The following is a 576716-nucleotide window of genomic DNA, read 5'->3' on the forward strand; positions in this document are numbered from 1 at the left end:
CCATCGCTATCCCAAAGCTGCACAAACACCCCCATAGCTGCCAGTAAAAGAACAAACATATACAGATCAGTTGTATTCACACAGTTCACATTTAGTTTGTCCTCTAGTTTCACAGTCCTTTGGATCCTGGCTATGGTTTCTAAATCTACTTGTTAGTATTATTTTTCAATGGTTTTCCATATATGACTTCGGTAATTGCAGAATATGAAAATCACATAATATTTGTACCATAATGCACTAATTTATGGCTTTTCATTGTCCATGTTCATGCAAACTTTATTCAAATTGATAATTCAACAAGCAAATCAAACTTAGTCCTCCAGCATAAGTTTCCAGGGTTGCCCTCAAAGCTGGACAATTTGCACATATTTGGTACTCGTGCATCAGCGTAATCAGATGCCTTCATTTGCCCCAGCTGCACCAAAACATGTCTCTCCTGTATCTGTCTCTACAGCCACAGCAGGGGCTGCAACACCCCGGCACGTTTGACTTCACTCCTGAAGACACACTCTTCCATTGTCTCCCGAGACAGATAGATGCCACCTGTTACTTTGACAAATTTAACTGTTGTGATGTCAGATTGTCTCCTAATGTCTGCCATAAAAATGATCCTGTATTTTTCTGTTGTGAATGCTTTTGATTTTTGGAATTTGTTTTGATAGAAAGCCCCACATCTTAAATACTCCTTTAAAATAATGTTTAGCGTTATATCTGACAAAGTAGGTAACAAATTCTATACATTTTAGCCTTGCCTCTAACAGATTTTTGTATCTTGAACAGATCTATAATTTAATTTTCATTTATACAGGAAGGCTTTCCTGCTGGTAAATTATGTTTGGAATAGAAGTGGGAGTCAGACATTACATTCTGAATTGATATAGAAAGTGCTATGAGAACTCACTTTAAGTTGACTTGAACATTATTCGAGGATGCGTTGCCAAGGAACATCCCTACAATGCAAATGTTCCCTTAAGGAAACGGATTAGCACCCCTTTAAGGTTACCATTGGCAATTAGAAGAGGAGAACACAAAAACTATGAAAATTTTAATTCAGTCTTGTCTTCCTTGGTTTCAGAAATGATACTGAAACATACACAAATCTCTTTTCATAAGAAAGGAGAGGTCTGTGGAAATTAAAATTAGAATATTGTTGTTCTGTTTTTATGTACACATTCAAACAGAGCATGCAAAAATACAAGAAGTACAATTTATTGGATAATTATGTTCCTTTGCTGTGCAACATGCTGTCTTCAGTCATGCTCTTTTATGGCTGTTCCCATTATCTGGACTAGTAAGTTATATATACTATAAATTATTAAAATGTGAATGTTGTTCTGCTGGAACATATTATATATGCTTCGGTACTCAATCAATTCTTGCAATAAGTCTTTCTTTTATTGCTATCTCTGTTATAAGTCTATTAGATTCTGCCCTTAGGCTTAAATCCTGCTTACTTTCCTTTCACAAATATTCCACTGAAATATTACATCATTAGTTAAGTAATTAACAAGATACCATCAGATTTTTTTTATGATCGAAAGACCTATACTTGAGCTGTGATAGTTCATCTTTTTAAAACACTTCCTTCCTTTTTCAGTAGGCGATAAATTATTCTGTTAGGTTAAAAAAAAAAAGTTCTCTGCATGGTAATTCATCTTTTAAAATCCCCTAGGAATTAAAGACTCTGGTCCTGTGCACTCGTACAGTGCAACTGTTTCCTGGACCTACTTCTGAGTAGACATGTGCAGGATTCTGCTGTAATTCCTTTTTAGTTCAGTTGGAGATGCTTCTAATTAGACATGCATGAAAGTGAGATGGAAGTGGTAGAACTGTCTTTGCATTTAAATGCCAGTTTGTAAAATTTGTTGCATAAACAAATAAGTGGTTATGGTGCTGTATAAGAAAATGTGCCGAGACAGCAGCATCACAGCTGTGCATGCTGCTGCTGATAGGCAAAGCATGAATATCCATTGCAGAAATAATGCACATTCTTGTCATATTTAAAATGGTAAGAAAGACTGGTTCTCCCGTTCTTTTATTTAGAAACCAGATATAGATACATTTAACACCCAACTCCGACTTGATCGTGTTCTCATGATAGCCAGTCCCACTGACTTGTTAAAGAAAAGAAAAAGAAAAAGGCTCTTCAGAATGGAGTTGCTTAGGTTGGCAGATCAATCCTGTGCATGTTTATTTCGAAGTAAAGCCCAGTGCGTTCAGTGAGGCTTACTTGCTAGAAAGTGTGATGGGGATTACAGTCTAAAACAGTTACTCTTAAAGTAGAAGTTTCATTCTGAGATCTTGGTTCTAAATATACAATAACGTTAAGTGTGAAAAGGGTATTTTGTGCATGCCCATATTTGACCTTTGAACAGTGTTTGACTTGTTTCTTGTTTTCAACAGTGGTTTGCTGTGCAGGTTGGTTGACCTGTTCCATGTGAGACATGCTGAGTTAGTTGTGTGAATTCAACACATTAAAGCCAGTGGCCTGGTTCACACATAACTCAAAGCCAAACCATGGCTTAGTGTGAGTAAGCAAAGATGCCTCTGGAGAAGAAACTGTGGCTGCTTTGTTTCCCCCTCTTATTCTGCAGCGGTGTTAAACTAAGCCATGGTTTGGTTTCTTGCATAATCTGAACATAGGGTTGTAGTTTACCTCGCTCCAGACAAATTGTGAGCTGTAATCAAAAGTTTGTTACAGCTCCTTCACTTTCTGAATTGGAGTCCAAATTGCAGAAGTCTTCTGTTGCCCAAGGAGTGGCAAAGCCAGGATTCCTGTGGAACAAATAACTGAGCAAAAATCTGCATGCAGAAAGGAACTCAAAAAAATGTCAATAGTCCTTAAAGTGCTGCAGAATTGAGGCTTGCCAAAGAGTGTTTCTGTTGACGTTCACTTAATTAAAGGCCAGTTTATGGCACCAACCATTCTAGAATGATTCTATATACAGTAGCTTTTAAGAAGAAAGTGTTTAGTCAGCATTGTAAGTGGAGGGGTGTGTGGCAGACAAGGCGGAATGGATGGTCCTGAAATGTTTTGGCATAAAAGTGTTTCCAACATGGCATCGCCAGCATGGAGATTTATCAAATCTTTGCATTCCCCTCTCCAAGGAGAAATTAAACATGCTGACTTTACTTTTTTCCCATTAAGAAAACAGACCAACATAATTTATTATCATTATAGTACAGAGTAAGTATAGCTTAGAAAAGGAAGATAATGCAAATGTATGATTCTATTTTTTTCTTGATTAGAAAGCTTTTAAAATATAACTAGGTCTAAAATTTACACTTGTGCTCGGTTCGCTTCATTCTTGGATAAGGAAGGGTTTTTGATTGGGAAGACACATAATGCACTTAAAGTATGGCTGGGCACCAATAGGAAAGTATTGTTTACTAGGGGCTGCCGTAGCCAGGATTTATGTTGGTGTGTGTGTCAGGAGTCAGCTTCACCTGCTGAACAGCAGACTGAAGGGGGGGGAAGGGGAAGTGACTCCACCTGCAGCTGATTATATGCTCATTAATCTTTGAACACATCGGTGGTTAGCACAAAATTTTTATTTTCTGTATTTCATTTCCCCAGTGTATTGCAATATATAGCGAGAGGAATAAACAATATGAAAATGTTGTGATCTTTGAGCTTTATTAGCAACCCAAAATAACTTGGTACACCTGAATAGGGAGGTATGTTTTGATAGTTAGGAAATGATTCATAGGAGTGGGCTGTGGATCTGTGCATGAACATACCATATCTCGCAAGCTTCCTGTTCTAAGCGAGACATCCTTGATCACAGAAGTCAATCCCAGCTTCCTTTTGGATCCCAGAATGTCCTTTTTTTTGGTCCAGAGCTTAGGCACGAGCAGCAGACCAAAAGAGTCTCAGTCTGGCATGAGTCAACAGGGTCGCACCAGCTCTGGCATAGGGATGTTTGGTAATAGCTTAATCGGAAGGTACCACAGTTCAGTGGTAAAGCACATGCTCAGCATTCAAAAGGTCCCAGGTTCAATCCCTGGTGTTTCTTTATTATTTATGTATTTCATAAGATTTATACACTGCTTGATTGTCAAAAAACACACAAACCCTCAAAGTGGTTTACAAAAAGATAAAACAAGAAAATCAAGGGGGGTGGAATCAAAACCATAGTTTAAAACATACAAAAGTTAAAATACTGAAACAGGTTAACATTACTTGAACTTGCTGAGCATCTGGGTTGGCTTGTCTAAACGCAAATGTTTTCAGCAGGCGCCGAAAAGAGTACAGTGTACAGAGTACAGTGAAGGCACCTTTCCTGGATAACAGGTCCTGAGATCCCAAAGAGCAGCTGCTGGTCAAAATGCACAATACAAGACTAGATGGGCTAGGTGGAACAATAGTCTGACCTTATCAAAGCCAGCTTGTGGTCCATCTTCTCTTTCTGGGAACTGAATTGCATGAGTATATATGGCCCTGAACCATCATATAAACACAACCTTGCCTATACAGCGTGAATAATGCACTGTGTGTAGCCTCACCCAGTTTTCAGCAAAATGTCCACCCTACAAATAGGACAGGAGAATGTCATAGCAGACTGCATTGTGTGTAGGGCTACACAAGCCTCAGCTGTGTCTTTTGCTAGGACCTTCCCCCAACTTACGAGGCTCCTTCATCTCCAGATGCCCATCAATAAATAGCTGGTGCCATCTGCTGCCCTTGCAGTTGTGTAGGCAGTGACCAATCTGGATAGGGGTTACATTCCAGACCCCAGCGTGTGTCGGCGGGGCCCACGTAATGCCGCCCCACCGTGTTCTGCCCCCTTTTGCAACATTTTTGGGTCACTTCCAGGTTTGGTGTGATGCACGTGTATGCAGTTGTGCACATATCGGATGTGCCTAAAATGGTCACTGCCTGTATTTCAGAATTTTATGAAGAAAAACAATGTTTCTTCCTTCCTTTGGATTGAAAGCTGCATAGGCTGTCTGTCTATGAATACATTGATGCTAAAAGTTGCTAACATAGAATGATATAAAAATACAGTACAGAAACGAAGCAATTAGGGAAGCGAGTCATGGCAAAGAGCTTGTATTAGAATATGGATTTTTGGTTCTAAAACCATTCAGGTTCAGAAAGGTAGCCTTGCTAGTGTATTGCAGCAAAATCTACACTCTTGTGGCATCAACTTAATTCATTATGCTTTTGTGAACCACTGTGGTCCATGAAAACTTTTGGCACAATAAACTGCTTAGCCTTTAAGGTGCTACCAGTGTCCTTTTGGGGTTTTGAAATGACTCAGAAGGTCTTACTAAGCCTTTTCACTGTGACTGTGCCATATTTTGCTGAATAATGTGGGATTTAATCACATGGAAATTTTCGACAACAATGGTCACCTTTTTTTGCTGTTGCGCTGTGAATGCATTGTTAATCATGGCATCGTACAGTGATCTTTGAAATAAATCCTGTATTTAACGGCAGTGAAGAGTAAGAACAGCAAAGAGATTGAAAGGTATATAGAAACAGGAAATAGGAATTCCAGGGGGCCATGTAATGTAGAGTCACATAAAAGTACTTCATAGCAAAAATCACGTAAAAGTTCCTTGTGGAATAATAGTGTGATAATCTGGTAGGATTCTGATAAACCTGTAAAAAGAAAAAGGATAAGATTAAAGTGCTTGTCGATGGTAGGATGTGTTCACCCCCACCCCCAAACTCCCAATAAAGACATGATTGATGTCATGTTTGTTTTCCCCCTTATGGATCTTAACTCAGCAGGGGGCGGGATTGGTGGGGGGGGGGTAACAACAATGTAAAATGTTTTAATCATAATGACCTTCACTACTGACTTTTTTCAGTTTGCTCTGCACACGATTAAGCTTTAAAGAAAATAGGCTAACAAATGCTCAGTACAGTGGCACATGAAAATAGTTAGGTATGTATTAAGTTGCTTCAGCTGCTCTTGAAAGCTAGCGGTGGTGGAAACAGTCAGTTTTCCACACACACACCTATTTATTTATTTTTAGCTGAGATTTAAAACAACAGATCTCCCCCCCCCAAAAAAAACCCCTGTTAGAATAATGCAAGATAAGTCTGCCTGCCCCAGAGTTCTTTTCCTCTTGATTGCTGACGATTTATGGCTAGAATGGGGGACCTGGTTCCTTCCAAGTATTGCTAGATTACAGCTCCCATCATGGCTGACTACTGGCCATGCTGGTTGGGCTGATGGGAGTTGATGTCCAACAACATCTGGAAGGTAGTAGGTTCCTGAACCCTGCATTGTGGGAAGGAAGAGGTCTAATGGTATGAAAACATTGCGTTATAATGTTTGGTGAATGAAAGAGGTGATAATGAGGTTTCTAGGTTGTACTTGTTTATGCTCTGATGAGCTAAAATTCAAAGGTGTGGAGGTAGAAGAAGTTGAGCAAGGCTTTCCGTAGAATGGGTGGGGTGTTATAGAAGCCTGTTGGCCCATAATCTGTTAGACTTGGGCCCATCATCTGTTGTTTATACGCACTACACTACGCTTTGACCAGTGTGATCAGCAGAGTATGCACAGCTCCAGCAGAACACCAGAGTTTTCCTGCTTTCCAGTACTCAGTCTTTTCCAGAGTTCCTGGTTAAGAAAACTCCTTTCCCACTCAGTTCAGCTCAAAGTATATAGGGTTAGTGAAGCATAAGCACACTATCTGCATTAACTTTAAGAGATGCTGGTACACCACAAACTGTTCTACTGTGATATGGTCCTCTAGCCTTTGAGATAAACCTTGTAAAGATACAAACATACAGAGACATCCACTAACAGCATACCATGCTAGCTCATGCTGGCGAAGGATTTGAAGGAGGCAATGTGACACTCAGGTATAACTGGGCGACCACCCTTCCTTCCTGTGGCGCAGATGTTCCATGGCCGGAGTTCTCCACTGTCTTCCAGCCAGCGCCTGGCAATGAAACCAAAAAGCAAACGTGATAGCAGTAGTGAGCTGAGGGGGAAGCTTTGGGAAGGAGGCATGAGGATCTGGTGGGGTCCTAGAGTCCACACACTTTCTTCCCAAAGCTTAGGAAGCACTAACTAGGCTTTAGGAATAAAAAAATTCCTTCCAGTAGCACCTTGTGTGCATGCACACTTCCCACGAAAGCTCATACCAAGAACAAACTTAGTTGGTCTTTTAGGTGCTACTGGAAGGAATTTTTTTATTTTTTATTTTGTTTTGACTATGGTAGACCAACACAGCAACCTGCCTGTAACTAGGCTTTAGAAAGGTGGACTCTAGGACCCCACCAGATCCCTCAAGCCTCCTTCTCAATGCCATTGCCACTGCCCCAGGAACTGCTTTGTGCCCTGCCTGGGGCCACCCAAAAGGGCCTTGAGGCACATGTTAGACCACCCTGTACTAGATGGTTTAGGACATTTGTTTAGCATCCATCTCATTTATTCCCCACTGTACATATACGAATAAATAAAGCTTAAGGGGAAGAAAAATCTGTTCTGTTTTCAGGGTGACTCTGACCACATTTCAGTTTTTTACCTAACCACCCTATTGGGAAAATGTGTGAAAAGATTGGAGTTCCACAGTGTTCGTCTTTGCACTGCCGATACGGTTGCTTAATAATATTGTAGGCAGCAAGTAACAGTATTCTATGACAAATGTGTTTTTAGATTAACTTGGTTGTGAAGTATGTCACCACTGTTGTCTTTAGTGCTATTGAAAGCGCTAATCTTGACCTTTTGCTTTAGAACCTTAATAAAGAGTTATAAATCCCTCATTTTCTTTTGAAAATGTTATGAAATGAGTCATGACATTCCTAGTGAGCTTTATTAGCTTATTTGCGTTGAATTGTGGTTCTAAAAAGCAGAGGGGGGAAGGGTTTTTAAATGTCATTAGAATTAATTATCATATATTTGGTTAAAAAAAATACACAGTAGTCAGGGTCCTTGGTGAATTTAAAATAGCAGTGTAATGACTGGCATTTTGTCAAAGACAAATCCAGGGGTATCTATCCCCCTGATTTGTTCAGATTCCCCCCAGGACATGGTGGAATAGAGCTAGTAGATGAATTCCCTCCGGAGTTTTTATTGCTCTTTCCTGGAGCTATTCATTAAATGGCATCAAAATGAGACACAAAACAGTCTGGATGACAATCTGTGAGCTGCACTGGTGTGAGGAAATGAAAAGGTGTCAGAATTAAATATTTGACTTTTTGATGATCATCAAATATACCCAGAGCTAAGGAGAATAAAATATATGGTTCCATGGAGAGGTCGAGCCAATAATTGGACTGTCTTCACCGCCTCTGATTGTAAATGTTAACACTTAACGTAACTCGTGGCACTATTGTTTCCCTGCTGTAAACAGATCAAGCTTCAATCGAATTTATTTTGTTTTTCAAAGGAGCAGTAATTTGATTCAACAACCCAAAATATATTGTCACCCTGGGAAAGAGCAAGTGAGAGTACCCTCAGCAAAATTTTCTGCTGATTTGCACTTCCTGCTGTGTTAAGCCATGGTTTGGCTTTCTGCTAAGTGTGAGCCCAGGTTCATGATTTGTCTTCCCTGAAACAAACTACAAACAGTAAGCCAAGAACAAACCTTGGCTATAGTTCTTGGTTTGTTTGGAGCGATACACACCCACAAGCCCAGGTTCAGATCTAATATTAAGGCCAACCTTGGGTAAACCGCAAGACTGGGGGAGAAGCAAAGTGTCCACATTTTGTGCTTGAGTACCTACATGCCTGATCATACTAAGCAATAATTTGGATTAGTTTCATGCAAACCAGGCTGTTGTGTGTTTACTTGTCCCTTCCTCCCATCTTCACTGGTTGATGATCATGTGGGTGGAAAAACTCACAATCCAGGGTTGTTGTTTTTTTATAGCATGGGGTAAATGCTCTTACACATTTGTGGAGCAAGGCAGAGAACCCAACAAAGGGAACACAGGATGTTTCAGAAACATCCCAGAGTCTACCAAAATATGTAGTTTTACCTCTGCTGTATAATAAATATGTTATAAATGAGAAAGCCACTATACAAATGCTGTCTAGTTGTAATCCTTACAATAGTCCTGTAGGTAAGTTAGCATTCGTATCTCCCAAATTGCAGATGGAGGGGATTGAAGTGGCCTTGGTTGCCTAGGCTTTGTTCACACATAACACTAAGCTGTGATTTGTTTAACCCATGGTTTGTTTAACACAGGCTTCCTCAACCTCGGCCCTCCAGATGTTTTTGGCCTACAACTCCCATGATCCCTAGCTAGCAGGACCAGTGGTCAGGAATGATGGGAACTGTAGTCTCAAAACATCTGGAGAGCTGAGGTTGAGGAAGCCTGGTTTAACAAACCATGAGTTGTCACACAGACTGTCAAACACACCGTGAGTCATTTCTTCAAAGTTTGTTTCGTTTTCCAGCTGCTCTTACATTTGTAGTTTGACGAATGCCTGAATGGGGTGCCCAAACAATCTATGATTAAGGTAGGCCAGTGGCGTTGCACGTAACAACACTAATTTAAACAAATCCAATAAAATTTCCTGGCTTCAGATTGTAGTTCATTGGCAAGAAACAATCCACGGTTTGTCAATGGACAGTGTATGTATATTGCACCAAGCCGTGGCTTAATAAACCATAGCTTAATTAACTATGCGGTCGAATAAATTGTTATTGATTGATTGATAATTAACTATGGCTTAACAGTATGTGTGAACCAGGTCATTGTTAATTCATGGCAGAGGCAAGTTCTAAACCACTGACTTCCTGATTTTTAGCTCAGTCCTTCAGCTATTCTGCTATGTGATACAACATGTAGCATAATTGGTAGTTTTTAACTGACGGTTGAAGCCATTCCATAGCTTTTATAATGTAACAGTTGTGACCTAGATGCTATTAGGCTGTAATATGACATAATCAGTTTGCTACATTACTATATCAACTGGGTAGGTTGCCCTTCTCATTCTAAATATAACATTGGGATTAGACTGAATTCTTAAACCAGTTGTATTTTAATTAATCTGAGCATTTGGGGCTTTTCAGTTCTATGGTTTTTCACATCTGAATCTTAGTAAGGTGGTGCCTTGATTAAAATGAAGACATACCATCTGGGATCATTCAAAGTGCAAAGCTACAGATACGAAGAGAGTATAAAACCAATCCATGCATATCACCAAGCAATATATTCAAGTACGTCCAGTACAAAATAGGATTAAGTGCCAGGAATTAAGGGATGACTCCATGATTTGACTTTCTGCTCGGAATTCAGTTTAATCCCATTAAGAATTACATTTTTGAAGCTCATTAGAAATATCTTCACATATTAAATTGTTCTTTTGTATTAGTTCAGATGGATTAAGATTGCTTTCTTCATTATCCAACACATTCTACAGATAAATTGTCCAAATTGCTGCATACTGGCCATAAAGCAGTGCCATTGACTTCAATGGACTTTCCTTTCAGTGTAAATTTCAGTAAATTACACAAATGCTAAGGAAGTTCTAGTCTAGACCTTTAATGGTGTTCAAGGAATCCTGGGAATGTATACAAAGGAGTAAGTTTCATTGGAGCCCATGGCAATTCTAATAAAACATGTTTGGAATCATGATTCACTAGTCTAATAGCAAAAACAAAAAAAATTTCCTTCCAGTAGCACCTTAAAGACCAACTAAATTTGTTATTGGTATGAGCTTTCGTGTGCATGCACAAAGAAGTGTGCATGCTACTGGAAGGATTTTTTTTATTTTGTTTCGACTACGACAGACCAACATGGCTACCTACCTGTAACTAGTCTAATAGCAGATTATGTATAATGACAGTAGAATCTGTTTATCATTCTACAGTGGTAGAAGTTACAGTGATAAGAATTCATATAATGGAAAATTCAATAGCAAGGGAAGACTATACAGTGGTACCTCCGGTTAAGAACTTAATTCGTTCCGGAGGTCCGTTCTTAACCTGAAACTGTTCTTAACCTGAGGTACCACTTTAGCTAATGGGGCCTCCCGCTGCTGCCATGCCACCGCCGCCGCACGATTTCTGTTCTCATCCTGAAGCTACGTTCTTAACCTGAGGTACTATTTCTGGGTTAGTGGAGTCTTTAACCTAAAGCGTCTGTAACCTGAAGCGTCTGTAACCCGAGGTACCACTGTATAAGGTGCCTTCTTCATTTACTACAAAACATTAAATCTTATACCTTGAGGACCTTGTTCTACAAGATTGGTATGAACATGCAAAGTTTCACTTACACTGTTTGTTACAAATCAATTACATTAAACAATATGAGCAGAGGTGGTAAAAGCTTATTCAAGACAATGCTGTTCGTAGGAGGTTTGGAACTCTGCCTTAATTGTAGAATGCCCTGTACTAGTGTACTGGAATATTTTATTTATTATTATTTTCTTTAAGGCTGTGTCTGTTGTTTAGAATCAGCTGATCATCGGTGTTCTCCGAGAACCCTTGTGATGCTTTTAATCCCCAACGATTAGCTGGTTTTCAGGGCTTCAGAGCACTGCATGCCATATTCTACAGCCATGGTTCCCCATGTGGGCACACGCCCCACAAGGGGGCAATTTGATTTTTAAGAGGGGCAATTCGAAAAAGAGTTATTAACAGTGAATGGCCTTTTAGGCTTCCTCCACTTGAATAGGAGTCCACTTTTGAATAATAAGAATTAGATGTCACGGGGTGGGGGTGGGAGATCAGGATTTTAGAGATGGTTAGCTGGGGCATGGCCAAAAAAAGGTTGGTAACCACTGCTCTACAGCCACCACCACCAATCAGCTAATCACCAGTGCTTGAAAAGAGTGCTGTGCACTTTACGCAGGTAAACACAACTTATCACTGGTGCCTCCAACCCCCTATTTGGCTCAGCTGTGACTTTAACTGCCCAACACCTGATGCAGCATGACATCAATTTAAGGCAGGTGGGTATGCCTCAGCCATATAGGGAGGCTTGTGCACCTAATAAGGCGGGCTTGGAAGTTCTTCACTCTGTATTCATATGTTTGTGAATCTGCATTGTCCATACAATGACAGACTGACTCTATGAGGAGTCTTGTTCCTAATGTTCTGAAATGACGAATTTTGCAACAGACAAACTCTTCATGGTATACATGCCCTGTGGATCAGGTTGCAGTTTTACATGCAAGGTATCTGACATGAACTATACATTTTAGGGCCTGTCTCTCTATGCTAATAAAAATAGTATTTTTTTTTAAAAAAACAGCTTTTTAATACCAATTTTCACATAGTAAATGGAGCAATGAGAAGTGTCTCTGATATTTATTGTTGATGTTCATTATAGTAATATTTCTAAGCCATTTTCCCACCCAATGACCTTCAACGTGACTTATGTAAAGATGCAATATAATACAGTATTGCAATAATAGAACAATTAAATAAAAGTAGGGAATGCTGGACAAAAATAGGAGACCCAAGGAAAAAGAAAACAACCTGCAATTGTAAAAAAAGAAAATATCAACCAAGACCTAAGATAATGTAGGATTTATGGCTTATTTAAAAACCTGTGGTGTGGGAGCTGTGAGAGTCTTCTGGGAGAAGAAAAATAAGTGTTTTAACTCATTATATATCATATATTTTCTTTTGAAGGTTTTTATTTTGTTTTTATTCAACACACTAAAAAAAAGTTATCTGGCATAATTTCAGGATAGCTATTTCATGCCTTCACTAAGCTCAATAATATTTAGGGATTGTTTTGACATTGTAATGTTCTGTCAAGCTAGCACTGTCAGCTGTCGCGAGAAAAGGAAAAGACGCTTAAAGGAGCAGGGCCATAATCAAGAAAACTGCACTCAGAAGTGCCTTGGAGAAACAGGGAAGGAGTAGTGAAAGGAGAGCATGGCACTTAACACTTCTGTTCTGAGGTGGCATCATCGCTCTCCCCTCTCTGTTTGACTGGAAAACCTGGGCCACATTCACACATTCATACATTTAAGCTCTATACCACTTTAAAGAGCCATGGCTTTCCCCAAAGAATTGTGGGAGCTGTAGTTTTTTAAGGGTGATGAGAATTGTTAGGAGATCCCTATTACTGTCAAAGATCTCCAATTCCTAGGATTGATTGTTGAACCACTTAGGAGTTGGGTTGTGGGCTGGGCTACCCCTGGATTTCTCCTGCAGATAGGACTCATTCCTCACTTTGTATATTGAAGGAGATGTGACTTCTTTTCTAAGATGGCATGGGGCAAAATACTCAGCAGTCTTAAAGTGACAGGTGGACATGAGGCAGGACTGCATTATATCAGTAGAGGACGTACAATGTAGTGTCAGATTACTATTCTGGAACATGTTAATAGTGTGTTATGGTAAGCCCTTTTGCACAGTCCTCTTGCATTAGATTCATATCAGCTTATGTGACTTCTGATTTACTATTGCTAATTTAAATTTACACTAAAGTAGAAATATGCAAAGGACTCTCTTAAAACATTCATCAAAAGGCAAGCATTATCTAAAGTAAATATTCCTAATGAGCTGGTTTAAATTACAGAAAGACAAAAGGTTTTAGGACTGGGCATAATTTAACATGAATCTTGAGCAGCTGATACAACCTAGAAAAAAAAGAAAAGCATTTATCTGAAGAAAACATGAGGGCAAGCAGGTTGGCAGACAATACACAAACACTTCATGGGAGGTCTGGTCAGAGAATAAGGTGTGACAAGCCCCTGGCTATATGTGACAGACACAGTACACAAAGGAAATTAAATCTTTGCACATTTGCAAACATTGCCGAGTCTCCCAGAAATGATTTTGTCCTTTTTAAAATGGCAACTTGTCATGTCATGCTTATCAATATTAGCCCACAACATGACAATAAATTCTAGTAGTTGTGAATTAGGTAGCAGCTGCGTGTATTTGCAGAAAATACTTCTTCCACCAGTGAAGTATTATTAATTGAGGAGTTATGGTGCATGCTAATTTATGGGTATCTCCATTCAAGAAGCGAGAAGAATGTTAATTTCAGATGTCAGATTGCTTCAGAAAAGTAGCAAGTGAGCTTGTCCATTTTCCCGTAGTCCATGAGTCCTTGTCACTTTTCTATAAACTGTCTATTAAAAATGTTTGAGAGTGTTTTACAAACCAGAGTAAAACAAAACATGCTCCTCTTGCACTGTGGTAGTCTTACTTTTTGAAAAGTTAATGTTTGGGAAAAATGATAAGTTCTCTGCTATCCTCCAGCACTAAGTAATACTACAGTTTAACTATTTAACATTCCAATACAGTGTTACATTGGTTATCAAGCTTAATCCGTTATGGGAGTCCATTCGACTCCTGGAGCAGTTCAAAAACCAAGGCATGGCTTCCAATTGGCTGCAGGAGCTTCCTGCACTCATTTGGAAGATGCGTCGGACATTCGGCTTCTGAAAAATGTCCGCAAACCGGAACACTTACTTCTGGGTTTGCAGTGTTCAGGAGCTGATTTGTTCGGGAGCCAAGCCGTTCAAGAACCAAAGTACCACTGTACTGCAATGTACTGTACTGAAGCAATTACCATAAAGGTAAGGATATTTCTTTTATATGCCTGTTGTCTTTGTCCTTGGAGTTTTCTTGGCAGGGATACTGGAATGGCTTGCCAGTTCCTTCTCCAGGTGGATCACGTTTAGTCTTAAACTCTCCGCTAGTACCTGTCCATCTTGGGTGGCCCTGCATGTCATAGCTCCTAGCTTCCCTGAGTTATTGAAGCCCCTTTGCCATGACAAGGCAGTGATCCATGAAGTGAGGAGGAATTAAAGAACCTTTTAATGAGGGTGAAAGAGGAGAGCGCAAAATATGGTCTGAAGCTCAACGTCAAAAAAAACTAAGATCATGGCCACTGGTCCCATCACCTCCTGTCAAATAGAAAGGGAAGAAATGGAGGCAGTGAGCGATTTTACTTTCTTGGGCTCCATGATAACTGCAGATGGTGACAGCAGTCACGAAATTAAAAGACGCCTGCTTCTTGGGAGGAAGGCAATGACAAACCTAGACAGCATCTTAAAAAGCAGAGACACCACCTTGCCGACAAAGGTCCGTATAGTTAAAGCTATGGTTTTCTCAGTAGTAATGTATGGAAGTGAGAGCTGGACCATAAAGAAGACTGATGCTTTTGAATTATGGTGCTGGAGGAGACTTTTGAGAGTCCCATGGACTGCAGAAAGATCAAACTTATCCATCCTTAAAGAAATCAGCCCTGAGTGCTCACTGGAAGGACAGATCCTGAAGTTGAGGCTCCAGTATTTTGGCCACCTCATCAGACAAGAAGACTCCCTAGAAAAAGACCCTGATGTTGGGAAAGATGGAGGGCACAAGGAGAAGGGGACGACAGAGGATGAGATGGTTGGACAGTGTTCTCGAAGCGACTAGCATGAGTTTGGCCAAACTGGGGGAGGCAGTGAAAGATAGGCGTGCCTGGCGTGCTCTGGTCCATGGGGTCACGAAGAGTCGAACACGACTGAACAACAACAAGGATATTTCCTTGTTTTCATTCACAGAACCTGTGATTGTATCCTGCCAAGTCACTTGTAATAATGTATGCCATTTCCCTCTACATTTCAACAAGGAATGGTGTATATGACATACATTTACTGTCGGATATTTTATGTCGTTGGAGGAAATTTTGCCAGCTGCACAGTGAACCCACTACACAAGGGAACACTTTTCACTGATTTTGGCTTGGATGTGGCAGCTGCAGTGCGTAGTCTGGAATTAATACAAGATGTTATGCCTTTTATTATCATTGGATGTCAAAATAATATATCTGGGTAGCATTTCATTTCAAAAGGAAAAGAAGCAGGTTAAATGGACATTTTGCATTATTACTATTTTGCTCTCCCATCAACTTTCCTAAGCAGTTTTGGAGCAGCTGCTTTAAGCATAAATGTAAAATCCCAACCCATTTAATAATCTCAACTCACTTAATAGGCCAATTCAAGAAAGTGGGGAACAAACTGAGAAATGTGTACTTTCTGTTTATTACCAACTGTAGTATAACTTGAGGATCTGCAAGAAAGCTTCCTTAAGCTGTGGAATTATCGCCTAGAAATGGGTATTAATTCTGCAGATAATCTTCCTTATTTGTGCATGTGTTTAAGGCAGTGGCTCGAAAATGGCTACAGTTGTTCATCTTCGTAATGTGAGTCAAGAGGAACCTGAGATCTTGAACTGTCAGTACATTTGCCAAGTTTTGGACTCACAGGCCCCCTCCCTGCTAGTGTACACAATTGTTTTCCTCCATTTGCCATTTCTTTCACCCTGGTCAGAGTCTGGTTTCCAATTCCCATTTGCAATACAAGTGCAAGCGGTCTGCCAGTTCAGATGAAATGGTAAACTATGGTTTGTCTCACACCAGGGAAGGAAGAAGAGACTTGCTGTGCATGAAAATGAAGCAGAGAAGGAAGTGCATGAGCCAGGCATGTTCACAAATTGTCAAACTATAACTTACCATTACATGTGGCGACCATTTCACACATGAGTTCCGTTCCTGGCCCCCATGCATAAGCCCACTCCACCCAGTTCCACCCTGCCTTGTTCTGGCCTCTTCCAGGTCCAAAAGGCCCTGCACATCAGCAGTTGTGGGTCATTTGGACACAACACACACAAAATGGTCACTTCATTAAAAATGGTGAACTTGGGGATCTTTTCAAGGGACATATCTTATATTTTTGTAGGATTGCACATATACTATAAGGACATGTGCCTTTCAAATTTTTAACATACTGTATATTCTGGCGTATAAGACTGCTTTTTAATCCAGGAAAATCTTCCCAAAAGTCAGTGGTCGTCTTATACGCCGGGTGGAGAATCTGCAGTCGAGTATATCTCAAACTCTGTATTTTAACTGGAAAAGTTGGGGTTCGTCTTATATGCCCAGTCGTCTTATACTCTGGAAAATATGGTACACTTTTGGAATAAAGGGAAGTAATTTAAGAAACAATTGCCTATTGAACTAACTTTTAGCATTTACTTTGACCCTACCAGATACACATTTGCTTCAATAATGGCTTTAAGAGAATTGTTGTGTCAACATTTCTCAATCCTTCCATTTGCTACATGGGGGTTAATAATACTGACTATCTTTACAGAGTTGTTGTAAGGATTACATATCAATAATGCATTGTGAAGCACTTTGAACATTTGAAAGCACAGATGTTAAATATTATGGTCATTATACTGGCTTTCTGTGACTCCAGAGTATTGCATTACAAATAGCAACCTGAAAAGCCAAAATATTTAATGTTGATGGAAAAATGTAACACAGTGTGCGTTTTATAAAAGCACAAGCACAGCTCTCAGAAAAAGGTTTCAGCATGTAAGTTTCAGGAGGCAAAATTATAGTGCTATCTCGTACAGCTGTACATTAACGTCCAAAGAATCTACGCTGTTGAACGCATGTGAGGAGTTTATGTCAGATGGCCTGCTGTGTGTTTTTGTTTTAACTGTCAGTGGTATTTAAGCATTGAGGGCTGCCTAAGGACACAGGAAAATGTGAGCTATAGATAATGCTTGAATGAGACCTGACATTGCATTTGCAGAGGAGTGCTGCCAATGGGTAACTGAGGTGTAGATGGTAACTTGGAACAAGACTTCAGATATTTCAGTGGGACATGTTTTCAAGCAAGTATGTGTTAGATCACAGCCCCAAGAGAAGTATTATTTTTAACACCAAGATTTATTATGGAACGAAGAAATAAAAATGATTTCATAGTATCAATATTCTAAATGATTCTCTTTATATGTGTAACATTATGTGTTCTGATTTAAAGGCTGTAGAAGGATGCTGTATAGCAAACTTGGCACTGGCTTGAATTGGAACAATGGGTTCTTTATTTCGTTCCTCTCTGGTTCTTTCTTCTTGATAACATTTTTTGATCGGTATTATGAATCATCATTGCTTTATGAACTGTCAGTCTCAAATTTCCAGCAACTTGTTTCCAACCTTAGGGAATCAGTATTGATTGATGGGGTTAGGACAGGCTGAGATGAATCTGCGAGAGAGGTAGATCTTAAAATTATTTTCAAAAAAACCCGAGCCAAAGTAAAGCACCACATTGGGTTGTATGTGACACTGAACGAGACATGGACACATATTCCTTCCAATTCAATAAACTGACCAGTGGCTGTTGTAAAACCACTCTCTATTTTATGCAGCTCCACAGATCCTGTATTGTTTGTTTTAATAGTTAAGAACAGTACAAAGGGGAGAGGCGCATTACTCTTACATACACACATTTCTTCAGGCCATGCCTAGAGAAGTGAGAGGCCCTGGGCAACTCATAGCATGTGCCCTCATGCCCCCCTAAGAGCCCTCCTGTTGTATATCATGATGGAGGATCAATTCTCATCACTGCAGCTTATGTTTTGCTGCTTTGACTCCCCTTGCCTCCAGCTTAAGTTTTTATTTTGCTGCCACTTCAAGCAGTGGCAATGGCAGCCAGGCTCTCTGCCATCTTCCCCCCCCCCCTGTCTTGCTCTAGGAAGGGAGGAGTTGCGGCTCCCTTGGCCAGTAAAGCGAGATGAGCACCGCAACCCCAGAGTCGTCCACGACTGGGCACAATGGTCAGGGGTCCCTTTACCTTTATGCTCCCTGCCCTGCATAAATCTTGCTTACATTATCCTTAGCTGGACAAAGTAGGGAGAGGAAAACATTGTTGTCGTTCACTCGTTCAGTCGTGTCCGACTCTTCGTGACCCCATGGACCAGAGCACGCCAGAGAAAAAACATACCTCTGCCAAAACACCTTCCAGAGGTGTTTCCAGCTATTTCCTAGCCTTCGGGTGGGTGGCCATTTACTGGTAATTTTCTTAACCAATGATGTGCCTGGCAACTTGCATGGCTGATCATTAAAGAACCTTAAGGAAACCTCCTTGCTTCTTTAACCCCCGCCCTGCCCATTTCTCCTAGCTTGCAACAGTGGTATGGTTCACACTTCAGAGGCCTATTTCCTCCTCTTCTTTCTAAGGTACCACTAATGTCTCAACAAATGAAACTGATCTGTAGAAAATGTAACTTGAAAAAAGAGACATTGCACATACTTTTGTAAACCAAGAAATCTTTAATAATAATATATTTTTTAAAAGAGAGAGCGAGAGAGCGATAGCAAGCTGCTCAAGCCCGCTCTGTAAGCTTCATGTCTAAGCAGGGTTGTATGTTTTATTTTATTTTATTACTGGTACAACTTACCCCTCGAATAAATTTAACCTACAGCAACTGTTCAGGCATAATCCTGGGCACAATGATGAGACAAACCTTTACTATTCACTGAGGGAGTTAGAGGGAGAAGTTTATAGGATGTTGCCAACCCACATGAGATAGTGAGTGCAGGCATTGTACTTAAGGAAACACACATTTGCTTTTTGATAACAGGTTGTCCTTGTATCTAGTCAATTAGGCTCAACAAATAATGGCCAGGAAATATATGTCTTGTACCTTATTGTTTTCTTTTTCTTTCTTTTTTGTTCACTGTCAGCACTGATGTGATTTGCTCTGAGAGTTTCAAGAAACTGTCAGAGATAATCGGTTTGGCAATTAAAATTCTTAATCTTCTGAATTCTGATGATGTAAATGGCAGATCAAAGAGACAACTGACATTTATGAGCGGTGAGATTTGTAATAATTAAAGTCTCCAGGAATATTTAGGCCAGCCTGCATAATCGCCAAGAGCAATTTGTGCAATTCTTTGTACTGAGACCCACATGGGTCTCTCTCTGTGTGTGTGTTTGTCCTGCCACACTGATGTCATGAAGCATAGAATCTGGGAGAGAGTGTAGCAACCATTGTAGCCTGATGATACAATTTGATTGTGGCTGCATGGGCTGTTGTGGGCTAGTTTCTTCTCCCAAGCATCACCCTACATTAGTGGTTCTCAAACTTCTTTCTCCTGGCTACACTTTAGGAATAAAAAATTTGCTTGTGCCACACTGAACTTTTTACTGATAAGAATAAGAAACTACACCTAGCCATGCTTGCTTTATAACAAAGAACACAACTACTTTATAATATGATCACGGGACATCCACAATGAAGCTATATAAGAACATGAACCATTCCCAGAATATAACATTGATTGTCCTTGAATTTCCCCGCCACACTTGCCATCCTCCCCTGCCACGCCAATGTGGTGCGCCACAACCTTTGAGAACCACTGTCCTACATTCTCAGAAAAGTAACCGTATCCTCCCTGGCCCTCCTAGGCCACAACTGAATGATGGGAGACTGTGTGCATCTATATACACTCTAACCTTGATTAACAGCAGGATTGTGTCCTTAGTTTATTTCTTGTAATGTGGAATAACCCGGGAAGTCTTCTTCTTTGTCTTCTCTTATCAGTTAGAATTCTCTAGTTATTGTAAAGGGTAGCAGTTAATTTTTGCACAACTTCACAGTCACAATGAACTCTATCCGAAAAAGTGTGTTTGCCAGTACCTGGAGAAATCCCAATTATCTGAATTGTCCTCTCTCTGTGCCTCCAGATTTTCTACCAAGGGCATGTACTTTGGCACTAAATTAAGAGAGGGAAATTCCTTTTCTTGCAGAGTCCTGAATTCCTTCTTTCCCCATGCTGTTGGGACTTTTCTGCTAATTCCAGGTTTCCTGCCACAAGACATATCTCCCAGGTGACATAATGATGCTGCAGCTCTCACTGTGGGTAGCAAAAAAGCTAATTAGCCAGCAGCCTGCTTGGGGTCCACACAATGTATTTCCCAACCCTGCTCCAGCCTAGTGAATGATTCTTTTGTTTGGAAGGGTATTTTTTTGACATGCTATGCACTGCTGAGCAATTATGAGGAGGAAGGTTATGAATCTGCCTTCCAACATTCAAGGTTTCTCTGAAACCTGCAGAGATTTCTCTCATCCAGAGTGACAGTTTTTATCGTATCCTGTGGTCAAAAGAACTGCATTATGCATTCCTCTGTAGGCATGCCTTCTGCAACCTAGATATCTGTAGTTTCTCCAAAGTCCAGTAATTGTTGAGTCCATTGGACTTTGTGCTTTTCAGTTCGTTGTGTTACGCCTGTATGCCTTGACCCAATAAGACCAGAAGAAAGATTCAGGCAGCAAAGTTTCCAAAAGCAAAGTTTCTTTATTGCAATAAGGTGCATTCAGTAAGCAAAAGGCAAATGCACACCCCACCTCCTGTGGGGCAAGCTTAAGTACTCTCTATGACATAGTAAAGCTCCTCCTAAATCCCTCCTCCTGGCCTATCAGAACTAATATTATAATACTGCGTTAGCAAATCAGAACATTTCCTTTGTCCGGCTGCCTTTGTCTGTTTCAAGCTGCTTTAGCCGCCAGGAGGTGCTATATGCTATTATTTCAGTGCCTAAATGCCTAGCCGTTGACCCCCAACTGCACCTGGGACCTTATTTTGGCTTCTGCTGATGTTCACAGGAAATGGCTCGGTCATGGGGTTGAGTTGTGGTTAGCTCTTTCCCTGAAACCAGACTTCCTCTTGAAAAGAGGAAGTCTGTGGTCGGCCGTTTACTGTCATTCTGCTGATTTGCTAAGTTTATCTAAGAAGCTGCAATGTAAGGATTTTAGCTGGCAAAGTTGAAGCAAAGTTCAAGCAAAGTTGAATCTCTAAAATGGAGTGGGGGCATCTCCGAAATGGGGTTCAGGGGCTCGTATCTTGGTGCCTCATTTCCCCCCTTTCAATCGAGAGGAGCAGCTTGTTCTGCTTCCTCTTCAGATTGACCTACTGAGATTTCCTCTATAACTTGATCCATCCAGTGTTCAAACACCCCTATAGGGTCTTCAAAATGTTCATCAGGTTCCCATGTATCATCATCTGGTGAATAACCTTTCCATCGTACTTTGTATAGTATTTTACTATCTGTGGTTTTCATGTCCAGGATCTTCTCCACTTCAAAGACATCCGTATCATATTCGTTGATACCTCTGCCGCTTTCCACCATCCCTTCTCCTCCTGCAGCCACCTTCTCCTCAGCCCCACTCACAACAGCTGCCATGTATGAGGCGAACGTTGTAATGGTGTCCTTCTCCAGTCAGTCCCTTGGACTGTAAGCAGTTGCGTGGCAACCACAGGTATATTTGGTAAGCCTGCGGTTCCTGTACATAAAAGGACTTCCCACCCCCCTTTGGTGACTCTGGGTGGCGTGTCCCCTGGTGTGAAAGCTTCAAATCTCCTTGTGACTACACTGGAGAAAGTCGAATAAGAGCCAGTGCCTCACCCCAAGTTCATTCCTCGAGGACTAAATTCTGGTTTACTGTTACAGCTGAATATGGCCCATATTTCTTATGGAGGGTGATGACATTTACTGGAGGACTGGAAGGGACTAATGAAATTAGTGTGAGAAGAATAGGATCAGTGAATATTTTACCTATTCTGACTTCTTGAGAGCAGTTGCAATGTAGCAAATAGTCAGGAATAACTTTCTAACAGTAAGAACTGTTTGGCTGTAGAATGGACTCCCTATTCTCTTTTCCAGTGAAAATACACCCATAGGTATAAAAGACTAGGCCCTCCCCCTCTGGTTCCCAACTATATACACGCAAGGGAATAGAAAGGGATATTGTTACTTTGACAAAGTCAATTTCAAGGGGTCAACAGGATTTTCCCTTCCAATTTCCCGTCCAATCCCAACAGCCTAGACCAACATTGTTCACACCTCTAACACTCCCAATCTATAGAGTTATGCCCTGTCTAACAACTGGTCGACAAACCACTAATAACAATGTCCTTCTGACCAATTTTTCTGATGTGGTTCTGCTGGAGATGGTCTCCGTTGCATAAACTGGAGGTTTCCGGTGGCCCGTGCGTCGAGTGACAGCGTCCAGTGTGCCACAGCAGGGGCTACTTCAATTCGGTCTCCCGTGCGCTGGGTGTCCTTGCCGGTCAGACGCAGCAGGGGAGACTGGTGCACCGTGCGTTGAGTACCTACTCCTGGCTAGGCACAGCAGGGTGTCGACTCCAGGGGGTCACCTCGGCCTTTCACCGCCGTTGGGGTGGATAGGAGAACCGTGTATGGACCGTGTAAGAAGGTTGCGCTTCCACTCCTTTACCCACAAGCTATAGCCAGGCTGGAACTGATGGACTGGCTCAGCAAAGCTGCACGGTGTTTGCTCGAGGGCCCACCTGCTGAGGGAACAACAACTCACAGACACAGAGAGACAGACAGACAGATAGAGAGATTATTTGTTTGTGGAAGGTGATATGCTCTTCCACCTGTCCAGTCCAGCTGGTTTTTCACGAACAAATGGAGGTGGCCTCCCATACAGGAGCTCAAATGGTGACAGTTCAAGTCTCTTGGTGGGGGCGCTTCGAATTCGGAACAGAGCTATAGGGAGGACATCTGTCCACTTCAGTCCGGTCTCTTGGGTTAATTTGGCCAATTGGATTTTCAAAGTCCGGTTCATCCTTTCAGTTTTTCCCGAACCCTGTGGCCTATAGGCAGAGTGCAGTCTCCACTTTATCTGAAGTTTCTTGCACACTTCCTGCACTACCTGATCGATAAAGGCTGGTCCATTATCACTCCCTATACTCCTGGGCAGTCCGAACCTGGGTATTAGTTCGGTTAGAAGTTCCTTAGTTACTTCCCTGGCTTTTTCAGTCCGTGGTGGGAACGCCTCTACCCATCCGGTCAGCGTACAAACAAACACTAGCAGATATTTGCAAGTCCTTGCAGGTGGCAACTCAGTAAAATCCACAATCAGATTCTCCATAGGGCTGTATCCCACATGTTGTACACCCGGTGGGGGTTGCATTCCTTGCTTGGGGTTGTTTTTGGCACAAAGGATACACCTCTGGGAGATAGCAGCAGTTAATTGTGAGAGGTTAGGCACATACAATTTTCTCCCGAGATGTTCCCTAGCAGCGGTGCCACCCAAGTGTGTGGACTCATGGTAGTTTCTCACAATTTTGCTGGCCAAGTGTTGGGGCACGAACACTCGGTTGTCTGGGAGGAGTAGCCATCCATCTTGCAGTCGGGCTCCCTCCTGTTGTGCCCATTCTTGCTCTTCAGGAGAATAGTGAGGTTCCAAGTCTTCAGTGGATATTTCTGGGATGAGTGCAGCCACGGTTGAAGGTGGTGATTGCATAGCTGCTTCTCGGGCAGCCTTGTCTGCCTTATGGTTGCCTTTGGTGACCAAATCCTTGCCTCGCCCATGTCCTTTGCAGTGCATTACAGCAATCCTCTCAGGGGCCCACACCGCCTCTAATAGACTTTCCACTTCTTGTCCATACTTCAAGGCTTTTCCATGGGCTCCCATCAAACCTCTTTCCTTCCATAGAGTTCCATGCGCATGCAGGGTTAAGAAGGCATACTTTGAATCTGTATATATACATTCGCCTTACATCCAGCTGCCAATTGCAGGGCTCTAGTGAGTGCAATTATTTCGGCCTTCTGGGCAGAGGTTCCCGGTTGCAGAGCTTCTGCCTCTACAATCTCATCGTTGGTCACCACAGCATACCCAGCCCTCCTAACGCCATTGGATACAAAGCTGCTCCCATCTGTGTAATATACAACATCAGGCTCTTTCAGGGGTTCATCTTTCAAGTCTGGTCTGCTAGAATAGACTTCGTCCATCACCTGGAGACAATCATGGTGTTCTATTTCCTCGTCGTCTGGTAGGGGCATCAGGGTGGCGGGGTTAAGGGTATTCACCACTCTTAGGTGCACTCTTGGGTTTTCACACAGCAGGCCCTGGTATTGGGCCATTCGGGGGTTTGTCAGCCAGTAGCTCCCTTTGTACTCCATGAGGGTGAGAACAGCATGGGGTACATTTACATACATTTCTTGGCCAAAGGTGAATTTATCTGCTTCTGTCACCAAGGCTGCAGTGGCTGCCACGCCATTCAGCTCATGCACATACAGTTGGAAGGGTTTCTCTGGATTTGGCAATCCTGGGGCTGGGGTCTCCATTAGGCATCTTTTAATAGTCTCAGAGGCCTTTTGTTGTTCTGGTCCCCACACAAGGGGTCTTCCTTCACTCCTCCTGTACTATCATTCAGGGATTCTGGTAAAACACTGAAGCCAGGTATTTAGCACCACCCTGCATTTCCCTAGGAAGTCCCACAACTGCTTCCTAGTGGTGGGCTCTCTTATGAGACATATGGCTTCTTTCCTCTGTGATGTGATATATTGAAGCCTAAATACTTGATTTCCTTCAGATACAATTTATGCCTTTCTCTGAGAGGCTTTGTATCCTGTCTCCCATAACAAGTATAACAGTTCTTCTGTAACTTCTTTTCCTTTTCTTCCAAGTTTTGGCCATCTTTACCAATTTTTTTATTTATTTATTTTTTTAATCCTTGTGGCCAGAATCAAAGGGGTTTGAGTAAGCCAAGATTCAATAATCAGTTCAAGTGTTTCTGGGCTCCTTCTGCCGCCCATCGTGGCAGGAAAGTGAGAGTAGTGTTTTACTGAGACTGGCATAGCCTAGGACCTTACATTAAGAATTATATGCAGGATATTTTTGGCCAACTCTGGGGATTATCTTCAGCCCACACCCCTGGTGGAGCTTGGAGAGTTTCAGGTATTTATTCTGTCACTTTTCCCAAGAGTAAATGGATGGGATTTTGTGATCAAGGCTGCCAAAAGTTCCTAAGAGTATTCTCTAGGCGCCATTAGTGACAATATGCTGGTCACTCGTGGAAATAGCTGCATTTCTGGTCCTTTGGGGACAAAATAATTTGTGTCTGTACCTTGAGGGGACGTCTCTTTCCAGTGAGGGCACTGGGTATTTGGGCATATACAGGAACTGATGGGTGAGGTGGCATCCTTCAATTTGACATTCCAAATGCCTCCCTGAACAAATCACTTGTGGCTTCCACAATGTTCACTGATTCTAGGCTTTTGGATTGTACAGGCGTGGTTATAACAGAATACTGGGCTCCCAGCGAAATATCTCTGGTTGGTCCCTCTGGGGTATCTTCCTCCAAGCCCTCTTCTTCTTTGTCCTCTTCCTCTTCCTTCTCCTCTATTCTGGGGCCATTCTCACTTCCAGTGTGTCTCCCTTTTCTACATATGACACACTGCTTCCTTCCTAGCAACTGACCTTTTCACCGGCCTCTTCCTCGGGTCAGACCCCTCTGGCCTCACCCGGGTCACCAGTCCTAGGACGCTTGTTGCTTGGCCTTTCATCCTTACATACTCCTTCAATGCCTCTTCTACTGCTTTCTTCCAAGCGGCTGACCTCTTCACCGGCCTCTATCTCGGGCCTCTGGGCCCCTCTGGCCCTCCCGAGTCGCCGGTCCTCCTTGGGCCAAAGCTGCCGCCATAACTGCCGCCTTCTCCTTCATCCACTTCCTCTTTTCCTTCTTCTCCTCCTCCCCTCTATAGTCATACACTCGCTGGGCAATTGCCATCAATTCACTCCGGGACTTTCCTTGAAACCCATCCTGCTTTTGTATCTTTGTCCTTATATCTTTAGTGGATTGTGCGATAAATGAGCTATTGACCATCGCCGCATACTCGGGGAGGTCGGGGTCAAATGGAGTCCAGATTCTATAGGCTTCCATTAACCGTTCCAGAAAATCTCCAGGGCTCTCATCTGCCTTCTGGGTCACAGCCGAGACCTTGGACAGGTCTGTTGGCTTCCTAGCTGCCCTTCGAATACCTTGTAGGAGAGTTTCCCTATATGCTTTCAGGGCGTTTCGGTCTCCATCATTGTTTGCGTTCCATTTGGGATCAGACGATGGATATCGAGTGGGCCAATCTGTTTCTAACACTCTCTGTTCCTTCAAGTGTTCTAATGCTTGTTGATCTATCCTCCTTCTTTCCTCTGTGGTAAAAAGGGTATTCAGCAACTGCTGGCAATCTGGCCAGGTTGGTTCGTGGGCAGCGAAGATAGATGCCATTAAATCCACCATAGCTTTAGGTTTTTCACTAAAGGGTGGTGTGTGTACCTTCCAATTCATCAAATCTGTGGTGGTAAAGGGAACATACTGCATGGTGTACGTCCGAGGTGGGGGTCCACCATCGACTAAAGGTGCATCAGGTGGGGGTGGATTGTCCCATACCACCCGAAGGGGGGCAATTAGGTCTTCTGGTGGTGCTTCCTTGCACCTTTTTGCATAGTCTTTCAGTGCCTGATTACGGGCCCTGCTGTAGGCTGCCGCTGCACTTCTATGCTTAGGATTGGAGGACCTGTACCGGCTTATCCTTTCCCTTAATTCTCTGAGGTCTGGGTATATTTCTTCCAGGGTTTGGGTGTTAGGGACCTTCACCCTATTCCCCTGTCCCCCTTCTGCCCCAGCCGGTGGGTCTGCGTTCTGAGGCTGTTGTACTAGGGGCGCATAAGGGGGTGGCCGCGGAACCATAAGCTCCTCTTCTTGACTGTCCAGTACTGGCGGGTGTTTTGCTAACTTCTGTACACTGCAGATCTTAGCCCTTGGTGGCAATTTTCTGCACCCTCGCAGCCAAGGGGGATTATGGTCTGCAGCATCCTTCCACGTTGAGATATATGGGATCTGGTCTGGATGATTGTCAATTATAGTCCGCCATAAGGGATTAATGAGATTCTCATCAAAGCTTCCCTCGGAGGGCCAGCCTGTACCCTGTGTTGGCCAGTCTACTTCACACAGGGATCGTAGGCGTTCTTTCCTCAACGGGAATCCCCAATCGTCGCCCTCTGTGGCTTCCTTCCAATGGTCCAGAAAACACTGGAGGGGAGTCCCTTTGCTGGACCCTCCTCCCATCCTGGGCTGCTGAGGTACTCCGCTCCTACCAGGGTACAATCACACACCTTTCTCCACGTCCTGTCAGTGGCCAGGTGAGCTCTCGCTACCTGAAACCGCACCTCGGGACCACACGTCGCTTGGCTAGTGGCACTAACGCCCCGGCCTCTCATGCATACACACAATCACTGGAGTACCTTATTCACACACCACACACATATACCTCCCAAAGTTTTCCCCCTTTTGTCCTTTCTTGCCTACCTACACATATCTATGTATCTACCTGCCCTACCTGTCCTACCTGCCCTACCTGCCCTACCTCTGCGTATATGGGTTCGCCAGAGGACCCCTTACCTGCTGGCTAATACCATACGCTGGGGAGAGATCAAGTCCCCCTTCCTCTAATTAATATAGAGGGTCAGTACTCACCAAAAGCCGGCTGTCTTCCCTGTCTCCCCGGTTCTTTGTCCGTTGCCACTCCTTGCAGGGCGGAGGGGGGTCAAGATGCCTTCTGATCCCTTCCAACTCTTAAGACTGAGGTGGTGCGCGCAAGGTCACAGGGCTGTTAACCTCCCACGCCCTGCATAGTAGGCAAGGGGCTGCCTCTGGTCGAGGGCTTAAGGCCCGATCCGAGTCACGGCACCAGAAATGTTACGCCTGTATGCCTTGACCCAATAAGACCAGAAGAAAGATTCAGGCAGCAAAGTTTCCAAAAGCAAAGTTTCTTTATTGCAATAAGGTGCATTCAGTAAGCAAAAGGCAAATGCACACCCCACCTCCTGTGGGGCAAGCTTAAGTACTCTCTATGACATAGTAAAGCTCCTCCTAAATCCCTCCTCCTGGCCTATCAGAACTAATATTATAATACTGCGTTAGCAAATCAGAACATTTCCTTTGTCCGGCTGCCTTTGTCTGTTTCAAGCTGCTTTAGCCGCCAGGAGGTGCTATATGCTATTATTTCAGTGCCTAAATGCCTAGCCGTTGACCCCCAACTGCACCTGGGACCTTATTTTGGCTTCTGCTGATGTTCACAGGAAATGGCTCGGTCATGGGGTTGAGTTGTGGTTAGCTCTTTCCCTGAAACCAGACTTCCTCTTGAAAAGAGGAAGTCTGTGGTCGGCCGTTTACTGTCATTCTGCTGATTTGCTAAGTTTATCTAAGAAGCTGCAATGTAAGGATTTTAGCTGGCAAAGTTGAAGCAAAGTTCAAGCAAAGTTGAATCTCTAAAATGGAGTGGGGGCATCTCCGAAATGGGGTTCAGGGGCTCGTATCTTGGTGCCTCATTTGTGCTTTGGATCCATTGTGCTTTGGATCCCTTTTACAACATAATTTCACTGGATTCCCACCATGCAGAGACTCAAAAATCTTACAGCGCAATGGAGCGGGGGGGGGGGACACAGAGACAAATTGGGAGAAGGAAGTTTTTAACTAGGCTCTCTTTGTGGGTTTGTTTTGTAGGGGGTGCATAATGGTTATGATCATGTGATTGAAAGTACCTTAAGTTTTACAGGATATCACTGCCTAGAATTCCAAGTGTAAATACTTCTGGCTTCTTTGCAAATGTTAATTTAAAGATCTTTTTCATCACCCGAAAAATATAAGAGAAATCTTTTTTATATGCAACAGCTGCTGCCCGGTTATTAATTAAATCAAACTGGAAAGGGGGGGAAAGTACCAACACTAAGGGAATGGCAGAATAAGTTATTAGACTATGCAGAATTGGCTCAATTGACAGATAGATTAAAGGGAAATACAAAACAATCATTCACGCAAAAATGGGATATGTTTAAGAAATACCTACAAAAATATAACAAAGACATAACATCTATGGCAGCGTTTGAATGACCCTTGAGTAAATTAAATACTACTAAGCAAGGAAAAACAGTACAATATGTTAGAAGTAAGTGCTAGAAACTATAGTAAGAGTAAGGTAAGAAGTATAAGTACATTCAATGTTGTAAATGTAACTTACACCGGGAAATGACGGGAAGTCTGTTTTCATTTAATTTAGTTTATTGGACTTGTATTTTGGTTTATTTTTTATTTAGGAAGAAATTATAAAAAAGAGCATGTACAAATACAAGTTTAAATCAATATTTAATGCTGTAATTATTTAAGGCTGTATATGTACCTAAGATTGTGTATGGATGTCAATTAATAATAATAAAATTAAAAAGAAATAAATGAAAGGAAGTACCTTAAGTTTTAAATAAAGTAAGAGACATTTGTGGTATTTAGGGAATGAGCAGATTGACGCAATGGTTTAGGGAGAACATGGAGCTGCCTGATTTCAGGTTGTATGGCAAGGCAATAGTGAAATGTAAAACTGCATATTAGAAAAATGTATATTAAATCCAATATACTTTCATGGTGTCCTTTGTACTATCTTAGAAAATGACCCCCTAAATGGCATTACTTATGGGGGTGGGGGACATACACCTCAGGTCGACTTTTATAAAATCTGTTCTGTATCCCAAACTTGTCATGAGTTCCTAGCACTTGTACGCAGAGTAATTTGCACAGGATTTTCACACGTTCTCTACATATTTGTAGTGCAGTGTATTTAATCCTGTTCTATGAAGCAACCCTGACTGCTAGATCCTTTGGGGGGAGTATAAATGCTTTTCAGCCTGTCCAATTTATGCTCACTAAAACAGGCAGTTTTTCCATCGCCATTACTTTTATCAGTAATTTGAGGAACGGGTAGCAAAGGTTGATGCTCAAGGCTTTTTCCATGATCAGGAATACCTCAGAATTGGTTTAGAAGTGTACTTTAAGTCATTACTTAAAGTCGTTATTGTAAATCACGGGGTGGGGAAGCTCCTCCTCCCATATCTCAGTGGGGGTGGGGAAATGGGCGGAGCAACATATGTAAATTTTATCGGTCTACAGAAGGTTAGTTTCTACGCATTCTCATGCCCCTCTCTGCTGACCATTCAGCCAAGCAGAAGGCATGAGTAAGAGTTCAGGGAAACATTTCAACCAGGAAAAAACCACTTGGAGGGCTACTGAGAGGTGTAGCTTGTGGGGAGAGTACCAAGGCTAGAAAGAGAGGTTTATAGGGCCTGATGCCAGCCCCCCTGTTCACAAGCTGAATTCCATAGTGCTAATGCTGCTAACACTTCAATGTGCTGTGTTAAACCACCCCACAAAAGTTGAAAATAATAACACGGAGGTTCTTATGAAGACATTTGCCTTACAAGGAAATAAATGTCAATACACATACGGTATACAGTAGCCTGTTTTTTGGCCTTTAATAATGCAACTAAGCAAAAATGTAATTAGAAATAGAATTAGAGACGTATTGAATTGGAAGGCACTTAATGGGTCATCAAGTCTAACTCTCCCTGCCAGAAGGAGGAGACCTTGGCTGGGTGGTGTGGGGTGCGGGGAACTGACTTGAAAGAACGTGATGGTTTATTCATTACATAAAAAGATACAGCACCGGTGCAAGATGCTCTGGAATTCTGCGTTTTCTTACGCAAACTGGGGTTCCACCTACGGGAACTTTTCTGAACTTATCCCAGGCAGACAATGATGCTGGTGAATTTTCTTTTCATTTGTTTTCTGAAGATTCCCCCCCCCCCTTTCATTCATTTATTGATGCTACTTTCTGCCGTGATATTTTCTCTTCATCCTCATCCTGGCCCACATCCTTTCTTTTTCACCCGTGTCCCATTTCTATTTCATGCTCTGCTTCCTTTATTTGGCTGCTGCTGCTTCTTTTTTTCCAGTCATGCACTTTGGTTGCAAAAAAATGTGGTTCTTCACAACCTCACTGGTTTTCATTCTCTCTGTGTCTAGTTCTTACCGAAATATGGATGAATCCTCTTGGTGCTGTTCCTGCTGCATCTCTCTCTCTCTCTCTTTCTCTCTCTCTATCTCTCTGCATCTTTTATAAGAAGTGTTATTGATTTTCAGTGTATAAACACAATTACATCCCAACTTGCACATGGGTAGAAATTCAATGAATGGTTTTTCTTTTTAAAAAAATATTAATAATAACAACCAGACTTTTGTTTCTATCACCTTTTGTAATGTGCGTTCCTTGGATTATATCTGTCCCCATGACAATTAATATATACTGTACCTATCTCTTTCTTCCTCATATTTCCCTATTCATTCGCTTACCGTAGTGAGTCATTCTCTTTCCCCCTGACGTCCGTTTGAAAAACAAATGAACATATATACAAAGACACTGGCAACCTGTAGATATAAAACTATTTTTTATTAATGCTGCATAAAAATAAATGAATAAATAATAAGATACTAGTCATGATGTTCTTCTCTCATTTTCAGACCACAGTAAAATAATTTTAATCCCAAGTGATTTGGTACTAATTTAATTAGTTTACTTTTGAAGTACTCTTTGAGTATAAAACAGTTTTGTTGTGTGCAAGTAATTGTAATAATTGGCTTGAGGTTGGAAATGCAGTGTTATATTGGTTGGAAGTAAGTATTTTTTGTAGCGCCCCGTTGTGCTATGAATTTTGCACAAGCAGTCCCTGTGGAGTTCAGTGGGGAGCTTTGCTTTAAAACTCAGGGCAATCTCTCTCTGATGCTCATTAGTTTAATTTATGCTTGATACAAATTGGATTCATACTATATTTGAATACAAGAATGGTTTCCGCTTATCTCAAGGCTGTGTTTTGTTAACAAATGTAACCCATTTATTACAACAACTGATTTAAGTGCATAGGTATAAAAAGTGTTCCTAATTTTGAAATGCCTTATAAGGACGTTTCTTCATTGACACACATGCATGCCCCCAAGAGAAATTAAATATTTGCTTGTTTTGGACTCCTGGGCATAGCACTCTACCAAATAGGTATTCAGTTCAGTTAGTTGTACTCATGGTGGAGGGCAAATGCAGAGTCTTCTGACCCTCACCCAGCCAAACCAGTGATATCTGGATTATATTGCCTTGGATCTGTCAGGAAACCCCCCTCACCGCAGTGGGAAGACAGCCCGCTTTTGCAGTACCGGGAACCCCCTCCTGCCTTGAGCAGCTCACCGTCTTCCTAGAGTGAGGGAAGCGACAGCCAATCCAGTTGGGAGGGGGAACTGGTAGCAGGAAGTCGGCACAGGGGCTGTGACAGAGATGGAGAGCCTTAGCACCAGGCAGGAAGTGGGGAACAGGGAGCTTTTCCTGCGCCCCGTTTTCGCAGGGAGGAAGGACGTGGAAGGGGGAGGCGGGGGTTCAGAATCCCGCGCCTCTTATGTTGGACTAAAAACCGGAAGCAGACATTCCCGGACTCTGCAGAGGGATGAGCTGGACGTCTTTACTGTAACTCCACTGTAAATATCGGCACAATAAAGAACTTAGTTTAGAAGAAGTTCTGCGTCTGCCTGATTCCTCATGAGCAACCACTGAGAGTCCTTACAGGATCCAAAGGGCTTTTTACATTCCCCCGAAGGGACTTGCAATAGAGCAGTGAAATGTTTTGACTCTGCACTGCCACCGTTGAACACCTAACCTCCATGTCATATTTGCAACCTGCTTTTGGAACACCTCTAAAAATGCAGCATGGTAGATTTATCTTTTTTGACAAAAAAACAAAACCCAAACAAACTTTAAACCACAGAAGAAAGAGTTTCATAGTCCTTTGGATCTAGGCCACAAGCTATGCAAAATACAGAATACTACAGTGCAGATATTTTACATGCTAAAATCCGTATGAGGGTCCACAAACACCACTCTTCATATGCTGTAGCCATAGGCCATAACAAAAGGCTCAGACAAATACAAAACACCACAGGTAAAATCAAATATCATTGATCCGGTTTGTCAGTGGAGCAATCAATCACATTAGTTTTTACAAACTCTGCTTTTATTTTGGCAGCTAGAGAGGCAAAATGAGCTACTTTATATGTATCATGCGCTGCTTGCTTTCCACTAAGGGTACGTGACCGATTTTTGGCCGACCAGACATTAAGGAGCCTTAAATTGCAGAACCAGAGCATCAGGGACACAGGAGATTGTGTTAAATTATGACAATTAAACTACAGTGTTATAAAGCCATTCTGAACGATTTGCTCTTTTCTAAGCTTCCAAAGGACCTTTTGTCACACTGGTATGGTGAAGAGTAAATATAAATATACCAGAACTTTGACTTGAAGGTGTATTACAAGGTTTACTATTGATTTTTTGAGTTCAGCTGACAGTTACTAACCATGACAGAATACTACAAATTAATTAAGAGGTCTTTTGACAGATGGATTTCAGATAGGCCCCTGCATACAAAACACAATTTTTCATGAAAGGCTATTCTTTAATAAATGAAAAGCAAATAAATGGCTTCAGTGGTTCTTCAGAAGAGCTTAGTATCATATCTCTTTGCTTTTCCTTCTCTGTACTGTTCCAGTTTTAGTTATATGTGCTGCTGAAGTGAACACCTATCTCTTTGCATTTCCACACCTTATGCAGTAAAGTAATACAACTGGGACTGGCAACAAAAGGTTGCAGTTTTATCTGTTGTCCAAGATTCCAGTCAAGCATTATTTCCAATCAGGGCATTCAACTCTACCTGTCAGGTGTTCCAATTTTCTTTTCTGCCACTACATTCCATGGCTACTGAATACACTCAGTTCTCATTGAACTCATGTTTGGGTAGAGATGCGTTCTGTTCCCTGAATCTTTTGCTGAAAATCTACAAACCCTGCTGCCCCTTGAGCATACCAATACCTCTCTGCTTTCTCAGTGGCCCTGTGGTGGCTGTAATCCTGTTGGCACTCAGCCGTCTACATTTTCTCTGTCTTGTGAAGCCATGTGGTGTTCTGTCCCAAAACTCTCCTTAGCGGTGTTCCCCTTTCATTGTAAGCTGGTCCGAATGCTCCACATGTAATCCAGCCTCTGTCTACCATAGAGAATAACATTTCTCTATGGCTGTGGCTTCTTGTAAAGAAAGTATTAGGATTTAGGCAGATGTTGGGCTCTTTACTCACAGTATGAGCCCGGCTTCCTCCCAGTTTCAAAATTTGCATGAGAGACACACCAGTGAATTGAATGATGGTCTTGCTCTTCCTCCCATAAAACAGGCAATCTTCCAATCTTTTCTCTCCTTTTTTTGGAAGTGATATATGTTTTCCATTTATCTATTCATCTTTCACTTTATTTAAAACAAACCTTAAAAATGCTGAAAAATTGCTCTGGAGATTGGAGGGGGAATTGGGTTTGTAAAATCATAACCACAAGCCAGGAAATGCTATCTATTGGCGCATCTTCCCCATTCAGGCTCTCCCAGCAAACACCTGTCTTATTATCCTATATAATATGTGCCTGTAACAATCATGTGGAAAGGGATCTCTATTTAATAGCTTTTCTCTCAGCATCTCCCAATATGTCCCATGTCTCTTTTTTCCACGTCCCCATTAACTAATGCTTGCAATATATGTCTTGACTCTCATAAGTGAACTGGCATCAAAATATTGATGGAGCTTTTTGCATGTAGACCCTGCGGGGTCTTCAGATTCAGTACATACACACAAGAAAATGTATTGAAATGGGTCTGACTCCACAAAATGTGGTAACTAGTATGATCTGAGTGCTTAACACAGCTGAGTACAGCAGTAAGAGGGGTGTCATATAACACGAGTGCATTAGTGATATCTGACTTCCTTTCATCCTCCATGTGAACCATGGTTGTTGGATCTCCCTGAGTACTGAAAGATGTTTTGGAGATATTTGCTTCCATAACTATCAGGGGGACAGCATCATGTGTGCATGCGCTCCAGTCATGCTTGTACAATCTGATGGACATTGTCATGCTTTATATAATCATCAGTTGGAAACACTTTGCTTGTTAGTGTTTTATGTTACTGTTGTGGTTTTTTTGTGGGGTGGGGTGGGGTGGGGAGAAGCAGTAAACATTTTTTTTTTCTTCTAAAGAAGACATCTTTGTGAATTTGCCTTGGTGCACCTTGAATCACCCTAGTTGATTACCGTATTGGCCTGAATATAAGCCTCACTCCCCCCCCCCAAATTCCGACCGTGAAAAGTTAAAGTGCAGCTTATATTCGTGAGCTTACAAAAATGGGCTTTTACAATATCGCTGCTGAAACAGACATATGGTAAAACAGAATGGGTGTTAGTGCCTGCGGAATTTTAAGGGAGTGGCTTATATTCGGGTGTTGTCTTTTTTTAACACCCCCCCCCCTTGAATTTTAAAGGTGAGGTTTATATATGGGCCAATACAGCACATTTTAAAAGTATACTGAGGCTTTAGACAGGAATAAAGAAAAATAAAGAGTTTGTGAAAACAAACACACTTCACCCTAAAAACATGTATTTTCAAAAAAGCAGTGGCAAATGTTGACGGCATTTGGAAACAACACACAGACATCGTTTAAATTAACATAGTTATTTTCTCTGTAGCTATTGAGAAACAGGTTTTCATGATGATTTATTCTGAAAGCAATGTAGATCCCCAAAATGTGTACTTGCCATTGTGCTCTGCGGGTAAATTATTGGAGCTTGCAGGCAACATGCTATTCCATAGATGATTCCACACAAAACCCCAGCTTCTCTTTTCCCCCCATGATGCATCACAGATGGAGCAAATGGGGCCTTAACTCTCAGGGGTTTTAAAAATTCAATGTCTTGGTTCAGAAAATGTGGCCGCATCATTGCCTCACTACTAGAACCATCTGATTCTGTCTGGCATTCTGGATGTAAAGCTTTGCTAGATTAAACTGATAGCTTTGCTTAAAATCTCTTTATGGATTGTTAATCACCAAAGCCAGAGATTATAATGTATTGCAAATATTTACTGGAGAAGAGTTTCCTTTTGTGCAGCTGTGACTGGATAATCTGATCAAGATTTGAAAGGCAATTTCTTGAGCAGAGCTTTGCTACATCAAAATAAGATTTTTTTTAAAAAAATAACAGCAAGAATTTGAATAATATTTTCTTAAGCATTTATTTAATATATCCCCTTATCTTGAATCTTACCAGAATATGGATCTCATGTTTTTGGCAGCTTCTTCTGCATTTCAGAAACCTAAAAGCATTTATTTTGAAGGGATGAGGTACAATATTATGTCTCTGTATGAATGTTCATTGAGGGATTCCCATGGGGCAACATTAGTGTGACAATTTTTAAATGAAGTGAATGAAACCCTCGCCTTGAGGTTTCATATTGTAGTTGACAATATTGTCTTTTATTAATGTACAGAACATGCTTTTAAAATACACATACAATTTGATTTGGGATGCATTAGCATAAATACAGCTATTTACATATGCAGCTATCTCCACAACCTTTCTTGTTCTGCTTGTAGTCTTCAGAAAGAAAATAGATTTTATTAGTCTTTTTAAAAATTGTAATAAAAAAAACTTGGCAAGTCAATAAAATTCAAGGAATTTATAATCTGTTTTTAAATTACAGAGGGAATTCTTTTTTTGCGGGGGAGGGAATTGTTATGCTTGGCAACTTGGAAATATAAGCATCTGTTCTCAAGGGAAGGCTCATAAAAAATGAGATGAAAGCTAGAGACCCAGCAGAAGTATTTACTGTGGCAAGGTGATAATTAAAGTCTGTCTATGTAGAAAAGGAATCTTCACATAATCTCATGAGATCAATGCATTACATGTAAAGGAGCAGATCCAGTTGTTATAAGATGTGTACACTATGTTAGGTCTTAAATTTGAAGACATGCAGATATTTAGAATGGATCACTATGGTCCATCAACTTCTTTTGTCATGTTAATAATTCTGTCCCAGGTGAGGCACTGGCTTGAAAAGAAAGCTTAGCCTCCATTTTTCCACTGGCCTGCAATCTTCCCTTCAATACTCCATAGAATCAAAATCCTACCATTTACTAATTTTAAGGGTTTCTTTTTTTGGTGTGTGTGTGTGTGTGTGTGTGTGTGTGTGTGTCCCTCCCACCCCCCTGCTGCTCCAGTCTGTCACACCATGTGTATATGAAAGGGTTGTACAAGGGAGTGTAGGGAGTGTGGCTTCACACACTTCTTGGTGCACCCACCAGTAGCATGTAGCTGCTAGAGGGTTGGTGAAGGGTTAATGTGGCCCCTGGTCCAAAAAAGATTAGACTTCTTTGGTACTGTCTAAAGTGGCTGGTAGTAGCCCTCTCAAGGATTTCAAGCAGAAAGTCTTTCCCATGCGTACCTGGAACTGCTGGCAGTTGAACCCAGAGCCTTCTGTGTGCAACGTACGAGCTCGGCCACTAAGCTGTGGCCTTCACCTCTCTGGATGAAGGACATGCTAAATATGCAGTGAATAAAAACAAAAACACAAATAAAAGCATGATCAGGAATGATTTACAAGTCTCATGCCCTTGGCTCCGAGCCTGCAACTATGCAAAAGGGAACTAGGCAGAGTTGGCTTCCTGAACCGATTTAGTTATTGTTGCTCAGGTGCAGTTTGCTCATTTATGGGCACTTTTGGAAAATCATAGTTAGCCATCTCCTAAGTGACAGGCGATAGAGTTGTCACTGAATTTTTCCTTTCACTGTTGTTATTTGCAACCACAGACAAGAATCATACAGGAGTTATATAACACAAAGTTCTTTATTAAACGTGTCTATTCGAACTCCTGTTGTCTTTCTCCATGGAGTTTTCACTAGAAAAAACCCTGATGTTGGGAAAGATGGAGGGCACAAGGAGAAGGGGACGACAGAGGATGAGATGGTTGGAGACAGTGTTCTCGAAACGACTGGCATGAGTTTGGCCAAACTGCGGGAGACAGTGAAAGATAGGCGTGCCTGGCATGCTCTGGTCCATGGGATCACGAAGAGTCGGACACGACTGAACGACTGAACAACAACAAATTTGAACTCCACACTGTGTCCTTCCTGTTCTGTTTGCTGAGTCACTTCCTGGTACCTGATCCCTCAGCCTGTGCTTTCCTTTGTGTCACTCTGGGGTTCTTCTGACTCTGGGGTCTGCTGCCCTAATTCTGTTGCTTAGTTTAATATACATAGATGCACTTATGACATTTCACAGGCAGTTTCTTTCAAAGAAAGCAGGGATGTTTCCAATCTACTGATCCTCTGAAGATGGTCGTGTATTAGTTTACCAGTTACAAGTGCCATAAAGTTACAGTTTGCCTTTTTAGTAGTCAGCCACAGTTCTTTTAAAAGTTTCTTTATAATTTTTTTTAAATATTCAATTAATGGTTTTACATGAAACAGCAAGAGAGAGGTATGAAGTTTGCAAGTGAACAATAGTTTTGGATCAAACCTGGTGAGTGTGAAAACGAACAATGGAGGCATGTTTTCATTAGATTAGAAATATTATTCCTTAGAACTCAAGGTGCAAATTATGCTGCACCGTAATGTTTCTTTCAAGCACACAAGATAAAATTTGCATATCTAAATTGGATCAGCCTGAATGGGTTTCCCTGCTGTCTCATCCTCTCAGCTGCAGTCAGGCTGAAAAGGCCTGCAGGTGGATCCAAATAGTGATTTCAAGTCCATTTTCAAGAGTCTTACTCCAATAAATAATTATACTAGCTTTATATTGATTTCTTGGTGTGAACGTCAGCAAAATAAAAAATAAAAAAAATCCCCATATGTCACATCCAAAACTAATTTGAATGATAATTGGAAATTTAAATAGTTTTCACTGATTTTGTTCTTGGGGAAACTATTTCAACTAATACATGCTTTGTTTTTAATATATTTAAAAGTGTTTTGCGGTGCTTAACATGGTTACAAAGTATTTGATCCCAAGTAAAAATGTATTTATGCATTCTCAGGACATTCCCCTCCAGCAGTAAAATAGAAGTATGTCAAATGTGGTTTAGTGCTTAGACTAGGGTAACAGAGATCTCGGTTTAAGAGTAGACCACAGGATTTTCGATGTGAACTTATCTGAAGCGTTTGGAGGTTTAAATGGCCCCCACTTAGCAAAGTGTTCTAGGCATTATTCTGAAACATATAAGGCTTTAAATAGTGATGGGATATCAGAACCATATTATCTTGGTTTAGCCACTTTCATTGGTGCACACTAGTGTAGCTTAACCACCTGTACTACTTAAATATTCCAAATGCACCTGGAAGTATGTTACAAAACCCACATGGGAGGAAGACAGAAAATATAACTGTCCATGGTGCTGATACTGGAATGCTCACAAATACCGGTACTAGACCTTTCTATTTCCCCAGGGCAGTAATTTTCAAATATCGTAACCTAGTCCGTATAAAAAAGTTTGTGTTATCATGGTTCAAACAAACCAAAGACACACAGGGCAAGGCACCAAGAGTTGAAGGGTTCTGTGAAGTATGTGTATGTGTGTGATTAAAAAGCACGAGATTTTGCAGAACCATATTGTACAGAAGATACTCAGTGATAAGAGTGAGACTTCCTGAATGCTTGCATTTCAGCCTGAGAAGCTGTTGTCTGGGAGTAGGACCAAATCATCACAGTGATATTTTGGGAGATTATAATGTTTAGGCCTACCTTGAAAATCAGCTTGAGTGTACGTACTTGTACTAACAGACAATTGTTTCAAAGTCTGGTTCAAAAGCTCCAAGGCATGCAGAGGACTCCAGCATTCACAAAAAGCTTCAAATAGTAGGAATCGACTGGGTGGGTCCAGGGAGTAGCTAATGCCTTCCTACAAAAGGCGATGCCCACCAACACTTAAAGAAGTGCCAGTGCTCCCCATCCTAAAAAAGGCCTTGCTGGACTGTGAGGTATTAGGGATCCAATTTAGCCCACAAATAATCCCCCCCCCAAAAAACCTGCACATGCCTGCCAGTCAGATGACATTATTCCGATGAGTGGGTGACATCAGCTGATGAGCAAGGGGTGGGGTTCACTTGTGTGTTGACTGCACCCACCAGTTGCCAAAATGGAACTTGGCACATGGAGAAAAAGGAGCAGGATTTAACCCTTTCTGATGAGTAGAGTTTAACCCTGCTCAGTGCTGCTTCGCTGATTGTTATCGCACCACCAGCACCACGCGTCAACTTTCATAAGTAAACAGGATCTCTTACCTCTGTCGTCTGGTTGTGATGTCAGATGATTGACAGGTAGGTGGTCCTTCCAACCTGTAGAAATTGGGTGGGAGGCTGTGGGGGGAGATAAACATCTGACCTGCTTGGCCAAAAAGGTTCTCCACCCTTGTTATATTGTGATATAAGAGTGGAAAGATGGCTAGGGATGAAGGAAGAATCCATTTTAAATGGATTTATATGCAGGATTTGGCAGTTTTGAACTGACTGAGCCTTGCTCACACCAGACCATCTAGTGCATCGAACACCTGCTTCTGTCTAAGCTGCTCATGCATTGTTTGCTTGTTTTTAATAAGGCTGACTTAATTATATGCAAAGTTACATGCAAAGATGCATGTAATATACGTATAATACATATAAAAGAATCAAGCCCCATGTGGTACTATATTTCTGGAGCATAATTTTGTATGCATTTAAATGCATTGGTGTATGTATCTGTTCATGTGCTGCCTGGTTTAGGAAACCTGGAATGTGCATGGATATAATGTGCACATGATATTATATGTACAATAAGGCATATAATATGTGAGAATTGCTCATTTTTTTACCAGAGCCATTAAAAAAACACTTCTCATTGAGATCAAAGTGTAGAACAGGAATTGGGGGGGGCACATATGCAGAAGCTTGACATAGAGATTTTTAGAAGTTCCCATATCTAAAAAAGGTAAAGGTAAAGGACCCCCTGACAGTTAAGTCCAGTCGCGAATGACTCTGGGGTTGCGGCACTCATCTTGCTTTATTGGCCGAGGGAGCCAGCGTACAGCTTCCGGGTCATGTGGCCAGTATGATTAAGCCGCTTCTGGCGAACCAGAGCAGCACACGGAAACACTGTTTATCTTCCCGCTAGAGCGGTACCTATTTATCTACTTGCACTTGACGTGCTTTTGAACTGCTAGGTTGGCAGGAGCAGGGACCGAACAACGGGAGCTCACCCTGTCGCGGGGATTCAAACCGCCGACCTTCCGATCGGCAAGCCCTAGGCTCAGTGGTTTAGACCACAGTGCCACCCGCGTCCCCATATCTAGGCATGTCCATAGAAAGCCTTGTTTCTTAGATGGTTTACTGCTAATATTTATTCAGTCAACTGTCTGGTGTCCTATTCCTAGCAACGGCCAAGTAAATATCTTGGGGTGGGGTGGGGAATCTATTTATAAAAAAGCCTATCTGAATTTCCTTAATATTATAACAGGTAAGATATGCCTTTCCTGACACAAAATGTTTTCTTCTTTATCTGCCTGAGAGCATTTCACACTCAGATAGAACACGGGTCATCAGGGAAATCAGAACATAAAAACTTAATTGAAGTGAAAATGGCTGTTTTCCTGGAAATCATTGCTTATTTTTGAAAGTTGTGTAGTTTTATTTGTGGGAAAGCAATGTGCATATGTTTGAATAGAGAAATCATTTGTTGCACTGTTGCAGTGCCAGTTATTCTTAGCATGCACTGGCTCTGTAAAATTGGAAAAAGCACAACATGAATAGCTGCATGTTTCAAGAATTAAAATTAAATCAACTGGGTGTGTGTGTGTGAACTATGTTCAATGAACACAGCCCTATATTTGACCATTGTAAGGCAAAAAACACCTAAAAGGAGTGTTACAAATATACCGGTTTGTGAGGCGGAAACCACTTAACCCTTCGTATTCATGTTAATTCATGAATTATACATTTAAGATGATTAAGCATTGCCTTCCAGCTTCTCTTCAAAAAAGACCCCATGGACCAGAGCACGCCAGGCACTCCTGTCTTCCGCTGCCTCCCGCAGTTTGGGCAGACTTCAAGAACACTGTCCAACCATCTCGTCCTCTGTCGTCCCCTTCTCCATGTGCCCTCAATCTTTCCAAACATCAGGGTCTTTTCCAGGGAGTCTTCTCATCTCATGAGGTGGCCAAAGTATTGGAGCCTCAGCTTCAGGATATGTACTTCCAGTGAGCACTGAGGCCTTATTTCCTTAAGAATGGATAGGTTTGATCTTCTTGCAGTCCAGCACCATAATTCAAAAGCATCAATTCTCCGGCGATCAGCCTTCTTTATGGTCCAGCTCTTACTTCCATACATTACTACTGGAAAAGCCATAGCTTTAACTATATGGACCTTTGTCGGCAAGGTGATGTCTCTGCTTTCTAAGATGCTGTCTAGGTTTGTCATTGCTTTTCTTCCAAGAAGCAGGCGTCTTCTAATTTCGTGACTGCTGTCACCATCTGCAGTGATCATGGAACCCAAGAAAGCAAAATCTCTCACTGCCTCCATTTCTTCCCCTTCTATTTGCCAGGAGGTGATGGGACCAGTGGCCATGACCTTAGTTTTTTTGATGTTGAGCTTCAGACCACATTTTTCGCTCTCCTCTTTCACCCTCATTAAAAGGTTCTTTAATTTTTCCTCACTTTCTGCCATCAAGGTTGTGTCATCAGCATATCTGAGGTTGTTGATATTTCTTCCGGCAATCTTAATTCCGGTTTGGGATTCATCCAGTCCAGCCTTTTGCATGATGAATTCTGCATATAAGTTAAATAAGCAGGGATACAATATACAGCCTTGTCATACTCCTTTCCCAATTTTGAACCAATCAGTTGTTCCATATCTTTAGGTCACTCTTTAGGTGACTAACCCATTATAGGAAACTTTGAGCTTTCTAAGAAGGAATCATCCCTAGTATTCAAAAAATAATGGAAGTGCTTGTGTCTGAAGTAGAATCTGTGGAAAGGCTGAAGAGGTGAATGTTGGGTGTAGTATAGGAAACCTGTATGTTTGGATTTCCACATTATCCTTTTGCATAAACAAAGTGCAGCAGAAATACGCACATCTTATTTCTCACCCCCCACCCCAATATTTATCAGGAAGAGTTGGAGAGAGGGCAGGGGTGGTCCTTCCTATCTGAGTTCCAGAATGAAGTTAGCATTTACCTTGATGGATATGTATCCTTTTATATAAATATGAAGTTTTCTCTAGTATTTTATGCTTTACATTCATACATCAGTGCTCATGACAAATTGTCAACTTGCCCTTTCATATTTATGTCGCTTTCCTTTGCCATTCATTTTCGCAGCTAGATAGTGATGATAGGTTTGTGACCGGCGAATTCTGTGGCTGGTGCTACTCAGCAAATTCAAGCATTACTTGAGCAGTGCAGCGATCATAATGAACATTCATCACCCTTTTACTCGTATCATCTCTGTGTAATGGAGAAAGCTACCTTGCTTCACTGAGTGGCACCACAAAGAATAAATTTACGCTCTCCAGAAAATGTTCAGAAGCAACGGTGACATGTTATGACCAAGGTTATCTTCTGTATCTCAAGGGATGAACTCCCCAAATTGCCAGGGCTCCCGCTACCAATTCATTAGAAAGCTTCTCTGACTATGTGCCAGCAAGAGAAGCATAATAGTGCTATATTTAAACCAGTAATGATGTCTGCTGTCATTACAGGGATCTGCAGTAGTACTAATTTGCATCCCTTTTGCCTTCTTAAGGTTCATTTGATCTATCATGAGACAGTAGAATGTCCCTGTGCTCTGCTAAGGATGCAAACAGGTTACAAACGAGCATTGTTTGGTGGAAAGGCAGGATGCAAACTCAACAAACAATTGATCAGTATATAATAGCAGTGGTGGGTTGGATCCAAATCCAGTTGGTTCCACTTTGTTCCCATTGATTTGTTTGTCCCATTGCGTTCAATGGCGCATAGGTTTGGGAAACATAGGCTGCAATTTTGCATTCACTTATCTGGGAGTAAGCCATATTGAAATCTGAGTAGACATGCATAAGATTGCACTGTTAGTCTGGATGCAACCCAATACAGTATAAAATAAAATCCTATAATTCGACCATGGATTCCTATCTTCTTTTTAGCCCGAGGACTGCATCCCCTTGTGCAGTGTTTTTCAACCTTTTTTGGGCAAAGGCGCACTTGTTTCATGAAAAAAATCATGAGGCACACCACCATTAGAAAATGTTAAAAAATTTAACTCTGTGCCTATATTGACTATATATAAAGTAATTCTCTTGAATTTTTCAATTTTTCCCACGGCGCACTATTGTGCCACGGAACAGTGGTTGAAAAACACTGCCCTTGTGGGTAATCTTCTGCAGGGCACAAGCATGCCACTGGTGGGTGTGGCCAGAGGCAAAAGTGGGTGCAGCAACGAATGTAAATTTTACCTTTGTACAATAGCCTATTTTCTATATATACTGTCACATCTCTTCCTGGAGTCAATGACATTCAGTCAAGCTAAAGTTGTGATCTCTCAAAGACTGAGGGACATTGCTAGACAAGAGGATATTGCCCTTGTGAAACCTGGGATGTTTTTTTTGGGATCAGATATTCCAGATTTCACCAGCCCCTTATCTGGCAGAAATCCACTATGTGGAATACCGCAGACTCCTCACAGCCGCTAGGTTAAATGTTCTGGAATCGGCGGTTTTGTGGGGAAGATACAGGGGAGTTCCATATGCCCAGAGATCCTGTCCCTGTGCCCAGGGAGCGGTTGAATCAACTGAACATATCCTTTTGACCTGCCCATTTTATGCAGATCTTAGACAAAAACTTATAGCTCCCATCCTAGGCCAATTTAGCCTAGTAGACAGAGAAAGACAAGTTTTGTTTTTGTTGAACAATTTCACTGGTACCACAACTTTCTTGGTGGCCAAATTTCTTTTTTTTGGCCCTTAAACGCCGTAAGGTTAAAATCGACAGTATTGACATGGGTCTAAATGTACCATCTACTTCTCATTGTATGTTTTAGTGTTAAGCTCCTTGAGATAATTAGACGTTTTAATTTTTGTATGGATAATGATTGTGTACTGACTGACGGTCAAATAAATTTTATTGATTGATATTTTCTATATACACACACCCCTCTGTACCCTTCATCCAGGCAAGCAAGAGCATCAGAGTTCAGGGACGCAGGGGCTGATTCCAAATTTCTCAGTAATTAACCAGATACTGCCTGCTAGCAAGCATCATGGAGTCCAGAACCACCTTTGAACCAAAGCAAAGAGGACAACATGACCTCCTCTACAGTGGTACCTTGGAAGTCGAACGGAATCCGTTCCAGAAGTCCATTCGACTTCCAAGATGTTCAGAAACCAAGGCGCGGCTTCCGATTGGCTGAAGGAACCTCCTGCAGCCAATTGGAAGCCGTGGCGGACATTCGGGTTCCAAAGAACGTTTGCAAACCGGAACACTCACTTCTTGGTTTGTGGCGTTCGGGAGCCAAAACATTCGACTCGCAAGGCGTTCAGGATGTAAGGTATGACTGTATAATGTATCTGTTAGAATTTGCAGTTTTCCAGAACTGCCACCTTATGGGAGAACCAAGGTGTCCAGTTTGTGCGGACCACACATAAATAGTTAATTTTTCGTATGAATACTTTATTAACTTTGGCTTGGGCTGATTTCTGCTCAAGGGAACCCGAAGACTGGAAGAGGAAGAAAAATCTACCATCTACTTTTAATTTATTAATGTTGCCAGAGCTCTTGTTATGAATATTCTAACGATGCAGGGCAAATTTATCTTCTTTAGTAAACAATGGGTGGGAAATTAGAACAAAATGCTTCACCCCCTCAAACAATAATCTTCACTTGATATGTAAAGTAATGAGGAGCCCATTGAAGGATACGGACTAAACATGGTGAAGAATGACACCTAGAGGCCACACGCACTGCACCTCTTGGAAGATTGCCTTTTGTTACTTTCAGTTTACATCTCTTAGTTTGGGAATATACTGGAGAATTTACTATGTTTTGAAAACTCACAATAATAATAAAGTGTTTTCAGGTTTAAAATACATTAGCAAAGTAGTAGTGTTATTAAAAATTCACCATCACTTTTTACTTTTCTGCATAATTTGATAACATCTATACAAACTATGTGGCATTAATAGACTGGAATTACTTGGAAATACATAATGCCTGAAATACGAAGGGAGCCATGCTCAGTATTTTCACTGGGTGTTCAAGTAAGGCTGCCATCCTGGATATACTTGGAAGCAATGGACTCAATGGGACCAACAGGATTTATTCCAAATAAACACATAGGGTGGTCACCTGAACCATTCAGTGAGAGGGAAATTCCTAGAATACCTCTGGGCACATAGGAGGAAGGCCGGTGGAGGTGAGGCGGTGGTGGAGCTCTGTTCCACTCTCTCTTAAGAAGTGCACCCCCTGTATTTACGCCTTCAGCAACTTGCAGTGAGAGCTCTTGCTTGCTTCATTTTGAGCTTGCCTTTTAAAATTCTGCCTGGAAAGGACCACCTTGTAGAGTGTGTAGGTGCAAGCAGTCAAATTCTTTGCAACATGCTTGCAGTGGTGGTGGTGGTGGTGTGGAGGAGAACGTGGAGAGGCCAGGGTCATATTGGGTGGGTTGAGATGGGGGAGCAGAGTGCCTAGAGCAGCATGAAAAGGAAGAGGTGGAGGCAGCTGGGGGGGGGAGAGAGAAAGTAGAGCAACCAAGGTGGGGGGCAGTGGTCACAGTGGTGTCTGCCTTCTCCCACCCCACCCCAAGGGCACATTGCCAACTGCCTCCTTATTGGTGGCAGCAGTACTGAGTTGGGGTGACATATCAGCATTTGGCTACAGCCGCATGGTGACATTCGTAAGGGTAAATTAGATCAGTTAAGAGCAGGGTCCATGAATGACCACATAGTAGATGTGAGGACATCAGAACACGATGTAGCCAATCAGATAGGGCTATGTCATGATGTCACTGGAGCCATATGAAATAAGTTGAGTGTGTAAGAGAGGGATGGGTGGGGACAATGTAAAGGAAGAGGTGAATTTTTTTGCTGAAAAATGGTTGAAATGGTTGTATTTGTTTAGAACAGCAAAAAAATGTTACTGAAGTACATGAACCATTTAAGCTAGGTCTTAGTAGCAACCGTATTTTATTTATATATTTATTATTACGTTTCTGCCCTGCCTTTCCTCCAAGGAGCTCAGTGTGGTATATGTGGTTCTCCTTCATCCCATTTTATCTTTACAGTTACGCTGCGAGGTAGGGTAAGAAAATGGTGACTGGCCCAAGGGTCACCCAGTAACCTTCATGACTGAGTCAGGGCTTGAACCCTGGTAGTGGTCTGATACTCTAGCCACTACACCACACTGTCTGCTTGTTTGTAACCAGCACTGTTGCTTTAGAGCTTTAAGTTGTGTGTTCCCTGGATACTTCAATCTTGGCTGTTTTAAGCCTAGGACATATGATACCTAGGCATGCAGTGCATCTCAAAACACCTGGAATGAGGATTTACAAATCGCCAGTGTACTGTAGGAGCATCCAAAATGGTGGCAGCAATCGTGGTTTCTGGCAACATGTAGAATGTGTCTAAAATATACCTTACTTCAAAGGCAGTTGGCTGTTCAACCACAAGGAGTTGTTATGAAACTATCCTCACAAAGCAAATTATGGAGATAAGCTGCTGCTCATTGGACGGTCAGGTTAAAAACACAGTATGATGTCACAATGGGATTCTGGGGCAGCCCAGCACAAGGTTGCATTCGTAGTTACTCCTAGTATAAAAGAGGTCATGATTTACCTTCAAAAATAGGAGTTGTTCGAGCTTGTAATCTTTTCATTTTGTGGACGGTTTCTAAAGAAAGAATTTGGCTCATGAGTCAAACTGGAAGCAACAATGAGACATGGATTTGTACCTATATGACTGAAGAATGAATGTAAGCATTTCATTTTTAATGATGTAAAAACTGGACATTCATTTTTGCAGTCCTGCATTCTGATCTTGAGCAGTGGGTTTGTGTGGCTACCAGTTTGAATGCTGCCATGTTCAGATTTCATGGCAATTCATTCAACAACATGATCAATTCCTTAGGTGAAGGCAGCTAATATATATGAAAATGTCAGCTTATGCTGCACTATAGGTTTATAGGTTTGGACTAGCTTCAGCTAATGTAAACTTCCATAAGGTATGGTTGTCGAAGCATGACTTGTGTGCAACTTTGTTTTATTTGGGGTTTTTAAAATGTAAATTTGTTGAAAACACATTAGATTCAGGAATGGTTACAATAATTTTTGTGGTTGGATTAGTCTCAGAAGACAGGTCCCCAATAGCACTGCAGTCTCCCTGAACTTGCAAAAACCAGTGGATATATGGATCCTTTAAAAAAACACAGCCAGTTCCTTTAGGGAGGCAGGGCCATCTATATTAAGGTCTTATCAGCCTACATTAAGACTTGTGCTGTCTGCTGAGACAACATCCCTCTATACTGTAGTTGCAACAGGAAGGAGAACTCCAGCTACTGAGAGTGGGTCATCCTTTGGGGAAGGGCCATATCTCCGTACCATAACACTGCCTTTGCATGCATGAAGTCCAAGATTCAGTCCCTGGTATCTCTAGGTAGGAATGTGCCCAGCAATAAGATGCATTCCCTGCTTGTCTAGCATCTGCTTCATTGGAAGTGGTATTCTTCCCTTTTGCAAAGCTGTATGAAAAATGGCTGAGAGGGGGAGGTATATTTCACAAAAAACAAAATGTTCATGCAATGTGCATCTCCCATTTCAGCTCAGAACTAACGTAGACAGGTCCTGTTGTGCTATGGGCTATTATGTTGTCCCTATGGGCTACATTTCTTTATTAGGAAGGATCTTTGGGGATGCATCTTCTGTTCTAGATATGCATTTTGACCAATAGCACCTCTGTTATGAAAACTGACTTGGTGAGAAGAATGGTTTGTGACATTAGCAGCTACATAACCAGCGGCTGTGTTTAAGTGTTGGGTGTCTAATTACTTCTGTTGTTTCATTGAATGTCATGGGCATTGTGTGGCCTTTGTAAAGGGATTTTTTTTTTTTCCAGCCTCATCCCCTGTATCAGATCTGCCTGGCTAGCCAAGCAGCTGTGTTGGTGTCATGTATCAAGTTTGGGAAGTATGCCATGTGTTCCATGTGCAAATCCAAATATATATTAAAAGATTAATCAAAGATGAGGATGGGTAAATAAGGTGCTCTGGAAAGAACTCTTAGCTATTTTTGTTGTTCATAATCCTTGTCATGTTTTCTCCTTTTCCTTTTTTGAAAAATACAGAATAGCTTTCTCCAACCTGGTGCCCTCCAGATGTTTTTGGATGATAGCTCCTACCACCCCCTGATCATTGACCATATTTACTGAATTTCATGAGAGTTGTAGTCCAAAATATCTGGAAGGCACCAGGTTGGGGGAAGTCTGAATTATAGAGCCGTGCATATGAATTCAATTTTTATAATACAGACAGATTTCCGCCCTCTGAAATGACTAAATAGGCTGTGATCTAAACAGCCAATTAGACACATTCAGGAACTTGTGGCCCTACCCAGATGTTGCTAGACTACAACTCCCACCATCTTTGACCATTGAGCTTCCTGTCTGGGGCTGATGGGAGTTGGAGTCCAGTAATATTTCAAAGGCCATAGATTCTCCAGCCCAATATGGAAGTTTTTCTGAAGGTGACTCAGCTTTTGCGATTGGCTTTTTGTATGAAGGGCTACTTTTTGAAGTAAGAGATGCAGAACCCACTAGGAGATGCAGAGCCCATAGACTGAAAATGCTTTGGATCATTGCCATAAAAAGTATGTTACTAACAGAGGTTACTCACGGAGGTGTCAATCTGTGCGTTGCTTCAAATAAACAAATTATGTTTTAATTCTGCCTTTTCAGTCACCCCTTGTCTCATGCAACCTTGTGAACCCTAACAACTTGTTCCTAGTTCAGCGTTCCCTGCTGAGATACTTTCCCCCTCTTACATTCAAAAGCTCTGATTCAAAGTAGTGAAAGGCACAAGTCAAAGTTGCACAAGCCTTAGCTTCATGTATTCGTGAGTTCAGGTATTCACGTATTTATCAAAGAAACTGGGCTGCAGCCAAATTTGATTTGTGAAGTCAAATGGCAGTTTTTACTTAAGATAAAATGCTTTCAAAGGAAAAGACACCCCTTTTAAAATTTTGCAGGTTTTATTAATTCATGTACAAATGTTTATATGCAGGCACACATAATGCACCCACACATGTTTTGCAACCAGTTACTAGATTATAAATGCTTTGTTGAGGATGGTGGGTGCTTAGCTTCTTGGCTGTGAAATGAACAAGAGACACATAAGTGAGACTACCAAGTGCATCCCATTTTTTACTATATACCTTACCTGGTGCTGTGAGCCCTAGCCCTCCGTCAGAAATGGATGCTATAAATTTGTTAGGCTCACAGCTTTCTATGTATCCCTTATCAACCCATAATCTCCTGATTGTTGCCGCTTTTTCAACAGCTGAGGAACGGTAATCCACACTTGCTTATCTCTCTTAATCACAGCCTCACACAGCGCCAGGGCTTCCTGAGCCTTTAATTCCCTCTTAGAGTCGAAACAGAGTGGAAAGTAAACAAAGACAAATTTGCAACCTTCAACATTGCTAATTTGCTCTGATGTCAGAATATTTAAATGGATGAGGACCAGGGAATTATTTGATCAAGGCTGCTTTTCAAGGCTGTGGAAGAGTCTCTGAGCATGGGAAGGATTCTGGCAAATGACAGAGTTCCCCCAGAGAGGTTTGGTTAAGGTTTTCTCTTTCAGTTGCAGTAGCGTCATCATTTAAAGCTCCCTGGTTGCTCTGCTGCTAGAATGCTTTTTCTTTTTTCTTTTTAGTCTTTACAATAGCTCTTCTCAGAACACTACTTTTAGGCCTTTGCATTTCTGGATGTATGCAGGAACATAAGCCAGCATTGTCTTTTGTTCTAGCCCATTGGGGTGAATTTAAAACAATGCTCTCTTGGTACCCAATCAAGTCAAACGCAGGAGTAGACCTACTGAAATGAATGCATTTATGTTAGTCATCATGATTCACTTAAGTGCATAGATTTCAGTAGGCCTACTCTGAGTATGACTTTACAGCAAGTAGAGTGTTAAGACACTTTTTGTCCTATCCCCCCCCTCCTGTAGTACAGCCCACTAACACATTCATGCTTACAAACACACTTTGAGGTAATCGCAACTCAAAATTACTTTTCATAAAAAGAAATTGCTGTCATAAAAACATTTTGATAAATGAAAATTTTAGAATGGCTGCTTTTCTTAGATGCACAGTTAAAAGATTAATGAAATTCATTCTGATTTTTAATGAGATGCTTTATTACTTTAATTCCTTCCTTGCACCCATATATAAGTGGAATGGGTATGTAACTAGAGAGAGAAAAACACCACCGGACAGTATAATATTGCAGCTGTATGACCCTTCTTACATGAATATTAAGGGACAATTTAATCAGTTGCATGTCTAAGTATCCCCACCAGTCTTTACCGTGCATTCAGTTTGTGCATCAGCATCCTGACTGTCGATAAGTAAGCTTAATTCGCCACATTTGCTGTTCTCAAAGTCATGATTCTCTTCCAACAACATTTTGCATCATCCATCCTGTCAGCTCTTCTACTAAGTGGGAATTACATGCTGGCAACTTGCTTTAAAGAAGCAGGAAAATAATTGGTGCTGAACAGTTGCTACCTGCTTGTCTCAAACATGCTCCGGAATGGTTGTTTTTTTAAAATGATAATATTTTTATTGGATAGTCTTGAATATAGACATTCTTCTGATAGATGTGCAAAAAGCAGCAACAGCATCTTGCAGTTGGTTGCATGCATGTGATTACAGCATTCAGGTTATTTGCTATTTGTGTTCCTTCCCCCTCTTGCCTCCTCCCTCCCTCCCTCCCTCCCTTGATCTTCTCTTCCCTCCCCTCCACTGTTTCACTCTCTTTCTCTCTTCCCTCTCCCTCCAGCTGGTGTAAATGACTGCTGCTGCCTCCCAGACCAAGATAACCTGCTCAGTCAGCTGGAGCCCCCTGTGGACAGCTGTCTCTCTCTCAGCTGATGGAAACTGCTACTACCCACTGAATGGGGAAGAGTGAAGTAGCATCCACAGTACCAGCAGCAGCGCCTCCACCGTAGCAGCAGCAGCAGCAGCAGCAGCAGCAGCAGCAAGCAAGCAAGCAAGCAAGAGCTCTATTGTTCCTTGGTGTTAAACAGTCCCCCCCCCTTCTTTTCATCTGGCATGCAGAATAGCTGGAAAGCCATTTCCCTTCTGCCCTCCCTGTGAAGACATTCTGAAAGGGGGGGGGGGAGAAATTACTCACGAAAGGGTTACCCATTGTGCGGCAGATTTTGACACTGAAGCAGTCTTCTGGAAGGCATGGGGCTGAGAGAGAAGAGCGCAGCTTTAATCTGTGGTCCAAGGGCTTCATCTCTTTCAAGCAAGTGCGTTGGAGTTCTCGTTCTCCTCCTGTTTGGAATCCGGGGAGCTAAGGCGCAAAGTGAATTCGAAACTTCATCCGTGTATTTGTGGAAGACTGGTAAGTGGAGGAGAGGGGCATATTGCTGCATTGCCTTTGGGTGAATGTTGCACTGGTGGTTATCGATGCTCTTGTCGAATGCGTGGCCCCCCCCCCCCATTGTTTTATTTGGAGAGTATCAGTTTGCACACATTTAATGACAGATGGCTGTCCAGGCTGTACCATGGTGATTTAACCTCACTGTTGTTTTCTAATCGCTCTGTGCCCTGTGCTAACAGAGTGTATGTTAAGTGATTAGGAAGGGAGAGCAAAAAAATGAAAATAATAATAGTAACAGTGGTTCCAGATAGTGCCCCAAGAATGTTTTTTTAAAAAAATATGCACAAAGAAAAGGTGAGAGAACCTGCATGCCTTTCTGTCTACCCTATTGTGAAATGCGGTTAGATTCATCACACGGGAGGAGCAGGATTGTTATATCCAGGTTTGTTGTATGTCATAAAGGGCACGTGAACGCTAATGATGGATTAGGTGAAATAACCCATGGCTTGCCAGATCTCATAACCAAAGAGCCCGTGGCAAATAGGCTATATAGATTCAGCATCACCGTAGACAGATGAATTTCCTTGAGTGTGGAACTAAGGAGTAATGTGTCTGATTTCAAAGACTCTGCAGTCACGACTGTGTCTCTTTATCAACTTTTCAACGAAAATAAATGATTTTATAGGTGAATTTGCTGCATTGATCCCTAGCCCTTTAGTGGTAGGTTACTGGCATTGCTGTGTTTCTTAAAACAGTCTTATAACCTACTTCTTGCTTCAAAGACACTCCCAAGCTTTCTGAGAGCAGATCTTAAAATTTAAAACACCTTCTGACTTGCAGTCAGCTCTCTAGTAGTGTGAGGAATACATCAATCATGTATTGTTATTTCGGAAGATTTAGCAACCCAAAAGTCTTATTGTGGTTGGAATCCTATTCCTCCTTACCTGGGAGTAAGCTTCATTGAACTCAATGGGACTTACTTCTGAGTAGACCATGTATATAGGCTTATGCAGTTAGGGAGAGGGTGAGGGACAGTTTCAGGGACTGGGTCTTTTTGCTGGTTTAACACTCTTGGCTGCTTTCCAAAGAGACAGATCAATTTACAATCACACCAATATCCTGCATTTTTAAAGACTGCATCTATCCACCAGCTCAAGGAGGAGATTAAAGGGGAATTCAATTCAACTGGAAGGCAGGCTTTTTCCATAATACTAGAAGGAGAGGTTTGAAAGGGGAGAAAAGCCCTCCACTTCTTTGCCCTGATTCTGAAAGATCAATGACAATGACAACAGTACAAACCTAATGGTAACCCTGTGCTATTTCCTTTAATTGAACTGTTGGGAAATTTAGGAGACTGTGTGTCACCCAATTAAAGCTATGGGTCAATGTAATATTTTTTAAGCCATAACCCTAGGCATGCTGCTCTAGGGTTACTTGCTTAATAAACTTGTGTGTTTTAACAGAGTAGTGATTCTTTGCCAAAACTAATTCAGAAGCATTCTATAGAAAATGAAGCCGATAAAATACAGCAGTCTATAGAAAATAACTGATCCACCCTACAATTTACCGAATAGCTCCTTTAATTTAATGGCTGGTAGTTAATGCTAAAGATCTATGCCTATATATAGACTGAAGGCAATAATTATATTTAACATCTCAGTGCTGAGACTTTGTAGGTGCAGAGGGCAGCCGAATGCAATTTGTATTCTGTATATGTATCAATAGTACAATGCTGCCTCATTTACACAGCAGGGAATAATTTTGGGCTAGAAAAGGATTAGCATTCAGAACATGGCTATAAATTACATTTGTTCTGTGCCACTTTTTGATTTACATGTTATATACTCTTTGTCTCCCCACCCCCACCCCTACCCCGAATAGTGGTCCTCCATATACCTTCTCTTTTATACTTTTTCTGGTTTCTAAATAACTCAGTCTGTATTGTCTTCCGCATTGAACTGTTGGGGCAGGTGGAAAGGAAACTCCAAAGTTGACACCCAGAGTTTGCTTTCTAGAGGAAAATAAATTCTGCCCCGGCTGATAGCTATCCATACCCCGTGCTGAACTGTATGCTCACACTTTACTCATTTGCCGCTTTCAGCTAATTTTGTAACAAGGACATATAATGCTTCTATGCGATTTCCAAAGGCCTTCCGTGGCTCCTCTAGTTGCATGGCCTCCAGGCAATAGTCCTTGCTGAGAAACTATCCTTCCTGGTGCAGATGCTTTTCATCATTTGAGAGACATGTGTGCTTCAGAACTCGGCAACACTTCAATAAAAGAATATCAGTGCGACCAGGCAGGGATGGCCATACTTGGTTGTGGGCCCTTGTGCGAAATATGTTCTGGACCCCTCTTCTCTCGATTTACTTTGATCACAGATCAGCATCCAATGGCATGCCATCTGATCAGAGGTAAAGCATAATTATACAGAGAAGAAGTGTAGGGCAGCTCCTGTGGTGAAATGGCTCAGTGCACCTGGCTGCTAACCAGAAGCTTGGTGGTTTGAGCCCATCCAGTGATGGGTGTGGGCAGGATTCCTGCATTGCAGGAAGTTGGACTAGAAGACCCTTAGGGTGCCTTCCAACTCTGGCTCTATGAATTACACCAATATCCTGCATTTTTAAAGACTGCATCTATCCACCAGCTCAAAAATCACAATGCATTTATAGATGATAGATGCATCTTTATATGCAATATTAATGGACAGTTGGCACAGAGTGTTCCTGCCAGAAGCAAAAAAACAAAAACAAAAGGGAGTTATTGTAGAACTGCTGCACATGACAAAATTATCATGGAGATTTCTGAGGTTGGTCGGTCCTTGTGCACCACACACCCTCCACAGCCTATATGGCTGACATTGCTAGCAGACTTCCAAAAAATTGTACAAATTTTGCCCAAAATACAATCCTCTGCAAAAAGTATCAGCGAGGGACATAGGAAATGAGTTAAAATACTCTGTATTCTTACTAAAAGATGTCAACTTGAGGTGGAGGGAAGTCACAATGGTGAATTTTTTATTTTATTTTTATTTTATAGAATGATTGTATGTACACTTTCATTTTTGAATAAATGTAATAAAAAATTAAAAAACCCTCTGTATTCTTGATAATGTTGTATATGCTGGAAGATGTAAGTTGCAGCCTAATCATGTTTCTCATTGGATGAAGGTCATCTTCTGGTGTGGGGCAAAGGTCAGATGCCTTAGTTGACTCCCCCCTCCCACTCATATATTGGTCTTCTGTATTAATACCCCCATGGGATATATTGTTTCCTTCTATCCCTAAAAGTTGCTAGAGCAATAATTCATCTGCCACGAATGTCTACATTAATATTTGGGTGTTTTGAAAAAGTCATTGCTCCTGCCAACCTAGCAGTTCAAAAGCACGTCAAAGTGCAAGTAGATAAATAGGTACCGCTCCGGTGGGAAGGTAAACAGCATTTCCGTGCGCTGCTCTGGTTCGCCAGAAGCGGCTTAGTCATGCTGGCCACATGACCCGGAAGCTGTCTGTGGACAAACGCCAGCTCCCTCGGCCTATAGAGTGAGATGAGCGTGCAACCCCAGAGTCATCTGTGACTGGACCTAACGGTCAGGGGTACCTTTACCTTTACCTTTAAAAAGTCATTATACCAACGTGGAAAATATATAAAATTACAGTTATGCAAGCTCGTATATAATATAGAATGCTTTGTTATAAAGACCAGGAAAGCAACGTTAAATACATGTGGTGTTTGTTATGCAGCCATAGCAAATTTACCCATACTTTTACATGTCAAGAGTCAAGCTGCTCTATGTGTGTGGGCCACTTTTACTTTCTAATAAAAATGTTAATCTTTGTAGCATTGAGAAGGGGTGCACTGGAGGAGGGGAAAAAAACCATTTTGATTGCCCTAAACAAAGGCCATGACTCAGCAACTCAAAAGAATGTAGAAGAAACCTTCCACACACTGGGGGTTTCACTACCAGCAAGGGAATGGTTTGTGCGGCCAAGAAGAAACGCTGAAATAGGCATGGAAGTTTTTGCTTTGATTTGCATCCAAATCCAAATGTGCATTTCATGAATTAATAGCCAGTGAAAGCTGGTGAAGTTGCTGAGGAACTGATAGCTCACATTGTGGGATAAGAGACTTTCAAACTGTTACTTTTTGGAGTCAGTGGTGGAGAAAGGGCCTGGTTCAGTGCTGTAAAAACATGAAGTTGATGGCTCACTAGGATCCTTTGGGGCAGACTGCTGATCTAATATACAGTGGCTAGCCAGGTGGAATTAAGCTTCCTTAGTTCAGACATCCAAAGCCTGCTTTTGAGTAAACCACCCACCCACCAGAAGCTCAGGTTGCTCGCAGTTGGTCCAGTGCCAGCTTTCAAGATGGTTGTCACTGCCTTTACTTTCCTCTCCAATTCTGAAGTGGGGGGCTCTGAGAGATGAAACTGGGACTCCACTAGACCTTCAGTGCTGCTATACGCGGCATCCTGGGAGAAGTGAATAGTGGGGAGGCTCGAGGTGGGGAGGTCTCTGTTCAGGTGGCTTTAACTCACAATGCAGCCAAACATAAAGAAGTTTAATTTGGGCTTAAACCACACTGAGACCAAATTAAGTTATTGAGGTTGAGCCCATTGAGCTTTGGGGAGTGAGGAAAGCTTGCAGTGCATACAGTTTTATAGTTTAAAGTGTATAAACTATGGCACTCGCTCTCGTGGGAGGCAGTGATGGTCACCTGCTTAAATGGCTTTTTTAAAAGAGGACTAGACAAATTCATGGAGGATAATGCAACCATTGGCTATTAGCCACGATGGTTGGAGGCAGTGATGCTTCTGAAGATCACTTGCTGGAAATGGCAGGAGGCTGAGAGTGCTCTTGTGTTTGGGCCCTGCTTGCAGGTTTCCCACAGGCATCTGGTTGAGCAGGGTGCTGGATTAGATGGGTCATTGGCCAGATCCAGCAGGCTCTTCTTATGTTTTCGTAATTTCAGAGCCTTTTATATTTTGCCCCTTCTACATGGGAGGTTGGCAGGATATGGATGTTTAGATCAGGGGTCAGCAAACTTACCATGCCTCGGACCGGTGTCTCCAGCACCAATCGCGCGGCAGGCTGGAGGGCGGGGGAGCGTGTGCCCACGCTATTTCTGGCGCACTTCCGGGTCGGAGGAGCACCGGAAATAGCTTGTGTGCATGTGCACGGGCCTTCTCCAACCCGGATGTGCACCAGAAATAACGCTTGCACATACGCACAAGCTATTTCCGGTGCTCCTCCGACCTGGAAGTGGGCAGCCGCGCAGCGCAGTGCCTCTAAAAGCGGGCGGCGGCAGCGGGTGGCGGAGGTCGCCACGGGCCGGATAAACAAGTCCCTCGGGCCTTAGTTTGGGGACCCCTGGTTTAGACCCTTCAGATAATGCAAAGATAGAGCAAAGTTGGGTATTTCCTTCTCCACTTGCAAATGGAATCTTCAGGCCGGGTTAAATGATGTTCTGAGGTCATCCGTAATCCTAGAAGTAGGCTATCGGCATTGATTCACCCAGTATTGGATTTACCCGAAAAATCTGTTTGGAGCCAGTGACCGAATACAATTAGGGAGACCTTGAGAACAAACGTTAAAAGATTGTAGACATAAACTCTCATAATGTCTTCAAGCTCTAAGGGGTGTTCTGGACTATATGTATAATTCTGGGTGCAATAGGCAAGGAACCAGATGCCAGGAGTCTGAATTCCAAAATTGAATTGCAATAAAATTTGTAGAAACAAGTCTCTTGGGATTGTTGGCAATTACAGAACTAGCATTTGTATCAGCTGTTCCCTAAGCAACAAAGAGAGGAAGCTAGGGAGGATGTCAGGCAAGCTGGGGGCTTTGGGTGTAAATAAGTGAAGGAGAGGGTTTGGCTGCAGGAACAGAGGGCAGCCAGAACAAAGAACAACTGAATCTTGTGTGCGGCACTGGGAACATTTTTTTTTTTTTTTAGTGGGGGACGTACAGGGTCCGGTTGTGAGTTTCCTGAAAGCAGATGCCGTGGCTGCCACTTGCAGATTTGGTACGTGGACTCTCAGCTAGATATTTATTAAAGGCTTTATTCCAGAATTCAGTACAGTGCCCAAGCACAAATCAGGTTACACAGTTCAGAAGTCAAAGCAGAGCCCTAGGATGCATGGTTAGGCATAAGCTGTGGGTTAAACCACAGAGTCTAGGGCTTGCTGATCAGAAGGTCGGCGGTTTGAATCCCTGCCACGGGGTGAGCTCCCGTAGCTTGGTCTCAGCTCCTGCCCACCTAGCAGTTCGAATGCACATCAAAGTGTAAGTAGATAAATAGGGACCGCTGCAGTGGGAAGGTAAACAGCGTTTCCGTGCGCTGCTCTGGTTCGCCAGAAGTGGCTTTGTCATGATGGCCACATGACCTGGAAGCTGTCTGCGGACAAACGCCGGCTCCCTTGGCCTATAGAGCAAGATGAGCGCCACAACCCCAGAGTCGGACACGACTGGACCTGATGGTCAGGGGTCCCTTTACCTTTACCTAAGGTGTTGTCCCAGCACTTGACATGCCCTCTGAACTCTCCTTTTGAAGAGTGGGGTTGGCACAGTCATTTGCAGTTTTCTTCCTGAGCCATGGGAGCGAGGAAGCAAATGTGCATTCCTATGTGTAGGCTGTGTCTGTTTGTGCTGTCACTGCAGTGTCCTTGATGATGGAGCTGGAGTCAATGTGGCTGGCTCACTGTCCAGTCTAGCCTTAGGCACCTCCCTTGGGAATGTGGGACTCTTCGCTGATGGGGTGCCACTGGAGTCAAGTCAGGCGGCTCTGCTTTGGCAGTTGGGCCATTTGCTGTCTCTCCTGACAACCCACTTGTCTTCTCCCCAGTGCCTAGGTTAGCACCTCCCAGACTGCAGAACCCCTGCCCAGGATCCAATTTTGCACCTTTGTCCCATTCCACCTCCACTTCTGACCAACCTTGCCAAGACCTATCCACATGACGGCAGAAGCTGTTGTGGTGATGGGCCATATTATGTTGCCCTCTGTGTTACATCTTTAGACAAATACCTGACATTGCAGCTTGCTAAGGTCCTCTGCATGCACGCAGTGGTGTAGGAACAACTCCGCCATGCTGTGTCACGGTGGAGTGTGCGATAGTAACAAAACCACGTGGGTCATTCTCAGCTGCTTAGGATGCTGGCAGAAAGGAAGTTGCTGATGGGTTGGGATGGCAGTTGCAGTGTTCACATACAAAGGTTTGTAGGATTGTATCCTAGGGAAACAATAAACAAACAGCTGTATGTGCATGGACATGGGGAGAGGATGTCTGGATGCAAACTCTATAGGAAAAGCAGAGAAGGTCATGTCACTCAGGGGTCTAGAACATGTTGGACTATTTACTATCTCTATTTGTCTACCTCGTTTCTTTTTGTTTCTTCTTCCAGTTCCTTTTTGAAGTTCCCAGTTTGGTTGCTGTTGGTCATTTGCACTCTTATTAGAAATGAACATCATTGGTGGTGTGTCTGGAGAGATAGATAGCCTTGGTGAACATGTGGTGATTCCCCCATCCCTTTTCACCAAGTATTAAATTGGACTAAATGGCAGCTTTATTGACTATGCTGCTTGCCTTTTCTTGCACCGGGGTTATGTATTATCCTTTCATGGTGCTCAAGAAATGTTTTTAATGGATGTAATTTCGTTCTTCCTCTAGGCATGTCCCTGGATGTCATTGTTACAGTGAAATGACATATCAAAATAGTTGCCCCTTCATTATCCCTCATAAATGGTATTATCACAGTGATATTTCCATAGCACAGCAGCTAAATGGTGTTGGGCCTTAGCAGCCAAATAGCAGAATTAGGTGTTAGCCATATGGGGAAATCAAGGGTGTCTGAAGAACTGGATGCATTCATGTAAAAATAAAATAACATTGAAAACTAATGTTTCAAAATGGCTTAGCATTTTTGGAATGGAAGTTATTGTTGACACTGGGAAACTGGCCAGTATCTATGTGATTAGTTTACAAAATCTAAAGCTGCCATTTATAAACAGAACAAGATGCTGTATTGCAGAATAGTCCCTATTGCCAAATAGCTACTGCCTTTTACTGCAGGGGTGGCTGTAGCATTTTATGCAGAAAACATTGTTTTTCTGTACATGGCAAACCTAACATTTAAAAAACCCAAACATCATCTTACTGGCCACTTACTGTTGACAGCTAGTATTAGAACAATTGCATCAAGTAGTACAGTACCAATTACCTCTTACGTACATTTTACTTGTGTAATTTCAACCTTGCATGGTTGAAGGATGGCCAATTGAAATGGTGCAAATTAAATGCACGCAAGGTTTCCCCAACACAATAAGAGCTTTAAAGCTCTCTACCTCAGTGTTTTTCAACCTTTTTTGGGCAAAGGCACACTTGTTTCATGAAAAAAATCACGAGGCACACCACCATTAGAAAATGTTAAAAAAATTAACTTTGTGCCTATATTGACTATATATAAAGTAATTCTCTTGAATAGGAATCAAATAAACACAAAGAAAGTATTTTATAATCTTGGACTTAAGAGCAGGGGTCCCCAAACTAAGACCCGGGGGCCGGATGTGGCCCAATCACCTTCTAAATGCTGCCCGCGGATGGTCCAGGAATCAGCGTGTTTTTACAGAATTGGAACCTGTCCTTTTATTTAAAATGCATCTCTGGGTTATTTGTGGGGCATAGGAATTTGTTCATATTTTTTTCAAAATATAGTCCAGCCCCAAGTAAGGTCTAAGGCAGTGTTTTTCAACCTTTTTTGGGCAAAGGCACACTTGTTTCATGAAAAAAATCACGAGGCACACCACCATTAGAAAATGTTAAAAAAAATTAACTTTGTGCCTATATTGACTATATATAAAGTAATTCTCTTGAATAGGAATCAAATAAACACAAAGAAAGTATTTTATAATCTTGGACTTAAGAGCAGGGGTCCCCAAACTAAGACCCGGGGGCCGGATGTGGCCCAATCACCTTCTAAATGCTGCCCGCGGATGGTCCAGGAATCAGCGTGTTTTTACAGAATTGGAACCTGTCCTTTTATTTAAAATGCATCTCTGGGTTATTTGTGGGGCATAGGAATTTGTTCATATTTTTTTCAAAATATAGTCCAGCCCCAAGTAAGGTCTAAGGGACTCTAGTCTTGTACCTGAGTGACTTTTTGTGACAAAGACATGAGTGGAGAAGCTCCTGAGACATCCTAACATGATATAGGCAGAGGGCCTTCTCGGCAGTGGCTTCCACCCTGTGGAACGCTCTCCCATCAGATGTCAAGGAAATAAACAACTACCGGTATCTGACTTTTAGAAGACATCTGAAGGCAGCCCTGTTTAGGGAAGTTTTTAATGTTTGACATTTTAGCATGTTTTTAATATTTTGTTGGGAACCGCCCAGAGTGGCTGGGAAAACCCAGGCAGATGGGCGGCGTATACATAATAATAATAATAATATAGAATTTATTATTATTATTATTATTATTATTATTATTATTATTATTAGGCTCCAATACAGAAAATACTACAAAAGCACCAGACATCTTCAGTACAGTACTCTGCTCTCTCATCCAAATGAAACTCAGGCTGCAAAGGGACTTTTCAGTTTTCGTGAAACCGATGAGCGAGCACCACTATTAAACAAATCCATTTGTTTTCTAGCTTCTTGGTTTATTTATTTTTTAAAGGGGTGGGCTTAAAACGAACCTAGGTAGTTTAAAACAAAAACAAAAAACCAAGCATCACAGTGCCATCCTGTACTTGCCTACAATGGAACTCGCGCCCAGGTAAGTGCATTTAGAATTGCAGTCGGGAAACTTTTAAGTAAACTTTTAAGTAAATATCACGAGGATTGGCTTGTTTGGTTGGTTTTTTTTTGCGGGGGCGGCAGTTGATTGGTAGGCAGGAAAACATAGAGACGCGACACTTTTCCTGGCATTCCCCAGCGGACAAGGGAACTTAAGGCACAGCCGCCAGCCGCGCGAACTTTAAAGCCGGATCTGCTTCCCTTGATTAAACACCACCGCATTAAGCAAGCCTTGGAAACGCAGCAAGTCTTTTCTCGCACCTGTTCCTGAAGCAGCACAATATCTCTTTCTCCCCCCCAAACTACAAATCCCAGCAGGCTATGCGGGAACAGGTGGCGGAAGGAAGGTGGAATGTTTTCAGCCCGCTTTTCCAGAATACGCCGATTCACGGGTCGCGCGCTTGGCCGCGCTGCTTGTCGGGACTTGAAGTCCCCCCCCCGCTCTTCCAAGCGACGGTGTTTTGTCCGCGGAGGGGGCAGAGCAGGTCTGGCCACGGTGCACCCCGGGAGCTGTAGTCGGAGGCGGGCTGACGAACCGTGGCGGCGGCTTGCGGCCCGCTCTTTCCACCCCCCCTCCCGCTTCTAAGATGCGCGCGCCTACATTGGCCTCGGAACCCCACTTGCGACAAGACGCGCGCGGCGCGCAGGACCCCTTCAGGGCCACGCCGACGGCTGAGGAGGCGGGGAACTCCGGCAGGCCGGAGGGCGCTGACGATTGGCCGGCGGGAGGGCGAAGGAAGGAGGGAGGTGCTTTTGAGGCGGCCGGCGCGGCTGCTGCGTCCAGGGCCGTGCAGTGCAGTGTAGCCTCGGCGCTGCTGGGGCAAGGCGGGTGTCTGTTTTCGGCTCTGTGTACAAACGCGGGCTGACCCTGATTGGCTGAAGGAAGGCAACAACAACGGCCGGGACGTTTTTCCCACGGCACACCAGGCAACATCTCGCGGCACACTAGTGTGCCGCGGAACAGTGGTTGAAAAACACTGCTCTACCTTGCTTATTGGGACCCAGATGGCACTGTGGGTTAAACCACAGAGTCTAGGGCTTGCTGATCAGAAGGTCGGCAGTTCGAATCCCTGCCACGGGGTGAGCTCCTGTTGCTTGGTCCCAGCTACTGCCCACCTAGCAGTTCGAAAGCATGTCAAAGTGCAAGTAGATAAATTGGGACCTCTCCGGCAGGAAGGTAAACGGCGTTTCCGTGCACTGCTCTGGTTCGCCAGAAGCGGCTTAGTCATGCTGGCCACATGACCCGGAAGCTGTCTGCGGACAAACGCCAGCTCCTTCGGCCTATAGAGCAAGATGAGCACCACAACCCTAGAGTCGGACATGATTGGACCTAACGGTCAGGGGTCCCTTTACCTTTACCTTTACCTTGCTTATTGGGCAAGGCACTCTTGGCACACCGTCTCTGGAAGCCTGGGGGTGGCCCTGCGAGATTTTGCAGGAGATCTTGTGAGAACATCCCCTCTGTCAAGAAAGAGACAAGGAAAACATGTCTCTGTTAACTCTCCTTGACCTCTCAGCAGCTTTCGATGCCATCAACTGTGGTATCCTTCTGAAGTTGGGGGTGTCTGAGTTGGGGGTGGATGGCACTACTTTGAGGTGGTTCCAGTCCTACCTGGATGATCATTTCCAGAGGGTGATGCTTGGGGAGTGCTACTCAGCCTTGTGAAGCCTTCAAATGTGGGATTTCTCAGGGTTCTTTTAATCCCCCATGCTATTTAGCATCTGCAGGAAACCACTGACTGTGGTCATCCAGAGTCTTGGTGTACATTGTCAGCAATTTGCTGATGACACACAGCTCTACTTCTTTGTCTGCAGGAGTGGCAGTGGATATGCTGGTCTTTGAGGATTTGTAACATGAGTTGATGATGATGTTGTAGGAAAGCCAAACCCAAGTCAGACTACAGTATGTTTTTGGACTACAACTCCCTCCAGCTGTTTTTGGACTACAACTCCCATCATCCCTAGCTAACAGGACCAGGGGTCAGGGATTATGGGAATTGTAGCCTCAAAACAGCTGGAGGGCCATGTTTGGCCACCACTGGTTTAGTTAGTCTGATAATCTGGAGGTGATTGTAAAGTATCCCCTCCTTGTTGCTCCTTGTAGCTTTTGTTACATTTGTCCCCTGCGTGTGTAGGTTGAGTTGAACTTCCATGCAGATGACCTTTCGTAAAGCTTTTGCTATTTGGTGTGGTTATGTTGCAGATGAACTCTGGCTAAACACACAGTTTATTCTTAGGGAAAGTGGCAACATCTCTGTTGCCAGGTTACCACAGGCAATCAAAGAATGTTTGGTGAGAAGGGTGTGCATGTTACTTCTGAAGCTGCAGCATCAGACTTCAGAGGTAATCAGTTGCTGAAATGGCAGCTTCTGAGGGAGTATCTTTCTCCATCACCCGTGTAATCCCTTACTAGTGGACCTAGTAAGATGTAGGGACTGATGCTTGAGGAATGTGTACATTGTAAGTTGTGATACGTGCTAGCCTGATTCAGCTCTCCAGGATGCAGAGAACTCCCAACAAAATGCTTTTGAAAAGCATGTTTCCGTATAAAATACATTTAGAAATGTGCACTTGGAGAGAAATTACATTAAAAACACATATTCTAAGAAGTCACAGATTAATGTCAGAATTAAGAGATGCAAAAGAGATACAAACCAGAAATGATACAAATCCATTACCTAGCTGCAACCCACAATAAGTGGATGAAATGCCTTTCCCTGCTACAGGGAGAGCCCCATGAGGGAACATCATCATTTAAAATATTGCTTTATGAAACCTAAACCTGCCCTTTTAATCAACTGGCATTGAATGTAATTTATTACTTGGGAGCTTTTTTTTTTTTAAAATGATCATTACCAGTAAAGTGTTTAAGAAATAGACTAGATGGAAATGGATTTTCTGAACAACTTCAACCAATGTAGTGTAGATCAGATCCTTGTATCAGTGGCTTGCAGAATATGCTCCAAACCATGTTTTGGAGAACTGGAAATGTGCTGTGCTCTCTTGAGGGACTTGATCTTTGGAAATTCCTCAGTCAAATCACTGATTTGAACTTTTCACAGTAATGCACAGATGGGAAGCAATGTGCCACCCACCAGATTTCTGACTGGTCCAAATGTTGAGATGCCTCTCCTGACAGCTGAAATGTATTAAAAAGGTGTTTAAATATGTATTTTGAGAGGATTTTGTGTTGTTGTTTTTTTAAAAAAAAGTGCAGCTGAATGTGGACATGGGACAGGATTACAGGAGAAGCATGTAAATGACACAGACTAAAATTGCATAATAGTGTCAGCCACCCCAAACACTCACTCTTGGCTACTAGTCCTCTTGTAGCTTTATTGTCAGTTTCCTGTTTATCACAGTCTTATCACAAACCAGAACTGGAAGTTAAAGTTTTGAAATGGGTTTCCAGTGCTGGTTTGGAGGGCAAAGGCAAAACATAATTTGCCATTTTGGATAAACAGTAGTTAGCACAAAACTGAAAGTGAAGCCAGGGGAAGGAAGGGAGGAGGGAATGTGTAAACCCAGAGCTTGTTTCTGATCATCCAGTGGTCTGTTGTGTTCATTGGCACCAGTGGTAGACATGAGCCCATTATTTTTCTTCTATTAAAGTCAGTTATGGATTGCTCACCTGTAACTAAAGACAGATGTTGAGTCAAATGCTTGCCTTAATTATTGCCTTAAATTCCTTAACTGTTTGTTGTGTCACTCTGGTCTGGCGGGAAGAGAACTTGCTAGTGTTTGGAGTACAGAGATAATAACCTCCTCTTTTGGTTAGGCACTACAAGCTCATGGAAGACTTGCATTTTGTAGTTAATCAGTTCCTTATACTCTCAGTACCTTTGTGATATGCAGCCTAGCACCCTATTTAAGATTAAGTGGGATAGACAAAAACATGCACTGTCTAAGTGTGAAGCATGTAAAGATAAAACGATTCTGTAGAGCATAAAGTCGTCCATCGTAAAAACACCACCATCTGTTTGTTTTTCTTGTACGCTGTTGAGTGCTCTAAATGTGAAAATCGTTGGCTTCCAAGGAAGGAAGAAGCCACTACATAGTTATCACCAATTTCAGTGCAGAATAGAAAATTGTCTGGATGTGTCGATGTTTTCTCTTGCTCGCAGCTGTCATTTCATAACAATGCACTCCTGCATTCATGCGCAGCTGATTAAGCCAGAGGCGCTCCCTGCCAGGAGCAGAATCCTGCCTCCTCCTTCCCCTTCCCCTTTCTCCTCCTCACCTTTTGCTTCATTACTTTTTGTTAGTCAGCTGACACTGTAAACTGGGATGAGCTGTCAGTAATGGGTCTGACGGTTGCTTGTGAGCTGCTGGTATAATTATGGATGGAAAGCTCCAAGAGCAATGACATCCAGGAATACTTTGAGAGGGCATTTGGGTACTTGGGAATGGGGGAGACAGAGAACTGGTCTTGGATGCTGGATGAAACGACCAGAAATGAATATAAATAGCTCCTTCCGATTAATTCTGTTGTGTTCACAGGTTATAAATACAGCCAATAGCACAGTGTGTGAAGTCTCCTTGTCTGCTCATAGCCCCAGATACATATATGCTAACATTCTACAGATATATCATAGTGGAGTAATTTAGGCTGTGGGTTTAAGAACTGATGGTTACAAATTGGACACTTATAAGCTTAGCTGTGGCAACCTTTGTCAGCTTGGTGTAGTTTTGGACTACAGCTCTCATCAGTTCTAACCAGCATATGCTGGCTGGGGCTGATGGGAGTTGCAGTTTGAGAAACCTGGAAGGCACCAGGCTGGTGAAGGCTGAACTGTAGAGATGGAAGAATTCGCCTTGAACAGTTATGAGATCATGGGTTCTCAAGGGCTCATTGACTAACCTAAATACCTTTAAAGAGATGCTGAGTAAAAATTCAGATGTTATTTCCTCCCACACTTCCTCCCTTTCTTTTGTTGCCTCCCTAGTATTTAGTTTAAAATTCCTAGGACAGGGACGTGTCTACTTGTTGGTGTAATGATGCTGGTAATAATAATAATAATACTAGAATGGTTAAGTCTTCATTCACACTCATCTGCTCTGTAAGAAAAGGAGCCAGAACAGCTATTTCTGGAAGTGATGTTTCTCTCTGCTTCTTGCTTCATTGATTGAATCAATAATGAATTGGATTTTATCCTTTTAATTTGCTAATTCATTCCTGAAATATTATCAAGATAATGTACCTTACAAATGGAATGCACATGTAAAATACAAATGCTGTATTTTAACTGTGACAAATATGTGTTTCTGTATAACAAAGATGGTATTATTATTATTATTATTATTATTATTATTGAACAAATGAGAAGGAAGGCAGCCTCACTACCAATCTTTCCCCCCTCCTTTTAAATTTGTGGAGATAGCCATAGCTAAATTATGCACCACATACCCCATTAAGCTTGGATAGGTTTAACAGTGATGGTTCACTTGAACAGCTGAAGGAGTGCAACCCAGCAAACGATTTTTGAAAATTATGCATGGGGCTTTGCCTTCCATAGCTAAGAATCCATTTGCACATGGATTCTACCTTAGCACAACCTCAGCTGAAATGTTCAGTTTATAGCTGGGATAGCTTATGTGGACATTGGCTAACAAAACTCTTGGAGTTCTTTGAGTTTGCATGTGGATCAGGATGATGCAGTAGTCATTGTGTACTTGGCTTAGCAGTCCTGGGAAAAGTGGACAGGTTCTCTTATGGATCAATAACTGGTTAGAGAAGCAGCTGGCAGAGAGTAGGAATAAATGGACAGTCCTCACAACGGCAGGTTTTAAGAAGTGGCGTCATACAAATATCTGTATTGGAACCAGTGCTTTTTAACTTGCTCATTAACTACCTGGAAGTAGGAATGAGCAGTGAGGTGACCATGTTTGCTTATTACATCAAATTTTTCAAGGTGCATAAGACCAAAACATGATTTCAGGGAGTTCCGAAGGATTTCTTCAAACTGGGTGAATGGACAATGAAAAAGGCTAAGGCAGTTCAATGTAAGTAAATACAAAGAGATGCACTGTGGGACAAAAATGCTAAGTTCACATATGCACTAACGGGGGCTGAACTGGTGGTCAGCCTGGAAAGAGACATTTGGGTCATGATAGATAGCTCAGTGAAAACATTGCCCCTGTGTGTGGCAGCTGTGAAAAGGCAAATTCTGTGTTGGTTATCATTAGGGAAGGTATTGAAAATAAAATGCTAATATCATAATGTTGTTACACATTATTTATGGTGCACTTGGAATACTGTGCACAGTTCTGGTATCTGCACCTAAAAAATCGATGCTTTAGGGTTGGAGAAGATTCAAGAAAGGACAGCCATAAGCAACTCCCCTATGTGTAAAGGTTACAACATTTGGGACTTTTTAGTGAGTAAGGCGAGTAAGGGCAGGCATGATGGAGATGTGTATAAAACTATACATGTTGTGGAGAAATAGGGAGAAGTTCCTCTCCCTTTGTGATATTACTAGAGCTTGGGGTCACTTAATGAAGCTGAATATTGGACAAATATGGACAGATAAAATGAACAATTCTTTAGTGTGTAGTTAAACTTGGGAATTTACTATCACAATATGAAGTGATGATCACTAACTTGGACAGCTTTAAAAGGCGTGTGGAGAGATTCATGGAGCTTATGGCTGTGTTTAAAATGTGTTTACTGAGACAGTACTTGTTTTATGTATAATGTATAAGAGTTTCTGGTATATGCAAGGTTATTTGAAGGGTTTAGTTTGACATACTGATTAGTATTTTTTGGTGCCTGGCAGGTGCGCAGTTGCTTAGTTGCAAGAAAACACTTAACCTGGAAGTTGGGTTCTTTTTATACTGTACTGTATTAGAGGATTGAAAATGTTCACTTCTGATTGGCTGGCTGGGTAGAAATTCTTGGGCACTCAATGGATGGGGAAAGTGGTCTGGTGAGGGACGAGAATTCTGTGCCACTCAAATTTGTTTGATTGAAGGGTAGGCTGGCTGGAACATAAGCCGGCTGGCTTGAACATAAGCAGGTCAATTCTACCACTGTTCATTGAGAGTGACAATAGACCTATTCAATTCAATGGACTTTGTAATGAGTAACTTAGATATATTTATTTCAATAGGTCTACTTTTAATAGAGCTTAGTCCGATTAGCACCTAGTGCTCTTGGCAGAAGTGCCTATGTGACAGTTCTCTTTATTCCATCACTTTTGGGCATGGTGGAAGTTAAATTCTCCTCTCTTAAAGCTGCTTTTGCTTTACATTTTTCACAGAGATTGACATCCCTGTGTCTGAATTCCCCATTCATATGCAGGTATATTGTCTACTGTTTGAGATGGGGCTGTCTTGTAGTGCACTGCAATTATGCATATGAAGGACCTGGTACATGCATAAAGTTCTCTTAGATGCTGCAGCTGAGGGGGTTGACAGGTGGCAAATTTATTGCGCAGAATTTATTCCCAGTAGTGAATGTAATGTCTATACCAAGAATGGGGAAGCTATGGCCCTCTAGCTGTTGCTTGACTCCCAACTTCCATCAGCCATCATGAACAATGGTTAGGGGATGATGGGAATTGCAGCCAGACACCGTCTGGAAGGACCACAGGCTTCCTCGTATCTGGTCTACAGCGTCTCTCAGTCACAGTTTTGAAGTCTTAGTTTCAAGAATTAAAAAGTAAAAAAAAGTGACAAAAGCTGTTCCATAACTCAACAGATTTGGAATGTGGGTTAAGTTCATTATCTGAATAAAAGCAACACTGGCAGGAGATGAATAAGGTCAGACACGACCATATATAGGCTATGAAGATATTCAGATCTGTGCATTTCTGAACCATGCAAGAATAGTGTATGCCAGTTCTTGAGAGTCCTTCAGATCATGATGAAATACAGTAGGATGTAAAGTCCCTCAGGGTGCATTTTCCATATTAAAGCTTTAAATTGTAAGGTCACAAGCTTTTTTGGGAGTTTATTTGATGGTGATGAGCATGGCATGTGTAATGATAATCAGCACGTGCCTTTTCTACGGATGTGCTATTGTATCCGTAGCATTGTGGCTTGTAGGTCATTGTTAGAGCATAAGTGGAGGAATTATTCCTGGTTCCTTCTATAGGGCTACATCTGACCTGTTCTTTGAAGGAAGAGGTTATATATATATATATGTTATAAATAAAAAATAAACACAGAGATGTGCAGGCTAGTTTGCATTCCTAGTCCCATTGTTACTCTTCAACAGTTGCCTTTCCATGTTAACAATGCTGGGAGGTTTCAGAGGTTTTTTTTAGAGTAAGTCTGAACATTATCCCGGTTGTGTAACAAAATACTGAATTGTATTTCTGTAACATGTTAATGTGAATAAGTTTAATTTGAAATTTGTGCCTGTCAATGTTGGATGGACCTTGATTTGGTGATTTTTAGATCCTGGAAGTAAATCCTCAATCCCATATTTGGTTGCGTATACAGTGGTGCCCCGCTAGACGAATGCCTCGCTAGAAGAAAAACTCGCTAGACGAACGGCATTTGCTAGCGGAAGGCTGCCCCGCAAGACGAAAAAGTCAATGGGGCTGCCTCGCAAAGCCTAGCGGTTTGCATTGGTGCTTCGCAAGACGAAAAAATCACTCTATGAAGACACTCGCAGAACGAATTATTTTCGTCTAGCGAGGCACCACTGCACCCCCTTTTTGAAGATGCATTCATTGTGTCATGTTAGTAGCAGGAGACTGTCTGTCTCTCTCACTTTAAGGTCATTTCTGCTGAAAATCCTAGAGTTTTCTCTGTGGCTCTATACATAGTGACTTGTGTGGTGGTGTGAACCCATGGAGCTGTACTCTGAACACTGCTGCACCAGTAAGACTGCAATTTATACAGGGGTTACATTCTGAGGATCACACTTAAAGCCAAAATCACATACAGTATAGTCAAAACACATTTGGTAGGCCCACAATGATGGGTTGGAATTGCCATAGTCGTCTTGTTCTTTGTGTTTCTGAGTTTTATTCTGTTTTTATCCTATAACAGCACTTCAATGACTTTATACTCCGAAGCGGTCTATAAATTTGTTTATTTATATTTATTATTACATTTATTCTACACTTGTTTTTCCCCAAGGAGCTCAACTTGGCATACACAGTTCTCCCCCCTTCCCCAATTTATCCATACAACAATCCCGAGAGTATGTGACTGGCCCAAAGTCCACCTAGTGAGCTTGTTAGCGGAGTAGGGATTTGAACCTGTATCCTAGAGTCCAACACTCTAACCACTGGGTGATACTGACTCTAATTTGTTATTGTTAAATAGTAGTAGTAGTAGTAGTATTAAGTGGCTGGTTGGACTTTACCACATTATGCTGTAAACACAGAGCCAATGAGAAGCTACAAGAAGCCACTTTACTTGGCTCCCTCTCTCACCAAGCCAGCTTTTCCTCTTCTGGCATACATTGCCACATCATAAATAAAGGAGATTTGCTTACGCACTTAGGCTATTTGGTCCAGGAACAAAGAATGCATCATTTGGTGTTCCCTGAGCCTACTGTAAGAGGCGAGCCAGGGTGTGCAGCCTCGCCAGCTACAATGCCAAATTGATACAGCAGTTAGCGGCTGCTGACACCATCCACTGGCCAAAATAATAATATAAAAAATTCAGCAAATGTATATAGCCTGACACCCATCAGTGCAGTGACACCACAACCCAGGCTTCAAGCTAGGAAGTGCAAAGGAACAACTGAGCTGACTTTGCTGAACTGATTAAAGCAGCTGAACCGTAACCGAAATGAATGAACTTCCAACATTATGCACTTGACAAATCAACATTTGATCTTCCTCTGTACCACAGGCAATTTCTATGCTTCCCTCCCCAATGCTTGTAACAGAAATGTCAGACTTACCTGAGATCCTTTTTGCGGTACCTTTGTACTAGGATGAATGAGCGCCTCTAAACTTCAATCATGAATGCGAAGCAAGAAACAGGTGTGACGTAATCCCATACACTGTAGGATGGGACCCGTATACATAATGGAAGAGAAAATTTACAGTATGAGTAATTAAACATGCATTAACTGATTCACTGTGTCCCAGCAGGCCTGTTTTTTTCAGTTACTGCATATGAAACCCATTAAAGTATTATCTTTATTTATTACATATATACCTGTTCGCTTCAGCACTTCTGCTTGAGGACATGCGTTTTGAAAACAGTGCTGTGATAATTAAATGCAAAGCTTAGAAGAAATATGATGACTGGAATTTGCATATGGTAGATAATTGGAGCAGGTAAATAATTATTGGGAGCATATGTTTGTGCCCTACATTTGCGGCAATTTATTGTGAAGCTCTTGGAAGCTTTTTTCATTTTGCAGCTCCCAAGGCTGTTAATGAAGTTCAAAAATAGCAGAGCCACAAGAGCAGACCTGGAACTACGCTGCCAATCATGATAGAGCAGTTAGCTGGAAACCCAAAGAGCTTCTTAGGCACCTAAGTTGTTGTTGTTGTTGTTGTTGTTGTTGTTGTTGTTGTTGTTGTTGTTTTGCTCTACAACATTCATTGCTCAGGAGAATCTGTTTCCTCCCAGAGAACAGGCCATATCTCTTATTCCACAATGCATTTCTGGACTATACCTAATTAACTGGCAATCAAAGGATGCAACAATGCCCTTCTCCATGGCTGCTCCCAGGTTTCAGAACTCCCTCCCTAGAGAAGCTAGACTGGCTTCCTCCTTATTGTCCTTCCACCAGCTGGTGAAGACTTTCTTATTCCAACAGGCCTTTGGGAACTGGCTGCTTTTGAATGAAAGGGCTGGTGCCGTGCTTTTTTTATTGTAATCATCTGTATGTTTTTAATAGATATTTCATGCATCTATATAGTTTAAAGCCTATTAGTGATTAAATGTTTTTAAATTATTGCCCCCTCCATGTTTTTAGCTGTTCTTATTTTATCTGTAAGCTGCCTTGAGTTCTTGTTAGGGGGAAAAGGCAGGGTAATATTAATATTAATATTAATAATACCTGGAGTCTGCACCTGACTGCTGGTATACCAGCCAAAGATTGTAACCAGTAATATAACTCCCCTCTCCATGTGACTGGTAAGGGTTATCTAATCTCCTCTGATGTCCAGGTACCAATCTGATCAATTTAACATTGCCCCCCAACCCGGATTAAGGAATTAAAAAAGCAAGACACACTATTCTCAATAGTTAAAAAAAACCCTTCCTCCTCCTCCTCCTCCTCCTCCACCACCACCACCACCACCACCACCACCACCAACACACAGTAACCGTTTACACCAAGGCTGGGGAATAAGTGGCCCTACAAATGTCAGATTACAGTCCCTCATCATTGGCCATGCTGGGCTAGGGTTGATGGAAGTTGGAGTCTAAAAACATTTGGAAGACACCATATACCTATACCCAAGGTAAAGAAGGAGGCTTAGCTCTCAGGGAAAGTTTATTCAGTGTTACGGGTACAGGTCTGGATCAGGATCAGGGGGAGTTTCTACTCCACTGAAAACAACAACAACAGGGCTGTTCACAATGAGTTTAATTACATTAGCTTAATTTGAATTAATTATCCATATGCATTGCATGAATGAATTCTCTTGTTTGTTTCAGTTTGAACAGCAGGAAAGAAACTTTTGAATAAGACAAGGACAGCTCCAGGCTTAGAGGGGTTTCTCTGCATAGTTTCCACTGGTGCCCCATAAACAATGCCACTTCGGCAGTCTTACCCTGTAGCAGTGCAAATCCAATGAACAGTAGCACTCTTTTGATTGGTGCTGGATGGACATGCCTCTGACCAGCATGAGATGTTTGAAATGTTCTGGAGCATCCAACTTAGGTTGAACTACACACATACAAACAAACAGCTGTGAAAATGTTTTCTTTAAAAAAAAAAAGTTTTGAAAAATACATTGAATTTTGCATAGCTCACTTTTGCTATCTAGCGTCACGTTTGTATATTGCACTTTGCAACAAATTTAAGACGTTTTATTTGCAGCTGTGTAGCTGAGTCCTCGGTGTTGTTTCAGGGAATTGTAGACAATTCATAGCCACCTGTTGCAGGAAACCTAGTACTGGTATCAGGTTGCTGAACCATGCTGTGGCACATGGGCCATGGCACTTAACCCAGCCCTCCTCAGAAAGTCCCCACATGAAAGTCGCTTGGCGTTTTGATGATTCATCATGGAGAATCAAGGGAGACGTCTGCCGGCTTCAGCTGCCCTCCCTACAACTGAAATCAGGGCCAAAACACTTGTGCTTGGTATAGTCATATATATAGGAAACAGGTTCTGAGCGAGTCAAGTTTATTATCCTGCCTCAGCTGAGTGTCTATATTCAACAAAGCTGGATATAGTCAGGGGGACTACAGGGCTATTTCCAAATTCTTTTGCAGTTGTTTCAATTTTTAGCCTTTTGTAATGTGCAAACATAGGCTCCAAACAAAACCATGAATGGCAAGCCAGTAACAAAATGTAGTTCTTGATCTTGGCTTCGTTTTGAGAGAAATAAACTATGAGCCTGAGTTTGCACTCTGTCTTGCTTCCTCCAATGTGTGGCACAATGTGTAGAGGAAGAGCAAAGCACTAGTGTGTGTTAAATCATAGTTTATTCTAAAGTGTGGCTTAACATTGCCTGTGAACCGGGCCTAAGAATTGCATACTCAATGTAATTCTTTGCTAGATGGTGTCAGGGGGAATGTACCGGTCAGTGCATGAGATGTCATCATTAAGCTCCTGAATTACATCTTTTTCTCACCTTGCTTACTGTAATCAACCCATGTTTTAAACATTTTAAGAACGTTCATATGAGTCTGCGATATGGTAAATATACCGGTAATTGTGTTTTGGAAAGCAATGGCAGTTTTCAACATGCCACATTTGCTACTTTGCAAAATAATCTTGTAGACAGACTGCCACTTATTTTCTTCCTGTAGCCTTTGATAATATCCCAAAGGTTGAAGAGAGGAAATTATGGTCAGCTGGATCCTGCGTATGGTTATTCATGGAGATTCATTAGCAACCACTCCAGACAGAATAATTGATTACTAAGTTGTTTTGAGCCAGGAGGAAAGCATATGAACTTCACATTTTGATCTGCTGCTCTATCCTTTTATAAATACATTTGTGTGTTTGTATTAGAAGCTTTCAAAGTATGAAGTTGAAAAGGGGGAGTTAAGCCACCTTAAGGCCAAAATATTTAAAACGAAATTCTGCACAATTAGTAAATCCTTCCTTCTCCTTGCCTCTATTGTAGTATCCATATTCATTGCTGTGAGTGACAGTCTTCCCACTTATTATTCCATGGAAGAGCTGTTGACATTGTTGGTAACTAGTTGTTACAGTGCTCATTTAATAAGCTAATCAGCTGTATTAAACATATTTATTCAGGTTGATAGCCTGCCCTTGCCCTCAATGGTAGTGCACAATTTCTCCATCCTCAAATGCTTCAGCATATTTTCATATTTATTAGCATCTTATACCAAGATAAAATTATTCTGTAGAAACCTCTTGTTGAAAGTAACATTCACAATTTACACATACACAATGGAGAGAGAGAGCGCAATAATGAGCATCACTGTGAATTGTGGTGGTGGTGAAATCTTTTGATTGGGATATGAACATTTAAAAAAGGAATAAGTTACCAGCTAAGATTTTTCAAATCTCAGTAGACCTTCTGAAGTAGTTTGACCTACATAGATAAGTTTATTTATTCAAAGTACTTTGCCCAAAAAGAGTACGGCACACCATTTTACACAAGTGTGTGGAACTCAGGAAGACTCCCAGAAATTAATGAGAATTTCTCTGTTAAATGGGTCACCTTGTGTATCCGACACTACTTTAAATTATGATTCATTTTATTACACTTGCTGGTGTGCTTTGAATATAGCGATTGGACAGGCCTTGTACTATGAATTTTTAAGGACAAGATAGACAAGGCTGTCTGAAGATAAGAAAATGAGTTCATTAAGGAGGCTTTTTTGGAGGGTGCACTCTGTTAAGACCTCTTTTTTTCTTTCATTTTGTATGCCATGAAAAGCAACTGCTGCTTTTAATGAAATAATAATGCAGTTCGTTAATCTGAAAGAACTTCTGGAAGTAGCAATGTCTCCCACAGTATTCTGGGAATTAGTTTGAACATAATTGGTTGGATGTCAGTAATAAAATGCACACTAATGAAAAAAGAAATATTCAAACCATGATACTTCCATTTTCATGATATACAGTTTAATAAAGCTGCATAATTTACTTTCTGTCTTACCTCCTGTTCTGCATACAAGCTCTGCGTATAGTCTTTAGATCCAGTATTCCAGTATTTCCATAAAGTGGATAGCCTGCCATTTTTCTGATAAAGATTTTAGTACCATTCACATTGCTAAGGTAAGGTTTGTGTTCATTTGCATCCCTTAATTTCTCTCACATACATGCACACGCTTATTTTCTCCCATGATGGTCTAACACTTATTCACAACTTTCAGCTATATTTTCCATTTGCAGATCTAACTAATTCTCCACTGGCTTTGTTGGAGTCCATTAAGCACAGTGTCCAGAGTCGCAGTGCCAAACATCAGAAAATACAAACAAAGCAAAATAATTCAAACAATGCAGAATATCTGTACAGTGGTACCTCTACTTACAAACGCGATCCGTTTCGGGGTGCCGTTCGTGCCCCCAAAAGTCCGTAAGTAGAGTGCCGCTACTGCGCGTGCGAGAAGCGTGATAGAGCGCTTCTGTGCATGCGCGAAACGTGCAGATTGCTTCTGCGCATGTGCGCACAGTGAACCCGGAAGTAAACACTTCCGGGTTTGCTGTGTTCATAACCTGAAAAGCTGCAACATGAAGCAAACATGACACGAGGTACATGATTTTAACAGTGAGGCAGCATAAAGGAACTTGGACATCACCTTTCTGTTCTGAAGCCTGTGTGATCATTCTTGACTCACTTTTCTTTATTTTGTTTAAATTAAGCAAATTTCAGTTTGCAGTTATGAAAATTTGCAGGCGAAAAAATGTGAGGAGAATTTTCCCAATTAGGATTCTTGGGTCCACATTTAAATATCCGCTTTTATGCCCCTGCCTCCCAAACAGTCGCTGATTCAATAGAACCTGTTGTCGGTATTTCTGGTTTACTTTCCAGACTAAGCATGCTGCAGCCAGTGGGGTTTTCTGGCCCATTGCATTGGTCTCCCCCTCCTTATATGACAGCTTGCTCTTATTCCTTGGTTCATTTGAAAACACTGCCAACACAACCCTTTCTTTCCTCTCCAGGGAGATTCTTTCTATCCATGCCTTTTTCTTCTGTTCTCTCCTGGGGCAGAAGAGATTTGACAGTACAAAGAGCCCACCAAATTAGAATAGTTTGGTGGACTAGACCCTTCTGCAGTTAGGAAATTGGCTCTTTACAGTTCTCCCCTTCCATTCTTTTTGATTACACTGACTTGTTTCTTGTGGCACTTCTTCTTCTGATGGTGTCACGGTGAAATTGTTGCCTTTAGCAGCAAAAATTGGTTTGGAACACATGACTCTTAAGGGAAGTGACTTGGTGTGCAGCTCATTAACAAAAAGACTTCATTATAAAGAAATCCAGCCTCCTTATCATTTTAAAGTATAATTTGAATGTTGATAGGGTGGCCACTCACTTGCAACTCATGAGATAACAATGTATGTAATTAAATTCTGGCCTGCGTTGTATCACTCCAATTTCATGGGTATTACTGGTCCAAATGGTTAAAAAAAAAAAAAGAACTGAATTTGAGTTCATGTCTAATTTTGTAGGCTTTCCTTTTTGATGGATCCATGGAAATGGCTACTGAGAGTTCTTTGTGGAGTTCACCCAGATTTTCTGCTTATTAACTGCATTGTGATCCAACTTCTGGCACACATGGATTTGCACTTGCAGCAACGTGTTGAGGAACAGAGCTATAAATAACTCCTATTTTTAAAAAAGTGGTTGGCGATTACTTTTTTTTTTAACTCGCACATCGTTAGGGCTAAGATGAAGGAGAGTGTTTTGTTTGTTGAACGGCTATGCAAGTGGCACGGAAACTTGTAAGTGTTTCTCAGCTTTTTGTCACAAGTTCTAGACACTACATGTAGCCCAGAGAAGTTCCTGAGCCTTGGACACTGTGCAATCCCCTCAAGCTTGTCCCATCAAGTTCAAGGAATCTCTGCAGCTTGAACATGCGAAAGCTTATACAGTCTTTCTATATTCCTTTTTCTCTAGCTGATAAGATAGTCCTGCCTATACTCATGTGGGCTGGGGAAGGGCTTATAGAGTAAGGTTACCAGATTCTTTTGCAATGAATCCAGGGACACTTTAAATAAATAAATAAATAAATAAATAAATACTACACGTTCAGGACTTTGATGCTGCAGTGGCAGCAGTGGCAGAGGGGCAGCCACCGCCTTGACCTCAACCACCACATTTCCCCTTCCTCCGAGGCTTCTATCTCCTTTCTCCATGAGCCTGGGCAGCCCCTGAGTTGGTTCTTCAGTGGTGGTGGTGGTGGGGAAGCAGTGCGCAGTGGGTCAGGCATGGAAGGCAGAGAAGGAGGGCCATGAGCGGCGGCCGCGGCAAGACTCAGGCTGTGTGATATAGAGTCCATACACAAACCATCCAAACCTGCTTACCTATTGGGGTCACCTTCAGAGGCTGTCTGTCATGTGTCTCCCCACATCCTTTAAAACATGCTCGTTTAGGAGTAGGGAGAGGGCCTTTTCCAAGGCAGTGCATAGAGAACAGTTTGACAGACAAACACATTTCCAAAACACAGATGAAGTTTAAGGATTTTTAAAAATATAAATTGCATATTATGTTATGGAAACAAAGTCTGTAATGCTCATGCTGGATTTCTGTGTTGGAAACTTAAAGACAACTTTTTAATAACTTGCTACCGGTAGGTACCAAGTAGGAATGCAGAGAACTGGGAAATGCAAAAGTCTTTTGACGTAACAATGAGTTTCAGCTTAACTTTGCTTTTTCTTAGGTTCTCTAATAAGGATTACTTTGGTACCTATTGTCTTAAAAAATGCAACCCTTAATCTTGGCTTGAGCTTCTTCCGTATAATGTCATTTCATAGCTAATAGATCAGCTAAGTTGAAGAATTACTTCTAATCTCTTTAACCCACAGACGCTGAGGGGAATATGATGAGGTTAATGAAATGAGGTCGTGCTGTTCTCTGTTGTTGGCCATTGATGGACACTTTAAGAGGCCTACTTGGTATCATTCTCTGGCTCTAGGGTTCAAATGAGTGCAGATACATTCTTTATCCTAATCACATCTGGGTTTCTGTAAGTGAACTGCTTGGTTATCCATCGCATCACCTGCAAAATATGCAGACATCTTTACGGCCGCAAGTTAACTTTGAATAGATATGATTTTCTACATTGCTTCTAGATATGTCGTAATTCTCTCTCAGTTGAATATGGGACACATTTTACAGAAGTTTGATCTATTACTTATTCAGAACAGTATATACTACTAAAGTTAATATGACCCAAAGGAGTAAGAATGAAAGGATATAGAAGCATACAGCATATGCTGAGTTAGAACATCTGAAACTTTGTCCAATATTTCTGTTAATAGTGTATCGAATTAGAGAGGACTAATTTCATTCAACTCAAGAAATTAATCCTTATTTGCCTCCGGATTTTAAGAAGTAGGTTTTCTTTATGAGATTCAAATAAGTATTTCTTCTTCTTATGGCAATAAATACCTTTTTATTATTCTATCGAAGACAGAAAACTTGGCAGAATGGCTGTGAAATGGGTTGGATTGCGCTATACCTTTCCCTAAAACATATTGAAATGAAGATGACATTAAGGACTGGATTCAGCTAGTGGAAGTTAGTGCAATGAGTCCAACCAATTCAACAGGGCTTTCTCTCCTTTCCTCCCCCTGCATGCCCCCCAAATCAGCTCGGGGTGTGTGTGTGTCAGGAGAACAGAGCATGGGGGGCAGGAAGAGGGGAGATTGTTCTGCCTTGCAAGAATAAATATTTGCCATGACAAAACAATTGTATTAGCATGACATTGAATTCCACCTTAAATACCTATTTCTGAAGATCAAATATTCCATGCTTGGTGACCTGTTTTAGTGGTAGTTATTTATTTATTTATATAAATAAAGGACCATAAAGGACCATTAAGAAGGCTAATCGCCGCCTTTATGAATCTTTATATGGTCTTTATAAATAAAGGACCATAAAGAAGGCTGATCGCCGAAGAATTGATGCTTTTGAATTATGGTGCTGGAGGAGACTCTTGAGAGTCCCATGGACTGCAAGAAGATCAAACCTATCCATTCTTAAAGAAATCAGCCCTGAGTATCACTAGAAGGACAGATCCTGAAGTTGAGGCTCCAGTACTTTGGCCACCTCATGAGAAGAGAAGACTCCCTGGAAAAGACCCTGATGTTGGGAAAGATGGGGGGGGCACAAGGAGAAGGGAACGACAGAGGATGAGATGGTTGGACAGTGTTCTCGAAGCTACTAACATGAGTTTGGCCAAACTGCGAGAGGCAGTGAAGGATAGGCGTGCTTGGCGTGCTCTGGTCCATGGGGTCACGAAGAGTCGGACACGACTGAACAACAACAAATTTATTTATTATTACATTTGTACTCCACTTTTCTTCCAAGGAGCTCAAGGTGTCATACATGGCTGTCTCTTCTCTCTGCTAACTTTGTAACAACCTTGCATGATAGTTTAAGTTGAGAGTTGGTGACTGGCTCAAGCTTCATGGCAGAGTAGGGATTTGTAACCTGGTCTCCCAGGTCCTAGTTCCACACTCTAACCACTAAACCACACTGGATCTTAGACATTAAAATGTCAAATATGGCTGTCAGTAAGTCCTGCTGAATTCAGTGGATTCAATGCACGACTACCCAAAAGTAAGTCCTGTTGAATCCTAGGCATAGGATTCTGCTGTGTGTTGAGTGCTGATATGCTATTGCTTTCAGCAGCAAAAGCACTACTCACTTTAATTTAAAAGACTAAGGAAATGATTCATTTCTACCCGTTTTGCTTATGCTTCTTTCTTGCCAATTGTCGGCTTTTAGCTGATAATATTGCAGTATCAATTTTGTGCTCTTGATTGGCATTTTGTGCATGAAAGGAACTTCACAGCTATTTTCACTGACTATGGAGATGGAAGGCCATATCAATTTATAGACAAATGCTTGACCTTTCAATATTATATATACTGCTTGCATTTTGAAACCTGGAAAGCTACACAGATAGCTAATACAACACCACTTAGCTAATTGCTTAGAAATTTCCTTCCAGACAAATGAGTCAAAGCAGAGCCAATGCATGTATAAGTCATTTATGATATAAGGGCCAGTGGTTAGTTTAATGAGAACATTTTGGTTTTAAAACCTTGCAGCTGTTTCTTCATTTTCTTCCACAGTCTAAATGAAATTATACATTTTTCAGGCTGGAGTAGTGATGATATGTCCCATTGTATGACAGTGACGTGATAAAGTGTGTTTTGGAACTGGTCGATTCAAGCTATAATGTCGGTAAATAATTTGTTTTGTAGAGTTTTAATAACAGAAAGATCTCTGCTGTCCATTTCTCTCGTGGGCACACTCATTATATGTAGCAACATGGCAGATTATCAGTTACTTAGCAGATGGACAGACTGTCAGAAAAGGAAAAAGAAATGCTTCAGGTTTTTGTTTGGTTTTGTTTCTGGTCTCTTTTCATCTTTAGGTACCAAACTGCAGCAGAACAGATGGATCCACTCCTACTGACAAAATGGTGTTTATTGTTCCATCCTCATCCTTTGCTGCCCATCAAAGCTGCTATGCATATGGATGCTTAGCGATATAGTGCAGAAGAACAGTCAGGGAATAAACACTAGCAGAAGGCGGAGGCATCTTATATAACTTACTGAACCTACTAGATCTCAGTCTATAGTCAGGCTCACTTATCTGGAAACTGAGACAATGAAACTGGAATAGCAACCACCCGCAATAGTTCCACAGGGCATGGCTAAAATAATGTAGAGTTAGGTTTATTTGAATTGGCATAGCGGAGTCAATTTAGTTTGATATATAATCCATTGTGCCATCCAAGTAACTATCTGTCTGTTGTAATGCTACAGACCTGAGAAGATCTCCGTCTTTCCCATCCATTTGTTTCACTTTATTGGATTGGTTTTTTAATTAATTTATTTAAAAGCATTCATGAACTGCTTAATGTTTCAAAATGTCTAAGTAGTCTAAAATTTGTGTGGCGTGGGGAAGAACATTCCACATAACTGGGGCAATGGCAGAAAAGGCCCGTTTTCACGTTGTCAGCCTATGGTAATTCTGTAGGATGTTGTCCCAGATGATCCAAGTGATTTGATAGGTCTGTATAGGGGCAGGCGGTATTTTAGTTATTTATTTGAAATATTTATATCCTGTCTTCCTGCTTAACAACAAACATCCAGGGCAGCAGGCAATAAATGAAAATTAATGGTCAGATTATTTTTAAGGGCAGTGGTGATTTATGAAATCTTGGGAATATGTCTACTTCTCAGGTCTTGGAGGTTGCTGCTGTGGCTGTTCCAACAGCTGCTCTTTGAAAGTTCCTTGGTGAGTATAGAGGAAAACTAGAACCATGCGTTCCTTTAAGAAATTTACATACTGTCCTTCACCAAAAGTCCACAGGACAGTTTACAGCCTAACGTAACAAACAACATAGCATACATACATAAATCAATATCCATAAAATACAACAGTTTTCCAAATACAATGAAACATACTAAATAATTCACAATAAGCAGGAATGCCAACTTATTCATACATTGTTTCAGTCACTGAAACCTTCAACAAAAAGCCTGGTAGAAGAGGTGTGTTTTCACAGTCAGTAGAGCACGAGTCACTTTATCTTAGGTTCGTGGGTTTGAGCCCCACGTTGAGCAAAAGATTTCTGCGTTGCAGGAGGGTGGACTTAAAAGACCCTCAATGTCCCTTCCAACTCTACAATTCTATGTGGAAAACAGTGGCACACCTCAGTAAGGAGACCAGGTGTGGAGCTGTGATGCTCCAGTGTTTATATATAATATTGCATGAACATGTATTTAGGTAATATGGCGTAAAATGAGTAGTGTAATAGAAGATTTAAGGCAATGTGGCAAAGGGAGGGTGAGAGGGTGAGTTTGGGATACTGGTGCTGGGTGATTATTGGATGAGAATTTGAGAGGCTGTTTGAATGTGCGTGAGGAGACTGTTGAGAGCCAGTTAAGTGTTGGGAAATCAGAATGGATAGTTGTGGTTGGTTGGTTTGTCTAGTGAGAGGGTGGATGTGAAACAGGGTTGTTTGGATTACTATAGGAACAACAGTATTATGGCCATTGTTATTGTTGAAACGAAGTAACAAATTTCACACAGGAACATTAGAAACCATGATGCTTTGTTGTTGTTCAGTCGTTCAGTCGTGTCCGACTCTTCATGACCCCATGGACCAGAGCACGCCAGGCACCCCTATCCTCCACTGCCTCCCGCAGTTTGGCCTAACTCATGCCAGTCGCTTCGAGAACACTGTCCAACCATCTCATCCTCTGTCGTCCCCTTCTCCTTGTGCCCTCCATCTTTCCCAACATCAGGGTCTTTTCTAGGGAGTCTTCTCTTCTCATGAGGTGGCCAAAGTACTGGAGCCTCAACTTCAGGATCTGTCCTTCCAGTGAGCACTCAGGGCTGATTTCTTTAAGGATGGATAAGTTTGATCTTTTTGCAGTCCATGGGACTCTCAAGAGTCTCCTCCAGCACCATAATTCAAAAGCATCAATTATTCGGCGATCAGCTTATGTACACAAATAAATCTTGAAACCCTTTATTTGTAATACACAAATTGTATTACAATGTGTGTTGGCTACATGAGGAGAGAAGTGTTCAGGTCAAAGTGATCTGTGGTGGCAGCAGGAACAAAGGGGGTGTTGCATAGACGTCCCAGCTCATAGCTGCTCATCTTTAGTAAAGTGGAAAGGGGGTACAGGGAAGTTTGAGGAGCATCTCAGAGTAAAGCGGGGTGCGGGGAGCAGCAGCCCAAGAAGTGGTGAGCAGTAACGGGGTACAAACAGCAGTGTGTAATACAAGACTATGTAGCATAAACAAAAGTGTTTAGAATGAAAAGGGTGTGACAGTGTGTACTAAAAATAAGTGTGCAAAGTGAAACCAATGGCTGAAACTTTGGCTTTGAAAAAGGAGGCACTAATTGAGAGGTGCAAAATGTTAAATTTAAAATATGAAAGAAAAAGTGTAGAAGAGTGTTTGGTTTTTTTTAAAGAACCAAATTAAAATGGTTGCAAGTCAGTGGTTAAGGAGAAAGAAGGTGATAGCTTTCACAACACTGTCAAACCTAAAATAATCTGGTCTAACTGGAAAATCAAGCTTAAAATTCTTGTCTTCATCTTATGGCTCATCTTTAAGAAAGGCAGTAAAATTTATAACATTTATTTTCTATTAAAATGGACTGCTCTTAACACACACACACACACACACACACACACACACCAACACCAACTCTTAGATATCGGTTCTGCCCACGTTCAAATGTGAAATAAAATGTTCTACTAGTAAACTGTGGGCAACATTCCAGCTCTGATATATTAAGAAGTGACAGATGTGTTTAGTTGCCAAAGTAAGAATAGTTTCCCTCCCACCCGTTCCAGGGCACTAAAAGAACAACCAACTTTTTTTCTTTCTTTTGGGCATTTCAATCACAGAAACACAATATGTGCAATTATTGAGCGTGATTGCTCCTGCGCAGGTTCATTCCCATGGGTCACATTTCATTTGGGAGGTCTGTTTCAGTTTCTCTTAACAATATGTCAGACGGCCTGGAGGAAGAAACTGAAACTTACCCCTTGGGCTTCATCCTTCTGTTCCTTTAAAACAGCCTTTTGGAAAAGAAAGCTCCACGGAGAACCAATTTGCTCCCCCACCACACACCCCACCCCACCCTGTGTGCATTCAGTCTCCTAGTTTTATGTAAAACCAGTCTACATTCACTGATAAATGAGAGGGCAAATGTATTTTCTGGTACTAAGTACACCAAGCACAAAGGTGAAATTAAAACACCACATGCATATTCTCATTTCAGAATGGAGGATCATGCACATTTACATTTGCATATGGATCTCTTCAGCATGATTCTTTAATAAGAAAAAAGGATGCATATATGAATTGTGTCCTTCCTCTGAAATGAAGAGAGAGGCTTTTGTGAATTGTGCTTGTAAATCATTCATAACTGATTCTCGCACCCCCACCATCGTTTTACATCTTTCCTTCTCTAACATACTCAGCTTAATAGAACATTTCTTGGTTTGATCAAGTGTACCATGATGTTTGTACCTACCAAACTCTTGCAGTGATGCCTCCAAATCATAGTTTCTTCTTGGTTTGCAGTACTAGTCTGGATTGCTTAAATCACAATTTCCTGGTTAGGTTATCAGGAAGGGTAAATGGGGGGGGGGGAATGAAGTGCATGTGAATATGGTTTATCCCTAATCCTCTAAACTTTAGATAGTAAGCTATGCTTTCGAAGACTGGAGCACATGATGTTTGGATGCATCCTACATCTAAATGTCCATACCAACAAAGTAATCAGCTCATGGAAAACTTCATCTGAAGTGTTTCTCCCTCTCTCAAGAGAATGGAATGCAGAGAGCAACTGTGGGTTGTTGTTGTTGTTGTTGTTGTTGTTGTTGTTGTTGTTGTTGTTTTTAGCCAGTTCTGTAACAGAAAGATGCTGTGATCCAAGGTTTGGTTTCGTTCTAAAATGCATATGGAACTCCTCCTTAAAAGCAGGTTTCCCCAGGGTCAGAGTTTCGTGCTAGGACTCATGAGTGCAAGTGTACCTTTGACCTTGCATGAGTGCAAGTGTACGTTTGACCTTTGACAAGTAGACAGACACATCTTTGCTTGAGCAGGAATATTCTGTGAATGAAGAGCAGCACCTGGATTGGGCTAATGATATTTAAACATAAGCACTAACAAGCAAAAAATGGGTATATCTAAAAGTAGCTGGGTCAGTGCTGATGTGATAAGATTCCACAAATGCAGATGAAAAAACAGCAGCTGACATCTGGCTACAAAGATTAACATCTGTGGTTGTTTCAGGCTTGTGGTTTGACAAAACAGTCAATTTTTATGGTTGAAAACCAAGCCACTATGTTAAAGGAAACAAAAAAATGGTTTCATGACAGGGTAGCTATATTTCCACCCAAGGTTGTGCTAACTATTCCCCTACTAAGGTTTAAATTCATTGTTTGACAGCCTCCTGCTATTTCAGATTGGCAACACTTTTCAACCTGAAATCTGTGATGTTGTTGTGAAAAAAGGCCTTTGCATTCTCACTGATGTATTTGCACGTTAGTTTGTCAGTTTCCAAGCAGAGGTGCAATGCCGAAATGTAAAAAAAAAAAATAAGTTACTTGCCAAGGCAAATAGATTGTGATGCTATTGCAGCAGAATATCAGTCTTGAGGAAAAATCACGCCCTCCTGCCCTTTCCATGTGCAGCCAACGGGGACTTGTCTGGCTTTGTAAAGTTTTGCATATGTTTCATTTAAAGCAGAATGCTTCAGACACAAACATAGCTCATGGTTGACATTTATGTACATAAGACTATAAAACACTCTGGGCCATAAACCAACGAATGGACTACATAATCTCTGAATATGTTTGTTCCATCTGTAACAGGAATAATATTGACAATACTCATTTTATTTTATTGGTCGAAGGCTGCTCCAGATAGTCTTAACACAGATGGAACTGAAAGGAAGGGGCTTAGGGGTTAGTATCATCTGATGCATGTGCACAGGAAGCCAAAAGCATGTCACCTGATAGTTGTTAAACCATCAAAGGACTGCCAGTGGTTCTGAAACGTATGTACAAATAAATCTAACGTGGCTAATGTGAAAATGCGGACTGAAAGGCTTTGACTTTCTGACCGTATACATATTGCAGCAAGTGTTCTCAATCAATAAACCATGCATAAACAAGAACATTTGCAGGTACTCTCAGTCATGAAACCAGAATCCATGTCCTTTGTGTTCAGGACAGGAAGAGAGCCGTCTCCAGCTCAGCCATCCTAGTAAACCTAAGAAACAATAGAGCCCCATTCTTCAGAGTTCTATTTCTCACTGAGGTTGGCTCCCGATGAGAGGTGTAATTTACCTATTCATTTATTTTCTAGATCAGTGGTTCCCAATTATCTAATACTGTGAACTCCCTGTTTTTCAGAAGCCAAATCATGGACCCCTTACTTTTGAAAATGTTCATCTCTCTGCAGTAGTTTTTGTTATGTGAATGGTGCTGTGGACCCCCTGAATGGGTTATGCAGTCCCTCCCGAGGTCCACAGACTACCAATTGGAAACCACTGTTCTAGATTTATTGCCCACTTTATTACCAGAGATTCACACACATCACTAAAATCAACCAGAAACAGCATTGTTATTAAACAGCTTAAATCTAAAGATGCTGTTCCACTAATGAAAATACTACTTCTGCTGACAGAAGGTCTGTTTCCAACAGTGGAAGAGCATGGTGTGGGAAAAGTACTGTAATCCTAAATCTTGGAGTTTTTCTTTTCGTGCAAGCACTTGTACAAGTTACTTTCACAACCTTTTCCTGGCCCGCTGCAACTTCCTCTGCTGTTAAGCCAACCCCCAGGGTATTGTAATGCTGCACCATAAGAAGTCTTAGGCTAGTGATTGCTGTTCATAGATCAGCACTAATACACTTTCTCCTTCTGTTCACAGTTGTTTGGATCCAAGCCCATACAGCTGTCAGTTTGGGAGACATTTTCTACTGAACATAAGGGTTGGGACTTGCAACCTTCTAGCCAAATAGCAGAAGGATAGTGGTACTAAATCTAAAGAAGAGGTCTTAACAACTAAAAATAAATAAATGATTAAAGGCAAAACATCTAGCTCGAACACTAATGTTGTTGGAGTACAACTCCCAGTGTACCTGACCATAAGCCATGCTGGCTGGGGCTGATGGTAGCTAGGAGTCCAGTAGCACCTGGAGAGCACTGTGTTGGCTGCCCATGCCTTTGACCTTGCATAATATGGTGGTGCATATTGTATGATCATCTAAGCCACAGACAGATAGATAGATAGATGGATAATGTATTTTATGAGGTGCTTCATAAATATATCTATCTAGGCATTGTAGGGAGGAGAAATAAGAATAAAAAAACCCAAAACTGTATTGCAATAAAAGCCACCATAAGTGCAAGAGATAACCAGCATAAAAAAACAGCACAATGAAATGTGCCTGAACAGATCTAAAACACTAATCAAATAAGCCACCAACTGGCTAATGGAGACTTAAAACCAGATCTTAAAAGGCCTGTGAGAACAAAAAACAAATTCTTAACCTGGTGCCAAAAGACAAATATATGGATGCCAGGTGAACTTTCCTAGGGGAAGCATTCCATAGCTTGTGGGGAGCAGTGCAAAAAAGGCCAACCTTCTGAGAAAGGTCTCCACAGATTATCTTAAGGGTACAGGTGGCTGATCTAGGAACAGAGTAGCCAATGTGCTGCCCTCCAGTTGTTGTTGGACTCTAGCTACCATTAGCTTCAGCCAGTACGTCCAGTGGTCAGGTATGATGGGAGTTGTAGTCCAACATCTGGAGGGCACCACGTTGTCTATCTATGATCTAGGCACTGCCTTATTCTGAGACATAAGATTGGAAAATGCCAAGAACACCAGTAGTTCGTCCCCCCTATCCCAGAAAGAATTACAGTATCCTATGACATGCCTCAGAGTTGCATGAATCCCATTAATGCTTCTGTGCATCTGTAGTTTAGTTAGTTTTTGAAATTTGCAGTCATTCTAGTTGTATGGATTATTGATGAAAATGCTGTTCAGATTTGATGACAATTTAATACAGTACATGGTAACTGGACTGGATGACCTTTGCGACAATTGATGTTGGCCTCTCTCAGTGTTAAGTGACCACTCAATTTATCTAACTTATAGGAAATATTGTGATTGCTAAATGAACTGTCCAAGGTAAAGATATCTACCATTCATCTTGAAAAGGTTCAGTGGACACCAGTAATAAAGAAAGGTCGAAGAGCATGACTTTGTGGATTTTTTTAAAAAAACAAACCTAGTGCATTTTCAAAAATAAAAGTGGGAAAATGAAGCTGCAATCGAAATGGTGTTTTATTGGAAGTTTGGTATATAAGAATGGAGAAAATGCCCATAAAGCACTAAGAACTCCTAATAGAAGTTTTATTTTTCTCTTAAATTAATTTTCTCTGCTCATTTCTTTTTCCAGCTTTCAGAAGAAATAAATATAAACATGTTGGGTTCTATGTTAAACATGGACCACAAATAAACTTAACCCCACAAAATCCTACACAGACACAGGATTATGTGCTTTATAGAATATTTTTCCCATTCCTATGCAAAATTAAATATAGCTTGCTCTAGGAAAAACTGTATACATTAGCTACATAAGCATAGCTGTCAACTTTTCCAATTCCCATCAGCCCTAGCAAGCACGGCCAGTTACAAAGAATGATGGGAGTTGCAGTTCAGCAACATCTGGAGGCACAATGGTTTTCTACACCTGCTTTAAATCAGTGATGGCCAAACTTGGCCCTCCAGCTGTTTTGGGACTACAACTCCCATCATCCCTTGTCGGGGTTTGGGTGCTGGAGCTCCTCGTGCACGGCCTTGGACTGGTTATGCACGAGGTACCAGTTGCGGGGAAAGCGGCCAGCGTTCCGCGTGCTTTTGAGCACGGTCGCCGGCCAAGTCTCACAGTCTGAAGGATGTTGAGTAAGCCAATTGACGACTCCGATGAAGTGTGAGTTCCTAATTGCCTTCTTTAATGAACAGTTGCCTCGTGAAATAAAATATATACCCTGACTCTGAATAGACGGACCAGTTTAAAGAAATTAAAATTTTTACTTTACTCCCCCCTTTAACCCCAAAGGAAGACAGACACCGGTTGTATCTTTAGTGGCTTCGGCAGAACCCGCATAGGCTCGTCCCCTAAGCTAAGTTCTCCTAAGCTTAAAGTCCCTGCGCGCCCAATCTTCCGCGAGGCTAACTAAATAAACTAAAACCGAAATATCTTCCGCGGGCCTAACCCTAGGCTAACCTAAAAGAACCTATCTAAAACTAAAACCGAATGATCTTCCGCGATCTAACTCTAACTAAAGAAAAACCCATCCAACCCATCCAGCCCGCTCCTAATCCCTTAAACTAAACTTGACTTCAACTAAAACCCAACTAAAAGAACATAAGAAGAACGTGCCTAACCCAAACTGAACGAACGCGAACCTGCCTAAGCGGGGTGCCTCTGCCTTTTATTAGGGAACAAACGTGACATCATCAATAATGCCTTAACCAATAAAATCACTGTTGCTGCCCTCCAAAAGGGCGGGAAGCAAGTTTAACGCTCATTAACAACTTTGAACATGACCGGAACTATAAAATAAAGGCGGATTAATCTCGTAAGTGAACCACACTATTCATTCATGCTTTCACTTTCGCTTTTACGCGCAGTTATACCAAAAATAGACCTCGAAAAACTCATAAAATAATCAAATAAATATGAATCCATGGCGGATCCGTGAAACGTATTCCGACATATCATCTTTCTTTTTTTGTTTTAAATTAAATTAATTTTGATTTAGTTATATAAAAAAAAGAAGGTTAGAGATATCATAAGCATTTATCTGACACAAATATTACCATTTGCTTCGATATAGACCTTGACATGAAAAGGCAAACGTCGACAATGCTGACAGTGTCCACATCAAAGTCTACATCAAAACTGTGATATAAACATCAGCAAAACCATCAACATCCACCCCCCTCATAAGAGGAAATACTTGTACAATAATGTAGCAATAAAGTCATGAAAATAACAAACCACTAGTCGAACATAAAAAGTGATCGATCCGATACACTGTAAACCTTTTAGGCATATATATATACTTCAATATGTAGTGTAACACAACAAATCACCTCATAAGCATGTATACTTTCGCGTGCAGCGTAAAACAACAAATTACTCCCCAAACGCAAGAGAGGACCTGATACAGGTCCAAAATTAAAAATAATGGATAACGACTGCCCAAACATAAGAGAGGTCCCGATCCGGGACCCAAAATTAAAGTATAACTAGAGCTGGGGCTACATAGCCTACCCAGACCCCTCCCCCATTTTTTTTATTTTTTTATTTGGAAAACTGAAGAAAAATGGATAAGGTAACAAAAAAGGGTTGTGGCTCTGAGGCTACAGAATCGAGGGAACTTTAGATTCTGGACTTACCACAGCGACCACAGGTAACGGGGAACTAGGGTCCGATTCCAGAAAGGGGATTTAAGCCACCTAAGTACAAGTGTTTTTCGCCACAAGAGGGGATTTAAGTTACCTACATAAAGGTGTCCCAGCCAGGATGAGGATTTAAACCATCTACGCAAGGGTTTCCAGCGAAACAAGATGGGATTTAAACCAGCTACATAAAGGTCTCCCATCAACAGCAGGAAACAGAGTGAAGGGAAAAGCTGGGAACCTGGTTTACTGCCAAAGGTAGCATATAGAGGGGGATTTTTCAAAAGAAAAAGGGGTACAAAGAGGGTAGGATGTCACCAGACTTAACATATATACTTTGAACAAATCCGAGAATGACCAATTCTTTGACCAAAGGAAATATTTCAAATAAGGTATATAAGTGTTACCACATTTTGAACTACAACTTATGCAAGCACAACGTGGAGATTTAGGATTATTGAAATAAAACATATATGCATGAATATGTCTATGACTAGAACTGCACAAAGACGATGCTTTGACCTTACATAAACATTTCCATATCATCAAAATTGTGACGCTCTAAATGGAAACCATTTCAGAAAAGTTTCATATATATAAACACCCATATCATTAATTACCAAGCTATATTGAAAACACATGTAACATGCGAGGCGGATATTTCAAGAAGCATACAAAGGTAAATATGCAATTTTTACAAGTACAATATAAAGTACAAGACAGGTTTAGAACTGCAAAATGGTGTTGGAGAGGAGGATGAAGACGATGAATGAGTTGCCGGCCGTCTTCTTCTCCGACTACACACGACCATGTAGAAGAAATAGTCCTGGAACTCAGGAAAAGTTCATGGAGCTCAGGAAAGTACTGAAACATCGAGTTCTGAAGAAACAACGATACCTGTAGAAGAAAGGAGGTTAAGCAAGCAAATCAAGGTGATCTGCCAGTGAATGCAGGTAAGAGAGTAACTGGAACAAATCCAGGCAGCCAGGAATCAGAGGGCTGCCCAGGGGCGAACAAAAGGCCTAGGCAGTAGGAGGGTAAGGCAAACTGCCCAGAACTCAACTGGTGCTATTTGTTGAGCACTTTTGTGGAGTTGCTGCATTTGACAGGAAGTTGAGAAGTTAGCGAATAGCTAACAACCAGAGTTAGACATCACGGCCTGCGATGAAAAGGGAGTATCGAATTTCACGCAAAGTTTGACCAGCGTGTTTCTTGAGTGAAGAATGGAGTTGAACACACAGACAGGTGTGGGAAATAGGGGTTCTTTCCGCAGAAGTAGGGACAGTCCTCCGCTGAGAAGGATTAAGCAACAAGGGCTGTCGTTGAAGATGCAGGCTGGCAAGTACCACGCAGGGTTACATGACTTGATCTTCAGGTGAAGAGTTCCTTGCGGAAGACAGTACTTCTGAGCACAAGGAGGAACCGCCTGAGGAGCCTGTAGTAGAGTTCTTGGTCGATGCAGGAAAAGATGCTCCAAAAGAATACCTGGGGAGATGCGGAGCATATTTGCAATCAGGTAGAGAGCAACAGAAAGCAGGTGAAAAGGGTTTGCGGTTTTGGTTGGAAACAGGTATGCTGCAAGAAGTGATGGCAGCAATCTGTAGGCACGGTGAGTACCATTCAAAACCAGCCAACAGAATGCCCACGCAAAAGACAGCACGGAACATAGCAAGGAGCGTCCCATGGTTGACGATTGGATCACTGAGACAAAGGAAAGTTTCAACGGCGTGAGAGCGCTTGAAGATGCTGCTGAACAGAACTTGTAGACAGGAGAATTCACCTTACCAAGCAGTGAAACTTTCCAGGGGAACTTTGCAATAGGCTTATTGCAAAGGACAGTTTTAAGACTATCAAGGGAACGCTCTAAAGTCAACGACTGTGGAGCTTTATCCATGAGGTATTGACGGAGAGTAGAGGGTTGCACACGATCCTGGTGTAGCAGCTCTTTGATTAGGGCCTCTGCTGCAGCGAGCTTTTCTGACGTCGGCGCCCATTGGTCGACCCATACAGGGGGTCCTTCCTTCCATGTGAGTGGAAGAGCATGTACTGGCGCTGATGCAAAGGCCCACATCAAAAATGCATATGGACAACAGTTCTTGCTTTAGACAATAAGTCTCTACCCCAAAGGGTGATAGGCACATCCATAACAAGTGGACGGAGCTGCACCATGGAGCCTGAGTCTGACTGGAAGGTAATCGGATGCACGCTCTGGTGGGCGGGTTCGAAACCTCCGACTCCGAAGACTTCCTGGGTGACAGTCGTTGCCCACTGGTCAGGCCAATCCTTTCTGGCGATCACTGTGACATCTGCGCCTGTATCAAGAAGACCCTTGATCTTTCGTCCACCCATTTCTAAGACGAGATGAGGGCGTTCTTCTGTAATCTTGATTAGCGCCATTGCTGCCTGAGGAGGCAAAGAGTCTACAGGAGCTGTAGGTGTGGAAGTAAGCAAATAGAGTCTGGCAATTTCCAAACCTTTTGTTAGGACACAAGGAACAGTTGAAAATCCTGGAATCAGCAACTGCGATGAATCTGTGATTCGAACTAGGCCTGCAGTCAGTGTGACTGTGGCAGGGAGGCGATCCATCCTAGGCAGAATAAGGCAAATCGAAGTGTCTGGGAATGGACCACGAATGGATGTTGGCAATTGCTGAGCAAACCATGGATTTGAAAAGTAACAGTCCTCTGTTAAGAAGAGTGGTATACCTGGGACAGAAGAAGCTTCTTGTTCTTCGTTGGCAGTGTCTGAAGACATCTTTTTAGCTTCGGGTTTTTTGCATTGCTGAAGTTGGCAACTCTGAAGCTGCTTGGCGTTGAGTTGGCAAACTTGGGGTTCTTCTGTTAGTAAAAGTTGCTGATGCTGTTGAACCTGCTGGCACTCAGTCAGTTGTGCATCAAACTGGCAGGATGGAACTTCTTCTTTGACACAAGGCAGTTGAAGTTGTTGTTCCTGATAATTGCTTGATTGTGGCGGGCTGAGCTTAAAAGCTGGAGGTGACACAAAGGTGTGGACATTGTTAACTGGAGTGATGTTGAAGCTTCCACAAGAGGGAGCTGGCTCACTCACTTGTATTCTTTGGCCACATGGAAAGTGATCATCAGCTGGGTTGCAACTTGAACACTGCTGTTTCACCAAGGGCAAATGTTCTTCAACGATAGGTTGGCCTTGATTTGAAGGTGAATAAAGCTCAGGTGTTGCAAGGTTGACTTCAGTAGGATGTCTTCTCAACGTTGAAGGCAATTCTGCGATCAGAGACTTGACTGTGATTGCTTGCTGTGAAGCGGGGGTGACATTAGCAGGAATTGAAGGGCGGTTAGCAGAAGGTGAACTGAATGCTGTGTTCTCTACTGGAACCCTTTGAATAGGTAAGGCAGATGATGAAACCTCTGGAACCTGAATGTCTGATGAGGTCACATCTTTTCTCCGGACATCTGAAGAGTAGATATCTCTCTGGATCACTCTTTTTTCCTGATGACCTGGATAAGGAGTAGCGTTGTTCACCTTTCTGGGATGGTTGACCTTCATGATGTTCTTGAACTTGCACCCTATTGTTTTACCGGGGCCGGGGCGCGGCCCGCAGAACCGTTTCCCTGAACTGGAGATGAGGTAGGTGATGTATTTTGTGGATTCAAACGACAATCATTCGCCCAATGAAATCCTTTTTGACAGATGGGACATCTCTCTGGTGGCTTGGCAGAAGGCCTTGGTGTTGCCGTGCACTGCGACCTGAAATGCTCATCGCCTCCACACCCATAGCACTTCTTGACTGGCGTAGAGCTGTCTTGACGTGGCATCTGTACCGCAGCTGCCAAGAGTTGTGCTTTGTAGGAGTGGGTACCAACATTCTGGCAGACGCGTAGCATCTCAGTCAATGTGGCATCTGGACGAGCTGCAACTGCTGTTAGGGCATTCTTGCAATCATCATTGGCATTTTCAAAGGCGAGTTGTTTTGTCAGCATGTTTCTGGCATGGCGATCTTCTATTTGGCGTTCCACTGCAACAATCAGGCGATCCACGAAGTCCCCATAAGGCTCTTTTGGACCTTGCCTAACTGCAGCGAATCCTGATACTGAGCTGGCATCTGTGCGATTGGGTAATCTGCGCCAAGCTTTGACTACGATGTCTGCTATGGTGACGAGTGCAGCATCGGGTATGGCTAGCTGTTGATTGAGATTGGAGTAATGTCCTGATCCTGTGAGCATATCTTCTGTGGCGAGTGGCGTTGCACGTCTGGCTGCTACTTCTTTCCACTCCTGCAGGCACAGAAGAGCATCTGTAGGCGACAGGAAGGTGCGAAGAATCAACTTCCAATCAGATGGCAGAAGTCTACTAGTGGACAGTCCTTCAAGTAAACTTCTAGTGTAAGGAGCTTGAAGTCCATTTTCGCGTATGGCTTTTCGCAGTTCACGTAGTGTTTCAAAAGGGATGGCTTGATATCTTGCAGGTTGTCCTCCATTGGCACGAATCACTGGAAAGATGTGCATTGGATCAGCACTAAAGTCTATTTGTCCCAAAGCTGCTTCTAAAGCTTGGGTTCTGCAGATGGGTTGCATTGCTGTTGGATCTGTAGGTGGCATCAGTGAGTTTAAATCTTCTTGATGCTTTCCAAATGGTGAGCCACTAGATGGTGCCAAAGAGTCTTTGACATCTGGGTGCCTTGAAGATGGCTGACTATGAAGACAAGATGGCTGACTTGAAGTTGGATGAAGACAAGATGGCTGACTTGAAGTTGGATGAAGACAAGATGGCTGACTTGAAGTTGGAGCATAAGGTTGTTGGCTCTGTACTGCAAGTCCTGGCATCTGGATCATCATTGTTTGGCTTTGTTCTTGCCTTGGAATCTGCATTGGCATTGGAGGTGCTGAAGGGTTGGTAAATTGCTGTTGTGCTGTTTGCATTGAAGCTTGGATTGCTGTAGATTGGAAATCAGCTTGCTGCAAAACTGGAGCTGCTGGCTTGAGCGCGGCCTGCAGGGCAGCAGGGTTTGCTGGCAAAAAGGCTGCTTGCTGCTGCTGCTGCTGGATCGCTGGCAAAAGCGCGGCTTGCGATGGAGGAAGCGGGACCGTTGCTTGGAGCGAGGTCCGCGGCTGCTGCTGACTTGAGATCGCTGGCTGGTAAAAGGCCTGCGATGACTGCTGAGCGACTGGCGGTGGGGCAGTCCGCGGCGGGGCTTGAAAGGCCGACGGCGTCTGCTGCACCGGCACAGGCGGCAATGAATCTGGCAATGACAAATTGGACAAGGGCGAGTGCGTGTACGACAACGGGGCCTGAACTGGCTGCTGCGAGGGGGCCGAAAATGGCACAACCGCAAGCGGCAGCACAGGGGCACTATTAAAAGCAGTATTTCCTAAATTCACTGTTCCATTAAGCAACACATTTCTTGGAGCGATTTGTTGAAAGCAGTTTCTTACTTTGCTCCATACTAATTGTACAGGAATTCCGATTTTCGGGTTGGCCATAAATTCTAACCCGATCCTTTCCCATGAAGCTAGATCTTTTGTTCCCTCCCTAGGGACCCAAGGGCAAACTTCCCCAATAGTTTTAACTAAAAGCTCTACTTCTGATTCAGAGACAGGGTGACCATTTCTTTTCAAAAGGTACAATAAATCTTCACAAAATTTAACTTGAGCAGTTGAGAGTGAGGAGCCCATTTTTTAGCACTTTTCCAAAACTTTTCCTCCCCCACCCGTAGGCTTCTACTAGGGGACACCGGTCCTACCCGTAGGCTTTAACCGAAAAACCTGGCACCCGTAGGCTTTAGCCAGAAAACCTCCACCCCCACCCGTGGGCTTCTACTAGGGGCTACCGGCCCTACCCGTAGGCTTTGACCGAAAAACCTGGCACCCGTAGGCTTTAGCCAGAAAACCTTTCCCTCCCACCCGTAGGCTTTTTCGGGAGACACTGGCCCTACCCATAGGCTTTGACCGAAAACCCTGGCACCCGTAGGCTTTTGCCAGAACCCTTCCCACCCGTAGGCTTTAGGGAAGACCTTACCCTGCCCGTAGGCTTACACTAAACTCCTTGCCGCTCTACCCGGGGACCCCTTGGGGCAAAATACACGCGCACAATTTCTATTTACACTACTTTGGGCAAGCGGTGGATTCGCGCTACTGCAGCGAGATCCTGGATAAACCGGGCCGTTATACCTCACCTCTCAATGTCTGTTTCCGAGCCACTTCCGATATGTTGCCTTTAACCGGAGTCTTCGTGGAAGCGATTTTCGACTGCGCTTTGCCTCACACGGGGCACCACTTGTCGGGGTTTGGGTGCTGGAGCTCCTCGTGCACGGCCTTGGACTGGTTATGCACGAGGTACCAGTTGCGGGGAAAGCGGCCAGCGTTCCGCGTGCTTTTGAGCACGGTCGCCGGCCAAGTCTCACAGTCTGAAGGATGTTGAGTAAGCCAATTGACGACTCCGATGAAGTGTGAGTTCCTAATTGCCTTCTTTAATGAATGGTTGCCTCGTGAAATAAAATATATACCCTGACTCTGAATAGATGGACCAATTTAAAGAAATTAAAAATTTTACTTTACTCCCCCCTTTAACCCCAAAGGAAGACAGACACCGGTTGTATCTTTAGTGGCTTCGGCAGAACCCGCATAGGCTCGTCCCCTAAGCCAAGTTCTCCTAAGCTTAAAGTCCCTGCGCGCCCAATCTTCCGCGAGGCTAACTAAATAAACTAAAACCGAAATATCTTCCGCGGGCCTAACCCTAGGCTAACCTAAAAGAACCTATCTAAAACTAAAACCGAATGATCTTCCGCGATCTAACTCTAACTAAAGAAAAACCCATCCAACCCATCCAGCCCGCTCCTAATCCCTTAAACTAAACTTGACTTCAACTAAAACCCAACTAAAAGAACATAAGAAGAACGTGCCTAACCCAAACTGAACGAACGCGAACCTGCCTAAGCGGGGTGCCTCTGCCTTTTATTAGGGAACAAACGTGACATCATCAATAATGCCTTAACCAATAAAATCACTGTTGCTGCCCTCCAAAAGGGCGGGAAGCAAGTTTAATGCTCATTAACAACTTTGAACATGACCGGAACTATAAAATAAAGGCGGATTAATCTCGTAAGTGAACCACACTATTCATTCATGCTTTCACTTTCGCTTTTACGCGCAGTTATACCAAAAATAGACCTCGAAAAACTCATAAAATAATCAAATAAATATGAATCCATGGCGGATCCGTGAAACGTATTCCGACAATCCCTAGCTAACAGGACCTGTGGTCAGGGATGAGGGGAATTGTAGTCCCAAAACAGCTGGAGGGCTAAGTTTGGCCATCACTGATTTAAATGGTTATATGCAGGAAGAATAGTCATAAACAGATTTTTGAGGGAGGTACTTAATTCATCTAAGTGGTTAGTGATTTATGAAGTTGGTTTTTATGTGTTTTTTATCATGCATGGCTAGATAAGTGCTAGATAATAAAGTAAGTTTTAAAAAACTTTCATTGTGTTTTCAGTTTCATTGCAGACAAATGGGACTTTTTGGCATTCAATATGCATTAGTGATCTATAAATAATGTGCTAGGATGCTTAAAGTACAGTAGAATGATTTTCTGATTAAATGTTCTCTGGTATTGTGGTTTTGGTAGAGAATGCACTCAGGTGATCATACAAAAAAACCATTTTTCATCATGTATGTTTGAAAGAGAATCTTCTGTCACTTCTTACTGGGCCTCAGAGATAACTTGAGCTCTCAGTGACACCTTACTGACCATCCTACATTGAAATCAATGATTTACCATCTCTGTTTTGTTGACTCTTGTCAAAATAAGCAAAAAAATACTCAAAACCTTACTTTAGGGATCCTAAGCATCTACATTGGCCACTGCTGTACTTGCACACTCACTGAGAGAAGTTTTTTGCACTTCTCATTCAGAATGGAAGGGGAGATGGTCATCTAGTCTTGGAATGCAATGCAATGAAATGTGGGCATGTTAAAGAGGGCATGTTCATTGTAGGAGAGGCCAACCCGGTGCAAACAGGAACTGAATAGGATGAGCAAACAGTCTCTCCTTTGTTGTGTATTTTTGAGGGGATATTGGTGGGCTCTGCAGTAGGCACTGGTGGGCACAAGGATGCTTTAACTTGGGGGCTGGCACAATTGGGAGAGGGCTGGTGGTGGGAGGCAGGGTTGGAAGCAAGGGACTTCCACTTGCAAACTAGTGTAGATGGAAGTGGAAAGGAAGCATATAGCTGGTGACTGGATTGTAATGAAGCTCTATGTATCTGTAGTAGGCTAGACTGATAATGAACTCTAGCTGTCTTCAGGTGATGAATGCATGGGAAGTCAACATGCCAATGGTGGAAGCAGGTCCACCCCTCCCATTGTCTGCATGTTTAAAAGTGCATCTGCATCATGTGTGTCCATACATCTAACTTTACGTGCATAAAGAGAAGGCTTCAACCTTAAACACTTTGACCTGGAAATAAGTCTCAGTTAACTGGCCGGGCTGATGGGAGTTGCAGTCCAACCTCTGGAGTTCCACAGGTTCTTCATCTCTGCTCTGTGCTACCATTAACTTCAAAACAACACTGAAACAATGTATACATGAATATATGACTATTTACTGGTACGCAGAAACATGTTTTTTTTTCCAGAAATCGGAGAGGTGCCCTGCCTCTCCGATTTGAACTTGATTTAATTAGCCCCATGAAAATCAGGTTAAGGCTACAATGCTATACCCTCTAACCTAACTCTTAGGTAACTTACCCTGTGCTCTGTGGGACTTATTTCTGAGTTGAAATCATGGGATTAGACTAGAAGCATCAAGGTCACTTTTATTTTGTGCAGATTTTAATAGGCATCTCTGTAACGCAAATTAAGTTGCATCTCATTCCAAACACACAAAAACTTTGCTGTGTTTCAGCGTCAGGTTACAATTCTACATTGTGAAAGCTAAAGCAAAAAACCTGAATGATTATGTTCTGTTGCACACATTGTAGTTTGATTGAAATTTCATTATGGGTTTGTTAACACTGTCAAGTGGAAGGGGTAGGGTAGATTGTCTGGCTGTTAATTAGGTCCCATCAGCAAAATTATTAGCGCAGTAGGCCAGAATTACTCCTGCAAAATGAAAGCTGTAATAATCAGTACTGTATGTAGGTCAAATAGAAGAGCAGGCAGATTATGGGAGCCTGGAGGGTGCAGGGCTCACCATGTAGCTGGGGATTTCTAAGAGTTCCCGAATACTTGCTAAAACATTGAAACTGGAATTCTGATTTATTTATTTTTTCCGCACTTCAACCTATACCCCAATGTGACCCAGGACAATTCAACATCTGCAGAATTCTCTTTGAATTGTAAAAGAGAGAGAGAGAGAGGTTTTCTGTTCAGAAGGTATGTCCTGTGAATCATATATATGTATATGCTTCAACCACTGGCACCTCCCTCTTCATTCCTTCTTCACAGGGAACTCTTGTCAATTTTTGCCACCTCCCACCTGCTCCCAAGCATGCCTGAAAATCTGTTCCAAAGAGTTGGGGGACCCTCCAGAACAGGATGGAAGGTGACATTGAGGACTGCAGAAGGCAGGGCAAATTGCCACAATCCCTTCTCCTCCTCTTCCATTTATGGAGGCATCTACTTTTATCAAAGGTCTCTCTATTGAGTGCATCAGTTGGGTCCTACCTCTTGTCTGACCCACAAAACAGCTGTTTTAGCAATATGATTGAGCCTGAAACTAGTTATCATCCTGGGCTTACAGGCCTTCTGCTGTTCTCCTCAATGATCCTAGCCATTTCCACGCTACCAGGCTCAGGAATCAGAGGAGGAGGATCACAGCAGCAGAGCCTTTATGCACCTCCATGCATTCTTTGGCTCTTCTGCACAGAGTCTATATACACTCTGGGCAAATCACCTTGCATGTATCCCATTTCTACACACCCTAGAATTCTTGTCTCTTCTGATCCTTGAAATGCTTGCCTTGCAGACTGAAATGAACGTATGCTGAAAATGCATATTGGAGAAACCTAATCACCCTACTCTTTTCATCATTACCACTCTCTGAGAAAACTGAATTTTCATTGAGAAAACTGGCTCTTGTGGCTTACAAAGTCATAGTCCCAGCAATGTGTAGTTTGCAAAGTTGGCCTCTTGCCCATCGGATCCACCTTTGGGCTTTGAAACCCTTATCTTTGCCTCTCTCCCATGTGCACCCACATCTTCCTCCTAAGTCCATGAATGAGACGATGAGCGATGTTCAGTAGTGTTTGAGTTGCACAAGCTTCGATAGCTTAGGTGTTTTATATATCCTTTGCATAAGAAATGGAAACATTAAGCCTGTTTTTGCTGCTCTGTTCTCTGAGAAAGCTTCTCTTGCTGCTACCACTTTATTAGGGCCTGCATAATATTTCTGTTTGTGGGCTACAATTATAAATGCGTATTTGTAGCAATAGAACTGTGCATGGTGTAGGATCATTGTTATGTATTCTAAAACTCTGTTCCTCTGGCAAGTCTTTCCAATTAATGCGGTGTCCTGACTTTTCTCTCTCTTGCTTTCCGCGACTTTCTTATGATATTTGCAACCTAAACATTTCATTAGAGCAGATTTTGAATTTAATTGCTTATTTGTGGCACTGGGTGTGTGGGTAAAGAAGGGAGCTCCTGAATTATTCATAGTCCCTCTTCACGCTGTAATGATAATGCGGAACCAGAGTTAGAGGCCTGAGTGCCAAAGAGTAAAATAACATTATTTTCTTTCAATTTAGTGGCTGTATGCAAATCTAGCTTTTTTTAAAAAAAAGTTTCAAGCATATTGTTGTTTTGCATAATCATGCATTATTCCAGTACATCAAAACAAAAAGTGCATGAATCCAACAAATACATAGAGAGGAGGAAATAATTGAGGGGTGAGGGCCATGATCCATGCACCCGGCTACGTCTGTTTCTGTGGTAGGTAATTGGCATAGGGTTAATGAGGAAAACTGCTTTGGATCAGTAGCTCCATTAGATGAATTATATCCATTGGGTCTAATGACTTTGAACTAATTGTTATTGCTCCATCTTTCAAAATACTCTTCCTCCCACACATATTTGAGGATGAAATGTCAACAATTAACTCAGTGGCATGGACAGTGAGTGGTCCAAGCTAACAGACAACAGGCTATCATCGTTTTAAAAACAAACAAACATATGTTTGAAATATCAAAAACTGTCAGCAATTGTTATCTTACAGAAACTGATGGATAGAGACTTAATGAGGCTGATTTGTGAAATAAGGCATTGTTTCCACCATAAGCAGCAACAGAGGAAGTTTTTCCCCCTCCTGATGCTTGATAGGAAACACTGACGTGCCCATGTTCTTTCTTATAATGGGGATAATTAGCTTTATTTTCAGTGACAGTTTTGACAGCATGATGTTTGCCTTCCGTGGTCTATGGACTATTTGATTAGTAACTCCCCAGTGCGTGCTATTTCATTCTTTATGGAAATGTTGTCAGTATAAAAAGGGAAATTCAAAAAGGGGAATAGAACAGAAAATGGGTCACATGTAAGCAATTTAGTCCCATAATGACTTTCCAGTCTAGCTTAATAAAAAAACTTATTTTTAAAAGTTTGCAAAAGTAGGCCCCGAATCTCTTAACTCTTATCCCTGCGCCAATATTTCAGTACAGTAAAGTGGAATATTAAGCAGTGCAAATACAGTGAAGCCTATTTGTCAAAAGCCTCTGCAATTTCTCCACATTGCAGTGTTAATAACCCTGCAATCTTCCTTACTATGAAACTTTATTTTGAAATATTCAATCAACATTTAAATACCGGTATGCCATCAGCATTTAAACATACAACTTATCAATATATGAAACACACAGTGCATATAATTCATAACTTTGAATAACTACTTTTAAATCATACCAGACGTATTTTCATGCCCTCCATCATTTCACAAACAGGTAAGCTTGTTTTCATACAAAGGACTCCCGCCTAACCCTCCCCTCCCCTTTATGCATTGCTGAAAACTCTGCTCTTTCAGCTGTACACAGAGTTCATTTAATTGGCAATAGACCAGCAGTTCCCTAACTTTACCCCCATGGACAGTATACAAAATTGTGAGGGTCTTGGCAGACTGCTTAATGATTTTTCTGCCTATTTTGGTCTGGATTGTGGAGAGAGCAGGAGAGAGGCTTTTTAGAGGGTGTTCCCCACTTGTGTGATTTTTGCTTATGTGCACAGGATACCGGAACATAATTCCCATGCAAGGGGCGGGGCGCCTATACTTAAAGTTCTGCTAAGAGTGTGCACTACCTAATGGTGATTGGGCAAAAGGAGCATTTGATCTCTCAGCTCATTTCATCACTTTTGTCTTCTGTGCACGGGGAAGGCTAAAAAGCATTAAATTGTAGAGTTCCCAGCTGAAATCCCTGCTTAAGCCTTGGGCCATTCACTTTGTCCCATTCTCACCTACCTCACAGGGTTGTTGTTGGGAACCACGTACAGTACATTGTCCTGAGCTCATTGGAAGAAAGATGAGGGGGGGAAAATGTAATACACAAATTGAGTACAGGAATTCCATTTTATAAAATAGTCTGGCAGCCTGAGCTTTCCAGCTTATCTCATTGCCTATACAGTAGAGCTAAATAATTTCCTGATAAATACAAGCTCCTATGGTTTATGCAAATGTGTGGACTAGATAAAGATTTCATTACAGATTCAAATTTGTAAAAAGTTGCTGAATTAACCAAAACATTGTGCGTAGGCCTACCCATTTCCCCACCGTATAATAGTTCTTTCCTTAGCAAAGAGAAAACCTTGCTCTCTTCATCTCTGAGCTGCAGCCCAGAGGGCTTGCATTGTCTTGCATTGTCACATTGTCTGTACCATCTCTTTAACCTCAGTCTGATTCAATCTTCCATTTCACCTTATTCTAAAATTTAATATTTGATCCTCTGTCACTTCTTCTATGCTGTTCAGGTTGAGTTATCAATACAATACATCTGAAGACTGGTTTACAATAAAGCCTGGGTTGGATGTGAATTTTGCAGAGCAGACAGCTAATACAAGCTTAAATATGCAAGCCTACGTGTTGTGTTTGTGTGTATGGAGGCAAGAACAATGGAATTTCTTTCTTTTATTCCCTCAGTGTGCCTTCCTAATCTCCCTTCCAATCCTCTTCATAGCTAAAACCTGGAGGTACTTTCCTAAGCAGTATTATTTGAGCTCAAATACACATCACACCTCAAATTAAACTATGGACATTGGCCTCTCAGATCCCTAAGCAGTTAGTCGATTTCTTTCCTCCCTCTATCTTTTAAAGTATCGCATGCTTTTGTATCAGCTAAGGCTGAAACTTTGTACATACCCAATGGCCTGGTTTACACACCATGCTGAGCCAAGCCATGGCTTAGAGAAAACATGCATGAATACTGGGCTCTGGGAGGTGAGATCGTATGTGCCTCGCTCCTCCCTGGTCATTTTGCTGCTGAACTGAGCTAAACTATGGTTTGACTTAGTGTGTAATTGAAACCTGGCTATGTGATTTAGCTCTCTTAGACAAACAACAAACAATAAACCACACCTTGACTGCAGCTTGTGGTTAGCCTGGGGAGAGCAAAACAATGAGCTCGGGTTCAGACGACACACAAAGTCAAACCATGGTGTATGATGCAGCAGCAAAACAACTGGTGAGTATCAAAACAGATGCACTCTGATCTCTAGGAACCCGCAATGAGCACCCTGGAGCTCTTCCTATACATGCAAGTGTGGTGGTGGGTGGGAATTCACAAGAATTCAGCATGCATTCACTTTTGCATTTGACAATCTGCCACTTCTAAAAATGACCTCTGGGAATTGCTTTTTGGATTCCTCAGTTATACATGTTGTTGCAGCCACTTCATTCAGAATCTGGATAGCGCCACATAATAATAGGCGGAATTTGTAAAATTTTAGGAAGGCTTCAGACTCATTAGCGGAGCAGAAAGGGGAAAGATATGCTGCCATAGCTCTAAATCAAGACTAAAAATATGCTTGTATTTTAAAAAGCGAAACCTCACAATCCTTTACAATGGTGTAAGGCTAGGTATGAGTACTGAATGCTGCCCCAGTGGGGTCAGCAGTGTGAAGCAAGGAGGATTATGATTGCTAATTACACAGATACGTTTTGTGCCTAATAGTCACAGCACTGTAGGAACTGTGTTTGAAAGCAGTTTTATTGTGCACCTGAATGAACAGTATCATAAACACAACTATGGTCGATCACTAATTAGGTATGAATTACAATTTTTTCCCCAAGGTGTCGGCTGTGGAAGGAGAGAAATGCCATCTTGAATGAATAATTTCTCCCCTCCAATCTGACCTCCTCCCATTTAGATGGGGAAGTGATAAATCATCGGCTGAAGCAGCAGCAGGGATCCTTATTAATAACAACCTTCAATTCTCCCGGCAGTCACTCCAAGTGCAAATGACAATACAGACATATTTTATATCCCTCCTTCCCTCCTTGGAAATGATGAGGATTTTCTGCTGGTAGTTCTTGACAATTTCAGATGTGGAATTTTATAAACCTGTGTTTGAAACCTCATTTATCTCCCACCTCAGAGATTTCCCCCCTGTTGTTTTGTACTAAGATGGCTAGGCTAATGTAGCTAAATTGTGGTATTGGAAGCAGGATCCACTTGACAGCTTTGGGCTGCAATCCTGTACTCAGCTTGGTGGCTGAAATCCCACTATTTCAATGTGCAGGATTGTAGCCTATATGACTATTCATGAATGCTTAGTAAACATTAGTAAGGGAAAGCTGTTCAGGTGAAAGCAGTAAGTATTTGTACGAGCTATCCTGACGTTTTGCCCATAGATATATACCAAACAGGAATGGCTGATTAATAATAATAATAATAATAATAATAATAATAATAATAATAATAAATTTATTAGTTGCTTTTTGCCATGGCAACATAAAGTGACTTACAATATTTTAAACACGCACACGCACACACACACACACACACACACACACACACTAAAACCAGCATTAAAAAAATCCCAGAAATATTATAGTGGGACTGTGCTACAGAGCTGTCCTCTTGACCTGCCACTTGCCAAGGGGGTGGGGTGGGGGGTGGGACAGGGTGTCAGCAAGGTCGCTTGCTGTATGAGGTCACTGGCAGGACCAGTAGATTGGCTCCGCTGGTGTATGTACTTCCTGTAATGTACACTGTACAACAGTGTTCCATGGAACACTTTTGTTTGGCTGAAGTTTATTGACTAGGGACCCAGGCTACTGCAATCGCAACAAATCACCACAAACGTAACCCACAATCAGATGTGCTCATCTGACATTTCACATAAAACAAAGCCAAGAATAATATTTCAGAGAAACATTTCATGTGCGCACGATCAATAAAATACTTATCTTGCATAATGTTTCTTTAGCCTTCCCGCCCATTTATGTAGGTGTGTGTGTGATTAATATATTGCAGAGATGCACCTCCGAGTCACCCTATAAAGAGATAACATAGGAAGAGCTTGTGAAAAGGTTTATTCTGAGAAAGACCTTAGAAGTCAGTCTCAGAAGGCATTTTTGTGGCTCTCACATATTGCTTTTGTGTCTGCAGCTCTAGCAATTTTCTACATAACTTGCATACAATGGATAACCCTTTTATATTCATGGATAAAAGTACAGTCATACCTTGGGTTACGGCTGCTTCAGGTTGTGCGATTTCGGGTTGCACACCGTGCCGAACCCGGAAGTAATGGAATGGGTTACTTCTGGGTTTCGGCACTTGCGCATGCGCAGAAGTACCAAGTTGTGTCACGCGCATGCGCATATGCAGCGGCGCAGGTTGCAAACGCTGTGGGTTGTGAATGTGCCTCCCACATGGATCGTGTTCACAACCCGAGTGTCCACTGTAAAGGTACCCCTGACTGTTAGGTCCAGTCATGGACGACTCTGGGGTTGCGCGCTCATCTCACTCTATAGGCCAAGGGAGCTGGCGTTTGTCCGCAGATAGCTTCTGGGTCATGTGGCCAGCATGACTAAGCCACTTCTGGTGAAACCAGAGCAGTGCACGGAATAAGACGAAGAAGAGTTTGGATTTGATATCCTGCTTCATCACTACCCTAAGGAGTCTCAAAGCGGCTAACATTCTCCTTTCCCTTCCTCCCCCACAACAAACACTCTGTGAGGTGAATGGGGCTGAGAGACTTCAAAGAAGTGTGACTAGCCCAGCAGCTGCATGTGGAGGAGCGGGGAAGCAAACCCGGTTCACCAGATTACGAGTCTACCACTCTTAACCACTACACCACACTGGCTCTCCGGAGCGCTACCTATTTATCTACTTGCACTTGATGTGCTTTCGAACTGCTAGGTTGGCAGGAGCTGGGACCAAACAACGGGAGCTCACCCCATCGTGGGGATTTGAACCACTGACCTTCTGATTGACAAGCCCTAGGCTCTGTGGTTTACACCACAGCACCACTCACGTCCCTCATATTCATGGAAAGTGATACGGATTTCCTTCTTTTCAGATTTAGAAATTTAAGTCTTGGGTCCCCTCCAGTGTTCTTCTTGATAGTGTTGTCAGCTCCGGAAGCAGTGCTTGCCGGATAACTGGATGCACAGTGAGCCTGAGGTGTTGGAAGCAGTGAAACATGCATCATCACATCTTGGGATCAATTTGGCCACAACTTTATTGATTACAGAAGTCAGTAGGCTTTGGCATAGGCATTGGCTATGTATCCCGAATCAACCAGGATTCATTACTGCTGCTTGTTTACTTCATCAGGGTTGGTCCTCGGTTAAGGATTCCCCCCATGAGGCATATCATATAGGGCAATCCCTCCTAGATGCCATTTGGGGAGTTCTATGGCCCATTAGCCCCTGTCTGGGCGTTTGGACAGAAACCTTCTCCCTGGACCCCTTTATTGGGTTACCCTGATAATTTAATCATGAAGAGGGTTCCTTTCCATCCCCCTTGCTTAGAGTAAGGATCCAACCCAATGCCTTCACAAGAGAAAATTAGTAATACGCTGGTCTTGAACGTCTACTGCAAGGACATTCTTATCCTGTAAGAACTTCTTTTCGTGTTTTACTATTTCTGTATTAATTGGGCAGATGTTTCCATTTCTGGTGTGGCCACTGAAACCTGATTCATTGTGCAGTGCTAGTTTGGTTCATCCTCCTAACCCGCCTCATCATTTTGAGCCATCCGCACTCCTAGCAACCAGGGCTGGTAACAGCACCCAGCATCCTTGGGCACCTCCCAGGGACCAATTGGGGCCCACCACCAATGCCTGCTTTGGGATCCCCCATTTTTAACAAACAAACAAACAAAACGTGTGCCTGGGACTCCAGGCTGTGCCTAGTAACTGGGTCTTGCCACCATTTATATTTCTCATAATATCCAGAGTGATGCTATGTCAGGAAAATTAGGGGAAATTTAGAGGATTGCTAGCACCAGCCAATGAACACTGCATGGAGTGCTGCTGCTGCATGCTTCTAGGTAAGCCTATCGGAGTCCAAGAACAGAAGATGAGGCACTTTTCTCTTGGTCCTCTCAAAACTTGAGCTAACCCCCGCTTGCTATTATTGCACTAGTTGCAATAATAGCAAGTGGGGGTTTCAGGGCCCTGGATGGCATTAAAGATTTGGAGCATAAGGGCAAGGTGTTATATATCTTTCAAGACCTGAGCCAAGAGACTTTGCAGAGGAAAAATATTTTTTTATCTGTGTATTGGCATGCTCTGTATGCAAAAGTTGCATATTGTTTGGACTGTCTCTTGTGCTCTGACACAGAGGGCAGGTCCTGTCAGCTGCAATGAAGTGTTTAATTGATGTGCTGTTGACTGAACTTAATCTGGAGAAACTGTGGGAGGGGACCTGAGGAAGGAGAAGAGGAGAATCAGCTACCCAAAGGAGTGCGCAGCATAGGAAAGAAAGAATAACAATGTTGAAGTAGACTTAAACAGTGCTTGCTGGAAATTAGGTTTCTCAACAGTCAGGAGATCCAGAGATTGTAATGGATTAGAGCTGTGCAGCTGACTAGTAAGACTGCTGGTTTTATCCAACTCTGTGTTAGTAAGGCAGCATCTATGAGCTGAATTTAGTACAGTACAAAGAACTTTTTTCTTAGGTTTTTCTTAGGTTAACTTTGCAGTTTTGTCTATAAGGTAGGGATTTGGAGATGGTCCCCTCTAGATCTGGACTCATCAATGGTTTTGCGCAATCACTATTTTTTCAGGGTGGGAGATGTTAATGCCTATTGTGGAGGGATCCAAATCTGGGGTTCCTCTCCTGAAAGACAAAGTTTTGGTTAATCTTCAAAGTTTTATTCTTAGATTTTAAATTTTACAATGCTTTTAGGGAGTACAGAGTTAGAGGAAGTTGCATGGGGAGTTGGCAACATATTGGCAATTTGTGGAAAGTATTTTGATGACTTATTGCAGGGGTCAGCAAACTTTTTCAGCAGGGGGCCGGTCCACTGTCCCTCAGACCTTGTGGGGGGCCGGACTATATTTTGAAAAAAAAAATGAACGAATTCCTATGCCCCACAAATAACCCAGAGATACATTTTAAATAAAAGGACACATTCTACTCATGTAAAAACATGCTGATTCCCGGACTGTCCGCAGGCCGGATTTAGAAGGTGATTGGGCCGCATCTGGCCCCCGGGCCTTATTTTGGGGACCCCTGACTTATTGGAACCATAGGAGAGAATTTCTGAGCTTCAAAGGTGCTATTGAAATTCAAGCAGGTTTCAGCTTTGGAAATAAATTATTCCAATTCCAGCTAGTATGCTTAAACATGTCTTGGGAGTCTCAAAAGCAGTTGCAGCACATATTTAATTTATCCCTCCAAGTGGCTTATTTTAAATAGCTAGGTGTCTTGATTTCAAAGGTGCTGAGGTGCTACCTTTATTTGCAAAAAAATATATATTAAAATGTTCTGTGCCCTATAGTATGTGTTGAGGTGTGAGATCTATATGTATTACCACCTACAGAATGCAAGCTATGTGTCTTTTGTTGTTGACACCTGTTAGTATTAAATATATAAATACATGCAATTATACAAAACAGTCTGGCTTTAGGTTCATTGGAATGCCGCTTCTAAGTATTGAATCCATAAATCAAACCTCCTTAATTTAAACAGGACTGCCCCTCCCCAATAAATAATTCAGAATGAAATGACTAATGCTGTCCATGTTTTGTAAATGTGAAGGTCTCTCAAGTCCTCTTCAATGTTCCACTGTCCAGTCCCAGACCACCCAGCAGCCTTGTGATGTCAGAGCAACTAGCCAATGACAGCCGGGGAGGACGTGGCATCTCTGCCCTCCCCAGCCACTTGTGATGTTAGAGCAGGTCCAGCACCTGGACAAGGATGGCCAAGGCAGGCAGAGAGGTCACTTGATTGCCGAGTGTCCAAGGATGTCTCAGTAGCCTACAAGCTGTGAAAATGCTAGTTCTTTTAAGGTTCATCATTAATGGCATGCCTCAGGCATATAGAGATATTTTATATTCCACACCTGGTTTAATTCCATGCATATCTTCATTCTCAGTAAAAGTAGTAGTGACTTGATAGGTATAGCAGATAGTAAGGGATTACAGCTTTTAAAATGAATGGAGAATAGGGAGGTCCTTAGTTTTTTGTGCAAGTGCTTAACTGAGGTTATGCCTTATGTATGATGACTTCAGGCACTTCTTTCTACACTGTTTAACTTGTCTCCTTCCTCTCTGTGCCTCACATTTCAGGCCTATTAAAGGCTAACTGAACCCCAGAGGCGTGGGGAACTTTATACCCTCCAACATTTCTCTGATGAAAATAGGGTCATCCTATTCCATAATGATAATTTTACTACTGTACTGTATTTTCCGGCGTATAAGACGACTGGGCATATAAGACGACCCCCAACTTTTCCAGTTAAAATATAGCGTTTGAGATATACCCAACCACAGATTCTCCACCCGGCATATAAGACGACCCCCAACTTTTGATAATATTTTCCTGGATTAAAAAGTAGTCTTATCCGCCAGAATATACAGTATTTATACCCCGTGCATCAGACTGGGTTGTCCCAGCCACTCTGGACAGCTTCCAACATATATAAAAACATATTAAAACATTAAACTTTTTTTTAAATCCCTATCCAGGGCTACTTTCAGTTGGCTCGGGGATCAGATAAATCCATGCCCTCCAACATTTATCCAATAAAAATAGGGACGTCCTAAGGAAAAGTGGGACATTCCAGGATCAGATCAGAAACTGAGATGACTTCTGTAAATCTGGGACTGTCCCTGGAAAATAGAGACACTTGGAGGGTCTGGAACTTTGGATTGTACGTAACATGTTTGTAAGCTGCCTAGAGAGGACATTGTTCTGTAAAGTGCATTATATATGACATCATCTCTGTTCAACTGCACCTCCCCCACCCCTCCAATACACATTATTCTGGATCACCCCTGTGGAGATGGTACAATAGAAGCAACCCTTATTCTTCTTTATGTCTGATCTAAAAATATACAAGTAGCTTTAAACATTTCCCTGTGTCCGCCTTTTACTGCTCCTTTTTGAAAGGGTAACGGTTCTAGGGCTTCTCTGCACAGAGCAGAGCAGGATGAAAGCCTCTTGGCAAGCACTGTGCTGAATTCAATTTGGCATTTTGCTCTATATGTGGCGTTAACACTTCTGACTGGTTTAACCATTCTTCCTTAGAATAAAACCTTTAAATCGGAGAGGCCAAGTCATTTCAGAAGCGTTCGTTTTTCTTGTTAATGTTTTTTCTTTTTCTTTTTGCCGTCACACAACTTTCCCCCCCCCCTTCCCCACTTGTGCTGAATAATAGCTTTTGGCATCTCTGTTGTGTTCATTAGTCTGTAATACTGAACTGACAACAGTTGTCCTTGGAGAACCGTGGAGATTTTCTCTTGCTTGTTGATGTGGTACAATTCCCACACTCAGTATAGTAAGACAGGGTTATTTGTCCACTGGCCACAGACATTGGGCGCGTTACATTTCCATACATTTACAGGGCAATCCACACATGTCACGATTCTGTAACTGGATGGCAGTAGTTTTATGCCCTTAAAGGCGATAGGGTGCTCTGGTATAGAACTGGTGTGAGATGGGTGTATGGGATGGTCCAGTGGCTGGGGGGCATGAACCCATTAATACTTCAGAAATGGGGAGAGTATCTTACATGTGTGTGCCTGGCAGCAATTCTTTGTATGAGGCTTGTTTGTGTACGAGTGGTTCATTGGCAGAAATAATGGCTGCAAAGTAGTGGAATGGTTGTAGTGGTTGGCTGGAATGGATGGCAAGAGTGAGACTGGGGGAGCCGTTGGTTGAACAATGTGTTTTATGTTGGTTGGGATTTTAAATTATGCTGTCTTGTAATGGCCTCTAACTTTATATTGATATTGAGTTTATGAATATGGATTGTTGTTGTTGTTGTTCAGTCGTTCAGTCGTGTTCAACTCTTCGTGACCCCATGGACCACAGCATGCCAGGCACCCCTATCCCGCAGTTTGGCCAAATGAATATGGATACTGTTTGCTTATTTGCTTTTCTGTTTTTCGGTGCAAATCACTTGTCATCACTTTTACTGTATCTATTGTGCTTATATATATTTATTATTGTGCTTATATATCTTTATCTACCGTAAACTGCTTTGAGATTTCCAGAGAGTAAAGACTCTATAAATGTTAATTAATAATGATAATAATAATAATAATCTATATACATCCACTCAGAAGTCGGCCTCAAATTCAAAAGAGCATCCTCTAAAAGGAGTATAGGATTTTTGCCTGAATAATAAACATTTATTGATGACTAACATATTTGGCTTAGTACAAATGAGATGTGGTCCCGCATTTGCCCTATCATTTCTTTCTTTACAGTTAACCGGTAAGGGACAAGTTGAATATACCTTTTTTTTTGTTAAACTCATATGTCAGTCCAAGGAAACTTGTTAAATCATTCTTGATTTAATTGTAAAACTGCAATGGGAACGGTTTTCCTTACTGCTGGAGGTATAAAACCATAAACGCTCTTGTTCTGTTCCAAAACTTATATAGAAGGAAGCAGAACTGGTTCAGTGACTGCATGCTGAATAAATAAAAATGTCAAAAATCCAATATGCATAGTTTGACATCCACGGCTGCTCACAGCCTTTGATGAAGGCTGTTTTGAGGAATAGGCCCCCTTTCTCAAGTGACCTCCCAGCAAGCCCTATAGCCTTGTATTTGTTTGTCATTGGCACAGAAGTGTATTTAGAAAACGCACCTGGTTGCCATAGGGGACAATGCCATGCAGTTGAGTGAGCAGGCTGGAAGAGATGGGTGGATTGCTCTACTCCTCTTTGGCCAGTCCACCTGGACCTGCAGGAGTTTGGGGGTGCTCTAACAGCACTTAGGATGGAGGACAAGCTGCTGGTGTTTGGAGGCAATGCCTTCTTAGAGCCCAGTTTTGCCACAGGAGCTTCTCCCAGGTATGGGCACAGGATATTGATGGTTAGACCTTGATTGGTAACATTGTATGTCCTGTAGTAAGGACCTTGAGGCTTTTTGCTCAGTGACATGATATTAACTACCAACCCATTTTTTTAAAAAGAGAATTTGGTTTCTTTCTTTAGTTTCCCATGCTTTTTAAAAAAAACACTGCATGGGTTTCGATTGAGTGATATCACTGATATGCTGTTCTGCCATAACTCTTCCCCACCCGTACCCTTTTGTCTGCCTCTCTCTATTGGTTGTGAATTCGCTTTAGAGCTCAAGCCGGGTATTCACTCCTTCCAATTGTTAGGGAATAATTTAACACTGAACTTCCCTGGAGCTGAGTGTATACATGTGCAAAGTTCTTTCAAGCAGATTCCTTGATGCAAAATGAATTATTGAATATTATATAATATATTCGAGACCTGCTGCTGCTCAAGGCCTGAATAACTAGAATTTTGGGGTTTTCTGTTTGAGACTTTTGGCCTGTTGAATTAATCCCACTGGCTAGAAAGGTTGACTTTGATGACACTGCTTATAATGGATCAGCTGCAAGTACTTTTTTTGTCTTTGGTAGGAGTTGTTTTTCCTACAGTAACAAAAGGGAGCACCTCCTCTCATATCAATATTACTTCATTGGGTGATGCATTTCTCTGTCCATCATTCAAAACTTTTCTGATTTCTAATGTTCTTTAAAGCAAGATCTGAAGCCTTCAAACGGCTGGTATGACAGGAATGTTTTAAAATCTCGTTTCTATGAAGCTGGCGTGTGCAAGCTCTGCTGAAACAGACTTCATGATGTGCTATAAATGATACATTTCCTGCCACATTTATTCCAGATAATCTCCTGCAAGAATGAGCAAACAGCTTGGTATATGGGGGAAAGATTGGGATGATGGAAGAACAGCAGCTTCAGAAAGCCCTGAGGAGCAATATGAATAGAGTAGTCATCCAGCACTGGTTAAAGAAGAAAGGGCTTCCCCTCCTGAAATTACCTAGAATCCAGGAGTGCTCAAGCACATTCACCGGGCAATATGAACCATCCCAGCCAGCGGGTTCCATTCTGATGGATGTTAGGGACTAGCTCACGGCAAAGACTGGCTTTCACCTGAACCTAGACCAGGAATAAGGAACCAGTGGCTCTCTAGAAGTTGTTGGACTCCGAGAACCACCATCTCTGCCCATTGGCCATGCTGCCTGGGTTTGGCAGGAGTTGGGTCCTATAGCACCTTGGAAGGCCACAGGTTCTGCACCCCTCTCCCATACCTTCTAACTCAGGGTCGTTAGGATTAATGCCTTGAGCTAGATACTTTGGAGAAGCTGTAGTCTGATGTGCGGCAAACAGAAAGTATTGACCAGGTAAAAGTAGTAAGCCAAACTCCTAATGTCTGTACTAGGCTGGGCCATAGCAAAGGCTTCATGCTACTTGTCTAGTGCAAAGGGCGATGTTATAAAATGTTATTCTCTCCTGTACCTGAAGAAGGCCCTGAGGCTTTAGCACCCATCATCCCAGGTATATGCTCAACAGGATACGCTACAGCCTCAGAGCCTAAATATCCTATTTCAGGCTGTTGAGTCTGGTGCTGAAGGTCTGCAACCTTCTATTACAGTTATAAAGATGCTGCCTCCCCATGTTAACAGAGTAGAATTTAGCTCAGTATTTCCCAAACTTGGATCTCCAGTTGTTTTTGGACTAAAATTCCCATCATCTCTAGCTCACTGGTCCTGCCAGCTAAGGGATGATGGGAATTGTAGTCCAAAAACAGCTGGAGACCCCAATTTGGGAAACACTGGTTTAGGCAAATGTATGACTGTACCATGCAATCCTTTGTAATCTAAGGGTGTTTCCTTTCGGGGGGCTTTGAGGAAGACAGGCCCATTGCAAGATTCAAGGGAGCTAGCCCTCAGTACTTTGGCCACCTCATGAGAAGAAAAGACTCCCTAGAAAAGACCCTGATGTTGGGAAAGATGGAGGGCACAAGGAGAAGGGGACGACAGAGGATGAGATGGTTGGACAGTGTTCTCGAAACGACTGGCATGAGTTTGGCCAAACTGCGAGAGGCAGTGAAGGATAGGCGTGCCTGGCGTGCTCTGGTCCATGGGGTCACGAAGAGTCGGACACGACTGAACGACTGAACAACAACAACAAGCCCTCAGTACATTCAGGCAGAGGGAGAGAGAACAATATAGAAAGTTTCCTTATACATTGGTCCATCTAGCTCAACATTATTCACACTGATGGGTAGCAGGTCTCCAGGACTTCAGTCAGGGGCTTGCCCAGCCCTCCCTGAAGATGCTAGGGATTGAACCATGGATTGAGCCCTTCTGAATGCAAAGCATGTGCTCTAACACTGATCTTACAGCCCTTTACTTTCACATACCATTAAAGCTGCTCCCAGATCTTCTGCTGATAGGTCATATTCCATTGTTTTGCATGACAATAAAAAAAAATCAGTCACACTATTTCATATCTTTCTGTGGAAGATTTATTTCCCCCATAGCCTCTGAAGTTCAGGGAATCTGCTCTTCAGTGAAGTTTGGGTGGTACTACAAATTCCCACCCCCCAAGTAAAAAGTGGTAGCTAGTGAACAGCATATTCCAACACTGATCACACTTGGGGGAGGAAATAAATTTCCAAGACATACTAAATGGTACCCTGAACTGCACTTTAAATGAAAGAGCTGCTGTTCTGCAAGCTGCCGAATACTAGACAGCTAGAACCATAAGGCTGCAATAGCCTTCAGTATACTTAGGTTTAAATTAGTTTTTAAAATCTCATGGCTGAGGAGATCATTTAATTCTGCATATGGTTCAGGCACTGTTAGATATGCAGTTAAAAGGAGAGAAATATTGGAGCCTGGAGTATAATACTCTCCAGAGAGTGAAGAGAAAACTAATGCAAAACTCTGGAGTGGGGGAAATCACTACAACAGAGGCTGGATTTGCTTGGATAGAAGCATTTTCTGAAAGCTGGTGTCTTCTTGAGAGCAAATAGGCCGATAGCCCACAGTTTCAAAGTATGTACACAAGACTAAGAATTATCTCCAGTAGAATCTGGTGGAGATGCAACACTGGAATGGTTCAAGCATAACATTTTTGATCCTTGAAATCATGTGTTGACGGATCAGGAGCACTAGCCCTGTGCTTGCATGCTTCCGCTTCCCCCATGTGCAGCTCGCTTAACTAATAACTTCCTGCCTGATTTAATCAAGCCATAGTTTGATTTATCAAGCCATCTCAGACTGTAGATTGTGCAAACCTTCCAAACCGGGAGTGTAGACCAGGATCAAACTGTAGAACTGCAGCTTTTAGGGTGCAGGCAGCTGTAGGGCTTCAGAGAACAACAGAGCAACCACCATATCTGGAGCCCTGCCATCCATTCTCGGTTTGCTCTTGGCTTACCACTTGTGGTCTGTCTGATGGAGACAAATCCTGAGCCTTGGTTTGGAATGTAGCACTAAGCCAAACCATGACTTAGCTCCAGGTAGCATGGGAGGACCACAGCCAGAGGCGATGTGAAGCAGCCACAATCTTTGCTGCGAGTACTCACACACTCAAGCGATATGCTTAGCCATGGTTTGGCTTGGCATTGTGTGCAAACCGGGTCAAAGTGTTGTTCCGAACCCAGTCAGAACATCAAAAGAGCCTTGTTGGATCAGGCCAAGGGACCCACCAAGTTATCCTGTTATCGCAGTGGCCAACCAGATGCCCATGAAAAGGCTGCAAGCAGAACCTGAGCATAACAGCACTCTACCCACCTGCAATTGCCAGCAACTGGTATTCAGCTGCTGGTGGGAATCACTGCCCACAGGAGCTGGGACAGAGCAACGGGAGCTCACTCCGTCTCAGGGATTTGAACCGCCGACTTTCTGATCGGCAAGCCCAAGAGGCTCAGTGGTTTAGACCACAGAGGTCAATATTTCAGCCTCTCAAGATGAAATAATGGGAGAAAACACTGGTAGCCACCAGAAGACATGGGAGTGTCACTGCAGAAACAGTGTATCTTCAGGTATCTGAAGAAGTGTGCATGCACACGAAAGCTCATACCAAGAACAAACTTACTTGGTCTCTAAGGTGCTACTGGAAGGATTTTTTTATTTTTTTATTTTGTTTTGACTATGGCAGACCAACACGGCTACCTACCTGTAACTGCAGAAACAGTGTGTTTATTGCCTGTTTCAACCCCTTTTGCATCCACCAAATCTCCTAAATAGCCACTTGATATTGCAAGCTGTGTGTGACTGGGGCACATTTACTATCTGCCGTGGGCTGAATAAATAAGCCTATAATATCACAGCAGTCCACTGTAATGCCTGTCACCACACTCATTTTTCCGAAGCCACAACATGCACATGCACACACACACATACATATGCACATGCGCACGCACACACGTCTAAAGAACAACTTGATATGTGAAAAGACTGTTGACACTTAATTAAGGAATGAATGCTCAATAAGTTTAATAGGCATGGTCAGGCAAATGTACTGAAGACAACTAGGGAACCATTACTCTTTGAAGAAATTTGGTTCATGGTCTGAACCAGGTAGATGGTTAAAGAATGACAAGCCGTTTATTACCAATCCATTACCCTTTAACAGGAGTGTTATCAAAGGCTACTTTTTTATGACATTTACTTTAATGAAATTTTGCCATGCAGCCGTCCTTCCAGATCAGTAGCATTTCATTTCAATTATTGCAGTAACCAGTTCGGTGCTTTTTAAATCAAGTTGCATAACTGTGTTGCAAACAAAACCCACGTGACAATAATATTACATTTTCTGTGTACAAATTGCATTGCTGTTTTGTTTTTTTTAATCGCCACCAATCTATTGAAAGGTTTTGTGGACCAAAGGTCTGGGTTGCTGTTGTTGTTTTGCATAAGCGGACTTAAGGAGTTTATAGGGAAGAGGGAAGCCTTCACGTTACACAATTTCTACCCTCAGATAACATTTAAAAGAGCATTTCACAGTTCAGAGCTATCTCTAATTATATGATAAATAACATGCTTTGTTTCTTCTCCCCCTCCCCCTCCCTGTGACTGTTGCCAATTAGCTCTTGTTTTTTGGTCAAAAGCCATTGTAGGTTCCTTCACAGTGTTTCCCCACCCCCACCCCCCTTTGGAAAGACCAGAAATGACATATTCGAGGGAATTGTTTCTAACATTCCACCGACAAAAGCAATGTGTGCTTATCTCTTGCACTTCACTGAACCATTGTTGCTTGCCTTTATCTACACGGTCCCTGCAAGGCTGTTGGAACAGGCCTTAGACCTGCAAATCCAAAAGGCAAAAGCAAAGGAATGCTTATATTCAGGGCCGTCTCGTGATAGGGGATGGGTGGTGCGGCGCGGCAGGGCGCCGGGCCCCCAAGGGGCACCCCCGCAAGGCCGCCGGCATACCGGGCGCCCCCCCAACCCGCCCCCGCCCCCACGCCACGCCCCTCATCCCCCGCTCGCCCACCCCCCCTCCCGAGGGGCGGCCAGCGCGGGAGGGAGGTGGGCCGAGAGGAGGCCCACCGGGGGCGCCGAGGGATCGTCGCACCACGGCGGCCGATCCCTTTAGGACAGCCCTGCTTATATTCCTTAATAGTGTGATGTGCACAATTAATAGACAGTTTAACAGGCAAACTGTGGTTATGGCCTGTGGCTTAGATTACTTTAAGAAGTGGATGAGATATAAGAGGCCCATCTATTCCAGCATCCTGTACTCCCAGTGGCATGAATGAGAGTCCTGCTATTGTGAGCTAAGCCATGGTTTGGTTAGCGTTGACGGAATATAGGCTTGTGGTTTATTTTGTTCCTCACAGAGCACAAGCTGTAGCCAAGGTTTGTTCTATGGCTTGCTGCTCGTTGTTTGTCTGGGGGAGATAGACGGGAAGCAAGTTTGAGATGCAACACTAAGCCAAACTATAGCTTAGTTTAGAGCAAAGTAGTCATGATCTCTTCCCCCACCCCCCACCCCTCACCCCGGAACTCATATATTTGCTTGTTCACTCTAAGTCATAACTTGGCTTAGCATTACTGTACATGCGAATGGGGCTATTGTTATAAAGAAGGCAGTATAGGTCAAAAAATTCTTCTACAGACATTAGGTAAGTTATTATAAGGACTGCTTTGCCAACATTACCAGATGCATCAGACACCCAGTTTTTAAAATAGCATACCTTTCTTGTTTTTTCCTAATGAAGAACTAGTAAAAGATGTTTGTAAACTTTGAAATATTTCATGAATTTTAGAACTTGCTTCTAAATTGATCACAGGGTACTTCTAGATACAGTAGTTTTGTGTCACCAGTTATGCACTTAATGTTCAGGAAACTTCTTGAAAAATATCAAAGCAATAATGCTTGATATTTCTCTCTCTCTCTCTCTATTTGATTCAGTGTTTAACAACTGAGTGCCCCTGCAGCAGTATAGGATCAGGTAAAATCTGTTTCATCATGCAGGTGGGAGATTAAATTTTGTACATAATCTTGTTGATTAAAAACCCCGCATGTTCTATTCTCTTTATAATCAGCAGCAGTGTGTACATGAAACCTAAGAAATAATTTTGAGTGGGCGTCCACATTGTTCTATTCTAGGGCAGAGCTTTCCAAACTTTTCATGCTAGTGATACATTTTTAAGACGTGCATCATTTCATGATGCAGTAATTCAGTTTTACTAGCAAACTGGAGGTTAAACTAACTCCTTTCCAGCTCTGGGAGGAGCATTTGCACAACACACCTACACACTGCAGCTGACACAATAACATGTTCATGACACACAGTTTGGAAAGCTCTGTTCTGGTTGGTTGTTCAGTCGTTCAGTCGTGTCCGACTCTTCGTGACCCCATGGACCAGAGTACGCCAGGCACGCCTATCCTTCACTGCCTCTCGCAGTTTGGCCAAACTCATGTTAGTAGCTTCAAGAACACTGTCCAACCATCTCATCCTCTGTCGTCCCCTTCTCCTTGTGCCCTCCATCTTTCCCAACATCAGGGTCTTTTCTAGGGATTCTTCTCTTCTCATGAGGTGGCCAAAGTACTGGAGCCTCAACTTCAGGATCTGTCCTTCTAGTGAGTACTCAGGGCTGATTTCTTTGAGAATTGATAGGTTTGATCTTCTTGCAGTCCACGGGACTCTCAAGAGTCTCCTCCAGCACCATAATTCAAAAGCATCAATTCTACGGCGATCAGCCTTCTTTATGGTCCAGCTCTCACTTCCGTACATTACTACTGGGAAAACCATAGCTTTAACTATACGGACTTTTGTCGGCAAGGTGATGTCTTTGCTTTTTAAGATGCTGTCTAGGTTTGTCATTGCTTTTCTCCCAAGAAGCAGGCGTCTTCTGATTTCGTGACTGCTGTCACCATCTGCAGTGATCATGGAACCCAAGAAAGTGAAATCTCTCACTGCCTCCATTTCTTCCCCTTCTATTTGCCAGGAGGTGATGGGACCAGTGGCCATGATCTTAGTTTTTTTGATGTTGAGCTTCAGACCATATTTTGCGCTCTCTTCTTTCACCCTCATTAAAAGGTTCTTCAATTCTTCCTCACTTTCTGCCATCAAGGTAGTATCATCAGCATATCTGAGGTTGTTGATATTTTTTCCGGCAATCTTAATTCCGGTTGGGGATTCATCCAGTCCAGCCTTTCGCATGATGTATTCTGCATATAAGTTAAATAAGCAGGGAGACAGTATACAGCCTTGTCGTACTCCTTTCCCAATTTTGAACCAATCAGTTGTTCCATATCCAGTTCTAACTGTAGCTTCTTGTCCCACATAGAGATTTCTCAGGAGGCAAATGAGGTGATCCGGCACTCCCATTTCTTTAAGAACTTGCCATAGTTTGCTGTGGTCGACACAGTCAAATGCTTTTGCATAATCAATGAAGCAGAAGTAGATGTTTTTCTGGAACTCTCTGGCTTTCTCCATAATCCAGCGCATGTTTGCAATTTGGTCTCTGGTTCCTCTGCCCCTTCGAAATCCAGCTTGCACTTCTGGGAGTTCTCGGTCCACATACTGCTTAAGCCTGCCTTGTAGAATTTTAAGCATAACCTTGCTAGCGTGTGAAATGAGTGCAATTGTGCGGTAGTTGGAGCATTCTTTGGCACTGCCCTTCTTTGGGATTGGGATGTAGACTGATCTTCTCCAATCCTCTGGCCACTGCTGAGTTTTCCAAACTTGCTGGCATATTGAGTGCAGCAACTTAACAGCATCCTCTTTTAAAATTTTAAATAGTTCAGCTGGAATATCATCACTTCCACTGGCCTTGTTGTTGGCAAGGCTTTCTAAGGCCCATTTGACTTCACTCTCCAGGATGTCTGGCTCAAGGTCAGCAACCACATTTCCTGGGGTGTATGAGACCTCCATATCTTTCTGGTATAATTCCTCTGTGTATTCTTGCCACCTCTTCTTGATGTCTTCTGCTTCTGTTAGGTCCTTTCCACTTTTGTCCTTAATTGTGGTAATCTTTGTACGAAATGTTCCTTTCATATCTCCAATTTTCTTGAATAAATCTCTGGTTTTTCCCATTCTGTTATTTTCCTCTATTTCTTTGCATTGCTCGTTTAGAAAGGCCCTCTTGTCTCTCCTTGCTATTCTTTGGAAATCTGCATTCAATTTCCTGTATCTTTCACGATCTCCTTCGCATTTTGCTTGTCTTCTCTCCCCCGCTATTTGTAAGGCCTCATTGGTCAGCCACTTTGCTTTCTTGCATTTCTTTTTCATTGGGATGGTTTTCGTTGCTGTCTCCTGTATAATGTTACGAGCCTCCATCCACAGTTCTTCAGGTACTCTATCCACCAAATCTAAATCCTTGAACCTGTTCTTCACTTCAACTGTGTATTCATAAGGAATTTGATTTAGATTGAATCTTACTGGCCCAGTGGTTTTTCCTACTTTCTTCAGTTTAAGCTGGAATTTTGCTATAAGAAGCTGATGATCTGAGCCACAGTCAGCTCCAGGTCTTGTTTTTGCTGAGTGTATAGAGCTTCTCCATCTTTGGCTGCAGAGAATATAATCAATCTGATTTCGATGTTGCCCATCTGGTGATGTCCATGTGTAGAGTCGTCTCTTGTGTTGTTGGAAAAGAGTGTTTGTGATGACCAGCTTGTTCTCTTGACAGAACTCTATTAGCCTTTGCCCTGCTTCATTTTGATCTCCAAGGCCAAACTTGCCAGTTGTTCCTTTTATCTCTTGACTTCCTACTTTAGCATTCCAATCCCCTATAATGAGAAGAACATCCTTCTTTGGTGTCATTTCTATAAGGTGTTGTAAGTCTTCATAGAATTGATCAATTTCGGTTTCTTCAGCACTGGTAGTTGGTGCATAAACTTGGATTACTGTGATGTTAAAAGGACTGCCTTGGATTCGTATCGAGATCATTCTATCATTTTTGAAGTTGCATCCCAGTACAGCTTTCGCCACTCTTTTGTTGACTATGAGGGCCACTCCATTTCTTTTACGGGATTCCTGCCCACAGTAGTAGATATGATAGTCATCCGAACTGAATTCGCCCATTCCTGTCCATTTTAGTTCACTGATGCCTAGGATGTCAATGTTTATTCTTGCCATCTCATTTTTTACCACATCCAGCTTACCAAGGTTCATGGTTCTTACATTCCAGGTTCCTATGCAATACTTTTCTTTACAGCATTGGACTTTCCTTTCGCTTCCAGGCATATCCGCAACTGTGCGTCCTTTCGGCTTTGGCCCAGCCGCTTCATCAGCTCTGGATCTACTTGTACTTGTCCTCCGCTCTTCCCCAGTAGCAAGTTGGACGCCTTCCGACCTGAGGGGCTCATCTTCCAGCGTCATATCTTTTATATGCCTGTTGTCTTTGTCCATGGAGTTTTCTTGGCAGGGATACTGGAGCGGCTTGCCAGTTCCTTCTCCAGGTGGATCACGTTTGGTCCAAACTCTCCGCTATGACCTGTCCATCTTGACCTGTCCATAGCTTGCCTGAGTAATTCAAGCCCCTTCGCCACGACAAGGCAGTGATCCATGAAGGGGAACAGTGATCCATGAAGGGGACAGTGATCCATGAAGGATCTGTTCTAGGGAATACCAGAGAACAACAGAAGTTCTATGCAGCTAGCCAACACAGATATCGAAATGATCATTGCATATGCCTTCATAGGAAGTGCTGAGCCGAATTCCAGAGGGCTCAATAAAATAAAGCCATTTTGACAGTTGCATCTAGCATGACATTATAATCTAAGCACAGAAGCTATGCTCTGAGAGATTTCTAAAGACAGTGCTTGGCACTCTCTGACCTGAGGACACAAATATCACTTCAGCATTAAATCTGTCACTACTCTTATTCCTGACATCACTGCATATAAATTGCGGTGGTCTGGAACCGAACCCGCAATATCTCCAAGGTATGCCTGTACTTGCTTTGCCACAATCCAAAGATACAGTTATTTTAAAAAAGAAAAAGAAAGAAAACATTTAAAGGATTTCCGGTGGTTTTATCATGCTTGTAAGCATAAACTAGAATCAAAGTAAACATTGGGCCAGATAGCCACCTTTCTGTATGCACAACAAGCAATATGTCAATGTGACATGGCGCAGCCCATATTTTGTCTCGTTTAATATCTGGCTTCACCATTCTAAGTGATTATTGGAGCCTGGAGGACTGATGCTCCTGTTGACAATGCTATATTGAAGCTAGCCATTGTGGTGCTCTTCAGAGGTTTTGGACTACAACTCCCATCTGAAGTTTGGAAACCAGGTCTTATGAAGAACAGCTGAAATAGCTGTGAGTATGTTTAGCCTAGAGAAGAGATAATTAAAAGTAGATATGAGCACTACTTGGTTATTCCCCCGTTGCTTGTTTCCAGCTGTGCAGGGGGGGGAAGCAAGGGTGTGTGTTGGTGGCCTTGCTCCCCTCTGTCCTGTTCCCAGTGACTCACCCAGTCAATTCTCTTTGTGTTTGGTATGAACTCACCCAATGGGGAATTTATTCTTCTCGTGTTGGCTTCCTGCACAATTTAGAACCCTCATCATGCTGGATTCTAAATCCCATAGGAGCCAGTAGAGAAGACTTCTCCATTGCAGAAGTCCAACTCACATGCATGGGCAGAGCTCAGAAGATTTAGGGGTGATTCTGACTTTAGGGCTTCAGGCTTCCTGCCTTCTCTGTCTGGCCAGTCAACCATTTGCCAATATTTGGTCTCCTGTTCTCTCTTCTTAGCCTTGTTTTATTTATTTGCAAAATAAAAAAATGATACTGCTATTTCCTAAAAAAATAACAATAACAAAGAATATTGCAACAGTATCTGTATATATCATAAAATAGACAAACAATTAAAGTAACTCTTACTTCCTATCCATATGCTGACTGTACTTAATGATACTCTGTGTTCATCACTGCTTCCTGGAAGCACATGCTGAAGGCTCTTCTAGACAGATGTTCTGGGTAATCCATCTTGAAAGCAATAGTCGTCTCCTATTTTTATTCCCCAGAAACTGGTGTTTTGTGACCCACTGCCTCCTGAACATGGGGGTTCTATCAGCCCTTCTGTTTACAAATACCTGTTCCAAGTGCCTTTGAAAATGTAGCCAAAATCACACCAACAAGAGAGAGATACTAGCAGACTCAGTGTAACTCTTTCAATGTAACACTCTTGGATTGTCACAGATCAGGGATGCTGATTTTCTATATTGACAGGGGTTGGACTAGAGAACTTTATATGTTTCCCAGGATGTCCATGAATTATTTGAAATCACGCCAAACCTTGACCCAATCTTTACTACAAATGAGATGGGGGGAAAGTTTGGTTAGCTTTTGTTGTAGTTAGGTGGTCGTGTAGTGGTTAAGAGTGGTAGACTCGTAATCTAGTGAACCAGGTTCGTGTCTCCGCTCCTCCACATGCAGCTGCTGGGTGACCTTGGGCTAGTCACACTTCTTTGAAGTCTCTCAGCCCCACTCACCTCACAGAGTGTTTGTTGTGGGGGAGGAAGGGAAAGGAGAATGTTAGCTGCTTTGAGACTCCTTTGGGTAGTGATAAAGTGGGATATCAAATCCAAACTCCTCCTCCTCCTCCTCCTCCTCTTCACCTATTTTTTCTTTCTTTATTGTATGGGGAACCTGTGGCCCTCCAGATCTTATTGGACTACACTCCCATCACCCCTGACTGTTGACTATGCTGGGTCGGATGGGAATTGGGAGTCCGAAAACATATGGCTGTGGGATCCCCAGGCCTGCTGTACACCATAGGCAAATAGACATATTTTACACTGGGCTCTTCTGCTGGTTCCACCAAACAACATTTGGACTGACACACCTGGCCAAAACTGCTGAGTGCTGCTTTATCCCTGTTGGGAAGAATGCCACTAGGAAGGATTTGCAATGGAATGGAATGATGGATGGGAAAGGATTAAGCATCCACTCTGCCCAGTTGCTTCTCCATTCTAAATTTCCCTCTCCTGTACATGCTTTAATTCTTAAATAAGTGGGGTTAGGGTTCTCGTTACACCCATTTGTAAGTAACATGTAATTAGTCCTTACTGTGTGCTGTTTGGGTATGTGTCAACTGAATGATATAATTATTTTCACATGTTACATCTTTTATTTCTCTTTGTGCTTGGAGTGATAAAGATATGTTTATTAGCCATGGCACAACGTGAGGTGCCAAAGCCTTGTTGGTTCCAGTGGGACCTACTTAAATGCATGCTGTTGGTGCAGTCAAGCTCTTCTTTTTGTGGAGAGAGCAGGACTCCAGCTTTAGATATTGCACTGGCTTTTTTTTTTTTTTTTTGCTTAGATCTAAATTCCATCCATTCCACAAATCACACCAATCTCTGCCCATACCCTGTCTGGAGGAGCATGTCTGAGGAATATGAGTCATTCAAGCTGCTTACTTGGGTCAATATCCTTCAAAAGTGCTTCACTGGAAGCATTCCTTTATTTATAAGCCATAAATAGAACTACAGTAATAAGAGGTTGCAATCAGGAAACATAATGAGAAGAGACACTTCAAAAGGAAAATGGGATAGGAAGAAAAGCAATAAAGAGGAAAAGAATGTTCATTTCCTGGCAGACATAATATATGTAAAGGCTCTTCTTTGCATTATTTAATTCATTCCTTAATGGAGCTGCCAGTTTTCTATTCAGATCCATTTGTATTTGTATTTGTATTTTATTTTTTGCATAAGCCTGAACTTTGCACGAGTTTCTATATTTGGAAGTGGCATCTAATAGTAGAGGTGTAGCTGGTCTTGGAGGTAGCCTGTCGCAAACCAGTCAAATAATATCAAATGCCTGGTGTTTCGCTTTGTGTTTTTTTCCCCCCCACCAGAGAAATTATGTACATTTCCTGACATCCTTCCCAATAAAAGAGTCTATTGGTGCAGCTGGGTTGGCAACTGAAACCAAGGTCTTTAAAGGCCATCAGGGGAATAACGGAATCATTGCCCGGGCTGTCCTCCCATAAGGTCTAGTTATATTGCCCCTTTCATTACGGTGAAAATGAAAGGCAAGTAACACTCTCATCTGTTTCGAAATCGAACACTAATTTGCGTAAATGATTCTGCTTTCACTAAGGCAATCTCTTTGGTTGATGTTTTATGCTAGGAAAAATAGATGCATCCAGTGCTATCTATCATATCCAGAGACCATGTTTTTGGTTTAGTTAAAACACTCTTTATCATTGATAATTATTTATTGTGAGAGAACTTTGCTTATGAACCTAATACAGGAGAGAGAAAGCTACTGTATTTTTCTGTGTATAAGACTAGGTTCCCCCCCCCCAAAAAAAAGAATGTCAAAAAATTTGGGGGCATCTTATACACGGATGGTAAAACACACGATTTTTCCTTAAATTGGAGCCCCCCAAAATAGGGGGCGTCTTATACATGGAGGCATCTTATAGATGGAAAAATACGGGATTTTGAACTGTTTCTATCGCTCTCTTTTGGAGGAAGATCAATCTGCACTACCATTCTACTTCTTGGAATCTAGGCTAAAAATACTTAATCTTGATAGCAACATAAAGCTGCCATATCCCACGAATAAGCATGGTACATTGAAAGACAAAGAAGAAAAACTTGCAGCCCGGTGCTTGATTAGACACAGATTCAGAACGATCTACTGCTCAGAAGTCTTGCTAACATGCCGAAAACAGCTGAGCATATGCAGGTACATAACACTTGCTTATAAGAACGTGAGCATAATGCCATGACTCAGACGCCAGTCTGTTTATCCATTGATTTGACTGTTTTTGAATCTTGAGATCCAAATGCAGCTTTGTTACATCTAGCACTTTTCGCAGCTCATTTTGTGACGTGACACGTAATTGTTTTCTTAACAGATACTGATATGGAGAATTTGCTAATATTTTGAAACATCCCCCCCCCCCCCCCCCGTTGCTGAGAGCAGCAGCATCTCCTCGCAAAGCATTTGAAAAATCTGGCAGCTGGCATTAAGTCAGTTTTATTTCTGTGTTGGCACATGCTTTTAAAAGTAGACTTGAAAGGGTGAATTCTGAGATTTATTATTTAGTCCCCGCCCTCCGAAACAACAACATCAACAACAAAAACAGCGGGGGGGGGGATAAAATGAACTTGTGGAGTATACGTTATTGATTTATTTCCTTAAATCCTCTTCTCCATTTTAAAAAAACACACGCTGCCACCACCTAGGCAGTTCACATTGAAATGCTAATTACAATTAAATGCAATAAAATACAACATATGCTAAACTGCAAGGCCCGTAAATCTGCGAAGCAGTACATTGTCAGAGCTCAGTTCTTATATATCAGCTGAAAGGGGCAAAAACAAAACAAAACAAAAACCTACCAGCATTTATGAGATACTTTCAGAAATGGGCTGTGGTGGGTCTCATACGGAAGTAGACTCCATAATGGAGAAGCTATTGTTTCTCTCTGTCCCTGTCATCTCAAAAATCCTAAGGCTCTACAGAATGGGTGGCCTTGGATGGGAAGAGGAATTCCTTAAGTATGCCGGAGTCAGGCTGCTGTACTTTAATTTAGTGCAAGCTGTGTCTGTGAAATTTCACAAGTAGTGGGGTGGCTCAAGAACAGGGAAAGCAGAGCCTCTTCTCTCACACACACACCCTACTTTTTTCCTCCTCCTCCCTCCTCTCATCCCTCCCTCCTCAGCAGCTTTCTCCTGCTCCTACACCTCCCACCCATTTACCTTAGCCAGTCTCTTCCTGCTCTGGTTTCTCTGTCGTTCACTTCCTCTTTGCTCCACCATCTGGAAAGAAGATTCTGTAAGATTCTTAGGAGAGTTCTGGTCATTTTCTGGTCATTTTCACCAGGGCAGTTCCTTGCTGCCAGACATTGGATAGTGGCTAGATTTTCTAAAGAGCCACGTTGAGAATTGAGCAAGGAGTTCTGGGGCAGCAGCACCTCCCCTACCCCAAATGATCTGCCAACAAGCTTCTTTTTGCTGTCAGGAGCTCCTGAGGTGAAAACTCTGGAACCACAGCAATGTGTTGCCTTTTGTGTCGAGCCCCAGGGCACTCAACTAAAGGGTGCAATAGGTTTTGGGGTTACACTGCTCGTTGGCTTCCTGCTGATTCAGAAGGACTCTGAAGGCTTCAGAATCAGGTTGGACTTTTCCTGGTCATCAGTAGTAATCACTGTGCCCAGCTCCTTAGCTCCTGACTCCTAGTTGCTGACTCTCACATTGTCTGAGCACTAACTGGTGCAAATACCTTACTTCTTCAACGCCCCTTCTGCACCTGTATTGGCAGTGGAGGGGGTCTATCTGCATCCCTCAGGTGCAGATTCAGCCTAGGGGCTTCTTGTTGCTGACCCGGAATTGACCCTGTCTCTCAGTCAAAAACTGAACAACTCTAATAGACTAGCTTCTGAGCAATATCCCTGCTGCTATGTCCCTTTTCTAAATATAAATGTCATTGCACCTATTGAAGAACAAGTGTAACATTATTATTACACGTTTCCTCCTTGCTGATATCAGGCTGTCCCCAGGTTTATTTTTAAATGTCTGGGAATATATTCATGGCTTTTGCTCCTTCCTACCAAGGAACACTTCTGCAGCAAGGTGACCTTTCTTTTTCTTTCTTTTTTTGTAGGTGCATTTTGTTTAGATGAAGGTTTTTCACTGCAATTCAAGCTGATAGGGATCTTCAGTCCATCTCTTTGGCAAGAGGTCCTGTGTTTCTTTGTCCTAGGCTATCCTTACCCCTGTACTCATTATCCATGTTGAAGAGTGTTTTAATTGAACTTGTTTCTCCTGAAACTTATCTTTAACCCGATTCATTATTGATTTTGGAGGACTTGACCTCTTATGGTTTTTCCTGGTAATGAGTTAACCTTCTTGCCTGAAGGAGAACTGAAACGCAGAGTGACATTTCTAATAGTAGCCAAAGAAACGTCCTCTAAATGACCACCACACTAGCTTTTGCCTTCTTTTCTTAAAGGAACAGCCTTCTTGTTTTGTCTTTGGTTAGCAAAATGCTACCTTTTGCCTTGCGGTAGAGACTGGCAAGCAAAGGGGTCTTCTCTCATTCTTGAGTTCTTGAGTTTTTCCCTCAGATGAAAGGGTACAACTGTCAAAACGACACTGTTGGATTTGTTTTCCCTTGATTCAGTTTTTCTGTGGAGTTAAAAAAAAACACACCCAACCATCTGTATCCAATCAAAATTGATAAATTAGTGCCCATAAAGTATCCATTGTGTTGCACTGTATGGGAAGCTGCTTTAGCCAATAAGAGCAGTTCGACTTGGCTTCACATTTGTCACATTCACCTCTTGATCCTAATTGAGTGTGGACAGGGCTTATTAATCACAGCACCATGCCGTATGCATTTTCCTGCTGTGTCAATGGCAATCAATGATTACGTTGCCTATTGAATGGCTATATATCTTCTCTAGCAGATATTTCTCACTTCGGAATTAAGAATGAATTAAGACTGTGCTGAATGGATTTAGCAACCTCATCTATGATGCACTGTACATTCAGAGCAGTATTACACCACTTTAAACAGTCCTGGGGTACATTCAGATATGGGGGATATTATGTTAGCTTTTTCCAGATTATAATGCTAGTGCTTCTGTCCTGTTTTCTAATGTTCCTTTCACACTGCAGTACCTGTTGTGATACGGAACGGTGACTCTCTGATCAATATACCGATATGTTGCACTAAATTTCATTCACACTAGTAGGCATGTTGTGATGCAACAATGAACCTCAATGGACAACATTGCTTTCTGCAAATGCACGCTTCTGTTCCTCCACAATTTGCCCATTTAAAGGAGCAGGAAAGAACTGTATGCTGGCATACAACCCCAAACTTCACACCCATGATTTTCCAGGTTTAGATGACAAGCAGTCTTCCTTGGCCACTCCTGGGTGTGATAGAATGCTGGGACAACATTTGGCAACTGGCTTTTACATTTCTTTAGAAAGATACATAGTGGATGAGAGACAGATAACTGCATTTCTGTTTTGAAGGTAGTTTGATTATGTCGTTACTAGATTAGGAGATGGCCGTTGCAATTAGAGTCCACATAAGGAAACTGAAATTAAGAAAAGAATGCCTAAGATATCAAAAAATGGAACATTGCTGAAGAATCTCCTCTGCAGAACCAAAAATAAAAGACCTGGTCCAGCTTATCAAGTGGAGCATGTCATTGGTTGTATCCAATCCTGCTCAGAGTAGATCCATTTAAAATAATGAATGTGACTAACTTAGGTGCATTAATTTCAGTGAATCTACTCTGAGTATAACATAGTTGTTTACCCACCCCCATGTTTCTTTGAACAGTTTCTTACACAGAGGTGGAATCTAGATGCATATAAAAACCGCTTTTTTATATGCATCTGTATCTTTTAAGAAATACACTGAATTTTCCATAACGCTCACCATCGCCATCTAGTGTCACATTGTATATTGCACTTAAAACACACAAAACGTTTATGTGCAGCTGTATAGCTGAATCCAGAGTCACTGAACATATTTAGCATTTTGTTAGGGAGACGCCTATGCTCCATTCTTTCTCATTGATACCTGATACTCTCTGTGTAGAAGTTCAGTATGGGGAGCATTCAGTCATGAGAAATTCCATCCCCATAAATTGCAGGCCCCATTTTTATGGTGTATTTTTTTCCAGATTGTTTACACCAGGCTTAAGGCTCCATGCATTGCATAGGTTGCTGGTCTGTAACATTTCAAACTGCAAGCAGGGGATCAATTGTTGGAATGCTCCAGTGCATAAAATAGTGCCAGCACATACAAAACTTGTATGTCAGGGCAGAGTGCTCCTGACTGTGTTAATATTCCTTATAGATTGTGAAGTGAACAAATAATCTCCTATGTAATATTCTTACAATGGATTGAAAAGAATTTTCACGCTTGCTTTCAAAGGTTAGTCAAAGCGACCCTTATTCTTGCTGAGTCTGATTATGAATATTACTGTCATCTCGGCTCATCAGAAGAGAAAAGCAATGTGCTCTCAAATGCTATCGAACTAATTCCTTATCTAGTTATTTGTGGATTAGAATAAAGCCAAATTTGCACAAGGCTCTTAGAATCGCTGCATTATTTTCCCCCCAATGCATACAAAGTGAAATATGGTATTGCCCTCATTTTACGAGCATTTAACTTGCACAATTTGTATTACACATGGGAAGGTGGGGAGGTGCTCTTGTGAGATCTCTCAGGAAGTTGGCTTATCCTGTAAAATCTTCTGAGAGCATCCTTAACACTCCCAGAGCCAGAGGACTGGGGAGGCCTTGCCCGTGAAACAAGACCAAGAGCTGAAAAGCCCTTGTCACAGCAGTTAATCCCAATTAGACCCCTTGCAAAAAGAGCTGTTTTTGCTTCTGGTGTGTGTATTCATAGTCCCTGCCTGTGGACCCACAGAAGAAGGAAAAACCTGGATTTCTAAGCTGAAAATTTATTGGCTTAAATTTAGTGTAAGGTTCTCAGTAGTTGCCCATGAGTAACCAGTCGGATTCCGCTGTTTCTTTTAGTTTCTTTATTGTGCAAGTATATACAGTGCAGAGCATAAAAGTTCACGCCTGTCTCATCCTTCCGCAGAATCTGGGAATGACTCCTTCCGGTTCTTTGCCCAACATAAAAGCTGCGGGATGCGGAACCCCCCCTACCATCACTGCGCCTGGCCCCTCTGCGCAAGTGGGGAGACGGAAGCGGTGCGTTCCCCCCTGTGCCTGGGCGGTGTGAGTGCTCTCTTACCTTCCCAGAGCCCTGGTCCGCACCTCCCTGGGCAGTCTCCCCTTCCCCACTAGAGGGACTGCTGCTTTCCCCGCTGGACGAAGAGGAATTGCTGAGAAGGTGTTGCAGGGGCTCTCTATACCCTGAAAGCCCTTGCACCACTCTACGCTGAGGCGAGGACAGTTCCCTGACATTTGGTATTTGGGATGTAGTTGGCATGTGCCATAAGAGTATATTGTGAGGTGAGATATATTTTTCTGCTCTATTTATGTGCTTGGCATATTGCCCCCTGCTCTACTGATGAAGTGGTTCATGGATATTTTCAGTGCCAATGCCAGCGCTTTGTTCTGTCACATGACTTGTTCAGGGAGCAGAAACTGCAGTGTATTCTTTGAGCTGGCTTTTTCCACACTTCAAAAAAGGGAAGAAAAAAACACGCAGATCCTGCAGCCCTTATGACTTTTTCTTGTATCTCCAGAAGACATTTTTTTTCTGTGCACGAAAAAGCAGCATATCTTCCAGCATATTTTTAATCCTACATGCTTTGACCTCTACAACAACCTCTGCCCCTATTCTTTTTCAGTCTTAGGACACTACAGTTTCACAATCCATCTCCCAGTGAGGATACAAAATACAATTCTCTCTGAATGTTAAGATTAATGAATATCTAAACTTCTGCTGGTGTTGCTCGGTCTAACTGTGCTTCTCTCCCAATCTCTGAAATCACCATCCTTTGACAACTCAATCTAGGCAAAGTTGTCAGATTTGTGGTGGTCTAGTGTTTTCTGTGGTGCCCTGCTGTGGTTGGGCCCCCCCACCTGATTTGTAGTGATTTTATTGCAGTAAGCCACAACTGCAGCACCAGGCTTGTTAAGCATGAACAGGCAAAGTGCTATTGAGGCTTTTCAGGGTTCCTGTGTCTTGATTAAAAGGTTCCTGTTTTCATGTCTTCCATTCTGTTGCTTCCTTTTGTTTGTGGCTGGGGGATTAGTGCTGAATAGGCTGTTAATTGCACCCTAATTGCCCCAATATCCCTTTCTGTTTCTGCAGTGGAAGGGAAAGCCTGTATTACTGATTTCATTTCATTTCCTTTATTTTTTATTTTTTATTTTCTTATAGTGAAATAGCGCTGTTAATTTCTATAATTGGTGTAATCTCTATAGCAACCTCAACTCTCAAGAAAACACATTTCTATCACCTCTCCTGACTCACTTGGCTAGTTTTTACAGTCTAGGATTATTTGCTGAATAAATTAGGAGGGCTCTTTACTGCTAAAAGTTGTTTGGGTTTGGTTTTTTTTACACCCTAGACAATATATGATTTTCTCAACAAGTGCAACTGTGTTCTGCTTACAATGAATTGTTTTTCCACAATACAAGATCTGCATTCTTCAATGTATTGTGCATGTCACATTGATCACCTCTGTTAAATCAGTGCCTTCACCGGCTCTGTGTAATTTTAGTGTATGACAGAAGCAGCCAAAATAAAAATAATAATAAAAAAATCCTTCCAGTAGCACCTTAGAGACCAACTAAGTTTGTTCTTGGTATGAGATTTCGTGTGCATGCACACTTCTTCAGATACTGTACACTGAAATAGAAGTCACCAGACACTTATATATAGTGAGAGGGTGAGGAGGGGTATTACTCAGAAGGGTGGTGGGAATGGGTGATTGGCTGATGGGTGTGGAAAACCTTTTGATGACTGTTAATGACTGCAATTAGTCCAGGATATATTATATCTTGCAGGAAACAACTGATGTGACTGGGTTGGTGGTTGTCCAGAGCAGGTGTGCCGAAAGAATTTTCTTGGCCCAGTACACTATATGTGGATTGGACCTTCTGACTCACTTGCAAAAGAGGGCACAGATTTGCAACAAGTTTGCGCAAATTTGTGTCCTCTTTTGCAGGTGGAGTAGAGGGCCTGCAAATAAATCAGTGGCTACACATGTAAATAAATGGTCTAATAGACAATGTGCATTTCTGTACTAGAGCAGCCTAAACCTGTTGAATTTCTGCTTGTCAAACAGCTGTTAAAGGTATAAGAATCCTGCTTTCCTCCAATTCCAATCCTAAACCAAAGCCTAGGCTGCAATTCTATACCCACTTAACCTGGGAGTGAGCCCCATTAAATTCAAAGACTTACTTTTGAGTAGACATGTAAACCATTGTATTTTAAGTTAAATAAGCCATTTGAGTCCCTGGGCTTCAGCTCCAGCACTTTAGAACATAAGCCTTAAACCCCTTCACAGTTTCCACATTTTGCATTTGCTATGTGACAGGGTATGTACGCTACTCTTTAATGTCTACCCACACTTACTTTGCAGTAGTATTTGCAGAAGAGAACTTCTAGGAAGTACCAGATCTCAGCCAAGCCCACCACAGGAATGATGCAACCTGATTGCTAGGGGGGGGGGGGAAACAGGAAGGACAGTGTTTGAATATTCCAAGAGAACTAGAAAATGAGATGGAAGCAGGAAAGGTGTACTAAAAAGGAGGGGCAAACTTGAGCTCTTTAGGACCCCAGGGATTCATTTCCTCTGGTATCCAAACAACTCATTCATCACAACTCTTGACTTCACTCATTGACAAAAAACAAAAAAAACAAAAAACCAAACCAAACCACAGACTGGAGCAGTCAGACCAGCTCATCTCACAGAAATTGCAAGGGTACCTGACCTGAAGGCTTCTATATATGTCAGTGTGAGAGTTATCACCTGATATTCTCTGGTCTATTATGAGTAGGAGCAGCCTGCCACAAAAGCTGTTGCCAACATGCCAGGGGTTAAGACAGTCTTGGCAAGTAGGAATGGTCCCTTGTAGTCTGAAGGGAGCTTGAATTACAGGAACCAAAATAGACTTGTGGGGAAAAACTGGAGTGGATTTTTGAGACAGGGGTTCCCCCTTATCAAACCAGGCTCCCTGACATGCTTCTATAGCTGGGTCATTAATCCTACCACATATCCCATCCCTCTGATTGCCTGGGCAGGAGTCAACTGTGCCTGTTAAAGAATCCTGATACAGTATTGTGCCCTTTTGTGTTTTTCTGCCCTTTCCCTGGAGAGAAGGGGTGGGTCAAACATTTACTTGTTGATTAAATCCCTAGGTAACACCAGAGTAATGAATGATATCCAAAACCCATGTGTCCAGAGTAATGGTTTAGTGACAAATTAATTGGTAAAAACAGCAGGTAGGAAATTGCTCGGCAACACACCACACTTTGTTGGTCAAATGTTAAATTGCAAGGGAATGCCATTTTTATCAAGCTAACTGTACGACGGTGCCTATATGCTGCTCTCTCTACATCAGAACATCATTACTATCATGATGTTGAGACTGCTGTAGCTCAGCTGCTTCTCATGGCACAGAGATAACTGTGAGTGTGTGAGAACTCAAGATTGGTGTGAGAAGCAGTTCCCTCACTGCAAGACAGGAGGTCACAGGGAAGGAACCAGGCAGAGGGCCTTCTCAGCAGTGGGGCCCTCCTCGTGGAATACCCTCCCATCAGATGGCAAGGAGATGAAGAACTGCACAACTTTTAGAAGACATCTGAAGGCAGCCCTGTATTGTGAAGTTTTTAATGTCTGATGTTTTGTTATGTTTTTATATATGTTGGAGCCGCCCAGAGTGGCTGGAGAAACCCAGCCAGTTGGGCAGGGTATAAATAATAAAATTCTTCTTCTTCTTCTTCTTCTTCTTCTTCTTCTTCTTCTTCTTCTTCTTCTTCTTCTTCTTTAAATGTCAGTTATATCTACATAGGACTTGTGTCAATGTTAGTTTCCTATTTCTGACTGTGAATTGCATGCAGCCCAGTTCTATATATGTCTGTTCAGAAGCACGGAATTCAATGGGATCCCAATTACTTACTAGGTAAGGTAGGTAGCCGTGTTGGTCTCCCATAGTCAAAACAAAATAAAAATAAAAAATAAAAAAATTCCTTCCAGTAGCACCTTAGAGACCAACTAAGTTTGTTATTGGTATGAGCTTTCGTGTGCATGCACACTTCTTCTGATTTTTTTATTTTGTTTTGACTCACTAGGTAAGTAAGCAGTACAAGGCAGTTTGCGTTACTTCCTTTTCTCCAGGGGTGGCTAATGTGTGGCCACCTCCGGACATTGCTGGACTACAATTCCCATCATTCCTGATTACTGGCCATGCTTGGTGGGGCCAATGGGAATTGTAGCCCATCTGGTATAGGCACATCTGGAAGGACCACCCCTGCTTTACCCCACATTAATACTTCAGGGCTTTAAGCTTTAAATCAGTTGCATACAGTATGCATCAGCATTGTCTTTGCTTGTGATTAAAATAAAAAGCTTTTCATAAGTAATATTTTTGAGTTATTCTACATCTGAGGTTAATTCATAATCTGCCAAATCCTTTTTATCTCCTCCTCGCATGTAAAGAGCTTTATACATCTACCAAGCTTGCAGACCCATCGTGCAGCAAAATACTATCACTTCCACATTAGTTTGCTTATCCTCAGAATCAGACAGGATAGTAAAATATAAAGCACAAAGATCTTTCGAAACTAACACATTTCCCTGTTACTGTTCTTTTGGAACGAATAGATCAGACTTAATTATATTTATTCTGTTATGTTCTCCACACACCTCAGTGTGTACTCATTTGGTTGTCCATGCCTATAGAAATGATATATTATCCAGTTTTAAGAGGCTCCTTTTAAAAATAAAGACAGCAACAACGACCCACCATCAACACATCATATAGAAAATCTTGCATGGAATGGACCACTCAAGTAGATGGAAGTTTTCATTTTTGAATGCTTTTCTGTATTATAAGTTCCCTAGATGTATGACACTGGGTGACAGGGAGAAAGGTTTTAGCCTCACTTTGTTCCTGACCTGCTAGTTTTCTATGTGTAGAGGAATTATTTAATAGTAGCAGGAAAGCATTCTGTTATGCAGCCTTCAGCCTGCAGTCTGAAGCAGTACTCCCTGAGGAACCGTTTATTGTGCAATAAGCTAGAGAAGGTTAGATCTCTATGTTATTCCCATAAGCAGCTACAGCAGCTTCGCTTCAGAAGATGATTTGCACACACATTCAAGGCAGCAGGTTCATAAAGAGTGAGTTATTACAGCTCCCAACTATATACACCCCTACTCTTTCCCCCTCTAGATCTCTGCAAGATCAGGCCAAAGCTTTATCTCTGTTTTCTAGCAGTGGCCAACCAGATGCCCAAGGGAAGCTCACAAGTGGGACGTGAGGGTAACAGGACTCTCTTGTTCCTCCAGAGGCAGGTGCCTCTCTTACGTTGCCTTCTCTTTTACTGTGGAGGTAATACACAGCTGAGGGACACGGGTGGTACTGTGGGTTAAACCACAAAGCCTAGGGCTTGCCGACCAGAAGGTCAGCGGTTCGAATCCCCGCGACGGGGGTGAGCTCCCGTTGCTCGGTCCCTGCTCCTGCCAACATAGCAGTTCAAAAGCATGCCAATGCTAGTAGATAAATAGGTACCGCTCTGGCGGGAAGGTAAACGGCATTTCCGTTTGCTGCTCTGGTTCGCCAGAAGCGGCTTAGTCATGCTGGCCACATGACCTGGAAGCTGTACTCCGGCTCCCTCGGCCAGTAAAGCGAGATGAGCACCGCAACCCCAGAGTTGTCCGCGACTGGACCTAATGGTCAGGGGTCCCTTTACCTTTAATACACAGCCATTGTGACTGGTAGCCATTGATTGCCTTATATCCCACAAATCCATCTAATCTGCTTTTAAAGCCATCGAAGCTGATGGCCCTCACCGCATCCTCAGTGCCTGTATACTTTGCCTTTCTGATGGAACTCAGGAGGGCATGCTTGCAGGCTCATACTGGCATTGACCAGACTCAGATCTGCTTGCCTTCAGCAAAGTTGTTGTACCAATGTCCCATTGCCACCATAGGGCCCCATGTTGTTGTTGGTTCTTTTCTCCCTTGCCTGCTTTTCTTATCCAAAGTGGCAGATTGCTAATTTTCCCAGGAGGAGAAAAAAGAAAAAAGTTTGAAGTTAGCTGTGGCTGCCTCTGCAGTGTCACTCACCATAGGGAAATAAATGTGTGTGGAAATGCAATGCTTCATTTTCAAAGCTGCAGAATTCCATTCTTATACTTCTGCAACTTTCCACCGCTCTGGCCCTTCTTCCCTTGAAGTTTCCTTCTCTCCCCCTGCTGTGTTAAAGAGTTTCCTCTCTCCAGCACTTAATAAGCTCCTGCCTCAGCTCAGCAACTCATCAGATTGGACAGTAAAATACTTTATAAAAACCTTCCAGGTTCTTAACGTGCTCTGTTTGTAGCATGTTTTATGGACATGTTTAAACCCCTTGCTTAAGCGTAAAGTGCCATCAGAGCTATAAGATACGGCTAAATTTATGCTGTCATTTATCACCTTTTCCAGTTCTACACTTGAAAGCACTTTTTCTCATTTACATTGCTTCGGGTCCTGTGTCATGCCGCAATAATGTAATTCTATTTGCTTACCGTTTGCAGTTGCAGGAATAGATTGGTTTGTGGGGAGGTGGGGGTGGAGGGGGGAGGCAGGGGCTGACATGTTTTAGGCTATCAAGAACCGTTCGATATGCTGCAGTCTCTTTTGAATGTGGGATTGCTTCAAGACTCTTGTCACACAAAAGCAAGTAATGCTTCATCTAGAGTAGGCCAGCAGCGGCCTGGTCTGTAAAAAAGGAGGTCTGCTTAATTGGACACACACAGTATATGCAAGGTGTGGTAATGTGATAAGACAGAGACTTGCAGGTAGAAGAGCTTGCTTTGCGTTTGGCTGCGATAACGTTGCATTGCATGGTGATTTTATGCATTTCTGTCTCCTCCTCTCCAAATGCGGGCGGTGTTCCTCGGTAAAACTCCACACGTTGCCACCCTACGCTCGCCTGCGATGTAAATACCGTTGGAACAAAACGCATACAGGCAACAGTCATGTCATTTGTGGGAGGTTGTTCAGAGATAAACTAGGGTAATCTTGCTGAAATGTATTTGCGCTTAAAACATACATTTATTTTGCTGGCTATCTAGCTAAACCTTGGAAACCCTAATTCAAACTTTAATCTGCCAAAAACACACAGGGGTTTTTCATGTGCTGAATCTGTCTCTGCCAGCTGGCATTGCTATCAAGGATGTAATGCTCAAGGTTTTAAAGTCTGCGAGCAAAATGTTTGACTACCCAGTGTCTTTTTCTTCTGTAGTGCATTCTGTGGGGTTGAAGTGTTGTTGTTTTTTTAGCTTCAAATCCTCTGCAACACAGAGCGCAGAGTCTAAAAGTGCCATATTCTATTAATAATCTGCACTCGGAGATTGTGTTATAAAATCTGTGTCAGTCCTCTTCCCACACAGCTATTGAAGACCAGTGAATGCTTTTTTATATATAATGCAAGAGCTGGTGGCGGAATAAAGGCTGCTGCCTGTATCACAACGTGCGGTGCATGTGCTGTGTAGGCTTGGCTGGGAAAATGGCACATCTGTTCTCCGGCAATATGAAAGTAGTGCTGCGGTTGTTGTTTTTAAATCAGTTTGGGGACATGTCCTTCAGTGCACATCTCACTAAAGAAGCTCGTGATTGTAATTTGTGTCCTTCTATAGCCCCAACTGAGTGACAATAATGGGTAGAATGAATGGAAGGAGTGGGCAGCAAGATTGCAGTCTCTATTCTCTTTCCCCTATCCCTTCCTCCATGTGTTTAGCCTAAGTTCTGAAAAGAGCCTTTGCCTGAGGAGGAACTTGGCCAGGATATTCAGCTGTACATCAATAATCTGTACGCATGCAATTCATCTGAACTCAAAACTATCAAATTTGCACTCCCCAAACCAATATACAAGCTGGAACACAGCTTTCCTTTGAAATCCGTACTTTTCCACATTTTGTGATGCAGTTCTCCCCCCAAATAAAGTGTGCAAAACGCTTTTGTTAGTGAAAAGTGCACACACAGATACACACACTAAAATAATGTGCAAGAATGCATCATAGTAAGTGAATGCAGAAATGCATATATGCTAGGCAAGATTACATGCAAATGTGTATATTAGGAAAAATATTAAATGAAAGTGCATGTACATTTCCATGTAAACTTTGTTTCTCAGAAACGGAAATGTATATGGTGATTGGGCAAATTGAATCTAAGATCGGAAAAATGAGAAGCTAAGAGACAGTGAAATTGACATATTTGTCCATCTCTGCAACTGTGTGCATATTTTGTTGACAGTTTCAGGAACAGTCGCCATGATGCACATCCCTACCTCCAGCCCACACATTCTGTGAATGAGTTAAAAGTCCTTGCAATTATTGTTCAAGCTTTGAAAGATAGTTGCAGTAGTATTTCAGATACGCTGGCTTGAGAACAGATGGTTAAACTAGAGTTTTTCAAGGTAGGCTGGCACCCTAGAGGCGGCAGAACATTTGTGTGTATCTTGGGGGAAAATGGGTCCATTCACAGCTGCTATATAGCTTTGGAACCTTCTCATAAACTGCAGACCTATCTGAAGCACAGTGAAGTATGGCAAGGGCCAAAGAGAAGGAGGGGACAAGAATATAGTCTGACTGGGTAAGTGGAGTTCATTGTAGGCTATCATGGATTTCCTTCTAGTCCAAAATACCAAATCTAGCCTTGAACAAAGAGGTGGGGAAAGGAGCTGTAACTTTATGGATGGTAGAACATCTGCGTTACATGCAGAAGATCCTAGGTTTAATCCCTGACAAATCCAGGTAGGCTTGAGAAAGACTGCTATCTGAAATATTGGAAAGCTCTTATCTAGTAGTTTTAGGAGCGTGTTGATGGTGTAGAAGATAGAAATCCATGCAAACCTGAGAACATACTTCAAGCACAAGCAATGAAGTCTTTGGGTGGTGAAAATTGTTTCTGCCAACGAATCCTGCCATTTTCATCTAAAATAATTCTACTAGAAACTTCCTAACTAGGCTTAATGTTATGAATATGTAACAGTAATACTGTCTCCTTTACATGTAGCCAGAAGCAGGATCTGAGATGGCATTGCTTCAATGACTAACAGTCAGTCGAAATGTTATTTGGAAACACTTCAAGGCCTTTGCAAATCCTGCTTCGTTATTCATCCAAGTAGTCCCATTTAAAATCTGTGTGATGATTGTTTTTTACGAATTCAGGATGCACAGCAAATTCTAGTGTTTTGACAACGGGAACATGTGCCTGGCACATTCTGCAGGTAATTTCCTTCCCCTCACTGCCTAGTTTTGTTGTTGTTGCAAACTTAATTGTTGCCTGAATGCTTCGTTGAACTGATAGCAGTAAACTCAAAGTCATGCCCTTACCCTTGAGTGCCAGAGCAAAAACAAAACAAAACTTCCTACCATTCCCTTTGATTTAATTAATTAGAGATCCATGGATTAATTTGGTCTAATTAATCATTGCCCCAAGTTGCACTAGGCCACCAGACTGCAGAGTCTGAGAATTGTTGCTGGTACCTACAAAAACACAAACTTGGGGGTAATCCCTTTTACATGTAAAGAGGGACGCATCTATGCTTCTGTAAGCTCCCCTGAAGTGATGGACAGCCAATCTAAGGCATGGCCATAGAGTAGCTTACATTGCAAATATAAATTCTTCAGGACAATGGACCACTTGTAACGCAGGACAGTGGGTTGCATGTGCTTTTCACTCCCCTCCTGCTGCCCCACATCCTCTGCCCCACTACCTCTTTCTTTATATTGCCCTTTGCCTCTTGTTGTCCAGCTCCCATTTTCCCCCTGTGACCATGCATTCATGTCCAGTCATTCATTCCCCTCCAGCCCATTCCACTACAGCATGGTTGGGGAACCTCAGTGCCAGTAGCCAAATGTGCCCTTCCAGGGCTTATTTTCCAGGAGCCATGCTGTCTCCCAGTCCTTCTTTGCACACTCATTGAGTGCTTTTTCCTGCTGGAATGTGTGATTGGTAATGCCTCTTGCTCATATGTGTAGAAAGTAGGATACAACCTACTGTGGAAGTGTAAGAGTGACACCCATTGTTCTGACCATTTTTGTCTTTGACCCCACTTACTACCACTGACAAGTAGCTGCTGGAAGGTAACCCACAATGGGGCTCACAGACTGAAAAAGCTTCCATACCTCTGCACTACATGCTAACAGTCCCTTGCCCACCTTGAGACCTTCTCCTTTCCCTTCTCTCCCCCTTCAGTGTATCCCCTTCTCCATTCTCAGCCAAATTCTCAACCACAAATTCTCCTTTTCTTTCATGAGTTTTAGTGATGCACAGCTTGGTCCTTTTACACTTAAGCATGTGCAATCACACCTCTTCCATATCTACAGTACACCTCCTTAAAAGCTAGGCAAATTCAGCAAGATCATCTTGTAGAAGTGTCCAGAGCCAGCCGCTTTAAGTCACTTGCAGCAAAACCAATGGAAACGTCTTGTGTCGCCTTAAAGACTTAACACATTCTCTATGGCATAAGCTTTTTGGACTGAAGTTAACTTCATCTGATGTGCGAAGAGAAATCTTTCGACTGGCAGGTATATAAGAATGAAATTGTAGTAATAACAACATTTTCGACTCTGCTGAATACCGATTAGAGCAGTCAACCTTAGCCATGGGTTTACATCTCTTTCCCCCTCCTGCCCCGTAGCATCTAATTAAGGCAGGATATGCAATATTTTAGACTCCATATTGCTGACTCTTCCCATTTTAAGGCTTTGGGGGACCAATGGGCTGAAATCTTGCTTGAGATTCACCTTCCTTTTCACTTTACCATGTGTCAATATCACACCTCCCCGGGTGTTAAAAACAAAAGTTACCCCCAAACCATACGTACATAATCCTGTAAAGGCCTATCTATATTTGGCATCAGGAGCAGTATGTGAAGAATTTACATTTGTAAAATTGAAAGGAGAAAAAAAATTATATAGCCTTCACTTGTGTTGTATAGCTTTCCTTCAGTCCTTCTGGCTTCTGCATATGGGAATCTTTTTTTAATGTCAATTAATGTAAACACCAAATAACAAGTTTAAAGAAAACATTTACATGCAGTTGAAAAACTGTATCAGGATTGTTGTAAATGCTATCTCGTCTTATGCTCCCCAACTTTTACTGGCAGCTAATTCAGATGTGAGATTACGAATAGGAATTTCTCACGTGCTATCTCTCTGTAGAGAGAACAGATGACAGTCTTGACTGCAGGATTGTTGATGGTAATTTATTTCTTAAAATAAATAATTTGGAGGTTGCTCTTTTGCCTTCACAAGTTGAAAAGGCCAGATTGAGATAAAAAGAATGCTATGACAACATTTGGAAAAGCTTCAACCATCTATCTCCCTGCTGCAAACTGTCTCTAAAGCTTCAGAAGTTAATGAAATGCTTAAGTTCACAGGGGAAAGAGAAACTGGAAGAAACATTTGGGTAAGCCCCTCACTAAAGCTTCTGCATCCTTTCTGGATGCTATGAAACTAAATTTCTTTTCTTTTGACAGTATCTTAAAGACTCCATGGAGATGTAATGTAGTATCTACAAAATGGGACAGGACTAAGACAAAAAGAGCAACTCCAGCTTGGACTTCTGCTGTGCCCAAGTCCGAAGTGGTTGCAGACTGATAAGCAGGCCTACTCAGTTACTTGTCTTCAGCCACTCTGAAACTAAACACATAGGCAGGGGCAGCAGCCGCTTGCTGCTGGCTAAGAGTAACCTAGGGAGGATCTGAATCATGTCAGAAGCAACTGATGCTAGAGTTGATTTGGAATTAACTTCTCTCACGCAAGCTTACTGGCCCCACCATTTGATTCTTACCCAGCAAAGGCAGAAAGGAGGAAGAAAGCGGCCAGTGACTGTTTTTGTTCAGTTGCAAAAGTATCCTACTTAAAGACCATAAGTCTAATTGTTGATGCATCATCCAACAATGACATTTTGCATTTCTGCTGTGTGTTTAATTTAGGCAATTTGCGGCAAAGTTACATTGCCCCCCACCCCTGCATAATGTTAGTTTTGTGATTTTCCACATTAGGTTTGTTTATGCAACTCCTGTTAGTGGGGTTCTGGGTTGCGGAGTTATCAGCAATGTGGCAATGCTTTATGGTCATTGATGGTCATTGTTGATGTGTTCTTCTCCGTGTTTAAGACATGGGCAGTTGCCTCCCATCACACCCAAAATATGCGTATCACATGGTTCACTTCTCAGATCAGAATAGTGCTTTATACCATTTTCTAACACTGGGTAGATCTCTAAAGGAGGGAGAACTTAATAGGAAACGTATGCAAAATTCCACATGTAACATGAGAGAAGAAATCACTAAGGCCATGTTAATTCTTTAAATTTTGATAACATGACCTCTCTCAGAGGAATGCCAGGAGTTCAGATATTTGTACTCCATGAAACAAAATCCAAATGCATTCCCAATCTGTGGAAAGATGAGAAAAAAGTGGCACAAGAACTATTGTTGTGTGCTTTTCCATAGTCTGCATGGTGTGTAAAGTGATGCAAACAGCTATCCCTCATTAATTTTAACGATTTAGAGAGTCTGGCATATATTGAACCTTAACTTGGCCGTCTTCCTACTTGCGTCTTAATGAGGAAACAGCAGTTGGAATGCCAAATATTTCAATCTCCACTCCTCTCTTTGTTTTCCCAGGTCCATGGGGCAGGTGCATGGGAGATGAATGTGGCCCAGGAGGCATCCAAACTCGAGCGGTCTGGTGCGCCCACGTGGAAGGATGGACCACGCTGGTCACAAACTGCAGGCAGGCAGAGAGGCCGGACAACCAGCAGAACTGCTTCCGGGTTTGTGACCGGCACAAGGAGCTATACGACTGGCAGCTGGGCGACTGGAATCCGTGCCAGCCAGTTCTTTCAAGGAGTGTCGAAAAACCCGCGGAGTGCGTCCGAGGGGAAGAAGGGATTCAGAGGAGACACATCACCTGTGTCCAGAAATCAAATGGCGTTGTTGCCGAGGACACTATATGTGAGTACTTTGAGCCAAAGCCTCAGCTAGAACAGGGATGCCTCATCCCTTGCCGGCAGGACTGCATCGTGTCCGAATTCTCGGCTTGGTCAGAGTGCTCCAAGACCTGTGGCAAAGGGCTGATGCATCGCGTCCGCCACATTGTTGCCCCGCCCCAATACGGAGGCTCTGCCTGTGCTAACCTGACTGAGTTCCAGGTTTGCAACTCGTCTCCATGCAGCGCTGAGGAAAGCATGTACAGCCTGAATGTGGGGCCCTGGAGTTCCTGCTCGGTGCCCCACACACGCCACATAAGGCAAGCGAGGAAACGAGGGAAGAACAAAGAAAAGGAAAAGGACAAGGAGAAAGCTATAAGGGACCCGGAAGCCCGTGAGCTTCTGAAGAAGAAAAGGAACCGTAACAGACAAAACAGACAAGAGAACAAATATTGGGACATACAGATTGGATACCAGACAAGGCTGGTGATGTGCACTCACAGGAACGGGAAGACTGTTGCCTTGAGGTAACCCTGTTTTTCCTTAACTTAATCCTCTACAGGCAGCGAGCATTTTGAGTGTGTTCCATCGACACATGGGTCATTTTGGACCTGGGATAGGGCAGGATGGGGGGTGGGGTGGGGCGTAACAGGGTGAGTGCAGGCTTATGTGGGCTCCGCTGATGCGCACAGGGGCCATGGATGCAACTGTTGCGCAAATCGGGGGGGGGGGGTTGTGTGTATCTCTTTTTAAAGTTCTCCCCTTTTAAAGCTTGTTGGCAACCTCCCATGCATGAATCAAGGCCAATGGGAGTGGATAGAGGGGAAATTGGGGGGTGAGTACCTGTGGGAGAACGCTAGTGGGTAAACCAGTGTTGCTGTCCCTTCAACCTTTACTCGATTTAAAGTATGGCTCTTGTTGCACATTTTATTTGGTGTCCAGGGTTTAGATTAGAAAGATAGTGACCAGGATTCACAATGCCAGTGGAATGCTGTGCAAACGAAACCCGTAAATCATTGTAGCCTATAGGACAACGGACTAATCACTTCAGTAGAAGTAGCAGTGTTTTGAAATGCCATTTAAGAGCGGATATACAAATTACAGATCTTAAAGAGGAAATAGTTTTGGAAGGCCATCATCCAAACTCAACATGACCAAATTCCCTAGACAGATCTGCACAGCAAGGTAGAGAGATGGTGAACTACGTAAATAAAAGTGTCCTTCATGCCTTTTATTGCAGAATGAATAGAGGCCTGTGAGAGTTGAAATGTTGGACCCAGCAGCCATGTTCACTATGCAATAAAGCATACAAGTTGCACTTTGATATATACATATCACCCCCCCCTCCCCTGCTGCCTTTGTTTTGCTCCTATGATTGGGAGTGAAAAAATAAGTTGCACTTAGAATTCTTGAAAGTACAGGTGCAAAACCTGGGCAGAAAATTCTCAGTATCGTCTCTTCCAATTTTGCACTCCCTTTTCTTTATAGTGTGTTTGGGTATACATTCAGTTAACTTTTGTGAATAAGGTAGAGTTTTGTTTTCCATTACTAATTTGAGCAAGGAAATTGTTGTTGGTTGTTGTTGTTGTTGTTGGCAGCATTCATCTGTCTCGAGAAATAATGGAGTTTGCCTCTGGTGGTGAAGTCAAACCGCTGGGGAATCGCAGCACCTGCTGTGGCTGCAGAGACCGATAACTCATAACTGCTGTTGCCTGTGTTGCTTTTGGTGTGTTAGCAGCACCGAAATGACCTCTCCAGGGTGCAAACCTGGGCAGTCAGTATGGAGGTCCTGGGCTGCCCAGATGTCAAGACCCTCCTCTCGGCCTCACTGATGTGGTCCATAGGAAAGCATAGCAATATATTTGGAATCGGCTTGGCTGCAGGAGTTGCCAAAAGGAGGCATACAATGCACCATCCAACTGTCTTAGTGACTCCCCTCTGGATTTGTGTAGGGTTTACTCCTTAGCCATTTCTTCTCCCGAAGATATATTTTCAAATGGGGATATGCGAAACCTTCAATTATAAATGGAAAAAAACCCCAGGGTTCCTGTGAGATCAGAATTTCAGTTATCTGGATAAGATTTTACATGCTAAGTTTGAATAGGCGTTCATGTTCAAATGAATGCCCCATGAACTTGATGTGGAGATCTATATACTTACATGCCCCATTTTCCTTTTTACTGTAATGCTTACCCATCAATCTTACCCACAGTTGATTGGAGATAACACAGTGTTCAATTGAACATCTGATTAGTAGGGTTTAAAACCGCAGCCTTAAATTTTAGTCTGCACTCTTGTGCTCAGCATGTTGAAAGATTGCATCCTTGCCCCCCTTTTTTATTTTGCTCTACTTGGTATTCTTTTGTACTGATTTAACTTGCATCGAGCGCCACTGGAAAACATTTTTAAAGTGGCCATTCAGTCAGTTCTCGAACTGGAAATGCGTAACAGAGGTTTTGCTGTTCTCTTACAACAATCCACTATGCTCTATTGTTCCAAGAGAGGCTTGGAAACAATATACATTATGAAACGGTCAAAATAAATTACTCATGCTCATCTCCTTGCCATTGTTGTGACACTTGTCACGGAGGAAGTACAAATGGGCTTTCTTTCACAAGCCTCCCTTGATAAAAGGTTCGCAGGGCTCAAGGAACATCCATGTCTTTATGCTGTCACTGCTCTGAACCAGAACCACCCAGCCACAGAGGACTCAACCAGATGTTCTGAGAGACATGGGGTTGCTGTTGCTCTTGGTTTCTCTCTTTCTTCTTTAGATAAACACTATGTGTGACGTGGCACAATTGTTCTGTGCAGTGCCTCCCCTCGCCTCATATCACTGGCTGTCTGCAGTGGAAATAGGGCATGGCACAGCAGGAATGAAGTTGCATCGTGAGTTATGTTTACCTAGATTATGTGTAAGAGTGCGACCAGAGACACAGAACAGTAGTGTAGGAACATAGGAAGCTGCCTTATACTTCCAAGTCCCACCATTGGTCCATCTAGCTCCGTACTGTTGACGTTGAGTGGCAACAGCTCTCTCAAACGGGGCATTCCTAATCCTACCTGGAGATGGTAGCAATTGAACCAGGGACCTTCTGCATGCAAAGCAGATGTTCTACCACTGAGACGGTTTCTTAAAATCTAGTGAAGCTGTAGCTTTCAGGGCATACCAACCCACATTACCTGAAAGATAACAGGTCACAAGAAGACTCTGCAAACTAATGCATAGGAACGAAGCAGTAGTTCATTCATAGAAGCACCTGGCAAAGTTTTGTTTTGAAGCAGCATTCATATGGTTCTATGAATGCCAATGCAAATCCAGCAGATTTAAAAGGGCCAGCATTTTCCCGGAATTGTTCTTGTTTCGGCCTTATATGTCAGATACTGAGATTCCTGCATTTCACAGGGTTGGGCTAGATTGCCCTTGGGGTCCCACCCAACTCTACAATTCTATGATTCTACTCCCACTGAATGACTGATGGCAGTAATGTGCTTGTGTCTCAAACATAGTTCTCTTAAGGGTATTTTTAAATAGTACATAAGTAGATGTGCCAGTTTTCTCATTGGTTACGGGACAGTTTATAGTTCATTGGTAAATCACATACTTTGCATCAGTGGTTGTTCCCTGCCTCCCTTTGCACTGCTGAAGAATGTGACTTAGGCCACATTCACAGCATACATTTAAAGCACTACGAAACCACTTTAAACACTCATGGCTTCCCCCAGAGAGTTCTGGGAGCTGTAATTTCTTAAGGGTGCTGAGTGTTTTTAGGAGACTCCTATTCCCCTTCCAGAGCTACAGTTTTCAGAGTAGTTTAACAACCAATCCCTTGTTTCAGAGAAATCTGGGTATTATAGCTCTGGCATGGGAATATTTTATTTATTATTTCGTAAAATTTATATATTGCTTGATTGCAAAACAAACACGCAGACAAGCCTCAAAATGGTCTCCTCTAACAGCTCTCAGCTCCCGGAGAATAGGAGTCTCTTAACGACTTACAGCACCCTTGACAAACTGCAGCTCCCAGGAGTTCTTTGGTGGAAGCCATGGCTGTTTAAAATGGCATCATAGTGTTTTAAATATATGGTGTGGATGTTGCACCCTGTCACACTCTGGAGCAGTGCAGAGAGAGGCAGGGCTAGTCCCAGGTAGCATAGACAGTTAGCTGCAGGTAACAAAGCCCTCTCTCTCCAGGGATGGTGGTGAACTGGAGAACTGGAGAAGCTGGAGAGTTGTTGCCAATATTGAGCTTGGTGGACCAGAGATAGGGGCTAAGTGTAAAGCAGCTTCCATATACAAATGTCGAAATGCAAAACAAAGAATGGCAATGCCCAGTCTCGGAAGCAGTTCTGCCGTATTTGTAAAACCATTCCCTTTGACCTGCTGCGATATATCCATTTGCTGATACCGCGGAAAGTGGCACTAGAATGTATTTCATCCCTTGCCTGTGGTAATTAAGGTGCTCAGTCTTTTTTTCCAGATTGGTTTGAGGGATATTTCAGCCTGATCAATAGCTGTGACAAGGCGAGTATCTGAAGGCACGGTCTGTTTTCATTACAGACCTCACAGCGATCCATTTAAACAGAGAGTGAAGGCAAAAATTGGCCACCTGTGTGGATTTTCTTATTCCGGTTTTGAGAAACAGATTGAGAGAGAATGAAGACTCCTGAATCTGGCAGTTGTAACAAATAATAATAATAATAATAATAATAATAATAATAATAATAATTATTTTATTATTATTTATACCCCGCCCATCTGGCTCGGCTTCCCCAGCCACTCTGGGTGGCTCCCAACACTAAAATCAGAATAAAACTTCAAACATTAAAAACTTCCCTAAACAAGGCTGCCTTCAGCTGCCTTCTAAAAGTCAGATAGTTGTTTATTTCCTTGACATATGATGGGAGAGTGTTCCACAGAGAAGGCCCTCTACCTGGTTCCCTGTAACCTCACTTCTCACAGGGAGGGAACTGCCAGAAGGCCCTTGGCGTTGCACCTCAGTGTCCGGGCTGAACGATGGGGGTGGAGATGCTCCTTCAGGTATACTGGGCCGAGGCCATTTAGGGCTTTAAAGGTCAGCACCAACACTTTGAATTGTGCTCAGAAACATACTGGGAGCCAATGTAGGTCTTTCAGGACCAGTGTAATATGGTCTCGGTAGCCACTCCCAGTCACCAATCTGGCTGCCACTTTCTGGATTAGTTGTAGTTTCCAGGTCACCTTCAAAGGTAGCCCCACATAGAGCGCATTGCAGTAATCCAAATTTTTGTGAGCCTCCCTTGTATTTCTTAATACGTAGCATTTATATAATGCCTTAGAAGGTTCATAGCATTTTATGGACTTTTTATCTGTGTAAACAACCCCATAAGGTGGCCAATATTATCTCCATATTTCATATTTGCATCAAGAGTCTGAGCCACTTGCCTAATAGGTTTATGGCAGAGAAAAGAGCTGAAATTTAGAATTTGTGGGCTTCCACTCATGGTTTTCGGGACAATGCCACAACTAGCCATGTTGTCCAGCCCCATTTTGCTTCTTCTAAGATGGGACACCTTTCAGTATAGGATTCCAGTTATGAGTTGTGAAAGGAGCACAGGCTGGGGAATACTGCTGTGCTTCATGACCCCTGCTTGGTAGCGCTGGACCCTGTACTAAAATTACCAGGTTACTGCCAAAAGAGATGGAACTTTGTGTTATTTTTTTTTCCTTTTTCTTTTTCTTCAGAGCATACAGATACTCTTGAATGACCAAACGTATGCAGTGTCGACTGCACTCAGTGGAAAAAAAAGTAATTTGTTTTGTTTCCTTTTTCTTTTGAAACAAAATAATTTCCGATGGAAAATGAAAATCGTGTTTATGAATGCTCAGGTTATATAGGACACTATAAGGAGGAGAATTAAAGCAGAGAAATGCTGCCCACAATAAAGGAATAAACAGCGTAGAGTACTTCTCTGGACAGCTGCAGAATATGACACCCCCAAGCCCTCAGGAATGTGGAACCCCCTCACCATGTAGAGTTAATGGTCTACAGTCTTGCACTACTAGTGTGTAAGCTGCTGTTACTTATTTCAGTGTTTTTCAACCTTTTTTGGGCAAAGGCACACTTGTTTCATGAAAAAAATCACGAGGCACACCACCATTAGAAAATGTTAAAAAAATTAACTCTGTGCCTATATTGACTATATATAAAGTAATTTTCCCACGGCACACCAGGCAACATCTCGCGGCACACTAGTGTGCCGCGGAACAGTGGTTGAAAAACACTGACTTATTTAACCTGGAATTATTGTGCTCTTTGTATGTAGGAGGTGGATTCCCCCCCCCCATTTCATATTAAAGCTGGAAATAACAACTCAGCGTTCAATTGTTTCATTTCTGACATGTACCCAGAGATTATGTTGGCAGCGTTCTCCCTGCTGAATTTAGTTACGTTATTCATTCCAGAACAATGGAGGAGTCAGTATGTAATCAAAAGGGAAATCAAGTAGGGGAAAATAAATGTTAACAGTTCTAGTGTGCTGGGAATAAAAAGTAATGGGGGGAAATGCAAAAAACGAAAAAAGAAAAAGGGTAAAATGACAAGAAGCTCCAGCATAAAAAGGCAATACAGTTGAGAATGAGGGGCAGTTAAGTCAGGGGGGTACTCTACAGAGTGAAGGTTTTTTTTGTTTTTGTTTTTTAAAAATTCCTGGGTCTTTCGTTGCCATTTTTGTGGGAGCAGCTTCGAGCACCATTCCACCCAGAAAGAGCTCCATACAGCCAGGGGCGTAGCAAGGTGAATTGGTACCCGGGGGCAAAAATTTTTTTGTCACTCCCCACCCAAGGCATGGGAAGGTCAGGTGGTACCCGGTGCGGAAAATTTCTTGTCAACCCCCCCATTGATTCCCCCCCCCCGCAAAAATGGTTTTACGTTATTTCATATTTTCTTACAAAGGAATAATAACAAGTAATAATAATAATAATAATAATAATAATAATAATAATAATAATAATAATAACAACCTTTTATTTATATCCCACCCTCCCCGGCCAAAGTCGGGCTCAGGGTGGCTAACATCAGATACATAACATTGGTATAAAATCAAACAATAATTAAAGTACCTCCTAAAAACATCTCAAAATCAAATTAAAGTCTAATTAGATGGCTTTCCACAGGGTTAGGGTTGGGAACAGTAAGTGTTCTCTGAACTGAAATTCCAGCCTTCATGACATAGGAAAACGGCCAAGTGAACAGCTATTTTGGTGGAGGAGGGTCAAGATATTAACCGATATGCATGAAATTTCAAATATAGCGATATAATTACTAGTATAGTAAGATAAGACCTTCGGAGCAGGCATTTTCAAAAAACAAAAAAAAATCAAAAAAAATCCCCCCCCCAAAAAATTGTTCCATGATAATTTGTCACCCCCTCCATTATGGAACCCGGGGCAGCCCGCCCCCCTTGCTACGCCCCTGCATACAGCTGTAACAGCCCCTAGGAAACTGGATAAACACTGGCATAGAGAAAGTCCATAGTATGGTCTCCTTCCACATATTCCCTGGCTTCTCTTGGTGCTCAGCAGAAGAGCGAAGGAGAGGCATTGCATGTGGATGTGGCAAATGGTATTTCCCTACTAAATATCAGCCCTGACCCATGAGTATTTGCTGTCGAGAGCAGTCTGACCGTGGCTAAAAACCAGTATTTTGAAACAAGCAGCTGAAGCCTAATAGGTTTCAGGAGAGCACAAAACAGAAGAGACCACGATTCAATGACAGTTGCCCTGAAGACATATTTTGATAAACCTTTTCTTAGTACAGTATGTTTTTTTAGGCCATCCTCTATCCAGTTTCTAGTACTTGTTGATGCAAACCCCTTACCCTTGCTTTGACCTTACGTTGGATTTCCAGAACAACACTCAGTATAGTTTCTAATACTATTTAGCCATCTGAAAGCAGACCAAGTAATGGAAAATTCTATTAGGACAGACTTTTCTTTTCTTTTCAAATTAGCATTTTAACCCTTTTGCATATGTATCTGTGTTCACCACCATGCAGACACCTTTGCATATGGTAATCCATCATAACTCAGGATGAAATTGTTTGGACTTGCCATACAGGTTTTCCCATTATATATGTTAGTATCTTTATTGGTTTGAAGCACATAGTTTGGTTAATGGGAATAATGTATTATTCATACATTATTTCCATTAATATATTATTGAAGCACATGGTTTGGTTAATGGGAACCTTTTGAGCTAACTCAGCACTGTAAGTTTCACTTTGGTTTTTGAGAGTCAGACTTGGGTTATCTGTCTACAACATGCTATAATTTTTGCAGCCTTTTACCTGATGGTGATCTTCAACACTTGCCATCAGCTCCAATTTCTCCCTAGGCAATTATGGTGGTCTCAATTCACCCCATGGTATTCACGTTAAGTGAAAAGCTGCATCCACCACTAAAAGCAGGCTGGAAGTTAATGTTTGCATTTTACTTCTTGGTAGGGAATCTAGAGCCAATTTAGGAAGCTTACACTTTCCAAACTGAGCGCCACATGAAGTACAGCTATGCCCTGTGCATAATGTCTCCCTTCCCCCAGCAAGCGCTGATCTATAGGTAATTCTGGTTCTTCAGTTCATTGCTAGAATAGAGCAGAATCTGGATTTTCAAAAAGGTGAAATGATATTTACCGTACCCAAACTTTGAGAATAGCATGGCAAAAGTTTCCATGAAACTACACCCTCTGCCTTTTTCACAGTGGGCGCCCTCATTCTGGAATTTTTCAGACAGGAAATACTGAGGAAATGGTGCTGGGCAGCAGTGCAGATTGTAAAAATTGACGGTGATATGTGGGGCAAACAGTTTGCCCCTGTTCATTCTCCCACCTTACCACCGAGATGCTCCCCAGTTTTGCAGCCAGTCAACATGACAATACATTTAATGCATTTTTTTCACCTCCTTACTCTAACTGCTACATGTCTGAGTACTTTCAAAAGCAAGAGAGGGTAGAAAGTACCCGGTAGTCCTGTGAATGTTTACGCAGGAAAAGTCCCATTCTGTTCCATTGGGCTTACTCCCTAGTCAAGCACTGCAGCTCTGATAAAAGTTTTTGAGTGTCAATTTGTGATTCTTACACATATTTATCAATATATAAGCAGTGTGAAATGCTGTTATGTAAATAAATAGTAAATAAATTGGGTTCCCCCTCCTCCTTTATTAAATAACAGCAGTTTTGACAAATGTGACAATATGTGTTCTTCACCAGTGCATACTATTGCTTGTAATCAGTGCTCCCCCCCCTAAAACAATGTTTAGTGGTACTCTCATTTTCCTATTCATATTGAAATACTGCCTGTCAATGAGACCAAACTTAGATTCACAAAATGTTTAGGGGTATGCGTCCCCCCAGAAAAGGCACCGCTTGTAATAAAATAGGAATGGGTTCCTTAGTAATTGTAATGCATTCTTCCTGGTTTCTCCTTAACTGTTCTCTAGGAAATTAATCCCAGGAACACTGCAATTTCTTTTATCTCTTTCTTCCTTCAAAATCAACAGCATGTCAGCTTCATCTGTGCTTGGATTCAGATGTCATGTCATGTTATTTTCCATTTTTACTTTGTTAACCCATTGTTCATCAGTTCATCTCTCTATATGTATATATATATGTATATGTACGGTATACACACTCACTCACATTTGTCCCAGGCTGGCTGATGCATCTGCTGGCAATGAAAGCTGACGAGTGACCCATAATCCAGATCAGTGTTCCTCAGCTTAGTGCCCTCCAGATGTTATTGGACTACATTTCCCATCAGCTCCCATCAAGCATGGCCAGTGGTCAGCAGTGATGAAAATTGTACCCTAAAAAATCTGGAGGCCACCAGGTTGTGGAAGGCTGAACCTCAAAGGCCACATTTAAAACATACATTTAAAGTACAGTGGTACCTTGGTTTATGAACTTAATCCGCTCCAAAAGTCTGTTCTTAAACCGAGGTGCGCTTTCTCTAATGAGGCCTCCCGCCGCTGGTGCCCTTCCACTGTTCAGCCTCCATTCTTAGACCGAGGTAAAGTTTGCAAACTGGGACACTATTTCTGGTTTTGTGGAGTTCGTAAACAAAAGTTTGTAAACATGGCTGTTCTTAAACCCAAGGGAATTCTGGGTATGATAGTTTGTTAATCGTGCTGAGAGTTGTTGGGAGACCCCTATTCCCTTCCCAGAGCTACAGTTTCCAGAGTGGTTCAGTCAATCCTCCTTCCCAGGGAGCTCTGGGAATTGTAATTCTGGGAGGTGAATAGGGGTCTCCTAACAACTCTCAGTACCCTTAACAAAAACTACTGCTCACAGAATTCTTTTGAGGGAAGCCATGAGCATTTAAAGTGGTATTGTAGTGCTTTAAATGTATGGGGTGAATGTGGTCTAAGACGCCACATTAATTTTTCGTTTGCCTCTGACTTATCGATTGACTTCACGTACAGCTATAAGGGTATGAGTCTGTTGGTGTATTCACAGTGATTTCTGCAGTCCTCGCTGCATGAGGAAGCTGTCATTGCAGCTGTTGGTTATCTGAACTGTGGAATATATTTGTGCGATGAAGGCAGGCTCATTTGGCACTATGCGTATGTCAGAAATCGTTGCCTCTATTTGTGGGTATCTATTACCACCACTTTTTTCTGCAGGGAAAATTAATCTCATTTGACTAGTGATTGACAGTTAACATTTTGTGCAGTTCTAGTGATAGGCCTTAATGTCATTTAAGCATATCACACTGAAGTGTAATACCATCCACAATGGAGAGCCAATAAGAGAGAGAGAGAGAAAGGATGACACAGGAGACCCAGCCTGTATGTTGCGCAATGGTGAGAGGAAAAGCAGTTTAAAGGCAAAGGACAGCATGAACTGCTTGCACTACCTACCGTGTTTCTCCTAAAATAAGACATAGCAGGATTTCTATGCATTTGCGAAATATAAGCCGTTCCCCGAAAATAAGCCATACCCCGAAAATAAGCCATAGTGACGCGGCACCTCCCATTAAAACAGCCTGGAGAGGCATGGCTATGCAGTGTACCAATGTGACACGGTTAAAATAAGACATCCCCTGAAAATAAGCCATACTGTGTTTTGTTGAGGGGAAAAAATATATAAGACGGTGTCTTATTTTAGGAGAAACACGTAATAACTAACAACCCAGGGTAGGGCTAGAAGCAATCTCCATTGGATATTGGCCTCTGTGCCCTATCACAATACCCTTTCTCTGTGTTGTCAAGGGGCGGCTTTTCCAGGTCTTGCATTTGGTGGCACTTCCTCCCCGACCCACAAGCCCATTAAGCATCCTCTAGTTTGGGAAGCGGTATTGGAGGCCTGTTCCCCTCTGCACTGTCATTTTTGCCAAGTGCCCAGGAGTCAATAATTGGGTTAAGAAAAGGACAACAGCCTTCGTCTAATCAGCTGGTCCACGTGCAGATAAAGAAAGAACACTTTGGTTAAGAGGAAAGCAAAAAAAGGACTTAGGCTGCTGCATTTGGCAGCCAAGAGATTTAGTACAATTCCTTTCCATCATCTGGCAGCTACCCAGTTTCCTGAGGAAAGGAAAGTAGAAATGTCCTCCATAGTGGCTGGTGGATAAGCAAAAACTAATGAATTAATTAATTAATTAAATGTTGGCTCTTTCCCGAATTCGGCTTCCTTTCAGACTGCATTCAGGAAGTGACATGGCCTCCGATCTCATCTGCCCTTGTGATTCCACCCAGCTGCAGACAGTTGTTGACCAGGGACCTTTTTCCTCCCATGCTGAAGATGAAATGTGCCTCTTCTAGAAAGTGGAGAAGTTTTGCCTACCCATCCGCTTCTAGAAGGGATGGGACCTAATGTCTCTGAAAATTGGCAGTAGGTCAACTATGAGGGATGAAACTGCTTATAAGTATTTTATGCCATGGATGTAAAAATTAACTGGATTTCAAATGAGAATATTAATCAGCTCTGGCCCATATAAAAGGCTAATAGAATTGTAAACCATTTGTTGACATCAATTAGGCGGTGTACTAAGATGACTTTTCTTAATTGGAAATGAATTGCCGCAGATATATAGTTAAAGGCACGTTACTACACATACACACACTTTTAATTATCAGCTTGTCAATTATAATTTTAGAAATAACTACATTCTGAGTTGCTCACTACTGTCATTTAATATGGCTCTTAATACAATCTTTCCTATTGGATCCAGCATAAATAATCTAAAGTATTAACAAGTTAGTTATCTTCTTATGACAAACAGATTAAAGAACCCTCTCCTCTAATTCTTGGCCAGCTAAATTTCTAGAACAAGGTGCAGAAATGTCTGTTTCATGAAGTAGAAATCGCTTCCCAGAAGATATGAGTATAAGAAGGCACATTTTATTGTGCAGCGCATATAATGCAGTCATAAAAATTAATAAATGCATACATTTTCTGAGTACCTTAATGCTCTTTTACAGCTTTTGCCAGCAAGAGACACTACCAATTACCTTCCAGTCCTGTGTGATCACTAAGGAATGCCAGGTGTCAGAGTGGTCTGAATGGAGTCCATGTTCCAAAACATGCTTTGATTTGACATCTCCTAAAGGTAATCGTACAAGAACACGGACCATTAAGCAGTTTCCTATTGGCAGTGAAAACGAGTGTCCAGAGCTAGAAGAAACGGAACAGTGCACGTCTCAAGGAGATGGGGTGGCTCCATGTATCACGTAAGTATTGACATGTCCCTAGACCTTCAGCAATGGGTATGCCTGGGACTCATGTTATTCTTGCAGCCTGGGAGCTGCAGTACTGCAGGGGCCCCTCTATTTTGCGTTAGTGGGGTGATGTGTGAAGCCCAGGGTTACATTTCAGATAAATAAATAGTAATGGAAGGAGCCCGTTCTTTCTGTAGGGTTACCATTGGCATGGGTCAGAGCTCCAGCGTGAGCTCCAGTCACATAGCCCTTGCCTTTTCCCATTACCCATTGGTGCAGGAAGGAACAATACTACTGAAGCTTATATGCCACCAGACTAACATTTATCAGGTTTGCTTCAACTAATATGGAAATAGTTTCTGGTTTTCTACTGGGGTGTGCCTAAGTGTCCAGTACAGATTAGAAGGCCCCATACCTTAGTTAGTCAGGCAAGCCCATTCTTTTAGGGTGAAAGGAAGCAAATATTCAGAGTTATCCAAAATAGAGCTACCACATTCACATGTGCGGTATTTATAAGAATTTACAAGGATCCCAACATTTTATAAGGAATGGGTAAAATGACTTCAGCTATTTATTTATTTTTAACCCTGGGAAGGAGATTCTGGTTTTTCAAGGAATTGCTTTTGCCAGCAGTTGTGGTGATAGCAGCACTTGGAGAAGTGCTTTTTTTTTTTTTGGCCACCTCCAAATGCATCTTGAATTATGTACAATAAAACTATTTTGGGTCCTGGTAAAAAGGCAAAAAAGAGGTTCCTTTGGGCCTGCCACCTTAAAAGCATTCTTTGTCATTCTTGGAAATGAATAGTTTTGCAATATTGTGATCAGGCTTCTTGTGGGCTCTAGTTCTTTCTTTCAATATTTTTGAATAGTCCTTGCAAGAGTTCGCTTTCGAATGTAATTCTGGTTCATAATGTGTTTACTGTAGTGAGGCAGGAAGAGTTTTGAAAGCTGCAGTTAAATTAAAACTTAAGCGCAAACACCATGAGGTTATTGTTATGGAGGTACCGCATTTTCCAGCGTTTTGAGAAGATTTTCCTGGATTAAAAAGTAGTCTTATACGCCAGAATATACAGTATCTTAAAAGTATACTACCCTGTGTAATGGATGAAGCCCGTGAACCAAAAGTACTCAACATCATGTTTCCAATGGTGTGTAACACAGAAGTTCACAAGTGGAACATCACTGCAGTTCAGCCAATGGCAAGAGAGGGCTTACAACAGCCATGTTTTTATACGCGCGCGCACACACACACACACGCCCATAATTTAGAAAGAAATTCCAGTTTATATATGGGAGAGGGGTATTAGTTGCCTTACCTTCAATGTATTGCCAACTGGTTTCCACCTTAGCAAGCTGGCACCAAGTTTCATTTTGGGAGTAAATCAATGTAATTGCTGGACAAGAGCAGTATTTTCCACAGAATATTTTTTTGCAACAAATTCTCAGTCTCTGAAGTATTCTACACACAGAGGGATAAAAGACCCGTTCTGTGTGCAAGGCTCATAAATATTCCTTGAGCATCCTGATGTCTTCAGCAACTGGTCAGTAGGGGAAAGATCTGAAAGTAGCAGTAAATAAATTAGTCCTGCTTAGAGCCCAGAAGACGTGGCAGTAAGCAGTTTAGATTCAAACGATTTCTTTAATGTGCAGCTTCTAATTGAGATTAATATTAGCACATGAACATAGGGAACTGTCTGGGTTCCCTCCCCTCCTCCCATGTTTAATCTTCTCTTTCATTTTCCGGGAAGGAGTCGTGGAATGTATGCCTACTCAGAAGTAAGCCCCTTCAAACTCCCTGGTTAGTGTGTATAGTACAGGATTGGCACCTTAGCAAAGCTATTTTTGATGTTGTGTTATTTTGCTTTCCTGCCTTTGATTGTGGGGCATTGTCATTCTTCTCGGAAGAAAAGAAATATCATTCTCCATCTCCTGTGGCCTGTAGAAATGGTTCCCTTGATATCTGCTTAAAGCGCTCGTTGAGTGGAGCGTCTTGTGACATTTCTTTCGCTTCATAAGGCTGATTGAGATTTTTAACTCTGTATCAGATCTTTTTTTCTCTGTGCACTGGGCTGATTGGAAAGCTCACAGCTTCTGATCATTCATCATTGCTCAGCAGGGAGGCCTGAGCATTCCAGAGAAACCGCCATCATCTTGACAATGAAGGAATGAATATATATATGAAGCAGAAGAGCATAGGGAGCAAAAGCTATAGTTGTGCACAATAAACTTTTCTGTTTCTTATCAAAGGGAAACTGAAAGTTTCTAATTCCCTTCCCTGCATGCAACATTTTCAATGTATACGTGTTTATCTTGGATTTCTCTGTGTTTTCATTGCATTGTTTTAGCTTCAGATTGTTGCGGCAGCTTACCCAGCCACTCCGTTCTGCCTCCATTCAGGCATCAATCTGCCTGTTGGTTGTAATACACAAATAAATCTATGTATTATTTCAATAATTATCTGTCATTTAGTGTAAATAAAGCTTCTCTCTAACCTGGAAGAAACTGCTGGGTTGCATCCAGACTAATAGTGCTGTAGCCTTAATGCCCCTTGACCTCTAGGTAAGCGGTATAGGATTGTAGCCTTACTTAGTTGCACATCATTCCCATTGGAACCAGTGGGACCTAAGCCATGGCTAGCTTGTATTGCTGATTTTAAAGGGACCTAAATTCAACTAATGTAGTCTGTATCCGAACCATTTTAGCTAATTAAAAAAAATAAACCTTTGGATTACTTCCCTGCTGATAACGAAAGCCAAAATGTTAAGACACTTTGCTTCTGACGTTAACTCTGATTGCTTTATCGTGTGTTTCACTTGCTAGTTTTATCAATTGGCAATTTATTTGATTCAGGTATGGATGGAGAACCACAGAATGGACAGAATGTCGCATTGACCCTTTACTAAGCCAACAGGATAAACGCCGAGGAAATCAAACAGCCCTGTGTGGAGGTGGGATTCAGGTTCGGGAAGTATATTGTGTGCAAGCTAATGAAAATCTCCTCTCCTATTTAAATACCCTTAAGGAAAAAGAAGGTATGTTTGAAACAGTAACAAATGAATTAGCATAAATGTTAAGCCTTCCAACGTTACCGTTTTCAGTTCTCTTAAAATCATGTTTCAATTATAAGGTATAAATGTTTTCTGAGTTATGGCATTCGTGGAAACGTAGAGCATAATGACTATAAGACTGGGCCACAAATCAGGGAGTCTTTCATGCACTAGGTGGCCTTAGGCAACCCATTCCCAGCCTTATGTCCCCTCACCTGCAAATACCCACCTGCTTCAGGTATCCAGTGAGCAAAGATGCATATCTTGTAACTCAGTGCTTCATGCACATGTTACCCGAGACCCTTGAACCAGAGAACTGGGGCTGGCATAGGACACATACAACGTATGTGCTCTATCACTGAATTCTACCCACTCTACTTATTTGATTGCCTTCAAGTTCCTTCACCGTGCATAAAGGATCTTGCCAGCAAAAACAGTTGATTCTGTCATGCAATGCAGCTCCAGGTTGGTGACCCAGACACAGTTTGGGGTCAGTGGTATCTGATGTTTACCGCAGCCATATGCATTGGGGGACCAGGACAATGCTAGCTTTGTGAGAGCAGCCAAGTGATAATTGTCATCAGGAAGAAAACTATTTCTATTTCAAAATCTATGTGTAGTTCTTCAGTAGCTCATTTCTCATTTAAATGAAAAGTTTATCTTTACATTCCCTTCTTATATTACCTGAAAAATCTCTCGAGTCTCACTACCCCTGTTCTCATTTATAGTGGGCAGTGTTCCATTTAACAGTGTGTTGCTATGATCTCCCACTTTTTTGCATTCCTCCCATAACTTAAGGCTGCCCGTGCCAATCTTGTCCTCTCCAGATGTTTTATTTATCAAACGAATGAATTTATATGCTGCCCCTTCATCAGAAACAAAGCAAAAGCTTTCTAAAACAGCGAAAACATTCTAAAAGCAATTACAATTAAAATTATCCAAAAGCAGTTACGGGTCAGGACTTTCTAAAAGCAGTTAAAAACATTCTCCCCTCCAGTGATCTTAAGGTTGCCAGGAACAGTGTTCTTCAGCCAAATGCTTGGTAAATAGGAATGTTTTCATATTCCTCCTGAAAATGAATCATGTTAGAGACAGGCACACCACACTAGGGGAGGGCATTCTACAACTGGAGTACCACCACTGAAAAGGCCCTGCCACAGGTGAGCACTAACTGGGTGGCCCCCTGTGGCAGCACCACCACAGCCTCACCTCCAAGATTTCATGTGCTAGTACTAACACCTTGAATTGGGCTTAGTAGCTCACTGGCAGCCACTACAGAGCTTTCAGGACTGGTGTCACATGGTCCCATCGGGGCTGCCCACTTACCAACCTAACAGCTGCATTCTGGACTATCTTCAAGGTAGCTCCACATACCCTCTGGACTATCTTCAAGGTAGCTCCACATAGAGTTTTGGATCAGAGCCCTAGCCCACATTGATGTGCTGGTTGGGAGTGATGAGAGTCCTTGTCCAAAACATCTGGAGTACATCAGGTTGATGAAGGCAGCCTTAAGGTTACAGTATATTTATGAAATCTAAGAAATGTTCCATGGGCATGGAGATTGCAAAAGAAAAAGGCTCCGTGGACCACCCTGTCATGGAATCAGCATTCTATAGGTTAATCTCTCTCTAACAACTTGTAAAAACAAAGAGACTTTCCCTTCTACCGGCATTGAAATGGGAATATTACAAAGTTCACAAAACTCTTGATAACTTGCACTTGCGGAATTGCACAGGATAACTTAACCAGTGGATTGCATCTTTTAAGTAAGTGACATGGTCTAAATAAGTGAAGCAATTGTATGGTAGAATATAACAATATAGTTCCCACCCCTTCTTTAATGGTATAAAACAATTCATAAAACCCAAATAAACTTGAATAAAATGCATCCTAGCCCACAGTTTCGAACGACCTGAAACACCGACAATATATTCTTGCATTAGGATGTACACATTGACTTTTAAAGAAATACAGCCACAGAGGTGTCCTTAGCTTGTTTCAAATAAGAACGATGTTTTAGAGACCCAGAGCATGGTCTGTGCACACGGAGGTGTTACTTGAGAAGGCTAGGTAGCCAAGTGCCGATTTTGATCCAGATACTTGGATCAAACCATTCTTGCTCTGCATGTGGCACATATTTCGACCCAATAATAATGATGGAAGTGCATAATTTTTATAATGCAGACCACCTGAGAGGACAGGTCAATCGACCAGTCAATGAGGAAGAATCAAAATGTTTGTACCAATTAGATGGTGACAGTAAGTCTTGCATAAAGAAAGACATTAATAAGGCCAGCAACAAATTTCCAAAGGGGATCAGGATTTCAGTAGTCCATAACATCTTTTCTTAGTATAGGCTGACATCAAAGCTATTCTTGTTAGAATATGTTAGGAGAACTGGAGACCATTGAACTGCTCTGTCTCAGTAACCTTCCCTAGAGGTTCAGCTAGTAAAGAGAGAAAGTTGAACTTACGTTTATAAAGCTGTAGGAGGCAGGAGGGGTAAACTGTATTGAGATTCCTATGTATTATTCAAAGGTGATGTGACCGTCCCACACCTGCTCTCTGTCTCTCTCTCTCTCACACACACACACACAGGCAGGCAGGCCTGCATATACACGTAGGAACACACACACACACACACACACACACACACACACACACACCACCTACCTCCCACTTCTCTGCCAGTCTGTGCCGATCAGCACGGGTTGAACTAGGGAATGGCAAACAAACAAAGGAAACTCAACCACTATAGCTGCTAGATGCTCCATACTTGTAGTGTAAGCTGTGTAATTCTAAGCAGCTCGTTCTGGTCTTAGGCTGTATTAAAAAAACCCTGTTCTCTTGTATTCATGGCGGTCTTTGTCCCTGCTATTTCAGAAAGTCAGTCACAGAGCACATCGAGGGCTAGTGCTGCACCACTTCTATCAATCACTTTTGAAATAACAGGTAGGTAATTGAGGCCTTCAGTCTGGCGTTTCAGTGAAACACGTCTAAGGACTCGCTCTCCAGTTTGAGAAAAGTATGTTGGCTGTATAGAGGACACACCGCTCTATTAAAAACAAACAAACCAGTTTCTCTGTTTCTGAAGCTGTGGGCTTTCACATTAAAACGTTGAATATATTAAAAAGAATGATAAAAGAGCATAACTGATTACACTTCGGCATGCATGGAACAATACGGATAAACTAGAAATTTATTTCTCATATTCCTTTTAATACGTTTAGCGACTCCTGGTGAACTTTACTTCCTGTGCCATACAAAACATTGTGACTTACACTTTCTATTGCTTATAAACCTTAATCCAGAAAGTAAGGGGTTGCTTGACCTGCATGTGCAAAGCTGGGGTGCCTTCCAGACGTTGTTGGACTTTTAGTTCCCATCAACCCCAGCCAGATTGGCCAATATAGTCAGTAATAGTGGGATTTGTAACCCAACCACCTCTGTAGGGCACTACACTGACTACTCCTGGTTTGGAGAGCCTTTGGTTGTTATCACAAGGACCTTCTTGGCAGTGGCCACACAGTGAAATTTGATCCCTTTGGATGCTAGGCAGGCCTCTTCTCGGTTGGCCACAAAGACCATCTTTTTCCCCTAAAGGCCATTGATGTTTTATATGCCAGGAGTATAGAATGGAGGTGATGTTGAAGTCTACTGCAGTTCCTTTTTCATGGCTGTGTTGTTAATTTCTGTGCTGGGACTAGGTTTTAGTGTCCTAAATGAATATTTTAAATGGTTTTATTTGGCTGTGTATTTATGTTGTGAGCCACTTCGTGGAGCAATAAATTATGCAATTTCATTGCAGCCTCGGTTACTAGAGTAAAGGATTTCCTAGAGTGAAGTAGCTTTGTTGGTAGATTTAAAAAAAAACCTTCCTCCATATATGCGATCCTCTTCTGTAAATCTGATACAGTGGTACCTCGACTTACGAATTACTTGACATACGAATTTTTCGACTTCCGAATGAAAAAAGTGCCCGCACGCCTACGAATTTTTTGACATTCGAAGGACATCCGTTGGCGGTTTTAGATGGGGTTTACTCAACTTACGAATTTTAGATGCGGTTTACTCGACTTACAATTTTTTTGAATTTTTCGTTTCCAATGCATTCCTATGGGAAAATTGCTTTTTTCGACTTATGAATTTTTCGACTTACGAATGTGTATTCGGAACGGATTAAATTCGTAAGTCGAGGTACCACTGTACAGTGAAATTGTGTAAGATGTTCCTCAATGGTTTGGGTTGGAGATATCGCTATAGCACTATTCACAAGACTGGGCTAGAAACAGCATGGACCAGCTTGCTTTCTTCTCTTTTTTTAAAGCTAAAAATGGAGCCTTGGTGTTCAGAGGCAGTATACTTGTGATTGAGTTATCTCACAGCTTATGTGCTGTTTATGATCCCCCAGAGGTTATGGCTGGCTATTATTGGAGAATCCAGCTAGTGAATTCTTATTTCTTAAGTGTCTTTAACTAGTTTGTGTGATGTGCTCCCTGCTATCTCAAGAGTCATAGAAAGTTTCCTAAGGAGATACACTTTGCTTCTATTTCCTGTGCCATTGCATGCATGTACCCGGGGAAGGGATCCTCACAGGCCACTGGTTTAATAATTCTGTCCGGCTGTAGCATACAGAAAGCACACTGCTGTCATTTCCCCCTCTTGCAGGAAAGAGGAGTTAGAGAAACTACACAGCATATATATATATACCTGTTCAAACTTCCTTTTCTTTAACAGTGTGGACTTCACACATGCATCGCTTAGGTGGTCTGAAATAGCCTTTTGAAAGTGGTGTCATTGCTTATGGGGTGCAGCTGTGTTTTCATTGCATGGAATGGAAGAACAGAATGCTTGGAAATTATGCATTATTTTCAGAGATTTCCAAACGTCATGTCTTGGATATGATATGAACTAGCTCTAGTATAGCTTCTAGTACAGCTTCCTGGGCTCTAACCCCCCCCCTCCAATTTCAAAAACTAGAAGGCACCAGCTTGAGGAAGACCGAATTAAAGAGATGAGAAAGCACTCTCTGATGGGTGGCAGTGTTGACTTGTAGCAAAGCTTCATTCATGTGTGAAATAAAAACAAAGAACCCCATTGTGTTGTATTTTTCTTCCCTATAGCATCTAAGCCAGTGGACTACAAACTGTGCACAGGGCCGACACCTAGCACAACGCAATTGTGCCATATTCCGTGCCCCATAGAGTGTGAGGTATCAGCCTGGTCAGCTTGGGGGCCATGTACCTTTGAAAGCTGCGATGACCAACAAGCCAAAAAGGGTATGTGCATTTTTAAAATAAATGGATATTAGTTGCTTTTATTGCATCCTGAGCTAAGTTAGAATAACATTTGAGCTCTAGATTGATTTTGACATAAGCCTTGTATACAGATGGAATTAAGGCCAGTGCCACCAAAATTTGATCAGAAAGAGACTGCCATGTTTGCTGCCAATATTAAATAGGAATTCAAACAGGCATTACAGCCTTAGTTTCAGGACCTTAAGGCAGTACTGTCTATCTGAATTCTTCTTTTATTGTAGCCATTGTTGATAATAAGGACTTCACTGAAGGGGTATGTGTTGAAGGTCTCCCAACAAAAGGAATGTATTTGTCAGAGATTTAACTCTTTATTGTCAAAGGTAACACAGTTGCTTCTACAGCTCTGGACACTGACGCACACCAATCTAGCCATCTAGGCAGCAGTTCCCAGGTCCGCGCTATAAGGAGAAATTGCAGCAACTGGGGACTACTCTCCCTCTAGCAATTTATGTACATTCCCCTGCTGGGCTGCACACACATAGCTAGAGACTATGCCTGCATGGAAGCTGCTTCTGCTCTTCCCACTTCAGTCCTCTCCTGGTTCTGGGAGACAGTGGTGCAGGGGAGAGTGGGGAAGCACCCAGCCCTTAACTGCACTGGCCTGCCTCTTCCTCCAGCTCTGAAGCTTCCCGTGCCTCTGAAGCTCCTCCTTCCTCCTGGCTGGTACAGGTCCCCACAGACCACTGCCCCAATGCACCCCCATAAATGGCTCAGGACTGCAATACCTCAAGAACCGCCTCTCCTCATATGAATGGCCCTAGACCCTGTGATCATCATCCGAGGCCCATCTTCATGTACCTCCTCCACGAGAGGTCCAGAGGATGACAACATGAGAACAGGCCTTTTTCTGGTGGCTCCCTGTTTGTGGAATGCTCTCCCCAGGGAGTCTCGCCTGCTGCCTTCATTATATACACAAAAACATTTCTCTGTATCCAGGCCTTTGGCTGATTAAACAATTTATGGCTTTTAAAATGTGTTTGTGGGAGCAGGGCGGGGGGGGGGGGTTATTGGTTTGGTTTTTTTATGTACTTTGTGTTTTCATTTTGTATTTTTATGTGGTAAACTGCCCCGTGATCTTTGGTGAGAAGGTTGTATACAAATAATGTTAAGAAGCAGCTGCAGTGATTTGGAGCTCAGTAGAGGCAAGTCAGAAAACAGGGTGGACTCGCCAATATTTCAGAGAAGGAAATATTTCTGCAGAGAAAGTCACCTTCACTCACAAACAGAAATCCCCATGGACTTAGTTATAGCATTCTTGACACCATCCATCTGGAATGATTTGTGCTCACGAAATAGCCAAACGTTCAGCTTCCAAAGAAATATTTTGCTCTTCAAAACATTTATGTGTACATAATAAAACCATTCCTCTCAGCGAATTGCAAGCACATTGCAGTGGTTTGCTCCAGGAATTTACAGTAGCATTTTAACTGCAGCTGCACCTGAGACATGTCAAAGAGCCAAACTAGTCTTGCAGAACAGTCACATGCATCTTAAACACCTTAGTCAAGTTCACCTACAAAGCACTGGTGGGAAACTCTACTCATCACACCAGAGGCAAGTAATCTGCCACCCTCAAGATGTTGCCAGACCACAACTCCCATCATCCCTGACCACTGGGCCATTCTGCCTGGGGCTGATGGGAGTTGGAGCCCAACAACATCCAAAGGGCTACAGGTTCCGCACTCCTCCTTTCTACCAAAAGAGTTCATGGAGAGTGGAACAAAATCAGCCTCTTTCCTGTCTTACCTCCCCATCCCATCTAGCTTTTAAGTGTTCCGCAGCCCCAAGGCTGAGATACTGGAAGCAAACTGTGATGGAGATTGCTGGAAACCATAGAGTGGAGAGAGGGAAGCAGTCTTCCTTCTTCCCTGTGCTCTCCCTTTTCTTTAAAGAGTAGACCCTACCTATTTTATATGTGAATGGGGCAAGCATCTGTTTAACGTGCTGGCCTCAATTGTACCACCTTCATACTGTTGTTCCTTCCTCTGACCTACCGGTTTTGCAATTTCTGCTTCTTAGTCTGTACCTGCACCCCACATTATTGTTGCATCCTTTCCTTTCCTTTCCTTTCCTTTCCTTTCCTTTCCTTTCCTTTCCTTTCCTTTCCTTTCCTTTCCTTTCCTTTCCTTTCCTTTCCTTTCCTGCTGTTGTTTACAGGGAGATCTACCCTCACCAACCTATCTGCTGAAATCAGGTTTGCACAGGTTGCAGGGGCTGGAGTATGCAAGAAAGAAGCTCTAGGCTGGTCACCTCTGTTAGGGATGGGGAAGATGCAGGGGCCACACTGAGGACCTCTGAAAACCTGACATAGATCTTATTAGCATGGCCCAATGCATAGTAGACCCATTCCAAGATTTATCACAGTAATGGAGGCCAGATCCAGAAATATTTTAATCTCCTGACTAGTCAACAGTGAAAAGTCCCTTTCCAGGCATAACCCACATACAATCTTACCCTTCTTCGCCTTCACATTTCAGCTTCATTTTGAACACAGCCATTGTACTGTAACTTTAAAATCTATTTTTTTCTGCCACCTTGAGGCAAATTGTTGAAGAGAGAATTAATTCATTTTACTTTTAGTTATTCTCTTTCTGTCTTTGCCTTCCTCTGTTTTGGTGGGCTCTTCTTGCCTTTGGATTTGGAAGCAAACTGACCTCTGCAGTTTACTTAAACCTTTTCAGAAACGTTCTGCAGGAATTACAAACTTCCCCCCTTTTTATTTGCTTGTTCCCATTTGCTACTTAATCAGTACAAACTCTCCCCTTCCCTCTTTCTCATCTTATATTTTTTAGGTTGCAGCCCTTTATCACCTACCCGGGAGTAAGCTCTATTGGACTCAGTAGGGCTTACTTTTGAGTTTACATATATGGGCTTGTAATGTACGCCAATTTCTTTCCATTCTCTTTTATTGATAAATACGTGTATTTGTCAGCTTTTTAAAAAACCCTCATACGCTTATAATTGTGATCCTTCTCTTTCGTTTACCTATATTTTCTGTTTCTGTTTCTCCTGCACTTTTGTTCCATTCTGTTTCTTTTCCTTCAGGTTCAGTTATTTATTTATTTTAATGGCCCACTTTTGCCTCAGAGCTGCCTCACAAAAAGCTAAATATATTCCAAGAACTAAGAGCTGAAGCCTGGCTACACCTTGAACTGAGCGCTGAAGATCAAGGTTTTATGCCATGCCTGCTCTTCAGTCAGAATTGCACTTTTCTGGATTTTTGGGTCACCAGAGACTTACTTGAGCAGCCTTTCTCCTCAGAGGTGGAAGATTAAAGTTTAGAAAACAAAGGTGACCTGAATATATTTGTTTTATGGTTGATGCTGTCAAATACTAGATCACATTTCCGATGCCAGTATGTAAAAAGATGGCAAAAAAAGCATGAGGTGGGAAGAGCCTTTTCCCCACCCATACATTTAAAAAAATCAAATCTCCTATGACTGCTTTCATGAGACCGGGAGGGCAAAGGTCAAGCACACAGGTGACCAGCCTCACACATGGATTCTGTTCACATCCTCAAGTATATGAAAAGTATCTATATAAACAGAACAGGCAAGTGTCAAGGGGCATCTCCAACATTATGCAACTTACATAGCGGCTGCACTTGAAATGTGTTTTTCAGATTTATCTAACACACACACACACACACACACACACACGAACACACAATGCAAAAGTCAGCAGTTCATTGGCAAGAGTTCCAAGACTTTCAAGGTTTGGATATTTTGTTATTTCAGAGATGTTAATTACATAAAGTCTTGTATTGAACAAACATGTCACAGCTGTCTTCAGGAAGCACTTGGCAAAAAAGCCACACAGTTTAAAATGTGAATGGGAAACGATGATTATACCTTGTGCATTGAAATCACTGTGATAATTGCTCCTTATTTCTCATACTTAAGGTTTTAAACTAAGGAAACGTCGCATTACAAATGAACCTACGGGAGGCACTGGCAACTGTCCTCATCTGCTTGAAGCCATCCCATGTGAAGAACCTTCTTGCTTTGATTGGAGGATAGTACGACTGGAAGACTGCATTCCAGACAATGAGAAGGAGTGTGGGCCTGGTACTCAGGTGCCACAGGTAGTCTGCATCAACAGTGATGGTAGGCTGATCTGCCCACTTTCTGGGGTTTCTCATTCATTTATTCTGGGGAGTTGGTGATTCACGGGGGGGGGGGGGGTGTGAGGAGGGGGGGAGAAAAAACCCCAGTCCTCTTGAGTTCCTATGATGTGCACTAGGGTCCTGCATGTACAGCAATGGAAATTTTATTTTTATTTTGGCTCTAGCAGCCAACTGTTCTCCCTCCAAATTGCAAGCGCCGGCCCATCATTGTGGCATCCTCCAGAAGTTGTTCTACAACAAAATCTAGAGGTCACCATGTTAGCTATCCCTAGAATAGACATGCTGTCTGCTGTTTTTGTCTGTCTGTTTGTTTGTTTGTTTTTAAACGCAGATAGTGTTGAATGGAAGAAGAGAGAATTGTTTGAAGAAAATGGGAGATAAAAACAACCTGCTGCACACATGGAATTCTGCATTGTGGTTGTAGTGTTCTGATTAAACAGTGGCTATAGATTCGAAGCAAAATTTACTATACATATTCCAGTAATGGATATAGATCTTGTGCTATCAGAAAGTAAAGACTGGGCTCAGATAAGTCCAAATCACAATCAGTTTGTGCGTTGCCAACATTCCTTTACATGTGCCAAATTTATGCTGATGGAACGGCAGTGTGAATGAGGGGTGGATGTGTGTAATTGTTGACAGGATGGTAGGGAGTTATCAGAAATGTGATGTGAACTCCCATGCTCATTCGCTATCTGAGTTGCCATTTTTTATCATGCATTTTGACAGGCTAATTTTCACCAGTGTGAAGTGTCAAATGTTTTCAGTATTTCTTTAGAAGATGGAGGTGGAAATAGAATTGGTAAAAAAGGAAAGGATAAGAATTTGCTTGGTAGATTGACTCAAATTTTCATTTCATTTTTTTTTAGTTGAATAGAATTCAACTGGAAATTAATGTTTCCCTCTTTATCCAAATGCAGATGATTAATACTAATTTCTGAGCTATTGTTCCTTTGGCAGGTTAATAATATCTTAAGAAACAAAGTGTGAGGGCATGAGTACATTTTTATTTTTAAACTACTACATGGGGCTGCCATTGAAATTGATGGTGCTGGGTTGCACTACTCTCCTTCCTTTCATCATAGGAGTAGGTTTGGTTTGGCAGTAACATGTGGTTCAGCCCTTTGAAGTCGGTTTCACGGGTCCTGTTGCGGAACAATTCCATGGGCAAAGGAAATGCTATTGTATCATGGTTTGAAAGGGAAATAATTACATCATAATTGATTTTTCACAATAATTGCTGTATATGGCAACATGCATGTATAACATAATCATTGCTATATGGCAGGGGTGGCCAACTCCCAAGAGCCTGCGATCTACTCACAGAGTTTAAAACTGGCAGTGATCTTTGGGGGGTTCAAGTCAAAGTTGCTGAGCTTTTTTTTTAGGAAGGAGGAAGACCCATTTTGGGGGGAGGTTCAGGTCAAAGTTGTTGAATTTTTTCAGGGAGGAGGTAAAATGTTGAGCTTTTTTAGGGGAGCTTCTTTGGGGGGAGCCAATGATCTACCAGTGATCTACTGCAGACGTCCAGTGATCTACCGGTAGATCACGATCTACCTGTTGGACATACCTGCTATATGGCAATATGCATGAATGTCTTCTATTAAAAAGTTAATTTGAAGGAATAGAAAAAGTGGATGGGTGGAGAGATGCATATATGCTTAAGGCCTTTTTGCAGCCAGAAAACAACTCAAAAAAGGTGGGAGTTCCTGCACCTCTTTTTCTAGAAAAAAAGCACTGTATATACTTAGATTTGCACAGCTATTTTTGCATTTGCATCGACCAGGTGTAAAGGTAAGGAGTAGTTTTGTTAGGAATGCTATAGTGTGCTCCAAACTGTCAATAAAATGTTACAAAAAAAAAGACAGTGCAAGTTGTACGGCAGAGCCAGAGTCTTGTAAATGCTTCAGACAGATTGAAGCGAGAGGTCACCTGGTATGCGTTTAGCCGTTACACCAAATGTTATTTTGTAATTAAATTGGGCAAGGGGAATTGGAGTTGATTACTTGTGCACACAGAGCTGTATCTAGTCTTGCACAGTGACTCCAGATTTTGCTTTATAATTGAGTTGGGGCTCAACTGGGAAAACTAAGAATTAGAGAGTAAGCTTTATTTTCATGTAGCTAGCTAAGCGCATCATATGTCCTTTGCCTAACAACCCTTATTCTCCAAGGTGAGTTTTATTTGTATGCTGCGTTTCCACAGTTCAAACCATGCTCACAGCAGCTTGCAAAATGAAAGAAAATACGTAACTACAACATAGTGAAAGTAGCCATAAACAATAAATAGCATATTTAAAAATACAAAAACAAACCGAACAATTTTCACACAAACCACGAGATCAAAAATAAAGATACAGACCCCCCACTCCCACCAACAGTAACTGCCTACTCCAACAACAGCCCCCGAACATCCCAGCCCAAGAGTCTGTTCAGCAGCCTCAGCTATTGTAGCTGGAGTGGGGCTCTCCAGGGTCTCTGGCAGAGGCAAGGCTTTCCCATACCTTTCTACCTAATCCTTTTAACTTTTGGATCTTTAACTTTTGCCCCTTCCCCATATGGCCATGCACATCAGAGTGTGGCATACCTTTGCACATGCAATAACATCAAATACGGCGAGAAAACACTTCCACAGTGTGGGACCTACACATAATAAACATGCAGTTTGCTATACAGCATATACTCTTTGGGCAGTGTTCAAAAATGTTGAAGCGCAAGGACTAGCACTGTGCAACGGAAGTCACCATCTTCTCTCCCCTACACGCCCCCTAGATCTTTTCTGGGGTCTCCCTCAACTCTCTGGAGCAGATAGGGCAGGGGAATCAGAGAGGCAAGCAGGGAGAGGAGAAGGAGGGGAAGTTTTGTTGCGCAAAGTGAAAGCCTTGCACTAGTCACGCAGTGGTGTCCAAACTATTTTCAAAGAGGGCCAGATTTGATGAAAAGAAGGGCTGTGGGAGCCGACCAAAGGACCAACCAAAGTTGTTGACCTTTTTTAGGATTGCTGTTGTTAAGCTTTTTTTGTTGAGCTTTTTAAAGGATTGAACTACTACATGGGCCGGATTAAATCAATTAGGCCCCTGAAACGGACTTTGGACATGCCTGGGGGAGTACTTTTGTTAGATACCATTTGGTTTTCTGGCAGCGCCAGGCTTGTTGTAGTACATCATTTGTAGGGAAATGTCCACACAAATACTAGTGAAGAGTTGGCGAGAAGTCTGCACTCTGATGAACATCCACATTGGGCAGGAATGGAGATATCTTCCTAATTGTACAGCCACATTACTGCTCGACGAGGTGATGGCTATAGCTGTCAAATGCTGTGTGTCTCAAACAACACTCACAGGCATGCCAACCCTTTAAGTCATAGCTTGTCTTGAGATTTCTCGGGGTTGCTTAATGGCAAAGCTCAAATCAAATTACACAGTCCCGAGCTTTCATTATAAATGAGGCCATTGTTAGCCGTTGAGATTTCCAAGGGAAGGATGATGCAGCTGATGAGGAGGCTATTAGGGCATTGCCTTTCTGCATGAAAGTGAGCTAACTGCCTTTCTTTTTCTCAACCTGCTGCATAGACTGTCTTCTGTATCATCTAAAACCTTTAGGGAACCCTGCATTTCTGTGCATGGTTCAATGTAAAAAACAACAACCGGGCATTTGAGAAGTTTGGTGGAGCTGGAGCTGCGAGAAAGGAAAAGACATTGCAGAACCGTCTGCCATGATTGTGTTGGTGTGTCATGGTTGACACCTCCATCCTGCTTCTCTGACAAACTGTAGGATGACCAAAAGAAGGAGTTCAGTAGATAGGGCAACAGCACTCAGGACTGTAGGCTCCTAGTTCTCTCCCAGCCACCTTCTGACATGAGTCATTTTTAGGAAAAGTTTGAGGCAGGGCAGTAGCCGAATGTTATAGCACATGCTCCGTATGCAGAAGGTCCCAGGTTCAATCTCTGGTGCCTCCAGGTAGGATGGGAAGTGTTTCCCCTCTGAAATGCTAGAGCAGGGGTCAGCAAACTTTTTCAGCAGGGGGCCGGTCCACTGTCCCTCAGACCTTGTGCGGGGCCGGACTATATTTTGAAAAAAAAATATGAACAGATTCCTATGCCCCACAAATAACCCAGAGATGCATTTTAAATAAAAGCGCACATTCTACTCATGTAAAAACACCAAGCAGGCCCCACAAATAACCCAGAGATGCATTTTAAATAAAAGGACACATCTACTCATGTAAAAACATGCTGATTCCCGGACCTTCCACGGGCCGGATTGAGAAGGTGATTGGGCCGCATCTGGCCCCCGGGCCTTAGTTTGGGGACCCCTTCACTAGAGAGTGATTGCTAGTCTGTGTGCACAGGACTGAGCTAGAAGGACCAAGGGTCTGACACGGTATGAGAGGCAGCTTCCTGCATTCCTAAGTTTTGCTTGCTTTATCTGGTAATTTTAGGAGTGCTTTGATGGAAATCTTTGCATACCTGAGAACGTGCTTGCTGCAGGGTGCAGTGCCTCACAAGTGAAGCAGTCTTTAAGTTAAAGAAGGGAATGTTCTTAGTGAAAATGGCACTATTCATTGACAAAGTACAGCTAGGAAGTCTCCTCTTTGAAACCCTGGAGAGCCACTGCCTGCGCTGTTTTGAGCAATGGCCTCTGTATAGGTCATGCTCCTGTATAGAAGTGGCAGAGGTTGGGGAGTTGCGCCTCCAAGCCCTTGCACAGTTTATAACTTCCCTTCTCTAACAACCATCTCTAGTGGTTTCAGATGACAGCCAGTGCGAAGGCTGGGGCTATGTGCAAACCGTCTGCTTGGACGTTCATTAAATACTTCGCATAATTGTCCCTTGCGGCACTGCACAGCACCTAGCAGCTGTGAAAGAGCAAAGGGAGACAGGTACAACAAGATGCACGTTTTAAGTTCTCAGTTTGTGTGAAGGTAAGGGATCTTGGCTTAAGACTCCTTCATCTCAGGTGGTTCCTCTTCAGCTCTAACTTCCCACGGCTAGTTACACATAACAACTGAACTCCAATTTAAACAGCCAGAGTTTAAAACCTAAACCTGAAATAACACATGATCAAAGACGCATAAGTACTTGAAGTGTCCGTGCATTTCTTAGCCTCCTTTCCCGCCCCAGGGTGCTTTGCTACACACTGTAAGAAGCCAGTGTGTTTTACATCTCGGGGGGGAATGGGGTGCTGCTGTACGGTAAACTTCATTGCTTTATTATCAACTAAGCCCATAAAGCAGATCAGTATCTCCTTTTTCCTGCTCTCTGCATCATTTAATGTGTTTGAAATATAATTAGCTGGGATATTATGTTTAAACCTGAGGTCTCTTATTTTACAATTAGGCTCAAATAGCAGTGTCTGTGGGGGTGTTGTGTATAATTAGGGATGAGCATGTCTATTCAATTTGTTGTAAAGAGAGGAGCCATTACAGCCATTCAGACAATACCGGGATAATAGATTTATCCTCCAGCGTTTCTGCCGGAGGCTTGTGATTGTCATTGCCTTTCCACAGTGCATGGCAGTAATCAGAATTTTAATTCAAGCTGGAGGGGGGAGACCTGACAGTTAGTACCCTAAGTTGTCATTGTCTAGAATATAATATACTCCTGTGCATTTTATTATTGTTGCTATTATAAAAGAAAAAGCAGAACTTCTCTCCTCTTTGCTGACAAGGAAGTGCTGGGGATTTCTTTTTTTAACTTGACTTCTCAGCCTTTAAATTTAGAGCAGCTGCAGCAGTTAAAAAGAAGAACAAAAAGCAATCCTCCCCCTGCAAAATTAGATCAACGCCGATCATAATTCCTATCGCATGGATTAGTTGGCTGAAGGTCTCAGGTGATGGGTAAAGACTTTTCCATGCTGCAGATTAACCTTTTGTGAACGGCAAAGGTACAACAAATGTAAAACGTGCATACAGAGATTAAGCAGCATTATTGTAGGGGTTCCTTTTTTTGCCCTGAAATGTTTTAGGTATTTCATTTTGAAATGGCTTAATGGCAGTGAAAAGGGGCCATCTTGACTGCTGTGATAAGTGTAGTGCCTCTGTATCTGCTCTGCTCAGAAACAGTATAGAAACTGCAACCTTTCCTCACCTGCCATACACATTTCTCTGACTGGAATAATGCAGTGAAAGATTCTGTACTAACATTGCTGAGGAAGACATAAATGTAGTAATCTAGGAAAAGAATAGTTGCTTATCCTCATTCCCTACCTCACAAGATGGGGATACCAGGACCATCATATAGTATAGTACAGGGGTCAGCAACATTTTCAGCCCACTGGTCCACCGTCCCTCAGAGCATGTGGTGGGCTGGGGTATATATATTTTTTTTTGGGGGGGGGAAATGAATGAATTCCTATGCCCCACAAATAACCCACAGATGCATTTTAAATAAGAGAATAAGAGGACACATTCTACTCATGTAAAAACACACTGATTCTCAGACCATCCATGGGCCGGATTGAGAAGGCGATTGGGCCGCATCTGGCCCACGGGCCTTAGGTTACCTACCCCTGGTATAGTACAACAGCGGCCATTTATATTGCTGCAGGGTTCATAGCGCAACTTCTCCCACCACATTATTATTATTATTATTATTATTATTATTATTATTATTATTATTGAGATGGCACCAAAATCCATAATGACCTGGTTCAGTACGCAAATTTTTCCAGCTGACAATGTTTGGCTGTATCATAAGTCAAGCTCCATTCTCCCTAGAAGTTGTTCTCTGGGTCAGACTAGCTTTATGCAGATGTTGAACTATGTGAAATCAGTGTATATAGGTGAGAGACAGAAATTCCCTCCCTCAGCCTTTGCACATTCCATGAACATCCTTCACAGATCCCCTAAACACACAAACTGTAGGCACATATGCTGAGCTGCCTGGTCAAGAAGACTTGCTTTTATCAAGTCATGTGTACTGGTTGTATCATTCGCAGCAGGGACGGGCAACTTGTAGCCCTCCAGATGTTGTTGGATTCCAACTCATATCAGCCCCAGCCATCATGGCCAAGGATGACTGGGACTCCAATATCTGGAGGGCCACAGGTTCCCCACCCTTTATGTGGCACTTTTGCAGACGTTACAGTGAATGAGGACCTTCTTATCCATCTCCTGTCCCTTCAACCTCCACTTCATGCAGCCAGATAGGGGGAATAGGGGAAGGAAAGTAGCTCAGTGGTAGGAACACATGGCTTTGTATGTAGGAGTCCACAGGTTCAATCCCTGCAATCGCTAAGTAGGATGGGAAAGTTTCATGGAAAGCTACTGTGAAATGAGTAGACAATATTGCTCTAGATGGACTTCATGTTCCTTGCTGCTGAGATCCTGCTCCCCTTCCCCTATTTGTGTTGTCTATATGGCTTCTAAACCTCTATCTAGGGTTTCAAGTTAAATGAGATTTTGCACATGCTTAGTCAGTGTTCAGCAGTCCAGGCGTCCAAAGCTAATTGCTTTAGAGGCAAGTACACAGAAAGTTTTGATCCAGTTCTCTGTGGAACTCTCACTGGTTGCTCTGCATTGAATGATGAAGCAGCCATCCATTTGGCTATTATCACTTCTACTGGCATCAATTATCTCACTTAAAATATTTTTATAAGCATAGAAAATAATACAAAATGCTTAAATTATATATCTGTTTAAGTATGTGGAGAGGTATGCATACATTTCCCTAACTGTGATTGTTGTCCCCTCTCCAGATCCAAATCCCATTCCCTTGTTCCTCTGTATGGTTTGCTTGTTTCTCCATGGGGCAGTTAGTTTTCCAAGTGACGCTCTGCTATAGCTGCAGATGCAATGGATTCTGTGGACTATATGATAAGGTGCACATGCATCAAGTGCACATCGTTACAACATTACAAGCGACAGAACTACTGTACAAAAGATTACCTGTTTCTGAATGTTTACTGAGAAAGCTTGTGAATATCAAACTGGTTGCTAATCAACCCTGTGGGAGTTTGCCCACTGCTATTTTAAACAGGACAGACAGAAACCAAGAATGGGAAAGCAGCGATGTGGGAGGAAGGCAGTGCAAGACTGTCAAAAGCAATTTGACTATACCCATGACCTGTCTTCTTTGATGGCCCTTTTGCCTAACGTAGATGATTTTCTTAAATGGTATTAAGCCTTGGAATAACTCTGCTGATGGATGAATGATATTTTAAAAATCCATCTTATTAGCCTATTATTTTCTTTGTAGCCTGTCATGTTCATTTCCTTCACTCAGCTCTTACTCGCTTATTGACCTTTCTTTAATCTAGACCACAATTTTTGTTAAGTTCTTATTAGTGTGAAATCATTCTTTACCTGCTATGAAATATCTAAATCCTCAAGAGAACATCAGCTTCCTCAGCAGCTAGTTTAAAGACCTGATGTATGTGATTTCAGTAGAATGAACTTCCAACTGTTGGGCAGCTCAAGATCCAAGGACTTCAGAATCTAAGACATAGTTCAACATCTTAACTGTAAGGGTAAAGGTAAAGGGACCCCTGACCATTAGGTCCGGTCGCAGACAACTCTGGGGTTGCGGCGCTCATCTCTCTTTACTGGCCGAGGGGGCCGGTGTACAGCTTCTGGGTCATGCTGGCAACATGACTAAGCCACTTCTGGTGAACCAGAGCAGCGCACGGAAACGCCGTTATCTTAACTGTAGAAACAGTCAAAGCACCAGGAAGAGATTATCTGTTTTATAAATTAATGCAAACAAGACAGGAGTTATAGGAAAGCTGTTCAATAATGCGTACAAACTGTTTTCAGCTGAGCTGTTCATGAAACATAGCCCCCCCCTAACCATTTTGTTTCATTACAATGGCTAACTTTGTTGAAACTGCTAGAATTTTTTTTTAAATTTAACTTTAATAAGTAGGTTGTTTCATGGTGAAACAGAGTTTAGGTCCGCAAAACCTAAAAGTTGATGCAATTAAAGAAGGCAGCATACAGACAGGACATGATGGAATTATTTTGATCTATTATTCATGCTCATGGCTTGCTGGTTAGTTTTCGTGCCTGAGCTGGATTGCATCCACATCGTATTTGTTGGTAGAAATGAGCCAATGTAGCAGAGATAGGGAACCAGCTGTTGTTGGACCCCAACTCCCATCAGCCGCAGCCAGCATGGTCAGTGGGCAGAGATGGTGGCAGTTGTAGCCCAACAACATCTGGATGGCCCTGGGTTCTTTATCCCTGCAATATAGTATCACAAACAGTAGTTAGAAACACACTAGAAATCTACAGTTAATAAAATATTCTAGATTTGCACCTTCAGCATTTTATATTCCCCTTGCTCTGCTTTATTTAAATTTGGCCTATCGGTCGGATAGATTGATCTGTTTTGGTCCCATGACTCAGATTGATTTTACTCCCCTGCCTGTCTTCAAACTTAGTTCCCCCCCCTCCCACTTCTCATTTTTACCAAAACGACACTTGATTGACTCAAGCAATGGGAGCAGCTTGCTATGCTTGACTATGATCGATACGCTGGTGTTCACTGGTCCTTATCATTCCCAGTATGACTGAATTAACAAATGAACCCTGAAAATGTTTCAAGTAGCTGTCAAATTGCACAGGAGAAGCCCACTGATATTGAACGCAAAGTGCTGTGCTGTTTCAGTGCACACCACCTGTGTCAGAAAACAGTGACCATGGCACCATGCTATTTGTGTGAATTAAGAACTTAAACAATGCCGATAACAGCCAAATCAGCAGTTTCTTTCTCTCCAACAGTTTCTGCTTCTTTCAGTGCTAGATTTTGGCTGCTGAAAATATGTTACTAAATAACATATGGTGATTTTAGGATGCTAATTTTTTTAAAAAAATTGAATAAAATAAATCTAATAACCATGTTAATGGCATTGGGCTTAATGGACAATTGGTTTGCCATGGTATTAAGCACTGTTTAGTCCTAATTTTTATTTTTTATTTTAAATCTATCTTTGATCAGGCAGGGAAATTAACTCTTCTCGCTGTGTTCCAAAGACCAGTTGCACAAGCTTGCCTTCCTCTTGCGCAAGGCTGGTTTCAACCCTTCCTGTTAACTGATGTTGCTCTCTAATCATGGAAGCGCAGGCCTGCATCATCCTCTTCCAGAGGCTTTGAGGGCCTAATGGAGGGGAGGCTGAGCTACTTACAAAGAAAATGTCCTGGCCATGTTACATAGTGCTCTAGGCAATTTAGATTCCGATTGCAGCATTTCACAAAGAAGAAGTTAGTAGTTCTACTCCATTGTTCCCTTTCCTCGAACTTCTCCAGCAGAAAATTCAAAGTTGAAAGAGATCATATTATCAGGGGAGGGGGAAAAAAACAAGTTATCACAGCTTGAATGCCTGAGGATATTAGATTTTAAAATATATTTTCTGAGGTAACACGGTTATGGAAAGTGTTTGTTTCACACACTTGCTTAATATATCTTCTGTATATAGCTGGCAGATGGTGCAGTATTTTACAACTAAAAATACTTATTTTTTAGATTGGGAAATGCTATTTCATTGCCTCTTTATTTTTTTTATCCCTGTTTGTTAAATTTAGACAGTGTCTACATGAGCATAAGCCTGATTGATGGTTGTAATATAAATGGAGATACATATGATTTCCCATTAAGATACCTGAGAGTGGATTTGAGAATATATTAATATTGCATCCCAAATGCATACCCATTATCTTAGAATGATACTGTGTGTCACAGCATAACCACATGGATCTGTTTGCGTGTGTGTGTGATTTTGCTCATTTTAAAAAAGTAAATGAAAACCAAAGCTTTTTCAAATTCACAAAACAATGCATAATGCATACAGTATTCTTAATATTTCTGGAATCAGTACACCATATAGAATGAAAAATGTATTTAACAACACCGAAATCTGTTTAACAAAGCAACAAACAAGACCTGCTGGACAGTGAATGAGCAGGTTTATTTAGCTCTCCTGGATACTGCCATGTACCCAAGTAGGAAACAGAACTCAAACCCTTATAACTATATGAATTGAATTGAAAATGAATGGGGAGGGGGAATGGCTTTTGTTGCAGCCTAGGTAAAGGAAGCAAGCCCTGGCATTGCTGAAGGGAATCATTGGCAACAAAGGTACTGAGGCCAGTTAAGAATGGACCAGTCTGCATAGTGGAGGCACCAGTTGTCGGGATAACCAGTCGCTGGAGAAGCCTGCTCCCACTGGTTATGAGGGTTCTTGAAGGTCGTGAGGAGTTTTAGGAATAGTTGAAGGGCTGAAGAAGATAGCGATAGGCAGCAAGGAAAGCAAAAGGAGTGGCCGAAGAAGCAGAAGGAGGCCAAAATAAATCAGACTGCAGTCTCAACGTGAAGTGCACTCACTGAATGTGAGCGAGCTCTCCGTCGCCTCAAACTGAGGCAGGGGCTATTTATTGAGAAATTATACAGCGTCACCAACTCAGCACCAACCAATTACAACTTAGCAATAACGAGCCCTTCCGGGTGGGAAAACAGCCTTGCAGCTGTTAGCAAGAGGCTTCATGGTGCGCTTTTGGGAGCGCGGAGGGATCCCGGCTCTAACTCCGGCCGGATCTTCTTCTCGGATCAGTGCAGCGGCTATCGCGCGCGGGAGAAACTAAAACGTATTCCCACAACCAGTGAATAATAATAGCTGATAATGCCATTGGCCCACCTTGGACATTGTTCAACACCATTCAAGTGCAGTCGCCCTTCAGTAAGAACAGAGCTTCCTCCCTACCACTCAGTGGCACTCTTTGGACAGACTTGTAATGTACATGGATTTCCCACATTTCCTTTCGTTCACTGGGCAAGAAGCAGTACACAAAATAATCACTTACAGTAAAGGGAATATGCCACTCCTGAACAGCCTTTAAATCCCCATCTCTGTCGGTGGAAGGAACTGTGGAATTTCAACAAGCCCTTATTAAGCACTTGTTGTTCCTGGCCATGATTCATGTGTATGGCAGTGAGACATAGGAAAGCAATTATCCCGCTTGCTTGTGAACACTGCTTCTTCAAGCTTATAGATCTCTTAGGGATGGAATATATTACGGCTTATAATTATCTTTTTCCTCCTTATAGGCTATTATCCTGGGCACAGTATTTCAAGCAGTAGGGGATATTTCCTCATATCATCACTGTTGTGCTTGATTCTGTATACAGAATTATCCCGATTCTGCAAATATATTTTGAGCCTATAATTGCCTGATTGGGGGCATTTGCTATGTTGGTTAAGTCTGTCAACACGTGGCAGACATGGGTCAGAAATCCTTATCTAATTTTAGCTTTCTGGCCTTTAGGGGACACTCACAGCCCCTTCATACTTCATGGTGTGCATTGCGAGGTACCATTATACATGTAGCAAACATATAATGTTTGCTCTCTTCCTCAGGTAGGATGTCCTGAAGTCTGCAATTCTGTAATTGTGACAAGAAGTGAACTTTAAACAAAACCTAGTTACACGGTTTTATTTTTTCCTTGCGGCATGCAAACAATTTGTCATTCAAAGCCAAGCACAATCCCTGTTAAATATTCAAAATTAATGCTTCACAGTGAACATAAATACAATCATTGTTTTTAATTAATGTTATTGAAAACAGCAGTGTTTGTGGAAAATTAATGCATCAGTGTGCTGAAAATGTTTTCTTTTCTGAAATCAGTCAGTGTAAGGAGGTCCAAACAAAATGTCACATGTGACTGATTTTAGCATAGAGACATTTATTATATTTAAACAACTAGGGGGGAGATATCCCAACCCCACCAGCAGATGTAAGAAGAAACCCATGAATATTTGCCTTAATTGAAATCAGAGCTATTTTTACTTAGGCTTCTTAAAAGGAAATGACTTAAGAATATTAAGTATCAACTAATTAAGACTCTTAATTAAATGCAGATGCTGCTTAACAAGTAATTGACTTAGAGAATATGAATAGGAAATCAGTAACTCATTAAGTGCACACAAGTACAACTAACAGAGCCATGTAATCTTGTCATGGCTTGATTGCAAAAAGTACCACAATTAAGTTATGATTCCATATATCTGTTAAAAACAAAGAATGGTTGCTTCGTGTATTACATTTTTAGGTAACTATTTCAAGTATTGTACATGCAAACATGTTCAAATGTGACAACTCAACTTATAGTCAAGGAAACATGTGATAGTTTGAACAGGTTTTGTAAAGCATACTGTCCAGAACTTTGAATTTTTTTGGCTTGTTTTAGTTCATCCATTCTGAAATGCCTAAACTCTGCTATCTTTCCACTTTTAGAATAACCTTATAAAATATTCAACGACAGAATGGTTATGCTATTATAACTCAATTTCCAAAATGCTTCTGTAGTTGAGATACTCATCACCCCGATGAAAAAGTATCATTTCTGCCTATAGTTGCAACAAAACATTTCCAAGTTTTTTTTTACAAAATTTATAAAGTTCTTGGTATTCCCAGCAAAAGCCAGCCTTTCTAGAAATCATTCATTGGCCTTGATGGTACAGTTAAGCACTTTGCTATTGTCCTATGAGAAGAGTTACCTAGATCATTGGCTATCAGCTTTCAACAGCAGTAAATTGGTCTGCTTTGTATTAAAAAGATGGTCATTACTGCTTCACACAAATGAGATGTAAATATTTCAGTAATTTCATAGAAATTGACATCATGTTTTACATGAAGCTGTGTAAACCTTGGCAGCTACAACCCTCAACTCAAGGGGCCTTCTGGGAGTCAGTGTACTCAGAGTTTGCTACACTCCATCAATCACTTATGGGCCCTAGAGCATGGCTTGAAGGCATCTGTAAACAGAAGTAGCATTGCGGTTTTCTTGGAAAGCAAAGGACAGTGATAAACTAGTTTAGTTTTCCCACCTGTGCTTTTTTTACCCTGCAAAATGCACATGTCAGCCATACCCACAGTTCGGAGATTTTATGTTGTAGCTCAACTCCTTTACATTAACATAAGTAGAAAACATAATGGGTTTTTAAAGATAGTGGGCTGTGGGCTGGTTCCAGACTATGTTAGTCATTCGGTAGTCCCACTGAAATCTATGAGACAAGCTAGTCATGGCTATCTCAAGTCCCATTGTTTCTATGAGACTACAGTGTGTCTAACTGAGGCTGCAGTCCTCACCCTATTTATCTGTGAATAAGCCCCACTGAATAGCATTATAACATTTTCTTTCTTTCTTTCTTTCTTTCTTTCTTTCTTTCTCCCTCGCTCCCTCCCTTCCTTCCCATTGAATATTAATGTAGAATGGTATTATTCTACAAAAACCAATTCTAAGCTATGTCAGAATGTTGATAAAACAGCAGGGCTTTGGTATACAGGTACTGTAGCTGCTAACCTACCACCAAATGTTGAGCTCAAGACTTAATAGCTTCTGCCCCTTAACCCATTTCTACCTTTGCCATTTCAAAGGACAGTTGTATTAAATGCAGCTGTACTGATGTGTGTGTGTGTGTGTGTGAGATTGATTTTCCACTCTTCACTATTGCCTCGATTAAATGGATTTCTATTTATTTTCTGTTACATAAAAATGATATATTGATGTTTTAGGCTCTATAGTGATTTGATTCTGTATGTTACAGTGAAGTCGGTTGTTTATTTTCTTCTGCAAACCAAATATTATTGTCAGTTCTTTGACCAGCAACCCAAACTTTGTCAGGGGTTGGGCTGTTGTCCTTAATATATTTTTAAGGAGAATGTTTTCTTGAGAGAGCCAGTGTGGTGTAGTGGTTAAGAGCGGTAGACTCGTAATCTGGTGAACCGGGTTCGCGTCTCTGCTCCTCCACATGCAACTGCTGGGTGACCTTGGGCTAGTCACACTTCTCTGAAGTCTCTCAGCCCCACTCACCTCAAAGAGTGTTTGTTGTGGGGGAGGAAGGGAAAGGAGAATGTGAGCCGCTTTGAGACTCCTTCGGGTAGTGAAAAGCGGGATATCAAATCCAAACTCTTCTTCTCGATTGGCTTTTATGCAGTGGATCTGATGATCTTCAAATGCGTAGTGCATTTGCCTCTTTTAGAAGGACAGAGGTATTTCTTAGTGAGTTGCTTTTTCTTTTCTTTTGCCTTGTCATGATTATCTGGTTCTGTGATTATTTCAGCTGCAACACTAAACACGCTTATTAGGGAGTAAGCCCTTTTGAACACAGTGAAACTTACTGCGCAACCCTAATCAATTCTGCTCAGAAGTAAATTCGGTTGAATGCAGTGGGGCTTACTCCCAGAAAAGTGGGGTAAGGATTACATTGACCTGGAAATGCCTCGCTCCAGTCAGGTCTGCTGCCAATCCATTTAAGCCAGTTGTGCTCGGAGGTAGCAACGCAGTCAACACAATATACCATTAGCAGCTATTCTTTTATAATTTTTGAAGCTTCCTTCCACTGGTCTGATCCCTGGGCAGTAGTGAATTTCTTCTCATCACTTTCATGGTTATCCTGTGCTACCTGATGCCCAAGTTAAGGATAAATGGCAAATCCCTTGCTTGGGGAGCACATAGCAGGGCTTGTTAGAGACAAAAGAAGGAAGAAGATAAGGTTTCAGTTCAGTGTTATGGCTGAAAAACATGGATCCAAACAAAACACGGAAACATAAACTCTCTCTCTCTCTCTCACACACACACACACACACACAGAGAGAGAGAGAGAGACAGAGAGAGAGAGAGAGAGACAGAGAGAGTCATTGCATCCCATTATGTGTTACCATATTATGATGAAAATAAAATATGATTCTATTGATAGTAGCTAGTTTCTGTTGGGATTTCTGCCAATTGATGTGATTGGAATTACTTTCCCAGCAAAAGGCTGATTGGTTCCTGGTAGCATGCTACGCTGTGAGATAAATTGTGGGGCCCACAAAGGTTAAGCTGTTCATAAAATCATTAGTGAAATCTTAGAAACAATTTGATCTAAACAGCATAAACCCCCAAAGAGATGAAGTAACTGTTATAAAGCATTGCCTCATTCCATATCGTTGCCTCCAGTCAAATAAGACGTGCATATGAGTAGTCTGGGTTTTAATACATCACTCCAATATGCATTTAGTGACTATATTTTTTTGCCTTTAGGCAATTTTGATTTATTTTTTAAAAAAGAGACTTCGATTATGTGCCATCATATTTTTAGTACACCAATCAAACTCTTGCCCTTTGAGGAAAGATATGGGGGAATTTGCAAGCATAGGCATGAATTCCCTGTGCCTAAAACATCTCTCACTTTTTATTTATATCTATGCCAGCTACTAATATTTCTCACAGTCAAAGCAAAATACCTGCCCTCTTCCAACTTGTGTTCCAGAAGTGGGTTTTTCTTTTCTTTTCTTTTCTTTTGTTTTCATTTTTTGATGTAATAAAATTAAGGCCCGAGGTTTGGAAGAAAGTAAATATGACAGTTAACATGATTTGTTCATCAGCTTCCATGGGCCCCAGAACATTCCTCTGACAAATAAATAAGCAATTATTTATCAATATTGACAGCTGTCTTGAATGTGATAGCTGAATATTGTATTTTTTTTAAAAAAAATCAAATGTTTTGTTGTACCGTGGCCTTATATTTTATTGAACATCATTGAATATCGCTGAGACTAGCTGTTATGGTGGAATGATTGACCTGATGAACTGATTGCAACATAATGAACTCTCTCTTTCAGTTTTTGTTGACACTACACGTACTCCAGAGAAGTCTCAAAGGATGAACCATACATAATGCCATTGAATTTTTTCACCTATATAACCTGATATTCTGCTGCTCACAAAATAAGGACAGTTTGCACAGAGATTCTAGGTCTTCATGATAAAGTGGGACCAAATATTTTATCTTTTTTTGATGTTAGAGTTTTAAAATGTTCTCCCCAAAAGCCTTTTGCTGTCCTAGCCAGAGGTCGACTCTTAAAAGACTTGTGGGAATAGCACTTTGCCAGTGATTCCCCTGGGATCCCATCTTAAGAGGTTTTTGCCAGTACAGTGGTACCTCAGGTTAAGAACTTAATTCGTTCTGGAGGTCTGTTCTTAACCCGAAACTGTTCTTAACCTCAAGTACCACTTTAGCTAATGGGGCCTTCCGCTGCTGCTGCACCACTGCCGCACAATTTCTGTTCTCATCCTGAAGCAAAGTTCTTAACCCGAGGTACTATTTCTGGGTTAGCGGAGTCTGTAACCTGAAGTGTCTTGTCCTCAAATATTTGTCCTCAAATATTCTTGTCCTCAAATATTTCCAGTGCTCTTTGACCGGCTTTTCAGAGAAGAATGGAAAGAACGCTGTGCCTAATCCCCACCTTGCAAGATGTGCTTATCTTGGGCATTGTACACAGAAAACTGTCCTGCTAATCCCTGAATATTTATATCCCACACCTAGACAAATTGCCTGAAAGCATGGTTGATTTATTTCAGCAGAATTTTGGCTAAACCTACAGTTTATAAAAGCCACGGGGTCACAGCCAAAGTGTTAAGAGCTTCCCCATACCTGCTTTGTAGGACTAGGGAAATTTATAACCAGATTTGCCAGATTAGCTAATTGGTCCATAGTTTGCTTAATTTGTAGTTTCAGCCTTCTGCACACTCTAAAGTAAGGCTGCCAGTAGAACAAAAGAAAGTCTAAATTACTTAAAGCATAGGAAAAGGATGCTTTATGTTGCCAACTGTAATGTTTGTGATGCTAGGGGAGTTGTCAAATTAAGTACCTTGTGAGTCGCCTCAGTGACTTTCACGTAATTTATCATAATTTATATTGCAATCCTATGCATACACACTCACAAATAAGCACCGGGCATAGGATTGCCCTATAAGGAGCTGCTGTTGCTGCTGTCTCAATTGTATAGATACTAAGAATGAGGGAGAATTGGATTCATTTCCAGTGGCGGCTGGTACTTATTGGGACTGGTGGGGCAGAAGGCAGGAAGACAAACAGTAGGTGGAGCCTGAGTCAATGAGAGGCAAAGCGAACTAATTTTAGTTTCCCCCCTCTCCTCATGAACTTACCCATTTCTTACTTTCTGAAACAAGACGTGAAACAAATGCATCCTTTGAAATTCACAATTTTTTTAATTTTGCATTGCAGTTCTGCAGCCAAGTAAGGTGTACAACAGTGCATATACTAGGGCACAATGTGCCTAAAATGCATATCTTATTTTAAAAAGCATACAAAAATGTATTATATTAAGGAATATTGCTTTGCAAACATGTCCATGTTGGGCAAAATCGAATATAATATGTGTGTTAGGAGAAATCTGCAACAAAATGCTGGTGAATTTTCATGAGGACTATAGGAAAAATCACAAACTTGACCTAGAAATGTGGAGAACTGTATTTAAGTTTGGAAAAATGATAAATTGAGAGAAACTGAAATCGACAGAGTTATCCACTTCTAATAGTTACTATTCACAGTAAAATAATTCCTGTCCTGAAATGTGGTACTCTGTTTTAAAGAAGAGTGTATTTTTTCTGCAGTTGTTTTTTATTTCAGTTTCTTTGCTAACACTGAGTCTCATCCTTTCACAGTGCAAATGTGGACCTTTCTCTCATCACCACTTCAGCTCGGTCTTAAATTAATGAGGGCATTTTAAGATTTTAGCATATTCTTAATAGCATCAAGCCACGGAGACACAATCACTTTGTTAACTAATCAGATTACTTTATTTTTTTTACAAAACAACGAAATCTAATTTATTTGTAGGCCCATCTGGACTAAGACTGCTCAATTTAAGTTAAATTAGCAATGATAGACTGCTACTGGCCTTTTCTTTCCCAGGAGAAGAGGTTGATAGACAGCTGTGCAGAGATGCTATCTATCCAGTCCCCATCGTCTGCGAAGTTCCATGCCCAAAGGATTGTGTACTCAGCACGTGGTCTGGTTGGTCCTCCTGCTCACACACCTGCTCTGGCAAAACCACAGAAGGAAAACAGATGCGTGCCCGCTCCATTTTGGCATATGCAGGTGAAGGTAAGGTCACTCCTTTCAGCAGCCTTGGCATATTATTATGAATTCTTAGTTACCTTTTAATCATTTGCAGAAATAATGGGGCGATTAGAAGGAAAGTGCAGCTTTAACACATGGTCTTTAATATGATTCTGCACTACTGTTGGTATTTTAAAAATATTGCTCTGCATTTTCTAACTGTGTTTTACATTGTTAGTGTTTGTTTTACTGCATTTTGAGATAAGGTGGGTTTTTGTTTTGTTTTAGATAAGTTTCCTTTAAAATATCCTTTAAGCTCCCATTTTCAAATTAAATCGGACTATGGACTCTGATGCTTCATATGCACATGTGCAAGGTCTCAGAGTACTGTAAACAAATAAGATTGGAGTCTTTTATGTTGTTTGGGTGGTTGGCATGCAAATGACATCCCTGAATTAAGGTGTTCTGCACAGAGCTAAACGACATGCACAAGCAGTTTGTGGGTTCTGTTTCTAATTGATATAACAGATACACAAGTAGCTACTCTATTGCTGAGTTAATTGTAAGAAAGCAAATTCTAAAATATAAATCAGAACAATATCTCCAAGCCATTCAACATCAATCCCTGGCCATGAAAGGCCTCCTTCTAAATGGACTTTGCAGACACCACAACCTTGAAAATGGCTTCTAGATATTGCCAAGACATAGCCATGTGAAGGTTTGTGCAGTTCCCTTTCTTTTTTGATGGAGTCTTTGTGGAAGGCTTCCCTAGTTAATTGCATCCTGATTTTGTGGAGTGCCCCTTGCTGGTGCCACTTGTAAAACAGAAGTTCCATTGTATATACTTAACTTTTCATGGGCCACATACACAAACAAGAGTTTCATCATAGTCATCCAGGTCCAAAGGGAGTGATAAAGCTGGAATGAACGACAGGATAGGTTCATAATACTAGTATAGCTATACTATATTAATATTGCCGAAATAACACCCCTGTCAAGGGCATGGTGATTAACAGCTATAATTTCTCAGCATTTGGGAGCACGGGAGCATAGAATGTCCTTAATACGATATGTTAAAACTGAACGTTTCTTTGTTAGAGTGTAGTCTCAGCGTCTGGAAGTGAACACAAAGCCTGGTTCCAAGTAGGGAGAAGTTAAGCAAAAAGAAAACAAAGCAAAAAAAAAATAAACTTTGACGGAGAAAGGTAGAAAGCATGCTAAAAGTTAGGCTTCTGAGTTTGCTTATTTCTTACATCCTTCATGGTGGCTGCATTTATACTATTGTGCTTTATATTTTGATGATCATCGAAAGGTGTGCTACTTCTGGCATACAGAGCCAGTGTGGTGTAGTGGTTAAGAGCGGTAGACTCGTAATCTGGCGAACCGGGTTCATGTCTCCACTCCTCCACATGCAGCTGCTGGGTGACCTTGGGGTAGTCACACTTCTCTGAAGTCTCTCAGCCCCACTCACGTCACAGAGTGTTTGTTGTGGGAGAGGAAGGGAAAGGAGAATGTTAGCTGCTTTGAGACTCCTTGGGGTATTGAAAAGCGGGATATCAAATCCAAACTCTTCTTCTTTTAGAGGAGTAAGAGCGGAAAAGGCTTCAAAAGACTTTTTTAGTACATATGAAAGATGCTTGCGTTCTTGGCTGTGAAAGGTGCATGCGTGATTTGTCCCAATGAATGATCTGAGGGTGCTTGAAGCTAAGCAGTCTTTTATATGATTTGTGTCTTTATGCAAACTATCCAGAGAACTTTGCTGGATGGACAGGTTACAAATGCAATGCATAAATAATGAACAAATATTCTGCATGGGAACCTGCTGGGAGCAACATGTAGAAAGCATGACACATGTACAATAAGTAAGTTTTATCCAAAAAAAATAAATAGTTGCATGTATGATTAAACCGATTTACTTGGACCGTAGGGACCGCATAACATTTATGAATAAAAGATCCTCCGGAACTGTAATATCATTTCCAAAGTAGCTGACATGTCACTTTCACTTCTCAGATTAAATTCCGAACAGAAACTGTATCAGTTTAGATTATAATATTTAGGCTTCACTTCAATCGAATCTCTTGTCACCACCATGCCAGTAAATCCATTATGCAGAAAATGGCTGTCTCCTCACCTTCAGCAACGCACAGCATTGTTTAAGCAATTCCAGCAGGACATGCAATGTTTCAGTGGGAAGCAACCTCCTGGAGAGCATTGCCAGATTTGGATTCCCATAACAGGTTTTTTCTCTCTATGTCCACAACTCAGTTAGCAAAGAAGAAGAAGAAGATGAGAGGTCAACATGAACCCTTTGGTGGAGAGCAACTTTGAAAGACGCTTAAAAGTTGTAAACGTTAGGGGTGGCAGAGAATTTCTATTCAGGCTAGGATTTTCTGTGAGCCCCACCTCATTGATCCAGTCAAACCAGTCCTCAAAACAAAACATAGATCTGTGGTTTAGTTCACAGCTCTACAAACCTTTCTGAGGGCTAGTTTGACCATCCAGGGCTTGCCCCCCCACCACTTTTTGGAGGCTTTAAACACTTATGCTGCTTGGAGAAGCTTCAAAGTGCAGCAGAAAGCCTGGGTCCAGACATTATGGAAAGGCGGACCATGGCTTAGCTCCTGGCAGTATGGCAGGAGCAGGAGCACAGGAGGAACAAAGTACCTACAGTTCTAGCAACGTGTAGCAGGATACTACTGCATGTTCACATTTAAACCATAGTTTAGTTTAACTATGGATTGCCGTAACATGCATACTAGTCCTATATATGTACTTTAAAGTATATCTCACTATATTAAATTCCACTTTTCCCTCTTCTGCTGTGCTTGGGCCACTTATCTGACCTGTTCTGCTAGGGGACCATTGAGGGGCACGAATCCACCTCTATAATTCAACACTTCAGTTACCTTCTCCACCTACCAAGTCCTTGGCATATGGCAAGCTATAAATCAATTTTTCAAAAGCTTGTTGAGCAGACTTTGACTTTTCCAGGCATGGGTTCTTTGGCTCCATGATTTATGAGACACAAATCAGTTCCTGAAATGTTCCATGCTTGGTGCTTAAATTTTCATGAAGTTAAGGGCTTGAGGGACATGCAGAGGCTATTTAAAAATGGAAACTTAGGCCTTAAAATGCCTTTATGTTAAAGCAGTGGGCATGAAATACATCCTTTTGGTATCCCAGTTTGGAACCCTTCATGTATCCAAATATACTGCTGGATTTCAGCAGTGATTCTCTGGAAGATGGTGGAAGCCAAATTTAAATTAGTGCAGCTCTTGGAAGGTAGAATGGGGAATAGATTTTTGGATTTGGGAGAACTATGCCAGGATGCAGAGGCCGCTTTGGGCACTGCCAACACATGCCTAATCTCGATTGTCAGCAGAAAAGCCCTTTGGGCTGGAAGCATTTCAGTTGTAGATGCTTAAGTAGCTTGGCTATGTAAAATAGTAGTGGGGATATGTTTATGTAAATCCAATAACTGAGGAGGGAAATTGTCATCATTCCCAAAGCAAAGGCTTATCTGTATCTTGGAAGGAATTCTCAGTATGGAAACTTTTCCTGATACAGTCAAGTACTTGCATCTCATTCTCTGATTGTTTGCAAAAACAACAACTCAATAATTGATTAAAAAGAAGAAGAAGATGCTGATCTGCTCTCAGACGTCAAGCTAATTTCTTCCAGAGATCATGAAAAACATTGCCTGAAAATCTAGAAAGACAATGAGAAGCATAATGCTACAAATGCTGAACTGAACAAATTTCAAATTTATACATGGCCATATCTACTTGCAGATATCCTGGCATGTGGTCATCCGTTACAAATGCTCAGCCTGGGCTTGATGAGGCAGGTGACCCTCACCTGTTCCAAGCCTCCTCCAGCTGAGGAATCACACACCTCCTCCCAGAGCTAGTTAGCCCCACCTGGCCATCTAGGGAGCTGAGCTGTGGGCCCTTGCCTGACTCAGCCTCCTAGAGTGCTCTTCCTGCTGCTTCCTACACCTCGGAGCCTGTCTTGTTCATGAATACAGGGGGCCCTTTGGTGATGGGTCCTGCTGCTCTGGTTCTTGTGCACTGACCCCCATCCTCTCGCCATCCTCTGTTGCCCCGTGAGTACTTCCTTCCCCATCGCCTGCTTGCCCTAATGTGTCCCAGACCCAGCTGTACCCCTCGCCGGGACCCTCTTCTTCCTTGCCCGTTGTCCTGCCAGTTCATGACAATTTAACCCTCCCCTCCACCTTTCCACATTCTGCTTTTCCAGTCTAAACAAGTTCCTATATCTCCCACTGTATGTTTTGTTATTAGTTCCTGACATTGCTTAGGTTTACTATTGGGAATGAGCTGTATTTCAGACCAGAAATCAAAGAGGTATTGAGTTCTTCATCACTCTCTATAGTGTGTATGCATTTGATTCAAAGCTCCCATTTTAGACTTGTTAGCCTGGAATCTAAATGGCTGGTTCATGAAACTTCTTAAAGTCTTGTCTATGCCTGCCTGGATTATATATATTTTTGAAGGAGGCTTTTTCTGAAGTCTTATCACCAAAGTAATTTTAGGCCTGAAAGCATTTTGCCGATTAACTACTCTAATGAATCAATTAATGCTTTGATAGCAGATTAGCAACATAGTTCCAATTAACATTCGGTGTGGTTGTATGGGTGTGCTCCTTCAGCTGCTAATGGGTGTTAAGACCGATTAATTTTAATTAACTGAATACAAAAGTCACTGGTTAGTATCCCATATATGTAAGAGAAAGATTGTGCTATCCTCTAAGACTGTTGAATGTAAGTTCTCCTACTTACAACTCTAGTCCTTTTTATTTGCTTGTTACAGTCACTTTGTGACATAGAACGCAGTTCTAAACACATTTACTTGTAACCATGTCCTGTTGAGATCAATGACATGCTGTGTCTTTACAACTTCATTGCTGTATAAAGTAGCAACAGTTCTGAGATTTATAAGTGCTCCTGGGTAAGGGACTACATTGATGACTTCCACATCCATTAGGGTTGCCATATTTCAAAAAGTGAAAATCCAGAGCTTTTTGGTTTTGCCCAAAGTTGTTGAGGTATTTGTTTTTTTGCAAAATCTCAACAAGAAAATTGAGTTTTTGGGATATTTTTTAAATGAAAATTGCCAAAATCTACACTACCGACATGGGCTGTCATATGTCTGGATTTTCCCAGACATTTCAGCGATTTCAGCCCGGAAGCTATATCCGGAAAATTCTGAATGTATGACAACTCTAACACCCATGGACTCAGAAAATTTAAGCAGACCTCAGAACAAAGCAAAAATATCTATTGCCTTGAAGAATCGCATCCTAAAGCCTTCTGACATATACCTGTTCTCATGTGTGGCTGAACCATGACTGTTCGCCAATAAACATTGAGCTGAATGTAGCACTTGGAAAGGGGAGCAGTAATGGACATAGACACAGAGATCCACATCTGGGGAGAAAAGCAATTATTCAGTTAATAACAACACCCAGTGAGTTTTATGGCACCTTAGAAACAAACAGATTTTTATTTTATTCTTTGACATAGGTTTTTGTGGCCCAGCAACTTCTTTGCCAGATGCATGGAATGTATCAGTGTTCAGATATATCTGTATTTATACACACAGAGAGAAAGATACATACAGAGGGGGGAAAGTAAAGAAATGGGGCCAAAAAGGCTATAAACTGCAAGATGCCTGTGATGTTTCTGTATCAAATGTATACGACACAAGCCCAGTGACCACTCATGGCAGTAGATATTGGAGATAACACAGCCTTCTAACTTTGTTGTGCTAACTGAAGGCAAAGCCTCCTTCTTTGTTTCTATTTGTTTGGTACTAAACTAACTTACTGATCAATTCTAGTTTGGCAATGGCGTGGTAGGGCCTCCTTTGAAGTAGTCGGTTGAATAATGTTGGCCTTCTCACTGGTTCCTGAATGTTGTCATTCTTGGCCTTTTCTCTTTTTTAGAAGGCTGACGCTATAATACATACACACAAAGTGTAATTTTTAATACCAATTGCCTCTAAAGCTACTATGCCTAGCCCAAGTAGACAATCGTATGTGCAATGTGAACCCATGGTTTGTTGTACTCTTGCCTAATAAGTCCCCACAGTTCTACTCATTTGCCTCCAGGGCTATTAGGGCTAGATTCGGGGGCAGACATGCAGAACCCCCAGTGGTGATAAGCCTCCCCCACCCCTTCTCAAAGACTCTGCCAACTAGTTTCTCTCTGGGTTCTTAATTTTTAAAAAGTTGCATGTGCACAGTGTGTGTGTGTGTGTGTGTGTGTGTGTTGGAACCGCTGGTCTCAACCACTAATGTGCATTGGATTTTTGTTTTATTTCTTTTGACATTGCACACTAGATATAATAACAGTTAGTATTAAGCAGCTTTTGGATAAGAACCCAGCATGCCCTCTGGCCAGTTGGCAAAAAATTCTTTAAAGGGAGGGGGGATTCAGTGCTGAATAGTAAATATATTCTCATCTTCGCAACTTGCTGAGTTGCAGCATATACTTACTGTTTGTAAATAGCCAAAGTTCATCCCAATAGATCCCCAATAGATGGCCACCCAGTCTATGCAAAGAGTGGCCAACCACCTGCTGAGGTAGTCCGTTCCACTGTTGAACAGCTCTTGCCATTAGAAAGCTGCTCCTAAGGTCAACCTAAAATCTCCTTCCCTGTAATTTCAATCTACTAGTTTTGGTCCTGCCATCTTCTCAGTCTTCTTTATGACAGCCCTTCAGATGTCTGAAGACCATCCTGCCCATGCCTCACCCTAACCTTCTGTTTTCCAGGCTAAACATTTCCAGCTCTTTTAATCATTCCTTGTTGCTCTTGGCATTTTCAATTGTGCGCTGAGTGAGAAGGGCAGTAGAGAACCAGTGGAATATGAAATCACAATGATGCATATTTCCTATTAATAAACCAAGATACGTTACATCCAAACCTGTGTCTTAGGCCTAGACTAGTTTTGAAGGGGTAAAGCTTTATTTGGGCTGTGTCATTCAGACTGTGAGGGTCCACGTGATTGAATGTTCTCTATTAAAAACAAACTCCTGCTCACAGAAAACGAGATTTCAAGGAGAAGGCAAGGCTGGAACGTTTCTTCCTTAGTTTTCTGCATGTGCAAGGGTTAATTTTCTATATTGAGGAGCATTTAGACATGTGAGAGCCCCTAACCTGCAGTCTGGAGTATCATAGTCCAAACAAATTGTAGGCTTAATACAGTGAGAACTATGACATAGTATAGGGAAAGGAACCTGTTGCCCTCCAGATACTTCCATCAGCCTCAGCCAGCCTAGACAGTGCCCTGAGATGATGGGAGTTTGTGATCCTCATCCCTGTATATCAACATACTGCCTTCATTAAAATCTCATACCCTGAGAACAAAGAAGTGAAATCCAAGTTTGTTTATTGAGCTTGTTTTTCCTAACTTAATGTTGCAATGATTTTCCTCTCCCGCCACTGTGTGCTTGTTTTTTCCAGGAGGACTTCAGTGCCCAAACAGCAGTTTGCTGCAGGAAACACGCAGCTGCAATGAACACCCATGCACAGTGTATCACTGGCAAACAGGACCTTGGGGCCAGTGTGTAGAGGATGTCTCTGTGTCGGCATTCAATTCTTCTGCAGGCTGGAATGGAGAGGCCACCTGTGCTGTTGGGATGCAAACAAGGAAAGTCATCTGTTTGAGGGTCAACGTGGGACAAGTTGGACCCAAAAAGTAAATATAATAGAAATTCTGGTACTCAAAACCTTGATTGGCCAAACCTCCTAATTATTTGCCCTTTTCACTTTTTTCTCTGTGTAGCTCTATTATAACATAGCCTACTGAAATGTGTTTTGTCTGAATTTATAATAAAAATGAATGGAGTTCCAGCTCATGCAATCGCAGCGTCTCTCAGAATTGTGCTTTGTTTCCAAATTTGCATAACAGATCATAATGTTTACATTTTGCTATTTGAATAATGCAAATAATAAGTTAATGACGGTATATAAGGCATACAATCTTGTGAAGCAAAAAGAAATATGTTGCTTCAACTCTTGAACCACCATGTTAATCTTACTTAATAAGTTTTTTAATAGGAGGAGATGTACGTGAAAGTGTAAATGAGAACCATGTTTTAAACTCTCCTTAATAGAAAGGATTATTGTGATATGACAAGATCAATATTATTGGCGTAACTTTCAAAGTAACAGACTTCAGCTTACATTACTTCAGTTCAATTTGACCTTGAATAAGGTGGAAAGCCATAAATAGAGGAGAGAATGGACAGATATAGTTATAGAGCTATAATCTCAGTAGTAGCTTGCTTTAAAGGCAAGATAGCAACTAAATGCAAATGTATAAACTAGGTGAAATCAGGCATGGACATTGAATGACCAAGCCTTTTTATTTATACGTTTAAGGGTGTTTTTACACTTGCTTTTAATGTTTTTGTTTTTGCTTTGATTTCACCTTTCTGGGGGGGGGAGTGGCTAATAAGTATATTAAATAAATAATATGGATCATTAAAGCATGGTCAGATGACCAGCTGTGGTAGGGATAAGATGATAGACCCACCATATGATGTCAATTGTGTTCAAAACTTTTGGTAATCAGTGACACATGGTGAAACTGCAGCTCACTTCCTGGATCGGCAGGGTGTCATGTATTTCCCAGGAGCTGATTAGATGTGGATTCCTCTTCCTATTCATGCACAAAAAAGAAGAGTTATGAGTTCAGATAAAAAAATTCTACCGTGGCACTGCTAGTCTCTCTCTCTCTCTCTCTCTCTCTCTCTCTCTCTCTCTCTCTCTGTGTGTGTGTGTGTTGTGTGTGTGTATACACATGCACATATATAATTTCATCCAAGCTCCTGGTCATCACAGAACAAGGAATCATCCACACTCAGTTATGTGATAGGTTTAGTGAAATGACAAATTATACAACTTTCGTATTGCTAAAAAAATACATAGGGAGCAGAATTCCTATGGTACCTCCCTGTGATAACTGAAAATCAGGTAGAATAGCTCTCTTGTCATCATTCAGCCCTTCTTGTGGTTTTCAATGGAGAGACTTCCTGTACTGTTGGGATGCAAAGAAAGTCATCTGTAAGGGAAGGTCAAAGTGGGGGAAATGAACAGTGTATATGGGCCATTCCCCCAATGCTGGTTCTCCTGAACTCCTTCTTGATTGGGTCCCCCCCCCCAGTTCACATATACCTCCTTGACAACATGTTCATGCCAGTGTAATAGTTTTTTAGTGCCTGCATTTAATGTGGCCTGCCACTTACTTTTCATTCTATCCTTTGTCATTGCCCATTTTAGGTGTCCTGAAAGCCTTCGCCCTGAGACCGTTAGACCTTGCTTGCTACCCTGTAGGAAAGACTGCATTGTGACACCATACAGTGATTGGACACCGTGCCCTTCATCATGTCAAGAAGGTAATTGTAAAAACCAAAAAGAGGGTGGGAAGCGGGCGGGCGTCCGGGGAAGAAGGGCTTTGGCAAACCCAATGGCCCTTGAATCCAGTGTGTTTTGACTATACACAATTTTGGCTTTAGGCACAATCCGCAGAAAGTAACCCTTGTTTAAAAACTTGGACGAATATTCAAGTGTTTACTGGTGAATGGCTTTTGTCTCTGCACTATACTGTAACTAAGTTTCTACCTTGGAAGATTTCAGTGAGGCACAAAACAATTTCAATCCCCTCTGGATTGTGTCCACTCAGTCATCAATGTTTATTTAAAAGAAGCTCGATTCACCATGGTTACTGTGTGGTGCTCATCAAATTTGGATTTAAAATATTTAAATACAGATTTGGGCCCAAGGCAAATTGAGACCTGCACCTTGTGGTGGGGCCTCTACCAAGACTACCTTTCTCCTATTTGCTGTATTGGACTCTTTACAGTTGTTCCTTTATCACATGATACGGGAGGAATAGCCCTCTTGCCCAGTGCTGTTTTTCTAGAAAAAGAAAAATCACCATGAACCCTTGTTCTCTCATAATGGCAATGGCGCCCACCTAATAGATGCTAGAACTGAGTTCCAGCAAGTTCCAGCTGGAAAAACCCCCTACTCTTGCCAACTGTGAGGAAAGAAGTAGTGTTGATAGCACACATAGCAGGAGAACCGTAATAACTGTGGGCAGAAGGAGAGAGAGCAGCTTGTAGAGCAATACTGTGCCCCAAAATATCATTGGCGGGTGTGGGACACCCCTGTCCCTTAATTCGACATTCATGCCTTCAAAACTTCCCAGACAATGAAATCTTCAGAGAACTCTCTGCACAGATAGAGTCCATAAATGAGCAGGAGATCACACGTATTTAAGGATCGCCTGGCCCAAGCTGTTGTATGTTACTCTGTGCAATGGTTGCTATGCTTACTTAGGTTTCCTTTTTTATTCAATAATATCTTATTCATTCAATTGCTCTCTTGTCCTTTACCTTATATGCTCTCAGAGTGGGTTACTTTGTACAATCACATCTGAGCAATACAGCAAGTGCACGCTTCTAGTTTTAGAGCTAGCTACCTAATCTCAGAACCCCACAAAATCCTGGGAAAGGAGGTGCATCCTCAAACCATACTACAAGATGTACAGGGTTGAAGCAAGGTGCAAGTGAGGTGCCACTACAGGAAAGGCCCTGTCTCATGTCAACTTCACTTTATGCAGGCACCAAAAGAAGGGGCTCCCCTGTAGATCTCAGTACATGAGCAGACTGGTACAGAGAGGAATGCTGCTTCATATATTTGGGTGTTTAGAGCTTTATAACTTAGCATTAATGCTTTGAATTGGATTTAGTAGAATATAAGCAACCTGTTCAGGTCCTAAAGAGCCAGTGCAACAGTGTAAAAAAGCTAAGCTAGTCAATATACTTGCTGCTATATTCTGCAATAGCCAGTGCTAACTTATAAAGCTTCTGAACTACCTTCATAGGTAGTCCCATGTACAGCACATTACAGCAATTTAGCCAGAAGGTACCAGAACATGGATTAGTGAGCAAGGTTATCATAGTCTATGAATGGCTGTAGTTGGCAAAGCAGTCTAGCTAGTCATAGGTGCTTCACATCACTAATGACACTTGGAGCTCCAGTAAAAAAAAGGTGGATTACCCTCCAGACGATGTACCTCCTCCTTCCGCCAAATGCAGCCCCATATAAAGCACACAATTTGCCCAATTCCTGGATCCACAGCCAATTCCTAGATTCCTGGATTTTGCTGGGATTCGGCCTGAGTTTATTGGTCCACATCACAGCAGTCCAGCACTTGCACAGCCTGTTTTGATGACACAGAAATAGAATTGAGTGCCACCTGCATATTGATAATATTGTACCCCAAATCCCCCAATGACCTCTCCCAGAAGCTCAATATAAACGTTGAAGAGCATCTTCGTTTGTAGCCCGCCCAGCCTGAGGGCTTGAAGTACAAAACAGCACTTAGTAACAACATGGAAAAATTAATGTAAAACATACGTATCGCTCACCTTCTGGCATAAGCCTGGCCATCAAAACCATCCTGTTTTTTGATGTGCACAGGTGTGGTGCAAAGCCATCATTGCAACAAATGTTTTCACAATTTGTTTTCTTACTGCCCTTCTCTGCCTTTCTTTAATTCTCTGTGTTCTGGGCAATATCTTTGTTGGTCCCTTTTGACTTTTTTTATCTTTTGATTAGAAATCCAACAGACAGGGGCCTCTTACATTAGTAGATACAAATAGTTTAAAACGATGGGTCTGTATATTTTTCCTATGAGCTCATCATGCATTTGTGACTTGTCTTCGTATTAGTTGAGCTACCAGGAGGGCCAACTTTAAATGAATGCAGAATTTGTGATATAGCAGTATTTGACAGATTGCACTTTAGGGACGTGGTCCAGAGGTGCAGGTGGCTTCTGCCCTTCTTATAAGTAAAATAAATAAATAAATAAAATAAAAAACTGCTTGAGCAAAGCTTTCCTTACTTTTATGCTTTCCTTTTTCTTATTTCCTTGGAAGATGGGAATAAGAAAAGAGATTGGTGCTGGTGGTTTTTTTTTTTTTTAAGGTTTTGGTTTGAACCAAACAACTACACGCAAATTATAAGTATCTTATTTTAGCACATGCTGCCAGATGTTTAATGCTTACTGCATTCTGTAGCAATTCCACATCCTGCATTGTAATTATAGTTACAGAACATCCCCCCCCCCTCCACTGATTTAGCGTTGCCCAGATATTTCTGCCTTATCCCTTTTTCTCTTTTTGAGCTTAGCGGGGAAGCATTCATCTTAATATGCACGATCATAGCTGCAAGTCAATAATTTAATACCTCGTTCATGTGTGTTAATCCTCCTGTGGCGTAGGGTGCGCTCACTCATTGCCACCTCCTTTCAAAAGGCATGGGATTGTTGCCCTGAAAAGATACTCTTTATAGTTCACAGTTAATGCTCTGTGTTGGAGTTGGGGGGGGGGCGGAGACAAATACAAAGTCACTTTTACTGTTGTTCTAGTTGCTGATTAGAGTATTCCCCAACTAATAAAGGATTAGACAGATTAAACTTGTAACCTTTTGAGGGAATAAAGAGCATGTGGAGCCTGGGAGGTTTAATATGATGGGAGGGAGAGAAACTGAGCACACCCCTTTAAACAGGACAAATACAGTATAATATACAGTGTGGCACATCTGTTGTTCTTCTCTAGTAGCAGTGTGGCTCTTTCTTTCTTTCTTTCTTTCTTTCTTTCTTTCTTTCTTTCTTTCTTTCTTTCAAAAAACCCTACAAACTAAAATGTGCAAACTGCAGGGGGAAATAGCATGCCAGTAAACGTAATGAATCAGTCCAATTTGTTCAAGATTTCAATTGCATAGCAGCGGAGAGGAAAAATAAATCCACCTAACATGCGACAATTGCAGCCTTAATTTGAATCAGTAAGTTTTCAGTGCTTTTCTAACACTGCTGTAATGAATTTTGCTGTTCTAAATGTAACGTATTTATTTATTTTAAGAGTTTTCTTACCTGCCCTTCATTGCAAGGTCCCAGGGTCGTTTACAACCATATAATCATACAATATTAAAATCCAATAAACCAATTCCTACTCTGCTCTTAGCAGATAATAGATACAGTAATTGTACCTAATTCATATGCCAGTTCCGAATTTGGGTTTTTCGATTCCTTACTTATATGGTTTGTCAAGGCCAGAATTGTATTGATTCAGTAATTAGTTTTTTTAAATTAGGTTTTCAATTATGTAATAAAAAAGAATATTATATACACAACAGACAAATGAAATAATACAACTATAACACACACACACACACACACACACACACACACAAACACACACCAAAACCAAATGAACTGGGTGTGAGATCAAGAGCTTAATGAGATACAATCAAGTAGAAGAAAAGGGGAAATCCATCTACATTGAGATGATGAAGAAAAGTCTTACGGCATCCATATATTTTTGGCTCTTATATAGGACTGTACTATTGATTCAGTAGTTGGCTGATACTTCAGTTTGTGTTGCTTTTATATTACAAACCCTTAGAAAAAGCTTGCATGTCTGAATTTTTTGAAAGATGCATATAAAATTTTGGAGCTCTGAGGAAAATACATTGATGCCACCACTATATTGGGATTGCCAGAATTGGCCAAAACTTTCATGCACCGGTATGTACAAATACGTTTCAAGATGCTATATTCCTCTTCATGTACACGGCAGAAAGTTTGAAGGTTTTAACTTCCTAGGTGCTAATCTATTCTATACAGTGTATTTATGATGCTATTTACTGTGATGTCAACATGCTTGTTCAACTTGTGTGTGCGGTGTGAGGAGAGTAAGGTGCACTGTATGTTCATTTGCAGGGGATATGAAAGTGACAAAGCAATCTCGGCATCGAGTGATCTTGCAACTCCCTGCGAATGGTGGCCGAGACTGCCCAGATACTTTGTATGAAGAAAAAGATTGTGAAGCTCCTCCTGTCTGCTTGTTTTTCAGGTGATGCTCTTAACGGACGAGTCCCTTAACTTTTATCAGCGTAGAGTTTCTGTCAAAAAATAACTTGTTTTTGTGAAATTTGTATGTATTAGGGAATTAGTCTTCTTCTATGAGGAATCTACCTCAGATGTTTTGTACTCCAGATCTTCCTACTTCTAGTTTTTGTATATTACGTTACAACAAGTGGTATTTGCAACAACAACAAAAGCAGTATAGAGCGTTATATATATTCCATTCTGTTTCATCTCCCACCATGTTTTCTATTTCCCCCAAATTGTCAGTCAGCATTCCATGGTCACTGAGCAATCTCGATCTTTCTTAAGCTGCTTTTGGAGTTTCCCACTTTCACAATGCATTTTCTAAAGGTATTTTTGTATTTCTGCAAACCTGTTGATAGCTCCCTCAGGTGTGCAGATCATGTTGCTAATGGCTGCATAAATCCTGGCACTTGGAGAATAGAAATGGTTATTGGCATATTTGGTGATGACTGTTCACGTTATTACAGCCTCATAATTCTGGGGGCTGTGAGGGAAGATGAAAAATTGCGTTAACTTTGGAAAACAAAGCAACTGGCTTGGTAAAACACCTTTGGTTAGTCATTGTGGAGAATATGCATCAAGATTCTGTCTGTGTGTCAGGCCTGTTCATATATGATTGAAAATCATGTAGCTGGCACTAAATATTTCACAGTTTAATGTAATTGCACAACTGTCCATCTTTACATATGAATTTCAATTCCAGAAACTGTCAGATAATGGGGTTGATCTTCAGTAGGTGACTTTGTGGTTGATCATTTTTTTTACCAGTCATTTCTTCTGCCTTTAATAGCAGTATGATTGCAGAGATCAGGAGATGACGTTTTCTGCTTGAGGATTTCATTCAGTCTGCATTTTTAAGCTAACCATTCTGATTTGCTTGCCAGACTAATATGCAGATCAAAATGCGCAAAAAGCAAAGGTAGTCATGTCACCTCATAAGAAAAACAACAACACCACCAAAAGCCATATTAGGGCAATACTTCTAGTAGGCCCACCAGAATTAAGCTGATCTGTCCATCCCTAAAAACAGTGCTTTTTTCTGGGGGGGTACGCCTAAAAATTTAGGGGGTACCCCTAAACATTTTGTGAATCTTTGTACTTTTGTCCATTTACTTTATTTTTCCCAATTTGGACTATTAAATGGTGATTTTCTTGAGTCAAAATGAGAGTACCCCTAAACATTTTTAAGAAAAAAAGCACTGCCTAAAGATACCAAATATACTGAAAGGGAAATTGTTATCTAACTGTGGATCAAAACACCCATACAGAAGGTATCAGGAGGAAATCCTAAGTTTGCAAAAGTACAAATAAACTTCTTTTGGGGGGGGACCCTAAGGCAGGTGCCCGTTCACCTAGTCTAAGGTTACTCCAAATGCCCAGTGGGCATGGAATACTGACTGAGTGCTGGGTCGATAGAATGGAGTACTGGAAGAGGGCGTGACTGGCTGACTGGAACCCTTGTTAAGAACACACAACACTGCAATGTTTTGTTACACATCCCTGTTTGTCACTTGTTAATGTCTTCCTATCACGATGTTACTAAAAGCTCTTGGTTGGCAATATTAGGTGGGGTAACCACAGTTCGCCATTCTCAGCCTCTCCTCCCCATTTATAATACAGTGGTACCTCGGGTTACAGATGCTTCAGGTTACAGACTTCGCTTACCAAGAAATAGTAGCTCGGGTTAAGAACTTTGCTTCAGGATGAGAACAGAAATTGCGTGGCAGTGGTGCAGCGGCAGAAGGAGGCCCCATTAGCTAAAGTGGTACCTTAGGTTAAGAACAGTTTCAGATTAAGAATGGACCTCCAGAACAAATTAAGTTCTTAACCCGAGGTACCACTGTACAGGTGGAACAAAATTGGCCTATTTTTACAGAGGCATTGTAAAGATTTACCATGTGTGTTGCGTAAGTAATATTTAGCAAGCATAATTAGCATTATCAGTGCTATTTGGGTTCTTTGGGAGAACGTGTGGAACCATAACAACCCTACGCCATCTAGGTCTCTTGTGGGCAGAGTCTCTGACAGGTGGAGGTGGCTGTTGCTATTTTGGTAGCAAAACATTAGCAGAAAGCAGCCAAGCCACAAAGGAGCTTTCTGAGCTCTGGCATTAATTCCTTCTCCCCATAATGGGATATTGCCTAAGTTTCAAAGGCAATTTGTTATCTTAATTTAGCAATACAAAAATGGCTTGTTCAGACAGTAATATGCTCCGACTGCTTTCAAAGGCCACGATTACCTCATTTGCAAAGCGTTGGAGAATTCATCCCATTGTGTCTGATAATATCACTCATAGAATAAGGATGATAGGTCAGACATCTCTTTAATGTGGTGTAAATATTGTGATGGCCAATCTTGGAGCCAGAGGAACGTTTTCACTTGGGGGGCTGGAAATAAAATCCATGGCCAAATCAGGTGATGGTGTTATTAGTGATTTCCACTGTAATTGAAATAGTAGTGGCTATTTTCTGTGGCTTTCCCACAGAGAGAAGGTTAAGAGAATAGCCGTAGTGATTGCTGTTGTTGTTGTTCAGTCGTTCAGTCGTGTCCGACTCTTTGTGACCCCATGGACCAGAGCACGCCAGGCACGCCTATCTTTCACTGCCCCCCGCAGTTTGGCCAAACTCATGCTAGTTGCTTCATCCTCTGTCGTCCCCTTCTCCTTGTGCCCTCCATCTTTCCCAGCATCAGGGTAAGCTACTTCTAGCTTGGCCATCAGTGCTTGTTACTGAAGCAACCAAATTGTATCAGCCATGGCCATAATTATTTCACTCCAAACAACTCAAGTCTATTAGAATGAAAGATGGAACAAGATGGCGAGTATCCAGTATGGAAAATAATACAAAGGGCTTTTCACGGTGCAACGTCTATATACAGAGATCTTCTCTGTATAGATACTGCACTGTGAAAAGCCCTATGTATTATCTCCTAAATTTGATGTGCTAATATGTTTGAAATGGTGGGCACTCTGGATAAATTCGTACATGTTTTAAATATGGGGACTTAGAATAATGACCTGTCTTTTTTGTTGTTGTTAAAGCTGTTGAGCAGCACCAAGCATATAGTTATGAGTAGCCCTTTCATGTGAAATGTATATTTATGAGTCAGGTACCCATAGGTATTTGAATAAATATACAGAAGGCAATAAATTATTGAATAGAACAGGTGCCTACATAATTCTGTAAGCCTTCATTTTTGGTTATTTAACTGTGGCTTTCCTTCCATTTTGTTACTCAGATTGACATTGAATTCATATTGTACTGGACCTGCATTTTCCAAGTCAATATGTGGAAGATCTTTTAGAAAAGCAATACCCTATAATTAAAACGACCTCCATAGAGAAGCACAGTAGAAAGGCTTTTTCACTAAAGCAAATTTTGTTGTTGTTCAGTCGTTCAGTCGTGTCCGACTCTTTGTGGCCCCATGGACCAGAGCACGCCAGGCACGTCTATCCTTCACTGCCTCCCGCAGTTTGGCCAAACTCATGTTAGTAGCTTCGAGAACACTGTCCAACCATCTCATCCTCTGTCGTCCCCTTCTCCTTGTGCCCTCCATCTTTCCCAACATCAGGGTCTTTTCTAGGGAGTCTTCTCTTCTCATGAGGTGGCCAAAGTACTGGAGCCTCAACTTCAGGATCTGTCCTTCTAGTGAGCACTCAGGGCTGATTTCTTTGAGAATGGATAGGTTTGATCTTCTTGCAGTCCATGGGACTCTCAAGAGTCTCCTCCAGCACCATAATTCAAAAGCATCAATTCTTCAGCGATCAGCCTTCTTTATGGTCCAGCTCTCACTTCCGTACATTACTACTGGGAAAACCATAGCTTTAACTATACGGACCTTTGTCGGCAAGGTGATGTCTTTGCTTTTTAAGATGCTGTCTAGGTTTGTCATTGCTTTTCTCCCAAGCAGCAGGCGTCTTCTAATTTCGTGACTGCTGTCACCATCTGCAGTGATCATGGAACCCAAGAAAGTGAAATCTCTCACTGCAAATTTAGAGCATCAAAAATAGCCTAGATGCACATTTTTATCTGATGCAGTTCTGCATAACTCAATTGCAAGAGAAATTCCAAAGTGGGTTACACGGCACTCGTCCTGCCGACAGAATTACTAAAGGTTTCCGTGAATTTGTGGCTTAAATGGTACTGATAATGCATGATCAGTGATGAAAATGTTGCTCGTTTCTTCCAAAATCTAAGGGAAGTGACAAACCCCGGCTTAACGTTTCAGACTGCAAGTGGGAAGTCATATTCCTACTTCCTTATAAAAATTAATCTTTCGGATTAAAAATAAGGCCCCTGAACAAAATGGTATGTCACATAGAAGGCTGCGATTGTCTCCAACCACAGTCTGAAGAGGTACAACCCAGATGTAAGTTTGATTCGTAAACTTTAGTACCTCACTGAGAACTAGGGTCCCAGGTTTGATTTTCTTGTTGTATTTCTACGTGCATCCATGATATGGGAACGTAGGAAGTTGGTCTTATACTGATTCAGTTAGGACTGGCTCTCAGCTTTAACTGGAGATGCCAGGGATTGAACCAAGCACCTTATGTATGAAAGACAAATGCTCTACTACTGAGCTGTGCCCATTTCCTAAACATAACATATGCCCACAGGTAGATGCAGCAGGGAGCCAAAATTGATCAGTACAGGTGAAACTCGAAAAATTAGAATATCGTGGAAAAGCCCATTTATGTAAGTAATTGTTTTCATTAGCTACAGGAGTTTAATATATGAGATAGACTCATGACATGCAAAGTGAGATACGTCAAGCCTTTATTTGTTATAATTGTGATGATTATGGCGTACAACTGATGAAAACCCCAAAGTTGAAATTGTTAATTTGGGGGTTCTCATCAGCTGTACGCCATAATCATCACAATTATAACAAATAAAGGCTTGACATATCTCGCTTTGCATGTCATGAGTCTATCTCATATATTAGTTTCACCTTTTAAGTTGAATTACTGAAAGAAATTAACCTTTCCACGATATTCTAATTTTTCGAGTTTCATCTGTATATGCTTTGCTAAGCATATACAAGAGAGTAGAAAATTTGGTCTACAACCAAGCAGTTTATATGGTAGGCTGAACTACAAATCCCATAATCCCTAGCCATTGGCCATGCTTGATGGGTGTTGTGATTCAGTGACATCTGGGGGAGGGTATGGAAGGTTGCTCACACCATTTTTTTCAGGGATTATTATTTTTTAAAATATATGGAAGATTATTTAGCCACATGTGAGGCTAGGAATGCTTTTTAACCTTGTTTGCATCACTTTAATACTTGTCTAGTCTAGGACATAAAGCAGAATTATAAACATTGGCAATGCAAATATTGTTGTAGGTGTCACCTGCAAGAAAATTGTCTTTGAAGTATATTTCTTCAGATATGAGGACAAGCGGCAGCTAAAATAAGTAGATTACCCTCAACTTTTAGTTAAGGGAACAGCAATTTTTGAATGAAGAAAATTGATGGGACAGAAGGTGGCAAGGAGGAGAACAGATTGGTCTTAATATTGTGCTATTTGCACATTTGCTCATCTAAAGCTCTGACAAATGGCTTGGATTCACACGGTATTTTTCTGCTATAGATGGAAGACACATAAATGGCGCAGGTGTCAACTCGCACCATGGAATGTTCGTCAAGCCAGCCCCGGTGCCCAGGAGACATGTGGGCCTGGTCTACAAGCAAGAGGTTAGAAAATTGTCCCTGTAATTTATGCTATCAATCATTAACACAGTTATTATCACAATAGATTATCATTGTGCTCTGTCACAACCTCATGTAGATTCCTGAAACCCCTGTGCACTGTAAAATCAACAGCAGTAACAAATCAGGCATTGTTATTATTATTATTATTATTATAGGCATTAGCATGAAGTTGTTGAAAACCAGGGAGGTACCCCAGGGTGTCTTGTCTTCACAGAACTGTTAACCTGGAGTTATTAACACGATATTGTGTGAAAATTATTGGAGTTACTCAAATAATTAACACCTGAAATCACTGACCTGAGATAAAGTTTTTAGAACATTTGATACTGTTGTGTCCTCTGCCTGGGCTCCTTTAGGAGGAAAAGCAGTATGCAAATTCAAATAAAATTCATCATCCTCATACCGGTAATTTCATTGCAAGTTAAGTATTGTCTATTGTGTAAATGTGACATGCACAGAGTCTTATCCTGCAGTTCTTTTCATCCTTGCTCGGTTTTTACAAATGTGTATATATATTTGACCAATTTGCTCTGGGTTTTGCAAAGAAAGAAAAGTAAACAATGCAATGTTGTAAATTGTATGAATGCAGACCTGTGCTGCTGCCAATGGCAAGCGGTCAACCTTGGCATTGGCCCCACTTTGCTGGGTTAGCACCATAGCTGCAATAGTGCTGATGGTGACATAGGAAGAGCATACCTCAGCCGTGCATATTTGGCTATGGCGCTATTTATCATGGACAAACTGGAAATGAAATAAAGTTGCACAAGAGCAGAAATGGGTAAAGTACATATGAAAGAGGCTGCACTTGTCAGCTCACAGACATTATTAGAACAAACCCATGCCTTGCTTTTATAATTAAAGCCTAATATATTACCGTTTTTCAGCTTTTTAAACACACTGAGCTTGTGTGGCTGCAAAAGTGCCAACATGAATCAGAAATTTAGCAGAAGGAGTCCTCCTCCAAGACAGCTTTGATTCTAGCTGTCCTGTGTAATTGAGCTTTTATTGCAAATCATGTCTGTGTAAAAAGAACATGTCACAACTTTAGTCTAGGGCCAATTTTCTTTGGGTCTTTGTCAGCAAGAGCATGTCTTTATTTTATTTTTTTAATCAACTGTTTCCTTCCCCCTTCTCCTATTTATATAGCTGAACATAAGAACAGCAAAACAAAACAAATTTTACCCCATGCCAAAGATTGTTATTTAAAGACAATCACCATATTGTGGGAAAGCACTGTGCATCTGCAACCAGGCGAGGGAAATAGCTAAAAAGAAAGAAGAAAAAAGCCTCGATAATGGAGGCCAAGAGCACTGTTAAGAAACGCAGCATGAAAATTTGGACTAAAAATGAAATTGCGTGAGCGAGAGCTCTTACCCAGATTCTGACCTTTTTCAAAAGGCTTAGCTAACTTTTAAATCTTATGTCTCTAAAGCCACACATGTTCTCAAGAAGAAGAAATAAATAGACTGATGTTTGGTTTTCTTGTAAGAGACAGTCGGAAAAATCACAGTGGAAACAAAGTACAATGCTGTGTAGAGCATGCTTAGTTCTCCCTTGACACAGCGACTCTACAACATTTCATGCCTGACCTACAAAAGCCTTGCTATTTTGGTCAAGAACCTCTCTAGGGTGGAGGAATGACAATTGTGCCAGAGCCTCTCTTCTGTTTCATTTCTTACGTAATGACCCAACACAGAGGCTGGAGCACAAAAGGTCATTTCACTTGAATTAAAATATTTTTTACTCTCTTGGAGCAGTGAGAAGCTAGTGCATATCTGCGTCACTCTCATCCTGAACATTTAGAATTTCAACATATATTTCTGAAAACCTATGCAGATGTCTCTGCGCCGTATTTCCTGTTTGCTCTTGGGAGAGTATTACATACGGAAACGAGAAGCTATTATTTGGTTGGGGAAACTGTCAGTTCGAAGGAAGTGTGAAACCTGAGGGGCAAAGCTACATGTTCTGTCTCAGCCCTGTTTTTTTAAAGCCAGGCCCCTGCTTTTGCAATGAAAATTGAGCAGCCCAGGGGACCATGATTTGCAATGTCAACTTTTGTGGAGGAATATAGTTTGTGTGATGGCTTTCCTTCACAACTCCACCATACCAGCTCCCTTTCCTTGCCGCCAAATCCAGGCTAGATCTGTGTTTACAACAGAAACATGGGTCCAGAATAAAGCTTGGAGCAGGCATAGGCAAACTTGGCCCTCCAGATGTTTTGGGACTACAAATCCCATCATCCCTAGCTAACAGGACCAGTGGTCAGGGATAATGGAAGTTGTAGTCTCAAAACATCTGGAGGACTGAGTTTGCCTATGCCTGGCTTGGAGACAATGCAGTTGGTGGAGTAGTGTTGGGGAATGGTTGGTGAGGAAAGGGTGAAGTCCCCATCTCTCTCTTGTACCCAGAGTTGAAAGTTTGGGAGTGCATGAGTTGTGAAGGCCCATTCTTGGTCTCTCCCCTGTGGCATTTCTAGTTTGCTGGTGATAAAGATGAATAAATTGTGTTTGTACCATTCTGATAATGTCTCTTGGCTGCTTGGAAGGAGGACAGAGAAGGATGTGTCAGCGTGTGTAGAACCTACTTATTGTACAAAGGTAAACTTTGCATAGAACTTGGTCCACTTTTCTCTCTGACTCCTCCCATCATTGGCATGTTTTTGCAAGAGCAGATGTGTGCAGCGAAAGGAACAATGGACTCATAAAGTATTGCCTTTGAACATAAGAGAGATTGATAGAGGTGATGAATGAAATTATTTATATATGGCTAAAATCAGACACAAAGAGTTGAAGCCATAGAATACAGTGGTGCCTCGCAAGACGAAATTAATTCGTTCCGCAAGACTTTTCGTCTTGCAGAAATTTCGTCTTGCGAGGCACCGTTTCCCATAGCAACACATTAAAATTTAATTAATGCGTTCCTATGGGGAAAAAAGTCTGGGGGCGCCGGTCGGAAGGGGCGCTGGCTGATCGTGCCCTCCATCTTGAGTGGAGTGCGCATGTATGGACATGCGCAGTCCACCCAAGATGGCGGGCGTGATCGGCCGGCGCCCCTTCCGACCGGCACCGGAGCCGCTCCGCCCTGCGTTTTAAGGCTGCAGCGAACAGCAGCACTGCTGTTTGCCCGCTGCAGCTTTAAAACGCGGTGCGGCGCGGTCCGGTGCCGGCTTACAGTGGTACTGCACAAGACGAATTTGTCTGGCGAAGCACGGCCATAGACGAATGCGTCTCGCGAGTCATCTAAAAACTCGCAAAACCCTTTCGTTTTGCGAGTTTTTCGTTGTGCGAGGCATTCGTCTTGCGGGGTACCACTGTAACCTGATTTTATGGTAAGATAGAAATATCCTTATTTGAGACACAGTATGATTTGGCAGTGTTTGACCTGGGCACTTAAAGTATTTTATTTTTTTTAAGTACCAAAATGGCACTCATTTGCATATACAAAGCAGACTTTGTATTTAATTATCCTCACAATAATAATTTATCAGCTTATGGCCCCTTGTGGTGTAGTTCAAGCTATGCTATCAGCCCTAATTATATCAAGGTCTTTTGTCTACAAAATTTGAAGCACAGTTTATTTCATACCACTCTTCTGGGAGACCCTAAATGTTCAATAGGGAAACGTATGTTAAGTGAACCCATGTTAAATTAAATTTTGCTGGCAACTGCATCCTTGTGCTTTATGGAAACATTTTACAATTATTTGTGTTTAATTCAGAATAATCACATTTGGTGTTCTCACCGCTAATGTCTGTAATCAATTTGATGGGAGTGGGTGTGATTAATTATTAGTCTGCCACAGCATGATAAGAGACTGATTTCTGGTCCCAGGTGCCATTTTCACCATGTAAATAAAGCATGTGGACTTGGCTGAAGGAGCATGCAACTTAAATTGTATTAGGATGTGTGGTGAATATAGAATTTCAGCGGAGAATGTGGTCTGCTGCGAAACCACACCACCTCTTCTCTTCTAATAATTTGTGCTCTGTAGCCCATTAAAATGTATCTATCCTTTCCAAACCCTTTTCTTTTCACTAAGGTGATTTCTTAAGGGAAGGAGGCAGACATGTTTCTGTGATCGTTTTATGCAGGATTCCCATGGGACGATATTCTTGGCACATTTTCTGACACAAGGTATAGCATGCTGGCTGGTTGTATGGTGGCCTTGTTCAGAAGGTGCATTTCATGCACTTCTCTGCTTCTGCCTGCCAAACAATCAGATGGCAGTGAAACTTCTTGTGTGAGAACGCGGGTCAGTAGCAGAGCAGATGGTCCGCATGCAGATAGTTCCAGGTTCAATCTCTGGCATCTCCAGTTAAAAGAATCAGGTGACGACAGGATGATGAGAAACAGAGGTGGATTTAGGGGAGCACAAACTGGGTGCCAAGAGGGGCACTGCAGCTATGACAAACTACAGAAAGTAAGGGCAGAGGGTGCTGAGTTTTGGCATTGCACAGGGCGCCGCTGAGATTTGAAAGCACAAAGTCTGCCACTGTGGGAAAGAGCTCTACCTGAGACTCTGGGTAGCTGCTGCCTGTCAGTGTAGAAAATGGGCCAGATGGAACAATTGTCTGGTGTCTTGTAAGTCATGTTGCTATAGATGACATATGAAAAAGATTCAAGATTTTCAAAGCTGGTTCCCTGTTCTCTCTGTGTTACATACACATTTGACTGCTCTGAAATCACAAAGATGGAAAGTTTCCTCCTCCCACCTTCACATTTTCCTACATGCATCTTAAAAACATGAACAGCTAAAGAGAACCTAAGAACCAGCTCTCAGTTAATCCAGGGTGATCTGGTGATATTACTACTACTACTACTACTACTCCCTGAAATGAAATGTGGTGCTAGGCAGGCAGGAACAGGAGAATAGACTTTTCAGCAGTGGCACCACAGTTTTGCAACTCCCTCCTCGATAAACATCATCAGTCTCTCTTAGTCTCTATTTTTCACCAACATATAAAGACTTTTGCGCGGCCAGGCAAAGTCCCCCGTACCCCGGGGCAGCCCCTGAGGGAAATAACGACTCATGACAATGTTCTATGGGATTAAATTGGCCACAACTTTATTAATATTCAGATGTAGGAAGACCTTGGCTCAGGCATTGGGTGTTTATCCTTCCCAGCCCCCCAGCCGGGGTTCTGGGTAACTTCAGGGTTATCCAGCATGAGTGGGGAGTGGGCTAGTCTGGAGAACATATGTTCAAGCAGATAGCCCGCCCCCCTATGTTCGCTGCCGCTGGAAGGGGAGGGCAGTGACGACCCTGGGCGTTTGGTCAATGCCTCCCCCTGAGACCCCTTTAACGGGAACCCTGTTATCGCCGCCGCAATGGGGGCAGGGGTCACCGCCCCACGCCCCCCCCATCCTGTAAATGACTAAAGGATTCCGCCCAAGGCCTGCAACCGCCAAAGTTGTGACAAATTGCTACGGGAAAGGCGAAACCTGCCAATGCAGGGAAATTCCTTTCCAGCCCTTTAACAGCGACCTTGTCATAGCAGCGCCTGCGTGCATGTGGAAAAAAAGGTGGTTAAACCTGCAAAGTAAGTGTCAATTGAGGGAGTGGAGGGTGGGGAAGCTCTGAATCCAACAGCCGCTTCCCAGGTATGACTCAAATTCTATTGTGTGTACTGTATAATCCCTCCTTCTACCTGGCCAATCCCCCTGGCAACACCTCCCCAGCCGGGATTGGGCAGCTGCTAGAGTAGGTGGAGTCCACAGGTATCCCAACCTGGGAAGGCGAAGCCAGACCAACTGCCTGGAGCTGCCACTGTGATCCAATGTGTCTACTCGCAACATGCGCACCCCATTTGATTTGGGGAACGCTCATTCTTTTAGCCTGACTTTTAAGATGCAGTGTGCAGTTTGACTGAGATTAGTTCTGCTGTTTATTCTGCTGTCTTACTGCTTGTATTTGTTATGTTTTTTATGCTTAAAAAAGTATTTCAATCAACTATGGAATTGTGTATGTCTGATTTTATTGCAGTGTTTCCCAAACTCGGGTCTCCAGCTGTTTTTGGACTACAATTCCCACCATCCCTGACCTCTGGTCTTGCCAGTTAGGGATGATGGGAGTTGTAGTCCAAAAACGGTTGGAGATCCAAGTTTGGAAAATACTGTTTTGTTTTGTTTTGTTTTTTGTTGTTGTTGTAAGCAACTTGATTTATTTTTAATTTAAAAATCAGGGTATTCATTGAGGTGTGCACTGGATTTTAATGAATCCTAAACAGCAAGACAAGGCAAAGGTGCCTTGGAGGGATTTGGGGCTTCAACAAGGTGAAGGATTTATACAAGGCAGTTAGGGGCCAAAGCAGAACTCCTGTAGTGCTTTGTTACACTTCAGAAATGCAGACATTTAAAAAAAAAAAAAAGCTGTAGACACATGTCCATGAAAAGCAAAACTGTGTCTTTAAACTTTGCCAGAGTGTGGGGGTATGAGGAAGAAGGAACAGCTTTGCAGAAACTAAAGAGAGCCAGTGTGGTGTAGTGCTTAAGAGTGGTAGACTCGTAATCTGGGGAACCGGGTTCGTGTCTCCGCTCCTCCACATGCAGCTGCTGGATGACCTTGGGCTAGTCACACTTCTCTGAAGTCTCTCAGCCCCACTCACCTCACAGAGTGTTTGTTGTGGGGGAGGAAGGGAAAGGAGAATGTTAGCTGCTTTGAGACTACTTTGGGTAGTGATAAAGCGGGATATCAAATCCAAACTCTTCTTCTTAAGTCCAATCTATAGTTTAAGAAGGATGCCAGAATCAGGAGAGGGAACTCCTTTGTGACTGTAGCTTTTAATGGAAGGGAATAGTTTTTCCAGCAGTCTCCAATCCCAGCGTGTTGGGGAAAAGAACAGCTTTGTAGGACTGAGATGTCTGTCTAAACTTAAGAAAAATGTCAAGATAGGGAGAGGAGAGAGAAGACTCTGTTGTGACTGACAATTCAAGCTTGCAAATGGTCACACAGGAAAAGTGAATCCCTATATATAAACTTTAAACATGTCTAAGCTCAATTTCCCCTGGATGTATTTAACTGCAATTTGGCATGCATCTTACCCAGGGGTACTTGTCTCATATCTGCAAGTTTCAGACCAATTACCCACATAACGCTAAGGGAAATAAAGTAGTTCCTTTTTTCTTTTCTTTTTTACACAACTCAAAACAGTAACAGCTGAGTTTGCAGAGGAAGAGCACTGCAGCTGCCTTATGATATTTGGCTGAACTCAGAAGAACCTTGCCAGTAAAGTTCATTCAGTTATGCAATCAATCAATCAATCAATCAATCAATCAATAAGAAATACATGTTTCCTTAAAAACAAATAAACTAGTAAATCAAATTATAAAGGTGTCCACATAAAAAAACAAACCTCCTGGACCAAGAGCTTTTTTCATCCAGAACTCACTGGAACTCAGTTCCGGCACTTCTCAGGTGGACACCATTGCCATTCTAAGAGAACAAGGGTGAATTTGGGCACCTCTTTTTCTAGAAAAATAGCACTGCCAGGACCTATTGGTCATTAAGTTGGCTGGCTTTATCCATCCTGGAGAAGCTACCATGTTTGTAGATCTGATCCACTTCTGTCAAAAGGAGAAAAATCATAGTCATTTCTGGATTAGTGCATGCAGGGAGGAGAAACGAAGTTGATTTGAGCTGGACCTGAGACCACAAAGTGTTTTACAATGAGGCAAGCTGTTTTATGAATCACTGAATCTTGTGGTTGATGCAGACCCCTAATATAAATCCTAAATAAATGAATTTAATCAAATTGCTTATTTTATCTCTACATCAATTGTTTCAAGACTTTCTTGACTAGGGGTTGCAACTGCTTTTTGGGTGGCTGAACCTATTTGTAGCTAAGGATCATATGGTGGTTGCAACACAGATTTTGTTGTCGCCCTTCGAATTCCTCAAGGTCCCTTTCCATACTATACCGTTACAGATTGTGCCTTGGAGGCAAAACTGTATATTTCAGTTATAAATGTAGAAAGAGCAAAGACTATACATGACCCCCATTTATATTTGTTCATAAAGAGTCCTCTGTGCACCACTAAAAAGCCTTGCACATTTGTGGGTTCACATTTATTATATTGTTTCCTTGGTTATGCTAGTATGTCAGAAAGTTTATAGCTGCCATTTTACCATTTAGAATTCACATTTCATCTCTTCAGATATGGGGAGTCTATTAAACCACACAGAAAAAATTAATCTCAGGCCAATTAACTAAGTTTGGAGACAGTGAAATTGTATTTACAGTTCTGGGAACTGTGAGGGTCATGGATAGGTCCTGCCTTTGGAATCCTGGGCTACAAATAAAGGATAGATTTTCAAAGAGTTGGAATCAAAATATTGGCTAGGGAGGCAGCAGTTGTCTGATAGTGGAGCGTTTCATCATGCAACTTGCAGCTAAGAACACAGGAACATACAGCTCGTAAAAAGTTAATTTTTCTTTTTCCTTTGACTAAATCCTATGCATGCTTGGGATTAAATCCTATTCAATTCTGTGAGGCATATTTCTGAATAAATATACATAACACCAGGCTGCATAGCTATTGAGCAAAGCCAAGATGTAGAAGTTCACTGTGTATTTTAGGGCTGCGTTCAAGTATTCTTTTTGAGGTATTTCATTATGACTGCATTACACTTAAGTGGGAATAAGTCCCGTTGAAGTCAATAGGTACATAGATTTAGTATTACACACACACACACACACCCCTTATAAGCAAATAGAACTTGCTGCTCAGAAACAGTTATGCAGCGTAATCTGCATAAATGGTACAGCCTATGCTTCTTTACTCAGAAGTAAGTCTCAGTTAGTTCAATGGGACTTCCAGGTAAGTATGTATAGGACTGCAAATCTCAGAGAAAATGGAGCCTAATTTGCAGCACTGTGGCAGGGGTGGTGAATCCATGGTTCTCCAGACGTTGCTGGACTTCAGCTCCCATCCTACCCAACTGTTGGGTGGGGCTGATGTGAGTTGTAGTACACCAACATCTGGAGGGTCACGTGTTACCCCTCCCTAATCTACTGGTATGCCTATTGTTGTTGTCATTATTATTATTATTATTATTATTATTATTATTATTATTATTTCAAGTTGCTTGTTACTCAAATGTCCGCCGCAACTTACACCGCGTCTAAAAACCTAAACATAGATAGATTATATTGTTAAATTGTGTTTAAAATATATTCATTGGTTTTCTCCATTACAAGCTCCTTATGCCATTATCGCTAGAGAGAAGACCTTTTGTGTTTTTATATGGAGGTTTAATATAATGTTCAAGCTACAAAGCATTTTCAGGTAGACATACCTTCCTGCTTTCCTATGGAGCAAATACATTTCTCTTCAAAGTGTGTATCAACTGTGAATATAATTATAGTATATTTAAAATTATAAAAAGCTCAATTCGTATCTCAGTATACCCATTATTTGGGAAAGTTAGTAATATAGGGCAGTTAAATTATACAGCAAAATGGGGCAGAATAATAGGTGGCAGTTATTCTTTCCTTCATAGAATGGCTTGTATTGTATTTCTGTGCTGCATTTTTAATGTCACTTGCTGATCTGAATTATATGAGAGACGTGCAGCATTTCGCATTTTCTGAAATTTGAAAGCAATCCCATGGTACCAGAGATCACAAGCGGAATGTTACTGTTCTTGAACATATTGCCAGTTGAGCTAAATCAAATGTGGGTGATTCTGGTGGTTAGGTGCTCCATTGTCTCACTTACAAAAGGCCTAGCAACTCATTATAATTCTTTCTGCTTCTCTCCTTACAGCTATTACTTGTCGCAAGCAAGATGGCGGACAGGCTGACATCAGCGAATGCCTTAAGCATGCAGGCTCTTTGCCACCTTTAACGCAACCCTGCCAAATCCCTTGCCAAGATGACTGTCAGTTCACAAGCTGGTCAAAGTTCTCTTCTTGCAATGGGGATTGTGGAGCATTTAGGACAAGAAAGCGCTCACTTATTGGTAAGGGTTGGAAAATACCAAGAGAAACATTGTTGGTAATAGTAGGACTAGTGCTGCAGTGAGAAATTTACTTAGGGAGCAGATAGAATCACTAAAATGACTGAAATACAGAAACTGTTGACACTAGTTGGGTAAGGTATCACAGGAAACAACTTGACCAGAAAAACCTTCCTTGTATGAATATTGAATTAATTTGTATTGCCCAAGGTAGTGTATTTTATTAACTGATCCATACGGAATCATATGTAAAGTTAGACATACATATTCTAGTAGAAGTGGATATATATTCCAAATCTATACTGTGATTTCAGACAATCAAGGAAAACACACACACACACACACACACACACACACACATGTATACATGCATACCCCTCCCACGAAATCATGAAAAGAGTATGTACATTTGACAATAGACATCCATGGACTTCTGCTTCTTTTTGTACATAACATCATTATGCAAGTTATTTTTATGTAAAAGTAATCAGCCATGGATGCTTTAGTTGATATTCCTGCACTGCAGGAGCTTGTACTAGATGACCTTTGGAGTCCCTTCTAACTCTGTGATCCCTTGGAGGAAAAAAAATCCAAAATTTTCTAGGAGGGATTGAGGTCTTCCTTTATCATTTATTATTGATAATGCTTTATTTTCCACCTACGCAAAAAGGAATTTATGTTCCGTCTGCCATGAAGTTGTAGAATACAGTTTGAAATAATGCTTGCAGTCTTCCGAGCACTAGTGACAGGAGATTAGAGAGGTGTGTCAATGGATAGCAGGCTATTTTTCATAACAATGGTTTCGGTTCAACTTCAGAATGCTGCAACTACTCCACATTTACTAGGTAAGAAATTGTATATACTCTTGACAGGAGAAGGGTTTTAGAAACAAGGTTAAATAGATGGGCTGCTGTCCTGTAGACACTTTAACTGCTTCAATTCAATTGAAGTCAATGAGATTTTAACATCCTGGGTGCAGAATTGCTGAATAAAGAAAAAAACTGAAAGTCTCGGCTTTGAGTTAGTAAGTAGACCCTCTCTTTTGCTAGACAGACACTCCCAAGTGGGAGTCATGACACTCCATGTGAGTGTCATGAAGACGGTGACAACATCATTAGACACAGGATTGATATGCATGATCTAGATCATATTATCCAATTTGCAGGGCTAAAGAAATGTGGCAAATGAAATATGTCTGCCTGAGAAGGAATTTTGTGTAACTCAAAAACTTGCTTATTTCTACCCAAATTAATGTTGGTCCAATGAAAGCCGCACATTATCTGATTTGGATCTCTTCACTTTAGGGCCTGGTTATTATTTAATGAGCAATAGGAAGAGCTCCTAGTTTAATCAGAACAGAGAATTACTGGTGCTATATCGACTGTCTCTGTTCTTTCTATGCTGGTAAACATTTTAATGACCCCACTGTCTTTCCGAGACGCATCTTATAACATCTCATAAAAATTGTATTATTTCTGAGCAAAGGAAAACATGGCAGCATCCACTGATACCCATTGAAATGGCAAGAAGGTAGATACTGATTTCACATTTGGATTTCAGCAATAAAGCTTTCACATAGTGATGTATTTTAAATAGAGTTTCTACTAAGGGCTCATCCCCACTTCTGCTTGTCCCATGCCTGGAATGCACGGGTTTGAGTGGTTTTCCTCTAGTCTCATACTTTCTAGGCATGAGCCTGAGAGGCATTGCCTTTGCTCCGCTCTTTAGCGCTAAATCGGAGCAACCAGCAATCCAGAGAAAACTCAGTTGACATTTGCTTCAATTTAGTGGTAAACAGCGGGCTTTCCCAGGGGGAGGTGGTGGGTCAAGTGGAAGTCTGGATGAGCGCTAAGATTATTTTCCATGGTGGAAATCAGTACTAACAAAACAGGGAACACAAATTGCGAAGAAAATTCGCAGTTACTAGTATGGGAGCCCCGTTGACTTATAAGGGACTTCACAACATTGTAGATAAAAAGCACCATAATAAACATTCAGATAAAGGATATCCCAAGAAAGCACTTTCTGAAGTTCTTTCTACTGCCTTCCAGGAAAAAGCAAGAAGAAGGAGAAATGCAAAAATCCCCAGCTGCATCCACTGATTGAGACCCAGATCTGTCCATGTGACAAGTATAATGCCCAGCCTGTGGGGAACTGGTCAGACTGCATCTTACCCGAGGGCAAAGTAGAAGTACTGCTGGGAATGAAAGTACAAGGAGACATCAAAGAGTGTGGGCAAGGCTACCGCTACCAAGCCATGGCTTGCTATGATCAAAATAGCAGACTCGTCGAAACATCACGATGCAACAGTCACGGTATTTAAAAATCTATCCTTTTTTTGGTTGGTTAAAGGTGCTGGTTAGTCTTTGAGTATCACAGAGATACAGCATATAGGCAGAATTTGGAGGGGGGAAGTCACTGAGATATAAAAACGTGTTGTTGCCTTAGGAAGGTATTCAAAGCCAATGTACCGGTAAGTTAAGGAACCTTTCTTTGCAAGCCAGGAAAATTCCTTACTTGTTTTTCCAGGTGTGTGTGTGTGTGTGTGTGTGTTCCCTTCTGTAAAAAAACAGATCCAGAGATGACATGAAAAAAACCTCCAGCTCTTGTTCATCCCTTGTGGCGAAAACTGTTGCTAGAGCATGCAACACCATGGGTTTCTTTCAAATTCACTGTATTTTCAATTTACATTATGTTTCATTGTTTTTGCTGCAAAAGACTAACAGGGCCACTCCTCTGGAAATGCATTCCTATTGCATTTGTATATTGGTATGGTTCACGAATCGTGTGCGAATCATAGAACACTGGGCATTCACATTCTGACGAAGAGCTAGAAGTTTTATTGCCATTATTATTTATGTCTTCATGGGGCCAGCTGCCGCCTGTCCTCAAATTCAGCAGGTAGCAGCAGATGTCCTTCTTTAGATGTTGAGGGCTGGCTTTATCTTGCCTTAAAAAAAAGAAGATAGTGTGTTTATCTTACTATTTTAAACTTCTTTTAGTTGACCAATAAATGCAATACTGGATAAATAAGCAGTGGTTTTATGAAAAGGGAAATATTTCCTTATCTTTACACTTACTTAGTCATGTTATAGATCCACTGCAATCTAGGGGATTAAGATAGGAAGTTGAACTGCAGTGGTTCTCTAAGCATGACTAACAGAGCAATCCAACCCCCCTTCATGCTGGTCAGGGGGCGGTAGATTGAATTGCATGGAGGTGTCCCTCAACCCAGTTCTGCTGGCCTCTGTTGGCCTTCTCCCAGCGTCCACCTGCAGAGTGACACCAGCATCACCCCACTAGCTTCCCCTTTCTGATGCTGACAGATAGCTCAGTTGGTACATCAAAGGTGTGGGCAGGCTTTATGGGGATGGAGTGGGGCTGAGCTAACCTGCGGTCCATTGGCTCTTGAGCTGGCCCATCTGTGGTTGCATGCTGTCCCCACCTTCCCCCCTAGCTGCTATGTGTGGTGGAGCTGCAGATGTGGCAGCATCCCCACAACTCTGTTAAAGCCCTGGGACCACCTTCCATTTTCTAGAGTCCCAGATCATGGCTACACAAGTTTTGCATAGCAGGTGCATTTTCATAGTCTCCATGGAAGTGACATATTTAAGCACAAGCAGATTGCGGGGCAGAGTCAAGGCGCATGACCTCAATCAACCCCTCTTCATGTTAATTTGTACCCAAATGAAGAAGCTTACATATAGCTCTTCTACACTGCTGAGGTGTGTTGAGTCACATTTTAAGAGTTGTGGCTTCTATGCATAACAAATCAACCATGGTTGCTATTCTTTGCTGTTATACATAGCAAGTCATTGTCTATGAGCCTCTAAACAATTTTCACAGATTGATGTGAGGTGTTATGTTTAAAAACCAATCTGTTTATGAGAGCTATAAGACCTTGGAAAATCGGGTGTTGGATATAAAGGCTTCCAATCGCACACAAAAATGCTGTGAGTCTAGAAACCTTAGACTATAGGTAACACAAAATAATGAAAGACCTTCAGTCCTACAGAAGCAAGAGGGGCCTAGTGCCAATCATTGTAGCTATGAAGGATTATTATTTGTAAGAGCAACTATAAAAATGCTGGGAAATAAGGAACCATCTATTCAACAGCACAGAGTAGCTGGAGCACGGGCAGTGGAGCAGATGGAATTGCTATCTTGCAGTGTCAGAAGGGAAATCTTATTACTGGCATGTTGGGTGGAATCCAAACTGTTTGCCACAAGAACACAACACTATCCAGTAAGGAAATTTATCTCTCTTCTTTTCTTTTGGTGCCGCCTCTGAAGTTTAGAAACTCCTGGGACACAGATGACTGGGTGAGACATGGTCTTACATAGACACCACTGACCTTGGGTCTGATGTGACCTATAACGATAATAAATATAAATCAAGAGTACAGCAGAGTTAATCCTGTATACCATCAGGATGCGTAACAGCAGGATTAAGGATAGCAGCATTAATGGACAAAGATGGTTGAATTTCCAATGACTTTCCATTGGGTTGACATTTGTTCCAACATCAATTTTCCAGTAAGACTTACTGAGCTGCTTCATGTCTTAAGTTTTTAGTGTATGCCTGTATTGAATATATACATTATATGTCTGTGTTTCAAAGCACGTGCTGGACCTGGGTATTTCCTGAAGCAAGAGTGGCCCTAAGGCCCAGGGGGCTCTCCTAAAGCCACATCTCTCACTAGTTTTGCTTCGTAACCCAAGTGTGCTTCTGCCTGACTAGAATGTGTCCTTGAACTCTGATAGTGCCTCTTCTTTGGATGGAGGATAGACACACACTACCCTATTGTATATAGGTAAAAATAACATTAATTGCTTTGCCAGCTTTTGCCTCTGGTCTCATCCACCACTGGGTTGTGGCCAGAAGAAAGTTGCTCAGAAGGGAATGTTTCTCAGGCTGAAGAAAGTTCCCTACCCTTGGCCTAGAGGGAGCTCCTGATTGACCAAGGCTCTTTATTACATCTCTTTGGGCTGTGCCATACAAAGCAGCCTCAACAGCACTGAAGATGCTCCCATTCTTGAAACTGAAAGGAGTCAATAATTTGTCTGTGTATTTTTGGTTGCATATCTATGCTGGATTGGTAGTTTATGTGGCAATATTTTGGCCTGTCATTCCCTGGACAAATGAGACAGTGTCCTTTTTATGGCTAATTATTTTGTTAGGGCATGCACGGCTTCCTATCACGTTGGCTCACTTACTTGAGTAACAGTATTTCTAAGCCGCCCTGTAACGAAATTCTAAGGGCAGCTTTAATCACGAAATAGAACAGTTTAAAATCCAGCGTCAATAACAAACAATAGTAAAATTAGGTATATAGGATACAAACAGTAAGAGAGAGCAAAAACGGTTTGGAAAGACTGAAGCGATAAAATATTTTCTCCTGGTGCCAAAATGATGCCAAGATGGTTATCAGACAGGCTTCTCTGGGGAGGACATTCCAGAGCAATGGCCCCACCACTGAAAAAGCCCTGTGTTCTGTACCTAGTCACCATACTGCCACACTTGGTGGGAGCACTTTAAGAAGCGCCTCCAAAGAAGACCTCAAGATCCAGGTATAGGTTCACGTGGAGAGGGGTGATTCTTCAAGTACCTTGGTCCCAAGCTGTGAAGGAAAGTAAAGGAAACCAGTACCATGAATTGGACTGGAAGCCAGTGGAGATTGTAAAGTACTGGCATGATGTATATAACTCAGTTAGAACCCTAGAACTAATTTAAGTTTCCAGACCATTTTCAAAAGCAGCTCCCCACACAGTTTGCTGCAGTAGTCTAAGCAGGAGGTAACTAGGGCATGGATTACTGAAGGAAGGCTGGCTCATTCCAGGTAGGCAAGTAGGTAGTGTGCTATTCTTAGCTGGTGAAAAGCTGTTTAGCTACAGAGGCTACTTGTGCCTTAGTAACACAAATGAATCAATGAACACCTCCAGACTACAAATCTGAACCTTTGGGGGAATGCAACCTGTTTAGAACAGGTTGGACACCACTTGCCCCATGCGGTAAGTAATATCCAGTATGCTTCAAAAATAATACTTTTAAAAAATTGCTCTCTTTTTCAATGCACAAAGGAAGAGACCAAATAAAAGAAATCTTTCAATCATCTTGGGCATCTCAAGAGAGACAACACACAAACCTCTCATGAATCTCTGTTTAAACCTGTATGTCTTCAGGAAAAATTAGGTGTTTGTCCATCTGTGGTTGCTTATCAAAGCCTGGTGTGTTGGGTTTTTGTGGCGGTGGGGGTGGTTAGATTTCTAAAAAGGAAAAGGAAAAAAAAGTGAGATCTGTTGCCAATATGTCTCCTGTATATCATCATTCTCTTGATCCATTTATTTTGTAGCAATGTCAAAACTAAGTCATTTCATTGCCCAATTGAGCATTTCAGTTTTAATCTAAATCAAATGTGGGCATGGATTTTTTTTAAAAAAAGAGCATTAATTTTACTTTTTGGGGAGGCAGTATTGGAATTCAGAAAATATTTTAATTGTATTGAACTGATGTTTCCCACAGATGATACTGTGTAACTCACTTCACCTCCATTTCTCAAAGGTATCCAACCAGTATAATCAACATAATAACAGTACATCTCAATAAAAGCTTAGAAATTTGTGAATGGAAAACCACCACAGAAAATGTTAAATGTCTTCAATATATAGTACATGGCAATTAGGATATCCTAGCATATTCATATATTTGTTTATTTGTTATTTACAAGCATTTCTTTCTTTTCTGTATTGATTTTATATTTAAAAATATAACTTAAAACATAACTAAGCTTCAGTTTCAGAGAATAATACCCACAGCAAAAAATCACACACAAATTACTCCCTACAAATTACAGCATAAAGAATAATGATTATTCTTATGGTTCCTTCAGTGTAAACAACTATGAGTACCACAAAGTAGCTTATGAGATGGCGGCATTACATCATTAGTTTTCTTATTCCCATGCGCTACAAAATCAAACCACTCTGATCCAAAACTATTCCTATTTTTAGTCCCTCCAGCCAATTTTAATCCATTTAATATTTTAAAAACCTCTTAAGCAGTGTACCGTATGTATGATATAGAAACAGTATCCATTAATACAAAACTACAAGATGTCTGATGCAACACACACACACACACACACACACACACAGTGAAGGGGGGAAAGTATTTGATCCCCTGCTAAATTTGCCAGTTTGCCCCCTGACGAAGAAATGACCAGTCCATAATTTTCATGGTAGGTTTATTGTAGCTGAGAGAGACAGAATAACAACAGGAAAAACCCCAGAAACCCAGAAGACAAAAGTCAGAGATTGGTGTGTATTATAATGAGTGAAATAAGTATTTGATCCCCTTGCAAAAGATGACTTAGTACTTGGTGGCGAAACCCTTGTTGGCAATTACAGAGGTCAGACGTTTCTTGTAGGTGTCCAGTAGGTTTGCACACATCTCAGGAGGTATTTTGTCCCACTCCTCTTTGCAAATCCTCTCCAAGTCAGTAAGATTTTGAGGCTTGATGTGTAGCTACTCGAACCGTCAGCTCCCTCCACAGATTTTTGATGGGATTAAGGTCTGGATACTGGCTAGGCCACTCCAGGACCTTAATGTGCTTCTTCTTGAGCCACTCCTTTGTTGCCTTGGCCGTGTGTTTTGGGTCATTGTCATGCTGGAATACCAATCCTCGACCCATTTTCAATGCCCTGGGTGAGGGAAGGAGTTGCTCACCCAGGATTTAACGATACATGGTCCTGTCCATCGTCCCTTCGTTGTGGTGAAGGTGTCCTGCCCCCTTAGCAGAAAAACACCCCCAAAGCATATGTCCCCCTCCGTGTTTGATGGTGGGGATGGTGTTCTTGGGGTAGTAGGCAGCATTCCTTCTCCTCCAAACATGGCGAGTTGAGTTGATGCCAAAGAGCTCAATTTTGCTCTCATCTGACCACAACACTTTCACCCAGTTCTCTTCTGGGTCATTCAGATGTGCATTGGCAAACTGCAGTTGGGCCTGTACCTGTGCTGTCTTGAGCAAGGGGACCTTGCGGGCTCTGCAAGATCTTAGTCTTCATGGCGTAGTGTGTTACCAATAATTCTCAGGGCAACTGACTTTTGGGTTAGGTGGGTGTGCGTCAGTAAACGAGGGGAATTAAGATTAAGAGAGCTGAGTGGGAATGCTCATGCAATCTCACTCTATACAAGTTGTACAAGTCACAATAAAGTATTTCAGTATTTCAGTATTCTAATTTCAGCTTGTTACATACAGTGAAGATACCAGGTAGCCTGACATCTGGCTGGTTGATAGGGGATCAAATACTTATTTCACTCATTATGATGCACATCAATCTCTGACTTTTGTCTTCTGGGTTTCTGGGGTTTTTCCTGTTTTTATTCTGTCTCTCTCAGCTACAATAAACCTACCATGAAAATTATGGACTGGTCATTTCTTCGTCAGGGGGTAAATGGGCAAATTTAGCAAGGGATCAAATACTTTCCCCCCTCACTGTATTTGACATGGATCAGTTATGCCCAAACAGCGCTACACAAAGGTGTCAGAATTGTACCTTGCAAAATGTATAAGATCACAGAAACAAAAATGGTGGTAAAACTCAAAATGGTGCTAGAAAATGTAGGGAACTTTAAAGAACTATTCAACCGCCTGGTGTGTTTCCATGGAAACTTTCTGGGGCACTGAAAGGACAACAAACCATAATTCAAATAACTCTATAAAAAGCCATTTATAATACAAATAATATATAATATATATTTTGACCATCCCAGCCATATTTTTTAAAAACCTTATACTTCCTTAAGCTTTGCTTGATCATAAAACGAACCAACATCAATCTAGTGCCCATATTTAGTCCTATAAGACTAAAATTGTAATGCTAAACACACACACACACACCCCGCATGTCAGTGGCAGCTGTAGGAGTTTGATTGGAGCATAGACTCACCTCTGTTGGCAGAGTCTAGTGGAGAGGAAGCACCACTGATGAGGACTCCTTGTTGTGATTCCTGCATTGCAGGGGGCTGGACTAGATGATCCTTGGGGTCCTTTTCATCTCTATAGTTCTATGTTTCTGTGAAATGTTTGAGCAACACTGATGTATGGATAATGGACAGTCAGGTTATCATTGTTGGCTGTAGCACTTTTGACAGCAAAATCTCTATTCTTGCCGTATTCCCAGTACCAGTGCTACTCAAAATAAATCTGAGTGCATATTTCTCACTTCTGCAGCCCATTGCATCGGCATGACATGTGAACCCTGTTCAGAGACAATTACCACAGCCATTGCTGTTTGCTGGATGCTACTGACAGCAGACAACTTTTGCCATTGTAATTCCAGGATGCTACTATATAATCGGACCATTGAGGATTATGACCATCTTGTCTTGTAACTCTTCTCTTGGTCAGCACTCTGATGCAGCAGAGAGATTTAACGTTTTTATATAGGTCATAATGCACTTCTTAATTCATGTCGGTTTATTTTTTAAGACCTCAGGCACAGTCAACCAGTCCAGGATGGCTTGTCTGCTGCCTTATTAGTGGGAGATTATTTCCCCCTTTAGCATTAATTAAATGAGATACATTGATTTGTGCTGACTCTACAAAGCTCTGTGTGGTTGCAAGGCTTAGGCAGGGGATTAGAGGGGAATATCTGTGCATCGGTGAATGTTTCTAGAACAGCTGTTGGGAGTATCCATGTGAAGTGCTGAATTTCTTATTTAATTGCTTATGCGCCTGATAGTAAACTCTCAGATGCTATAAAAGAGTCCATGTGGTTGCAAACATTGCTTTATTGTTTATGTGTACTCTTTCATCATTTTAAAAAGTCTTTTTTTTTTTTTACAAACTCTACCCTGAAGCTATGTGAAGGGAAAGTAAAATGAAATAGAAATGCAGAAGAAAGACTTTTAAAGTTCCACTTTGTCTTGCAATGTACCTTATGAAATATGATATTATTTCCACTTACGTGTCAAAGGTTATAAATTTATTCCAGCCATTTCGTGTATTCAGAAAAGTGAACAAACAAATCAAGGTCAGAGTGAACAAAACGTGAATATATTCTGATTCCCTCCAGTACTATTTAATTCCATATCTCCATGTTGTACAGTACTCTCAAGAAATTGCCTCTAATGAACTTGATGGAACAATCTCTCTAATATATCATTGTCTGTGATTGTTGTCGGTCATGCAAACAGCAGCATAACCGCAGAACTGCAGGTGGGTGAGGAGGTGAGCGAGGAAGCAGTGTGAGTGGTGGTGGGTGGCAGCCTGCTGCCCAGACAAGCCAGAGAGGAACAGCCAGGGCAGGGCTTCTTCTTCTTCTTCTTCTTCTTCTTCTTCTTCTTCTTCTTCTTCTTCTTCTTCTTCTTCTACTCATAGTCAAGTGAGATTGTCTTCCATAAACACGGTTTTAAAAGTGAGTCTGTAAGTGACTGTGTGGAGGCCATTTCTGAATGCACACGTCCTTCCACAATGGGGACATAGGTTTCTGGGTGGGATTTGATCACGGTGAGAGTTTGCTGAACGTGCCTTCCTCTTAGCACGTTTCTCCCTTTCGTCCTGAGTCCGAGCATCTTCAAAGCCCTTTGCACCTTTGGTAAAGGCTTTTCTCCAATTTGAGCGCTTGCAGGCCAGTGTTTCCCAGTTGTTGGTGTTTATACTACATTTTTTTAGATTTGCCTTGCGAGAGTCTTTGAACCTCTTTTGTTGACCACCAGCATCAACTCCCCATCAGCTATCCTACTCGGCTACTGCTGTGCACCTGACACGCTGCTGTTTCGGCCTCGGTAACATTGGAGGCCAAAGAGGAAGAAAGCAGCAACAAAGCAGAACGGTTGCTGGGGAGCTGCCCCAGCAGACGAGTGTCCTTGGGGGGTGATCAGGAAGTAACTCGAGGCAAGTGGGTGGATCGGTGCAGGGGACACTTTCTAAGCCTTCCCACTCTTCCGCCGTTTACTGCCAATGGTTACTGTGGGAGAAGGGAGAATGAAACAACGCCTTTCTTCTCTTGCTGTCTGCAGCAGCGGTGACAGGGGGAAATCGAGGAGTCTTGGAAAGCCCACCCTGTGCAGATCTGACCTCCTTTCTAGCCTGCCTGCCAGGGAAAAGGAAAATATGATTTGGGGCAAGCTGTGAGGGGAGGGGGCTTGGTGAATGTGGTGGTGGTGGTGGTGGTGGTGGCGGGGATGATGAACAAAATCAATCCTCCTGGCAAACTGGGAATATCCCCTCCCTCACCTATGTTTAGGATATCCCACCATTCTTTAGCAAAGTTTCTTGTTCTTTGAGAAAAATTAAGTGGCTTGCATAAACGTAAACAAGGTTTAATAAAAAAACTGTAGAAAAATAACATAATGTCTGAGAGAAACTAAAACAGCATCATGAGAGGCTAGGTAAAGGTAAAGGGACCCTTGACCATTAGGTCTAGTCGCGGATGACGCTGGGGTTGCGGTGCTCATCTCGCGTTACTGGCCAAGGGAGCCGGCATACAGCTTCCGGGTCATGTGGCCAGCATGACTAAGCCGCTTCTGGTGAACCAGAGCAGCGCACGGAAATGCTGTTTACCTTCCCGCCAGAGCGGTACCTATTTATCTACATGCTTTCGAACTGCCAAGTTGGCAGGAGCAGGGACCGAGCAACGGGAGCTAACACCATTACGGGGATTCGAAACACCGACCTTCTGATTGACAAGCCCTAGGCTTTGTGGTTTAACCCACAGCGCCACCCGTTAGTCTGAGGCAAGAAAACAAGAAGAGGCAGTTGGTCCCTCTTAACTGACATCCTTAACGGAACATAACGGAACACCCCCAGAAGGGAGGGGCTGATTCCGGAGCATAACACACACAAGCCCCGCCCACCAGATACCCAACATTCCACTGATCAAATTAGGTCCCATTGCTTTTCTTACAGTGAAGGGGTGTGGGGTGGGTGGATGGGATTGACAAACAGAGCTAGCAAGATCGGCAGCCCCTAGTATTTCTAAAAGAAATGTGTGATGTGCATGAGATGCTTCAAATAGCACCCAAGATTATACTACCTTTGCATCTGTCCCATTCAGATATGCATAGATTATTGCTTTTTTATTTTCTTGGTGCGATTTTTATAATACAATGAAATCCAGTGAGATTAAGGTAGAAATTGAGTCTTTCAAAGGCTGTGGCCCACCTTCCATTCCCTGACCTCCATGCACCTGGCAGACATTGGGTGTCAAGTTTGCCAAGCATGTATTGGCAGGGGAGCCCAATCCATAAGACTCAGAAATATGAAATGATAAGAGCATGAGTTGAATCGAAAAACAACAACTACATGACATTGTGGCATGAGCAGAGGGTGGCTACGGCAAGGTTTAGTAATGGCCACCAACTTAGGTGGCTTCAAAAGATTAGACATAGGAGATATCAATGGTTACTAGCCAATAACTTCCAGTATTCATTCCAGAATACGATGAATAGCAGTTCCTGAGGAGCCGAAAGAGGGAGAGCGCTGTTGCGCTCATGTTCTGTTTGTGGGCTTCTCAAAGGACACTGAGAGCAGGATGCTGACTAGATGGGCCTTTGGTCTGATCCTGCAGAGCTCTCCTTACGTTCTTAAGAGCTGGTCCCAGAATTCACTCTTAAGCGTACCTGCTATGAGTGTGCCTATGTTTGTGTATGGAAAACCAGTGTAGGGAAAACCAGATGTTTCCTAATGGCAAATTGGAGGATGAGGGCAAATATTTATGTCACTAACCTGAAATTACTTGCTTTGGTGTACTTTCCACTTAAACGGTGAGACTTGCATCCCAATAAACATGCTTAGGTTCAAGATATTAGAATAAATGATATAGTGCCTTCTTGCAAAGGCTAAAATGTGTCATGATGGCATGATAATCATAAATGTTGATGAGAGAATTCAATAACAGTTTAGTCAAAAGGTGCCATATTTTTTTGTCTGTGTCTGGTTGCTGCATCATAGCATGTTGATGCGCAAGGAAGACTCTCTTGCCATTTTAACTAGTGTCATCGTTTCTAATCTCGCAGTGAGTCATGACCTGTGAGGTGTCCATTAGCATGAAAAACTAGGGAAGCCTCTCTTCAGTAAAGAAGAGACCAAACTGCTGATGCAGAAGATCAATTGCTGTGTGCCACTGAAGCCTTGGAGGCTAATCCTGAAAACAAGATAAAAGACATGCTGTTGTTCAATTCATCACTCCATGGGCTCTTGTGACATAGCCATGAATACAAATACTGTCAGGTAGACTGTAAATACCTTTGAAAGTCAAGGGAAATTCAAGAAGTGGTGTCCTTCACTAAACCTAGAAGATCAGTTCTGTACTTGCACAAAGTAAAATATATATTGGAATATCAGTATCTATATAATACATGGGTGCATAATTCCAAGTTTATATTTCTACAAATGTGTAGCTGCAAATGTTGATTTCACCCCCTTTCTGTGAGGTAGCTGTATCTTTTGAAAATGTGTCCAACATGATAAACGTTGGGTTATTTATGAATTACGAGGGTTTTTGTTTTACTGGAGAAAAGCTCGTGTCTGCTCTCCCTCCCTTTCTTACTTTTATTATTTGGAGGTTTTCCCATTTATACTGCTTGGATAATTATTATTCATCTTTGTAACTAATCTGTATAGAAGACTACCCAAGAAACTGGGGGTGGTGAGATAGTCAACCCATCTTTTTTGGCTTTTAATCCAACCCGTGGAAGAGAATAAAAACATATATTTTAAAAAAAAACCTTTATGATCGCAGACTAAGTTGTGTGGCAGATTCATTTGGAGTGCTATATTTACTGGACTTTCAGGTGTAATTCCTAAACTCTGTTGATCTGGTGTGATGCTTTCAGGGCCACATTAAGACTTGACAGGCAAGCAATATACGGTATTTCATCCCTATCCTCTTCTCACATATAAAGCAGTTGCACATCAATTTATCATTTACACCAGGGGAGACTTAACTGTGACCCTGAAAATGTTGCTGGGTTACAATTAATTCCCACCAGCCTCAGCCAGCATGGCCAGTGTTCAGGAACAATGGGAGTTGTAGTCCAATATCTTCAAGGCAGCAGTGCTTTACATGAAAAAACCCATAGGTCAAAGAATCAAAACAACTCATCCTCCTCTCCTGCATTAGCTCATTACATTACATTTCTTTTTAAGTACTTGTTTTTTTCAGCTTGGCTCACTTCCAGCATGCCCCCCCTTTCTTCTTTTCATGTCAAAAGACCACATATCCCACTTTATATTTTAATAGGGCTGCCATCTGAACAGCTGTCCCTTCTCATCTATTCCGAGGCTTCCCTGACTCACTCATCCTTTAATAGTGCTAACTAGCATGGTGCCGTTTTCAAGGATAATTTGTTGAAGTTAGGTACCCTATATAAACTGGGTGATTCATGAGTAGGTATGAGGGAGGAATTTGGTTCAGTTCATATTATAGATGAATATATCAAATCCATACTTTCCAGAACAAGAAACAGCCATCCTTTGAAATTTGCACTTATCCAAAGTTTGTGATGCAGTTATCCAACCAAGCCACACTTAATAATATATATATATATATATATATATATATATATATATATATATATATATATTAGGGCACATTGTGCATAATAAATAAAATGTTAGTTAAAATAACATACAAAAAATGCACTATATTGGAGGAAATTGCTTCCAGAAACGTATGCATTATTCGGAACTGTACCAAAATGTGTTTATTAGGAGAAATTCACATTAAAATGCTAATAAATTTACATGAGGATTAAAAAATAAATAAAATTGCAAATTGCTGCAGAAATGTGAAGAACCGAAGACTGGAAAAATGAGAAACTGAAAAATCCTTCCAACTCTGCTCAAGAGGATCTTATGAATCAACTTCCAGTACCTGAACAAGGTGTTCATAGTCAATACTTTTCCCATAACATCTCATCTGTACCTCATTTAATAATCACTTTTTCATGATAAGGTAACTCTGTGGGCTGGTTCAGATTAACGCGAAACCATGGTTTAGAGTTTACCAACCCAGATGGGTGTGGTAATAATAATAATAATAATAATAATAATAATAATAATAATAATAATCCAGTCCCACTCCCCTGTCCTTTCTTCCAGGAAAAGGTTTTTGCTTCTGTTTGTTTGTTTTTTAATTAACCACAGGCCTGGTATTTCATCCACACCTGAACAAACAGCAGTTAACCTTAACTACTAGTAATAGAAACAAGCTGACTTCACACCTTGGTTTTTGTACTTGGCTTGTTTAAATCAGTGTTTTTCAACCTTTTTTGGGCAAAGGCACACTTGTTTCATGAAAAAAATCACGAGGCACACCACCATTAGAAAATGTTAAAAAAATTAACTCTGTGCCTATATTGACTGTATATAAAGTAATTCTCTTGAATTTTTCAATTTTTCCCACGGCACACCAGGCAACATCTCGCGGCACACTAGTGTGCCACGGAACAGTGGTTGAAAAACACTGGTTTAAATTAACCGTGGTTAGATTAACCACAAGGCTTGGATGACATGCTGAACTGAGGCTAATATAAAATGGAAGCTGAAGGTTGTGATCACTTCCTTCCAACTGTACCAGTCAGAGGAAGAAAGAGGAGATGGAGCCCATGAAAACTCAGAGACGTTAGGCTCAATCAATAATGGTTTAGTCTTATATGCAGACACAGCCTACATGTTTATCTCTTCTCATATCATTCTGCATCTGTTCCTCCCATGCACATACTTGCCATTCCTCTGATTTCTCCTTGCCATTTGCTCTTCTGTGTCCCTCTTGTTTTCCTCTGTATGAGTGGTTATATCCATTTTTCTTTGTCTGTGTTATTAAACAGAAATATGGAAGAACATTTGGCCTACGCATATGAAAGATGATAAATGTCTTGGCCAACTGTTGGGAACCTCAGGTCAAAAGGCTGGAATTAAATATTTTTCCATTACAATTAAGACTTAACCAATTTTGCAGATGTCCAGTTTCATCATGAGTCACATCGCATGACATTGTAAATACATTCAAGAAAGCATAGTTTATGATTTCTCAGCTTTGGGTTGGGCATAGTAGTCTTTCTGAGCGTTTGCTATTGTCTGGAATTATAAGAGGACCTGTATCTAAAAATCCATGTAGGTGTAACAGGAAGTGCTACATTGGTAGGGGATAGTCTGGTATTTCTGCTAGGAAGGCAAGAAGGCATGCAAAATAAGTACTTAGGAGCTATCCTTTTGCTTCCTAATAATATAGGAAAAAGTACTTCCTGTATAGGGAGAAAGTACAAAGCTATAGATATATCCCAAGGACTGCAAAGAACATATTTTTGCTATCAGTATCAGGTTTTTTTCATTTAGTTTAAATGTATGAATCTGCTTGGTGTAATATTTAATGTGCTATAAAAAGCTAATGTTTAATGCAAATTATATAGTCCCCTGAAATTTGTATATTTAATTGCCCAAAGCCATGTAGGTCCATTAGAACTGCAACATAACCATAAATACCTTTACTAGGATTAATTAACAATCACAAAACAGTTACTTTAATTATTTTGGTGGGTGCATGTTTTCTTAGAAGGTGGTTCGGTAGTACTTACTCATGGGTAGGTGTGTTTAGGATTGCAGTCCTAATTTTGAAAGAGAAACATGGCTGACTTCTGCATTGGTCATAGAGAAACACAGCATCAGACTTCTCTTCTGCGTTTGCTCAAAATGGGAAGAGTGGTTCTGCTGATGTGGAAAAATACTGGGTTGCCTGGACTATCTTGTAATGATGTGTAGACAATGTTTGCTTTTCTCATGTCTACCAAGATAGACAACTTTCTGCACTATCCTGATAACAGAATAGTAATATAGTATGACTAAAGCAGCAAATATGTTGATTTAGCAATAAACAAGCTAAACAGAAGCTGACGGAAAAGAGACACCCAATGGCAGGCATTACCTAACCAGAGAAGTGAAAATGAAGCAGTCCAGGCAGTGGGCAAAGGAGATAGCTGGATCTTTCCATTCCTAACTCAAGTGGGCTATAAGAACCCGTTAGTCTTTGCAAATATACACACCAGCAAACTGAAATAATCCAGCATCTCTAGTCCACAAAAGCTTATACCTCAATTGGTCTTTAAGAGGTTTTTAAGCAGAGGTTGGATTGCCATCTGTCATGGATGCTTTAGTTGAGATTCCTGAATTGCAGGGGGTTGGACTAGATGACCCTTGGTCTATAATTCTATGTTTCTATTACTGTTACCTAAGTCTCTTTGTTATGTTTGCAGCTCTTCTATTGGAGGCCATTTTGTGGAGCGATGGAGTGGAGAAACTGCAGCCTTCCAGATGGTGTTGTATTCCAGCTCTCATAACCCTGACCACTGACCATGTTGATGGGATGGGAGTTGAGGTTTTACAGCATCGGGTGGACTGCAGCTTCCCCACTCTTGGCTGTGTATTGTGTGTACCGATGCCTCGTGCATCAAAGTAGTTTTGAATGGTGCTGTAATCAGCCAACACAGATGAGTCCCAGGAAGCCCCTGGGCATATGCCAAAAAAACCAGCTCCCAGAGAGTATGTGGCTTTTCTCTTCAGCCCTGTCTAACTTTTCCATGGGCAGGATGCCCATAGACTTGTTGCAATGCACCCCTGAAGCTTGTTCAGTTGAGCTTACATAAGCAATTTGTTAATATAGTAATGGGCATACTGCAGTTAGATAGTTTGGAATACAAGACCACAAGTACTAAATATTGGATGCATTAGACTGTGATTTTAAATCATTTAAATTACGAATGTAATAGCATGTGTTTCTTTTTTAAAAAAAAATCTTTAAAATATAGCTCATATGATACCAGCTTGCTATGGTCCTTGCTCACTAACTCTCTTGCATTGGATATTTGCCTGTTCTAAATGCTTCTGAAAGCACTGGCTAAGCATGTATCTTGTTTTTCTATACTGCCTCCCGAACTGCTTCTCAGATTTCATTTTGCATTAGGAGATTCGTTTATTACCATTACAGCATGTCTGCTGCTGCAATCTCTGTCTCCCATACTGCACTAGTGATATAGGGATGTTTGTGTTGTTGCAAGTTTGGGGGATTCCATTGTTGAAAGAGCCAGGCAACTTTCTTGGTGAGTTAATGGCCCCTAATTGTGGGTCCTTAGTATAAGAAAATGAAGCTGCTCTGTGCCAGAGGGCAAATTGGGTGGTAGTGAGAAGACGGTGGTCACAGTTGGGTGTGAGAAGTGGGCTAGAATCAGGCTGCTGGCAGCAGCCACAGAATGAGATCCATGCTTGAATCCAAGGCTGTATGGCTATGGTGAAAGGAAGACCTTTGGGGCTGTTAATGCTGTGAGCCCTTCCATCGTAGGCTCAGGTTGTACATAGCGGTATGTGTAAATAAGTCATATCTCATAAAGGCAGCATAGTCTCTGCTGTCCCTCATTCTGAGGAAACTCAACCCTGGGTGAGCTCCTGCAACCCCTGGAATCTTGCATCGCTCAGAGATTGAGGTGGTGTACAACTGTATTATGGGTAGGCATTTCCCACCCTGGCATCAGCCATCAACACAGGGCATAGGCGTTAGCAAGCAGATTTAAGCCATGTTGGGGGGGTGTCTGGTTAACTCAAGGCCTGTTCAAACATTATCACATTGGCCATGTATCATATATCCACATATTCCTTCCTATGGTAATATTCAAGTGGTAGTCAAATGTGACACACCCACACCCTCTTACATGCATCTAATAAATGACTAAGTGAAATGGTTCATCTTACAAGGGTGTTGTAAGGATCACAGAATGCACTGAACCCTTGAAATATATACCAGCCTCCCCCAACCTGGTGGCCTCCAGATGTTTGGGGCTGCAACTTGGAAGATTTCTGTATGAGGGAGATGAGCAGTTACCTGTCAGAAATTCGGAAGATAGGAGAGAGAGAGAGAGGAATCACGCCCCTCTTGTTGCTGGAAGAATCCCTGGGGTGATGAATCCCTGAGTGAGGTGCACCAACTGTGAAAGCATTTCCTCCGAGGCCAGTTTCCTCAGCACGCAATCCTTTCAGCGGTGAAGGAGCAGCTCTGCTTTCTGCCAAAAAGATCCTTGGAGAATTGGCTATAGGTAGCCAGGGGAGTAGGAGAACTGGGCTCAGAGGACCATTTCCCCCCATCTTAAGGTCCCAGGATGAGAAGATGCTGCAACAAGTCTCTCAAACTCCCAGTCCTACTTTGAGAGCACCAATCCTTTACTGCCAGATTCGGGGTGGTGGTGCTGGTGCAAGGGGAGGGGGATTGATGCAAGGGGTTGTTTTGATCCCTCCCCATTATTTTTCTGCAAGGGCCATAGACCTGCTCTGCTCTTCAGTTTATCACAATGGATACCTGAGTGTAGCCATACCTCTACAATAATACAAGAAACTAATGGGGTCTGCTGTAAAATGCTGCAGTGTGGAGTGCTCCTATATTAGTGTTCCAGTTAACTAGCCAAGCCCTCTCCCAGGATACTCCATTCCATTCCCCAGTAGTAAGTCAGCATTCTGTAGCCCCTGTGGCCTTTTTTGCGGTATGTTTCCCTCTTAGGGGTTTGTTGCACTCTTTGTGGTTTTTGTTCCATAAGCATCAGCCCTCATACCCAAACCCAATGGGATTTTGCTATACTGGTGGGCAGCTAACAGCAGTGTACTTTGTTCAGGATCCTGCAGCTCTCCAGCAATGCCAATATGAACAGGGCATAGGATTGTATTGCTATAGAAGCAAGCAAAAAAAAAAACCTGAATGGTTAAAAAAGAGTAACCAGACATGATTGCATGTGTGTTATAGCCACCTTGAGTGCTTTGTTTTCAAGGTCAATGGTTTATGTGTAATGTCTGCTTCCAGAGAAGGTAGAAATCCCTAAATAAATGAATATATTGTCTCTTAAAAAACAGTGAAATTCAGTTCTGTAGCCAGATGCTCACAAATGAAAGTTTTGAAACCCTTTCCTTGTGTTTAAGAATAGATACTCATGTTTGCGTTTTTGCCAGTCACATTCCTTTTTATTGCAGTCCCGTTGTTTTATACTCTTGAACTAAAATGGGTGACCTGCCAGGCTATTTCCTAATGAGCTGTCTTACTTTGAGGTGGGGTGGGGAAGCCTGTTGAAGACTGGGAGCTAAAATGGACTCTTGACGTCACATTAGTTTGTGACACCTGGAGGAGGGGAGGCGCCAAAGAAAGTATTTAGCATATCGACATGCTGAAGTTGTACAGGCCTTTGACCATAAGCACCAGTACTTTATAGTACAAGTTGCACCTGTAAAATATTGCAGCCTATCCTCTGTCATTGAAAGGAATGTTCCAGCCAGCCAGTCTTTCCTAAGACAACCCAGGATGTTCAAGATCCTCTGATCTTTCCCACCCCATGCCCAATTTCCCCCTTTTTTAATTTTCAAGCTGATACTTAGCATTCCCTGATTGCTGAGCACTCTCAGTCCTCATAGGGCTGTTGTGGAGAGGGGTGTGTGTACCCTCCCCCTTTTGTATTTTTGAAGCCTCAAGCTTCCCATTTGCATGCTGATCACTCCCTCTGGTTCCTCAGTGGCACCATTTCTGTCGGCAACCACCACCTGTGTTCGCAATTAGCGGGAGTGATGTCGCATATTTTATACACCACGCATAATGCAAAGTGTACTTTTGCATCAAAGTCTTCTGGTGGCGGGGGTGGGGTGGGGTTGTGAGGAGAGAGTTCAAAGGCTTGTGGCAATGGACCCTTGTTTAGCCTAATCGAACTACTATCACCTTTAAACCCATCAACACTTGGAGGAAGAACCTGTGTTTCCTTTGGAGCAATTACAAGTGAGGGCAGATGGCTGTTAATCTGCAGATCATTGATGTGGCGGATCACACTCTCTCCTCCCCTCTTAGACCCGATAGATAAAATGTTAAGTTCACTGGTTTCAAGAGGATCAGGCACCTTTGGTCTGGCTGCTATGCAAACATATGTTGCAACCACCACGAGATATTCCTTGCTTCAGCTGTGGAAGGGGTGTGCTGGCAGACTGACTCACGAGGCACCTTTCATTCAATATACCTCTGTGGAGTGTGACAGTGATGTAATGAGAGACAGGGCAACGTCAGTTACGTTCCAGCTGTCAAAAAGTCAGAGAACGGCAGATACCAGATGAGCATGAATCCTAATAAGACACCACAGCAGGCACTCAGATATTACCCCAGCACTGTCTCTGGGTGCGTGTATCTGCTTCTCAGTTGAATTTTAATATTGTCCTAATGACGAAGAAATTTCTGCGCTCGCAGACTCCTGCCAAGTCAGAGTTTGAATCCTGAAAGCACACATTGTAGGTTGATGGGAAGGAGGGCTTCATATACATGCCTTGCCTCTCCAAGCGATAGAATGTGGGGGGGGGGTCACCCAATGAAATTATGGGCAGTCGATTCAGGGAGGACAAAACATGGTACCTCTTTTCATTTATGTAGTGATGGCCACTAGTTTAGAGGGCTTTAATGGGGATTAGACAAATGTGTGGAAGAGAGAGGGTATCCGTGTCTATTAGCCAGCGAAACTGAACCTCTGTGTTCGTCAGTGATGTGCCCCTGGATAACAGCTGCTGGGAGGCAGCTGCAAGAGAAGGTAATTGCCTCTATCACAGGCCGACAGGCTTATTGGGAGAATCTGGCTAGCGACTGTGGGAAGCAGGGTGCTGGCCTCCTTTAGCTTTTGGTCTGGTCCAGCAAGGCTCTTACGTACTGGCTGTTGTTTTGTCTCCACTCAGGGTACATCGAGGAAGCTTGCATCATCCCATGCCCTTCGGACTGCAAGCTCAGCGAGTGGTCCAACTGGTCTCGCTGCAGTAAATCCTGTGGCAGTGGGGTGAAAGTCAGGTCCAAATGGCTCCGGGAGAAGCCCTACAATGGTGGAAGGCCTTGCCCCAAGTTGGATCATGTCAATCAGGTAATTCTCAGCACATTGCCATCCGTAATTCTTTAACATTTCAAAACTGAATTGTTCTCTCTCCTGAATGCATCATTGAAGAGAAGGCTATCAAAATACATAGAGCATACTCCAATGGATTTTTTATTCACTAGTCTTAAGTTGTCTTCCCTCACTTTGATGCTTTTTACATATTTGGAGTCAGTTTCAATGCTGCTCACTCTTTTCTTTCCTTATTAGTATGTGGGTTCCTTGGTGGTTAATACTAGGACAATGGCCTTTAATCATTTAGTTTTAGATTAATTGATTAACAGTGTTTTTAATGGACTAAAAAGAGACCCTAAACAATAAAACACTCAAATTAATATTGTTACACGCAACCTCCATCTCCACTGAGCGATGCGAGAGACTTCAAGGACCCTGGCACTCACCCAGGGCTTGTGTTTCTTTCTGGGAATAAGGCACAGCAGAGACTGGTGTCTTTATTCTATATGGTTTATTTACACATATATACAACCAGGCCTTTTTTTCCAGCCAGAACTCAGTTCCAGCACCTCTCAGGTGGGTGCCATTGCCATTATAAGAGAACAAGAGAGGTGTTCATGGTGAGTTGTGGCACCTCTTTTTCTAGAAAAATAGCACTGTATATACCTCCTGGACCTAGATGAAGAGATTGCAGAGCATCCACATCCCAAGAGGGTCTGGCTTCCTTCATATGAAGACACATGCTCTGTGTCTCTTACGTCCCAGCCTGTCACAGCCAGCCCACATCATGTTCTGCCCCTGCTTCTCTGCTTCCCAAACCACTTGCAGAACTGACACTTCACCCCTGTTGGCTTACCTCTTCCACTTTGAAATCCTAACCCTTCTGGTTTCTGCCCACCAACACACCGCTGGAGGAGGGTCTCCCCTCTTTGTCTGGCAGTCTTTTCTCTCTCTTGATAGTTTCCCTGATGGGCATCACCCATCTTTGTCTCCTCTGTCCCTTACACTCCGCTAGTCCTGCCAAGCTGTCCTGACTCATTAGCATAAGCTGCATCTAGTAGCCTTTGGCACAGTTTAATCAAACCTTGATTAATTCTAACTTTTACTAAATCCAAGAATTATGGGTGCCTTGCACCCACAAAACTGGCGCCCTGACATATAATGATATTTAAAATACCATAAATCAGTATGTACAGGCTAAAAGCTTCCCTGTTGGATAGCAAGGCCGAATTTACACCCTAATAACTATTAATATATTCTATTGTTGTACTGTGTATTTTGGGTCTATGGGCCACAATAAAGCGCTCTCTCTCTCTGTGTGTGTAAATAGTTATAAAAGCTGAAGATAGCAGGCACCGTCTTAAAAGAGGCATCACTCTTTCACTCTCACAATAAAGGAATTTTAAGATGGTTTTATTTTCCGTGCGACATATTGGCCATGTAAAAACAAAGCACCCCTCTCCCACTCCCAGCAACATTACTGTTTTAATAATATGCAGATTTAATTATTTAATGGATTAAAACTCAACTACCAACTCACGTTTCTTTAATTGGCGACAGCCCTAATTCATAATGGTTCGTTGGTATTCTAGGGGAATGTGCTTTTATATGTTTGACCAGACCAAGAGGGGAGAGATGGGGAGGGCTTTGTGTGTAAGCGTGAAGGAGATCATAGCCATATGCAGGAGAATCTTAATGTTGATGCTGAACCATCGATGGATGTTTAATAAGCTCTAGATGTGCATGGCCTCTGCACTTGGTTTCAGAAGGGGAAAAAAAGAAAAAGGGTTTTGTGCATCTTCTCAGATTTGATTAATGTCCACCTTGAGTTTTGATTCAATCTGCATTTCCCCCCAGCAAATGAAACAGCCCGAGTTTTCATTTCCATAAATTCCCCTGTAGTGGGGAGCTGGGAAGAAGATGCAAAAGTGGGGGGGTTGGGGATGTTGCCGGGTTCTCATCTAAATAAGATGTGCATTTACTAGATGCCATTGTGTTGACATTTTGCAGGCACAGAAGGAAATGGCCTGCTGATTTGATTTTCCACTTAAGAGGATGTAATTAGTTCTAGTTTAGAACATAATAAGTGTTAAACTAAAGCTAATAAACCAAGTTTGTAATCCAATTTAACACCAAACAAAAGTAGGCATGAAGGCTAGGTTGTGCGGGTGAAAACATTCATAGCGGGGTGAAAACATTTTAATAGGAGGGGCTGATACCAAATCCTTTGCTTTCAGACTAATTCACAGTACTTAGAAACATGCTTTCTTTCTCTAGATAACAAAAATAGTAAACGGTTAGATATCTGTGGTCTGAAGATAGCGAGAGGTTTATTTCTACAACGATGCTACCCTCTAGAGGAAGCTAGTGTCATAACATCATTAGCTTTTTGTTAGAAAGCTTCACCCGGATCTGCCCATGTCTAGTGCTAATCTTCAAGTGTTTCTCTTCTTTGTGTGCTTTCTCCTTCTAAAATTGAAGTCTTGCCCTTTTTAATTTTTGAACTGAATTTGCACTGTTGCACACACAAACCCATCTATTGGTACCCTTTACTGAAACTTGACAGGCTTTTCCCGTGATGGTGTTCATGGATTGTGAAACGGTTATGGGTTGCTTCACCCCCCCGCCCCCTCCAACCTAAAGAAAGTGCAAGATAAATTTAACAACGTTTCTAGATGAGCAGCTGTAATGCATAGCTACAAATCCACCAGCAATAATAAACGAAATGGCAGGGCAGGGCAGAAAGAAGAACAGCGCAAAACAGCTTTGTAAATTAACCCATAAAAATTACTAGCTTATTAGAATGACAGTTCTATTTCTCAAGCTCTGGGAGGAAGACCCTACATCGCCTACAGACAGCCACCCAATCTCAAACAGCTCCTCACCCACAATAATACTACAACAGGACTCAACATGGACACTGCTACCAGAGCCTGCAATAAACCCAGATGCCAACTTTGCTGCCACATAAACCCGGACAACACCATTACTGGTCCCAACAACATCAAACATACCATCTCAGGACTATTTAATTGCTCATCTTCCAACATTGTGTATGCAATCAAATGCCAACAGTGCCCTTCAGCTCTCTATATTGGACAAACAGGCCAAACCCTACGCCAAAGGATAAATGGACATAAATCTGATATCAGGAATCACAAGACAGAGAAACCAGTAGGAGAACACTTCAATCTCCCAGGACATTCTATAAAAGATCTCAAAGTAGCTGTCTTAATACAAAGAAATTTCAGAAATAGACTGGAAAGAGAAGTGGCTGAATTACAACTAATCACCAAACTTAAAACCACGGAGAAACCTGGTCTGAACAAAGACATTGGATTCTTATCTCATTATACATAACAAAGCTATCTTTAGCCATCTCACCCCTTGCCTTTCCCTGCAAGGCTAATTACAGCCGTTAAGAGTCGTCAACAGGTTTTCCACACCTATCAGCCCATTCCCACCACCCTTCTGAGCAATACCCCTCCCCACTCCCTCACTATATTTAAGGATCTGGTGACTTCTGTTTCAGTGTATCTGAAGAAGTGTGCATGCACACGAAAGCTCATACCAAGAACAAACTCAGTTGGTCTCTAAGGTGCTACTGGAAAGAATTTTTGATTTTGTTTTGACTATGGCAGACCAACACGGCTACCCACCTGTAACTAGCTTATTAGGGGTTTGGCAGAGGAGAAACAGCAGCCCACTGCATTTCTGTACAGCAGAGGAAACTTCTGTAATCTTACAGCCAACTTAGTTTCCATGCTAGGTAAAGAAGAAGGCGCTCCTCTGCCAGCTGGCTCATTGCTCATTCACCTGCATACATTTTTATATTCTTGCTTACATGGGATGCGGGTGGCGCCTTGGTCTAAACCACTGAGACTCTTGAGCTTGCTGATTGTAAGGTCAGCCATTCAAATCTGCACAACCAGGTGAGCTCCTGTCGCTTTGTCCCAGTTCAAAAGCATAGCATACCAGTGCAAGTAGATAAATAGGTACTGCTGCGGTGGGAAGGTAAGCAGCATTTCCATGCGCTCTGGCTTCTGTCATCATGTTCCGTTGCACCAGAAGCGGTTTTGTCATGCTGGCGCACATGGACCCAGAAAGCTGTCTGCGGACAAATGCCAGCTCCCTTGGCCTGAAAGCGGAGATGAGCGTCACACCCCATAGTCGCCTTTGACTGGACTTAATGGTCCGTGATCCTTTACCTTTTGCCTTTACCTATACTTAACCTACATGAAAATGCCTGTGATAGCTTGTGGCTATCAGGCAAATGCTGAAATACAAAGCGGCTCTAGACCAATGACACAAATGTCGGTCCTTCTAATGAGGCAGGAGGTTTTGCATGAAGAAGACAAAACGTGTGTGCAAGAAGGGGTGCTCGCAACAGATCACAAACTGCAGTGTTCCAAATGTATTGTGTCCTCATACAGTTTTATGCAGTAGATCCCTGTTAGTGGGTGAAGAACTGCTGGTCTGGATGCAATAGATGCCACCGCAGTAATGAAAAGCAATGCAATTGTAAACATTCTGGAGCATGATTCCAAACGGGATGTTCTAAAGAGCCGAAAGCTTAGCCTTAGAGGATACATCTTTTAATATTAAATACACTTCGCTCTAAATCTGTAAGTGTGGAAATCCCACACATGCAGCCTGTGTCAGCGGCCAGACAGCTGCTAGAGGCTGTGTAATTAATCTGCACCTTATCTCCAGCTTAAAGGAAATCAAGAAGCTAAATACAAGTATGTGTTTGCAATGAAAGCAGCTCATGGAAAGCATTATAACATAAAATACTGAAACATAAAGGTAATGTTCAGTAGATGGAGTGGGCCCAGAGAAGAGTTTAATTTATTCACTGGGCATTCTGTTATATTGTTGCTGGATTTATCCTCTTCTTAAATGTTTGTTAGGCACCCCAGGCAATGAAGGGGTAGAGAATGGACCTCCCATTTACCTGGGATGAAGCCCCATAGAATTCAATAAGACAGCCTTCTTCTGAGTAGACATGGTTAGAATTTCGCTGTAACTTAGGTAACTGAAATCAAGTAAAAACTGTAGGTTCCTAAATTACAAAAGCAAAAGAATGACTTCTTAGGTATTGCAAATGAAACAAGCACAAATAAATTCCGCAGCTTCATGAGAATAGTTTAATGACCAAACAATTATAGTCTCCATCTCAGATGTGTATCTAGCCACACAAGGCTCTTAATCAGAGGACTGTATAGCTAATACAGTGGACACCAGTAAAAATAACCCCCTCCCCCCCCAGTAAGAAGCACATAAAATAAACAAATTCCATAGACTATAAGGTGTGGAAGAGGCACCAATAATGTTTCAAAGAAGCATTGCTTATTCATCACAGATAACATACAGTGGATGAATAGTACACCAACTAAAGGCGGAGTCCTGTTGTTCCCAGGAGGGTGACTGAGAAGCCTTAGGATGTGGCGAAAGGGTTGGACCACTAGCAGAGAGGGCTAGAGGGCTGGTGGAAAGAAAGCTCCACTGCCAGTGATATTCCCCAGGTGGTTGAGACCAAAAGAAGGCCTTTCAGGGATGTGTCCTGGAGGCCATGTATTTACCAGATTGTAAATGATCAGCGCCATCAATGGAAAGAGAATAATAATTTAATAATGTGCTACAAACAGGGTGGATTTAGGGGGGCACAACCAGTTTGGTTGCACCAAGTGTGGAGTTGCAGGGGGCGTTGCAACTGGGAAGTAGACTGGAAGGCAAAAGTTGGGGGGTGCCAAATGTGGGTGTTGCACAGGACGCCACATTGAAATTTAAGATCCCAAGGTCCGCCACTGCAGCCAGAGCCCAGCCATTCTGCAGAAGCTCGTCTCTAGGCAGCAGCTTCAAGGAATTGCTTTCCAGCAATGTGAGAGAAGAGAGGCAGAAACCTGCTTAGAGTAGACCTGTTGAAAACGGTGGGGTTAACTTAAGTCTCATTGATTTCCATGGATCTGCTCTAAGTATGGACTCACCCTTGCGTTTTTGCAAGGGTTGCCGCTTTATAGGTTGATGAGCTTCATGCTTTGAAGCAGCATTACTATGTCTGATTATCCATTTTGCTTCCTAACTATTGTTTTTATTTACCTTTGCTTGTTCCCTTGCGTTCATGGCCAACACCTGCCCCAGGCTCAGGTAAGAGTCTGTGAAACAGATGCACTGCCTTCAAGCATGCTTCCGGATAAAATCCCCTAATATGTGCCTCTGGGTGTAACTTTTCCTTAAGACTGTACATATGCTACCTTGTCATGTGTTTATGTATACAACTGCAACTGGCTTCATTGACAGTGGAAGAGGGGAGAAAATGGCGATGGACACAGAAAGCTGAATGAAAAACAAACAGCCATTCCAAGGGCTGATACATAGGTGGAAATGACTGATAAGGAACCCGGGGGATAGTGTGAGAGAAGAGGAAGCAGGGACAAGCATGCTCAACCCACCCCCTCTTTAGCCAACCAAGAGTTGAAGAGTGACTCTGTCTGTAGTAGGAAACCTGTTCTACCTATGTAGGCTTCTTGTGTGTTCTAGAACCCTGGAAAATTAGGGTTTTAAAACATGCAAGGAGCCTACAGAAGTTGGCTGCACTGGCATGGCATAAGGCCAACCAAGGGGTGGGTGATGATGGTAAGGAATCCTATGAAGAAGCCCAGTGGAGGTGGAAGTCTTGTCTTGGTAGACCTTTTTCAGTCCCAGCACACTGCTTGCACCTCATTCTCTCCCCTTTTTTCCTGCCACGCCAAGCACAGTCACTTTAGGTCAGGAGTGTGTTTTCCGACATGATAAAGCACAGAGAAGCATATAATGCTAATGGAATATTGAGTGTCTCGTATTTCACACATATTCAGATAAGTGGCCAAAATGCTACGCAAGCTTAAAAGGAACTGGGTTATCACTCCTACGGAATATTAGGTTCTTCAGACACCCACAGCTACATTTGGCAATGGGGTGGGCCAGAGTCTCTGGAGTCTGGAAACAGCGTCAACAGCTGCTAGGCTCAGTCAAGAACTAAGAACGATTGACCCAAGGTAAGTCCTTGGGATGTCAGTCTCTGAGCCCAACACAAATGGTGATGGGAGGCAAAATGCAGGGCAAAGGAACAACAAGTAAACAGTAAGAGGTGGGACTGTGAGCTGACAACAACCAAGAGAAAGAACAGGAGCTAGAAGCATAGCAAGGCCTTGTCAAAAATCTGTGATTTTTGTCTTGTAGAAGCACCTGGGAGCAAGGCCCATTTTACTCAAAGGGGCTCCTGAGTAGAATTGCATGGGGGTGCATGGCAAGATAGGCTCCTACAGATGTGATAATAGGGCAGGAAGGCAATTTCAGGAAGAGGAGTTGAAGAGCGATTGCCCTGAAATTCCTCCCACCTGACCTTGGGAAGCAGCTGCTGAAAAAGAGAGACGAAAGCCTCACAGTTGTATGTCTGCAAGGGGGCAGAGTGAGCGAAGACAGGCCTTGCTGAAAGGCTAATTTTATATACTCTCGCTTGTCAGTGCTGATTGCAAATGCATGCCTGCTAACTTTCACAGCAAACGATTCCCACCCCCTTTAATTGAAAGTACTGTTTTCCGATAAATAAAGCTCAAGATATTTCTGATTCCAGTTGTTCAGTTGCACACTTGCACATAAAGCAAGCTCATGTTTTGTGTGTGCATTCCAGGTATATGAGGTAGTCCCGTGCCACAGTGACTGCAGCCAGTACATCGGGGTCACTGAGCCCTGGAGCGTGTGCAAAGTGACAAACGTGGACTTAAAGGAGAATTGTGGAGAAGGTGTGCAAACCAGGAAAGTAAGGTGAGCGAAACATTGGCACTGTCACTTCCAAGTGAAGAGCAGTGGAGCTTTCATCCTTAAATGCAAATTTTATTTGGAATAGTAGTTTCTAGCAGAAAAAGTCTCTGTGGTGGTACCTCTAGTTATGAACTTAATTCATTCTGGAGGTCCGTTCTAAACCTGAAACTGTTCTTAACTAGAGGCGTGCTTTCGCTAATGGGGCCTCTTGCTGCGGCTGTGCCGCCGGCACATGGTTTCCGTTCTCATCCTGGGGCAAAGTTCTCAATTCAAGGTAACTCTTCCAGGTTAGCAGAGTTTGCAGGGGCGAACGAAGGCGTCGTGACACCCGGGGTGAGGCGTCACTACATAGGGTGCATGTGCGGTGGCGGCGCTACGTACAACGCATGCGGCGTACGTAGCGATGCCGCACATGCGCTGTACATAGCAGTTTGCTGGTGGCATCGCTCCAGCGCCGTATGGACGGTGCCGGGATCCCTCTGTCGTCGCTACAGCCGCGGAGAATCCTCTACATGCGGCTGTGGCGGCGATGGAGCGATCCCATCACCGTCCGTATGGCACTCGAGCTGTGCCGGTAGCAAACCACTATGTACAGCGCATGTGCGGCGTTGTTACGTACAGTGCATGCGTGTGACGCCACACACACGCTGTACATTGCAGTTTGGCGCTGGGATCCTCTTCTCGCGGCTGCAGCCGCGAACGGAGGACCCTCCACATGTGGCTACAGTGGCATGATGGCTGCTCGCACAGCCGCAAGCCCCCGCGAGGTGCTTTCTTGTCACCCCCCCCCCCGAGACCTGGCACCGAGGGCACACAGCCGCCCCCCATTGCGACGCCACTGAGAGTTTGTAACCTGAAGCGTTTGCAACCTGAGGCGTTTGTAAATCGAGGTACCACTGTACTACCAAATCTTGGAACAGTCGATCCATTCCAGGAATGATTTTGAAAGCATGATTCCTAATTTAATTTCCAGCACACGTGGCTTTAGTGTGCTGAAAGTCATAAAAGGATTTTGAATATACAAGTCAGAACTCCCTAGATAGGCATGGACTGATGCTTGCTGACAGCCTGAAGCTCTTTTGCTCCACCCAGTTTTTGTGTATTTCTCAAATAGTTCATGTTGATGTTCACCCCTGCAACTCTGATATGTGCCATACTAATAAATGTGTCCCCTTCCCTATTCTATGCCCATCTCTCTGTAGATTGACATTGTAGATGCCACTGACGCAACTCCTTTGTTCTCTGGGGTTCCAGCCTCAGGCATTTCCTAATATTTAATTGCACTGTACAGTATAGCAAAAGTCATTACAATGTTAGTCTCACTTTTTTTTTTCTTTATTCAAAACAAAAATATTTATTTTAGATTTTCAGATGGCATTGTATAATCATGAAAGGGGTGGGAAAGTTTCGTTTCTTTGGAAACTTGGCAAGCCAAAGTACAACAACTCAAGTGAATGACACTAGCGGTGTTGCTGACAAATTGAAACCCAATTTATACAAATTTAATTTAAGTTACAGGTAGGTAGCCGTGTTGGTCTGCCATAGTCAAAACAAAATTAAATTTAAAAATTCCTTATGAGCTTTCATGTGCATGCACACTTCTTCAGATACACTGAAACGGAAGTCACCAGACCCTTAAATATAGTGAGGGAGTGGGGGAGGGGTATTACTCAGAAGGGTGGTGGGAATGGGTGATTGGCTGATGGGTGTGAAAAACATGTAAACATGTTTGGTGAACTTAAAACCATGGAGAAACCTGGTCTGAACAAAGGCATTTGATTCTTATCTCATTATACATGACAAAGCTATCTTTAGCCATCTTACCCCTTGCCTTTCCCTGCAAGACTAATTGCAGCCATTAAGAGTCGTCAACAGGTTTTCCACACCTATCAGCTGATCAGCCATTCCCACCACCCTTCTGAGTAATACCCCTCCCCACTCCCTCACTATATTTAAGGGTCTGGTGACTTCCGTTTCAGTGTATCTGAAGAAGTGTGCATGCACACGAAAGCGCATACCAAGAACAAACTTAGTTGGTCTCTAAGGTGCTACTGGAATGAATTTTTTATTTTATTTTAAATTTAATTTAATTAGTCCTAATTTTTAAACCTGTGTGTTTAAAAAAATGTTGCTGCTCTTTAGTTCTCATATTTTCTATGATTGTTTGAATCACTGTTCTTCTTTTTACGTACTACGGTCCAGTATTTCAAAAAGTAAGCTTTTGATCCATTTTTAATGACCAAAATGCCAAAAACTACACTGCCAGCATGGGTTGCCATATGTCCAGATCGTTCCAGACATTTCAGCGATTTTTTGCCTGGAAGCTGCTTAAGGGGGCTGAATACTGGCTATGTCCGGAAAATTCCAGACGTATGAAAACCCTCATGTAAACTGCCCTGGGAATTTATTTATTGAAAGACAGTATAAAAACTAGTGTGTAGAAGGAAAGCACATCTCTTACTTGGCTTTCCTTCTGCCTTTACCCATTCTTTCTTGGCACAAAAAAAGTTTTAATTGTCTACTTCCACTTGGCTTAGCGTGGGTGGTTTGGGGAGGGGGGGCGTTGCTGTGTTTTTGTTCCTGTTTCATGCACAATTTCAGAGCTTTGCAGCGTGCTTTTGGAGTCATGGTATGATAGGTGTCCAATTATGATCTGGTATGACAAGAGACTCAATGACAAGTGCCCTAATGAGCGCTTTATTGCTGGGAACATTTGCTGTGAAGTGCCAAATGTTCATTTTCATCTGCCACAGGTATATATTATTCTGCTGTCAAGTTTCACAAGGTTATGTTCAAAACAGAGGCTCACTTTGAAGCTACGAAAGATTTATTTGGGGATTGCCATCTTTCTAGCTTTCAAATTTCCGCTAGAAGAAATTGGCAATAGTAACTGTGATAGATATTCCTTTTCCTACTGATAATTTGTTCTCCCTATAGCCCTGCCCTACCCCATGTTAAAGCAGGGAGTATAGTAACCTAGAAGGATAATAGATCTTGTCTGTACCATCAAAGCCAAATGAGGGGGCAGTGGGGGGGGGAAGTCTATTATTCATTCCAAATATTGAAATCTCAGCCCACTAGAATTAAAATCCAGAAACACCTTTGCTTCCTGAATGTTAAATGCTAAATTTCATCAAGTCATTTTGTGCAGGCAGAGGGGTCCCCAAGCCCTGTGTTCACATTATGGCCACCTCATTGTAAAGATGCTCTGATTTGAATCTTGACAGCTTGAAATGATGGGATAAACAGCAGTTGGAAGAGTTGACAATATTGGCATGTGAGTACAGGCAGGATTAGAAGGCAGTTCAATATACTGCCCCTTCTGGTGTGAGACTCAAACTTAGTCATAATTCAGATGTGTATTTGCGCATTGCGTTACAATTGATTCTCCTTCCCCACCCCAGAAATTTTGGTTTATTTCACCAAGTTGAATTTAAGAAAACTGGATGATGAACCTTGATGTAGAAATAACTCCTAGATATAATTACTACTGGTCAGTGCTCCCCCCCTTTGAAAAATAGGTGCTGGTACTTGCCATGAAGTGGTTACAGTAAGTAACAAAACAAAAAACAAAACAAAGGTGATGGTACTGAGTACCCCTGAGTACCCTGGGGGGAGCACTGCTACTAGCATTCACAATGGCAGGAGAACATAAATAACAGGCTATGCAGGATGAAATCTGAAAAAGGGCCTTAACCACCCAATCTGGTGTTGGTGTCAGGATTTATTTAGCCATAGGGCAGGCTATATGAAGTACTAATAACTGGTGATCATATAAAGGAACTAGTGATGTAAGTAATTAGCAAAGCAATCTTAACCCTCAGATAAGATGGCTGTAGGGGCCAGGGTGCAGTGGAGGTTCCCTTCTGCCAAAGTGTAGATTAGTAAACCAACTGGGCATGTGCAGAGCAAGGTTCAAATTGCTCTAAAGAGGGAAGACCTGTGGATGAAGAGAACCAAGGCTACCTTTGCATCGATGCTGCAGGATCCAGGGTCACTCCATAGCTTATCCCTGCCAGCAAGTAACCTAAATATGGGCAGCTGCATTTGTGCACATTTACCCAGTCCCACCCTTAGCCAATGTGATGTCCTCCAGAGGTTCCTGGGCGACATTTCCCATCAGCCCTAGCCAGCAAGGCCTGTGGCCGGGGATTATTGGAGCTGTAGTCCCAAACCACCTGGAGGGCACTATGTTGGCTACCACTGCTCTAGATTGTTTGTTCCTTGGAGCAGGACCCCTGCATGTTTCCCTTAATCTGCAAAGTCCTGTGTCTATTGGCTTTGCTCTATAACGTATACATAAATAGCAATGCTACTGTACTTAACATTGGCAGCCTATTAAAAAATAGTAATCTACATGTATGTTTAGGCATGGGCTTTGTTTTTCCAGATGCATGCAGAACACCATGGATGGTCCTTCGGACACGGTTGAAGACTACCTATGTGACCAAGAAGAGATGCCCATTGGTGCTAGAAAATGCACACTGCCATGCCCGGAGGATTGTGTCATGTCTGAGTGGGGCCAATGGTCTCGGTGTTCCTTGGTAAGGCATATGCTACTGAAGAGAGAGAGAGAGAGAGAGAGAGAGAGAGAGAGAGAGAGAGAGAAGAAAGCTAGCATTTAAGCATTTCAGAATTTTCGTGCTTAGCCTGACTCAGTGCCTCTCTGGCTGTCTTTTGTCAGCTGGTAAATATGTTTTTTCTGACCAAACTGTGGGAGGCAGGGGAAGACAGGAGTGCCTGGCTTGCTCTGGTCCATGGGATCATGAAGAATCGGACACGACTAAACAACAACAAATATGTTTTTATCCCATAAGTTTTCCCTGCAAAGTTTGGGCTCTGGAGGTCACTTCTTTTTATACCCGTGGTTGCTTTTGAATGGATTTTTAATGTTGCGTGTTTTCCATGTTGTTCGTTTTAAGTATTGTTAATTGTTTCACCCTGCCTATATGTTTTTTATTTGTATTGTGATTCGAAATCGTTGTAAGCCACCAGGAGTGGTGCTTGGGAAATAGAAGGATGGCCTTTAAAAAAAAAAAAAAAAAAAACCAATAAAATAAAGTGAAACAAAGTTCCACCAGCATATTACGTGTATCAAAGTAAAAGGATGTGTCATCTCCTTTCTCAGCCGTGTAATGGAAGCACTGTGAGGGAACGAACAGCGGAAGTCGTGAGGCAACCTCAAGGAGGAAAGCCCTGCCCTGCTGCTGTGGAGACAGAACCCTGCAGCCTGAACAAAAACTGCTACCACTATGATTACAATGTGACAGGTACTCGTCTTAGTTAAGATGACAAGTAGGAACTGCAACAAGATGTTGCAGTGTGGAGTGCTCCTCTTCAGGGTTCCAGCCAGCCAGCAGCTACTTTCCATTCCATTGTCTCCCCCACCCGCTCCAATACTCAGCTAGCATTCTGTGGCTACTGAGCATGCTCAGTCCTCATTAGGCTGTGGGGTTCTTCCAAGCCCTTCCCGTTGTGCATGGATGGTGCCATTTTGTTGGTGCAAGTTCCAGTTTTCAGGCACTAACTGTGTTTGCTGTTAGTATGTCAGGGGAACCTCCGGAGGCAGCGGAGAGCCAGCGGAGGTGGAGGGAGGGACCCCTGATGCTGTGAGTACCCAGCACTGCCCGAGAAGCCCTGAGACATCCTGTGGGAGCAAGAGGCAGGAAGAGAGCTCTGGGTTGGAAGGGCTGTTGGATGCTGCGGGGTCCGAACACCCAATAAGCAGTTCAGGAACAGAGGGGGAGCTGGTAATCCCATCACCCCAATTACGTAGGGGGCTCAAACGGAAGGAGGAAAGGAGGAGACTTGGGGTCCCCAGGTTTCTCTGCTGGAGGCGCTCTCGCAAAGTGCCACTTCCGGGATCAGAGAGCGACTAAGACGGTCATGGAATTTCAAGCTCTGACTTGTGCATATCTGTATAATAAACTGCTGTAAATATACAGGCCCTGAGTCTCCGCCTTTTTACTCGTGAGGAGCACCACGAACCCTTACAGCATATGATGCAGGCTTTTTTGTTTTCTTTGAATTGCTGATCTTTTCGATCCAGAAACATCATTTGCACTGAAATCCTATGCACGCTCACAAGACCAGTAAACACCACAGTGAGAAACATGTATAGGATTGCAATTTTCCTCTGCGATCTTTTGCACACCTGCTTGGGAATAAGCCTCATTGAACTCAATGGGACATCTGTTGAGTAAGCATGCACTGGATGCCACTGGGCTGTTGTTGGTTGCTGTTTCCTAGTAGGCTGTACAAGAGGACTGCTGTTGGTTATTGGAATTTGGAAAATGGAATTGAATGAAACAGTGGGAGGTGACATTTTAGCGGTAACAGAACAGGCTGTGTAGCGATGCCGGTGTTGCAAGCCTGGTTCTGCATCTTTGTCCTGCTGCACAGGCCACTACTGCTGCATTTTACTGTACCCTAGTTCACTCTTGGTGTAGTGAGAAATGCATTTTCTTTCTCAATGGCTTCCTCCTCTATTCAACCCACCCCACCCCCCTTGTTACCTCTAGACTGGAGCACCTGCCAGCTAAGTGAGAAAGCGGTCTGTGGTAACGGGATCAAAACAAGGATGCTTGATTGTGTTCGCAGCGATGGCAAGTCGGTTGACCTGAAGTACTGTGAAAAGGTGGGTGGGTGTTTCTTTTCCTCTTCCTTTTTCTGGTCCTGTAAATAATCCCCATCATCTCTTAAGTGCTTTCATTCAGACATGGAGTCAACTGGCACAGAGCTGCATGGAGCTACACTCTGGCAGATGCTTCTCAGTGTTATCCGAGGACTGTTAAGTACACCTGAAATGAGCCTGTGCCATAATCAGTGGTTTTGTCGCTTAATTTCCTGTTTGCTTAAGTGTGTGACCACAAAGGTATGCTATTTTTCTTTAGCTCCTGAAAGTAATGGTTTGGGAACAATAAGCAATCAAGGTGAATAAGTATCATAAATCTTAATCAGGATGGTAATCACCATTTTAATTTGAAGTGGTTCCTTTGTAGTGCTTTGGACATCTGCCAACATCATTTCCATTCAGGGTGTCCTTTCTTTTTCTTCTTGTATCTAGGGTTAGTGCCAGCTTTTCAGAGCCAGGTTTGTTAAGTCAAGAAATCTCTTCAATAATATTGGGGAAGCCTGTGGCATGAACAAACAAGCATGGCTCGTATATAAGGCTGCTTGAAAAATGGACCCTCACCAAGGAAACAGTTAAACTGGGGTGGGGAACCAGTGACAGCCCAGATGTTGCTAGATTCCAGCTGCCATTATTCCTGATCATCGTCCATGCTGGCTGGGGCTAATGAGAGCTGGCATCTAAATACACCTGCAAGGCCACAATTTCTCCATCTCTCCTCCATGTAACGGTTTCAAATGCCAGCTATTCAACACCTTCTCTGCACAGATGACGCTGTGGTTTTGAATCATGGTTAGTTTTGCATCCCACAAGCTTGTCAGTGGATAACAAGAAGATCTAGTGATCCCAGAATGTTCCTGCAGTTAGGCACAGCTAAACAGCCATAGGTGGGTGAACAACAAATCAGAAGGGTTGCACTTTTTGATCACTAAGAGGCAGGAATAAGTCAAGACAGGCCCAGAAAGGAAACAATGTGCTTACTCACAAGCAAAGAATGTGAACTATGTATTGGGCTCCATTTAGGTCCTGTGTGAAGCGGAGTTTGGCACGATGATGTCTTTTCCCCTTAAGACTTGAGAATCTATATAGTTTTATCAAAAGACAGTGGTGGCACAGCAGCAACATTTTAATACATCTCTTAAGTGTATCAAAATAGCACTAGGTCAACTTTCAGTCACTATAATTAGCAGGAGAGCAAAAGCTCTAAAGTTTGTTATGGACAAAGTGGGATTTGCACTCACTGTCTCCACTCATTCAGTGCTGATATGTTGTAAATCTATTGAATCTACTAGTTTGGGGAAAGTAAATGCTTCCCTTCTTTATGGAAGATATACTTGGACATAAACTACTTTACTCTTATGCACATTTTTAATGTGGTTGGGCCTATTTGCATTTTAAAGTATTAGGTGCAGTGAGGGAAGTTCCTCTGGATGTTTGCCAGTAACTCCTATTGAAGTTAATGGGAGCTGTGTGTTTCTGTGTGCCCATACATATGTCTCACGACAAAACCTGGCTCTCTTGTATTATTTTATATTGCTTACTTAATGAGACATATGAAGTGTGTCTCTTGACATGGACATTAGAGAAGCATGAATACCTTTCCTGAAACAATAAGCAACAGGGAGCCAATCTGCCGCCCGGGGAGGCAAACTTGAAAGGCACCCCTCCCCGCGCGTGCGTCAAGGCGTCACGACGCGTGCACAGCCTCCTGGGCGGACTGCGCATGTGTGGACATGCGCAGTCCACCCAAGATGGCGGGCGCGATTGGCCGGCACCCCTTCCGTGCGGTGCGGCAACCTTTAAGGCTGCAGCGCGTGAACAGCAGCACAGACACTGTGCTGCTGTTCGTGCGTTGCAGCCTTTTAAAAGTTGCCACGCTCGATCGCGGGGGTGGGGCCTGCCCCCAGAGTGTCACCCTCTCCAGGGCGGTACCCGGGGCGGACCGCCCCCCCTGCCCCCTTGCTCTGCCCGATAAGCAATGGTGGAGTTTATTCAGCAGGAAGTCAGAAGAGTCTTTATACCTGTTCACGTGGGGCTGAATTTCCCCTTCTAAACTGCCTCCCCCTACAAACTGTCATATATGATCAATATTTTAATGTCTTGCTTTCTCTGCTTCCACATTCCTTCTTTGCTGGATCAATTTTTCTGTCCTGCCCATACTGTATGTAAGCAAGGGACATAGACTGATCTGTTTCATTTATAACTGGGGTTGGCTGCCTGTAGGATATAAGGATATACAGGATGAGTCCTTTAAAAGAGGCCCCATGGATACAGAGTACACATGTTCCACGGGGCCTCTTTTTAAAGACTCACCCTGTATTATAAATGAATAGGTTACAGGTGGTGGTTGTGCAAAGTGTGACTTTCCGCAGCATCCGCCTTACTACTGGCGGTAGGCCTGAGAGCCCCACCATCTCCACCATGGCCTGCTACTCGAGGCCCCAGCCAGCGCAGCAATGCCTCGCAGAACTGAACCCCGCCTCCTGACCCATCAGCTGACATCACCCAGTGGCACCAGCTGATTGACAGGAGGAGGTGGCCTCACAGACAAAACTGGAGCCCCCTGGTGGGCCAAGATTGGACTGGTGGCCAGAGGTGCCCTATCCCTGTAGCAGAACAAACCTCAACTAAAATGTAGTTGATATATCAGTTTGATAAAATCTCAAGAGAACAATTAGGTACTCATTGGGTCTACTCTGAGTAAAACCTGATTACTACCCTCTGTAGATTTTTTTAGAATAAAAAAACCTAGGTCCTGCTAAGGTACCCATGTTCACTGCAATATACTCTTGTGTATAAACTGTCATTGTCTTAATGCATCCTTGATTATCTCAGAAAGTCTCCACCAATCTGCTAAGTAAGCTACTCCAACATCCTTATTGCTGCCAGGCTTAATTAATCCCCCCCAGCGTATTTTCAGTGTGTATTGTTGCTTATCACAAAATCTCAAAGAACAGCCGGAACACTAGTAGATCTCTGCTGGGTTCCAAAATTAACACATCACAAAACTTTCCTTGCCCTTTCCTTGAGGTTTTTGAAATTCAAATTATTTAAATTCAGGACAGACTCCATGCTGTTCAAATACCCAGAAGCTTATTGTTGCTCATTTACCTACATTAACGAATCAGAAGAGTTTAAACTAAGCTTTCTCTCTGCCATTCTGTGCCTGTGTTACAAACAGGCTATCAGCAGGTAAGCTTCGCTTTTTAAAAAAGTAACCCACCTGAGATGCAATTCCTGCTGAGCTTAGGCAGAGATATCTTGTTAAATCCCAGACATTTACACAGATCTTAGGGTAGACTATCATCTTTCACACTATGAAGTGACTTTTTTTGGCAACCTTCCTTAGGTAGAGAACTTTGCGTCCTGTGAATGATTGCACTAACACTGAAAACATTCAGAAATCAGTGAGAGAACATTTCAGTCTACCTGGGCATTCTTCGGTTGACTTGGGAGATTGCCATACTGGAGACTAGCATGAACTGCTGCATAGGAGCTTAACAAGAAGTTCACTTCTATACATTTAGGCTTAAATGGAGACAATGGTTTGCCCCACTACAGGTGTTAGTTAGTATACCAAAATCACCTAATACTCACATCAATATTGTCCAATATGACAATATTGTCATTATTGTACAAACAAACAAATCTGTGTACATAAAAATGAGGATTTCAGGCATATGTGTCTAGTGTTAAAGGGTGAGGTTGTGTGAGAGTTGGACTTACGTGCTTTGCCCTCCTCCTCTAGTTCACCCCAAGAATTCAGAAATCTTTGCTTCTGTTTTGGTTTTTTTTTTTAAAAAACTAACCACCGCATATTGTTGCACCCAAACCTACTATGGTGAGTTTTAACTTGTTTACTAAAGTATTCACATTAAACCATGGTTTATGAAGATGACTTTCTTTAGTAAATCATAGTTAAGATTAGGGTTTGAACGTAACACTAAACCGAGGCCGATCAGAAACAGAAGTGGGAACTTCTGATCCCCTCATGGCCACTCCAGAAGAGAGAAGAGGAGGGGTGTGTACAGTCCTGAAGCTCACAGAGCTCATAGCACTAACCCATATTTTAGCATTGCATGTGAAGACAGCCTGCAACCTGGCATCTGGTTTTCAACATGTGGGCTTTGGGAGGAAGGCGTAAAATTCAGTCATGTGAGCTCTCGCCCACAGTCTGAAGTGCTACAACTGAGAAAAAACAATGGCTGGCTGTAAGAACTGGGCCTTGATTTTAGACTTGGGAATACACATCAGTTTATTCTCTGTCTCCCTTATACTTTGTTCTGTTGCTGTTTAGGGGACTATGTCTACAGCCACCTCAGACCTTCTGCTTAATAGCCAAATGCTAGGAATGAATGCTGGCCTTCTGCAAGTTAAGGGTTTAAGCTGAGTAAGGTTTGGGAATTTGTTTAGCATTAGCACTTGCGTCTGAAAATCTGGCTCAGTCAGATTTCCCAGAATCATATATGCTGGTGATGGAAAAGCATTTCTGCACGTTTACATGTGATGTCCACACAATGCAGGTTGGCTGTGGAAACACTAGCATAGCAAAAATATTTCTTAGGGCAATTGCAGTGTGTAGAGCTGTCTGTGAGTATAGAGTTTGAAGCTACTGTTGTAGCTTTCCTATTTAGAGATTTCAAAAGCAAAATAACAAGTGATGCCATTTGCAGAACGGAAGAGAGGTCTCCAGCCTCACTTGTGGTTGTTAATGATGCTGCAACTGTTCAGCTCAGAATGTGCAGGCGCACATCTTATACTGATGGGTAGATAGATGTTAAATACCTATATTATAGGTGCGCAATGTAGCTGATAGCTTCTAACAGCTGTGCTAAATTTCAGACAGTATACCACTTAAAATGACGTTCCCTCACTGATCCCCAATTCTGGATATTGAGACAGTAACAAAACTATGTTTAAGGAGTTGTTTGCAGGGACATTTCTAGGTCCTTAAGAGACTTTTGGACGCAGCTCAGTGACACAAATTTGCATAAAAGCTGTGTGTACTAGTTTCTTCTACATATAGTTGAAAATGTAGGCCCAGGAGAGGGGAAGCCATCATGTACTATTCAAAAAAGGAGGGAAAGGGCAGGAGATCAGGGGCCCAGTGGAAAAGACCCCCTGACAACCCACTTGTCTGTCTATATCTTATTCAATGATTTGGAACATGTTTAGGTTCTTGTATGAGTTGCTGCAATTCTGAACAAGCATTTAATGACTAATACATTTATGCAGTTGATTTCTCTCTCTTTTGTCTTCATAATTATTAACTTCTATTCAAAGGAGTGGCCACCTTCAATTCAGCTGTTATCCAGTGGCATGAACATCTTGCATGTTGACTTAATGATAGCAGAATCGTTCTTTTTAATTTTTTTATTAGCTTGGCTTGGAAAAGACCTGGCACATGAATACATCTTGTGTGGTAGAATGCCCTGTGAACTGCCAGCTGTCGGACTGGTCTCCGTGGTCCGAGTGCTCTCAGGCTTGTGGCCTAGCCGGTAAGTTTGGGAGATTCTCTTTGATGCTTAAACGTCTTAAAACATGAGCCTCCAGCTCATACCAGCCACTGAGAAACAGAAGGGGAAATTGCTTGGATAAAGAGATTTGTAGGGTTAGGGAGGTTTGCTTTGCCTGCCTGCAAGCTTCCCTTATGCCATGCTTGTGCTAAGAGGATCAGGATTGTCAGAATCCATTTCTGACTTAGATAATGGAAATGAGAGATGGCAAAACTCTGCATGGAACTATTGCAGGGGACTATATTTGTGACTGGCAGATCAGAGTAAACATAAAACAATTTTAGGGCCTGAGAAGCACCCAAAGGTGTTGGGCTGCTTTCCTACAAATTCAGTTAGCATCAATAGATTGTTATAAATGCATCTCTTTTCAGGTTGTAGATTCCAGAAAATCAAGGAATGTATTGACAGATAAACACAAAGTTCTGTTTGCGCTTAGAATTAAATTGTGATGAACAATTTTACGAGTATGTGTTAGGCGAGAAACCTTACTAGGTGATTCAAATGTTACAGAGCTTCCTCTAGAACCTGGTTTAACAAACCAAGAGCATGCCTGTACTTTTTTCTGTGTAGCTATTTTCCTCCCTGGAGCAAATTCCTCCTCCCCACTTAACCAGGGTTACATTTAACCAGGATCTGAAACTGGTTCAAAGTGGTTGAAACTCTGCTACAATGAAAGCATACAGCCAGTGGCAACCACTATGTGGTAGACATTGGCCACATGTGGACAATCATATCTTGTCCATCCTAATTTGAACAAGCCTCTTGCGTGGCATACTTTTGTTCTGTTTCTTGCTTCATGAAAGCAGGGGAAACAAGCAGGAATCTGCAGTAAACTACAGTGGCACCTTGGTTTGCAAGCACTTTGGATTACAACCGTTTTGGATTACAACCACGTCAAACAACCAATTTTTGGGGGGAGGCCCCATTGGTGAAAGCGCCCCTTGGGTTACAACCTGTTTTGATTTACAACCAGACCTCCGGAACAAATTATGGTTGTAAACCAAGGTACCACTGTATTATCTCCAAACTGGGAAATGATGGTTAATGGCTTCCATGCAAGCCAGGATGTTTGGCCATGGTTTAAATTTGGCTTAATGTTCTGGCTTGCCTGGAAGCCATTAACCATAGTCTCCAAATCTAGGCATAACAGGAAACTATAGTTGACTGCGTTTTCCTGGCTTGTTGCTCAACTCGTGTGAAATCACTCCATGTGGGAGAATGAGGCTTGTTCATATCTTTGCTTTCTAAGTCAAGGTATGATAGTCAAAATCACAGAATCATAGCATTGTAGAGTTGGGACCACGGCGGTCATCCAGTCCAACCCCCCCCTGCAATTCAGGAATCTTTTGCCCAACATGGGGCTCGACCTATGGCCGAGATTGTGTCTCGTGCTCTACTAACTAAGCTATCCGCTGTTCATCGAGTATATATTTGGGGTCACTTACATGGCATTTTCATCCCTCACCACATGCACAAGATAGTTGTTCCTTTTGTGCTACCGTACTGGGAAGGGTATCACACCACAACACTGCATGCACTGACTGCATTCATGGCTAGGGGCATTTGACTTATTCAGCATCTCAGCAGGAGACAGAGGATTTTAGCTGGCTTCTAATAAAGCTCTGCTGCCACTCAGTGGACTCTCAAGGGAAGCTTGTATAAAATTCCATTCCTCTGGGGACGGAATGCAACTCAAGTAGTCTTGCAGCTGCACAAGAGGCAACAGGTATTATTATTACTTTAAAATAATGATTCTAATCATTCTCTTTTTATAACACTATTATGCCTTTTAACGAAGGGCCCATCCAGGCTTCCTTTTGTGTTGCCTTTCTTGGCATAGGCCTGGGCTTTGTGCTTGAGTGGTTTGCTTGCTTGCTTGCTTGTTTGTTTGTCCCAACGCTTTCCATGGGGAAACCCATGTTTCACTGCTGAATTGGAGCAAATGGCAATCGGGTTTTCCACGGACTGCCGTTTTGCTCCATTTCAGAGGTAAAATGCAGGTTTTCCCGGGGACAGCACCACAACAAAAACAAATGCAAAAAAACCAACCCCAACCCCCCCAAAACCCTGTTCAGACATGGAGCTTTAAAGTGCAGACCTGTACCTAGAAAGTACGGCATGAAAGGAAGTCCTAGTATGGTGTCTACTTGTAGTGACAAAAAGCACAGTGCATTTTGGTTCGGATGAAACAAGACACTGAAATAAGGCTTTATTGCCATCAGTGGTCATTCAATGAACCTTTTAGTGCTACTACAAGTCTCTCTCTCTCTCTCTCTCTCTCTCTCTCTCTCTCTCTCTCTCTCTCTCTCTCACACACACACACACACACACACTCATCCTTGTGCTAGTGCTGTAGTGACATCTGTCTCTGTAATGAAATGTAATACCTTAGGAAGAAAGGAACAGAATCAACCCAGAGGATCACAAAAGGGATGGAGGAATGCAAGTCCTTGGAAATAGAGCCTGAGTCCTCCAGCACGCCTGGGTAGTGTGTCTGCCTTAGCTGGCCTGAAGATTAATGGCTGCTAAATCCACACTGCTTTAATTTTCTTTTAAGTCTTGTTGAAATATCCTGTCTTCTTTGAAAATTCTCGGTTCATAATAATGTCTGGGAAGACAAAGAGGATAAACAAACCTCCCTCTGCTTTCTAAGTATTTTTCTCGTGTGAGACTAGTAGACGTCTATGTTTATTGGGGGGGTATTAAAGAATTTATAAACTAAACAAATATTTAAACCAAAGAAAGATAATGTGAATGAATCACCTTTATTAAATGCTCCTAGGTTTGGAACTTTTGACTTTGGAAGGAAGGTGCCACTGCATACAAAAACACCAATGTTTTTATTCCCCCTTAAAACATTTATGTGTTTCTGTGGTTGTAAACAAAGTTTGTCATCCTCAGGCACAGGTTGCAAACTCTTTAAGCCCTTAATACTTACCCCAAATTTATTTACTTTATTTATTAGAATAAGAGCTACAAACAACTTAACAAAAGAGTGTACATACTAAAATCCCTAGAGCGATCAGATCCAATCATGAAATGGGACTTGATTTAATTCATAGCGGGTGGACTTGTTTGCTATTTTCTTGGCTCCACTTCCTCAAAACCAGTTCTGAGAGAACTGGGACGAGGTGCAATTCCTATAATTATAACAGTACCAGAACAAGTTTTTCTGCTAGACAATTCAATGCATGCAATTCACAACCCAATGCTAAATAAGTTTTTACAATTCTTCTGAGGTCAGTGACATTTACTTCCTATTTAATGTGCATATTAATTATCATGAGATCCACCCTCATGCGGCAGCTGATTTCTGTCCCACCTTCTCCCTGGCAGTCCTGCAAGCTCCTAGAAAAGGCACCTCCAAGGGTTGGAAGACCCCGCTGAATGAAGTGGGCCATGACAACCCCATACATAGAAAATGATTCCATGCATTTTTCTGTGCCTGCCTCCTTTCTGCTTAGCCCCTCGTGTCACAGACTACCCCAACTTATAAGGAGCATTTTATGGGTGGCTTCTAGGGCTGTTAGGGTGAGGATAGGAAGGCAAAGCCAACTTTGGCCTACGCTGTGGACAGATCTCTAGACCCAACTTCTTCATCTTTTTCTTCCAATTATTATTATTCATGACCATCGCTATACATAGCGTAGCACAGAGTTGCATAGTAAGCAAAATACTGACAGGCCCCTCCCCACCCCTCAAAATCTTAGACCACGGCTCAATTGTCCCTTTGGATGGCCCAGTATGGCCTAACAACATGAAGAACCTATATTGGCCTCCAGTTAAGAATTGGCATTTCTCTCATTCGCCCAGGAGATTGATTTGGCACAAGATCTCCCTTCACTCATTCCTAAGTCTCTGTTGATGTCAAGGGGTCTTCCACGTGTTGTTGACCTCCCATTTCCTTTCAGCCCCAGCCGGCAAGGCCAGTGGTCAGTCATGGTGGGAGCTGAAACTATACACACATTCACAACCTGTTCCTTATTGCTTTCAGACCCAGGTCTGGATTAAGTAAATCAATCCTGATCCTGAATAATGAAAGCCAGAGGCTGAGACTCCTTGATGCGTGAGACTAATGACATTGTTACATTCTCTCTTCTCTTCCTCGCTCTCTGTTTTGAAGGAAGGATGATACGTAGGAGAACTATTATTCAACCTTTCCAAGGTGATGGGAGACCTTGTCCTTCGCTAATGGAGCAGTTCAAACCATGTCCAGTAAAGCCCTGTTATCGGTGGCAGTATAGTCAGTGGGCTGAATGCAAAGTTGAGGTAAAACAAAAGTTTGAAGCCTTTCCCTCCTCTCATCCTCAGATACACACATTGGCTTATTATATTGTTTATTAAGTACCTCTAAACTTCATTCTAACGAGGTATCAAAAGGTGAGCTGAGCACTACCTCAGACTTCTTAAGTGAAATGGAAACCAGCAATTTGGCTTCACTTCTCACTTTTGTGACTCAATTTCCAGTGTTTAGCGAGGAACGTCACATGAGGACTGTAACACTTCAGAATCCATGTTTGAATAAAGTTACTATCTGCCCATCATTACACAGCTGTTGTGTCAGAAGGAAAGATTCTACCTGAGTCTTACCTCTGACATGATGGTTTTCTTTGTGTAAGGAAAGTTTAATGCAGGAGCACAAACTTTTATTCTATTTATTTCTTCAAATGTATATACTACCAGAGTGTAAGAAAAACACACAAAGCAGTTTACAAAAAGCTACAGTCACAAGCACATTCTGGCATGGTGCAACCTCTTTCTGAATATTTGTGGTAGCATGGTTCAAGGCAACAGATCTAAAAGATCTAGGGTTTTGCTTAATCAGAAAGCCTACATGATTCCAGAGGGAAATTCCACACTCAAAAGTAAACTTAACAAACCCACTGAACATTGATTGAGCAAAATGACTCTCTGTTATTTTACGTTCAGTAAGTACATTATGATAAGACTTTTGTTTGCCTGTTCACTAAGAAAGTATGCCTGTCGTCATGCATAAAATTAGAAAATACGCACAGCTTGATTTATCTCAGATCTCTTTTGTGCTAAGTTTGAGAAGATGCCAGAATGCTAAGAGATCAGAAACTAAACAAGATAGGGCAGAAGCACTAGCCTTGGCTACCACAAATCATATGAACTTTGGCAAGCTAAATGGGATTGATAAACTTGGGCTGCCTGCCAGTTGAGAAGTCCCATTGAATGTTTGTGGAATTCTCTTCACCCTTGTGAGGAAGTAGGAGCATTGGCTTTCTCCACCTGCAACTTAATCCTTTTTTATGGTGCTCTTCTTCCAGAATGCTCAGTGTGGAGAAGGGACAAGAGTCAGAAACATTTCCTGTGTGGTTTATGATGGATCCAACGATGATGCTGGGAAAATAGTGGATGAAGAATTTTGTGGGGAAATTGAGCCGGTTGTTGATGGCAATAAGAAAATGGTGCTTGAGGAAAGCTGTACCCTACCTTGCCCAGGTGACCAGCTGGGTTTGCATGAATGATGAGTCTCTGTTGAACCCTAGAAGGTCGTGTTATTTCCCCACATTGCATTGCTGTATGCTACAGCAAGTCAGAGGAGTTATCTGCCCACTCAGTTTCGTAAGAATGTGATCTATCGTTGCAACACTAATATTTTCTTACCAGTAAATTATGCAGCCCCTTGTGTGGTTGCACTGGAAACCCAGACAAGAGGGAGTAGGCAGGATTGGATCCTTATAAGAGAAGGAACCCAAAGGTATGCGGGAAAAACCTGCATTTAAGAAGAACCCCTGGCTTACCCCAAGCCCCAAACTCAGCAGGGTCCAAAGGCTGCACATGGATGCAGTACTCATGCTCCAAGTGCCAGCAAACATTAGTGTTAGAGAGCAGCAGGCTGATGTGAGCTCTCAGCCACCTGGTGCTGTGGGTTAGGCTCAAGGGTGAACTCCCTTCCCATAGTTCCTCCTATTTTCAACTTGGCTAAAGACTCTGTGATGGCTTTGGAGCCAAAGGGGGAGAAGGAGCAAGCTTTGCTCTTGGTCCTAATGCCAGCACAGGGCCTTGAACACCTTCTGAGATGGATTTAGCCTGTAATTATTCCAATTTAATGTGATTTCCCACCCACCTTTTAAAAGTAAATGTTCAGAAGTAATTACAGCCTGTACTAATAGCTCTGAGCCAATTGTTCTCTAGTTCTCCTTCAGTTTCCACCAGGTGCTGATTTGGGTGAAGGTAATTCCCCCATCCAAAAGCCCTTAATCTTACACATTGATGGCTGTTCATTACTGTTCACAACTGCTGTTTCGCCCTTTGGCTGCTGCTATTTGTCCCTCTGTTTAATTCCTCCCCAAGCGAATTAGGCCATTCTGGGGTCACACATGACACCACAATGTTTAAACTGGTTTTGTGTTCATTATTGTCCTTAATAATGACAAAAAAATGATGATGTGAACTGCCTTTGGCACTCTTGTTAGGGCTGAGAAGAGGCATACAGTGTTTGTGTACATGTTTGTATACACATAAAAACAAATTTAAGATTTTGCTACGTGCTGACATCACTAAGGGCAAATGAATCCCATTAGAATGGAGTTGATGCTTCCTGTATTGGTCATATGGGCATTATTAGCCAATCTAAGATCACGCTTATGAATCAAATGCTTTCTTGGGGCTTTTGTAACAATATTCGAAAGAGTGATTATGGGCACGGCTGTAGGTTCAGATAAAGTTTTTAACAAAACTTGCTCTCTAATGTCAACTCAGTACTGGATCCTAACAGCAAATTAGAACAAGTTTTACAATGCTTCAAGCTCAAATTTACTGCTCTTTAACAGATAATCTTTAAAAATATTGAGGGCAGGGTGGGGTACATTGTTGCTGTTCACTCATAACTTTGTAGAGGAAGTGACCTTTGCTTGAATTGCCCCACAATTCACCCAAGAAAAGATTAACTGTCCTCTGGGGATGGGTTAATGATGCACTCTAGTTAATGTTTCCAAAGAACACTACATGCCCTCCTATTATACATACATCGTTTATTCAATAATTCATTTCTTTACGCGAGTCCTTAATGTTAGCAAATAAAATCCCCTTCATTAAGGCATCCTGTTAAACATGTAGTTGATTTTATTTGTTGTCAACATAATGTAAGGCAACATGAATTTTTAATAGCCCTTTTGCTAAAATAATTAAAGCTCCAAACTCATTTGCAAGCCTAGATGCCCTTTTCACTTTATGGCCTCCATACACAGGGCAAAGCTGACTTTCCAGAAAACCCACGTTCACTTAACATGCTGTGCTTTGTGTGGCTCTGAAGCCGTAAGAAAGCGTTGGGTGTGATGTATATTCTTTGCCGCTTTCAGATCGTGAATACCGAAATACCAGATACACCAATCAGCAGATTATCAGTTCAAACAACCAAGTCCTTTTGTGCCATCACTTTGGGGCTTGGTGAGGTTTATTAAAAACTATGCTGGGGCAGGAGATCCATTATTTGCAACCAAGTAATCCTGTACAAATCTTTAACACTAAGGTTGTGGCATAATGTTGCAAATCCCTCTTGTTAATTAACTTCTTCATTAATACCTTTTTGCATTATTGGGCAGGTGACTGTTACTTAAAGGAGTGGGCAGAATGGAGCCTCTGTCAGTTGACCTGTGTAAATGGTGAAGATCTTGGCTTTGGGGGGATACAAGTTCGATCTCGAGCAGTGATCATCCAGGACCTAGATAATCAACACCTTTGCCCAGAGCAAGTTTTGGAAACAAGACAGTGTAATGGTGAGTGTTAAAATCTATAGGCAAGTGAGTGCCAGTTTTAAAGTATATGTGCTCTGTTAACTCACCATTGAGCAGAAAAAAATAGAACCAATGTGCTTCTACAGAAACAAGAACACAGGATAGATATTTTGACTCTGCTGCTCTGAGAGGAAGAGGTAGGGAGCAATGATCAGCTGTAGAGCATGCATTGCATACAGAAGGTCTCCAGCTCGGTCTAACAATCATAGGGAGCAGAGTTGAGAGATTCCTTAGGTTTAGAGCATGGGTGGGGAACCTTTTTATCAGGATCAGCCTCACCAGTCAAATTTGACACGCTGTCCACCAGTCAAAACCCTTCCCATGGCTTTGCAGGTCTTCCTTTAAACCCAACATTGGAAGTCTGAACAAGAAACACGGGGAGACTTGCAAAGCACTCTTTGAAGCGGCCTCCACTCCCTCCTTTCGCCAAGTGCTGTGAGATGCCTTTGCTTGCAAAATGTGTTTGTTTTTCTCTTTTCCCCTTCACTTGACTGAAAAGGGAGGAAAAGGTGGGAGGAAAAGGCTATGGGGGGGGGGCAGACGGACAGACTTCTCCGGTGTTCTACCTATGCTTGCCTGACAGGTTATGTCAAATCACGTCACATGATACCAGGTTGGTGGAATTCTCTAGAAATGGCCTCCTGGGCCAATTGTAGGTGCTGGCAGGCTGAACTAGGCCAAGGATTCCTCACTGCTGGTGCAGATAATGCTGAGCTAGATGGACCAATGGTCCAACTCTGTAAAAGGCAGTTCCCTATGTTTTTCTCAAGCCAAATGGGAGGATTTCTGACAGTGCTGTTTCCAATTCAGATGGTCAGTGTTACGAATACAAATGGATGGCCAGCCCATGGAAGGGATCTTCTCGAACAGTATGGTGCCAAAGGTCAGATGGATTGAATGTTACAGGTTAGTGTTCTTCCCCTTTCACAATCTTGAACACACTGAGCCTTATTTAGAAAAAGTAGAAATATCTCTTCGCTATGATCTAGATCGGGGTGCTGTGTTGGGACCCCCAACAGGGCTTGCTTGACATCAGGCAAAAACCTTCCTTTTAACCTGGAATTTTGGCCCTTAATTTGAAGGGTCTAAAGTATTTGAGGCCTCTTTTAATGGGGCGGGTTCTGTAACACCTGGCTTTTATTTGTATTTATGTGGGGGCTTTTGGGGGGGTTGATTTGTTGTAATTGATTTTTAGTGTTTATATTGTGTTGTAAGTTGCTTTGGGTTGCTTCTGTGAGTAATAATAATGTCAGTGGTAGACACCGTGTGATTAGTGTTTGTGGTTGCTTATGAAATTAGTGAATTCTTACACAACATTAATTGAGGGATTATTGACATGATAGGCTGCAAGAGGTTACTTAAGAGTCATTAAAGGGTTGTTACGATCAGACTACAGGTGTTAAAGTTCCACTGATATACGTGCTTCAGAGCTCATTGAAGTTTCCTACGAAATGTTAATGAGCACTCACAAAAGCCTGTGATTATTAGCTTTGCATTGCATTGGGTTCCTGAGAATTGCTAGTTACTGTGTAAGCCAAACCATAGCAAACTACTAGGTAGCTCCTTTAGCTTTGGGTGTAATATGGATTGGGAGTGGTAGAGCACATCCACGGAACAGATTTCTACCACTTCTATATATTTGTTAGGTCAAAATTCAGCCAAGCCTAAAGCACTTCTATGTCTTGTTGATTTCGAAGAGATTAGCACATCTAAAACTGCTTCCCATCCAAGTCTGTGGGATTACATTTTGGCTGGGATGTGTGTCTTCAAAGGTTTAGAACTGGCTTCTCAGCTGCTATCCTCAAAGCAGTTTCCAGCAATAAAAATGATGGATTGTACCCACTGTCAGGTTTGCCTTGGAGAAAAACACTTCTACTCACACAACATGGGTTTTGCTCGTCCCCCACCACCACACACACCTACGGCAGCCCTCCATGTAACATAGCAACTCTTCAGGGAAGTACCATAAGTGAGCAGTGGAAACTGGCAAAAAATCAGGTATCCCACCTTGTGAGAGTGGAAGTGCTTTCTGCTAAGAGAAAGTTGCCATTGGATATAACCCTATAATTACTATGTAAAACATTTTTTTTTTTAAAAAAAAGCATACAACCATAACAATCGGCACAAACTAAGAAATAGCATTTGAAATAGCAACTCACCAGCTGCATCTCAGAGGTCTACCTGAACATAAAACATTTTTGCAGCTCCCACCCTACCCAACAAAAGAGGCTGCCAAAAGAGTACACTTGTGACAGGAGAAGTGTGACAGGAGAAGTCTCATTTTTTCAAGGGGCCACCACTAGAAAGACTACTCACCAACGATTCTAACATCTACATAAGGTGGTTTTTAGAAAATGAGGAGAAATATATCTAGGATAAGGGGTGTGCCTGTATATATCCAGACTCAGGGCCCATCCACACTTCTGTTTATCCTGTGATTTCTAGTCACGGGTTCAATGGGTTTCTTTTTTGTCCCTCTGCTTTCCCCTGGACAACCTGCTGATCACTGCTGAATTGGAACGATCTGCAGAAAACCCAAGTGATGTTTTCCCTGATTCAGCAGTAAACAGTGGGATTTCCGATTGAAAGCGGGGGGGGGGGGATTACAGCACTATTCACATAAGCTTTATTTCCTCATTCCAAGGCTAGGATTACCTTATGGATAGTCATTCTACACTGCTTTTTAAACAGACAGTATGTGCAGTCTTCTGAAAGTAAGAGGCCTAGGCCCAAAAACAGTGCATTGATGCTGTAATGCTTCTCTGTAGCAGTGTCAGAATGTCTATGTGCTATCTTGAAGCTCTCTCGGTTCAACTGCATTGACATTTGTATTTGCTTATAGAGCACTGTTTCTCACATGTTCTACTTCTATCACAGCATAATGGTTCCGAGTGGCCTTCTCATATCCAAGTATTATTTTTACAGATACGTTAATTCAAAATGAAACGGGTGATGAAGCTGCTCTTTCCTCCTGTAGCCCCCCAGATGGCTGACATTTTGCAATAAGGGCATTTACAGGCATGTGCATCTTACTGCCAGGACATTTGGGCTTTATTCCATTTCACTCGCCAGCTAGCAAGACTGATTTGGTTCTCTGTTAATCCCTTGGTTAACATACAGCTACCTAACTGCATCTAATTGCATCTGTTATTGTCAGGACTTCATCATTGTTTCTCACCAGTACATGGACATGGTTGTTTCAGGATGCAACAGCAAACCTATATTGAGTGGGCAGCTACATTTTACTGCTGAAGTTGTTTGAGGAAGAAATGAGCAAACTGGGTACTACTGAACAATGGCAACAGGGATCCTGGCTCAAAACAATGATGAAAGCCTGTGTGTGCTTCTTTGGTTTAAAACAGTAACTGTGCCACATTCATAACCTTCTACCTACTGAGAATTAAGAGCAGAGCACCAAGAAAGATCACCTCTTGAGAACCAAAATATTTGTTTTCAGTTACCGGTACTTGTTTCACTCTAGTCTTGAGCATGTTGTCTTGCCATGCATGCAACAGCCTTTAAGGAAGGGGATGGGGAACATGTGAGCCCCCAAATGCTGCTGGACTACAACTCCAGCCATCTCTCATCCTTGGCGCTGCTGCCTGGGACTGACCTGAGTTGGAGTCCAACAGCAACAACAGATCTCCCACCCCTCTGCTTTAGGATTGCATAGCACTATAAAGTATAAAGGTCTCTCCCTAAGAAAGGCATAGGCAAACTCTGCCCTCCAGATGTTCTGGGACTACAACACCCATGATCCCTAGCTAACAGGACTTACTGGTCAGGGATGATGGGAATTGTAGTCCCAAAACACCTGGAGGGTTGAGTTTGCCTATGCCTGCCCTAAGAGATAATAATTCTCTCTTCCGCTAAACAAGAACATTTCAAAGAAGCGTGGAAAGTAAAACAAAACAAAATATGATGATGGGGTCTGAGCCTTTTTTTAGGAGATAGCCCGTAAAAGTTGTTGAGCTTTGTTGGGAGATCACAGGTAACCCCCCCCCCCAAAAAGAGGACATTGCGATGGGGGGCAGGCTTTTGTTGGGGAGGAGGCTTCTACTGGGGGGGCAGAGCCTCAGTTAATTATTTTTAATGCTTTTCAATACTTTTTGAGGAGTTAGGGGGGGAAAGCTGCCCCCCCTTGCTACACTCATGGGTCTGTGCAATGAGTATAACAAAGCCAAATTATACAGTGGAGATGGTGTTTCTCCAAAACGTTGCATGGTAACCTACCCCCTTCTTTCATGGGGGGGGGCTGCGAATTTGCTTGGTGTTTGGAGGATCAAGACAAAGGACATTCATCGTGTATTGAATATGTTTTCTCCCATGTATCACGCTTGACAATAGTACTGTTAGCAGCATTAAAGCCATCCTGCCAAGAACACAATTACCTCTCAAAGTTCAACATCCGTTATCCCCTGCACATTTTCACATACACAGCCAATTACCTGTGTGAGCCGTAAAGAGGAAAATGACATCTGGCTCACCAACATATTAATGAGACATAGAGCGATGCCAGTAAATCCATCCGTTGCTGTGTCCTTCCTCGGAGAAACTGCGAAGGAGTGGGAGAGCATCCTCTTCCATTATGGAATGTCACTTTTCCTAGCTGCAGCAATTAGCTTCCTCGGTTCAGAGGCACAGTTGTGTCAAAATGTGATTTGTTTTGTTCTGCAGGAGGCTGCTTAGTGATGCGCCAGCCAGATGTTGACAGGTCATGTAAGCCACCGTGCAGCCAGCCCTATTCTTACTGTAGTGAGGTATGTGCTACTATGTCATAACAAGCCACCCATCCAGCATGTGGCTCCAGTCACATGTTGGTGCATGATATTGAACTGTGGGGACTGCAGCATACTTAAGACACTTAGCTGCAGGTAAAATCTCAAAAGGGAACCCCAATACTTCTTGGAGAAAAAATAATCATGTTTGAGCTACTTGGTCAATATTTGGAAGCTGGGTGGACGTAGCTCAATCTCTCCCCACTGCCTCTGGGAAATCTTCCCCCCACCACAGCTTTTCCGTGGTAGAGAGTGGCCCTTTTTAAATTGCTCCATGACACGTTGTGTAGCGCTCAGTGATGCGTGGATTTGCAACTGTGTGTAAAACGCTTGTTCCTCCGCAGACCAGAACATGTGCATGTGAAGAAGGGTACACAGAAGTAATGTCTTCTGACGGCACACTTGAGCAGTGCACTCTCATCCCGGTGGTAGTCATCCCTACAGTGGACGACAGAAAGGGAGATGTAAAAACCAGTCGAGCTGTAAACCCCACACAGCCACCCAATCCCCAATCAGGACGAGGAAGGACTTGGTTCCTGCAGCCTTTTGGACCAGGTGAAGTCTCGCATGCATAGTTAGTGCTGCCAAGTGCTATCGTAGAACGTGGTGGGTTTTTTCTGGCCTCTGTACAATTTTCATAGGAGGCAAACATGCAAAGTAATACAGGAAGAGCCAACACCTTATCCCTCTGTTAACAGCATGGATAAGAAGTGGCATACCTTTGGTTATTATTTTTTAGTTCTTAGTGTAATACACTTGCACATACTGATAGTTCTTTAACTAAAAGTGTTAGATTTCAGAATGAAACTTAAATTGAATAAGCAGGCACAGGGTTGAAATAGAAGTTGCCCCTCTGACTGCCAACCCCTAAACACATCCATTGACTGGGAAGGTGTTGGGTAGTTTGATCAGTAGTGTTTACTGGGAATCTAGTTTGGGGTGGGGGTGGGGAGTTCTGTAATATCACCTCTGGGCTCTAGGCACATACTGTATTTGTTCTGAATCTTATCAGTCCTTGATTACCACTTGAGTTCACAGAATGAACAAGGGCAGGTTTTGCTCTTCACTCTCTGGCCCTTTTTGTATTGACACATTGCACACTGATGTTGCAAGGAAAGGTGCTATGTCAGATAAGCAGTTTCATGCAGCATCCAAGATGCAATGTGGAACAATATCACTAACCGTACCTGTGTGAGAGCCTTTTTAATTAAAACAAGCTTTAAAACTTTTTCTGTTCGAGTACTAACTTGCAGACTGATGACTAACATTCATTCTTTTTAGATGGGAAGCTGAAGACCTGGGTTTATGGTGTAGCTGCTGGTGCATTTGTTTTGCTCATCTTTATTATTTCTATGGTATATCTAGCCTGGTGAGTTCTTTAGTCATTTATTATTTTTGGGACTAGTGTTCCCCAAGCTGATAACCTTCCAACATTGTGGACTGCAACCCCATTCATGCCTAACCTTTTGACCAGGTTCATGGGAACTGGAGCCCTAACAACATTTGGAAGGCATCAGGTTGAGGAAGGCTATTTTAGACTATAAAAGTAGTTAGCATGTGATCCATCCATGTATATTCCTACAGTTTTGCCCCAAATCAGTTTATTCCATCCACCTTAGTAATGTCTATTAAGTGATCGTTGCAAAACTAGCTTTTATTGCTGTATTGTTCCATTTGCCACAATGTCAACCAGCTTTTCCCCCCCTTCTATTTTGATGTTTGTTCTACATTTCATTGTTGTTGCTGGATTTTTTTCAGCAAAAAAGGGGAAACGGTACTTGATTTTAATAACAATGCCATGGTTTTTGTTTTTAAATTCACTTAAGAAGATATGACAGCACTATCTGTATTTGTACTGAACCTGTTGTATTAATGGAGGTGGGTTATAAATCTATTTAAAACAAAATAAAAAATCAAAAATCAAAAAATCCTTCCAGTAGCACCTTAGAGACCAACTAAGTTTGTTCTTGGTATGAGCTTTCGTGTGCATGCACACTTCTTCAGAAAGCTCATACCAAGAACAAACTTAGTTGGTCTCTAAGGTGCTACTGGAAGGATTTTTGATTTTTGATTTTATATTTTGTTTTGACTATGGCAGACCAACACGGCTACCTACCTGTAACTAAAGCTATTTAAGCTTATGTTGGGCCCAACATTACAGTGAAGCTACAATCTACAACTTTTTGTTGCTGGGTTTTCCTATCAAATCTTTGCTCAAATCCAGAAAATACCATTCAAAATTACTAGATGCAAATATGAGTTGGATGTTAGCTTTCATCAGAAGTTTGACTTGAATCAGACAATTAGTAAATGCAACAGCCAAGTAATCTATTTTTCACTGTTAACAGTTAAAGCTTAACTCACATGGGAATTACTTTTAATTTTGGCCCAGATAAGTAATGTTATTTTGACCACTTTGTTATCTGAATTTTTAAAGTTGGTTTCTCCCCCCCCCCCCCCAATGTTGCAGCAAAAAGCCAAAGAAGCCTCAAAGAAGACAGAACAACCGTCTCAAACCTTTAACGCTGGCTTATGATGGAGATGCAGATATGTAAAATAATGACTTCCCATTGACTTTAGTCTCTTGAAACTGTAGTGTTCAAAAACAACACATACGTGTGTACGTTACTGAGCAGATGTTACACCACAAGACAAAAAAAAAAAGACTCCACAATGGCCATGGATATTCCAAGAAACATGCTTTGTTCTAGACCATCAGTCAGTACAGCAAATTATGGTGGCAAATTTATCTTGTTAGCACAGCAGCTGGGAATCTTAATGTGGCCTTCTTTGAAACTTATGAACTGCAAAACCGCTTGTGTCTCCAGCCCATTGTATATGACCTGATATTGACATCTGAGTGTCTTGATGCCAGAACTATCTACTGCATTAAGCTAATGTAGTCAGTAAGCATGAGGAGATCATACCAAGATGTCTATAATGCTTGATATACAATTTATATACTCCGTTGCACCATATGTATTAACTTGTCAAATTATATACTGGCTAAAGGGGCATTTTAGAGCTTAGCAACATGTTAACTTTAACTGAGAATAACAACCCAATGAGCAAGTTCTGGCATTTCGGCAGGGGAGGGTAGGCTTTCTTAACCTCTCTTTCTCAGGGTGCAGGCTTGCAAAAGACTCTGTCCTATATTACCAGTTCCAGGTACTAAAGCGCCATATAGACACACTTATCAAGGAGAGAAGCATTTTCAGGTTCAATGTTTTATAGAGGTTGTCTGGAAATTAATATCCGTGTGTAATAAGTTTTTACTTTCTCTTACTTTCAAACTGTTGCCTGCAACTTTTTTGCTACATGGAAGGCAATTTTTTGCACTATATTAGTGCAGCATGATATGCACTTATTACCTAGTATTGCCATAGAAACTGCCTCTTTTCAAAAAAGGATGAAGGAAAGGATGCGGCATCTTGCAAATCGCATCGCACAGACGTTTATCAGTAAGTTCTTGAGTCCTGTTGAGAGTAGAGATCAGTTTCTGGACTGTGACTGGATCAAACCAGCTAATGCAAGTACTGTTTATACCATTTCTTGTAACAACAGCTGTTTTGTAGTCGATTCCATGGCAGTAACATTAAGTGTCTACTTTCTGATTCTGTCCAACTTCTACAGATAATAGATTTTCAAGTTGATTTCTAATTACTTTGAAGGTTGTTTACAACTAGATTTTTATATTGCTAACTTTGTAAAAAAAGAAAGAAAGAAAAAAAGTGGTTGCCCCTCTAATCTTGGGGGAAATACTTATCTAAACAATAATCCAATATTTTCAAGCTGAAAGATATCTGTTTATTTTTCTCCTGCTAATGGTTTCACTGCTGAAGGATCAATAAGCACTCTTTCCATTTGAAATAACCTGGTGTAGTCTTGACTGATTCCACCCCACCCCATCATGACTCAAGAAATATTTTTTAAATTCTTAAACATTATTGTCCAACTGCCTAGTTGAAGTGTGCGGGCTCTACTTCACTCTCAGAGCTTCCTTGCCTATTGATTTCAATGGATAGAACTGATCCTTTCAAGAATTCCTTTGAATGAGACACAGCCAACCTACGTGAATATTCAAAACTGTACAACTCCTTTATCACATTTCTGGCAATTACAGCTGCTTAATCTCTAGTAACCTTTTCCATTCCAATGGGTTTTTGGTGTATTAACTTACAATATGAAGCCCCTTTAGCCGCTAGAAATCCCCAACCTTTGCAAAATGTAAGGTCAATATTTAAAGACATCATCTATGTCTGTCTAGTTCACGTTATGAGCAAATTAACGAGCAATACAATTAATCAACTTTATCAGGCATCCATTACACGTTAATGATTTTAGTTATAATTTCTCAGGTTTGTATCAATAAGCTAAACCATTCCTAATGCACCCCTCTACATTGGCTGTTGATAAAAGTCAATACTCTCAGCTGTTTCATGCCAATATGGCTACCTAGACAGGAAAAATATGCATTTATTTTTTAGCATTGGTTCACAATTAATTTATGAACTTCTTGGGAGTAAGCTTCCACCATGAAGTCTCTGGTGTTGGCACACACGTCAAAGTGTCTGATCTCATGCTGCTTTTCATTTGTTTGTTTCTCGAAATGAGGATTTATCATAACTTGTGAATCTGTTATGAGCAGTAAAATAACAGGAACACAAGGGTTATTCTAAGCAGCCTTGAGAAATGTTATTTGGAAAGATGGTTAATACGGTTCAAAATAAGTGGATATAAAACACAGCCAATTTATTGATATTAAACGTTGAGAAACTGACTAGCAAATTGAATGAATGGTTAGTTGAACTTCTACTACATTATCCGTGCAATCCTATGCATGCTTACTTGGAAGTAAGTCCCACGGTGTTTGGTGGGACATGCTCCCAGGTAGGGATTGCTCCACAAGACATGTGCGTCTTCAATTTACATTACAGGGTGTAAAAAGAAAAGAGAAGAAAGATGCACAAAGGATGTTCTTTAATTGTAAAGAGAAAGAATTATTTTAAAAGATTATTGAGAGGAAGGCTGTAGGAAGGCTACAATTGCAGTCTGGATTATGTTAAATCTAGAGATCAGAAAGGTAGCACTGAAACAGGAATATAAGAAGTATCTGTATAAAAATAAGTTGCTTTTAAGATGTGTTTCTACAAATTCAGTGCCTAAAGCAGCCACTTCGGTAGATTGTTAGTTTGTGAAAATAATGTTTTCAGTGACCAATTCTCTTTAATCCATTCCAAAAATAGCTGACTAGACATTTTCTTCTTATTGTGGAGGTTTGTAATTTCCGTTTTAAAATGTTGGGTTTTAAAAGATTGTTACGTCTGCTTTGAGAAGTAGAACAATTCTTCTTCAATGTTTGCTGGTTCTGAACAAGCCTGATTATATTTGTTACGGTCTCTGGATCTTAAAATCCTCATCCTATCACAGAAATTTTAAGCATCTTTTTTTCCCCAAATTCAGCACTACATATACACAAAACAATTTCAGCAATTCTATAATCATCACTGTAAAAAAAAAAATCACCGGAAGGAAACAGATCTGTCTTTTTACCTTTTGTAAATTGTGCTCACCCAAAGTTTTAAAAAAATTATTTTGCCTAACTTAATTTACTTGAAAATATTTTTTTTTTTGGTAGAGTATGGAGGCGACTGTCTGAGGAAAATTTGCTTTTTGTTAATTTGTAAATGGTGTAATGCATTTTTATTTTTTAAATTATGTATATTTCTTTTTTTTAATGCACAAAATGTTTATGTACTACTGCAAATTTGTGTATATTGTCACCAAACATTATTCAGTTCATGCAAATCTCATGTGAAAATGTAAAAGTCCTTACATTTTCATATGGCAGATTTGTACATAACTGCGGTAACGCAGACAATAAATATTAACAGAAAACTGGTGTGTCTTCGTCGTAACTGAAGTGTTATCTGGTCATGGAGTAACAACAAACATCACCTTTTCAGTACTGAAACGTGTAAGGTACCTGAGTGCTTCACACAATTGTGCCTGTTAAGACCAAGAAAATAAAACAAATCCAGTAAGACCTTTTGGATCATGGAAGCTGGAATAAGGATGCTCAGGTGAATGGGGCAAAGGTGAGAATTTCAATGCAATATAGAGATGTCTGCTTTATGCATGGAAGCTTGCTTCTGTGGTGGCATCACCTTTGTGTGATCAGTGTGAATGTGTGGCATAGAAGCAGGAGGGAGGGATATCTCAAGCTTGTCGTTAGCAGAAAACCTTACAATGTCTTTTAAAAAGAAGAAGAAAAGTCCTTTTCCTCCACCTCCGAGAGAAAAGATGGTGAAAGGCTTTAGATAAAATATGGAATCACTTTTATCATACCTTTCCCCCCCTTCTTGTTCTGGGCCAAAGGCTTCACGTTCACCAACCCCTTGCTCCAAACTGCCTCCAGAAATTTCTGTGTGCTCTGGAATAACAAAATTCACAAATGATTGGCATAGTTTAGCATGTATGGAGAGAATGTTAATACTCTTGACAGGAAGGCACATGGCATATTGTGTGTTCCCCTCCCCTCTTTGGTATCTATCCCTCCCTGCTGGACCACTTGTCTTCCTTTCCTAAAGTGATAAGAACAGATGGCCCTTTCCCCCCTCAGCTGGATATTTGCTTCGCTTTTATTGATCGCTCTGACAGCTTTAATCCACTTTGGAGGGGGGACAGCCTCAGCTTTAATCAGCTATAATGTTATTAGAATGGTGTTCATATGACAGCTTTTAAAAAAGCATCAAGCCCAAAAGGTCATTGAGTGCAAATAATGCACTTGAAATACATCCTTAGGTGACTTCAGGTAACCAAGGTTCCTCCCCATGCAAGCTATATTCTGCCATTTCTTGTGAATGCAAATATGTGGTGGGATTTCCACACGCCAAAAGGGGCACTGTGTGCAGTTGACACTGGCACCACAACGCAACAACGAAGCCACACAGTCTGGCTTTCCAGAGGCAAACCCACATTATGTGCCAGACAATGGTTACAGTACAGCTCAAAAAATAAGATGCAGAGAGGCAAAGCCATATGGAAATATCCTTTGGCTTCAGTCAGGAGGTCACTTAGCTTGGCAAAAGCAGTCCCAAATTAAGCAGACCTGTGGGATTGCAGGCAACACAAACATTTTGGACATTATGCCTGCTGAATACAAATGTTTGTTCCGTCTACCAGAACGAACCTTTGACCACCGTTTAAAGCAGAACATAGTGTGGATCAGATTATTATTCTGAGATATGATCCGAACCTGTGGTTCCGGTAAGGGGCAGCATAATCTGTAATGCAATCCGATACCAAATTAATAAATTCTTTCTCTTCCCCCAGTCAGAGTTGACTTTTAAACACTTCTCCCAAAGTGGTTTCCTACTGTCTCTGGAGGAATATTTCCGTTCCCATTCTGTCTCTCAAATATCCCTGAACATGCTGACATCAAAGGCATTTTTTAAAAGTCACTAATGATTGTGTATTTCAAGGACCATTTCCTTTCATTTCTTTCTTGTGTCTCCTAAAAGAAGACAGAATTGGAAGATGACATGATAAAGAACACCGTGTGAGCTTCAACTTAACACCACTCTAAGAGGGAGTTCTGAAAGTAAAGAACCAAACTTCTCCCAATCATAAAGGGGGGAGGGGGCAAGAGGGTCCGCCAGCTTTTGTTGCTTTTGATGCAATCCAATTAGTTAAACAGAGACCTACTGCTGAACAAAGTGAATCACAAGTCACTCCTAAACTTTGACTAGGAAAACCCTAAAGCAGGTATTTATAGCTAGGTTCAATGTGAATCAAAGCAGGGCTTAGATTCAAAAGTGTCCCATTAGGAAGAAAGGGCCTCAACTGTAATGGAGGGGGGGGGAGGTGAGAGACGTGGACCGATAAAACAACCTAAATGCCATCAAAGCAAACTAAATGAAAAGATTAATGAAGTCCAGGTGTAAATGAAAGCACATATCCAGCAGGTTTTAATGAAGTTTGTGTGGTACAATGGATGGGTGGAGTGTTAGTGTGAAAATTGTACTGAAAACAACTATTAAACAAACGAAACAAAAACAACAACCTATGAGTGTTTCAGGAGTGCCAAGGAAAGGATTCGGAATAATTTTCAAATATACACAGAATATAATGATGCTGCAAACTGAATTCCACAGCCCAGGTCAGCCTTGACACAGCTCCCGAGTTTAATGGAGAAAAGTTGTCCGAAGACACTTCTTTGTATTTATGTTCTGGGGTTGGAGAGATAACTGGAATAAGCATACCAGCTTTCTCATACCGTGAAGTCAAAGATAGGAACTGATCTCCAAGCTGAACGATATGACAGGGTGTTTGTACTTTTCAATTTTCAGCTATTAACACACCTTCTTTTCACCTCCCCAATTTACAAAGGGCCATGTACATTCCTCCTTTTGCTGCAAGGCCATGCATGCAAGGCAACCTTCACACCTCTTACCGGCTGCTCTTACTGGCACATAGTGTCAGGCTTCAGGGACTCTGCTTCCTCTCCCCCACCCCCACCCCTTTGGCCATAGATAAGCATAAGAATACACTGGGATACACTGGGTTAAAGCTGACCAAAAGTCCAGAGGTAGCATTATTATCAATTTACAATGAGGTGGGAAGTTCGCAGGCTATAAAGGACTTCCTCACAAATTTATTGACAGCTGCACACATTATTATAGCCAGGAAGTGGAAGGGGCAAGCAGAATATAAAATGGAAGAATGGTATAAAGAGGTGTGGGATATAGCTATTAATGACAAATTAACATGTGCCATTAAGGTAAGATGGGGAATATGCTGGAGAAAAGATTTTGAGGAGATATCGAGGGTGTTTGTAGAATTTGTACTGTTAAAACGGAAAAGGGTCAAACCATCGCAAGAGGTGTTGAAATTTTGGGAGGTTGGGTGGGTTCACATTTTTATTCTTATTTATTTATTATTACTTTGTCAAAATAATTTTTGAAAAGAAAAGTGGGATAAACTAATGGCTAATGGGAAGACATGTGAAACACCTCACAAGCAAATCAGGATGAATGCAGGATGACTTCTCGTCGTATAACTGCCCTGTAAACAAATCAGTACAAATGCTGAGTGAAGACCCAATGTGATCTAATTTCCATGTAGCTTTGTGCAAGCAAATCAGATGAATGCTCAGGTTGTCTGGAGCAAACAGGTTGTCTGGAGATGTCCACAGTGTGCAATGCATTAGGTGGAATGAGCTAGGAAACTCTGTGTAGCTAAGGAACAGAGTTTAGAGTGACTGGGGCTGGCACTGATTCTGTTCTCTTAGAATTGTAGTTATTAGCATTTCACTATTAAGGGTCAAGCATGGCTGCTTTCAAACTATGGGCTAAAAACTAGAAGGAGAAAGTACATACCTGTGGGAGCTTCCTGGAAAACCACAGGCCCCTTTCTTTGCAAAAGGACAAATTGTCGATTATCCTGCAAAGAACGAGAAAACAAGCAGCATTTGACTGTAAGATCAAAAATGTGTCATGGGAGTTCTCTTCCAATTGTCTGCAACAGACCCTATTAGGTCTCTATAGGACTATTACAGGGGAGCAACTCTGATGGGAACAGCACAAGTAAATTACCGACTGATTGAAGAAGAAGTGGCAGATAACTGAAGTGTCTCCTGCCTCCACTGAAAGTATAGAAGATGTGCTCAGATTGCACTTTAGAAAGCAATTCACAATGTCTATCAGCCTTTCCCAACCTGGTGCCCTCCAGATGTTTTGAACTGCAACTCACATCAGCCTCAACCTGCATAGTCATGCTGGCTGCGGCTAGTGGGAGTTGTGGTCTAAAATGTCTAGAGGACATAAGGAAGGCTGGTGTATACGCAAGTGGGAACAGAGCATATTTGGGGTAACGGCTAGCTCACTCACTTCCAACAGAATTCCATGGGTCTTTGGCATTAAGTTCTGGGTTAGATTCAGGAGTGTGATTTTCCTCTTCAACTAACCACTTTAAGTGAATGAACTGTAACTACAGCTGATGGTAGATTAGGCTTCCAGCACTTAGCACATACCTAGTACCAAATAAATGGGTGGGGAATCTTCCCCTTCCCCAATGTTTTTGGGATGTTAGGGGAGGGGTAGTACCTTTGGTGGCGGACACATTGTGCTCCTTCTGGGGTAGTCTGTCCACCTTTGGTCCCCACGCTGCACTCAGTGCTCACCTGTGGCTCCATGGAGCTGTCGGCATGTGACAACAGCCACATCCCAAGAACAGCTTAAACTGGCTAGCTAAACCAGGTGAGGGTAGCCAATGGGTCTCAAACCCTCAATGAGGTAGGGGACTCCCCCTGCATGTGAAGACAGGCTCTAGTGGATTGAGCAGACAAGACCGAAAGCGGGTATCCATCGAAACAGACGGATGCCAGCAACAGCTTCCAGCATCCCTGACTATTGGTTTATGCTGTCTGGGACTGATGAGCTGGAGACCAACAACAGTGTGTGTGTGTGTGTGTGACAAGTTCCACATTCCTGGTGTAAATCATCTAATTATTGTCTGAAGAACTCGGTCCAGCTTCTTACAACATTTTGTAGGGGGCAGAACAGCACCCTCCCACATTTATCCCACTTTGAGGACAGGGTGAAAATTCTAAGACTTATTCCTCTGGAGGGTGGTGTTACCTCTTAACTATGAAGTGGATTTTTCTTTAACTGGGGCAGGAACTCTTGGTGTCACTTCAAGTTTTAACTCAGCTGCGCAGAGCAGTCAGGCAGCATTCCAGCTTCCTAAGTAAAATGGGGATGAAATAAGAGATGAAGGGGGGGGGGAACCCACAACTTTAAGCACTTCATATTTAAAAGGTCATTTTTAAAAAATGTTTGATTTCCTATATTTTAATGTTTGATGTTTTATTGTGTTTTTATATGTGCTGGAAGCCACCCAGAATGGATGGGGAAGCCCAGCCAGAAGGGTGGGGTATAAACAAAAGAATAACAATAATGTCAGAAGCCCCACACCCCTGAAACCTGCTCAACATTTCCCTCCTCCCACACTTCTCCAGGGAGACTTAAGTACCGGTATTCAGCCTAGTCCTCAAATGATCATAAATATGACTATCCTGTGTCGCAATCCCAATATTCTGTTTTTAAAGACCTTACAGAACTTTAGTTTGCAGGAAGCAAGAAACAACCAGCAACTGGAATTAGGGAATGGGAAGCTGTGGTACACCAGGTTTAATTTATTTAGCCCAGATTTGCCCATGCTAGCTGCCACTATGCAGGCAGGAGTCTTTCCAATCTGCTTCTGAAGCCAGTGCCCCAACACAGAGCTCTCATCCTTTCCCATAGTGGTAGCAGTCAGGTAGCATTTGCACCAAAAGGTATGACAAAGGTGGAAAATGCACGAGAGAGCAAGAGTTTAAAACAACCTGGTGATGAATTCTGCCAAGTATATGGTTTGTGTCTTGCAGTGAGGAAAACAGTTATGGCTACAATCCACAAGATGGCAGGCTTGTCAAACTTCCTTGGGATATTTGAGCCGTCCTTTTGAACATAAGCAAAGCTTCAAGTTCACAAAACAAAAAATTCTGACTAGGTAGCCCGAATATGTCAACTTACGCATTTTGCACAAACATTCCACAATCTTTTAGGAACAGTCTTTGCTATGTTCTGGGTCCAGATAAGAATGTAAAGTCATCTATAAGGAGCAGCTCTGGCTAAAATAATAATTTTCATATACTCCCTTATTTTAGGGAGCACCAGGGTGGCATTCGTGGTTCTCCCGCTCCCAACTTTATCTCCACAACAACCCTATGAGGCATGCTGGACCTAAGGGACTTCATTGCCAGGAGAGGACTTGAACTCATTTTGCCTTAGCCCATGTCTGAGCAATAACCACTACACCACATTGACTTCCTGCACGGCACAGCATATCTGGCTCCCAAAATCTAATATATATTTATTCAAAATTCAGCACAGGCTAGCAAGCTGTTAAGTATACAGTGGCTAAAGTTATCAGTGTTTCAAAATGGCATGCTATCTTTGCTCTTCAAGTGCTGCTGACTTAAGCCAGAAAAGGTTGGAAGAAGAAGAAGAAGAAGAAGAGGAGGAGGAGGAGGAGGAGGAGGAGGAGTTTGGATTTTTTATCCCACTTTATCACTACCCAAAGGAGTCTCAAAGCGCCTAACATTCTCCTTTCCCTTCCTCCCCCACAACAAACACTCTGCGAGGTGAGTGGGGCTGAGAGACTTCAAAGAAGTGTGACTAGCCCAAGGTCACCCAGCAGCTGCATGTGGAGGAGCGGGGACATGAACCCGGTTCACCAGATTACGAGTCTACCGCTCTTAACCACTGCACCACACTGGCTCCTTATGTGAGAAGGAGAGGAAAGTATTTTAGGGGTAAATTAAAAGGGAGACCACCTCAGCCAGTCTCATGGGTGGGACGGCTCTGGTCAGGAATGAAGGAACTTAATACTCCAAAACATCTGCAGGGCACCATGTTGACTAAGGCTGGGCTTAAGCGTCAGACGAAGATCACAGAGATGCAAGTTCAAGTCTCCACTAAAGCTCACCGAGTGACTATGGGCCAGTTACTTTCTCTCCCAGCCTAAACTAAACTCACAAGGTTGATGTTACGACAAAACAGAAGGAGATACCGTACATGTTGCTCTGAGCTCCCTGGGGGAAACGGCAGAGATGCATAAACACATGAATGCATATATTCTAGAGGTGTGCCAGCTCTCTCTCTCTGTACAAATTCAGCACCGTCCTAGGTGATCAGCATGTTGTAGACAAAATGAAAAAACAACAACTGTTTTATTAGTGAACTGGCACAGTTGAGAACACACAGTACTTACAATGCTCAAGCCCACCCAGAGGTCAGATGGATGCAAACAGCAGGGCTCTCCAAATGGAGGAGTCGTCTTTGGGAAGCAGCTGTAACTCCGGGTGAGGGTTCACCTCCAGACAAGGTTGAAGACGGAAGTGAAGTTCACATATAAGATTGCTGGATCTAAAACAGAACATGACATGCAGAGAAACCTGATGAAAATCAATGCACGTTTTCCAGTGAGATATCACTTTATTGGTGAACTATTCCTGTGCATTAATGCTTGTGATTGCTTGATTTTTGTTTGTTTGTTTATTTTGCAAAGTGTGAATGGAAATGGAGTATCAGTTGATTGGGGGGGGGGCAAAGCTCCAATTCATTTAAGATCCCTTGTGCCGGGCTGAGTTAATTCAAGATACTCAGGCATTCTCTCTCCCCCCTCCCCCCCAAGCATTTCCTGCAGTGTGATAAGACAAGGAATGGGGCCTGTTTCAGAATTTAAAGGCACTGACTATGAGTAGTTTGAAGAAAACTTTCAATGGCGCCTTAAAGAAAAATGAAAAGAAGATTTAATTCCTGAACCAGTACAAATAAAGATCTAGAAGAAATGCCAGCTGAATTCCACAAGAGGGCAGTAGAGTCCCGCATTTGGAAGAATGTGAAATAAGGCCATTCATTCTCCTTGTGTTTTGTTTTACTCTCCCTTCTCCCGCTTCATTATAATTTCGCTGAAAACAATAAATGCAAACAAACACTGTCAAGCAAGCAAACATCAATATATGAAGTGTATTTTGGAAGCACAGAATGGCACCAAGTACCAGACAAGTTAAATGAAATGAGTACATGGTGTAAAAGGGTATAAATGCTAATCCTGGCTGGTGTCCATTAAAGCAATTTTGAATCTTGGATTGTTCGAATGGACACGAGAAGGTGCTTCATCTTCTGGCTGCCAATGCAGTATTTAAACTGAATTTTTTTTTTAAGTGCAAATAACGCAAATTGTCTATAAACAAAAAAATTTTTCTCGAAAGCTGGGAAGGGCTGTAGCTCAGCAACAGAGAACCTGCCAAGTATGCAGAAGTTCCCACCTTGAACCGCTGATATCTCCACATAGGCCTGGAAGAGACCCCTGTCTGAAACCTTGGTGAGCTGCTTTAGGTCAGTGTAAACAGTATGGGACGCAGGTGGCACTGTGGGTTAAACCACAGAGCCTAGGGCTTGCTGATCAGAAGGTCGGCGGTTCGAATCCCCGCGACGGGTTGAGCTCCCTTTAATTTTAAACAGTATGGAGGCTAATGGCCCAATGATCTGACTCAGTGGTGTAACGTGGGTTGCCAGCACCTGGGGCCGCAGGAAGGAAGGGTGGGTGGGAGGGAAACATATGGAGCATGCACATTCAACTGCCTAATGGCACCCCGCCTCACCCAGAGAAGTGCAGCCATAGAAATAAGAGTTCTGTTGTCTGGAGAAGTCACTTCCTTGTTCACATTCAGAAGCCATTTTCAACGGAGACCAGCGGTGGAAGCCTACAGCTGTATTAAGGCAGCATCTGGTGCTGAAATTTCATGCCCCTAACCATTTTGCACCCTGGGGAACTGCTCCTGTGTGCACTCACACACACATCTCCAACACTACGCTACTGGTCTGACTTTGCATAAGGCATACCCCTCAACTGTCCCGTTTTAAGCAGGACATCCTGGAAACTACAGAAGCCGTCCCAGCTTCTGATTGACTCCCAGGATTTCCCATTTTGGCTCCTGCAAGATCACGGCCCTGAGAGACTCACATTTTGGGGCACCGTCGTCTCATGCGAGTCACCTGGCTCTTGCAAGATCATGGCCCCGAAAGATGTGCATCTTGGTTTTCCTCCCAGCCATGTTTGAGGATATGCATAGGGCAGCTTCCTGTGTTCCTGGCAAAATGTGGAGTAGCCCATGCTCTTGTTAGGTGGACTTGTAGCTGGTTTTACTGGCAGAAGGGAATACAAGGGTGCCTAAGGAGTGTGACTATAGCCACTGAGCTTTTGTCACTTCAGGCACAACCCACCATTAGTTGGGAAGGAAAAGCCCATCCTGACTCCAAGCAACATGCAAACAATCAGCTGCAAATTGACTCTTGAAAATGTTGGATCAAACAATGGCACTATGCCACTATAAATGATGTGCGGGAAGGTCCTAAGAGGCGAAAGGATAGCCATCTTCAAATGCCTGAAAAGATGAAGGATCACCTGGATCAACCCTGCTTTCACTTGCTCCAAAGAGGTAGGACCAAAACCAAAGGGTCAAATCACAAGGGAAAGGATTTCAATTAAACATTAAGAAGAACAAGCTGTTCAGCAGTGCTACAGACAAGCCCCAGAAGATGTTGGGCTTTCCTTTGTTGGATGATTTGAAACAGAAGCTGGACGACCAACTTACCAGGGATGCTGTAGGAGGGGATTTCTTATATCAATTGGGAGTTGGGGCAGGAAGGCTTTTGAGATCCTTTCCAAATCTATTATTATATGGGGAGTGGAGAGATGTTTCCTAAACATGCACTTTTAATTTGAACCATGAAATAAAAGGACACTATAATCTGGTTCCTACAGTCCCTTCTATTGGGCTAAACACTATCACAACAGGCCCGTTTCACCTAAATGGATATTCTGAATGCACCCAAAAAGAGCTGGTCAGCAGTGCCACCTTAGTTTCCAGGTGGCAGAGGGATGGATGCCTGAGTATGGTCCCACTAACAATATACCGAAAGACAAATAAAAATAGAAAAAGTTGTGGTTCTGGGAGAAAGGGCTGAACTTTGCCTCTCTATCTTCCCGTGTGCTAGAAGATTCACCACCCTCCTTATGGAAAGCCATTCACATATTTGATCTTCTATCCACCCCGGGGGGGGGGGGGAGACTATCTTGGTAGAGCTTTATGACTTCATGCTGCTAAATGCCTAAACCAGTCCCTTTCGATGCTGCTGAGATAACAATTACGATACACAGGCACAAGCAAATCTGGCCAACACATAGCTTGTATGAAGGGGGCATCCATGTGGTAAGGGGGAAGCGTGGCTGTGCTACTAGCCCCCACCTCCATTGTTACAAGCATCACCAGCCCTGTCGACATCTCCACATGGTGCTTTCTCTCTTTAGACCTTTTTGAATGTTGTCGGCATCTGTCTGTTTCAAGAGATGGTGCAGTGTGCTTCTGGGGGTGAAGTCAAACCCGCTGTGTTAGCAGCACCAAAATGACCTCCCTGAGATGCAAGCCTGGGCAGTGTGTATGGACGACAAGACCCAGCCCCTCTCAGCCTCGTGGTCCAAAGGAAAGCAGAGCATTAGGATTAGAGTTTTCCTTCTCCCAGAAGGGCTACCTTCCCAGGATGATGAGCCCCAGCTTCCCCTCACTTCCCTAGTAGCATGTGCAGGAACTGCCTTCTTGACTGCTGGACCCTAGGTTTGTTGGTCTTGTCCATTCAATCTGCCAGAGTCTGTCTTAACATGCAGGGGAAGTCACTAACTCGCTGAGGGTTTGAGACCTTATTATTCCTAGATTTTCTGAGGTATAGAAGGAACCACACCAAGTGAGGGGAAGGGAAGTTTCTATTACAGGCCAGTCATGCCTCCTAAAGAGAGAGACCACACGCATTGTCGGCTATGGCGGGGGGAGAGAGAGGCCTGCTCCCCTGAAGCAAACAGGAGAAGCTATCCACTGCAGACCTCAAGAGCTCTGAATCAGAGTACCCATCTGGATCTCAGTGCTATTTTTCTATAAAAAGAGATGCCAGAACTCACCATGAACACCTCCCTTGTTCTCTTAGAATGGCAATGGGGCCCACCTGAGAAGTGCCAGAACTCAGTTCTGGTGAGTTCTGTTGTTGTTGTTGTTGTTGTTGTTGTTGTTGTTGTTGTTGTTGTGTGTGTGTTTTAAAAAGCCCTGTATCTACTGTTTGTCTCATGGAAAATCACGAACACTTTACGGTAATTAATTCCCATTGCTAAATGAAGATCACACACAAATATGCACTTATGTCATGAGAACATGAGCCACTCAAGACCCAAAGCCATATTCTACCTATTATGGCAGGAGTGACATAAAAATTGCCTGTCCTAAAACACTAGCAGGGATTTGCTCTGGGTTTATTTGAAAACAAACCTAGATTGGCACCTGAGCATGTAGCAAAAATTTAGTTCCTAAAACCATCAAGAAACGTCAAGTATAAAAATGTAGCTGGCCGGACATGAAAATGTATTGATGTTGTATGGCATGGGGCCAAGTCTTTTGTACCTTTTCCTTGTCAGCAAGTGCCTTCGTTTCATTATAGGAAATGTGCTTTTGGAGCACCTTCCTTTATCAGATTTCACTTATAAAGACACCAAGGTTTAAATTCTCTCCATGGTTCCATGCTGAATTCTACAGAGCAGGGAGAATTATGGCCCAGGCATTGCTTTAAAGTCAGTAGGTTGGCTTTCATATTGGGCAGCTTCTGCTCAAGAGCTTCTTTGTGAATCATAAATCAAATGAAGAGCATAATAAAATCACACTTTCTTTAAAAGTAGCTGTACAATGCATTTGGCTTTAGGAAGAGGAGGAAAAAATCCCCCTCTCCCTCTGCGAAAATGGCTGAAATAAAATACAAATGGTTGGTATTTATCCTAAAGTGCCCGGCGCCCGTTTTATATGCTGTTATTTGTCTCTTTTACAAATGTATTCACTGCAATGTCCACATGAGACGGGCATCCTGTTTTTACAGTAGCTCTTGGTGCTGAAGGAACGCAAAACAGAAGCCCCTGGTTTTAAAATAGGGACACAAATTAAGGCTTGCTAAAGAATGGGGACGTTGAATGACAGCAGTTGCTCAGCTGTGGTGTTTGAAAAAGTGCTAGAAGAGGAAGGTCAAAGATATAATAAAGAGAGAGAGAGAGAGAGAGAGAGAGAGAGAGAGAGAGAGAGAGAGAGAGAGAGCGCTTCCAAACAGGCACTATTTGAGGTGGGATTTAGTCACGTACCAGCAATTTCAGGTTGTACTGAATTAAAGTCGATTTGGACTTCTTGTGCAACATGTCTTCTTGTGCATCAGACTTCTCACAATAAGGAATGGGGGAAATGCACTGGAAAGTGTGCAATAGCACTTGGCTGAATGCTGTGCAACCTCCCCGCACACAGATCAGAATGAATTCTTAATAAGTAGCTGACTTCATCTAACCTCCCCTCAAACTTTGTGCAAAGCAAATCAGGATCCATGGTCAGTGAAGAAGCCGACTTGAAGCAAGCAGATTCTGTGCATCTCTGAACATTTACACTCATTGTGTTCATCACAGATTACACACACAGCAGATACCCATGCGCTAACTAACATGTCAGGATAGAATGCCCTAAAATAAAAAGAAATCTACACATCGGGGGGGGGGAGTGTGCGATAGAATCTGTTTGGCATTACAGGATGAGAAGTGTGGGACTGAATTCTCCCCCCCCCCAACCATCAAATGTACCTCTGTGGGGCGGGAATTCCACAACTTAAGGATTGCCATGGACAATGCCGTCTCCCAGGTGACCACCACCCAAATTTCTGAGGGCAGTGGAACTACCAGTGGAACTACCAAGAAGGTCTGCAGGGAAGGAAGTGCTCCTTCAGGTATCTGGGGCCTAAGGCGTCTAGTGTGAGCACCTTTAATTAAGTCTGAAAGCGAACCAGTGGCCAATGAAGCTGTTTTAGAACAGGGGTTATGCAAGTTCTGAAGGCAATCCCAGCTATTAATTTTGGACGTTTCAAAGTTTATGTGTCATCTTCAAGGGCAGGTGATAGGCACAACGAAGTGGCTTCACCCATATCTGCTCCGGTTTGGACCAATATTTACACCACCTGTACCCTAGCCACCTATGCTCCTGTTTCATCTCACACAGTTCATTAGAGTACCAAGGCGAACTTCGTGCTCCACAGCAACGGAGAGGGGGGCACTCAGAAGCGACTGCGTCGCCGGCTCTATGCATCTTGCCATTTCATAAGGCGATGGCAGCCTCAACAGGAGCCCCCAGCCATGTCTGCCAGCTATGAGCGTCTAAGTATGGAGGGGGCGTGAAAGGTGGAAAAAGTGACTATAAGTATTGGTCTTCCCTCATGTGCACAAAGTGCCCCTGAGACTCTTTTTTTGGGTGAAGTTGGAAATGCTATTATTAGAGAACTGGAGCACTCGAAGTGCAATACGAAGTGCCAGATGGCACCGCGAAGTGAGCGGTGTGCAATTTACAGTAAACAAATTAGTTATCTTTGATGGGTCATGGGGAGAACAGAAATGGGCTCCGACTCAATCAGAGAGTACTCTGGAAAATGTCAAAGAAAGCAAAATAAATAAATAAATAAATGAACATTCGGTAGAATCTCTCCCCATTTAAAAGATGTTGAATAATGCAGTTTGAGCAACTTAAGTGAAAGCTGTATGACTTTGTAGAGTTTTGTAGCTGGTTGTTCAAGAGTTGTTTGCTGGAAATCCTTCCCAAATGTGGGGAGTTTCTACCAAAATGGAGAGACTGCCAGTACTGGTAGACCTCTTGCAAGTGAAGCATGGTTGTTGTTCTTTTAATGGCACAATTTTTTTGAAGGTAGGATAGTAGTCTGGGATCCACCCCAACATGGTTAGGCTGCCAATGCCTATATGTTCACTAGATTCAGAATACATGGCAAAATATTACACACTGATTTGCAACCTCCCACAATTGCCAGATTAAAACGTATCCAGTACCCATTGGTTTCTCTTTAAGAAAAAAAAAAATCAAGCTCTGCACTGTGGGATAGGAAGCAAACACTCCTTCCGATTTAACCACAATGAAGCAGGGTGAAACTAAATAAACTTACACCACAAACAATCTATGCATGCTGCTATACAAAATTACAGGGAAGGAAGCCCACCTAATTTAATCGAGGCTAAGAGATTTATTCCTGGATAATTATCCATAGTACCTTGCTTGAAAGTTGCCAACACACATAAACAGAGGTCCATTATTGCATGGGTGGAAATGTATAGCCCTCTCCACCCAAGCTGTAACATGAATCAGCTGATATTGCTGCATGCCACACAAGTAGTATCACTAAATGAAGACTTATGGTAGGGATGAGCAATGTGGATACTTCTCATTTCAGCAATGGCACACTCCCAGGGAGAATCTACCTACGTTGTCCCTGCTCATAGAAATTACACCTCACATCTGGGATACATGGAGGTCTTGCTCCATGCTGTAACCACAATGTCTAATATACCAATCAGGTTTGAATCGTTTTTGGAAAAGTAGCGATCACCTGTGATTTCCCTACCTGGAGATGCCAGGGCTTGAACCTGGGTCCTTCTACGTGCAGAGCAAATGCTGTACCAATGAGCTAAGGCCTTTCCAGGTAATAGCTGCCTGCACCTCCAATCTCAGACAGGTTAAGTGCTAAGGATGCCCTTGTGGGTTTAGGAGCATGCACACCCCCAAAGCTGGAGGTGGGTTGCCAACAAAATTGTTCTTTTCTTGCATGAGACCTGATTCAGTGGGGTTCAATTTTTGTACCCCTATTTCTACTGCTAAATCCAGCTGAATGCATTTAATCGAGGTTCAAGTTTAGCTCATAAAACAGATTCTGGGAGTTCCGTTCCCTCTTACAACCACTGCTTCTAAAAGAAAAATACATTTCTGAATAGACTGTTATCTGAAGTTATCAGACTAATGTATTAGCTTTATTTATAATTGCTGTTCTGTCCCCCAAGGTGCAAGCTACCAAGAGAACCATTAGAGTCACTGATTTATTTATTTATTTACTTTTGTAGTAGGAACAGCTTTGTAAAAATTACTTTTTAAAAAGAGCAAGCTTAAAGTCTTTTCATTTAATCCACCTAAGTAAAAAAGAAAAGCTGAACTAGGCAGAATAAACATGATTTCTCTGATGTGTCTGGTAAAAGGATTCTCCCGGGTAGAAGTTCCAACTTCTATTTATTTCACTTTATCAGCTCTCCATGCTGCAGAGACCTTGAAGAAATGTTGGGTCCCAGGGAGTTGTCACTCACTGACTCCTATAATCAGCTTCTAACCCATTCTCAGGATCTTGCTTGCTCAGATACAGAGTGATAAGTCTACAGAAACCTGTCTGGTAGAAAGTTAACTTCCTGAAGTTAGAACACAAACAACTGCCCTATATAACACCCTAACCGATAAATCCTACAGGTGGGTCACAGAACTGAAGGCAAAGGAGCCAAAATATACACAACCCTACAAGGTATATGGGCAGGGCAGAAGGTAAGGTAGGGTTCTTTCTTTCTTTCTTTCTTTCTTTCTTTCTTTCTTTCTTTCTTTCTTTCTTTCTTGTTTCTAAGGCTGGATGCACTGCTGGGGAATGGTAAGGCTTTGGAACCAAGCATTTCCTGGAACTCTCCCCTTTTTGCCATTACTAGTGTCAAAGCTCTGCCATTTCCCCTTCTTCATGTGCCTCCTCCTCAAGAGGTCCGGAGGGTGGCAACACAGGCCTTCTCTGCAGTGGCTCCCTGTCTGTAGAATGCTCTCCCCAAGTGCCTTCATTATACACCTTTAGGTGCCAGGCAAAAAAGGTTCCTTTTTAACCAGGCCTTTGGTTGATTTGATTGACATTCTGTGCCCTTTTAAAATGTGGGGGTTTGGGGGGGGGTTATTGGGTGGTTGTTGGTATTATTATTATTATTATTATTATTATTATTATTATTATTATGCATTCTGTGGTTTTATATTTTGATTTTATTCTGTGAACCGTCCTTAGACCTGTGGGTATAGGGCAATATAATAACAATAATAATAATTTGCAAGGTTTCTACTGTAGCTGGGAGAGACCATGTGAAGTTACATTTCTTTTCTGTTTCTCTGCCCTTGGAGAAGGAGAACCAAAGTACCTTGTGGTCTCTGGGACCCCCTTCCACAGACTATAGGACTGCAGCTTATAAAGACATTTTAACCAACAATGGGCCAACTACTTTGGTTCAGCTTTAAGAACATAAGAAGAGCTTGCTGGATCAGGCCAATGGCCCATTTAGTCCAGCATCTTGTTCTCACAGTGGCTAAGCAGATGCTTGTGGGAACACAAGAGCACTCTCCTTTCCTGTGGCTTCCAGAAACGTTACTGCCTTGACCATGGAGGCAGAGCATAGCAATCGGGGGTCAGTAAACGTTGATAAATTTTACACTTATTCTAAATTCTGGTCACTTCCCAAATACTGTTGAATTCTCGCTACTGAAGTATGGCAGTATCTGAGTTGCTGAATTGCTTCAGCGTGTAATACCAAATTGCTGTCTGAGCCTCCCGAAATCAATATTTAGATGTAAAGGAGTTTCTTAGCCTTCTTCAAATGATTTGATAACATAAATTTGTTCCTTATGACTGCAGAACTTCTTTTTTTAAAGAAATCCCTCTTTGCATTTCAAACCTCTGTGCCTCTAGTATCTGTTTAAACTCTTTCCCCTTCTTTATTAACTCATCAAAGCTAAAATGCCATTGAAGAGAGACATCGTCTGTCCTTCATAAGACAAATGTTAAATACTCTTAGCTCTTCTCAGAATCATCCCTTTAAACAGCATAACTATGATCTCTAATATCTCTCAGCCAGATGTTTCCCAGTTGGAGAGTAAGGTTTTGATGCAGAGTTTCATGCTCTTAATCAATCTTTAAAGAAGCTTCTGGAGCTTCCAGGATGCTGTGAATTATATTTCTACTAATTCCGAGACTGCATTCTTCCCCTGACTTCATTATCTGCACACAAAGAGCATCATTTTCTAAATGCTCTGAATTCATTAGGCTTGCTTGTGTTTTGAGGAAGACTGCGATCATGGCTCTCAAAGCAGGCAACTGGTTTTGTTTTGGTTTTTTGTCCGCAGTTGGCATGTATAATTCAAGAAAGATGGAGGGCACAAGGAGAAGGGGACGACAGAGGATGAGATGGTTGGACAGTGTTCTCGAAGCTACTAACATGAGTTTGGCCAAACTGCGGGAGGCAGTGAAGGATAGGCGTGCCTGGCGTGCTCTGGTCCATGGGGTCATGAAGAGTCGGACACGAATGAACGACTGAACAACAAAAATTCAAACCAATGTTCTCCTTTTGCAAGACCAGAATTGCTCTCATGCTACATTTTCGAAGCTCACGACTAGATTCCTGCAAATCAAATTCATTTCTGAAGAGGTTAAAAACAAAGAAAATGCAGAACACTGTTTTTCTAAGGATAATTCCAGATGTGATTTCCTAGATGATCTATGGCTTCAAAATGAAACCTTTGCACTCAGTGAAATGACTTTCCCATTCACTTGCATGAATGGTGAGACAGTTCGACATGGGCTCTTTTGAAGTGAATAGGGTACTCTGAATGCAGAGGAGTTCTCTTGCTCACATGGGATTTTGGATTGCAGCAACTAAAGGCTAACTCACTTCTAGAATCTTGTCCTAGAAAGCTCTTGACCTTGACACAAGTATTTTTAAAGGCTAATTGGCAGCTATATCCATGTCTTTGCCATAGAAAAGTAATAAATCAGCCTTTAGAATTTGTTTTAGAAGCAAAGAAAAATCATCTGCTTTTGTGAGTTAGGAATACTGAACTGAACTGTCTTGCCAATATTACTTGAAAGCTAGACAAGCAGGAAATGCAGCAGAGCAGGTGATCACACCAATTAATCTCTTCTACCTTCCCTGGGTCACAATCACTGTTTCCGCTAATGACTCTGAATACAAAAGTATCAGGAATCTACAATATCCACCTCATTTTTTTTATTAGAATACTTCTCAACCCTATATTATACCTTTTCTTGTAAAGTCAAAAATATAATAAATAAGCACAGAAGCATGCATTTTGTCTTTCCAATATTCAGTAAAACACTATTACGGTTTTCTATAACTAGTTGTTCAGCTCGTACATAACGAATCAATTGATCAGATACTGGGGTGAACAGCTGCTTTGTGCTGCAGCCAAACAATAAGGCAAATCAGGGTGATTTGTGATCGAGTTTACCCACACCTGAGACAAACCGTGATGTCAAGAACACATCCCGAGTTGGATCAGGGCCTCCTCAAAGCCTCATGCTGCTTTATCTCCTTGAAAGCTACTTTTCTGTACACCGCATCATTATGCTTTTCTCAGTCTATGGGCTTTGCAAGAACTGAAATTGTCCCAAATGCTGCCTGCAAAGCATTGATGAGCTTTAGGTGGTATATATATATATATATATATATATATATATATATATATATATATAAAAGAACAACAGCAAAGGATTTTTTTTAGTCAAAAGTTCCATTCAACTTTTTTTTTTAATGTCCATTGCTCTTCAGGAGCTCTTCAGAAGTCCGCAGGCAGCATTCGGGACAAGCTCATGCTACAGTGGCTATTGAAGGATGTCTAAGGTGGCTGGGGTGATGCTGCTAATGTTGGTTAAAAAAAAAAAGTACAAGAATAAAAACCACTCAGCCACCTCTCAGTTATTTCTTCAATTTCACAAGGATTTGAACCTGCAATTGCATTAATGAATTCAACAGCCATCAACAGAAACATGATTATGACTCTAGATTCAGGTAGGTAGCCGTGTTGTTCTGACACAGTTGAATAATAACAATAACAACAACAACAACAACAACAACAACAACAACAACAACAACAATAATAATAATAATAATAATAAAAAATTGTCCAGTAGCACCTTATAGACCAACTAAGTTTGTTCTGGTATAAGCTTTCTTGTACGTACATGCACGCACACTTCTTCAGATACAGCCATGTGATTATGCCTGTAATCTCCCTATATAGAAGTTCCTTTCTTCTTCCAAATTATTGACCCCAGAATTATTTTGGATTACCTTGATGCATGTTTTCAATTTGAAAAATGCCCAGGTTGCCCGACAATGGGTTGGTTGCTCTGTACTTTCTCATAGCTCTTTGCAATATATCAAGTGTTCAGCCAGGATTAAAATGTCAGTTGCATAGAGAGACTGAACACTGGGGTGCCTTAAGTATTCTGCAGGGTTGTTTACTGAAACCATCTGAAAGGGGATATATTTCTTATTTAATTGCATGCGTCTTATCCAGCATCTCAAACAGCAAGGGCAGGATATCTTTACATGGCACAAGTGTCCTTGTTTGAGAAGTGACTCAATGTGTCATCTACTGTGACCTGCTTAATTCACCTCCCTCTCCTCTTCTCCATTTCACCATTCCTTCCTTCCTTCCTTCCTTCCTTCCTTCCTTCCTTCCTTCCTTCCTTCCTTCCTTCCTACTATTCCGTCTTTTTCAATGTATTATTCCTTACAGTTATTTTCTCCCCCTGCTCCACTATTTAGTGTCTCCTTTCTCCTCCCTTTCCAGTTTGACACTGCTGGAAGTGCTATGTTAAAGTGCTCTCAATTCTCCAACTGTGAAATGAGCATCTTAGCAACCTTCCTTACATGGTCAACCCAAGAATTAAAAGAGGCATTTCCCAGACAGTTCATTTTTGCGAGGGTATTGCACTGCAATTCTCATATGCAGTTGATCTCCTAGCTATGCAGATTTCCCCCAGTTAGGAAACTGCAGCTTCATATCCCTTGTTGTGTTAAAATGATTGAGGAAAGTGCTATTTGCCTACCACATGCACACAATGTATTCATGACAGCAAGTGGGTGGCGGCTAAAGTGTCACCAGCAACCATTAATCGGTGTCTGTGACTATCCTGAATGACCAATGACACAACTCTCCACGCCCCCAAATTATTCAATTATCCATGGCATTTATGGATAAGGAGCCTCGGGGCGGAAAACAGGTAGCCTACACAATTTAAAAACAAAAGCAAAACTAAAAAAAGTCCTGAAACAGTGAAAACATTCTAAAAATAATTGCAATTAAAATCATTCTCCTATATCCAATGATCTTGGAGTTCCCAGAGGAGAGAGAAATGAAGAGTGGGAGAAGTGAGAGAAAGGGGAAATGTGCATATATTTGTTTATTTTTAACAGTGTTTTATTTTTACTGCTGTAAAACAAACTGCAAAAGGCCGATCTCTCACCCGCCATTCCACAGTAGGCAACAAGCACACATTTAGTGCTTAAAATGCCGCCCCAAAGGAGGACCAACACCAACAAGAGCCAATACATTTTGCTTCTGAAGAAGGAGAAGCAAATACCTCTCCCCGTCTGCCCCCCCCCAAAAAAGTCAAGGTGCAGAGTATCCAAAGCTGTCTTATTTTGGTATCTGAGACAGAAGATCCTACAAGCACCCCCACTCCTTCTTTGCGGGAAATGTACAATAATAATAAAAATCAGCAATTTGCTACCTTTTCTCAACACCCAAACCAGAGGAAGCTGCCTCATTCTGCCTAATATTAAGGCCAGTGGCAATCCCATCTTTCCCTTTCAAGCCATCATGACCCATGGTTTTCATTGACTGTGTGCACTTAAGCCAGGGGTAGGCAGCCTAAGGTCCATGGGCTGGATGCAGCCCCATCGCCTTCTTAATCTGGCCCGCGGACGGTCTGGGAATCAGCATGTTTTTACATGAATAGAATGTGTCCTTTTATTTAAAATGCATCTCTGGTTTATTTGTGGGGTCTGCCTGGTGTTTTTACATTAGTAGAATGCATGCTTTTATTTAAAATGCATCTCTGGGTTATTTGTGAGGCACAGGAATTCGTCCATTTTTTTCTTCAAAATATAGTCCGGCCCACCACATGGTCTGAGGGATGGTGGACTGGCCCATGGCTGAAAAAGTTTGCTGACCCCTGACTTAAGCCATCCAAAGCCACAACCGACATATCTTTGTGTGGAAGCAATTCTCTGAGCCTTCAAGTCCTGCACTATCAACTGTAGTACATGCATGAACTGGCCTCAAGCTTTGATAAGCAGAGATGGGGGAGAAATTCAGTTCAATTCACGTTTTGCGAATCTGCACTTCCTGAAAGAAAATGCAACTATCCTTTCAATTTCACACTTCTGTTAATTTTGTGATGTAGCCCTTCTACCAAAAATGTGTACATAAATGCACATATAAGAGGAAGATGTGTTAAAAATGTAAATGCTTATGAAAATATATATTTAAATATGCATTATGTTAGGCAATTTTTGGCAACTCTGCATAGGAAAACATATATTAAAGCAGACAGGCATGCTAAAAGCCTGACCAATTCTTCTGAGAACTTTACAAAAAAAAAAAAAACCCTCACAGACTGAGGGAGAAATGTGCTGAACTACCGGTAAATTTAAGATTGGAAAATTGAGAAATGGAAACTGACAGATTCATCTGTTCCAATCTGAAAGGAGAAAGTTTCCAACCTGCAGTGTGATTTTCTTGCTGTAGAAATTAGAAGTGACCCCCTCAATCTCCTCCATTTCCTGCTGCTGTGCATTTTTTTTTTAAAAAGAGGAATCCTATTTCCTGTGCTTTATCAACTTGGCCCATTTGTGTACATCCTAGCATCTTACAATCCCTGAGAAATAGCATACTTTGAATGCCTTATCAACAGATGATAGATCTTCCATGGAAAAAGTAAATCTTGTAGGTTGATTACACTGACCTAATAGTTCCCCTAATCTTAATTCTTGCATAAAAATGTAAAGATAGATCCTGCTGGGCATTAATGAAGGCACATAATTTATTTCAGCTTTTTTTAAATAAAAAAAATCCTCAGTCGTGCATAAAGGCATGAAGTGGAAATCTGAGCATTATGAAAATGATTCCATAAGCTAAGACTGCCTACCGCAGAGTTTGAGCTAAACACAGCAATGGGTGATGAGATTCAGTGGGTGGGCAACCACAATTGTCTTCTGAATTAAGTGGAGGGGTGGGATCAAGGAGGAAGAAGACATTAAAAGGTGTCAGGTTAACAATCATGCAATTATGTGTGTGTTGAAGAAATCAGAAGTGGAATTACATCAATGTGCAATTTACTAAGAGATTTGTTTCTTTTTTCAAAAGAGAATTTAGCAAATGTTTGATTAGTGTACTTGTGTCTTTAAAAATTCTAGTGTTCCACTTTATACACAACAGTGTACATAGACCACCTTGACCAAAGGACACTCAGCAGTTTTAACCTGATTATTACACAAGCACACACCCACTGTGCTTCAGATAAAAGCACCCAGCTTCAAACGCCAAGCTTAACCCAGAAATCTTTGCTGGACTATTGTGGCTCAGCAAGGAAGGCAGAGGTAACAGCAAAGAAATTGCAGCAATGTGTGAATGAATGCCTCTTACATGGACAGCCCTGGTTCTCTACATGGCTAGCGTGCAAGTTATGGGGCTGGAAATGCCTTATCCCAAGTAACAGGTTTTGCTTAGGTAACTGATCAATGCATATAAAAATAAACTGTTTCCTAGATGTGCTCCTCCAACATCTGTATTTCTGACCTTTCCCTTCACAATCTTCTGAAGTACTTTACAGCAGTTATTGAAATTAGTGGTGGACTAACTCCTCTCAGCTCAGTGAGGAATTGTGTTCAAATTTTCCAAAACAGCGAGACAATTTCTTTTCTCTCTCCCCTCCACCACAAACCCAATTCCAAATTGGGAAATGCCTTCACTCTCCCAGCGATGTCATCAGGAGTGCAAAGGGGTCCAAATTCTTTCGCTTCTCCCAATCCCAATCCCAAATTCCCCAGTTCCTCAGTAATTGCTCCCCATCAGTGCCACCCTATGAATGGGGAGGGGGGAGGAACCTACATCAGCCACTGCCATGCTCACTCACAGAGAGACAATCTTTGCACCTTTTTCAGAAAAGAGAGAGAACATGTGTCTAGTCCTGACGTCCAGTGAAGTATGGGAGTATTTTAGGGGCCACGATCCATATAGGAGAGACTGGACCAGTGCAAACAGAAACTGACCAGGATGAGCAAAGTCTCCTGTGCATTGTGGATTTTTGAGGGGCTATTTATTGAGACCTTTTGTAAGCACCGTAAGAGGTACTGCAGACACACTGGTGCCCACAGGTGTCATGTTGGAAACCCTTGTATAACAGTTCAGCCAATAGAGTGAGTGAGTGTTTTCGTGGTGGGGGGGGGGGTGTTCAGGGAGATTTGAAGACAAGGATCAGTTTCAAGTCTACTTTAAGGTTTCATAAACTTTCAAAGTTAAGGTTATTATATAATGCTTTTTAACCAAACTGAGATCCTTGCATCCTCATAAAGTTACCCATTCCCATGTTTTAAAAAGTCACGATAATTATGATTCACTTGTTAGAGAGATCAAATATTTTAATTTCTTCTGCAGAGGCTATCCTTAGCAAAAGGTCCTGGCAGACCAATTTAGTTTAAAAGCCTTGTATGGAGGGCAAGGAAGAGGTTATTAAAAGATGCATAGCCTAATACAGAACTCAGGAAGTCTCGCTTTTCCCCAAAAAAACAAAGGAAGCCCATTACATTTGACCTTTCATCTTTTGAAATGATTAATCTTTACAGCAAAAATTTTCCTTAATCAGCTCTTTAATGCTAATCACAGAAAATGACTCCCCAACTTTTAGAAGCTTAATTTGGAACAATTCCTGCTTCCAATACCTCTTTGAAACACAGTCTTAAAAAGCACAGTTCATTTCTGCTGGGGACATACTTCTAGAAGGTCAAAAAATAAAACTTGTGCTATTTCTACTCACCTTATACATATTAGAAGATGTATCAAACTACCCATGAACACTCATACGATATATCATTGAACATGAATGGATCCAGTGACCTGTAGAGGACAAGGTTATTGAGCAACCTATTAGACATGCTGACAAAAATACAATATTTGGGTCATATTATACAACATAAAAACAATTACTTTTAAAATGTTTCACTGGGATAGTTTGAAGATACAGCTCACAAAAACAAATTAACTTAGAAGAGAAGACCTCTTTATGCATTACATTTGGAGGTGACACAATTGGATATAGGCACCAAATAAGGCAACCAAAATAAGCACCTGTAAGTTAATTAGAATTGTGCACTCCTTTACGTCTTAAAATATTACTTTAAGCGTTTTAGTTCAAAAGTATGCCAAGCCAACAACAACTGTTTTAGGCACACTTTGGGGCCTGGGCATGCCCAGTTTTGATTTTGGATTTTAATTAATAATAATAATAATAATAATAATAATAATAATAATAATAATATCACAGACATTCCTATAAACAACCAACCGTCTTGTCTCCATTCACTATACACTTTATACAAGCAGAAATCATAAAGTCAATTGTTTCATCAATATTATATTCTGCCTACTGAACAGATACATTATTCTTACAATTTTTAGCTCTTATTTTCTGATAATAGAATATTCATTTTTAAACCTTGTGGCAGTGGATAAATTTCTTCCAATGTTCCATAGCAAATTGTTTTATTTTTATGCCCCTCCTAAAAAATCTTGGATGTGTGAAATATTGTACTTCGTTATCCTATGCCACACCCTGTTTCTCCATTTTCTCTATGTCAGCAGTTCTCTCCCCACCCTCACGCCAGTTTTTGGCCATTGAAACATTGGCACAGGCAGGAATCAAGAGGCGAGGGGACATAGCGTTGAATTCTTCCCCATATATTTGCTTGGGTCACTACACAGTATATAAACAGGCATTCCTAAAAAGAAAAAACAATCAGTTTTGCTACTTTTGCACATACAAACCTCATATAACGGATTTCATTACAATTTGGTATGTTGTATACTGCCTTGATAACCTTTTATGAAATTGAGGGTTATAAATACAACACACTTGTCGCAGGTCCAGCCCTGCCATTCGGCACAGTGAGTCAGCTTCCTTAGGCAGCTCATTTGGGATGTAACGAAAGGGCAGCAAATTGCTACACATTTATCATTGCATGTTTACTGCCAGGGAAAGGTACTTGTGAGATTTTCTGCCTTTAAGTGGCAAAATAACTCAACCAACCAGGAGTGCTTTGTATCTTGACATGGAGGGTGAGGGTGGTGTTATCTACTGCTCTGCCTCAGGTAGGAACATGTTTTGTGATGGTCCTATACAGTTGTATGCATGCTCCATCATTCCTGATCACTGGTCCTGCTAGCTAGGGATGATGGGAGTTGTAGTCCAAAAACAACCTGGAGACCCATGTTTGGGAAACTCAGTGCTAAGGTAACCCAATCAATGTTTTATGTGTTCCAGTTCACCAGAGTTTGAGCCCAGGATCTACACAAAGCTCAGGAGTTCTGGAAGCTCTGGACAGAGGTGTACTTATGGGTTGGAGAAATGGGAGCATACAAAAACCACCTGTCGGGCATTGGAAGTCCTCCTGTGACACCTGGATCACCCCCTACCCCCACCCTCGGCTCAGCACACCAGTACCTGCTTTGCCAGAAGAAAGCCACCAGGATCTCTACCAGGAAAAGCTGCTGCTTCTACAGGAAAGAACAGAAAGGGGTCCTGGGAATGGCTTGCAGGCAGAGAGCAGTCACAAGGAGGGGCATTTCTCCTGTCCAGGAGTGGGCACTGATACAGCTCGTTGCCAAAGGCGCAAGGGACCTTAGATACGCCTCATGCTCAGGAGACTGTGCACTGAGGCAGGTGATGAGATCAATTTCTGACTAACTTTTCTTATGCCTAACACGTGTTCAGGTTTGTCCTATGAAAGATGGGTTGGTCACCAACCTTTGTGTAATTAGTACACATAGGAGCCAACTCTCCCCTCCACCCCAATAAATTATTTGAGGGTGCCTCCCCGCTCAAAGTTGATGAACATTGCCATTCAAGATACTACCTTGATGGCAGAAAGTGAGGAGGAATTAAAGAACCTTTTAATGATGGTGAAAGAGGAGAGCGCAAAATATGGTCTGAAGCTCAACATCAAAAAAACTAAGATCATGGCCACTGGTCCCATCACCTCCTGGCAAATAGAAGGGGAAGAAATGGAGGCAGTGAGAGATTTCACTTTCTTGGGTTCCATGATCACTGCAGATGGTGACAGCAGTCACGAAATTAGAAGACGCCTGCTTCTTGGGAGAAAAGCAATGACAAACCTAGACAGCATCTTAAAAAGCAAAGACATCACCTTGCCGACAAAGGTCCGTATAGTTAAAGCTATGGTTTTCCCAGTAGTAATGTACGGAAGTGAGAGCTGGACCATCAAGAAGGCTGATCGCCGAAGAATTGATGCTTTTGAATTATGGTGCTGGAGGAGACTCTTGAGAGTCCCATGGACTGCAAGAAGATCAAACCTATCCATTCTCAAAGAAATCAGCCCTGAGTGCTAACTAGAAGGACAGATCCTGAAGTTGAGGCTCCAGTACTTTGGCCACCTCATGAGAAGAGAAGACTACCTAGAAAAGACCCTGATGTTGGGAAAGATAGAGGGCACAAGGAGAAGGGGACGACAGAGGATGAGATGGTTGGACAGTGTTCTCGAAGCTACTAACATGAGTTTGGCCAAACTGCGGGAGGCAGTAATGGATAGGCGTGCCTGGTGTGCTCTGGTCCATGGGGTCACGAAGAGTCGGACACGACTGAACAACTGAACAACAACAATGTGTGTGTCTATGTATCTTGTGGTTGATTATGCAGGGTGGGGCTTACCTGCCCCCTCTCCCAATATTTTATTCAAGTTAGCACCCATGATAGTACAGAAAAATAACCTACAGAAATTAACTATGGCCTGGTTCACATGCCTTTAGGAAGGAAATGGCTTCTGTGTGGTAGATCCTGCTTCAGCATTCTGTGCTTCTCTTAACCCATCACAGCAGCTCCTCCTTTCCCCACTGCATACCATTCTGCAAATGTGCACAGAGTGGCAGCCTAATAAAAGTGTGCTGTGCAATTTTCAAATTCTCTCTCCATATGTGTCTCCCCCCCCCCACTCGTCTCCCTCCCATTTATTTCCCTTTTGTGCGTTCCTTTATAGTCTCATTTTTTGTTCCGGAAAACTTTAGACTTCAGTTAAGATAAGCTTCACGGAAATGGTAGCAGTAATTAGCACATACAAGGGCAAGTTCCTTTGGGGGTTTCGAAATAAGAACTTTCCCTACCGAGATAAATAGTGGCAACGTGGAAATCAAAATGTTTTGGTAGCACTTGATAGAACCACAAAGACTCTCCAGTGAATTTTATCACATGGCTACGGACGCTTGTTCAGTGCTCCGCATAATAAAGAAATGTCTAATGTCAAAACAATTGCCTCACAAACCTAAGATAAGTCTTTATGAAAAGTGCAAAATCTTAACACAAAGAAAGGCCTGCTGTTTCTCCAACTGCCTAAACAAATTGAAATAGGCAAGTTTTAAAAAATATAATCTCCCTCTCTCTCTGATAACTTAATTTCTTAAATGGGGCCCTATGTGAGTGCTCTTGAGCAACAGTGGGGGGGAAAACAAAGTGTCAGATAACACTCTGTGTATTTATTGTTTCAGTTCTTTGCCTTTTAACTATTACAGTGTTCCATTTCTCTTTCAATCATTTTGGGAACAGTTTAAGTACTGCTTGCCCTCCTCTATCATGGCAGTGACCCTATTATTCTATTATATAATGCAGCGCAGGGTAATAAAAGAGACACCCACAATCATTAATGCACGCCAATACGTTCTCCCTTTAATCTTCCAGCATCTCTTTGCCTCTGTATGCGTAATTAGTACACTGAGATAAACTGCTTTTCAGCTATGTTTGATTTATTCAGTGTGGTGTAATTATAAATAAATTGAATCAACGAATACTGAATAAATCAGTTTCTGCCGAGAGAAAATTGAAACCGGTGGCCTTTCGCACAACGGAATCACTCTCTTGTTTGTCCTTTGATAGCTGTTAAAATTTCACTCTGTAAATATTTCTTTGTAAATTAGCTGACAATATGGAAATGCTCTTTATTCTCTGCGATGTATACACAAATTGTTGTGCCTCCCCCCCCCAGATATGCACACACTGTAGTTAGCAAACATAAATAACTGCAAAATAAGCCATTTGGGGGGGGTTGCTGCTGCTGTGCCAAATAGAATTAATTGTGATATTCTTTAGAATTGTATCTGCAGAAGGGCCAGATATAATTTGCTGATAGTACAGGAACTACAAGGAGAGAGCATTGCAAAGTATGTTATCGTCTTTAAATACCACCCTATTAAAAAGCACGGGACGGGTCAGAATGTTTGCATATATGATTTATAAGTACAAGCTGCAACCATGACCCAATATGGGTACTGTGTGATTTGTAATAACTATTAGAAATAAAATTAGGTATGCTTCCAAACCTCCACAGATTGTTTCCACGTTTATACTCTAAGTCTGGTGCTCACAATGAGCAGTTGTGAGTCCACTGCACCAGGACATGTTCTCCGGGAGTGTTCCTGTGATCGGAAGGTCGGTGAAGGTGCTCCACTTGCCTAGCCCATGCAAGCGTTTAAGGCGTGGGCTGAACCAGGTGTACTGACACTCCCCAGGGAAGTTCACCTGGTGCCTTCATTATAAACCTTTAGGCACCAGGCAAAAACGTTCCTTTTTTAACCAGGCCTTTGGTTGATTTGATTGACATCCTATGCCCTTTTAAAATGGGGTTCTTTTATTGGGTTGTTGTTTTTATTTTGATTATATATTTGGTGGTTTTATATTTTGAATTTGTTCTGTTAACTGCCCGGAGACCTCCGGGTATAGGGCGGTATATAAATCAATAAATCACAACAACAACAACAACTTATTCACAATCTTCCCCAGTATGGTGAGATGTGTTGTATTTCTACATACAGTAATTATTTCTAAATTTGCATCTATACATAAAACTTAGCACATGGAAACTTGCAAATCTGTGCCCTGTTCTCTGTGACACATTTCTTCCCTTTCTTGGGTGATGTGCATGTGGCCACTTGAGTCACAGCTGAATTGTGAGATCAGTCATCCGGAGTAACCGTGTCATTCAATCATGCATTTATATGCATGTCTCATTGCACCCACAATGAAATCCCACCACCAAATGCCTCTCACTTGAGCTTTGCAGTGGTGCATTACCACCAACATGCATGCACAGTGCTTGAATTATGGGGAGAAAGATTGGGGCCTCCTCAAATGGAAGTTGCAAGCCCCAGCTTCTGACTCCCTTGGATTTTTAGCCTTGAAGTCACGTCCCTTGCAATAGCTAAAGGGACCCTCGCAAACGTAAGAGGGACGCCCCTCTGGCAACCCTGTAATTTGAACACTTTGTATGTATGGTAGGGCAGGAAGCGGCAAGTGCACATCAGAGCCCAGTCGCACCAGCGCAACATCCTGATCAGAGACTTTCTCTCAGCCAATTACTTGCCTGACAGATTGTACAGCCTTTAGCAACCAAGGGTGCACCTCTCGTTGGCACGCCTCCAACTTTCAGGAATGCAGCTGTAATTTTCCCAGGCATAATGACTCGCATTTAGATCTGGAAGCAAGGGAAATGGATGTCACAATTTAATTTAAATACTGAAAATAAAGTTTGGATCCTCTGCTGCCTCCCCCCACCCCCACAAGGACGCCAATGCCCTTCCTCATTGAGATTAAAGAGGCGCTTTGCTGGCTAAAGCCAGCGGAAAGACATATGACCCCCACAATTCCTCAGAACTGCTCTGCCTTGGAGATACACTTGCAGCGTGGCAATAAATCTGCCAGCTTACGAGGCACAGACACGGCATAACTTACAAAGGCAAAACAAGATAGCCGTGTAATAATCCGTCACTGGAACGGGGTCTGGTGCTTTGCCATACCAGGGCAGGTCACTCCTTGATGAGTGCTCTGCCGGGCTGGTTTTGCAGCAGGCCGTTCTTTTTTAAAAAATTAAAAATAAAATTAAAAATAAAATAAAATAAATCACGGTGCCGGCTTTTGCAGCCACCTAGTTGCCAGTTGTAAGTTATCTCATTTGTGGCCTCTCTTTTCCCTCACAGCCACTTCTATTACCCGGCCTGGCATAAATCACCTTGCTCTGGACACAAGGGGTAAGGATATGGAGCCTTCCTCCTCATGAGGTAATCAATACCACTCCAAAGATAAGCTAGCCATCCAAAGGTGGCAGGGAAGTGTCAGCTCCCCCCCCCCACCCTCTCCTCAGGAGCCCTGCATATGTTACCAAGGCAGTCTGCTTCATTGCAGTTTACCTGACCTGGGAGGAGAAAGAAACAGCGCAGAGCCTGCTGACAGAGTCTGAGAGGCTACAAAGTGAGGGTTCCCACAGAAAACTCCTTCTGCAGCGGCCTTTACCACTTTACACGCTGCATGGTGTGTGTGTGTGTGTTGTGAGGCTGTGTGCTTCTGGCGGTGTACACACCAAACTAAAAAGAGCATACCTCCCTCAGCAAAGAATTATGGGAAATATAGCTTGTTAAGGAAGGTGAGGATTATAGCTCTCTTGAAGGGTAAACTACATTTCCTGGGATTCTTTGCGATAGCAGGTGCTTTAAATATATGGCGTGACCAGTGCTCCCCCCCCTTAGAAAACATGGGCCCAGTGGAATGAAAACACCACCATCCTCATTTGTGAATTAACAAAATGCCATATAGGGCTATGAGGGTTAATATATGCATTTTCCTTGGTGGGGTGGGAGAGCCTACACTTTATTTGGTTACAGTAACATGTTTGGTGTTTCCCCTCAGGCTTCAGGGTCACACCCAGCCCCCCCCCCCCAGCCAGAACTTGCTGGAACCTCTCAGGTGGGCGCCATTGGCATTCTAAGAGAACAGGGGAAGTGTTTGTGGTGAGTTCCAACACCTCTTTTTCCCTTCTAAAAAGAAGCAACTTTACGGAGGCCCAATGAGGTAGGAATAAGGAGGCAAGCCAAGTGGACTGTACCACTTTTCAGGTGGGGCTGTAACATTTGCACATTTCATTCCTGTTGTCTCCAGGTAGGCCTGGACCAAGGCCCTGTTGGAAACTCTGGAAAGCCCCTGCCAGTCAGTGTAGGCTGCACTGAGCCAGATGGAGCAATGGTCCTGTTCTGCAGAAGGCAGCTTCCTATGCTCCCAACGTTTCCAAATGCTTGTAGGGAGGGGTGTGCGTAAACATTTTCCTGGAAGTAAACAACCAACAAACTCTTTGCAGCAGGCATTAGACTGGGCTACAACCTTCCTTCCTAATACACTAGCTTTTGGTGGAGACGGAGGTTTACATGAGGAAACGATCAAACTAACTACCCCACCTGCAGTCCAGAGTGGTGCATGTTGGAGAGAGAGCTTTGGAAGGCAGATTCTTACTCTCTCTCACAGCCATTGGTTTCCACCCACCCTCATCCACCTTTAAACAAACGTTCCCCATGAAAATGCTAGAATGAATCACATGCACCTAGCTTTACAAATAAGTGAAGGTTTTACTCAGAGTTGCAGCAAACAAGCTCCCACCTGTTGGCAGTAAAATAAAGAAGAAGAAAAGGAATGATCTTGTTTCCTTACCAAAGAATCGTGCAGACAGAGGCAGTGAAAAATCTCGTTTTAGAGAAATTCATCCACTTGGCTTTTCTACAGCTGCAAGCCATGCTGCAATTTCTTCAAGGAAGCTGAGATGGGGGAAAGGGGAAGAAGCAAAGGCTTCTGGGAGGAGAAAGGAAACATATCAGGTGAGAGCTGATAGCAATTACTGTCCTCTGCAGGTGTTAAGGGCTAAGAATTACTTTTAAGAGAGGACTCTGTGTTCTACTTGTGTGATTTGTAGTTATAATATTACTGTATTGTGGATTTTTTTATATATATAAAGAGAGAGAGAGAGAAAAGGCAGCTGCTACAAGCTCTAGACAGAAGTGACAGACTCACCTGCCAGCAGAACATTCCTCCTTCTGTTTACAGGGACTGCTCAGGAAGTTTGGAGACAAAGAGCCCAACAGGTGTTGCATTTTAAGGCAGAGTGGAGTCACTGGTGTGGGGCTAGCATATTGAGCGCAACGCTGGGGTCACTGGTTAGCAACGCTGTTGACAAAAATGGTTGCTAAATTTATGAAGTGTGAATTGTTGCATATGGTTTGCAAAAGCATAAAGGCACGCACTTTCCCCCTGCATTTCAAACTTTACAATCAGAGCAGCAACCTTTGAGGACCTTAAGTTTAAGTTTAAAAGATGTTTATGTAGGACCTGAGTCGAGGAAATGCAGAATTTCATATAATTCCTGGGAATAAGCAAGGAAGATATCCTGGCATTGTGTAATATAAGCTGTGTCACATAATAACAAGTGGCTGAAAGAGAAGTATACAGTGGGGATGGGGAACCTGTGGTTCTCCAGATGTTGCAGGAATGCAAGTGCCATAATCTCTGACTATTGGCTATGCTGCCCGAGGCTGGTGGAGCTCAACCACATCTGGAGGGCCAAATGTTTCCCAACCCTGCAATATAGGCTATTGCAAGGTGAGAAAACGGAAGCTTGTAAATTTATTGCTATTATTATTTCATAACACAAGCCTCTCAAAAAGCAACAACATAGCACCACACTTTGAAAACATATTTTTAGGAGTCGGGGGGAATGACACAGGAACCTCACTACTAAGTCCCTGCAACATGGAAAAAGAGTTGTGGTTTGCAGCCATTTAGATGCCACAGAACTCCACCCATATCTTCCCTATTGTTGGTGTGTATGTGTGTGTGTGTGTGTTAAAAACTCTTCCCAGTACTTCTGTTCCTTTTATTTACTGGCGACAACTTGCTTTCTAACAAGGGGATTTAAGCAAAAGAAAGCAAGGACTACTTTATGTAATGTTTTCGATCTTTGCCGATCACAAAGGGCTGCCAATAGCGGTAAAAGAAAATGGATTGTCTGTGCAGGCGAAGATCCTAAACTGTTCCTTACATTATGTATGTAACTGAATATATCACATCAGCTGCTTAGTAACTATTTTAACCCAGCCCCTCCCTCCTTAAAAGTGTGCATATATCAATATTTATATATGTTTCACATAGACTGTTTTGGAAATTTATAGGTCTCTTGCCCTTTAACAGTTTAGTACAACGAGTCATTAAATCTATAAGTGTTAATTAATTGATAAATACCATTTGGGAAATAGCTGGACATGCATTCTGATGAGTCTGGATTGGAAGTGTCAGGAGATAAAGCTCTCAAATGAAGAGCTTTACTAAAATTAGAAGTGGTTGTACCAGAAACAGATAAAGGTCAGCTCCGTTTTTCTGTAGTGTAGATAAAGGCATGCTGTTAGGGGGACGGGGAGAAAAGGGAAAGCAACAACAACTGGGATGGAGCTCATAAGGGAACCGCAAGTCACCGAAGCTAAATTAATTTGTCTTTCTGATGGCTTTGCGTTCATGATGAGAAAATAAATTTTAAGATCGAGATATTCCGAAAGCCCCAGTCTATCACGCCTCTCCTGCAAGGCCCCTCTAGGTGGGCAGCAATGCATGGCAATCTAAAAGTGCTAATTAAGGTATCCAGGCAACTCTCCGTTGTCAGCCTTTCCCTCCTCCCTGAAACACTAAGTTAACCGTTTAATTTTTAGGACTAATAAGCATGAAGTGCACTGACATTTCTAATTGTTACTCTGATATTTGGGAGTTGCTGAGCTGCTCCGATGTGGCTGTTAATTTAGCGAAAAGCTTACAGCCAAGCCAACTGAAATGAGAATTTCCTCAGCCCCTCACACAAATACGAACAGGAGGACAGGACTTTATCCAGACATCGCCGGGCGCTTAGGCAAATGTGGTGTGGTGTGTGCTGCTGCAAGCCAAGTTCCTATGGAAGTGACATACCAGACTGTGATACCTGCCAACTATATTTCTCTAGAAATAAAGTGATTTCAGTGCAGAACCAGAGGAAGGGATGCACCAGGGGTAGGCAACCTAAGGCATGGGGGTCGGATGCGGCCCAATCCCTTCTAAATCTGGCCCGCGGACGGTCCATGAATCAGCGTGTTTTTACATGAGTAGAATGTGTCCTTTTATTTAAAATGCATCTCTGGGTTATTTGTGGGGGCACAGGAATTCATTCATTATTATTTTTCCAAAATATAGTCTGGCCTCCCACAAGGTCTGAGGGACAGTGGACCGGCCCACGGCTGAAAAAGGTTGCTGACCCCTGGGATACACCCTGCAGTGTTTGGCCACAGGTGCTTGTCAGGGTGTGCTGGTCAAAAACATCTCTTCAGCTGCCTCCTTATAAAGGCACGACTAGAGCCCCATTTGGGCCTTTGCTTTCATGTGATCAGTCCAGCATCCTGTACTCACTGTGGCCAGCCAGATGCCTGTGGGAAACTCCCAAGCAGGACCCGAGCACAAAAGCGCTCTCCCCTCCTGCCATTTCCAGGACCATTACTGTCTCCAACCATGGATGCAGAGCATAGATGTCATAGCTAGTAGCCATTAAGAGCCTTATCCTCCGTGATTTAGTCTAATGCTCTTTTAAAGCTGCCCAACTCGATACCCATCACACATCACAGCCTCTTCATGGGAGTGAATGCCATTGTTTTACTATGTTATGAAGAAGTACTTTCTTTTATCTGCTTGGAATCCCCCAACGTTGAGCTTCTTGGGATGTCCATGAATTCTAGTGTTACGGTGAGAGAGGAAGAAAAACTTTTTATCTACTCCATGTAACACACCTCTAAACAAAGACATTCCCAAATGCTGCAATCTTTCCTCATAGAGGAGTTGCTCCACCACACACTTTATCATTTGGGTTGAAATGATGCAAGATCCGTCAATGGTGCTACCTTAAAGCAAATCAAAGAAGTCCCGGAATCAAAGGAAGAGTCAGCTCTGGAAAAGGCTGGGAACTTCTCCCACTGTAGAAGATTGAGCTCTTAAGTCATTTACGCTGGAAACAAGTGAGAGAAGGAACACATTCCTGGATGAGCTCTGTCTGTTGTTGGCGACCACACATGGTCTTGTGAAGGCACTGCAGGCATGCCAGTCAGGAAAGTGAGAGGAATTGCTGCTAATTAGACCTTTGTAATAACTGTTACATTTTACCAATCATTATATTTTGCACACTCTTCAATACCACCTTGGCGTCATGTTGACATGATGGGCAATCTACAAATAGTAGAGATAAATAAAAACCCCATCACCTGGCCCACCATGTTCCACATATTGCAATGAGGTGTGTGCGAGTCTGGAGAGCTTGATGTTCCCATGCGATTTAAAATTCTGAAATCTGCCTTGGAGGACCTGTGATGTGTTTCACAGTCCTGGAACTCACTTCCAAATGAATTACCATTTGCCCCCACAGTAGTACCTTACAAATGGGGCTTTGCAACTTCTGTCTTCAGCACCACCTTTCTCTAAGAGAGTAAATGGCCGTATGCGATTCAGGGTGGCTTTCTGATAGTAATTGATACCCTTCTGCAGAGTCTAATCTAGGACTGTGGGAACTTTGCCCCCCCCCATGCTCCCAGAGTACAACTACAATCATCTTTAAACATTGCCATGTTGTCTATGGCTGATGAGAGTTGCAGTGCAGCTGTATCTGGAAGGTTTTCCACCCCGGCCTAACATCATTCTGCATTTTCTTCTGTGCAAGTCACTTTGTGGGGATATGGCCCTGAAATGCTGACCCCCTTCTTCTTTGGGCTGTTAATAACAGATGGGCAAACTAGAGACATGGCTACGGACTCAAATTTGTAGGGACCGCAACACCTGTGAAGAAACAGGAGGCCCTGTACAAAATCTCAGCTGAGCAAGTAAGTGTTGGATACAACTCTATATTTAGGTTTCAGGTACTTTTCATATTAAAATAGATGTCAAAATTATCACTATATGTCTTAACAAATGGATTATTTTTTTAAAAAAAATACTTAGTTTTTGTGCTTTTATTTAAAACGCTTAATACTATTTCATTCTCTTTTCAGAACTGTCACTTTTGGTGTTTTGCCGTTTTCAATTTCCTTCATTTTCTTAAAATCCTCTTTCCACTCGGCTTTTGCACATTTCCCCCTTTCTCTCACTCCCCCCCCCCCCAAAATGGCTGTTCCGCAGATGAAGGCAGGAAGACAAATTATTCTCAAGGCAGAGTTTCTCTGTCAGCAATTTGCGCAGTGAATCCTGCTTGTGATTAATGTTAAATGCAGACATGGCATTATAAAAATAAAATAAAAGAGGGAGTAATTACCAGAAGCAGTCCTTGGAGATGCAAAGACTACATTTGTATCGCTGCGCATTTAAGTGGCAGGACTTGGGTGGGCATTTTATCACATTTAGTTTGTACCCTTAAAACAATGTCAGAGTGAATCTGCGCTCAGGCCAAATTCTCATTGGGAAGTAGCAAATATGGAGACATGAACTAATATGAGCAATTTATTTTTTAAAAAAGATAAAAGGCGGGGGGGAGAGCAAACAAAACTCAATCTCAAACGTGTCTCATTTCTTAATAAGCATATAAATGGACTGATTTTCCAAGACACAAAATGCCCTATAGAATTATATGATCTGAATCATCTAACAAAGCCCTAAAATGTGTCTCATGCATTAATAGAATGGGGGGGGGGAGGAGAGATTTGTGGAAGGAATATAGCATAAAAGGTCCCTATTTGCCATTTGTGGCTGCTGATCAGGTTCCAGCATCAAAACTGATTTTCAGTGCCACTTTTAACCTCAAGAACCTATGAGGGCACTTTGATTCAAGCATGTCCACAGTGTCTTTTGTAGGCTGCTAAGCAGCTACTGAAGTATTTAGGATCAAGGATGAGATTGACTTGAGCCTCAACATCTCTTTCTCCAGAATTAAGCACTATGGCACTAACAGGCAACCTCCAGGTGCAATTTAGCTCACCTTCCCATTTGGCTCTCAAGCTACACTTTCCTGCTCAACAGTTCACCAGAGCTGGAGCTAGGTGATCAGATACCTGAAGAAGTGTGCATGCACACGAAAGCTCATACCAAGAACTAACTTAGTTGGTCTCTAAGGTGCTACTGGAAGGAATTTTTTATTATTATTTTGTTTTGACTATGGCAGACCAACACGGCTACCTACCTGTAACTAGAACTTGGGGACATCCAGTGGAGCTAAAGGGTGGAAGATGGACAACAGAAAGTACTTCTTCATGCAGTGCCCAACTAAACCATTGAACTTGCTCCCACAGACCTTGGGGTCTCAAATTTCAGCAGCACCCTGTGCAATGCCAAAATTCAGTGCCCCCATCTCTCCCCTTCCATTCTAGCTCATAGTTGTGGTGTCCCCAAGGCTCCACGCCCAGTGCGAGTGAACCGGTTGTGCTCCCCTAACTCTTCTGGCACAGGAGGAGGTGATAGCCATCAACTTGAATGGCTTAGAAAGATTACACAAATTCATGGAGATAAAGGCTACCAGCAGCTTTGACGACTATACTCTACATCCACGGTTGGAGGTAGGATACATCTGCATGGCAGCTGCTGGAAACCACAGGATGGGAGTGTGTCCTGCGTTTGAGTTTCCCCCAGGCATCTGGTTGGCCACTGTGAGTACATGATGTTGGACTAAACGGGCCATTGGCCTGATCCAGCAGGCTCGTTTTATGTAGACACAGCCCCTTAGACTCGAGAATAAAACTTGAGTGTAGTTAAGTGGGCAGCAGTTGTTTCAGCCAACAACCCGCTTCCAATAGTCTGTTGCGCAGTGGAATTTATTGCTCTTTTTGCGATACTAGTGGAAGCTGAGCTCAATCTGGATGTGCCCAAGAAAATGCTGGAGAAAGAACAGTGTAAGAGTCCCAATCATGTAGCAGAGATAGCTCAAGCTTACACTAAAGATCATTCTGGACCAGCTCCATCCCTCCTTATAGAAGTAGATTAAAACTACTACATAAATGTATATGAAAGGGAGCAAAAATAAATACCTTTTATCTTTGCACGTCCACTGTCAATCCATCAAGGGCAATGCATTTACTTAAAATGATATGAAACCATGATTATGATATGCCTGCAATGTATACCACTGACATTGAGCCCCAGCCAGAAAGAACTGCTCTATGGATTTTTTTTTGGGGGGGGGGGGTTGTATTTAAATTGTCTTCTTCATTGATTCACTGCATGTTTACCATGCTTATTTTGTGAAAGGGCCATGATGAGACAAAGCAGAGCAAAACCTAGATTAAGCATTAAACCTATTATACTCTTAGCTAAATAGCATTATATAAGGATGCTGCTATATGCCATCTTTAAAATAAAGTAAATCCCCCAACTATTTAGCATTCTGGAGGTGTAAATAGGAGTTTTAAACTAAGTATCAAATATGAACCTTTTCAGACATTATGTGGTGATAGCTGTGTTATTATGAGCCTAATGATATCTACTGCACACAAGAACACATAGGTGTCATGCTGAGAAACCAATGATCTGGTTCTCATTTTGACTGCGGGCAAAGAATCTCTCATCAAAGCTATAAATTTCATGAGTCTGTTCCCAAATTTAAAACCCTTAAGGAAATGGCTTTTATGGTTCAGTGGTTTTAAAGGGTTGTTCATACTTGGCTTTGTAACAAGGAAATTAATCGTTCTAAAACAAATCAGAATTATGCCGTAGTTGCATGCATTTTCATGCTGTTGCCTTCAGCATTTTGCTGCTTTTCCCAGAGAACAGCGCTGCAGAACCCACACCGAATTCACCACGGGGAAATATTTATGGCCTGCAATGATGGCACACCAGAGCCATTTGGATAGGTAACAGAACTTGCTCAGTCATTAGCATGTAAAAATTGTTTTCTTTAGGTCAATGTGAAATGGAGTCAGTTTCTAATCAACCTTCACTTTTCATAGTATGAAACTTATGCAAACTGGTAGTCCCTTTCCACCCGACGCAGGAGCGAACTAAAGTAACAGGAATAAGTATAGGATTTTCCCAGGGACCCAGGAAAAAGACAGAAGTTACAATAAACAATTCAGATTGCCCCTTTTCTCTTGGATGACTGGTCTTTTCAAATAATTTGCAAACAAATGCAAATTGGCTTGTGAAAGATATTGCTACAAGTGATATATTTCACTTTTTAAAAAGTATAGCAGATGCATTGTAAGTAGTAACATTTACATATCAATTTCATGTTGATGACAACGTCTGGAATCCTAAAAACATATTTCTTCAAGGGTGGGCCATGTCCAAGTAATATACACTGAATTAATACTAACTCATGCTAAATAAAGAGTAACAGTAAATAAACAGATATACTAAACAGTAGAGATGGGGAATCTTGGGCCTGGAGGGTGTAAATGTGGCCCTCTGTGCACCTCTATCCCCCCCCCCCAATAACTCTCCTCTGGCCACACACACCATCCCCGAGTCATACACATCACATCAGGTGAACACCAGTAGTTGAGAGCACATGGAAATAGGGGGATTTATCTGGCTGATCCTGGTTGAAAATACAATGCGGTACCTGTTGGACCTTTGTGTGATTTTGATCAACAGGTTTTATTCGCATACTTGTTGCTAGAAGGAAACAAAGAATGATAGATCCATAAAGCACACTCCACAATGAGAAGATGTATGCATGTTCAATCAATAAACTTCAAAAAGGAAAAAGGGGGTTATGAATATGCAAATTTAATCAATAGATTAAAGTAAACTAAAAATCTGACAATCAATTAAAATTTGTTAACATTCAGGTACAGCCCTACTAAAAAACTCAAAGCTACACACAAAAAAGAGTGCTTTGCAGATCAGGTTTCCTTATATAAAGTAAGGATAGATCAAATGAAACATTTTCTAAGCTAAGGGATAAATAAATGCTAGGTAGATCATGAAAGGAAGAACGGGGAAGCTGCAACACTCCACGTAAGAGCAGATAATTGACAGTGGAGAATCTGGTTCATGCTATGTAAATGCCAAGTATTTGGAATGGATCAAAAGATACACGGATTTTGCCAAGTTTTTTTTTTCACAATCCAGAGAAACTGGTTGCCCTCCCTATTTATTAATTTTAGTTCATATATTTCTGTATGTTTTGTAATTACATACTTATTCAAATTCCTAAGTAGCAAAGCCATGCATCAATGCTGAGGGATATTTGGCCTTTCAGGAGTTACATTAAATAATGCAATGAAGATTTCAACAACTTTGCATAGCAAAAAATAACAGTAATGAGAACTCTGCTCTTCCGTTCGTAACTCCAAAGCTTTTATACACTTAATAGTCCTCCCGCCCTTGTGCTGAAAATTCATGTTTTCAAATAACCATAAACGTCACCAAGACCCAATTAAACAATTCCCCAGTGCAATGTATATTTTATTTCCCTGTGTCATTTATTGACAACATTCTGTAATTTTTACAATCGGACACTTTAATCACTGTGGCACGACTTGAAAATATTTCCAAGAGGAAATAAATTTCTATTTTTTGGAATTTTTCTGCTCCATGTTTGACTCTTGAGGTGAATTTTCCTCTGCTTCATTTTCATCCTCCTGCAAAACAAAAAATGAGATCTTTTATGAACCTTTAAAAGAAAAATGCATTACTCCTTGCTGCCTATATATGTAATATACCTTTCTGGGCAAGTTTGTAGAACCTACGATCCTTATTCACTTACTGATTCCTGCAAATTTATGGGCGAAGTTTCAACTCTGCAGTTCCCAAAGCAATGTCGAATAAAAGTTAAACAACAAAATTATAAATATAAGCAATAAAATAATGAAACAGCTAAAACCAACATGTGACATTATAAAATTAGTATGTGGGGTGGGGGGAAATCAACAGAACAGTGACAAAAAGACAAGAACAAAAATATTCTGGTGGAATAAGAATGTTTTTCCTTGTACTTTAAAGGAGTGAACATTGCAGATCTGTTTGGTTGCTCTTGAGAAAGAGCTCCACAAGCGCAGCCATCATCAGGAACGCACTATTCCTGTTAAGTGACCACCCTCCCCATGGAACCGGTAATAGGGCCTTATCACAAGAGAACAAATATCCTGGACCCAGGTTACAATTAGCACTTTGAATTTGGCCTGGAAACCAGCTAGAAGCCAGTGGAGCTCTGGAAGAATTGGTCTTACAAGATCTAGAATATGGTCCCAGATAACTCTGAAATTTCAGATGGTCCAAAATGGTTAGCAGTAGCTCCCCCAAGAGTGCATTATGGTAGTCAAGACAAGATGTTGCCAGAGCATGCAAAATAAAGGTCCTTATCTAAGAACAACACCAATGGGACACTGATGAAGCTGATGAAACTGCTCCTACCTACAGCCACTATTGGAGCATCTAGAAGTAGAAACTGGCAAGTGACCTGGTGCTCACCCGTAAATCATTTAGGTCCTTCAAGCATTCCTCAATGGGAGGTTTAAATGTCAAGGAATGCTTGAAAGGGTCCAAAATGATGCTAGCCCTGCACAGAAGTCTTCTTTCCCTTATGGAAGAAAAGCTTCACCTTGGAGAAGAATTGGCAAGTGGCAGAAGTTCCCATCAAGCCTCTCCTCCAGGTAAGTGAAGCACACAGAAACGTTTGCTACTGGGAATCATTGGGGTTGTACTTCATCCTCATGAATTCTGATGGTAAAATACACAAGAAGTGTGATTTCCCTGGAGGAGAGGCCCACCAGGTTTCCCTTTCTTCATCAGAGCCTTTTGCTACCTGATACTCTTGTTTCCTTACCCTTTCCTTATCCATGAAGTTGGAAATTCCACCCTTGTTTGGCCAGGACACTCCATGTTTACACCAGCTTTACGATCGCCACCTATGCAGACCTCTTTCCCTCACAAGATTTAATTTCTTACTGTCTGCAGTTTTGCAAGGTAGATTCTCGAAAATCCCATACTGTGAAAGATACTGCCCTTGTGGCACAAAACAGGTCAAATCCATCACACATGTTTTATTTTATTGCCCATTTTATGCAAAAATAAATGGCCCCCTTATTGAAGGAGGGGATTTATCGCACTGACTCTTCCAGGGTGTCTTATCTGCTGAACAATTGTAGTAATGACGTTGTGGAGAATGTGGCAAGATTTTTGAGCAACGCTATTAAATTACATCCCTGCTTATTTAACTTATATGCAGAATTCATCATGCAAAAGGCTGGACTGGATGAATCCCAAACCGGAATTAAGATTGCCGGAAGAAATATCAACAACCTCAGATATGCTGATGACACAACCTTGATGGCAGAAAGTGAGGAGGAATTAAAGAACCTTTTAATGAGGGTGAAAGAGGAGAGCGCAAAATATGGTCTGAAGCTCAACATCAAAATAAGATCATGGCCACTGGTCCCATCACCTCCTGGCAAATAGAAGGGGAAGAAATGGAGGCAGTGAGAGATTTTACTTTCATGGGCTCCATGATCACTGCAGATGGTGACAGCAGTCACGAAATTAAAAGACACCTGCTTCTTGGGAGGAATGACAAACCTAGCATCTTAAAAAGCAGAGACATCACCTTGCCGACAAAGGTCCGTATAGTTAAAGCTATGGTTTTCCCAGTAGTAATGTATGGAAGTGAGAGCTGGACCATAAAGACTGATCGCTGAATAATTGATGCTTTTGAATTATGGTGCTGGAGGAGACTCTTGAGAGTCCCATGGACTGCAAAAAGATCAAACCTATCCTTCCTTAAAGAAATCAGTCCTGAGTGCTCACTGGAAGGACAGATCCTGAAGTTGAGGCTCCAGTACTTTGGCCACCCCATGAGAAGAGAAGACTCCCTAGAAAAGACCCTGATGTTGGGAAAGATGGAGGGCACAAGGAGAAGGGGACGACAGAGGATGAGATGGTTGGACAGTGTTCTCGAAGCGACTAGCATGAGTTTGGCCAAACTGCGGGAGGCAGTGGAAAACAGGAGTGCCTGGCGTGCTCTGGTCCATGGGGTCACGAAGAGCCGGACACGACTGAACGACAACATTAAATTACATCACCATAGGTCCTAAGAGTCGTTTTCATACCTCACGATGTCTGGACAGTTTTATCCTAAAGTATCTCCTACTATGTTTCGTTAACTGTGTTGTGTTCTGATCCATGTCTACAATGCACTTTTTCTATGCCAATAAAAGAGATTAATGGATTGATCATCCATGAGGCATACTAGCTCAGGATCACTCCTGAGTTGGAAATCTTTTCTTTCACGGGGTAAAACCCCAGCCAGGACAAATGGAGCCACTACTTTTCTGGGCTCCAACCATAATTCTTAACTGGATTGAGTTTTGCCCTCATCCAGTGCATTAGTCACTCCAGAAAGCATTGAGTCCTTAGTGCTACATCTGATGAGGAAGAAGAGTTGGGTGTCACCAGCATATTGCTTACATCTCACCCTATGATGCCAAACCATTTCCTCAAATGCTAACACCGCACTTCACAATTCCAGACAGTCGCTGCCACTGAGTTCAACATTCATTCTCCAGCACCACCTCTTGAAATCTCACTGTGATGTAAGAACAGAATCACAGCAAAACAGTTTCTTCCAACACATTCAGGTGATTGAGAAGAAAATGAACGACAGCACGAAAGGCACTGAGAGGTAAAGAAAGCAACTGTCCACTGGGGTGACCAAAGCACTCAGACCCAAAACACAAATAAAAGCTAGGTTGAAATTGATCCAGAAAACCCTGTTCAAAAGTGGCTTACAAATCGGATCCAGAGAAGTTTAAAAACAAAACGAAGAAACCAAGAGAGTTGCAACAGCTGCAAATTGACAGTTTTTTTCTTCACCAAGGAGGCATTTGCTATCATCTAGACCAGAGCTTTCCAAACTTTCCATGTTGGTGACATACTTTTTAGACACGCATCATTTCATGACACAGTAATTCAGTTTTACTAGCAAACTGGAGGTTAAACTAACCCCTTTCAGCCATGGGAGGAGTGTGGGGAGAATTTGCGCGACACACCTCAACACTGCAGTTGACACACTAACATGTTGCGACACACAGTTTGGAAAGCTCTGATCTAGACCAAGGCCACCACTCACTTGTGGCAAACTGTACTAGCTAGGAGAGAGGGGGCTGAGCAGGCATAGATTCCAGTAGCATTTACAACATATCCATAATTAACCTTCCCAGAAGATGTAAATGCTAACATTTCCACTTTCTTGTATAATTTAGTTGCTGCCTATTTTATGCTTAAGATCAATTCATTTATTAGTTATTTTTTTCAGAAATTCCAGAAGAGGAAATCTGGTAAAGCATTACATGAAAAAGACAACATTTGACATACCTCCTCAGAGACTGACTGGCTGTTTTTTGTGCATAGTTTTTAAAATGCAAGAACCACCCTTGTACTTAAAATGTAGTATTAAACAGCATCTGCCACTGGGAAAGAGGTGTTTCATTTTTTGGAGACCAGATATGTTTTCTTCACCATTTGATAAAAGACAATAAATTTAACTTCAGAGACACTTTATGTGCTGCAGCATCGTATTTTTGTCCCATCTAGCAAGGTTTCTTGACAGGTCTGCCAATTTTCCAATTACTTGTACTGCCATATGTTATCTGAAGATCAGTCAGGTCTAAAATAGGAAACATGAGCATGTCAGGCAACAGCATGCTTACAATATTCTACAGCTTCAGCTCTAGGAGTTGCGCCCATAATTCATGGCAAGCTTCTTTGGAACATCCTGAATGAATGAAGTGACATCGCAATGGCAGCATCCATAGGCATGAATAGTACCTTATACCCAATGCTAAATGATGACCTCTAAAGAATTAACTATGGAAGCCAGAACACAAAATTCAGGCAGCTCCTCATAAACACTCTTTATGATAAAGATATTGTGGCTGTATTAATTGTGCACATTGTTCTATTTGAATTTTTAAACACTGATGCAGGCTATAAAAATACCTATTTCAATACTATAATTAGAACAAGGTGTGAATGAGTTATGATGAACCAACACAGACTAAGCAGTAAATCAAAACCTTTTAAAGTGTCTCTTCACTACCCATAATATTAGCATAAATCTGCATTATGTTGTTCACAAAATCATTACAATATAGTATCTATCTACTTAAAAATAGCTGTAAAATACGTTTTCCCCATGGAGAATCTAAGAAGTGAACATGCTTCTGCATGCTGTCAGCTTGTAACTCTAGGCACCTCTCATATGTTCCTGTGAAATAAAGTGTGACATATGAGCAAGCAGTTGTACAAGACTGCAACCTTAAAAGTTTTGCAGTGCAGTTTTGGACATTTTTCATTGTAGTTCAGGAAGTATTTGTTCTTTTGAATGCAAAAAAACTGGCACTGTTTCTAGAGTCATTAGCAATGTTTGAACTTTCAGCTAAGTGGGCTATTTAGGCTAATTATCAAGGAATGATGTTGAACAGACTGAAGTTTAAACATGTTTAATGTATTTGCCTTACTAATTACCACCTACATTCAGTATAACTTTGCATCCTAAAAAAAGAACTCATATGATCAGGTCTTTGTTCACCCCCACAGTTGCGTTTGCTGGAAAACAGATTTTGCCATGATAGAATTATTTTGCCATGACAGAAGTACTGCTGTTTACTTAAGCAACAAAAACAGGAAATCTTGCAGGGGAGAACATGGGTGGTGGAGAGACCTAGTCTACATTCCAATTAAATTCAGATGAGGCTGATTCTAAACTACTGCCTTTTTAGTGAAAGTTTAGCTTGGGAAAGACAAATGTCCCATTAGCCATATATCTGCTAACGGGAAAAGTTCAATTAGAGCTGTGTGCGTGTGGAAAGACAAGCGTGCACACAAGATGTGGACCAGCATATCACTGTTGTTGTCAGCTAAGGAATTGTCCAAATTATCTTTGCTAGGATATTGGCTACTGAATCTGCATCTGTAATCTGCTGTTTCACACATTACATTTCTTCATTCAAATGCTCAGCGAGGGAAGGTCAAGAGTGCATGTGTGTGTACTGGCCCCAATTGTATGTTTCTCCTTATCTTCACAAATACAGGCTCTGACAGGAACAGATTGAGGCTGATTACAACCCGGTACACTTAATCTTAAGGGTTACTTGGAAGGCTGGGAGATGAGGCCACTGACACCTATGCATCCCCGTGTGAGGGTCAATGGTGTTGATGGGGACTAGGGCAGGCTGTGTCTTATAGCGCTCATCTCCATTGTGTTACTTCCAAAGTACAGTGAAGAATCATGAGAACGGCCCACAAAACTTACGGGATGCGTTATTGACCTTTTGCTTTCTGAGTTTTTAGGAGAGAAGGGATGCTTCCAAATTATCCTGTTTTAACAGTTCTGATTGACCTTACGCAAGTTGCAGAGCAGCACTAATACTTTCTGCTATTGTTCTGGCTTAAATTTTCACGAATGCTGATGCAATGGCGTCACATGGATTAGATTTTTTTTTTTTAAGCTTCCTTATCTGTGCATGAGAAGGACATTTTCCTGCAACCTCACTGCAGAATTTGCTTTTCAAAAAAGAATTACTGGGTGCACCTGTGCTGATGTGCACACATGCCCTTTTGGCTTGGATGGCAAGGGAAGGGAGGCAGGTAGATGCTCGCTTGGGATGCTGCCGCCCCTGCAAACTGACAGGGCAAATAAAGCCTTGTTTCACTGCTTCTGATTTCTTACACACACACACACACACACAAACACACACACACACACACACACACATACACACACACACACACACACACACGGGACCTGTGTGGTGCTGTGGGTTAAACCACAGAGCCTAGGGCTTGCCAATCAGAAGGTCAGCGGTTTGAATCCCCGCAACGGGGTGAGCTCTCGTTGCTCGGTCCCTGCTCCTGCCAACCTAGCAGCTCGAAAGCATGTCAAAGTGCAAGTAGATAAATAGGTACTGCTCTGGCGGGAAGGTAAACGACATTTTCGTGCACTGCTCTGGTTCGCCAGAAGCAACTTAGTCATGCTGGCCACATGACCTGGAAAAACTGTCTGCGGACAAACATCGGCTACCTTGGCCAGTAAAGCGAGATGAGCACCGCAACCCCAGAGTCGTACGTGACTGGACCTAATGGCCAGGGGTCCCTTTCCCTTTACACACACACACACACACACACACACACACAAAGATTGAGGGCACAAGGAGAAGGGGATGACAGAGGACGAGATGGTTTTACAGTGTTCTTGAAGCTACTAACATGAGTTTAACCAAACTGCAGGAGGTAGTGGAAGACAGGAGTGCCTGGCGTGCTCTGGTCCATGGGGTCACGAAGAGTCGGACATGACTAAACAACAATACACACATGCGCGCACACATCCTACTGAATAAAATAGGTGTAAATATACTAGTCCGTTACAGTCCTCTGTGACAAAGGAAGTCACTTCCAATAATATGCGGGGCATAGGATTGTGGTCTTAGTGAATTTCAAGTCCTTGCTAGTTTCCGCTAACCCAGTTTTGTGCTTAAAGGGCATATATTTTGTTGCAGAACTTATGCTTATACAGTACATGCCCTTTGGAATAAGAAAAGAGCCACCATGGAATTAAGGAAAGGTTAGTGTCCCCTAAAAAATGCTGCTTTTTGCAGGGCACGCAAACTGCATGTGCCAATTCTGAAATTATAGACATTCTCTATAAACATCTAAGAAGTCAGTTTAAGTGAGGCAATCAGGTACAGCTGGAATTCATGGAAAATTTATGGAACAACAAATTAAAAATAAAACACCTGTCCAACTTTATTAATTAATTTTAAAACATCCTGTGTTTTGATTAGTGCTACAAATGTATTGCAGTGCTTCCAGAGAGTATGATTTTATGGCTAGAAAGTTGCTTCTTATTGTATTTCCCGGCTTGGCATAGGGTTATAGGTTATAGCTCCCCTACAGCTAAAAGAATGACTAGAATTCCACTTCCATGACTTTTTTTTCAGGGTGAAAGAAACACTTAAACTAAGTTAGAGTAGAAATAATGTTCAGAAATTAAAAGGAATGTTTTATGGGAATTAAAACAAATTGCTCTATGTCCCTGTGCTGAGAAAAAAGGGGGGGGGGGAGAGGAGAGCAGAACAGGGCAGGAGAAAGATAAGAAAGATTGACCTGAACCAAACAGATGGGTTTGAACATTCACTTTTAACTTTCCATTGTACAGGAGAAGACAAATTCCCCCCTTTATATCAGATGACAACATGTAGTCTCAAAGAACGAAGTGGCAGACAATTATTATCTCTACAGGAACAAAGAGAAAATTCTATACATAGATCATACATCAATCAATTCATAATGCTAGTAAGATCCCAATTGTACAGATATGTGTAATAAACCATACCTATAATTTGCCCTTCCGTGTAAATCAGCATAAGAGGCATATTGCAGATTGCACAGGGCCAAGGATAGTGAGTGATGTTACCTTGCTAGGTTTTGCAGCAAGAGAAAAAAGTAGAATATATTGCATTGACATTGGATGGGGTAGAGGTGTATTATGTCAAGCCTTAATACGAAAAGCTAAAGATAAGGGCTAGATAACTGAGATGGCAACAGACCAATGCTTTAACTGGCAAATCATGGACAATCTCTTGGTTACATCCAGACAAAAGGCCAAGGGGAAAAGGTTTGCGCAAGCCCATTTTTCTGTCTCCCCGTTCCTGTGAGAATTCCCCCGCAACCTCCAGACAGTTAAGCGACCCTGCTGAATGGGATGGGAGGGAAGGAGAGGGGAGGATACCCATAAAATGGACAGAGGGACCTTCTGCAACCAGAGCCACCCCATGGTATGGTGCTGAGTAATAGGACCCAACAGGTCAGCATGCCCCAAAGAGCAGAAGACATTTCATCAACTACCCACAGCCTCTGGAATTAGATAAACTGGTACCTCGGGTTAAGTACTTAATTCGTTCCAGAGGTCCGTTCTTAACCTGAAGCACCACTTTAGCTAATGGGACCTCCTGCTGCTGCTGCTGCGCCGCCAGAGCACGATTTCTGTTCTTAAGCGGAGTTCTTAACCTGAAGCGTACTTAACCTGAGGTACCACTGTACTGCTGCATATATATCACTCACAGTTCATTTTTCTACTTTAACCTTAACTGCTTTTCTAAGTACATGAAACGGGAAGCTTAAAAGTTAAATGTTCACCAAAGCAAAAGTCGATTTCAGAAGTTAAAATAGCTGAACTCCCGTGAAAAAAACCTACGTTCTCACTCAATTTACACCTGCACCCATGTAATGTCCCCTGCTTATTTTATGGTTTTTCTGAGGACAGGCTCAACTAGCAACCAAGCCCGCCTTGTCAGTTTTTGGTTTTAGATAGTATTCATAGCGCTTAGCGGTTGCGTAAGAGATCAAATTCCATCTTCACCTTAATCTGGTACACTTCCAATTAATCCATCAAGAGATAAATCTGTCATGCCTCACAAGTGAATATTAATTGTGAATAACGGCCTCGGTCCTGTATACCTGAAGGAATGTCTCCACCCCCATCGTTCAGCCCAGACACTGAGATCTAGCACTGAGGGCCTTCTGGCGGTTCCCTCATTGCGAGAAGTGAGGTTACAGGGAACCAGGCAGAGGGCCTTCTCGGTAGTGGCGCCCGCCCTGTGGAACGCCCTCCCATCAGATGTCAAGGAAATAAACAACTACTGTATCCTATTTTTAAAAGACATCTGAAGGCAGCCCTGTTTAGGGAAGTTTTTAATATTTAATGCTGTATTGTTTTTAATACTTGATTGGGATCCGCCCAGAGTGGCTGGGGAAACTCAGCAAGATGGGTGGGGTATAAATAATAAAATTACTACTACTACTACTACTACTACTACTACTTGGGAACAGATAATTTCTCATCACAAATGTTATAGACAATCCATGGTATGTCTTGAATTGTGAACAAGAACAACCAAAAGCTTTGGGGTACAATATTACACACACAGCAGACTTGAGTTGGTGTGTGAGAGACAGCAAGAACAATGATGCTTCAGGGAAATTGGGGTGCCACTATCTGCCACTTTTTAGTTTAAAAACTCTTATGTTGAACCATTTCTAGAGGATTTAAAAAAACCTACTGGAATAATAGAAAATGAAATTTAAAAAAATCCTGAAACAGCACAAGCATTATTGCATGGGATAGCATTGCTGCTATTTATTGGCAATGTGACTGCTTTCATGCAGAAACTGGCTAATGGGGAACAGAGAATAATTTTATGAAAGAAGTCCCAAATGTAACCTAAAAGATTCACAGCATGATAGAAAACCTGGAGGAAAAGAGAACTCTCACTTGCCAATAACCAAGTCGCAAACAACATCCAATTGGTGCCTGTGACAGTCGCCTGTGCAACCACATTTGGCGCAGCAACTACAACAGCAATTTAAAAAGCATTATCTGGATAGGGTTAACCATTTTCCACATACAAAATATTCTGCTTTGAAGACTTGATAAATGCAATATCCTTGCAACAACAACAACAACAACAACAACAACAACAACAACAAAAGTCAAGGAAGGTATGTACAACAAATGGAAAACAAGTTGTACAATCGCTGGATAGCAATTTGGTTGGGGTGGGGTGATGACAAAAATGTACAGATTAGTGGGGAGGAAATGTTATATTTAAATGATGCATAGAGAGTAGAAAATGAAGAACATTAATTACAAAAATTGGTAAACTCACCACAGAGATTCATGGGCACTATTAAAAATGTCATACTTGAAAATCAAAATAAATGCTCATCTTTCCAACTTGAATTTTAGTAAAACAAAATGTGGGATAATAAACATGTATTTCTATGCCTACCTTTAAGTAAGTTATATCAACTTTGCAATGTATTTCAGTAGTTGCTAAATAGACATGTCAGTCATCCCTTATTAAATATGTTTGAGGGTTTTCGCAGAGGACAAGGCATTTGCATCCTACTTTTTTTCTTTTGTGATTTCCTACCTGTTCAACACAACATGCCAAGTTTGAAGGAACATGTGCTTAAAGGGCAACAGACTCAGAGATAAATCAATCCTACAGTTAAATCAGCATGGAGAGCCCACTGAACTCTTCAAGTGCATGAGGGTCTTTTCCTATTTCATGTTGTCTCCTTCAAAATGTGCCACTGACAAACCTGATAATGAAGCGCAATATGGGAATGTGGTGTATGACTGGAATAGTCCTTTAGCACTGGATATTACAAGCAAATATAAATTTCTTTTGATAGATAGCAGGTTCCTGTCACTGCATCTATTTAGCGATAAGGCAGCTGTTTGTTTCCCAAGGAAAGGAGACCCTCACTACATGGATCATTTTCATAGTGACAAGCTTGACAAGTCTGACATTTACATCAAGAAATATTCTCAACCAGCCATCAGGAAAATGCACCCTCTGGGGCCACTGGGAAACTGACAACCTTACCTTTCAGTGTGCATCTCCATTATTTCTCATTGTCAAAACGCAACCATTTTCCTAACAATGTCTCTTTCCAGACCTGATGGGTTTATTTTTAATAAAAAAATTGAGACTATGAGCAAAATAACCTTTTAATACAAGCAGGAGTTGACCTCAATTAATGGATTGCAGCCACACACCGTAATTTTGCTCAAGCACAAAGAGGTAGCCTTAAAAGCTGAGGGCGGGGAGAGAGAAAGAGAGAGAGAGAGAGAGAGAGCCAAAAGGAAGCATTAAAATCATGTAGTACTGACACAGCACTCTAGATGGCAATGCAAGACCGCATTAGGCCTATCAGCATTACTATTTTAAAAGCAACAAATAGCATTTTAAGGTCTATAAACACCTGCATGTTTATCTCAAAACAAACTCCTTTAATTTGTACCGATATGAAAACTTCAAGGATTAAAAAATGGGTCTGCCAGATTCTGTGTTTTCCATTTGCATGCCTTCTAATTCCGACAAAAGGGATATGTGTACCACTGCAGATTCCTCAAAGCCAAATTTTCATTCGCCGCTCACTACAGTGGCAGGATTTTATGCCAGCTCTCAAAGTCTCCATCTGTTTCTCCTCCCCCTTAAGCTTAGGAGGAAGCCTTTCCACAGAGTGGCCCTTCTGGCCGCCTGCCAGTGCAGTTGTGATTTTCAGCCGGGCAGGTGGTGCTTGGAAGCAAGCACAAAGTCCTGCCTTAGGAGTAAGATGCTTATACAGTATACGTCTATCTGCCGAGAGGGGGGGGGGGAGAGTTGGGAAAATGTTTGCTCACTTCTTAAGGCATTAGATAGGAATATTTGGCAAGAAGTCATAGCAGAGATGGAAGGTTCCTAGAAGTCTCTTCGAAGCTTAACTCTTGTGCACTGAGGCAGGAGGAGGGATTAAGGCACACCATGCCAGAAATATCTGCACAGGTGAACGTATGAATCAATTTATTTTAAGCCATATCCAGAGGCAACAATGCGTCATCACCACTGAAACAGTCTTATGGGCCCACAAAACCCGCATCAAATGGAGAGCACCACAAGCATTGTCCTGGAGAATGTTACATTTGGAACATTGGAGAATGTTAGCCGCTTTGAGACTCCTTTGGGTAGTGAAAAGCGGGATATCAAATCCAAACTCTTCTTCTTCTTCTTCTCCTGCATGTAAATAAAAGTCATGATTCTTACTGACAATGAAAACCTTTTCGTTTTCACCGCCAAATGTGTTTCCCCAACGTTTATACATTTTCAATGGCATTTCTAGGCACACCCAGAAAGTGTACCTGCCTTTTAAAAAGTTATTACGTTTTTATCCAGGGTAGCATCCAGGGTAGTTCCTGTCACTTTTATCCTCTTAAGCATCTCCCTGTTAGGTGGATTGGTCTTGAAAGATGGGGACTGACCCAAAGTCATTAGTAAAAAAAAATTTTTAGATGTTCAGTAGCAACTTACACACCAAGCTGCACACGAAAGCTTATACCCAGAACAAACTTAGTTGGTCTCTAAGGTGCTACTGGACAATTTTTTTATGTTTTTCGACTGCGTCAGACCAACATGGCTACATACCTGAATCCAAAGTCATTAGGTAAGCCTTGTGGTCTGTGGGCGTTAAACCCAGTTCTCCCACATCTTAGTCCAACACTCTAATCACTACACCACACTGTTCTTGCATGCAAGATTGAGCCATAAATATTTTAAGATGTAATATACTGTTCATCAGAATAGGGGCTTTCATTGTTTGACCCGTAACAGTAAAGAACACTCACCTATAATGTTCTTAATTACCAAATATTACTACCCATTTCTAGAACATGTTCTTAATGAAATGAAAGAAGTATGCTGTAGTACCAAATTCAAACTTCCTAAATCTTTACAAAATACCATATTTTTCCATGTATAAGACTAGGTTCCCCCCCCTTAAAAATAATGTCAAAAATTAGGGGGCATCTTATACTCTGGGCCATCTTCCCCTATTTTCTTAAATCTGAGTCCCCCAAAATACGGGGCGTCTTATACATGGGGGCGTCTTATAGACGAAAAAATACAGTAATCATGAAATATGACAACTGGATTTGCTGAAGGGGGGTTTTATCTTTTCAATCTTGGAGATTTGCAAAGTGTCCTCTGCTACCAGGTTCCTAAGCACATGTAGAATGCATTTGAGGCAGCACTCTGTAAGAAAGAGCTTGGTTTGCCTTTCCAACTTCCTTCCCTTCTCTACTAATTATGAGTATGGATTAAGGGTTGGGGTACTCTGACTTGCTATAATTGGACCTGAAGGATTCCCTTTGAGGGAACAGATCAGGTCCCTCTTTATTAGAATTCACAAACAATGAAGTTGTCTTTTATTAATTTATTTAACAAAATTAATATATTGATTGTAAAAACAAAACAAAAACAAGAAGCAAAAACACCCAAGAACCCTATAACCATGTCAAAGAATGTGGGGCTCTTATTTCCTTTCCTCTTGATGCTAGTAGAGAGTTATTTCTGGTGCTTGCAGTTGTTCGTGATTATAGCATACACTTTCCTCTCTAGAGGACAACCCTCTGAGCACTTCCTTCTATATGTCCAAGATGGTGTAAGAGAATGGGAAAGGGAGGAAGAGCCCTGCTGCTGTGAGAAAAAGTGGGGGAAAGAATCTGAAGCTGCAAGCCTAAGGGAGATGCTATCTATCACACTGAAAAACAAAGTCGAACTAAAAACCATCCCTGCAAGATTGCAATTAGTCTGTCAATTGCCCACTGATGGAGCCCTTCAGATGATGGTGGGTTTAAGCTGCAGTGATGGGTGTCCATTTGAATTTAAATTTGAAATTAAAATGTGGGAAATTAAAATGGTAGCTTGTATGAGAGTTGGGGCTCCAGAAGCTGTACAAAGGCACTGATGCTGAGTGCGCAGACTGCTTTGATCACACTGTTCCCCAATATTTGAGGGAGATTCTTAATTTTTAAAAAATGTCCACCTGCAATTATGTTAGAATGCTATGTTTTAGTTACTGTATGTCTGCTATATCACAACCACACTGGCATGATGGGCGTAGCCAGGATTTTTGTTGGGGAGGGCAGCCAAAGTTGTTGAGCTCATGGGTTAGTGCAAGCAGGGACAGCTGCAGGCAGGATTTCTGCATTGCAGGGGGTTGGACTAGATGACCCTCAAGGTCTCTATAATTCTGTGATTCTATGTCTGTACCTTCAGCACAGAATCCTACACCACCACAATTGACACTTTCATTTCCAAGTATGAAGGGGGACAGCACTGCATAGCAAATATAAAATTATCTCAATTATTAAGCAAGTTGCCCATATTGGGGAGAAAATAGGGAAAATATGCAGAGTGCATGGCTCTGACTAAAATTAATTAGAATTTTAATGTTTTACAATTCCACCATAATTCTTGAAATGGTGCATTTATTTCATAGTAATAAACACTCAGATCATTAAGTAAAGTTCAAAATCTGTGTTACGCGCTACATTTAGCAACCTTTGGCTGCTTTCTTCTTTCTTGATTCAGTTTTCCAATGCATTGGAGAAGCAATTGAGGAACACAATTAAATGTCCTGATGCTGCATATTTGGAATTCTTATTTCATTTTCTATAAAGGGCAATTAATTTACGATTCTACATTGAATTCCCACTTTGGTGGGCAATGATAGATGCCAAAATGAACTTACTGCAAACACTTCATTAAATTTACTGTAACAAGAACTGAAGGGGGTTTTTTTGTAACGGGGAAAAACCCCCACCCCTTTATTAAATAAGATAAAGGTTGAAGCTGTACAATAAATTTAGAGCAACTTGTGATGGACAGGCCCTGAGTCTACCTCCTGTTGACCCAGTAAGCAATGGAAACTGGTGAGTCTAACAGCCAATCAGGAGAAAGAAAGAGAGAGGAATTTAATTTAGATGCTGACAGTTTAACAGATTGATAGGGTCTCTCTGAGACAGCGCAGGCAGGGATTGCCTGTGGGTTAGAAGGGACCCGTGATTAGAGACAGGGATGGGCAGAAGGGGTCTCTGGCTATCTGAGAGGACTCAGATAGGGTTTATCTGTCAGTGGGGACAGATAGTGAATTGGCTCTCAGTGGGATGGCTTCGTTGGTAGAAAAGAGGACTCTCAGTCTCAGGGTTGTGGGTTCAAGTCCCACCTTGGGCAAAATATTCTGTCATTGCAAGAGGCTGGACTAGATGACCCTTGTGGTCCTTTCCACCTCTACAATTCTATGATTCTAAAGATAGGGACATTCTGTATGCAGACAAGGTTCTATCTACCTGGGATTGTAAAAGGGACTGTGTTTTATAGGTAGTGTAGGACAATGGCCATCCTAGAAAGAATTGATCTGTGCAGTGACAGGTTTAAAGCATGAAGTAAAGGAAGATCTTAAAAATCTCTGTAAAGAGTGTGTGCTTGAAACAAAGTGTTGAGCCTTTCAAAAGTAACCTCTACGCTATAATAGCCTCATTGAGTATGAACAGTGCTTTAAAAAAAATGTTTAGGAGTACTCTCATTTTGACTGAAGAAAATCACCATTTTATAGTTCAAATCGGGGGAAATAAATACAGTAAATGGATGAAGATTCACAAAATGTTTAGGGGTATGTGTACCCCTGCATCCCCCCCCCCCCCGAAAAAAGCACTGAGTATAAACAAATAAAAGTTCTAGTTTCTAATCAACAGGCAGTGGGGTGGCAGTGAAATATTTTGAAATATATTTATTGGAAGAGCCTATACTGAGATAAATATGGCAGACACTGCAAGAGCCATTACAGGCCAAAGGAATCACAGAATGGGAAGGCCTTTAAAAAAAAAACCCGCTCAATTTCACCAGACACTCCCTTCCTTCCAGCCTTCACTATGTTAGCAAAACCAATAAAGGGCAAAACTAAAGGTGAGCAGGGAAAACTTCTCTTAAATCAGTTTCTATTTAAGAACAAGTGGTTTAAGATCATGTTATTTTAGTTGTTGTTATACACATAATGTATGAGATGGAACAGCGAGGTATTCTTGTGCCACTAGGATTATCAATTAGAATAACTGAAAATAATGTATTGGTGGTAGTTCAATTTCTAACTAAACACTTTCCAATGAGGGAAAAACTAGATTAATTTTAAATGCAGATCTATAATCTAGTCAAATCCATAATACATTAAAAGGTCCTCAGTATATTTTCTAGCTTCCTGGTTGGCTTACAGTGAAGGAAATGAACAGAATGTATCCTTATGAGTACATGATGTAACATTGCCATGGGATTAATTGCCATAGGATTATGTTTCAAAAATGCAAGGTAACAATGCATATTTTCACATCAGCATTTTATTACTTAGAAGTTAAAGGGGATTGACTTAATTTGAAAAGCTGTCTGTTAATGTTTATGTGAAGAGATATAACAGTACTTTGTTGAGTTGTTTCATTATCTGTAACAACAACCACAGAATCAGAGAACAATTAAAATTGGAACAATATTTGCTACCCTGTCCTTAACCACAAAAGGAGGAAAAATTAAGAGACAGATAAAAGGGTAATGAGAGGTAGGAAGGGGGTGAGATTGGGAAAAACATTTCAGCTGGCCAAGGAGTCAGACAGAAAAGCAGGCAGCTGCAGTTGATGTTTTAGGAGCAAGAGGCAAAATGGACTCCAAAATGCAGTCCATGTGCCATTAGCTGCTTCAAGTAATTCCTTTGCTCTTGAAATGCCAATTCTAGGAGCTGCACTGCTGAATCATCAATACCAGGTAGAGTGCAGGATTTCCAAAATGTAAAACCAGTTGCATAGCAACTAAGGCAGCGTATCAAATCTGAACTGTACGATTCTCATTTAGCTGCATGATACTCATTTAAATTAATGGAAGGAATTTAGGAAGGAATTAGTGCAGTGCAGAAATATAGCTGTTTCTAAGATTCCTGCCAGCACTCAAGCTAGTGCAACCACTTTCAGTGACCAAGGACTCGTGTACAGACCCATGTATTTTCTTTCCTCTAGTCAAGAATCAGAATTTTTGGAAATGCAGATAGCAAGAAAAGAATAAGAGTATGGGAGCTTCACACAGTGCTTACACAGTTGCAAAACTTGTCTCTTAAAGTCTTGCGAATATACCCATGTATTCATGCATCCTCTGTCAAATGTAAAATATTACTATTTTTAATGCAATCAATCATAAGCTAAATGAATGGTTGAATGAATGCTTGTTCTGGTGAAACGGCTGAGAGCTGTTGACGGTTCTCTCAAATAAACAGGACTTTGTCTCTGAGAACCAAGAAGTGAGCTACCTTCGTTAAAAGTTAACAAGGCATGAATTGGCTAAAATTGCAGAGTTAATGTGGTGGCCATACAACAGCTTCTTGACTAATCTGGCGATCCCTGTAATCATCATGGCAACTTGCCTGCCATATAAATTTGAACAGAGTAAACAAACAAGCTGTGAGGACTGATGAACTAGAGGCAGGAGCAGTACAAGATCTCTGGGAACAGAGGCATTTTTGGTGAAAACCTCTGCAGCACCTCAAGTGGCAGTGTGAAGCTTCTACCAATCATCCAGCTCTAACCATCTCTCTGTGCTGCTAGATTTGCCCATCTAATTAGACAGAGCACTATCTTTGGTTGCTACATCCCTTCAGAGCCTATGCATGTGTAAATCTTAAGAACTCTTGAATAGGGGAAATTAATAAATCGTTAAAATGAAACTGGTACCATTGTGCTGGGCTCTGGGCTTTCCTCTTCTGATCCTGGGTTACATACATTACACACTGATGTCAGTAACACTACTGAGTGCTAGTGCTAGAGCTCTCATTTTCACCACTAAGGCTCAGGCACATAGCTATAAATGTGAAACAAGGTTTTAAGCACAGACAAACAGGGCTCAAGTTAGAACCCAAAACATTAGATTTCCAACCACTGAACAACTGTGATGTCTTTATAGTATCAGGAGAAGACCTATTCATTTTAGCTCTTAAAATGTTGTTTCACTTGAATGCTGCTTTTATAGGATTGATGTTTTTCATTTAGTTGAATGTATTGGTTATTTTATGGTAATTTAAATATAATGTAAGGCATTCCGGTCATGTATTTGAAGGGTGGGGTATAAATCTAAATAAGAAACAAACAAAAATACTAAGAGAAGCAATAGAAAAACCTTATACCACTGTCCCTGTTGAAACCCCTCTGAATGCTTGATTTCTCTCCCTCCCTCTCTCTTTCTCAGTAACTTAAAAGTTGCAGTTTATAAATAAAACTCAAACCAGTTTGGGACTGTGTATGCTGGCTGCACTACATATAGAACATCCTTTGTATAAAAACAAAAGAAAGGTTCTTCTTTCCCCCTTCTTTCCTACCTCTTGGGTTTCAACAAAATACTTCATTAGAATATTGGTGTTTAATTTGGTTAAATCCCAAAAGAATACAAGCACGCACATGTCAACTTAATGAACACTGATCAAAAGAAGAATTGAGCTCTCATGAGAATTCTTTTTTCCAAAAATGGCCTTGACAGTCCCAAGAGTATCATTTTTATGTCAACTGATAAATGAACAAGATAGCGAAGAAGTTGTGACTGCTGAATGAGAAGAAAGAAGGGCGGGAGCACCACATCTGTCACAGAAAATATATACTCCTCCTGTCTAATAAATATGCATTAACTTCATCACCAGATTCTCAAACAATGGCTCATTCCATTTTTAAATGACCTGAACTATTCAGCTGGTCTTTATTTTTTTCTGGCTATGATGCTATTAGAAACCTCAACAGAAATTAAGTATGGTAAAATATAGTGTACTACTGACTAACTTAAAACCACATAGGATAAATGACACATGCATTAAATGCTCCAAAACACAATAACAAAATTCTTGGTGTTTTCAATTTCTTTCCTAGTCTCCAGACATAAACCCTCAGGGGAACCTGCCTGACACTTCATCTGTGACACAAGTTTTAAGGGTTCACTGAATTTCAGACTGATCTTCGTACCCATTCACAAACAAATTTTCCCAACGCAGCGTTATATAATCCTTACTTTTGTCTTACATTCAGGGAAAAAATACACCTTCAAGTAGAATTTTTTAGGTTGCCGTGTAACCAACAGCTGCCATTTTAACAGGTACTTTCCATTGACGTGATTAGCTGGCTTATGATCTACAGTTTTATATAATGACCTTGTAATATCAAAATGAACTTCACTTTAATCATGGCATTGCATTCTTTCTCCTGCTCCCCTGCCTCAGCAATGAAGCATTCCAAAAAACCTCACATGGTGTTTAGAAGAAGAAAAAAATGTGGATCAAAAGCAATGTCCACTTGCTTTCCAAAGAGAATAGAGAGCTTTCCAAAATTGTAGGTTGCCAACAGTTGACATCAGAATGGGGTTTCTAGTCCAAAAGTTCCACAGTGCAAGCTAAGGATTCTAATGCTACTGAATAAGTACAACCACAACTAGCTGAGAGAAGAGATAGGCCGCTAGAAGGAAGATACAATCACAGGTCCATCTCTAGAGAGAAAAAGAGCATCCTGGGATTCTGGGTGACTTTCCCATATGTGGATCTATGCATGTGGTCGTGCCCCACATTGTTGTGTAACATGGCAGGCTAGAATGCTTCCCTAAGAACAGAGGTATTCATGAATCTGGCAGATCTAATTTTGACAGTAAGGAAAAAAAACAACTGCAGTGTTTGTGTTTTTGTGGATTTTGATTGCCATGTTTATGTGCATGAAATGATTATAGGCTTTGCAGGTATTCACTTGTGGAAATATAAAACCTACTTTCAGAAACAAAAGTAAATGTTATATATCTCCAAATTGCAAACTTTCAGAAAAATCTACCCAAGTGCTATCTTTGATTTAACTGAAAAGCCTCCTGCTGAAGTGTCAAATCCAAAGAGCAGGCAGTGGTCTAGTACAGACACTGGCTGTGATCCAGCAAGTGAGCACTGCTAAGCACAGCCAGTGTTTCCCCACTGTTAGCAATTCAATGGCTTGCGTATGCCGATCTTGGCTTTCCATGATAGCCAGTGAGACTTGGCTACACATAATGTTCTCTAGCTTGGAGCCACTACAATTAAGACTGCCATTTACTGATGTTTTTGTACAGTTTTCAGTAACTACATCCGGACACAAGCAAGATATTTAATAACACAAATTAAATGATTTGGTGGTTATGTATGCAGTTTGAAGTGAATGATGATACCAAGTCTAAATAAGGATCCAGAGGTAAATACAGTTTCGCTGTTACTAGAGTTATGCACTTCCATGACAGAAAGAGTACATTATACCTACAGCACTAAAAACACTCACTTTTCACAATTAGATGTAATATCAACTATTTCAAAGCACTTCCCAGGTATGTGGTGGACCCAACAGAAAATAAACTCGAGATTTCAGTAGCTTCACTGAGACTACTGAATGCACTTAAGTTTGCAAACTCTTGGTATTATGACATGTAATGTTTACTTTTTCATCCATACAATCTACAAAGTTGTTTACTAGTGTAATATATGACTATTGTACTATTAAAAGCCATAAGAAAACACAGTAAGAGCACAACATATTCACAGGATACAGACAACTAATTGACTACTGACTCAAATATTCCAGTTAAGATTATTGCTTTTGCCTTTTGAACCAGTTGAAGTTTCCACCTTCATGTATTATAAGTGAGATTCAAATGCAAAGCATTAATTTATGACCCATCCTAATCCTTTGAGTGAAGGGTGAATGCTATGGTTAAATGCATGCATTTATTTTTTACTTGGTCTTAATCTGTTATGGGTTCCTGTCACTTTGCATTCATATGTGCTTTCGGAGGGAGATTTTAATAAATCAAATGACAGCATTTTATTGCAAATTAAACAAATTAGATGGAAAAATGGAAAGTTGAAAGAGATGGAATTTAGACAAGCAAGATAGGCATTATGTATCTCTCTGCCTTATTCATTAATACATTGCACGATGCTGCAAAGACGTGTCAATGTTTGTGTTTCCTTTACAACGTGTACTTACAACGTGCCCAGTATTATAAGGAATCAAAACAGCATAGGTCCTACTGCCAGTATAGGTCTTTAAGTACCATGAGTAATTAACAAGCACACAAAGTGAATACAAAAATCTGATTAGGAACAGGAACAGCAATGCAGCAACTTGGCTGCTTAGTGTTTGTTTAAGTTGTCCTCTCTGTTGTGGAACTTGATGGGCTTTTACTACTCGTTATATAAGTGTAGGTGGTGTCACTAAGGAGACACATTAATTGCTTTTGACTCAAGGTTTAAAGTGTACATAATTTCAAGAGTAAATGATTTTATATGAAATCTGTTGATGCAGAGTTGTTTAAACTGTTTGTATTGTGGTATAATTATAAGCTTTAACTGTCAGCAGGTAGCACTATTATTCTATTGAGCTCCTGCCTATAGAACAAAGATGAATCTTAGGGTCAATTAAAATAATATTACAGGTAACATGCCACAGCCCTCTAATTTTACAGCATTCCAGGGCTTTTTTCAGCAGGAACTCACAGGAACTCAGTTCCTGCACCTCTCAGTTAGGGGGCAGTGCTATTATAAGAAAACAAAGGAGGCACCTCTTTTTCTTAAAAAAGGGCACCGGTGTTGCCAGAAGTTTAAAATGGAATGTATGCTTGTTTGAAAGTGGCCCTGTGCCAGAAATGCACCTTGTGTGCAAAGTTCATAGATATCAAGGCGCCCTCTCTGAAGTGTAAGGTGTACAGGTGGGGAACAATATTCTTCTGGAGTGCTTCCAAAGAAGTGACAATAATCATAGATGAAGGAGAAGGTTGGGCCACATCAGAATAATAATAATAATAATAATAATAATAATAATAATAATAATAATAATAATTTGAATTGACTTTTCATTCCTCTTTCCAAAGAACTCCCTTTCATTACTGGGTGGGTTCAGGGTGCAGTGAATGAATCCCTGTGTGAGGGGTGGCTTTGGCTGCCTTGAAAGAGGCAATAGTGCAGCCACTCCTGCAAAACAAAACACCTTTATTGTATTTATTGAATATGCCGCCCCCCAAATTGCAAAATATCCCCAGATCTGGTAGGTCAGTAAGTCACCTGTCCTGGATGTGGTTCCACTCTCCCTTAAGTAGCAAAATGTGTAGTTTGAGGTGCACCCGGATCCAGTTCTGTCACTGGAGGTGCAGGTGCCCTTGAGGACTAGGATTGCTTTTTATTACTGTGGGCTGGCAAGTTCTAAAGTGTTCAGAAGCCCACTCTGCAGTAAGTCACAACAGGGCTTTTAGTGTGGCTGCCCCTGTTCTGTGGAATAGCACACCCATTGAGATATGCAGGTGCCCACTATCTGCACTGAACTAAAGGCATACCGTATTCGCTCCAACAAGCTTTTCCAGCTGGATAAATGAGTCTTTACAATAAGTATCTACTTGTCAGGGTTTTAGTTTTGTTTTAAATGTTATCTGTTAACAATAATTATCGTGTTCTGCACAGAACAGCCAATTCACTTAGGTTACAACACTCCCCACCTTAGAAATATTAATGGGAACACTTCTTATTTACGATACTTTACCATGATATAGGCATGGGTGACTGAGACTTTTGGGGAGTACATCTGGAAATCTAAAGAACTGCCATGAGAATCATTTCACAGAAGCAAAAGTAGCTCAGAAAATCCCTTGCAAAACCAGGCAAACCAATGGAGATCTGAAGAGGTATAACTCTTTCCCCTCAACAATAAATGGCATTCCACTACTCTTTCACTCATCTAAAGCCTTAAAATGGATTTATTCACTATTAAACATACAGTGACACAGCCCTCTTTTATTCTAAGAAGAAATAAAAATGTGTGCTGAAAACTTTAGCTACTGATTATGCTCTATTAAACAAGTTTCATTGCCTTATCATAGTAATTAATTTTTCTGGATCACATTAATAGTATTCTTATCATTACTGAAATGATAATGCAGTTTGAAAACAGAAACTGCCACATGATCAGTTATATTATTCTTGGCACCATAGACACAAAACTTCTTTTTAAATGCTACAGTAAGACTGGTACCATTGCATGTGGATCACTGCTGGTTACTTCAATACCACACTATGCTTGTAAATGGGCAATATTTCAAATTGCTGTTTATTTCCCAAAGCAGATACATTATGAAAGCTACCTAAAGAAAATGGTGGAATTTTTCAATTTTTAAAAGTACTTATTTCTCAAATATTTTTGTCAAGCTAAAATATCACCTAATATTGTAGAAGCTAATTAAGATAGTACTACCTTCTTAGGCAAACACAGATCATAGGGAGCCTGAGGATATTAATTACATTGGTAAATTTCACTAAGAGCAGGGATTATGCTTGTGATGAGTAAGGCTGAAAGGGTGCTGAGATGTATTATTGGCAGGCAAATTTTCATTAAATGAACAGTCAACCGTCTTACGAAAGCAGAGGGTGAGAAAGGTGATAAATCATGAACCTTGAAAGGCCAACCCAGTTCCTGAAGAAAAAATGGTATAGTCTTGTCAGAGGCCACTGACTGGCATTGCCCACACTGACTATGGATTAATTAATATCACTCCATATCATTATTACAATTAACTGGTCGGGTAACATCTGATCCTTGGGTGTACGTGAATAAGCTCTTTTGATGCCAGGCACTGAGATAAAGAAAACAGCACCAAATAAATGAATAATATCAGACAGTACACCCTCATCCCCTTGGAAGACGTGATCCAGGTAAGGTAAAATAAAATAGTAATGATAAAGCAGCCTGCAAGAACTGCAACAGAACTAGCTTTAGTTTAAAGCATAATTGCAACCAGAGCCCACCATTTTGTGCCCAGAAATCTAATCCTCCCATAAAATGTCTTGGTTAGAACTGCTGATTAAGCAAAGAGGGCAGTCTTTCTGCATCTATGCAGGGTGCCATAACCTCTCACCATTGAAGAGGTACGACTCAGGATGATACCCATGGAGACAGGAGTGGACTTTCACTTTAGTCCCCTCTGATTGTCCAAATCTGCTCTGTGGGAGGGTGTCTCCCAACCACCTGGAGTAGATTTGGGAGGCATTGAAGGTTGCAGGGGAGAGGAGAGGAAGTGGGAAGTCTTGTCCTATGCATAGATCTCTTTTCTACAAATGAGCTGACAATACTGGATGTCGCCATAGTTTCTAATTAAACTTGAGCACCGACATTTCTTTTAAAAGCGCAACAAAAAATGAAAGATACACCAAGTCAAGGGATGTTGGTGCCCACATAACTGTACTCACATAGACCTTATAATTTCAACCTGCCTGGAAAAGGGATTAACACTTTATTTATTCAATTTCTAACAGGATTCAGTGTATTATTTTAACAGAGCAACTGAAAATCCCACTACAGATCCATTTTAACTTTCATTTGTCCTTTCTTTTAAAGCTATACATAAATTCCTTGCTACTAAACACATATATGGCAATGGTGGGGTTAAACTTGTCACAGACATTTTAATACTGAAGATTTCATTTAATTTATGGCAGATATATTTTCAAGGAGGAAAATGCTGATGCTATCTTGGTTATAAGCTTTGCCAGTGAAATGATTTAGATAGTTTTTTTTCTTTCCATGCAGTATCAGAATAAGACCGTTCCTTGAGAGCAATGAATTATAGCTGACACTTCAAACCTATTTTGTCTGTATCTTCTACTTCAGAAAAATGAGAAAACATAAATATTTATTCTATATATATAGAAGAGACACAAGACTCTGATAAAAATGATTCATTATGGGATGATGAGTAATTGTTACCTATGCCATTGTCAGAATAACAAAGGGCATAACAGATTTGGCCATTTTTAATTGGAAGATACCAAAGATTACTGAACAAAACAGCAATAATTTCATAATACTAGAATGATAGTATTAGCATAATGAAACTCTAAAAAGCACAGGAATTGAGTTATTTAATGCACATGTTGAACAAGTGACATAGGACACAACGCCATTGCAGAGAAGAAAGATATCGCTCTGTGTTCCAGAACTAATGTCTAGACATTACTGGACGTTAGCAAACTTATTTATTACGAACTATCAAGAATGCTCTGGAATAGTTTTCTTGGAACTGCTATGGTACAATCATAGCTCATTGGGAGAGTGCATGTTTTACATGCATAAGCTCTTAAACTCAATCCCTGGCAACTTCAGGTAAAAGGATGGGTTAGCAGGTGATGTGGAAGACCTATCATGTGGAAGACCTACTTACATACCTATATATTGTAATACATTTTCAAGCAACTTTTTCTTTCTTCTTTTTCGGATTTCATTTCTTTCCCTTTGTCCACTGAAAAATTTCAATAAAATATAAATATATTTAAAACAACTCCTGTGGTTTTTATTCATCTCTCCTCAGGTGTGGCCAATGGAACAACTTTTTGACTTCCTGTTTGGTTTGAGACCTGTTTCTTGGCTCACTTACTTGTACCAACCAGATTTATCTACTGTGCAAAGATCTTTCTGTATGGCATACTAGCCTGAGCTGCATAAATTGATCTCTGGGTGCTGAATTCCCCTGCCCTGCCAGAGGAGAACCAATTAAGGGGAGGGTTTTTTTTGTCCTTTTCAGCACAAGGAGTTACATCATGTTTACATTTCATACTCGAGAACCAAATCTTGTTACCCACAGTGGCCAAACAGATGCTGCCTGGAAGCCCAAAAGCAGAGCACGAGATAACTCTCCCATTGTTGCCCCCAGCAACTGCTGTTCAGAGACATAATTCTATTGACACTGAAGGTTTGATGCAGCCATCTTCAGTAGCATGAATTGTCTAATCCCCCCTTTTCAAGACATCTAACCTAGTGGCCATCATCACTTCTAGTGGGAATGAATTTCATAATTTGATTACATGCTTCCTGACAATAATGATATTTCAGGTATGGGAGAGGCTCTTAATCTTCTGCTAGTTTCATTACATAATCCTGAGTTCTAGTATTAGGAGAGGGTAACACTATCCATTGTTTTCCCCATGCATAATTTTCTAAACCCCACAATGTCTCCAGATGGTTTGCGGGGTTTTTTAGCAGCAACAATAACAGTAACTTTACAAGCAGCCCACAGAAATGTAAATGTAGAGGAAGACTCCTAGGCTATGGATGGGTATGAACTCTATCTATCTATCTATCTATCTATCTATCTATCCTATCACCAGTTAAGTCATTCCTTGTGTGCTGAAGGGCTCACTTAAATTCTTGTGGGACAGTAAGGAAAACAAGAATGGTTGTGTTTTCATTCCAAGTTCTCTCATTATCAGACTGCACATGAGAAATCAGACAATTCAAATTGCTATTCTAGTATAAATTTTCCAAGGCATATCTTTATCTGATCCTGGAGAACTTGACAGAATACTCCAAAATTATTAGCATTTAACATTCTTAATTGCCTGCATAGCTTCAGGTAAAGGTAAAGGGACCCCTGATCATTAGGTCCAGTTGTGTCCGACTCTGGGGTTGCGGCGCTCATCTCGCGTTACTGGCCAAGGGAGCCGGCGTACAGCTTCCAGGTCATGTGGCCAGCATGACTAAGCCACTTCTGGCGAACCAGAGCAGCACACGGAAACGCCGTTTACCTTCCCGCCAAAGTGGTACCTATTTATCTACTTGCACTTTTGACATGCTTTTGAACTGCTAGGTGGGCAAGAGCTGGGACCGAGCAACGGGAGCTCACCCCATCGCAGGGATTCAAACTGCCAACCTTCTGATCAGCAAGCCCTAGGCTCTGTGGTTTAACTATACTTTAACTATACAATAAATGTTTGTGTCATCTAAATAAAATGCACTATAACATTCCATGAAATATGATTTCTAACCAATGAATGCCAATTGCTATTTGCCTTTAATTTCCTCTCAATACTAAGTTCATCAGAGTGTGACAATTAATTAACTTAATTAAGCTAACAATTATGCTCTTTCATAGGTCAATATGTAGAGCTACTCAGATTAATAGCGCAGCTTGTAAAGTTAATCTTCTTGTATAATGCAAATGACACTAAGTCATGTATTAAATACCTCCTTGAGTAATAGAAGAAATTGGACTAAGTGTACTTTAAAGAAAGGCAGAGACTGTGAAAAGGTTAAATAAAGACAAATGCCCCGGATTTGTGAAAATGTTTTAACAGAAGTAATTCATATTTAAACTAGAAGTCTTCCAATTCAGCTACCTCAGCTTAAACATGCATACTAATAAATTAACTTGCAAGGCAATATTGTTTTTTCTTGCTTTCTCATACATTTTTTATTTCAATGATTGCTGTAACACAATTTCGAGTTGCTTTTTATCATTTAAAAAGAACACAACAGCATTCTAAATGGGGGAAGAGGGAAATTGATTTTTTAAGAAGAGGTACATGACTAAGAAAACTAAACTAAACCAAACCAAACTGCAATTTCATTCATTACATACAGAGAGATGAGTTAAAAGCTGCAAGTCAAAAGGGCAGGAAATCCATCTACGGTTGGTGGCTGGCCCTTCATGGCTCAATTTTAGTCCCATCTTCCTTACTGTACTATAATGCATGAATAGAAGATACAGCAGTGAAAGAAAAAGCGTTGATGTGTGAAGGCAGAAATACTTTTTATATAGTAAGTCAATATATTTATACCCAGCCCTTCAAATAAACATTTCCAGGATGGCTGAGAAACTAATGTTGAGTGTAAACAACTGTCCTTTAAAAGGCTGATTCCAATTAACAGACCAGATAATATTTGTGCTAACTGTTGCTCAGAGTAGACACATGGAAATTAATGGCCACGAGTAACTTAGGCCCATTAATTTCCATGGGTCTACTCTTGAGTAAAAGTTAGCTGACAACAAACCTTGTTGAGTTTATAGCATAATTTTTATTACTGTGCAGCTGACAAGGCAGAGCATTTATTCTTATCATTTTATCACAGATTAATCTAGGTAGGTTATAATCATTTTGGACCAAGGAAGTAAAAAGGCCAACAGGGACTTCTAACCATATAATGTCTATTAAGATTTTAACAAAGCATGCTAGGTGCCAGTCTCCTACGGGTTGAAGGAAAGAGATAAAGAGGACAGACAAGGTCAAGTTTGCATGTAACCCTAAACCATGGTTTGTTTAGCAAACCACAAAGTGTCCCACAGATTATCCAAATAGGAGGTTTTGCAAGGTCTAAGGGAGGGGGTGAGGTCTACAGAAATGTGGGTGCTGGTGAGCAAAGGAAGCAGGGGTACAGGCGCTAGCAATAATACTATTAATGCTAAAGGTCCTTGCTAGCTATTAGCTCAGTTGCTTAGATATTATGGTATATTATGAATTTTTTTATTTTTTATTTTTAAAAAGCTTGGTTTCTAAGTTAAGGACAAACATGCTATGGGGCTGTTGACAGGTTCAGCTGGCAAAGGGATTCATGGTAGCAGTGAATTGTCAAGAAAGCATGTGTGAATTCTGTGGTTATCAATGTGCTATGAGAATAATGTTCATGAATAGTGTGTATATATGCATGTTGGGAGAGAAAGTGTAGACACCAAAAAACTAAGCCTTCCAATTTCCAAACATATCTATAGAGTTTTTTGTGGTGCGTTCTAATATTACCACAACAGCTGTAGAAAATTTATATTCAGAACTGCACAGTAAAATCAAGTTTGGGCAGTACAACGCTATTTGTATTCTCCACTCAATACTAGAAAGAAATACCTTCATCTTCCAGTACTGGTACCAGAATTGTAAAATTGCACACAGTGATTGTAATCAAACCAGCAGAATGTAGCAATTAGTTACACCCATAAACTAGTGTAGAAGAATATTTAAAACAGTATGAAACAATAGCAGAAATTACAAGAAATGTGTTATCATGCTGTACAGAACCTAACAGATACTGCCTTCAGAAGTCATTTTGTAAATATCATCATTATTGAGCTTTCTATTAGTTTTTGTAATTTAGTGTTCTAGCCTTACAGTGGAAAAATGGGGCAAGGATTTGTAGCTGGGTTTTGTAGCTGGGTTTGCTTTTTAACATTTTCATTAATGGAAAGGAGGAGGAGAGCAGGAAAACTGCACAACTTAAAGGATGAAGGGAATGTTGGCTTTTTGCAGACTGCAAGCAGTTAAAGAACATCATAAACACATGATGATCACGCCATGAAATGGGATATAAAATTTAGTGCGTACTCTGTATCAAGTCACAAAGATTTTATCTGAAATATATTCTATTTTAATACACATTAAGACCACAGATGAAAAATGTTCTCAACAAGATTGGGTTAAGGATCTACAGAGGGAAATTTCTCCAAAAGCTTGGTGAAATTTCTTCAAAAGCTTTTTGAACCTGGAAGGCAGTTGACTGAGCTCAATGTTTAGAGAGGGAGAGAGAGAGCTGTATAAAAATGCCAAGGCAAAGGCATTCCCGGTAAACACCTTTAAAATTAAATAAGATCTATAATGTTAGAAACAGTAACATCATATTGTACTGAAACCAAATTAATCTGCACTGTACTATACAATTCTTTCATATATGGTGCATGTATTCCAGAACCCAGACATTTTACAAAAAAGAGAGGCTAATATAGCTTGAACTATGTGCATAATTTATTCATTTTATACCAGGTTTTGCATCTAGAACGAAACCCAATGTGGTATGGAATGCTCTACTGATTGCCAGACTGGTTTATGCTCATCAATGGAAATGTTAAGGTATATATTTGAAACTAGAATGGCTGGAAAAATCATGGGATTCTCTTTAATTTGTTAAACTGTAAATCTCCAGATGCATTTAAACTTTTTAATGAAATATAGAACCCAGTAGAGGTATTTTTTTAATATAAAGGACACCATGTCACTGGATTATGGTTGATGTGACTGGTTAAAGCCTATACAGAGCTTAATATTCTGTCTATTGTAAATAACACACAGAAAGACTGCTGTTATACGAAGTGTACTTTTGTAAGTTTTGATGCTTGGCTCAAATATAACTAGGGAAAAAGTAAGTCACCGTGAATCTGGCTAGAGATGTAAAGGCCTGGAAAAATTCAGGGGGGAAACCGTTTTTGTTTTTTTTCCCTGAAGCCTTTTTTGTTTCCCCCCCCCCCAAAAAATTGAAAAAATAAAAAATAAGATTATGGAATGTTTTATTTTAACATGATGAATAAAATATTTTAAGATAAGGGGTTCGAATATTTTATAAATTATTTCTTAAAAAAAATATGTATGGTATCAGATTATTCTAATTTCTGTGAGGACAAGCAAGTCCTAGGTTACAAACTGAACTCTCCAATGCAAGAACAAGATACATTTCTTCCTTTAGGAGGTCACCAGAAAAGAAAAATGTTTCAGTTTTGTTTTTGCATGCATGTGGTATGCATTGGTTCTGTTCCTCTTCACTAGGGCTCAAAGCACCGGAAGAAAATATAGAGCAACAAAAAGGGCCTGAAAGTATATACTTAATTTAAAAAGGTAAGAATTTTCATTTATCTGATTCCAGAAAACTGAATCATTTAGCTACATTAGTTTATTACTTTTGTGTAAATAATAATTTAATTACTACTAATCTGGTCCTTTACTTCCCCTCCACCCACTACCATAGATTAGTATCTTCTTGCAAACTAACTAACCATTAAATTATTTTTCTTTCTTCCTACTCCCCTCAGGAAAATAGTGAGACCAGCATCTAGCAGATGGAAGCATTTTCACATTACAAGTTCCTCTGAGAAGAAAAATGTGATTTGCAAATACTGTCAGATGAAATATGCATTTCCAAATGCTACCAGGATGACAAAACATTCTTGCATGTAACAAGTGTCCTGTAGATATTAAAAAAATTCTTCATGGATCTAAGTGAAGAGGACCACAATGATGAAAATGCACAGTTTTTTTCCAACGTTCTCGTTCAAGAAGTCCTCTTTCTACTCCATCTGTAATATCAGCAGCAACACAAAGTGTTGTCCCATCAGCAGCATCTTTGGGTGAACAGATACTGAAGACAGCTACATCCAAAAATTATTCAATTAATTCATTTGTAGACAAGATGACACCTGAAGATCAGGGAAAAAATTGATCAAGTTCTTGCAAGAGCAATATATTCTTCTGGAACACCATTTTCAATAACTGAAAATATATACTGGCAGGAAGCTTTAAAATTACTAAGACCACCATACCATTTGCCCAGCAGACATTCTTTGAGCAAGCCTCTTTTGGAGTCGGAATATGAATATGTAATGGAATCTGTGCAAGGAAAAACTAATGAAGCACTGTGTCTTGCACTACTTACGGATGGATGGACAAATGTGAGAGAAGGAATTATAAATTTTGTTATAACAACACCTCAACCAGTTGTTGTTTTTTTAACAAAAGCATTGAAATAGGAGAGAATAGACATACTGCAGAGTCTATCAGCTGTAAAATATGTGAAGTCCTACAGAAAATTGGGAGTGGTAAAGTATTTGCTTTGCTGATTGACAATGGCAGCAGTATGAAAGCAGCATGGGAGATGATAATGGATAAGTATCCACATATTACTGCGATAGGATGTGCATCTCATGGGCTAAACTCGCTTCTTAATAATATTATGAAACTGGACATCCTTCAAATGATCTATAGACAAGCAAAAGAAGTTATAAAAGGTACTCATATGGTAGCTGCAGTTTTCAAGAAGAAGCAAGTAGAAAAAAATCCAAAGAATAAAATAGTGACACTGAAGCTCTGTAGTAAAACTTGGTGGGCTGGAGTGGTGATCTCCTTTGAAAGTTTACTAAAAAACAAAGCAGCTCTTCAAGAAACAGTAATAGTTGAAGATCTTAAAAGTACACAGGAGTGTAAGAAACACTGTTCTTGATCAGGAAGTCTTCTGGGTTCAGCTGCAAAATTCCCTGAAGATTCTAAAGCCAATTGCTGCAGCAATCACTGCATCTGAATCAGATAGTGCACTTTTGTCAGAAATTCCTTATCTAATGACCTTGCCGACAAAGATCCGTATAGTTAAAGCTATGGTTTTCCCAGTAGTAATGTATGGAAGTGAGAGCTGGACCTTAAAGAAGACTGATCACCGAAGAATTGATGCTTTTGAATTATGGTGCTGGAGGAGACTCTTGAGAGTCCCATGGACTGCAAAAAGATCAAACTTATCCATCCTTAAAGAAATCAGCCCTGAGTGCTCACTGGAAGGGCAGATCCTGAAGTTGAGGCTCCAATACTTTGGCCACCTCATGAGAAGAGAAGACTCCCTGGAAAAGACCTTGATGTTGGGAAAGATGGAGGGCACAAGGAGAAGGGGACAACAGAGGATGAGATGGTTGGACAGTGTTCTTGAAGCGACTGGCATGAGTTTGGCCAAACTGCGGGAGGCAGTGGAGGATAGGGGTGCCTGGCATGCTCTGGTCCATAGGGTCACGAAGAGTCGGACACGACTGAACGACTGAACAACAACAACAAATGACAAATATAAAAACAACTGTTTTTGAACATCTCAGTATATCTCCACTTACAACTATAGAAGAAAGTAAAGTGAAAGATTTTATTAAAATAAGGGAAGAATTTTGTTGCCATCCAATTCATGCTGCTGCAAATCTGCTGGATCCAAGATTCAAAGGTGATGATATAAGTGATAGCACTGTTACTGCATTTGACTGGATTACAAAACAAGCATCACATTTAGGACTTGATGTTGGCAAGGTACTTTCAAATGTTGCAGAATATAGAACATCTTCAGGGATTTGGTCCAGGAATGCAATCTGGGATTCTGCCAAACATATTCCTCCTGCAACATGGTGGCAAGGTCTTTGTACAACACAGCCTCTGACTCCTCTTGCTTCTCGCCTTCTTCAGATTCCATGTGAAAGAATCTGGTCTATGTTTGGAAACACTCACACTAAATCAAGAAATAAGCTGACATGTGAAAGGGTAGAGAAACTTGTTTCAATCCAAGCAAACCTTCAGTTTTTAGAAGTCCATAATAACTGTCATAATGACAGACACAACAGAGTAGATGCAGAAGCAGAGACTGAAACTGATACTGATCATTACAGCTCAGGAAATGATTCTGATTAAATTTCATGCCCATTCATTGAAACTTAGTCCCACTTCCTTCTTCAGTTCTTTTTATGAAAATGTTTTTTTTAAAATACTGTGGAGAGGAAATGTGAATAATTGTTACTTCTAGATTTTTAAAAATTGTTTTGTAGAGTTTTTTTTTGTTCCACATAAACTAGCAAACAGTTCGGGAGATTGTTGCTCCATTTGTTACAAATACAAATAAACATTATTTTAAAAGTAAATTCTGTTTGTAATAATTATTTGGAAACACTCTATTTTTAATATGCTAGTTGTGATAATTTTATGCCCATTAAAATTGTCCATAGTTATATTTTATGTTTCTAAAGCAACAGAGTGACTTTCAATCTGGAAAAGAAAAAAGAAGTGCTAATGTAGCATTTTTTTTTCATTTTTCCCGATAATTTCCGTTTCCCCCCCGAAAAAAACAGGTTTTTTTCCCCCGAGCTTCAAAATTTCCAGGAATTTTACATCTCTAACTCTGGCAGAGTTATGAGTTAGCTGCTTTGACTTTAAAGGGGGGGGTGGGTATTGGCATTTTGCAGCTGGGACTCCAAAAACATGTCATGAGTAGCAACTGTGACAATGATAAACAATGCTAGGAATAAAAATAAGAGAGTACTGGTGCAATAGAGTAAATAATCTAAATTAGGAATGGTCAGTTGTCAGGCAGCAGCCTACAAAACAATTTAAACCGGCTTCTAGCAGGGTATCAATCTTTAATTAAGCTATAATGATGATGTTTGTTTGGAAACAAATGTGCTCTACATTTTGATGCGGCACTCCCCCTTGAACCTTTTAAGTAATGCCTTGGCCACATCTAGGTGCATGGTAACCAGGGTGGATAAAAATAAATCATTTAAAAATAAAATTTAAAAAAATGATTTTTTTTTAATTTAAATTGGTTATTTAAAATAAAATGCTTTTGGAGGAAAAAAAATCTTTCTAAAGATAGTTTTCTATTTAAGTTACATTACAGTCCAAAGGCTAATCATCAGGAAATAAGGATTTGTTTTAAGTTTTTCATGCTAAAACTCAGTCTTAGTTGTTGGGTTTTTTTAAAACCGTTTGACCATATCAGTTAACAAACATGGATACATATGCTATAATCTTATTGTTTTAGTTAAATAAATTGTTTAAATTGTTATTAAGTAAATGATTATTTTTCTCCTTCCAATAAAGTACAGCAGAAAAGTTCTCCAAATATAAACAGTTAACATATTAAACCTCACAATAATTTCATAATTATCTATCTATGTATTTCTAATAGTATAACCAAATCAGTAATTTTTGATATAACTGTAAAAACTACTCTGAAAATTTATTATTCCCAAAATGAAACCTTCCTCTGGTTGTAAATATAAAGATTATACCAGCATGAATGTCTTTCTGTAAAAAATAAAATAAAATTATTTAAATCAAGTCTTACCGACTAGTGATTTAAATTGATTTGATTTAAATCAAATCCACCCTGATGGTAACTAGTACAGAAGGGGTTGGGAACCTGTAGCCCTACAGATTTAGAACTAAAACTTCCATCAACCTCAGTCAGCACTGCCAATAGCCAGGGATAATGGGAGTTGTGGTCCAGCAACATCTGAAGTGCCTCTGGTTCCCCAGCCCTGTCCTACCAACTGAATTACAGAAATTGACCACCAGAAGTTGTATCTGGAGGCTGCAGCCCAAATCAGAAAATATTGTTGCTCCAAGAAAACATAGAAAATGACCACTCATAAGCTAAGATAATTATAACCATTGACAAACCCTAAATAAAGGGATCTTACAGTAGCCGTCAAAAACACTTTGCTCCAAAGCAACAATTATTATACTAGAACTGTAGAATGCATTGTGCAGAATTCACTGTATTATTTTGAAAACCTTTGTAAGTGTAGGACACACTGATTTGCAATATGCCAATATTTGCAGATTTCCCATCTTGAATGTTTTATGGCTTCTTTATTCATAATATAATCTATTTGAAACATCTTAATCAACATCTCAGGTCCTTGCAGTAGCCCAAAGTTTGAGGCCAGTCAAAGAAGAAATTGCAGTATGAATTTGAGCATTCTAATGACTGCAATACTTAAAACAAGTAAAGAAAAATTGTTTGGTGTCTTCCATTTTTTTTAAAAAAAATCTATTAATGCAAGTTCTAGTTTCTGCTGTAAATATCACCAAGGCAAAGGAGGCTTAACAAATACTGATTATTAAGGAACGAATGTGACAAGTGGTAAAAAATTAAAATGAAATACCGTAATTAAACAGCTGCCATCTATACATACAGATTAAATAATATTTGCCCATATCTGCAATAATCAACCAAATGTTTCCACCTCTTTCAAAGGCTAATGTAAAAGATCAAATGTCTCATAGGAAATATGCCAAATCTTGTGCAGAATGAGGTACACTTAAGCCCAGTTGATTTCAGCGGACTGAGGCATGCTTCATTCAGCACAGTTTATTTATATGCCACTTTCCTATAATTATGCTCAAAAGAGCAGAAACAAATCTAAGTTAATTTAGGAAGATGACATATTGTACCCATTAAAAAGCATAATCTGTTATTGCTGTGAAGAGTCTGCAGTGCCACAAGTATGGAATGCCTATTAGACCAGGAACAGAGTCAAAAATATACTTTGATACTTTCCCATTAGATTAGCCTTCATGTTTCGCACAGATTGTATATGAAAGTTGCATGCAGAAAGCCAAAATAACAGCACATGCGTACCAGTATTCCACAATGTGGTCATTTTCTGTTTCACATTGCAGCTATGGAGATTATGAAATAGTATCTACTATTGTGAAGTAGAAGATTAAATTATATGGGTTGGTTGAATCCAGGGATATGCACACCAAAAGGTCCAAGCAGAAGTTGCTTTCTCTACCTACTTCTTTTGTTAACTGGACAATAGGGTAGAGTAGACTAAGCTGGGGCATATGATCACTAGAAGAGGTAAAGAAGATTTTATCTGCGTATTTGGCAATGGGTGTTTAGTTGCATTGCTCTTTTTAACATTAATTTGCACACAGAAAACACCACACACATTTAAAATAGTTTTCTGCTTTAAAAAACAACCCATTGAATCCATCCAATATTGCAGATTTAATGGCTACAACTATAAATAAGCACAAAGAATGAAGGTCAACAGTGATAAAAGGCCTGTTTTCCAGTATCTCAAAAGTAAGCATTTTAAGTGAGGAACTTTTCAATTACAGCCCTGGAGAGAAACAAGGAAATGTAAGGAAGCCAAACCACAAGCCTAAAGGATGATAGGCAGCAATTGCCAATTCCAGTCTTCTGTATACAAGGAACTCCAACATCAGACAGAGCTAGAATGAGAAGGATGATACAACCTCTAACAAAGGGAGAACAGGATAGAACAGTAGCTGCATTTGAGTGGCTTCAGGGTAGTTGTTGTTTTAATAGCTCCAAGCACTTAACAGTAGCAGAAATAGGTTAAGGATGGAGTGGAAAGGTCAGTTCCTATTGTCAGTTCTATCCAGACAAGCTTGAGTGTAGGTGAGACAGCTTGCACACAAAAGTCCCTGTGCGCAATCCAAACCCTCACTTCCGGCAGAGACCTATCCTGTTAATCCACTCCAGTTTATAAAACTTTAATAGTTGGCCACTAAAATGTATAGATTTACGGATACCTTCCACCAGCATTCAAATGGTCCTCGCAGGAAACTTCTCAATTGATTCAAAAATACTTTTGTGGCTGAGCTGCAGATCTGTTCCTGTCAACTCCTCACCCCCCCCCCCGACAAGCACAAATGGGAGTCCACAGAAAGCAAGGGTTTAAGATAGTACTAGAGCTATTGAATGTTGCTTTTCCTTCTTCCCAAGATTCTACTTATGCAACAATTCCTTTGGCACTCAATTTAATTTAGCACATCTACTTGCACATTTTAGCCCTAAATCTATAGATGAAGTTTCATTATTTCAGTGACTTCTTTTATTATACTTTGAAAACTAAGAGTTTGGCTAAGTGAGAAGATTATGCCAGCCAAAAGTCACTGCCAAGCTTACCTTTCATCAGAATTCTGAAATCCATGTGGATAGACTTACTAAGTAAAATCCTCTGAGAGCGGTAGCTTTTTCATCACATGTAATTTCATCTCCAAAAATTGGTCTACTCAACCAACATTATATGAGTGAACCTATGTAACTACTGTGAACATCAGAAATTGATTTTACATGCTACCAAGTATTGGAAAATTGGATAGCTGAGAATAAGAAAAAGAGCAGAAAGAACAGCCTTCCGAAATGGTGGAATTCACCCAATTTTACTGCAGCACGTGAACTTGTTTTATAGGTTGGTAGTAACTTTCTGGGAAGCCTGACGTGTGGTTTAGTTTCACTGCTTTCTTGAAATGGAATCAAACCAACACAAAAATGAATGAATGAATGAGAATAGGAGAAAACCTCTTAAGAGTCCAATAGCCAGTTCATTAACAGAATAGACACGGAATGTCCTACCTCTTCTGGATATGTCTGTGCCACCGATACCAGCTGTTCAGAGCTACTTCTTGAGGTAGAGGGTACAACACTAGTTGAGGCCTCTGATACCACCTCATTTGACGGCTCGGAGTCCTGAGTGCAACAGAGACAAATAGACTCCTCAGTAGTGTGCTGAGGTGACTGAAGGTATGGACACAACAAATCTCTATATTTTGAAAACATATAATAAGCTTCATTCCCCCCCCCTTTTGTTTAATTGAAACCATTTATGCACTGTTTAATCAAAGCATTACATGTGAAGCATGGGAATTCTGCATCCCACTCCGTGGAATAAGGAACATGAATACATTATGTATATTTAGAATATAGTTACCGGTATTAGGTATTTCCCCCCGTACCTCAAATACATAGATCAACAAGTAACTTCAAGTAAGTACTGAACAAACATGGTATTCAAATGTTGCATATTACTTTAATGATATTAAAAAGAATCCACTTCCCCCAATTGCACTAGAGTTTCTGAGTGAAATCTGAATTGGCCATAGAAATAAAACTTGATAGGAACTCAAACTGCACTTGTGGCTAACACTCCATGTTCAGACTGAAGGCACAATAAAAGAAAAAACTGGACTAGAGAGGAAAACTTTGCTACTATGCCAATTTATTGCTACAGGATCCACGATTGTAAAGGAATTGGAAACCTCTGAGATTTACTGCTCAAAAGTATAATATAACTTCTAGTTACCATTATAACAGACTTAATGGCCTCCTGATAGTTTCTGCATTTATTAATGATCTGAATCTCTTCATGCAAAGTTTGCAATACCAGTATATTCTATTAGCAACAGGATCTTCAGAAAGAAGTGCCCTGTAAGAAATGTATAAGACTTCAACACTGTAGTGTTTTATATGAAGTCCCCCAGCCCCTTAAATGGAAGCAGAGTGAAATGTAGGAATTATCTGGGTGAGAGAACGCTAGTAGGATGCTCTTGCAGCCCACTGGTTGCTTTGCACATCCAGCTGCAGTGTGGATAAGAAAAATGAGAATTTTAACAGTTCTGCTTCCTCGGTGGACTTCAAATCTGGAACAAAAATGTTAATCTGCGACAAGGCGGTTGTTTGCTGCACTGGTCCTTTCAAAGTTTTAGATGCCATTACAAAGAATGTAAGCTATGCACGTGTGATTAATCACTTTACTTCCATGCAGTCATTCATTAGAAAGAAATCAAGTGATGCTCTGCTGAGCTTTCCCCCTTCCCATAAAGAATCAACTCTGAAAATAAAAGGCAGGTTTTACTGACAGTTCTGTTCAATCAACTGTTTTCGACCAAACTGTGACACACATAAACTAGGCTTCAAATGAAAGTGAAACACAGTGATTCACACACATAAGAAGATCCAGCTGCCTGTGGATCTGCAGTTACAGATATCTAGGTCCCTATGTTTCTTGCTAGCACCAACACTGTCAGAAACATTTTCTCATTCCACACGTCTTGTCAACTATTGGAAAATGTAGGCTTATCCTATTAATCCTTTGCATTTCTTTCCCAACCACATCTTAGGATGCTAATTTTGTCTGCACAGAGCCAATGTAGCAAATCTCATTCATGGAACATACTTACATTTATACCGGTACATGGAATACAACTATAACACCGGCATTCATGCTTGTGTCAAACAGAAGTTTGTGCAGATTTCATACATGCTCATGGAACATACATAAATTTATACATGGAATACAACTATAACACCGGCATTCATGCTTGTGTCAAACAGAAGTTTGTGTAGATTTCATACATGCTTGGGAGCTAAGATGTGGGGGGCGGACACCAACAACTCCACTAACTTCCTTTCACCCAATGAAGCCAAAGCAGCATTACTAAAAGTATAGGATAATTTTATAAACATAAATATATAGCTTTTGTACCATACAAATACTTTCATTTGCATCATTCCATGGCAAAACTCTCACTTGTACAGGTGAAACTCGAAAAATTAGAATATTGTGGAAAAGTCCATTTATGTAAGTAATTGTTTTCATTAGCTACTGGAGTTTAATATATGAGATAGACTCATGACATGCAAAGCGAGATATGTCAAGGCTTTATTTGTTATAATTGTGATGATTATGGCGTACAGCTGATGAAAACCCCAAAGTTGAAATGGTTAATTTGGGGTTCTCACCTGTATATGGAAATATCCCTTACATAATTATTCAACTTACTTGGTATCTACTTGTTTTGTTGCTTAAACAACGTAACATTACATTTTATTCAAAACAAAACAAAATAAAAAATTCCTTCCAGAAGCACCTTAGAGACCAACTAAGTTTGTTCTTGGTATGAGCTTTCGTGTGCATGCACACTTCAAGGGAGAGTTATATTTTCTGAGCAGCATACTGAGGACTGTATATCTGCTATCGTGTATCTTGTTAATAGAAGAGATTGCTGTTAAAGCATAAGAGTTTTAACCTTTCAAGAAAAAAATGTGGGTTGTATCCAGAGTGCTATGCAGATGTTCCAAGGATTTGTTAGCACAATGGAAAGTTCTACCCTTCTCTATCCCCTGCATGACCCCTAAAGATGTTCTCCTAATCTCCCAGAGCAGATTTGAGGAGGGCATGAGGCACACACGGAGGGAAGTTCTGTTGTGCAAGTGCAAATCCTTGCACTAATGGAACAAGTGCACTGCACACCCCTCAACGTCTCAGGAACACAGAATAATGTAGAAAAAATTTCAGGAAAAATTGGTCTATCAGTTCAATACTGTTTACTCTTTCTCAGCCCTTCCTGGAGACATGAAGTACTAAAACTAAGACCACTTGCATAAAATTTATTTGCTCTACCACTGTCCTACAGCCTTTACTCAAAGTACTTTAAATTGGATCTCAACTTAGTGTCACCTATTTGAGTTCAAGCTACCACTTTTGAGTTCCTGCAGCATCTCTTCTCCTGGATCTAACAACATCTGCAGGCCTTGTTTCCAGTGCAAACCTGCATTCCTTGCATGCCACCCAGTAGGGAAGAAGGCACACACACACAAAAAACCCCACAAGTGGGATACAGCTATGTAAATTTATTCTTGGTGATTACGCCATACAGAATACTGTTAACTCTATGGATTACTTTTATGGCCTGCAAAACTTTTGCTAGCTACAAACTATATAACTAGTACTGTATAAGCAACTTTTTAAGAGTGTCAAATGCCTACGCTGGTGGCTGCTAACCAAAAATAAGTGAAAGATTCTGGGTGCATGCAAAAATGCTCCCCCACCTCACCCCAGGCTTTGGGTTTGTTATCTTTTCTCTTCTGGCTGCACCCGAATATATAATACTGAATTTCACTACACAGTGTCCTTGGAGCTTTAGAAGCTACTTTTCTAGGAGGGATGGGAATGCAACGGAAAAAGGGAATCGAAAAGCCTCCATGCAAGTTGATCGAATGAATTCTCAAATACATATCACAGAGAAGCGCTGATGCTCAATGGAAGACAACAAATGTCAAATTAATCCTGAATGGTCTGCAGGCGGAAAATAAAATCCAGATGTATGAAGTGCTAAGTAATATTAAACCATAAAGCTCTCAAGGTAACTGCATGGGGGAGGGGGAGTAATAGCATGCTACAATACTCCCTTCACCTCTATTCAGGTCACAGTAAAATAGGTAAAGGACCCCAGACAGATGACTATGGGGTTGTGGCGCTGCTCTGCTTTCAGGCCAAGGGAGCCTGCGTTTGTCCACAGACAGCTTTTCAGGTCATGACTAAACCGCTTCTGGCGCAACGGAACACTGTGATGGAAACCAGAGCGCACGGAAACACCGTTTACCTTCCTGCCACAGCGATACCTATTTATCTACTTGCACTGGCATGCTTTCGAACTGCTAGGTTGGCAGGAGCTGGGACTCATAGCAAGAAAACTTAGCGAGTAGGCGCTGATGGGTCCGTTATAAGACAATACAAGTCAGCCCCAACCTAAGGATGTATGATAACACTGAAGTTACTTGTTTGTTTGTTTGGGTTTGGGGCATTTTAAAATTTCTAAGTTTTATTCAATATCAAGTCAACACTATTACATAACAAAGAGTCACTACATTGTGACCAATATATAGACATTCGTAGACACCACCATCAACCCATATAAAGGTCCCATAAACACACAAAGGGACACAAATAGTAAGGAGCGGAAAATGGGGGGTGGGGGTGGCAAGAGACATTGCCTGGTGTATCTCTAAGTGTGCTAGGCCTCCACAATTTCTAATGACTATGACAATAAGAAAGCACTAAACTTTTCTCAGTTTTGATGATGCAATCATTATTCTTCAAAGAATAATGTATATGTACACAAGTTTAGGTCTTACAAACATAAAAGTGATACATATAAAATAAACGTCATGAAATTTCCAATGACTGTTTACATTCATATTTGTACATAGCACAAAACATACTTTAAAAAAAACACACATTGATACTTCTGAAAAAAGGAGATTTCTCTCTCTGCAACATGATACATTTGAATATATTATGTTAACTCTTATCAGTTTTCATACATCATCCTTTACCCTGAATTCGGTTGAAAATTACGCAAGCCATAAATTAGCTTTAAACAAGCTTTGAATCAGGCTCGAGCTAGTTTTCAAATTAAAAAGCCGTCAGTATATTACAAGGTGCTGTCATTTTATTACCGCAATCAATTCAGTGTGGCCTGAGGTATAAGGAAAATGGATGCTGTCTTCATTTGCAAAGGGTTTATCTCCTGCACCAGGCTCTGAACTACTTGACTGCAGTAATGAATTGGGAACCAAAGTTACTAACAAAGACTTTTAAAAACAGCAAAGCTGAAGACAGTAGTTCGCTTTTAGAATTGCATAATGGAAAAAAGTCCTTTCTTGAAAGAAATGGCATGAAACCATTTCTTATAAAGTGGAAGGATAATGGAAAAAGAGTTACCACTTTTTTAGCACTAGTTATCTCAGTTTAAAATATTCTAAAAGTTCATTTTACAGCCTACTCTATTGCTCCCAGTTCCTGACATAATTTTTGAAGGACATTCATGAAAATCCTTTTCTACTGTATACTATTACAAAATTGTTCCGATGAAAATAAGGAAGCACTGGTCTATTTGGATTCCCTTATATTTAGATATGTGGAACAAAAAAGAAGCAGTTAGTTAGTACTAAAATTTGTAAAACACGGAGATTCCCCCCCCCCCTTAATATCAAATAGTATATTTTTTTGTTAATTTTTTTTTAACTAGATTGACAGCGGCTTCAGGTTTTGGAAGAAATGATCAGCAGGTATATAAATGCTTTACGTTTACACTTTTTTTTAGTTCCACAGTAATGTCCAAAGAGGAAACTGACTGGAAGAGATATGCAAGTTCGTCATTGCATTACCCCTGGGAATGTTCCACTATAGCATTAAAAGGGCAAGTCTCCAGATATCTGCTAGACACGGCAGTGCTAAAACATGTGTTGATCACGTAAAGCCAATCAATTTTCCAACTATCAATGTATGATTGATTTCAAGGAAAGGTCCATCACTTCGCATTCGAAAGGTCACAGGTTTAATCCTTGCTATCTCTAGGTAGGGCTGTGAAAAACTCCTCTCCGAAACCGAAAAAACTGCTGCCATGGCCAAACTTGGCCCTCCAGCTGTTTTGGGACTACAACTCCCATCATCCCTAGCTAACAGGACCAGTGGTCAGGGATGATAGGAATTGTAGTCCCAAAACATCTGGAGGGTCAAGTTTGGCCATGCCTGCTGTAGACCATATTGGGATTGATGAACCAATAGCAGCAAGCTATATTCCTCCACACATCTGACTGAGTAAGTACACTTACTATAGGTTTGGCTTTAGCCTACCATGGATAGGACATTTATTTTTATTATTTATTTATTTATTTATTTATTATTGCTACTACTACTATTACTACTACTACTACTACTACTTTATACATTCATTACCATACACCACAAGGTTCTTGAGACAACTTACATCAATACAACAAAGGCATACAAAATACATACAACAAAAAGTCAAACTAACTAAGAATAGTCATACATAAATATCCAGAAAGTTAAAACCTACAACCCTTCACATGACTACAGTATGACCCACCATTAAAAACAAGCTAGCAAACAGCAAGAAGCAGACCATAAAACACCCACAATTAAATGCTTGGGGGTAAAGAAAAATCATGATCTGGTGCCAGAAAGAAGGCAATGTAGTGCCAGGCTTGCTTCCTTGGGGAAAGTACTCCATAATGGGCTACTAAAAATGGTCCTCTCTCCTGCAGCCACCCCCTGTATTTCTACTGGAAGAAGGGCTCTGAAGAGAGCCTCTGATGAAGACCTAATGACCTGCATACGCAAACAAATTTGAAGCGATAGAAGCATGTTGTGGATCTTTCTTCAAGCCACAAATAAGGAGTTTTGTATGGGCCTGCACCTGAGGTATGATAAACTGACATGTGGCAATGATGTACCAGTAGTAAACAGACATAGCAACCATATAGCAAACAGATATGCCAAAGTTGTGCAACTGTCTGTAGGACTTCAGTTCATCCTTTTCAGTGACTGCTCGCATGCCAACACTTGTCACTCAATTTAATGTTGCACATTTTGACTATGCCTCATTAATTAGAAAATAGTACTACAGTTCTGCTGTAAATTGATCTCTTCTCCACACCGGGTAACAGCTTTATTATTATTCTGGTTGTCACACTTATTTACAGTATTAAGAATAAAACAAGCACTGGAAGTAAATGATCTTTCTGTGGAAAGGTCTTCCAAAACGTGTTACTTACACCCTTCTTTCTATGCTTATTTAGAAACAGGTTTGTCCTATAAGGTTGAAAAATACCAGGTATGAGACAAGACAAAGCAGTCGTCCTATAAAATTGATTTAATGCAAGCTAGCTGAATGTTCCAATGCCATTTAGTTGTAAACTGCTAATACAGATCCTTTTATTAATACAGTGGAAGCCTAGCACAAAGAATATTTTATTACATCTAAGTCAGCAGCATTAAAATTGGGCCTGTTTATTAAAAAAGGAATGAAGAACCCAGCTACCACAGTTTAAGGGGCAAAATTAATCAGCAACCTTTTGCTGAGCTCACAGGAACTGAAAGGTCAAAACTAGTGCTGCTTCAAAAGCTCAGAAATTCTTCACTCTTTGTAAGTTACAGGCACTGAAAATTATGTGGAGCGCTACTCTGCTAAAGTCACTGGAAATGCTTTAAGATGGGCTCTGCCCACAGTTGTATCCATGCTACGTAGGGTTATATCTATGAAATGAATCTGAAAACTCAGCCCTTTCTTTTTTATTATGTGTCCCCCTACTGATTAGCACAATCTTAAATACATTTCCACTTAAGCTGTTGCATGAGTTTTGTATTCAAGACAAAAAACAAAAAAGTGTTTGCAAAAATAGCCCTATGATAGTGGCCCAGACCTAGGATAATGCAACACTTCAACAACATTGTGCATTGTTCTGCACCCTTGAATGGAACTTTATTGGGAGAAAGCATGGGCAAGCACTCACTTGACCCACTGAATATTCACACAAGACAAAAAACCTTCTTCCTGAGAAAAGGGAAAGGAATGTCTTAAGTTCTTCTTAAGCTAGAGTTTGAGATGGTCCCATGCTGTAGTTGCCCATTTATACAAAATCAAGAAACAGCAACATGTTTAGGGGTGACTAAGCTAGATAGGACTAAACTTGAGGTGACTTCTTCTACCCACAATTCTACAATTCCCCATATCCCAGTTCCTCCTGTTATTCTATTACTAAGATCATCTTTGCCAGTTGTCTCCGCCATCTATTACTATTTCCCATTTTTAACTTGGTGCCATGCTGCTATGTGCTCTAATTTTCCTATCACACACCATCCTAATCTCTAACAGAAACTCCTGACCTCATGTGCAGTAACCTTATACATTGTTGCAATACCTTTTCTCATCTATTGTTAAACACCCATTACTGCACTCCGAAGGCTTTATTCTTTATTCCTACTTCTTCTGCTTGTCTTACTAACCTGTGATTTTATGGACCTTCTCTCGTCACATTTTTCTGCTTTGACATTGCTTGCTGCATAAAACATCTTTAATGTTTCTATAGTAGTTCTTCAAATATGTGGGTTTTCTCATTTGTGTATAGATACTGCTGTTTGGACTATAACAAGATAAATTTCCTCTTAGCATATTCTATTATTATTATTACTACTACTACTACTTGCTTAAGTCAAACCATTACTTCCATGCCCTTTCCACCATTTTAAAATGGTACTGGACATTTGCAGAGTACACAGTACATAAAGCAGACTAATATATATTTCTGGGCAACCCATAGTCAAGGAGGCCTCTAATATTTACCATCTGTAGTCCATTTCAGACTTATTGAATCCTGACGTGCCAATCCTAATTACTAAAATGCAAGCTGGCCAAATTTGCGTATGCTCCACATATGCTCAAGTATTTTATATGCATTTAGCAAAATTACATATACTATATTTTAATGAATGCAGTTTGCAGACATTTTGCTGAAGTACTTGTTACTTAAATCTGCTAATCAAGTTAACTCTTAAGGAAGTAGGTGCTCAGCTAGTAACTTCTGGTAGCTAAATATGACAAAGCTTATGCAGCTATTTGGTGCATATAAACTTTTCAAGGCAGAGGATGCAAAATATGCAAGACTCTCCAAACATACCCAAAGGAGTTTTCAAACCACTGAACCACATAATCACTTTCATCCTTTACCAAAGATATGTTTAGTGAAAAGCTAGAGATAAATTTAATTGCTGCCGGAATTTAACAATGCAAGTGCGTCTTCAGGATTTAGAGAAGATACTTTTTAAAGTCAGCTACAACAATCACAAAAAATTGTGCACTCTCAAGGGAGAGTTAATTATAATGCACTTAGAATTATATTCACTTGTTAACTATTTGTGCAAGCAATTTTAAAAAGTAACTTTTAACTGGAAGAACAGTATAAGTAGAGTAGTTGAGGTTCTCTTCCCTTCTAACACACCAATAGGAACAATCCAGAAATCCCCTGCTATCTTTTGCAAAGCAGATGTAAATGCTAATTTAGTCTATTTTTATTTTCAAGTGCAACACTTAACCTTCTCTAGTACTACCTAATCTTATACAGTCAAACTACATTTTTAGTGCTATGTGAAAATGTTTCTTAATAAAAATAAAATTCATTGTAATCTCCCCTCACTCTCAAATAAGCATTGAAGCTTTATACAACAGTCACCATCTGCTGTTAACAACTGAAATGTCTTTGCTTTGTTTAATGCGTTGGTTATATTATAGGTTACCTGCTTTTAAAAATTGGAAGACAGCTCTACTTTTTGATCAGGCTGCACTGTGGACATTCAGAAAAGCAGACTATAAATGACTATTATTACTACGTGAGTTACAAATACTGGTGTCTCTTTATCCTTCTGTATTCAATCCCTGAATAATCTTGAATTAGTAGCAAGGCCATCTTACCCATAGGCACTAGGGGTGCGGGGCACCCAGGCACCGGGCTCTCAAGGGCACCAGGCCAAGAGTCCGGGGCCTGAGAGTTGACTCTGGGGAAGAGCCCGCCCATCAGTCAAAGCGCCATGGCAGGGCTCTTCTGCTGCGGGTGGCTCTGTGCCGCAAATTTGGGAGCGACCAAGCCAGCGAGGCACTGAGGCGGCCAGCTGGCTCCACCCTCCTGCACGCCTGGGACTGGGAAACCTGGGGCGGGGCACAATGGGTGGATCTTTGCACCCCGGCGTCGCATATGCTTAAAACAGCCCTAATTAGTAGGCAGATATCAGAAGTTACCAATCTGATCCCTGGAATGAGGAGACATCAACTCAACACAGAAGTTTTTAATGTAAACTATGTTGTGGTGTGGATACCAAGGTGTTGTGGACTCTGAAGAAGCACGAACTAAGGGCAAAAATGAGAAATGAGCTAAGAGGAAGGCACGTTTGGCGAACCTCACTATGATCAACTCCTGCCCGGAAACCTATGTGCCCACTGTGGAAGGACGTGTGGATCCAGAATTGGCCTCTACAGTCACTTACGGACTCACTGTTAAGTCCGTTTTCATGGAAGACAATCTTACTTGGCTACAAGTGATCGTCAAAAGAAGAAAAAAGAAAGTATTCTTATCTGCTGCAATCTCCTACTAAACTGTTAAGTATGATAAAAAACAGTTTCATGTAAAAAAGGATAGAGCAATAGGAAATAGCTGTTAGGCACTATGTAGTACACAAAGACGACAGCCAATGGTAAAAATGATTATGAGATGGTATGATAAAACAATCTTGCTTTCAAATCCAATTTGTTGCTACTTCCAGACTTCTTGCCAGAGGTTATAGCTGCATGGATCAGTGTTCTTCCTGCTGGGATTGTCACAAGAGATATCACTATAATGGCTCATCTCCCACACCAAGGAATTCCTCACAGATGATCTCCATCCAGACCCTTCGTTTACACTCAATCATCCTGCTGCTGTTTTAAATACCAAACAAAAGGCAGTGAATCACCATTACTAGTGCATGCTATATGTCTTTAAAAAGAAAACAAATACATCCAAATTTCCACATTGATGTATTTAAAAATGTTGTATGAAAAAATGCACACAACTGCATTTTTTTAAATAATGAGGTCCTTGAAACATTTTAATATATCATCTTCCAAGGCTTGTTGGATAACTGCTCAATTTTTCAAGGGCTAAACTTTTGGAAACCTTAGCATCATATATATTCATCTACCACTTTTTTTTTTTTTTTGCAAATGGTTCCTTTCTGGAAAACTCTGTATTTGAAATTGCCATTCGTGTTCTACATAGTAAGTACAAAGTTTTGTAGCCATTTAACAGTTTATGAGGAAGGTTCTAAGTAAAAGAGCCATATCTATTTTTCCAATAGTCATTCTATTAAAGTTAATATGGGCTCTTGTAATTAAGTAAATAATAACCGAACTTTGCAATCACAGGTTGCTAATAGGAAGTAGTAATGGTGAACTACAATTTGTTGGCAAATTTGCTTATAATTCTATTGTCAGCATGAGACCTTAATTATTAGTACACTCATTTAAAAGCATGTAGTCTAAATAATCTTACAAGCAAGTAAATTAGATTAAAGAAGTGAATCTAAATGCAAGTTTTAGCTATCAAACTTGATAAATGAAAAGGCTGTAAAGGTGCTGCTGCTCTGGAAATATTGGCTTCCTTAACTATGGGACCAAAGCAAAGGAGGGCTGTTGGCCACATACTGTGTATATCACATGAGAAGGAAGCCATAAAATAAAATGAAAATTTAAATAAGATTAGAAATAATGAGTACTATCTAGAAATTGATCGCCAACTAGAGGCACTGTGACCAAACCTGGCTTCCTGTACCATCTCTCTCTCTCTCTCCCACACACCTGTGTTTCTTATTTATGCAGGTAGTGGCATTTGCTGCAAAGGGCACTCGATCCTTCATTGCTCAAAGTGGGAATGAGTCTGCTGACAGTCAAAACAGCTGTATCCATTTGTAATTTTCTACATGCCTAGCAAAATAGGATGTGAGAAAAGGGCTGGCTTCAGATTTTAGGGAATCCTGGAAAAGTGCCCTTTTGTGGGCCCTCTTTTACGACAGCGGGTCCCAGAGCACTTATCTTGTAGTTGGCAGCTGTGCTGCAGTCAGCAACAGGCAATTTGAAACCACCACTACAATTTCCTTCCCATAATACCTCTGATTTAGCTTTCTCTGGGGCATTGTGGAAAATTAAAATAGTAGCCCAAGGGTGGCTTCAATTTTTCCTGCTACAGGAGACACAGGCTAATGATGTTACAAACACACCCACCCACATGCCTTTAAGTATATACAGAAGTTGAGAATCAACAGAGAACAAATCTGCTTCTTCTTCTGCATGACAGCTCTTCAGATATTTAAAGATCATTATCATGACTACCCTTAATCTTCTACCCAGCTCTTTCAATTCCCCCCCATAGGACTTCCCAGACCCATCACCATCCTGGAAGCCCTTCTCGGAACACACATCAGTTTGTCACTGCTCTTGTTCACATGTGGCACCCAGAACCGGGCACAATATTCCAGATGCAGCTTGACCAGCACTGAATAAACAGGAACTATTACTGGATGCCATCTAAGATTTCATTCGCTTTTAAAGCAGCTGCATCACACTTCAGGTACATTAGAGAATCACATTACTAGGGGAGGAGAGGAGGCAGAACTTTTGACAATTTTCACCAGAGAGCTGCTGGGAACTATGATACTAAGTATTTGGAACGCTTCCATATTCTAGTCGCTGTTTGACTGGTTAAACGAATTCTCCAATATGAGGATCCATTTCCATTATGATGATAGTTTAGAACTGCCAGCTCTTCTTCGAGGAATAGGACACAACTGACCCTTCTAGATACAGTCTGACACCACAGTCTGTCAGACGCTCAGAAGTTTACACCTGAATTTTTACAATGTTAACATTCCATGTCTCTGGAAAGGTACCCTGCTGCAAAAAAATTACGGGTGTTTAGGTCAAAATTACTTGTGAAGATCTTCATAAGAGCACTCACTAAACGTGTGTGTGGGTATACATTCCAAGCATCATTACTGCACAGAACTTAGGGGTTAAGGCCAAGTCAGACAGTGCACAACTAATGCTGAGTGAACACTTGGAAGATTGGCAGTTTAGCAGTTATTCTATTTCAAACGTTTTCTCATTAGCACAAACCCATAGCTGGACATGGACAATACTGTGCTTCAGCTGGGTCTATTCTATGTGATCAAATATCTCCTTCAAAGTACTAGGCTCCTGTAGGTTTTGTCTGACTCCTGAGAGTACATGGCATAGAGAAACACAATTCTTAGGTAGAGTCCACCCCACTAGATGAAGTTGAAGTTGACGAAATATGATTAATGGTAAACATGGCTGTGCACATGTTCATGTGTCTCAGTGAAGGCATTTTCATATGTTAATTCCCCAAGTAACACAAGCTCTACAGAAATGAAGGCATGCAGCTTTGGGATGTAGGGGATTATGATCTGGTTGAAAAGCTGGAGCTTAGCCTGTTAATGAATTTCAGTTCCTTATGGTGGTACATCAAAGCGAAAGGATGCAGCCATATTTGATGCATATGTATGGTAAATCACCCATGAGCCTTGGGGTGGGGGGGGGGAGGGAAGTCTGCCTGAAATGTTTAGGAAACTTTGCAATGACCAACAGCATCTTGCAAGCAAAGGGGCTTCAGCCACAAATCTCAGGATTTGCCTATGTGTAGCAGACATAGACGTGTGCTCACCCTTGACCTACAATAGCTCCTCCTATTTTATTCCTTAAAGCAAACTCGTTTTCATTTCATGGCAAAGGCTTCTTTGAACGGCAAAACATCACTGACTGTGCCAGTAATAAAACATGTACTTGGCTTCATCTCCACTCAATGTAATCTCTCCTGGCTCCACACTGCACTGCACGCACAATTATCTTAAGGGTGTGTGCTCTTATATACATATGATACCATAATGCAAAATCATTAGCATTATTTCAAAAGCTGTATTTAAGTATTCATGCTAAAGTAAATGTATGTATCTTTGCCAGCAACCACTATCATTTGAAGTGCATAACAGAGATCTGATTTTACATGTTTTAACAGTTACCTGATACTTGTGTTTCATTCCATCCACTTCACCCTATATTTAACACATAAGGTATTTTGCAGTTAGTAGAAATGAAAAGCACAGTGCAAGATCCAGTTAAGCACTTTTAAGCTGCATTGGTTTCAATGGAAGAAAGATAAGCACACACTTTGTTAACTATGAGCAAAATATTAAGATCCCAAGACTGTGGGAGGGCTATTGGAAAGAAACAGCAAGAGAATGAATGCTTCATCTTAAGATGTCATAGCAAAGGTTATTATTTACTCACAAAAAGGAAAATTATCAGCTGATGTGAGAAACCAGTCTCCACCAAAGAAGTGTATCTTTTTTTCTTTTTTGCCAAAAACCAAACACAGAATAAACGATAGGCGTAACCGCTGAAAACAAAAAACAACATGCCAGGTTGGCATGTATGAAGATGGTAACAGAGCATCTTCATGATCAGTTCCAGGAGGATATGGCAAGGGGCAAATCAAAGTATTTCTATACAGAGGTGTCTGTATTGGCTCTGGAAGCAGGGAGTCTGCTTTCTTATTTTGGAGGTTATTGCAATCCAAGGGCTTGAATACCTATGTTCCCTTATTAGGAATCAGAGCTGAAACTGACTGTGGAATATGAGACCAAGCTGGATACAATGCTGTCTTATAGGCCTTCTACTCATTCAGGTACAGTATATCATCAAGCCAACCATATTTATTATCTGAGCTAGAAAGAGTTGTCCTCTCAAATGCCTTTATCAATTGGACTATGGTAATTTGTTAAAATTCTACCACTGTGCACCCTCACCTACAGAGTAAAATGGGTCCAGTGAATCTCAAGGGATAAAGCAAGTGTGTTCTTTATTTCCTTTATATTTTGCTCAGCTGCTCCAGCATTTTAGTAGATGCTCTTTTCAGGACTTACATATCTGAAGTCTTAAGGCTAAGGGGAAAGAGTTTTACAAACAGCACACTGGTTACTCAGTCAGATCCAAAGTGCACAGGCATAGAGTAACTTAATAAAATTTTTGACTTCTTTGAGGTACCCCATTAATGAAGAAACACCTGAAACCACCGGGACTAGAACTACTGAACATTGGGTTGTTGTTGTTTTTAAGTGGCTGTTTTGGTGGCAGAAAGGTTAATCAAGTCCCTACATTCCTAGGACTACTCACATCAGTGCCTGGAGACAACTTTTGCCTTGTAGATCCTGGACACATAGAAATCTTGTAATCTGGGGTACAAGTTTTTAAATATTAAGTGTCCTTTGTCAATGGTCAGGAATGATGTGAGTTTTAGTCCAGCAACATCTGGAGATCATGTTTCCCATCCCTGTGCTAGGAGTTCAGTAAGAAAGCTGTTTTGGTTATAAAGGTGTTATGTTGCCAATAAGGATTACTAGTTTGAATGGCCCATGGCACCAAAAGTTCCATGGGCAACACATTATGGCTGGATATGATATTGAAACTGACCCATATACCAATTCCAAGGCATTTGGCTGTCACCACAAAGCTCTTTGTACAGCAGAGAAACAACAGAGGAAACAAGTGCGGTGACTGTAGTATTCTCTCATCTGCCCACCATACAAACGGCTAAGACACAATTATCCCCATCCATGGAACTTGCATGTCCTGGATCTTAAGACATGTGAGTACTGAACACATCCTTTCCCCTTCCTCTGCATCATCTCCATTTCTTTTTTAATGTGAAAACTGAATAATCAATACAGATCAGAAAGGACTTGCATCTCTCTGTTTCTACTTTCTTCTAACAGAATTTAATAAAATTAGTAATAAAAAAAAACTACTGATGTCCAATTATATAAATTCATACAATTATTAGTATTCAATTTTTTTAGCTATTTTATACAATCTGTACTGGATAGCATCAGTACTGGATAGCATCATCTACTACATATCTGTAGAATTTGACTAAGACTAAAACTAAAACGTGTGCAATATAGCCTGTGCTTTTAAAAGCTTTCCACATCTCACAGTTTGTCTATCAAGTTAAGTCTTAGATTTGTTTTTTTTTTTATAAAAATTTTATTATTTTCAATTATAACAAAAGAAAAACATAACATAAACATCAACATTAACACCATAAAAACAAACTACATAAACACAATCAAACAATGACAATAAAAGAAAAAAGAAAATTATACAAACCTTAAACTAACACTGATCTTCATACTTTCCTTGTTTCTATCTTCTCTATTTGGGGGCTTCCCCCATTCCCTCCACTGTCTTCAAAATCATATATATCTTCTAGGTAGCTTTATATCTTGTTCAATTAACATTTACCCAAATTTTTAATATTCTTAACTTTACTTAATCAAATACCTAATTAACTATAAATCTTATCCTAGCATCATATCTTAACATATTTTTAACAAATAAGTCGTTCGCACAAAAAATTTCCTCTTAACAGTATTATCTAATATAAACCTACTAAAGCCGATTCTATTTGTTTCTGCTCAAATATTCAATTTAACTGATTTAACTAGATAGTCTTTAAATTTTTTCCAATCCTGTGACACCTTCTCCTCCCTCTGGTCCCGGATTCTGGCGGTCAGTTCTGCGAGTTCCGTATACTCCATCATCTTCATCTGCCATTCTTCCACCGTTGGTATCTCTTCACCTTTCCATGTTCTTGCCAATAAGGTTCTAGCTGCTGTTGTGGCATACATAAAAAACACTCTATCCTGACTGGGTATCTCTTCATTGGTTATGCTCAGAAGAAATGCCTCTGGTTTCTTACAAAAGGTAACTTTCATTACCTTCTTAAGCTCGTTATAAATCTTATCCCAGAAAGCATTTACCGCTGGGCACAACCACCACATATGAAAAAAGGTACCTTTCGCATGTTTACATTTCCAACATACATCTGACATTTTGGTATTCATCTTAGCTATCTTAACTGGTGTCAAATACCATCTATAAACCATTTTCATTATGTTTTCTCTTAAACTATGACAAGCAGTAAATTTGATACCTTTCTGCCACAATCTCTCCCAGTCATCCATCATAATATTATGTCCTACATCTTTCGCCCAATCTATCATTGGCGATTTAACCAGCTCATCTTTCGTATGCCACTCTAGCAAAAGATTGTACATTTTGGAAAGGTTCTTAAAGTTCGATTCTATCAGTTCTGTTTCCAGTTTTGATTTTTCTACTTGAAAACCAACTTTTTTGTCCATTTTAAATGTTTCATACACCTGGTGATATTGCAGCCAATCGGGGACCTGACTTTTCACTTGGTCATAGCTTTTTAACTTAAATGAGTCCCCTTCCTGCTGCAATATGTCCATATATCTTAGCCAACTTGCAGACATGTTCGGTCTCTTATAGGCCTTGGCCTCCACTGGAGAAATCCATCTAGGAGTCTTTCTCTCCAAAAGGTCTTTATATCTAGTCCAGACCTGATACAAGGATTTTCTAACTATATGAGTCTTAAAAGTTCTGTGAATTTTAACCTTGTCATACCAAAGGTATGCATGCCAACCGAACATATTGTCGTGTCCTTCCAAGTCCAACACATCCACATTCTCTAATTTAAACCAGTCCTTTAACCAGCAAAAGGCCGCTGCTTCAAAATAAAGTCTTAAATCCGGCAGAGCAAAGCCTCCTCTCTCTTTAGAGTCTGTTAGGATCTTAAACTTGATTCTAGGCTTTTTGCCCTGCCATATAAACTTCGATAGGTCCTTTTGCCATTTTTTAAAGCAATCCAGTTTATCCAAAATTGGTATGGCTTGGAATAAGAACAGCATCCTTGGTAGGACATTCATTTTAACCACTGCTATTCTTCCCATTAACGACAGTTTAAGTCTTGTCCAAATTTCCATATCTTTTTTTATCTCCATCCACAGTTTTTCATAGTTGTCCTTGTACAGGTTCAAATTCTTAGTTGTGAGATTGATACCTAGATATTTTACAGTTTTAACAAAATTGTTAAAAGTTAAGTCTTAGATTTGAAATACACTGGAACAAATTCCAGAAAACTAAGAATGCCAAAATATTACCGGTACTTTACTCCTAAAAACTGTATGCATTGATTTTTCAAAGGGGTTTCAGTTAGTGCTCCATGAAGTTGCTTAGCTGTAACAGAATATTTTTGAACGATGCCCACGCATAGTTACACAGACAGGCAGCTGGTCGGAGAGGTGAATTAACGGCAAATTATTAAAACACAATAAAAAATACATAAATAGAGTGATATTCTCTCTTACTCTAGCTTGCTGACAGATACATGTGCAAGTGGAGCCTTTCCTTTAGTACTTAACATTGTGTTAGAAGTTTTCCATGAAGTGGCTGGCTTACCTCAGAGTAACTCCACTGAACACAGTAGAACTTATTTCCAAGACTGCTCTGCCATTTATATACACATCTGACAACAATACTTGACAAAGTAATTGAACTGGCTCTTAAAAGTCTACTCAGTATCATGAGAACACTGAAAGTTAGCAGCTCTGTAAAAACCAAGTATTCGTTTTTTGAAAGAAAGGGAGGGGAAGTTATAGAAATGTATATATTCTGGGGGTTTTTTCCTTTCTTTTTTAAAACACATTTTCTCCAACTTTGTTGAGATGAGAAAGCTTGTCAGACCTTTGTGGTAAGTATCACCCATTCCATAAAAGTGACGCTATTACTAGCAGAAAAGATGCTGCCCTCGTGCCCTGAAGCAAAGTCACTGTCATTATTTGACAGCTGGGGTAATATGGGAATATGTTATGCTGGTGGGGAAATAACTTGACAAGATTGCAGGAGAGCTGCATGGCATATTATGAACAAAAGTATGCCGTCTATATCAATGAAAAATATAAACATTTAATAACGTTTACCGCCTCTAAATAAAAAGCATTTGTCCTTATCTGAAAAATCACATTTTTAAATTTATCAAGACGCAAGCAACAATCAGTGGCTCGTGGATACTGATATTTTCATCATGAACACAGGGCTACAGTTTGTACTGAAGAACATGCATACCCTTTTTAGTTATACACTTGTATAGCAGAGAATCCTGACAGGGTAATCTTTGGTAACTAAGTCTTGGCTTACTTTTTCTTGAATGATACACATTTCCATTCAAAAGAAAGTAAGAGATGAGTCTATTCTAGCTATATAATGTTAGTATTTGTTAATTTACATTAGGTTTTACATTGGGCTAATGCAGTTGGCTCTCCAGCTGTTTTGGGACTACAACTCCCATCATCCCTAGCTAACAGGACCAGTGGTCAGGGATGATGGGAACTGTAGTCCCAAAACAGCTGGAGGGCCAAGTTTGGCCATCACTGGGCTAGTGCTTTAGATGCAAAAGAAGACATTTAATTTCCCCTTCTTGATCTTCATTTGGGAAAATATACTTTCCAACTCTAATTTCTCTGACGACAAGGAGAAGGTTGCTTTGGCTAAACCTAAAAACCCAGTGCTATTTCACTGCTCTAGCACCTAAATGACACTTACTGAAAATAGGATTTACAGGTGGAAAGAAAGTGAAGGTACTGGCAACTGTAGTTTGCAATTCATTTCTCAGTCATTCAGGGAAAATGCATATGGCCACTCAACTTCCTGTGCGTCCATGTGAGTAAGTTTTATGCTAAGACCTCAATCTAAAGACGTTCAAGGGCAAAGGCAATAGAAGGTTTCCTGCATGGTCTTACTCTCACTTTCTCACTTTGCCATTTGGGGCTGGAAAGCAGAGACTTGTGTATCACCAGCACGATAGGAAAGGGCTGAACCCCATTCACTTAGGTTGGCCTGCTAGATCCAGTGTTTCCTCCCCCCTGCTCCCCTCCCCTGGTTTTAACCCAGCTAGAAATATCAGTGTGCCTGTGGTAATAGTATTCTCTGGAGGAAGCACAAGCCTCTACAGAACTCACAAGCACCCAAAAGGTATTAAAAGTACACTATGCATAGATGTACTAAAAGGCTTCATTAATAAAAAAATTCCTAAGCTCTTGCAAAACAACTTTCACTTAAAGTAAGGTGTTATTCAGCAAGACAGATTGTACAGAAGATCATGAGGTTTTTCAAAATGACTAAAACATTGCCTTAAAATGACAACCCTGATGTAACTAAACAGAGCCACAAGGAGTCCTCATAAGACAATTTTTCTGGTACCGTTTGCTCATTTAAATGGGAGTTAAACTGGCCCACACTGAAAACAATGCAACAATATACAGTTTTGTCATATCAAAGATCTGGTGTCTTCAAGATATAATGCTTTTGGCAAGAAGTCCTCAGTGAGTAACAGACAATTTAAATTCATACTATAGAAAAACTGTTTCAGTTTTAAGGGCTGTCTAGATTTGTATATCTTTTTTAATTCATTCAGACACTGAACACTGCTTTCAAGTGCTTTTTTAAAGGCTCAGATGTCCAAGCCACAGTGAGCTTTAAATTATTCTGTACCAAAATTGTATCTTCTTAAGGAAGACTGATTTTATTAATAATTGGCTTTGCAGTTACACTAATTATTCTTTAATTTGTAGAAGAAAATTTCAAATCAAAAACACATTTTTGCCTTCTGGATTTTCCATGGTTACTGATTCAAATAAGTTTAGTAAATAAATCTTTTTAAACAGCATACTGGTCAAGTCTCCCTTTCAGCATACAGACAGCTTCAACATCACCATTTATATAAACTGTACACTGGCCATCTAATTGCATACACTTATTAGAAGTTCTGAAGTAGAGTCAGCAAAAGTATATTCACAACGTTTTCCCAATTATATGTCCACTGTCTCTTTAAATGTTTTTACAGATTAGAAGAAAGCAGATTAATTATGAACTAAAATATATAGAATATAGACTGTTTAAAATGGCATAGCAATATCATATGAGTGATATCTAACTAAATCATACTTAGAGAAGCTCCACTGAAATGAATAGACTTAAGTTACATTAGGCCATCGATTTCATTGTCACATCAGAGTAATACTAACATTGGACTATACCCTGTAATCATTAAATTACATTAAAGTGTAAAATAGTCAACAGTTAAATGACTGTACAACAAAACTGAATAATTTTGGACTAGAAAATAGTTTTTAAAATATTGAATTACTCTTTATCAAACCAATCAACTATCTAGTTTCCTATTATTGAAATAGTAAAACAGAATAACAGCAACAGATTGAAGTAAGCCCTTATTATTCTTTTTTTTTAAAAAAAAAAAACAACACACCTTCTTATCCACATACAAACCTGCAATGAGTTGTAAAAAAACATCTTCTAAACATTCACTTCTTCTGCATTTTCACAAGACTTTTTAACTTACTTTGGAGGATGTAGAGTCACACTCTTGACAAATCCACCCATAACCAGTTTGTTTTGGAGACTTTTTCAAGGGAGGGTCCAAACAGCCAAAATGATAGCACAGCCTGCATTCATCGCACCTACATTAGAGAGAGATACATTTCTTCAATATTCAATATCAAATTCAAATCCATAGAAAATAAAATAAAGGTTATCAACACAACTAGAACACACAAAGTCCAGAAATGTATTTGTATTAAGACTATTATAGCAGCTAAAAATGTTGCAAACAATTCTGCTTTGTGCATTAAAAGTTTTCCATCTATGTTGAAGCATAGCTGAATATGCTGAAGGGAGACCCAAACAGGAAGGGAATCTTCGTAGACAAACTAGATAAGACTCCATGGCAGATTTATTGGCAGATTCAAGTGTCTAAATCCAGATTTGACTGTTTAGGCCAAATCATGTAGATGGCCTAGCAAAAAAAAATCAAATGCTTTGTGGTGATACAGTCGTACCTTGGAAGTGGAACGGAATCCATTCCGGAAGTCTGTTCGACTTCCAAAATGTTTGGAAACCAAATTGCAGCTTCTGATTGGCTGCAGGAAGCTCCTGCAGCCAATCAGAAGCCACAGAAGCCCTGTCAGACGTTCAGGTTCCAAAAGAACGCTCACAAACTGGAACAATCACTTTCGGATTTGCGGAGTTCGGGAGCCAAAATGTCTGAGTTCCAGGGCTTTCGGGATCCAAGGTACAACTGCACACTTCTAAATTAATTAAAACAAACCATTTGGTAATGATGAAGTAAAGATGGCATGTAGCCCCTGACATGTAATAAGTAAGTATCACAGCACACATGAGATTCTGGATAAAGACATAAGTGCTTGCAGCATTTCCCTCACTTTGTTTACTGCATGTTGACTTATTTCCCCTCCTAATTCAAATTTGTAAAGAAGTATTTGCAGAAACATAATTTGCACTCTGAAGGCATTCAAATGTTTTTAGGTTTTAAAATTCAACCTTAGCTATTTTCTGTGCTAGGTTTTTACAATCTGTAGGGTGCTTCCTGCTCACCATCCCACCTGTTGGAGAGGTGAGAAAAGCAGAAACACAAGAGAGGATGTTTTCAGTGATGGCACTGTACTTAACTCCTGCCCAAGTCCACCACCTGGACCACACTTAGGAGTATTCGGAAAACCCACTGGGCTTCATTGGTGTTAGGACCTATACTGGAAATTTTCGCTGCTGCTGTTTTTCTGAAGATGTTAGATTATTAATTGCATTGTATTATCTGTGTTGTTTAACCACATTGTTAGCTGCCCTGAACTCCCTTATGGGAGGATGGGTAGGAAACAAGAATAACAAATAAATAAGCCAGAACGAAGAAAATACCAAAACAGTTTTCCTAGTTCTTCTTTTTGAAGACTGCCTTGATACCTTTGAAAAAATCATCTTTATAAGAAGTGGTGTGTTTGTTTTGTCAAAAGGCTGTGATCCTGTAATCTGTTTTTGGGTGTAAATCCCATTGATCTCTGTTACTCTCATTTCAAGTAAAACTGCACTGCTTAGTTCAAAGGACACTTACATTATACAATATAGTAGACTATATGGAAGCGGCTAACAGGAAGAAAAGTAACTATGTTGAACTGAGACGTATTTTTTCACTTCACCATGCATTTTCAAAACTGATCTAATTCCATTTTGACACAAAAGGAACTAGCAAAATAAACATAAGGCTTGATACTTTAGCAAACAAACAAACAAATAAATGTCAATTTGATTTTATACCATTGATATAGATAGCATTTAAAACCACATTAATATACAGATTAACCCAATTTAACATATATTAAAGTAAGTACTTCATGACAGAGACTGTAAGGGAAAAAAGCTAACAGAATACACCCCCCACTCCTTTAAGTTACCTCTGAACAAAAAGATTTGCTTATCTTATGTGAGAATAAGTCTAAGAATTTTGAACAAGTGAGCCTTTGCTTTTTAAAAATGTTGTTGTTTATTAATGTACCAATGATACTATCAGGGAGATAAATCCCCACTCAGAAGAATGAGCATCCATCCATCTCTCCCCCCCCCCCCCGCCACAATGCAAGATGACTGGCTTACCACATATCAAAGTAAGGGAAATTATACACAGTATCATTTAAGACAAAGTCTGAAATGGCCTAACTGTACCACTGTTCTGCTTATGCGAAGGTTCCGATTATTCATCACTTGGAGGAGCTAGAATAATGAAAAAGTGTACAGAACAAATACCTCTAAGGTGAATCAAGAGGGGTGCATAGTACAGGGAATAGCTAGCTTACAAAGCATTACTGGCCAGCCTGGCTGAAGGGAACTCCTCTTTCCTAGCTACCAAACTCCAAACAAATCAACGGCTCAGATTAAACCTCAAAGAAAACATTTTTTGTGGTGCAACTCCACCATATTGTTGTTTCCCGCCGAGGTGACTCTTGATGCCACCACAAGAAGGAAAGTGATTCAAAAGTATAAGCAAATCAAAATATAAGTGTGGTTTGTATGCCATGCTAAACCCTTGTTATAAACAAACTATGATTTAGTATGATTTCACAATAAACCATGGCTTGTTTTTAAACTTTGATGACACATGTGAACCGCCAAAGTTACAAAGCACTTGTATTCCCCAGAAGTCATCCTTTCCCAGAAAAGTTAGAAATACTGTAGAAAGCTGAAATATCTGCTGTAACAACTATCACTACCAAGCATGGTAAAAACAAGCCATCATGGGGACTTCAAGCAAAATATGCAATAAAAAAATATTTTAAAGAAAGAAAGAAATACTTTACAGTGAACAACAATGCCTAAGAGTTGCTGAAGAAACAAATGAAATTCATTGTTTGTAAAGGGAAAAGTGTAAATATAGTGGCATACATAATATTTTTTCAACATAAATATAACATAATAAAGCTAACTATAGCATGGTTTCAAAGAGGCATCTATTACTCAAGTGTGGAGACTTTAGACAATTTCCAAATCAGAATTCTCAGGGTGCTGGTTATTTATATATAAAGTTCTTAAAGTTGAAAACTAGCCCCTGCCCACCAGTTTTAAAATGCTAGCTTGTTTTCTGGTAGGGTTGGTGCATTTTCCAAATTCAACCAGTTTATTTTATATGTTAGAGAACATGACAACATTTGAAGTAAACACATACAATAAATTAAGGACCTGGAGGCTTCTTTCCTGGAGAGTTGAAGGTGGTATGATAGAGCCATCGCTGCCCATATGGTGCACAGACTTATTTTTTTCCTGTCTTGTTATCTTTGGGAAAATAGGTTTTTGAAGCACTACAAAAACCTGAAAATTGGATAAAGAAATCACTGTGAACATCATGGGCAATGGCAGCTTCATCATACCATGTTCATCCACCATAGGCACAGACCAGACATAACTCTCTTGGTCTAAAAAATTATAGCTTATTTGATCAGGAACATGCTCCCCACCACCACTCATTCCTTGCACTTCATAATGTGTGAAGCAGGATCAGATTCCCCATTTATATTGTAGTTTGCACTCAAAGAGGTTAAACCATACTTGTCTGATTTAATGAGAAACTATGGCCTTAAAGAACCAATTGTCTTCACAGCCATACAAAATCTGATATGATACAGCCATATTTCTTCTGCCCAATTAATATGAAGCAGGGGATGGGGCAGAAGCTATTTTGAGTGAATGAGTAGAAGAGATGAAAGTTGAACCCACACTCTCCCTGGCAGTTTCTGCCACCCAGACAACTTGCTGGTTCAGTTCAGATGTTTTTCCTCATGGTAGGGCCCTGAGAGTAACACCCACTGGAAGAAATGCATCAGAGGAGAAATGTTTTTCGAGTGAAGGGCAAAAGCATGGGTTGCTCCCAAAAGTGCTTCATTCCACACCCCACTATGGTCTGATTTGCATGTCACATTGAATCATGGTTAAAAGTAAACCATGGTTTAATGTGAATGAGCAAAGTGCTGGTGCACACTGCTTGAAAGTCCCCTTAGCTTCTCCCATTTCTGTTGTTGTCACAGTGGGTGGGAAGGAAACTAGCTTAGCATTGCAGGCACATCAGTGCCTGTTGTTTTGTTACTAGCTTACTGCATGTGGTTGTTTGTTACTAGCTTACTACATGTGGTTGTATGGCCTAAGGAGATTTTCAAGGGACTTAGAAGGCCACATTTGGCCACTAAGCATGAGGTTCCCCCACCTCTGTCACAAACTATGGCTTACTGTAATGTGCAGACCAGGCCATTAGCTGCATGGTAGACAGGAGTCTGTTCTATGAGAGTCGCAAACCTCAAACGTCTGAACACTGGCAGCTTAATTTCAAATACTGCTTTGATTGTGTTTAACTAATGCCAGTAAGATAATGTAACTTGCTTTTGGCATTTTGCTAGGGTTGCAGTTGACCCGTAGCAAGTGCTAAGTTCAGCCTACAAGATTTAAACCCTCTGTTTCTTATTTTTTTAAAAATTGAGATGAAAATGTTAAAACGATGTATTTGGTTAAATAACTACTAAACATGATACTGTAAATCAGAACTAAATCGGTTTTATCCTTAACCCCAGATAGTCAGCCAAGCTGTTAAATTCTAGTTTTAAACAGCCACAACCAGGCCAAAATATAATGATGTCTGAAGCGGACTAGCAAATGCCACTATGACCTCATCCTTCTGACTGTGGCTTTACCCCCCGTTTTTCCATTGCGACAGTGGCAGCACTGGTGCTCTGACAAGCTTATTGGGTGGTCATCTTCTCCCAATGAACTGCTAGGAAGACTGGGCAAAACAGCCAAGGACACCTCTAGGACTGCCACTGGGTGCTTCACTGCAGCAGCAAATATACAATTTAAAGTTTATGAATAAGTTAAAACTTCTATTGTTTGCCACTGCAAACAAATTGCAGGTGCTAGCAGGCACACCCAAGCCCAACCTTAGTCTTTTCTTTCTTGAATGGAGCTGGTGCACAATGGCAGAGATACAGACATATCTCTATGGATAGCCCTGGAGATGTCCTAGCAGCAGGGGTGGCTGGGCATGATCCACTACCCTTCCCAAGCCACTGACTGAGCCAAGAGGGTCACCTTGGCTTATGGAAGCAATAGCCCTGTAAACACTGCAAACTGGAGAGAAACAGAAGGAGAAACAGCCCTACTATTTGTCTCAGTCAGATTGAGAGGTTAAATAATATTTTTTAAAAAAATTAGCAGCTGACAGAAAATACTTTTTCACAAACAAAAATACTGAATTGAGGTCAAGTATCTCGGCACAGCAGGAGAAGTTGATTAGACACTTCCATACCTGAAACACGTCTGTTTTGTTCTTTAATAAAGTGATCTCCATCTGCTCATGCCCTTGGAAATCTTTCAGCACTTCAGCCTGCTGTGCTCAAACCCCACATAAGTCTGCATTTTCCTGCTCATAATTAGCTAATTATGCTCTAATCAATACTGTAGATCCTGATTTTACCATGTAAATCAGATAAATGAGATAATGGCTGGGGGTCAATCTCATTCTATTTACAAAGCCTAGCATGCACGTCCAATTTCATTACATTGCGCCTACCTGCAGAGGAGGGAATCTTATCAGCTGGCCTGCAGAAGTCTTAGAATGAACATGGGGGTGGGGAAGAGGACCTGGGCTTGTCTAAATGAAGAGCTAAAGAAAAATGTTTGGGTGTTTTTGTTTTTTTGCATATTTGTAAGTCACTGTAGAGAATCAAAGCTCTGAATTATAATATATAAAAAAGAAACTTGCATTCACAAGACAGCCACAACCATCTTTGGCTCTCATAGTAATTTCCTAACAACTCTTTATTAATAAACTTAATCTGTAAAGAAAACTTCACAAATGTTGCTTTGCAAAAGGTTAAATAAAAACCTCTCTCACTTACAATGCCCACAGAATTATTCACATAGCATACAATTAAAAAAAACAGCAGACAAGTAAATTTTGTATACATGCTGGTAATGCTAGGTATCACGACTTTATAAAAAGAAATACAAAATTTCCACAAAATGAAGCAATAAAGGATTGTTCTTAATGGGTATCTGAATACCTAATTGGAATGCCTTTAAACGTTGAACCAGTTTAGGATTTTACACCACCATAAAAGTTATGGACCAGCTCTCTTTTAAAATGCAGCAACAAGAAGCAGATGCTTTGAGGCACAGATCCCAAGAGTACTGTTCCATGCCACAAGTATCCAACTCTACATATTAGTTAAAAATATGCTTTAGAGCAATGACAGCAGTCAGACAGGTGTGTGTATCATTTTTCTTTTTAGTTCAAGCCTATGTTAGTACTAAGATAGCTCAGATATAAAGCAAGATGAATGCTAAGCATCTCTTTAGTAAAACTGCCCCACTATTGCTACTCTAACACAGAATAGAAATTCAGCTGCTAAATTTTCAAGCATTTGCTCTATGTTGAACATTTCTAGAACCACTTCTTCAAGTTTAACACACCTATTTCCTGACAGCATAGGATCTCTTCAACCTTTTCATCATTCACTTCAGCATTTGCAAATGCAGAACTTTAAAGTCATATGCCCATCCAGTAACATACATCTACCAGCCCACCGTGAATTACACAAAGTAGTTGTTGCAAATAGCAATACAAATACAAATCAGATTGGCACCCTACATCCCAAGTTGTCCTGTTGAATAATAAGGACACTACTACATCTCAACACAGCATAGTGCAGTTTTCTTTAGAAGAGGTATCTGATTATAATAACACTAGCAAATCCAGTCTAATTTAAGAGAAACAGAAATAAAAGTTACATAGAAATATATCTTCAGATACTTAGTACCTGCATTTAATGTTTTACAGTGCAATGTTTCTTACATACAGAGTCCAGTAACACTGGTTAGTTGCTGAATGCTACAAAATTGTAGCACATTTGTGTGTAGTGACCCAGCAACAATGCTAACCAAAAGAGGTATTGATGACCCCAAAGCCCTTTGAATAATGAATTTTAAAACACACCGATTTTAAAAACCCATAAAAATGTTTCAGCATCAGCCCTGTTCCTTAAGACCATCCCGTTTTAGCTATAAGCAAAACGTGCAACTTAAAGAATCCAGTCATATTCTGAGAGCATAGAATTCAATGTAATGTTTGACTGCTTACAACGTCTGTGTTTATCTTTCATGAAGTCAAAGGAATCTCTCTTAACTGAAAGGGCTGTATCCCTCTTTACAGTCATACCTTGAATCCTGAACGCCTTGCAAGTCGAACGTTTTGGCTCCCAAACACCGCAAACCTGAAAATGAGTGTTCCGGTTTGCCAACGTTCTTTGGAACCCAAACGTCCAAAGCGGCTTACCCGGCTTCTGATCGGCTGCAGGAGCTTCCGGCAGCCAATCAGAAGCTGCACCTTAGTTTCCAAACGTTCTGGAAGTCAAACTGACTTCCGGAATGGATTCCTTTGGACTTTGGAGGTAGACTGTATTTTGAAAGAGGGCTCTGAAACTCGACTAAGAAACAAAGTCTAAAAACTGAAGGCAAGCAGCAATGTGTATATATAAGGTCAATCTGTAAGCACCTTAATCATGATTTCCCAAATTCACCCAAATAAACAGTTCAACATGCACAGTGAACAAAGAACTCTTTACATGCACACACACAGCTGCTCTTACACCTAAGGTAAAATATATGTACTTATGTTAAGAAAAACCAACTGCTTACTATGAATCTGCCCAAAGCAAAGTAAAATAAAATACACAAACACAATTCAGGCAGAGGTAAATTCTGCATGCATAGTGAAAATCCTACTACTTGGCATAGGATGGCTGGACTGAGGCATGGGAATCAATAACTTCCCCCCCACACACACACACACCCAGGAGTTAATGTATTTGTTTTTATATCAGTTATTAGTGATCACTAATCAGATATTTACAGTACTAGCAAACTTCTCATATTAAATAGGAATATATACTATTTAAGCTCTACTCAGGCTAAGACAAAAAAATGTATAAATTTTCTGGCCCAGAGTCAATGTTTTCTGACCACTAATTCAAGGGCTGTTGAGATAGTGTAAGCGCAAGAATACTGCTTCCTTAATATGAAATCCACTGCAACACTAGTGGAAGCCTGTTGTGCAACAATAAATATCAGGGCTATAGCAGTCTGCTGTGCAACCAGCCACAAGAGCCATACCGGCATCTTGCACCTTTTCTTGTGCAAGCCATTCTGGAGGAAAAACTCTTTTAAAGAAGTAAATAAGCATGTAAATATAAAATGTTTTAATGCAGAATAAGTTTTATATTCACATGCCAACATTTATACCAAACCTTAGCCAAAACATTGATGTATCTGGCCTCTTTTCAGCCGATTCTAATGTGCATATATATTTATATCTAGAACACAATGTTATTACAGTCTTGACAAAATGCTTATTTCAAACAGTATAACCAAGGAGATCTAGTTATTTTATTGAACATATCAAAATATGATACAGCGTGTAGCCATAACCATGAAAATACACTAATGTATCATTTCCTGTTATTTTATACAGCTATTATTATTCTAATTTCCAGGTTTATAACTCTGATTATAAAATATACCTTGCAAAACGCTCCAAGATACCGCCGTATTTTCATATACCGAATAATTTCCAATACAATGGCTGTGATCCAACAAAGTGATTAGTGTGCATAAGGAGGACACCCACCTAGTGGGAGGGTTCTTTGACATTTCCTGTACTGCAGAAGAGCCAAGCCAATTTTCACTTTAAAACGAAGCTTGCTTTTTCAACAATGACATATGGAATACTTTGAGCAATGAATATTTCAAAGGAACCTTGTAGTTCTACCAGCCCCATGAGTATCTTTGTTGGATCGCAACTTATATAATTCAATGTCACAGGTACAAATGCACAAACAGCTTTGTTCAAAGAAGGGCAAAAATAAGCATTTCAAATGCTTATGCTCTCAAGTAAATTATCTGAAAAATTTACAAGTCTTAAACAGAAACACAGACTGCCACTGGGTATCTCTTGTTCAGTAACACTGGTTGACCAGCTTTTTGTTCTTCCCCAAATTACCATGCAGTAAGCCTGCAACTTATGCACATTTAACTTGTGCATATACAGCTATACAAGCTTGGCAAAACAACAACAACAATGGGGTGGGAAGGGGCTGTCTGTTCGGTAGGAAAAGGGTTTGGCAAACCCACCCACTGCTGAACGCAATGTGTATTGACTATATACAATTTTGGCTTTAGACGCAACACCCAGAACGTAACCTCTATGTATGTTGCAGGCTTGCTGTATAGGTATTGTTGCTGGCTTTCAAAGGAAGCACCCCCACTCCAGAACACACAAACCCACTGAGACAAACCCACAAGATTTGGGTTCCCCTCTTCTCAAGTCAAATGTTTTCACTCTGTGACTCTTTTAACACAACATACCAATAGGCACAAAGTCAATTATTACATAGCAAAACTTACTTCATCATGAGAATGTATGAAATGTTTTTTTCTTTTACAGATATCTGATTGCCACTATACCGAACACTTTTACAGAAAACAAGCCTTTTACATATAGCTCTTCAACATATTTATATAAGAATTTGCTTATTAAGAGGCACAAAAAGTAGAGCAGCCAACAAATGACAAAGCATTGCTTTTCCTATTCAACAACATCACATAAAGTATTTAAGTCCCATAGGCTCCTGTCACTCTTCAGTGACTCTAAATACTGTACATCATCATTTGCCAAAGACTAGCAACGGGAGACAAAATTACTTAATAGAACATTTCAGACAAGACATTTATCCAGTATTTTCCAGAAAAGCACATACCAATGTGCCTGATTAGTGCAAAGGGGAAAAAATTCAAGTAAATTAACTGCCTTGTCAGTCCAAGTAACATACCAATCGGTTACATTCTACAAGACCTGGCAAGCAAACTCAAGTTTTTGTCATAACTAGGAATATGGAAGGGATAAATACACTGTTTTCCTTTAGTTTGTGTTCTATTGAAAGTCTTATCCACAGCTTAAAATCACATTTATAAAAGTAGTTTCCAGGACTGCCTCCGGGGATGAGTTGTGGCAGAGTAGTGTCTCATGAAGAGTATCTACACAGTAAAGTGATAAGAAAAAAAAGATTAACATTTACCATTTTTAACAGTTCTAGTGACTTATGAAACATTTCAACATCACAGCAGATTGAGACTGAAAAGAGACCATTTAGGATTAGTGTTACATTTCCAAGTGCATATGGAAGTGAATTAGCCATTAAGTATCATCCATTTCTCCTCATTCACAGTGCTTAAAAAAAGAAACTGCCATTTAGGTGTGGAAAATGGAGAGTGGTGACCTTTCGGCTATATAAAAGATTTTAATTAAAACAGACATGATTATACAAAGAGAGCAAGCTTCTCCTTGTCAGAACTCTTAACTATATAGCACGATAATATACCAGATTAACTATACTTCTTGTGCCCAATCAGGAAAGGCAGGAGCTGATTGACAATTACAAAGCAGCATACAGCGTTCTCATGAAGCAATTGTTTTATAATGTCAATAGGGCATCTATAGTTACTGAGCTGGATCCAGAAACAAATGAATGGAACTCCACTTGCACAATGGGGCTTTTCAGACTCATTTCCTCCCTATGACAGCCTCCACACCGATGAAAAGCTTTTGAGGGTCAAGGGATAGTGATGAGGCACAGGGGCTGCAGCAGAGAAATTGCATTTCTGCTTGCACAAGACACCCGCGGATCCAGACCTCTGAGTTACAGATTCCTGCTTTTTCAATATTTATTAGGAAATATAGCAAGTCGGGTTTAGTGTGATTTTTATGGTGTTTCTATGGCAGACACCGCACATGCCAATCACATTATTTCCCTTAATTCCATCAAGTTTCATATTTAAAACTTTTAGCTCAAACACTGCAGGAAAACTTTGGGAAAACTTACATGTGCTCTGATTAGATTTTTTTTTGGGGGGGGGACACCTTGAACTACGTACTCACGCTGATAGTTGCATCTGGTGCGTTAAAGCAGAAATTTCTAACAAAGGGAAACTGAAAGGCACTTACATATTTTACTTTTGACCTAGCAAGACTCAGACAAGAATATGAAGAGTCTGACAGTGGGTATCGGACTTCAGAGTAAAAAAGGAAACATGAAAGGTGCCACAGGTTTCAATGGATAATAGCAAGAAATGATTTGAATAGGCAAATCAGCTGAATTCTTCTCCGATCACCACTTCAGAAAGACGACATGAGGAGGACTCCTAAATCATGCACACCAAATAATGGGGTTTCTATTACATTAAGAAATAAGGAGCTAAATATGAACACTGCAAAATAAAAGACAGGTAAAGGAGGGTGTGGACTAAAATTCCTCATCCAATGTAAAAAACTCAAAATATGCACAATTATGCAGATAAAAAAATGTTTGTTTTTTTAACTGTTGTAATGCAAACATAAGCAAAAAAGAAAGAAAATAGCTTCGGCTCACAATAATACAAAGTAATTCATAAATTCTGACAAACATATGTTAGCATGTGATGAGACCTTTTCCATATTGAAAATTGCAATGGTGGGAAACTGCCCAAGTGTTTCTTCTTTATCTACTGATACAATGCTGATAATGTGTGCACATAACCTGTATATATATATTTGTTTGCTATATTCAGCCCTTGATCGAGAATGTTTGAATTGCAAAGCAAAAAACCAATACCAGAAACATAGAATAAAATCAAACCAAGTAGACATAATGAGCACAAAAATGATTTGCTTTTAAGAAACTGATTTTGCACACCTTGCCACATGTCCTTTGTCACTGACAACCTAGAGAAATCTGAAGTCAGAAAATTGTGCCAACAAGTCATTCACCACCTAAATGGAAGAGTACTGATTGATTTCATGATTAGACATGAAATCTGAGCTCCTTTACATATTGATATGCGTGTCTTCATTCTTCAGCTACTTATCTAACACAATGTGTGGGCAGCATTACCACTGAACACAACCCCCTGTTGTGTTTCCTTTCATTAGAATGAGATGAAAATATTATGCTAACTTCCTTTACTCAATGCAGTTAGGTTCCAATGATGGCATACCTTACTCTGGTCAAATTAAGGAACTGATGGCAACGGATTGCATCTTTGTTAAAACAGAAAACAACCAAGCAATATATTTTAATACTAACTAATCAAGGTCTCGGATTACAAATGTGAGGCCATCTGGAAGTATAAACTCGTTGGCCCTGTTTGTACAATATCAGATTTTGTGACCAAGATGCACTATTACCAATGGGAAAAGGATGGGCAGAAAACTGTTGAGCTGGAAGACTTGTATACTATTTTGTACAGACAGCTACATTTTAACTTCACACCTGCTGTAGTTTCAGATTTGGTTCCTTCTTGATAGTACCGTTTATGTGATAAGATCCTCTACCTTCTGAGCCATATCTGGTTGTTTAGATGTGACAAACAGGTTCAAGCGCTCTCCCCAGCCCTGTGAGGTTGGACAGGTTTCAATGCAAGCTCTGCTCATTACTCTAAAATGCTGACATCACCCGCATTTTTAACGCATTGCCTGAGCATGCAGACATATCACTCTACCATGAAGCCATCTCTTGTGTGTGGCCAACCTAGGCTATGCCAAAAACTAAATCACTTGAAGTGTCATAAGCAAAAAGGAAACTGAAATCCAAAAAGGTTAAACAAGCAAAATGCAAAATTACTTCCCCTACCCTATTTTGAGAAGTTGATGGGAATAGAATGAACTCTAATTAGCTGGGATGTTTGGTAATTCCACTCCCATTCAGTTCTGTAGGGCTCCACCAGACTTCTGATAGCTTAGTAAATTAAACATACAGCTGCTGGGATCCACAGCAACCCCATCAGCCTGGGAGGGCTAAATTAAATGTAATTTGGACATTTCCTGTAAAAAAAAAGATATCTTTACCTTTTGGGGTCCTAGATAATTAAAGCCAAGAATCAGATCATTGCCTAAAACCTGCAAAACCCTCCATGTGGTAATATGCCCCTCATAGCAATTGTGGAGAGATACATTATTCCACATCTCTAGTTCAAACGGATTTAAATTAAACATATAAACTTATATATGTTGTGAAAAATATTTCACAGTAAAGCAATCTATCTGCAATAAGGTGTGTGTCTATTTTGTTTGCCTTTAGAGATGTGCTGTATTGTCTAGTCCAGATAGAACCATGGATGCTTTTCTGAACAAGTTGTTTCTCTTTCCTAGACTGTTTTACAATTCATTTTTTATAGTTTTCCCAATGCTGATAGCTATGCTGCCTGCTAGACTGAGGAATGGGAGTCATTTCTTTCCTCCATTTCAGACACATCCTGAATGTAATCCATCTTCTGTGACTAGCATCGAAGTTCGTATACTTAAGTTCTAGTATTTTAGGTTCAATGGTTAATCCAGTACCGGCCTCTTGCAAAAAGGAGGGGAAAACCCTCATCTTCATAAATAAGATGTAGCGGTGGGGAAGGTGGAAACTTATCCTGACAAGTGTCGGGTTCTCTTCCTTTCACTCTATAGCTTTGTCATGGAAATGTCTTTTTCTCCTTTCTTAGAATTGTTCCAATCAATTTTTGACAGCTCCCACGTGGATTCTGTGACTTTTGGTAGTCTGTGGCTTCTCTTCTGAATTGTCATCTGTCACATATGGTGACCAGCAGCCATGTAACTATCTTTCTAGGAGATTTTTATTTTTTAAAAAAGACTGAAGCTTTTTCAAATTGCTATGGCTGCTTCACTGCTCCCACCGCACATGATAGCTGCTTCCATGCTATCTTTATAACCTTCTCATCATGATTTCCCATGACTCATGGCATATTTTTATTGCACTAGACGTGAAATTCTTGTTGTTGCTGTTTCTCCCCTTTCTCTGCAACCTCAATTAAAAAACAGTTTACTGCAACTGCCTCTACAATGAAGATGGCTGTGCTAGTTTATTCTTTGCTATAAGCATGCGTAGTTAAAAGATGAATGACACAAACTCTGCACTTAGAACTGAGAAGGATGAAGTGTGGCCAAATGAAGGATAGTATGTGAGCATTTGTCCCCTATCTCAAACTATTAAAACAAACATTTAAAGTAATGTAACACAACCTGTCAAACAGTAAGTTCCTGTAAAGGAAAATCTAATCACAGAAACAAACACAAAGTCTAAGAACATTAAAATCAATTCAACAAACTCAAACAATAAAACCATCCAGAAAAAACTCAAAAACGACACAAACATTGAATCAAATATAAAAAATGATCTTCCGTAAATGACTAGGTTACACCACAGGGAAAGCCTTCCCAAACACAAATGTCTTCAGTAGTAGTAGTGTACTTTTAAATAATGGCACATTTGTCAGAAAAGCTTGAGATTTTCAACAGTTGTGGACTAAAACATGGTGATCATTTACAGATATTGAGGCATGTAGGTTTGCACTTGTATGCAATAACACAGCCAATTGTGCATTTTGTTTTATACTATGACTCATAATAATTGCATACTTCTCATAAAGGCACCATATTTACACTATTTGTATTTCCTAATGTGGAAGCACATAATATCAAATATCAAATTAGAAAACCATAGAGAACTAAACAGAAAAGCATGAATGTAATTTCTATGAACCTGCACAATATTATTTGTGGCTAACATAGCCATAGTATTTAAAATGTCAGTACATGTGTTTGTGATTATTGTGTCAAATTTCTTTGGGAATGGCTTCCCTGCTCCCTTTCTTGGATATGATACTCCTAGCTTTGTTTCTTTACTGTATTAGTTTATGGCTTTAGTATATTAAATTTTCATCATCTTGATCATAAGCCACCTTGAGTGGTGCAATATAGTGGAAAGGCAGGGTAAGTGTTTAATCATTTCATAAACATTTAAACAACTATACTAAAGATGTAAAGCTATTAAACAGGAGGCAGATAATTGATTACACACACACACACACACACACACACACACACACTTCAGACATCCTTCTGTGCATGCCACACAGTGTGAGCATGATATGCCTTTTGGTCCTCAGAAGACATGGTATTGAATAAGTATCCTACTGCAATGTCACAAATTTTGGCTGGCAATTTTCACCATAGCATGCCTTAATATACTGCTTATTCTGTTTTCACACCTCAAGTTATTTTTAATTAATTTCGCAAAACCAAAACTTATCAGAGCAGGAATAAGGAGAACAAAGTTAATTATTAAAGATTCCATTATGTCTTCCAAAAAAAGAATAACTCTCACCACACCAGCAAAAGAATTACAAATCGGCGCCACTTCCGGGTGGGGACATGTTGCAGTCAGGCCGCCTAGACTCCCGCCACAGCATGGGGGCGGGACAGTGTCCCGTGCCCCGCTGGGGGAGACCCCGGCCTTATCAGGTTGCCAGGCAGCCAATGAGGTCACTTGGGGGCATGACTGGAGCAGATTTAAGCCACGGTGCGACTCCAAGGCTTCCCTTGAGTTGATCCACATCGGCAGGGCTTCCCCTACTGGTGGTTTACCCTTACCAGACTTCCTACAAGGCAGGCAGGAGTCAGTTATAGTCTGTTGTTGCCAATGCCTAAGCCAATACTGCTCACATTCGGTAACCAATAAAGTTGTGGCTTAAATTTTGCCCATTAACATTAACCTAAATTCGGTGTCCTTGTGTCTTTATTCTTCTGGGGGGGTGACTTGGGGGCCTTGAGACGCAAAGGGAACTGTAGCAGAGGCAGATTGGGGGGGGGGGCTCGACTGGTTCGGACACAGAGCTACGGGGGCACCACTATTATAATTTAGACTAGAACATGGAAAGCAAGGGGTGCCAAATCTTGCCATTGCACAGGGCGCTGCAAGGTCCAGCACTGACCATAGTACCACTAGCTTGCACTGAAGAAAATCCAACTCTGCCAATACATGTGTGCATCACATATGGGGAAGATACCTTTTTCTGTTTCCCTACTTTAAAAAACTATATATAATTTGAGATGCATATAAGCTTTTGTGCTTTATCAATAATTTATTGGGGGGAGGGAATTACTCCCAATTAAAAAATGTCCACATTTTGTGGCAGGAAGTGACCCTTTCAGGTACTATGCCTGCTGCTGCAGTGCACCTTTCTAAACTAGTTTCTGAATATATATATCAGATTATGAAGAGCAAATATGGGAGAGTGTTGCGCTGAGTGTCATAGGCCAATATGGGAGGTTTCAGTAATTAGAAATAATGTGCAATTTCTTTTACAGGAAAAGAAGACAATAGAAATTAACCTTATCACAGGAGATAAGTACTTGTTTTAGAAACACAATAAAAAGAATGAAACAAAATCCTTCATAAGCTCGGCTACAGGAAAATCCTACATTTAATAATTTTACAAATTAGGCTTCCTGTAACAGAATTTAAAACGAATGACTACTCATTCCTTCCCAAAGCCAACTTTTGTTTCTCTTTAATGAGAAAAAGGGAAAGTCAGCAAAACAAAATGTCACCGTTAAATCATTTGGCAGCATTTTGTGTCAAAAATGTAATGGAAAAGGCACACATCATAGGAAAGGTTACTGTTCTTCCAGAACATCTTTTCGCTTGGTTCAGGGCTCATCCCTCTCCACAGCAGTGCAGGCACTACTGCTGCCTGCTCTCCCCAGGCTTAATGTGGCAGATGAAGGATGATGGCATTTTCAGCAGACCACAGTGCAGTGATTTTAGTGGTTATCTGACTGAAACCGATGCTATGATTTAGAATAACTGCTCTGTTTATGTGCAGTGGTAAAAGTCACTTACTACACAATCCTGCAATGTCAACTCATTGCTTCCATTATATATTCTCTTAGCATAGTTTCATCGCAGATATGAAAGTCAGCGGGAATTAAAAGAAACTGCCTGCTACTTTTGCAGCTCCAGAGGGAAAATATGCCACGTTGAGAAGTTCATGAAAAGATGCAAAACATAAATGCCTCACACACAAGACTGTCAAGCCCAGATACACTGTAATCGCTTGTGGCACTGGACTTTCAAATACTACTATTAGCACTTAAAAGGCAGTTCCCATATATTTTGCATCACATTTTAGCTATTTGTATCCCTTCAAACTTAACAATTTTGTTCTGGAAGCACTCTACTAAATGAACTAAAGTCTTGGGAGGGGGGTTGCATTAGTCTTATAACAACCAGCATTTGTACAAACTCAGAAGCTTTCTACTAATTATACTGCAAGACCGAGATCCAAAGCAATAATGGAAATGTTTATGCCACCTGTTGGTATGGTTCAAATCCAAATCCCACTTTCCCCCTCCCACATCCCAGGAGCTAGCATTGCTCAGATATCCAATTAATGCTATTTAATATGTTATTTATTGTTCAGAAGTATTAATTCCAAAGAACCAGAGACATCTATATTATCTCGTTTCCTGATGTTCAGAGATGCCTGCTCAGAACTGAGTTTTCCTTCTGAGGTTGAAAATCTCTCTGTTCTTCCACAAGTTTTTTTTTTTTTTGGCAAAGTGATATGCAGCAACGAAATAAATCAACCAAAGAAGCACATAGGTAGATGCTACATCAAAACAGAGTAGGGTACGAGCAGTAGGACAGGGACTTCTCAATGATAATAGAATGCTCCACAAAATGATTCATCTATAAATGTTGACAGCAGTAATAAACAAGGCCTTGGAGTGCTGTACACATTCACAGCAATGCTCATACACAGCCATTAAAATGGATACACTTGCTTAAAAAATGTTATCTTAAGCAAGGCTATTCGTTTAAAATAACTCCATGATGTTTTGACATTGCTCTAAGTTTATTTCCTTAGATATTCTTTAGTCATTTCTTTGCCATGAGTTTCCCTGTAGCAACTGCAATCCTTTGCATCTATGTACTACTCTAAGATCAGAGAACAAAGAAATAGTTAATGTGTATATTTGAAAGAGTCACACCCTTTCAGATAGCTTGGGGGGGGGGGAATCAGATATAGAAGAGGTGGAGAACCTCCCCAACCCACCATCAAGGGAGTTGCAGTTCTTTAAAGGTAATGTCAGGGGCTGCATGCAAGTGGTGTGCATCACCACCCCACCCTCATTCTCACTCTCTCTCTCTCTCTCTCTCTCTCTCTCACACACACACACACACCCCATCTTGTTCCATCCACAGTAACACACAACACATCCTATGCATTCATTTTCTCTACCTCATCCAATCTGCTTTGGAGAAAACCTTCCATTGTGGAAGCTTCCTCTGCAATGCAATTAGAAAGCTCTAGAGGCCCAATCTGGATTGGAACCCTGGTGTGGAGGTAGAAGAGCATTAAACCTTTGTTTCCCTGGGGCAGTCATCTGGATTGGACCTACTGCAATTTCCATTGGAAGAAAGAATGCATTCACTGCAATGGATTCTTTGGGAGCAATGCAATTTGCAGGTGCAGAAGCTAGATCTGTGCCATGGCCACAGTGGTGGTAAAAAGTTTTAAGCTCCTCTAGCCCGCCATACCAGGATCCCATTCCAGATCAGGCCCCTATCACCTGAGATTTGCTGCTTTTTCCTCCTCTCTGCAGCCAGAGCAGAATGCAAAGAGGAGGAGGGTGGCGAGGAACAGAGGCTCCAAGGACTGCAATGGCGTACAGGCTGGCCAAAGGTTCCCTATCCCTGCCTAAAGCTGTACTGTCAAAGTTACAAAGAATCACACAAGGCAGTACTCACTACTGCGATGGCAACCACCAATCAACATTTTGTAAGAAAAAATACTTTTACGTAAATATTTCTATGAAAAATCCGTGGCAAGAATCCATATAATCAGGTGCACCTAAAATGAGACTTTAGATTTGTGTTTCTGAAATGGCAACCCACCCATCCTTGCTTTGCCTCAGGGCAAATAACTTTAGAAATGGAGGGGACTTTTGAAAGCAGTTTGTGAAATGGCTTGGGTAGTGCTTGTTGGGAGTCTGCTCTTTAGAGGGGACCCCCCCCCAAAAAAAATAATCAAAATCTATAAAGCTTCTGTGTAAGCAATGATGGTCAAAATCCCTGGACTACCTACTACTCATTCCTACAGATATTAATGCAGCTTGAATAGTATTGAATTAATTTAGCTTGTAACCCATATCACCCATGGCAGATAGAATTAACTATAAAAAAGGAGAACAGCACAACACTTTTTTATATAAGGAAGCAAAACAAACTCTCAGACTGCTACATATAAACAGAATAGATTTAAAATGCAACTCTTTCCTAACTTAAAATTTCAACACATGCATAAGCAACACCCCAATTCATGTTTTAGTGACTGGTGATCAACCCAAACAGGAAAATTCTGAGTTACTCAAAGAATGCCCTGTTACAAGAAAGAATGTCGCTAAAACTGTAGAGAAGATGTTCTCACTGTTGCACAATTCTATCATGTAAAATGTGATGACAATCGGTTGTTGCGGTAAATGTTTTAAATAAATAATAAAAAGAAATAAATTATGAAACAGGGGAAATGCTCCAACTTGTTAGTCTGACAAACCTTCAGAAGAAATGAAAATCTGTTACAGTGGGTAAGTCACCTATAATGAGACCCTGTGAATTCACTTTATATAATCTTGGCATATGGATCTAACATTTGAAAGGTGTCTGGATTGATCATAGAGACTGCAACAAGACACAAGGGAGAAGAGCAGCCTTACTGGTATTAAAATATAAATGCCATAACTAGCACCTTAAATTGCATTCTGTGGGCTAAAGAAAGACATCATAGACCTGGTGCATAATTGCACTGTTTCCAGGAGACCACTGTAGTATATTCTAGCTGTCAAGTAATGGGCCTAGAAGCACTGCAAGTCTGCATACTTGAACAACCAGGAGAGGCTGATCCCCAGAAAAGACGACTGCTTCCCATTCACTCCAGGTCATGAGAACTGCCAGTTAAAATAATTTGAATCCTTGTTTAGATTCAGCTTCAGTAACCTCACCCATATAATGTCTCCCATAATACATAAAGCACCATGAATGTATTTGCCTTCTTATACAAATAACATTTCCAATAACTATATTGACAAAACACAAATGAAAATATCACAACGTAACAAAGGGAGCAACCATCACTTAGTATTTTAGATGAACACAGAAGCATCTTCCCATTGTCTCACAAGTTCAAAAGTCTCACATTGGGCATTATTTATACTGTAGGTTTATAAGAGCAACCTCCAAAGTTTCTTGGGAAGAAACTATTTTTAGCAGGTGAGCTTCAGCAATATGGTGAAGTTTTCACATAAGTCAAGGAGGCTTCTTAGGACAAAGGACCTGAATTGATCATATACATCCTCTTAAATACAGTCTGAGAAGCAAGATCAATTCAATCGATAATAGTTCTAGCCACTGCTGAGAGATAGAAGAGAAGATATTCTTCTGACCCATTTTTTTTTTAAGTGCGTTCTTAAAACAAAGGCACCCTACTGACAGATGGTGGAATTTTACTTCTGGCCAAAATATATATATTTAATAACAAGCCTTGTTGAAATGATAGGACTACTCAAACAACTGTTCCAAACTTGTATTCCTGCAGTCCCAAATACTATCCTCCCAATGAAAGGTGTGAGAAAGGTGGTTTTTATAGGATAACGAAGGAGGACTATGTCTCAACTAAAAAGTGGACAAGTCAATAAAAAAACTGAGTTGGCTAAATTAGAGAGTCATGTTGCATAAATCTATCACTATAAGTCAAGGTGTTACAGACAATTACATGGACTAAATCACTGCTGCACGCGCTAATAGGTAAAGGGTAAAGGGACCCCTGACCATTAGGTCCAGTCGCGGACGACTCTGGGGTTGCGGCGCTCATCTCGCTCAATAGGCCAAGGGAGCCAGCATACAGCTTCTGGGTCATGTGGCCAGCATGACTAAGCCGCTTCTGGTGAAACAGAGCAGCGCACAGAAACTCCGTTTACCTTCCCGCCGCAGTGGTACCTATTTATCTACTTGCACTTTGACGTGCTTTCGAACTGCTAGGTGGGCAGGAGCAGAGACCGAGCAATGGGAGCTCACTCTGTCGCGGGGATTCAAATCGCCAACCTTCTGATGAGCAAGCCCTAGGCTCAGTGGTTTAACCCACAGTGCCACCCGTGCACTAATACTGACATGTATTTTCTGGCTGTCGTGTTCAAAAAGCATCCTGTCTGAAGTACAAAAGGTTTAAGCTGTAAAGTTTATACATAAACTCATAAATCCTCAGAGCAAACTTCTGGAGTTTATTAAAACACTGGGATTGAGAATAATGCAGAAAAGAATTACTTGATTCTCTTAGAAGTTTGAAGACTTCTAACAATCTTCTCCTTTTGGTTAAACTATGATGAGACACATGTAGGCAGCAAAAATAACACAAATGCCAACTTTTTAGAACCACAGTATATTATCGAGGTACTTTTAATAAAAAGTTCAGAAGGGCAGACATGTGGTGGCAGTTAATATGTGAAGGTATAGGATATCACAAAAGAAATAAAAAGAGGATTTAGCTTGACCTCACTGCAGCATCTAAATTCCTTGAGAAGCAAACTACAATGGGATTCATAATAGTCCTTCATTCTCAGTAAATAACTGCACTTACTTCACTGAACTTCCACGTCATAGTGTAGTTCTTCATTCTTCTTAGAACCCTCCAAACCTTGCACCCAAACAGAAGCAAACGATGCATAGTACTTGAATATTGTTCCAAGTTTCTTATTTGAGATAGTTCAGCAGAAAAGTGACACACTACAGCTCAGTGTGCACGTAACACCAAACCAAATCATGACTTAACATGGACAGCAGCTGAATTGCCCCTCCCCCAGTCCTGCTACTGCTGCACTGCTGTGAACTAAGCCATGGTTTGGCTTAGTGCAGGCATAGGCAAACTCGACCCTCCAAATGTTTTGGGACTACAACTCCCATCATCCCTAGCTAACAGGACCAGTAGTCAGGGATGATGGGAGTTGTAGTCCCAAAACATCTGGAGGGCTAAGTTTACCTATGCCTGGCTTAGTGTGTCCTCTTGAACTGGGCCTGTTTGTGTCCTTCAGACCCTTGGTTAAAAAGTAGAAACTTGGGCTAGAGCTTGTGGTCTGTCTGAAGTGAGATAAAACCACAAGTCTGGGTTTAGATGATACACCAAACCAAGGCTCAGTGTAACAGCAGGAGCAATGGAGCTGTGAACTCTTCTCCAGGAACCTTCACATTTGCATGTTAATGGTAGGTAATAGCTTGGCTTAGTGTTGGGTATGAAATGGATCACAGATATCTTTTGGCTTTCAGTTAAGCTCACTTGCAGCTAAGTTGTCTCTTTCGTCTGTTCCCCGTTTGTATTCCTTCGCCTTTAACGCTTACCTCCCAAGTCCCAGTAGCGTCTCATTTGTGCTCCCTGCAAGATGCCTTCATAGATGTTTAACAAAAAGTTCATGGCAAAATTAAGCAATCTTTTTGTGTTTCCTTACAGAAACGGTAAGAAGTAGTTCCCTGCTCACTGTATATTTTACCAGAGCCCATTTGCAAGTTCTCTCATTTTAAAGAGAAATTCAAAATTGGTAGCTGCTGCATTTTTATTGCATAACAAAAGCGAAGTCAGAATTTCATAAATCATTCATTTTTCTCAGGGCAGACAAAGGGTCAGCTAATGAAGTTAAGAAAAAACCATCTGAGTATTATTCGTTAACACCTACAATTCATTAAACAATCACAACACCTTCTTGATTTGAATTCAGAATCACAAAGTATACCCTGTAACATCTTAACAGCTCATCAGAAGAACACATAACATGAGGCATTTTCCAGATTGCACTAAGATAAAACATTTGGAAATATTTAAGAAAAGGGCACAATGATCTTTGTATCTCATGAATGAAGCAAAGTGAACTTCAAAAAACTTTCATGCTAGAGGATCAGTAGGTGAAGATTGATAGCTGTCAAAATGGGTGCTTTGTTTACCTTTGTAACCCATTATAGAATCCTGGTAACTCACCCTGACAAAAGAAAATTAATTCTCTTTTGTTAGGAAAACATTACTCTAGTTACTTACATTTAAATCCACAGGATAAAGTTATGTGGCAAGTCAAAAAATGGATCAAACCACTGTTTCTGAAGCAATGCTTCCTTCAATTTAGATTTTTTAAAAAAGTTATGTATTAAGAGGTCATTCATTACAGCCACAATGAGAAAGTGATGAAGATGGAACTTTAATTCACTCTGGAAAAGGTCACAGCATCAAACCTACCTGACTAGATTTTCATTATCCCCAGTTCCCTTACATGTGGCACATTCGGTTCTTAAATCTTCAGACTTAGGCTTCTTTTGTACTACAGACTGTCTTTGTCTTCTTTCTCTAGGAATACGTTCCTATCAATAGAAGAAAACAGAAAAAGGTGGAAGAAGAACACAAGTCTTATTTCAGCAACATTATTCATTTAAATGTCAACATTTTCACCAATTTAACAGAAAATAAATTGATTTCTCAAAATTCCAACCTCAGGTTTTTCTTCTTCAGGAATGTAGCTTCGTTTTCGTCCTCGAGTTCTCTAAAAGTAAATATATTTTAAAATTAATGACATTCAAGTGGAACAGAACAAACCTGGACACCAAGCATGCATGACCTGCTCATTGTTTCATCTATTTGTGAAATTTAGGGGTAAGTACCAATCCTTACATGGACAAAATGGCACAGATGTACACCCAGGAGGAGATATCAGCAGGCTTGAGTGAAACCCCCAAATCTATAGAAGTATCAAAAAAAAAATATGGGGGGTGTAAGGGGGGAGGGAAACAGTCCAATGACTCAGCAGCCACAGAACATTGGAAAAGTTGGAAAAGAAAAAAAGGGGAAGTGGAATCAGTTGGCTGGGAATGGCTAGCAAAGATGAAGATGTGGCTACTTCATCCTAGAATATTACCAGATCTTCTAATGCACCAGGAGAGCCCCCGTTCCACACTTGTAATGACACCTTTTGTTACGTTTCTGGGTTACTTCCAGGTTCAGTACTTTGCGTGTGTGAGCAATTGCATACATATTGGTCGCGCCTAAAATGGTGGTTGCCTGTAGCAGAAATCCTGTTTTGCAACAACTAGGTTACAGTATGACTGGGAAGATACAGGAGATGAACAGGACATGAATCTGGCAGTGAATTCTGAATCTGAAACTAAGATGTGCTGGCAGCCTTTATTTTGTAACCATTAAGACTTTAAATTATCTTTCTGCTAATAGAAAGAGTACTTTGTCCCTTGAGATTCTGGCAAAAACAGTTCATATGCCTAAACAGAGAAGAGGGTCAAACTGTGATGTTAGAGCGGGGGCCAGCAACTTACCCGGCCTCAGGCCGGTTCCTCTGGCGCCGATTGTGCGACGGGCCAGAGGAGCACGCGCACATACGCACGCGCGCTTGCTTTTTCCGGGTCGGCACGGCGCTGGAAATAGCTTGTGCGTATGTGTAAGTGTCATTTCCAGCACATTTTCGGGTCTGTGGAGGCCCCGTGTGCACACGCACAAGCTATTTCTGGTGCTCTGCTGACCCAGAAGTGCACCGGAAATAGGTTTTGCGCATGCGCACGGGCCTCCGCTGACCCAAAAATGCGCCGGAAATGACGCTTGTGCATGCGCAGGAGCTATTTTCGGCGCCACGCCGACCCAGAGATGGGCAGCCGCACCACGCCGGTAAGAGCGGGTGGCAGCAGCGGTCGTCGCGGGCTGGATAATTGGCTCACACGGGCCGTATCTGGCCCGCGGGCCTTAGTTTGGGGACCCCTGTGTTAGAGCATTGATCATTCCATTGCATGATCACTCCATTCCAGTTTTGGTATGCTTCTACAGAAGATGTGCAACCTTCTAATAATTCCAGCTGATGGCAATATGCATGCATTCATGTCTCCAATCAAAAAAACAACAATCATTTGTTACAAATGATTACAAAAATCATTTGTTCAGTAGCCTTCCCACAATCTGGATACAAATTTCTGTGCAACCAAACCACCTCTATACTGCAAAAGCTTAATACTTTATTTATTTCAGAAATAATAAGCTATGCTTTCCAAATCAATCTTTAAGTACCTGCTCAGCTTAATGTACTTAAACACCATTAAAAACATTTTAAGCAACAATACAAGAATTAGCCCCCCTCTATTCCCCGTTAAACCCACATAGTGTGTGCTGATGACACACTAACTGTTTTAAGATACTAAGGATCTGATAGCTGGTAGATACTGCCTGTTCTTATCTTCCTGTAGGGAAGACAAAAGAACCAACAGTTTATAAATATTTCAATGCCCAAGATGTCTCTTATTTATAAATGTATATAGATGTATAGTACAAACACATGCTAAATGTATGATTTTTTAAAAACTTTGTACCAACATACTGTAAAATGATTTTCCTACCCCCAAAATAAAAGAGGTGGGTGGGTGGGCTCTTGTCTCATGGGATTCACATATAAAATCCTTACAAAACATTAGTGGAGACTGCATTATTATGTCTATGTTGATTAAACATATTCCTTATACATGAAACAATTAACAATGAAACTCATAAAGGGCACATATAGTTGGTTGCACACGCATTTCTTGAAAATCTACGTCACCAGTTGCACATGCACCTCTTGAAAATTCAGTGAGACATTAAGTGCAAGAAGTGCATCTGAACTAGGGGAATTCCAATTGTTCAATGTTAACTAGGGCAATTAAAGCAAGCCCTATTGTCAAATTATACAGCTTTAAATTAATGCAGACTGAAATGCATACAAAGACTGGTGCCAACAGCTATTGGCAGACAGTCCTGAAGCGTACTAATTATTTATCAGCATTAAAAGACATATGGAAATACCAAAACTTTTTTAAAAAATATATATATAAAACAAGCAAGCATGGAAAACAAATTGTTGATTCAAGCACTCCATTTATAAAATTGGAAATCTGCAACATATTTCAGCAAAGTGCAACACCATCTGCTTTCATTGGCCATAAGCATACAGCAGATGGAACGGTTATCACACCAGAAGTGGCAACTATTTCAACACTGCCAATTGGTGGTGCAACATAATTTAATTTAGTTTACACTTACAATGTCAAGGAAAGGAAACCAACTAAAAAGCATGAAAGGGCTCAGTGAACCAAAACAACATTCCTTAAGTTTGCAGATCAAGCAAACAAGTCACATCCAGAAGTCCAGATTGAGATAAATGAGCAATCTTTTTACATGGCAATATTAATAGCACCATTTCGGGAACAATAAATCTATTCAACAACATTATAAAAAGCTTGATCAACCCTGGTCAGGAGTGCATGCACTCTGGTATCTTGTCTGACAGATCATTTCTGGACACTGAAGGAAAACTATTATGCATTATTATGAAACTTCAATCTTTATCAATCACTTCCAGACTATGGCAATTTATTGCTCAAAAATGTTCTTCACTAGAAGTGCTATGCCCTTCTCTCAGTTGACACTCCTTTCAATTAGGTCTGCTGGGCGTTTCTAGAACCTATTTACTTGCCAATATCAGAACCTGATTGCTGTAAAAGGAATTATCTAAGAAGTTTTAAACCAGTGGCATATAAAATGAGGGGTCCTCTAAAATTAGCATTATGTAAAATAAGTACCACCTAATGTATATTTCAGGGATGCAGGTGGCACTGTGGGTTAAACCACAGAGCCTAGGGCTTGTCGAGCAGAAGGTTGGCGGTTCGAATCCCTGCGACAGGGTGAGCTCCCGTTGCTCGGTCCCTGCTCCTGCCAACCTAGCAGTTCGAAATCACGTCAAAGTGCAAGTAGATAAATAGGTACCACTCCGGCAGGAAGGTAAACGGCGTTTCCATGCACTGCTCTGGTTCGCCAGAAGCGGCTTAGTTGTGCTGGTCACATGACCCGGAAGCTGTACGCCTGCTCCCTCGGCCAATAAAGCGCTGCAACCCCAGAGTTGTCTGCGACTGTACCTAACGGTAAGGGGTCCCTTTACCTTCCCTTTACCTAATGTATATTTCAAATCATTTATTATTCCTTATGAACATACTTTCGCACACTAAAATTTCTCCCAGGGATGCTTGAGAATTTTGTTTGGTCCATATATTTTTTAAGTAAACAGACCCACTTCACATTTCCTGGACTATAATTTAAATTTTGATTTTCACACTTTTCCAAATTTTGAGACATATTGCTCGTTCTAAAAATGTATCAAAAATGCATATTTTAGGGTAAAACACATTGGGCAAGTTTATGATTTTTATTCAGTTTTTTAAAGACACCATTTGTAGATTTATGCAGAAACAGGGAAGAAGATTCCAGGGGGTTGGACTAGATAATCCTCAGGGTCCTTTCCAACTCTACAATTCTTTGATTCTAAAAACAGACTTATGAATGAATACATAAGTGCTTTACATGTAGAAGGTTCCCGGGTCTATCTCTGGCATACTAGTTATAATAATCAGGGTAGCAGGTGAAGCAAAATACCTCTACTGGGAACTATGGAGAGCTGCCACTAGTCACAGTAGAGGGGACTAGGCTAGACCAATTATTATTATGATTGTTTACATGTCCAAATGGCTTCTAAGTGGTTTACAACTATAAAAACAATTATAAAATCCATACATAATTAAAATACACAATAAAACAGTTCATTCAAAGCATTAAAACATTCTTAATTAAAACCTGTAATAAAACAAGTCAGTTAAATTAAAACAATTAAAAAACAATTTAAACAATGAGATCAGAAGGTCAAGTTTAGGAGAATGCTTGCCTAAAGAGGTGTGCTTTCAAGAGCCAACAGAATGCCAATACTGATGGAATTTCAGCAGGGAGGATATTCCACAAAACTGGTTTCACCAGTGGAAAAAATCCATCCAAAAGCCAGTAATCAGCAGGGCCCTGGCAAAACAGAATTCTATTTACTGATCTTAATGCCATCAGTAGGCAATGGAGGGGAACGTGATTTTTCAGGTAACTTTGTGTGTAGTTATTTAGGGATTTGTATGTAAGTAGCAGAACCTTTTTGTATGTAAGTAACAGAGGAATTATATCAGAAAGATAAGGAGGTCTCATATACTCCAGGTAGTGTGGTTGCTGACCTTGAGCCAGACATCCTGGAGAGTGAAGTCAAATGGGCCTTAGAAAGCACTGCTAACAACAAGGCCAGTGGAAGTGATGATATCCCAGCTGAACTATTTAAAAATTTAAAAGATGATGCTGTTAAGATGCTACACTCAATATGTCAGCAAGTTTGGAAAACGCAGCAGTGGCCAGAGGACTGGAGAAGATCAGTCTACATCCCAATCCCAAAGAAGGGCAGTGCCAAAGAATGCTCCAACTACCGCACAATTGCGCTCATTTCACACGCTAGCAAGGTTATGCTTAAAATTCTACAAGGCAGGCTTAAGCAATATGTGGACCGAGAACTCCCAGAAGTGCAAGCTGGATTTCGAAGGGGCAGAGGAACCAGAGACCAAATTGCAAACACGCGCTGGATTATGGAGAAAGCCAGAGAGTTCCAGAAAAACATTTACTTCTGCTTCATTGACTATGCAAAAGCTTTCGACTGTGTCGACCAAAGCAAACTATGGCAAGTTCTTAAAGAAATGGGCCACCTCATCCGTATCCTGATAAATCTTTATGTGGGACAAGAAGCTACAGTTAGAACTGGATATGGAATAACTGATTGGTTCAAAACTGGGAAAGGAGTACGAAAAGGCTGTATATTGTCTCCCTGCTTATTTAACTTATATGCAGAATTCATCATGCGAAAGGCTGGACTGGATGAACCCCAAGCTGGAATTAAGATTGCCGGAAGAAATATCAACAGGAATTAAAGAACCTTTTAATGAGGGTGAAAGAGGAGAGCGAAAAATATGGTCTGAAGCTCAACATCAAAAAATCCCAAGGTCATGGCCACTGGTCCCATCACCTGCTGGCAAACAGAAGGGGGGGGGGAAATAGAGGTAGTGAGAGATTTTACTTTCTTGGGTTCCATGATCACTGCAGATGGTGACAGCAGTCACAAAATTAGAAGACACCTGCTTCTTGGGAGAAAAGCAATGACAAACCTAGAAAGCATCTTAAAAAGCAGAGATGTTACCTGGCCGACAAAGGTCCGTATAGTTAAAGCTATGGTTTTCCCAGTAGTAATGTATGGAAGTGAGAACTGGACCATAAAGAAGACTGATCACCGAAGAATTGACGCTTTTGAATTATGGTGCTGGAGGAGACTCTTGAGAGTCCCATGGATTGCAAGAAGATCAAACCTATCCATTCTTAAGGAAATCAGCCCTGAGTGCTCACTGGAAGGACAGATCCTGAAGCTGAGGCTCCAATACTTTGGCCACCTTAGCAAGACTCCCTGGTAAAGACCCTGATGTTGGGAAAGATGGAGGGCACAAGGCGAAGGGGATGACAGAGGACGAGATGGTTGGACAGTGTTCTCGAAGCTACCAACATGAGTCTGACCAAACTGCGGGAGGCAGTGGAAGACAGGAGTGCCTGGCGTTCTCTGTTCCATGGGTTCATGAAGAGTCGGACACGACTAAACGACTAAATGACAGCAGCAGCAGCAGAACCTTAAAACTGGCTCAGTAGCAAATAGGAAGCCAGCCCAATTCCCTCAGCACTGGTGTGATATGTGCCCAATAAAGAGCACGACTCACCATCTGGACGCCAATAGTTACACCCTCCAGGCCTACTGCAAGGAAAGCCTCGTATTGAGTGCATTACAATAGTCCAAAGTATGTATCACAGTGGCCAGATTATGCCTGTCCAGTAAAGGATGCAGCTGACACATCAGCCAAAGCTGGTGACAGGCGTTCTTCACCAGAGGCCACTTGGGTCTCCGTGGACAAAGATGGTTCCAAGATCACTCCTAAGGTGTATACTTGTGCCTTCAGAGGGAGTAGAACCCCATCTAGAACAAGCAAACTCTTGGCCTCACTGATGTGGTCGAAAGAAAAGCAGAGCAATATGTTTGGCATCAGCTGGGCTGCAGCAGTTGCCAGAAGAAGGCATACAAGGCACCACCACCCAACCATCTTAGGAATTCCACTCTGGAATTTTATAGGGTTTACTCTTTAGCCGTATCTTCCCCCAAAGATGTCCCACAAGGCAGCAAGGGTTTAGGATGTTTTCCTTCTGCTAGATGGGCGACCTTCCCAGGTTGACGAGCCCCATCTGCCCCTCACTTTCCTCTACAGTATGTACAGACGCTGCTTTCTTGACTGCTGGATCCACTATTGGTCTTATCCACTCAATCCACCAGAGCCTGTCTTCGCATGTAAGGGAAGTCACTAACTCAATGAGGGTTTAAGAACCATCAGCTACCCTCACTTGGTTTAGTTGCCCAGACAAAGCTGTTCCAAGCGTTTGGCCACTGTTGCATGCTAACAGCTTCTAGGAGCCACCGGTGAGCAATGAGTGCCCTGGCCCAACCTTAGAAAACCACAAAGCAATGGGTGCTGCCTGTTGTTTCTTTAGTGAAAAAGCACTGGTTTACAATATAGATTTCTTCAAAACTAATTCTTCCATTTCTCATACCATTTCACATTGATCCATAGTGTTTTAGCGAATCAAGGAGCATCCTCCAAGGACCATACAATGCAAGTACAGAGGGGTTGGTGGCAACTTAATGGTCCTATTAGCAAACAGAGAAGCACAACTCTCTGTGTCTGTCAAACTGGCAGTATTTCTGCCAAATTAGAGAGAGCTCCTTTGCTTCTTTTTGGAAAGTCATTATGGACAACTAAACATTGCTTATAATGTAAACCTTCTAACATAGATCAGCTCTATAAAACATCTTTCTGCTGCTAAAATGGTGTGAATTTTTTTAATGGTTGGTCAAGCCTAAAATCAGCCTGAGACAAGCTGTTAACCCCAATATATGTAAGGAAATTGGTTTCAGACAGCTCCAAAGCCTATCCACTGTCGAGAAAGATGCTGTTAGGGTTTCCTTGCTTTGGGAAGATAGTGGAAATTTTCTTTATTATTACAAGAAATCCCCTTGCCAAGAAATCATGTCAGTTATCAATCTGGCAAAATTACAATGCAGTGAAAGGTGCTGTAAGGTTTGCGTGATGGTGCCTCACAAGTAACGGAGCAGGAGCCCAAACAGTCTTTTGCAGTTTTATTGTGCAAACTATTTACAGTGCAGAGCTACAAAAAGCATGTCTGTCTCAGTCGCTGCAGAAACCGGGAGTGGCCCCTTCTGGCTTCTCCCCCAGCATAAGAACTTCGGCACCCCAAGTCTCCTCCTACCCTCCTTGCATTTCACCCCTCTGCGCAACTGGGGCGACGGAAATGGCGTGCCTCCCTCCTGACCAGCCGGGCGAGGTGAGCGCAGGGTCTCAGCAACATCCCCAAATCCCTTTCTCCGCCAGGCTCCCTGTTTGTCGCTCCTGGCTTGATGAGGCGCTGGGGCTCTCAGTGGCATCCCTAAGCCCTCTGCCTGCCAGGCTGGTTCCTTCCCTCTCATCCCCACTGGAGATGTGGCGGCTTTCCCCGCTGGAAGAGGTACTGCTGCTCAATTGGCGCTGGGGCTCTCTGTATGCTAACGAACCCTCGTTCCCCTCAGCGGGCAGGTGGCGGTTCCCTGACAGGTATTTATTTAAAGCTTTGTCTTTGAATGGCTAGCTAAACTTTAATCATATTTTAAAGCTGTTTTAAATATGATGGTGAAATTTGAATTCCCCCTTTTACTGTTTTATTGGCTGTGTTTGATTGACTCTTTAGCCACTTTAGCATTTACATGGTGAGCTAGAAATTTAGTGGAGCACATCCATGTTTCAGAATGCAAAAGTGCAGGATAGTTGGGAGTTGGACATACTGCCTCCAGCACCTTGCCTACCTCAGCTGATTGCATAAGCTGAAACTGATCCTACAACACATCCTCAATAATGGCACTGGGTACTTCAACTAGAGTTGTAAGAAGTGCAGAGTCAACATCACCCTGAAGTTGAGTGACTTTATCTTCAAAGTGACTAGCCAGTTGGTCACATCAGATCTTTGAGTGTTCCAGCGATCCCTTCCCCAATAGGAATCAGTAATCTAAGGACCATCTAAAATAACTCTGCTAGTCAGCTACTAGAAGATGCAATGCAAGCTGTAAAATCAGCTTTTTTTACAGCCTAAAAATACTGAAAATATTCACACCTGCTAAAGCTCATCAGCCTGATCTGCCACCCTCCACCCCCAACCCCACCCCAATTTAGATTTTAGCTTTAGGGTCATAGTTTTAGCACCTGGTAGTTTTATATTTCTTTAATTAAAATCAAATGTAATTAATTCAGACTTGCATCATGAAAACTTTGACCATCTGGGGAAGGGTTTTCATCTACCACTGCCCTTGGGTTGACATCCTAAAGATATATTACTATTTCTTGTAGCATCTTACTGATGACTTGTTCCCCAGTTATAACCAAGACTGTTTCTAAAAGGATAATTTTAAAGTGGGAGTAAGAAATGCAAACCTGAGTTTACATGGAGGGATTTTTGACTATGATCCCCGTTTATGAAGGTTCCCTCTAAGAGACTCAACCTGGTGCAGACTCTTGATGTCCTTTTGGCACCGCACAATGACTTTTTGATTTTCCCAGACACTTATGTATATCTGTGGAAGAATTGTTTTAACTGCTGCTTTCATTCTGCTCTTTCTTCACTATTATATTTATTTATTATCTGGTGATTTTATTGTTTTAAGTGTGAAATAAAAGTGAATAAAACATAAAAATGGTTTTTAAAATTTGATTTATCAATGAAGAGGAGGATATTCAATGATAAAGAGCAAAAATGTCAGGTCAAAGAGGATCAAAAAGTAGATGGCACACTTGAACAGTTCTTGGGCAGCTTACCAATATCAGGACCAATCAAAATTTTGGAACTTTATTTCCAATTTTTTTTTTTTGGGGGGGGGGAATAGATAACTATAGGCTGGGCAAGACAGTGCTAACAAAGAATGTTACAGCTGGTAAGATTAGAGAGTTAAATCCAGTGTTGGTCCTACTCTGAGTAGATTCACTGAAAACAATGTACATGCCTAATGTACACTGTACATTCAATGTAAACACATCGAAATTAATGAACCTGTTATTGCCTACAACCAAAAGTTTCTACTTCAAACTTAAAATTAAGTAGCAATAATAAAATAAATGACTCAAATGAAACAAAAAATAACTATGGGATGGGGGATTGACTGAAATGCAGTTTGTGTAATTAATTGCAATATAATGGAATAAATGAAAGAGATATTCAAGTATGGGCAAGACTAAAGCTGCAATCATATCCTTTTAACTGGGGATAAGTATCACTGAATCCAATGGGGCTTACTTCTGAGTAGACATAGTGCTGTAAATCCCACTGAAGTCCCACTGAAATGTGGAGGAGCCAACAATTAATTTTATTTCTAGAAATATTTATATCCTGCTGTATCATAAAAATATATCACAGAGATTAACAACAACACAAACCATAAAACCATACAGTAAAATCATAAAAAGTTAAAACCAAAAGAATTTCAGTGAGACTTGTGTGTGACTAATTTAGTCTGGATTTTACCCAATTGAAATATAAACTAAGCCATATAATTTGCTTAACCATCAAGTATATGTTGGAATCTCCCTAGGAGTAAACTAAAATCTGGCCATAGTCCTGAATTCAGCCATACGACTAGGTATGGCTATGTTTTTCAGCTTTTAGTCATCATTAAAGATCAAAAGATGGAGAAAGTGCCACAAGAGCAGCTGCCATACAGTGTTGTGGTGCAATTTCTTGCTAGGGAAAATGCAGAAGTACTACTGTACTATATTTGTACCTTCCTTTCTCTCTTAGACAGACAACTGAGGAAAATTGGCAGTTGTCATACCACGTAAGCAGAGGAACCATAGATTTTTGAGATTTCAACAAATATGCTATAGTGAAAAGTTTGCTCATACTTCAATATCTGGAGTTGGCATTTTGCTACTTAAATTCATCTAACTGATCTGGCCAGGGTAAGAACAAAAGGCAAGCGTTTTTGTAATTATCTATGTATATTTCACACACATACAAACGTTAATAATATTGTTTTGACAAAATGCACTCCTTAATCATGAGGGCTTGCTCTTTGTTTTGTTTTTTAAAGAATAAAACACAAATTGCTTTTTTTATCCAGAACAGTACTCCCTCTTCTTAAACCGAAACACAGAATGCTGTCATGCATTAATAAGGCAATATAAACAGTACTAGACGGAGAACGTTTTCTATAAAATAGCACTTAATCACCCACAGCAGGCCACAGTCTACACAGAGAAGGTTAATCTTGTCAAGGCAAGCAAACCACACAAGCATCCCAGAACGAGGGATTTAAGTGACTCAAGTTTATTGTCTAACTTTGACAAGCTGCTGCGGTAAGACCTCATTAAAAATAGATTAGTTACAGCATACATAACATGTTTGCCACAAGACAAATTTACTGGATAAATATAAAAATTCTCTCATACACCTTTGCCTCAGAGGATCAGAACAAAGTTTGCAGAAGCATCAAGTAACTTTGCTTTGCCATTAAAGAGGGAAGCAAACCCTCCCAACATTCTATGTCCCAGGCAAGCATGTCAGCGTTTGGGAGAGGGTAGGAACAAACAGCCACCCAAACCCATTGTAGTGAAAATGCTGCCACCCACTGCTCTGAAATAATCTGCTTCTTCAAAGAAACACGGGCATGACTTACCCAGCCAAGTAAATGTAAACACAGAAGGAGATATCCAACTGTGGTGTCCTGTTTGTGCAAGCGGAACTTCGCTGCTTCCCAAGCAGCCCCAAAGGATTTTTCAGTGGGCCACTGGACAAAGGAAGGGGAATCCCATTGTGTCCACTAGTATGGCACTGGATCCCACCCAGAAGCATTTTGTCAAGAAGAAAGTGACTTGCAATTCTTCCACATTCATAGGCGTGGCAGAATACAGAGGTACCTCTGGTTACGAATGCTTCAGGTTACGAGCTCCACTGACCCGAAAGTAGCAGCTCCTGGTTGCAAACTTTGCCCCAGAATGCGAACAGAAATTGCAAGTCAGAATGTTCAGCTTAAGAACGGACCTCCGGAACTAATTAAGTTCGTAACCAGAGGTACCACTATAACTTTTCAGCACACATATTCATATGTATAGACATTTGCATGGCCTACTTTTGACACATGACCATCTCAGAACACAGAGCGGTGACCCTTGTATGAAAGTGCTGTTGCGTTAATATTTATCAGAATGTGCAGAATGAAAGTCTGGACATGCAACATGAAAATAAGGGCATTTATTCCTTACCACTAGAAATTCGTAAGGAACCACTTTGTGAGTTTCAATGTTTTTAAATATGCTTATTTGCTGCCACCCTCCGCAAACTTTAATAGTCAAAGATATATAAAATAAACCTTAAAAATAAATAAATCTGCAGGGTATTTTGTTTCATAGCTGAAACAAGTATCTGATGTCTAACATGTTTCACATGTCTTGGGGGGGGGGGGGGAAGCTAGAACATAATAAATTACATTCATCTTTCACATAGAGGTTCTTGGCACTTAAAGAAAAACCAAATTAAAAAACAGGAGACAGATTTGTGCCTCTCTGACCGAGCTGTCATTTACCGTGTTTCTGATAGGAATCTTCTTTGGTTCTGGGGGTACATCCTGTGGAACAAATTTCACTGGCTCCTTAATCTGTCTCCTTGATCGCTTAGTTCCATCTGGTAAAGTTTCCATGGCAATGTCGGCTTCCATGTCACTGCTACCTGCTTGGTCGCACTCTGAACACTGCCTGGGAGGACAAAAAAAAAAAAAATCAAACTCAAGACAGCAGCTGCTAAAGCAAAATAAGAGCATGCAGGCTGAAAAGCAAGAGGCAAAGACCGAAAAAGGTAATTCTTACTGTGTAAAAGAGCCCCAAATACAAAGAGAAAAACTTATACATGCAACAAGACTTTTGCTTTCTTCTCTGAATGGTACATCCCAGGATACCAAAAGCTACTACTTACACTCAAGTTTAAAAGCAGCTTGCACAGGAGCATTTGGGGTGAGGGCTGTTTGGGGAAAAATAGCTTAACTCTGTCCTGTGCTCTGGGGTTCCAAGCCACGGTACATGTATAGAGACATATATCACTCAGCAAGACTCTTCTCCATCTTCCACCATTAAAGGATCCAGTAGCCAACATTCATTGAAAACAGAATTGCTTTGCAGAGGGGGGAATCAATTAATTACTTCAAATAGGCAATCCTATGCAAACGGACCAATGATGAGATACCATTTAGCATAAATCCAGAGCTTGCTGCAAAGAAGTTTGGGGGCAGTCCCTATCAGCAACACTTTAGTCACACATAAAATTCTCCTAGAATACTTAAGAAAATTAATTCAGACAAATATGCTCTTGGAACGAATATTTTAAGCATTCTAGTTGTAACTTGCAAATGTTAATCAATTATAGTTTCTGAACAACTGCACTGATGGAAAACATTGAGACTACAAGCCTATGTCAATAATATCTATCAACTAGAGCCCACGTTTTACTCTAGCCAGTGTGGTGTAGTGGTTAAGAGCGGTAGTCTCGTAATCTGGTGAACCGGGTTCGCTTCCCCGCTCTTCCACATGCAGCTGCTGGGTGACCTTGGGCTAGTCACACTTCTCTAAAGTCTTTCAGCCCCACTCACCTCACAGAGTGTTTGTTGTGGGGGAGGAAGGGAAAGGAGATTGTCAGCCGCTTTGAAACTCCTTAGGATAGTGATAAAGCGAGATATCAAATCCAAACTCTTCTTCTTCACTTCTTCTACAGGTGAATAAAGCAGAAATTCTGCTGTACCTTAACTATTATTTTTTGGTTTTTGCAGGGGCTAGGAGACACTATTAATCTGCTACAAACCCCTTCAGTTTGCAATCCTAAAGCTTCCACCAGGGAGTAGGCCCCAGTGGATTCAGTGCATCTTCATTCTGAGTAAACATATTTAGAATTGGGGTAACTGGAAATCAAAGTTTAACATAAAAGCAAAACCTGAGGCCCTCTCTGCCACAAAGTAAATTAAGGCCTATGCTGGTATTAACTTGTGGCATAAAGAACCTGTTTCCTAATATAGTTGAAATGGTCTCTTTAAAATGACAAAGACAGAATACAGTGGAAAATGGCCCGATTTGACTGTTTCTGCACTCAGAATTGCTCTCTTGTATTATCCACTTATATAGTTTCCATTGCTAACAGAGCATTTGACTTGCATTGCTGGTGCCTTCTCATGCACACATATGTAATACACAATTCCTTTTTCTCATGCTTTCATTCATGAGGCCTGGAAAAATTATGCTATCTATGGAACCTGTGAAAAGAAGTCAATTTTCCTAAATTGACTTTTTAAAAAAAGTATATTAAAACCCACGTTTCCAAGGATTGTTACAGCTACATAATGCAAGCATGAAATGAATAAAGTAAAGAAGAAGCTGTGAACAAGGAAAGGGAGAACACAAACCACTGAATCCTTTTACATGTGACGACAAATCCTATGATTTATAGAGCTTCTCCTCCTGCACATATTACATTCAGCTATAAATTTCAGCATTTTCATTTTTCCTCAATACAAAGCTGTTATAATCATATATGTACCATGCTAGGGCAATGACATAGAAGCTTATTGGCCTCCCAGCCCAGAAATCCAATTAGGAAATGTGTCAGTTTGCAAACTGCCACCAACCACCACTATCACCAACTTCAACCAAATTCTATCAATAGTAAAAAAAAAATATTAAAAATTAAAAATTAAATTAAAAAATTGGTACTACCTACATAATAGTTATAATGAACAGAGCTGATGTTCCAAGTGTTAATGGGAGTAACATTTGAAACACCAAGTGTACTACAAACATAAAACCAGAGGGGGTCTGTAAGAGAAGGAAGGATAACATCCTTCTGATATTTGGGGCCTCAGTCATTTAGGGTAACATGAGCCCATTGAATTTGGCCCATAAACAAATGCACATTCAAGGCAGCATTGTTTTAAAACAAAAGTTGTATGGGTTCTAAAGGGAAACACAAACAGCAATCCGGCTGCTGCGCTTTGGACAAGTTGAAATTTCCAAGTCATCTTCAAGGGCAATGACAGAGGGTGCACTGATTGAGAAATTGGGATCACTGCAACTCTGCTGGCACCAGATGCCCATAAGGAGAATGGAATTTAGTCTTTCTCTCTTATGCCATCCAACCTTCTCCACTCCCTCTAAATTAGTTCCAGAGAGAGTGGGGGGAGTGGAAATGAAAGAAGAGGAAATAGAAGTCCTCCTGCACCAGCCAAATAGGGGGTCCCTTCCAACTCCACAATTCTATGATTTATGTTTAAACATAAATAGAAATAGTTTGTGGAACTAAATAGTTTTGATTACAGTAGGACCATGTAAAGCAAGGAGGTGTGTTTATTGCAGAACTACATACTGCATCCCTGTGCAAGAAAGATGACATCCACTGTCAGAAGTGGAAAGAAGATATTGCCCGCATCAGGTGTTCTCAAGTGCTGCAACACTCAGTCCACTCTATGTAAGCAACTGACGTCCTGTAGCAGTGTCAAAGACTGTCACTCCTTTATTTTGTTCCGTACATTGTAATGGAAGCCACTGAAAACTGAGCTACTTACCATCGCATAGCCTCAACCTATTTCTTGCTCATGTTACAGTATGAGAAAACCAGAACAAAACCCAAGACCTGAATAGTACAAGAATATGACTACTAACTTTCCCAAGTGTTAGTAGTTGTTGAAATTCAAAAAAATTCTTTAAGACATATAAGCTATATAGAGGCTTGAAATGCTGCTGTGATACAATTTTATCCTAGTACTGGCGTGATCCTCATACCAGTTCATATGAGCAAACAGAATTGTTAATGTTTGGCTACTATTACCAACTCATTTTTGGCATCTGTACATCTTTATTCTCCTGTTTCTAGTTAGATGGAATTCACAAAATGATTGCTATACCAAGTCTTGAGTTTGGGACTTACAGCAACATTTTGCAATATGCTTCTGGTCAATTCAAAATCACCAAACGGAAAACACCTAATGGAAATGTGGGAGAATGCTGCTTGGATCGCTATAATATAGATCAAATAGTGTATGAAATAATGTGGATGATCCAATCATCTTTAAAATTCTGCAAAAATCCTGGGAAAAGTGTAGACACAACATTGGTACCACACGATTATGGCATTAGAAACAAATTGTGGGAACGTGCACAGCCTTTCTGAGGACTGAATTCCTTCTCTCACCTTAATTAGCAATAAAAGAACTGATGACATTAACACTAACCAGAGGTCTCATATAGCCAGGGATTCAAACCATAATGTAATGCTCATTTCAGACTCTAGGTAAAACAAGAATCTTACATAGCATTACCTATAGTTAGGGTCAGTACAATTTCCCCTAACAATGTAAAAGTAAAACAACAGTGGAAAATTCTCTTTCTTGATGTGGAAGCTCAGACCCAGGAGACAAATGTGGCCCTTCTGGCCTCTCATTTGGCTTTTGGCATTTCTCCAGGCAACACACCCTCCACAGCCATGCCCCCCTTGCCAGTCCTGCTTTAGAGTTACTATCTAGCTGTAATGAACCCTTGAACTCCTATAATGCACCTTACTATCCTGAACAGGGAAAAGAAAAACTAGCTTAGCTGGTAACGCATGAGACAGTTTTCCCAGGGTTGTGGGTTCAAGCCCCATGCTTGGGAAAAGAATCCTGCATTGCAGGGAGTTCGACCAGATGACCCTCGTGGTCCCTTCCAGCTTTACGATTCTACATACTAGAGTACAATTCACAATGGTTGCTCTGCCCATGTTTGCCTCTGGCATGTTACCTCTTGAAGGTTGCCTATGCAGGAATAAGGCCCTTGGGTTGAAAAAGGGTCTTCACCCCTTCATTAGTCCACAGTAAGGTGGTTTGGTTTTTTTTTTTTTAAGGAAACAAAATAAACCTAAGGTACAAATAAGTGATGAAGGGGTGGATCTTTGTTTTGCAAATTGTCTGTAGTCAACAATCACATAGAACTCAAACTTTCATTTAAAAAAACCCTTGCTGATAAAGACACAGAACAAAAACCTTTGGAATAGAAAAACCCAATAGACTGAGGCCCTCATATTTGTATTTTTATGCTCTTATTCTGTTTAAAAAATGCACTAGTGAGTAGTACAATGCATTTACAATATTCTTACCAGTAACTGTTTTTAGTCTTCCTTGGCATCCTTGAAAGTGGAGGGTCCAGACATCCAAGATGATAATGGAGTTTACAAGTATCACACAGCAAAAGGAGGTGTTGATCATGGTTCTTCTTGCAAATCCCACAACTTGGAAATGCAGGAAAAAAGTTTCATTTGAGATAATGCATATACTTTACTGAATCATCTCAATGTTTACATGGGGTAAGATCCAGACAACCCCATGCATGAGCAGAAGGCATTTCCGCTTGTGCAAAGGGTGGTCCTCAATTTCAGCTAATTTCCCACTCCAATGGCCCTTCACATCACATCCCACAATGTTTTGAAGGGTCTCTGGACCCTCAGGTGCAGCCGGGGGGGGGGCACAGAGCGGGTGGGCATTAAGGCACTGCACCAGAAAGGAGGAGACAGCAAAGCCGTTGTTCAAATGAAACCAAGCACTTCTCTGGATCCAAGCCATCGTTAATATTTCCCTATGTTTGCTAGATATTTGTGACTTCTGATATATTGATTTTTATTCGTCATTTTATTTAAATTCACATTGAGGCCGGTTTGGTCCTGAAGGCAGAAGGTTGGCCTGAATTTAAATCCCTCACCAGCCTATTAGAAAACCACAGGGGTCTGCAAATGAAATATTTCAAACTTAAGTCCTCAAATGTAAAAATAATCTCCTTTGAATTCGCTTACTTTAAACTATTCACTTACTTTGAATAGTTGCTGGGAGAATGAATGCAATTTAATTGTAATGATATTTGTATTTTACAAAGGATGTAATATTATGACTCCTATTATTGTAAATTAATGAAGGATTGCAAATAAAACATTTTATGTCAGAATCAAGATGAAGCAAATATGCAGTAAAATAAAAATAACAGTTGTGATGGAAAACACCCTCATCCTTGGACATGCTAGTCATGTAAAAAAAAAGTTCAGTAGCAACATTTTTTTATCACTTGTACATCAAGTCCGCAAGGTCATCCAGCAATACCCCCATTTGGTAAACACCATCACAGAACAAATTAACATTCAACAGAGAAAATTCAGCAATTCATAAAAATGTGAACCATGTGACAAGAGTGGATAATTTTAAATATACTGAAGTTAACTAGCATAAGATTCAGGGAAGTATTTCATCTCACCATGCAAAATTAACAGGTAGAAATCATTACCACAAGACATGGCGATGACCACTAGTTTAAATGGCTTTTTAAAAGCTTTAGGCAAATTCATGGAGGGCTGTGGCATCAATAGCTAACTGGGTATATTCACATCTAGAAAGTGTATACCTCTGACTACTGGATACAGGAAACAAACAAGAGATGGCTACCACTATCATTATCCACTGAGTGCTCTTCAAAAAAATATCTGGCAAGTCACTGATGGAGACAGATTGAGCAAGGATGTTTTCATGTTCCTAAAAGCATTTGTGGTTGTTAAAGGACATAATGCAGTCAAATGCTCCCCACAAAGAAACACAAGGTGGTATTAAATACTCTAGAGATTGCTAGACTGATTTTTGCTAGTCACTGAAAATTTAAGGAGATAATTTCCATTAGCCAAATTGAGGGCATTCCATACATCTTCACATGTATTTGAACTGGTTAACCAAATATGGACCCAGTTGTTGCACTAACAAAGAACTCTTTGTCACTGGGTTATGACCAATCTGAATGGTTAAACCCCATACAATGAGTAAATATTCTAACTGTTATAATTGTATTTTATCTTGCAGAAAGGTAGATTTTATATGGAGTATATGTTTCAATACTTGTATCAATTTTTTTTATAAAAAAAAACCCCAACCATAATGGTAAATGGTAAAAAGAACTAAACATATAACGATGAGTAAATACATCAATTACTCAACAATATATTAACCTGAATTATGAAAAATACTAGACTTGAGGATCAAATATGCTTTGTTGTATTAGGGCTTAATAAACTGTATAAGTTCATAATAATTTCATTCAGCCCTTGCTGGTAGATTTTAAATGCAAAACTTTTAATGTTTGAAGGTTCTCAACCATATATCACAAAACAGATTAAAATTTCAGGTATAAAAGGAATTTCCTTCTGAAGTGCTGCCAATGGACAGAGAAAATCCCAGTAATGATGTCTGGGACTCTGAAGATAGTTATAACGTTTTTTAAAGATGATCTAAAATGAATCAAGTTATCTGCCTTACAACAGTGGTGTCTAGGAGTAAAGACATTTTGTTCAGTTGTTTGGAATAAAAAAATTACTTATAAAGGTCTCTTACTCTATCCATAATCTATGTCTATTGTGCTGTGTTTCTACTACTTGCCTATAGAGAACTGCAGGGAGGGCTGTAGTCTTCTGGGTTCCACCCTCTTTTTTACTCGGTTTTCTTTCCTTGGGTGCTCGCAAAATTGCTGGTATGTTCAATTTCTATTGGGTTTGAAGAAATACAGGATAATTTGTGAGAGACGTATATAAAATAACATTCCCCCTCATTTACTGCTCAGCAATCAAAATTTGGCTGTGCCCAATATACTAAAAGTTAGGAGAGAAAACTGCTTAGTCAGGCTGCAAAAATGACTACACTATATATTCTGTCCCCAAGTGAGCCCTATGAGAAATGAAATCGCATTCACGTATTTTCCAATGCAAAAGAGAGAGAGAGAGAGAGACAGAGAAACCAAAGACATTAAAGCCCTGGCTTTTTAACTTTCCCCCCTTTAACAGAGGGAGCTTTAACAGAGACAGACAAGGACAAGCTGGTTTAGAAGGTTAAAAAGAAAACGAAAAAAGAAAAATCCACTACACTTCACGAAAGAATATTGAGGCAGTTTATTTTCCTCACCATCCCTGCTACAGTGGTGCTCCATAGGTTAATTAGAAAAATTATCTTATTGGACCAAACTCTGCACAAAGCAGGAGAGATTCACTTCGGGTTTCTACTAATCTGCAGTATGCTAGCTTCACAGACAGCAACCATCTATCAAAGTCATTTCTCAGTGGCCCTGTGGGCCTGCATCTGTTCAACCAACTGGAAAAAAGTGTCATGCAAGCTGTGCAAATGAAACTACTAGTTTTTATTATTATTAAATGATTGCACCAGGAAACGTATTTGTGAAAATTTGAATGTTTTTCCCCTTTTCTTTTTAAAAGGGATGAACTTTAACAATTAACAATTGTTTGTAATTAACAAACTTAAATTCATGAAGACCGACTCCCATATGTATGAAAGGCCCATAAAAAAAACCAGGTGATATTAATCATCAGGGCCAGTTTCACAGAACTATCAAGCACTTTGTAAAAACCTTGCTAATTCTTGTGTTGAATTAACACTTAGCACAAAACAAAGGATAATTACAAAAAACAGAGCCGGCCTATGGTCCAGTTTCTTAAAAGATCATTTTAATATTTTATAATCTTAAAAAGCCAACTAAGGAGTCAGACAAAAACAAAAGCTAAGATCTGATTATATATTGGAATGACACATAAAAGGTTCCCACTTTCTTGAGGAATCTGCTAACTGCACTGAATACCAGATATAAGCCTCAGTGAAGGATGAATTGGGAAGTACTAAAAGAAAAAGCCAGCGAAATTCATCAATCTCTCAAAAACAAAGTGGCATATAACTTCCACTGTTTGTAGAAAGGGAGAAGCAGCTGTACAACCGGCACCAAACTGTGTTAAGTGTCCATTGCACTCTTTTAATGTAGCTGAAAACATAACCAAATCAAGATATTTGATTCTGCTGGTTTACAAGTGAAATACTGTACTCTTTAGAAGCTAATGAATTTAATCATTGGGAAGCGACAGCATTCACTTTTTTACAACTGACAAAATGATCAGTAATTATTTATATAATATTCTTCACTTCCTATTAAGGACATTCCCACATGCATATTTCATTTAAAACTACAGCAAATTACATATGCTTTCAGTTGCACATTCAGGAAACAGGGGGGAAGAAAACAATATACCCTAAGAAAACCTGCTCTTTGAAAGCTACAGTGGTTGGGTGGGGGGAAATAGCAAAGAATGTGGTTAGATTAACTCATGCTTCAGGTTTAGCTTCATCACAAATGACAGGTCAATCAGTTACAGCAAATGAAAGAATTTTGCAAACAAGATAGCTAATCCAAAAACAAAATTAGGCTGCAGTTTCCCAGTAGGTATGCGCAGAGCCCTATATACATTTCAATCAGAAATCATTATGTGCAGAATAAGGCCAGGACTTTATCAAATGTATCTTTTCAGCCTCAAAAAGTGACAGTAACAAAGAGAAAACCCTATTTTTAGGACTCATGTGACCCATAAATAAATAAGATATAAGGAAAGATGGGAGGAGAAAAATAATGGGAAAGACCAACCTGCCCAATTATTCTACCAAGCACAGCCCATATTCCTTGTCCTTCGTTTCGTAGCTTTGCATTCACGTTCTGAAGTTCTTCTAAAGACTCGCACAACTAAAAAACAAAGCAGTGAAAAATACTGTGGAAGTTATTTAGTACCTCGTATCCAGGAGGAGGCATTCTTTACTTATGAAACCCTTTTCTATGAGAGGTAATTAAATAATAAAATTGTTCACTCATGTCAATGCAACTGAAATCAGTAAAGTTAATCAGCCATTCAATAACACCAGAAAGAAAACATGGGCATCCATCTGGTTAGTAAGGGAGAACCTAAAGTAATTTTGTCTGACAATAAGACTATAATGGCAGTCAAGAAACATCAAAACAGTTCCACTCTGTTATTTCCATCTGTAAAGATGTGCCAAGTTTTCCTCACAGGGAATCAAGATTTCAGAGCTATACACCTGCACACTTGAAATAAGAAAATATGAAGCCTTGTCACATTTTTAAAGTGTAACTGGGAATGATGTTCTCTCCTCCAGACTACTATTTATTTTTTGACAATTCCAATAACTATCATTACTTTCATGGGGTGTGTGTGGATGCACGGCCATTTCTTTTTGAGAACAAATAAGAACAGCAATACAATAGGTAGCATTGAATTCTCTAGTCATGTCTTCCATTCCTTGTGATCAGTGTGGCATACATCTGTGTATTCACACAGCAGTCGCTGCAACATTGAAGGCTGCGGGAATTCTTTGCTGGAGCCCCCCGCGTGCAGGACTAGGTCAACTGCACACGGGATTCCAGTTGCCGGGGATCTGCGGCCAGCGCCTCACATGCGTTCCTGCACGGGCGCCGGCCAAGCCTGCGAACGGGACTGCCGATAATTCCGGAGCTTAAACTCACACCGCGCCATTGTCCGCCAGGCTAAATCTGAAGGTGCGTGAGTAGTCCGAAGAAAAGTGCCTCGTAAAAATACCTGCGAACACTTGCGACCTCCCAAGTTGTTCCCTTAAGTAATGTACCCAAATAAAAGGTGGCCAAAACTACGGCCAGGCAAAAGCGCCAATAGACTACGAAAAATAAAATTGAGATGAAATAAAGACAGACAATCACTGCTTCTTTTAGATGGCTTTGGCTGACCCGCACAGGCTATTACCTTTCTCTATGCCTAAACTGTTCTAACATTTACCTAGGCTAGCTGACCCTGAACTGCCAATTCTTCCGCAAGTTCTAGGCTACCTAAAACTAAAGCTAGCTAAGCTTAAACCGCCAATTCTTCTGCAAGCTAACCTCTCTACCTCCTGCACGCGCTTCCAACCCAACCAACCCAACCAACCCGTTCCCCAAAACCCCAACTATCTACATCTGAATCATCTGAACCCTAACTCTGACTGTCCGCCTAAAACGGGGAGCCGCAGCCTTTTATTGACAACCAAGAGCAACGTCATGATCGATATTTTTACCAATAGGAACGCTGTTGCTGCCCCCCAAAAAGGCGGGAAGCAGATTAACTGATCATTAACAAGTTCAAACCTCTGGAGCCAAAAGGTCTAGGCGGAGGGATCTCAGTGGCGAGACGCCTACTGAGCCCTGCTTTCGCTTTCACTTCTACACGGAAGAATACATAAAATAGTGCATAATATTGACATTAAGTAAATACAAATAATCGCGGGTTCAAAGAAACCCACGGAGTGTATTCCCACAGAAGGCTTCCCTCAAATATCCCAAAAGTATCCACTGACGGTATTTCAAATCAGTACTTCTTTTTACACCAACCTAACAGGAAAAACACGTCGCCAACATACCAGATATCTAAAGTTGCATACAGTGGTGACCAACAAAGTGGTTCACTAGGTAAAATTACTGACAGCTGCTGAATGGTGACCGTATGGGAAGAACCACAGTTGCTGATAAAACTACACATGCTTTGAATACAAAAGATCGTAAGTTTAATTACTGACATTGCCAAAGAAGCGGATAAACAGGTGGTGTGAAAGACCTCTTCATAAGATCCTGGAGAGCTGCTATGAATCCAAATAAAAAATACTGGACTAGATGGACCAAATTCATGGTTACTGAATGGCTAGGAATAAGGACCCCACATGAGCAGAGGCAACTGCCCAGTCAAGACCTATATTACTGTTCCCATCTTTTTACTTCATTTTTTTATTGTCATTTTAGTATTTCTACTATGTCTGTAAGCTGCTTTGAATATTTTCTGTGAGTAAAGCAAATAATAATAATTTGGCAATCCCGGATTCTGCCATCCCCATGATTAAATCTAGGACTTGGAATTCCTTCTCACAGTTACCCTAAAGCTCTAAGGGACCACCTCAACGTCAGGCTCTTGATACCAGACTGAGAAAAGCTGTATAGATGAGAACCTCTGAGAAACACTTTGATCTTTTAGTGAACAGCAGGTGAAAATACTGAAAGGCCATTTGATTTAAGATGGGTTTTAGAGATAGAAAACCATTGACTAACTATGGTTTTATTTTAAATACAGCATATGATTTGCATTGTTTGAAACACATCGTTTACCTTGTTATATTCTACATGAAGTTTTTCCTGTTCGTTCTCCAGCTTATCCTTAATTTTCTTCTGTTCTGCCATGTTTTCTTGGATCTGGATCATGCGCATGTTTCTCTCTAAAAAAAAAAGTCAGCACTTTCTTTCTTTCTTTCTTTCTTTCTTTCTTTCTTTTTCTTTTGAGCATGCAAAGCAATAGAATGAATCTAGGTAACAATACATCATCCGACAACATTTCTTCACATTCAATGCCACATGCAGAAAACACTCAGGCTGCTTTAGCTACCTGCAGCTGAACAATGCTTACGATATCTCTAAAACATCCAAGCTATGGATATTAAGATCAAAGGCACATATAAAAACATATACTAGTCAGTAATTCATCCCTTGTGAAGCAGAAAAGGAAGAGTGGTGAGGGCAAGAAACACCAGACTGCATTACTGGAGGGTTTTACAGAGCTACTCTTGCACCTGAGCTCAATAGCAAGGGCTGAGGGAGGAAAGAAGCAGCATTAATGCCAATTAATATTGAGTTAGAATGCACTCCAAACTTTAAATAGGAAAGATTTCAATAAAAACATTTTTAACTATCCCACACATTATTTTAACGCGACATATATGAATATTTACTTGGCTACTTGGGGGCAGCTTTGCTGCTTTAAAATTGTAACGAGGGAACTATAGTGCCTGAAGTTTAAAGCAACTCCACCCTTTCATCTATAAACCATTCCTTCAAAATCTAGACTGGGGTGGCTAACCTGCAGCTTCTGATTGTTGCTGGATTCCAACCATAGCTGTCAACTTTTCCCTTTTCTTGCGAGGAATCCTATTCGGAATAAAGGAATTTCCCTTAAAAAAAAGGGAAAAGTTGACAGCTATGATTTCAACTCCCACCTGCCCAGCAAGCATAGCCAATGTTCAGGGATGATGGAAGCTATAGTCCTGCAACAACTGGAAAATGAAAGATAAGCCATTCCTGGCAACAATGCAAAGCACATATCTTTTCACCCTTACCAAAATAGTAATTGACAAAATCAGCGGTCAGGGCTGGCTGTTTGTGTTTTCTTCTTCCATCCACACTGGAACTGGTATCTGAAGTATCCACTGGAAAGATGTCTGTGCTAATTCCCATTAATTCTGCTTTGCGCATCAGCTTACGTATTGCTGAAGCGCTGCTAGTGAGTGGCCGTGGCAGTTTTTCCCTTGGTACCCACGCCTGCGGCCTCGTGGTACGTGCTATTTCTGACTTAGCACGATACTGCTGTAGCCTGGCATTAATTCGGGCCTACAAATTTTAAAAAAGCAAAGCAAAATAAAGCTAAGAAGCACATAAACACTTTTGCTAGAAAATTTAATCTCCATTTCTAACACTGCACACACAAATCTATGGTGAGAGAAGATTGCTTTTAATAGTGCAAAAGAACTGATCCTAAAATACTCTCTGGACTAGAAGAGGTAAAGTTTGAAACAAGATGTATTTATGAGCTTCCTCAAGAAAAATCCAGTATTGGTTTCTGTTCTCCATCATCCTGATCCTTCACAATGGAAATTCAGAATTCTCATAAACTCAATAAGGAATAAATACATCAGCAGGCAAACTTTCCCAAATATCTGGGTAACTCAAGCTAGAAATAGTTCAGGCTGACAACAGATTGTGGCAGAGGTAAGTACAAAGACTCAAACTGGGGGAGCACTAGCAGGCTTGGGGTGGGGTTAGATTTATTGAGCTGGAGGAAAAGTGGGGTCACAGAGATATCATGCGGCTGGGAGAGGTACACATGCTTATACACCTGAGTTTAGATTATTTGCAAGCAGGTGAATAGTGATTCTCAAACATTTCATACTATTTACTATATGTATTTTCACTCGCAGTCACAACAATTCTAGTCTTTTTCCTCTGCCCTAATCTTTCTCATTTAGTATGCTATATTAAACACAAATACAAACTTGGCTTGGGTATACTACCTGAGCTTCTGGTGACAGTTGTTTCTCTCTCTCCTGCAAAGACATTTTGCAATAAGATTGCAAAGCCAAATAGTTCTTGCGCTTCCACTTTCTATCCATCCTGTCTGCATGTTGCTTGCAGTAAGCAAAAAAGGGATCTGCAATATCCTGTTCCAGTTAAAATAAAATGAAGAAGGCAAAAGCTCATGAAAGAAAATAGTTTGTCAGCCAGGAAAAGCAGTATTTTAATTATATTTTATCATGTAATTTTAAATTGCCATTATGTAAGCCACCTTGAGAGGTTCCCCCCCAAGACAGCCTAAAAATATTCTGAAGTAAATGAATAGGATAAATAATTAGGGTGTGTGTGTGTGTGTGTGTGTGTGTGTGTGTGTATTCCACAATTTTGTTAGGTGGGTTCTGAAAAAAATGGTTCTGATGGCTTTTAAGATATTTTAACTAACCAAAGCCAGATCAACGTAACATCACTACAAAGAATCTGAAACTCTTGTTTTGATTCAGCTTTTCAAACTCAGTGCAAAGTTGACAAATTAAATAGCCACATGTTTATCTACATATAACAGATACATTAGTTTTAATTGTTTAGCTAGGTATTGACTACAATCTATGTAAATGTTGGAGGTAAACTTTCAAGTTTAATCTCATTTCCAAGGGGGCTAAAAGACTGAATATCAAGCAGCTATTCCTGTGTGCCATTTTCCAAAGGCGTTAATGTAGAAAGCAATTACATACATGAATACTGTACAGAACGGGGAAAATATATTGAAGAGCATATTTGTTTCCCTCTGCTCATTCAAACAACTAAGCAAGTTTGGCACTGCCGCACAACTTTCTTTTGTTTCCAAATGCTGCAGTATACATCAACGAAGGTAGCACAGGAGAAACGCTTGACAGATAATCTTGGAAAAAACAATCCGCCAAAAATGGTGGATTGCTGGTGGATCTGAACCATGTATGATTAGAAAGTCATTGAGATGGAAGGGAACTGAAGATCATAATCACTCTCCCCACACATATTCATCTTTCTAGTATGGAATGGATCCAAGAGAGATGATTTCTGCCAAAAATGTCTACATGTTTCAAGGGAAAAGGTTAAAAGAAAAAGAGGGGAAGGTACAAAATACCCCTCCTGCATCCCAGCAGAGGAAAGCTAAAGCAATCTATATTAAGTAAGGCAATCAACTCAAATATTTCTTAGATGTTTTAACACATCAATCTGAAGTTTTAGTCATAACAAAAGTCACCTGGGTTATTTTCACTAATCAGAATATTATCATACCTCTTCAGCTGCTGCTTCTGACAACAGGCCTTCCTTCTGAGCGCAAGTCACGTGGAAATATGCTCGGCACATCCCAGCATCACAACTAATGCAAACGCCAGTTCTGGCAAAACGAGGATCTTCACAAAAACTGCATTCCTGTAGCAAATCAACAAGAGAGAGAGAGAACATTACAAAAGTATTACCTTTATACAGTAACTTTATACAGAATAAAGTAGTAACTTTATACAGTACCTTAAAATGTACTATATATTTTATAGAAGACAAGAAAGAAACAAAAGGGAATGAGAAAACGTAAACAGAAGTATATATAAGATGATACATTCAACCCTAACTACAACTTTTCCCTACTGTCAGCAATAGTTTTCATGTAAATTGCCATATCTGTATCTATATATGCTTATCAGAGTGGGGTATTTGCATACTTCAGACATTCTATCCCATCTTTTGAAATGCCAAGGCAGGTTGCAATAAGTGATACACACTTAAAGCCAAGTAATGCATACCAGTCCACAGACCACAACAACGTACATACTGAAACAGATGTCCTAAAAACAAACAAACCCTTTTATTACATCTGATATACCATTTAAAAGTTTAACATCAAGACAAGAGTTGAAAGTGTGATCTTCAGTGAGTCACGTTTGAACGTTCTGGTTGGGGATGAGGGAAGGCCTCTCAAGAATTCACTCAAGGATTAACTGTTTGAAATCTCATATAATCTCAGATCAATATTGTTTTGGCCCGATGGCTAAATCTTTACAGTGGAGGATAAATTGAGCTGCCTTGCATTTACTTGACTGCCCTGTTATTAGTACTTTTATAACTAAAGCCCAGTGTAAAATTACAAGCCTTAGTCCTGCGGAATTAGTTGCATAGTTCCTATCCAATGAGGGTTCATAAGAAAAATGAGACTGTAATAATCTTCATTATCACCAGATTACAGAATTTGAAGGGGCCCTGAGGATCATCTAGTCTACCCCCCAATGCAGGACTATGTAGCTGTCCTTTATGGGGATTAAACCTGCACCGTGCTCTAACCAACTGAGCTACATTTTGAGCATTTAGTTGTAATGAACTGAGAAGGAAATAAACAAAAACAAGCTACAATCACATAAATTACCCCCAAAATATATTTGAATGTTACCTTAGCACCATATTTGGAATAGTTCATTTCTGTGAGAGTAACCGGACGCAGTTTGTCAATATCTCCAAATGCTACTCCTGGAACATAGAGTGCACAAACAATGTGGACCCATCTATAACAAAAGAGGAAAGCATTTACTGTTCATATCTGAGCACTGAGAAAATTACAAATAAGGAAAGAACAGTTTAGGTGACCCAGATGTTAATGGGAGCTTCTACAAATACTATAAATATTAAGTAACCATGGTTTTGAAACAACTAAATGATAACAAAGGAATGTATTTTTTTGGAATAACAATTAATTAATATGTATTTCAACAGTATTTCACAACTCCCCTTTAAACGGATTAGACTGAATTAGGAACCTGTGATACTGTTTTAGCCAATTTGGAATACAATCAATGGTGGAGAAACCCTATATAGTGCCACCCTATACAGCTGGCTTTCATACACATATCTGCACCTGGTTGGGGAAATCTGTGCAAAATATGTATTTGTTAACCCTGTGCTAGCTTAGCACTTTCAGAAAATTTACAACTGCACAGCTCAGCAGAGAATTTATTCCCTGATCAATAGAATTTTACCAGGATGTGTCCATTGGGATTGGGGTAGATATCCTGGGGGAAGAAGGGGGAGCCTGAAGTGTACTACTGATATGAATGTTATATATTCTGTATTATTTAACAGGAATCTGAAGGCAATCCATCCATATGCAGAAGCTGCTTGTACATCTTTGCTTATATTATATTATAAAATTGTTGTTAGTTTGTTCTTAAGCAGAAGTGCAATTCTGATCTATGTACATGTCTTACACTTCCAGTGTGAAGGCCTTACACCCCAGGGGCAGCCAATGTGGTGCCCTCCAATGCCTTGAACTACAATTCCCATCATCCCTGGCCACTGGCTATACTGGCTGGGGTTGATACGAGTTGCAGTCCAAAATATTTGGAAGTCATCATATTGACTACCCCCATCTTAGATCTTACTCATTTGAAGTCACTTCTGAGTCTCTTTTTTATCAGTGTTTTGAGTTTTAGGCAACACTGAAATATCTTACAGTTTGTCAAAAAAAGATCCAAATATTGAAGCCCCCAAATTTAAGATATTCTGTTTTTTGAAATTCTAGGAGAGTTTCCCTCTTTATGAAATGCCACTGATGTGTTGCACTGGTAACAATTTTACCAGGGAAATAGTTGCTCTTATTCACATTATCTTCTATTTAAAAAAAAAAAAAGCCAAGGTTTTGGCTGGTGATTTTTGATAGTACGTTTTAATGCAACCTCCCCATTGCACCCTGCAGAGTTCAATATAAAGATACACATCTTCAACAAGCAGCTGCTTCTCAATTTAATTTGCACAGTTTTTTCATGCTCCACTGGTGTATTAAATGCTGCTGCACTCTGTAGGAGTTTATCTATGATAAACCCAACAGCTGGCTGCTTGCTTCATACTGACCTTCTCAAAATGTTTTAGTACATGTCACACAAGTACTATAGTATTACAGATTTAAACTGCCATTTCAGTATGATTGGCATACAAGTGTCTCATTTCCTTAACCACCTATGTATGAACTCCATCCTGAATCTTTATTAAAAGCACAGAAGTCAGTCAAGTTCACAGCTGAGGCAGCTTCAGCTGCTTTTAATACCAGTGCCTAAATGTTTTCCTGCTCATTTGTTTAGCCGCACATGTTTGAGAACCTTGTAATTAAGACAAATTGGGTAATCAAAGAAGAATAATCTTTCTTGTTACTTCCCCATCCATTTTGCTCCAAGCTAAGATGACAGATGTTGGTGAAGGGAAGAGAAAAAGCTGAAGCAAAATAAAGACAATAGTCTTAGCTCAGTTAGTATCATATCATATATACAGAGCAAAACATTATATCCACATTGGTGCTCAGGAAACTAAAGAGTACATGCAAAAAGTAGATTTGTTTCAAATTAACCATTCCACTATCTATTCCATCTCTCCGATGGGAAGATCAGAGAAAATCATCTCTCATTAGAGAGAGAATATTAACAGGTTTAGTTTAACATTCTGACAATTTTTTAGTTAGAAAGGAAAGCTATGCTATGTTTGTAGCACATAATTTGGTGTCCTGGGATCACAGGAGGTTTGACAGCCGTTTGCAAAACTCTACATTGACATCATGTACACACAAGTGGCAACCACAAGAAAATGTGTTACATTCCTCCTAGCCCTTTGAATGAATGTTCAAATGTTCAGCCAGTTTGGAACAGAATCACTAACATTGCTTTGAGCTTATGCAAGGAAGAGAGTTTCAGTGGGGCAGGGGGAGTGAACTAAAAAAGGACAGCTTTTTTTCCCTTTCCCACCTTCCTGAAATCTTTCCCCATTGAGTCAGTCTTGAACCTATGCACTTTAATGTTATATAACAGTGTGATGAGGAGTTTGAAGACTGAGAAAAGAGGAAGGTGTCCTTTTAGCGCTCCTGAAATGTTCCTGTATGGCACATAAAGTTTAAAAACAAACAAAAACCACATGGCACACATCCCTACAACTGCAATCCCCCTTCCAGAACACCACAAGATTTTAGAGCTCAAGCAGACCAACTCTCTCCCTGCTTTTCTATTCTTTTTCTCAACCGATATCCTCAATACTCCATGGATCAACTGTCCTCAACATTTCATAGGCCCAGGAAGCATCTTACGATAGGTTCCTGAATGGTCATTTCTTAATATCTTTTAATTTACAACTGATATACTTCTGCATACCTAGGAAGTATGTCAAGCATGCATATGCAGAAACTGCTACCTTATTTTTGGTGGTCCTGTTTGAGCTCCAGACTGATAGGCATGGAACCTCCCAGGTCCAGTAATAAAGGGAACAAGTGGGACTCAAAACAAAACTTTGCAGTGCATCTTCCATCTTTCCTGTTTAGGAGTCCAGCCAGCCATGCACTTCCCACATCTATGCTTCCATTGCTATGGCTGTTGAGCATGTGCAGTCTTGGAAGTTTACCATGTTTGTTTTTAACTTCCACAGTATCTTTAAGTATGTGATTTTAACCTATTTATTTTGGTAAACCTTAGTGCGCTACCAATAGACCAATACATTCCTCTCGCTTCGCCTTGTATTGGTACATACCACCCAGAGTTCATTGTTAAGGGAGAGCAGGGACAATGATTATGACGGGGGGGGGGGTTCCTGTTTTTATGAGTTGTTGCTACAAGGCACTTCTACACAGCTGGATAAAGTACTGAGTTTTTCAAAGTCTAGCTTCATTATAATCTGGGTTCAATTTATTTATTTGTTTATTAATGTATAGTCTGCCAATAAGGCTTCAACAAGTCCTCAGGGCAGCTTACAAAATAGGTTGTTTTCTTACACTTGACAATTGAACAAGACATAAATGCCAAGATTTTTAAACTTGGAGTGCAATTCTGTTAAATGCAAACACTCAAATTACAGCCTACTGTGTGTGGTTTCAAATGCCAACATCCATTTCAATAGAAAGTGTTTAGTATAGAGCCAAATTCAAAATGACAAATACAAACCCATGAATACAAGAAATTTATGAATGGTTTAAAATTGCTGGGACTTCTGATTCAATATATTCGGGATATTCTAAGCACAAAAGGGCAAATGGAACCATGCTCAGTTTGACTGTGTGGAATGTCCTGCTGAGTTTCAGAGGTATTGTGTTAATAACAGGAGCAATGAAATCGATTAAGCTTGAAAGCACCAGGTCATGTTTGGCAAGCTTGTTAATGTCTCACCAAGAAATATATTCCAGTGTCTTAAGCAGCTCGATGGCAGTCTAAAAATTACTTAACAATTTGGAAGTACAGTGGTACCTCCAGTTGCGGACAAGATCTGTTCCGGAGCTCCGGTCGGATCCCAAGATCTCTGCAACCGGAGGGACCGCTTCTGCGCATGCATGCACAGCGAAACACTTCCGGGTTTGCCGCTTTCACAACCCGAAGTTTATGTTAGCCGAAGGTAACGTAAGCCGAGGTGCTACTGTACTTTCATACCTTTTAAAGCAAAATATGGGACTATAGACAGCAAAGTTTTGATATGGGGCATATTTCCGCACAAACATTTTGAAACAAGCAACTTCCCAACACAAAACTTCCCAGTTATGGAACTACCTCCTATTAACATCTATCTGTCCCCCACATTATTTTAATTCAGGCAACATCTTAAGACCTTTTTTTCCCCTGGCAAGCCTTTGGAGCGTAAGAGGAGTGGCTTCATATGTATAATTTAATGCTGACTTTTATGTTGAATTGCATATTATATTTTGTATTGATTTTGATTTCATTATGAGTTTTTGTTGTTAGCTGCAGTGGGCTCCCATGAGAGGAAGAATAGGCATACTAATTGAAATAATAAAGGGGGGTGGGAATACCTGAGTAGACAGACACCTATGAGAAGACTAAAAGTGAAAATTTTATAATCCCTTAAACTGTGTGTTTTAGAACACAGTACACAGTTCTGACCAAACATTTAAGTTGTTTGTTTAGTCCTCCTCCTGAGTAGTTCATAAACCTTTAAGGTGAAACAGAACCTGTGAATTTATTCACAGAATTATCCTAGTAAACCTCTACTGCAGAAGCAACAGCAATGCTATGTTTCTCCGATAGGAATCTGGCTATAGTCTAATCTACCACTGGAAGGAAAGAAGGAAAAAAGGAAAGAAAGAAAGAAAGAAAGAAAGAAAGAAAGAAAGAAAGAAAGAAAGAAGTTGTGCCTGATTTTCCAGGGAGCTATCCCTCTTGACGACAGCTCCCTTAACTAACCTGCCAGCATCCGTCTCCTTGAAGATTCCATCTTGGTTGGGGCAGAGTTCACAGCTCGGAGAAACACCACATTTGCAGGCATCACAGAACCATGGTTCAGTGGAGTTTTCTGAAGCGGAGCTCATAATAGAATCACTTTCGCCGTCAACACCATAACAACCTAGGAAGATAGACAATACGAATGAATTAAATCAAAGAAATGTTATATCAAGGGATGTATTTAGGAATTAACATAAGACATGGAAAGCAAGGGCTCATGAAGATATTTTCGCAAGAAGTGCTGGAGCTATACAGTAGGTAAGGCAGAACTGACAGAGCTCTTTGAAGGAGGTGGCCAAATAGACATATGTGTGTTCACGGTCTCAATTAGAGGGTTTTTGGAAGCAACACCTGTTCTTTACTTTCTCCAGCCACAAGAGTTCTATTACACTTCTGTGAGCTTTCTGGAAAACTGTTGTCTCTATGCAGCCTTATTTATAAGGAGAGAATAAGGGAGATAACTATTCTGGATGAAGTAGCTACTCAAAAAAACAAAAGCAGCTGCCTTCTAATTAGTAAGCAGTAAGTAGAAAACACCCATGCATTTTGATTTGTCTCTATAACTGTGCAGATTGTTCCCTTGGCAAATGAAAGCTACATTTTTATTTTTATTTTACAAATTTGCAGGTACTACCAAATGGCTAATTAGGTGACATTCTGCAAGGTTGTTTGATTGATTTTGGAGCATTACATATACCCTCTGACAGGAAGTCATTCTGTTAATTTGTACAATTGACTGTGCTTTACTGGAGGAGGATTGGAGATTAATTCAAAAGACATCAGAAAATACCGTAGTATTTTAAAGCAATGATTATTCTCTGCTTTTACAACCTATTATATGGGTGATTTGGGACGTGGGTGGCGCTGTGGTCTAAACCACTGTGCCTCTTGGGGTTGCCGATCCGAAATTTGGCAGCTCGAATCCACACAGCGGGGTGCAAGCAGATAACTGGTACCACCACAGCGGGAAGGTGAACGGCATTTCTGTGCATTCTGGCACTCATCATCGCACCAGAAGCAGTTTAGTCATGCTGACCACATGACCTGGAAAGCTGTCTGTGGACAAATGCCAGATCCCTTGCCCTGAGATGAGGTGAGCGCCGCAACCCCATAGTCGCCTTTGACTGGACTTAATTGTCCAGGGCTCCTTTACCTTAGCTTTAACCATATGGGTGATTTCTAGATAACATATTGAATGCCTCCTGAAAACAATTAGATTTACTTCAGGTGAATAGAAAACTTAAAGAAAGAGTGAGATTGACTGATTGCAAAGAGATCTGAAAGCTCAACTATGGAGAAATAGTTGCACTGTGCACCTATTTTATTATAGGTAAAGTCACCAGTTCATGCAACTCTTAAGAGCATGAATTCTTCACTGTGTACAATACCAATATTGGAGTAAACAAAGGGATATCAAAATATTTTAGGAAAATTGCAGTATATATTTAATTTATAGCACCAATGCAAGGACAACTGCCAGAAAGTAAATGACCCACAACTACATTGCCTGCAATGATATGTACCAGACAATAATGGCAACAGCTTTACTAAGTTAAATGAGAAAGGATATAAGAAGTTAAGACTTGGAATATGATATTTGATTTGATAAGAATAAGTTGTATCATTTAAGATATGTTGATTATAACTGTAAGACTAAGATTAGATGTAAGAAATAAGATTTTACAATGTTACAAAGTTACTAAAGAAGATTAGAAATGAACGCATAAGAGAGGACATGAGGAAGTCCCAAGCCTAGGATTTTAAAGAAGAGAAGGATTGTTAAATAATTGTGTTTTTTGTTGGTGTGTTTTTGTGTAGTGTGTGTATTGTGTGTATTTGTATTTTGTTTAATTTGATTTTGAAAAATCCAATAAATTCTTACTTTAAAAAAAGATATGTACCAGACAGTTTTCTTTAGACACGCTGCAATCAGTACATCAGGAGAACTGACACCCCAGCTGGGGGTGCTGTGCTATTACAAACCAGTTAGGAGATTTTAGCACAAAAGCAGTTATCTAAAGTGACAGACCAGAGCTTAAGATTTTATTTTTAAATTTATCCACAGAAGGGCAAATCTATCCAAGGAACACTTTATAAAATATACCTTTTTTCAACTAAAACAAGTAACATCTTCCAGAAGCACTGATAGAAATTTGTCACCCAGATCTTAAAAGAAAAAAAAATGTTCCAGACATGTATCTAGCAAAATCTCTGTTATTATGAGGGACCATAAAGTGCAGAAAGGTATGGCCTTTGAATATCAGGAGCAGGTGGCAGATTTTACCACCCACACCAAGTATATTTCAACATCCAACACTTTCCTTTTCCACCAAGAGTGAACATTCATTCAGATTGGAAAACCGCGTCAGCCTCAGGGGTTAGTACCACCAGGCATCTGTTGAGGGCTCTCAGAAGGGGCTCCTGCCAATCCAGAATGGTGGCTGCAGATGCTTGAACCTGGCACACCACTCAGTCTTGAATGAAGAAAATACGGTGACCTCCTGATGCCAAAAACCATTGTTTTAAATTTAAACCAACAAAACAATCACTGCCCATTGAGGTTGAAAATATTTCCTAGAAAGGAAAGTCTAGGCTGAACTTCCAAACACACAAAGGAAGGTGGCCCCTCAAAATGTAACAGGCTGAGGGCTTCCCTATATTCATGCTGCCTCCAACCCAGGCAGCAGAGAACAAAGTGAAAGCACCAGTTCTCAGCTAACTGGAGCTTAGAGTTAAGCTAAAGAGAAGCAAATAGGTTGCTGCTTGCTAACCTTCAGTGTGGGATCCCACACAAAAAACAACAACACAAGTACAAAAGAGAACAGCAACGCCAAACACATTAAAGCACACAAATATTACAGAGAGCTCTCCAAGTAAAATTTATCTATACTGAAAATGTAATGATGAAATATACACAGTAAACCAAAATACCTCCAAGGAGACACTAACAGTGCAATCCAGTGCATGTTTTCTCATATATAAGCCCTAATATGCTCAACAGAGATTACTTCTGAGTAAATAAAGAATTTCACACTGTGACAGAAAATTAAGACAGCAATGTTGGGTTCCCTAGTTGGAAGCTCCAGAGTCGGAGTGTGACCACAGAGAAAGCCCTATCTCTGGTCCCATCCAAACATGCCTTTGCGATTTAATAAGAGCCTATACTTCTGATTTGAGGCAAGCTGTTAGGGCTGGGAATGATAAGCAATTGAACCTTAACTTCATATAGATGCAGTATGAATCACTATGCAAACTATTTGGGAGAAGATCTAACCTCCACCAATGTGTTTATTTCAAGATGTTTTTATGTTCCCTTTTAACTAGTCTGAATGATGATGTACTACAACAAATCAGTCACACTCAGCTGTAAACTGTATACATTAGCATGCCTTCTATCAGCATTTACTTCTTAAATGGATGACACTATATTAAGAGGAGCAACTGCCTTCGTGAATTTAAAAGATTCACTGGGCAAATCCTTTGTTTCTATTCAAAAGATCAGGGTTAGATCTTATTGGCAAAACCATTTAATATATGAAGCTTTTATATACTGGAACTGAAGGGCATAAGGATTATAGCTTTAATTTGTTTTCCACTAAGGAAAAATACAAATTAACAGTTGAGTTTTCATAAACACGAAGCAGGTTTGACTGCATGCAAATTCATGGTTGCAGATTTAATCTCCCATATCTGAAAGTCAAGGAATACCAAACAGTTGTAGAAAGTATTGCATCCAATGCCGCTGTGTGAAAACAAATTCACCTCAATTTGCTAAGAGAAAAACAAAGCTTTATTATTTGTTGGAAATTGAAGTCATGATAGAATTACCTTCATGCACTGTTATTCCACAATTGTCGCACTGGATTATTTCATCAGCATCTTCACTATTATCCCCAAGACAAACACAGCAAATCATAATATGGTCCATTTTCTGAGAGCTCCAATTCTGAGATTTCTCAAGAATCAGCGAGTCCTATCATTGAAAAGTAAAAATACACTTGTTATATTAGAAGAGGCATTATCATGATTTACTATTGTTTTGAGCCTGCAACCTATGTTAGAACTGTAAGTGAACATGATTCCTCAAGCCCTTTACTTCTTTATCTATTGGTGTTTTTATGTTATACTATGTGAACGATCACATCTACAATGGCCCTAAGCACTCTCACAAAGGCCTGGCATTCTTAGCCTTGTTGTTTCCCCTCGTGTTCTTTTCCAGCTCCTGCTCCTTATACTTTGCTATCTCTTGCTTCTAATTGCTAGTTTTAAGCCTACAAATCATACATGCCATATACCAGTGGTGGGGAAACTTGGGACCTCTAGATGTTGTTGAACTCCAGCTTCTATCAGACCAAGAAACACAGTCAACAGTCAGAGATGATGGAACTTGTAGTCCAACAACTTCTATGGTGCCAGAGATTCCCCGTTCCTGCCAAATACCTTACACAACACTACCAAACTAGGGTGCAACAAATAACTCCAATCTCCTTCCTTTGCAGTTATCCAGTAAGTTAGCTAGGCCCCCTGTCATTATACATTTCCTCTGGTTTCCCCCCCCCCCGCCCTTTTTCAAGATTCATATAGGTCAGCCAGGGTGGATAAAAATGAATGATTTTTCCCCAAAAAAATCAGATTTTTAAAAAATTTAAATCGGATATTTTTTATTTAAATTGATTTTTTTGATTTAAATTGGATTTTTAAAATAAAACACTTTTTTAAGGAAAAAAATCTTTCTAAAGATAGTTTTCTATTTAAGTTACATTATATTCCAAAAGCTAGCATTCATCAGGAATGTTTTAAGTTTTTCATTTGTGCTGAAACTCAGTCTAAGTTGGGGGATTAAAAAAAAGTTTACCACATCAGTTAACAAACATGGATACATGTTATTGTTTTAGTTAAATAACTTGTTTAAATAGTTGTTAAGGAAATGATTATTTTTCTCCTTCCAATAAAGTGCAGCAGAAAAGCTGTCCAAATATAAACAGTTAACTTATTAGACCTCACAATAATTTCATAATTATCTGTCCATGTATTTCTAATAGTATAACCAAATCAGTAATTTTTGATGCTACTGTAAAAACTAGTCTGAAATTTTATTATTCTCAAAATGAAACCTTCCTCTGTTTGTAAATATTAAGATTATACCAGCAGGAATGTCTTTCTGTAAAAAATAAATAAAACTGATTTAAATCAAGTCTTAATGACCAGTGATTTCAATCGTGATTTCAATCAATTTGATTTAAATCAAATTCACCCTGAGGTCAGCCCAAACCAACTCATGGAATTGCTATGATATCAAAATACAGTGGACGCTCGGGTTGCGAACGCGATCCATGTGCGAGGTGCGTTCACAACCCACAGCGTCCATAACCCGCGGCGCTGTGCGGGTTGTGATTCGCCACTTCTGCGTATGCGCGAGCGCCGAAACCCAGAAGTAACCCGTTCTGGTACTTCTGGGTTCGGCGCATTCATATCCTGCAGCGAACGCAACCCGCAGCGAGCGCAGCACGAGGTATGACTGTACCACTGTGAGCTCCTTGAGAGAAAAGAGGATACAAACATAACGAACAATGCATTACTATCACACAAACTTACAAAATATTAAGTACTGAAACACACAAAAGTTGAAGCCACAATGCTGAAGGGCTAGGCTTGGCTTTCAATAAACAAGCATATTTGTTATAGAAGAAAAAAACAAGAATTGCTTCTGAATAAAGACAAAGCCAGGATTGTCTTGTACGTATCTCATTTTCCCTAAGAAGCAGCCTCGTGTCTCATGGCAAGCTACTTTTGAAGCTGAGGGAAATTTCAAATCCAGATTGTGACACTATTACAACAGGTGCTCAAACAAAAAAGTAAGAAATTCCACTGGCCATGCAGAAGCCTTTGCCTAAAGTAGTTCTATGGATCCCAGCCTATGTTATATGATGCACAAATTTAATTCGGGGTTTCCTGATTTCGGACTAAAATGTTCCTGTGCCTTTCTCAAGATTGGCTCCTTAAAGAAACCATTTAGGTTTCCCTAGGTTTTAGCCACTGCTGCATCATTATTACAAATGCTATTATATCCTCCCCAAGAATATCACTGTATACACAATAAGGAACAACATGGTGGGGGGGGGGGGAATCTCCCAGTCTTCAAGCTGCAAGAACATGTAATAATTCCAGCTGTTAATTTATGGTTTTTCGAGCAACTCCCCAAACTCTATATATGTCTGCACAAAGGCAAGTACACTCAGGTAGGTGGCGACACAAATCCTAATGCGTAGCAAAACATTGGCCATTACAACTAAATCATCACCTGATCAATTAATTGGATAGTTTGTAAGCTAAAAACATTTTGGTTGACTAAAAAGTTGCCCCAATTAATCAGGCAAATTTTGTTTTTTTAACTGCTTTTAATACATTTAATTTTATTGTTTTCATGTCCTAACTTTTTGCCATCATCACCTTTCTTCCATCATGGGGCTCAAAGGTAGTGAATGTGATTCCCAGCTGGCCTCCCATTCCAAGTACTGAACAGATCCCGACCCACTTAGCTCATGTGCCTTCTGAATAAGGTATAAATTACATATGAAAGCACCAGCTTAGCAGAGGCATTTCCTGAGATAAAAAATGCCCCTTCTAAAATTATGTTTGATGTGACAGATGTGTGCAGCATGCCTTTTTTCTTAAAAACAAGTGTTTTTCCTCTTACACACATATATGCATGTTTTTCATATGATTAATTGGCTAAGATTTTTTTAAACTGTGCAACAGCCCTAATTATGAAAAACAGACATTTAAATTACCATCAAAGTACTTTGGATTCTGCTTGAAACCAAGTAGAAATTCATCATCCAACTTCTGACACATCTAAACCTTCACAACTTTAGTGAAATACTATGGAACTTTCCATAATGGCAGGCAATGAAATACTACAAAGTATATTTTATATGAAGATACAGTAGAGATGCAGCCATTGATCCTTAGTCCCATGGAACTCATTGGGAGAGTTTAGTCATGGCTATGCTATAGATCAGGGGTCCCCAAACTAAGGCCCGCGGGCTGGATATGGCCCGAGCGAGCCAATATCTGGCACGCGACAACCGCCGCCGCCCGGTCTTACCGGCACTGTGCCGGAAATAGCTTGCGCACATGTGCAAGCGTCATTTCCAGCGCACTTCCGGGTCTGTGGAGGCCCGTGTGCACGCGCACAAGCTATTTCCAGCGCTGCACCAACCCAGAAGTGCACCAGAAAAAAGCGCACGTGCATATGGGCACGCACACCCCTGCCCTCTGTGCAATCGGGGCCAGAGGAACCAGCCCAAGGCCGGGTAAGTTTGCCGACCCCTGCTATAGATTCAGATATTCAACAGAAAGTGATTCCACGGGGAATGGTCAGACGTATTATGTATTCTTATTTCTAGATTGCTCTTCATCTGAAGACCACTGGATGGAATATAACACAATATAAACCAAACAACAGAGCTACAAAACTCAAGGTAGTTGTACATGGGTTTCCCAGCTGGCCTTCCATTTAGGCACTAATCTGATCCAGACCAGCTTACCTTCAGTAAGATGGATACAAAGTGTGCGCATCCGGCTAGGCCTGTGACTACCTAACTACAGGAGACATGTGTAGGAAAGAACCAAGGACCATACTGAAATAAATACCTAGTCTCAACAGTTTAATTGCTTTAACCTAACTAAGTTTTCATTCAACTTTCAATAATTTAAAAACCTCTTAAAGTGTAGTTTGCGAAATATGGATTGGCTGAAGTATTTTAATCTAGAGGGATAGATGATCTGTGATAGATGACAAACTTGAAAATTTGAAAGACTAGATTGCAATACTGGCTCTACCCCACACAGGTCTCCACTAAGGACTGAACTTTAAAGATGCAGCACTGATTGCCATTAGCAGAACAGCACTTAGAACAGCACATCACACTTAGCAATGTGATTCAGTGCAATTAATCTCCCTGGCCTTCATTTTCCTTATTCCTTAAATAGAACACAGATGTGGTTTACAATCCGAAGCACCTATATGCAAGACCCTTCATGCCAAAGCTGTCTTCAAAGGTTTCACCATCACAAACGTAGATGATGATGGTTGCAGTTTCATTATTAGAACCATTTTGTGAGGTCAGTGGCCATGGATGCTGCACTGAAAACTTCAAAGTCAACTTCGGCTGCACGCATAATTCACACCTGCAGACATGCATGCAAATAGCTTCCGTGGACTGCAGTCCAACTTGGGCAGAAACTTTGAGAGATTCAACCTATTAATACCTGTAAAATGTATTGCGAGACTTGGCTGGGAAGATGTCCTAAAGGCAAAGAACCACGATAAAAAATTTGCTGATGCAAGATCAAAGGATTCAGTTGTAATAGAGTGAGCTTCCTTCACAGCACGCATGATGAGATTATAAAGCGCATTATCTATGCACTTTACATGCCAGGATATTCAGCAATTAATGTATCTCTCTTCAGACCTGAATATACATTTGAAAGTAAGGCCCACTGACTCCAAGACTTCATCACCTGTATGTACTATTTTCATAACTCTGTCCACTGCAGCTCAAGATCGCTATAGTGTTTAGACCACTGGCCTCTGCTCCTCAATGCTTACATAGACATGGATACAGTAGCACCTCGGCTTATGTTACCCTTGGGTAACGTAAACTTTGGATTGCGAAAGCAGCAAACCCGGAAGTATTTTACTGGGTTTTGCCCCGCGTGCATGCGCAGAAGCGGTCCTCCGGTTGCAAAAATCTCGGGTTCTGTCCAGACCTCCGGAATGGGTCCCATCTGCAACTGGAGGTACCACTGTACTGGAAACACCACCATATCTTTAATACCAGCACATCACCATCAGGTACTAAAAGTTTGATGCTGTACTAAAATACACAGGAACATAAGTGCTGTCCTGCTGGATTAGGCCAAAGGCCGTCTGGTTGAACATTATGTTCCCACAGTGGCCAACCAGATGCCTATGTGAAGCCCTTATATAGGACAATAGCACAATAGCACTCTCCCATTCACATTTTTCAGTATTCAGGGACACGGTGCCTCTGACCCTGGATAGTATTGGTCTAATCCCCCTTTCAAAGTCATCAGCCATCAGTATATTTGGTGACAGTGAATTTCATAGTTTTTCTGCATCTCCCACCCCCCACCCCCGTTAGTTTTGCTGAATGACACTAGTTTCTAGTATTATGAGAGAAAGTGAAAAACTTACCTCTATCCACTTTCTTCAACATACATAATTTTATACACTTCTATCATCTGGCACACTCCCACCCCAAGCCTTTTCCCTAAACTAATCCCTCTCTGCAATACTGCAGACTTTCCTCAGAGGAGGGTTGCTCCATCTTTATGACCATTTTGGTTGCTCTCTTTTGAACATTTTCCTGCACTCTTTAGACAGCAAGCCAGAGTACATTTACTAGCAAATTAGCACCATTAAACACAGCAGGACTTACGGTAGTTTAAAGTAAACATGCAGAGGACTGTGCTGTTAATAGGCTCAGTCCTAAAAAATAATTTGCTACTACAGACTATCACTTTGCTAGGTAATTTTTGAATCTGGACTCAATGGTCTCACAAAGAGGTGGGCTTTAGAGCAGAGCTGGGGAACCTAAGTCCCTCCATATGATGTTGTTGTTGTTGTTGTTGTTGTTGTTGTTGTTGTTGTTGTTGTTGTTGTTAGATTTATATTCTGCCCTTCCTCTCAAAGGAGTTAGGGTGGCAGGCAATGATAAACCATTTAACGCAACAACTAAAAATACAGTATTCTAAAAAACAAACAGTTGAAAACATTCTCAAACAGTGATCATGGGATTGCCAGAAACAATGCTTTTCAGCCATTAAATAAGCTGGGTAAACTCCCATCAGCCCAATTCCAACTCCCATAACCCAACATGGTGAATGGTTAGAAATAATGGAATTTGTAGTCTAACAACATCTGGAGATTCATAGGTTCCCCACCCTGTTTCAGATGGGCATGTGTATTACCTTATTTATTTATTTATTGAAAAATTATACTCCACTTTTCACCACATCTGAATTAAAACAAACAATAATTTAAAACATAGATTAAAATATCACAGAATTGGTGCAATGTCCTCCTGAAATAAAACAATTTTGAACATAGTATTTGAAACTTAGCAGGGATGGTACCTGCCTGATTCCAATTGGGCATTCCATTGTTAGACCACTAAATTGAAGACAAGACTCATCACTAACGTAAGCCCTGCCTCTGGTGCATGAGGGACCACTAATAGTGTTCCCCCAGATTATCTCAGTTACTATTCCCTGCTTGGTCTGCTGCTGCTACATTCCTAATATACTAGAGCAAAGAACTCAAAACAAAAATAGAGATATAAAAAAATACTCTGAGCACAAACAATTTCTCATTTTAAACTCCCTTAAACCATGATGCCATCATTAATTAGAAGAATTAAATGGAGTTTGCTTCTGCTGCCCTGATGCTATACACACTTGCCTGAGAACAAGCACCATTTTGTTGGAGAAACGGAGGCTATATTTTTAATGTAAAAATAATAAAATAATAAAATGAGAAACTATTAAGTATGAACATAGGTTAGGAAAGTTGACTGGTCCAGTGACAGACAATGGTATGACAGATAACTACCGGTATGTGGTACTGGACTGATATTATGTGTTGCTGAAAGAAAGACCCTGAACATACTTAGAGGCACTCATATTAAAGATATAGGTAGGTAGCCGTGTTGGTCTGCCATAGTCAAAACAAAATAAAAATATAAAAATATACCTTCCAGTAGCACCTTAGAGACCAACTAAGTTTGTTCTTGGTATGAGCTTTCGTGTGTATGCACACTTCTTCAGATACACACTGTATCTTAAGAAGTGTGCATGCACACGAAAGCTAATACCAAGAACAAACTTAGTTGGTCTCTAAGGTGCTACTGGAAGGATTTTTTTAATTTTTTATTTTGTTTTGTTCATATTAAAGAGTTTTTCTCTTCAAGCATGTCAGTAACCAAAAGATAAAAGCTTGTGCTTAAACATTTATATCTAACTAACATAGTGCAAGTCCGAACAATAATTTTTTTTAAGAATGCCAATCAATCAAAATACCCACTCCACAAACACCTTAATCTATTCCTATGTCCAAGAAAAATGGGATACATAGACTTCATTCCAGCCAAAAATCCAAGAACATCTCTATAATGCCTTTATAGTGCAATCCTACGCATGTAGGACAGGCAATTCCTGCTGTGTTCAAAGGAGATTACTCCTGAGTATGCGTATAGAATTGCAACTGGTGTTTCCAGTGCTACTTACTTCAGTGCGGACCTGCACAGGATTGCACTTAAGCCCCTCTTAATTTTACCTGTGTTCATTCACAGCTTTTAAGAGTACATACCAGAACACATCATTTCAATATGCACAAGAAACCCCTAATTAAACCTGAAGGCACTGTCTCCAGCAATAGTCACAGGCTTATCCTACAAAATCACACTCCCTTAATCTTTAATTAGCATTGGTATGCATTATTTACTGCAATACATCCCAACTGTTGTCCTGATTTGTGTGCAGTGTGGTGCAGACTCTTACCTAACATTAATTTATTGTAAGAGTTTCTTTAATATGGCCTTAAATCCAAATTTCATTGAAGCCAATGGAAGATTCCCACTGGTCTTCAAAGGGTGTTGGGTTCAGACATAAGGCTGATGCATATTTATCTTAATGAGCATTAAGGACAACTCTGCAGCTCATTAATGCAATCACTGTCTGGTAACATCACCTAGCTTTAGGGAGCAATTTCAAAACAATCACACTGCAGAGTATTTCCATTTTTCATCAGAGGTATCATAGAAAGTTGGCTGTTCTACCTCATTGCTCTTGCTTTGTGAAAGGGCCAGGCTATCATTTGTCAGCTCCTCCTCATCAGCACTATTTCTGCTAAGAGCTTTCGCTTTTTTCTTCTTGGATCCGGCATCACTAGCAGCACTGCTGTTATCCTCCTCCTCCTCCTCCTCCTCCTCCTCTTCCTCATTGCCTTCCTCTTCATTGTCATCCTCACTCCCGCTCCCATCATCTTCATCATCCTCGTTATCTGCATCACTTCCCTCTTTACGTAGTGTGTTTTTCCCCTTCCTCCTCCCAGCAGTTGGACGCCAGTCATTGTCATCTTCACTGTCATAGTCATCTATGTCATTCAGCTCCTCCATGGAAACAAAATCTAGCAAAGGGCGGTTTCTTCGCAAATTCCATTTTTTGGGTTCGTTTGTCTGCTCATCTATGCCAGCATCCGCTTCTGAGAGTTTCTCTTTCTCTTTTTTCTTTCTAGGCTTCTCTTCTCCATCCACCAGCTCCTCCTCCTCCTCCTCTTTCTCAGTTTTAATCACCTCTTTCTCCGTTATGGGCAGCTCTTCTCCACCTGAGCTTTTAGGTTGTTCTTCCTCTACTTTTTCTTCTTCTGCCAGCTCTTCCTCCAAGATATGTTCTTCTGAATCACTACAGGAGCCTTCGCCGCTATCCTTTGATCCATCTTCACTGCCATGTCCACTGCCTTCAGAATCTGTTGAGCATATGAAAATTTAAAAAAAGAGTTCCAAAGCAAAATGAACCAAAAAAGAAGTTTGTTTTTTTTAAAAAAGGCTTGAGGCAACCAACTTAGTCAACTTAAATATTCTTCCCTTAATAGCCTATTTTTCATCTGGCTCAATTTTTTTCTCTCCAATTGAATTAGCTTTTTTTAGTATTGCAAACCTACTGATGAAGAATGATTTGTATTTTGTAGAACAGCAAGAAGCTCTGTCTCTATTACCCTGCATAATATGAATAGGAAGGAAAGCTTTTTTAGATATTCAGCCCAGCACCCAACTGCTCCATGAAAGCATGCTACACTAAACTGAGTAGCTGATTTAAAGAGAGTGCGGAGTTTCACACAGAATTGTGCGCACAGTGTAGTTTTTTTCACAATTTGTGGTTTTTAAAAAATGACTATTTTTTATAGCCTTGCATGACTAAAATTCAATGTCTGCACCAAGAAATTTGAAATGTTTTCCAGCTCTAGCACTGGGACATTGAAAGGTTGTTGGGGGTGCTTGATTTTGAAATGTAGAATGTTTATTTTTTTATTTTTTTGGTTAAACATCATCATTCAGTACAATACTAAATACTAGCTGTCATTTTATAATACTCTTTGATTATAACAATGCAGTTATGTGATAATAACACAATAATAAAAGGAAACCTAAAATTAAAAGAAACTACCAGCACTTCACAAATATGAAATCGTATCAATGAAAACTATTACTCGCCTGCAACCTTAACACTGCATCTTTTGATACCTGTTGCAAGTAAAATACTTTTATGATCAGTCAATACTTTACCTTTGTGGGGGAAAACACTACAGGTATTTATAACTCCAAGTCTACCAGTATATGAAAAAATATTCCATAGAGAGTACTGATTGGTCACCATTCATTGGTCACCATTTTACTTTGCATGCCATCCTACTCACAAATAAGAATGCATTGTAAAATGCAATCTATCATCATAGGCAGCTACACATCAATGGAAAGAGCACCGGTTCCTCTTAACTCAATTAAGACTTTTGGAAATACTAAAATGGTCCAATCAAGATTTTCTTCCACACTGCCATGTTTTAGCCAACAGCAGAAATATGACATTGGTGTGTTTAAGTGTAAAACTCATAGTAAAACACACATTCAACTATATTTCATAATTAACAATGCCTTGGGGGCCCTTTTGGAACAAAAGCCAGAATAAAAATAAACACTGAAATGACTACTTTTAACACCTTGCCTATTTTAACCCTATTTGCCCAAGTTTGCTCAGAATCACCAGCAGCATATGCAAATCATCTTTGACAAATTACCAGCAGCATACATGAACAGATTTGGTTTCAGCACTTCTTTGGTTAGGTCAGTTGCAGGTGTTTAGAACTTTTCCCACGTGGCAGAACCTAATCACAGTAATCTTCATTTGTGTGAAGAACCTAACATGTGACCTGATACCTCCAAAAGTAAAGCTGCAGGTTCCTAGAAGCAAATTTTGTGACCGTAGTAGTTGAAAAGTCATGAGTATCACTTTGAGTGTCTGGGTCACATACTAAGTTGTCCATTTTTGAATATATCCTGCAGGAATGGGAAAAGTTCTCACATCACTTTGGAGCAAACAGAAGCAGTGTGATAATATTGCACTGCTTCTGCATGGCCCAAAGCTCAGCACAATATGAAGATCCCTCACCTCTGCCCCACCGTCTTGCACAGACGCATAACTCAATGTTGATAAATAATGTCTAGCTAGTAAGACAATTACCATTTAAGCAGTCAATTCAATCTGACCAAACACCACCTGTCCAAGCAGCCACAGTATTGTGTGATTTATCTTATTACTGTATTAACAAGTAGAAAGAGACATTTTGTTTAACCAAAAATGTCAACACAAAAATAAAAAGTAATAGTAAAAAGTGTCTTGAATATTTCAATGGCAAAAAATACAGAAATATATTTCATTCATATAATAATGAATATATGACTTGACAAACAAGTCATCTATTACATCTTGGTTTTACTTGCTTATTGACATTGACAAATATTATATTGCTTAAATAAATGTCTGTACATATTTGTGCTATTAAAACATTTTAGGGTTTTCATATGTTGTAGTTATTATTGCAAATTTATTATGCTTCTTGTGATACACAAATGACATGAGATGACTTAGTCTATTTATCTGTATCATTTATTATTCCTATGATCCTTGTTTATAAAACCCAATAAAAAGTTATTCAGGGGGAAAATATTTTAGGATATTTTTACCCCAACTACTATATTTTCATGTAAACTGTGGGGAAGAAAAAGCTAAACTGGGTATCCAAACTAAACTGGATGTTACAATACACAAAACATTTCTAACCTGCTAAGCAACTGAGGATCAGAACCCATGATGTTAACTCTGTCAACAAATATACCAACCTAATTTGCCTGTCACTAGGCAAGACTTACAAATAACAGATTTTAAATAAAGTTACCCCCTCTTCAAAATACTAAATGCTGTGCCTTCAGAAAGATGTGCACATGGAGAAGTGCACATATGAGAATGACTGGGTTAGACCTGCTGTCTATACAGTACAGTGGTACCGGAGCCCCGTTCATAACCCGTGACGTCCGTATCATGAAGCGCCGCGTCTGCGCATGTGGGCAACGCAATTTGGCGCTTCTGCGCATGACGTCATTTGACGTGTCTGTGCATGCGCGAACTGCCAAACCTGGGAGTAACACATTCCGTTACTTCTGGGTCGTCGTGGTGCGTAACCCGAACGTACGCATCACGCAGCGTATGTAACACGAGGTATGACTGTACATAGCAAAAATCCTTACAGAAATCAGTCACCAGTAATTTTAGAATTTGTATACCCCTTGGTTGTAGAAAACCTATTTCAAGATACTGAAAAGAAAAAAGGGGTTCATGGCCTATTTGTGCTACGCTAGCATTAAAAGCAAACCAAAACACTTCAACTAGAGCAGCTGGCTTACTGCCCCCAGGAGACAGTGGGATTACCTAGGGGGCACCATGAGGGGCTGGGGGTGTAAATGACTACGAGACTTTGAAAAGCAGGAATCACTGGATTAAATTCATCAAATTTGTTGAAATAATTAAACTTAATAGTTTTAATTGCATTTTGAATAAAAGTGGAATTAACTGTTATTGTTTTGAATTTTATTGTGCTATCATCTTCCTGGGTGGTACGTTCAAATCACTATTCTGAATGATGCTTTTTATAGGGTAGGGTAGGGGGCACTAGGAATGTGTTTATGGAACCAGGGTGCTAACCCTAAAGTTTGGAAACCCCTGAGCTGGACAAAGTGTGTTTTGTTTGAACTGAGATCAGCAGACTAAACATTCTGGAAGCAAGACATATGAAGTCATGGTTTGTTGCTGGCTTACTATGGTTTGGCATATGTATGATTACAACAATATTGCTTAACAACAGTTTGTTTGGTGAGTGTCTTGGATGGTACATAGTCAAGAGCAGCATGAAAACAAACCAAGCTTTGAGGAACAAACCATGGCTGTGAGAAAGTCATAGATTGCTGAAAAAACATGGTTAAAACAAACCATGGCTTAGCACTGTAAGGGATAAATCAGAGTTTCAATGGAAGATGGCAAAAGGAGAGAACAAAAAAGGGCTTGTAATATCTTGTGCTTTTCATTTATCTCACTTACATCTTGGTTGTTATTTCTAATATTTAAAGGGCCATAAAGTACAGCTTCCTCACAATAGTCGTATGCAGATGACTTGAGGCCAGTCAACAAAGAGTGATTCTGAAAGAGCCATGGAATCTAATTTAGGGACAACCTCTAAAATAAACACAGGTAAACCTGTATTGCAAAGTAACCAGTTGCAAGTATTATTATTTATTGTGATCCAAATACTGCCATCAGTCTCATTTCAAGACTCCAGTAAAATATAAATCAAGGCTTTGTGTCAACAATTATAAGCAAAATTGTCACAAAGCCGTAAGATTCAGCATTTTTCATTCAAAGTTTTGAAGAATTAAAATGTGACCGAACTTCAACATTCTTATGCAACAAAATCTGCAAACATTAACATCCATCTTCTCTATACACTAACATGGCAATCCAGTTATTCTCAGACAACTATGGAGACAAGAAGCGATGCTATATTTCACTCACTTTATTTAAAATATTGCAAAAATATATATATATAAGAGGTACTCACGGAATTGCATTTAACCAACATATTATGCAGGTTTGCAAAGTTAAGAGACATCAAACTTGAATTATTTCTATAAATATTATATAAAGTATATTTCTATAAGTATTATATAAAGTATTGTATTACAGTCATACCTTGGATCCCAAACTCCCTTGAGCTCGGAAGTTTTGGCTCCGAACACCGCAAACCCGGAAGTGATTGTTCCAGTTTGCGAACGTTCTTTTGGAACCTAAATGTCTGGCGGGGCTTCTGATTGGCTGCAGGAGCTTCCTACAGTCAATCAGAAGCAGTGATTTGGTTTTCGAACATTTTGGAAGTCGAACAGACTCCCGGAACGGATTCCGTTCGACTTACAAGGGACAACTGTATATTAATTAATATTATCTGCTTCAGAATAAGTAGATCAGATTGATAGTGACTTGCAAGACCACCTTCCATACTGAAATTCAAATACACGTGCAAATGTGATAAAATGGAATTTACCGTATTTTTTTGTGTATAAGACGCCCCCAGGTATAGGACGCCCCCAGGTATAAGACACCCCCTATTTTGGGGGACTCCAAATTAAGAAAACACCTACCCATGTATAAGACGAGCCCCAATTTTAAACCTAATTTTTCGTTTAAAAACGTAGTCTTATACACAGAAAAATACAGTATATAATAATTTAGGCATGTGCACATCTTCAAAGAGGTTTTGCTTAATGCTCTGAAACAGTGGATGTAGATGTATAGGCCTACCTATCACAATGTGAATACTTAAAAAGGCTCCAGTGGGTGAGGAAGAAATAAGGAGTGCATCTCCCACGGTATGAACTTTGAAGTGGTCCACCTCATCACTACAAACCTGCTTATAAATGCATATTCACATGGTTTTGAAGTGGCAGTGTGGCCGAAGCAGACTTCTCTTCATGAGAGATTGCCCCAAGCCAATAACTGGTTGCACAGGCAAAGCTGGTAACCACTTGGAGCTATTTAAGTAAGTGCTAATCTGACTGTTCACTTATAACAACCTCAAATCAATTGCTGCAATGGCTTTCAGAGCAAAGATGATGAATGTCCAGCCTGAAGGCCCATGAGGCCATTTTACCCATTTCACCCAAACTGCACCTGACGTCTTATGCAATGTCATGTGTGGAGCACATACTGATGTGGCTTCAAAGGAACAACCAGGAGCTTAAAGTGAGTTCCTGATTGCTTTTTTGCTGGAGCAAAGTATGCTAGATCCACTCATCAACCAATAGGCAATTTAGCACTGGAACCACTTTCAGTGTAAACTTGAAATAAGTCTACCATTTGAACCACCAGAAGGTTTTTTTTAAAAAAAAATATGTCCCTCATCTATTGTAATTAGTGTGTGTACCTTTTTGTGTGTAGCAGAATGGGCGTAGCATGGGTGAAAAAGCAAAATCTGACATAGTACATGCATAGCCAAAGCTGCCCTTACTTTCAGTGCATAGTTCTGAGACAATGAAAGTGCCACCAAGAGTGCATAAAGCTAAGCCAGTCTGCAAGACAGAAGGAATCCTCCTAGATATTCCAAAATGTACATCCTCGTTACATGCAAAAACTCTCCAATTGTTTAACTGGACTTTGTAACTATTCAACCAGAAGTTGAATACAGCATCCAGCTCTTTGCTGAATTCAGAATGACCAAATATACAGCTCTAGGCCCCATCCCCATCATGGAAGAATCACTGATCACAGGACTTCCTGAAGGTTAGTAATGTGTCAATAAGTATATGGGTAGGTTTTGGACAAGAAAAAACTAAAGATTTTGGGAATCATATAATTGGAAGACTAGAAGAGAGGGGGGAAAGTGGCTTGCATGATTGTAGTGTTGGAGAGCTTGCTGAAACAGATCTGGGCACAGCTGTCAACTTTTCCCTTTTTTTAAGGGAAATTCCTTTATTCCAAATAGGATTCCTCGCAAGAAAAGGGAAAAGTTGACAGCTATGGATTGGGGTCAGAATCATCATGGCTTACAGATACGGGGGGGCGGGGGCAGCAAACTATTGTACTCACAGCGGTGGTGGGGAATATCCAGGTGTTGTTGGACTCCAACTCTCATCAGCTCCAGCCCACATGGCTAATGATGAGAAATTATGGGAGTCCAAAAACACCTGGATAGCCAGTTTCACTACTGCAAATCAGGCAGAGGGGGATCAAGGTAGAGAATGACACATGGGATACTGCAGTTAGGTGGAGGAAAGACTACCTGAAAGAACATGCCAAAGACTTCAAGATCTCAGGCTTTCCACCTTGCAACAGGGAAAAGGGGAGGGGCCTAGATCCCTTTATTTATAAATCTCAAACCTCTCCCAACTTTCTAACCCTCATGACCTTACTGCCTCGTGCTATACTGCTAGTCATTCACCCAGTAAAGAAAAAGATAAAGGACCCCTGGACAGTTAAGTCCAGTCAAAGATGACTATGGGGTTGCGGCGCTCATCTTGCTTTCAGGCCGAGGGAGCCAGCGTTTGTCCACAAACAGCTTTCCGGGTCATGTGGCCAGCATGACTAAACTGCTTCTGGTGCAACGGGACAGCGTGACGGAAACCAGAGCGCACGGAAATGCCATTTACCTTCCTGACGCAGCGGTACTTATTTATCTACTTACACTGGCATGCTTTTGAACTGCTAGGTTGGCAGGAGCTGGGGCAGAGCAATGGGAGCTCAACCCATCACGTGGATTCAAACTGCAGACCTTCTGATCGGCAAGCCCAAGAGGCTCAGTGGTTTAGACCACAGCGCCACCCAGTATCCCCTCGGCACTTGCTAAACTCAACTACATTTGAATTTTAACTTCTAAAGCAAAACAAAAAAATACTTGTGCTAGATATACATAACCGATGTTCTCATCCTTTCAGCAGATCAGAAGTCAAAAAGTAACAGTAGTTTACTTTTACGAGCAATAAAGCATAACTAGTGGAAGAACCCTACAACACAAAACTATGTCAAAACGGGAAAAGAAGCAGGAAAAAAGCGTTTACCTGAAGCATCTCCAACCTTAAAGTCACTGTCATCTGAACTGTCATAATCTAAAACTTCCAGCAGGGAAGCTGCCAGGGGCTTCACCTGCCGCCTCTTCGAGCTGCGATCCACTGTGGGGAGAGAAAAAAAGAAAAGGACAGAGAAAGGCATGCATGTTTCTTTTGTGACCAGCTGTTGGGGGGGGGAGAGAAGAGTAACGAAAACCATGCGGGGCTTCAGAACTCTTGCACGACACGAGTTTAAATTTGCAGGGAAAGCTGGGTCGTGGGAATGGAAAGCAGAGCTGGGTCGGGGGAGGCTCCCTTGAAGGCGGGATGGCATATGCCCACCCCTAGCACAAAATGAAGCCACGGGAGGAAGGGTGGGGCGCCCCACAGCAGCCCCTGGACGAAGCCCGCCGCTGGGCACAGGGCGCCAGCGGCTGAGGGAGAAGCCCCGCTGCCGGCGGCCGCAGGTTCCCAGCGCAGGGAAGCGGGCAGGGAAGGAAGCCCTCGCGGGCGCCGGCGCCTTTGCGGCTGGACTTACTCACTGGAGCCGAGCAGACGCTCGCGGGCACATGAGGAGGCAGCCCTCAGCCCCAAGCCCGGCAGGCTCCCCTCTAGGCGGCAACCCCGCGCTGAAGAGGGAGAGGCTGCGCGGCGTCCCACAGGCCGCCTCCGTAACCCAGACAATAGGCGAAGCCTCGCCCCGGATGCAGTTCCCCTCCTGCCGAAACCAAAAGCAGGAACCGACCCGCCGCAAAGGAGCCGAGAGCTTCCGCTGGGTGGGTGGGGGGCCGCCGCCGCGCATGTGCAGAAAGAGCCGCGCAGGCGCGTTGGGAGGAACGAAGGGCTTGCCCGCGCTATGGTTCCTGGCACAGGGACGTCGTTTTCCTATTCAGCGCGGCGGAAGCCGGAGGGGATCGCAAGGCGAGGGTGGCGGGGTTATTGTGGAGGCAGCCCGGCCGGGTTCCCTAGCTTTCCCTGCGCTCTTTCTCCATCGTTTCTCTTGTCCAATCTTGCCTCTGAATCTTATAGAAGGGACCCCGAGGATCATGCAGTCCTCTCTTTTTTAAACGACAAGAGTGTATTTGCATTTTTTTTCCAGGTGTAACAGGGACAGTACTATAAACGACATATGAGTGTCATCGTTTGGAAGGAGCACGAGCATTTTCCCATGGTCCCCGGCTTACAATATTGCATCCTTTGAAAAGGCATCACTCCAGATTTGCACCCACGAGGTGGAGATTCTGTGCATCTGAATGCGCTTCTGTTACTTATCAATGGAAACGTAATACAGTACACACATTGCTCACGTGTCCCCAGTGCTGGATTTACATATACGGACTAATCAGGTTGCACCCCAGAGCCTTGTAATCTAGCGGGTCCTCAGCCTCTTACCATTAAAAAAAAACAGAGTTTACTATCTAAACATAGAACATGATAAAGTGGGACTTGCTGATTTTAATGATATAATTGATAAGTTTGCATCCAAAAGAGCTTGAAAGAAATTGTTCTGACTTTGTATTTAGTGTAATTTAGTGTAGTGTGTGTGTGTGTGTGTGTGTATATATATATATATATATATATATATATATATATATAGGGAGCGGGTTGCGCTGAGGTCTAAACCACTGAGCCTAGGGATTGCCAATCGGAACGTCAGCAGTTGGAATCCAGGTCCCAGCTCCTGCCAACCTAGGAGTTTGAAAGCACATCAAAGTGCAAGTAGATAAATAGGTACTGCTCCAGTGGGAAGGTAAACAGCGTTTCCGTGCGCTGCTGTGGTTTCTCCAGAAGCGGCTTAGTCATGCTGACCACATGACCCGGAAGCTGCGGACAAACGATGGCTCCCTCGGCCTGTAAAGCAAGATGAGCACTGCAACTCCAGAGTTGTTCGCGACTAGACTTAACTGTCAGGGGTCCTTTACCTTTACCTTTTGTGTGTGTGTGTGTGTGTGTGTGTGTGTGTAATGATTCCCCTATGAATGTTTTGTGTGAATGTCTTCATTAATTCCATATTTTTGTAAACTTATTAAAGGTTATAAAATTATAAACAATACAGTAGTTTTTATCAATGCTAAAATTTCAGCAACATTCTACTTTCAATGTTTCTCATGATCAGGTGCTATAAATTTGGTCCTCCCAAGGTCTCCTAGCACAGGGCCTCCTATTGCTTTAATCCAGACCTGCGCAGACCATACATTTAAAGCACAGATAACCCCAAAGAATCCTGGGAACTGTAGTTTACCACTCACAGAGCTAAAGTTCCCATCACTCTTGACAAGCTAAAGTTCCCAGAATTCTTTGAGAGTTGTTTGATGTGCTTTAAATATATGGGGTGTGTGACCACTTGGAAGCAGTTTGGCCTGCATATTTGTTTATTTCAACAGTTTATACATGTTTATCACTATAGTATCTGATTGGTGTTCAATACAGTTACAAAAGATAGAAGAGAGATAAAAGTTGTTAAAATTAATCTTAGAATTAGAAACATTGAAGATAAAAAGGTCTTCACCAAGTACCAAGAGTTCAATTGATGGATATTGCTGTTTAAAAAAATGAAATGAAATGAAATAGATCTCACAAACCTGGAACCTGCTCACCTTTGCAAGTACAGGGGTACCTTGGTTTTCGAACATCTCGAAAGTCAAACACTGCGGTTTTCAAAAGCCTAAAACCCAGGAGTAAATGCTTCCATTTTCGAACGTGCCTCGGAAGTCGGATGGCTTCTGCTGAGTCCCCCCCCCCCCAATTTTATCTATTGAATTTGCAGGCCGCCCTTTGCGCCTCGGTTTTCGAATGTTTTGGAAGTCGGACGGTCTTCCAGAACAGATTACGTTCGAAAACTGAGATACCACTGTTTTTTACCATTTCAATAATATACAAAGCTGGTGTTCATTCAAAGCATTTTGTATAGGACATGGAAATACATACTGCAGGGATGACTCTCTCTCTCCCCCCCCCCCATTCCAAAGGTTACAGTGCCCTCTAATGACCTGCATCCCAGTGGTCAAAAAGTGGGTGGCGTGTGGCCAGAAAGGGAGCAGGACTACTCCACAATCTCCTGAAGATCCATATATACCAGAGTGTACAAACAAAGAATGGATGTAAAACACACAGAGGAACTTTAATGGTTTGTGAGCTGGGTATTTAAAGTAGGAGGAAAGGGATTTGGGCCCAGCCTTAGCTTAGATCTAGTTCCAGACTACAGAAGGCAAACCATGGTTTAAAGCTACTTGTGCACTTTCATCTTCCATCTGCTCAGCCTCATGAGTGTACCCTTAGCTCACAATGCAGCAAGGCAGAGAAGCTCCGTTGTCCATGGTGTGGCAGCCTGCTGAAGCACAACAATGACCAAAATGGTGTTTAACGGTTCTAAACATTTAGCATAAACTGTGGTTTGCTAACCAATGTCAAACCCTGCCCTGATGTCCTGAATAGATAGTTCTTCACAAGCCATTGTTTGTTAACTGGCATAGGCAAGGACAGCATCTGTACAGATTGGTGAGTTGTTGAGGCAATAAAGTTTTGTGAAAAACAAAAGGCCTTTTTGCCATCAACTTCAAGGCTGGAAAAACAACAACCCCCTCAAACAAGCAAATATTCTGAGGGTGTTTTTTCTCTGCTGTCCTCTTGATTCCAACCCCCCCCCCCCCCCCCAGTATTTTGCTGCAAAACAAAATCTACTTCTCTTTTTACAAAGTAACACCTAAATCCTTTATTAACCCCATTTTTCTTTCAGTGTGCTGGCGTCAGTGATGAGCCCATGCTCAAAGGGACTTTTTGATGTCTTTTGCTGCATGCCGGAAAATGAAGAATCAAAATATGCTGTATTTTCCTTATCACATAATTTTCACCTCAATCTAGGCTCTGCTGATCAAATAAAGGAAGATAAGAATTTCTATCTCTGAAGTCTTATCACAGCTATATTACACACAATCATACAATGTGATTTTTACAGGCATATTGTATGTATGCTTCAAAGGAGGGAGACAGGCCTCAGTGCTCACATCAAAACATCTCATTATCCATCCCTCAGAAATGTACTAATGCGGCCTCCCACATTTAAATGGAAATGTCTTTAAGAACAAAGATATTATGCTAAGAAAAAGGAAATATTTCCCCACAGTAATTGGCAGAGCACACAAAATAGAGAAGGTTCCTAAAGCTGCAATCCAAAATGAAGATTGTAACCCTGGCAATCCCTTTCAGACTTTTGCCTGCCCATGTCCCACCACAGGTTCCTTATCAGCTAAACCATAAAGCTATCAGATCATACAAACGTGCCACCTGCTTTTGTACACATTATTAAATCTAGCCGTACGGCTGAATCGCTCTGGCACACCAAAGCTGTGGTCCTCACACACACATTTATTCATATGTAAATTCCTTTAATTTTCATGGAACTCACTCATAAACTGCTGAGAGGCACTGTTATTCACAAGAGTCGCTGTGTCTGAAAAAATGTGGAGGGCCATCTGTGTGTTTCGTTAAAGCGTGTCCTCATGAGGGATGCTACTCAAGCCTTGAACAGCTATCAAAGAAAAGGGTGAGAGGCACGGGTTGTCTTCACTACGCAGTCACTTCCATGGGAATGGGAATGTAGCGCCAACATGAAGATCTCAGTGGCAGCTTGGGGCACCACTATTTTAGGTTTGTCAACAAAGCATTGTGCAGTTGAAGACGTACGCCTCAGAACTAGTTGCAGTGCCACAATCATTGCATCATGCAATGAAACTGCAAAATGTGTAAGACCAGCTTTAGAAGCCCCCCTAAAGAAAGAGGAACTTCTCTGTGAGCCCTGATATTTATGCACATACAGTGGTACCTCGGGCTACATACGCTTCAGGTTACATACGCTTCAGGTTACATACTCCGCTAACCCAGAAATAACGCTTCAGGTTAAGAACTTTGCTTCAGGATAAGAATAGAAATCGTGCTCTGGTGGCGCAGCGGCAGCGGGAGGTCCCATTAGCTAAAGTGGTGCTTCAGGTTAAGAACAGTTTCAGGTTAAGAACAGACTGAATTAAGTACGTAACCAGAGGTACCACTGTAGAACACATAAAATACCTCCACATAACATATATGAGGGCAGTAGCCTCTGCTGCATAGAACTAACAAGCAGAATTCACTGCAATAGTCAGACTAGAGTTTACAAAAGTATTGTTATGAGTTGGTGGGTGCTAGACACCCTAAATTCCTGGGTCTAATAGGAGTGATAATTTAGAGTGGAGTGGAGTGTTAAAACCAGGTAGTAGCCAGATGCTGGTGTAATCTAGACACATATAAAAACGTCTCTGAAAATGCTTTTTAAAAAAGTTTTTTTTAAATACATTGAATTTTCTATTAAGCTCACCATCGCCATCTAGTGTCACATTGTATATTGCACTTAAAACACACTTGAAATGTTTTATTTGCAGCTGTATACTGAGTCCCCCGTGTATTAGACTCATGTGTATTAGGCCAGACCCGTGTGTATTAAGCTGTGTGCTAGACAATGCTAATGCTCTGGATTCGGCATGTGTTAAGGGCTAACTAAGCCAGACTGGCCTCCTGTGTGAGGTGATAGCCTGGGGATGGGTCATTAGGAAAACACAAAGCATTTAAGGGAAATCTGTGTGAGACAGCAAAATGAGTGGGGCCTTTCATTCCACAGATACAGAGATGTGAGTTAGAAGCTCGGGGAGGAATTATGTGATGGGGAAGCAGAAAGGCAGAAGGCAGGGCACAATGGCCTTCCATCAATCCGAGAGTGCTTGATTTCCCCACTGTAATAACTTCTTATCTGAATTTAGCTTCAGCCTATTAACCCTATCTCCCTTTGCTGCTGAACTTCCAGGTGTTTATTTAAGTTAGACTATGGAAAGTGGGGAGTCTCAGTCAACCACTCGGGATTCAAATTACGGAAAGCACTTCAAAGACAAAGTAATAAATAGCATATATGCCATGCTTAGGAATATAAATGACCTATCTGTCTTAGGTGCATCTAGTTTTGCAGAACTACTGAAAGGAAGAGTATTCAGACAGCAAAATGTAGCCTTCATGTCTGCAAAGGTGGTTTTTCTGATGGCACATTAGGTTCAAAATATTTCCGACACAATTAGGGTGAGTGATGGGCAGTTATGGTGGATTATATACAGAGGGCTTCCTCAACCTCGGCCCTCCAGATGTTTTTGGCCTACAACTCCCATGAACCCTAGTTAGCAGGACCAGTGGTCAGGAATGATGGGAAGTGTAGTCTCAAAACATCTGAAGGGCCGAGGTTGAGGAAGCCTGATATACAGTATACAGTATTGCATAGAGTGGGAGTCTTGTTTGTAGGTTAAATTAGTTTGGACCATGTGACTTCCTTGAAATAGATGATTGCCTACTGAAAATGCATCCATTGTGGGAGAAAATTCCAGTCTGTATTATTCTAAGCACTGGCTGTTTTAAAATTATATACACGTGCAAAAGTGGAGTGGGGTATGTGGGAACACCACAAAAATATTGCATTGAATTTCAAATCAGAATATATTTATATATTTTTCTTCTGTCTACTATCCCATTAACTCTTCTAAAGCTTATCTGTGATTGAGTAAACACAATAGAACCCTAGTTACGCCTACTGACTCCAGGCTCTTCCTGCAAAATTGCTTTGAAATCTTGTAAAGCTGAAGGATCAGAGAGCCTTTCTTTGCACTTAATATTGGAGCAATTTTGTAGAATTCCAGTGGTGTGTTTTGCAGAAGAATTGTAAGATTGACGACCTATTTAGAGCTTCTAGGAACTTAACAAATCTCCACAACCCATCTCTGAAAATATTTTATTGTTTTTCACTTTTTCTAGTACAAGACTTTGGGTTTCAGATACACTGAATCTATTTACAAGAGTTGTAGCATACGTTGTGTCACTTGGTCACAATCTTCCCCACTGCAGTGAGATGCAATGCATTTCTGCTTCAATTACAGCAATTCTTTCTAAATTAGCACGGGCACATATTATGTAAATTTGCATCCTGTCTTCATTTTTTTGTGATCCATTTCCTCTTCTTTGGTCTCAAATGGTCACCCTATCCCTTCTCTATCTTGGAATGTGTGCAGAGGAGGGTGATAAAGAGTTTGGAAACCAAACATTATAAGGAATGGTTGAGGGAGTTGGGTATGTAGAACATGGAGAAGAGAAGACCGAGAGGTGATAAGATAGCCATCTTTAAATTTTTGAAGGGCTGTCACATGGAAGATGGAGGAAGCTTGCTTTCTGCTGCTCTGGAGAATAGGACCTGAACTAGTGGATTCAAATTTCAAGAATTCCAACTAAACATTACAAGGAACTTGTAAGAGCTGTTGAGGGGTGTGGAATGGAGTGTATCTGAATATGCTGGGCTATCCATCACTGGAGGTTTTTAAACAGAGGTTGGATGACCATCTGTTAGGTATTCTTCAACTCTGATTCCTGCATTGCAGGGGATTGGACTCAATTACCCTCGGGGAACCTCGCAACCTTGCGGTTCTATGATTCTATTACCCTGATTGCCTTCCTGTGAAATCACTGAGGTTTTACCATGAAGAGGAAAGAAAATATTCACAGGAATTGCTTCTAGCAACATTCTCTCTCCCCTGCTGGCCCATTAAGGTACAACTTCACATTTTAAACAATGTCAGTCATGGGTTGTTGTTTTTGTGGGGAGGTATGTTTTGCTTTTGTTTGTACCATTTGCGCACCTGAAAACTGGTTGTTTCCTTGTCTCTTTCCCCAGACGTTCCCTTGCCATACACACACACACACACACACACACACACTTCTAAAGATGAAAGCAAAATATGATTAAGACCTAGTTCATTCTGCTCCGCTCAACTGCCAAGAGCCCGAAAGAGCTGAAGAAAACCTTTCTGTACAAATCAAAACAGTGTAATCATTGTCAAAATGCAAGCAGAGCCTCACACGGTATCAGTGGCTCGCGCATTTTGTGAATTTCAAAGACAGCTGTCAGATGTGAAGCCCGGAAAATATACCCCTAACCCTTTAGGTTTGTGGCTGCTAGGCTCTTGCTAATACAATAATGGAAATGTGTCTCTTTCCATAGTACACAAAGAGCTTTACATGCTTTGTTCTGTGATCCAGGAAGCATCACTGCGGTGAGATCAGAGGAGGACCATCAGCAAAGAAGAATGAACCTGTTCGCTCAGCAGGAGAGGCTGGAGAGTAATATTGTAAAATCAGTGGCATTGAGCACCTTGACTGCTTTCATCCCTTCTTTGGTAAAGAAGAAATTAATAACCAGTTTAAAATAAAATAGAAGAAACTGACAGTTCATAGTTCAGAGGAAATATGCAGGGGGGGGGGGGAATAAAGCAGGCTCTGGGAGATTTCTCAGAAAAATTCAGAGCTTGCTTGGAAGTTTTCTAGAAAAGCCCAGTAAGAATGAGCTGAATAGAAACAGAGCTGGGGCAGCTCACCTCTTACTAGTTGTGACACCAGTGAAATATTACCGGTACTGCTCAGTGACTTTGGAAGTGCAGGTGCAATCAAACACTGCCGTAGTTGTTAGTTGTCGTTGTAACTACTCCAATTCATGGGAGGACAGTTATAGCAGCAGTAGTAATGGCGAGGATGTGCCAACCTGTCAGTTTTGGTTTTTCTCAGTTTCTCTCTCTCTCTCTCTCTCTCCCCCCCATCTTAAGTTGAGTTCTCCACATTTCCACATCACTTTATGCATTTTTAAAAAAATGTTCTCGTGAAAATTCATCAGCATTTAATATATACAGTTTTGTATGCTCAACGTCGAGCCTACCAAGTGGCGACGGTGAGGGGCGAGGAGGACCTTCTCCGCTGCCTCTATTGCACCTGCAGAAAACAGCAGCAGGAGACTCTTTCAGGTGGTTCACAATCTATCGGAACCACCTTCGCCATCGGGGCCTGGTAGGGACCCCAAGATCTCCTGCAATGCTTTTGCAAAGTTTTTGCAGATAAAGTCGCTCAGATTCGGAAGGAGGTAGACTCCACCGTGGGAGCAGGGCCGGGATGGGAGAGTGCTAGAGCCCTGTCTAGTCATGTTTCATGGGATCAATTTCAATCTGTTACCTGCGAGGATGTGGACAGGCTGCTTGGACGAGCGAAACTGACCACCTGTCTCCTTGATCCTTGTCCATCCTTGATCCTTGATAAAAGCAAGCCGGGAAAGGCTGGGCGATGGGCTCTGCGGGGTGGTGAATGCTTCCCTCTGTGAGGGAGCCTTCCCAGGCCCACTGAAAGAGGCAGTCATTAAACCGCTTCTTAAAAAAAATCTTTAGACAAGGCCAATATGGCCAACTATCGCCCAGTCTCAAATCTTCCATTCTTGGGCAAGGTGATTGAATGGATGGTTGCTGAACAACTCCAAGCACACCTGGAGGATGTGGACCATTTGGATCCCTTCCAATCGGGATTCAGGTCTCACCATGGGACTCAAACTGCCTTGGTCATGCTGGTTGATGATCTTTTGCAGGCTAGGGACAAAGGTGAGAGCTGTTTCCTAGTTCTGCTGGATCTCTCTGCGGCTTTTGATACCATCAACCATAACATCCTTCTGGACTGTCTTGAGGGGCTGGGAGCTGGGGGCACTGTTATACAGTGGTTCCGCTCCTTTCTCCTGGGCTGTGTCCAGAAAGTGGTGGTGGGGGATGAGTGTTCAGACCCCTGGGCTCTCACTTGTGGGGTGCCTCAGGGTTCCGTCCTCTCCCCCATGCTTTTTAATATCTACATGAAGCCGCTGGGAGAGATCATCAGGGGTTGGGGCTGGGTGTTCATCAATATGCGGATGATACCCAGCTCTACCTCTCTATTAATCAGAATCAGTGAAGGCAGTGAAGGTCCTGTGTGAGTGCCTGGAGGCGGTTGGAGGATGGATGGCGGCTAACGGATTGAGGTTGAATCCTGACAAGACAGAAGTACTGTTCTTGGGGGACAGGGGGTGGGCTGGTGTGGAGAACTCCCTGGTACTGAATGGGGTAATTATGCCCCTGAAGGACCAGGTGCGCAGCCTGTGAATCATTTTGGACTCACAACTGTCCATGGAGGCGCAGGTTAATTTTGTGTCCAGGGCAGCTGTCTACCAGCTCCATCTGGTATGCAGACTGAGACCCTACCTGCCCATGGACGGTCTTCCCAGAGTGGTGGATGCTGTAGTTATTTCCTGCTTGGACTACTGCAATGTGCTCTATGTGGGGCTACCTTTGAAGGTGACTCGGAAACTGCAATTAATCCAGAATGCGGCAGCTAGACTGGTGCCTGGGAGTGGCCGCTGAGACCATATAACACCGGTCCTGAGAGATCTGCATTGGCTCCCAGTACGTTTCCAAGCACAATTCAAAGTGTTAATGCTGACCTGTAAAGCCCTAAATGGCTTGGTCCTGTATACCTGAAGGAGCGTTTCCACCCCCCATCGCCCAGCCCGGACACTGAGGTCCAGCGCCGAGGGCCTTCTGGCAGTTCCCTCGCTGCGAGAAGTGAGGTTACAGAGAACCGTGCAGAGGGTCTTCTCGGTAGTGGCGCCTGCCCCATGGAATGTCCTCCCAGCAGATGTCAAGGCAATAAGCAACTATTTTACTTTTAAAAGACAACTGAAGGCGGCCCTGTTTAGGGAAGTTTTTAATGTTTGATGCTGTACTGTGTTTTTGATATTCAGTTGGAGGCCGCCCAGTGTGGCTGGGGAAGCCCAGCCAGATGGGCGGGGTATTAAATAAATTGTTGTTGTTGTTGTTGTTGTTGTTGTTGTTGTTAGCAGTTTTGCCTAATGTACACATTTCTCCAAAGCAATTTCTCCAAACAATGAATTTTCTATGTTACTTTCACTGATATATGCATTAATGTGCACACTTAGTAGATGCATTTTTGCATGCCTTGCAACAAAGAACTGCATTCCAAAATCTGCAGAAATGCGAATTTCAAAGGATGCCTGTCTTTCAGTTTGCATATTGTTCCAGAAATTGTATTTGACTTTGAATGTGAACTCACTCAAATTTTCCCTCTCTCCTCTGAACTGAATGAAATACAAGGCTTAATACTACTGGTGTTGTAGAACATATGCTAATAACTTCTTTATGAAAAGATTCCTTCAATTCACCAAATAGGTCTAATTATCACTGGTGTTGCACTGCCATAAGTCTTGTTACTACAAACTGTAATCTTATTACCAGGTATTTGTGTATATGCAGCACTGAAACCAATGCAGATGAGTAGTCAGTAAACCCTGTGATATAAAATCCAGTCCTCATAAAGCTCAGATAATGTCATTTGTGGGACTCTATAATTAGGAATAGGTGAATGGTCTTCTCTAGATGAGGTGAACTTGGGGTTTTTCCAAGATCTGATGTTTCTCCTCGATTCCCAGGTAGCGATATGGCCGACAATGCCCTTTTTCTAGTTTTGCGTGACTGTGCCCTCTCCTTGATTATTAAGATCCAGCTTCCATAATCTTTCCCTTGGCAAACTCTAAGTTGCATTACGGCAATGTATTGGAAGTAGGGCAGCCTTGGAAGACCATTTTGAATGCTTCAGTTGGTCCACAACACCTCCTCTCATATATTTCACATACCCTTTGCTATGAGACTGTCTGAAGAGAGTGTTTTTGCTAGTTCCACTGCTGTTTGAAGTACAACTGTTGACTAGGCCTAGTCCTGTTTCTAGGACTAAGGTGAAACTGTTACTTGTTACTTTTGCAATTGGATGCTGCATGTTGTTTAAGAAATCTTCTTATGTTTATAGTACAGTTGTACCTTGATTGATGAACAGAATGCGTTCTGGGAGTCAGTTTGATTCCTGGAACTGTTCAAAAACCATGGTGCGGCTTCCGATTGGATGCAGAAGTTTCCTGACGCCAATCGGAAGCTGCAGAAGCCGCACAGGACATTTGTTCAGGGGCGTCGCTAGGGGGGTGCGGTGGGGGCGGTACGCCCCTAGTGGCAGGTGTGACAAGAGGCGGGTGGGGGTGACAAGCGGTGGCCCTTCCCGCCACTCCCCACGCAACGCCGGTCACCCTGGGAGCAGCAGCGCTGCACGGACGGGGTGCTCCCTCGGCCGTGCGCTGTTGCTCCCGGGGTGACGGAGCAAGCGGCGGCGCGTGGGGGTGACAAGCAGCAGCCCCTCCCGCCATTCCCAAGCGCTGCCGCTCCCTCCGTCACCCCAGAAGCAACTGCGCACGGCCGAGGGAGCACCCCGTCCGTGCAGCGCTGCTGCTCCCGGGGTGACCGGCAGCGTGGGGAGTGGCAGGAGGGGCCGCCGCTTGTCACCCCCACGCACTGCCGCTGGCTCAGTCGCCCCGGGAGCAGCAGCGTCGGACCGCCGCTTCCACAGCCTCCTTTTGAGCCGCAGAGCTTAAAAGCGGGCTCTTCGGCTTAAAAGGGGGCTGCAGAAGCGGCGGCGGCACTCCCGGAAACGCCCCTGGGGCGGGGCGTCGTGACGTCACAATGTGACGTCACGACGCCCCCGCCCCCGGGGCGTTTCCTTTGCCGCCCCGGGTGCCGCGGAGCCTAGCTCCGCCACTGCATTTGGTTTCTGAAAATCTTTCGAAAACTGGAACACTCACGGTTTTCGATCGTTCGGGAGCCAAAACGTTCGGCAACCAAGCCATTCTTCAACGAAGGTATGACTGTATTGCCTATTGAAATGTTGTTTTTTGTATGTATGTTATTAAATTTTTGTTTTGCTATGCTATATATTTTTTAACTTTGTTATTGTTTTCCTACGTTATATGAAATTGCTTTTGTAGTGTTTGTTTGAAATGCACCCCTCCTTTTTTTGTAAGCTGCTTCGAGCATGATTATTTTGTGGAAAGGTGGCATACAAATGAAATGAAATGAATGATTGAATAAAAGCTAGGGATCTCTTGGTACTGGAATCCCAGTTAATCTGTTCCTTGCCCAGGCTGGTTAATAATAATAATAATAATATTTATTATTTGTACCCCGCCCATCTGGCTGGATTTCCCCAGCCACTCTGGGCGGCTTCCAACAAAAATCAGATACAAAAATATTACACATTAAAAACTTCCCTGAAAAGGGCTGCCTTCAGGTATTTTCTGAATGTCAGGTAGTTATTTATCTCCTTGACCTGTGATGGGAGGGCGTTCCACAGGGCGGGCGCCACTACCGAGAAGGCCCTCTGCCTGGTTCCCTGTAGCTTTGCTTCTCACAGTGAGGGAACCGCCAGAAGGCCCTCGGCACTGGATCTCAGTGTCCGGGCTGAATGATGGGGGTGGAGACGCTCCTTCAGGTATATAGGACCGAGGCTGTTTAGGGCTTTAAAGGTCAGCACCAACACTTTGAATTGTGCTCGGAAACGTACTGGGAGCCAATGTAGATCTCTCAGGACCGGTGTTATGTGGTCCCGGCGGCCACTCCCAGTCACCAGTCTAGCTGCCGCATTCTGGATTAATTGCAGTTTCCAGGTCACCTTCAAAGGTAGCCCCACATAGAGCGCATTGCAGTAGTCCAAGCGGGAGATAACCAGAGCATGCACCACTCTGGTGAGACAGTCCACGGGCAGGTAGGGTCTCAGCCTGCGTACCAGATGGAGCTGGTAGACAGCTGCCCTGGACACAGAATTAACCTGGTTGACATGATAGTCTCTCTTTTTGACTTTGTAAAGATGTTAACACCTTTCCCCCCCCCAGACATCTTGACTTTAAACTATAAAATTGCTGTGTTAGCCCTTTCCTTATTTATTTTTGGGTTTTTCATTCTAGATTTTATTATTGTTGTTTTATTGACTTTCTTTCTTTCTTTTTTTTAAGGTGAAAGTGCTCAGAGTACTTCTGTTATATGTAACCATACTTAAGTTTAAATCGAATGATCTCTTTAGAATGGCTGGTTGTAAACTTGGCCTTTAGGCCTAGATAACAAGCTGCAGAGACAATCTATCTGCATTATTCTTCAAGCAAAAATCACCCATTGGGAGTTAATTAAAAGAACAATTCTTTGCCTCCTGTCTCACTGATCTTAATAGAAGGAAGTGATAAGGTGTAAACTTAATTCTGTTGATTTAGGATTGAGCCAATACATCCTTTCCAAGCCATCACATCTGAAACAATGAAACAAATGGCATGCTACGTCCCCTGTATTTCTGGAAGAGCACAAAAGACTGCCAGGCAGGAGGAAGTTTAAACGGAATTAATCTGTGCCTGGTATGGAAAGAAATTACGTTTAATTTTGCGTAGGTTCTTTTGTCAAATATTATCTGAGAAATTATATCAAAGATATGTTTCCTAACTCCATCTTGTCTCAAAAGGTGACTTGGAAGAATGGTTATATAATGACCTATAAAACTGAATGATTGCCCTATCAAAGCAGGATTGAACTATCATATTTCTCAAAAGTCAAAGGTGAGGGGTTCTGAAGGCAGGCAGCACACTTTAACAAGTTATGAATAATTTCAAATGGGCTGCGAAGTCAAAGCAGTTTATCCTCTTCAGTATTCTAGCCATTACTTTGAATTCATCTGATTGAGACAGAGGCACTTCCTCTGAGACAATGAGAACTAATGGGCATTACTTGAAGGATAATTTGAAAAAGAGAGGCCATTAATTTTTTTTTACACAATGCAGTAAGTCAGGGGTTGATCACCCCCACCCGCTTTCTCCCCTTGTATTTAAGAATGTCTTTATTCTCCTCCTCCACTATATATATTGAAATCAAAGCAATTTCTGGTTGCTAGTAGTAACACACTGTACAGTGGAGGCTGGTGCCCATTGGAAACAGCAGGGAGGAAGGCAGGAAGGCCAGCAGCAAGTGAAGCCAGAGCTGATAACGGGTGGAGCCAACAAATGTGGTTTGTCCCCATCTTCCCACAAGGATGCTCTACAAAGGCAACACTGAGACTAAGGAGGAGGAAGCTGACAGCCAATAGCACCCCTAAGGAAGGTGTTAGGCAGGTGAGGACTTGTTGTTGTTCAATTGTTCAGTCGTGTCCGACTCTTCGTGACCCCATGGACCAGAGCACGCCAGGCACGCCTATCCTTCACTGCCTCTCGCAGTTTGGCCAAACTCATGCTAGTCGCTTCGAGAACACTGTCCAACCATCTCATCCTCTGTCGTCCCCTGCTCCTTGTGCCCTCCATCTTTCCCAACATCTGGGTCTTTTCTAGGGAGCCTTCTCTTCTCATGAGGTGGCCAAAGTACTGGAGCATCAACTTCAGGATCTGTCCTTCTAGTGAGCACTCAGGGCTGATTTCTTTAAGAATGGATAGGTTTGATCTTCTTGCAGTCCGTGAGGACTAGTTGAGGCCAAACTAAGCTTGGAGGTGCAGCGCCTGACTTTACCCTAATGGACCAGCCTCCACAGCTACTGTAAAGAAAAAGAAGAGGAGGAGAAGGAGGAGGAGGAGGTGGTGGTATTGGTCACTTATCATGCATTCAGCATGGCAGAAATCAATGGCATTGACTGTATGATCTTGAAGCTCAGCCTACCCTTCTCAGAAGGCCTAAGGAATTACAAGTTATAAAGCCCAAGAGTAATGTGATTCTCTGGGAAGTATTCATAACTACTGGCTGTAACCTGATCATTTTTCCACCTCACCCAAAGTTTCAAGGTTCGTTAGCTTGAATTCTTCCTAGCAGCATAAGACACTGCTGTTTACAGGTAATCACGGTCGAGTAGAAGACTTTAAAATCAGGATTGCAATTTGGAGACAAATATAATGGAGCGTTTTTCATGCTGAACAAAAGCTATGGAAACGGAACATCTTAAGCTTCATTGGCTTGTGCTTGAAGCATTTAAACGCCTATTGATTTCAATGAGGAAGTTAAACCATATTCTTAACTCTATTGACTGGTATTGCCAACCATGCCGAATGGATCATAACTTGGATTGCTCCTGATGCATTTTTAAAGCATTTAATATTTAGTTAATAAATACATATACCATAGCCAGGGGCCATAGCTCAGTGGTAGTACTGTATTTATATGCTTCAATCCCAAGCATCTCTGAGTACAGTTGGGAGAGACCCTTGTTTGAAACTCTGGAGAGTCACTGCTAGTGAGTAGGATGGGCCAATGGTCTGACTCAATGCAAGGAAGCTTCCTACGTTCTTATGTAAGAATTGAAACCAATCGGACATTGCTTACAATAGCATCTAAAGCCCAGAAACACCTGAAAACGGTGTCCAAATGAAGAAATTGAGATAATAGCAGAAGAAGACTTGCCACTTGATTGTCTTCTATTTGCTTTAAAAATTAGAAAAGAAAAAGAGAGGGGAATGTATGCCTATACTGAGGGTGAAGTGAAGAGAGTTTTCTGAAGCGTGTCCTTGCGCACTCCTAGATGGGAAATGCAAATGCTGGCTCACTCCGCGTGCAATAATTAGATAGAAATGTGATTCATTTACTTTTGTACCATTAGGATGCAGCGTGAATTAGGACACGAAGAAAGGAAGAATGAATCTGCCAACAGTTTTAAATTACTTTTTCGTGGGGGGCGGGGGACAAAGAAAAGAAAGAGAAAACCGAGTGTCGTTTGAGAGGCCAATTTAGGGCTAAGGTTAAAGTTACAGTGGCGGAGCTGGGAGTCAGGTTGAGCCAGGTTGCCACCAAATTCTATAAAGCAGGGGGTGCAGTGGGGGCTATTCAAAGGGCAGCATGGAAAGCACAGGTAGAAACGATACTCAACTGCCCCAATGCATCACCCCCCCAGCTGCTTAAGCTCAGTTGTTTTTCTACAGTGGGGGCCTGAGACCCACTGGGGAAAAAGGTAGCTGGGGATTACCGGTACATAGGAAGCTGCCTTAAACCAAGCCAGGAAACTGTCGACCTAGCTCAATAGAGTCTACACTGACTGGCAGTGGCATTCCAGGGTCCTAGACAGGGACTCCCTGGAGATGTCAGAGATTGAACACTTTGCATGCAAGACAAATGCTCTTCCTCTGATCTATGGCCTTGCCCTCTCTTTAAGAGGAAGGAGAACTTTTTTGAGCAGTGAGTTTTTTTTCAGTTCATAGGAGCCAGCTTCTAGGGACTGAGGTCCCTTCAACCTCCCATAAAATATTTTAGGGGGCTGCCCCCTCCCAGTTGATAGGGATTGCCATTCAAATGGGTGTGTGTGTGTGCGTGCGCGTGCGCCATTTCTTGTGATCAATGATGCAGGACAGGGCTTGCCTGCCCCCCCCAAAAAAATATTCTATCCAAGTTGGCACCCTTAATTCAGTTCCTTTCTCGTTCCCACCAGAGTTGCACTCTGCCTCACTGTAGTCTGGTCCACACGTCACCTTATGAAGCAGCGAGTACTGGTGTTGGGGTCCGCTAATTGGGCCCAAGCTGCCTTGGTCACTGAAAAGCCAGTAAATGCCATAGACAGAGGAGATTCCCATAATCATTCGTTTATTCAGCTGAGTAAAACAGGGCAGGTGAGCCACACTCACCAGTGTGATGGTGAAGCCGCCCCAAATAGCCTTTGTTCATACTTTTTATAGGCGTCCCCCCCTCCATTTCCCCCTATCAAGGTTCCTTGCGCTGATCAAAACAGGACACCCTGCCTGGAGACCTTAAAGGGGAAAGTGGCCTGGCATCGCCTAGCAACGTTATCTGGTCTTCACATATTTGTGGCTCACCCTCCTAAATTCTAAAGCAGGCAGTTTTTAAAACAGAAGCAAAATGGCACCAGTTAGGCTAACCAAAAGACAGGACAAGAACAGACCTCTGTGTCTTTTCTTGAGACCCCAAACTGGGTTAATGTGAAAGAGCAGCCTGCTGATATGAGCTGCTCAACGCCACCCAGCTTTGTTCCTCCCCTGCTCTTGCTCCCATGGAGGAAGTGAACCAGAGGTTGGCTTTGTATCCTGGTGAGCCAGCACTCATGGTTTATTCCCCCTAAACAAACCACAAGCAGTGTGCCAAGAGGAAACCATGGCTTCTGCTTGTTTGGGGGAGAAACGCACCACAAGCTCTGGTTCCCATATAACACAAAGCCAGCCTCTGGTTTGCTTCCTCTTTACAATGGCAACAGAAGGAGAAGGGTAGGAATGAACTGAGGAGTTTTGAGCAGCATGTTCATTCACAATAAACGGCTCAGGGCCGCAATACCTCAAGCACCACCTCTTTCCATATGAACCTACCAGGACCCTGAGATCATCTTCTGAGGCCCTTCTTCGTGTGCCACCTCCTTGAGGGTGGCAACATGAGAACGGACCTTTTTTTGCAGTGGCTCCCCGTCTGTGGAATACTCTCCCCAGGGAAGTTTGCCTGGCGCCTTCATCATACACCTTTAGGCGCTAGGTAACATTCCTTTTTAACAAGGCCTTTGGTTGATCTGATTTACATCCTATACCATTTTAAAATGTGGTTTTTTTGGGGGGGCAATTGGGTTGTTTTAATTTTTATTAGGTATTTTATGGTTTTATATCTTGAATCTTCCTGAGACCCCCGGGTATAGGGCGGTATATAAATTCAAGAAATAATAATAATAATATTTATTTATTTATTTATTTATTTATTTATTTATTTATTTATTTCGACTGAAGCTTGTATTTCCTTCTGGGCAATCTTGTGGAGGCCTTATACTGATAGTTGACCCAGAGGCAAAAGTAATCAGAGCAATGAATGGGCATTTTACCTTTGCCCAGTAGGCTAGTTTCCACACACACTCACAGACCCTCCAAATGTCCCTATTATCCAGTCCTGGTTTTACAGAAGCCATTCCGTTTTCTGATTTGATCCCAGAATGTCCTGCTTCTCCTTAGGCTATCCCAATTTTCATCACAGAAATGTTGGAGGGCATGGAATTATGCGACCCCCTGAGCCAAGGAGATAAGTACAACCTTCAGAAGACGTTTATAGGCAGTCCTGTATAGGGAAGCTTTCAAATGTTTAATGCTTTATTATGTTTTCATATATGTTGGAAGTCGGCACTTTCCAACCTCAAGGAGGATGCCAAGCTAGGCAGCTAAGCGTTGTGGCTTGCAGAGGGATATGTGGCTAGAGAGGGGATGTAGCCTTGGAAGAAGGGCCAAAGGGGCAGTTCTGGGGTTTTGGTTTTTTTTTTGCTTGGCCTCCAGACTTGAGGCTCCTATCTCTCATGTAACATGACACGAGAATTTGACCCGTATCCAAAGCTGGCACAACCCACATTGCGTCATGCTTCCACAATGGATTCTAGTTTGCCCATTAGCTGGGGGTGGGGATAGATAAATGAAACAAAACATGTTTGGAGAATGACTGATGATTTACCAGTTGAAATAATACATAGTATGTTGCACATTGAAGTTGAAAATGGACTCTTAGAAGTATAGTGAAGCTGCAGCTTGAAATACTGTAACACTTTGGGGCGAGGCGGGGGAAGCAAACCACAGATTTTTTTTTCCTTGTGGATCTGTGCCTAGCAGTAAACAGGAACATAGCCCAAAGTCTCATCCCAACCCTTCAGATCTTATTTCCACATCCTTTCCTCAGCTAAATTTCTAGGCTTTCGGCTGATTAGTTTGGGAAATCGTCGTACCTCATCCATCTTCAACTTGTCAGCAGCACTCTTAGGGTTGTCCCATGCTGTTTCCTGATTTCCTACCAAAGTAGGCCCGGTGGCTCTTTTTTGTGTAAGATACATTAACTTGTCTATTATTTCTGCTTTCCTCAACCTGGTCCTGCTAAGCACAGGGCAGCATGTGTTCCTCAGGAAATAATGCTATTTGTTCCGCAATGACATCTTTAATTATTAATATAAATGTTTGTGCAATCAATGCTTACTTGTACCTTTTAAATTATATATTTTTTCCATTATAGAAAACAAAATTATGGATAAGATTTTGGGGGCCATATTTTTGCTGATGCATGGTGTAAATGGAGCCCATTGCTCTACAGCAGGGATGGGGGACCTGCAGCTCTCCAAACATTCTTGGAGTCCAGCTCCCAACCAGCCCCTGTGGCCATACAGAAATTGCTGGCCTCCAACCCCCATCAGTCCCAGCCGCATGGCCAGTGGTCAGGGATGATGGGAGTTGGAGTCCAGCAACATCTGGAAAGGAACAGGTCCCCCATGTCTGCTATACAGGGTGGTTTACCAGTTGTCTTCCATATTATAAACAAGCTATATCTCCTAACTTTACCATGTCTATTAACTTCTATACCCTCCTAATGGAACCATCAGTATACATTGGCTGACATACTATCATCTTCACCACAATTAATGTGATTTTGGTGTTAAATTTAAATCTCCTTAAAGCAGTATCTTTTAAACATCCAGTAAGAAATGGGAATGGGCTTAGTAGTATTGTGTGCACAGATTATTTCTTGGATACACCCCTTTCTCCCATAAGCACATTTGTTGTTGTTTAGTCATGTCCGACTCTTTGTGAGCCCACAGACCAGAGCACACCAGGCACTCCTGTCTTCCACTTCCTCCCACAGTTTGGTCAGACTCATGTTGGTAGCTTCGAGAACACTGTCCAACCATCTCGTCCTCTGTCGTCCCCTTCTCCTTGTGCCCTCAATTTTTCCCAACATCAGGGTCTTTTCCAGGGAGTCTTCTCTTCTCATGAGGTGGCCAAAGTATTGGAGCCTCAGCTTCAGGATTTGTCCTTCCAGTGAGCACTCAGGGCTGATTTCCTTAAGAATGGATAGGTTTGATCTTCTTGCATTCCATGGGACTCTCAAGCACATAAGCACATATTTTTACATAATCCTACCAGGTAGGTTTGTAATTGGCTCTGGAAATCAGGCACCCCCAACAATTATTTGTAGTATTTGCATACATTTCCTGTACTTTAAAATCTTATATCACTGGCCTATTGTATCAGTTATAGTGTTCTCCCTTAAATTAGTGATGTTGGAAATCTGAGTGTATATGTAATATATATTTACATTAATCCTATGTATGTGAAACCATATTGCTCACCTGGTTTTGAGCTGCATTTAAGCAACACACCCTTTCTTGGGTATGCTCCATTGGCCTCAGTGCAACTTGGCCATCATGGTAGCTATAGCTACTGTGAAGACAAGGAGGAGGACTATGTATGTCTGCTATCTTGAGCTCAATGTATGAAGGGTGGGGACACAGGAGGTCCCTGAGATCTTGTCCCAAACAATAAATATATTACATTTAGAGCACAAAAAGCTTGGAGAGTCTTGGGGGTGAAAAACTGACCATAACATGTGCACAACTCTGTGACCTGTAGCAAATTTAAACTTTTCTGACACCTTAATGGCCACGATATTGTTTAACGAGTTGACACTTTATAAATATTCTTGTAAATGAATGAATGAATGAATACGCCCCTTAAAACTATGATCAAACTTCTGCCTTCAGGTGCACAGGATCTCTGAAAGGGGGGGGGAATGTTCTAGCTGCTTTTCACTGCAAAGATCTGCAGCTGCGGCAAAAATAAAAGTTACAGGCTTTCAAGAGATTTATAGTTTTTCCCATCTCAGTAGTCGTTTTGCTCTAGGGCAGAATGAGAGTATGAGAATCTTTGTCTTATCTCATTTAGAAGCTAAAAGGAGGGTGACTGCTGTTTTCAGGGTAGATGGAGGTGCTCACGGTGAAACATACCCTTTCGTCTTAATAACGGGGCTATAATATACTCTTCAGGTAATATTTGATAACCTTATGCGGAAATGTTGTCCTAGTTTCATGATGATAGTGCTGCTCTCTTGCATATCTCTGGAAGCTGCTGAAAAGAGTCCCTGGACAGAACTTTTGATATTATTCAGCACCTTCTCCTTACACATTTTGAATCTGTTTTAAAAGGTGAGATCATAATAACACAAAAGACAGGGAATACCCAAGATGTATAATAATGCAAAATACAGAGAATACCCAAGTTAAAACTATGTGGGTAGCCACTCTTGGGCTTGCCAAGCGGAAGGTCGGCGGTTCGAATCCCTGCGACTGGGTGAGCTCCCATTGTTCTGTCCCAGCTCCTGCCAACCTAGCAGTTCAAAAGCACGCCAGTGCAAGTAGATAAATAGGTACCGCTGCAGCAGGAAGGTAAAGGGCGTTTATTTGCATTCTGGTTTCCGTCACGGTATTCTGTTGTGCCAGAAGCGGTTTAGTCATGCTGGCCACATGACCCGGAAAGCTATCTGTGGACAAATGTCGGCTCCCTCGGCCTGAAAAGGGAGATGAGCGCCCCAACCCCATAGACACCTTTGACTGGGCTTAACTGTCCAGAGGTCCTTTACCTCCTTTACTTTTTTTTTTTTAGTTAAAACTATGGAACTCACTCCCATAGGAGACTGTGATGGGAACCAGCTTGGATGACTTTAAAAGAGGATTAGACAAATTCATGGCACAGAGAGCTGTTGATGGCTACAAGCCATGATGGCTATGTTCTGCCCCTGCAGCTGGAGGCAGCAATACTTCTGAATACCAGTTGCTGGAAACCACAGGAGGGGAGAGGAGTCTTGTGCTCAAATTCTTCATCTGGTCCACTCCTGAGAGAACAGGATGCTGGACTAGATGGGCCATTGGCATCATCTAGCAGGCTCTTCTTATGTTTTTATCTCAGAATACACATTTTGGTAGCTTCTTCTTTCGACTTAGAGGTTCACTGTTACTTTTAATGTCTCCCTCAAATTCTTTTGTCTTGGATTTTTTTTTAAATCAGTGTTACCTTTACTGGGTGTGTTCTGTTCTGTGACCTCTTAAGTTCATAAAGAGATCCTTAATGCACCAGGTACTTTATGGGCCAATAACTGCAAATCTTTAGGTAGGCTAAATGAGCTAAGAGCCAAGTAAAGCACAGCATTGGGTTTGTAGGCTGAGAAGGGAGGCTCTCCCCACCCCAGCAAATTATAATATTACCAGAACACACATCCATAATTAAAAGATTCCTTTAAATCTCTGGACTTCCCACCTTCCCCTCCATGGGTTCTGTTGTTAAACTGTTTCTACTGCATCTTTTCCAGTAATCCATTTTTTAAAATATGACTTCATTATTTATCTCCATAGTACTCATTACATTACAATCCTGTTAATGTTTCCATCTGCTTACAGCGGTCTCCAAGATAAATCATAAATTTTTCTCATTCCTTGTTGAAGTTTTGCTCTTCTTGGTTCCTGAGCTTCCCAGTCAATTTGCCATTCTTCTCTGGTAGGGACGTTATCTTCTTTCCATCTCTGGGCTAGTAGTATCCGTGCTGCTGTCGCCATATACATAAAAAGTCTTTTCTGCTCCCTTGGAATATCAGCACCTATAATTCCTAATAGAAAAGCCTCTGGTGTTGTTGTTGTTGTTTTTTTTTTTAAATAAACATTATTTTAAACATTTTTCCCCCCAATTCATTATATATCATTTCCCAGAAAGGGCACATGATTTGTATGCAGAAGTTTCCAGGTTCCGTTCCTGGCATCTCTAATTAAGAAAGAATCAGGGACTAGAAGACTTCTGCCTGACAGCCTGTTGGCAGTTAGAGCAGAACACAGGTAGCTGGAATGTTGTTGGACTACTGCTCACGTGAACCTTGGATTTGCCATGGAGGGTGAGGCTGATGGAAATTGGACTTCAGCAACGTCCTGAGGCCATCACATTCGTTATTCCTGGAGTAGACAATTCTGAGCTTGATGTTCCAAAACAGTTTAATAGCATAAGGTAGGGATGTGCCTGTTTCCACACGCTACTCAAAATCTGGAACTGTCTCAATAACGTTTCGCTATGCATTTAGATGCATAAAAGACTCCCACAAATTTAAATGATACTTGAAGCAAAGTCTTACTTGCCCTAGAGAAACACAGAAATACACAGTTTTCATTAGTGCTTAGTTCCTCTGATTTTTTTTTTTTTTTAACATCACAAACATGCTTGTTACTTCCTTTGGAATAATCCTATTTCATTTGCTTTTAATATGTAAATTGATTAAAAAAAACCAACAAGTTGGTTGTTATGCCTAGCTACAAATGCAGATGACAGAATTGAGGCGATCTGGGGAATTATTTAATCAGTGAGACACAAATTGTGTGCAAATAAAAATGAAATGTCAAGACTATGGAAAACAGGTTTCAGCAGGGGGGAAAAAACCTGCATGGTGAAAGATCTTCTTTGTTTCACTGACTTGTGGTGAGCGGATATGACATCTCTGTAGCAATTCTTTGTCAAATGAACATCATGTTTACATATCTTTGCTTAGCAATATATCAGCACTTCTGTTACAAATTCTGTTTGGAGGAGTAAATAATGTACTGTAGATGGTTTTAAATGAAATACAATTTGCCATCACAGCCAGAAGAATACTCAAGATACAATTTAATACCGGTACAATGTTATAATGATGCATTTCCCCCCAGAACTCCCTCTTTTCCTCCGTATTTTGGTATCTGCTTCTGTGCCAGACAGGAACTGATTGCCTCTGCTTGCAGCCTCCTCCTAGCTGACTACATTGATTCAAATTGTTATTTTTGGCACTGTAGCTTCCCTATTGACCACTCACCAAGCAGATAATGGTTGCGGGGACTATTCTAGGTAAACATCCATATGGACCCCGTGTTTCTCCATGCTATGGCCTTGAAGTGATAGGGGAGCTGTAGGTGGTTGTTAAGCAACAACCTAGATGGTTTCTTTATTTCCCCTTACGTCTTCTTAAATAGACCTCATGCAGTAATGGAAATGGCTGTTTGATACAAGAGGATCTAATCATAAAGTCTTTGTGAAAAATCAGAAGTCACATCAGCATCGTATCAGCGGTGCCAATTTGGAGTAAACACAGAATCAAAACAGAGGTAGCTACACTGACATTGAAAACTCTATATTTGAGGAGGGAAGGCCTTTAACTTGTCATGATTAAAAATATCTGAAAGTTTCAGACTGTACAATTGCTGGCAACAGACCATTTGATTCCAGGCATTGTGTTACCTTTGTTCATTTTTATACAAAGATCTCTTTTTGATATTTTAAAAATGTATTTTTGTCTATTGTAACAGTCTTCAATTTCACATACTGAATAACTTTTGACTTCTTTCGTTCTCCTTGAAAGTTGTAACCCTTGACATTTGGTCCTGCGCGGCTCTTTCCTGCCTCTTTCATAATTCTGGAAGTATTCTCAGGAAAGAGACTGTTAGCTTGGTGGAGTTTCCTGAAACGCTTATAAGAAGGAGAAGGTAATGCCACAGAAAGAACATCGAATCTCATGGAGAAGATTCTGAATGGCAACTGTGTTTGACCTCAGTGACAATCCCTACCCCACCAAGGGGTCCTATAACTCACTTTACACCACTGAAGCGTAAGAATGCTTACCTCACTCTGCCTGTCACACACACACACACACACCTACCTGCCCAAATGTGTCCAAACTGACCTAACTAATGTCTATATCAACACTACAGAAAACCAACAACCACAATGGAAACAATCCAGAGCAGGCAGTGGGGAAATAGAAGGAAATGGTGCTAATTTGCTTTCTGGCCCATAATTATTTGGCTCTGAGGCAGCTGGCTAATCCTCCCTTGCCATGAAGGATGGATGGATGCTGGAATTGTAAACAGGCCAGAGGGAGGGAGGGTGGTCCTAAACAGGCTCCACCTTAAGCCCCACCCTCTGGCACCAGACTAGGCATGTATATGGCTCACATTGAATGCCCCTGAAGGCTCGATAGTGCAAGTGTTAAGCACATATATTTTTAAATGGCTCTGAAAGATCCCCATCTTTTAAAGGTGCATAGAGCCACCTCTCCCTTTTATAATGCACCGCCTTGTAGCATGGCACCTATGCATATTACTCTTGTTTGGCATTTTTCTATACAAACAAGTCACGATTAATATAAATGAGCTTAGATTGATTCAGATACATTAAGAGTGGAAGAGTGATGGCTGATGCAAGCAAGAGGGGTGATTAGTATTGTTCCTGCGGCATGATAAATTGCACGACATCACACATTAATACAATGGATTGTCCTTCAGGATATGAAAGACTTTAGCAAACCGAATGATGTCAAATATACTTTTGTCTGATATAATGGGGGACAAAGTTTGGAAACCTGTAGCAGTTTCCAGAATACTCTCCAAGTGTGTGTGTTTTTTGTTTAGCCTTAGCTGTGGCTGGCTCAACACTCCGTCCTGCACTAAATGTATTGCATTAATCCCAATGAAGTGTATTGGCCCTCCTGGCTTCCCATACCAGGAAGTTACTTGCTAAGCTTTCAGGCTCAGCACTTTCAGTTTCAGTTTTGTACTAAAACCACCAGGTGGCTACATGACTTTGTCTCCTGCAGCTTATATTATTAATTTTATTCTTTATGCACTCTTTGTGGGGCCTCTCACTTCATTTTATGTAGAATAGCGGTAATGGCCTGTGGTAATTCATAACGAGGGAGATCCATGCTATACAAAATATCACCTTTATGTAATATAATATTTTGCTTTATCTGATCTATTCTAGGGTTCTGGTTAAGCTCTGCCCCCAAATTACAAGCAATGGCTTGTGCCCAATAGTTTTCTTTGGAAACAAGCCAGAATCACATACCACAAAGATATATGATGTCTCTGCCTACTTCCCCAACCCCACCCTGTGAATTGAAGTGGAGGGTGCAAGGGACCCAATGTCAGAAGTATGACAAGCAACCTTAAAATCTAGTATAGAAATGAGGTTTCAGAGGTCCTCCAGATGTTGGCTAACCACAACCAGCATGTCCAGTGGTCAGGGATGATGGGATCTGTAGCCTGACAGTTGGTATGCCACAGCTGCACCAGCCGTGATCTACAGTAGCTCCTTTGTGGTAGTGCCACCATTATGGTAGTCCCACCTAGAGCGGGGAGGAATGACACAGACTACTGGTTTTCTGAGAGCTTTCGAGTCAGGTGTAAATGTGGACTTTTTCATCTTTTAATCCTTGTGTTATATTTATGCTGTACATGTCCCACCCCCCTGTTTTAGTTATAACACACACACACACACACACACACATATATATATGCTCCAGGAATATGATATGATAGATAAAATGCCCTAAACTCTAAGCTGTACCATTTATTCAAATCAAGTACAAGAGAATTCTAATAGTGGGACTGAGGCTGTGAGGGAAACAGAGACTAGGCAACTGTAAACTGCCATGGCTGCCTTGCCAGAAAGGCAGTATGTAAACCCAATAAATAAATAAATAAATAAATAAATAAATGGATCTTGCACAACACATGAGTGACAGCTTTATTTGAAAGAATAATATTAAAGGCCTCAATCTCTTAGTCAAAATTTGCATTGGGATTCATTTGCATTGAAATGGTGTGGAATAACGTAATGGAAATGTTATTCATTACGTAATTAATTGTGTGAATTCCAGACAATGAGACAAATAACGTAGTTTGTATCAGAAGCTGAACTGCAGTGGAACAGAAACAGTGCTAAATGTGGCAAGCACAGGTCACAATGAAATTGGATGACTTCTTTCATCCCTATGCAGAAATGGTTCAGTTTGTAAAAAGAACCTAATCAGAACTGACATGGAAAATGCATTGAGCCAGTGCTATCATATCAAAGCTTGTGGCATCTAAACTGATTTTGCTTTGACTTTAGGAGTGATGTGCAGTAGGGACCTGTCATCATCACAGCAGGGCATTTTTGTGAATCTCGTTTGTGTGTACATAGCATCCATTTAAGAAATATAAATATTTCTTAGCTATTTATTTGAACAGATATATTACTTGTCATGTTTGGCCATTTCTTACCCAATCAAAGCTAATCATGCTGATCAACTTTAATGACATAATTTTTGAAATATGCTTCATCTGCTGCAGCGCATTTAAAATTATATTTTCATCCTGGCTACAATACATTAATTCTTGTTCGCTTACTTAATTTAAAGGGGATCTTTCAGGGAGCTGACACTAATTTTGACTTAATTGGAATTTCTGTAATTCCATCTCCAAAGCATTTCAAGTCCCTAAATATATGTGCCCAGTCCTGCATGGGTAATCTACCCAAAAAACAGATAACAACGAAGAGATATCTCTGTCATGCATGCAGCTGTTTTCTCTGTTTAACTTTGGGAAGGTTTGTGGAAGACACAAATCTTGTATCCATACCAGGACTTGAGCTTCATGCAACATATTCCTATACCACAAATGCACCACTATTATCAATTGATCTTGTCATGTCTGGCTGCCAGCACTGATCTACTGATATGGGAAGAATTTTTTTTACTGATCTACTGATATGGGAAGGAAAATATTTACTGATCTACTGATGTGTATTTGAAAATTTTTACACATCACTTGGGAAGACAGGCGAACTAATGCCAGTGTACTGGAAGAAGCAAAGATCACCAGTGTTGAAGCAATGATTCTTCAACATCAACTTCGTTGGACTGGTCATGTTGTGTGGATGCCTGTTTATTGTATTCCAAAGCAACTACTCTATTCCCAACTTAAAAATGGAAAGCCTAATGCTGGCGGTCAACAAAAGAGGTTTAAAGACTCTCTCAAAGCAAATCTTAAAAAATGTAGTATAAACACTGACAATTGGGAAGCACTGGCCTGCGAGCGCTCCAATTGGAGAACAGCCCTTACCAAAGGTGTCATGGGCTTTGAAGACACTCAAACTCAGGACGAAAGGGAGAAACGTGCTAAGAGAAAGGCACGCTTGGCAAACCTTCACCGTGATCAACTCCTGGCCGGAAACCTATGTCCCCACTGTGGAAGGATGTGTGGATCCAGAACCGGCCTCCACAGTCACTTACAGACTCACTGTTAAAACCGTGTTCATGGAAGACAGTCTTTCTTCGCTACGAGTGATAGCCAAAGAAGAAGAAGAAGAAGCACTGAGTGGCAGTGACTTTCAAGGATTTTAGGCAACAGTCTCTCCCAGCCCTACCTGGAGATGCTGGGGATTTAACCTGGGGTCTATACTTGGTCTCTGAGCTATGATACCCTTTACACCTTATTGCTTTAATATAATATTTTTTTAAAAAAAATGGGGGGGGGGAAATCAAATAACAACATTGACTGATTTTTCTAGCCCTACAGATGCAGGTTGCTTGTTGGAAATATTTTTGTATTTTATTTTTTTTAATGACAACACAATAATGGCCAGATTCTGGTTGCAATCTTCTATGCCCTTTCTATGAGCTCATTGGGACATACGTCTCAGCAGGCATGCATAGAACTGTTGTGTTAACGAGTAAATATGCGTTGCTTGCAGTATTTATTCCAGCTGTTGAGTGTTCTCCTCTATTACTCACCCCTAAATTCAGTCCTGCATTGCCAAGATGACAGAAGCATCTATCCTAGGCAATCAGACCTCTGTAATGACTTTAAAGAGTTTGTGTGTATGTGTTTGTATAAAATAACAATAGGGTACAACCAGTGACAAATCCCAGCATGGGGCACATAAACTGGCATCCTGTCCTTGTACTATAGTCAATAGTAGAAAGAGAAACAATCTTGTTGGTCTGGCCACACACACAGCAGCTTAATGCTCAACATTCAATTTGCTCTCTTTACAAAGAGGGTGTTTTAAGTTTCAATCATTATCTGGTGGCTCAGAGTTCCTTCCATTCTGAAGGCATTTGCTCTTTATCTTTGTTGCCCAAGACAGCTGTTTCATTTTACTGATAGATGTTATGTCATCTTGCTGCTATCTAGCACTTTGCTTCCCCCCCCCCCACAATTTTATGAGTGCTGTTTTCTTCTGCACCTTTTCATTTCAACTCTTGTCTTTCTATATAAATGATGAGCTCTTTTAAAATATAGCACAGTTATCTAGTGGCACAGACAGAGGAATCTTCCCCAAACAGAAGTGATGGGGAAAGAGGGGCGAAAGAGGGAAAAGAGACACAATCCTCTGGTTTTCAAAATACATACAGACCCAGCGCGTATCAGAGGAACAAGCTTTTACAATTACAGCTGCATTTCAAAGTGATGTTTTGTTTCATCTGGACTTGATATCCCACCTTTCCTTCCAATGAGCTCAAGGTGGTATCTGTGGTTCTCCCTTCATCCCATTTCATGATAACAACCTGTGAGGTAGGTTAAGGCTGAAAGACAATGACTGGCCCAAGGTCACCCAGCAAGCTTCATGGCCACTAGAATCTCAGTCTCTTGTCTTAGTCCAACACTCGAACCCAGGCTTCCTCAACTTCGGCCCTCCAGATGTTTTGGCCTACAACTCCCATGATCCCTAGCTAGCAGGACTAGTGCTCAGGGATGTTGGGAATTGTAGTCTCAAAACATCTGGAGGGCCATGGTTGAGGAAACCTGCTCTAACTGCTACCCAACAAAGACTGCATGTGATTTTATGAGAAAATGTGTGTGTTGTTTTTCTAGAACTATCCCCATCATTCAAGAGTAGCCACAGGTGGGGATGGGGGAGAAATTTGTTTCCATTCACATTTAAAGGTGAACTTACCAAATCCACACTTTCCGAATCAATACGCAAACTGAAATGCAGCTGTCCTTCGAAATCCACACTTGTCCATATTTCAAGTAATGTAAGCAAATATATACTACATATATGATCTTAGGGTAATTTGCATATAAAGATGTCCACATGGGTGAAATGAACATACAAAATGCATTCTATTTGGGAAATCCGCTTTGCCAAAATGTATTTTAGGCAAAAATGCATAAAAATGTTATGTATTGAGAGAAATTCACATTGAAATGCTGATGGATTTTCATGAGGATGTGAAGAAATGAATTTAAGATTGGAAAAATGGGAAACAGAAAGAACCAAAATGGAAAGATCCATCCCTACACCCCAAGGCACATTTGTTGCAGACATATTTTTAAAAACATATCTCAAAGTGCACTGGTGTTTTTTTTTTAAAAAAAATATTATCTTCTTAAGAAATTATTACCGTCTAAAGAAGACTAGTGGAAGGAGAAAAATAAATTGATCTGCACAATTTAAGCTTTAATGGACCAAGAAACATGCTTTTACATTAATATGATTTAAGCCTCAAGGTTTATTTTATTTTATTTTTAAACCCAGGAAGCTAGCTTTCACAGATAGCACTTCAATAATCAAGATGTCCGCTACCTTTGTTTCTACAAACGCCAAAGATAGATATTGAAGCCATTCCTCTTTTACTTACTAATATACTTATTTATGGCCTTTTGGTAGAAGAGTTGTGGGTCAGCATACAATTCAAAATAATAATAAAAAACCCAAGTGCAATAAAACTCAATAAAAGAGCAATACAAAACTGCAACAGCCATATAATCAGAAGTCAGTAAAGTTCAGAAAAGGCCATCAAATCACAGCTACAAGCATCTATAAAACATGTCAGTGCAAATAAGAAAGCTTTAGCCCAGCGTCAGAAATATATGAAAGCTGGCATCAGGTGAGCTTCTTTAGGGAAGGCGGTCAGTATTAGGAACACCTTTGCCTACATTCAGATCCCAATACGGGGAAACTTCAGCCCCAGCAGGAGGTCCTAATTTATTCCAGGAGGACATTTTCCCAAAGACACATCCACCTCAGCAACGTTGCCTGTTTATTGTATGCCAGTTCCCCACAAAATTGTGCCCCGAATGGCTCATTGCATTTCTGGAATGAACAATAAATGTAAGAGTTTGGAAAACACGGTGAGAACAATTTAAAAAACCACAATGTCAATAAATGCAGAAAATAAATCTGTACCATATTATTTCTTAAAAAAAAGAGGCAATTTCCCCCCACACCTGGTGTTAGGTGCAGGCCAGGTGAGACAAAGCTGCAAAGGAACAATTGGGAAGAAGCAACTCCCAGTTGCTCCTTCAAACACAGAGGTATCATTCCATGTCTTCTCGCACTAAATGGCATTAGTGCTAAGCCAGAGCACCTGATCAGAGCTCCCTAGTGGAGCTGAATCCTGCCCTGATTTGAAGCCAGGATTTGAAGCTAGTGCTGACTGCAGTCCTGCTGGAATCAACTGCACTTGAAAGTTCACAGTCAAGAACTCCTGAGTGCAGCCAGTCCCTGATGGAAGTAGGATTTGTGGTCCTTGGGAGCTGGCAGTTCACACAGTGGCGGAAAAACATTTAACCTCAATATTGGGGGAAGTGGGGGAGTGCTTAAGAACACAATTACAGTGACTACTTAGTACTATATGGCACTCAGTGTGGCTTTAGTTTCTGTCAAGTATGCTAAGTGTCTGGTGAAGTGTATGGGTCAAGAATTCTGGTCTTCCCTTTCTGGAGTACTCTTAATATATACTGGGGGGGGGGGAGAGAAACACTCAACTCTGTGGTCTGCAAATAAGATAGTATTTTAGAGTTTAAGGAAATTTTATAAGATGCAAAAAGCAAAGGCAGCCAACAACAACCCCCTCCACCCCACAATCCACTTGAAAACCCAAGTTCAAACCCCTGTTCAGCCATGTTGTTCACTGTATGGTTTTTGGCCCAGTCCATCAACTGAACCTAATTCAGAAGATCGTTGTGAGTAGGGCCAGCCTTATCATTTGAAAAACTGAGGCAATAGTCTCAAGCAGCAGATAGTGAGTAGACAGGCGGTGGCAGCAGCAGCAAAGTCAAGCTTCTAATCCTTTCCAAATAGTTGCTTTTCTATTTCATACAGACAGTACTATAACCAATAAGAGATTGCAATGTAGTGTAACTTGGGTTCTGCCTATGTGTCTCATTTTCCCCGTTTTTTGAAATGTAAATTGATGGCAAGTTTATTATTTGTTTATTTGTCTGTCGGCTTCTAGTGAAATAATTCCCTTCAATTTAGAATGCTCAACCATTCTGAATGCAGCAATGTCAGCCAAGCTTCTCTCTCTCTCTCTCTCTCTCTCTCTCTCTCTCTCTCTCTCTCTCTCTCTCTGTGTGTGTGTGTCATAGAACCCTGAAGCATTTGCTTAAAATTGGGGGACAGAAAAAAATTATCCCTTGCACAGAAATGCAAAATCATAAACCTCAGATTAGGTAGTGCTCATTATCATATTCACAAGTACTTAATTACATTAGTGATGCAAATGTTTGGCAAGATTATGCTTTTGTAAACAAAATGATCTTGTTATTATAGAGAATTTGTGATAACTGCGACGTAAAGGAGCCTCAGAGGGGAAATTAGTAGGAACGAATGGAATGACAAACCTATTCAGTGCCTTCAAGAAGGATTTCCGTCAAATGCTCTTAGTACCAAACACTGTGGTTTTTGTTTTTTTTCTTTTAAAAAAAGAACACTGTTTAATTTTACATGGCAGATTCTATAACCAATCTATTTCCCCCTGCTTTTTACTATATGGATTTCTTTATCATCACTACAATAGAACAGAAGTAATTATGCCATCAATGGTTAAGCTGCTTGATATTCCAAATCCCCAACAATCAGAAACATGCTCTGATATACAAAAACTAATTTCACACCTTCAACATGAAAACTCAGAAAGCTTTTTCATACATTTATTTTGCATAGCATTACAAAAAAAAATGCATTGCGAGGCTTGAAATTTGGAACAGAGAATAGCTGGGATTTACAGAATCTTCTCATATTTACACCTGGCAGATGGTATTTTGGACCTTGAACATCGAATATGACGTTGTGAAAATAAATAATTTCCCCATCACTCAGAAGCCATGTCCTACTATGTGCTAGAATGTCTTATGTTCCTCCCTCCCCTATTTATTAAATTTTGATTACAGTTCTCCACAAATATCTCATTAGCTTATTCATTCCAGTATTAAAGGCCCAAGTACAACTCCTGAATTAATTCACCTTCTGACTGATTCTTGGATATAAAAAGATCACCCACCTCACACCCATTCTGAAATTAGTTCAAAGGTGGGGGTGCTTGTGAAGGTTCATACTGCATGACCAATGTGTCTGTTGAGTGGAATAGTGTTTCAGGGTTGGGGAGTGAGGAGAGTAGGGTGCTGCAGATCCCTTACCTTTGTTCAGGAAGATGCAGCCAGCAGTCAGGTAAAGGACAGTTAAATCCAGTTGTGAATGACTCTGGGGTTGCAGTGCTCATCTTGCTTTACTGGATGAGGAAGCCGGCATTTGTCTGCAAACAGTTTTTCTGGGTCATGTGGCCAGCATGAATAAGCCGCTTCTGACGAAACCAGAGCAGTGCACGGAAACGCCGTTTACCTTCCCGCCAGAGCGGTGCCTATTTATCTACATGCACTTTTTGGCGTGCTTTCGAACTGCTAGGTTGGCAGGAGCTGGGACCGAGCAATGGGAGCTCACTCCATCGCGGGGATTTGAACACCCGACCTTGCGTTTGGCAAGCCCAAGAGGCTCAGTGGTTTAGACCACAGTGCCACCTGTGTTCCCTAGCAGTCAGGTAGGTGCTAGCATTTTTGTGGGTTTTTCCACCTGTCTCTTTTCCCTAATTCTCTGAACTACTCAGGGCCATTCAGTCCAACCCATGGCAATCTACAACTGTCACAATTCAACTCAACCAATGCCTGGATTCCTTTCAATTTGTTTCAGGCCTCAGCTAAGTCCAGGCCTCAGCTGAGCCCTACTGTGTGGTGTCATAGCTATATTGTTGGACTACGACTTGGGAGACCAGGGTTTGAATCCCAGTGGGTGACCTTGGACCAGTCACTGCCTCTCAGCCTAACCTACCTCACAGGGTTGTTGTGAGGATAAAACGGGGAGAAGGACAACCACGTGCACCAACCTTGAGCCCCTTGGAGGAAAAACTGGGATAAAAACGCAATAACTAAATATTTCTGGTTACAAGTAGGTAGCCGTGTTGGTCTGCCATGGTCAAAACAAAATAAAAAATAAAAAAGATACATGAAGAAGTGTGCATGCACACGAAAGCTCATACCAAGAACAAACTTAGTTGGTCTCTAAGGTGCTACTGGAAGGATTTTTTTTTGTTTTGCTTTAAATATTTCTGTTCTGCTGTGTTTTCCATTTTTGGGCTAACAAAACATGGGCCACAGTAGTAGCATACACAAATAACCTTTTTTGACACCTGGAAATTTCAGTCTGAGTTATCCCCAGCAGAAAGGACTCTGGGTTTTTTGGGGGGGGGAATACTTTTAAACATTCCCCCCCCCAATTCATTATGGATCATTTCCCAATATTCTTTTACCGTTTTGCAAGTCCACCACATATAAAAGAACGTTCCTTCCACTTCTTTGCATCTCCAGCACTTATCTGATTCAGTCTTGTACATCTTAGCAAGCCTACTCAGAGTGAAATACCATGGCATCTGAAGATCCTGGATGCTGGAATAGATGGACCTTTGGCCTGATCCAGTAGAACTTTTCTTATGTGGGCTATACATTTGAATAAGTAGCTTGACACATGAATATATTCCGAAGAAAGGATTCTGCTGTACACACACACACACACACACACACACAACACACAGGGTCTTTACCCATCGCTCCTTTCACTGCTTAGTTGATCCATTTGCCTCTTTCTTTGAAAAATGCAGTGAGTTGCCTTGAGTTCATGAGGGCAAGAAAGGATGGGGAAGGCAAGCAATCATATGTTGAAAAACCCTGGCAACTCCATGATTGAAGGGTGGCTGGACAGAATGGTGGTGGAAGAGCAGGAATGGATGTGTAGCAACTACATCATATTCTGAGGAAATTCTACAAAGTAGTGTTGCTTGTGGAGGGACGAGAAAAATTAAAAGAAATCTCAGAAATTTTCTCGGAAAAATGAATTGAGAAATTTTGGCTCAGCTTTTACTCGATGTAGTTGCGCTAATTGTCTGTCTGTCTTTCTATTTGTCTTCTGTCTCTATAGTTTTCTATACAGTTTTACTGCCAGGAAACTCATTTCACATTCCATCAGTTCCTTTGAAAATGATAGAGTACGATCATTTGCTTAGTCCTTGTTAATGGGCTGGGCTTGTTTTATTCGTACTTCACGGAATGAGAGAATAGCTCAGGAAATTCATATCCATTACGACAACAGATGTACTGCACGGATACTAGCCGAGGCCCATTTAATAGATTTGCTAATAAAGAAAAATATTTTGTCACTTAACAAATTATGAAGTTTGAACACAAATGCCTACAACTCTCAAACCAATTATTTCAGGCCCATCTTCAACGAGTCGTGTGAGGAGCCAGGGAGACACTGATAAACATGGTAAACATTTTGTTCCATATAATTCCCTATTAGTGCATATCACAAATTTTGCATCCAAAGTAGACAGCCGTATTGGTGCATTACAGCAAACATTTGCAATGATTGTAAAATAATTCCTTCACTCTTGTTCACAGCACATTGTATGAGCTTTCAAATTACAAAAAAACACAAAACATAACACCCTATGAAAACACAGGCCCTCCAAGTGTCCCCATTTTCCAGGGACGTCCCTGATTTAGAGAAGCCATCCTGGTTTCTGATTTGATCCTAGAATGCCCAACTTTTACTTTGGGTGTCCCTATTTTCATTGGAGAAATGTTGGAGGGTATTGGATTATCCAACCTTCAAGCTGTCTGAAGGCAATCCTGTATAGGGAAGTTTTTTTTTAAAAAAAAAAAAGTTTAATGTTTTATTATGTTTTTATATATGTTGGAAGCTGCCCAGAGTGGCTGGGGCAACCCAGTAAGATGCGTGGGGTATAAATAGTAAAATTATCATTATGGTATGGGGCGTCCCTATTTTCATTGGAGAAATGTTGGAGGGCATGAAAAAAACCCATTTTCGAAGGCATGGTTTTAATCCCAACCTAAAATAAGGTAGCAAACTGCTTTGAATGTACTTCAAAGGTATAGTGTGTACACAGCCTAATTACCTCCAAGTTAACTTAGGGGTTTCCTGTTCTCTGTGTAGCTCATACAACATTGATATAGGAAGGCTGCAGTCCTGTAGACATACTTACTTGAGAGTCAGTCCCATGGAACTCAATAGGGCCACTTTTTCAGTTGACATAGACAAGGGGTAGACTGCTAATATCATTCATTCCTAAGGAGTGTGTGATCAAAGGAACTGGCGATATTCCATGGAGCTTCTTCCTTGTGTTGCTTTAAGAGGCAGGTCTACACCGAGGAGCCGTAATAGCAGAAGCATCTTGGCAAGCAGCTACAAAAGAAGTCCCACTTTCCTGCCTTAATCCTTCAGGAAGCTCTCAGGGATTCTTCTGTTCTTAAATATTCATAGACAGCAAAATGTCCTGAATGCCCTACAGAATTTATGTAGAGCCAGGTGGATGATTGATATGGAGGTTTTGTTCTGAGCCACTCACAGTGTGCAATTCTATTTGTCTTGCCAAACACCAAAGAGCAAACAAGTGATAAAATGTAAAGGTAATAGGCCTCTTATTTTCCAGCATTCTCTTAAAAATAGTCTGGTGTCTCCACCCCCTTGAATATAGCAAAATGTATTAAGTAAACAAGGTATCACATTGTCCTGTCTGTGTATTGAGTGTGGTTTCACAACCTCCTATAACAGCACAGACACACAAATTAAGTCTAAAACTAATGTCAGAGAGATCCTCTTTAAAAATGTTTCTTGACATTGGAAGACATATTTTTTTAAAGTGTTGCAATTCATAGAACAGACAAACCCTCTTTGGATACAGTGTCAGTGAGGTTGAAACATAACTTCCTCTGCTCAGAGCAATGGATAAATACAACACGCACGCACACACACACACACACACACACACACAATTATCATCAATGTGTTGTTGTTTTCCTCAATATTGTTAAGCTACTTTGTGCTGGTCTTTCCCACCTTCTTTTATCTCAACATTAGTGGTTCACTCACACAAACACATTTCTAGTGATAGCTTTGGGCGAGTTTATAGAAGCATCTATATCACTTGGCTTTTCATCACTTTCCTTGAAGCTACAGGACTGAACTTCATTGGAAAGCATGGTCTTTGAGCCAAAATATTTGGACAGACCATACACCAGCCTGGGAGTCAAACCATGGCTTAGCATGGACAAATGAGCATGTTGGTTTCTGGAGAAAAGGGATCACAGCCCCTTAGCTTCTCCTTGAATATTTTGCTGCTGCACTGAGTGAAGCAAAGTCTGAACCTAGGCTTGTGGTTTAGCTAACCACAAGCCGTAACCAAGGTTTGCTTTATGGTTTAAAGCTTACCGTTCATCCTGGAGAACTAAACCATTAGTTTGGGTGACTTGCTGAGCCGAACCATAGCCATTCTCCTGCTGTGCTGCAGACTTGGAAGTCTGCAGGTTTAGTTGGAAGAAAGCACTGTTGATTGCAAGGATCCCTCAAACAAACTGCAACATAATTTTAGACATCCAAGCTTTTCAATTAAAATCCACAGCTTTCCCAAGGACGCTGGACTTGATGGGCCACTGGCCTGAATCATCAGGCTCTTTATTACCTTCTTACTTTTCTGAATCTTTCTGATACTCAAGAAAGAGAGGAATTTCTTGGAGTACCTTACAGAACCGTATCTATAGTTTTACAGTTTTCACTCTCAGTACTTCAAAGGTCAGAAACCTGGTATGGTTTAATGCTTTTCATCTCATTTCAAAAGAAGGGGGGGGGGGAGAGAAACAGAGGGTTAAAAGCCTGGGAACAGAAGCAGGTTACTGGAATCTCTGACTGTTCCAGCAGACTTTGCTACTTTTCTTTTCAAAAGAATTCTAACTTCTGCCCCTTGCCCATTGAAAGAAGATGAATGGGGGTGTGGGGTGGGGAGGAAGAAGGAAACAATTACTCAGAAGAATGGAACTTTTCAGAATGTCAAGAAGGCAATCCAAATAAGCAGTGTAATTCTGGATTGTAATATTCCACCTTTAAATATAACAGGAGGATGTTTCAGCAAATGATGTATGAGCAAGCAATTTGGTTAATCCATCTGTGAATGGCAAAGGGGCTCATATAGATCTCTTAAACACAGCAAAGTTCACATTCATCAAAGAGCTTTGATTAAAATAGTCCAAACCCAGACACATAGTTCTTTCTGTTTTGGAAACCTCTCAGAAAAAAAATGTCAAGGACATTAAACAAAGGGAATGGCAGACCTAACTGCAGCCAGAAACACCCCCCCCAAAAAAAGTTAAAATGTGACTGGGTGGTGTTATTGTGGTGCCTTGGCAGCACACTGCAATGCACAGAGTTAGGATCTACTTTCAATCCATGTTCCACCATAAATTTCGCTGGCTGGCTGCGGCAAGGCATTTGGCACAGCCTGTGCTTCATCAACGACCTGACACCGTATGGTTTCTTGCAGAACATCTTGCTTTTTGCTAAAGAGATATAGTTTTGTAGCATTGATTTGGGCGATGCTAAATTGCCCCAGGAAATAAATCTGAGCAATGAGACAGAGCAAACGAAGAAATCCAACCCCTATTCAGTGGAGGAGAGAGAGAGAGAGAGAGAGAGAGAGGCCCAAAATGCAGCCCAAAACATGCAGATAGATTCTCCTACTTTTAAGTAAGAAAGAGATCTTGATCCAAGGAAGTAATGGTACAGTGGACACAGGGTTCAGGACTTGGAGTTCAAAAGCAGGACAAGAAAGCCAGCACTGGATGGAAGCATGGGAGTCGTCCCAACAAGTTTTCCTTGACAAACTTTTAAAGAGGAGGTGTGGTGCTCCCACTTGTGAGACTCTTTCACCTTGGAGGAACGTTGGGATTGTAAACACTCACTCTGTCTGTTAGGTCTGCTTCCATCTGTGAAGGCAGTGCTTGGTTATTGGTGACAAGGCTGCCCCCTCCTGTTCAGTCTCCTCCACTCCATTGCTCAAAGCCCAGACAGTTCAGTTTCCACCAAGTCTCAGTTTCCACCAACAGCCCTGCTCCCCCTTCCAAATAGGCTGAAGTCGTGGTAAAGAGGGGAGATTCCCCACTCCTCCAGTCCAGGTTCCCGCAATTCAGTACTCCCAATTTCTTCCCTCTCCTGTGCCGGAGCCTGCCATTAGCTAAGGTGGCTGGGAGTAATGGGAGAACGGGTCCAAAAACACCCGGGGACCCAAAGCTGGAGAATATCTGTGCTCATTTGGGTGCATATCAGAGCTCACCAGAATGTGGTGTTAGTTTTTAAGAAAGGAAGCGAGCACTCAGAATTCCCTTTTACTTTCCAAATACGACGGCTATTATGACAATCCCCACCCGCCCACCACAATTGTCTGTGTATTTTATTTTGCATATCCAGATGCTGGGTTTCGAGAATATGGTAATCTTCCGGGTTTATTAGATACTGAAAGTAAATTAGGCCAGGTATGCTTTCAACCATTTATGCATGCAGAACAACAGCAAGGAAAGGGAGCAGGGGTTGGGGAGAGGGAGAGCTCGAGGGGTAGGGAGGGCAGCATTTCTAGATGAACACCAGAGAGCTCTCTGTGGGTGTTGGCAGACACACAAAGGCATTGTTTTGTAGATATTATTGTCGATAGCTTTGATATACAGCTTGGTTTGTTGGAGCCAGTGGCATATTGTCTTCCTCACAAATCTCACTGTGCCAGCAGCGCCGCTACTACAGGGTGGCTTATCAGCTCCAACCAGAGCCGGCCACACTTGCTCTCGTCTTCATAGCCCTAGAGGAAAATAAATTGTACCCAAGCAGTTAATAAGAAAGAATTATTGTGAGTGAGATGCATGACATTATGAGAGAACATGGGTGTTTTACTGACTAAATGTTGCTCTCTTTTCTTTCTTTGTCCTTAAAAAAAAAAAAAATCGCTCGCATTGGTAGAAATCAAACTTTTAAGTCCCGCCCGTGAGCTGCCCCTTGCAAGGGAGTGTAACATTTATTTATTCGAAACATCTTTTTATATGATGCCCTTCATCATGCCAGATTTCATGGCATAAAACAAATACAAAAGCAAGGCAGCTGATAAAACCCTAAAACAGACTGGGGCTGCAATGCAAACCCAAATGAGCTCAGCGGCGCTTGCTTCTGAGTAGACATGCACCTGGATTGTGCTCTAAGGCTTGCATAACGAACAGTGCTATCCTAACCATGTCTACTCAGAAGTAAGTCCTATTGAATTAAATGAGATTTATTCCCAGGTAATTGGGGTTATGGTTGCAGCCTTGAACAGTAAAATGTATTACAATAGCAGGTGTGTTTTGTGGGTCCTTATATGATAGTGGCGTTTACTATCCTCCCAAGAGCAAAGCTTTCCAAACTTTTCATGTTGGTGACACACTTTTTAGACATGCACCATTTCATGACACAGTAATTCAGTTTTACTAGCAAACCAGAGGTTAAACTGACCCCTTTCCAGCCCCATGAGGAGCGCAGGGAGTGTCCGCACAACACACTGCAGCCGGCACACTAACGTGTCGCGACACACAATTTGGAAAACTCTGGCCTAGAGCAATGGCTGGGACCCTTTCATCATGACCCACAGGGGAAGTAAGGGGAGGGCAAATTATTATTTCCATTTACAGTAGATAGATACGCACACACTAAGCACAATAAAAACAGTGCCAAATGATGTGTGTGCCACGCCGAGTTGCTGCAGACTTGTGACAAAAAGGAAATGCAATGCTAGCTTGTAAAGCACAGGAGGCAAAGTAAGGAATGCCTTGAAACAGGGTAGGGGGCCTCTGGCCCAGGATGGCCTTTCAGCCTCTGTCTCTTCCCAGGCAATGCCCCCTCCTCAGGCCCCACCCCTTCTGGTCTGGCTGAATAACCCTGCTGGATGTGTTTGCCTCTTTGGAGGCGTCTGTGAACTTCCCTAATTGCCTCTTGCTTGCTTGTCTGGAGTCTGGATGTGTGTGTGTAGAAGTCTCTGAGGTTTATGCAGCAGGAATGTAATGTAATATACATAGGGAAGAATCACATATGAGATTTGACCACATTTGTGGAATGTATGCAGGGCCGTCTTAAGCATATCCAGCGCTGTGGTGCAAAGATCCCTCTGGCGGGGGCCCCCCCCCAATTTCCCAGAGTTGATGGCCTTTTTTAGGGAGGACCGTGCTGCCAGTGACACACCCAGCTTTGCGGGGCTAGAGGAGGTGGGCAGCGGTTGGAGGCAGGGAAGAGGTGGAGGCTGGACATGGCGGCTCCCGGCTCAGCTGGCCGTTTTGTGCCATGGTGGCCATGGCAGACGGAGGCTCTGGGCGCGGCACTGCTTCGGTGCAGCATGGCGGAGGGAGTCAAGGGCAGCGAGCTGATGCCGGGAGGCGCCGCGTCCAGCCTCCGCCTCTTCCCTGGCGCCTTCCAGAACTTGGTGTCCTGGCGCTCTGCACCACTAGCCTCTATGAGTAAGACACCCCTGAATGTATGCTAATGCTGCCCGGAGCCGGCACACGGGGCATGCCACCAAGGGTAACAGGACACGGAGGGAGCCCACACTGGCTGGCATTGCAAAGCGATATTGGGGGTGCCCTCATGTGCCGCTGTCCAGATGGGGAGAGGGCCCTGACTCTCCTCCTCTCTGCCCCTGGGTCAGACTGCCACCTTGGCATCTACCTCACACGCCGCAGCCCAGGCAAGGAGAGGGAGGGGGAAGCTGCCACCTACTCTCCTCTCTCCACCAGCTTCCTTGTGCGCTGCAGCCCAGGAGAGTGGGTGGCAGCTTTGCTGCCAACTCTCCTCTCTCTGCCCTTGGTCAGGCTTGACCCAGGATAAAAATTGTGGCTGGCGGCATTGGACCGTCACATGAGGGAGCTGTCTCCGCAGCTCCCTTGTGCTTTGGAGCCAAGCTCTGATGAGGGAGCCTGTCATGGAGGTGCCTGATGCCCAAGCCGCCTAAAAAAACTAAACAAACAGAAATATGAAGGATAATGATAAGATAAATGTATATACATATGTAGTGTACCATCTTAGTGCCTTGGGAGTGTAATGTGATGATCAGCCAGGTTTGTGATTTTGTTAAGTGCATGTTATTACTCTCTTTCCCAGTACGATCACATTTATTTGCATGATTTATCACTCATAGAGGTATCAACCTCCTTTTCTGAAGAGACCATCTGGAGAACTCCACATGTGCCTTGTGAGCCAGAGGTCTGCAGTGATTTGTTGTGAGAATGAAAGGAGCAGCGAAAGAGAAAGCAGCGCATGGCAGCTTTCGTGTCCTTGTGGCAGTCTTTTGGTGGTGGTGTGGGAAAAAGAAGAAGGAAGGATTGGTTTTGAAACAAGAAAGGAAATCAAGGAATCAGCCATCACATCAAAAGGCAGGACTGAAGAAGAAAGGAGGTAGTTCGATCTTGGCAGCCAGGAAGGGAAGAAATTGAAAATAAGAATATCGACAAATATGTCAAAAGATAATAGCAAAACATCTTTTAAGATGTTGACTCATCTGCAGCTCAGTTAATGTGGACAGTTATTGTATGCACCAAGACACATGTAGTTTTTGGAAAGGATTGATGTCAAATTGGTGGGAAGTTGGGGTAGAAGGCCTTAGCATCAAGTGTCACCAAACAGCAAAAACATGACAAAGAACGCGGTTCAGAAGCAGGGTTGCTCACTTTCTGGCTGTTCTCCTTAATCTTTGAAATTTGTTTTAACTAGTTTGAATATGATGAAGAGCAGGTAAGAAATATCGCAAGCAAGCCAACACACACACACACACACACACACACACACACACACACACACACACACTTTAATAACTGTGCAAAATGCAGACGTTCCCTCAGCGAGTTATCATGGTATTCAAAGGCAGGGGCTGGAGATTCATAATATCCCAGCTGGATAGTTTCTTAAGTGAGTTAATGCTGCAAAGTCCTATGCGTGTGCGTACACACACACACACACACACACACACGTTGTTACAGTGATTGAACACGTAGACAAATTTTAAACCAAAATGGCTCAGGTTTTTTTCCCCTTCAGCTGGTGAAGAAGGCAGAAACCAAAACATTTTGCTACAAAATTTTAACATCTTTCTTTTGTTTATCAATGTAATAAATAATGTGGTTTATGGGATTAATTGAATCCTTGCCAGATCCAGAGCACACTTGCCTGATAGACGAATTTTCCTATGGCCGCAACTCGCAAAACGAAAACGTTTTGCGATTCCCCCCCATAAAACCGCACTTCCTCCGACTGTGCTTCGCAAGACGAAATTTCCGCTATACGACAACACTCGTGGAACAAATTAATTTCGTCTTGTGAGGCACCACTGTACTTGCACTGGCATGCATTCAAACTGCTAGGTTGGCAGGAGCTGGGACAGAGCAGCGGGAGCTCACCCCGTCATGTGGATTCGAACCGCCGACCTTCTGATCGGCAAGCCCAAGAGGCTCATTGCTTTAGACCACAGCACCACCTGTGTCCCTACCTTAACAAATAAAGCCTAGTTAGCCTTTGCTAGTGATTAGCGACTTCTTGTAATGCATAGGCAGGCTTTTTCTGCTGGTGGTGTTAGTGTTACAGAATGCAATCCTTGCTGAAGCATAAGACACCCCATCTGTACTAGCACTCTGCTGGCTTTTGAAGACACACCAATACATAAGATGTTCCTTCAATTTGTTGTCCCAAGTCTCTAGTTTTTAATTTTGGTATTGTTCTAATGGCACTGTATTAGACTTGATGATTTCCAGGCCCAATACAGCCACCCAATCCCTTGATCCTGTCCCTCACATTACAGCCCTTCACGTCTGCACTATGTGAACTTCTCAGAGGTCATTGGGATTTGTGTGGCTTTTGAGACTCAATTATCTACAAGAAAAAATCTATTTTTGCTTCATGGACTCTGAATTGGAAGCTACTGCTTTTACTAAACACCTCTTTGGAAATGATTATGTGCCCTGACAGTTTCAAATGAAACAAGGATACACAGGGCACATCCATATGCTCCAGCATCTGAAAGAACAAGGCTGGAAATTGATCTTCAATGGCACAAAATCAAGCATTAATTTATCCGTGCTAGCAGAAAAAAAAATCTTTATTTTCTTCCTCAGTCCAACACTCACATCCCCTATAGACTAAGCTATTGATAGGATTTGTAACAGTTTAATCATAGTTCAATCATTTATTTTGGAAACAGAGATGTTTTCACAGATTTGGATAAGGATCATATGATTGAACCCAACTCTGCTTGTGAATAGCTTTCCTATGAACTTGTGGCATGTTCCAGTTTATTGCTGCTCATTTCATAGAAACACGTCCATCTGCTACGCAGAGCTTTCCATGAAACTAGTCAGAGACAACCAGTTGAATTTGTAAGTTCAGACCACAAGGATGGAAGAGCATGTCACTTTTGGTTTCTCATTTTTTCCAGTTGATTCATCCCATTTCCACATCAGTTTGCAGTTTTCCTTTAAGTATTTAAGATTGTAAGCATTCTGGTACACATTGCTTCTAATATACACAGCATTGCCTTATGCAAGCATTTGTGTACACACTTTCCCCCAGTATATTTATTCATCACAAAATGTGGGAAAGTTCAATTTTTGAAAGATTCCAGATTGCATAGTAGTTCAGGAAGTGTGAATGAGGTAGGTCTCCATTTAAATGCAACTCCAATGAATTTCTCCCCATCCCTGCTTGGAAAAAAATTAAGGAAAAACAAAACAAAACAAGAATGAAGAAATCAGAGTTGGGTAGGCATCTCCCAGTCAACCCCACCTTTTTATGCTCTCAAACATTTTGAGGCTTTCCTTTCCCTGTTCTGAAACGGTCGTGGCATGCAGACAATTCTGAATACCAAATAAGAAAAGGGCTGAAACTGCCCGCTTTATTTTCTGGAGTTCGCAAGTGGAGTATGAGGGATAGTATTTATAGTGGTGCCTTGGCTCCTCAAGGATCTGGGCAATCAAACGTTTCTCTTGTATGGAACTCAGACACTTGAAATTGCAGTGCTGAGAAATGGATTATCTGGTGCAAAGCTGGGTAATTCATGAGATGGCTGACATGTTGGCTACTTGGCAGAAGGAATAACATAGGATGGAAACTTTTCACTAGATGAGCTATTGCAGCCTTACCCAACATGGTGACCTCCAGGTTTTTGGAACTTCGATTCCCATCAGCCCCAGTCAGGATGTATATTTTATTTGTTATTAAATTTATATCCTACCCTTTCTCCCAAAGGACCCCAGGGTGGCAAACAACAAGCAGCAAAACAAAGAAAGCACCCTAAAAACATCTTCCAAACCATTCCAGCACAGATGCAAGCCGGGCAAGATCTTAACTTAAAAGGCTTGCTGGAAGAGGAAAGTCTTCAGTAGGTACTGAAAAGACAACAGAGATGCCTCCTGTCTAATTTTCTAGGAGAGGGATTCCAAAGGGTGTTTGCCACAACACAAATCCCACTTCCTAAATTGTGCAGAATGGACCTCCTGAGGAGATGGTATCTGCTGGAGGCCTTCTCCTGCCGAGTACAGTGATCAATTGAGTATACAGTTGGGGGTTATTGTTTTGGTTTTGTTTCTATGTATTTTGTGTTTTTGCTTTGAACGCCACTGAGATCTTCAGATGAAGGACAGTACAAAAATTAATTAATACTACTACTACTATAATAATAATAATAATAATAATAATATTTATTATTTGTACCCCGCCCATCTGGCTGGATTTCCCCAGCCACTCTGGGCGGCTTCCAGCAGAAATCAAATACAAAAATACTACTACTACTAGCTTCTTGCTGCCCCACCCTCTGCATTTATCTGAGCTTGGGTACACTTTCATATGTCTTGCTTTGGAAAGCTGTGCCCATTTCTTACCATTCACATCCCATCTTTCTCCTGAGGTTCTCAGACAGTTCATTCAGGCAGTAACCAGACCCAGACCTGCTTAGCTTCAGAAACTTTGTACTATTATATTCTTTGAAACCATTCCCTACATAGGTGCCAACTCCCTGGGGCCCTGGGTGACTGAGCACCCACAAAATTCCCCATGAAGGGGGTGGGCACCCACAAATTTCGGTGCCAGGGCCATGCACGCTGTAGCCATGTTCGCGGGGCCAAGTTGGCACTCCTGATTCCCTAGAACTAAAGTTTGATGTGTTTTGGAAAGTTGAGTTTCTCACAAAACTAAGCATTGGGCAGAAGAAGCTAAGAAGAGCCTGTTGGATCAGACCAATAGCCCACTTAGTCCAGCATCCTGTTCATACAGTGGCCAAACAGATGCCTATGGGAAACCCACAAGCAAGATGCTCCTGTGGCTTCCAGCAACTGGTCTTCAGAAGCATTACTATCTGTCTCCAACTGTGGAAGGAAGGATAGATGGATGGAAGGAAGGAGAGGTAGGAGGAGGAAGTGCTTATAGCTTGGACTGCAAATGTGACAGTTGAACACAGCCTTTTCCTTGCAGTATCAGTATTCAACGATGGGCCAAAATAATGCTTGTAAAAAGATGCTTTAGTGTCATTTGCCAAAATGCGTCTCGCCATAGAGCTGAATTCATTTACTATGTGACTTTGGCTGCATTACAGAATTCATGTTTCATGCACCACATGCTCTGCTGTGTCAAACACATGGCTGTTTATATAACTTTTACTATTATTATTATTATTATTATTATTATTATTATTATTATTATTATCACACAAGTGAGAACCACAGAAACAAACTTCCTATCCTTTTCTAGCTGGTCCAATCGGCTTCTTTAGTTCAAACATTGTTGAGTAACATTTGCTAAGAAGAACAAGCTTTCCATTCTCATGACTGGCAGATGTTCAAATGTATCTGTATGCCCCCTTGGTGTAAACTCCCTTGGTTTCGTCATGGATTATTTCTCGGTGACAAAGGCTTCACAAAAGTCCAGGCATCTGGGAAGAAGTTTAGCCAGCAATTTCATTTAGAATGGTGCTACAGGATGTTTGTTTCATTAACTATACCTCCAGATATAGGGTGGTATATTATTATTATTATTATTATTATTATTATTATTATTATTATTATTATTAATAATAATAATAATATTAACAACAACAACAACACCACCACAGTTGAGAAATGAGAAGCCTTGCATCCTGCATCTGGGAAGTTTCTCCTCAGGAAATCCTTGTAGCTCACCATTTCTGTCAAGCAGGGTAATGTGCCTTCAAACCTCCACTGACAGAAGACATATCACTGCATCAGCAGAAGGAGAAAGTGACAAAACACAACTATCATGTGGAGGAGAGGCTGCCAAGCATCTTTAATGACATGCGGAGGCAGCAGCAGCAAGGAAGCAGAATTCATGCAATTAATAAATCCAGATCTGCGAGGAACTTGAATGATCACTGAAGGGATTCCAAAAAGACAAAGAAGACATAGAAGTCTCAAGGAATTAAAATATTCATGAAGCAAGAATGTTTGATTTGTTTCAGCAGGCAGAGGTGGAAAAATAGTGTAAGAGAGAGGGGGTGGAGTTTCTTTTGTGTGTGTGTGTGGGGGGAGGCTGAGTGTTTCCTTCGTCCTCTGGGTCCAATTTTGGTCCTGGAAACAGATCTCTCCCCTCCTGAAAAATGTATTGATTTATTATTAAAAGCATTTTTACCCTGCCATTTAGCCACAAAATCTCCCAGAGCAGCTTACAAATCAACAGATTGCTGGCCTCGCGTCATAAAAAGACATGGCACAAAAGGAAAAAGGGGTGTGGAGGGAAGATTCCTGGACAGAGCACTGACATAAGTATATTCCTGAGAAGGGATGGGGGAGAAAATTGATTCCATTTCCATTTGCAGGTGAATGTAACAAATTAGCACAATACGAGAACCAAAGCACAGCTATCCTTGGAAATTCGCACATCTCTGAATTTTGCAATGCTGCTCCCCAGCCATACACTGTGCATAAAAATGCATGCACTAGGGCACCAACATTACTGAAAATAACATGCAAAGTGGGAAACTGCATTGCAAGATTATTTATATTAGGCAAAATGGCATATAAAAAGGAGGGTGCATATTAGGAGAAAATCATTCTAAAATGCTGGTGAATTACTTTCTTTTTAATTGCAAACTGATGTGGAAATGTAAGAAACTGAATTTAAGATTGGGAAAAAATGAGAAACCGAGGGAATCTGGAAGTGACAGATTTGACCATTCCCAGTCCTACACTGGGAGCAGAGAATGCCTATAGCACAGGAGGCAGAGAGCTGTGGGGAAAAATAGTGTGCTTTTGAGATGAGTAGCTAGAAAGAAGATGGGCAGGGGGTGGTAGTGGTAGTGGAACCAGGAGTAGATTCTTGTGGGGAGGATGACTAGGATGACTAGACTGTCTCACCAGAGTGGTGCATGCTTTAGTTACCGGTATCTCCATAGCTGCCAACTTTTCCTTTTTTGCGGGAAATTCCCTTATTCTAGCGCCGTTTCCCATTGCAAAAAAGGGAAAGTTGACAGCTCGCGTTATCTCCCGCTTGGGCTACTGCAATGTGCTCTATGTGGGGCTACCTTTGAAGGTGACCCGGAAACTGCAATTAATCCAGAATGCGGCAGCTAGACTGGTGACTGGGAGTGGCCTCCGGGACCACATAACACAGGTTCTGAGAGATCTACATTGGCTCCCAGTACGTTTCCGAGCACAATTCAAAATGTTGGTGCTGACCTTTGAAGCCCTAAATGGCCTCGGTGCTGTATACCTGAAGGAACGTCTCCACCCCCATCGTTCAGCCCGGACACTGAAGTCCAGCGCTGAGGGACTTCTGGTGGTTCCCTCACTGCGAGAAGCAAAGCGCCCTGTGGAACACCCTCCCATCAGAGGTCAAAGAGATAAACAACTACCTGACATTTAGAAAATACCTGTAGGCAGCCCTCTTTAGGGAAGTTTTTAACCTGTGACATTTTAATGTACTGGTATTTTAATATTTGTTGGAAGCCACCCAGAGTGGCTGGGGAGGCCCAGCCAGATGGGCGGGGTACAAATAACATCATCATCATCATCATCATCATCATCATCATCAGATTTCATATGATGCTGGCAAAAGAGGTAGTGGAAAGTGCTTAACTGTAAAATAAAATAGGGTCTCTGGCCTGTGAAGATTCCAACCATGTGCACTGCATCCTTAATTCTACATGAGTGAGGAAAGTGGATAAGCTGTAATCAGCAGTGAAGGAAATGGACACTGCACATGCTCAGTAGCATTTTTGCAGTCATGGTAGCCCTGGTGCAAGAATGTTTGGAAACCAAGGGGTCATACAAGAACCATCAATGCCTTTGAAATTCCAAGTAGAGCTGGCGTCTTTCTTTCTTTCTTTCTTTCTTTCTTTCTTTCTTCCCCCACCAAAATAATATTTACACAATATTGAAATTCCCATATTATGTGAGATTTTTTAAAATTAAAAAATGTACCTATGACATGTTTCACTATTTGGCCGTGTTATCATATTAAATGTTATTCTGATGCCGAAATAGCATCTCACATAAGATAAAGTTCAGGGAGCGACAAAGGCTCATCTCCAGATTTCCCACTAATTATAACATGATAACCATTGAGACAATTCTTAATTACAACATGCACATTTTCAAATTCAAATTAAATTGGGTATGGATAGATACCTAGATATGGAAGTATTTAAGACATCTAAGTTTGTATGCTCGTAATGACAGAAAAAACTGGACCACAAGGAAGCTGTAAGAAAGCATCCAGTAAGGCCCAGTAATTTTTTTTTTTTTAATAAACAGAGATGGGCAACGTGGAGCCTTGGGGCTATATGTGGCCCTTCATCCCATTTCATGTGGCCCTCTGCCTAATTCCTAAATGCCTTGCAAGCAATCTGTTCAGACATATTGAACCATCTGTCTCTCCCTCAGTTACCTGCTGTAGAGGGGAGGGAAAGTTGTGTGTCTCTTTGTGTGTGTGTGAAATAGTGAGCAGGTATGAGAGAGAAGGCAGAAAGAGAGAAAATAATATCTGAGTTGGTATCTGAAGAAGTGTGCATGCACACGAAAACTTATACCCAGAACAAACTTAGTTGGTCTCTAAGGTGCTACTGGATTGCTCCATGGGTGGAACTAGCCATATGATCCTCACTATAGTTAAGGCATAGAGATTCCTTCATAGCTATTTGACACTGCTCTGACCTTTTGGTGATGGAAAATAAGAGAGAGCCAGGGGAAGAGATGAGGAGGATGATCTGGGTACATTGGTAGAAAACAATTGCGAGGCACCTACCTGTAGAATGGCAGTCTCCAATTCATACAGCAAACAATTAAGTGAGTGAGTTCCCCTCTCTATAGACCAGCTGCTGTGCCGAAGAAAACCCAGAGTGCTGGGATGGCTAATGCCAAAGTTTGTGGCTATGTCCTCTGAGATCCCACGGAAGAAAAGCAGGTTGGAATGAACCACCCTGTAGAAGGAAGTGACATGTTAGGGTTGCCATATTTTGAAGAGCAAAAAAGAGGACACATTTGCCAACTTCTTACTATGGATCGCTATGCTGACTCTACCCATGAGACAGAGGACCTGTCCTGGAAAAAGAAGACATATGGCAATGCTGCTGTGCCACTCATGTCCAGCTTGCAGACATCCCACAGGAATCTGGCCAGCCACATTGGGGATAGGATGCTGGACTAGATAGGCCTGATCCAGCAGCCTCATCTTATGTTATTATTTTCTTAAGGATTGTTCCATGCTCAGTTGGCAGAGCATGAATCTTTTAATCTCATGGTTGTGGGTTCAAGTCCCATGTTGTGCAAAAAGATTTTTGCATTGCAGGGCGGTTGTAACAAGATGATCCTCGTGGTGCCTCCCAACTCTACAATTCTGTAATATGTACGTAAATCTCGGGGACGTCTATAGAGAAGGTTGTGGCATGTATAACTGGGATTCACCATGGGGGATGTAGAACATTCTCCAGTCTAGAAGGGAAGGGGGCTATGAGTAAATGGGAACATGATGTGCATGTCAGATATGGTGCGGAGCTTTGGACTGCTTCTTTACATTGAATGCAGGCACTTTTCATGGACTCCTCCTCTTGTCGGCCTATATTATATGGCTACTTGACTGCAAAGTGCTCCTTTCTCTAAAATACCATTGTTATCTCTAAATCCTTAGGTAGGTGCCCTGATTGTAAAACCCCAACCTGATTAGTGTCTGTAGACCTTTCAATAATTACTTTATGTAATACATTCTTTGCCAACTTTGCCACAGTATTCAACAGAGACAGGGCCTGTAAAGAAACTAATAGAGATGATAAAATAGGGCTTAGGCTGAGCAAACATTCATTAATAGAAGGACTGTTGATATGTTTTTTTGCTTTCCCTGTAGGTTTTTCCTACGTGCCTGCTTTAGACTTCACTGTTCAATCCAGAGGATACACACACACACACACACACTTACAAAATTGTTCTGTTGCAGCACTAGCTGGCAAAGTGTTGCATAGCAATTGCTTTCATTGTTGTTGTTGTTGTTGTTGTTGTTGTTGTTTATTTAAATCCAAAACAGTCGTACCTTGGTTCTCAAATGCCTTGGTACTCGTCCGTTTTGGTTTCCGAACGCTGCAAACCCAGAAGTAAGTGATCCGGTTTGTGAACGTTTTTTTTGGAAGCTGAATGTCTGACTGGGCTTCTGATTGAGTGCATGAAGCTCTTGCAGCCAACCGGAAGCTGCGCCTTGGTTTTGAAACATTTTTGGAATTTGAACGGATTCCATTCGAGAACCAAGGTAGGGCTGTATACATATTTGGGATGATGAAAACACGAAACCCATTTCCTTTGGCTGTAATGATTGCAATCCTCTTTATAATCCTAGGGATCTGAATGGCTGTGTACTTAGCCCCTTAGCCTCTGCCGTACCCTACATGGTGTTGGGGTGGAGTCAGTGTGATGTAGGGGCTAGAGTGTTGGACCAGGAAATGGGGGACCATGGTTCATATCCCTACTTAGCCATGGAGCTCACTGGGTGTTCCTGTATAGGGAAGCCTTTCAACCTACAATGTTCTGTTATGTTTTTATATATGTTGGAAGCTGCCCAGAGTGCCTGGGGCAACCCAGTAAGATGTGTGGGGTACAAATATCACCACCACCACCACCACCTATCAGCCTAACCTAGGTCACAGGGTAAATACACTTTTAAGTACACTTCCCCTAAACCACACATTTTTGCAAAGCTTCTTTGGTTGGAGGCCTGTGTCACAAAATCTGGAGGTGTGGATTTTGAAGGATGACTGTATTTCATTTTGCATATTGTTAAAATGGCAGGGCAGGATTAGGACTTCACAAGTGGTGCCCATGCACTTGGCACTGAGCTGAGGGGCTGCTGTCTCAAAGCTTGGTAAGCGAGGTGTTGGGCTTTGTGAAGGAGATGTGGATGCTCTGGCAGGGCCCTAGAGTCCTCTCGCCTCCTTCCCAAAGCCTAGTTAGTGTTTTCCAAGATTTGGGAAGGAGGTGGCTCTAGGACCCTGCCAGAGCCCTTGCGCCTCCTTCCCAAAGCTGGGTACCTCCTTACTCAGTGCAAGGACTGGGGGATGAATTTTTGCCTTGCAAGTACCCAAGTCCACCACTGCATTCAGACAAAGAAAACATGTTCTTGGCTGAGCTCCCCCTACTCATGATCAGTCACATCATCCACATATGAGATTATGATTGTGCATTTATGGAAGCTGATCATCAATATCAAAGACAAGAAAAATTCCTTTGTTGGAATGTACCATTATACAATCGTACCTCAGAAGTTGAACGCCTTGCAAGTTGAACGTTTTGGTTCCCGAATGCCGCAAACCTGGAAGTAAGTTTACCGGTTTGTGAATGTTCTTTGGAACCCGAACGTCCGACACTGGTTCTGTGGCTTCGGATTGGAAGTTCTTGTAGCCAATCAGAAGCCATGCCTTGGTTTCCAAACGTTTTGGAAGTCAAATGGACGTCTGGAACGGATTCCGTTCGACTTCTGAGGCACGACTACACACACACACACACGCACACACACAGAAAAGGATCCCCTCTACCTAAGTTAGATAGTTTTTATTACTTTTTTCAAATGCAAATCTTCCACAAAATGTCAGAGAATGTTGTGCATAATTTAAATTTGCACTCGGGACTCAGGAAATGCTCTGCTAGATGCAAAGAAGGGTGGCCTATTGATTATCTTATTAATATTTGCCATAAAGGGTTGATATTTAAGTGGCAATTAATTGGAGTTCAATTTAATTCATTATTAGCAGCCACCTGGGCATGTCAGCATCTAATCCAGTCTTTTAAATGACATTCCCCTGAAAGCTTGCCTCATCCTTCATAAGAGCCTCATAAATGTCAGTCTCAGCAATTATTAATGTGTGGGGCATCACACAATTTAATCCTCAATTGAACCCTGGGCTAGATGCAACTGAACAACAGTAAAATATATTGTGCTTCCTCTAATAAATTGTTAATGGTCCATTTTACCAAATCAAATGTGTGCCTTTGTTTCATGTACCTTATCAATGGATCTGTAAGTCAGCAAACTAAGAACCTCGGTGGGTTCAGGGATGGTGAAGTAATGGAGCATGCCCCACCACCCTTTGAATAATCAGTAATATGCAATTTTATTTAAAGCCATGCTGCATAATTTCCATTGGAAAGTGCTTCTGCATAGTCTTTCCAGCTCTCATAATGTAGCCAATGAAGTAATCCGTTGCCTACAAAACCTCAAAGTACAACCCTAAGGCTTCTACAGCTACAATCCTGCTCCCTCCGTATACAGAGACCTGGATGTAGTAAAGTATTATATTTGAAAGGCTTGCTTGAGCCTTTCTTGTTCCCTTACTACGCAATACAAGAGAGATCAAATGAATAAACTAAGATTTCCTTCATCAGGCGCCAGGTGGCAGGCCTGATTTTAAGTTGTCCCCAAGATAGAGCCAACATTAATGCCTGCCTAATTAGTACAATGCTGCACAATAAAATTAATAAATAAAACTATAAAAATTAATAAATAGTAAGTCACATTTAAAAATTCTTAAATTAAAATAACTTGTTATGCCTTCTTAAAATCTCTCATTGATTATTAACTATTCACCTCAGTGATGAAATATAGATAGATAGTTACACATATATACATCCCAAAACCAAGGCTTCCCTTTTCTTTGTTTTATGTCAAAAGGGCTACTCTCCTGTGTTGTTAAGACAATTTACCTGCAGTGCTTTTGTCTGTGATTCAGATAACACGTTATTGAATTAATGCAGCATCTATCCAGTGGCTTATTTATTTATTTATTTATTTATTTTACTTACTCTGTTTTTTATCCCTATGAAACTCTGGAAGTATGAGAACGGAATAAACGAGAAAAATTAAGATGCACTATTTGTAATGTTCCCTTTTTGCCATCCCCATAAACTTCAAATATAATGTTTTCCCATCGTAACAGTCAACACATGGAAATCCATTTTCAAGAACAGAAAGAACACAGAAGATGGAAGGAACCCTTTCTAAGAGTCTGACAGAATGTACATAGTTTGACAACCTTTGCTGTGCCCCATTTTGTCACCAGAAGGTAGATGAGAGTCTTTTGTATCTCCTCAGAGTCTCCTCTTCCAGTCCCCATTAAAACCTGGCTTCCTCCATTCTTCTGTCAGTTTAGAACCATAAAGCAGTAATGATATCTTTGAGGTCAACACAGTTGTTCGGTTTACTGCCATGAATGATAGCAGAAGCAAGAAGGTTAAGGGCATTTCTTTATTACTGCTATCATTGTTCTCGATATTCTTTTCCCTTTTTGTTATTTCAGTGAAACAACCCTGGTAATTCTTTCCCTAAATTTTGCACTGTGGTGTTATGGAGTTGGGCACAATGTAGTGCCAGCTCTTTTAATTAAGCAATTTCAGAACTGAATCTTGATGTCATTGATATAATTTAGAAAAATAGGTTTATTCCTACAGCTGAATTACAGAAACGATCCATATAGGGTAGGTGAGTGTTCTTCAACCTTGGCTTCCTGGGTGTTGTTGGACTACAAGTGTCATAATCTCTCACCATTCGATAAGATGGCTTGGAATGATAGGAACTGCAGTCAAATACCATCAAGGGCCCCAGAGTTGGTTTCATTTATTGAGGCACATCCCTTTTTATACAGGCAAGTGACCCTTCCCCAAGTGAACAGTTCCAAGAGCAGATTACAAATGTCAAAAATAAATCAGGCCCTGCTGGATTGGGATGAAGGTGACAAAAAAGAAAACTCTGGGACTTTTTAAAGCTACCAAGTTCTTGTAATGAAGCTGGCCTTTCAGGGAAAGTGGTCTCGAATTGTTCAGGGCTTTATGTGTCAACAAGAAGACCTTGAGCATGGCCCGGCAGCTGATTGGTAGCTGGTGCAGTTTGCTCAGCACAAATATAACACATGTCTGTCCAGCTGCATCATCCAACAACCGGCCACAGCATTCTGCAACAGCTGCAGCTTCCATTCCAATCCCAAAGGAAACCCCACATAGATAGCATTACAGAAATACAAGTGTGAGGTTGCCAGCACGAGTCATGGTAGCTAAGCACTTCCTGTCCAGGAAAGGGTGAAATGATGGGACACAGTAGCTCAACCTTCCCAAATCCAATGCATTGCATACATTTTGGACTACAGCTTCCATCATGCTGGCTAGGACTGATGGGAGCTATAGCCCACATACCCAGATGGCCCTAGACTGTGGTAGGCCGCAGAAGACCCTAAAACTGATACAGCCAGGAACTGAAACACTTGTGCAAATTTCCTCTGAAGCATTATACTTTCTTAGTATCAAGCAAATATTGAACGCTGAGATTGAAGGCTCAGTGTTCCTATGCCAATCTATTGTTATGGCTATGTAAACACTAAATCCCGACGAGGTGCTGCTTTGAGTGCTTATTAGGGGGACTGATGGAGCTGTATTCACTTACTCTTGTTAATGGGTATGTTATTTTTCTTTTATGTTTCTTTGCCTCCTCCCGCTCTCCTCCCGCTTGCATTTCAAGCATTAGGTGCTGCTTTATCTTGCCATTTCACAGTAAGATCAAGATGTCGTACGGAAGAAAAGAAAAGGGAATAATGCTTGACCAAAAATGTAGATTTAGCTAGAGCGTATAGTAGCAAAGTAAGGTCGTGGGGTTGGTGGGGATGTCAAACTGTGGCCAATGGTCGCAGCTGCCGTTTGTGCCCATGGTACAAGAGGACAAGGGGATGACTCAATAAATCAGGGGAAATTCAGGATCTATCACGGAGCAGCGAGATCTAGTCATGTGAGACTTGAGAGTTGCCGGGCCCCTGAAGCTGAATTAGTGCCTACAATGGCTCTCCCCGTGGTGCAGTTCCTTTGCACTGCCAGAGAATGATAGCTTCCCTCTGAGCGCAAAGCCAGAGACCAGACATTGTGGGAAAGAGAGATAAGAGAAGGGCCAAGCCCCACTGCCTAGAAGCAGGAGTATGAAATAAATGGGAAATGCAGGAAAGGGAGTGACTGTTGGAAGAATAATATCATATGGTGCTGGCAGTCAAGTCTAGGATCCCATTATTAGCAAGCAGACTCCCACAGCGCTGTGCCCTGCATCTGTGCACATACAATCAGCGGTGTCACCCCAATCCCCAAGTCTCCAGCTGTCCTCAGCACCTGTGCAGTATTTATGATAATGGCTCCTAATCTCCCATTGTAATATGAAATATTATTGATAATGAATATGCATATGCATGATATCCCGATCGCCCACATAGCCTTTGTTCTCCTAGAGGCTCTTTGCAGGTTTATGGCGTAGCTGCTACTCTTACACCAAGCAAGAGAAAGATCCAGTATTATATACGTGGAGATGGATCTAGGTCAAAACAAATCATGTTAATGAAGTCAGAGATGATTCTGAAAAGTGAGTAATGATCTCTGAGATTCGAAGCACGACACAGGGTCACCATCTTGCCCGCCAGTAACTTGTATGGCGCCAGTGAAAGGTCTCAGCAAATAACTCCCGCAAAATCCACAGGCCGTTGGCTCTTCCTGCTCAGTTCCTGCTTGCCCTGCATCAGCTTCTTCTGCAATTAACACCCCCTTAAACATGCCACATTTCATTGCATGCCAGGTTTTGATGCCCACTGCCGCATATCTTCTGAACGAAGGAGAGTTGCAAAGAGCTTCTTTCTGTGAGTCAGTGTGGCAGTGGCTTATGGAGATGTCTTTCCCCCCCTCAGTGGAGGAGTGGCATGCCCATACCATTTTGTGGTCCTGTCTCTCTGTCCCCCAGACCTTTAGATGTGGCAACCATGCCCCCAAAGCAAGCATTTTACAACTGAAACTCACAGTACTTTCTCAAAATTCCAAATGTACCCTCTGGCCCCAAAAGGTTGGTCATCCCTGGTCTACACTCTGCATAATATTTTGGTTTTCCAGCTAGCTACTAATAGTCAAGTGCCCAACTGGATTCTCACAGTTCTGTGCCACCACATGCTATCTTCAGACGGGTTGGTTTCATGGTGTATGTTTAGAACCTTTTGGTCCAGAAGCTTTCAGTCATTCAAGGAACCAACTGGCCTGGCTGGATGCATGCATGCAAGCAAACCCAGACCAAGAGTTATGAATGTAGGAAGCTGCCTTACACTAAGCCAGACTGTTGGTCCATATAGCTTAGTAATAGCTTAGTACTGTTTACAAGACTAACAGTGACTCTTCAGGGTTCTAGACCCTGACTCTTCAGGGTTCTGGTTCAGTCGTTCATGGCTCTGCTTGAAGATGCCAAACATTGAACATGGGACACCAGCATGAAAGCAGATCCTATGGCCCTAGGCAAAAGAGACCAGAGCCAGAAGACACTTAGGTTGCACTGAGAGAGGAATGCCTCAAGAGGTTAGGAGGTGGCCTCCCCATCAGCCCCAGGAGGTTAGAGGACAGGTGGGGAAACGAGGAGCAGCATACAGCAGGGCTGGGGAATTTGTGGCCTTCCGGATGTCGTTGGACTTCAGCTCCCAGGAAATAATCAGGGATGCTCAGAATTGAAGCCACATCTGGAGGGCCACATGTTTCCTAACTCTGTACTATAGGATCTTCCCTGAAGTGACTCAGAAGTACCACAGCAGTATGTGTAAGGGGGCTTTGTCAGGACAACAATGAGGTGATTCCTTCCATCCTCCCATAGTTGGGAAGTTGATCCAGCATCCCCCAGAGCTGTGGTAGTCAGCCTGATGTTTTAGGATTACAACCTTCGTAATTCCTGACCACAGGCCATGCTGGCTAGGGCTGGTGAGAGATGGAGTCCAACAACATCAGGAGGGCCCCACTTTTGTTACTCCTGACATAAAGGATCTTGGTTAGAGCTACACCGACTGATTCTGCATCCTTTAATGCCCAACATGAAGCAAAATAAAGTTCCTCCCACTTCCATCAGCAAAGTGTTCACAACTGGAAACCCAGGCCAGGCTTTCAAGTCTTATCTTCATAATAATGTAAGTTCTAGGAATTTAGGAAGCTGCCTTCATACCAAGTCAGAGCAATGGTCCATTGTCTAAACTTACTGGCAGTGGCTCTCTAGCATTTTGGGCAGGGGGCATTCCCAGCTCTACCTTACGCATCAAAGTTTCTAGTCCTCTTCACAAGTACAGCCTATTGTTCCCTCCTGCTCCTTTTCTAATATACTTAACTGGTCACCGTTACGAACAGGCTATTATACTAAATTAGCAAAACATCCCAACACAGAAACAACACACTTTGTGCTTCCCCTTGCATAGCCTGAGTCTATTTAGCATGCAGCAAACTTAATTTAAGGCTACTGGTCACATACCATTAGATTACCAATATAAAAATGTTTGCAGGTTGACAGATTATAATGGAAAGCACAAGAAAATACTGAAGATGGTGCATCTATTTGTCTTAGGTAAAACTGCAAGTTTCCAATCCAGCTCCATTAATGTCTTTCTGAACAAAGCGAAGCTTGAGAAATGTATGGAACATTTTCTGCTGCACAGTAAAATGCTTTTTTTTTCTTTTTTCTTTTCCTCTTGTTTAATTCCATTCAGGGTTATTTACAATAAAGCAACTTTCATTTGTCCATAAATCCTTACCTGGTACATTCTTTTCCCAAATTGCTTTATTAATCCTTGGTTATTATTAATTAGAATTGGGGGACAAACTGCACAATCATTTCCTTAACTCTGGCCGACAGCTGGGCTTTAATAGACTACAAAACAGGAGGCTAGTTAGTGGAATTTATTTTCCTCTTGCATTAAGTGTGTCATGTGATGGCGTCAGCCAGGAAAAGGAGAAAATATTTCCGAGTGTCATTTTTAACTGTGGACGCCATGCTTTATTGTAACTCTAATGAATTAGGGCCTATGCCTGGTGCTTAAATAACACAGACAGTCAAAACAGCTTTGCGTTGGCAATTGCTCAGGTTTTTGCTCTCCATATCCTACTCGGTAGCTATTAGTTTACAAGTCTGCTGCAGACTAAATTGGGCCCTCTTCTCTGATGTATGTTGTGGCAGCCACAGCCTCGGCCACGGGTGACACAAATCAAACCATTTCTCTGCAGTAGATATCGATCGGGCAGTGTGTTGGCACTTAACACTGCAAGATCTTGGGTAATTGCTTAGTCCAGGGAGAACCCTGTCTTTCCCTTGACTGGCGCAATATCTTTGGTGCAGTTAATAACTATGTCCTGTCGGCTTCATTTTATTCACCAGTCCGCCAAGCTTGATTAACGGTTATGCTAAGCATGCTATAGAATGGGCCCCTGACCAAAATGGGGGCATTTGCTATCATGTTATCGTCCGAGACTGTGGAGAGTTTGCCCATCCTGTTTTTTGGCTCAAAGTTCCTATGGAATTTCCTGCAGCCCTGAATGCTTTGTCATGGCAGCTGCAGCTATATTCCCCAAGTCTGAGGACTTTTAAAAATACTTGCAGGGTGCCCAACAAGAGAGAAGTTTGCTGTTATGCTGACACAAAGCATGGTCTAGTGGACACAACATACCGGTATCCTATAAGGTTTCATATATTAAGGAGTTGTGTAGCCTTTTTAATATGGCCACTTTCACAACATACATAGGAGCCAACTCCTTGGGGCTGACAGGTCTTTGACACACCCCCCCCCAATATTTTAGGGCACCCCCCAAAGTTGATGGGCATTGCCATTCAAATTGCCATTCAAATGGTGTGCGTGCACCACGTCATGTGAGCGACGGCAGTAGTAAGGGATGGAATCACGTAGCACATTATACAAACATTTGCTGGATGTCTGAACAGTCTTCCTGCCCCCTATATACTACTACAATGTCCCTTGGGTCTTTACTTTGGGTGTGTGGGCAATGGATATTATTAAGTAGTGGGTGGACATAGCAGACGACACAGTGATTCTCCAAGCAGCTCTCTTTATTCTCAGGCTGGAACAGAACTCAACTGAAGGGCTCAGCCAGCCTGCTTATATAGTACTCAGTAACATGCAAGAGTAACAACTCTCTCTAGCTACCCAATCCATGAATGGCACTCTCAATCCTTCATTTGCATGTTGTGGACCTAAGTGAGAACTGCAGCCACGGTGGGCAGAGTGAAATTATATACAGTGGTGCCCCGCTAGACGAATGCCTCGCTAGACGAAAAACTCACTAGACGAACGGCATTCGTCTAGCGGAAGCTGCCCCGCAAGACGAAAAAGTCAATGGGGCTGCTTCGCAAGACGAAAAATTTTCGTCTTTTTTTTTTTCTTCGTTTAGTGTTATGGTTGATTTAAATGCGACAACCTATAGTCTGATCCACATGGATATCTGTTTCCCTGTAGTAATTGGCCCTGTGGAAAAGCTCTGGTCTATACTATACTGCAAAGTGGTGAGGATCGGAACTTGTGGTAAACATCCCCAATGTTTGCCTCTTTGAAACTAGCCAACCAACCCCACCCCACAAAAAAAGGTTACTGAGAGGATTAAATGGATAACGATTAAAAGGACCTGAGGGTGAAAAATGCTGTTTTATGAAATTATAATAAAATCATACGGTACAAGTGGTTCATATAAATCTCTTTTTTAATGCGAAGAACTCAGTAGAAGGTTTTGCTATCTGGGAATGACTCCAGAACATTCAACCAATTACCAAAGTTTTTTTTTAAAGGGGGTATGTGTGTATTCTTATGTGATTAAATTAGCTTCCAGCTGTATAGAGAAAAATATTCTTTTCTCCCTACATACAGTATTATACTACATACAGTAAAGCACTTAAATTCACTCCTCCAAATTATTAAATATATATGGTCTCACTTGAAATTTCCTGTTGTTAAAAGAAAGGACGAAGCAAAGTAGTTGAAGGTTACATTTTGTGCCATCAAAAAGAAACGAAAAGATCTTTTCAATTATAAGTAGGGAATTCTATGAAACAGCTGCAACACTTTTCTGAATTCTTTGTTTTTGCCTGTTTTTCCCTTCGTGCCTTGAGCAACCAAAAGGATTAATTCTGGGTAGTTATTTAAATATAGTTTCTTGCTAAAAATTCTCTGCCAAGATCAGAGAAAAGGGATTAGGATTAAGTTCCTCTAATCAGAATGGTTTTTTTTCACCCCCTTATGGTGACTCTTTCACTTCAAGGAACAGTATTAACTCCATCGGATCTGCAGAAATGAATTATATCAGTGGCTTGTCATGAAAACAAAACTGAGTTAATATTATTAACAGAGTCAGAGCTGGTTTGGGCTAGTGGCTAGGTGAGTGAGCTATGAATTGGGAAGTCCCAGGTTCAAATTTCACTCCTCCAATGATATCACTTGATGTCTTTAAGCAAGCTGTTCTATCTCAGTCCCTTCATCTGCAGTCTGGAAGACATTTTGTAAAGTTACCAGTAGATAATGCATGTGAAGCATTTTGATCACTTGAAAGCACCATTCAAATATTATTTAATAGTATTACTACCTGTGTAGCCCATGTTTACTCAGAAGAAAGTTCTGTTTTGCTCCCTAATAAATGTACATTGTGTTACACCCTTAAAGTGCAAAGTGCTTTAACTTATTCACCACCACACCTTTGTGGCAGGTATTTCCATTTTACAGATTGAAAACTGAGGCACAGAAAGGCAAGTTTGCCCAAGGCTCCCTAGTTTTCTATCCATGGCGGAACAGGAATTTGAGTTTTGCCTCTTGGTGACACTTCAACACTCCATCATCTTGTGCATTTAACAGACCAATCCAGAGGAGGTAGCAGAGGGGAAAGCATACGGGAGATTGTTTTGCTAAATAAGGTTAAAACGTATACAGGATAGTTTGACCTGGTTACATGGCAATTAAGGAGAAATAGAAACTGAACCACATTCTACTCTCCTTCTGATTGGGTAAAAGGTTGCAAGAGGGAGTGAAAGCACTGTTTGTAAGTAGGAAAGGAAGGTCCAAAATTCATTTGAGATATGCACATTCCCCAAGGCCTATAGGATATTACGGTATATATATTGACTGGAGACTGTGTTCAACTCTCTCTTCAAGTACAGATTATGTGCACATTCTCCACAAAGCCTAATGAATGTGCATTGTGGCCAGTAATGATGCACATTATTCAACTGACATTTCTCCTAACACTGACCGACCCACACTTATGGTTAACTACTCAAACTGTAAAACTAGTTCTCCCCCCCAACTGTTTTAACTTGTTGCCTTACTAACACTTTAAGTAAAAGCATAACTTGTTTAGGGAAAATCTGGTCCGATGCCCTGTTATTCACCCCATGCCACTCTATTCTACCTAGTGTAGGAAATATGCTAGGCCAGTTAAATATCAAATGGTTAATAATAATAATAATAATAATAATAATAATAATAATTTATTACAGTCAAAGACGAGTTCAAGAAACAACTGAGACTACTTTCACAAGAGTGAAATAGGCATTTAAAACAATACAATGTATAGATTAAAATACAACAACAATTTATAGATTAAAATTGAAATAGTCGCGTGGACACGAAAAGACCTAAGATTAGACTAACATACAGATTGACCCTGGGACACCCAGGAGGCCGGCTACGGCAGTTTTCCGGGGGGTGTTCTGCACCTACAAATCTGTGCACAAAATCTGGCGACCATCCGGGTTGTCTTGTGATTTTTGCCTAAGAGGAGAAAATTGAGTTTAGGCTTGTCTGGAAGGTCAGCAAGCCTCACCAGATGGGGGTTGATGGTATCTCTACGTACCTCATCGTAAAAACGACATCTAAAAAAATAAGTGTTCAGGGCTTCCTATTTCCCCTAATGGGCAGGCGCAGGAAGAAAAATGGATTGCTTTTTTTGACCTCCCTTACTTTTCATGATATAGGCTATAGCCTGTAAGATCCCATACATGGTATGCCTCCCCCCCCGGGTTATATATGTACCATCAGATGAAAATATCTTCAAGCAAAATAACCTTACATTGTCAATGCTAGCCATACTTTATTAACAAGCAAAGCGTAGCTGCTTTCCCACTGCACTTTCGAATCAACATTCTTAAATGCAACACACAGAATAAAGTATTTTCTGTTTATAACCCCCCTCTCTTTTCAGAGAGCTGTTCACACTACATGCCAAGAGATATGACTGCTCAGCACACCCCTGAACCCGTGACCAGTGGTGTGTTCTAGTGTAACTTTTACAGAAGTCGCCTGTCAGAAAAGATGCAAGATTCACTGATCCAGCAAACTCCTCTCCGTATGCTGAATATACACGCACCGCCACCACCAGCCCTGGCCAAGTGACAGGATTGCTCACAAAGCCAAGAGCAAATTTCTTGTACTCCTACCACTTGTTTTCAGCGAAGAAATTGATATGTTTAGATGCACTCCCAGTTCAGAAGCAAGCGAAGCCCTTTATCAACTATATTTTTTCAAACAGGCGTTTCAAAGTATTGCACTTCTGCCTTTCTGCTGACTTGGAAGAGCCTTTACCTTATGAGCCAAAGGGTTTAATTTTTGTTTACAAACCATGCCAACTAAGTTTTTACATAGTTTAAAAAACTGACCATGCCACAAACTTGACATGTTACCATCCTGATGCGATAATTTTTTAGAAAGGCAAATCAAAACACAGCTATCTGACAGCTAGACTGGGTGACTGGGAGTGGCTGCTGGGATCATACAACACTGGCTCCCAGTATATTTCCGAGTACAATTCAAAGCGTGAGTGCTGAACTTTAAAGCCCCAAACAGCTTTGGTCCTTTACACCTGAAGGAGTGTCTCCACACCCATTGTTCAGCCCAGAAACTGAGGTCCAGCTCCGAGGGCCTTCTAGGGGTCCCCTCACTGAGAGAAGTGAAGTTACAGAGAACCAGGCGGAGGGCCAGTAGTGGAGCCCACCCTGTGGAATGCCCTCCCATCAGATGTCAAGGAGATAAAGAACTACACAACTTTTAGAAGATACCTGAAGGCAGACCTGTATCAGGAAGTTTTTAATGTTTGATATTTCATTATACTTTTATATGTGTTGCAAGCTGCTCAGAGTGGCTGGGGCAACCCAGCCAGATGGGCAGGGCAAAAATAATAAAATAATTATTATTATTATTATTATTATTATTATTATTATTATTATTATTATTACTACTACTACTACTACAGTGGTACCTCTCGTTGCGGACTTAATCCATTTCGGGGTGCCATTCGCACCCCGAAAAGTCCGCAACTAGAGCACCTTTTCTGTGCATGTGCGTGGTGCGATCGAGCACTTCTGCGTGTGCGCGAGTGGCGAACCCGGAAATAAATATCTGGGTTTGCCATGTTCGTAAGCTGAAAGTCCGTAACAAGAGCGGAACGCAACACAAGGTATGACTGTGTTATTATTCAAATGCGCACATCTAGGAATGTTGTGATGCCGTTCTCCAAGTAAATAATGTATGTACCAATATGTCTGGTAGAGGAACTTGTGCATAAAATTGCACATATTAGTGAAAATGACAGCATAGTACATCCTTATGACTCACATACGTCATCGGCCAAGTTTGACAGGTTGGCAGGTTACTGATGTCACAGCGACATCGTTTTAGCATGTGTGGTTTGAATTCAAACCAGGCAAGCAAAGGCATAGCACTATGCAAGCCTTGAATACCAGCTGATCATTCTGGATTGCAAAGTGCCACACACGGAGTTCCCAAGCTTCCCTGATCTGTAGCTTGCTTCACATTTTTGTTATCTACATAAATGTGTATCCAGGGGAAGTTAGGTTTGGTTGCCTTGAGAAGGCAACATTTTCTGCTGAGCCCGCCCTAAAATTCCATCTGTAACATGTTCCCCGCCGAGAGCACTGAACATTGATGTGAAATAATTGTAATACAATAGAAGTGTATCCTAACAATCCATGCATGGCAAAGCATATAAAAAACGAGAGGGGGGGGGAGTGAGAGGCTAATACAGAAACTGCAGCTCAGTACATAACAGAAACATAATTTATATTAAACTGTTTGTGACCGGTAGTGGTCTCTTGTAATTGGAAATTGACATCCTCTTATTTCATGCAGGTTCTCTCTCTACCCCCACCCCTCACTCTCTCCCTTATGGGGCAAGGGAACCTTGATTTTGAGAAGGAAAAGAAATAATGACAGAAAAAGAGAATTTTTATTCGTTCTTTGGTGTGAATTGGTGCAGGCATTATGATGAAGTTAAAACACAGAGGTTAATTGAAAAATGAGATAAACAAAGCCCTTGAAGGCCTTCGAATAATTTTGCCTGGCAGCGTTGACAAGCCTACCACCATCAGGCGCTAAAACCTACTCCGAACCGCTGCAGATTAGAGGAAAAAAATAGAAGGGGGGAAAAACCCTAAAGTTAATTGTCTTTCTGTTCCTTCCACCTCATTTCAGCCCAATTATAACTTGGGAAAGTCATTCTGTCTAATTTGCATTAATGCACCTCCATGGAAAAATAGCTTAGACAGTGAATTTGATCTTTTTGTAGTCTGTTATGGACACATTTAGAATAAAGAGTAACCCAGCAGAGCATATTTTGTTGGAAATGGGGGGGGGGGGCTTGTGGATAACGATCTCTGCCATTCTTGTGATACCAAAGAAATGTCTGTGATTTTAATGTTAGACAAGAGTATTTCTTTTCCCCCAGGGGATGGAAGATGTAGAAAAGCTCACTGGAGCACATTGCTCTCTGTCAAGTCTTGCAAACTGCTCCCTGTGTGTGGACTATGACAGTCGGAGAGCTTTCATCGAATGCAACATTTCTTCCCTGTTATATTGCTGATACACATGCTCTTCTCCTGGTCTGTTAGAAATAATTTAAGTGCACTTTTGGCCCCAAGCATATGATATGCCTTCTAGTTGAGTAAGTTAATTCAAAATGAAATTGGGGGGGGGGGAAGCACAGAAAACTCTCCTGTACCCCACTTAAGCTTGAATTAAGACCCAGCTACATCTTATATGCTGCATGCAGCTGTGTCTCTTTTAAATAAATGCAGCCTTTGTTGTTAAATAAATAAATACATTTGGATCTATGCAGACAGAGGGTGAGATCCAACACAGTGAGGGTGGGAGTGTTTATCCTCTTGTGCCCCCCTACAGCCCCCCCCTGCACCCTCAATATCTGTTCTGGAGTGTTGCAGGACCCTTTGAGAATATTTTAGGGATGCACACAAGGAGAAAACAATCAGGAAGTCCCGTTTCTTGTGCTTTGCATTGCATACAACAGTTGGACATCCTTGGATGTCATCCTAAGTTAATTGCAGTTAGATCCGGCAGTGGGCAAATGCCAATCTTCGTTTCTTTGTTTCTCATTCCCCCCCCCCCAGCTTTACATTAAGTCCCCCACATTTTTCACATCAGTTTGCATTTATAAAAACCATCCTCATGAAAATTCACCATCATTTTAGTGATAAATTATCCCAGTACATACATTTTTGCCTAATATACAAACTTTTGCAAATTTGTTTCCCATGCACTATGTTATTTTCACAAATATAAGCATTTTAATGCACACTTTAACCACGTATATGGATTTTTGTAGACATTACGTGTCTACAGAACTGCATCGCAAAATCAGGAGAATGCTGAGTTCCAAAGGATGGCTGTGTTTTGGTTCATGTATTATGAATTTTGTAGCTTTGCTTTTAAACTGTGAATTGAATTTCTCTTCCATCCCTATTTAGGTCCCATGAAAATTAATGTGAAAGGGAGTCATGATTAAAGGAAGCCCCATAGCTTTGAATGGAACTAAGCACAGTCAACTTAGTTTGGATCCAATCTCTTGGTGGGAGCTGAATTTCTGTTTCCTCAAGAGCAGACTGCATGAAGTTCTCCTATGCACAAATTTTTAGCTTCAAGCTAATTTCAGCAACACTTTAAGTTTGATTTGAATGTCTGTCATATTATTGGTCTTCTCGTCTTAATGCCGCATAGAAAAGAAATATGTGGTCGCTCTGCTGCAATATTTATTGAAGTCTTAATTAAAATGTTCAGAGGGTTCAGCTGTCATCAAAACATTATGCACCTCATTTCCTAGTGATCTAGTGGAGAAAACAGTGTGAAATTCTCTCAATTGCCAAGTTCAGGTTCACTCTTGTCAGTGTAATTTAAATTACAGTGGTACCTCAGGTTACATACGCTTCAGGTTACACTCTGGTAACCCAGAAATAACACTTCAGGTTAAGAACTTTGCTTCAGGATGAGAACAGAAATCACACGGCAGCAACACGGCTTTTGAATTATGGTGCTTTTGATGCTTTTGAATTATGGTGCTGGAGGAGACTCTTGAGAGTCCCATGGACTGCAAAAAGATCAAACTTATCCATCCTTAAAGAAATCAGCCCTGAGTGCTCACTAGAAGGACAGATCCTGAAGTTGAGGCTCCAGTACTTTGACCACCTCATGAGAAGAGAAGACTCCCTGGAAAAGACCCTGATGTTGGGAAAGATGGAGGGCACAAGGAGAAGGGGATGACAGAGGATGAGATGGTTGGACAGTGTTCTCGAAGCAACTGGCATGAGTTTGGCTAAACTGCGGGAGGCAGTGAAAGACCTGGCGTACTCTGGTCCATGGGGTCACGAAGAGTTGGACACGACTGAACGACTGAACAACAACAACAAATTGTAAACCACCCTGTGAACTTTCGGTGAAGGATGGTATGGAACTAAAACAAACAAAGTAATTAAATGTGTAGTGCAGATGGGGCCTAAAAATCCCCACAAAACAAGAGCTATTGCTGTAAGTAATATTTGACTTTCTGTTAAATCTGTTTAGTTACAATTCTTATAAAGCCAGAAAAGGGTTAACATTAGAGATTGCCTCTCCTTGATTCATATTTCAAAATATTTAAAAGGAAGCCCATTCTTGTTTAAAACCATTACATCTTTTTTTTGGCCTTACTTTACCTATAAGAGCCAAGAGATCTTGCTTAATGTTGCAAAGTCTCACAATTTAATGTACCGTTCTCACAGAACGAGGAGGCTCTCTCTTTTTCTCGTCCTGTGCATAAAGTATCCTTGCTACTTCAACTGTATAAAATAATAATGTTTCTTTATCCTTTGGTGCTACAGCTTTCAAATAATTTGATAAATTATTTAAGATCTAAAGATACATGCCCCAAACCATCTGGATTTCCCCTGAGATCACCTACAAGTAGTCTCTTGCCAAGGAACAAGTCCACCAGAAATGCAATAAGTCAGCCCTGTTCACTTTTAACTTGTATAGGTCTGAAATAATCTAACAGGATTTAAGTACCAAGTTGTCAATATGTTTTTATGCACTATCCATTAAGATTAGTGGTGCCATACAAGAATAAATATGTGACCAAATTTAGGGTCGCCATATTTCAAAATGTGAAAATCTGGACAAAAAGGTTGTTGAACTTTGAGCTCTTTTTAATGAAATTTGTCACTTCTGAAACAGGCTGCTATACATCCAGATTTTCCCGGACCTTTCAGTGATTTCTGCAAGAAAACAAAAATAAATACCAAATCCCCGGCCTAAATATCCCTTTCAAGTGGAATGCCTCTGTCTGAGGTTAGCTTAAGAGGATTTTAGTTTTGCTTTTCTTGCCCAATATGAGATTATCAGTTATGATAGTGCAGAAACGATATATGGCTACTTTAGCATAAATAGCTTGCCTTAGCAAATTCGTTTATTTAAAAGATGAGGAAAAGAGGGGAGGAGAAAGAGGAAGGGGGGGGGGAGAGAAAGCATATTGAAATGAGGAACTAATATTCTAAAGTTGAGAGAAAAGCAGCATTAATAGCAATCAGGAGCAATTAGTGACTAAAAATATGTTCTATTATGCTGAAGCCTGTTTCTGGAGCTGAAACTGATTCAGAAAAATGCAGTATTTCACTCGCTGTTTGGTATCACGTGGCCGTGAGGGAACAGCAATTTCCAGATGGAGACACAGGTGTCATCTTCGATTTAAAAAATCCTTAAAGATGAGATCATTGGATATGCTGAAAAATATATATTTACGGAAGGGCCACTGGAACCTGCATCTCTACACCTGGTTCTCCTTCATTTGCCTTTAGCTGTACACCAGCACCATTATTGCTGTTAATGTTAGCACTACTACAGTAAGAGTTCTTCCCTCCAACACATCAGCACTTGGTGCCTGAGGTGGTTGCCTTACCTGCCCTAATAGCAGGGCTGGCCCTGCGCGATAGATTTTTGACCAGATCTCCCTGAGGTATTTTTCTTCACTGTGAAAAGACGCCGCTGTTAATTTAAGGGGCATGTGTGGGTAAATTGGCTCTGGTGGAGGGAGGCTGACATTATTTTTCCACATAACTGTTTCTGGTATCAATATCCTTCCCCTCAGGTGCCATTAGCAGGCAACAACATGGCTATCTACCTATTTACCCCACCCTTGTCCCCACTGTGCTAATAACAGCGTTGAGAGGACTGTTTATACAGTGGTACCTCAGTTCAAGAACAGTTTAAGAACGATTCGGTTTACAAACTCCACAAAACCGGAAATAGTGTCTTGGTTTGAGAACTTTACCTTGGTCTAAGAATGGAATCTGAATGGTGGAAGGGCACTGGCAGTGGGAGGCCTCATTAGGGAAAACGCGCCTCGGTTTAAGAACGGTTTCAGTTTAAGAACGGACATCCGGAACGGATTAAGTTCATAAACCGAGGTACCATTGTACTGGGACACCAGCACGAGGTGGGAAGTGTTAGCCCATTCTCCATATGCTACTGCCTCAGCCAAATTTGAAGTCCATCTTGGATGCTCTGAAATAAAGATAAAAGATCCTGTGATCTTAGATAATTTGCAGATAGGTTTAACAATCCATCCCTCTTCACAGGGAATTCTGGGAATTGCAACTCGGTGAGGGGAATAAGAGTCTCCTCATAACTCTTCACACATCCTTATCCAACTACAGCTCCAATAATTCTTTGGGGGGAAGCCATAGCTATTTAAATGGCATCATTGTGCTTTAAATGTAAATGTGGCCAAAATCTACCGTATTTTTCGCTCCATAAGACGCACTTTTCCCTCCTAAAAAGTAAGGGGGAATATCTGTGCGTCTTATGGAGCGAATGGTGGTCCCTGGAGCTGAATTGCCCAGGGGCCAAAAGAGGATCATGCTTTTTATTTTACAAAGAGAAAAGGGGGTGTTGAAAGGACCCTGCTCAGCAGCTGATCAGCAAGAGATCGGGAGAGAGATAAGAGTCCCGGCTCCCTTTCAGCCCCGCCCACCATTTGTTGAATGTGCTGCAGAGGGAGGTTGTTTGTTTCCCCAGCGACATGTGACTGGCTGATTAGATTATCTGTCTGGAAACTGTAGAAAAGGCTCCCTTTCCTTTAGCAGCTGCAGAAATGTGAGTTAAACCGCATAAAAATGGGGCTTTTCCTCTTTGCTTTTCCCCCTTTGCAAAAAAAGCTGCAAAACTTTTAGCTGATCCTAAAGAAACCAGGGTTTTTCCCTTTGCAAAAAAAGCTGCAAAAATTTTAGCTGATCCTCAAAAAACCCAGGGCTTTTCCCTTTGCAAAAAAGCTGCAAAACCTTTAGCTGATGCTCAAAAAAAAACCCAGGGCTTTTAGAGGAGGAAAACCAGAAAAAGATTTTTTTTTTCTTGTTTCCTCCTCTAAAAACGAGGTGCGCCCTATGGTCCAGTGCGTCCTATGGAGCGAAAAATACGGTAAACAGAAAACCCAAGATTCTTCACACTCTGGGGCACTGATATCACATGGCAGGATAATAGTCTTTCTTTGGGGGCACTCACAGATGGACCAAGAAATTTTGTGACCAGGAGTTCAGAGTAGCAAATGCCTCTCCCGACCCCTAAACAATGTTGCATCACATTCTCTCCAATATTTCTCCAATGAAAATTGGGATGTCCCATTCCATAATACAGTGGTACCTCAGGTTACAGGCGCTTCATGTTACAGATGCTTCAGATTCTGCTAACCCAGAAATAGTACCTTGGGTTAACAACTTTGCTTCAGGATGAGGACAGAAATCGCGTGGTGGTGGTGCGGCGGCAGCAGGAGGCCCCATTAGCTAAAGTGGTACCTCGGGTTATGAACAGTTTCAGGTTAAGAACAGACCTCCAGAACGAATTAAGTTCTTAACCTGAGGTACCACTGTAGTAGTAGTAGTAGTAGTAATAATAATAATAATAATAATAATAATAATAATACACCGCCCATCTGACTGGGTTGCCCCAACCACTCAGGGCAGCTTTGAACACATATAAAAACATAATAAAACACTAAACACAAAAACTTCCCTACATAGAGCTGTCTTCAGGTGTCTTCTACAGGTTGTATAGTTACCTATCTCCTTGGTTCAGGGTTTGCATAACTCCATACCCTCCAACATTTCTCCGATGAAAATAGGGACATCCTAAGAAAAAACGGGACATTCTGGGATCAAATCAGAAACCGGGATGGCTTCTGTAAATCCGGGACTGTCCCTGGAAAATAGGGACATGGGGAGAGTCTGGCAACACACCCAATGCTGGCCGAATTATTTTGGATGAAAACCCAGCAGGCACTTCTCTGCAGTAAAAATACAACAATAACGAAATAATATAGCTAACATTTTGCTGCCCTTTCATGACGCCCCGACTCATCTGTCTTGGGCAGCCCTTTTACTCTGCCTAATGTTAGGGCCAGGCCTGCGACAGATCGATCTCTTGGGGGCAAGCTGCTGCAAGCCCCTGATAGTCGGAGCTGCAGGCACAGGCGATGCTGAGGCTTTTCTTGCCTAATGAGGCTGTCCCAAAGCTGATTCATCTTCTTAAGCAGCCTCATTAAACAACACAGGACTGGCAGCTGTTCATACCCCGAGAAAGCTGCCAGGCTCACATTGCCTAATGGGGCTGCACGTGGGATTGGTGCAAATCAGCCATTCCTGAGTAGAAGTAAGACTTGGGACCAAGCACAGGGGAAGTCAGGAACCTCCAGGACATTCCTTCAGTCCTCCTCATGATGGGACCCAATATACAGGAACGGGTAAGATCATTGACAGCCGATCCCATAGCCTCATGAAGTTAGGAGTCGCCGCTGTTGTTGTTGCAAATGTACTGTGGTTGGCAGTATGTAGTACTCTTAATAACTAAGCAGGATATGTTATGACAATGCAATCAGGAAAGGGTAAGCGTTTTCTGCGGGGTGCTCCTGTACAATGAGAGCAAAACAATGTCTAAGATGTCACATCTAGAAAACCAACAGCGACAACATCTAAGCGGTGTCTGAATAAACGAGCAGCAATGCTGGGCAACAAACACATTGGGAATGTCTGTGCTTTAATTTGTTTTAAAGCTCCATTTATTTGTGTATCAATCTGCTTCAGAACAGACCTTTGGATCACAGGAAGTCTACGAACAGAAAACACGCGTTCTCTGGGGATCCTTTTGTCACCCCCAAAAGGTACCATCCATGCAGAAGAGGGATAGATCAGTAGGATTAAGACCAATGTTTGCAGGAGTACAAAACAAAAACAGCAACAGACACACACAAACACAAACACAAACACCCACCCACCCTTTAAGCAGAGAACTCCACCGCACAAACAGCCCAGCGAGAACTGAGCATGCTTATTGGATCTGGAATGCTGAGGGACTTCTGCATGGGTTGGAATAGAAAACTAAGAAGGGAGAGAAATGGATTGTGTTGGTTAGTTGCAGTGCTATTTTTCTAGAAAAAGAGGTGCTGAAACTTACCACGAACGCCTCCTTTGTTCCCTTTGAATGGCAATGGCACCCGCCTGAGAGGTGCCGGAACTGAGTTCCAGTGAGTTCTCCCTGAAAAAAACTCTGGGGTGTGGAATAAGGACATTCCCCACTGCAATATTTTACTGCAGGTCATATTTGTGCTATATATTCTCAATTTGTTTCACAAACCCTGCACACTTCAAGTGATCACTAGATCAGGCATAGGCAAACTCGGCCCTCCAGATGTTTTGGGACTACAACTCCCATGATCCCTTGCTAATAGGACCAGTGATCAGGGATGATGGGAACTGTAGTCCAAAAAAACACCTGGAGGGCTGAGTTTGCCTATGCCTGCACTAGATTGTTGATTTGTTAGTTGATTCACTGACCAGTGCCTGAGTGGGTGCATTTCTCTCTCTGTGTGTCATGTGGTCTGTGGGCAAATATAAATGCAAGATGCTACATGGGTGAGGTGTTGCAGGTGAGATCTGACTACCTGCTGAAATCACACACACAGGCTGGATCCGATGAAGGCTGCCGTCCAAAACAATCTGGAGGGCACCAGGTTGGCAATGGCTGTTGTAGAGCAATATAAAAGCACAAAGTTTGCCTTCAGAATTGCACTACATCTTCCACAAGCAAACTTTCTCAGATAGCGCCATTTGTGATTTCATTACTCTGGCAGCAAATGCATTAAGAATCTAGACAGATAAGGGGTATTACTGGACCAAGCAAGGCATCATTAAATGCACATCGTGTCAGTACTGAAAATAGGATGTTGGTGCTGACCTTAAGGTGTAAAAAAAAAAAAAAAAGGCACAACATTTTCATGTACAACATGGAAATCATTGAAACTGTGTACATCCCACAAACACATTCGCCGGCATTATGTATTCAGCAAATAGCGGCCAATTTTAAATTCGCAGTTATAAAAAATGCATGCAAGTATGAACTGAGGAAAAGGTGTGTAAAACGAATGTAGATGGAAAGGAATTTGTATTGGAAATTTAGAGTGTCTAATCCAATAAAAATCAACTCCTCTCATTCCCAGTTCTCCACTCAACCTTTCATTTTAAGCAGTAGCAATAACTATGAATCCTTTGGTTATCTGTTGTGTTGGCCTTCAACTTTAAAAATAAAATAGAAGTAAAAAGATGGGGGGGGGGAGAGAAAGAAAGAAAGAGGGAGAGTAATGGTATGTTTATACTATCAATACAAACTGGTTCTATGCTTAATTTAATCACCATGGACCCCCTTATTCTCTCAGTTTGGGGAAATGTAGCTGAGTTCAGGTGCTCAGAATTCTGTTAAATCTTTTAATTTACCACCACCAGAGAACTACCAACCCCATGGCCCCAGCAAGAAGGAATGACTGTTAAATCAGTAAATCAGCAACGCAGATATGCCCTGAGAAAGACAGAGTACTAAATGTTTCCATTTATAATTGGGTCCCATATTGCATGGGTCCATGATGTTCTGAAAGGGACGTGGGTGGCGCTGTGGGTTAAACCACAGAGCCTAGGGCTTGCCGATCAGAAGGTCGGCGGTTCGAATCCCCGCAACGGGGTGAGCTCCCGTTGCTCGGTCCCTGCTCCTGCCAACCTAGCCGTTCAAAAGCACGAAGTACAAGTAGATAAATAGGGACCGCTCTGGCAGGAAGGTAAACAGTGTTTCCGTGCGCTGCTCTGGTTTGCCAGAAGCGGCTTAGTCATGCTGGCCACATGACCCGGAAGCTGTACGCCGGCTCCCTCGGCCAGTAACGCGAGATGAGCACCAGAACCCCAGAGTCGTCCGCGACTGGACCTAACAGTCAGGGGTCCCTTTACCTTTACCTTTACCTTTATGATGTGTCTGAGAAATCCTGCAAGTTCAGATTTTTGTTGTTCATGAATTTTGGCTGTCCTTGCACCCAAAAGCCTATCTTGGAATTACTCCCCTCAGTTTCCACAGCAGTTTAATGAGTGCTTTTTGGCTTCTCAAAAAAAAAAAAAGTTTTTTTTTTAATGTTACACTGATGCTACTGCTTTCATATGACAACTTGGTCAACTCTTTATCCATGCAAAGAGCTGTTCTTATGCCTATTACTTAACGAAATAAAGCGGGCCATTTGAGCATCAGCAGAATGACAGCCAGTGCCATGTTTTGCCAGTGTATCTAAGGTGCTCTGGTGGGCTAGGTCACATTTTGCCAGCATAGCATGGCTTCCACCGAATCCTGTTGCCCCTTAGCCAGTTGATCTCCTTTACCCACGGTTGCACTGATCAGACAACAGTCTCATAATGGTATGCACTGTTTAACTGGGCTACTATGGAAGTGGTACTAATGCATGCTCCAAATGTGGATATCACATCTACGTAAACTGGGGGTGTAGACCGAGACCCTTCAGAAGTTGCTGGACTCCAGCCATAGAAGCCAACTCCGAGGAGCTAAGGGGGCTGTGCCCCCCCAATAAAATATTGGAGGGTGCCATGGCAATGTTGATGGGCATTGCCATTCAAATGGTGTGTATGTACCATGTCATGTGATCGATTATGTGTGGTGGGGCTTACCTGCCCCCCCCCATATTTTATTCAAGTTGGCACCTAACTCCAGCTCATGTAAAGGCCAACCAGTATGGGCAATGAGGAAGGTTGATGGGAGTTGCAATCTATCAAACTTGAGGTGGGGCTGTCATATGTTCCCCATATCTCAACCAGAACTGCTCCTGGACCATTTTTATTTTTATTTTTTGCTTCAAGGTATCCGTTTCTAGGCATATTCCGCCCCCCACCTCCAGTGCAGCTCTCCTTTCTGGCAGATAATTTACAACAAGAATTAGCCAAGCCTGCAAGAGGAGATTCTCTCTGTGCAAAATGAATGTTTGAAAGATGGCAAGCTGTCACATTGCAAAGCTTTGATGGCTTGGAAACAAGGTGAAAGCTCAAATAGTGGGGGAGCTGAATGTCCTCTCATTTACCTGGAGTTGAAGGAGAAAGAAAAATGCTTCTAGCTAATGATTTTGCTGGCTTGCTCCTTGTTCTTTTAAGCTAAAATGGAACACTCGCCTTCTCCCCCTTCTATAAAATGAATGCTTGGCCCACACCATTAAGAGCTCAAGGACGTCATTTCAAGTAGATTTGATTGATCTGCCTAAAACAAATACACTTTTCTGACAAAGTGTTAATAAACCCTCTCTTGCAGTTACTGAGTGTTCCTTTCAAGATCTTACCGTTTGTATTTGATGTGATGAAATTTACAGAGAACTGTTATAAGGTTCTAATTGAATTTCACAGAAATAGCCCCGGTGTGACCCAAAATTGGAGGCGGGGGGAGAGAAAAATCCTCAAAGCCATCCTCAGTGGAATAGGTGATTAAAAATGCTAAACGCAGAAGAACGGCCAGCATAAGAAATAATCAACAACCCCAGTTAATGAAGACTTTTGAGATAAGTTAATGTCGATAATGTCTATAGAAACTGAAGGGGGGGGGAGGATGGATGAAACAGACTCACGGCAACAGAAAAGATGTGTTTATTAAAAGCAGGTTTCTTTCAGGAAACCTTGGGAAATAAGAAAAGCCAAGTTAAAAAGATTCCATTAAAATAAAGCCTCGATGAAACAGATAATTTTACCACCTGCCATTTTAACAGAACTCACCCCCCCACACACACACAACTCTTACAGGTAGCTTGGCAGAACTTTTGACAAATACAGCAGGGGTGGCTAGTCTGTCGGCCCCCAGATGTTGTTGGATTACAACTCCCCTGTGTCCCTGACCATTGGGCATGCTGGCTGGCATCCAACAACATCTAGAAGCCCACAGGTCAGCTACCCCTGGCATATAGTCTCTGTCACAAAGGCTGGGACATTTTAATGCCCTACCACTAAAGAATCATGGGTGCTGTAGTTTACCCCTCACATAGCTGCAATTCTCAGCACCCTTAAACTGTAGTTCCCAGGATTCTTGGGTATGTGTGTGTATGTGTGTTTTCAATGCATGGTGTGTACGCAGCCTGACAAAAGTTGGGGAATACAAAGTGGATGGAATCGATTCAAAAAGGTGTTTTTCTGTTGTGGAAATTTTGCCCTGGCATTTTGCCACCTACAGTTTTCTCTGTTTATGGCCACATTCACACATTACATGGCACCATTTTAAATGGCCATGGCTTCCTCAAAGAATTCTGGGAACTGTAGTTTGTTAAGGGTATTGAGAGTGGTTAGGAGCACCCTCTCTCCTCCCAGAGCTACAATTCCCCGTGAAGAGAGATTGATTGTTAAACCACTCTGGGAATTGTAGCTCCCGAAGGAGAATAGAGGTCTCCTCTCTCAGCACCCTTAAACTATAGCTTCATTTTCTTCCTCCTATGCATGGAACACCACAGTTCCCAAGAATGCAAAAACTGGCCCTTGCATCACCCTGTCGCTCTGGAATTATCATGGAATGCCCCAACTATGTAAGAGGCAATTTTTTTATCATTACAAGTGGGATTCGTAACAAAACGTTGCTGTGTGGAATGTTCCCCAATGCTCTGCTGCACAAATACCCCATTCCATTTCCAATCTGATCTCCCATTTGCCCCCTCAACAGTCAGTCAGCATTCCATGGGCACAGGGCATAATCAGTTCTCATTGGGCTATTTGTGGTATTCCATTTCTCTTAAGGCTCTCCCAATGTTTGTAATTCTTCATGCTTTAAGGACTCCATTGAGCCTGCTGATACATCCCTCTTGTGTGTGGTGCCATTTTAGTTTAAGGATTAGCATTTAAGGATTAGCACTCATGCCTGAAGATCAGTAATAGACGGAATGATGACCGTGATGAGTCTGGGATTCTAATCAGACTATTAATTTATCATAATCTCCCATAACTGACAACGGCCTAACTTTCTGTGCCACCAGGCCACAGCCAGCTCCACCTGAAAATGACCTTCTGTTTAGGAGGTTGCCCTGTAAAACACCCTCTAAGAAAGCAATTTCTGCTCTGCTTCCTTTGTAATTTTCTCCTTTGCGTCCTGCAATAAATGGAATGTGTTGACTCAAAATACAAGCTTTGTCTTTAGGGGAAGTTTTTTCTTCTTTCAGGAAGAAGAGGACTTGCTGGATGCAAGTATTAGGGACATTTTAAACTTTATATTTATCAGTTATATTGTGCCCAATATTTCCAGGGCAGGATATGTGATTTTACTAAAAGCAGTAATAAGTAATAGAGTAAACTAAAATAGCAAAACATCAGTGGCACAAAAACCATTTTAAAAAGGTTTTTTTTTAAAAGCAGCATAAAATGAAACAATGATGTTTTAGAAACCTGGACTCTGCCTGTTGCGTGTCGAGGTCCTCAAGCCACCCGCCAAGAATTAGACATGGAGACAATAATTTTTGTTTGGGTTTTTGGCAATAATTTAGGCAACAACTTTATTGAAATACAAATTTGGGGAGTGGTTGCATACACATTGGTTCAGACTATCTGTCCTACCGGGACAGCTGCTGACCTCCAGTCAGCATCGGGATAATGCCAGCTGGGGAGAGTTAAGGAGGCAGGGGACAGAACCTCCCTCTCCCCAGCGGTTCCAGGGGCTCTGGCTACGGTCCTATCCCCTACCGGGGGTTCGGACAAAGCATAAGAGCCGCCGGATTCCTTTAACGGAATTCCCTGTACCATCATCATCATGATTGCGGAGGTGGGCATCACCCTTCCAGCAATCCAAACCATAACCAATGCCTAACCACCACCCTTACAAGTTGTGACACGTTGCTACTGCAGTAGGCGAAAACCAAATGGCAACAGCCAATCAGCCAGATGGAAAAATTCCTACTGGGCCTCTGCCCCAAAAGCAGACGACCCCATGGACAGGCAGTTGCAAGGTCAAAAGCAGAGGCCTATGAAAAAAGGGGGGCGGGCGGGTGATCAGAAGCTCGCAGCCAAGAGAGGGATCACCCTGCGTGCAGAGGATTATAAAGGACGCTGGCCTGTCCATCATAAATTGCTACATCTAGCTTTGCCCAGCAACACCTCCTAACCCTATTGCAGCTAAGGCCAGCGTCCGGCCCCTCCCCACAGGACAATGAAGTGTCTTGCCAGGTCCTGACCACAACATGTGCTCTTACTCAAGGTAGAACCCGATTTACCAAGAAGATGTCTGAGTAGGAGTTGGGGAGAGCATTCCAAAGATGGTGTCACGGAGACAAGCCTGGATAGGGAGAGGAGCGTGGGAGGAGGATCAGTGAGGGAAAGCAGCAAAACAGACAGGCAGGGGGAGGGGGCGAGGTATCGAGAACCGGGCCCATTAATCTCAACAGATACGTACGACGATGAGGACAGCAATCTCTTAGAGGTATCGCCAGAAGAAAGGGGGAATGCTGATGTCAGTAATAAACAGGGGGAGGGGAACAAAAGCGGGAAGAAGAGATTCACGCGTCACTTCCGGAGCACCAAGGGGTTATTGTGTTGGAAAAGGCGCGTAACGGAAGATAGCAGTTAGGATGTTTGTTTTAATGGAGTGTAGACGTGAATTATAGCTCTGTAATTAGTAAGGACAATAAAATGCTTTCAAAAGCGAGAAACGAGCCGGGTGTTATCTCACCGCAACACCAAAGGCAAGGTTGCCGTGACAACACATCCTAACTCCTCTGCGTTGCTGTGGGACTGTTGGAAAGGAGATATGGAAGGGGTCGAAGAGAAGCTGAAAGCTGCGAGGGCCAGCTGGGAGATTCAAGCCAAGGAAGCAATTTTGAAAGTTCGGCAGGAAGAAGAAGCCAGAGCTGATGATTTGGAAGAGATAAATAAGCGTTCTGAGCTTCGAGTTGCCAAACTGGAGGAAGATTTACGAGATCTTCAAATTAGGCTTGATGAGGCTCGCAAGACCGGTGGAGGAGGAGCCACAGCAGTGGTGACTCAGAGGCAACAGCTGGCATCAGTGAGTAAGTTTGATGGGGACCCCAGGGGATATTTGGGGTTCAGGACTGAGGTTGATTATGCCCTGAGGGTGAGAGGGAGAGACTTTGAGACTGATGCTGAGAAGGTAGCCTTTATTATTTCACACATGACGGGGTCAGCGAGAGAATGGGTACGCCCACTTTTGGCAAGTAACAACCCAGCGCTTGGGAATCTCCAGGATTTCTTGGATGCCATGGCGGCTCATTACACAAGTGACATTGATCAAGAGATAACAAAGCAGGAACTCATGAGTCTCAGACAAGGGAAAGGGACAATGAGAGATTATGTGGCTAAATTTACCCTTCTCTGCCATAGACTGGGATGGGAGATTTTAGCCCCACAAACTGAAGCGTTCTTTCAGCAGGGGCTGAACCCGGAAATTTTGGATGAAATAAGCAGGGGACCGAAACCCAAGGATACGGATGCTTATATCAAACTGGCCCTGCAAGTGGGGGTTCGGCAGGAACTAAGGGAATGGGAAGGGCGAAATGTACCGGGCAGTAAGACCTTCCATGCTTACAGGAGGCCTTCCCAGGGTGTTCAGCCGGTTCAGGGAAACAGGCAGCATCTGCCCCCCGAAGAGCCAATGGAAATCGGTCGTTGGGACACAAGAGAAAGCCTCAAAGAGAAACCTCGCAGGGAGCTGCTAAGCAAGGGGGAGAAGGAGACGCGCAAATGCTTTGTGTGTGACAGGACGGGACACCTAGCCCGTAATTGTTCGCAGAAGCGAGTGTGGCAAGGGATGGCAGCGGCTGCGGGGCAGGAGGCGAGTGGGGAAGCACAGGAGCAGGGAGACGCCAAACGCCTGGTTGGAAAAAAGAGAGGAGCAGACCGACCAGGCGGCACGCAAGTAAACCCCCCACAACAGCAGAGTGCAGTGACTCCAAGGGAGCCCAGGCCGGGAATTGTGCTGATGGTACGGCTGGAATTGCCAAACGGGTACCCCCTAGAGGTAGAAGCTCTACTAGATTCGGGCAGCTCAGCCTCTTTCATGTCCGAAAGCTTCGCCAAGGCCCACCAGATCCATTTACTGCCTTTGGATTTTCCCCTGGTGGTGACCACAATTGATGGGAGAGAGCTGCTGGGGGGCCAAGTGAGACATCAGACACCGCCCATGAGGATGAGCGTCTCGAGGCATCAGGAAGTGATTGCTTTCAATGTCACACACCTGTCCGGAGCGCCAATCATATTGGGCATGAGCTGGTTAGATCTTCACGATCCGGTCGTTGCCTGGCACCAGAGGTCGCTCACCTTCGGATCTTCGCATTGCACGGAGAATTGCCTGATGGAGGTGGAAACGTCGGAGACGGAGGGGAGGATCGCCACGGTACGGTTGGAAGACTCCAGGGGAATTCCACCACAGTATGAAGATTTCAAGGAAGTGTTCAGTGAAAAGGAAGCCAACAGACTGCCCCCCCATAGGCCGTATGATTGTCAAATTGAGTTGCTGCCGGGGGCAAAGTTGCCTGCAGGAAAGTTGTATTCTATGTCGGAGCAGGAGTTGCAGGAGCTGAAGGAATTCCTCACACTGAACTTGGAAAGGGGATTCATTCGCGAATCGAAAGCGGTGGGAGGAAGTCCGATTTTTTTCGTGGACAAGAAAAATACGGCACAAAAACGCCTTATTTGTGACTACAGGATCTTAAACTCGCGAACGAAACCGACCGCCTTTCCGATGCCCAGGATCGACGACTTGTTGGCGGCAGTGCGAAAAGGGAAGATTTTCACGAAGTTGGACTTACGAGGAGCTTACAACCTCATAAGGATCAGAGAAGGAGATGAGTGGAAAACAGCTATGTTTACCCCGTTTGGCACCTACGAATACACAGTGATGCCTTTTGGCCTCCAGGCGGGCTCACACACCTTTCAAGCCTTTATGCACCATGTGCTGGGTCCCTTGTTGTACCGGAGCTGTGTATGTTTCTTGGACGATATCTTGGTTTATTCGGAAAATGAGAAGCAGCATGAGCAGCATGTGAGACAGGTGTTGCAGAAGTTGAAACAGCATCAACTGTATGCGAAGCTGGAGAAATGCCAATTTCATGTGCGGCAAGTGGACTTTCTGGGGTACAGGGTGTCGGACAAAGGTCTGGCAATGGACGGGGAGAAGGTAAAGGCAGTGTTGGATTGGAAAACACCCAAGACCAGAAAAGATGTACAACGCTTCATTGGGTTCAGCAATTTCTACCGCAAGTTCATCAGGAATTTTGCGCAGCTCACTAGCCCAATAACCGACACGTTGAGTACTAAGAAGAAGTTTCAGTGGACTCCAGAGGCGCAGGAGGCGTTTGAGCAGTTACGCAAGGTATTCGCCTCAGAGGAACAGCTGCTGCACCTCGACGCGGAGCGGCCCATACGCATGGAAACTGATGCGTCGGACAGGGCGGTAGGAGCGGTACTGCTGCAACAGGATGCAGCAGGCGACTGGAGACCTTGTGCGTTTTTCTCAAGAAAACTCAGCAAATCGGAACGCAACTACACCATCTGGGATAAGGAGCTGTTGGCCATTGTAGCGGCGCTCAAAAAATGGAGGCATTTCCTTATCGGAGCCCGCCATCAGATCGAGATCTACACGGATCACAAGAATCTGGAGTACTGGAGAACAGCCAGAGTGCTCAACCAGAGACAGCTCAGATGGGCGGAATTTTTTGCCGACTTTGATTTCAGGATCCATTATGTCCCGGGGGACAAGAATGCGAGGGCGGACGCCTTGTCTCGCAAGCCGCAGTACCTAGAGGACGAGGGAGTGCCGGAGGAGAGACATGTGATGCCACCCAGCCGATGGCAGTGCGCTGGAGCCAGGGATCAAGAGTCTCTCATACGACGTCTAACTAGGGAAGATGCGTTTGCGCAGCAGAAATTCAAAGACCTTCAACAAGGTACAGGGGTGGAAGACGGCTTCGTAGCCAAGGATGAACTGTTGTTCTACAAGGGAGCATTATATGTTCCGGGCGATCACTTGAGGGCTAAGGTTCTCAAGCAACTGCACGATAGCCCTTCGGCAGGGCACCCGGGACAGCAAAAGACCTTGCAGTTGGTCACCAGGGATTTCTGGTGGCCAGGGGTGCAGGAGGACGTCAAAGGCTACGTGCAAGCTTGTGATTTGTGTCAACGGGTCAAAAGTGACAATAGACCCCCTGCCGGACTGTTGCATCCCATGCCCACCCCGGGGAGGCCATGGGAGATGGTGTCCATTGACTTCCTGACAGATCTGCCGGCGTCGAAGGGCAAGACGGCAGTGTTAATCGTAGTGGACATGCTCACCAAGATGTGCCATTTTGTGGCTTGTCCCAGGGCGGTGTCGGCAGAGGAGACAGCCAGGTTGTTTATAGACAACGTTTTCAAGCTGCATGGAGTACCATCGAGGGTCGTGAGCGACAGAGGCCGCCAATTTACGTCGCGGTTCTGGCGCAAGCTCATGGAGCTCTTGGGTGTGGAACTCAACTTGTCGACGGCCAGGCACCCGCAAACGAATGGACAGGCAGAGAGGGCCAATGCTATACTGCAGCAGTACCTACGTTGCTACGTTAGCCGACGACAGACGGACTGGCCAAAGTTCCTAGCTTTAGCGGAATTTGCCTATAATAACTCAGTTAATGTTTCCACAGGGATGACACCCTTTCTTGCGAACTATGGAGGACATCCGAAGTCGTTCCCGAGGGGAGAGGATCGGGGCCCGAGTGTGCCAGCGGCAGAAAATTTTGCGGAGGAGATGCTCCAACTGCACGAGCAACTCAAGAGCACGCTGGACAGGGCCAAAGAAGCCTATAAGAGGGCTTCGGATCAGCATCGGAGGGAGGGGGAGGCCATCAGGGTGGGGGACAGGGTGTGGTTGTCCTCCAGGGGGCTGCCCACCAGAAGCAGGTGCAGGAAGTTAGAGCACAGACGTTTGGGACCCTTCCAGGTAGTGGGCCAGGTCAATCCCGTAGCCTTCAAGCTGAGGTTGCCTGAGGACATGAGAATTCACCCCGTGTTTCACAGAGCGCTGTTAACACCATACAGGGAAGGGCACCCTTATCAAGGGGAAGGGGGGGGTGACAACAGGGCCTTCAGTGGAGGAAGTGGGGGCAGGCAATGAGGCCACTGAGATCCTCGATTCCCGGTGGAGGGAGGGGCAGGTGGAATACTTGGTAGCCTGGGAAGGGGAGGACCCCGAGAACAACACATGGATGCGCCATGATAATATTCAGGAGGAATACCTCAAGGCTGAATTCCATGCATTATACCCACAAAAGCCAGCCCCACTGGGGTATGAATGTTGGCAGGGACATCAGGAGGAGGGCATGGGGGACCAAGGGTCCAGAGGAGGGGAGGAGGCAGAGGAACCCCATCCAGACTGGTCAGAGGAGGAGGTGGACGAGGTAGTGTCATTCGCACCCTTTACGACGGAACAGTGGAAGACGGTGTTTGAGTCGGATGAAAATGAGGACACAGACTTCCTGGGGTTTGTCACTCCACCGCGCACGGAACAGTGGCAGCATGGGAACGGGGAAGTGGAGAATGTTAGCACGATCATACACCATCCGCTTGAGTCCAGCGACTCCGGGGAGGAAGGGGGCTTGGAGGAGGGAGTGGATGTCACGGAGACAAGCCTGGATAGGGAGAGGAGCGTGGGAGGAGGATCAGTGAGGGAAAGCAGCAAAACAGACAGGCAGGGGGAGGGGGCGAGGTATCGAGAACCGGGCCCATTAATCTCAACAGATACGTACGACGATGAGGACAGCAATCTCTTAGAGGTATCGCCAGAAGAAAGGGGGAATGCTGATGTCAGTAATAAACAGGGGGAGGGGAACAAAAGCGGGAAGAAGAGATTCACGCGTCACTTCCGGAGCACCAAGGGGTTATTGTGTTGGAAAAGGCGCGTAACGGAAGATAGCAGTTAGGATGTTTGTTTTAATGGAGTGTAGACGTGAATTATAGCCCTGTAATTAGTAAGGACAATAAAATGCTTTCAAAAGCGAGAAACGAGCCGGGTGTTATCTCACCGCAACACCAAAGGCAAGGTTGCCGTGACAGATGGGACAGCAAAACTTCAAATGCCCTTTGGGTCTTTTCAAAGACAAAGTTTTAGGTAAAGAAAGAACAGGTTACTGGTTTGGGCCATTTTCTAAACATGGAGTTTAATTAATTTAGTATTATTTATTTGCCAAGTGACCACATCCTGTTTTACAATCTGCAGTAAATAAAGAAAAAGTTTCTAAGCAATTTAAGACCCTTCAAAATCTTTTCAAAAGAGAATTAAGTCTAGACGAGCAATATTAGTAATCATTGTATTTAACTCATGCTGACATTTCCTTGAGTTAGGATGCAATTTTAGTTCCACTTACCTGGGAGTAAGCTCCATAAGTTCAACAGAATTTACTTTTGTGTAATCATAGTTAGGGTGGAACTGTCTAGGCATTTAACACACTGATAATCAGGATTTGGATATTGATGTACAGCTTGACATTTAATATTTTTCTCTTTGGACCAAAGTGTGCTTTCACATTGAAAAATAGGATGTAGACTTCAATGAGCCAATTCTGATAACTTTGTTCCTAAATGTTTACAGTCTTCAGAGGATAACCATGGGGCGGGGGGAAAGTGTTTTCTTCAAATTTTAATATTTCCTTGCACCAAAACTCATGGCTAAAGCTTGTTTTCAGTACTGAAGATGGTTAACCCATAGCATGGAGTCTTTGTATTAATTCCTTTGAAGAAACATTTTTTTAAAATAATGATACTTTCCTAGTCCATTACAATTTGTGGTCCACCAAGCTTAAGACCAGTCATGTTTGGTAGCCTCCCCAAATCCTTCACTTCCCCTTCTTCCGTTTTTGCTCTTCTTTGCTTACATGTCTCTGTATTTGTTTGGTGGGTTGCATTTGACTTTGTGGGTCATAAGTTGTGTAGGCCCCATAAGTTGTGTTGTGGTCCCAACAAGCTTTCCCCTGAAAAGTGGCCTGCTGCAATGGGATGTTTGTGTTTACCATAACACTGCTGATTACCATGAGGGAAAGGAGTAGGGACAAGGCTCCTGGTGCGGAAGTGCAGGATTGGCTCTCCTGGAGCACTGACTTCCCAGGCGCCTCATCCCTCTCTCTCCTGCTAAGTGGCAGTGACACACCTGTGGGAAAGTTAGTGTTGTGGCTCCACCCCAGCACTTCTGCTTTCCCTATCAGTACCTTTTCTGTCCTAGAAGGGGTAGCCTGGAAACTGGAATGTAGAAGTTAGGTTATCCGTTGTACAACTTGGTGCCTCAACAGGGAACACAGGGGGGGGGGAACTGTTGGTGAAATGATATGGATTTCTCATTCCATTGTTGGAACAAGATCGTTTGGTCTTTACTCAACTGTAGGTGGTAGCTGGCTAGTTATTATCCCAGCAGGAATCACTGTGGGATAACTGAGTGGGGTGGAGAGAAAAGCACGTCTTATGAGAGGGTTAGACTTGGAAGCAAGTGTGAAGTTGCTGGCTGCCATGTGTGCTCGCGCTTTTGACATTAACAGGGGCTGCTCCCTAGGCAGCAACCACACACTTGCACAGGGCTGCCTGAGATACAGTGGTACCTTGGTTCTCAAACGCCTTGGTACTCAAACACTGCAAATCTGGAAGTAAGTGTTCCGGTTTGTGAACTTGTTACAGAAGGCGAACGTGCTCCGTTTTGAGTGTTACAGTTCTGTTTTGAGTGTTACGCTGAGGTCTGTCTTTGCTATTTATTTTGCATTTTTGTTTTTTGAGGCTCTTTTTTGTTTTGTTTTTGTGACTGCGTGGAACTCAGTTCAGCTACTGATTGATTGATTGATTGTGTGACTGCAGTACATTGTTTATTGTTTTCATTTTATGGATCAATGGTCTTGTTAGTAAAATCCATGTTAAATTGCTGTTTTAGGGGTTGTTTTTAAAAGTCTGGAACAGATTAATCCATTTTGCATTACTTTCTATGGGAAACCATGCCTTGGTTTTGGAATGATTTGGTTTCGGAATGGACTTCTGGAACAGATTAAGTTTGAGAACCAAGGTACCGCTGTACCTCCTGCTTCATCTTCTTCCTCCCAAATGGTTCTGGTAAGGGTGGATTTCCCCTTTCTTCTCTTAATTGCCTCCCAGTGATTCCTGCCAGAGAAACAAGTGGAATCTAAAGGAAGTAGGATGGTTTTAAAGAAAGGGAAGAAAAATAGGATGAGTTATGCGTCTACATGTAAAGAGTGGGATGCCGTCTCACTACAACCCACCAGCACCTATCTCACTTTGAGCACTGTTCCTCAACCTCCAGGCAAGAATGCAAAAGAACAGGAATTGGAATGGGTGATCCTTCACTGCTGTTCTTTCACTGGTGTCAGGGACTGGACTGAGGAGGAATGGGTAGAGACCGCCTCCCCCTCCTCCTAAACCTTCCAGAGATGAGGAAGACAGTATAAATTTACAACAGTGGTAGAAGAGGGACAAAGCTGGGAAATAATGGAAGAAGAGGAGGCGGGGAGAAGAGCCGGAACAGCTGGCTGATACGTTATCATTAGAAAGCATTCCAGAACCCGGAGGGCAGAGAAAGTGGGAGAGCAGAAAGCAAAGAGGCAAATGGCCTTAAGGAACCACTGTAATGGTGCTGCTGCTGTTGATGACTGAGAAGGGAAGGCAGGGGAGGAGATTACTCAGAGCAACGCCATTACCCCAAGAGGCAACATTTTCAAGCCTCTCTCTGTGAACAGTGAATAAAAGACATTGGTAAGAGCTTATTGTCTATCTATTACAGTGGTACCTTGGGTTACATACGCTTCAGGTTACATACTCCGCTAACCCAGAATTAACACTTCAGTTTAAGAACTTTGCTTCAGGATAAGAACAGAAATCGTGCTCTGGTGGCGCAGCGGCAGTGGGAGGTCCCATTACCTAAAGTGGTGCTTCAGGTTAAGAACAGTTTCAGGTTAAGAACGGAGCTCCGGAACGAATTAAGTACGTAACCAGTGGTACCACTGTACTGGCAGCCTGCCATGAGGGGGAGGGATCAGATTCCCTGAAGCCTGACAACCTGAGGCTACATTACACTCAAATAGCTGGCACATCTGTTTTTAAAATGACCTTATGGCATAATTACTTTTATTTTCGAGATAGGGAACTGTATCAGGAGAGTTTTCCTTTGACAACTATATCAGGCTAGGGCTTTGGGATCCAAGTCCAAATTTGTACGTACCATACAATGCTGATACTGCATCTCAATATTCTTGAAAGAAAATAAAAAGCCGTGCGTAGATTTCCATGCGCCTGCTCTTGCACAAGTCCAACTCCTTTCAACAGAGCTTCCATATTTTGCGAACGTTCAACTGCATCCACCCCGCATGAAAGCTTAAGTAATTCTTTTCGTCTTTTAATTGTCGTTTAACAATGCAGCATCAGGGCATCTGATTGGAATTAATTCATGAAAGAATAAATTAATTAAAACATGTATTGACATTTTAGGAAAATGCAAATTGGGAGCTAATTTCCTCTATATATCATGTCCCATGTCAATTAGGTACCCACAGAGCACAGCTAATAATATATTAATTTTTACATTGATTGTTTATGCCATTTTGAGAATGGCGCGATAGCAAGCAGGCTTTCTTCTGATGGATTAAATCATAAAAAGGGCTCTTGTAGCAGTCAATTGATTCTCAATGTACAATAAATGCTTTTCAACTGAAGTGCAAATTAAATACTTATTTGCAACACGTAATACAAAGCGCTCACTCGAAAACGGGAGCTGCAATGCCAACACCCAACATTGAACTCAAAGTAAGCAGTCCTACAGCATGTTAAATATCCTTGGCAAGCTGCTAAACTAAGATATGGGAAATAGTTTACTCTTTAGCAATTATCTGATAAGAACTAGTGGCTAGCCGTAAGTGTGTATGGTTGTACACGCAACTGCCCACCCTCCACATTGCTATTTCCTCACCTTGTTAGAAGCATCATAGCTGCCTTGAAATAAATGGAGCTATGTACTTTCATCCTAACCTATAACATATCTAAGAATCCAGCACTTCTTCATACATATACATAACACAGCTTTAAGAGGTGACCTGAAGGCATGATTTGCCAGCACGCTTTTCCAATTTTATGCCAATGTAATTCCACCTGAATCCACATATGTCAGCATAAAGGTGCCAATCAGCTTCGCAGGAATCCAAATGCATTTTTGTTTACTTCAGAAAAGAAGAACTGCCCCGAATATCTTTTCTCATAGGTACAGAAGCTACTCCCGCCAGCAAATTACTCCATTTCCCCCCTCCCTGTCCCTCTCACAAAGTAGGTGTCCTATAATAAGCCCCCTTCTGTATTAAGATCTTCAAATGAGGTGTGACGCAGATCCACCTGTCAGGATTACTCTCTTGTCTCCAGTCTCCCATTAGGTCTAAGTGAGCAAGTCACTTGTATCTTGCCCCATGGAATACCTTACCTTCCAACACTTTGAAGCCAAAATCTGGGGCGCCATCTTCCAGGATGCCATCTTCCCATTTTTTTTAATCATGAATGCACGGTGGACATTTTGGTTGTTGTGATCTCATGCGACTTTGCACCGCAGTCCTACCCCCAGCTTTTTTTGGGGGGGGGGCATGGTGCTCACAATAAAAAAGCATGTCCCAGTTTTTCCAGGACACTTGTGGGGTGTGGAGTACATAACCTGACCACCATGTAGAGATATTCTGTCCTGCAGGAAAAAACTCAGCAATTTCCTTGGTAGTTTACACCTCAGTCATTTCACCCTCTGATTCACCAAAGGTGCTACCCTCACCTTACTGAATATGTGCAACTCAGTTGCTCCCCAAACCCCTGTAATTCACAGCCCAACTAGGCCCAGACCCCATTAATATTGACTATGGTCCAAAAACACGCAGGCAAAAAGAGCAACAATAGCACCCCAAAAACAGAGATTTCCCCCCCCCAACCAAAAAATCCCCAACTCCTCATTGGTGGGTATCAAAGGGGTGCCCATGGGCATCATTGGGGGAATCAAATACCTAGACAATACTATAGGCACAACTGGCCTACATCACAAAGTGGCTGTAGCATGAAAAAGCATTACAGAGGTCCTTCTACAAGTACAACTGGTGAAAAACAAGACGTAGGTGCAAGGGAGTTGGCCTTCTTTGTGGGGGCAGCCTGACTTTGGAATACCTTGAACTCCCCAGGGAAGCTCAAGAGACACCTAAGATGCTGTCTTCAGTGTGGCTTACTCTCATATAGGATTTCAGCCTAAGACATGTTTTAATCACCAAGGCGTTTAAAATTGTTTGCATCGTCTCTGTTCTGCTTAAATGTGAATGCATTTTTTTTTGCCTCTCAGTTTAGGTATTATTATTTGAATGATATTGTATTGTTTACCATGACATTGACTTTTTATTGTTGCATATCAGCAGGGAATCTGTTGGAAGGAGGGTAGCTTTGGAAGTTTTAGCATTACTCCTCCTCCTCCTCCTCCTCCTACTACTACTACTACCACTACAACAACAACTACTAAATACTTTAGGTTTCTGGAATTTGATTGTAAACAAAGTTTCAGGTAATTTATGGTTAGCAGCACATTGTATTGTTATGGGTATCCTTAACCTGCTTTATAGTGTTCATGGAAAAAGCAATGCATGAAAAATACAATGGAATATTTTGCACGTCACTCAGATTACTTTTGTGACTGACAAATGGAATAAACAAACAAAAGAAACGTGAGCACAAATATACAGGTACGTCAGCATAGCAGACAGATATTTAGTCTCACATGATGAGCAGCACTGTTTTTTTGTTGCACAGTTGTCTTTGTGGGGCATTAACAGAGAGGTGCAGAGGCAGGTGAAATGTTGGTCTGGCTTCCTAAGGGCACAATAAATAACCATTAAGCGTTGATCTTAAATATGATGGTTGCTGATGCTCCCTGCCCACACTTTGCTTTGCTTTCCTCAGCCATGAAAGCAACGGTGTGAGAAATTGGAAGATACTGCAGATGCTTTGCTCAGAAAAGCAGCACAGTCCCAACTGATCTGCTACAACTCTGCTCTTTCTTGAACAAAGGTTCTGTGACCTTGCTGTGCTAAAATGACCTTGAAGAATGATTGTAAGGGGTGTGTGTTGCATCTAGGTGTCCCCCCCCCAGTTGAGATCTTCAGTTTTCTAAGGCTCTTGCTATTGTGTTTCCTTCTCCCTGACAACCATTTCCCAGCAATTAATGAGAAAAGAATTGCATTATAAATTCATCAAGGGGGGGGGGAGATTCAGTCAAATTATGGTGCAGGTTTTTTGTGTGTGCTTATCTAAATTTTGAAGGGGCTAAAAATAGGAACATTCTTTCTTTTAATCTACAAATCATATCTCCAGTGATCTGCAGCCTCCTTAGGTGTCTCTGTTTTCCCCATCCCAATGATCTGCTAAGCTCAGCCTTCTTTTCAGCTTGGGAAGATGCAAAGGCTGGCTACTGTGCGCCTGTCAATGGTTTGTTAATTTTTTCAGTGCTATTTTCCTAGAAAAAGAAAAAGAAATTAGAAGGACTTCTCTCTCTCTCAAAAACAAAACAAAAATACAGGCAAGCCAGTCTGAGGCATTCCATAACCAGCCCCCCCCCCTGACTTCCTGTGCTTAAATTAAAGGAAAAGCTTCTCTGTGGCTTTTTCAGATCAGAATAAAACAGGCAGCTGGAGAGGCTGCCAAGTACTGGAAAAATGTTTAAAGTAAATGGGGGGGGGGGACTTCACAGGCACCTCACAACAATAAGGTAAGCTGAAGTACACAACCTGCCAAAATGATAAACAAATTCTAAAGGAATTCTAAAGTGCCCTGAGAAAGAGACAGGGGGAAAAAATGAAATGTCTTTTGTAGGGGGAGGAAAGTTTGGAGTAATGGGTGGACAGGTATTGGCTGAGAGATACTATGAATTAAGTCCCCTGGATATTGTATTCCTAAGTTATTTCTTGGAACTCATCAAGATGGGTTTCACTTTGGGGAAGAAGAGTCCTGAACCAGTCCTTCCAATTGTCATAGCCTCCTTCCATGGCAGTAACAGCTAACAACACAAGCTAGGGACTGGCTTGAGCTGTGGAATTCATATGGCTGCTTTTTCCATTCCTGCTCATTCTAAGGCATATCTTGGGTGAGAAGCTAAAACCCCTTTTAGGGGCAACTGTTCTCCCTGTTATACTTTGCAGCACCAAGACTATGGTCCTATACAGGCAGCCCCCTGTTTACTCGGGGGTTATGTTCTGAGGTACTGGGTGCATCAGTGAAATCATGTATAACTGAAATCCATTGAAAAAGCTTGCAAACACCCTGTTCCACCCTTTTAGTGACATTTCAGTGACAACATTATGACATTTCCGGGTCACTTCTGGGTTCAGCGCAATGCACATATACACGGTCGCACACATATTGAACGCGTGAAAAGCAATGGGCTGCCTTACTTACTTGGCCATCAGCCCCATTTAACTCAATGAGGCTTACTTGTGAGTAGACACGTTTATTTTGCCGGGGGGGGGGCAAAAGCAACAAAGAGTTTTATGGCACCTTGAAGAAAAGCCACATTTATTATAGCATCACTTCATCATACAGAGGCAAGGAGCATCATTATGCTGAGTTGCAGGCTGTCGCCGACAGTTCCCAAGTTCCCAGCAGAAACCACACAAATGTATCATCAGCGATCCTACCACCCATCTTAGACAGTGACACTTCTTGCTCACGGGACTTGGGAGGCATGCATGTACTTGCTTTCACACACACACACACACACTCCTCCCTAAAACAGCTATTCACCAGTAACAACAGGCCACACAGTGAGATAGAGACCCAGGGACCAGATCACGAAGCAGATGCCAGTTGTGTCCTCATGGCCACACTGTTATTACAGGACCTAATAATGTCATGTATAGCACAAGCTGCTCGTCTTCCAATGTGACATATGCCAATTGCCCGCAAGCAGTGTCCTTCTGCAGTCTGCATGGGGCAAACAGGCTGGTCTCAATGCAAAATAAATTAATAAATGACACAAATTGTATATTTAAAATGGCAATATCCACAGGGTTTGATTTCAACCTCCCAAGATACTCTTAAGGTGGCCATACTGTAACAAAGTAATTTCAGGTGCATCCTGCAATGTGAAACCACGGAATTGTAATTCTGCAAGAGGTTAAACACTATCAGTTGTGTACTGACTGAAACAAACAATATTTTAAATAATCACATTGCATGTGTTTATTGGCCTACCAATGCTGGAATGTCTGTTCCATCAAGGACATTTGTTGTTGTTGTTGAATGGCTTCTGTTAATAGCTTAATTATCACCATCTGTACTTTTCCACATTTCCTTTTGACCTCACTGTTTACAATTATCCTCCATCCATCCATCCATGCATCCACAACTCAGGGTAATGCTTCATGCATTTGATCAAGTGTCCACAGAAACATATGCCACAATAAATTTGTAATTCTTTAAGCTGCCAAAAAAACAACAACTATTTGTTGTTTTCCTGTATAGGATTCCACTGTTCACCAGAAGAAAGGGACGTTCCACTCTGGATGAACACTTGACAGCCATACAGCTGAGAAGTTTAGTACTTGGATTTTTGCTTCATCTTGTTGTATACCAACTTTGGTATAAACCAAAGACACAGGATTAGGCCTCTGATCCAACAAGATATTTACACCCAGCACTGGGCAATAGCTGTGACTTGGAAGAAAGAAGTCTCCTATGTTGTCATTTTTCATGGTGGCCATTATTTCTGACTGAAGCTATTTTCTTTCATCTAATTTTCTAATGTGCATTAATTTGCCATTTATTTCTTGTGTAAAAAAAAAAGTGAAAAGAACGTCCACATGCTGGCTTTTTAAATGAATGTTGGCAAATGCATTTAAATTAATTTTTAAAATGCATTTTAACAAGCTTTGTGTGAGCAGCTAGCTCTGTGCCATATGCTGTTTCTCAGGTGAGTGATGCAATAATTACATTTTCATTAGTATTTGCATAAACATTTTGGTCTACTTCTAGTTCCATTGCTGTGAAGTTGGGGAGGGGGATGCAAACGTATGCTCCCTTCATCATTTTAAATTGAAGGCCCATATGTAAATGAAGCCTTTTCATTCTAGAGGCATTAAAGGAAAGCAGTGGTTGGGTATCAGTTGCAGATTTAACATCCGCTAATCTTACTCAGGAGGTTATGAGCTATGGGGTGATCCTATTTAAATCACCTTTGGTACCACAGCAGGTGTTAAGAAGCATAACCTGTATCTTTCCCTTCAAGCAAAACAAACAAACAAACAAACAAACAAACAACAGATATTGTTATTCACTGTTATCTGAATATGTGCTAAAACAATATTGTTCTATTCAAGGATAAATTTTATGCACTTAACACACAGAAGTTGGCCTCACAATTCAATATAACACTAATACAGTACTGTACCATATATCGCCACTTTGACTGAGCTGCATCATGTTACCCAAAAATGGTTAAAAAAGTGGGTGTAGGCAGTAGTGTAGGGGCAAATTCAGAAGTTCTAGTCACTTTGTTTTTTAATTACGCATTGTTATTATTATTATTATTATTACTAGGATGCTGCCTTTTCCCTAGAACTGGGACTCAAGGTGCCTTGCAAAAATTAAACAAACATAGGTAAAACACAGAAAGCTAAAAACATACAAAATAAAACACTTAAAAAGCAATTAAACTAAAATTAAATTAAATTATATAGAAACAAATCTACAAAATCTGGTAAACAAATCCAGTGTGTGTGTGGGGGGGGGGATGGGAGACAGACAGCACAGCACTATTAAAAAGTCTTTCCTCAAAAACAGCCAGGTCCCCAAAACCTGCCAGAATAAACCAGTCTTTACCTGCTGGCCATGCCCCATCATGGCCACACCCCTTCTACGATTATACAACCATCTTATGGTTATACCATAATACAGTCATACCTTGGGTTACGTACGCTTCAGGTTGCGTACTTTTCGGGTTATGAACTCACATAACCCGGAAGTGTAACCTGCCATGCGCACGATCTGTGCATGCGCAGAAGCAGTCTGCGCGGTCTGCGCCTGCGCAAAGCACATTTTTCGGGTTACGTACCTTTTGGGTTACGTACAGCGACCCGGAACCAATTAAGTACGTAACCCAAGGTACGACTGTAGTGCTTAGGGATGCGTTGCAACCATCAGTGCAGGTCTACATGTGTTGCTTTCCAGCACAATCAGTTGGGCAAATGATTTGGAGTGCTCCAATGTCTTATTCCCTATGCCCTTAAAAAAATGGGGGGGGGGGCCTATTGGGTGGTTGTTTTTATTTTTATTATGTATTTTGTGGTTTTATATCTTGATTTTATTCTGTGAACCGCCCTGAGACCCCCGGGTATAGGGCTGTATATAAATAACAACAACAACAACAACAACAACAACACTGTCTGAATCTCTGGAGGGCCATTGCCAACCAGCCTAGACCTGCGTTCCCCAACCTGGTGACCTCCAGGTGCTTCTGCATTACAACTGCCATCAGCCCTATCAAGCATAACCAACAGACAGGGACAATGGGAGTTTTAATCCAAAACATCTGGAAGTCGAGGGGAGGTTGGAGCAGTCAAAACTGAGATAGAGTAATTAATTTCATTTTTCATTTCTTCTCTTCCTCCCCATCTTATCCCCACATGACTAGCTTAGACTGGTAAGTTAGGCTGAGAGACTGTGATTGGTCCAAGATCACCTAGTGAACTTCATGGCTGAGTGGGCATTTGAACTCTTGTCTCCCAGGTCCTAGTCCAACATCAGTTTCCATTCAAAGCTGTGTACATTGCATGCAGCGCTGTTTTCATTCTGCTGCAGTTTGGCTTCTGACAAAAACTACATTCTTCATCTCACTATCTGCCCTGGCGGGATTTCATGTAATTACTTTTATCATATTATTCCTCACCATTCATTACAATACAGAGGCCATTCATTTAAGTGCGAAGGAAACAGAATGCAAGTGCTGTGCGGGGAAATGATCAATTACACAATGTTTGCAGACTGAAAATACCAACATTGAAAACCAATCATATTTTCTAGATTGATTTCCATTATGGAGATGGGATGAATAAGTGAACACTGGTAATTTCTTCTCTTGTTTCTTGAGCATCCCTAGCTCTGAGTCAGTATAAAACAGGCATAGGCAAACTTGGTCCTCCAGATGTTTTCAGACTATAACTCCCATAATCCCGAGCTAACAGGACCAGTGGTCAGGGATGATGGGAATTGTAGTCTCAAAACATCTGGAGGGCCGAGTTTGCCTATGCCTGGTATAAGAAAAAGTTACTATATTCCTCTGCTTCACTCTGCTCTTTGTTTCTTTTCCCAAATGTACAATGGAATTTGTTGAATCAATTCAGGAACTGGAGGGTGTGCAGTTTGCCAGAACTGCTTCAGATGTCAATTTCTTCAGTTCATTTGCTTCTTCCTCCCTCACTCTACATTATAAATGTGAATGCTCACATTGATTAACACTCCTGAAAAGGCCAACTTGATGTCACTTTTAGATGTCTTGCAGCTGGAAGCATCTTAGAAGAAGAAAGAGGGAAGGAGGGTCAGGGAGAGGGGACAGATTCAGCTGAAATCATATTTCACGGTAAACCTACCTAATATGCACTCCCCCCCCAACAATATGCAAACTGATATGCAGCTGTCCTTTTAAGTTCATGTGTTAGCAAATTTTGCAACGCATTTCTCCAACACGCCAACACAATTCCATACAAAACAACACAACATAATTCTGTACAAAAAATGTATCTGTTAGAGGAAGATGGGTATATAAAAAAGTATGTGCTAGTGAAAATAACATGCAAAAATGCATTTTATTAAGGAAAACTGCTTGCCATTGTGTGTATATTAGGATAAATGCACATTAAAATGCTGGTGAGGCTTTTTTTTGGGGGGGGGATAAATTTGGCAAACTGGTCTTAAGGTTGTTTTGGGGGGAAATGAGAAACTAAGAGAAACTGAAAGAAGGCACCAATATCAAAATGATCTTACCTGGCTGCAAAGCTCCAACATTAGATGAAACCACAGAGAGACTTTATCATGGCAAACTGAACAGTGCTGTTTTGAAAGCACAGGCTTTCATTTTACTTGGCAACTGCTCATTGTACAGAAACCCTGTTTGCTATCCAATCATCTGAATCGTATGCAAGCCTTCCTGATAGCCATGTGAAGGGGTTGAAAATAAAATGCAAGAGAGACATTTCGTTTTGGCACTCTCGCTGACACCTGGCTATGCAGTACTCCAGGGTATTCAGGTAGCAGAATACAGTTTGCTACACGGATCATCACCGTTTTGAAAGGTGTAACTGAAAGAAGATGTGTCAGAAAGCAAATGATATATTCAAAGAAATAGAGCTATTCAGCAATGCTTCTCCCACAATCCTTGGTTACCTGTGGCCTTTTTAAATACATACCCTGCTTCCCTCAAAAGCAAATGAACAGATGCTATCTGTGACTGGTTCACAGTGAATATTCAGGTCCATGTGGTGCATTATTTTTCTCTCCTTACTTTCTCCCTTAATTTAAACTGCTTAATTTATAAGAAATGGCACCTTGGAGCCATAAGTTACTTCGAGCTCTTCTTTCTATTTCTCACACGGTGCTGTTGGGGAGATACTTCTCTTTTCAGTGTGGTGTAGTGGTTAAGAGCGGTAGACTCGTAATCTGGGGAACCGGGTTCGCGTCTCCGCTCCTCCACATGCAGCTGCTGGGTGACCTTGGGCTAGTCACACTTCTCTGAAGTCTCTTAGCCTCACTCACCTCACAGAGTGTTTGTTGTGGGGGAAGAAGGGAAAGGAGAATGTTAGCCGCTTTGAGACTCCTTCGGGTAGTGATAAAGCAGGATATCAAATCCAAACTCTTCTTCTTCTTCTTTCAAAGAAAGGAAAGTTAGCACCAAAACCAGTCCTAAAAGTTACCAAATACACTTCCAGCCCTGTGCAGTCCTAACCATGTCTAATCAGAAGTAAACCCTATTGAATTCAGTGGGGGCTTAATCCCAGATAAATGGGATTAGGATTGCGGCCTTAGTCATGAGCACAACAAATGACCATAAACCAACAAACACCAATTTGAAGTGTTAGTGCTGACCTTTAAAGCTCTAAGCGACCTTGGCCCAGTATACCCGAAGGAGTGTCACCACCCGCATCAATCAGTCCGGACACTGAGCTCCAGTTCCGAGAGTCTTCTGGGGGTTCCCACACTGTGAGAAGTGAAGTTACAGGGAACTAGGCAGAGGACCTTTTTGGCAGTGCCGCCCTCCCATCAGATGTCAAGGAGGTAATGAACTACACAACTTTTAGAAGACATGTTTGTACATTTTGCTGGGGGCTGCCCAGAGTGGCTGGGGCAACCCAGCCGGAAGGGCTGGGTATAATAGTAGTAGCAGTAGTAGTAATAAAAATAGTAACCACCTCTCTGTATTCATCCTCCATTTATATCATATGGGATCTGCCCTACATGGCTGTTGTTTGAAATTATTTTTCAGATTAAATATGTGAAATGGTTTGAACATTTCAGGAAAAAATACTATATGGCTGACTACTAAGAGATCTGATTGAAAGCTAGTGTGGCATAATGATTTGTACAACATAATGACTTATACAACTGATCCCTACTCAGCTGCGAAGGTCTCTGGGTGATCTTGGGACACTTGCCAGTTTTGCTGGCCTCAGCTCCATGGAGGAAGGACAGGATAATGGAGTAACTAAATATTATAAGCAGTAGTAGTTTTACTCAACTGAGAAGCCAGCGTGTGTGAAAGAAGAATTCACAAGTGATGTCAGTACATACATTTCATTCAAGCATATATTCTTCAACCCATGGAGTATTTGAATGTTTAGCATCGACTAATAAGGTCTTAATTCACATTGATAAAACTTGGAACAATTAATGAATCCTATTAAACCAATGACTGAATAGAGAAAATCATTAATAGATTTCCATTACAAAGCATCATAAAGTAAGCCTTTCAGACACCCTCAGATTCCCCTCTCTCTCTTTAAAGCACACTTAAGTACAGCAGCTTGATTAAACATACTAATTTGACAGCTAATAATTATCTGTCCATTGTAGCTAGGGTCAGGGCCAACACAGAGCCATTTCAAAAATAACTTTCCTGCAATATTCAAGCTATGCAGAAAAAGTTTCACATAATTGCATGAACTAAATGAGAAATATGGATATAGCTTAGAATCTTACAAAAGGCAACTCTGTAAAGGGCAGGAGTTAAAGGTGCAAGTTTCTCTGTACGTGCTCCATGCACAACATGGAAATCAGTCTGCTGTGGTTGTTATCGTCATACTGCTCCTAAAACCACAACATAACTGTTGCGTCGTAAGAAAGCATGGAGATCCTATTTCGCCAGGTGCCTCTGAGACCATTACTCCATTCCCAAAAAACCTTATTGACTACTGTGATGCAATGATGCTAAGGGAGTTTTTTGGGTGGCTTCCCAAGACCCCCTCCAATTTTTCTATTTTTTAAAAAATTAACTGCACAGTAGGTCGCCCACTGTGATTCCATGAGGCCCCTCCAAGGTTTCCCAAAATTTGTTCAATTTAACAAGTGAACCTTGGAGCGTTGACTATGGGTCATTGCAGCCCTTGGCAAGCAAAAGTTGAATTATCCTTGCCTTAGTATATGGGACCAGATTAAAATCCCACCAGGAGGATTTCAAATATTAAGCTGTTTTATCAATGTGAGTGAGGAGTTGAACATATAACATCACTGCACCAGCCCACCACTGAGGATGGGCAAAGCTGTCATTTTTGGCTTCTCTCTGTTTCCCATTTTTCCAGTTCTCCATTTTTCCAAATCAGTTTGTGGTTGATGCTTTTTTTAAAAAATGACCTCCTGAAAATTCATCAGCATTTAATGCAAATTTAACAGTTCAAAGCATTTTTTTTTTTTTTTAGTAAAATACATATTTCTGGAAAGCAATTTCACCTAGAGTAGTGAATTTGTGTATGTTATTTTCACAAATAGATGTGTTATGGACATATGCATTTCTTGGCTGTAGATCTGCATTGCAAGATCTGGAGAAGTGAGAATTCCAAAGGACTGATGTGTTTTGGTTCGCGTACTGTTCCAGAAAGTTCAAATTATATAGGTTTGCCTTTAGATGCAACCTGAATTATCTCCCCCATCCCTCTTGACCACCTGCATCCGAAGGATTTGGAGGGAAATGGCCTCATTCAAATGGTAAGTCTGTGCACACGAGCAGCTCCTCATATGGCCACTGCAGTAAGTGCACCCACATCCTAATGGCTGAATCAAGCTCGATGAGAGGAAATGCTGAAGTAGTAATTCTTTTAGTAGCCTATCAGGATTTTATTTGAAAAAAAGAAAAAAAGAAAGAATAGGCACAGTATATCTTGAATGTACATACCAAATTAAACACCACTAAACTGCACATAGTAGTTAATTAAACATTTGGGAAATTGAATTTACTAAAGGATCACTAGTTCTAAACTGCAGTCTTCTACCTTGGGCTACTTTTTTTTTTTTTTTTTAAAGAAAAAGTAACTCTTTGGTGTGTTGATATCTCGTTAGTAAGATTCCTTTTACTGCCTGTTTCTGTGGCTGAATGCTTGGAGGAAAGGATGGTTAAAAAAAGAAGTCTGATCCACAAAATGGCTAGATCATACCAGGACTCAGCTATACAGCTGCAAATATGTTTTAAGTGCATTATACAAATGTGACACTGGTTGGCGATTGTGAGCTTATGGCAAATTCAATATATTTTTCAAAATGCTATATTTAAAAAAAGCATTTTCACAGCGGTTTTTTTTTGTATGTGTCTAGATTTCACCCCAGTCTTCAAGACATGGATTGCAAGGTATAACCCATGTATTCCAGAGTGTCTTCACATGAGGTTTCTGAGGGATATATTGCTTTTGACACAACTTTAGTAAGGACACGTCCATGTATATTTCCCCCTATATCATAGATGCAATAATTTGCATAACCATAGACTCAATTACAGCTAGCTACATAATATCCCATGGACTGCAAGATGATCAAACCTATCCATTCTGAAGGAAATCAGCCCTGAGTGCTCACTGGAAGGACAGATCCTGAAGCTGAGGCTCCAATACTTTGGCCACCTCAGGAGAAGAGAAGACTCCCTGGAAAAGACCCTGATGTTGGGAAAGATGGAAGGCACAAGGAGAAGGGGACGACAGAGGACAAGATGGTTGGACAGTGTTCTCGAAGCTACTAACATGAGTTTGGCCAAACTGCGGGAGGCAGTGGAAGACAGGAGTGCCTGGCGTGCTGTGGTCCATGGGGTCACGAAGAGTCAGACACGACTAAACAACTAAACAACAACAACAACAGCACAATATCCACACAATGGAACAAATCTTTCAGTTCCTGTTTAAAACGGTATCCACCCTGCTCTACTGCTTTTGAAACTGCTACTTCTTCTGTGCAAATGCATCTAACCAGAACTACGTATTGTTATGCTCACCCTCAGCAGTAAGACGTTCCAGGGATCCTACTGACCTTTGGAAGGTCAGTAGGATCTGCTGTAGTGAGGTCAAAGTCAGAATCAATGGATGAGTGGGAAGACCAAATCTGTATTGATCTTCTTGAGATAGATTTTTTCCAATGGGTCTAAGTGACTTTGCATCATGCCACTGTGATATTTTGGGGTTCCGGTGTGGTCCTAGTAATGAGATGTGTTGTTGTTGTTGTTTTAAAAAAATCCCTAAATACGTATGAATATTATTATAGTGACATGGAATAACTACCACAGACAAAATATGTACCTACATGCCAAAAGAAGAGCTATATGGGATACTTACTTACAGAATGCACTGACTTTAACAGCAGGCTGATTAACTCCTGCACATAAAGATAAAATCTCAGTCTTCAGTTATATACCCTGTGTAAAATATTCAGGAGCCAGTAGCGCTTATGATGCTCATTATTGTGCCTGAAGCTTTTCTGATGGATTTGGCCGTGTTTTTAATTAAACCTTTTACCTACAAACTGGCAAAAGCTGGTGAAACCAAAGGTAAACTTTTTAATTGTGCTGAGTAAGAGCAATTAATTGTGGCATATCGGGGAAGATTCTAAATCAGTGGTAATTGGAATGACAGGCAGGACTCTGTTCCAACACTTCATTAAACTTCTATTTTTATGGGGATTTCTTCATTTCTGCTGGAATGAACAAGTCAGTATGCATGACTTATTCTGCAATGAACTTTGATGAATTTTTCTAAGTACATTAAAATGAGTTGCATCCTCTGGCAAATCAGAAGAATCCCCTGTACATATGGCAATAAACCCACTGATGCACATGTAAGGAAGCAGGATAACCGGAATGAAGGAGATATCTCTCTCTCTCTATATATATATATAGTTATATATATATATATATATATATATATATATATATATATATATATATATATATATGCTTGTCAGTAATAACTCTGAATTGCCTACAGCATTCACGGTGTCTCTTAAAAATCAGGTATTGTGTTGAATTTAAAATTTTTCCTGTGCTGAGCAGAGAGGGGGAGGGGGAAAATCAAACACTTTCTGAATTGGGCCCAAATATCCAAGGTTAATTTTCTGAGAAAGCTGCAGCAGCTAGATAAGGCCATCCCCTGCAAATTAGTTTTGCCTGCCTGGATTACAGCTAAATTTATGCAGCTTGCCTTATCCTTTCAGAAGCGCCTCTGAAGTGTCGTAATTAACTGGCACACATAAAGTGAACAAATTTTCTGCTTGGTGGCAGGCATTCCTCATTTCATCTCAGTTCTAACCCAAATGGAAAAGGTACTTTTCTTATTTTATTCTCTCTCCCCCCCCTTATATATATTGTTAAAAGGGTCCTCCAATATTTTACCAGTCGCCTTTGAAACCAAACATAAAACAGCTTTAGAGCAGCATTTGAGTTTTAAAGAAGCAGCTGAAGGAAGTGCGAGATAATTTGGTGGGTTTTTATTTTTATGGAGAAAATTGAGTGTTTTTATTTTGCTCCCAAAATAGCAATGTTTGCTAGGAACATGGGAGCACAATCCAGCTGGATGCTTCCTTTGCAAATCCCATTGAAATGAATGGGGGACACATCAGAGACTGTTACTTTATCTTTCTCTCACCCAGCTCTTTTTGGTGTTTGTCCTCATAGTGCTGTCTGGAAAGCCGTCTTTGTTCTTTCTGCCCCGAGTATACCTCTCACGACACAAAACCAAGACAATGAGATGCAAAACTATAGGCCTCCGGAAGACACCAGTGCCTAAAAATAAGGTGGTGGGCAGACCCTCCAAGTGTCCCTATTTTCCTGGGACAGTCCCGGATTTACAGAAGCCGTCTCGGTTTCTGATTTGATCCTGGAATGTCCCCCTTTTTAGGACGTCCCTATTTTCATCAGAGAAATGTTGGAGGGTATGCGACACAACATTATTTGGGGGTGGGGAGAGGCATTTGGTACTCTGAACTCCTGGTCGCAAAATTTCTCGGTCCATCTGCGAGGGCCCCCCCAAAGAAAAGTCACACTGATTATTATCCTGCTAGGTGATATCAGTGCCCCAGAGTTTTCAGTTTAGATTTTGGCCGCATTTACATTTAAAGCACAAGGATGCCATTTAAACAGCTATAGCTCCCCCCCAAAAAAATAATTATTGGAGCTGTAGTTGGATAAGGATGTGTGGAGAATTATGAGGATACTCTTAGTCCCCTCATGGGGCCGCAATTATGCGACCCCCTCCCCCCAAGCCAAGGAGATAAGTAGCTATACAACTTTTACAAGACACCTGAAGGCAGCTCTGTATAGGGAAGTTTTATTATGTTTTTATACATGTTGAAAGTGGCCCAGAGTGGCTGGGGGAACCCAGTCAGGTGGTGGGTACATTATTATTATTATTTTTATTATTATTACTATGCATTGAAGTTCTCACCCTAGGCCACTAGGGGTGTTGTGTATCTAGTTTCACTCTGCCCACCGTGGCTGCAGTTCTCACTCAGGTCCACAACATGCAAATGAAGTGCCGTTCACGGATTGGGTAGCTAGAGAGAGTTGTTGCTGTTGCATGTTACTGAGTACTATATAAGCAGGCTGGCTGAGCCCTTCAGTTGAGTTCTTTTCCAGCCTGAGAATAAAGAGAGCTGCTTGGAGAATCACTGCGTCGTCTGCTATGTCCACCCACTACTTAATTATTATTATTATTGGAAAATTAGGATGTCCCTATTATTGTCAGAAAAATGTTGGAGGGTATGGCGGTGGTGGAGGAAATGGGCCTAGTGACTGGCATCATGGCTGCTGAAGAGCTCAGGGAGCCTAAGGTCCTAGGCACCAAAAGAAGGTCTTGGTCTACTGAGAGTGGTGCCGTTGCTCAGGAGTCAAGCATCCAAAGTCAGTCCCTGGAATGTCCACTTAAAACACGGGAGGGAAACCTCAGCTGCCAAATGTGCCCCACCAGCCTCTCTTTATGCTCCTCTGGACTGTCTCCAGATAACATCCTCTACCATTCCTCCCTTACACCTTTCTTGAGCGTTTTTTGCCTGGCTGGAATGCATCCTTCAATTCTGATAATGCCTCATGCTTGCCTGGTTGGTGGGTAGAGAAGGGTGAGCAATGTAGCCTCAGGTAGAAAAGATAAAATTTACACTCACTCCTCCGCTCGCTTTAGCCTCCGGCCTCGCCCACCACTGTTATGTTCTCCCCACCCCGAAAACTGCTTAGGAGACGATGTTGCCTGTGGGCTTGAAAGGTTTTCCGATCTGAAATTAGAAGAATTGTGTAAAAGGAGGTGGGAGTGATTTGTGCTTGAGATTTTGGAGAGCTGCTGCCCATCAGAGTAAATAGAAACATAGAATCATAAAATTTTAGCTCTGGAAGGGACCCTGAGGATCATCTAGTCCAACCCCCTGCAGATGTCGCATAGGGGGAATCGATCCTGCAACCCTGGCAGTATCAGCACCATGCTCTAACCAATAATATTGGGTACATTTCTGAAATTATGCACTTTGCTATGAGAATAGGATTCCTCCTCTCACTGGCATGCTCAGCCTTCTGTCGCTCTCTCCTACTCTCCAGTCTGGTTCGCAGAAAATCTGATTAGTTCTTATGAACTAACTGTATATAAATTCTAATCGCACTCAGGGCAAACCATTTGAAATTAATGGCATGACTAACTTAGATCCATGGGTCTAATTTCATTGGGTCTACTCTACGTAGAACTTACAACACTAAGTTCGTTAAATGTATTTTTCTACCCCAGCCAATGTGTTGAAGTTTACATTCAAATACATAAACACAACACCAACATTTCCTCTTATTGATGCACATATCAAAGGACTGGATTAGCTATAAAAGTGAAGATGGTTAAGCCAAGCAAACTCCCCTTTTGGGGAGTTTAATATTTCATTTAACACATTGTGGCGTTGACAACATGCCTAACAGCAAGTGAAAACCCTCAACTAGAACATTTAACTTATATAACATTTTACTAATTATCTGCACAAGAAGAAGAAGAAGAGTTTGGATTTGATATCCCGCTTTTCACTACCCGAAGGAGTCTCAAAGCGGCTAACATTCTCTTTTCCCTTCCTCCCCCATAACAAACACTCTGTGAGGTGAGTGGGGCTGAGAGACTTCAAAGAAGTGTGACTAGTCCAAGGTCACCCAGCAGCTGCATGTGGAGGAGTGGAGACGTGAACCCGGTTCCCCAGATTACAAGTCTACCGCTCTTAACCACTCCACCACACTGGCTCTCTTATAAACTTATAAAGGTTCTGAAATATTGGCTTGTATCCAGATATTTTAAAGCAGACCCACCAAAATTAATGGACCTATGTTAGTTACACCCAGGGCTTTTTTCAGCTGCAACTCACTGGAACTCAGTTCCGGCACCTCTCAGGTGAGTGTCATTGCTAATATAAGAGAACTAGGGAGGTGTTCATGGTGAATTCCGGCACCTCTTTTTCTAGAAAAATAGCACCGGTTAAACCCATAATTTTTAATGCATCTGCATTGAGTAGGGCCAGCATTGGATATAACCTACTATTCTTTTTCTCAGCTAGTTTTTTCCCCCATGGAAGGGATTCTTGAACTTTTTGCCCTTTCTCTCTCTTACCAATATTCAGCACATCACAAATATTCTCTCAATAAGGTCTTGTGAGCATGTTTTATTAACTCCCACCCCCACCCCGCCTCTGGCACCACCATTTTAAAAGAGGCTGCCTTTTCAGTGCTTCTGTACCTTTAAGAATGCTGCTGCTGCTGCTGCTTCTAAGCAGGAAAATATTAAAGATCCTTGATCAAACCATCCTCTTTATATTGGTTATCTGTTTCGGAAGCTTTGCAGCAGAATAATTCCAATATACTCCCCCCGTTTCACCAATCCAGCTTAGCAGGGGTAGAGGAATTACTCCTCTATTTTTCTCTTGCTGAAATTTGATAAATGCTGCTCACTGAGGAATTTCCTACAATCTTTTTTTCCCGCCTCCTCAAGAGTTTTCAGCTCTGTCAAACATAAAGCGCTTACTCAAATCTGTAAGGAGATCAACAAGTATGACACACTGTGTTATGTATACAGGGCATGGCCCACATAGTAAATCTCCCAATTACTGCTTCAAGGCAGCTGGGATCTTCGGGTCAAACCCTGTGGATTAAATCCAGAGCAACAGCCGCGACTATAGTGGGACCTTCTTGGATTTACATGGATGCTAACAGCCGAACAGAATTTCTCCCTCTTTTCTTTTAAATCAAAATTCTAAAAGTCAACTTAAGGCCTGACATTTGAGGGCAGCAAAATGGTTGTCAATGGGCTTGTAGATACAAAACAAGGAAGCTGTGTTTATTTGTTACATCTCAAAGCGACATTGTGCGCTGTCAATTTCCCTCTCTTTCCTCCTGGCAGCTCTAAAATATCATGCTAATTGAAAATGTCAGTACTACTGTGCTGCCAAGAACACTGAAGTGCGGAAACAAACAAACAACACCCCGTCATGTGCCGTTTACAAATATGCTTTACAATTCTTATTTGGTAAGTCCTCACAGCAACTCCGAGAGCTAATACCTTGCTGGAGGCCGCACTGCTGAGCAAATCGCCCAGATAATCTGCCCACAGGCCTACACCTGTATTAACTTGGCACGTGTCCAGGCAGAAACTTCCTGTAGTCTTGGCTCGGCACTTATGTGCCAGAGAGAAAGCCTGGAATGTGGGTAATCTTTAAAATGCAGGCATTTTTCTTCCTTTGCTCCATTTCCCCCCGCACCTCCAGTTATCCAGTGTGACTCCTCCTCCCCCTGTCACGTAGATACAGCTGTCATTTACATATTCCCCCCAAAACAGAGAGGATATGTTTCACCAAAAGGGAGGATGAAAGGGAGGACATAGATTTGCATACAATTTGCACGTATTATTACTAGAATTCAACCAGTGGTACAATACTTCTCAGTGTTGACGGTGAGCAGTTGGCCTGGGGACCTGTTTGATCTGCCGAACCTCAGGCCTGGAGGCAAAATGCATACCCTCCAACTTTCCTTGGATGAAAATAGGAACATTTCTCATACACTCCCAACTGACGCTCCGCAGCCACCCATTTTTTGTTTCCCTCTGCCCTGCAGAGCATTTTGTCAGGGTTGAGCCAGATGAGGAGGAGTGGTGGCAAGCCCCCCCCCCCCGGTGAGGCTGCACCCACGGAAGATCCTGGGGAAATTGAGGAGTTCGTACCTGGAGAAGACTGGTGGCGGCACTCCTCGGAAGAGGAAGAGTCAGATGGAGAGGGGGAAAGACCAGAACAGGAGGAGGAGGAAGTTGAGCCAGAATCAGGCCCTTGTGAGGAGAGAAACAGGCAGGGCCCTTCCCCTCCTCCCTTCTCAGCTGTAGAGCGTAGAGCTGAGAGACGCAGGGAACAATTAGAGGCAGCTGCAACTCGTAAGAGACGTGGTTGCAGGCCAGCTACTTAAGAAAGGCTGGCTGCTCCCTTCACTAGCACCTGCAACTGATATACTGAGTGTGTGGTTGCTCTTGCTCGTTCTGTTCCTGACTCCTGGCTTGTTCCTGACCCTCGGCTTGTTCCTGACTCCTGGCTTGCTCCTGACCCTTGGCTTGTTCATAACTCCTGGCTTGTTCCTGACCCTTGGCTTGTTCCTAGCTCCTGGCTTTTCCCTGACTGACTTGGCTGGTTCCTGACTTGGACTGTTCTGACTTCGGCTTCTCCTGACCCCATACTGATACCTGACTTCAGCTGGCTTCTGACTCGGACTGTTCGACCCTGGCTTATCAGACTGACTGCTGCACTTCAGCACACCAACTTGTTGGCGCCCTAACACATTTCCTATCAGAAGAATGGCGGATGCCACAAACCCTCCACCATCCTGAGAAAACCCTGAATCCCAATTGAATTTTATTTTTAGAAAGGGGCAAGATTAGACACGGACACACAAAACATTAAAAAAAATAAAATTAACCAAACTCATTGTGCTCCGCTCTGCTCCATTCCCCCTTTTTTTCCTTCCTAGGGCAGCCCTGCCCTCTGCCTGCCCTTCAGAGCCAGCACATCACCTGGGACGGGGCCTCAGTGGTGGTGGCCTCTCCTCCTTGCCTACTCCCCAGCAGTCACAATTAACTAAGCCAGGGAGGAGGCAAACAGCAGCAGCAGCCATGGAGTGGCAACAGGATGCTCCCTCACAGCTATTACTGCTGCCGCAACTGCTCAGAGCAAATGCTGGATGATTCTCCTCCCCAAGCTCAGTGGTGGCGGCACTGATGGTGGAAATTGGGACATTCCAGGTTCAAATCAGAAGCTGTGATGACTTTCACAATTCCTGGACTGTCCCTTGAGAACAGGGACACTTGGAGTGTATGAAAATGCAGCCATTCAGCTCTCTCTGACTGATTCTTGGGACTCTCCACAAGCCATGCCTCATTCTCAGGTCACCTCCTCTCCTACTTCTCACCCTCCTTCGGTTCTTTGTTGTTGTTTTTTTGCTTGGCTGAATTGGATGCTTGTCTAGGTGGAGGATAAATGTTTGTGTATGTGGAAATTTGCCTACTATACAAAGGTAAAAATCAACATTTGTTGCTCCATGCTTCTTGGGCCCACCCACAACTGGTATATGTCGGTCTGGAAGGTTGCCCTCAGTCTGAAAAAAAGGTTCAGTACCAATGTGCTAACTTTTGTGGGTGACTTCCAAGCCCCTTCTCTCCCTTCTTGTGGTTAAAGGTAAAGGGACCCCTGACCATTAGGTCCAGTCGCGGACGATTCTGGGGTTGCAGCGCTCATCTCGCTTTACGGGCCAAGGGAGCCGGCGTTTGTCCACAGACAGCTTCCGGGTCATGTGACCAGCATGACTAAGCCACTTCTGGTGAACCAGAGCAGCGCACGGAAACGGTGTTTACCTTCCCACCGGAGTGGTACCTATTTATCTACTTGCACTTTCTGGGGTGCTTTTGAACTGCTAGGTTGGCAGGAGCAGGGACCGAGCAACGGGAGCTCACCCCGTCGTGGGGATTCGAACCGCTGACCTTCTGATTGACAAGCCCTAGGCTCTGTGGTTTAACCCACAGCACCACCCGCGTCCTTGTGGTTATTGACCTTTAAACCAGACTTGCAGTGCTGTCAAGTATCCCGTTTCCCCCAGGAATCTCCCTTATTTCAAGCAGTTTCCCGCTGCTATCCCTTATTTTTTATATTCCTTTAATTTCCCATTTTTTCAAAGGAAGCAGCTCCTCTCCCTCCCCCTGCTGGCCAGGGACTGGGAAGACCTTGCCTCCTTGCAGCCTCAAAGCAAGCGGGAGCCATTTCCCACGCTTACAGGCATCGTAGCCCACGGGCAGCGTTTCCAAAATACAGTAAGCCTACTGTGCACATTCACACCAGTGCCGCCCACTTTTGCTTCTGGCTCCGCCCACCACTGTCATGTGACTGTCCCCGGGATAGGTGAGGCTGCTGATCCCTTATTTTCAAATCCGAAACTTGACAGCTATGGACTTGGTCTAGGCAGACCTTCATAGAGAGGACTTGTCAAATAGAGGGTTGTCCTGTGTAAAGAGTCCATACTGGACTCTTGCTTTACTGCTGCTTGCATTGTAGATGGTCAGTCAGGAGTAGAGGAACACAGCAGGACAGAGCTACGTTTGTGTGTGGCCTGTGGAGAATTACTGTGGGCCGTGTGCCACCCGGCACGTTGCTGTCCAGACGTGCCTTAGAAATATGCCTGAGAAACTGGAGAATAGGAATCTAATCATTCAAAATAATTTAACAGGGATTACTGGATCTTTTGCCTAAAAGCCCATCAGAAAAGAAAAGGAATTAATTTCTGTGTAGTCTAGGATTAGAAACAATTAGCTATAGAGAAATTTAAAAAGGAAAGGCAAGAAAGGACCTTGCATTCAACGTTCACTAGATTTGCTTCGTATCCTTGCTCCACTCGCAAAATTCTGAAATGCCACAAAAGTACATTTCCCTTCAACAATGTTGCTTCTGACACACACCACAACTCACGTCAACTAGAACGGCTAAGAGCTGATTAAAGAAAAAGAAAAAACCTAGTCACTGCTGATTTCATGGCCACCTCTCTGCCAGCTCCTAAGATTGAGAAGAAGGGTGTGCAGGGTGGGGTGACTGGTAATAGCAGAAAAAAATCCACTAGAGACAGGCTGTCTGCTTGTAAAGTGGAAATGGCGTATATAATTTCCTGCCAGGGACCATGGGATCTGCAGTTTCCTTTGCCACCCTATTCAAGTCAGAAAGCAGGGGGAAATATTGCATCCCGTGGTAGGAACTGAAATGCTTGAGGAGATCCATGAAAACACATATTCTGAATGTGTTCGGCACAGAACAGCAAACTAAGCAATCTGTTTTGGTTAGGATGTCTGCCTCAAGAGCAAGTGTGCAGCTAGGGGGGGGGGTAGCTTGGGGACAAAATCTAAGGCCTACAAGTCTAAGGCCCTTCTTCATAAAATCCAATGGCATGTTACTGTAATACAATCATATACTTTATGTATGTATTAGTTATTTGTTCATTAAATTTATATTAAAATTATAAGGAGCCCAGGTTATTTAAATGTGACATGTAAGCCTATGTTCAACTTGGTGGGACATCGTTCTGTTCTGTGATTGTCGACCTCTGCCAGTCAATGATGCAGAGAACCTGCGGCCCTCTAGATATGCGTTGTTTGCTCACTCGCTGGATCATCACCTTGTTGTGTTGAGTGGGCTTGCATGTTCCAGTGACCATTGTGAGTGAAGCCGTTGGGAGTCTTGTACTCCCAGCAGGGTCACCCAAGGTAGTAAGGTCAAAGGGGAGGAGCTAGACAAAGAATGATTCAAGGAGTCCTCAAGGGCAGAACAGGTGGAAGATAACAAGTGGTATGTTACAATGGATGGGAAGGCAGATGAAGGCTGCAGCAGATAAGAATCTACTGGTCATTGTGATATTCATGCCATCAAATAGAGCCTTACTGTGAAGACTGTGCGTTGTTCAGTGTGCACTGATCTACACACATACAACAAATTCACACACAGGCGTCTTCCAAAAACCCATCCCAACAATCTTACTTGGCTATGAGTGATCGCCAAAGAAGATATGTTGTTGGACCAGTGAGCACAGTCCATGTTCAGGGAAGTGTTCCAGCAACATCAGAAGAGCCACAGCTTCCCCACAGAGTGTGAGTATGGAAATGCGCAACATGACAACATCACAACATGTGCGTAAACATTATTGGGAGAAAGAAAAATCTGGTATGGGGCTGCCATTTTTTGGCTCCTTGCTCATGTTAAACATCACATTCTGCTCTGGCCAGTGTTTGAACATCTTAGATTCCAAGACCCAGATTCATTTTATCCACTGGAAATCTGTATTTACAAATTGAACATGATGCGTAGCAAGTTAATGAGGTTTTCTTGTTTTCCTTGAAAAGATCTGCTCATCCAGGGGGCACAGCTGTGCAAATGTTCTGAACGGAGATTCTCCTTTTGTTTGGGTGTTTTCTACGTTGGCAACCCATCACAATACGTACCACCAAGGAAGAGTAACATGGGGGCTGAACTTGCCTCCAAGTCTCTAATCACCTTCACACTTTACAATAGCTTGTTTCTCCAATAAATGTATCTCCCAATACATATTGTAGTCTTCTTTTCCCTTTCTTTTTAATTTCAGAGGTTTTTATAATTATCAGCTTAAGTTTTAATTGGATTGAAGTAATTGGTAAACAGGATTTTTATTCATTAGTTTTATACATGTATGTGGTATTCGTTTAAGGTTTAATTTGAATTAAATGTAAGCTTCTGGGAGTTTGTGTGTGTGTTTGTGTGTGTGTGTGTCCCAATCACTTGCGAAAAATACCTTAATGAATCAAATTGTGGCGATTCCTTTGCTTCAATATGTAGAAGGTAGGTATAAATTGTTTTTAAAAAATCAAATCATTTTTGAATAACAATGTAACATAAGACAATAAGAAGAGCCTGTTGGTTCAGACCAATGACCAATATAGTTTAGCATCCTATTCTCACAGTCGCCAATCAGATGCCTGTAGGAAACCCACAAGCATGGCCTGAGAACAAGATCACTTTCCCCTCCTGCGCGGTCTCCAGAAACCAGTACAGTCGTACCTTGGATCCTGAATGCCTTGCGAGTCGAACGTTTTGGCTCTTGAACGCCGCAAACCTGGAAATGAGTGTTCCAGTTTGTGAACGTTATTTGGAACCCAAATGTCCAGTGCGGTTTCCGCGGCTTCCGATTGGCTGCAGGAGCTTCCTGCAGTCAATTGGAAGCCGTACCTTGGTTTCCGAAAATTTTGGAAGTCAAACGGACTTCTGGAATGGATTCTGTTGGACTTCCAAGGTACCACTGTATTCAGATGCATACTGCCTCCAACCATGGAGGGAGATCATAGCCATCCTGCTAGTACATATTGGCCAACATATTCCTGTCAAAAACTGGGAGGTGCATCTTCCTGGACATGCTACCGGGCAAATCACATGACTGGCGCTGCAATCTTGTCCTGAAAAAGGGCTTTTGAGCGCTGCACAGGATCACAGCCCCCCCCCAGCACTTTTTCGGGGCAAGATCACAGCATGAGATCTCAACACCCAAAATGGCCACCGTATTCTCGCATTAAAAAACGGGATGTCCGAGGACTCCTGCTTCCTGTGGAAGTGAGTTCCATGTTTTAACTATGCACTTCATGGAGAAGTACATTCTTTCTCCCCCTATCCTGAAGCTTCTAGCATTTAATACCAGGTGGTATAAAATACCCAATGGTGTTCCATATTTGAGATGAACAGTAGAAGATGGAAAGCAAGAGTCCCCCCCCCCCCAGTTTAACATTAATGGTCCAAACATGTTGCATTCCTTTATGATAAAAAAGCATCACCTCCAAAAGCAAAGTTTATGTAATTCATGCTCCAAATACACAAAAAAGAAACTAATAACTGCTGCGATAATTTAAGCCACATACCAGTTTTGCAGTTTTATGCAATCTCATGAGGAAGTCTTTCAAATATTAGGGAGAATTAGAAGAAGAATTATGACTATGAATAAACTGACATTTAAAAGGCATTAGTTAGACAGTTGAAGGAGTGTTATATTATGATTAAAAATGTGGGCTACTGAGCCTCTGAATTGCTTTCTCCAATCCACATGTCTGATAATGACACAGGGACTTAATTTAAAAGGCTTGCCAGGTTAGATTTGATATATGACCGTTGGTACTGGAACATGAAAGGTAACATCACAGAATGGCAGAGACCTTTTCCACACACACACACACACACACACACCCCTTTTAATTTCCTATAACACATTGTGTAACAGTGGGCAGATATTGTCCACAGTGTGTTCTTGCAAGTTGGATTATATACTAATAACAATAAAATACAAAGGCATTCAGATCCCTGCATGATACACGGTCATTATCAGGTATTGTACTGTTCCATTTGAGCCATGCATATCCAACCTAATAGATACTGGCTGCAGTCTGAAGGACTGCATGATTATGTATGATGCTGTTGACCTTTGGTTTGAAAAGGTGCTGCATAGCAAAGCACTTTTGAAATGGAGATGGGTATCTGAAGATGGGTGGGAGAGGGAGGGGTGAAGGGCCTGGCTATCTTTGCAACCATTTCCAGGGTGGAGACTGTTGAGTGTTGTTCCTTCATGTAGACGAAATGGCACCATGTACGAGAAGGAGATATGAACAGGCTTAGGGTGGGGGGGGGGACTCAAGGTTTGCAGAAGTTCAAAAGATCTTCAGAGCCCAAATGGGTACAAAAACAGTCCAGTGAGGACTGAGTATGCTTAGAGTAGCCATAGAATGCTGAGTGACTGTCAGAGGAAAATGGAAAACCTTGGTAGTGGGAAGAGGGAATGGAGTGGCTGGAATTCTGGTCAGTAGTACTGTACTTCGCGCTGCAACATTTTGCTGTAAGCTGATGCAGAAATCTCAGTTTGTATGAGGAATCCTTTGGATTGCAACCAGTGCTGAAATCCTGATGGCTCCCATCAGGTCAGTGGCGGAGAAAGCCGATTGGGCGCCTGGGGCAGTGTGCCCAGGGCTTGCTGCCCATAGGGGCGGGGCGAGGGTGGGGTGCACTGCGGTGCCTCCAGAGTCTGCCTGCCTCTTCCCACTCAGCTGCCCTACAGCTGGGGGGGGGGAGGCAGCGGGCAGACTGTTTGGGTAGCGCGGAGCCTGCGGGCACCCAAGCCACAGCATCACTGCCAGGAGAGATGCGTGGCTCGGGCGCGCTGCAGGCCCCGCAGTGAGTGCCGCCCAGCATTTTTTCATCCCCCGCAGTGGTGACAACCGGGGCGGCCCGCACCCACCCCCCACCCCCACCCCTGCCCCTGCCCCTGCATCAGGTTCCCTTGGTAGCCTTTGAAATGCCTCAGCTCACCTACGGGTAATTGCCTGGAAAACTAGGACAAAAGATAAGAAGCACTGTATAAAGTGAGAAGTATAGAAACTGATGATGATGAGGGTAGTAATAAATAGTAGTAGTAGTAGATAATACAGTCAGCAATATGAGTATGTGGCATAAAGAAAGGGTCATTGCAAAGCAGACTGCAAAAAAGAAAGAAAGAAAGCTGTACTATGTCGGAGAGAAAATATAAGTGGATATTACCAATTTATTCATTCAAGTGAATTGTACTTTTTCTTCTAAATATATTTTTCTAAAGCAGCTTACTGGAATTTGTATATAATCCAGGGGATGAGCTAAGCAGCTCTGTGGCTCCTTTAAAATAAAAAATAAAAAATTAAATGCATCTCCATAACTGGCCCTAACGTTAGGGAAAATGAGGCAGTTGCCTCAGACAGCAGAAATGCTGTGGAGCAACAGTGAGTTCACAAGAGACAGGAGAGGCTGGTCTAGTCTCTTAAGAACTGGAAATTATGCATATCATTTTGTGCCAAGGAACATGGGATCTGTAATTTCCTTTGTCTCCCCTTTTAGCACGGAAGGCAAGGAAAACTACAAATGCTCTATTCCTCATCAGGAAATGTCATTCCAGCATTTCCAGTTTACCATTTCCTGCCTCTAGCAGGCCTGCCATCCCAAATGCCAGTTACCCCTTCCCTTTCTCTAAACCAGGGCTAGCCAGGATGACACCCTTCAGATCTTGGATTACAGTGGTACCTCGGGTAACAGATGCTTCAGGTTACAGACACTTCAGGTTACAGACTCCGCTAACCCAGAAATAGTACCTCGGGTTAAGAACTTTACTTTAGGATGAGAACAGAAATCGTGCTCTGGCGGCGGCATGGCGGCAACGGGAGGCCCCATTAGCTAAAGTGGTACCTCAGGTTAAGAACAGTTTCAGGTTAAGAACGGACCTCCGGAACGAATTAAGTTCTTAACCAGAGGTACCACTGTACAACCCACTCCATACATGGCCACTCACAATGCTGGTTGCGACTGATGAGAGTTATAGTCCAAGAACATCTGGACTACAGATCTATTCTTGGTCTGAAATAAATATTTTGTTCAGAGGTAGCTGGCAGGGGGACAGATGCTCAGGAGTAGGGATGGAGAAGGTCTTTTCGAAACAGCTTTGTATTTTGTGTTCCTCAGTTGCTAATTCACTTTCCTCAATAGTGCCATTTTTTCCTCTAGTACTGGGATGACCACTTCTCCTATAATTTCTGGGTGAATCCTGGATCCACCTCACCCCACTTGCGTGCACAGACTGCTACCAAGCACCACTGTTGCATTTGAAATGATTTTACTTGTTTTATTCTTGTAACCGTTGAATCTGTTTTTACAATTGCATCCCGGGGAACTTATTTTATTTATTTCTTGCATTTATAATCCACCTTTTTCCTCCAAGAATCTCAAGGTGGCTAGCCTTAGTTTCTCCTGCTCCTCATTTAATCCCCTGTGGGGTAGGTTAGGCTTCGAAGCAAAATTCCTCTCAGAGGCAGTAAAAACCAGAAATCAGTATGTACAGGCTAAAGCTCCTCTGTTGGCTAGCAAGGCCAACCTTCCACCTTAATGGCTGTTGATTTATACTGTTGTTGTGCTGTGTATTTTAGGTCTATGGACTGCAATAAGGCTGTGTGTGTGTGTGATAGACTAAGAGACTGGCTCAAGGTCACCCAATGAGCTTTATGACCAAGTCGGGATTTGAACCCTAGTCTTCCAGGCTCCAGTCTGACAAACTAACCATTACACCCCACAGGCTCTGAAGGCAGGGTAAGAAATCTTGTAACTAACTACATAAATACAGTTTTTACTGCTACATTGGTATAATCTAACCTTCTCCCACCCTACCCCAATCTCCGCTGCTATATTTTCCATCCTTTCCTTCAGATCCAGACAAATTAGTCTGAGAGTTCATGAAGCAAAGGACATAACTGATGCCTTGAAGATGCACACGCAGTGACCCTGCAAACCCCCCCCCCCCGAGTATAAATATTTTGAGTTACGGAATTTGGGGCTGGTTTTGAAAGCCCTTGTAAAAGGTAAAAAGTTAACTCACAAAGGCAGGTCATGATTTCATTGCTCCACCACATCAGCTACCATTTACTTAACTATAAAACAGGCACCATGCTTGACTTTCCCCATAATCTCTGAAGTGCTTTAGCAAATGCAAAGGGTTTGGGAAAATAATACAGCGGGCACAGTCATAAAATGCAGAAATAAACTGGCAAATGGCATTCTTTTTTTCTTTTTCATTTTCTTTTTTGCACATACGCTTCTGATTTGGGAGTGATTGAGGTTAAAAGGATATTTATTCTCTGTTGCCTTCCCATGCCACTCAAGCAGTTTCTTTTAATCAAAACATTGTGTGAAATGTTCCTTTGGACATTTTTTCTCTCAGGGTCACTGTTTGCTGCCGTCTTGAACCCTGCAGTAAGTTTTACAAAGTCATTTCAGTTTATATCCTGCATAATTTGTACACACACACACACACTGCTTCCCCCCCAAAAATGTTCAGGGGTACTCTCATTTTCCTACTCATATTGAAATGCTGCCCCTCAATGCGGCTAAACTTAGATTCACAAAATGTTTAGGGGTATGCGTACCCCTGTGTCTCCCCAGAAAAAAGCACTCTCTCTCTCTCTCTCTGTGTGTGTGTGTGTGTGTGTGTATAATGAAAAGGAAATAGAATGTGACTTATTGTAGGTTGCTCCCCTCCTCGCCAAAAGTTGCTTGTGGTCTTTTCATAGTCCTGAGTTGGACCAAACATGTTAAGAGAGAAAGAGCAGAAGATTTATAAAACACCACCTATGTGCATCAATGTTGCAGTACTGTATATGGAATCTGAGTTTTAAAATTCATGCAGTTACAGTTACACCACTAGTTGGCGCTAGTGATAATAGAGGTACAGGCAACTCCCAATTTACGTAGGAGTTACATTGCCAAAACATGCTCAGGAACATAAGCCGTGCACAAAACGGTCTTGGTTGGTTTCCTTCAGTATACCAGTATACCAATCTGCTTTTATGGCATGATCTCAGGGTAGGTTCACAGTTTCATGTGTGGCCCTTGTTAACTGTAAAGTCCATTGATGATTTCCATGCCACAGTGGACCCCATTACCAATGTAAAGCAGAACATCAGAATATCAGCTCATATCCAATATCCAGAAGTGAAAGTGATGGCCAGAAAACAACGATCATCTAGATTGTCCTTGTCGGCCCAATACTATACATTAAAAAATTTGTTTTAGAACTTTGATGGGTCAGCAATCAGACTGAGAACGAAAAAAGTACTAATGCCTTTTTTAATGCACGGAATGAGATCAAGAGGCGAAAACGGTCACATATTTACTGGTGAATAAAGCCTGAGGAATATTGCTGTAACAAAGCAACACAGATTCTTAAGTACATGTTTTGTGCTGGGTATTGTGACAGGCGGGATACAGGAATAAAAACAGTATTTCAGAGCCTGTTCTTTCAGGTAGGCTAACAAAACTGATTTTTGTTTGTGTGCACCTATGTATTTGCGTACACTAGCCTTCACCTGCTCTCCAGATATTGCTAGACTGCAGCTCCCATCATCCCTGACCATTGACAATGCTGGCTGGGGTTGATTGGAGTTGAAGTCCAACAACATCTAGAAGGTTGGGAAAGGCTGGCACAGGCTATTATTTATAGGCTTTGGAGTAATGCAAGGATACAGCTATTGAAAGATTGATTAGCATCTTAACTGTGCTATCTGTGATGCATGCTGTTTCAGCTCTTATCTTTAGTTATTGATGTCTTGTGTCTTAAGGAGCAGAAAAAGTCTTGCAGCTTGCTTAAAACAGTGCTCCTTCACAGATTGTAATAGAAAGAGATATTGTTTTAATCTAGCATGTAAGCATAGAAATATAGCCTGCCTCAGTTTCTCATGCTATTGTGGTCATAGTTTGGTCAAAGGTTCATTGATTATTCACTACATGGTTTAGGCCAGTGTTTTTCAACCTTTTTTGGGCAAAGGCACACTTGTTTCATGAAAAAAATCACGAGGCACACCACCATTAGAAAATGTTAAAAAATTTAACTCTGTGCCTATATTGACTATATATAAAGTAATTCTCTTGAATTTTTCAATTTTTCCCACGGCACACCAGGCAACATCTCGTGGCACACTAGTGTGCCGCGGAACAGTGGTTGAAAAACACTGGTTTAGGCTTTCCATTTAATGGGAGGTGTTCAAAGATGTATAACTTGGAGTAGACCCATTGAAATTAATGGACCTAAGTAATATTCACTGATTTCAAATGGTAGGGCTGGGAAAGATCTCTGCTCTGAGATTTGTGAGACCTGCTGCCCATTCAAGGTGCAGACTAGTGCACTACGATCTTCAGCTGAGGTCCTTCTCCAAGGTCTTTACTTGCTGAAATGTGTTATGCTTGCAAAACAGAGGGGGACTTTTCTGTGGCAGAACCCCAGCTCTGGAAAAACCCTCTCTATGTCACCATCCTTTTGGTCAAGATTTGATAGCGTTTTGTTATCCAGTTGTCTGATATTGTTTTTAATTTGTATTCTGTTGGGTTATGTTTTTATGTACTTGTGATTGTGCACTACCCTGGAGTCCCTCTGGATTGAGGTTGGGTTTAATAAATTAACTAAGTAAGTTTTTTTTTTTTTTTATAAGATTTTATTATTTTCTATTAAGACAAAGGGAAAACATAACATAAACAACAACATTCACAATATAAGAATACAAAATACAATACAAAAACACAACACAAAAACATAATCAAACAATCACAATAAAAAGAAAACATATACATACCTTTAAACTAACACTTATCCTCTTACTTTTCTTGTTACTAACTTCTCTATTTTGAGGGACTTCCCCCATTCCCTCCACTGTCTTCAAAATCATATATATCTTCAAGGTAGCTTTGTATCTTGTTCTATTCACATTAGCTCAATTTCTAATACACTTTACTTTGCTTAATCATATCTTAACTTTAACTCCAAATCTTAACACAATTCCTAACAATTAAGTTTTTCACGCAAAAAAATCTTACCAACAATTTTATCTAACATATATCTACTGAAGCCGCTATTCTATTTAATTCTGCTCAGATATTCAATTTTACTGTTTTGACTAAATAATCCTTAAATTTCTTCCAATCCCTTGACACCTTCTCCTCCCTCTGGTCCCGGATTCTGGCGGTCAGCTCTGCGAGTTCCATATATTCCATCATCTTCATCTGCCATTCTTCCACCGTTGGTATCTCTTCTCCTTTCCATGTTCTTGCCAATAATATTCTAGCTGCTGTTGTGGCATACATAAAAAACACTCTATCCTGACTGGGTATCTCTTCATTGGTCATGCTCAGAAGAAATGCCTCTGGTTTCTTACAAAAGGTAACTTTCATTACCTTCTTGAGCTCATTATAAATCTTATCCCAGAAAGCATTTACCGCTGGGCACAGCCACCACATATGATAAAAGGTACCTTTCGCATGTTTACATTTCCAACATACATCTGACATTTTGGTATTCATCTTAGCAATCTTAACTGGTGTCAAATACCATCTGTAAACCATTTTCATTATGTTTTCTCTTAAACTATGACAAGCAGTAAATTTGATACCTTTCTGCCACAATCTCTCCCAGTCATCCATCATAATATTATGTCCTACATCTTTCGCCCAATCTATCATTGACGATTTAACCAGTTCATCTTTCGTATGCCACTCTAGCAAAAGATTATACATTTTGGAAAGGTTCTTAAAGTTCGATTCTATCAGTTCTGTTTCCAGTTTTGATTTTTCTACTTGAAAACCAACTTTTTTGTCCATTTTGAATGTTTCATATACCTGATGATAATGCAGCCAGTCGGGGACCTGATTTTTCACTTGATCGTAGCTTTTTAGCTTAAAAGAGTCCCCTTCCTGCTGCAATATGTCCATATATCTTAACCAATTTGCAGACATGTTCGGTCTCTTATAGGCCTTGGCCTCCACTGGAGAGATCCATCTAGGGGTCTTTCTCTCTAACAAGTCTTTATATCTAGACCAAACCTGGTATAAGGATTTTCTAACTATATGAGACTTAAAAGTTCTGTGGATCTTAGCCTTGTCGTACCAAAGGTATGCATGCCAACCGAACATATTATCATACCCTTCCAAGTCCAATACATCAACATTTTCTAGTTTGAACCAGTCCTTTAACCAGCAAAAGGCCGCTGCTTCGAAGTAGAGTCTTAAGTCCGGCAGGGCAAAGCCTCCTCTCTCTTTAGAGTCCGTTAAAATCTTAAACTTAATTCTTGGCTTTTTGCCCTGCCATATGAACTTTGATAAGTCCTTTTGCCATTTCTTAAAACAATCCAATTTGTCCAGAATTGGTATGGCTTGGAATAAAAACAGCATCCTTGGTAGGACATTCATTTTTATCACGGCAATTCTTCCCATTAACGACAATTTCAATCTTGTCCATATTTCCATGTCTTTCTTTATTTCCATCCACAGTTTTTCGTAGTTGTCCTTATACAGGTTCAGATTCTTGGTTGTGAGGTTGATACCTAGATATTTTACTGTTTTAACAAAATTGAGGCCAGTGCTTTCCTGTATTCTTTGAATTTGTTCTGCACTCATATTTTTTCCTAAAACTTTGGTTTTCTGCTTGTTTAACTTGAAACCAGCTACAAGTCCAAATTGTTCGATTATTCCCAAAGCTCTGGGGACACTGCTTTCCGGTTCTTGCAGGGATAACATCAAATCGTCTGCGAAGGCGCGTAGTTTGTATTCCTTCTCTCCCACACGAATTCCTTTTATCTGTTTGTCCTTTCGTATCATATTTAGGAGGACTTCCAGGACCGTAATGAAAAGTAAAGGGGAGATAGGGCAC

The 576716-nt window shown here is 41.6% G+C and overlaps 2 protein-coding genes and 1 long non-coding RNA gene across 17 annotated transcripts; 1 reads left to right on the top strand and 2 right to left on the bottom strand.

Moving 5' to 3' along the window:
- The first annotated feature begins 52494 nt into the window (after positions 1–52494).
- On the top strand, positions 52495–279388 carry THSD7A (thrombospondin type 1 domain containing 7A). 5 transcript variants are annotated; one of them, XM_033166288.1, is made up of 29 exons: positions 52499–52871; positions 146086–146917; positions 158844–159092; positions 161931–162112; positions 165011–165079; positions 167251–167406; positions 171348–171551; positions 190267–190458; positions 197901–198135; positions 199722–199837; positions 204232–204364; positions 209996–210099; positions 219882–220076; positions 222125–222388; positions 241808–241986; positions 248092–248097; positions 249623–249756; positions 254144–254297; positions 254882–255023; positions 256275–256390; positions 261765–261882; positions 266024–266169; positions 267192–267366; positions 269472–269645; positions 270474–270569; positions 274341–274423; positions 274786–274996; positions 275723–275810; positions 276912–279388. In XM_033166288.1, the coding sequence occupies exons 1-29, from the start codon at positions 52712–52714 to the stop codon at positions 276994–276996; spliced, it is 4998 nt and encodes a 1665-aa protein (XP_033022179.1). In that variant the 5' UTR covers positions 52499–52711; the 3' UTR covers positions 276997–279388. The 5 variants fall into 5 exon arrangements, with proteins under 5 accessions (XP_033022182.1, XP_033022183.1, XP_033022179.1 ...); XM_033166289.1 differs by lacking the exon at positions 248092–248097; XM_033166290.1 differs by lacking the exon at positions 165011–165079.
- Positions 279389–283821: 4433 nt separating this feature from the next.
- On the bottom strand, positions 283822–303878 carry LOC117056049. Its single transcript, XR_004427682.1, has 4 exons — positions 303799–303878; positions 287258–287412; positions 285082–285186; positions 283822–283885 (listed from the first exon to the last, which is right to left on the bottom strand). It is a non-coding gene; the product is annotated as an uncharacterized LOC117056049 (long non-coding RNA).
- A 15669-nt stretch (positions 303879–319547) lies between these two features.
- PHF14 (PHD finger protein 14) lies at positions 319548–455276 on the bottom strand. Of its 11 annotated transcripts, XM_033165434.1 has the most exons (21): positions 455048–455218; positions 454522–454632; positions 447142–447335; positions 446647–446805; positions 438611–438755; positions 434744–434903; positions 429979–430090; positions 428832–428969; positions 427553–427699; positions 426602–426872; positions 425601–425707; positions 423072–423167; positions 421034–421137; positions 418726–418857; positions 414146–414314; positions 402050–402100; positions 401800–401921; positions 378608–378725; positions 371349–371381; positions 357713–357826; positions 319548–320420 (listed from the first exon to the last, which is right to left on the bottom strand). In XM_033165434.1, coding segments are annotated over exons 1-21 (2556 nt in total). In that variant the 5' UTR covers positions 455049–455218; the 3' UTR covers positions 319548–320348. The 11 variants fall into 11 exon arrangements, with proteins under 11 accessions (XP_033021325.1, XP_033021316.1, XP_033021315.1 ...); XM_033165425.1 differs by having other exon boundaries at positions 446647–447335; positions 455052–455276; XM_033165424.1 differs by having other exon boundaries at positions 446647–447335; positions 455048–455219.
- Positions 455277–576716: the final 121440 nt, after the last annotated feature.

This window comes from Lacerta agilis, chromosome 12 (assembly GCF_009819535.1).
Source record: "Lacerta agilis isolate rLacAgi1 chromosome 12, rLacAgi1.pri, whole genome shotgun sequence".
In the NCBI taxonomy this organism is placed as follows: domain Eukaryota; kingdom Metazoa; phylum Chordata; class Lepidosauria; order Squamata; family Lacertidae; genus Lacerta; species Lacerta agilis.

Bases quoted from the DNA above. Each gene is read 5' to 3' on its own strand.
- PHF14 (XM_033165425.1), bottom strand. The intron at 438,756-446,646 runs GTAGAACAGCCA...TTTCAATGATAG, and splicing joins CACAAAGCAAGAGCAATGAG to GACTCGCTGATTCTTGAGAA. The intron at 430,091-434,743 runs GTTAGTTAAGGG...CTTTTGTTATAG, and splicing joins AAGGAGACGGATGCTGGCAG to ATGGGTCCACATTGTTTGTG.
- THSD7A (XM_033166288.1), top strand. From the start codon at position 52,712: ATGGGGCTGAGAGAGAAGAGCGCAGCTTTAATCTGTGGTCCAAGGGCT. The intron at 222,389-241,807 runs GTATTTAAAAAT...GTCTCCACTCAG, and splicing joins ATCACGATGCAACAGTCACG to GGTACATCGAGGAAGCTTGC. The intron at 267,367-269,471 runs GTGACCAGCTGG...ATTATTGGGCAG, and splicing joins CTGTACCCTACCTTGCCCAG to GTGACTGTTACTTAAAGGAG.